General features: G+C 40.6%; 1 protein-coding gene, 2 long non-coding RNA genes and 1 pseudogene across 6 annotated transcripts in view; 2 read left to right on the forward strand and 2 right to left on the reverse strand.

Annotated features, from left to right (window-relative positions):
- Positions 1–271, reverse strand: part of LOC309626231 — a 14307-nt gene extending 14036 nt beyond the window's left edge. Inside the window, exon 1 of the long non-coding RNA XR_014243053.1 lies at positions 1–271. This exon is cut by the window's left edge and continues 7703 nt beyond it. This is a non-coding gene — a long non-coding RNA (uncharacterized lncRNA).
- Positions 272–118187: 117916 nt separating this feature from the next.
- LOC309626224 lies at positions 118188–180383 on the forward strand. The gene is made up of 3 exons (XR_014243046.1): positions 118188–120661; positions 121378–121442; positions 180305–180383. It is a non-coding gene; the product is annotated as an uncharacterized lncRNA (long non-coding RNA).
- On the reverse strand, positions 156263–377623 carry PELI2 (pellino E3 ubiquitin protein ligase family member 2). Of its 3 annotated transcripts, XM_082386651.1 has the most exons (6): positions 377202–377614; positions 324297–324426; positions 193073–193174; positions 182016–182213; positions 180282–180470; positions 156263–161042 (listed from the first exon to the last, which is right to left on the reverse strand). In XM_082386651.1, the coding sequence occupies exons 1-6, from the start codon at positions 377276–377278 to the stop codon at positions 160476–160478; spliced, it is 1263 nt and encodes a 420-aa protein (XP_082242777.1). In that variant the 5' UTR covers positions 377279–377614; the 3' UTR covers positions 156263–160475. The 3 variants fall into 3 exon arrangements, with proteins under 3 accessions (XP_082242777.1, XP_082242779.1, XP_082242778.1); XM_082386653.1 differs by lacking the exon at positions 182016–182213 and having other exon boundaries at positions 377202–377623; XM_082386652.1 differs by lacking the exons at positions 324297–324426; positions 377202–377614 and adding an exon at positions 232577–234807.
- LOC309626191 (large ribosomal subunit protein eL22 pseudogene) lies at positions 273389–273887 on the forward strand (annotated as a pseudogene). The gene has a single exon. The product of its transcript is annotated as a large ribosomal subunit protein eL22 pseudogene (transcript).
- Positions 377624–504231: the final 126608 nt, after the last annotated feature.

Below are 504231 nucleotides of genomic sequence, written 5' to 3' on the forward strand. Positions count from 1 at the left end.
ATATACTTTTAATCTCTTATGACCATACAACTTTTTCAGATATAAAATAATACCCAATTCGATTGTGGAGATTTCTCATGGCTTTGAGTATTTTGGTCACAACTTTCAAGGTCATTTTAATGACACAGGTGTTTTTCAGAAAGTCAAAGTCTAAATGCTATCAGATTTCTTCATTTCAAACCAACTGATGGCATCTTCCAGATGGTGTGTTTTTCACTGCACAGCAAGATCACAGTATGATTTGAAGTTTTTTGAAGTATTCAAATGTAAATGACAAAAAAAAATGTAAATGACAAGTAATGTTTCCATAGCTTACTTTAAATCTTGTGAGTTGACCGAGAAATGCTGATTCCTCATTAGCAAATTTTGAATACATTTAAATATGGAAATTTTTATATGTTTATGTCTTGTCTCCTGAAGTAGATTGTAAGCTCCTTAAGGGATAACACCCAGTCTTACATTTATTAGCTGGAGAATAGTAATTGGCTAGATAATGAAGACTAGTTATTTGATCAGGACCTGGACTCTTGCCTCATAGCAAAGAAGGAATGTTTTTGTTCTTTAAATCAGAGGCTCAGTCCTGTGGCAAGAAAATAAATTCTGGGGACAAAGACGCTGCTTAGCTTGTAAAATTTATTTAGAATCCTTAAATCCAGGACCAAGTATGTATTCTAAGGGGACATTGCACTCTCTCTAAAAAGTCATTGACTTTATGTAAAAGACAATCTTTTAAAAATGTAATATAATCATATTCTGGACCATCTGGATGACAAATGTAATGGAGTCCTGCCATGTAATTTCAGCACCAAGTCTGTGATTGTAGTATTATTGGAGTCCAGTAGTACTTTCACAGTTTCAGACTAATGAGTGGAGAACACCACAAACTCAATTAGTAAATCACATATTAGGTTTTCACAACTGCATCAGAAAAATGAAGGAGAATATATATTGCAGTTAAAGATCATTATGATAACAATTACTCAAGGAAGTAATGCTTTGACCAATAAGTAATAAGGATCAAATGATGTCAACATATTCGGTTTGAAAAACACCTTCCAGGAATTCAGATAGTTGCATTGGCGTGCCCAACTCAACAGAACAAGGGAGGGTCAGGCAGCACTGTAGTCATGTTGTAAATGGTAATTCAATTTCAGGAAAACATTATGTATCTGTCTCATTAATTTAATGTTAATTTGAATTTTATTGGGTTTGCAATTTGTTTGTAATTAGTGCACAGACTTTGGTTTTATAATTGAATAAGAACTGCAATAGGAGTTCATCACTGGTTTTATGTTCATACATGTTTAAGTAATATTATTATAAACATAATTGAAGTCAACATCTGGGCATCAATGGGAATTTATTTTTTTTCTTTTAGATGGATTTTACAGTACTCACATTGAGAAACTTTGGTGCAACATTTATATACTAGTATGATTTCCATTTTCATCCCAGAGAACTTAAGTATTTTAAGGGCAATTTGAGTAAAATAATTGATTAAAAAAAGAGTACATATCCATGTGTATGTGAGTGTATACATGTATACATCTTACCAAAAACTACAAAATGCTTTGAAATCCCAGAAGATAAATTATATTTACATATGTACTATTACAATAAAAATTATTATAACATTGCATCAGGAGATTTGAAAATAAAGCACAGCATGGCTAATCCTGACCCAGGACTATAAATCTATGCAGTGAGGTATGTTCATTCCTCTCATGGAGTAGAGTTATATTAACCCATTAGGACACCCTGTTGCTTGTCTGCATTTCTCTCTCTGGGATTTTCATGCCAAATGCAAGCACCAGAATGGAGAGTTCAGTCTGCTCTGCTGGAGGGATGTAAACAGCACTCCCTAGTTCACCTGTTCATTGTCACTGTGACACCGTCTGAGTGATGGGGCCCTGGGAGGTGCCTGAACCTGAGAATCATTTGATTGGGGAGATGCCTGGGGCCTGGTCTTTGAAAACAAACCCCAAAAAAGCATTTTCAACCTGATTCTCTTAACCTGGGTTTCTTACTCTGGGTAGGACCCTGGGAGCTGGGGGAAAAAAAAGAAGGGGAAAAAACCTCCCCATACAGAGAAGAGCAAATTGAAAGTCACAGAGGGGTGTGCCTCAAGGCAGTGTGTAAATCCACTTCCTTTGTCATAACAAGGACAAATCCTACCTTTGAAGTTTTTCCTTCCTGTTACAAGGAGAATGTCTTTTGTTTAATCCATTTTAGCCCTTAATACCTGACCGGGATCAATCCCATTGGCTAGATTACACAGCATTCACACTGATTTTAAACTGGCCTGGGGTGGGGGGTCGGCGGACAAGGGTTGCCAGGGTACTGCCTCATTGGTGTGAGAATCTCAAAAACAACCAACATCTCTGTCCAGACCACCTTGATTTTGACAAACAAGCTGTCCTTTTACACTTAAATGCATAATCATAATGACCATTGTTAAACAGATTTTGGTGTGTTCTATAAACGGTATATTTTCAGTGGTCCTTTAAAAACATTCTTATTCACTCATTCACAGTGGCATAGGAGACTATGAGGTTCATCACATAGAACATAATGCCTTCAATTAGAATTCAAGGACCACCGTCTTCCGCAGTCCCCATATCAACTGTGGGTGCCGTTTTGAGCATAGGGGACACTGAGCTTCTCAGTCCTTAGCCTCAATGTCATATCTTTCACAGGGATCTGATTATTGAGTACGAAAAAAAAGATAAGAAAGAAAGCCTTTTAATAAAATGCAGTCCTATGTTTTTCAATCTCTAAGAAAGCTTTCAGCGCCTTTTCTTACAAGAATTCTCAAAGCCAGTGACAAGCAAAGGTGAGGAGCCTTCAGAGTAGACCTCAAAAAGGGCCAATTGCTAATTAGGTATTTTTCTAGGCACGTGGCTATTAACTGGTTCTTAACCAATACACATTGTCTCTCAAATCACTTCAGGTTGCCTGAGTGCTGAGAAACTATCCCAGAAAACCAAACAGCAGAACGGGGAGGAAGGAAGATAGAGCAGGCTGCCATTACCAGTGGGACTTTCACTTACCCTCTTGTCCAGAAGGAGGCCAAGACTTCACAACTACTTCTCACCAACCTGTTGTGTCTTGGAAAAACTTAATCACATAGGAATGACCAGAAAATAACACAGTCAGTGGGGACAGGGAATGCACATTTGATGCTTGCGTCAAAGGCAAAACAGATTGGCTCCTGGTTTCTTCATTTTGGCTGGTTATGTTTGCTCTGACAGTCACCCCGAGCTTCCCAAGGGCAGAAAACATGCTATTCATCTCTCCAGCCACAGGTCACTTCACAAGGGCTTGGGGCTTTGTGAAGTCTCAAAAAGAGGTTTATGGGTAACCAAATGAATTGATTTTGAGAGTAAACTGTGTGCCCCCCTCCAGAAGAAGGTGAAAATATCATTTGTCACCAATAACCATATCAAGTAACAAATGTGAAACATGCTAGTATTTTTTTTTTTTTTTTCTCTTTAACAGTCAGGAGAGAGAAGTACTGTTTGAGAACTGAAATTGCTTATTGGGTGTCACGTTAATTCATTTATTCTTGTGATGCTTTTTTCACCTCCATCCTTCACACTGGCAGCTGGAATACCCTTTTGCTTGCACAAGGTAGGAAAAACTGAGAGACAAAGTAGAGCATCTTGAGTTACATGGATTAGATTTTAAAGTTACTGATTTATCAATTTATCTTAATATAAAAATGATTGGGGGGTACAGAAATTGACAAGCTGATCCCAAAATTCACATGGAAATGCAAAGCACCCTGAAGAGCCAACACAATCTTGAAAAGGAAGAACAAAGTTAGAAGACTCACACTTCCTGATTCCAAAACTTATCACTAAGCTGCAATAATCAAGACCGCATGGTGCTGGCATGTAGAGAGACATTTAGATGGTGATGGTCAGTTTCATGTGTCAGCTTTGCTCAGCTACAGTCTCCTGTTATTCGATCAAACTCTAATCTAGGTGTTGCTGTGGAGGTATTTTGTAAATGTGACTAAAGTCTATAATCAGTTTACTTTAAGGAAGATTATCCCAGATAATCTGGGTGGGCCTGATTCAATCAGTTGAAAGGCCTCAAGAGCAGAGCTGAGGCTTCCCTGAGGAAGAAATTCTGCCTGTGGATAGCAGCTTCAGCTTGTTGCCTGAGATGTTCAGCCTGCCCTTCCTCACAGCCTGCCCTATGGATTTCAGATTGCCACAGTTGCAAAGTCAATTCTTTACAATAAATCCCTCTTTCTCTCTCTCTCTCTGTATGTATGTATGTGTAGGTGTATATATACATAGATGTGTGTATATACATCTCTCTATGTATGTATGTGTGTGTGTGCAAATATGTAAATAAAGGCATACCTTATTTTACTGGGCTTTGCTTTACTGCACTTCACAGATACTGCATTTTTTACAAATTGAAGTTTTGTGGCAACCCTATGTTGAGCAAGTCTACTGGCACCATTTTTCCAATGGCATTTGCTCATTTTGTGTCACTGTGTCACATTTTGGTAATTCTTGCAATATTTCAAACTTTTTCATTAATTTCATATTTGTTATGGTTGTTAGTGAACTGAACTTGGGTCCACTCACCTGCCTTACAGCAAAGCCAATCTACTGACGCTGGATTGTGGTGAAGGAAAGTACAATGTTTATTGCAGGGCACCAAGCAATGAGAATGGGCAGCTCATACTGAAAAGATCCAAACTCCCTGATGGCTTTCAGGGAAGGGTTTTCAAAGGCAGTATTTGGGGTGAGGGTTGAAGCTCATGGAGTTTCTTCTGACTGGTTGGTGATGTTTCAGGAATCTTAATCATCAACCTTCTGGTTCAAGCCAGTCTGGGGTTTATGTTTTTGTGGTTGGCATGTACTCACCATCCTCCACCTGGGTGGGGGTCTTAGTTTCTGCAGAACAACTCAAAGATATGCATCAGATTGTTATGTATATGCTTTGAGGAGAACTAGGACTCTGTTTTATTGCTGAACTCTTTGCTTTTCCTTTGTTTCTGCATTCCCTCACTTCCCTAATGAGTAATCCCTTGAGTCTGCTCTTTGGAACTCAGGGAAGGCCTAGGAGACTAAAGCCTTTTTCTACAAACAAGAAATGGGGTACAGGGAGGAGTTTTTGTACCTGGGAGAGACCTGCAGGGTCCTGCTCAGTTTCAAATCCCCCCTTTTCTTTGATACTCCCCAATTCTGAGGGGAACAGGGGTGGGACAAGAAAAGGGATAAAGTTTTGGATAGAGAGGTTAATCATAAACTTGGCAGGGAAACTCAGTTTTAGGGGGACTCCATTTCATGGTGATTGGTGATTTGTGATCAGTGATCTTTGATGTTACTCTTGTAATTGTTTTGGGAGCCACAAACCACAACCATATAAGACATCAAACTTAATTGATAGATGTTGCGTGTATTCTGACTGCTCTACCAACTGGCTGTTCCCCATCTCTCCCCCCTCCTCAGGCCTCCCTATTCCCTAAGACACTACAGTATTGAAATTAGGCCAGTTAATAACCTTACAATGGCCTTCAGGTGTTCCAGTGAAATAAAGAGTCGCATGTCTCTCACTTTAAGTCAAAAGCTAGAAATGATTAAACTTAGTGAGGAAGGCATGTTGAATGTGAAGACAGGCTGAAAGCTAGGCCTCTTGCACCAAACAGCCAAGTTGCGAATGCAAAGGAAAAGCTCTTGAAGAAAATTAAAAGTGCTACTCCGGGGGTCGGGGGAAGAGATAAATTAGGAGTTTGGGATTAACAGATACACACTACTATATATAAAACAGATAAACAACAAGGGCCTACTGTATAGCACAGGGAACTATATTCAATATCTTGTAATAACCTATAATGGAAAAGAATCTGAAAAAGAATATATATATAAAACTGAATCACTTTACTGCACACCTGAGACTAATACGACATTGTAAATTAACTATACTTCAATTAAAAAATGATTTTAAATAAAGTGCTACTCCAGTGAGCACACAATTGATAAGAAAGTGAAACAGGCTTATTGTTGATATGGAGAAAGTTTGAGTGGTCTGCATAGAAGATCAAATCAGCCACAACATTCCCTTAAACCAAAGCCTTAATCCAGAGCAAGGCCCTAACTCTCTTCAGTTCTATGAAGGCTGAGAGAGGTGAGGAAGCTGCAGAAGAAAAGTTTGAAGCTAGCAGAGGTTGGCTCATGAAGTTTGAGGAAAGAAGCCATCTCCATAACATAAGAGTATAAAGTGAAACAGCAAGTGCTAATGTAGAAGCTGCAGCAAGTTATCCAGAAGATCCAGCTAAGATAATTAACGAAGGTCGCTACATAAACAACGGATTTTCAGCGTAGATAAAACAGCCTTATACTGGAAGACGATGCCATCTAGAACTTTCATAGCTAGAGAGGAGAAGTCAATGCCTGGTTTCAAAGCTTCAAAGGACAGGTTGACTCTTGTTAGGGGCTAATGCAGCTGGCAACTGTAAGTTGAGGCTCTTTAAGTTGAGTTCTCATTTACCATTCTGAAAATCCTAGGGCCCTGAAGAATTATACTATATCTACTCAGCTTGTGCTCTCTAAATGGAACAACAAAGCCTAGATGACAGCATATCTGTTTATAACATGGTTTACTGACTATTTTAAGCCCACTGTTGAGATCTACCGCTCAGAAAAAAAGATTACTTTCAAAATATTACTGCTCATTGACAATGCGCCTGGTCTTCCAAGAGCTCTGATGGAGATGTACAAAGAGATTCATGTTTTTTCATGCCTGCTAACACAACATCCATTCTGCAGCCCATGGATCAAAGAGTAATTTCTACTTTCAAGTCTTCTAATTTAAGAAATACATTTCATAAGACTATAACTGCCATATGGAGTGATTCCTCTGATGGATCTGGGCAAAGTAAATGGAAAACCTCTGGAAAGGATTTACCATTCTAAATGCCATTAAGAACATTTGTGACTCATGGAAGATGTCAAAATATCAGTATTAACAGGAGTTTAGAAAAAGTTGATTCCAGCTCTCATGGATGACATTCTTCAAAAGAATGAAATTGTACCCTTACCTCATAACCTTTGGAAAAATTAACTTAAAATAGATCAAAGACATAAATGTAAGGGCTAAAACTATAAAATTCATAGAAAGAAACATAGGTGTGCATTTTGTGATCTTGCATTAAGCAATGGATTCTTAGATATGACACCAAGAACACAAGCAACAACAAAAAAATAGATAAATTGGCCTTCATCAAAATTAAAATTTTGGGGACTTCCCTCGTGGCACAGTGTTTAAGAATCCACCTGCCAATGCAGGGGACATGGGTTCGAACCCTGATCTGGGAAGATCCCACATGCCACAGAACAACTAAGCCCGTGCGCCACAACTACTGAGTGTGCATGCCACAACTACTGAAGCCTGTGTGCCTAGAGCCCGTGCTCTGCAACAGGAGAAGCCACCACAATGAGAAGCCCACGCACCACAACGAAGAGTAGCCCCCACTCGCCGCAACTAGAGAAAGCCTGCACGCAGCAACGAAGACCCAATGCAGCCATAAATAAATAAGTAAGTAAATAAATAAATAATTGAAAATTTTGTATTTCAAAGGACATTATGAAGAAAGTGAAAAGATAACCCATAGAATGGGAGGGAAAATTTGCAAATCATATATCTAATAAAGGTCGAGTACCCAGAATATATAAAGAATGATTACAACTCAACAACAAAGACAAATGGCCCAATTAAAAAATGGGCAAATGATTTGAATAGACATTTCTCCAAAAAAAAAAAATTCAAGTGGATATGAAATACATGAAAAGATACTCAATATTATTAGTCTTTAGGAAAATGCAAGTCAATGAAATACCACTTCATACTACTAGAATGGCTAAAATTAAAAAAACAGACAAAAATAATGGAGATGTGGAGAAATTGGAACCCTTAGACATGGCTGGTGAAAATGTAAAATGTAACAGCCACTTTGAAAACAGCAGTTCTTCAAAAGTTTAAACATAAAGTTAGCACTCAATCCAGCAATTCCACCCTTAGGTATATACCCAAGAGAAATGAAAACATATGTCCACATAAAAACTTGCACACAAATGTTCATAGTAGTGTTATTCATAATCACCCCAAAGTGGAAGCAACACAAATATTTATCAAATGATGAATGGATAAACAAAATGTGGCATATCTCTATAATAGAGTTTATTCAGCCATAAAAAGGAATGAAATACTGAAACATGCTACAACATGAATGAACCTTGAAATGATTATGCCAAGTGAAGAAGCCAGACACAAAGGTCACATATTATGGGATTCCATTGATATGAACTATCTAGGACAGGTAAATCCATAGGAATAGGAAGGAGATTAGTGCTTTCCAGTGACTGGGTGAGGGGTGGGCAAGAGTATGGGAGTGACAGCTAATGTAGATGGGGATTTCTTTTTGGAGTGAAGAGAATATTCTGGAGTTAGACTATGACAATGGTTGCACAACTCGGAAAATACAAAAATCCACTGGATTGTATACTTTAAAGGGCAAATTTTATGGTATGTGAATTATATCTCAATGAAAGAATGAATGAGGGATAATTATAAATTCTTTTATACATATGTAGAATACATATGACTTTACTATAAGTAAGTCTTCATGCGTACATAATATCGATATGTAAAACACACAGCAGTTCCTATGGAGATATTCTGTGACATTTCCTTGAAACTGGGGCTACAATTATCACCAGGTTTGTTTTTTTTTTTTAATATAGAGGTGCCTAGATACATAAATGATATGTAGCTAAGAAATTTCTCAGCTTCATTGTGTGATACAGAGCTTTTTGGCTCTAGGGCAGTGAAATAATCTGCAAATAAGAGAACTTTGACCTGATAAAAGTATGTTATTGACGATCCAAGATTCTTTCACTAATAATAATAATATTTTGAGTATCTACCATGTGCTGAGCATTTTACATATGCCATGTCATTTAATACTTAAAATAACCCTCTGAGGCTATTATTCATATTCTATTATATCACATTCTACCAATAAGCAAACTGAAGATCAATGAGGTTAGCTAACAGGCTAACTCGTATTGCTTTTCAGTAAAATTCCATAATGGCTGAGCCAAGAATCAAACCTCCAAAGCTCAGACTCTTTTCCCAGTGAAACACTGTCTTCCCAGAGATGGCCCATGGATGAGGGCAATCTCACTCCACCATGTACATTTGGGGAGTAGGCGTAGGTAAAGGGATGGTACCAGAGTCCAGCAGACAAAGGTAGAAAAGCCATCCAGGATCAGCTTCTCTTTGAGACAAAGCCCTTCTTCCTTGAAAGGTGTGCTCTTTTCTAATTGCAAATAATGAACTCTCCTGTATATGCTTTATCCAGAAATGCCATTTCTTAAGGAATTACAGCATGTAGCAAAACGTTTTGGAGCTCTCATTTATTCAGTTAGTATGTGCCAGGCTTTGTGCTCAGTCTTGGGAATATGAATATGACATATATGAATAAGATTCCGCAAGAAGCCCAATCTGGGGGTGAACAAAGATATGGAAAGAGACAGCTGCAACTCAGTGTGATACATGCCAGGGTAGAGTTTGTTGTGGGAGCAGAGGCGTGGACATGCCTAACACTGGGATGTGAGGCCAGGAAAGGACTCATGAAGATGATTTCAGTAGGATCTTAAGGATGAGAAGAAATTTGCTTGCAATCTACCTGTGTGTATAAGGAGAAAACGTTAGTTCAGAAGAGGGAGGGAAGGGAAGGAGAAGAAGGTATTCAAGGCAAAGAGTGATGAAGTCCGTTGTACTTCCATCCCACAACAGCTAAAAACCATTGGGTCTGACATGGCAAGGGATTGTGACAGACACTGTTAGTTGTCTACCCAATAACTCTTCTTGTTTCTTGCTACTGGAATCCCAATTTTGTTTGTGATAACAAATGGCCCGGCTCTTGGAGATGATTTATGGCTGGTTTAAACCAGTCATGACAATCCTCTTCTTCTTAGACAGACATTCATTTCTCCAGCCTCCATTAGAGCTTGGGGTGACCACATGACCCAGTTCTGGCCGTAATATGTAGAGGGAAAGGCTTCTCCTTTCCTGATAGAAGAGGCAGAAATGGTTGGTGTTATATGAAGGAATAAGCAAAACCTAAAATGCCAACATGCTAAGAATGAGGGACAGAATAGAGAGAAAAACTACCCATATAGGACTTCTTGGTATGCAATAAAATAATAAGCCATCGATATTGGGTTTGCTGTAAAGTAGCAATCAAAAGCATTTCCATACGATATAGAGTACTTCCAACTAAAAACAAAGAAGCAAAGTTTTCTCCCCACCCTTTCTTTAAAATCCACCCATAAACAGCTTTCCTTAATATGGTGCATGGAATTCATCTCTGATTAACCACCACCATAAGTGGTTAATAGGCTGAGTTCTGTGTGTGTCCTTCCTAATGTCCATTTCCAGCTCCATTTGCCCTGGGAAGTTACGAGAAGAACATGGCCTTGGCACATTCATGATAATGCAGCAGCCATGGGGGCCATCGTATAGTATGAGGTCCTTGGAGCCACTACAGATAGTAAATGGTTATGGTAGCGATGGTCCGTGATCCTGGGGCCATGCACATGTCAGGTTGCCATTACCAGAAAGATTTAGCTTTTGCTCCTGGCAGAGGACCTTGTTTATCTTTGTCACTGGCACTATTGCTTCCATCACTGGGCCAAAAGCTTATTAGCCACCGGAAGTTGGCAGAGGTACACGAACCAGAGCAGCCACCTGTGACACGAAGAACCAAGATTCTTGCAGACTTAACAGTACATCTTCCAATTGGTCAAATCTGTGACCCTAACTGGCTAGATTTACTTATCTGTGTCAAATTCATCTCCAGCCCAAAAGCCAGAAATAAGTTAACATTAGACTTGGATGGATTCTGTCAGTTTTTTTTCCTTTCATGCCCAAAGTGAGAAAAACCCACAAGAAAAGCAGCCCCAAATGACTTCTGCCCCTGAACTGAAGCCACTTCAATTTTATTCATCCAGTGAAAGCTCTGAGAAATGACAGAAATTTGAAAATACATATATCCTTTTCTGTGAATACCAGAGACTTGATTATGTATGATCTTCTTCAGGAAATTGTAAGCTTATCGAGGGCAGAATCAAGGTCCTTATCTTAGTACCTCCCCATAATTCAGGGCCTTGTCCTATAACTTCAATTTGTGCTGACTGTTTTCCTCTTTTCTTTGCCTGTGCTCTATATATCCAACTCGTTTTGAATTATCTCACCTTCACATGTTTGCTTACTCTGTCCATTTGGTTTGGGCTACCCTTTCTTTCATCACCCAGTTCTATCAACCTAAACTTGATTTCCTCACACTGGAAGCTTTAAGTGTTTGTCCTTTGAATTCTCAATAACATTTTGCTGATACCTCTCATAACTTAATTCTCCATTTCCATTTGTCTCCTTGAGTGTAGTAACTATTTCGTGGGTGCTCAGCAAAAGAGCATTTGCCAAATGGGTACATGAATGTATCTTTTGTGGTGGAAAATTGAGAACATGAGGGTGAAAGATAATGTTCTCTTTCCTTAGTGAAGGAGGCCACAGGGGGCTCATTCTCTTGCTTTTTGCATCCTTTTACTGAGTTACTGGCAATATATTATAATAGGTCTGAGGATTCAATAGATCCTGCCCTACTCAAAAGAATTGAAAGAAGTAAGCAAGCTGATCTTGATTATTCCCTCCCACCACACACATGGTGAGTGCCCTGAACCACTCTCATTGTTACTAAGTGTCGAGAGCAGCTTAGGCCACACTCCTTCTCCAGTGCATCCCTGGAAATGGGTCCCTGACAGCCCCAGCCTCATCTGACCCACCCCTGCTCCCACAGCCGTCAGCACTCACATTTTGGGAAGCCTTTCTGCCATAGTAAGTCACATGAGCAGATTATTTTACATGAGGAAAAAAAATTTTTCCCACCTAGGGTCAAACTTTTCTTCTATAAGTCATTTCTCACCCCTAGAGACAAAGCAACAAGAATCTCATGGATTCCAGTACAGCCTTCCAGTTGTCGTGGTGACTGACCCAATGTGGTTTTGGAAACTGTGCTTACAGCCAACCAACCATTACAGGAGTCCTTCACCGAATAGTTTCCTCAGCGGGTAAATTCATTTCAAGTATTTCTACACTGCCACCTGGAGTTCACTGGGAACGCTGTGTGCTTCTCCTCTTGTCGCCGAGCAGACCGAGCTGTGTGACGGCACATTCTCTGTGCCTGCCATGACAGGCGCTGCTGCAGGGTCAAGAAACAGAAACCTTGTCCTTATCGCTGGACATTAGTCACTCAGGCTATTCTGGCCACGAGGCAGACCTGTCAATGGAACAGTTGAGGTCTTATTGCTCTCTGACATTTCCTGCACATAACCAGGTTGCTTTCTTTAAAGCTTAGAAGTAAAAAAGCTCAGAATGAAATGGAATTACAAAAATAGAAAAAAGAAAATCCCTTTTAGAATCTCTACTCCCATGAGACTGACCAGGACTCACTTTTTACAAGCAAAAATCAGAATAGTGACCAAGGAATACATATTTGTGTGTGTGTGTAAAAGATGGAGAAAATACGATGTTGTTCAATTTCCCTCTGACTTCCCAAACAATTCCATATCACTGAAGTTAATACTTTCTCATTTTATATGATGAGGCTTTTTTTTTTTTTAACCCAAATAATATCTTTAAACAGAAAGTACATTTAAAATTATTTCACTATTTGAAACCCTGGAGTAAGCTTTTTCTCCTGGGCTTGTACCAGGTGACTGGTTTGAAAATCTAAAAGATCTTTTTTTTCCTTTCGCCACTCCTTTTTTTTTTTGAGTTGGAGTGTTTTTCTTAAATACATGTCTGTTACATTAATGATTAAAATCAATTAATCAGAAAATCACCTTGGAAGGTGGTATAAAAGGACACACCAATTTGCTCATTTCATTTAGGTGATGTATTGCCCTCTAGTGGTATGAGGTGCTAAATATTGATGTAAAGTGAAGGCAATGAATTTGAAATGACTCAATTCTTTATTGAACAGCTGCTCTGTGCCGTGCGCAGTTCCAGGCTCTGCGGTTAGAATTATGCTGCGGGCAGCAGCAAAAAAGATAAGTCAGGATTCTAACTTCAAGGAGCATACACTTTAATGGGAGAGACAGAAAATTACAGTTTAAACAAGAAAAATCTTAGATAGCGATACTTACTCTGCAGAGAATTAAAATAGGGTGATGTGGTTGCGAGTGACCGAGTGGATCATCTAGACGGGGTAACAAGAATAGTCTCCCTAAGAAGGTGATCTATGCCCTTAGGTCTGCATGCCAAGACAGTCAGCCACATGAAGGTCAGGAGAGAGGCAGAACGTTCCAGGCAGCGCAAACAGCTAGTGCAAGACTCTTAAGACAGAAGTGAGCTTGGGGTGTTCAAGGAACAGAACGATGATCAGAGTGGCTGGAGAATGGTAGATGGAGAGAATGGTTTAAGATGAAGATGGAAAGACAGCTAATGGCCAGAACATGTAGGGCCTTGAAAAGCCAAAGAAAAAGCTGAAGGACCACAAGCGGGGGAATAACATAATTTGGTTCACAGTCTTTAAAAGCTCACTCTGGGGGCTTCCCTGGTGGCGCAGTGGTTGAGAATCTGCCTGCCAATGCAGGGGACACGGGTTCGAGCCCTGGTCTGGGAAGATCCCCCGTGCCACGGAGCAGCTGGGCCCGTGAGCCACAACTACTGAGCCTGCGCGTCTGGAGCCTGTGCTCCGCAACAAGAGAGGCCGCGATAGTGAGAGGCCCGCGCACCGCGATGAAGAGTGGCCCCCGCTCGCCGCAACTAGAGAAAGCCCTCGCACAGAAACGAAGACCCAACACAGCCATAAATAAATAAAAAAAAAAAAAAAAAAAAAAGCTCACTCTGGTTACGATGTGGAGAATCAACTGTAGGTGAGCACAGGAGGACGCTGTGAGACCGGTTGGGAGGCTGCTATAGTGATCCTGTGTCAGAAATGATGGTGGCTTGCTCCAGTATAGCAGGGGTAGAAATGGAGAGAGCCGACATATTTGGATATGTTTTAATGGTAGAATCAACAGGACTTGTTGTCCTGGCTTGGATGAGGTGGTGAGGGAAAGCAAGGACATAAGAGTGAGATCTTGATTTTTTTAATTGATGAAATGAGTGGAAGGAAATAGTATATACCAAGATGAGGAAGATGGCCTGAGGATTAGGTCTGGGAAGCAAATCAGGTCATGGCCTTCATGGCTTTGATACAAAATACAGTACAAAGGATTAAAGAATGTGTTATGCAATGATGCCAGAGCAATACATGTAAATGTTAAGATTTCAAGAGGTACAGGAGAGCTACAGAGTTTGCCAAAGGAAATTAAGAAGAACAGCTCCCAGATTGCAGTGTGAGTCATCCTAAGCAGGTAGGGAAAGAGAATTTAGTGCCAGGGGGCTAAGAGCCAAGGGCTTTGAGACCTTCTATGACCAGCATTTGTGGTACTCCTGAAATATACCAGATACTATATGAAGAACTTCACATACCTTACCTCATCAATTCTTTGAACAATCTTGCAAAGTATGGGGTTGGCCAAAAATTTGTTCAGGTTTTCCGGTAAGATGTTAACGGCTTGATCAGCTGAACATCTCCGGTGTGAGATCGCTAAGGGCTTGAGATGTGTAAGAGGAAGAAACATGTGTGAAGCATGGCCCTTATTCTTCTGAATCTGGTCCACTAACTTAAAATAGAACAAACCTTTTTATTATCTTTTTTTTTTAAGGAGTCTAAAACTAGACATGCATTGGCTATTGTTTACTGCTCTGGTGAAAATCATGGAGCCAATAGAGGGAGCTAAAGCAGCACAAATGGGACTCCTGGATACAGAGACTCAATGCAAAGAAATTCCCAAATACTTGGAGAAGGGCTTAAAGTAACTTTATTTCAGGGAATTTGGGATGCAGTGGAAAAGAGGCAAAAGACCAATAAAAACATTGCTAACAAGATTCTGTGAATAAGTGGTGATTACTCCAATACCTAAATATTTAATTAGAATGAGTATCATGAATGAAAGAAAAACTTCTTGGCTATCATGCTGGTGACTAGGGTACAAAAAATTGTGCCCTTTTCTCTATTCTAATTGGTCATGCTAAATGGGATTCTCTGGGTTTATCAAATCTCTGGATTTACAAAAGCTGAGAGGTGTGATAAATTTTAAATAGCTCAGGCTTTCTGGAAACAATAGGAAATAGAACTTTTAACTAAAGAAACAGTGAATGTATGGGTATTAATAGACACTAATTTTTTCCACATTCACCCACTTTGGCCATGAAAATGTTAGGCAGGACCTATTCATTTACTCTGGAATGAGCTCCATAATTGTAGTAAAGAAAGCAACCTGAAGAAGAATGGGATGTTCAATATCAATGATTGAACCTGACATTGTCTTAATAATACCTTCTTCTCCACCCTAAGAGAGAGAGGTCAAGCAGGGACCATTTGCTTTTACATGGACCAGAATGCAGTATACTTTTACTATACTATCTTAAGGATACATTAATTCTTCTATTTATGGTAATAAGTAAGAAGAAATCTGACCATGATAACCACAGTCTTTTTTTTTAAATGATAACTTTTTATTTATTTGGAATAGTTTAACCATATTTTAAAAAATTAATTCTCACAAATTTTAACAGAACACTCTTATTTGTACAAGATGATAGAAAATATGACATTTTGTTGGCTGGTGAATATACCTAAGCATAAGGACTTAGTATAAGTATAAGCCCTTCTCCAAAAATCGTAAGCATATCTTAAGCCTATCCTTGACTAGAATAATAAGCTGAGCATATTTCTAATTCTACCCTAAGATGGAAACAAATGTGCTGATGATAGAAATATTTGGATATTGGACAAGCCATTCCATACCTGGGTGTATTTTGGAGCTCTGTTTGCCACATTTCACATGAAAAGACTGATTTTTAAGTGAGGAGAAATATAGCAGAGGCCACTGGGTCCTTATGAGCTTATTGACACTATAATATTTATAGTGTCCATAAGAGAGACCTGTTGAGATTGGAGACTGGCAGAAACAAGGAGGAGTGTTAGCCGTGGGACCTAAGAATTTGATGAGTACCTAATGCAGTTGCCCATTGCTCCCCTTTTTTTTTCTTTTTTTTTTTTAAAAATTATTAGCACCTTTAATTATTATTTATTTTTATTTCTTTATTTATTTATTTTGGCTGTGTTGGGTCTTCGTTTCTGTGCGAGGGCTTTCTCTAGCTGCGGCAAGCGGGGGCCACTCTTCATCGCGGTGCGCGGGCCTCTCACTATCGTGGCCTCTCTTGTTGGGAGCACAGGCTCCAGACGCGCAGGATCGGTAGCTGTGGCTCACGGGCCCAGTTGCTCCGCGGCATGTGGGATCTTCCCAGACCAGGGCTCGAACCCGTGTCCCCTGCATTGGCAGGCAGATTCTCAACCACTGCGCCACCAGGGAAGCCCCCATTGCTCCCCTTTTGAAAGACAATTGTCTGCTACTGATCACTGGTTAAGATGGCATCTCCTATGAAAGGAAACCAAAATAATTCTAATACCAGGAACGCCCAAACTGTCTTCGGTAATATTTGAGAGATATTTGGATATTAGTGGGGAAGCACAAAAAAGCTTACTGATTAGATAGAAATGAATTGATAGTGGTCCTAGGATCCGCAATGGCAGCAACAGCCCTGGAGCCAAAACTGTCCTCACCATAAGATTTACTTCTGGCAATAAGGGTTTGTGAGTATACAGTATATGAATTCAGAAGAACTTGACTGTGGCCAAGTTTAGTTTACTGAGCACAGCCCAATTAACTCAGAAGGGTCAAGGAAGGCTCTGACCATCCATTCAGCCACAAGAAAGACTCGGGTAGAGACAAGTATATGTCCATTCAAAGGGCGAAGTAGAAACTGTTTTGGTTGACTCTCCATACCTCCCAACACAAGAAACTCTCATACTACTGTGTATTTTTACATACACTCCTAGCCAATAGCAAAGAGCTTCTATAAACTCTTAGGCTAGAACTTGTTTTGTCTGGCAAGTATTAAAAAGATCTTAATTTAAGGACAAAATATACAGAAAAACTATGGGCTTTTTCATCTCAAATATGGGTGACTACTTGTTATATATATATGGATGAGAATGGTGGTAATGATTGAAAACACCAAGGGTTTTTGTTTTTGTTTTTGGCCGCGTTGGGTCTTTTTTGCTGCGCACAGCCTTCAGTAGTTGTAGCACGTGGGCTCAGCTGTTGTGGCTCACGGGCTCTAGAGTGCAGGCTCAGTAGCTGTGGCACATGGGCTTAGTTGCTCCACGACATGTGGGATTCTCCCAGACCAGGGCTCGAACCCATGTCCCCTGCATTGGCAGGCAGATTATTAACCACTGCACCACCAGGGAAGTCCCAACACCAAGGGTTTTAAAGGTGGTAACTGAAGTCCACAAGATGAGTGAACACTGGGAAACCATGAGATATGAAACATTGGATTCAATCATGACACATCCTTTTGACTCCATCTAAAACTGCTTTGTCTCCCAGGATTGCTCAAGCAGCCAACAGCAAAAGGCAAATCAACTTTTGTCCAAAGGACAGAGCCCAAAGGGGTGTAGGCCGTTACATGCTGGCAGTTTGACTATATTGAACCTTTACCTACAATACCATGTACTTTTAAGTTATATTGCCTGGTATTGTCTTTTTTCTAGTTTAAACTTTGTTCACCCTCAGCATAGTCTATAATCAATGGACTGGAAATATAGACTTCCATCAATGCTGACTCTGGATTGTTATATCAGCAGATAAGAGAACATAATCTATAGAATGAAGAGGACAGAAGTGGCCAAGAAATGCAATACAGAGTAATCTTTTCATTTTCACAACCCTCCCAAAGTAGTAGTATTACTGGAGATCAGAATGGGCAATTGAAGCAATTGTTATACAAAGTGACGCCACACACGTGACGGATCCACTGGCTTTCCAGGCAGGGAGAACAAGGAAACTAAACATGCTGGGCTGCAAAAGCAGGTCATTGGCTGAACTCGTTTCTAAGGCATGGGATCAAAAATGAGGCAGTGGGAAAAAATGGATTGATTCATACCTACCATTTTATATGCTTTTCTTGGGTAATGCATAGCAAAGTCCTATTAACCTGGAAGGGTTTTTGATACCCTCACGTTAAACCACCATGTGCTGCTGTATCTATTCTGGCTACTACTAATACTATGACTACTACTGATAATAATAATAGCAAACAGATAATACTTATTATATGCCCAGCACTATTCTAAGCACTTTACATATCTCTTTATGTTAAATATGAGATTGATTCTGGCAAGTCACTAATATTTAAGGAAATCGGCTCCTTTCCTTAGAGGTGGTGGAGCAAATACCTTTAAAAAACTTTTGAGAGGTAGAGAGGGAAGAAATAAGTAAGAGAGGAATAAGTGGAGTCATAGTAAGGCATTAGTCAGGACGTTTGGGTTACACACTACCAAAATTTCAACTCAAAGAAGCTTTGGCCAGATAGAAGATGTACTGACTCCTGTAACTAGAAAGGGACAGGGTACAGCTCAGAACAACTCAGATGAGGAAATGAATGACATCTGTACTCTTTCCTCATATTTTGTCCCTGCTTCTCTGAGTGACAGCTGCATTCTCCCCTTCCACAAATGAGTTTTCTCCTTGGGGCCAGAACCAAGGCGTCTGACAGTTCCTGAGCTCACATCTTCCTAAGTTTGCCATTCAGGAAGAAAAGGGCCCAGCTTCAAGAATCCTAGAGAAGGACTCTGACCGGCCCAGCTGTCATGTGCCAGCATCCTGATCTAAACTCCATGACCAAGGGAAAGGAGAACAGTGATTGACAGCTCCCACTGGAACCACCTATAGGGCTGTGGGTAGGGGGATGGTGTGCGGGGAGAAAGCATTTCCCCCAGAGGAGGATGGCCTGCTACGCAGGTACCACATTTGATGTGCGTTGCAAAGAACTGAAAGAAAACATAAGACAGGTAAAATTTGTCCCAGGCTCCTCTACGTTCTTTGCTTCTCCCACCCCCAGCAGTCAGAGTCCTAATGTTTCCCCTGCAGCCCACCCCCACCCAAAGGTCAGAAACACTTTGTTTCTCCCTGGTAGCACATTCTTTCTCACCTTCCTCAATCCCCCTCCTAAAGATGCATCTTCTCCTAGAAACGCTACTCATGGGGTTTTCATGCTGTGAAATGACAGGAGCTACTCAGAGAAAGTAAGACCCAGCTCTTTATTAATTAGGGACCTTCTGGATACAGTGCCCACAAGGAGACATTTTAATGGGCAATATAGGCAGAGCTTGCAGCATCCCATATTCAGTCAGCCACTCCTGCCTGCACATCTTCTACCAGGATCAAACTAACCACAGGCTCCGATATTTCCTTGCAGGGACGATGAGCTAGCAGTGAAAACTTTGAGGAGTTCTGAGGCATAACCTGCTGGACATCCTGGAAGACAGAGTGGGATTATTGGTTGGCTCCTAAAAGTAGAAATTAATACTGTGCATTTGTGTGCGTGTGTGTGTGTGTGTGTGTGTGTGTGTGTGTGTGTGTGTGTGTGAAGACCTTGGGGCATCTATGAGAGCGTTCACCTGGCACAGGACAGATTTTCAGTCCTGCTTTCTCACTTGGGAACCTGTTACACTGTCAGCGGAAAGGGATGCCTTTCAGTAACATGCAGGTGGAGCCCCTAGGACCTCAACCAAATTCTTCTGGAGACAAGACTGTCAAGTAAGAGCTCAGGCACTCTTCTCGAGCTCTCCGCATAGAGGAGTAAGGTACCCCCTTCCACCAGCAAGAGCAGGAGAAACTGCAGGGTGCCCAGGGAGGTCAGAGCAGGCTCCTGGCAGAGAAGGGGCCTACAAGCTGCACAATTCATTGTATTTTGTGTGAATGGCGCCCCTGGGGCATGGAAAGGAACAGCTATGGCATAGCCCTGGCAGGAGAAGTCAGAGAGTGGTGACAATGGACACTGCAATAACCAGAAAATTTTTACTGGTCCCCAAGCCAGCGCATGAGGTCCTGGATCTCTGGAAAGGAATAGAGGAATAGTCGGGGTGTGGTGCATTTGGAGACCTAGTGATCTTACTGGAAGCAGGAAGGTGGATGGGGTCAATGTCAATTACAGTCGGTAGCCATGTACTTATTTGCTGTCCCCCACAGGCTGGTGTGGCCAGGGGAACTGAAGGTTACATCTCTCTTCTGAGTCCTTAGGAATAGAAATCCTAAGATCAGTGAAGAGGACCAAGCTTGGAGGTGACAGAGGAGAAAAAGAGAGCTAAAAATTTCAGTGTGTGAAGTTGACATTATTTATGGCTACAGCTAAGAACAGAGGAAGCATTTTATAACCACACGCAGCCTTCACAAGCAAAACAAATGGAAAAGCAGTAGACAGATCATAAATTTCCCAATGCAGCCAGTGTTTTTATTATTATTTTAATTTTAATTAGCATCTTCTTTTATTCGGTTTTAGGACTGTCATTAGATGATATACCAAGGTCAAACTGAGTGCCAGTGGGCAGACAGCAGCCCTGTGTCAGCCAAGTATTTTGGTGATTAATGTTCTTCTTGGCTCAGAGAAAACAATATCCTCTCTCCAAATTCAGAGGGGTTTTTTTGCCATAAAATTTTGGAAGCTTGGCCTAAAATTCTCCATGGTGACCATCTTGTCTATTCTCAGCCTAGTCATAAGATTCATATTTGTAAAACCAAGGAGAAATTGTAGAGGTCATCTACTCCAACCCTTATATACTTCCTCCCTCCCTTCCTTCCTTTCTTCCTTTCTTCGTTTTCTTCTTTCTTTCTGAGAATTCATTAATATATTTAATTTTAGATTGCATTTTATCTGACTATAAAACATACATTAAGATTTTAAAAACCCTGGAAACAGAAAATTTAAAGTAAAAGCCTCAAAATCTTCTACCCAGGGATAAACAGTGTAAACTTTTTTCGGTAATCGTTATAAGACTTTAATTCACTACCTCCTTTTGCTCTTTTTCTAAATCTCAGGACTTTTCCTTGGGACAGTGGCCCCTAAACTTTTGATTAGACAGAGGCAGCTATCCGCTAGGGGGAGCCATGAAGAACCATCCCGGGATCTTGGGAACTTGAAGACCTGTCAGAATACACCACTCTCACCTCATTTTCAAATTAGCTAAAAGCCAGTGGCTCTGTTAGGACTCCTCCAATATAAGTGATAATTACTTCAAAATTCACTGTGCTCCATTTCAAATGTGAAGTCCAGGAAATGGACAGAATATGTCATGTGATAGGATGCCAGAAAAGTCTCCAATTTTCTCTTTTGAAGTTATGGCTCTTCAAAGTGTAAAAACAAAGTGCCAAAAAGGAACGTTTCTTAGGTTAGATAAAAATGGGTAACAATTTTAGATCAATAAAAATACAACAAATTCTGTCTTCTATAAAATGAATAAGTTGGTAGGTAAATACAGTTTAAGATGTGTCTACTGATATTAGTAATGTCCAGTTTAGTTGAAATATGTAAAAAAGTCTTTGAGGAAAGGATTTTTACGACTGTCAGTGACCTTTAAGATGTCACATGTACTTTGGATGTCCAATAGAGATTAACTCTGTATGTGGAAGTGATGGTGGATTTCATTTTTAAATGAAACAGTGATCAAAAATAAATAAACATATGGGAATGGAGGTAAATTCTCTCAAAGTCCAAACCAATGCCATGTAAATATCCTATTATCTACTTTTAATTTTAGATTGTAGGCCATGTATTGAAAATGTATATGAGTTAGTAACAGAAAGTATTCTGAACCCATCATACACAGTCTTTCCCTAATCCACTATCCATGCACAAAGCTGACATCTGGGCTGCTCTTTTTTATCAAGGGTGGTGATAGCTTTGTGCTGACGCAGGTGACCCTTCCATCAGAAGTACAAGGTGAGACACTGGATGGTTCGCTGATGTAATGTGCTACCCCAGAGAGCCTCACTTGGCTTTTGCCTTCTTATCAGGCTGGGTTAGCTCCTCGTTTCTCAAGGTGTTAACTGTGGACCAGCAGCGTCAACATCAGCATCATCAGAAGAACTTGTAAGAAATGCAGAATCGCAAGTCTTGCTCCAGACCTACTGAGTCACAATCTGCGTGCACGCGCGCCAACACACACACACACACACACACACACACTCTTCGGGTTTAAAATTAAAGAGCTGACCAGACATTGGTCCAAATCATAGAGTCATGGGATTTAATACTAAGTGCCATACTGAAAATCCTCCAGTCTGAACCCTTCAAACGGCAGAGATTGCTAAGTGTTCCCCACTATATATTCTCCCCTTCTTTGTTTTAGTCGTAGAACTCCCCAAGATTGAACTGAGCACATGACCACCCCAAAATAGAGTGCATTTCCCATGCTCCTTTGCAGCTAGGGATGGCCATGAGACCAAGTCTGAATCAATAAGAGGTCAGCAGAAGAGATGCATGCAACTTCAGTTCTGTAGTAAAGTAGCTAGTCAGTTCTGTAGTAAAGTAGCTGCTTGTTCTCAAACTTCTTTTATCCCACTGGTCGGGAAGCAGCAACAACTGCAGTAGATACCTTGGGCCCAAGAGATGGAAGTCACATATTGAGAACATAGAGTTGACTAGCCGTCCTGGGTCAGTCATGGTTTTGTGTAGTCGACCTGCCCAGCTATTTCAGAGTGCCTGTTCAGCTTTGGATGTGGAAGAGAAACCAAACTTTGTCTTTTCTAACCCGTTGAAGCCACCATGATTTTGAGTCTCTTTTTTTATGGCAGCTTTAGCTTCTGTGACCTGATTAATAACTTCATAAATCAGGAACTGAGGCCCAGAAAAATTATGATTTACAGTGAAAATACCACCTATAAATGTAAAAATAAATCTGTGGAAATTATTTTTTAAAATTTAAAAAACATATACTCAATTTTATAATGAAAACATTTTTTAAAGATTCCAGACCAAGAGTGGTAGAACACTTTGGCTTTCCTGACTACACTATTTGGCTTTGTGGTTTCATCTTAATTACCCTTGAAGGAGAAATCCATGCTTGTTTATCACACAGTGGCTCCTTGGACGAACGAATAAATGAGTGAAAGGATAAAGCAAGCTCTGTTTTTACTAAACCAACAGGTATTTTATATTTGCTTGGCCCTTGCTTATTTTAAAGAATGTAACCTTAAGGTACTTCTTAGTTTGACTTCTTGGTCAGTTTACCACAAGGAAATGTAGTGGCAGCCAATAAAGGTTTCAAATAGGCATATCTTTTATAGTTTTAAGAGTTTTTAATTATAGTTGATATGCGGGTGGTGTTTGCGGTACGTTAGGACTACAGCTCAGCACTACCTTTTCCTGTTTGTTTTACGGCTGTGCCTTAATAGTCACTAAACCAAAGCCATAAAGACAATTGAAGGTGTCAGGGCATGATATTATCTACATGAGCATGGCTTACTGGTGCCAGAGTTCAGTCATTTTTGAATTCAAGGTAGTCTTTGGCTAGTACCAGCTTCTAAACAGGTTTTTCTAGAATCATATTTCGACTAACATAAGTGAAATTGTCTCCTGCTATACAAAGATAAAGACTCTCGCCCAGTGGCCCAGTCATATTTATTAAGTTAATTTAAATATTAATTATTAATTAATTAATCAAGCCATTAGGTTATAAAAATACAGAATTTGACTATATGAGCCAGTTATGGAAACAAGAAAATAACAAAGCACCAGTCACCCCAGATCGTCTTCAATCAGAGGTAACCCATTATAGGGTTGTCCCCTGAGGCAAAGTCTGAAAGAATTGCATGCATAGGGATGTGAACAATATGTAGACTTGTTTTATCTTTCTGTTTGTTAAAAATTGTCCATCACTGACACAATGGACAAGGTATCATCTTTCTTAGGGTGTGTTTATAATATTGACAAGAACTCAATAAATTCAACATAAAGTTGTCTAAAACTGTTAAAAATGAAAAAAATTTAATGTAAGCAAAATTATTTAAAATGTTTTAAGTTCACGATAAAAATTCTATAAACAATTCACATCTCTAGTTTGTTTTAGTTTTTGTTGCATTAATAAATCGTATTCCCAAATCCATCCAAGTCTCTGCTTACACTGGCCTTCTCAATCTTGGGTGCATATTAAAATCACTTGGAGAGCTTAAAAAAATCCCGAAGCCCAGGCCAAAACCAAAATATGATATCAGGCTCTCTTGGGGTGGGACCTCAGTATTTTCACCTTCATTTAGATGTAGGGAGAGGTTTGGCTGGGTCAACAGGTGTAATCTATTAACCAACGAGACAGATGTTCATTCAAGATAAAGGGACACCAGATGTTCACCGGGCATTCCATTCCAAGAGACACTATTTTCCATCTGAAACACATTTGCCTTCATCAGTTATTTCATGTCTCTTTCACCAAAGTCACCAAGAGGATTTAGTGCTTTCAAAATAGAGGGGCCTTCTATTTTGAGGGCTCTTCTGAAAAGTTACACCTGAGAGAAATGAATAGTTCCTTGTCCTCTGCATAGAACTCCCATTTAGCCCATTGAACTACACAAAGGTTTTTAAATAACCAGGTGATGTCTTGGGTAGGTGCCTTGTAGTCAGCATTAGTCTTCCCAAATGACCAGCCTGATCCAGTCAGTTCTCCCATTTCCCCTCTGGCTCGGAGGCTTCATTCCTAATCTGTCAGCACAGGAAATTGCTGGCAGGTATCTTCTTTCATGCACGAGGCGGGGAAAACAAAGAGGTCATACTGCTCAGTGCTTTGACTGTGTTCAGCTGAGACCGGAAAAATTTCCCCAGAACAAAGCCGTTCCATTTCTGATGAACCAGGCCACCACACATAAAGGACCAAAGACAGCATCCAATTCTCAGAATGCTTCTGGGCAAAAATGAAAAAGAGCAACGTTTTTAACAAAATTAGTAAAAAGCACATGCGACGTAGCCACTAAATAGAAAATCATTCGAATTTCTGTTCACAGACTTCATTTAGTTTTCTCAATCATTTGGCAACCTACATCTCAAAACATAGTTCTTCTGGACATCCCTGTTCTAAATCAATTGTTTAAAACTGAACATTTAAAGTTGGATGTTTATAGAAAACAAACTTATGGTTACCAAAGTGGAAGGGGGGTGGGGGAGGGATAAATTAGGAGTCTGGGATTAGCAGATGCAAACTACTATATATAAAATAGATAAACAACAAGGTCCTACTGCATAGCACAGGGAACTATATTCAGTATCCTGTAATAAACCATAATGGAAAAGAATATAAAAAAGAATATATATATATTGAAATATATAGTGAATCACTTCACTGTACACCAGAAACTAACACAACATTGTAAATCAACTATACTTCAATAAAAATTTTTTTTTAAAGTTGGATGTTTAGAATCATTAAATTAGCATGAACTGAAGTGTGGTGAAGAGTAAAGAAAGATGAGAATTTGGCTAATGAAGGTCCCCTTGAATTCAATAGATCTTTGTTGACAACCTAATATGTACAAAGCAGGTACGTGGAATGAAATGGGTTCTCCTCCAGCTGCAGCATTTCCCAGTCGTGCTCAGAGGGCTAATCGCCAGCTGACGATGAACCTCTTAGTTTCATGGTTTCGTTTTCTTGGCTTATCCAATAACTTCACTTATCTGAAACCAATACTGGTATAGACATTCTTCAGAGACTCCAAGGAATATCTGTTCTTTTAACGAGTCTGTATATTGCTCAAATGGTTATACGTGGAATCCTTCCAGACTTTTCCTCAGGGGGCAATCCAATTTTTTTTTTTTTTCATCTCTCTGGCTTGCTTTATTTAAAGAAGTTAACTTTGCCATGATTCTTGGTTCTTATTTTTTTTTCTCCAGCTTCAAATATACAAAGACTCCCTGGCATTACAGCTATTTCAAAGAAGACAGATTTTAAATTTGTGAAATATCCAAAGGAATATAGTTTTCAAATATTTACTTTAAATATACAGCTAGTTTTCTATCATATACTTCTTACCCCAGTCTTCACGCAAAATATATCTGAGCAAAATAAAACATTTCTTCATGTCTTTCATTTCAGAGAAGAGCTTTTAGTACAGTCCAGGGGAGTTTATTGCGTATTGCGGGAGATCCTAAGTTTAAAATACAATTCCTTTGTAACTAGGCATTTATAATTTTATTGGAAATATATAAAATATAATGTAAAATATAAAGCACTATATATATATACATATATATGTGTATATATATGTGTGTGTATGTATATATGTTTAAAGGGTTGAGATAGCAACCCTTTAAAAAGTAGTTTTAACAGGCTTTCTAGAAGAGAGAGCCAGAGAGAGAATGGGGAAGAGGAAAATATAGAAAACTTATATTGAGTTTGGGATGGGTGTCCTCACACATGGAAGAACTCACTGCGGAAGTCTTATCTAACGCATCTGCTTTGCAAGGGAAGGTTCTTGATAATAATGATAATGTTAATAATAACAGTAATAGCTAATATCTGTTGAGTGTCTGTGCTCTACAGATTCTGATACACAACAATTATTCATTCACTGTTCACGTAAATGTTCACATAAAAAAATTTTATTAAGCATTTACCATGGTGCTAGGATATGGAAGGAAGAAGGAGGGTAAGAGAGAGCTATGCAAACAAACAAATAAAAAAAAAAACTATAGGGTTTCCCTGGTGGCGCAGGGGTTGAGAATCTGCCTGCCAATGCAGGGGACACGGGTTCGCGCCCTGGTCTGGGAGGATCCCACATGCCGCGGAGCGGCTGGGCCCGTGAGCCACAATTACTGAGCCTGCGCGTCTGGAGCCTGTGCTCCGCAACAGGAGAGGCCACGATGGTGAGAGGCCCGCGCACCGCGATGAAGAATGGCCCCCACTTGCCGCAACTGGAGAAAGCCCTCACACAGAAACGGAGACCCAACACAGCCATAAAAAAAAAAAAAAAACTATAATAGAGGAAGGCACTGGGTGTGGCCATGCATTTCCTCTTAACTGGCAACACATTCTTGCATTTTTAGGCAAAGATAGAACACAGTGGTGGGACTTTTCATTGATAACTGAGAAGTTGAAATATGGTGGGATGGAGCCTTCATCGCTGTGGTACTAACTTTGCTCAAAAGATGGCAGCAAAGTTCAGCTGGCTCTTCAGAAGCCACTTAAATGCTAGGGGAGGAGGGAATGGCTGTTGACATCCTTTAAAGGTTAATGGGTTAAAAAAAAAAAGGTTAAGGGGTAAGTTGGAGAAAGACTGTCTTGGTGATTTTACAAATGGACTTTATTTTCTGATCATTTATCACAATATTTATTAACTATTAAAAATATCACAAATTTAATGTAAGCCAAGTCACAATATGAAAATTACATTTATTCATTCATTTGTTAATTTACAAATGTGAAGAGCCATTAGCTCCCCAAACGTTTGAGTATCTGCTGGGAGCTAGCACTGTGCTGAGGGCTGATGATACTTGACAGAAAAACAGACACAATCCCAGCTCTCATTGGACACAGGGCCCAGTGCAGGACAGACATTAAAAAGGTAAGCACTGAAGTGAATTTATAGTTACCCATATAACGTAAGCCAATTTAGAGCAGGGAGTTTTGTCTGTTTAGTTCCCCAATGGATCTCAAGAGCCTAGAACAGTGCTTGGCACAAAGCAGGTGCTCAGGAAAGGATGGTTGATGTAATGAAGGAGTATAATTACAAATCTGAGCTCTGTGTGTCCGGGGCATCAATCTATGTGCATGTTGAACAAAGGAACAGAGCCTGGGGTTGAGGAAATGATGCTTGGGCAAGCCCTGGAGGATGAGCAGGAGGTGACAAGGTGGTTGTGTGTATGTATGTGCACTGGGAGTGGGACAGAGAAGACCATGGGTGAAGGTGACAGTAGTTGGGGAGGAGGGGGCCAAGGCAGTCAGCTTGGCGGCAGCATAGTGAGGGAAGGTGGTGCAGGGAAGCACCATAGAAGCTGATGAGTGATGTGCAGAGCCTTTGGTGTAAAGAGGAGTAAGAGGAACAAGAGTGGATTTAAGGAGAAGTGCAGGCTACTTATTGCAACTCCAGATGAGAGACGATGGTAACTTAGGTCGGGGAGATGCAGGTGGAGTAGGGGGAAGTTGTCACTGTCACCAGATACTCAGCCGGCAAAACCAGCAGACTTGGTCATGCATAGGCTCCAGAGGGGAAGGGAGAGAGGAGTTCCCGGGACTTGGCAATGGGATGTGTGGTAGATAGGAAATCAATCCTGCAGGAAAACCAGTTTGGGGGAAGAGGGAAGATCCTGAGTTCTGTCTGGGGTGTGTTGAGAATTTGAGAAATCCTAGTAGACACAGTAAATCCCTAGTTGGATTTAAGGGTCGAAGCTCAGAGAGGACTGGGGTAAAAATGGTTTGGGAGTTAATGGCATGTAGGTGACATCTGAAGGAGAGGGCAAGGTTGAACCCAGTTCGGGAGTGAGTATAGCAGAGGAAAGAGGGGCCTAAGACTCACCTGGAGGACCTCCCAGGTTTAGCGGCCAGGTGGAGAATGATGGGCCTGCAAACAAGGCAGAAGGAGTGGCCCAGGAAGAAAGGAGGAAACCCAGAAAAGATGGTGTGAGCACAGGGGAGAGAGCTCTCCAGGAGCAGGAAGACCTTCCCCCGAGTCCTGAGAAAGGCAGGCCAGCGTCTCCATCCTCCACCACTGTCCTTCCCTTCAGTAGGTTCATTCATTCATTCATCCATGCAACAGGGGCCCCTACCAGGCCCAACGCAAATGTCCTTGGCTCCAGGTAGAACCAGGCCCTGGGAAGCTAAAAAGTTTAGAGCCATAGGTAAAGGCATAGGTAAAGGCAAACAGGAGTAAGTAATAATGGCATGGACAGAAACTCCTGTTAATTAGTGCAAGAAATTAATGGGAGAATTTATTTACAGATTCAATAGGAGAGCCCACTGGACTACGGGTCAGGAATCCTGAGATCCAATCCGAGTTCCCCCACTGGCTGCCATACCAGCTTGGGGATCTCTCCTTAGGCTTGATTTCAGTGTTATCATTAAATTTCAGGGCAGAGGATTGTTGGGAGAGTGAGCAGGTAGGTGGGGAAAGAGAGGAGAGAAAGGGAAAAATAATACTCACTCTGCGTACTTCATGGGGTTCTTAGAGAAGATCTTATGAAATCAAGTGTCTAAATGTGCTTTTGAAAGCATATAGCATCAGATATGTTTCTATATGGCTGAAGGAATTTTTTTATTAGTCTTATAAAAATAGAAATATATAATTTCTAAATCTGGAGTGTTGCCAGGTATTTATTCGTAAAAAGCTATGTGACTGCCTTTTATCCCTTTCTAGCCTGCTGTGAGCACCATATCCTTTTCCAACTAAAAAATAAAACACAAAACAAAAAAAGAGAAAACATCTAAAATCTATCACTGATGCAAGGAAAAAGATAAAGAATTTTAACAAAATAGATTCAGGACCACCCAAGTTAATGGATTTCAGGCCAAACAGTGAAAACAAAAGGATTATCACTAAATCCTCAAATCTGTTTTAAAAGCTGAGGAGAAGTGAGAGGCCTCATCCAACATTACCTAGAAAACCCTACCTATCTGTGAAGGCTATTTTGACCTTTCTTTCCAAGGGCCACCTGGTGCCTGGCCTTTTAATCTGCCCTCTTCTGAGTGATGGCTGTGGTGCCAGTCCTGAGGAGGCAAAGCCCTTTCTTATTTGCAGCAAATTATCTCTAGAACAGTACCACATTAGCCCATATAATCACTGCCCTGGAATAAGAAGCAGGTTCCAGCACCTTCTGTCATACACCCTTGTGTTTGAACTGCTCTGAAAGGACTCAAGCTTTCCTTTTCTAAATATAATATTGACTTGAGAGGTTAGATATGTCATTGATTTCCTTAAACCCTGCTTTAAAAATACCTTGAATTTAGAGGCTGATGTACCACATTGCAAATAAGTCTTCGGCTTTGGAGCTTTTAGATTGAGAGGTCCCTGCTCAGGCCCATACCTTGTTTTATTTGAGTAATTTGGCGTTCTTTTTCTTAAAGGGTCAGCTCCCCCAGACCTGCTTTGCCCCTGCTCTGAACCAGCAAGAAGATGCCTAGACTTGCGAATTACCCAGACAGTAATCGGGTTGGAGATGACGGCTTCAATCCACTTTCCATGGCCCATTTCACTCCAGATTTTTAAGGTATATTTATGTAACCGGGATTCTCCAGCTCTCTAGGATTCTGGGATCATTCTTTCTTTTAATTAAGAAAAATGAATTGAGTCCTCCTTTCATATAAATGTAGGGAATCCAGCATGCTTTCCCCATTTCTAAGGTTTCTTGGAAGCTGGGCAGAGGGGTTGGGGGTGACCTCCTGTGACTTGTCAGGCCAAATGCCTCCTCCTGGCCACCTCAGCTTTTGTGGCTACTGTCCCCTCATCTCCACACTTCTGCCTGAGCTTGGCCCACTCCTCCTTCATTCCCCAAAGCATCTGCTTAAGGTGACAGATTTCTACTGAAAGGCTGAGGGGACTGAGTGCAATCATAGAGCAGCAGGAAAAAATTCAAAATCAAGTACTGGGCATGATTTTTGTTCAAGATTTTTCTCTCTGTGGAAGGATCTGCCTCTGCAGCCTTGGGGCCTGCTCTCTCATGGAAACTTCTCTCTTCTCCTCACTTTCTCCACATCCCTCAGGGACCACACACTTCCTTCCTCTAAAGAAGCTTCCAGAAAACTCTTTTACTTTATTACCGAGACCAATTTCTCTCTCTTCATTTTAATCATCTCCTCTTTGTTCAGGTCCAGAAAGAGCCAGTCACTAATGAACCTCATTGTGACCCTTTAAGGAGGAAGGAGTATGGATCATTTCCCTCCCCCCAGTTTAAATATAAAAACTTCCGTTTTGTTCTATTTGAGGTTGAATTATTAATAGGAATCCAGTATTTGAGATTATACAGCATAGGTGATGCCTTTTTGGGTTTGTGTTTATAACTCTTAGGTAGCAAACTGGTCCTTCCCATTCTGGATTGTTTAGTAATTCTGGACAGAATGGTCTTTTCACTTTGTTCTCCCCGCTTCTTCCCACTCAACCCTCTCCTGCCCACTCGACCACTGTGATAGTGAATTTGGAATGTCTCAGTTCAATGCTGAGGCAAGTTGCTGGTAATTCAAAACCCATCTGGACTTCGGACATGCTGTAAAACAAGCAACACTGATGTTTCATGGAAACTCATTTTTTGGTCTTTGAGAACACTGGCTTCTAACCAGCACTATCAGTGACGATTGGTTACTTGCCTTCTTAGGCCTTGAGAAGTACATCAGTGTCAAAGTATAATTTTCACAAGGTTACAAACATCACTGTTGTACAAAAGTAAAGTAAGAACACACTAATGGTCTGCTTATCTCTTCATGAAGGACCAAAACTGGTTCTAAGGAATATAGGGGAAACATCATCTGTAGTCACTTAAAAAAACTTACTTGAATAAATGACTAAATTACACACAAAAGTAGTTAATATCATACAGGACAATAAAACTTAGACCTTTGGGTTGTAATCTTTTTTACCAGGCACAAACAATTTCTCTGTGGACAAAATTCATTTGTATTGCCACCAGACAAGAATCATTTGCATTGCTTAAATTTACTACAGGTTAACATATACAAATCAGTAGTAAATAAAGTCAGGGGCTTCCCTGGTGGTGCAGTGGTTGAGAATCTGCCTGCCAATGCAGGGGACACGGGTTCGAGCCCTGGTCTGGGAGGATCCCACATGCCGCAGAGCAACTAGGCCCGTGAGCCACAACTACTGAGCCTGCGCGTCTGGAGCCTGTGCTCCGCAACAAGAGAGGCCGCGATAATGAGAGGCCTGCGCAGCGCGATGAAGAGTGGCCCCCACTTGCCACAACTAGAGAAAAGCCCTCGCACAGAAACGAAGACCCAAAACAGCCATAAATAAATAAATAAATAAATAAAGTCTAACAAAGGTATATATCATACCTTAGAGAATTAGGTAATCCTTATGTGGCCCATTGGACATTGCTCCAGTGTGATGTAGAAAGGATATGCAGTCACTTTTTCTCTATTTCCAAGTTTTGGATATGTTTTTTCCCCAAAATATAAGAAAACAATTGTATTTTCCTCAACTTCTCTAAGCTATACCAATCATTTAAAAGTTCTTTGCTCAACAATGGCTTCTATGATAGGTATTTTAGAAAACAATATAGTTAATATATTTCTGAGTTTTAAGCCTTCCCTACCCTCTCCCCCTGCAATGCTCTCTTATTTATTTAGAATAAACTATGAATGGGTTGGTGTCTTTACCTTAACCTCTAGAACAAGATATTTATACACATGCAGAAAAGTGAATAGTATTGACTATGGTTTCTGTAACATGACACCTAGTGTGACCGGACACTGGGCTAAAGGTACCACGATTATACTTTCATCGGATATAAAAAGACAAGAGTAATTTATTTCCTCTCCGTTAACTTTGACATACTAAAGTTATAGAACCTTAAGAAGAGATGAAATAATAGATTCTTCTGGGTGATAGGCATGATTTTAAATATATTAAAGGGAGGAAGGTGTAAAATGTATTGATATTCTGACTGCTTCTCGTCCGATGGTCACCATCACTATAGAGCAAACGTACAGTTTTGAGATAGCAGGTGACTGCTATAGCTGAGCGTGTGAGCTGTGCTCACTTCAGTGACTGCCTGTTTCCCAGCAGACGTCCGGAGGATACTGCCATATGATAAGCAAGGGATGTTTCCAGCAGTTCCTGCTTATTAGTACGAGAGGAAGGAGACTATTCAGAGATAAGCAAACATAGGCAAGAGTTAGCTGTGCTTTGGAAATATGACGTTAACAAATAGCCTAAGTGTCCATCTGCAGCATCCCAGCCCCTGTGCCTGAGCTTCAGATTCCAGCTCTAATCCTACAGAATTCCCACTGCTCCCCTTTGGCTGAGCTATTGCGGAAATTCTTTCTGCAGCTGTTGGGGAGACTGGTCGCCATCAGAGGAGAGTAGCAATGACGGCACGAGCTATTGCACATCCAAAACATAATATCCTCGACCGTGAAGGAGAAATGGGATGAGAAAAGTTTGAAATCTACTGATAATCTCTACACTTAAATATTGATAAGACTGTGATAAACACCATGTTGCAAGAGGACCATGGATTCGACCAAAAATCAGCAGTATTTATAAGGTTAAATTTCCTCTCCCTTTATTTCCCTTGTTGAAGAACAATATAGGACAAAAGGCCAAAGGATGACTGAGGGGGGAGGTGGCAGTAAATACCTCTGAGTTTTACAAAATTGCATAATGTGCCTATTTATATAATTTGGAATGCACTGGCGTCACACAGGAAACACTGCTTTTTTGGTATTTTTGTTATTGTGGTAAAATATACATAAGATAAAATTTACCATTTAAACCACTTTTAGGAATATAATTTGGTGGCATTAGGCACATTCACTACGATGTGCAGCAATTACCATCATCCTTTTTCAGAATTTTTCATCATCCCGAACAGAAACTCTGACCCAATGAATAATGACTCCTCATTCCCTCTTCCCCCGTCCCTGGCAACCATTTGCTTTCTGCCTCTAGGAATTTGACTACTCTAGGTCCCTCATATAAGTGGAATCACAGTATTTGTCCTTTTGTGTCAGGCTTATTTCATTTGGCATAATGTTTTCAAAGTTCAACAGTGCTTTGCTTTTAAACAAAGTTACTTTCAATACTTTATTGGTGAGTCTCTTATAGAGAGAATAACTTCGTATGTAGTATCTTGTGATATGATTTAATACGTCTCAAACTCAAAAGCCTCAGTTTTGCGTTACAAAAGAGCTAGCAGTTGGGCTCTGATTACTTTTTTTTTTTTTTTTTTTTTTTTAAGCCAGGTATTGGCTCTGTAAAATACGAACAGGGAAAAAAGAACAGTAAGAATCTTCACCAAGTGATTAATTTTGGCTGCAAGCATGACTTGCAATTCAGTAATAAAATGAAATCTTCCCCTTGTACCTAGATTGAAAAACATCAACAACAATATGTTCTCTGCACTGATCCCTCCTGTGAGCCAGGGAGAGATGGGACCATGACTGATGCCACTTGTTAGTTGATAATGAAATGCAATTCGTGTCCAGCAGACCCAGCAGAAATACTCCCAGGCACAAGAGAAATACACCCAGATAGTATTCTCCATTTTTCAAACTAAAAAAGCCAGTTGCCTCTCCATTTTGTGCCCAGGATGCTACCTTTTCTAGATAGAGGCTCAAGCATTGACTTTCATGCCCAGTGAACCAGTGTACCTATTAACTAGCCAATCCAAGCTTCTTTCATGCCTTAAATACTGAACTGGGGAGTGGAAGGGTATGAACTGAGAGAACAATATAATGTGAAAATAAGATCAAATATAATCACGTAGAAACCCCCAACCTAGTTCATCCCAGCTGTACTCCTATTGCAATCAGTAGCTTCCGGGTGTACCTCAAAACAGCCATAACAGAAAAGTAAGTTCTTCTTTAGGATAAGCTTCTCATGAGCAGTTCCAGTTGTATCCAAATTCATGCCATCAAATGAAAGCCTCAAATTATGTGAAGCTTAAAACACAAACACACGCAAATACACATGCAAGACCAAAATGAGATACAGTGAAGGGAATAAATTAGCACCAGCTGCAGGCCAATTAAGCAAAGGCTTCCACAAGGGAAAGCTTACTTATAATTTACCTAAACAAACCCCTTCCTTTTTGTTGCAATTTGCTGCTTATTAATTTTTCTTATTAAAATGACTGCAAAGAGGAACCAGGAGCATTGTTATCACATCAGGAAAAAAACCCCAGTTCTTCCAATCAAAAGAATGCTTTGAAAGGGTATTTTTAGTCAAATGTTTGTGTTTGTAACATTTTAAAAATATTTAAAATTTAAAAAATCAAATTACATAGGCACATATTTAAAAGAGTCAAAACTTATGATGAAAAAACCAGTAATTTCCAGCTCCATCCCTTCTTACCTCCTCAGAGGCCACAACTTTCAAATCTTTTAGCCATTTCTTCTAGAATTTGCCTCTGTATTTCTAGATAGTATGCTTCCATTGTGATTTCTGGATTTATGAATTTTTACTTTATCTGTTGATTTCCTGCATGATGAAGATTTTGCTGTCTTTCATCATGAGTCCTACCGCTACCAACCTCTCATCTCTCCTCCGAACTCCCAATATTGAAGGGAGGAGGGAGAAAAGGGTGAAGAAAGTCTGAGGTCTTGTTCTACTGCATATTGTGAAGTGCGCGTGTATGGGCAAAGAAGAAAATAAAATCACAGCCAGCTCTTACCGTTCTAAGCATGTTACAGATATTCATTTACCCCTCACAACGATCCTACAAAGTAGGTACCAGGATTATCCTCATTTTACAGATGAGAAAACTAAGGCACAGAGAGTTTAAGTAACTAGGAGATGCTGTAAGTCATCCATAGTCTCTACGCTAGATCCAAGGTAATGGGAAGTGACTGCTCTTCCAAAGTCGGAAGCAAAACATGCTTGCAAAGGAGATAATGATCCTGTGGATGACGACAATGTTGGGGGTGCCTGGCCAGTACTGGACACACATGTGCAGCTGGGTATCAGCAGGAAGATGTACAAAATCTGGCCCAGGTTCTGTGGGGGAATGATGTGTATGCGATTTAGAGGCCCCTCTTTAAGAAAAAGAGTATGAAATTGCTGCCAAATGAATATTTATTTAGAGTGAAAAAGAAGTAAGAGCAAATTAGACATCTAAAATAGTGACCAATAACACAAACATTACAACACCCGTATAAACAACATCATATATTCATTGACAGTCTGACATACCTCTCTAATTTCCCTATTTTAGCTGCCTGCTCTTTGAGTGTCTTTTTATATATCAACAATCTTTTAAGATATAATTTTCTAAAGAGAGCCTAGAAAGCAAATTCATTCTTTGCTCTGCCATGATTGATAAAAATGTGTTTTTAATATTAATGGTTTAGCACTTTATTTCAGTTTTACAATTTGTTCTTGGAAATATATGAATTTTAAGATGTTGTCTAATGTGAGGACATCTCTTGTATATAGATCTTTCATAATGAGCTGACAATTTCAGGGCATCTCCAGTTTTATTGTGTTATGTCTGTCTTGCCTACTCTTTGAATTGATGACATTCATAAACCAGAGACTGGAAAGGGACCCAAAGTGTGGAGCCCTTCAGCTCACCACTCAAGGCCTTAAGCTCCCAACCTCTAATGAACGCCCAGGCTGATATGGCCCTCACCTTACAGCTCTGATGTTACAGCTCAGTTCTAAGAGACAGAGTCTGTTGTTTCTTCAGGAAGCTGGCATCCTGCCCCCAAGCGCCAATCAGGTTTCATCTCCCAGGTTGGAGACTGAAGTGCATCGGTAATGATGGCTGTGTGATTCAGGTCATGCTGTCTGTGCTGGCAGCAGCATCGAGGGGCAGGAGGCTCAGGCAGCCCCTGGAGTTCAAGCCATGACTCATTCCAGGAAGGAGGCCAGGGCTAGATGGGCAAAGACTGAGCCGAAAATGCTAATGAGAAGACTTGCTAGACTGTACATGAGCTGAAAGGCAACTATGCATTTCATAATTCAAATCAAACCCTTGAGACATTCCACCAAAATAAAGAGATAAATCTTCATTTGAACAACTTTCATCACAAAGCCATGGAAAGAGCAGAGTAGGGTTTGCGGAGACCTGAGTTTTGCTGCGTGTTCTAGGCTGCGGTGAATAAGCCATTCACCCCAGCCTCCAATTCCTCACTGTAAATGGGAATGCTGGAACAGCTTACCAACTCAGTCCCTTTCAGGACTCTGGACCAGCCAGACAAGACAGTGAATGGGAATCCGGACCCCTCACATCCCAACCCAAACCAAACAGGCAGTTACAGCTGAGTGGAAAGCTGGTCCTTGCCACATTTCCTAGGTTGATCTTGGAGCAGCCAAGGTCATGCACCAGCCTGGGATTTTAAAAGGAAATCCAAGAGAGGGCACCATTAACCATTTTATAAGAGCAGAATAGTTTCCAGTGTCATCCAGGAGTTTTACAAATTGTACAAATTCACAAAAACCTTGGTGCTTGCAAAGTTAAACAGAAAAGAGGGAGTGTGAAAAAATCTTCAAGCACCTTCTTTTAGCTAAAGGCTTGCAGAGTGTATTTCTAACGATGGAGATAAAGAGAAATATCATTTCCTGAATAGAACTTCCAAATGCTTTTCTTCTTTCCCTTTCTCTCTTCCTCCTTCTCCTCCTCCTATTCTCATTAATGTATAATATAGGAAGGCTTGTCACTTTCCAAATTGTGTTCATGTAAGCATCTCAAGACAACTTGTGGACTTTTCTAGTTAAAATCGTAGGAAATAACCTATTAAGCTACTGTTTCTCCAATCAATGGAAAAATACGTTGTAATGATGCACAGTGGCATCCCACGACAAATTAGAATAATTTGAAGCAGTAAAGAAACTTCCCTTCCCAAAACTTAGTCACTGGTGTGCAGATCTGGTCAGAGGAGCAGACTAATTTTTATCAGTAACTTCACAAGCTTCCTGATGTCAGTTGCCTTTAAGAATGATTGTGCAGCAGTTTTTTTCTGATCAATATTTTTTCTTATTTTAAAAATCATTATTGTTATCTCTGATAGTAAAAGTAACACACGACTATAATAAAAATTACAAAGTGTATGCTATAAAACAGTAGAAGTCCCTATAACCCCAGAGATAAACACTGCTTCTTTTATACTTGTCCAGATATCTTTTTAGTGCATGCTACTATAGATCTTTATATTATATGTAAATTGATATAAGAACATACATAATGCTTTTTCACTTTTCCTTTTTTAAAAAACTTGGCTCTCAATAATGGACATCTTTCTATGTCAAAACATGTAGAGCTGCTTCTCTTTATGCCACCATAGTATCTCATTGTACAGAAGTATCACGATTGTTTAATCTGCTATTGACACGCACTTGGGTTGTTTCCAATCTTCCTAAATAGGAACAGTAATGAATAAAATTCCTGTACAATAATCTTTGTGCACATCTGCAAGTGTTCCTGCAAAAGGAATCCTAGAAGGGGAATTGCTGCCTCAGGGACTATGCACATCTTACTTTGAACAGATACTGCCAAATTGTTTTCTAAAAGAATTGAGCTAACTTACACCCACCACCACTACTACATAAATGAGCCTGCCTTTTCCTCTCACACTTTTGCTAACACTTGTACTCCCAAACTTTCTTTTTTTACAATCTAATATCCATAACTGTGTATTAAGTTTCTGCTGAAACACAACATTTTTTCTCTTTAGAATCACCCTCATTTCTACCAAAGACAGCCAAATTAAGACTAATTTATTTGCAAAATAAGTTTAGTCTCATTAAACTTGGCCTGATTATTTACAGAAGTCCAGCAAGGATAGAAATTGACCATATAGGCTCTTCTGAATCTGCTTTGCTGGAACTTTTCATAAGGAAACTCCAGATCGAATATTTAAATGACTCTCAAGGCCAGGAAGCCACGCCAAGAACTTGCCATCAGAGTTGCCTGTAAAAACCTATAGATTTGGGTGAATTCCTCTCTTCTTAAGGTCCCCCAAATATCCCGAGGTTCCTGCATCTGCCAGGAAATAGTCTCCCTTACTCACCTGGTAAGGCTGCTGGGAACCCTGGCTGCAAGGTACCAAGCTCTTTTTCCAAGGGGCTTTATGGCTCCATAAAGTCAATCTTACTTCCTTAAAGCTGTCTGGTCATATACATATTCTCAAATATGACATTCCAGTCAAAGCCATGGTAATGTTTATAACCAGTGTTGCCAATTGTGTCCTGTTACAATGAACTTATGCATCAGGTTTTCCATTAGAGTTCTGTGATTTCTTACCCAGTTCCGTGATATAATCTGAACATTATCAGAAACCTGTATTTGTCAAAAAGTCCTTTCTATGAATCTTCTTGAAGCTGAAGCATTTTTGCAAAAGCATTAGATTAAAACGATAACTGTCTACGAATGACGAAAGAATTAAGATGACATGGTTGAATATCTGATTACAATGCAATTGACAAGGAACTTTGGTTATTTCTGTAACATACAACATTTTAAGATAATATCTAGAATATAACTGATAACATACTAGGACATATTCAAGTTTTAGGAATTTCATACAATTTTTAGAACACATATTAATAACATTTACCTACATAACCGAAGAAGGTTTATCATCTTTATTTGATAACACTTCCCATGTAATTTAGCATATAAAGACTAATTAGTTTAATATCTCCTTTTATAAGGAGAGAAAAGAAATTTCTTGAGGTGTTCCAGGGGCTCTCTGGAAAACCTCAAAGTTATTTCCAGGTCAATAACACTTCATTTAGAATTTGATTTGGGGGAAGTTTATCGAAAATATCAAAAAGGTTTTTAAACACTTCGTCAAAAAGACCATAGGTCACTGTGAAATAAATAATTATCCACTTAACCAAAGTGACAATAAAAAATTTCAAAAGCAAATACAGAAAGTTACAACAGATTACTTAAAAGGTAAGGAAATTTTTACAATCTGTTTTCAAAAACAGACCAATAGTCCAAGAAAACTTTGTTCTCTCTCTAGAAAACCAGATTGTAGGTTTGCACAGCTTACCTTTGATGTTAAAATTCAATTAATTTCATTCCAATCTGAGCCAGTTTACCATGTATAACTCTTCTCTCAAGGTTCCCTTTCTAAAAACCTTCTGTAACTTCCTTTTTTATATTCAGATTGTCTTGTGCTCCCCCTCACCCCACCACCCCACCCCCGCTCCTTTTTTAAATCCTCACTTTAGGACAAAAGTACTTTCTTTCCTTTTAACAAAATACATTTCCATTCCTTATACTTTTTCCCCTTGCATATGAAGATGTTGTCCTTATTAACTGTAGTAGTTTTAACTAAATGTGTTAATTAGAATTCCTAACCTTAGAAACATTAATTTCTAGTGAAAACTAAGAAGAAAGCAATTGTAAACTGTTTATCATACCAGTATTTTTTTGATTGCAAACTTATGAACACATATCATAATTTCTAAAAACGTACATTTCCTCATAGCATAATTTTTTTTCAATGTGGTATAAGACATGTTTCTAACAAACCCCCCAAATCTTTAGTTTTTCTGCAATAATAAGACAAAAGTAGGTAAGCTTAGACTTGTTTAGCAATTAATGTTTCAGTATTTTATCTTATTTGGAAATGATCTATATGTTTAATGAATTTCCATCATGTAACTTAGCTTAGCAAAACTCTAAAGTTATAAATTACTGAAATATTTGGAGAAACTATTTTTAAGTGGACATATGATAAAACATCATTATTCTTAAAGAGTTCACCTAAAAACTCTTATCCCTTTTACATTTATTTAATTTACTTGTTCCCAACAGTTATGTTTAGATTACCCATGAAAACTTCATGAAACATTAGACAACGTCAACCATCATCCCAAGCTACTTTTCTTGCTGACAAATTTTGTAACGCAGATAACATGATCTTATTTGACTTTCAGTAAACCTAGGTACAATATTATTACACTTAATGTTGATAACTCTAAAGACATATCTGTATTAAACCAACAAATTTAAACTAGCTTTAATACCAAATATTTTCCCAGATCACATGAAGCTGAAATTCATTTGGGTTAGTTCCTATTATATTTCTGAGAATTTAATTACGCACTTAATTTTCTTTAAGCAACTAAATAGAGCTCTTTTACAAATTAATTTTGGCAATACCATCCAAAGGTAGAAAATACCACACATTTATAACACATGTATATAGACATGTACAAACACACAAACAGAAGCAAACAGAGACCGCATAGTCCCATTCCAAAATTTCAGCCATGAATCAGGTACAATAATATAAAACACACCAGTTACAAAAGAGTTTGGATTCAAATTGGGTTTCTGGCAGATTGAGCAAGTCAATGTCACCTGTTTAGCTGGCTAAACGCTTTTTACTAATATCTATGAAGACGCTTAAGATTTGCATTTGTCCGTGAAGAGTCAAGTTCCAAATGTCCTTTCCCCATTTTGTTCTTTCTTTTGATAAGATTTACCGACCTGAAATTTGTATTTTAAAGAGATGGTCGAGACCAGGTAGAACATTTACATCTCAAAAGCACAGGGAGAGAAATGCAAGTTCCTCCTAGGAGGACTTTTGTTCCCTTAAGGCCAGAATTATGTTTTGCAATATTTATAAGCCTCTTAAGATAAATAGGGGAGGTTTTGGAAGTGGTAAAAAGGATTGGTGGGTTTTGAATTATTTCTGGAGCCACACCTCTGATCCTGTAAAGACTAGATTTGTAAAACGACGACAGCTGTTTTTAATTCCTCAAATAATTGGGTGGCCACCTAAATGATATTGAAGGACTGACATACCCATCCACCTATGTTAGAATGTTTTTCTTTCCCTCTGGGTACATTTAGCTTAGGAAAGTAGGTCAAAAAAATTCCTATCAGGCTCTGAATATAAGCTGTGGTCACCGGTAGCCTCCCATTTACAAAAATCCATTTACAAAAACTTTTGAGGATCCTCCCTGGGTTTAAGAAATTCTTTAACTATGGCCCTCAGTTTGGTCTTTGACCTGAAGATGATTGCCTATAATCTCAGATGGTCCCATTTCTGAAGGTAATTGTTTAACAGTCTCTCCAGAGTAGAAAGGCAATTTAAAGAGAGAATGAGTACTCAAAGGAGAATAGAGGGGAGCGGTAGTTATATCAGTCTTATAGTTTTAGGTACCTTTTGTATATTTAATATTTCATTAGCCTTTGACAACAAATCATTCAATAAAGCTATTTTGGAATTTTGAAGGCTTTGGGGGCTTTGCATACCAATCAGGTACAATTGTTTGGGGGTAAAAGCTCTCTAAAAATTTACCAATTTAGAATTTTTTCTAATTCAAAGGGTACATCGTCTGGCCATTGATGCGTAGGAGCTTAATAGTGACTCAAACCAATAAGATACAAGAGGCATGCCTACAAGAGAGTGCAAAGGATGCAGCCCTTACAAGATCCAGAAAGTCCACTCCCCAAGATAGTCTAAGAAAACAAAGACCTTTGTGGCATCATTAACAAAGCAACAAAGGTTGAGATTCCAAAGGCCCCCATATGAACTGGGACCCCTTATGACAAATTTCCCTGAGAGCTGACAAAGAGATGCTTAGAATCTCAGTCTGTCTGACTGGCTGCCAAATGCACACCATTTTGGGTACCTTCAGGATGGCAGAGATCAGAGACAGTTTTCTCAATGGCCAGTAAGCCAAGCTATATACAGAACAAGATGAAAGAAAATCCTAATCAGACCAATGGTTTTCCTCCTTTATGACAAACGGCACAAAAGACAAAGACAAAAAAAGAGACCATATCTGGGAGGAAACAGATCTACAAACCAAGAGCACTCTGACAAACTTTAAACCAAGAGTCACCGAGTCCAAGAAATTAGCCCTACAAATATTTTCTCCTGCTAAATCTAATTTTTTAAAAAAGAGAAAAACTCTTACCACTTTCATTTCCAGTAGACCCTGCAGACAGACTGACATATATAGCAAGAATTCTCACCTCCTGCTGGCTTTTGTCAGGTGTCCCAGCGTCTCTTAGCTGCAGCAGCATTGGGGCAAGTAGCGTCCAGCCAGTAAAGTTGCATCCCATCTTATTACCAACTGTTCAGGGAGGAAAAAATTTTCTTCTACCCTTCTAGGTTTTTCTGGCAAGCCTAAGAATTAAATTGACATACACAGATTAACAGGAGAAAGTCAACCAGAAATTTAATAACATGTATACATGGGAGAGACCCAGGAAAACTGAGTAACTCCTCCCCAAATTTTAAAGCTTTACCAATCTGACAAACATGTCTTGTTTAAATTTCTCACACTTGGATTTATTGCTATATAAGATAAAAGATATTATGTAAGGAATCACTAATAATAAATCACTAAATAATAAACTTATAAATAAATAAAGCAGTAATGAAAAAAATTTAGTGTAGTACTTTATTAAGCTTTCTCTGATTTCCTAAGTTTTCTCTAAGTTTCTTAGGCTTTCTCTAAGCTTAGGCACAAAAATTAATAAATCATTAAGTGAAAGTACAGATGACTAAAGTGGCAGTTACATATTGGAAGCAGCATGAGCCCACTTCAGTTTCCCAAACTTAGGAGGTTCCAGAATTGAGGCTGTGCTCTGGGTCCTGCCACCTTCTGAGTACCCACTCACACCCACGAGCCCACACATCTGGATACCATCTACAGCCGAAGGACCACACACAGAGAGGAAGGCTGGGAAAGGTGACTAACAACACATCTCAACAAGAGCGTGAAGGGAAAATGTCTCCATGATTCCTTCCTTCAAATTCAAACAGAACCCCAAGCTCAATATCTGTTCTTTCTATCAGTGGACATGGCTGATCTTTAAAATGTGATTGGCTAGAAGTGTTGCCAAAATCTTGGCTCTCTGTGCACCGACGCCAAACAGAAATAAGGAGACAGAGTTATGGAGGAGAAAGAAAGAGTGGCTTTATTTCTTTGCCAGGCAAAGAGAACACAGTAGGCCAGCTCCTTAAGAACTGTGCCCCACTCCCTGGGGAATAGGGAGAGGTTATATAGTCAGGACTTGTTGTCAGAGTTATGTGATATAAGGATCAAAGTTTCTTCTTTCTTCTGCAAAGTTTCAAAAGGGTGGGGCTGCTGACAAGATTAGGGTGTGTGCAGGGTCACAGGTGGGTGGGTCTCCTAACTTTGATGAGCTTCTCTGGTCCCTTTAATCTGGCCTCAGGTGGTTTCGGGGGCTGCTCCTCCCTTGATTAGCAACTGTTCGAATCTGCCCTTTGGAACTCAGGGAATGTCATGGAGGTTGGAGTCTTGCCTACAAGAAATGGGGGACAAAACGGCCTCTGTGCCCAGGAGCCCCACAGGGCCCTGCTTGGCATCAGAAGGGCAAATAAAACAAGATTCTCTCCTCTACGGAACCAGTGCTGCTTATTATCAGTTCGCAGTACTGTTGCCTTGGAAATGGGGGCTCCCTTTGAAAGGGGCCTATTTGTTTGTTTTCTAGTGTTTTTCCCTAGTTGAGAAAGAAGTGCACGAACAAGGTAAAATAAAATCAAACAGTATGAGAAGACCTGTTGAAATGTAAGCTTCTCTCTCAGTCCAGCCCTCCAGACTTGCTACACCTGCTAATGATTTCCGGTGTATCCTTCTAGTAATTTTCCCTGCACACAAACCTGTCAATTTTGGACATAAATGAAAGCACACCATGCACACTGTTGTGACCCTTGCTTTTTTTTCCAGCTAATGTATTGTGTGGATTTTTCCAAATCTTCATGTAGGATGTACCTCATTCTTCTTAATATCTGCACAGTGTCCTGTGGTAGCTCTGCTATGACCCTACCCTTATGACCTCATTTGACTTTAATTACTTATGTAAATTATTTCCAAATATAATCATGTTGGGGTTAAGGCTTCAGCCTATGAGTTTGGGGGTAAGACAAAAACATTCAGTCTATAACAGAGATGTACTGGAGGCTTTCAGGCCAAGGAGATGTGGAGAAAATGCAGAACAGAATATTCAGGAGAACTTGCAGGCAGGCAGTTGGTGTCACTTCCCTGGGCCCAGACTTGGGCACTTGGCAATGCTCAGGATGGGTACCTTCTGGACCCGAGCTTCTCTGCTGTCTCATTACAGGACAAAATGTTGGCTTTTCTTTTCTTGTTTTGGTGGCAATATATGTCGGGGCTTGCTGGTTTCAAGATAAATCCACGTCTTAAGGTTGTGGTATCCCACCTGGGAAAACTAAATTAGTTAACTGAAAATGAAAAATAGGAAAATTAAACCAGCAAATTCTCCAAACACATTGGGCCAATTTAAAACCCAGGTTAACATTGATTTATTGTTTTAATAAGATTCCTGTGTAAGGAAAAATGACTGGTCTACAACATAAATAAGTACAGGGAATGTGTTCATTTGTCTGCAATATACAGGAGCAACAGGGCAAATGACTCCTCAAGCTTTATGCATTTTTTTTTCTTATTTTTAAAACCACTGGGCCATAAAGCATTTTTAACCTAAGATTAATGTCCACAGAACAGTGTAAAAGACAGTTAATATTCTGAGTTTGCTCTTCACTGAAACTGATGGGGGTCTGGGAAAGCACTGGCCCACAGCTCTCCAGCCAGGACATGGCTGAAAGAGAAGACGTCAAGTGGAGAGACAGCTGGACCTGCCACCACCCTCAATACCAGCACAAGCCAAGGCCATCCTGCTGTCACAAAGTTGTCACTGTAGTGCTGAGGCTTCGGGAGGCAGTGGCACTCATTCCTCTTCAATGAGTCAAGTCCACCTCATTGTCCATCTCAAGTTCAGAGAGCTTGACCAGCTCGCCTTGGTCTCTCTGGCCACCCATAATGCAGTGTTATGGTTGAGGGCTCTGGGCCCTCTCCCTGTACTCAGGAAGAGGTGGTCGCAGGAAGCTGTGTGCACTTCCATCTGACAACACGGCCAGAGGGAAAGTGCCCAAAAGTCACAGCCAAGGTCCAGACATTCCATGGCTAACCCACAGCCTGGAAAATCACATGGTCATCTCTGACTCTACCACAAAGGCCAGAGACATAAGGACCATTTCCAGGGCCTTGAAAAGGTGGGCAGAGCCAAGTATTCAGGTCCCTGGCCACTCAGGAAATAACCTCTTAGGAAGTAACAGGCTCTATCAAGAAGCCATGGAGCATAAAATGGATTTAACTGTGTTCCCAATGTTTCATTTCTTGAGCTGATCAGTGGACACCTGGGTATTTCTTGTATTTTTCCTTGTCCTCTTTTTTTTTTAACGTCTTAAATATTGTAGAATACATTTAAAAAACAAAATTATATTAAGAAAAGAAGGCATTGAGGCAAGAAGTAGGAATATTTTCTGAAACTCGATATGTTTAAGGAATTTGAGGGGTAACTAAAGAATTGTGTTTCGTAAGAAGTTCAGATAAGATACGTCCCATCTAGCACCAACAATGTTTTAAATCTTTGCCCGGGGAAAAGAAATAGAGTACATCAGCTATTGAGTCAAGCCTTAAAATATTAGCCATAGACTATTCTGCTCCTTGTTTGGACCCAACAGAATGGAAAAATGACAACTTCCATCTTTTTACATGCATTTCATCCTTACAAAGCTCATTTTTCATTTATGTAGTTCCACACAGCCCCAGAAAGTAGATGATGGCCTTTTGTCTTTTCACTATGGAGGATGAAATTTGGACACATCACATGAGGAAGTTGAGCACACCCTGGGAAGGAGCAAGAGGGCTGGACTCAGAAACAAAGGCCCTTTGCTCCATAACCCCTCATTCCTCACCAAGGCATTTTATTCCATAAACCTTCAATCAAGCTCAAAGGCTTTACTCTTGCCCTACCATTTAGCAATCTAGCGTGTAACGTTAACGTTAGATAACATTAATTGGGAACAGATATTTATCATTACTGATTTATATTTGATGAGTATTTATAACACTGCATTAACAACAAACAGTAGAAGATAAAAAGGCTGAGGAGTATCGGGGGTTGGAAAGGTTTCATGAAAGGATGGAATCTCTATCATGAGGCTCTCTATCACTGGCTCATACTAACAAGTCCATGAAATTGATTTCTGTGGAAAAAATTTAGTTGAAAACCCAAGGAATTATTTCAGAATTACTGCAACTGTTATCTTTTGGGGAATGTCTGTGCGTATGTATGTGCCTACGCATACCTATGTATGTGTTTGTTTGTTTGTTTTATTTTTGGCTATGTCGTGTCTTAGTTGCGGCACGCGGGATCTTTGTTGTGGCACACGGACTTCTCTCTAGTTGTGGTGTGCGGATTTTCTCTCTCTCGTTGTGGCATGAGGACTCCAGAGTGAGTGGGCTCTGTAGTTTGTGTCACGCGGGCTCAGTAGATGTGGCAAGTGGGCTTAGTTCCCCCCACGGCATGTGGGATCTTAGTTCCCCGACCAGGGATCGAACTCGCGTCCCCTGCATTGGAAGGCGGATTCTTTACCATTGGACCATCAGGGAAGTCCCATATGTATGTGTTTTTAACTGAACTGTTTCTTGCTTTTGATAATAAGGAGGCCTAAGTAAAAAAGGCTTTGCTATATGCAGTAAGCACATAATTCAAATAAGTTAAATGTGGCTTTGTTCATTGTTCCATTAAAAGTGATAACTTCAGTGTGATTAGGCTGATTAGTGAATTACTGGTTGAGTTGATCAATGGAAATAAAATGAATACGGTTATATAAGAGGAATTGGGTGGGGGTGGGGTGGTTAAAAAGAATACAGTGGACCTATCTGATAAAATATACAGGCCTAACGCCCACCTGGAGAACGGTATCCCCAAACAGTTTACAAGAAAACCTTGAAAGCCGTAGTGTGATGTGGTGGGAAGGAAGGGAATCAGCTGAGGAATCAGGTCGGTTTGGGTGGAATTTGGATCTATCTACGTTTTACTAGATGTGTGGCCTTGGGCGCCAAGCTCCTCCTCCGAAAATAGGAATAATAAATCCCCACCTGGGTGGTGGTTGTGAGGGAAAGTGAAACGACGGGTGGAAAACTCCAAGCCCAGGGGCTGGCACTTAGCAGGCACTCAACACAGAGTGATTTCCCTCTCCGCCTCAGGAAAAGATGCTTGTATCTAGATGAGTCTAGGTTTGAATTCACTATAGGGACAGTGAACGAAAACGAAGAAATGGGATTCTATCCATCGTTTCTCTCCATGGCTTCAAAACCCTTATGAGAGTTGTTTATTACTGACTTAAACAGCCAATATGCAGGGTACAGCCTTTTCAGGAGTGAAGTATGGAAAGGCTTTCTTACCAGTTACTGAGCTGCCTCTGAATCAAGTCCCTGCACAGCTGTCCCAACCACCTTGGAAAACCTGACCTTCCCTTGATCCAGCAACCAAAGGGTTAATGCCTGCTCATTAGGGTGGGAGGTCAGAGGGGGCTGCTTTGCTGCTTCAGAACCTTCTGGGGGATCTTAATTCCCCAACCAGGGATCGAACCCGTGGCCCTGCAGTGGAAGCACGCAGGGTCTCAACCGCTGGCCCGCCAGGGAAGTCCCAGAACCTTCTTAACATCTCGGCTTCGTTGTCCATTCTGATACCCCAGAATGTCTCACCATGTCCTACTGGTTTCTAAATATTTTTTCGCTCTGGTTTCTAGCCAATTCTCTCTTCATTCGCCTCTTCTTTGGTTCCCAACATATTTGCAGGATAACAGAGAACTCGCACTCTCCCCTGGGGAGGTCCCTTTTGCGGACTAGAGCTGCCTGTCCTCATTGCTGCCTCGTCTACTTGCACAGTTTCTCTTCTGAGCTCCAGCTGCTGCGGAGGTCACTTTTCCTTGTAAGATTTGTAACATAAACCGAAAGGGTGTAACTGGAGTCCCGGCCTACGGGGTAGCTTCGTCTGAAGGATTCTGAACCATGAAAGGAGGGATCTCAGCAATGTGGTTTCCTGTGGGTGGGCCTGCTCTGAACTGCCATCTTGCCCGCCCTCCCCCTCGCCCCGCTCCCCCAGGGCACATACATCCTTGGAGAGAGCTGACGGGGCAGTTCCCAGACCCAGCCCCCACCACACACACAAACTGGGCAAGTCTGGTCCCATTTCGCTCCAGTGGGGCCCCCTCCTGGGAGCCACCGTCTCTCTAGGGAGTCGAGTTGTTGTCAAGATCCCATGTATCCATATTCACAAGAAGCGCCATCTTTATTCTTTCCATTAATATTAAAGAGCACACGCTTTTTGTACTGGCCACTGCCGCGGACTGTCCTGGCTGGGTTTTAAATGGTATTAGATACTGTTGTGATTAATAAAACACAAATGTATCCAAAACTTACTGCACTCAGATGCTTTCGGTGGCATATTTTAAAGAGCAACTGTTACTAAAAGTACAACTACGGTACTCTCCTGTGGGAAGGCTGTAAAATTTGACATTAACAAGAGGTTCTCATCCTAGAAAAGTTGAACAGTATTGTTGTAGCTCATTATGGAGATGAGAGGAAGGTAGAGAGAAGTTAATGATTAGCATATTAGTAAAGAGACATAAGAACGTCAACTCACCACTCTGCTGCCTGGGAGGCCACCGTTCTAGCCAGTGGGGTCTTCCTTGTTCTCCATAACTGCAGAATCAAGAGGAAGATTAGGGTAATTCCAGAAACTCAAACCTCAGGAAAGCGTGCCCACATCTAAATAGGAGTTTTACAAGCAAGATCCGTGATGGCTGCTGAATACAAGTATGTCATCACCTCTGGGAGCGTGGAGATCTAAGGCAGCTGCGGCCAACGCAATTAGATTTGCATCTTCTCTTCCCTCCCTCCTCAGCCCCCTGACCCCCTGTTCCTCCCTCCCCTGGCTGGTCTTCAGAAGAGTGTTGGCAGGTAGCACCAAGCTGGGACGGCTGCCAGGTTTCTAGATGGAGGAGCTGAGCTGCAGTTGTGTTGGCAGAGAAAGGCATGGAAGAGCCAGGGTAAATGAATTAAGTCCTGATTCTCCACAGGAGCTACAGGACATTTCTAACACACGGGGGCAGCTGCTGGCCACACTGCATCAGCTGGTACCAGCACAGTGCTGCAGACAGACGGAAACACTGCAACGGTGACCAAAATGAAAAAGAATCACCACGCTAGAGCAATGCAGGGAGGGGTAAACCTTGTTTTAAACACAACCTCAACACAAATGATTTTTTAAAATAATCTCCTTTTTCTTATTATTTGCTGATGATGGTGTAGTACATCTTCAGTTAAGCCACACTAGTTCAAGCAACCATCTCATACTCTCTCTCCTCTAAGCCCAGACTGGCAGTATTTTAGGGAGTGGCCAGTTTCCAAGGGCAATATGCCAGGTCTCTACAGAATTAAATATAATAGAGAAGGGAAGGCGACCAACGTATGTAGTCATCTCTGTGTCTCAGATCCAAAAACACATTACTCTTTCCTCAAGAAATTAGATGAGTCGTGACTAAGCAATGGAGTGGTGGAGGGTCGTCTAGAATAACCTTAGCCAATCTTTAAAACTTCCCTCAGGAGTTAATTTCTGACATAAAGCGGATGAAAATATTTAACAAAGAAAATGGTTTAGGCTTCAATATCTTGTGGCAACAGAATAATGCCCTACCACCACCAAAATGTCCACATCCTACAACCCAGAACCTGTACATGTGTTGCCTTACCTGGCAAAAGTGTCTTTGTGGTTAGGGATCTCGAGACGGGAAGATGATCCTGGATTATCGGGGTGGGCCTGATCGAATCACAAAGTGCTTGTATGTGAAAAAGTGAGACAGGACAGTCAGGCTCAGTGATAGGATGTGGGAAAGACTGGACTGGCCATTGCTGGCTTTGAAGATGGAAGGAGGTCATGAGCCAAGGAATGCAGGCAATTTCTAGAATCTGGAAAAGGCAAGAAAACAGATTCTCTTCTAGAGTCTCCAAAAAGGAACACAGACTTACTGATACCTTGACTTTAGCCCCGTGAGAGTGAAAGATAAATAAGTGTGTTATAAATGATAATAATAATAAATAATAATAAATGTATATTGTTTTAAGCCACTAAGCTTGTGGTCATTTGTTACAGCAGCAATAAGAATCTAATACAATCACAATCAAATAACGTTAGAGACTAGATAAAAAGTTCTGTATTTCATTTAGAATAAAAGACAGTCTATTCCATTTAGAATAGATCCTCTGGCAATATTTAGTTACTAAACAAATCTATATGAAATATCTCAATTTTCATAAGATGCTATTTTCTTAGTTCCTCTTCTCAACAGGAGGTGAGTATCAAACTTTAATTACATTCTATAGTTGGGTATTATGGAAAAAGGGATTTTCACAAAACCTAAGGCACACAAAAAGTAGATCACAAACAGAAACGGACCCTGAGGTCTCACATGGGTCACTGCTGGGATAGTTTAACTCCTATGCCTCACTAGTTTTGGAAATAAGCAAATGTTTAGATAAAACTTATTTTCCACACCCCCAAATTCTGAAATACATTAGAGACTCAGCCTTCAGAAGTTGTTAGTACATCAGTTAAGATCCAAAATTTTACTGGCAGAAGATGAAGGCATGAAACTTCTCCAAATTTATAGGTTTCACGAGAGGAAAAGGATTAAAGACGCCACTTACTTGAATTGTTCAGGTTAAACTACTGTTCCCCAAGGTGCATTTCAATGGCCTTTTTTGGGGCCAGGTGTGCATTTCATGCAAAGTGATCTCCGATTTCAAAAGGTTTTGGGGTGGGAAAACAATGTATCTATTATTGGCCTCACGTCCTAACAACCTAATCTGTGCCTAACTATGGGAAGATACAAGCCTGAGTCAGATCACATGGGAGCATGTTTTCCTAGTTCTATCCCTATTCTAATGTCTTAGCAAGTCAATGTGGGTCAGCTGCAAGTCATCCCAGGCCCCCATTGGTGCCCTGCAATGGTTGGAGGAGTAAAAACATGCTGGAATTGGTAGGGGTCAGGACCAGGAGAATGATACAGCTATAACACTGGCCTCTCAGGAAGAGGATCAGCCACCTAAATGTAATGAGCTGGGGACGTGGGAAGCTTCCCTCCTCCGCCGCCCCCCACCCCCAGCCCAGGATGGTATTGCTATTCAAGTATTCTAACCAGTGGACAATGTCTCTGGATGGACAGAATATCCAGTAGCACATGGATAATAGCAGTGCCTTCTAAGAAGCGATGGAGTTCCTGTGGGTGGAAGCAGAGCAGCTTCAAGCTGGAGTGGAAGGGAGGTGGGTGTGTGAAAAAACAGCATATACAGCTCCGCAGGGAGGAAGCATTCAGCAGACAGCCATGGAGTTGAACTAAGGGGCTGGTTCGTGGCAGCTCCTGGCTACGGAGAAAAGAGAAGTTCACAAAGCAGGGCGAAAGCTCCTTGCTACATGGAATACGCACAAAGGGAGTTACTTCCGAACATTGCAGCAACTCCTCGAGAAACAACTACCAGGCTTAAGAACCTAATTCTAAATCTCGTGCATGATGGGTGTGGGACCCTGAATAAACTTCTTAGCTTATACAGATTAGCTTAGTAACTGGTTCTGGCTGGAACTTCCTGTTGAAAATCCTCAGACCTTTCAGCTGGGCAGAGCTGGGGGTGGGGTAGGAGGGGCCTTTCTCACAATGTTGGCTTCTTCCAAGTGGATCATTACATTTTTTCAGCAGGAAGCTGCAAGGATTCGAATCTCACATCCCTTCTCCAATCTTAAAGCCCCTGAGTTCCCGTGACATGGACATTTCACTTTGCAATTCAATTAAGTGAGCCGGGAATGAAAAACGGAAAAAGTTAAAACAAGTGACTGCCACAATTTAATTCTCAGGTTTGGCCCTGCATTTGCTTAGCCCAAAAACAGAGTCAGATAGCTCAAGAGAGATGAATCTGAGGAGACGGGAGCAAGGAAGGGGGGGCACAAAGTGAACTCTTTGAACTGAATCAGAGCAAATGAGTCAAACAAAGTGCAGGAGTAAGAAAGGTGCAACAGAGAGGACGGAGCGTCGCTGTTCAGGGCTCTCTGAAGACGCCTAAGGAAAACAGCACACACAGGGGGCCAGTAGTGACCCAAACACGAGGCCATGAAATATCCCAGCTCTTCTGAGACCTCAGGCAGCTGAGCCTCCCGGGAACAGCATGCGCCTCTGCAGACAAGGAGGGCAGGAGAGCAGGCGGAGGGTGAAGCGATCCACGCTGGGTGTTATGAGGGTGGAGACAAGAGGTTTTGGTTCACCGGAGAGGCTTTTAGGTTTCAGGCCTGACATCTTCCTAAACACAAGGGAGGCTGATTGTACACTTCAGTGGGGCGGAAGTCCACCCCAGGGTTTCCCCGGGAGTCCCATTCCGTGCGGGCTCGTGGAAGGAGAGCAGAAGAACATTTGCACAGAGCCTGGAAGTATTTCATGGCTGATACGGCCGATTAGCAATCTTCTTGTTAACCTCAGATTGCTGCTGTTTCTTCAATTCTCTTTTCTCTTCCGTCTCATCACCCCTTAAAACAACCTTGACGGGCTTCCCTGGTGGCACAGTGGTTGAGAATCTGCCTGCCAATGCAGGGGACACGGGTTAGAGCCTTGGTCTGGGAAGATCCCACATGCCGCGGAGCAACTGGGCCCGTGAGCCACAAGTACTGAGCCTGCGCATCTGGAGCCTGTGCTCCGCAACGAGAGGCCGCGATAGTGAGAGGCCCGCGCACCGCGATGAAGAGTGGCCCCCGCTTGCCACAACTAGAGAAAGCCCTCGCATAGAAACGAAGACCCAACACAGCCAAAAATTAATTAATTAATTAATTAATTTTTAAAAAAACCAACAACCTTCACGTGCCAGGGGTGGAGAGTGGGGCAGGAGAAAGGGGGAGGTGGGTGCAGAGAAGACTCAGTGATCCCCTTGTCAAGACTGAGAGTGACCCTTGCGGCGCCCTTGGGCAAACGCTGATTGTGAACTTCAGGGCTAGAAAGGTCCCGTGCCTCACACAAAATTTGGCCACGGAATTATTAGGTGACAGGCTAAATAATAGCTCCTTTCTTTTTTTTTCAGGTTCCCTACTGGCTTAGCTTACGCTAGCCTGCCTGTCAGACTAAGAGTGGTATGGAGCTTTGTAAATGAAAATGCCAGTTACGAAAACGCGTCTGGCAATTGTCTCAGGTGGGGTCTCCAGGAAACAGAATTTGAGGTGGAGAGTGAATGCAGGCGATGTATTGGGAAGTGCTATCCGTGGAGGAGTACAGAGGGCAGGATTGGTCAGTGGAAGAAGTTTGGCGATGTAGTCATCTAAAAAGCCTCAGCTAATCCCACTGTGAGTTTTGGGGCTGGATGGCGTTACAGAGTTGTCCTGAAATGGGGTGAGCAGGCCAGACTTTGATACTTCTGCATTGCCACTTAATGGTTGTGTATTCAAGGTCCACCCTGCTTCCTGGAGGATGGTACCACCCATCCTCACTGGGTATCCTCTCCCCCAGCTGGCCCCTTTTCCTCAGACCTCCTTGTTCTCAGTCTTCTTTATCTTTCTCCTTCCAGGCCCCTGACCAACCAGCCAAGCATTCACCACTGTCTGAGTCTATATATATGCTAACCTCAAATCACTTCTCTTTCTACACAGAGCAGATAAGCAGGTGAATCACACAAAGCTCTGCCTCTTGTGAGGATTTCCAGCTTAAGACTTCATGCTGAGCTGATCAGTCCATGAAGCAAACTTGACTTTTACTCTCCACTGTCAGGTGCTCATGGAGCTGAGGGAGAGGTCCCAGTATATGAGTGGATGACATGGGGACCTGGGCTACTTCCTTATGCAGCTTACCTCTGACCTCTGGCCCTGTTTGTGCCCCTTTCCAAATGCACCACTTCTACCTCTTTTTTTTTTTTTGGCCACACCACGTGGCTTGTGGGATCTTAGTTCTCTGACCAAGGATTGAATCTGGGCCCTTAGCAGTGAAAGCATGAAGTCCTAACCTCTGGCCTACCAGGGAATTCCCCCGCTTCTACCTTATTTATGGCAGAGAGTGGAAGAGTTCACCTATTTCTGGGAAAAGACCATAAATGCATTTTCTTGTCTGTCCAAAGTGACTGTCCACTATTTCTGATCTTTCTTTCTGATCAGAATTAAAAAAAAAAACAGAAACACTCGTTCATATTAGTAGCCACAGACCACGTACCAAGGCCATGTTAATTCGTTGTAGCTAAAGTGCTACATGTGGCACAACATCTGCAATTGGGGCTACTATTTGGTTAAGTTTGCAGCAGTTCACTCTCATTCTTCAAGATCTGTCTGGCTTTTGTAGGGGACAGACTGATTAATTAATGGGAATATGATGGGGACCCCTCCCCGTCCCCTGTATCCTTTAGGTCTTTAAGGATGGCACTAATCTTTGTCATTCCCCCTTGGCTGTGAAGTTGTTTTTTATGTACTATCTTGGCCAGTGGGGAAAGGGGACCGTTTCTGTTTGGCCTTCCTCTCAGTGATTGCTCTTACCCCACAGCTAAGAAGCTAACGTGGGTGTCTGCCCACTACCGATGATTCCTGTTCCAATTACACATTCCAGGTCTGGAGAAGAGACCACCTAGTGTGTCTATGCACCCAGTGGACTCACTGAGAATTGGACTTGACCAGGACCTCATTTATCACCCAGACTCCGTGTCTACCCTCGAACAGGGGGCCTAGACGACACCTCCATTCCCTAGGGCATCCAGATCAGCTCGGACCCTGTGTCCAACAGTGTCTGCCATGTTGGGGGTCTTCCCTTTTGCCCAGTGTGTGAGTACCCAAGCTCTGGAGGCAGCATATTCCAAGAACTTTCTGGCCTTACATAGAATATCCACTCCAGTATACCTGCTTCTCTGAGTCTTTGGTCCTGCCTTCTGCCATCTTCCATGGCACTTCTGGCATTTCCTTCATATAGTGTGAGCCATCGATTTCTCCAAGCTCCAAGAGCCATCCTAGAAGCATGTTAGACTGTTTCCCTGGGGTCCTTGTCAAGGTATTACATTCTCTGCCCACTGGCAGTGTTCCCGTATCCATAACCTCTCCCTTGTCCAACTTTATCTTCTGCCCCCACAGATCCAGTATCTCAGGATCCAGTCCTATCAGCAGTGTCCCGACTCTTTCCCAGACCATGTTAGCTAGGTACTGCAGCTCCTCCAGAGTACAGCCCTTTTCTTTTTTAGCAGACTCGGCACTTCCCCAGCCAAATTATGGTGTGACTCAACCCTCGTCATTTGTCTATTGGTCAAGAGGAGAGCTGTGAATGGAGTTTGGGGAGAAGGAGTGTGTTGTCTTGCAAAGCAGAGAGTTCTGCACCATCTTCGGGCAGGGGAGGTGCAACTAGCCTTTAACATGCAGGAATGGGCCACATCTGTGAATACAGAGGGTTCAGAAGAATCTGGGCATTCACAGTTTCTAGATACACCTATCCCATGTCTCAAGGCATTAGCACAGCAGACCTGTTGGGGCCAAGAACCCAACCTTCTCTGGAGCTCTGCTACTTTCGTACATAAGCCCTGGGCCTGTTCCTCAGCTTTTCTGCCCTCCAACTGCAGAGGCATCTCTATATGCTCTCACAGAGGCCCTCTGGCTTTCATACTTGAGTTCATAATTTTTCACTCTCAGTACCAATTGTTGCAGTTCTGGTTCCCAGGGAAGCCAAGTCCAAGACAGAGATTTGCCCACGGAAACTAGGAAGTGGAAGAGCTCTCAGGATCAACCTTTGTTGGGGGAAGAAAGGAAGCAGAATTGGGCAGAGGGAGAAGATGCACAGGGATGATGTCGCAACAAATACCTCAGCTGATCGGAGCTCTGGACCTGGGATGGCTCTGCAGGGTGATCCCAAATTGGGATGAGGGCCCAGGCCTTTATGCCCTGCATCAAACAGTCACCCAGTAGGGGCTGTCCCTGGGAAGGAAGCAAGGTGACCTTGAGCAAGGTCTTCAGCCCAGAGCAAGTCCCAGAAAAGGACTTAGCTGAGAGCAGGACTTACCCTCTGGCACAGAGGGTAGATGGGGGAATGAATGTTTGAGTCCTCTAGGGAGATCTGGGTGAGAATCATGACTCCACCATACCAACCTACCTACTAACATAAAGTTTTAGAGATCTTAACTATACAACAAGCAATGACTTTCAGATCCTCAGATAAAACTTAATGGTGAAATATGCCTCTGTCAATTACACAGCACTTAGGTTTTCCAGGGGTCCCAAGTTTCAAAACAAACCAAGATCGTTTTTTCTTTTTAACCTAGACAACAAAAAGGAGTGCATTTGACATTTGGAGTAGACAACCATATTGACGGTTCTGCCACTGGTTCTAGAATTTCAGTCCTCTTTTCTACCCTCTCTTCTTTGCTGTTTGGAGCTAAAAGCCACACCCACTCTCTAAGCAACTCAAAAGGTTAACAGCCTCATGGAATATATACATCTGTTCCCGGGGCCATGGTGAGCCATGCCTTGTGGTCCTGAGCTGCCCAGAGCATACACTATTTGCATTGTGCCTGCAGAGAGCACACTGACGCACCCCTGTCCAAAGAAGCAGTGTAACACGCATGGCCCATTCCTTAGCAAGGAAAAGCAGTTAAATTCTGTGCGCTGAAGACACATTGGCCATAAACTCTGCAAGCTGCAGAGGTTATTTCAGTTAGTAAATGATTAAAGTCCTTAATCTCTGGAGCGGTGATAAAGAACACCAGAGAAGAGGGCTGGGTTTTTGATATTTGGGGAAGGTATAGAACATCTCTCTTGAGACCATGCCGGAGGAAGCCCACCCCATCAAAGAACCACAGATAAGTAAGACATCATTAATAAATCAATGATAGGAAAATGAAAACGGAAGCAGATGAATCAGCTAGTGGATCAGGTCAGAGATGAAAAACAGCACATCTGTTGCTACCGTCGGTGCATTAACAAATACGTCTGCTGGATCAGACAGCCTTTCGGACTAATACTTGGAATAATGAAGCTTCAAGAGCGATTAAGGCATAAATCAATTTTTAAATGTATCTTGTACCTCACCCAAACAACAGGAGGCAAATTTTTTCCTTGCTTTGAATTCTTTTTGGCAGGCATTGGGGAGGTGCAGGGATAAAAAACACTGCCTCATTTTGGCTCTGCTGTGATGTACAGCACACAGCTAATTTAGTGTTTAGCCTCACACTTTTTGATTCTTACCAGCTGAAGGCATTGAGCTGTGCTTAATCAATACGTTAAATCCAAGCCAATGCATTTCAGCTCCAGCAAGATGCTCCAACCTCCTTGTCCAGGACAGCTTGGTTCTCGCTCCTTTCCCTCTTCATGTAGATATTGATTTACATTTTATTTTGTTTTTATTGAAGACTTCAGCAAAATTAACAGTTGAGGTGGTGAAGCGTTTTTCTCCTTTGAAGCATAATTTTTCCTTCATATCCAATGAAAAGTGTTGCTTCTCCATAATGGTAAAATGGTCAGGTTTTAGGACATTAAGGATACACGTGAGCAATTACTTTGATGAATTGTACATCCATGTCCAAAGGGGGGAGAAGTACTCTCCACATAATAATCTTTGATTTAGAGATGTTGGGATAAGGTGAGGTTGAAGGGAGATGGCTTAGGTTGGGAAAGGGGGAAGGTCCAGAAAGGACATAGGGCAACACAATCAAGAAAGGAAACTAAATTTATGTCCAAAACTTCCCTGAAAAGCAGAAAGCTGGCTAATAAATGAGTTTTTATTGAAGAAGACAAATGGGGAGGGCACAGGAAGAAAGAAGGACCAAGAAAGAGAAGGTAAGAAATAAGATGATTAGAAATAGTGGGGGAGAACCCCAGATGAGGGAGAGGAAAACCAGGCCATGTTTCTTTTCAGAGCATGACCTTCACTCACATTACACCCCCAAATCAGCCAGAGGACAATAGGACCCCAAGGAAGTAAACTATCTTCCCTTCTTGCTCTTCCCCTGGAAACACAACAGTTCTTTCAGAAAATGAAGAAAAGCAAGGAGAGATACTGTTTTGTTCATCTTGACTGCCCTCAGGTCAGCAGATACGGTATTTTGAGTTCCGTTAGGACAGCCACCAGTACTCACGTTTCCTAAGAAGACTCCAAAATATTGTAGCAATTGTAAACTTTTATACCGATTGAGTGGCAAGCAAACATGAGCATCAAAGTTCATACAAATATTTCCAGATGTAAGCACTAAGTTAGAAAGAGACTGTTTGAGTTTTTGATCATCATAGGATCTGGCAGTATAAACTTTTTGTATTAGGTATTATCAACATATGATTAGAATAGAAACCAGCTGAAAAATTCCACAACCACCTGATAACTTAAAATGAGGGTATCTGGAAAGTTTAGGGACCAATGATGTCCTGTAAACCAGTTTCTCAAACTTTTGTGTGCCTACAAATACCTGGGGATCTTGCAAAAATGCAAATTCTAGGGGGACATTTCTGGAAGGGTGGAGGAAGGACCTCCAAAAATAGACTCTTCCATAAAAGCAATGAAAATACTGGTAAGAATGATCAAAATCAACTTTTTCAGAAATTTGGAAATTAACCAAAGGTATATGAAAATTTGAGGAGCATTTATTCAAGAAAAACAGCTGGATCTTGGTAAGAACAGTGAGTTGTCACATTTTAGATTGCCTTTTTCCCATTCTCCCAGTTCCACAGCAGCCTTGGAAATGAACAGCATTATAACCACAGTAGCTGTGAAAAACCAGAAGCCTAACAGATACTGGAGGGGGAAGAATGGATTTGGAGCTCCCCCAAAAGCTCCATCCCCAGAGAATTGTTACTATCCAACCTATCTGGCAGCTCTCTGGAAAAGCCTCATTTCCAGGGCTTGTGTTTATTTGACCTGAATCACCTTGCTCAGTGCAAGTAGCCCTATCGCCAAGGTATTTGTTGGAAATAATCAGCAGCAATTGTTTAAAATTCAGCTTACTTAGTTAGCAATGCCAGTTGGGGAAAACGAGAAGCTGACCAAAAACCCCCCCAAAAACCAAAATGTAAACAGGGAAACTGGGGGATGAGATGTCCATAATGAGCTTGGAAAAGCTTCAACACATCCTAGAGACCTAGAAGCCCACATGTATGTGCAGGGGTGTGCACACACCCAAGAAAAACATGAGAAGTTTCTAATATCAGCTCTGGCTGACCTTGAGGTTCTGCATAAGCAGGAAGTGAAGGCTAAGGCAGAGTTTTAAACTGCCAGAGCACTGATCGTGGGCCCCAACACACACACCAGCAAAGCTAGGAGATATATTGGTTCAAGACATTTAAGAAAATCTCTGTCTAATCAGCTGATTATTAAGCTAACTGGGGAGAGACATCATTGGCTGCACACAACAAAAAATACAGACGTTACAGAAATAGTCCAGGAAAAGCACTAAACAAACAAACAGAAGTAGCAGCAGCAACAAAAAAACAACAAACAACAACAAACTCTGGAGTGGGTGGCAGGGGTGGTGGTGGCTGGGGACAGGAATCTGATTTCCAGAGTTGTCACATTATATTAATTAAGATGTTCAGTTTTTAACAAAAAATTGCAAGGTGTGCAAAGGAGCAGGAAAAGATTGGCCATACAAAGAAAAATAACGGTCAATTGTAACTATCCCTGTCCCTAATAGGATGTTAGATTTGTTGTATAAAAAGTTTAAAACAACAGTTATCAATACATTCAAAGAACTAAGAAAAACTATTTCTAAAGAATTAGAGGAAAGTAACTTCTCAGCAAATAGAGAATATCAATAAAGAGGTAGAAATTAAAAACAGAATCAAACAGAAATTCTGGAGTTGCAAAGTATGAAAAGTGAAGTGAAAAATTCACTAAAAGAGCTCAAAAGACTTAAACTGTCAGAAGAAAGAATCTGTGAACTTGAAGATAGGTCAATTGAGATTATCCAGTTTGAGGAACAAAAGAAAAAAATTAGGAAAAATGAACAGAATCTAAGAGACCTGTGGGTAGGCACCAAGCCTACCAACACATGCATAATGAGAGTCCCAGAAGGAGAGGAAAGAGAGAAAGAGACAAATAAATATTTAAAGAAATAATGGCTTAAAACATCTCAAATTTGGTGAAAAACGTTATACATCCAAGAAACTCAATGAACTTCAAGAAAAATTAGCACAGAGAGATTCACAAACAGATATATCAAACTGTCAAAAGTTAAAGACAGAGAATTTGAAAGCAACAAGAGAAAAATGACTCATCATATACAGGGATCCTCTAGGGTTTGAGGGTTCTCGTTTCAAGAAGATCAGAAATCCCTTATTTCCAATGGTGGGTCCTTTCGTAATCCTTGGCATACTTTTTCTTTTTTTATACATTTATTTATTTTTTGGCTGCATTGGGTCTTTGTTGCTGTGCGTGGGCTTTCCTCTAGTTGCAGCGAGCAGGGGCTACGCTTCGTTGCAGTGCGCGTGCTTCTCATTGGGTGGCTTCTCTTGTTGCAGAGCATGGGCTCTAGGCGCGCAGGCTTCAGTAGTTGTGGCACGCGGGCTCAGTAGTTGTGACTCGCAGGCTCTAGAGTGCAGGCTCAGTAGTTGCGGCACACAGGCTTAGTTGCTCTGCCGCATGTGGGATCATCCCGGACCAGGGCTCGAACCCATGTCCCCTGCACTGGCAGGTGGATTCTTAACCACTGCACCACCAGGGAAGCCCCGGCATACTTGTAATAAAAGGAAATTTAGTAGGTGTCAAATAAATGCTTGTTGATCTATTGAGTCATCCTCATCATGGAACTGATGAAAATTTAGTCCAAAAAGAAGTAAAATTGTGCTTAAAGCCCACAGTACAGGGTAGTTTAGGGGGGTATCACCAGGGTACCTTGGCTTTCCCATTTGTTAAATGATGATGTTATTTTTGAAGTGTTGGAGCATCTTTAGATAAATGCTAATACACAGGAAAATGAGTTCAGCATCTGAGTATCTGAAATTAGCAGGAGTTGAGAGAAAAGCCTTTCCTCCTGAGGTAGTCCTCTCCACAATACAGGGGAGGGTGTTCTCCAGCAAGCTCAGGGGAAGAGCACAGAGAAGGGAAACTAAAGAGAGGGACCAGCTCATGACTCAACAGACATCATTTTTCCCTCCATACTTTCTCTCTCTTCTTACTTGAGCAAAGTTAAAATTAAGTTTCCTTCCTGAGCAGGTTTTTCCAAAGTATTAGGAAACACAGTCAGTAATTGGGATATATTTGTATATGTTAAAACTCATGAATTCAAGAAGTGGCTGAGTTCAAACTAAAGTAAGTGTGATATATAAAGTTCTTTAGTGATCTTTAACCCAGACCATAACGAGACTCCCTGGAATATAGAAAAACCAGAACATTTCAATGAACTCATATTGTGGTGTAAAGTCCATTGGCATTCCATATTCCAGCAGATCCAGGCCTGGGTGGGCTCTTCTTCTCTTTTCTTCTTGAATTCTTTGTTTTACCAATGAACTCTGTACTCATTAGAAGCTGTTAGCACATTACAACAGCATTTATGAAGCATCAAAGGGGTAGAGATTTGTCCCATATTCACTCTTTCATTCCTAAAGCTAATGCTCAGGGGTTTTGTTCATGCCGGTTCTCTTTCCAGAACACTCTGGTGTTTTGGAAACAACAGTCAGGGCCAACTTCACAGGAATACAACTTGTGCTGTCACACAGGGCTCTGTGCTTAGAAGGACCCCACACTTGGGAGGGCTCCACACTTTGTTTAATGTTCTTCTGACATTGTCTTGAAATTCCTAATAATTTTTGATCAAGGGGTCACAATTTCATTTTGTACTTGGCCCTGCAAATTACGTAGCTAGTACTGAACACTACACTTGGGATTTCAGACCTCAGCTTTGATCCTTATTAGCTTTGTGATCTTGGAAGAGTCTCTTAACCTCTCTCAATTTCATTTTCCTCAGTTGTTAAATATGGAAAGAATAATATCTGCCTCACAGAGTTGTTATAAGAATTAAATGAGATAGAAAACATGCCAGTCCCTTGGGACATGGTTCTAGTAACCTTTATTGATTGCTTACTCTGTGCCAGGTACTATGCCAAGCAGTTTACAAAAATTAGGTCACTATTCCTCATAACCATGGCAGATAATCAGCCAGCACACCCTGGTTTGCACTTACAAGTTTTTATAGCCAGTGTCTATTCCCATTGGCCCAGCATCCATTCTGGTTGGTTGGTGTCTGTGATCATAGTGGTTAGCGTCACCACTGCTCTGAATGTTCTGTGTGGTCAGGAGTGTTTTGCAAATGAGGAAACTGAGGCACAGACATACTGAGGACACTGCCCAAGTCCACACAGCTTGTAAGTAGACACTAACTATTAATGTCATAACCTCTAGTAAAGGGCAGAGACTCTAAAACTTGAAGATCTTTTAACTTGAAGTTTAATGTTTTTTCCTTCTGGCCCCCAAGTTCCTCCATCACCAAGGCGTTAATAATTGAGTGAGGGTGATAAATCACATATAAACCTGGCTACCTGGCTACTGTACAAGGTCATGTTCCCAACTTTACCTGCCAAACACATGCACCTAAGGTGCTTATAGTTGCCCTTTCAGGTGTCCAGGACTTCAAGTCTTCCCTCATCTGAAGGCTGTTCCCTAGTTCCCAGTCTTCATCACTCTCTACCTAATTCCTTATTTTCCTTCAAGACTCAACTGAGGTGCCTCATTCCTCTAGAAGCCCCTCCTCTGAGCACTCTGAGTATCTTGTGCATAGCTCTATCACAGCATTTCTCACGTAAATTCTAATTGCTGGCTTTCTGGTCTGCCTTCCTTTAGGCCTGAGAAATCTTCAATGGGCAAAGATGATATATTGCTCATCTGGGTGTACCCAACACTTAGGAAAGTGAGCCTGACACATAACTGCTATTCAATAAGTGAGCGATGCAAAAATGGTGCTATTTTCCAAGGAACACCAAGTGCTTCTGTTTGTTCAAAGGAGAGAGAGGTGAACTCAACTGATGGATGGAAGCTTCATGGAGGAGGTGGTCTGCATGTTAGGTCTTGAAGGATGGGGGAGACTGAAATAGGTAGAATTAGGGATAGAGGCAGGAAATCAGTCTAGACAGAAAGAACAGCTTGAGCAAAAGTGGGAATACAGAAAGGTTGAAGACAAAGCTTGTTTAGAGAACAGCAGGTAGACCATTTGGCCTGGAACTAGGGATTTTCACTGAGCGATGAATCCCAAATTCAAATGTTTCTTGGAACCAGGCTTGTAGCACAAGAACTAAATAAATAAATCATGGCCCCATGCGGACAATAGGGAGGAGAAGGGACTGTGGCAAACTGGAGAACATGCCCTACTTAAAGGCAGGCGGCTGCTGTTCCACACCAAATGGTCATATGTAGACCTTTCAATTTTCCCAGATAACATGGAAATTCAGATTGTGTGTATGTGTGAAATATCCTGTGGATTTTTTTTTACTTTTTATTTAAAAATAATTTTAGACTTACAGAAAAGCTGAAAAAATAGTACAGAGAGTTCATGTATACCCTTCACCCAGCTTTCCCTAATATTAATGACTTACAGACTCATAGTATAATGATTAAAAACTAAAAAACTAAGATTTCTATCAGAGTACTAATTAAACTATAGTGCTTATTCAAATTTTACCAGTTTTTCTCCTAATGCCCCTTTTTATTTCCTGTCCCAGGACCCAATGTTGCTTCTAGTGGTTGCATTTCTTTGGTCTCCTCTGATCTGGGACAGTTCCTCAGCTTTTCCTTGTCTTTCATTATCTTGACAGTTTGGATGATTACTGGTCAGTTATTTTGTAGAGTTTCTGTCAATTTGTGTTTGATGTTTTTTTCATGGTTAAGGTGAGATGATGCATTTTTGGCCAAAATACTACAGAAGCAATGCTGTGCCTTTTTTCAGTGCATAATGTCAAGGGTACATGATGTCGATATGTCTCATTACTGGTGAGGTCCACTTTGATCATTTGGTAAAGGTGGTGTCTGCTGTGTTTTTCCACTGGAAAGTTACCATCTTTTCCTCTTTCAGTGATAAATATTTGGGAGAGATACTCTGGGGGTTACATAAATGCCCCATTTCTTCTCAAACCTTTGTCCACTGATTTTAACATCCATCGGTGGATCTTGCCTACAGCAATGATTACTGTGATGTTTGCCTAATGACGATTTTGTGTTTCCCTCATTCATTCTACTTTTATTAGTTTCAATTTTTCTGTCAGTAAAAGCTGTCCCTCTTCCCCCATTTACTTATTTATTTAATTATTACATTTATATTAGTATGGACTAATGGATATGATTTTATTTCATGGTATAATAGTATAATCCAATACTATCATTATTATTTTGTTGCTCAAATTGCCCAGATTTGGACACTGGGATCTCCTTCCCATTGACTCCTATATCTTTTTGACTTGCCCCTATCCTTTTTTGAGCACCTCCTTATTTTCTGACACTATACAATCTTCCAGGCTCATCTGTATTTTCCTTCCCCCAACCCTGGAATCAACCACTTCTTCAAAGAGCCCTGGTTTTTTTTCATTGGAGAATAAATATCTTGGCTTTAAAATGTAGAAGATGAATTCAAACAACTAAAAAACATTGTGGATGCATATTTTGTCCATCGTCTTTGTGTGAAAGACTATGTGTGTTAGAAGATCTCAAAGCAGGAGAGAAAGGTTAGGGTCAGGGTAATGAAAGTCTTGAATATCCAATGAAGAGTTTGGAATTCATTCATCCAGGACATGAAGTGCTCTGGACCGGTTTTGAGTAGAAATGTGATATGCTTAAAGACATATTTTGGGGAGATAAGCAGGAAGATTTACAAAGAGAAGTTTCTAGAAGCAAGAAGTTGATTCAATGGAATATTTAGAAGTAAAGTGATAAAAGTCTAAACTAGGGGCTGATGTCTGATGTTCCCTCATGCTGGGGAAACTTTCTCCTGTTTTCCTCCAACCCAAATCCTCCTTACCTATGAAGGACTCCTTCTCCAGAAAGTCTTTCCTGACTCCCTCCCAGAATTTACCTTTCTTCCCCGTGTATCCATGGCCCAGGTTGGCTGGTACCTCCTTTGTACACGTATTCAATTCTGCCCTGTCTGCTGGGGCTTTGAATGCTTGTCTCGCTCACTTGGTTACTAACTTCTTGTAGACGGGGTAGGCCTTAGTCATCTTTATCCCTTCCCAGGGCCTAGCATAGTTCCTCTCATCCAGGAGAGATGCTCAACTCAGAACTGAACTGGTTATAGGGACCATTTATAATTCATTTCGGGATTCTGGAAAAATAAAAGCAAAATGCAAGGATATGTAAATTTCTCTGAAGTCATACAATTTTTCAGTTGAAATTGAACTGCCTGCCAAATTACTCCAGCATAATGTGTGAGGCAGTACAAGTGATTGAGAGCACAACAGTAAGAGCATTAAAGACACACACACACACCACACGCACATACACACACACACACCACACACACCACACACACACAGAATTTCTGAGCCCACAGACTAAGTCTGTTCTTAAGAGGAATACTAGTCAGATCTGCACTTAATATTGAGGGAGTTTAATAGTAAAAGGATTTTCCTTATGGACGACACAAGGGCTGTCTTGAAAGGTCCATTTGGAAGGTACCTCTTAGGACCACACTAAGCTTTATGAAAGCATGGTCGGGATAACCTTCCATTTTTGAAGGAGAACATTTCTAAAGGCCTTGATAGGAGTGAACTCTGTGATAATCATGTTCCCTCTTTAGAGTTGTGTTGTTACAGAGATAGCTTTCCCCTCAAAGCATGATTAAAAGCTATGCTTCAAGTGCAGAAAATATTTAAAAATCAAATTTCACCCTAAAAATTTTAAGGAAGAGAATTGACAATAGTCAATAAGACAATTACTCTGCAGAAAACAGGGTTCTGTGATATTTGTCAAGGAGAGAGCATGAAGGCTTATGGCCTCTGCCAGCCTCCTGCTGGATTTGCCAACCTCACTTCTGGCAGCAGCTACCTGTGTGACAGTTGACAGCTTGAGTCAAGAAGGAAGAAAGGCAAAGAAAAAAGGAGGGAGAAGTGAAGGAGAAGGAAGGCCCCAAAGACAGGAGCTATTGACTGTTTCCTTTTCTACCAGGCAGCACCCACTGGCCAGCACAGCATCAGGAGAGGCAGGATTATAAAGATGAGCAGGTCAAAGGAATGCAGAGCAAGGAAAATGCCAGAGAATAAGACGACAGACATGACGCCTGTGAAGAAAGTAGACCATAGCCATGTGGGGACTGGGAGAGCAGAGGAAATGATTCGTGTGTGCAAATGAAGCATCCCACCCTAGAGACTGGAGTGGGATAGGATTTTTGTCAAACTAACCACAGTCCCCTCATTCTGCTCCTGATTGCAATGACTTCCCCTCTCCCCTGCCTCCTATGTCAGCTGCATTCATTTGGATCAAGAGCGCCATTATTTTGGATCAGGAGCGCAATTCATTGGCCCTGGAGAAGGGAAACAATGGGGGAAAAACAAGGAAGTTGATTCTCTGCTTTTGAATTCCTAAAAACATATTCTAAACTTATATCAGAGACTGTAGCTTTGAGGTACTGGCCTCAGTTACCCAGAGCCAAGGTCCTGGGTAATTTTTAAGAATATGGTACTCAAAGATAGTCCAGGTGGCATGGTGCAGGAACAATACAGAAGGAAAATAGAAACAAAAGAGAATTTTTCACAGCCCTCTGACTCTCCTGCACACATACAGGAGGAAGTTCGCCTTGCTCCTAGGAGTGTCAAAGGGGTGATGGACACGGGGGTGGGGGCAATGGATCCAAAGGGGCTTTCAGCTGGGATGAGGGCTACAGAGTACGTGAGCATGATAATCTGATGCCAGAGAGCAACCGAGGACACTGAGCTATAACCAGAGGCCATCTGGTGTGATGTCCAAAGACCAGATGGTACATGCTACATCTCAGCGATCAGTGAACACCAAGCCACTCCTTCCCACTGCTTAGTGGCCCCAGCCTTCCCCCAACTTAGAATGTCTGTGGAGAACAGGGACCTTGATACACTAAGTCTGTAAAGTTATAGAAACATTAAATGAGCTATGTTTTAGCACACTTGATAACTTGGATTTCAAAAATCTTACCTGCTACATATTTATGAAGCTAAATTAATGCTAATATATTAAACATACATTTATGAGGTTAATTTTGTGTCTAAATTCACACTTCTGGAGCATAAATGGCAGTAGAGTCCTCTTGAAGGGTAGGGGAACCTTCTCTTTTTACTCCTTGTGTGTGTGAAGATGTGTGTGTGTGTGTGTGTGTGTGTGTGTATTCTAACCAGGAAAGGCTTCCCACCCCTCACTCCAGGTTATCTTATTTCATGTAGTTTGTTTCGATGTGTTGGGTCATGACTAATTAGATAAGAACATTTTCTTTAGCCTCATGTATTTAGAAGTCCACATGATCTAAGGTCAAACCTCAAATGAAAGGTACATAGAAGTGATGCAATTACACTGATTTCAGAGCAGATGGCTGTTTTCTGAAGGGAAATGGTGCATAAAACAGACAAACAATGAAAGACTTGAGAGAGAAATTCTCCATGGCAATCGGGGCTATAAAATCAACACAAAGTGACTAGTTCACAGAATTGGTGCACTGTTGAAAAGCATTAGGGAAAACAAGGGATACCGGCACCCTCATGGGGCATCCTGCCTGGACTGGGAGGAGGAAGGACATGGGACGGGGTGCAGGAACACATCTTTCTATAAGTAGTACATGCAAATCTCAGATCACAAATCCAGCTGTGGACAAAGTAAGTTCATTTTTCTGTACAGGAAGTTAATACTTATAATAACCCCCCTTTCTTCCAGGCAGTAGAAACTTAACTTTAGTCCTTTCAGAGTTCCTGCCCTTTCTTTGTGATGGCCTCTAAATTTGAGGCTTATATCACGTCCATGAATGAAGGTTAGTGGCGGGAGAACATCTCACCCGAGCTGGCATCACTCTGCACTAATACAGCTGCTTAGATGGGATGTGGACACTTGCTGGTCACTGCTGAGTCATCCCTTGTACGGGTCACATCACAGCAACTTTGGGTCTGCCTCTGGGTCAGCTAACTCTCAGGACCCTCTCGGGCACCCAGGATAATCCTGATGCTTCCATGCCATTCTGGGACCACACCCAGTAGGGCCATCCACAGCCATCTGTCATTTCCATGGCACTCTTGAGTACAAAAGAATCATTCCACCTCCCCAGCACTGCCCCTGGCCCCTTCCATTCACAGCTCTACCCTGGGGCTTTTTCAAACTCATCTGCCAGGACACAGTAGACAGCCATATTTCCTTCAGTTCTTACCTCCTTCCAAGAGTCTCCCTGTACTACTGTTCCCAAATGTATCTGAAATTCCTGCTGTGGGACATTCTCTCTGCTTCATCCCAGGAAAGGATCAGGGTGCAGACCTTTTTCATCAAGAACTCATCACCATCTAGTTAGTCTACTCTCTTCTCGTAACTTCCTGTGTTTTCCTGGTTGGTGGAAGGGGGTGGGGGGGCATTTTAGCCTAGAGGATGGGGAGCAGTGTGGATTGGGAAAGCTTCTTTGTTATTATTCAGCACTTCTTCTCCCACATCTATTGACATGCTTCGGTTCTTTCTGTTCTCTTGAAGCCAAGACATCAAAAACGAAAAAGCTAACAATTGACTCCTTTTGTGGCATTTGCTTTCTGCAGAGTCATTCCTTGCCTGAGGTAGTGATGCTGACTAATTCATCGGAAGAAGGAATACAAAGTGAAAGGAGAGGTGAAAATCTGTATGTAGCATCACTTGGTATCCAGTGGGAACTGGTTCCAGGACCCCCACAGATACCAAAATCCACGGATGCTCAAGTCCCTTATATAAAATGGCCCTTATATAGTATTTGCAAATAACCTATGCACATCCTCCTGTATACTTTGTCATCTCCAGGATACTTATAATACCTAACACAATGTAAATGCTAAGTAAATAGTTGCCAGCATGTGGAAAATTCAAATGTTGCTTTTTGGAACTTTCTGGAATTTTTTTCAAATATTTTTGGTGCTCAGTTGGTTGAATTTGCATATATGGAACTCATGGATAGGGAGGGCTGTCTGTAGTTCTCTATTCCAGCCACACATGTAACTACTTTGCCCAGACCTAAGATTAGTCACAACCCATAAGGCACGCTGGGAAGAAATCAGAATATGATGTAAGGACTTAGCAGCTGGATTAACTGTGGGCTCAGCTTAGGTGATCTTACCTTAGATACTTTGGTTCATTCTCTGGTCTTCTTCTTGCAGAGGCTCTAGTTAGTGTATTTTAAAGACTGTGACTTCATCAATCAGAGGTCATACGAAAATGAGTTCAGTCTTTCTCTTGTCTCCTCCCACTTTGCTTCTTCTCCTTTCCCTCTTTTTCTTCCCACCTCTCCACTTTTCTCAGTCCACTCTGCTCTGACTATCCTCCCTCCCCAGTGGCAAGTCCAAAGGACATGACTCCAGAATCCTTGCAGGAGACGATTGTTTGCCTCATTACTAAAATGACTGTGTGTCTTCTTTCCTTGAATCTGTGGCCCCAGCATCCTATCCAGATAGCGTCTCCCTTCACCTTCAATGGTGTTCAGATGTGAATGATGAATTATATGGCTGCTCTAGTCACTAGAGACCGGCTCCTTCTCAAAAACATTTGACCTCAGCGGAGAACTGTTTAAATGCAAGGAGGATTTTAACGAATACAAATATACAATTTAGGGAGTGTCAGGGCGTGGCGAAAGAGTCACCATAAAGCTAATAATACACAGAATGAGATGGTCCAGGAGAAGCCTGGGTTAAGTCCCACCAGAGTCCATAGGGTTAAGTCAGAGCTGCGAACCCTTGGTTATGATGCTGAGGTGGGAGGGTCAGCCGTGAGCAGGCTTGACCTTGGAGTCCTGCTCGGGGGCACATGGATCTAGCTGGGAGTGTTGGGGGGTGAGTTGGAGGTGGGGTAGGAGAAGAACAGAATGTTGGAGTGTCTTCCAGTCTGGATACTTGACAAATGGCAGGTCATGTGGGGATGAAGCTGGAGCAGAAACAAAGAGCTCAAGAGAGATGCTGGCCAAGGAGCTATGTCTTCCCAGTAGAGAGTGAGGGGAGATTTAAATCACACTTTGCCCTGCTCTTAAAGGGCCCCCTCTTCTGTGTTGGGTAAACTTTGAGAAGTTGTCTTCCACGAAAACGAGAATCCGTTATGTAGCTTAAATAATTCCTGGATTAAGAATCACTTTCTAATCATCGTATGTTATTATCTTCATGAAAGAGAGAGAATAACAACAAAAACATGTGCTCATTTTGGCAGCACATATACTGAAGTTAGAAAATTTTAAAATAATTTAAACTTAAAAAATAGAGATATGATAAAAAGCTGGATCTTTCTTTCAACACTTGTGAACAATGATTACAATCAGTAGCCCTTAATTGAAAACCATAGATTTGAACCAAAATTATAGCAAAATCTGGAATCCTTACTTATATAGCAGATGTATCTTTCCAGTCATGTTTAGCTTAAACTAATTGGGAGATGGCAATCTGGCAGGGCTCTGAGTGCTGGAGACTTTGAGCTTGGAATAAAAACTTTAGAAAATCCACAAAGTGAATAATCAAGAATTTGCTAAGTTCATTATCCTTCGGGTTAAGGGCTCTGCATAGAATATACAAAAGAAATTAATAGTACTAAAGCCACTAAAGAAATTTTCATAGTTTTATGAAAAGCAGAGACTTGATCAGTATATGGGAAGCTTGTTTTGTCTTGTGACATCATTTCTTCTCTTGGCCCAGTGACACATCTTTTGAAGAACAGAATAAGGAGTACTTGGTACACACAGCCCACAACCAACAGTCACTGTGGAACTGATCAGGGAGCCTCTGTTGGGGGATCCAATTTGGATCAGCCAAGACCCAAACCGAGTCATAGTCAGATGGCCAGTTAGAGACTGTACGTCACTGAATAATCAATGCTTCTAGAATCTGGTCAAAACACTCTTCTTTTTATAAAGTAGGTTTTGTTTGTTTGTTTGTTTGTTTTGTTTTTTAAACACAGAGATGATCCTAGCTAGAAATGTAAAAATAAAAAAAAAAGAAAGAAAGAAAAAGAAATTATGAGATTGCAGTTTTTAAACATTGAGCGTAAAAATCAGAGCCCTTGTAAACATGAACAATCCTGGGTCCTACTTGCAGAGATTCTCATTCCGTTGGTCTGCCATAGGCCCTGGGAATCTGGGTCTGATGTAGGTGCTACACTGACTGTGGATTGGATGCCAAATGCAAACTCCTATGGTTTGGGGCTGGAGGGGAGAGAAGAGGCTGTTGAAACCTCAGGCCTTATGAGCCGATACTGCCAAAGTCAGGCAGCCAGACTTTGGTCAGGGCTGAGGCAACACTGTCAGTCTAAAAAAAACAAAAAGACCCACAGATATAGAGAACAAAAGAGTCGTTACCAGTGGGGAGAGGGAAGAGGGGAGGGACGAGATAGGCGTAGGGGATTAAGAGGTACAAACTACTGTGTATAAAATAAGCTACAAAGATATATTGTGCAGCATAGGGAATAGTCAATATTTTATAATAACTATGAATGGAGTATAACCTTTAAAAATTGGGAATCACTATGTTGTATACCTGAAACTTATATAATATGGTAACTCAACCATACTTCAGTTTGAAAAAAAAAAAAGAAATAGCTAACTGTATATAAAAAAGAAAAAGAATTAACTGTTTTTGTAGCTAAATGGGCAGCGGCAGTGATATTGTCCACCCAGAGCTTTATCAGGGAAGGAAAAGAAAAGCTCATGACCGCGAGTGTGCGGGCCGCATTTCCAGACATCACCCCAGAACTGAGAAATCACCCTCCCCGACAAACATCAGCACGCTCAGCTGAATCTGAGCCCTTCATTAAAGTTACTCTTGCCTCCTCCTATATCCTTCCCACGTGAGCCCGATTCATTACCTAGTTCCTTTAAATCAGAGCCTCGGGCTTCCCTGGTGGCGCAGTGGTTAAGAATCCGCCTGCCAATGCAGGGGACACGGGTTTGAGTGCTGGTCCGGGAAGATCCCACATGCCACAGAACAACTAAGTCCGTGCGCCACAACTACTGAGCCTGTGCTCTAGAGCCGGTGCTCTGCAACAAGGGAGGCCACCGCAGTGAGAAGCCAGTGCACCGCAGCAAAGAGTGGCCCCCACTCGCCTCAACTAGAGAAAAGCCTGGGTGCAGCAACAGAGACCCAGTGCAGCCAAAAATAAAAAATAAATAAATTAAAAAAAAAAAAAGCAGAGCCTTTTACAATTCATTGCTGAGTGCAAGATCTCTTTGGGGGAGCAAAGAAAGTACTATTTTTGGATCTTGTTTATTTTATAATTTTGCATATAAAGAGTAGGCAGCCAGAAGCACAAATGATCTATTTTTTTCTCTATTCTCTTCCCTCCAGCAGAATTCACATTAAAGCTAGAGCAATATTGTTTTGAAAATCACCAAGTACTGGGCACAGCGCACAGGCAACTTAAAGTGGCGTAAATACCCCCACCAATACATACACAGGCCACGTGGCACGTACACATCACACCACACACTCTCAAACTGCCCTATGTTGCTTTTAAAAATACTCTCTTTTTTTTCTTTTCTCACATACATTCTCATGTTCTCTTGCTCCCAACTTTGGTATGGAGTCTACTTTTTGATTTGGTCAGGATCTTAAGGATCCTATCTACCACAGATGATCAGATCTAATCCTACGAGATGCTGCTAATGCAGGAACTCAGGTAGTAAAAGGTCTCAACACAAACAAAAGAGAGTCAGCTGTGGATCAGTGAGCCACACTCTACTGACGGTTTTTGTGGGCTTAAAGGAAGGAGGTTCAGGCTGAGGACCTTGGGATGTACAAATTGGCTGAGCAAACATCAATTTGTCTACCAAAGTGCCTCCGAATTACAAATGAGTAAAATGGAGTTGCCTTGGGATCTGAGTTATTTGGCTTTAAACTTGCCTAGCAGTACCATTAACTATTGATCTGTTAATTTATGATGGTTTAGAACAAGACTTTGATGGAAGCTACTAGACCCTTGACCAGAGAGTCAATAAGTCTTTTATAAAACAACCTTACCCATGTATTATACGTGTCCTTGTTGGCAAGACTTCATCAGGAGTATTTATCAGTCGAGCTTGGATTCACCGACTATTCATAATATTGAAAACCTCCTATAAAACCCAGGCCATTTAAATTTCTAATTATCTGACCATTAGACATTACCTTAATACTGATGACTCAGTACTCTGTAAATCTCTAACGTGCTAATGAAAAGAGAGTGTGAATCATTTTCATATGTTCCCTTTTCTGGGAGATGAATCAGACGCTCTTGCTCCAATGTTTGTGTTCAAAGTTTATTTCAAAACTGGAGTAATTGAAAACATTTCTCTATATGGAAAATCTAATGAAAATCTTAAACTAGAGCAGACACATGCGTAAGCCTAATGGGGCAAGTGATGGGGGACCAGAGTGGCTTGAAACTGTGAAAGTCAGGAGCAAGCAGGGAGAAATGCTATCTGAGTTCCTGTACGGTGGGTCTTTAGTGCGTGTCTGTCCTCGCTCAACATTTCCTTCACTTTCACGCGTCTTATTTTCCTTTTACCCACCAGGCTTCCTGTCTCCATGTTGAGAGACAGTCCTCCCCAAGGTCTAGTTTTCTACAAACAAACAATCCTGAAAGATCGACTTCTATCATTACCATATTTTGGATAGGAGCCCATCTCAGTGAGCTCAAGACACTTTGTAAGTTGGAGGCATATTTGTATGAAAACGAGTGGCAGAGCTCCTTCCCAGAATGACTTTAACTGTTCCCTTGACGCCTCGCCTTGCTCAGTCCAGCCTGCAAATGACCCTCTTCTGCAGACCATGGATCTCTGAAAAATCTTTCCAGATAAATTAGGAAAAAACACACAAATTTTTAATAAACTTATGAATTATAAACATGTAATCTCATCAGTAATTAAAGAACAGCAAATTCCAACAAAATTAAGTTGCTATTTTTGTGTGTGAATTAATTTGCGAAAGGTTTTTTAGTAATTATAATGCTGGCTTTCCCATTAAAATGCTTTTAGGTGACAATAAAAAAACAACCAAATCAAACTTCTTAAATAACATGTATAATATATGATTTCAAGTGAAAATAAGTCCCAAGGAAGGGGGTTCCTGGGTTGATTAATTCAGGACTTCCATAACATCATCAAGCCCCCATCCTTCACTGGTTTTGTCCCTAAGCTGGCATGCAGACATGACACTGTCCAGTGAAGGAAAGGAGACTGTTTTTCCCTTCTCTCTCTCTCTTTTTTTTTTTTTTTTGATAATGGATTATATTTAAGAAGAACTGAAGAAGATGAATCATTTTGAGGCAACTCTCTGTGTATCTGAGGACACTATGCTTTCTTTTTATTATTGAAGTATCATTGATTTACAATGTTGTATTAGTTTCAGGTGTACAGCAAAGTGATTCAGTTATATATATACATATAGGTATATATACATATATATATTCTTTTTCATATTCTTTTCCATTATAGGTTATAACAAGATACTGAATATAGTTCCCTATGCTATACAGTAGGTCCTTATATCTATTTTATATATAGTAGTGTGTATCTATTAATCCCAAACTTCTAATTTATCCCTCCCCCTCCTTTTCCCTTTGGTAACCATAAGTTTGTCTTCTATGTCTGTGAGTCTATTTCTGTTTTATAAATAAGTTTATTTGTATCATTTTTTTAGATTCCACATATAAGTGATATCATATGATGTGTGTCTTTCTCTGTCTGACTTACTTCACTTAGCATGATAATATCTAGGTCCATCCATGTTGCTGCAAATAAAAATGAAAAATATATACCCAGTAAACCTCACATCTCATCTCCTTAGCCAGGACTGTGTCATATGCCCACCTCTAGCCCAATCACTGGCAAGAGAAATGAGATGACCAAGGTTGGTTTAGACTAATCCAGGTTTATTCTCAGAGGAAGTATGGTCACCTGGACCAACCAAATCTCTATCAACAGGGAAAAAGGGAAAATAATGTTCCTTGGGCAGACAACCCGTGGTGTCTGCTCTGGCTGCCAAGGGTCCAGTGAGACAGGCCACACACGTGGCTCGTAGGAGTTGTGGAAAGAAATTTGGCATTATATACCAAGACTCTTAAAAGTGTCCTTAAGCTTTGGCATAGTAATTCCACTTCTAGGAACAAAGCCCATGGAAAGTGTGCCTAAATAAAGATAAAGCTTTATGCTCAAAGATGTTCACTGTAGCACCCTTTATAACAGAAAAAAGAAAGAACAACAACAACAAAACCAAACTTCAGGGTCCAAAAATAAAGAAAAAATTATGTAATTATAGTACATCCATATGATGTGCTGCTCTGTAGCACTTAAAAATGATGTTTACAAAAAGTTTTGAAAAACATGGGAAGATGCTCATATTACAGTGTTAAATGGGAAAAACAGATATCAGATTGTATATATAACTCTATGTCAGATATTAACAGCAACTATCTCCTCAACATCTACTATGAGCTAGTAACCTACACACGATCTCTAATCCTAACAACAACCTTGAAATGTAAGGGTTCTTATGCCCATTTGGCAACCGAGGCAACCAAGGCTCAGAGATGTTCAGCAGGTTTTCCAGAATCACTCAGCTAGTAAAAGGCAGGACAGGGATTTGAGTCTAGGTCTTTCTGGTTGTTTGAATCACGGCTTCACAGTTTAGGAGCAATTCTCTTTCTTACCCCTTTTTTTCTGTTCTCTTTTCTCCACAGTGGATGGATAAGATATTCATGAGTTTAGCTGCATGAATGAGCCAAGCTTCAGAGGTATAAACACACCTATATTCAGTGAAGTGGAATAGAATAAGGACAATGGGAAACTGGGGGACTTGGGGGTAGACAGACAGATAGGAAAGTAGGAGTAAGAGGAAAGAGAGGTAACTGGAATGACTGTATGGAGAACCAGGAAGTGACTGTTTACCAAACCAATCAGCATTCTCTGATTTCTTTTTTAGCTGAAATTGTTCTCCAAGTGCCTCATTCAGTACACGGGCCTTCTGTCATGGATGGTCCACACCAGTTCACCAAGAGCCCCTTTCAGGCCCCAGACGTGTCTCTAGATGTTGGATCCTTGTCTAATTCATATGCCAATCAGAAATTCCTCCTGCCGTGGCTGGCCAGATCAGGAGGGGATGGTGTACATGTGATCCTAGGGATAAAGGTAGCGATTGATAAATCTGTGAAAGATGGCGTTGGGGAGTCAATACTTTGGAGATCACACCTTTTTCCCCTTAGAACCATATCCCAGCCCCAAGCTGGGGGGTATACTTGCAGCTAATAAATGGAAATTATTGAATTAAGGAGGGGAAAAAAGGAAAGACAATCCTCTGGACGTCTGGTTCTGTTGTTTTTCACATCCGTGCTGTCTCTGCTAACCCATATCTACACTGGAACCCTTTTATGCCCATTGGCCAAAGACACAATCTGTTGCTGCAGAATACATATAGACAAGCTTTGTTTCAGCATTTATCTGATGACCAAGAGGACACTCAATCAGGCCTCAGCACTGTCTTTTTGCTGCCACTTCCATATTGGTGTTGAAAGCCCTGCTGTCATGGTTCGAGGGTTATAGAATGATTAGCATCCCCAGGTCCCTTGGCTCCCTTGTTTGTTTGAAAAAAATGCAGGAATAAAACAACCATGCAGGGGCTTCCCTGGTGGTGTAGTGGTTAAGAACCTGCCTGCCAACGCAGGGGACACAGGTTTGATCCCTGGTCCGGGAAGATCCCACATGCCGCGGAGCAACTAAGCCCGTGCGTCACAACTACTGAGCCTATGCTCTAGAGCCCGCGAGCCACACTACTGAGCCCATGTGCCACAACTACTGAAGCCCTTGCACCTGGAGGCCATGCTCCGCAACAAGAGAAGCCACCGCAACAAGAAGCCCGTGCACTGCAACGAAGAGTAGCCCCTGCTCACCGCAACTAGAGAAAGCCCGCACACAGCAATGAAGACCCAATGCAGCCAAAAATAAATAAAATAAATAAATTTATTAAAAAAAAAAACCATGCAAGAATAATAGGCATCACATCTGATTTCAGAAAGCCCATTAAAATAAAAAATCAGAAATGTCTTCAATAAAAATTGCTGGAGATAAGAATCATACAAAGACTGGCTCTTTTGGAGGGAAGAATGCATGCTATTGTAGGTATTTTTTTATGCTGAGGTTCTTAAAGGCAGATTTTTCTCTTTCATTTAATATTTTCAGGTTTATTTAGTATGTCTGATGTTTCATATCTAGCAATGCATATAAAAATCAAAAGAGAAGAAATTCTTGTGTGGCAAAATCATCCCCTTGTAAAACAGGAGGGAAGGGGGCAGGGCACAACTTTTGAAAGAATGACATAGACCAAGGACATGATATAAACTGATTAGAACCAAATGGGTCCAAGATGGCAGACAAGACTTCCACTAGACCTTGAGCCTCAGTATACGCTCATTGTAACACATCAGCAAGCTAAATGACACAACCACAGGCACCATGACAGTTCTAAGGCTGACCATAAGGATCAAAAGTGGGCAGTGGTCAAATTCCTGGAAATCCCCACCCCTTCCTGAAATAGCTGAATACTCCTCCCACTCATTAGCCTATGAAATTACCCACCCCTATAAAAACTGACAACCCCATACCCTGGTGCCTTTCTCACCTTCTGAGGTGACACACACTCTGTCTGTGGAGTGTTTCTCCCAAGGCTGCTCTTGCCTTCTGGGATGGTCCACACTCTGTCTGTGGTGTGTGCTTCTCTCTAAATAAATCCACTTCTTACCTATCACTTTGTCTCTCACTGAATCCTTTCTGCAATGAGACATTAAGAACCTGAGCTTCATTAAGTCTTGAAACCAGGTGTGTGGTCTCAGTTGGAAGACTGTGGGTTTTGGCCAGGTTCGAGCCCCAGCCGCGTGGGTTCAAGTCCCAGTCTGGGTTTTGGCTGGGTTCAAGTCCTGGCATCTGGGTTCAAGTCCCAATCTGAGGTGCACAGTTTCACTTGGACATCTTTACATGATACAGTCATGTGCAGATTTCCCCAGTCAGTCCTGAGCAGGCAGTACACCATCCTGATAACCTGAGTCCTTTCCTTGAGAGCACTTTATCTCCAAAGCCCTTCACAATCATCAACCCAGACATCATGAGAAGCAGCACAACAGCTCTGGGGCTCCCTCTTACAAGTCCAAAGGAAAATTCTTTGCCAGACAAGTTCTTCTGGCATTTTTGATGTTGGATCAGAAATAATAGGGAAAGCCCAGAGAGGAAGAACTGATGTTAGCTACGTCACTTGCATCTCTGGGCCTCAGTTTCCTCATCTGTAAAATGGGGAGGATAGATAGGGTCAATGTTTCTAAATTATGTTCTGTGAGGTGAATGGAATTACCAGGTGTGCAATTTGAGAGCCAGGGCCACTCCTCAAAGGGTAGAGGCCAGAGGAAATCCCCCCAATATTTCTATCCCTGTGGGATCTGTTAAAAATGAGCACCGAGGGCTGTCTTGACAACACACAGGGTTAAGAGACACATACAGAGAAAGGAAGAAAGGCTGGGAGCCAGGGAGGAAAGGCTGTATGACCTTGAAAGCAGTCCTTCCCATCTTCCTCAGTCTGCCCAAAAGAAGCCTGGCATTGCTATTCCAATTTCCCTCTCTCCACACTTGCCCCTGACGAGCATTTATCTTTGCCAGACAAGTTCTTCTGGCATTTTGATGTTGGGTCAGAAATAATAGGGAAAGCCCAGAGAGGTAGAACTGATGTTAGCCATGTCACTTGCATCTCTGGGCCTTGGTTTCATCATCTGTAAAATGGGGAGGATAGATAGGATCAGCGTTTCTAAATTATGTTCTGTAGGAACTTAATAAAAATTATCTAGGAAAAAAAGTATCTTAGTTGGGGTCCCCCTGGTTAAAAAAAAAAAAGTATCATAAGTGAAACATATTTTGGAAACAATGGGTTAAACATATTTAGACCAGCTTATTATCTCAACGGCTTCTGAGAGCCTTTGAAATTTAGCCAATATGACTTGGGAATTTCACATTAATGTTCCCCAAAGTTGTTTGATTGTTGTTATAAGCTGAATTTTGTCTTTCTTCAAATTCATGTGTTGAAATCCTAACCCCTAGTACCACAGAATGTGACTGTATTTTTTTAAAATTAATTAATTTATTTATTTATTTATTTTTGCTGCATGCTGGCTTTCTCTAGTTGCGGCGAGCGGGGGCTGCTCTTCGTTGCGGTGCGCGGGCTTCTCATTGTGGTGGCTTCTCTTGTTGCGGAGCACGGGCTCTAGGTGCACGGACTTCAGTAGTTGTGGTGCACAGGCTTAGTTGCTCTGCGGCATGTGGGATCTTCCCGGACCAGGGATCAAACCCATTTCCCCTGCAGTGGCAGGCAGATTCTTAACCACTGAGCCACCAGGGAAGCCCCAGAATGTGACTGTATTTGAGATAAGTTCTTTAAAGAGTTTAAATTAAAATGAGGTCATTAGGGTGGGTCCTAATCCAATTTGTCTAGTACCTTTATAAATGTATTTATTTATTTATCTATTTATGGCTGTGTTGGGTCTTCGTTTCTGTGCAAGGGCTTTCTCTAGTCGTGGCAAGCGGGGGCCACTCTTCATCGCAGTGCGCGGGCCTCTCATTATCGCGGCCTCTCTTGTTGTGGAGCACGGGCTCCAGACGCGCAGGCTCAGTAGTTGTGGTTCACGGGCCTAGCCGCTCCGCGGCATGTGGGATCCTCCCGGACCGGGGCACGAACCCGTGTGCCCTGCATTGGCAGGCGGATTCCCAACCGCTGCGCCACCAGGGAAGCCCTGTCTAGTACCTTTAAAAGAAGAGGCAATTAGTACTTGTCTTCCTCTGTATGATTTCATTTATGTGTGAAATCTAAAAAACAAAACAAATGAGCAAGCATAAAACAGAAACAGAGTTGTAGATACAGAGAACAAACAGGTCGTCAGAGGGTGGGGGGCCTGGGGGGAAGGAAAGAAATAGGTGAGGGAGATCAAGAGGTACAAACTTGCAGTTGCAAAATAAATGAGTCATGGGTATGAAATGTACAGTGTGGGGAATACAGTCCATATGTATGAAATATCTTTATACGGTGACAGATTGTAACTAGACGTATTGTGGTGATCATTTTGAAATACATAGAAAAATCGAGTCACTGTGTTGTGTAACAGGAACTAACATAGTGTTGTAGGTCAATTATACTTTAGAAACAAACAAATAAACTCAGAAAAAGAGATAAGATTTGTGGTTACCAGAAATGGGGGTGGAGGGAGGGGGAATTGGATGAAGGTGGGCAAAAGGTACAAACTTCCAGTTACAAGATAAGTAAGAACTAGGGATGTAATGTACAACGTGATGAATATAATTAGCACTGCTGTGTGCTCTACATGAAAGTTGTTAAGAGAGTAAACCCTAAGAGTTCTTATCACAAGGAAAACATTATTTTCTTTTTCTTTAATTTTGTATCTGTAAGAGATGATATAAGTTCATTAAATTTATTGTGATTATCATTTCATGATATATGTAAGTCAGATCATTATGTACATATTAAACTTGTACAGTGCTGTGTGTCAATTATATCTCAATAAAACTGGAAGAAAATAAAAGAAAAGAAGAAGAAAAAGAGGAGGCAATTAGGACACAGACATATACATAGAGGGAAGATGATGTGAAGACGTGGGGTGAAGATGGGCATCTGCAAGTCGAGGAGAGAGGCCCCCTTGACACAAGAAACCAACCCTGCTGACACCTTAGTCTTGAACTTCTAGTCTCTAGCTCTTTAAGAAAATAGATGTTTATTGTTTAAGGCACCCAGTCGGTGGTACTTTGTTATAGCAGCCCTAGAAAACTAATAATCCTTTCTCCATAATACCTCTCTTCTAAACAGGGTTTCTTAGGTTATACTTTGGGTAAATCCTGAACTAGATGTCCTTTAAGGTTTTGTTTTTTTCCCCTAGCTCTAAAATGCCATGATTTAATGAAAAATCATGTCAATCGATGTAAGACATCATATAATTGATCCGTTAAGAAAATATATTTCCTGAGAGGTCAGAAAAGTTAGGGATTGGTGTTGACTGAGTTGGTAGTTGGGCTTCATGAAGATGGCAGAGAGGAGGGCTTGGAAGGAAAGGTAGGCAGGCAGGGCTACAGGGGACCCTGGCAGGAGTCAGTCATTCTCCCAGAGATGTTGAATTCACTTGCCTTTGGAGTGGCCAGAATGCTCATATGCAATTTTTTTAAAAATCCTAGTTGTAAGCACCAGTGATCTATATGTCTTCTTGAGACAGTGGCTGTCAGGTCAAGGAGGACTGTATCTTATAGTCTCTGGAGTTTTGCCACCAAGACCTTCATCCACAGGTGAGCAATGAATAAGCATCATTTCAGATGCTGCAAAAGCAGCACAGAAGGTTGAAAGTTCTTTTAAAAAAAAAAGAGAGAGAGAGAGAGACTTGAATTCTCATACGTTCTCTCTGTGGGCAGCTGTGGATCCTTTCTTCATTCTTTGAAAATTTACTGCAGGAATAAGGGAGACTTGGGAACATTGGAATTTCTAGGTCCAGAATCAAACCTTCACAGGAAGACTGACATAAATGGATTGTAGTGACATTTATTTCCTGTGGGACATCACAGCTTCATATTGGCAGATCTAAAGACCTGGAATTATACAAGAAAACACCACCAAATCAGGGTGGACGTTGACATGTGTTGCTTGATGCACTTCCTACTGGTATTTCTTTCCCTTTTTAGGGGTTGATTAGAGGCCACTCATAAGAAAAGATAAGCCAGGTCCTAGACGGCTGTCACAGAGTGGTTTTAACTTACTGAGATAACTCTTTATCAAAAGTAATTTTTTTTAAAGCATGTATTACATAGTTTCTCAGTTGGGAAATCTGGCCAGATAATCAGACAGAATTACTCCCTTCATTTGCTGTGTGGAAAGTTCTCATTTCCAGCATGCTGAGGGCCTCACAGAGCATAACAGTGCATCAGATACTCTACCACCCTCCTATGTTGGCTTTCAAACACATGCCCTTAAAGGAGGACAGCAATTCCACAACAACATTAAAACAGCAACTGGGAGCAAAGCCCTGTGGCCAAGACTCACCCAACCAGATTGCACTGCTATTTTTATCCCCCGAGCTGAGCGTATTGACAGAATACAGAATTACTTTTGTGATTAAACGTGGCCAAAAACCTTGCAAGTGTTAATCTCTGGAAATCTGTTACAAATTGGATGGCAAGCACCAGCAAACTGCTATTTTTTAAGTCTAAAAATAATTCTTGGTGCTCTTGTGTGTAAGTAATGCAGCAGGAAGAAAAGAAATTTTAATTTAATTGGGTGAGTAGTTCAGTTTTTAGCAGTCAATTCCTAAATATAATGGGTATGGTTCTCTGAAAGCCCCCAAGTGGAGAGAGGGTCAGATGCCCAGGGGATACACAGAGGCCTCAGCGGTTCTTTGCATTTACACATCTTAGTCGCTCTGGCCCAGAGAGCATGGTTCTGTAATCTCAAGTACCCCAATTCCACTGATTTTGAGAATTATGTGATTGTGATGGGAGTAGGATCAGATGTGGGCAAAAAGGTGATGGAGGATTCACTGACCGTGTACCACGATTCGAACTAGTGGTGAATGTATTGGCTATATGAAGCCAGTATTGGCTCCAATTCCTTTGGCTATGTCCCTTTGGAAATCAGGTCCTTTTGGTTCTGTCACAGAAGGTTATGGAGTTTTCAATTAGGGTTTATGTGGAGTGGTTGGTGCCAAACCAACGAAGGCAGAGTCATCTCCAGACCCAGGTGGAACAGCACAATCCTTCAACCACCCAAACCCAGGCCCTTCAAACACCTTTCAGAACACTCGCTCCAGGTCAGTCCCACATTCATTCTTCATTCCCCATCCCCTTCAAGAAGCCCAGCCACACGTGGGCTCAGTCTCCTTCTTACTTGGGTCAAGACCCTAGACAGTCTCAGGCCCATTGATGTTCTTCTTCCTCCCTCTTTCAGGTGTCAGGTCCATTATCCCTGGGTCTCTGTTCTATATCCCCATCGTACTCCAGTTCTGTGCCTGCATTAGCCTCCCAGGTTGGGGCCAGAAAATCTGCTTAAATTTTGCCAGTCTTTTCTCCCTAAAGCTTGGCCCAATCTTCTCATTCCATCTTCCAGGAATCCTGGAATCCCAACAGGAATCCTGATCAATCTGGATAGATTGTCTTGGGATCTAAGGATGAGGACCTCCACTGCTAGAACCTTCTGATGCCTATCAGATTACACCCATAGGAAAGCAATATCTTTCCAGGATAGCATGGCAGTAAAAGTCATGGGCTTTACAGCTATCCTGCCTTTCCTGTATTAAATGTATTTTAGGGCTTCTAACTGGTTGACAAGGGCAAGTTTTTCTTTATAGAGTTCCAGCTAATAAATGCATAAAGAATAGTGGAATTAGAAAATTACCCTTTGGAACACCCAGTGAAAAAAATGGGTCTATTCTAGGCAATGATCAATGACTGCTCAAAGCATTAGGTAAATTTTGATGGGGAGTTTTATAATGGATGGATCAAGTTGACGGTACCTGATTTGACTGATCAATCTTAAAGGCATTAATGGAAAGACAGCCAGACACTATAAGCCTTCCAGGGCTATTCAATGGGAAGTTCATAGCCCCACCTATGAGGTATCCTTTAAGAAAATTGAACCTGAATCTAATCAAGCCTTTTTATGTAAATACCAGTTTACAAAATTATGGGGAATAGAGGAATATGTTAAATGATATCATGTGGACTCATCAGCCAAATCTAGATTGTGGGATTCCACCACAGGGTGAATGACCCAGTTTCTTTAAAAAAAACAAAAAAATAAAGCAAAAAACAAAACAAAACCAAGTGTTAATTGTTATAGATTTAAAATGACTTAAGACCGTATCAACCAAATGGAACATATGGGTGAAAGTGATTTGTAAATGGCCAAGTTGTTAAACATTAGGTATTATTATTATGACTTTTGCCCTACCTCTCAGTTCCAGATCCTTAAGTCTGGGAAATCCATCATTAAAATGAACTTCAAAAACTATATACTTTATTTTCCAAAGCTTGTGTCTGGAGTATTTGACGAATCTCCGACAGACGAAGAAAACACAATTTCTTAACGGGCAAAGGGAAGCCATGATACGCAGGTGATGTAATACCTAGCCTGACTCATTAAGCAATGGCAAAACTGAATGTCTAATCGGATTGTAAGATCTAAACCTTCCCATATTTTTAAAAACCTTCTGGCCACAGAAAGATTTGGCTTGAGCACGTATACATACCCATATGTACTCACTTTAAACAGTATAACAACGTTATATCCTTATATATGTACACACATATGTCGACAAAATTTACTAACATATGTTCATATATACACATACCTTGCAGCAGTGAATAGATAACAAACCTTTTTGTTTTTCTCTTTCCCAACTAAAATCTCACATAGTAAAACACTGGCTATGGGACACTCATGGGAAATAAATTCATCTGGATACATGAGGAGGCCCAAACAAATCAAGAATTTATCTCTTCAGTTTTGGTCTTTCTAAAAAACCAATTTAGTTTTGGTCTAAAAACTAAAACAACAATTTTAGTTTTGGTCTTTCTAAACAGTAACCTTTCTAAAATATGCTTCACTCTTCCCTGCATCTTGAAAAGAGAATTCCAAATACCTCCTTGGTACCTTAGGGCTGTCATTAGGAACACGATTATACTAGGAAATAATATATGCACTTGGAGTTTATTCGAGGAATTTGAAGTGCTGGCTGTTTTCCAATATGTGATATGACCTCATCCCACTGGGCTCTTTGAATTCTTATTTCTACATTAATAGCATTTATTTCTATTCCAATATTTCAACATGTATCTGTAGTAGCTACCTTCTAATCCCTTCTAATTGCTGCTTCCAATATGTTTTATAACAGATAATCAAGTACATTGATTTGTGGGCAAAATATGAGTGAAGAGGCTCTGCTGATCACCTAAGAGATTCTTCTGTAGGTAAAGTGCATGCCCTTGAGTACCTAGACTTTGTGAACATTATTTTACTGCTAAGAGGCCTTTTTTTTGTTGCCTATCAATTTCTTAGCTCTGTTTCACATGAGTGAAAGAGTCTGCCAAAAAAGTGATTGCTCAGAAACGCAAGATAAAAATGTATCCTTGGAGTGTACTCGAGTTGGAGGTTTCCATTAACTCCTTTTAGGAAAAATATGACTTATTCCCACGGAAAAATGAGTATTGCTTTTCATAAATTCACAACGAACCTCTATAACAGCATTATGCTGAGACCCCAAACTCAGATTGCAAATTACCCTTTTAAAGCAAGGACAGATTTATCTTCCTGAGATCTTAGTAAATTGTACACACCAAGACCCCTGACAAATGGAAGTTTACAGTGACTCTATTTAGAACTCTTTCACATACAAATACCTGGCAGTCATATGAACATTTAATACTATTGAATGATTTTCTGAGTAAAGGGAATTTTCTGGACCCAGTTGGACTGATGCTCAGATGTAGTTAGGGTAGGCCTGTGAAATTTATTTTTATGAAGTACCAGGTTGAAGTGTATTATTCTAGCCCTCTCACCCTGTATGAATCTCACTCTCTCACTCTCTCCCTCCTCCAATGTATGAATCAACCCAGGTCCCCAGTATGCTACCACACAATGTCCCCAATCCCAAACACTTTCAATTAGATCTTGGATGCCCTCCATTCATCCAGACTAGATAAATAGTTTAAGTGCTTGGAAATAACAACCAGAACTCTTCAGGTCCTCTCCATAATATACACAAGTGATTTCTGCTACATCAGACTTCAGTGCTCATCCCAATTACAACGGGCTTACCTTGCTCCTTGCAATCTGAAGTGGTGTGTCTGTGATTTTAGCGTGTGCATAGAGCAATGGATGTATGGCTTAAGAGCACAAGCTAGGTAATCCCTAGGCTTTTCTGAGCTCAGCAGCTCAAATGCACACAGAATCATGAGTGCATTACTGCAGAAACAAAGCATTTCCATCTAAAATAATATGCCCATTAGCACATACTTACAGTACTCTTTCCTCTCCACAAGACTGGAGATATCACAGGAGGAAGCTCAGCTGATTTTCATGAGACCAATATCCCTTTTTCAAAAAAAAAAATATTTTTAATTGAAGTATAGTTGATTTACAATGTTTTGGGTGTGCAGCAAAGTGATTCAGATATATCTATATATAGATATATAAGTATTCTTTTTCAGATTCTTTTCCATTATAGGTTACTAAAAGATATTGAATATAGTTCCCTGTGCTATATAGTAGGTCCTTGTTTATATATTTTTTGTATAGAAGTGTGTATCTGTTAATTCCAAATTCCCAATGTATCCCCCTCCCCACAAAATCCCTTTTAGTTATGGTGAATAATCTAGCTGCTATTAGTATTTGAGTCAAACAGATGTACAATAGCCACCATTCACAAGTTCTTTTTCTTAAAAGAATAAGTATCTTTATAGCAACAAACTGTTTCTGACCTGGGAAAACAGGGATTCTCAAAACATATCTTCTGCATCATTTGCTTGCCTCTAGGATATTCTGCTTTTACCTACATTTTAATAAAGTATCAGTTGGGGTAGGTTATGGGAATATGAAAATCGCAAAAGTATCCTGTTTTCAGGTTCAAGAGTATTCTCGTTATTTTGATTTCAAAAAGAATTTGTAGGCTCCCACCTACCTGTCTACATATATCATACAAGGTTAATTGAATTTACTTTTTTATTTATTTATTTATTTTTTATTTATTTATGGCTGTGTTGGGTTTTCGTTTCTGTACGAGGGCTTTCTCTAGTTGCGGCGAGCGGGGGCCACTCTCCATCGCGGCGCGCGGGCCTCTCACTATCGCGGCCTCTCTTGTTGCGGAGCACAGGCTCCAGACGCGCAGGCTCAGTAGTTGTGGCTCACGGGCCTAGTTGCTCCGCGGCATGTGGGATCTTCCCAGACCAGGGCTCGAACCCGTGTCCCCTGCATTGGCAGGCAGATTCTCAACCACTGTGCCACCAGGGAAGCCCTTGAATTTACTTTTTAAGATCCATAGAAAACTCAGATCTGGTAGAGTGATTTGGGTGGTTTGGGTTACCTCATTCAGAGCACCTTGGTTAATGAAATCAAGGCAAAAGATGACCTCAGTGGAACCTATAGGCATAGTCCTGACCCACTCATCCTGAAAGCATATATTCTTTTGCTGGTGGACCAGTCTTAGGACTACCCTTGAATATTAAGGACTGAACAGTCTATATTAGTATGAGCCAATTTCAGAAAGAAAACAAGAAACAATAAAGTGTAGTGGTTGAGTGCAGAGGTCTTAGAGTCTGATACACCAAGGTTCAAATCCAGCTCCACCATTTAATGCTGAGTGACCTTTGGTGTGATACTTAACCCCTTTGAGTGTCGTTTGCTTCACCTATAAAATGAAGATGATAAACAGTGTACACGAGTTTAATGCAGAAAAAACACTCCAGGTATTTCAAGAAGAAACGGATCTAATACAGGGAACATGCTCACAAAATTGTAGGATGGACTGGAGCAGTGGAAATCACAGGAGCCACCAATGGACCATAGACTTCCAGAGCGTGCCACCATTGCTGAGTTCCGGAGTCCACGAAGCTGCTGTTGTTGGCCACCACTGCTTCTCACGCCCACAAAGCTGGTGACCAGACACTGAAATGTGGAATTCTCTGTGGCAAACACTCACAGCCATCCAACTTTACTTGCTAACACTAACAATAGCAAACAAATAGTCACCACCTCACTTTCACCTTCCAAATCTGGGGCCATTGCTTCTCACAGGTTCTTGCATCCAGAATCCTAGCTTCAAGGGAATCTGGGAAATGTAGTTTTTAGATTTCCCAAACCAGCAGTAGAGGAAGGTACCTAGAAAGAAATTGAATATGCTAAATGGCAATAGACCACATCCAGCACAGGACACCGACCTCCTTGGGTTATTATAAGGATTATATGAGACCGTATGGGTAAAGCACTTAGCACAGTGTCTGCAACATAGTAAGTACACACTATTTATATGGCTGTTTATATTTATGTCGTTATTACATTATCAAAATTGAGATATCAGCTGAACATTTAATGCCCCTTACTTCACAGTTCTTCCCTACTAGCAGGATCTCTCCTTTCTTAGACAACTTTTCCAACTCAATTCCTAGATGTCCAAGGCTCTGTCTCAAAGCTGTCTCATTCTCTCCTGGCCCCATCCTTCCCCAGGCTTTTCTCAATTCCCAGTTTTACCCTATCTTTATCTCTCAACATACCCTCACCTGAAAATGTATTTTCTTATTCTTTACCAATAAGGTCCAAATTATTAGCAAACAACCAACCAAAAAAACAAATGAAAAGTGATCCTCCTTTCTTCCAGGCAGAGAGAGTTTAATCTTCAAACATTTCCAGGATAAGAGGAAATATTTTCCTTCCATTTGTCTAATGAAGGAAAGAAGAGAGAGAAAAATAAAATAGTTACTTATCTGTATTGAAGAAGGCAGAAAGATCACATCCTGTCAAATCTCAAATGGTTAAGTGTTTCTAAGTTTCCAAAATCAGAATTTTAACCATGTTTTCTCTCCCAAGATTAAAAAGCCCTGAGATCACCAAGAGTTCAGGTGATATCTCCCAATTCAAGATGGTAAATTGATCATATATGATTTCCTTCTTGCTCTCTCAAGATTTGATTGGAATGGCAAAAGTGAACAGAAAACCAACCAACCAAACAAAAACTATGGTAGTACTGAAAGCAGTAAGAGTATCATTAGCAGATCAGAGATTTTTAAAATAAATTTCCTGAAGAGAAAGTAAACAGGATTGTATGGATGGATAAACTGGAGTAGTAGAAAAGAAATCTGGAATATGTATAGAAGAAGGCTTGCCAGGGAGGAGAGTCATTCTTCTGGCAGAGAAGGGAGCTGTTTTGTTTTGTTTTTGTTTTTTGTTTGTTTTTGGCAGAACCAGGCTCCAAGTTGGGGCAACTGAGGCAGCAGATGTTCCTTCTACTTCTTGGCATTTGCCCCCCTCCTCCTGCCCATCTGGCCAAAACAGAGACCTGTAGGAAGAAACAGTAAACAGAATGGGAGGTCTTCTTGGAAAGAGTCATGGCAAGAGGCAGAAGGACCCTGAGGGAACTCCAGATCTCCACAACAGAGGAAGAAATAGATGGCAGCTCTATCTAGAGGGGAATACACAGAACTTCTCACACCTCCAACACAAGTGTAAAGTCTGCATTATTTTGGTAATTGTGGAGGCATTCTCTACCCATGCTCCCTAAATGGAGGTGATTTGTTGACATGACCTCTCCACTTTCATGGAACCCATAGTCAGCCCAACCAGTGGGTGACAAGCCAGAGAATGGACAAACAAAGGATCCCTACATACTAACATGGCCCTTCAAAGGTCATCAGGCATTTGAGGAAAACCAATAGCATGGATTAAGAGGAAATATTAAGATTAAAAATTAAAGAAGGAGGAGAAGGAGAAGGAAATGGAGAAGGAGGGGAAGGGGAAGGGGAAAGAGATGAAGACCCATTCTGGAGAAAATAGACACTAAACAAGAATATGCTGCTATGAAAAAGGAGCAATGCAGAAATATTTTTAGAAATGAACCATATTACTACTAAAATAAAATAATTTATTAGAAAGTTTGGAAGGATATCACCTTCCAAATACACAAAGAATTCTAAAATATGAGAGAAAACCATAAACATGGCAGATTAATCTAGGAGCTCCAACATTCTACTAATAAGAGTTTAAGGAAGATATAACAGAAAATTAGGTGGATAATTATTTTTGAAAATAATACAAGAAAATTTCCCAGAGTTGAAGGTTTTGGAGAATTTTATTCCATCAGAAACACTGCCAGCTTGGACTGACGGAGACAGAGAGAGTATGAAATGAAGGTTGTCTGACTCCCATATTGTACCCTTCAGTACCTTGTGAATTTATTTTATAATGCTATTATTTCTGTGATAACCAGTTAAATACAGGTTTTATATTTTTGCTTTTAAACTTAAATTTAAATAAGACAGTGTAGATAAACCCAATGGTGTGAGTTTTATTCCTGGGACTCTGAAAGGCACCTACCTTTCTCAGGGGTCCCATTGACTCAAAGGATGACTCCCCAAAGGCTGACATCACCTTGTCACCTCCACAGTTTACACACCAATCACCTGTGCCTGCTCCATGGTTTACTCGTTTCCCTAGTTGGAGGAAAGGCCCTCTTCACATGTACACCCATCTACCTCTAAGTAAAACCAGCTCTTGCCTTCAACCTTGGGTGGCCTAACTTGTAACCAATTCCCAGTCTTTCTAGATCTTCCAAAGGTAGACTTGTCCTTTTGGCATTACTGTGTCCGTTCAGAGAAGTAATGCAGGGATTAGACTGAGAGATAGCTGAGGAAAAGCCCCCTGCATCTCAGTTGCTTCTGAAGTTCTGTTCTATCACAGGATTCAGGTACTTTAATCCCTCTACTAAATTATAAATTTCCTGCCAACTGGGTTGCTTGATTAACCCTCACTTACTCCCAACCCCCAACTTCAAGAAAAATAAATTAAGCCCCAGAGATGTTGGATGAGTATCCAAAATGCGGAGCAAATTTCCAAACAAATAAAAATAAAGCCAGCCCAGCAACGCTGACTCCCAGCCCACATTCTTCTTAATGGCTGTTAGGAGTCTTGGCACTTCAGGAAGCCTGGGTGCTGGGTTTTTGGCCACCTGAACTTCATACTTCCTGCTACCTGCAGTTAAGGCATCACATTCATTCAAGTCTCAGCCTTGAATAATCTGTTTGAAATCAAAACGTAAAGGATTACATTGGGAGAGACTGAGACCCTGAACTGTAATACCGATGGCCAGGAGGATGCCACGGCCAACACCACTTGCTCAGTACGGCACACTGGCTAAAGGCTTAGACTCTGGGCAGACAGCCCTGAGTTTAAATTCTTGCCTGCCATTTTCAAGTTGTGAGATTTGGGATGAGTCATATAGCTTCTGTGAGCCTCATTTTCCCCATCTGTAAAATGGAAACTAGCAATAGCATCTATTTCATAAATTTTTAAAATGAGGATTAAATGGAATGATGTTTCTATATGCATATAAAGTAGTTGGCATATATTCATTGAATGTCAGCTTTTAATATCAAAATGTTATTTTTGTTGTTATTATAAGTGACATACTGATTAATCAGATTGACTAAACCACCCAGGAGAGAGAAGTGAATGCATACGCTACTATTAGAAACAGGGAGAGTTAAGTCCAAAAATTGACCCCTTCAAGGAGGAAAGCACCTCAATGCAGATGGTTTGGAAAGAGCACTTTGTCATTTGGATCACACCCAACTTTCCTTTCCATAATCACAGCGACTTTGCATGGGTCATAGCAAGGAGAGCCCAAATCAAAACTGAGAAAAACCAACTCCAGCAAAAGCCAGGGGAGATAACTCATCTCATTGTGCTGAATGCGCTCTCAGGGCTTAACCGCCCTGGAGGGAGAGCAAACAGTGCAGCGGCTCCCCAAGAAGCTATTTTTTGTTTTGTGTTTTGAGCATCTGACTCAAGCTGAGTAAAAGGGTTCATTTTCTCACTTGGAAAGTTTTCAAAACACCAAAAGGATTAGGTCAAGAGGGAAATATACCCAGCCTGGCCAAATCTTTTGCAGTGGTCAAAAAAAAAGCCAGCAAAAAATTAATCACAAATCTGCTTCAGACAATATATGGACCCATTCAGAGGAAGTTGTCATTTGTTTATCAGTAGCAAGCAGCAGCTTCCTGCAACCAACAACAGCTGTCACCCTGCAAAAGGACATCTTTCCATTTTCATGAAGAGTAATGAAAATTTTAAGGCAAAGCAAATGACAAAATATTTGACTGTATTTATCTGCCTTTTTGGCTATTTTTACCCCTGTGCCATGCACACGCTTTCCAGACCTCCCTGACAACATCTTACTTTTTATCCAAGTCTTGCTTTACAGCCAAAGCACAAGTCTTGTCATTTACACCTTACAGATGGAGAAGCTGAGACCCTGAACCTTAAGTAATGTGAACAGAGTAGGGTCAGGCAGAGCTGCATCACGGGTGGCTTGCAACCACTCCAAGTCCCACGAGAGAGACAGTGGCCATCAGGTAAATGGGAAAGCATACTAATTCAATGGATGCCAACTTGGGGCAGGACAAAGTGGTAAATGTGGTGACCTAGAAAAATACAGAGCCTAATTGATGCTTTCTTCCCCAGTGAAGACCTTGATATATAACGCTCACAGCGTCATCTGTTTGCCATGTATGGATTTTGTTTTCTCAGCTAAAAATAAAGTATGAGAGCCCGTGTTTATTGGTGCAGTTTACTCCCCATAATTCCTTTTTACATATTCATAATCTTGGTAATATTTTCTACATATTTCTGCCAGGATAGGGAGGTTTTTTCCCCATTCGGAATTACCGTAATTATTTTGCTAAGGTACCTGAGCCCATTCATTAATTCATTGATCTTATACTGAGTTCCTGCTACAGGGCACAGGGCTGGGAACCTGGGGACGCTGATGAACGAGTCTTAGTTCCTGCCATCAAGGGGTTCAGAGTCTATAAGGGGGAAACTGACATGGAAACAAGAAGGTAGATTTGTAAAGAAATACCCTGGGAGCTGTGGACCAGGGAAGGCTTTCCATTCTCTTGGGCACCCTTGGTTGTCCCACTTTGCCCTCTCCTCTCTACCCTGCCCACTCCTCTCTACCCTGCCCACTCTGCACAGGTCCCCTTTGGTACTGATATTTCCTTTTAGATCTCCCCACTGCACTTCAGATGAGACCTCCAACATCCGTTAAAGATATTATTCCAGGCCACAGAAGACAGGTTTGTGCATATGATACAGATTTTTCCAGATGTCTTGCTTATAAGCAGTCCTTTCATAGAGCAAATCAAGGCTAATTCTTTAAAGCGAAGCAACATTAAAGTTATTTTTTTTTTCCTGGAGCACATTCCAAAGATTATGATCTACAAAGAATACCAAAATAAGAAAGGATCCCTGGGTTTGGTTTGTTGCTAATTTTTTATTGTCTGATTTATAGAGTTGATAGACAAGCCATGTCCTCCTCATCTCTGGATTGAGATGTGCTGACAGCTGCATCCATCAAGCAAGCCGTCAGAGCACAATGCTTCATAGAGGTTGTTAAACAGAGGTCCAGCTGGCTAACCCTTCCAGGATATGAGAAAGAAGAAAGTTAATCTTAGTGCCCATAGAAAAGTATTTCACTCATCCAGCAGAGAAATGGACATAGCAGTAAAGTCTTTAGCCACAGGTATTAGAATTTAAAGACAAATTTCAAACATATGTCTGTATTTCTTCTTCCTTTATGATCCTGGAATCAATCCCTGCTTGAAACACTTTGATAAATAATCAGCCAGCAATGGCAATCTCACTGAAATATGGATCCATCTTCATTAGCAAATTTAAGGACCATTTGTGTCTATAAATTCAGGGCAGAGCGGATAGAGGAGATGTAATTCTAAGTCCACAGTTATACTGGTCCACTGAGGAGCTGGACTGCAGCTGGATACTTTTAACAATTAGGGGTACAAGGGAAAGACAGTGGCCATTGACACAATCACATTAATAGTTTGATTGGTGATCATTTTACGGTGGCTTGAAGAATTTTAAGCACATGCGAAACATCAGAGGGACATATTTTAGCTGCTAGGTTTTCTGTCTTTCAACACCTTCAACACCTTTGCATAGTTTTAGACCTTTCTGACTTTTGGATCATGGAAGTTCCTCAAGGATAAAGAGAAGTTCCATAAGGGCATGAGAGAGACTCACAAAACAACCTCTTTGAAGTCTAGTTCAAGGAGACAGCCTCCCTGAACAGCCTCCTTTGTTTGGTCTCCAGACGGTCTTAGAGATCCTGGCCCAGAGAATAACTTCTAGAACGGAGCCAACGCGAGAATAATACTAAAGGGTCCCCAGCCAGCAGGTGGCACTGCAATCGTTGGCAATCTGAGCTTTGTGGGTGTTCTCTAATGATGACCTTTGTTGATTGTTCTAACCCAAATATTGTAATTCCCTTTGTCTTCTCTGCCCTCCCTTGACTTTGCTGAGTCACTTCATGCTGTGTCATGGAACTCTGTGCTGCAGTGGGAGACTCAAAAGAAGCTCTAAACCCTTTGTGGCTGGCTGCCAGGTTAACTCATCTGTGGGCAGGCTGTCATGCCCAAGAACCACGGTGGGAGTGGTGGGGGGAAGATCTGTTGTCTGTTCATGGGGCTAGTCCAAAGCTGAGGGTGATGTAGCTAAGGGTGGACTCAGCTTCTCAAAGCATTTGAGGACTCTGAAGTACATCCCCTGCCCTCTCTTGGTCAAGAAAGGCTCTAGGTGTCCGTATTGCATCTCCAAGTACATCCTCCTCCCCAGAAAAGACTCCAAGGGTCCATACTATATCTCCAAGTGCACCGCCCACCACTCTCCCAGAAAAGGCTCCATGTGTTCACATTGTATCTCCAAGGGCATCTCCTCCCCTACCTCCCCAAAGCTCCAGGTGTCCTTGTTGCATCAAAGTGGCAACGGTGACACAAGAACCCATCTGTGATCAACCTGCTAGAGCTCAGAAAGAGAAGGTAACTCTCCATCTCACACCTGTGTCTGGGCTAGCCTTGCATAGAGAAGGAAGAAGCTCCCAAAAGGATGAACCATACTCTCCCCAAAGGCAAACATCCTCTTCTAAAGAGAACCTCTACTGGAGTTTATGTCAGGGTGAGGTGGGGGTTGAAGAAGGGATATATTTTTATAATTCCCTCCTGCTAAAGAGGAAGGATCCCAGAAAGAACACCTTAGGTGCTGAGGGAAGATGGGGGCATTGGATTGATTCAAGTGGGAGGATGCTAATGGGGGTGGGTTTAAATTATTCTATACAATAATAGGAAGGAAGAGACTAAGAAAAAGCTGGTGGAGGGGCGGGGCGGACACAGGAGAGAAGGAGATGACTAAGGTGGAGATTTGGATTAAGCTTTGCTGTGCAGTGTGTGGTGTAATCTTTTCTCCATCTTCCCATGAAATACCTGTAAAATCAACATTACCGAATAATGCCTTTGCGTTCTACTGAAGGGGGAGGAATGGAATATGCAGATGTGCTCAGTCTTTGAGAAAGTGCCTGGGAGTGATCCAGGACCACCTAGGCTCAGTCTGAAATGGACAGAATAATACAATTAGCAAAGGGTGAGGGATAGCACTCCACTTGGGTCCCTTGTCGTGATGGCCGATGGCCAAGGTAATCTTCAGGTGACAGGGACGCTCTCCAGATGAGAGAGAGACACCACAAAGATCCTGGAGAAATGTCATCTCTCAACCACCTCTGCTACTCTGCCAGTGATCTGAGAACAGAAGGCCCTCTCAGGCTTGAAGCAACATTTCACGGGAAATGTTTGTCTTAATAAGATGTTTTAAGGCCACTGGATGTTTGGTTTGATGGTGCCACATGGCTCTAAGTGTGACTCAGCTTAGATATTTGCTTAGTGGTTCTCCAAGTTTGGGAACCACTAGTACAACGGGCTAAGAAGAAATTGAGTCCTAGAGTCTGAATTTATGAGCCAATGTTGCTGGCAAAATCAACAGCTTATTGAAACAATTGAGGCCCCCAGGTTAGGTGAAGGAGCTTAATTAATGTTCCTTATCAATACAGGATGTCCTGCAGCCTGTGGAGAGGAACATTTGGAGATCATACATGGGGAAGAGTTCTTCATCCACAAGCCCAAAGCTCCACCCAAGAGAACTCAAGTAGCTATGGAATGAGTGGGGGCCCCCAGGAGTGACCCAGAGACTCATTCATGTTTCTCAGGGCAAGAACTGTAGTCCAAGTGTCCCATCGGACAAGACACTGTGTTTCTCCAGGCAGGATCCAGAGTTCCGTTGCTCAAAGAGCAGTCCTCAGAATCACCTTGGAGCTTTTACCAGTGCAGATTCAGATTTGTGGACCCCACCCAGACCTGCCGAATTGATTTGTGGAATTGGGGACCAAGAAGCTAAATTCTTAATGAGTACTTTGGGTGTCTCTCATGCACATTTAAGTTTGAGAACCACTGATCTAGAAAAATGGGTGTAAAAAGGCTGGTCAGCATCATTTACATTTTAGTAAAAGTTCTAGGATCCAAAGTTGTGTGGCCTGGCTGGAGTAGCAAAGTGGATTCTTGTTTCACATTCCCACCTTGGGAAGCACAAAGGGTCATTGCTCTGGGTGAGGTCACTTATGAATTGTTGGTTTCCATGTGTAGACCATGCACTTAAAGTCTGAGATATGTCTATACAGTATTCTAAGTATACTCAACTTAATATAGCTCTGTGGCGAGAGTGCTTGTCTGGTATTTAAAATATTCCCAAGAGTGCTGGGAATGGAAGAAAATGCCTAGCCAGCAATATACCATAAAATTTCGAAGGGAAATTACTCTGATACAGCTATAAATATAAGATTTCCCATAATATTAATTTCCTCATTTCTTGTTCTTTTTGTTAATCCCATTTTTCCTTGTGGTGTCCAGTTGAAAAATTCCTTAAGTAATTAAAAAGAAGTGAATGAGTGCATGTTTTGGAGACGGCAAGGAAGGGGTACAGTTGGGGAAGCTGGAAAGTCTGCCTTCCATTCTGCAGTGGGTAAGGAGTCAGGAAGGCGAGCCCATCCCAAGGGCCCCCAGGAGTGGCTAATGGGAGAAACTGATGAAGTATCCTCCTGCTATTCCCACAGGGTCCTTCCTAAAAATTGTGCTGGCCGATCCACAATTTAAATTTCTGTCATGAGTTACACTATTCTAACAGTGGCTGTTGGAATCTACATGCTTGTCTGTATCCAAGGTTTTAGAAGTGACCGTACACCTTACATATTTCTTCCCCTAAATATTCCCATGTCTTCTTCTACATTAGAGACTTGTAATGTCTTTAAAATACCTACTGCCCGGGTTTCCCTGGTGGTGCAGTGGTTGAGAATCTGCCTGCCAATGCAGGGGACACGGGTTCGAGCCCTGGTCTGGGAGGATCCCACATGCCGCAGAGCAACTAAGCCCGTGAGCCACAACTACTGAGCCTGCGCATCTGGAGCCTGTGCTCTGCAACAAGAGAGGCCGCGATAGTGAGAGGCCCGTGCACCACGATGAAGAGTGGCCCCCGCTTGCCACAACTGGAGAAAGCCCTCGCACAGAAACAACGACCCAACACAGCCATAAATAAATAAATAAATAAATAAATAAGATGCAAACTTTAAAAACAACAACAACAACAAAAAAACCTACTCCCCCAAGTGCAACTTCATTAGAAGTCAGCTGGCCTTCTGACCAGCATTTCAGACTCTGATTATTACACCAAAATCCATTAAACACATAAAATCTCCTATTGGAACCTCCAATTAAACCTCAGGTCTCATAAAAGAGAATGGAGTGATTATAAGAAAGTGATCTAATACTGTGCAAAGTGTGGGAATAATAATATGGGGGATTTATGCAGCACCTTTTGTCTAAGGGACTAAAAGAATATCCTAACATCTGTCTAGTGCAGTAGGTTTTGATTTCTTTTTTGTTGATTAGTTGACCTTGCATATGTCCAAGTTTCCCTACCTGTAAAATGGGGATAAGGATAATTGCCTAACCTAACACCCAGAGATAATGGATGTAAACGTTTTACGAAGTGTCAAGGGACAGTCGTTGTTGCCCCAGTAGAAATGAAGGTATGGCTGTTTCTTCCTCTTTAGGCATCTAGATCTTGTGCATGTTCAGGGGAACCATTCAAGCCTAATAGTGTATTGGTCAGCGTCCATGCCCAGTAGGACAGTGGTTCTCACACTTAACTGTGCCTAAGAACCACTTGGAGATCCTGTTAAAATGCAGATTCTTGGGGCCTGCCTCCAGAGATTTTAATTCGATGATTTTAGATTGGACTGAAGAAATGAATTCATCCAGCAATTATGTGTGCTGGACACAGTTACAGACACAAGGGGAATGCAAATGAGCAAACAGACAAAAATCCACTCATGGTTTATCTGCATTTGTATTGGGCCTCCAGGTGGCGCTGAGACTGACAGCCACTCTCCCAAAGGCCACACCTTGAGGACCAGAGCAGCAGCACATGTCAACTAGCAGCAAATGTCGTCTCTGCCATACTGATGGCCGTACTGATGGAAACTTAACACATTTCCAAACTCTGATTATTCTTCTTCTCCAATGGGACCTACTCCTTGGTCATAATCTTCTAGAATCTTTTTATTCAAGAACAATGGGTCCTTTCAGACCTTCTAAGCAAGATTATTTGCTCTAAGTTTGTTGCTTTTTCATTCCAGTATCACACATCATTTGCACTGATTTCTCAAAGGATCTCCCTAGTATCAAAGTCTTTAAAGAGAATCAAGAAACATATGACTGTTCCAGGGACTTTGGCAACAGGAATGATCACAAATATGTCTGGATTTGACGTCCAAGTGTCTGAAGACAATTGATTTGTCTAGTTCCAACCTAACCTAAGAGTTTACCTTGAATGGAAATTAGTCTTGGACTGGACTTACTCCAAGTCATTTCATTTTCATTTTCCTTTCTATGTTATAGCATTTTGAATGGGGAAAATTAGCTTTTATTAATGACCCGTACTTCCTCTGGAATGAAGGCTCTGGTCTGGAATGCAGTTGATTAATTTCTCTAAGTCCTTTGATGCATCAATGCTAAAGATATATTGGCATCTCAGCTGACCCAGACCAACAGAGCAAATGAAACACAGATGCACAATGGCATTGCACTTAAAAAAAAAATACTCTTTTTATGTGCAAATCTACCTTTAAAAATACGTATTAAGAAGCAGAGCTGAAGTATAAAAAATTCATTTCACTCTAGCAAACCTCAAGTGCCCAAAGCTGACAACAAATGATTCAGTGAGTAAACTAAAGGTAGAACAAAGCAACAAGGGCAAATAAGACTTTAAGTTAGTGAAGAAAATGAAGAACTAAACGATAACTAATAGATTTCAGGTTCATTGAAAAATGTATCTAGAGATTTCTTAAGGAATATTTCATTTAGTCCATATTTTATTTGTTAGTTATGTCCTGCTTTCTTCCTCAAAGGATTTGGGCTGCCCTATTTTTCCCTTTACCTGGTGCGAGATAACACTGTAAAGGAAAAGATCTTCCTTTCATCTTCATCTTCTCCCTCCCCTCAAGTTCTACAACCACTTAGGAATTTCAGACAGGGTAAGGAAAGCACATTACTTATCTTATAATAAGTTTTCCAACATCCACTATAATCTCTGTCATTTTAATAGCTTTTTTTTTTTTAATCTATCTTAGAGGCCTTCCCAGCTCCCAAAAACTGTGAGTCTATAGGTATGTATTATGTTTGTAACTGATGGCACAGGTAAACATCTTGCTTTATTTCCATTTTTTAAAAGGAACTGCAAAATTTTAAAAAAGAGGTCTGCAATTTTTGGAACTGACTTTTCTTTCCTGAGTCCTTGAGGGCCTCTTCTTCCTGCATACATATTTTAAACGCATGCATGCGCATCTAGTATGTAACTGTTTCACTCATGATTATAAACATTTTCCCACATTGTTACACACTTTAACCTTTAAAAAAGTTACCATTTTTAATGGCTATGTAATAGTCCAGAGGGTTGATGTGTCATTATAACACAGGAAAAGGAAGGGAGATATTTGAGCAGATAGCTACGACACAGTCTGGGAAATGAGCTACACCACTGTTATGTATAGCACGCTGGACCATTAATCTTCCAGCGAGAGAAGTCTCGTACCAAAGAGCTTATTACTGGGAGGGCTTATTTATCAGACATGCAGAAGATGAGAGCTGTCTTGGTCTCAATTTTGTTTTGAAACCCCTCTTTATTCATTTCCTGTATTAATAGCCTTCGAGGGACAGCAAGTTCTGCAAAAAGCAGAGAGAACAGTGGAAAGGAAACAACTCACCCCGCCTTCTGCACAGTGGCTGGGAGGTGAGCGTTGGGTGCCCTCTGACACCCTAACACACACACATGCACCCCACTTCAGTGGAGTCACGGTGCAGAGGGAATACAGTGTACGAGGCAGTAGAGTGTAGTGGCAGACAAGCAAGTCCTCTGGAGCCAGACTTCGCCCTTGCATTCATGGATCTTAACCATTTTCATCGGTAAAACTGAGGACATAATGATAGCACTCACTCCCTAGGGTTGTTGTGGAGATTATATAAAGAACAGGACTGGGCATATGGTAAACATCATATAAGTGTTCATTATTATCATTACTTTTCCACTCTTGAAGGAGAGCACAGCAGAGATCAAAGTCCCAGGCCACTAACTGGGCAGCGCCCCCATCAATAATAGTAAAAGGCAAACTATCCAGTGCAATCCTGGCCCCTTTTTCTTGTATCCACTTGTTTTACACGAATTTTAACCCTGAGGTAATACCTGAGGCTTTGCGTGTGTATTTTAAGCCAAGAACTAAAGAAAAATTCCTGGAAGTCTAAGCCTTAGTTTCAACTTCACACACATAGCCTGTCTGAATGAAGATGGCATTTAGTTAGTCCAAGACTCTCCCATCACCACTACTAGCTGCCATTTATTCATTGCCTACTACATGCCAGGACTCTATCAGGCACTTCATATAACTATACCTAGTGTTCCCAACAATCTTACGGGATAGGTGTTGTTGTTATTGTTGTTATTATTATTATATGTTCCATTTTACAGATGTTGGAACTTGTGGCCAGAAAGATAAAGTGATTTGCTTAAAGCCAGTGGACTCAGAATTTGGGATTTAAATTCAGTTCTGTATAATTCCCAAGTCTATTCTTTTCCCACTGCACCCACTCCTGTGCATTGCGATGTATGCACAAAGATGACGAGTCCTGGGGCCTGGTGTTGCTGATTAAGTAAACTGGTTAATGCGCACAGCTGCTTAACTGAACTGTTCAGTGCTTCCTACACATCCCAGGCTCAATGCCAGCCCTACAAATTCCCCTCCACCTCCCCACACCCACACCTGCATTTCAGACTCAGCATCTATGCTCCTGACCCTGGCCTGCAGTAGATCCTCCACGCTGCTAATGAAAAGAGTTATGCATAGTTGACATAGAGACAATCAGGTCAAGCCTGCCGGCTCTGGTCCTACCTATCACCTCTCCCTCTCTTCTCATGTCTGGTGACCTTCTGTCTCACCTTTATCTCCACAGCCCACTCTTCACCTTCTTCTTCTTGCTGAAGAGCAGGCTTTGTGGTGGCAAAAGAACACCATGGAGACCCCTCCTCTCATTTCCCCTTAATCCCCAGCTGGCACTGGGCACACGAATCCCTGATTACACTCCTGGAAGTGAGAGTACACACACCAGCCTTGGGATGGAAGCTGGGAGAAGGTGAAATGAGAGATTTGCAGATGATTCATACTGAGCTGCTTTCTGGAACCTCAGGCGTAAGAGATTCTCACTCACTCAAGGCCCATAATAAGATCACAGGGTCAGCGTGAACTGCCATTAGGGGCTGAATTGTGTCCCCTCAAAATTCATGTGTTGAAGTCCTAACTCCCAGTCCCTAAGAATGTGACCTTATTTGGAAACAGGGTCGTCACAGATGTAATTAGTTAAGAGGAGGTCGGACAGGAGTGGCCTAATTCGATGACTGGTGTCCTTATGAAAAGGGGAAATTTGGACACAGACATATGCTCACAGAGAAAACGTCATGCGAAGATGACGGCAGAGATCAGGGTGAGGCTTCTACAAGTCGGGGACCAAAGATTGCCAGCAAACCACCAGAAGCTAGGAGAGAGGCCTGGCACCAAGTCCTCTCACAGCGCTGAGAAGGAACCAACCCTGCCAACAACTTGATTTGGACTTCTAGCCTCCAGGACTGTGTGTAAGTCCCCCAGTTTGTGGTACTTGTTATGGCGGCCCTAGGAAACTACTAAGCTGGAGAGATACACAAAGGAGTCATCTGAAACCTACTGCCAAACCTGTTCATAGATCAGGCGGTTGCACGTGGAGTCAAGGCTGTGGGCCTGCTTCCTGGATGGGCTACCGGCGCGGTTCACAGACAGCCCCAATCCTTCCCTGAGGTTCTTTGGAGACAGTTCTAAGCTACGGCCAACTCACCCTTGCCAAATGCCACAGGCCATCTTTGGTACCGGCCTGTGGAGATGGATTATAAGTTAGTTTTTAATTAAGTCCTGTGTTACCTCAACCATAGGGACACTTTATGATTTTCATGGGCCTCTGGCACTTTGGTTTTTGTGGGCTCCTTCCTCCATTAAAAAAGAAAAACAAACCACGTTAAAAATATTTGACAACTTCAATGGGGTAAAGACAAGTATAATCTATGCAGGATCCATCATTCTTTATTCCTTACAATTATATTAATTTTTCTTCATATTTTAAAAGAAATTAAAATTAAAACATTTCTGGGGGCCCCTAAAAGTATTAGGGGCGCCCGACACTTTGCCCCTCTTTGGTTAAGTCAGCTCTACCTACAGATAAAATGAATGAGCCCTTGGGGAATCAAGAAACCTCCCTCCACTGGGTGATCTTGCCACCAAGAAATGAGCCTTGGAGAGATCTGTGGACAAGTGTGTTGGGTCTAAGCAATTTCTCTAGCCTTTGAAAATTCCGCAGTTGCTGCCCAGGTTGCATTTCTTGTGTCAAAAAGTCCATAGTTTGCCTTACACTTTTCCTTTTCCTCAGGATGAACCAAAAAATAAATACTGCCAGGTATAGACAGAGAGCCATGCTACATATTAGCTGCCACCAACTGCAAGTGTGGGACCATAAATCGACACCCCCTCCCCACCGAGGCAGCCTTTGTAGGCTGTCAGAACCATGCATAAAACACGCTTCTCTGCACTGTTTTATCGGCCTTCCTGATTTACTGTATATACAGTCTCCAAGTTAAATATCAACAGAAGCACCCGAAAATATATTCTCTTGCAGCCCCTGTCTGAAAACCACATTGCCCAAATAATGTCTGCCCATTCATCATTTACTTCCTAATACCTGAGTGTCATTCTGGGAGCTAGATCCCTGCAGCAGTGCCCCATGAAACACATGAGCACAGAGAAGGGGAAACAGAATCTCCAGAGTGAAGGCCCAGGCATTTTAAAAGTGAGTGTGTCTCCAAAATGAGACTAAGCAATTGGAACAGTAGGTATCTGGCTCCCCTTTAGTGGGGCTTTTACTGGCTTCCTTTAATGTTATATTCAAATCTATCTTCCTTTAATGCATGCCTCCTAGCAATAGGAGCAGTGATAACAAATTGAATAAGTAAACCCACACTAAATGATTCTCCCTGGAAACCATTAGGAAATGTCTGTGTTTATGCAGAATTCCAATTACTCTCTGCAGAGGATCCAGGAGCATTGGTTTCTAGTCAGTGACAAGCCACTGGTACACAAGTATCAGAAGGCAGAAAGCAATCCCCAGATACAGGTTATCAGTATGAGAATGGCAGGGCCAGAGAGGAAGTGCATCTGGGTTTGAATATCAGCTTTGCAACGACTACAGGATGACACCTTGGAGTGCCCGATTCCTCGTCACAAAATGAAGATAATGCCAGTGGTGGACAATGTTGACTGGGAATTCAATCTCCATGCCCTGCCCCTGATTTTGTTTGGGTAACTGCCTACTCAGGGCTCGCTTCATGGATGTGTGACCTGTGCAGTCACGGGGGGCCTCACGCTCAGGGGGCTTCATGCTTGGTTACATGCTGTGCAATGACCATCTTGAAATTCTTAATATTTGTATCTTTGAACTTGTGATTTGTAAGTAAAGTCTGATGGGACAGTGGAAAGTGGAGTGTGCACGTGAGCAGAGGAGATACAACATTATATGCCACCTTGTTCACAACTTCTGTGATCAAGGATAATTCTATCCTCCCCACTGGTGAGTGGTTCACTCAAATCAGATCAATGAGAAGATTTCTAGGAGCTTCTGGAAAAGTTCTGCCTCCTACTTCCAGAACTGACTCTCTCTATTCCATCCTTCTGCAGGAATAAGGATGAAGCCAATGTACAGAGCAGGGCAGAATCAAGAGACTCACAGAAAACCAGAGCTAGAGCTTCTGGGCTAAGCAACTTAAGTGTTGGCCCTCCCTGTGGACTTTCAGGAATGTGAACCAACCATTTTATTGTTGCTAAATCCAGTTTCAGATGGATTTCCTGTAACTTGATGCTGAAAGCATACCAATAATTATCTGTTGCTTGAGTGGACAGATGTGTACAGCAATGAAAAACCAGAAGTCACCCCTGGCACTGGACCAGCCAATGAATACCTCATGGGTCTTAAAGGAGGGGGAGAGCTGATGGGTAAAGAACAAGGAAGAGGCAGTCCTGGAAGGAAGGGGCGCCATGGCGTGTGCAAGGGCATGAGGCAGACAAACATAAGGGGGCTGAGAGGGACACAGTCTGAAGATGCAATGGTTCATGCAGGGAGAGTGGGTACCATGGAGAAACTGCCCTGGATTTTTGAGGGTCCAGGGTTTTCTTGAGGTTATGCCGACCCTGTGCTAGGGCATAGCTCAGAAGTGCCTGCGTGATGAAGAGATCTGTGGTCACGCAGTCATGGTAAGATCTTTGGAGCTAGTTTCTTATCACCTCTTTCAAGCAAAGGCACTTTACCAAAATATTAATAGCTCAGTTTTGGTGTCCGACCACATGGGTTTGAAACCTCACTAATAGTATATCCTAGGCAAGTTATTCTATCATTCATTCTGTGTGAAATGAAGGCAGAATGAAGGTACTAGTAGTATCTACTTCTCCCTTTCTTATGAGGATTATGAGGTCATCCAGTGTTTGGCACTTGGCAAGCGTCCTTTGGATGATCATTATTGTTATTAATAGTCTTTTAATTGCCCTACATGGTTCCTTGTAGGGGAGATTACTTTGGGGTCCCACCGCCCCACAGTCTCCTATCCCCTCCCCTCATCTTTAAATGTTTGGAGCCCACCATCAGAGATCGCAAACCCCTCTTTCATCTTCCTGGTACCTTCTGCAGTGGCCCCCAAGCTGCAGGATGAATGCCTTCTGGGCACCGAACTGAGTGCGCCTGTTTCTGCCTCCCTGACATTGAGGCTGGAGGAGGATGCTGAAGAGGGTCTTTGCATTGAATTCAACAACAGCTAGGCAACCGCTCGGGCTATACCCGATCATCACGGCAATGCCCTGAGTGACTTGAGTCCTGGCCCACTTAGAATTTATAGAAGAAAAGCTAAAACTCATACAAGAAATACTTATGTGGCTGGTTTCACTTGATTTATAAGAATTTCTCAAGTGAAAAAAACATATTTTCACCATATTGTACAGTGCTGTCTGCTTCCCAAGGCCATATCTGGCCACATTTCGTGGTTTTTTTTCACAGACCCCTGCATCACTTGGCCGCAGGAATCAGATATGACCCTGTTAGGTACTGCATATTTTCTTAGTTTATCCATTTTCAGATATTTATTCAATACCTATTACATGCCAGGTACAATTCAGTGAACTGTCTTGTATAGTTATCTGCATTCTATATATTATGTATAACTGATGATGCTACACATATCACATATATACTTTTGCATTTCCAAATACTTAGAATAAAACTTCAGAGAAAATATGCAATTTAAACCACAAACTACCCTTAAAACCTTTCCTTCAAAACTTCAACCAAGAATAGTATAGTTAGAAATTCAACTGGTTTCTGGCCTCTGGATTAGTATAATCCTTCTGAGGTTGACGTCGGAATGTAGTTCCACTCAGCACATCATTACCACTAACATTTACAGCTTGCTTTTAAAAAGTAAACAAATTAGGAGAAACCAGAAAAATTTTAAGCCACCATGCCCCAAACTTTCCATGAATCTTTATTATCATGATGTGATAAAAACAAATAAAAATTCTTGGATATAGTTCAACACCAGAAGATGATTCTGCATCTGCAGAACATCTGACATATACAACGTTTTAAAAATTCTTTTTTAATGAAGATGCAGAATAAAGCATGCTCTATGTCTGGGCACAAAAATCCTGTATGTTATCAATTATTTGAAACACACAGTACACGTGACCAACAAACACATAGAACCGGCCAATGTTGTTGGTAAGATTATGGGGATGGGGAGAGATTGCTTGCAGCTGTTATGTTAATTAAGGGACAAAATGACTCATCTGCCACACCATCTCTCAGTCGGGCTACCAGGCCTTTTTCTGCTTGGCTCTGAGATGATACGGAGTTAGGAAGCTGATGCCTAGTCTCTGGCTCCAGTTTGTTCCCACGAGGAGCAGACCTTGAAGGGGACATTCCGGCAGGCTGAGTTGCAGCTTCTCATCTGGCTAATTCTCCATCACACGTAGGCTTGGGATAGGGGTGACACGGGATTGCCTTCCCCCATGTGGATGTGGCTAAGATTGGGGGCAAGGACCAGGCTGGGCTGGGGCCTATAGAAGCAATCCATTAACAAGAGTGGGAGGCTGAACAGAGAGGCAGAGCTGGGGTAGCATTTTGAGCCTCCCTTTGCAGTTGTTTTGCTTTGTTCTTCTGCATAATTTGCAGGTAGCATTAGCTCCATACAGGACACAACATAGCCACCAATACTGTCAGCAAGATCCTAGAATAGTGCAGTTTGGGGTAAGTGTCTCTTTGTAAGTTTCCGAGGGCCAAAATCGGACATGATGAATAAACACTTTCTGGTAACTGCTGAGACATAGATCATAACACAGATTGAACATATGTTATAAAAAATGATGTTTCTCATGCATCCAGTCTTTATCTATGAGGAAGTGATACCTCTGTCACTTTTCTATGGGCTCGTGTTCCCTAACGGTGGTGACAGTCATTCTATCAACTGACGCAAGTCAAAGATGAAGATGAACACAAGAATAGAAAACATTTAAAATGCATGATGTTCATTTCCACAGTTTAACCATTAATGTGCATCAAAAGTCTTTGATAAAATAAACATCCCACTGTTTTCAAAAGTCAGTGAAAATCACGTTATCCTTCTTTTCATTTTTTCCTATTCCACTTTCTGGATGTGCTAAAAAGCAATCAGATGCCAGGAAGGTAGTTAAACTTCAAGAGGGAAGATTCATCAAGTACCTGTTGGTTGTGGGCATAGTTCTCTAACCAGAGTGTCCCACTGTTCACAAACCTTTCCTCCTTCCCAGCACTGGAGGCCAGTAGAGTTATTTTTCCTTCTGGCCCTGGTGATGGGATGAATTAACAATCACCTTCTTGCATCCTTCCACTGCCCCCTCCACCATGACTACTCCAAGGGGGTACAACAGTTTACTCTCAAGTGGTACATTAGAGCAAGCTCCACGTACCCGGGAACGGAAAGGAAGACAACCATGGACAGCTAAGTAGTTTATCTAAAGAGGCAGCAGAGCTAAGGGGCAAAAGAGGGTCACGTGGTGGGGCCTGTTCTATCAGAAGGGAAAGACCACAGTCATAGCCATGGCAGAAACATTCTTTGAGATGAAATTAGGCTGCTCCGTTTAAGAAGAAATTTGCGTACCTGTTTACCTTAGCTGCAGCTCCCTTAGGTGGAGAGCCTGGTCTGAGATTGGAGCGCCCCAATTCATCAATGTCTGGGGCCCATCACTATCTTCCTCCAGACCTTGCAACACCCAAGAAGAGGAAACACTGACAAAGACCACTGAGATGCCAAGGCATTACTCAAGTTGCAAGGCAGAGGAAGGGGCTGAGAATCCACTCCTCTTTCAGAGGAGGGGGTGGAGATTTCTGGGGCAAGAGGATAAGCTGCATAGCAGGTGTCGGGGTGGAGGAGATGCTAGAAGCCAGAGAGCGGAGAGGGGTGAGGGACTCTACCCCAGAAAAACACAAGTCATGGGGGTCTTTGTTTAGTTGGTTCTTCCCATTTGTAGCACAAGAGGACACTGAGTGAGTTGCCGTCGTTGGTTGTGTCTGCTTCCAGCAAGGCATCGCTACCCTCCAGTTATTACCATCCCAAACCATTTTTGGGACAGATGCCAGCATCCTGGAGGTCACTAGGAAAAAAAACTCCAGAAGCTAAACACATGATGATGCAACTTCTTTAGTGTTTCTGCAGGTTAGTGAAGATTCCTCTAACAGTGACTTGTATGACCGAAGTTATATTCACCTTAACCACCAAATAAGATGGCAACCCAAAATGTTATGAAATTCTTCTGCTTCCTAAATTTCTTTGAAAAAATATCTTTTAAAAACTGTCCAAACTTAAAGGTGAGAGGGCACCTGGAACGTTTGAATCAAGAGCTCACAGCAGAGAAATTCAAGGGTAAGACGTAACAGTATGGTGAGAGCACACAAGCCCAACATGGTAAGGAGGCCAAGATGCTCAAGCCTTTTATGCTAGAATCGTCATAAACATGCAAACAATGATGATGAGAATTCACTGAGTGCTTACAAAGTGCCAGGCGCTCTCTTAAGTGCTTTATGTGTAATAACTTGTTTAATAAGCAAATGTTTGGCAATCAAGTGCAAACAGAAAAGAGAAAAATCCCTAATGTTTCCCTCAAAAGCCGTATTAAAATTCAAATGCTCTTCTTCCTTGATACAGTTCATTATTCACTAATCACTGATAGCATCCTTAGACAACAAGCAAGCAGACACCAGTGTGGCAAGGCCAACTCTACTAGATTTTCCTAATGATGAGTTTCCCATCAGAGGTCCCTGGCGTTGCAGCCTGTTATGGAAGTGGATACCAGTGTTTTCGTGGTAAAGATTTAGGTTGAAATAAGACCCAGTTGTTTGAGCAACATAAATTGAAGGAGCATTATCTAAATAAGTAAATTATCTTTTAATCAAAACTAATTAACTGTCTTTTTCTGTTTATAATTCATTAATTTTTAAAATGTGTTACTATACAAAACATACAAGTCATTAAATAAAATCCCTACAATCAAATTAGGCTCTGTGGGTCTGGAAACTTTAACAGATAACGTATAGGGGTCGGCATGGCAACTCAGCAAGTTGTAATTCTGTACCTTCCTGGGCAAAGACGTAGAAAGAAGACAATATTGGGGAGATACCAGCACCAGCAATCAAGTTAATCTGTGACTCAAGCCCTCTGTAATTTTGCTTGCTAGCCATTCACCATGTGGAGGAAAAACAGATAGTAAGAAGGCATAAAAGAGCTCATTTCAAAGCTCCCTAAAACTGTCAATTCCACTCTATTCCACTCTCTCAAATTGCCATTTCCTCAGCAGAGCAGGAAATGGGAAGAGAATGCAGGGAGATGGTGGTGTCATAAAACAATGAGCTTGAAGGAGAAAGTGGAATCTTTGCTTCCGAATGGCAGGTGCTTCCCCCAGGGGAAGGATTCTGTGTAATCCTTGGATTAGAGCCCACCCTCAAATCAGTGTTACGGGCCAATTACCAACCTGGAACAACGCGGAAGCCACGGCACCAAACTCACAACCTGCAGGCACACTCTCCCTTTCCAGTACATGCAAGACTGGAATTTATCAGGCACTGAGTTCTTACCACCTTCCAGGGTAGCTGATTATATACTGGAGATCGTATGGGTGACCATCGACTCTCATTCCCCCACCCATTTTGTGAAGCAGGGCACAATCGATGAAAACTTTTCAGCCTTTTTGTGTAATTCTTCACTTCCTCGTTCGCCTTATTCAACCTTCACTGAATGGGGGTTCTCTGAGACAGTCTCCCTCCCCACTACCACATCAGTCCCAATTTCTCCGTTTAAAATACTTAAAACTGATGGATTATAAGATCTAGTTACTGGGCAGATAACTTGCCAAATGCGGACAGGAAAGGTAAACAATAACCATAATAACCTGGAGGACATTACTAGTGGCAGGGATGTAAATTACTTCGCTTTTAAAATTCCAGAAGGTTAGCAACAATGGAATCAGTTGCATGGCTGTCATCAATAGTGCTGGTCCCGTGTTATGTTATTTGCAGTGAAGGCAACTTCTCCCCTGCCTGGGGACACAGGGGGAGGGGCTCATCCAAAGTCAGTGATGTTAGAACTGGGACAAGCGTGGGGGTCAGAGAAGGGTTCTCTTCTTAGATGATGCTAAGTGTGATGAATGTGTCTAGAAGGCAGTCACAGGTAACATATTAGCAAATAAAGTAAATGATTTCTTAGTTACCAAGACAATTCCAATTTTTGGGGGGGGGGGTTTACACTGAAGACAATTTCATTTATTAGGAGTTGATTCACAAGAGGAATTTATTCAACTTCTTAACTTGGTAATGGGACATTATTTATGAAACAATTCATGGGGGATAGGGAGGGACTCACTGCTAAGTTAGCTGGCCACACTTGAACCCAGGGGTTTGGGACAGTCTACTTTTCAACACAGACCAGCAGTCACGTGCTAAGAAACGACAGTGGTAATGAAAGCTGTGCTGTTGCATAAATGGCCTTTGTCAGCTGCTACAATGTGGCATGAAAAGGACACCCGGGCAACTTTGCTTGTGGATCCCTTTCTATCCTGGTTCCCACAGAACTAACTCTAGTCCCTTCTTGACCACATTCACCAGAGGAAAACACTTGACTGAAATTAGCTTGATAATGTGTGATGGTTATACAACTTTGTGAATGTGCTTAATGCCACTAAATTTTACACTTAAAAATGGCTAAAATGGCAAACTTCATGTTATAGATATCTTACAACAATAAAAATGAGATTAAAAATGGTAGACTTCATGTTATATATATTTTACAACAATAAAAATGAGATTATCAAGTTTTCTTTTTTAAAAAAGTGACATATATATATGCTGTATAAGATGTATATGTATATAGGTGTGTGTGTGATAGAGAGAGAGAGAATGAGTTACACAGTGTGGTGGTGGAATTTCCTAAGCAGACAAGAATGTGATAAGTTGGGTAGCACTTGTGGTGTTAGGCCTTAGCAGCTGAAACCCCCTCTACTCTGGAGGGATCTCAAGACGGAAGCTGAAGGCTAGCAGGTGTTCTCCTCACCTGCTCTCTGGTAGTCGGGGAATAGACCAACTGGAAAGTATCCAGTAGAATGTTCACACCCAGGACTTTAAATCTTGAGGGAGGGACCCAAAGATGCAGGTTCTGCCAGATCTACCATGGAGTTGAGTGGAGGGGCGGTGAGCAACAGGGTGGCACTGCCAGGGCTTCATCCTAAACCAAATGAGGACAGCTCGGTAGTGTCTTGCCTCCTTTAGTTCCTGCCCCTTTTCCTGGTTTCTCCAGCCCTCCTGTTAATTCTGCAATAAAATCCTTCTAGTAAATTCTTTTTCTGCTTAAGTTACCCTGTGCTCATCTCTGTAGTTTGCAATTTTAGTGATAGACAAAAAGAGAAGATTCCGTTTCTCTCATACTGTAAAGTAGTACTTGAAGTTGAAGTCAAATAGGAATTCAATTTTTTTAACCAAGTGAGTGAGAATCTTTTTTAAATTTAATTTTATTTCAGCTTTATTGAGGTATAATTGACATATAAAATTGTAAGATAGTTAAAGTGTTCATCCATCATGAATATGATATACATGTTCATTTTGAAAGGATTTCCCCCCATCAAGTTAATTAACACATCCATACCTCAAATATTTATCTTTGTAGTTTTCTATTTTTTGGTGAGAAGGTTCTAATCTCTTAACAAATTTCAGTGATACAATAGTGTTATCAACTCTAGTCACCATGTTTCCCATTAGATCCTCAGACCTTATTCATCTTGCAGCTGAAAGTTTGCACCCTTTACCTCTCCCTAGTCCCCCTGCCCCCAGCCCCTGACAACCGCTCTTCTACTCTGCTTTTATGAGTTTGACTTTTTATTTTTTAGATTCCACATATAAGCAATACCATGTAGTATTTACCTTTCTCTGTATGTCTTATTTCACTTAGCACAATGTTGTTAAAGTCCATCAATGTCACAAATGGCAGGATTTCTTTCTTTCTCATGGCTGAATAATATTCCATTATATACATATATATATACACACGTATATATATATATGTATATATGTGTATATATGTATATGTGTGTATAGATATACCTATACATAAATATGATATATATACATATATATAAACAAAGATATAGACATATCACATCTTCTTTATCCATTCATCTGTTGATGGACACTTAGGTTGTTTCCATGTCTTGGCTATTGTAAATAATGCTGCAATGAACATGCGAGTGCAGGTATTGCTTCTAGATCCTGACTTTGATTATTTTGGATATATACCCAGAAATGAAATTGCTGGATCATATAGTAGTTCTACTTTAATTTTTTTTAGGAATTTTCATACTGTTTTCCACAGTGGCTGCATCAATTTACATTCCCACCAATAGTGAACAAGGGTATGTTTTCTTCACATTCTCGTCAACACTTGGTGAGCCAAGTGTCTTTTTGATAATAGCCATTCTAACAGACGTGAGGCGATATCTCATTGTGGTTTTGATTTGCACTTCTCTAATGATTAATGATGTTAAGCATCTTTTTATGTGTCTATTGGCCATCTGTATGTCTTCTTTGGAAAAATGTCTATTCAGGTCCTCTGCCCATTTTCAAATCAGATTGGTTTTTGGCTTTTGAGTTGTATGCATTCTCTATGTATTTTGAATATTAACCCCTTATCAGATATATGATTTGCAAATAAATTCTCCCATTCTGTAGGTTGCCTTTTCATTTTGTTGATGGTTTCAAGTGAGAATCTTAACTAAATCTATAGCCACAAGTCTTCTTCTGTTGTCACAAAACCATTCCACCCTGCCCATTTTCAGTCAAGCAGGGGCTCAAATGATTAAGAAATCGTTTTCTTTGCTCTCACAAGACATAAATTCCCTGGAAGATCAGAAGGACTGATTTCATGCGCTCTGGTCAATGACAATTTTATGGGCTTTGCAGAAATTAAATGACAGTAAAAATAATTACATGAATGCCTTCACAGACGTGTTGGGGTTGTTTGATATTCTGGTAATATTTTAGGTCCTTTGCATAATCGGATTAAGCCACATGAACACGTAACTCCAGAGCTAAAGGCCACTGTCATTCCAGGAAAGAGACCAGCATTAGCACACAAATTAATTCCTGGGTAAACCAGAGACAAAGAAGTTAAGGCTTTGATCCAAGACGTATGATTTTCAAATCATCTCCCAGTTAAAGAAATAGCTCCTGAAGCGAATCACTGGAAACTGGGGTAGATGTTGTGCCCCCTTCATGGCCACCAAGTGTCCCACAGAAGAAAACATGCTCTTGAAGTTGCTGACCTGCCACGTGAGAAAAAGTGCCTTGTGGAGAGTGTGGGGAGAATTGACACTCACTGTGAAAGAGGTTGCCATTTTCTCCCCTTCGTGCCCTTGGGTGAATGACTTCAGCACTTTTGAGCAGGGTGTTGCCTTTCCCACACTGTAAAAACAGCTGTTATGTTTATCGATCACGCAGAGGCGCCATGAGGCTCAATTTATTAGTTAATGTTTGTGTTACACTCTGCAGCTCTTAGATGGAAGGTGTTCTAGAAATGCAAAGCAGCAACATATTACCTAAACATCTGCCGCCTCAAATAGTTCTCTAGAAAGTCTTCATTGCTTCAGCACAAATGATTCCTCCAAAAACAGATAATTCTTTCCAGGTCTTTCTTGGTCTATAAATCATTTCTCCCTCCTTTCAGTACACAACATCTCTGTGCAGAGTACACTCCGGTGCCTGTGCTTTCCATCTTGTCCTTGCAATGGTCACTGCAGATGCTGCTCCCTTGTGTGTGTGTGCACTGCAACTTCTTCCAGGTCCACCTTTTCCTTCCACATCTGCCCTCTTCATCCTTTATTCCAAAAAGCCATTATAATTTGGCTTTTCCTTTGATGTTTAATTTTACACATGGGCATGTTACCTCTAACCCAGGGGCTTGGTGTTTTAAAATTTGTCTGTAAAATCAAGGAAAATTACTTAAAAGTTTCTTGAAAATAAAAGAAAATGCAAAAAAAAAAAAAAAAAATTTGGTCCAAGTTGAGCATGTTTGGATGAGATTAAATTAACTGCTGGATTGCTAAAGATGATATTGGAGATTATTTCTGCTAAAGTTAATTCTGTCCATAATTTTGTTAAAACTCTGGCAAGTCCCCCACAGCAAATGGATATTTATTTCTATAGCAATTCCATAGTTCCAATATGTGTATACTTAGATGTAGTAGCTTCTTTTCAAATGCAACTAGAGAAAGAAAATGAATAATAAATGATATTTACATAGGGTATTCAAAGGTTTTCCTCTTCCCACATTTTTACTACCACTTCAAATTTGAGAGTATTTTTTTCTTTCACATATTATTCTTCAACCCTATTGTTTGTGGTTATGGGAGTGTCCTAAAATGTACCTTGGATTTGTTTAATCAGGTATAAAAAGATGACAGACACAGAGACAACTGACTTTGAAAGAAGGGTTTATTACTTACAGTTCCCACGAGGAAGGGGCGTGCTGTGCCATACAGGGCCACATGGGGAAGCACCCAAGTCATTCAGGAAGCAGGAGTGATGGAAAAGCATGGCCCAGGGCCTCTACTGTGGTTTCTGCAGGAAGGAATGGGCGAGGCAGGGTAGGCAAATTTGAGCAAGCTTAGGACAGTTTGAATAATTTGGGCAGGCTCTGGGCTATGAGGGTGGTCTCTAGTTGTCCAGTCCCTGGCCCAGCGGTGATTTAGGGCAGGGAAAATATTGGCTTGGTGTGTGAGCATTTGATAAAGGAGGTGGCTGGGGACATGGACTTTGGATTTGTTGGCTTGTACATGAAAGTTGTGCTCACAAACAAGGTGTTTGTTATCTCTAAGAATTAGCTAACTCTGGGAGGGCAGTCTCTCCCCAGGTTCACAAGGCCCCCAATATGTCAAAACACCATAAAATACAGAAAATAAAAAACATGGTAATACAGGAAGATCTTCTCTGAAATCTTCTGAGAAAATCTTTAAAATAAGAGTTTGGCCACACAGATCTCTCACTCTTTATTTAGTGATAAAATATATGCTTTAAAAGGAAGAAAAGTTGTGAAAATAATCATGAAAATAGCTATCATTGATGAACACTTACTATGACTAGTGATTAGTGAAATACTACATATGCTGTCTCATTTGCAGTATTCAACTATAAGAATGTTAAAACGAGGAAGAAAAGGTTAAGTTACCTTCTTGTCCTTATTTATTTGTTGTGTTATAGTAAAGCATCTCAAGACAAGGGTTGTGAGACGCTGCTCTAAGGGGCTTTGAAAGAGGTAAATCAGCATTTTCTTCCTTCTTAACGGAGATGAGTCAGCCTTTCAACACTCATTTGTGGTGTTGCAAAGCTGCTCACTTAAGTGCCTAACCTGCCATGCTGGGTGTTAACTGGCCATTTGAATTAATTCTAGCATTGTTTGGAAGCTCGGCTCTGACACATGGCTCTAACTGAAAATCTCTCCATCTATAATGTCCTCAGTTTGTGGATAAGGGTTCTTAGACTGGCATCATACAGGCAGTTATCACCTGTCATATGGACCACCACTCCCCAAACCATACCCATGACTGGTACTGTTTTGTCTGAGCAAGGATGCAACCTCAGAATCTCTCAACACAGCATTCTAGGAATTCATAACCTATTTTCCTAGGTTGCATGAGATATAAAACCTGTTTAATGTGTTTGCCATCACTATATAAAAAGAATGAAGATCTTTTCTCTATCTATGGTTACAACTGATTTTTAGAGAGTTGTTGATTAAAAGGTAATCAATAAATTATTATTTATTGATTAAAAATTAAAGATGTAATTTGATCTTTATAATGGATCTTTGTCTTATGAAATGTGCAAGGTAGGCTCCTGTTATCCCAGCCCATTTCCCAGGTAGCTTCAGATGGGCATCTATTACTCTCGACTGCATATCAGTCCCTGGGGCCACTTCTCTCTGATAGCAGGACAACTCTTTCGCACAGGGGATCGATTCCTTGGGTGTGGTAAGGTTTGGTTGGAGCTGTTGCTGCCAGTCCTGCCTTCCTTGTCCCCCAACCTCAACCTCCCTACGCCTCACCCCTAGCTTTACAGGGGAAGGCATTTGATTCTGGCCAGATAACACCATCCCTGCCTCCATAGTGACTGGCTGTAGGCTGAACCAATCACAGTCCTTCCTGGGACTAATGCTCGAGCATCAGGCGAGACTGTTTCTGCTGGAGATGATAGGCCAGGAGGGTGTAAGTAAGGGGCTAGTGGTGGCCAACTTCCTATCACGTGGAAGACATCATGTGAGCTCAGCCTAGAGCTGGAGAGAGACAGAGACCTTGGATCCAACCATTTCTGATGCCCTATATACTGCTTAAACTTCCTAGGTACAAGAGCCAATAAATTAATTTTTTGTCCCCTTAGGCTGGTTTAAGTTGAACTTGCAACCAACAGAGCTCACAGATACAAAAATATTTTTAAAATATCGAGATATTTTACTTGATAGTGTCATTTTCTAGTGTTCCAACTGTTGAACAAGTGCTTAATATTGAAGAGGTACATGATTTATATAATAAGATAACTTTTACTGAGCTTACTATGTGCTAGGTGTACACTTTCTGTGTAGTGAATCATTTAATTCTCATAAAATCATTTGAGGTGGGTATTGTTAGCATTATTACACAAATGCAGAAACTGGGACACTGAATAGTTAAGAAACTTGTCAAAGGTCACAGAGCCTAGAAGTGGTAGAGTTGGGATTTGAACCAGGCAGACTGGCTCGAGTCTGTGCTTTTAGCCACTACACTGAACTTAGAGCCTAGTTCTGTCCTCTGGGAAAGTTTTTCATAGTTATTTCTAATAACAAGAGAGAACAAGGCACAGTATCCCTTCTCCTTTCAATGCCTTATACGACTCCCTGACCCCTGGGTGTTATTCTAACCTTCAAAGGTGAGCAAGAAAGCCTAGTTACCCTTTGTATGAGAATCTGAGAATCACTGCCCTTTAGACTTAAGAATATTTCAGAAGAAATGCTACTCTTGAGCTTCAGTCTAAATCAGCCCAATACTCCTCCCTGAAAATGCCCATCTTATCATAAGTATATAAGTCTATTGAAAGATGGTATTAAACCAATGATGAATTTAACTCAAAATACACAGGTGAACCTCAGTATATAATATAGGATAAATATATCTAAGAAAGTCAAATATTATGAGATGAGAAAAGATATACCTACTGCTCAGGGATTGGAATCAAGAGCAGGAAAGTCTGCTGTGCTTAAGTGGGTAAAGTCACAGGATTACATTTTCGTTGATAACTAGGGAGAATTCTCCCTGAAGCTCAAGTTCTTGATGCCCTCTGTTCCAGTCCCTGGTAGAATTGTCAAATCCCTCTTTCGGCTCTTAGTTACTTGATTACCTGCTGAAGTCCTGCAATTGCCACAGCTGTTGCTATTTTAGCTCCTTGAATTTATGAGCACCAGTGCGTCTCCCTTGCATCTGCTTTGGCTGTTGCTTTTGAAATGAGCAGTAGCATGGGAGGTTTTGGGGGGTGCAGCCCAAACAGCTCTGTGGGGCTGAGGGCAGCTAAGAAAAGGAGCAAATCTTTACTTGGGGATTGGAATAGTAGCAACATTAAATGTGTATATATTTTTCTGAGGAATGCCAAGTATTTTTTTTTTTTTTTAAAGATTTATTTATTTAATTGATTGATTGGTTGCTATGTTGGGTCTTCGTTTCCGTGCCAGGGCCCTCTCTAGTTGCGGCAAGCGGGGGCCACTCTTCATCGCGGTGCGCGGGCCTCTCAGTATCGCGGCCTCTCTTGTTGCGGAGCACAGGCTCCAGACGCGCAGGCTCAGCAGTTGTGGCTCACTGGCCCGGCTGCTCCGCGGCATGTGGGATCTTCCCAGACCAGGGCTCGAACCCGTGTCCCCTGCATTCGCAGGCAGACTCCCAACCACTGCGCCACCAGGGAAGCCCGCCAAGTATTTTTAAAGAGAGAATCCTGACTCATCATGCAGAAGCACAAGGACACACACCAAAAATAGTGGCGTGACTCTGCAGTGAGGTGACAGTGGGTTTTGCTTTTCAAATAGAGGGGTGATATATGGAGAGAGGACAATTTTCTTTTCTCTAAAGGACCCTGTCAGCTCAGGAGGATCTTCCTTTCAGATGATTGCTAGGTGAACAGAGGAGATGGAGGGCAGGGAGGGAGCAGGATGTGGATCTGGAGGGAGGTGGTACCATTTCTGTAAGCATTTCTCCTCGTTTTTCTTAATGGAAATCAACATACACTCTGGTTTCCTCAAGGTCTAGATCAAATTGATCTTTAGCCAAGGAGCAAGCCCATCAGACGTCTTTACAAGTCCTCAATTCTATTTGGGCTTTGATTTGGGGAAAGCTATTTTTCACATCTGCCTGGCTTTGCCTAACCTCATGTTGCCACGACCTCAGAGGAAGGCCAATTGCCGAGAAGGTTCACTAAGGACAATAAGATATCTTCCGCAGAGTCAGATGTTTGGGATCTTGACATGCCCCACAGCTGGGCTCACTGGCTCTTAATGCACAAGTGGCCAGAGTTACCAGCTGAAGCACCTCAGAATGAAACTGCATCTCTCCTAGCCTGAGCTGCAAAGACTGGACCTCTCTGTTTCTACTCAGAGTGGCTCCTTCAGAAGATAGAGGGAGAGGATGCATCTCCCCACCAAAATGAATTCTGGTCAACTCCAAGTGAATCTACACACCCCATTAAAATAAAGTTGATTTAACAAATCATTGCTGAATGGCACATTTAAAGCAGAATCATTAAATGTTATGTTTTAACATTTTTGTAAGAAATTATCTGAAGGTAAAAGGAAGGAAAGAAAGATTAATTTGGGTCTGTGTTGGTCAAATCTTGAGGAGCACTAACTTTCTGAGAAAGAAAAGAGCTTTTAAGAGTCCTGAAATGGAAACTGGATACACAAAAGCTACGTGGTTGAACACAGCTCCTGCCCTGGGGTTTCAGATCCAGGTATGGGACTTCCGCCCCTGTGTAAGATGTTGTGCAGCAGACTAATACTCTCACTGAGAATGACTAGAAATGCCACAGAAAATATAATCAATTTTAAAATTCTGTTAAAATGCCTAAGAGGGCTGCTGATGCCCATGCGTCACAACTAGACGGGTCTATATTTTGAAGAGGGTAGAATCACTGATAGGAGCGCTGTTGATCGGCAGCTTCTGTTAACCTGGGACATTTGCAGACTCTGGATGTAGAGTAAGAGCCTGAGAATCTGGTCTTTGGACAGAGAACTGCTACTGGAGGTGAGAAACCAGCCGAGCTCTTGACAGTCTCGTAGGGTTGGAAAGACAATGTTAGTAGCCGGTAAGAGGTCACCAGCTGTGAGCATGAACATGCCATGGGCATCCATTAATATGTTTCATAGAAGGAATGGAGAATTGTGGTCAATCCTGTAAGAAGGTCAGATAAGAGCTTCTCCAGAAAGGGTTGTTCAGGATGAGGAACAGCTTTCATTAGCAAAGCGGGAGTATTCCAGAAAATTTAAATAAGTGATACTTTAACAACTAGACAAGTTAAACTAGTGAAGCTGTGCGTTATCATTAGTCAAATCCATTTCACCTGACTTCACTAATCAAGGTTTTAAGGCTTGCATGTCCTCCAAGCTGGCTTATAGCCTAAACAATAAGATATTCGCCGGAGTTGTCTTCCAGGAACTTGGCCGTCAGCTGTGTCTAGTTAGAGCTCAGCCGGTTAAGACTGGATGGGATTACCAAACCCTCCACTGGGCATGCGCAAGTGTCCTCTCTGTGACCCTTTTGACTCCAGAGGGCCGAAAACTCCACCCCCAGATGATGGTAAGCACTTCCACGTTTGAGCGGACAGAGGCCTGTAGTTAGTCACGGCTGCGCAGAACCACGATTACCGCACCTTTTTCCAATCACCTTTCCCCACGCCCCTTCCGCTTACACGCCTCAGACCGCCCTGCTGCTTGATCGCATAAATACCCCCGGCCCCTCGCTTTCAGGAAGGTGGGTTAGAAGCTTGTTCTTCTGTTTTATCGCTTGGCTGCCTCGCAAATTAAAACCCTTTTGGCATTTTGACTTCGGGCATGGGGCAAAACGAACCTGGTCCAGGAACACTACCTTAAGGTATTGATTAAAATTTTATTGTAAAGAATGAAAATGTAATATATATATCACCAATACATGTGCATATATAGTAATATATCTATAGTCATAATTCCTTTTTAATTAATATATTTAACATAAATGATATTTCTACCGTGCTCAAAACAGGCTTTTTTAAAAAATTAATTATTTATTTTTGGCTGTGTTGGGTCTTCGTTTCTGTGTGCAGGCTTTCTCTAGGTGCGGCGAGTGGGGGCTACTTTTCATCGCAGTGCACGGGCTTCTCATTGTCGTGGCTTCTCTCGTTGTGGAGCATAGGCTCTAGACGCGCAGGCTCAGTAGCTGTGGCTCACGGGCTTAGTTGCTCCGCGGCATGTGGGATCTTCCCAGACCAGGGCTCGAACCCGTGTCCCCTGCATTGGCAGGCAGATTCTTAACCACTGCGCCACCAGGGAAGCCCAAAACAGGCTTTTTGAAGTTTAAAGTTTCCCTTTGCTATCCTCATTCACTAGTTTAGGAGGAAAAGAAAGGGTTTGATAGGCAGAATCTGATCCTGTTTGGATTATCAGCAGCTCCAGATTAATGCATTGCAAATTGTCCTGTACTGTGTGGCAGGTTAGGCCACTTTTGGACTCTAGGCTCCTGAAGAATGGAGCTAATACTGTGAATCTGATGTACACAGGATGCCACCAATATTAGTTCTCATGAATATGCTTTTTTTTTTCTTTTAAATTCAGGCCTGGAACAAGAATGCAGCTCAGGGCTATCCAGTTGGCGTCTGCCTACACTTATGTTTTGCAAGGTACCATACTATAAATGTTTTTGTATTCTATTAAGTGATTTTTGTCTGACATGAATATTTATAAGAATGGATACCATTGTTAGATGTTGTTAGTGATTTAACTTTGAAAAGATTTTCTATTTCTCTTTCATGCTTCTGGTTTGTATTGACGAGTATTAAGATTGAAGGTGAGCTGTGAATCTTTTTTTCCCCAGCCAAACACAAAATAACTGATAAGGCCGATATAAGATTATAACTATATTCAGTAATCCTAGATTTCAAATTTTTTCTTATTGGAATAATTTTATCAATTTAGGCTAACAACATGTATACCACTAAAATATTGCTTTTTTGTGGAGACTCTCTTCAGCAAGTGGTATTGGGAAAGCTGGACAGCTTCATGTAAATCAATGAAGTTAGAACACACCCTCACATATTACACACACAAAAACCCCTCAAAGTGGCTTAAATAATTAAATATAAGGACACCATAAAACTCCTAGAAGAGAACATAGGCAAAGCATAAATCTCTGACATAAATCATACCAATGTTTTCCTAGGTCAGTCTCCCAAGGCAATAGAAATAAAAGCAAAAATAAACAAATGGGACCTAATCAAACTTATAAGCTTTTGCACAGCAAAGGAAACCATAAGCAAAATGAAAAGACAACCTACAGATTGGGAGAAAATATTTGCAAATGATGCGACTGACAAGGGATTAATTTCCAAAATATACAAACAGCTCATACAATTCAGTAACAACAACAACAACAAAAAATCAAAATAGACATTTCTCCAAAGAAGACATACACATGGCCAACAGGCACATGAAAAATGCTCAACACCTCTAATTGTTAGAGCAATGTAAATCAGTGAGGTACCACCTCACAGTGGTCAGAATGGCCATCATTAAAAAGTCTACAGATAAATGCTGGAGAGGGTGTGGAGAAAAGGGAACCCTCCTACACGGTCGGTAGGAATATACATTGGTGCAGCCACTATGGAGAACAGTATGGAGGTTCCTTAAAAAACTGAAAGTTAGAGATACCATATGATCCAGCAATCCCACTCCTGGGCATATATCCGGAAAAAAACTCTAATTTGAAAAGATACATGCACCCCAGTGTTCCTAGCAGCACTATTTACTATAGCCAGGACATGGAAGCAACCTAAATGCCCATCAACAGATGAATGGATAAAAAAGATATGGTATATATACACAATGGAATACCATTCAGCCTTAAAAAAAGGATGAAATAATGCCATTTGCAGCAACATGGACGGACTTAAAGGTTATTATACTAAGTGAAGTAAGTTAGAAAGAGAAAGACAGCATATGATATCACTTATATGTGGAATCTAAAATATGACACAAATGAACATATTTATAAAACAGAAACAGACTCACAGACGTAGAAAACAAACGTAGAAAACAAACTTATGGTTACCAAAGGGGAAAGGAGGTGGGGGAGGGTTAAATGAGAAGTTTGGGATTAGCAGATACTAACTACTATATATGAAACAAACTGTATATAGCACAGGGGACTATATTCAATATCCTCTAATAAACCATAATGGAAAAGAAATAAAAATCCTGCTTTTATCTACATACATATTGGGAATCTGCATGAGATTTTGATTTGTTTTGGAAAGTGTTGTACACATAGACTAAATAAATAGTTTTCAAATTGTCTAAGTTAAAACAATATAATAAGGACACTTGGTCTATCTTCTTAAATGTAAGTGCAATATTGTGGACTGTAGGTACAATGTTCTACAGATCTCTTGAGCTTAATCATCTTATTTAACTGAAATGTCATGCCTGTTAACTAATAACACCTCATTTCCCCCCCCCACCCCCATCCTCTAGAAACCACCATTCTAGTCTTTGATTTTATGAATTTGAACTATTTTCAATACTTCATATAAGTGGACTCATGCAGTGCTTGTCTTTCTGTGTTGGGCTTATTTCACTTAGGCTAATGTCCTCAAGGTCCATCCATGTTGTCACATATTGCAGAATTTCCTTCAGTTTTAAGGCTGAATAATATTTCATTGTATGTATATACCACGTTTTCTTTATCCAGTCATCTGTCAACAGAAATTGGGGTTGTTTCTGCACTTAGCTATTGGGAATAGTGCTGCAATGAATATGGGACTGCTAATATCTCTTCAAGATCCTGATTTCAATTCTTTTGGATATATATCCAGAAGTGGGATTGCTGGATAATATAATAGTTCTATTTTTAAAGTTTTTGAGCAACTTTCATACTGCTTTCTATAGAGGCTGCACCATTTTGCATTCCCACCAACAGTGTGCAAGTGCCCCTATTTGTACACATCCATGCGAACACTTGTCTTTGTTTTTTTATAATAGCCATCCTAACAAGTAAGAGGTGATATCTCATTTGGTTTTGATTTGAATTTCCCTAATAATTGATGAAGAGCATTTTTTCATATACCTGTTGGTCATCTTCTTTGCAGACACATCTATTTAAGGCCTCATTCCTTTTTTTTTTTTTTTTGGATTTTGAATTTTATTTTATTTTTTTATACAGCAGGTTCTTATTACTTATCCGTTTTATACATATTAGTGTATACATGTCAATCCCAATCTCCCAATTCATCACACCACCACCACCCCTGCCACTTTCCCCCCTTGGTGTCCATACGTTTGTCCCCTACATCTGTGTCTCAATTTCTGCCCTGCAAACCGGTTCATCTATACCATTTTTCTAGGTTCCACATATATTCGTTAATATACGATATTTGTTTTTCTCTTTCTGACTTACTTCACTCTGTATGACAGTCTCTAGATCTATCCACGTCTCTACAAATGACCCAATTTCGTTCCTTTTTATGGCTGAGTAATATTCCATTGTATATATGTACCACATCTTCTTTAGCCATTCGTCTGTTGATGGGCATTTAGGTTGCTTCCATGACCTGGCTATTGTAAATAGTGCTGCAGTGAACATTGGGGTGCATGTGTCTTTTCGAATTATGGTTTTCTCTGGGTATATGCCCAGTAGTGGGATTGCTGGGTCATATGGTAATTCTATTTTTAGTTTTTTAAGGAACCTCCATAGTGTTCTCCATGTGCCTGTATCAATTTACATTCTCACCAACAGTGCAAGAGGGTTCCCTTTTCTCCACACCCTCTCCAGCATTTGTTGTTTGTAGATTTTCTGATGATGCCCATTCTAACTGGTGTGAGGTGATACCTCATTGTAGTTTTGATTTGCATCTTTCTAATAATTAGTGATGTTGAGCAGCTTTTCATGTGCTTCTTGGCCATCTGTATGTCTTCTTTGGAGAAATGTCTATTTAGGTCTTCTGCCCATTTTTGGATTGGGGTGTTTGTTTCTTTAATATTGAGCTGAATGAGCTGTTTATATATTTTGGAGATTAATCCCTTGTCCGTTGATTCATTTGCAAATATTTTCTCCCATTCTGAGGGTTGTCTTTTCGTCTTGTTTATGGTTTCCTTTGCTGTGCAAAAGCTTTGAAGTTTCATTAGGTCCCATTTGTTTATTTTTTCTTTTATTTCCATTACTCTAGGAGGTGGATCAAAAAAGATCTTGCTGTGATTTATGTCAGAGTGTTCTTCCTATGTTTTCCTCTAAGAGTTTTATAGTGTCCAGTCTTACATTTAGGTCTTTAATCCACTTTGAGTTTATTTTTGTGTATGGTGTTAGGGAGTATTCTAATTTCATTCTTTTACATGTAGCTGTCCAGTTTTCCCAGCACCACTTATTGAAGAGACTGTCTTTTCTCCATTGTATATCTTTGCCTCCTTTGTCATAGATTAGTTGACCATAGGTGTGTGGGTTTATCTCTGGGCTTTCTATCTTGTTCTATTGATCTATGTTTCTGTTTTTGTGCCAGTACCATATTGTCTTGATTACTGTAGCTTTGTAGTATAGTCTGAAGTCAGGGAGTCTGATTCCTCCAGCTCCGTTTTTTTCCCTCAAGACTGCTTTGGCTATTCGGGGTCTTTTGTGTCTCCATACAAATTTTAAGATGATCTGTTCTAGTTCCGTAAAAAATGCCATTGGTAATTTGATAGGGATTGCATTGAATCTGTAGATCGCTTTGGGTAATATAGTCATTTTCACAATGTTGATTCTTCCAATCCAAGAACATGGTGTATCTCTCCATCTGTTGGTATCATCTTTAATTTCTTTCATCAGTGTCTTACAGTTTTCTGCATACAGGTCTTTTGTCTCCTTAGGTAGGTTTATTCCTAGATATTGTATTCTTTTTGTTGCAATGGTAAATGGGAGTGTTTCCATAATTTCTCTTTCAGATTTTTCATCATTAGTGTATAGGAATGCAAGAGATTTCTGTGCATTAATTTTGTATCCTGCAACTTTACCATATTCATTAATTAGCTCTAGCAGTTTTCTGGTGGCAGTTTTAGGATTCTCTATGTATAGTATCATGTCATCCGCAAACAGTGACAGTTTTACTTCTTCTTTTCCAATTTGTATTCCTTTTATTTCTTTTTCTTCTCTGATTGCCATGGCTAGGACTTCCAAAACTATGTTGAATAATAGTGGTGAGAGTGGACATCCTTGTCTTGTTCCTGATCTTAGAGGAAATGCTTTCAGTTTTTCACCGTTGAGAATGATGTTTGCTGTGGGTTTGTCATATATGGCCTTTATTATGTTGAGGTAGGTTCCCTCTATGCCCACCTTCTGGAGAGTTTTTATCATAAATGGGTTTTCAATTTTGTCAAAAGCTTTTTCTGCATCTATTGAGATGATCATATGGTTTTTATTCTTCAGTTTGTTAATATGGTGTATCACATTGATTGATTTGCATATATTGAAGAATCCTTGCATCCCTGGGATAAATCCCACTTGATTATGGTCTATGATCCTTTTAATGTGTTGTTGGATTCTGTTTGCTAGTATTTTGTTGAGGATTTTTGCATCTATATTCATCAGTGATATTGGTCTGTAATTTTCTTTTTTTGTAGTATCTTTGTCTGGTTTTGGTATCAGGGTGATGGTGGCCTCATAGAATGAGTTTGGGGTGTTCCTTCCTCTGCAATTTTTTGGAAGAGTTTGAGAAGGATGGGTGTTAGCTCTTCTCTAAATGTTTGATAGAATTCACCTGTGAAGCCATCTGGTCCTGGACTTTTGTTTGTTGGAAGATTTTTAATCACAGTTTCAATTTCATTACTTGTGATTGGTCTGTTCATATTTTCTGTTTCTTCCTGGTTCAGTCTTGGAAGGTTATACCTTTCTAAGAATTTGTCCATTTCTTCCAGGTTGTCTATTTTATTGGCATAAAGTTGCTTGTAGTAGTCTCTTAGGATGCTTTGTATTTCTGCGGTGTCTGTAGTAACTTCTCCTTTTTCATTTCTGATTTTAGTGGTTTGAGTCCTCTCCCTCTTTTTCTTGATGAGTCTGTCTAATGGCTTATGAATTTTGTTTATCTTCTCAAAGAACCAGCTTTTAGTTTTATTGATCTTTGCTATTGTTTTCTTTGTTTCTATTTTATTTATTTCTGCTCTGATCTTTATGATTTCTTTCCTTCTGCTAACTTTGGGTTTTGTTTGTTCTTCTTTCTGTAGTTTCTTTAGGTGTAAGGTTAGGTTAGATTGTTTACTTGAGATTTTTCTTGTTTCTTTAGGTAGGCTTGTATAGCTATAAACTTCCCTCTTCGAACTGCTTTCGCTGCATCCCATAGGTTTTGGGTCGTCGTGTTTTCATTGTCATTTGTCTCTAGGTATTTTTTGATTTCCTCTTTGATTTCTTCAGTGATCTCTTGGTTATTTAGTAACGTATTGTTTAGCCTCCATGTGTTTGTGTTTTTTACGTTTTTTTCCCTGTAATTCATTTCTAATCTCATAGCGTTGTGGTCAGAAAACATGCTTGATATGATTTCAATTTTCTTAAATTTACTGAGGCTTGATTTGTGACCCACGATGTGATCTATCCTGGAGAATGTTCCGTGCACACTTGAGAAGAACGTATAATCTGCTGTTTTCGAATGGAATGTCCTATAAATATCAATTAAATCTATCTGGTCTATTGTGTCATTTAAAGCTTCTGTTTCCTTATTTATTTTCATTTTGGATGATCTGTCCATTGGTGTAAGTGAGGTGTTAAAGTCCCCCACTATGATTGTGTTACTGTCAATTTCCTCTTTTATAGCTGTTAGCAGTTGCCTTATGTATTGAGGTGCTCCTATGTTGGGTGCATATATATTTATAATTGTTATATTTTCTTCTTGGATTGATCCCTTGATCATTATGTAGTGTCCTTCTTTGTCTATTGTAACATTCTTTATTTTAAAGTCTATTTTATCTGATATGAGTATAGCTACTCCAGCTTTCTTTTGATTTCCATTTGCATGGAATATCTTTTTCCATCCCTTCACTTTCAGTCTGTATGTGTCCCTAGGTCTAAAGTGGGTCTCTTGTAGACAGCATATATATGGGTCTTGTTTTTGTATCCATTCAGCAAGCCTGTGTCTTTTGGTTGGAGCATTTAATCCATTCACGTTTAACGGAATTATCGATATGTATGTTCCTATGACCATTTTCTTAGTTGTTTTGGGTTGGTTTTTGTAGGTCCTTTTCTTCTCTTGTGTTTCCCACTTAGAGAAGTTCCTTTAGCATTTGTTGTAGAGCTGGTTTGGTGGTGCTGAATTCTCTTAGCTTTTGCTTGTCTGTAAAGCTTTTGATTTCTCCATCGAATCTGAATGAGATCCTTGCTGGGTAGAGTAATCTTGGTTGTAGGTTCTTCCCTTTCATCACTGTAAGTATATCTTGCCTCTCCCTTCTGGCTTGAATTTTGCCAGAAGAGTTTTTGTAGAGTTTCTGCTGAGAAAGCAGCTGTACTCCTTATGGGAGTAGAGCTGTTAACCTTATGGGAGTTCCCGTGTATGTTATTTGTCGTTTTTCCCTTGCTGCTTTCAATAATTTTTCTTTGTCTTTAATTTTTGCCACTTTGATTACTATGTGTCTCGGCGTGTTTCTCCTTGGGTTTATCCTGTATGGGACTCTCTGTGCTTCCTGGACTTGGTGGCTATTTCCTTTCCCATGTTAGGGAAGTTTTCGACTATAATCTCTTCAAATATTTTCTCGGGTCCTTTCTCTCTCTCTTCTCCTTCTGGGACCCCTATCATGAGAATGTTGTTGGGTTTAATGTTGTCCCGGAGGTCTCTTAGGCTGTCTTCATTTCTTTTCATTCTTTTTTCTTTAGTCTGTTCCGCAGCAGTGAATTCCACCATTCTGTCTTCCAGGTCACTTATCCGTTCTTCTGCCTCAGTTATTCTGCTATTGATTCCTTCTAGTGTAGTTTTCATTTCAGTTATTGTATTGTTCATCTCTGTTTGTTTGTTCTTTAATTCTTCTAGGTCTTTGTTAAACATTTCTTGCATCTTCTCGATCTTTACCTCCATTCTTTTTCCGAGGTCCTGGATCATCTTCACTATCATTATTCTGAATTCTTTTTCTGGAAGGTTGCCTATCTCCACTTCATTTACTTGGTTTTTTTCTGGGGTTTTTTCTTGTTCCTTCATCTGGTATATAGCCCTCTGCCTTTTCATCTTGTCTATCTTTCTGTAAATGTGGTTTTTGTTCCACAGGCTGCAGGATTGTAGTTCTTCTTGCTTCTGCTGTCTGCCCTCTGGTGGATGAGGCTATCTAAGAGGCTTATGCAAGTTTCTTGATGGGAGGGACTGGTGGTGGGTAGAGCTGGGTGTTGCTCTGATGGGCAGAGCTCAGTAAAACTTTAATCTGGTTGTCTGCTGATGGGTGGGGCTGGGTTCCCTCCCTGTTGGTTGTTTGGCCTTAGGCGACCCAACACTGGAGCCTACCTGGGCTCTTTGGTGGGGCTAATGGCGGACTCTGGGAGGGCTCACGCCAAGGAGTACTTCCTAGAACTTCTGCTGCCATTGTCCTTGTCCTCATGGTGAGCTACAGCCACCCCCCACCTCTACAGGAGACCCTCCACACTAGCAGGTGGGTCTGGTTCAGTGTCCTATGGGGTCACTGCTCCTTCCCCTGGGTCCCGATGCACGCACTACTTTGTGTGTGCCCTCCAAGAGTGGAGTCTCTGCTTCCCCTAGTCCTGTTGAAGTCCTGCAATCAAATCCTGCTAGCCTTCAAAGTCTGATTCTCTAGGAGTTCCTCCTCCCCTTGCCAGACCCCCAGGTTGGGATGCCTGATGTGGGGCTCAGAACCTTCACTCCAGTGGATGGACTTCTGTGGTATAAGTGTTCTCCTGTTTGTGAGTCATCCACCCAGCAGCTATGGGATTTGATTTTATTGTGATTGCGCACCACCCCGCTCCACCGTCTCATTATGGCTTCTTCTTTGTCTTTGGGTGTGGGGATTATTTTCTTATGAGTTCTAGTGTCTTCCTGTCGATGACTGTTGAGTAGTTGTGATTCCGGTGCTCTTGCAAGAGGGAATGAGAGCACGTCCTTCTACTCTGCCATCTTGAACCAATCCGTCTCCATTTTTAAAATTGGGTTATTAGGTTTTTTGTTTATTGAGTTGTATGAGTTATTTACATGCTTTGGAGATTAACACCTCATCAGATATACGGTTTAGAAGTATTTTCTCTCATTCTGTAGGTTGCCTTTTCCCTCTGTAGATTGTTTCTTTTGCTGTGCAGAAGCTTTTTAGTGTGATGCAGTCCCAGTTATTTATTTTTGTTTTTGTTCCATGTGCTTTTGGTGTCATATCCATGAAATCATTACCAATACCAAGGTCATAAAGATTTTCCTCTATGTTTTCTTCTAGGACTTTTACATTTTCAGGTTTTTTGTTTAAGTCTTTAACCCACTTAGAGTTGATTTTTATGTATGGTGTAAGATACAGGTCCAACTTCATTCTGTTATATGTGGCTATCCAGTTTTCCCGACACCAAGTAGTTGAAGAGACTATCCTTTCCCTATTGTGTATTCTTTGTACCCTTGCTGAAAATTGGTTGACCATGTATGCATGGATTTATTTGTAGGCTCCCTATTCTGTTCCATTTGGTTTATATGTCTTTTTATGCCAGTACCACACTTTTTAAAATTGCAGTATTGTTGATTGTACCATACTGTGTTGATTACTGTATCTTTGTAAGATGTCTTGAAATTAAAGTGTGATACCTCCTAGTTTTGTTCTTTCTTAGAATTGATTTGGATATTTGTGGTCTTCTTTTGTGGTTTCATATGAATTGTAGAATTGCTTTTTCTATTTCTGTAAAAAAAAAAAAAAGTCTTTGAATTTTGATAGGGATTGCATAGAATCTGTAGATTGCTTTGGGTAGTATGAACATTTTAACAATATTAAGTCTTCCAATTCATGAAAATGGGATGTTTTTCCATTTGTTTATTTCTAAATTTCTGTCATCAATATTTTAGTTTTCAGTATATAAATATTTTACCTCCTTAGTTTATCCCTAAGTATTTTCTTTTTTTTTGGTACTATTGTAAATGGGGTTGTTTTCCTAATTTCCTTTTCAGATAGTTCAGTGTTAGTAAATAGATATGCAACTGATTTTTGTATGTTGACTTTTGTATCCTGAAACTTTACTGAATTCATTCATTATAATTATTTTTAATGGAATCTTGGAGTTTTCTACATACAAGACCATATTGTGTGTAAACAGGGATAATTTTACTTCTTCCTTTCCCATTTGGATGCTTTTTATATCTTGTCTAATTACTCTGGCTAGTACTTCCAGTACCATGTTAAGTAGAAGTGATGAGAGTGGACATCCTTGCCTTGTTCTGATTTTTAGAGAAAAAAACTTGTAGTTATTCACAATTGAGCATGTTAGGTGTGTGCTTTTCATTTATGGTCTTTATAATATTGAGGTATTTACCTTCTATTCTTAGTTTATTGAACGTTTTTATCATGAATGAATGTTGAATTTGATTAAATGGGGTTTTTTTTGCATCTATTTAGACAATCATGCAATTTTGAAAAAATTCTTAAATTGAAGCATACTTAATTTACAATGTTGTGTTTCAAGAGTACAGCAAAGCAATTCAGTGTTGGTTTCAAGTGTACAGCAAAGTGATTCAGTTATATATATGACATATATATATTCTTTTTCCAATTCTTTTCCATTATAAGTTTTTACAAGATATAGAACATAGTTCTCTGTGCTATATAGTAGGTCCTTGTGGTTTACCTATTTTATTACAGTAGAATGTGTATGTTAATCTTAAACTCAATTTATCTACCCCCCATCCCCTTTGGTGACAATAAGTTTGTTTTCTATTTTTGTGAGTCCCTTTCTGCTTTGTAAATAATTCATTTGTATCATTTTTTTAGATTCCACATATAAGTGATATCATATATCTGTCTTTCTCTCTCTGACTTACTTCACTTAATATGATAATCTCTAGGTCTATCCATGTTGCTGCAAATGGCATTATTTCATACTTTTTTATGCCTGAGTAATATTCCATTGTATATATGTACCACGTCTTTATCCATTCATCTGTCGATGGACATTTGTGTTGCTTCTGTGTCTTAGCTATAGTAAATAGTGCTGCTATGAACATTGGGGTGCATGTACCTTTTTGAACTATAGTTTTGTATGGATATATGCCCAGGAGTGGAATTGCCGGATCATAAGGCAACTCTATTTTTAGCTTTTAAGGAACCTCCATACTGTTCTCCATAGTGGCTGCATCAATTTATGTTCCTACCAACAGCATAGGAGGGTTCCTTTTTCTCCACACCCTCTTCAACATTTATTGTTTGTAGACTTTTAAATGATGGCCATTCTGACCAGCGTGAGGTAATACCTCATTGTAGTTTTGATTTGCTTTTATCTAATAATTAGCAATGTTGAGCATCCTAACATGTGCCTGCTGGCTATATGTATGTCTTCTTTAGAGAAATGTCTATTTAGTTCTTCTGCCCTAAAAAAAACATTTTTTGATTGGGTTGCTTGTTTGTTTTTTGATATTAAGCTGTATGAGCTGTTCGTATATTTTGGAAATTGATCCTCTGTTGGTAGCATTGTTTGTAAATATTTTCTCCCACTCTGTGGGTTGTCTTTTCATTTTGTTTATGGTGTTCTTTGCTGTGCAAAAGCTTTTGAGCTTAATTAGGTTCCTTTTGTTTTTATTTCCGTTACTCTAGGAGACAGACCCAAAAAAATATTAGGGCAATTTATGTCAAAGAGTGTTCTACCTATGTTTTCCTCTAGGAGTTTTATAGTGTCTGGCCTTATATTTAGGTCTTTAATCCATTTTGAGTTTGCGTGTGTGTGTGTGTGTGTGTGTGTGTGTGTGTGTGTGTGTGTATGGTGTTAGAGAACGGTCTAATTTCATTCTTTTACATGTAGCTGTCCAGTTTTCCCAGCACCACTTATTGAAGAGACTGTCTTTTCTCCATTGTATATTCTTGCCTCCTTGTCATAGATTAATTGACCATAAGTGGGTGGGTTTATTTCTGGGCTCTCTCTTCTGTGCCACTGATCTATGTGTCTGTTTTTGTGCCAGTACCACACTGTTTTACTTACTGTATCTTTGTAATGTAGTCTGAAGTCAAGGAGCATTATTCCTCCAGCTCCGTTCTTCTTAAGATTGTTTTAGCTGTTCAGGGTCTTTTGTATTTTCATACAAATATAAAATTTTTTGTTCTAGTTCTGTGAAAAATGCCATTGGCAATTTGATAGGGATTGCATTGAATCTGTAGATTGCCTTGGGTAGTATGGTCATTTTAACAATATTGATTCTTCCAATCCAACAACATGGTATATCATTCCATATATTTGTGTCATCTTCAATTTCTTTCATCAGTATCTTGTAGTTTTTGGAGTACAGGTTTTTGCCTCCTTAGGTAAGTTTATTCCTAGGTATTTTATTCTTTTTGATGTGATGGTAAATGGGATTGTTTCTTTAATTTCTCTTCTTTCATTGTTAGTGTATAGAAATGCAACAGATTTCTGTGTATTAATTTTGTATCCTATAATGTTACTAAATTCATTGATGAGTTCTAGTAGTTTTCTGGTAGCATCTCTGGTAGTGACAGTTTTTCTTCTTTTCCAATTTGGATTTCTTTCCTTTTTCTTCTCTGATTGCCATGGCTAGGACTGCCAAAACTATGCTGAATGAAAGTGGCAAGAGTGGACATCCCTGTCTTGTTCATGATCTTAGAGGAAATGCTTTCAGCTTTTTGCTGTTGAGTGTGATGTTAGCTATGGGTTTGTCATATATCACCTTTATTATATTGAGGTAGGTTCCTTCTATGCCCACTTTCTGAAGAGTGTTTATCCAAAATGGATGCTGAATTTTATCAAAAGCTTTCTCTGCATCTTTTGAGATGATCATAAGGCTTTTATCCTTCAATTTGTTAATGTGGTATATCACACTGATTGATTTGAAGATACTGAAAAATCCTTGCATCCCTGGGATAAATCCCACTTGATCATAGTGTATGATCCTTTTAATGTATTGTTAGAGTAGGTTTGCTAGTGTTTTGTTGAGGATTTTTGCATCTATGTTCATGAGTGATATTGGCCTGTAATGTTCTTTTTTTGTGTGTGATATCTTTGTCTGGTTCTGTATCAGGGTGATGGTGGCATCAGAGAATGAGTTCAGAGGTGTTCCTTCCTCTGCAATTTTTTGGAGTAGTTTCAGAAGGATATGTGTTAACTCTTCCCTAATTGTTTGATAGAATTCACCTATGAAGCCATCTAGTCCTGGACTTCTGCTTCTTGTAAGTTTTTAAATTACTAATTCAATTTAAGCCCTGGTAATTTTTGTGTTCATATTTTCTATTTCTTCTTGGTTTAGTCTTTGGAGATTGTACCATTCTAAGAATTTGTCCATTTCTTCTAGGTTGTCCATTTTGTTGGCGTATAGTTACTTGTAGTAGTCTCTTATGATCCTTTGTGTTTCTGTGGTGTTGGCTGTAACTTCTCCATTTTCATTTATAATTTTATTGATTTGGGCCCTCTCCCTTTTTTTCTTGATGAGTTTGGCTAAAGGTTTATCAATTCTGTTTATTTTCTCAAAGAACCAGCTTTTAGTTTCATTGATCTTTGCTGTTGTTTTCTTTGTCTCTATTTCATTTATTTTTGCTCTGATCTTTATGATTTCTTTCATTCTACTAACTTTGGGTTTTGTTTGTTCTTCTTTCTCTAGTTGCTTTAGGTATAAGGTCAGGTTGTTTATTTGAGATTTTTCTTGTTTCCTGAGGTAAGATTGTATTGCTATAAACTTCCCTCTTAGAACTGCTTTTGTTGCATCTCATAGGTTTTGGATCATCACGCTTTCATTTTCATTTGTCTCTAGGTATTTTTTAATATTCTCTTTGCTTTCTTCAGTGATCCATTGGCTGTTTAGAAGCATCTTGTTTAGCCTCCACGTGTTTTTTTTTTACAGTTTTTTTCTTGTGGTTAATTTCTAATCTCATAGAAAAGATGGTCTGAAAAGATGCTTGATATGATTTCAATTTTCTTAAATTTACCAAGCCTCACTTTATGGCCCAGCATGTGATCAATCCTGGAAAGTGTTCCGTGTGTACTTCAATGTGTATTCTGCTGCTTTTGGATGGAATGCTCTATAAATGTCTATTTAGTCCATCTGGTCTAATATGTCATTTAAGGCCAGTGTTTCCTTATTGATTTTCTGTCTGGATGATCTATCCATTGGTAAAAGTGGGGTGTTAAAGTCCCCCACTATTATTGTGTTTACTGTGGATTTCTCATTTTATGGATGTTAGTTTTTGACATATATATTGAGGTGCTTCTATGGTGGGTGTATATATATTTACAATTGTTATATGTTCATCTTGGATTGACCCCTTAATCATTATGTAGTGTCCTTCTGTGTCTCTATAACCATCTTTATTTTAAAGTCTATTTTGTCTGATATGAATATTGCTACTCCAGCTTTCTTTTGATTTCTGTTTACATGGAATACCTTTTTCCACCCCCTCACTTTCAGTCTGTATGTGTCTCTAGATCTGAAGTGGGTCTCTTACAGCCAGTATATACACGGGTCTTATTTTTTGATTCCATTTAGGCAGTGTATGTATTTTGGTTGAAGCATTTAATCCGTTTACGTTTAAGGTAATTATTGATATGTATGTTCTTATTTCCATTTTGTTAATTGTTTTGTATTTGTTTTTGTAGGTCTTTTTTCTCCCCTTCTTCTTTTGTTCTCTTCTCTTGTCGTTTGATAACTACTTTTAGTGTTGTGTTTGGATTCCTTTTTATTTTGTGTGTGTGTATCTATTGTAGGTTTTTGATTTGTGGTTACTATGAGGTTTTGATATGGCAGTCTATATATAAACAAGACTATTTTAAGTTGCTGGTCTTTTAATTTGAAATGCATTTCCAATATCCTGCATTTGTACTCTCCTCTTCTCATGATTGCTGGTTTTGATATCATATTTGTGTGCGGATGATTTCCTGCCTTTACTGGTGAGCTTTTCCATTCATAATTTTCTTGTTTCTAGTTGTGGCCTTTTATTTTTTTCTGCCTAGAGAAGTTCCTTTAGCATTTGTTGCAAAGCTGGTCTGGTGATGCTCAATTCTCTTAGCTTCTGCTTGTCTGTAAAGCTTCTGATTTCTCCATTTCATCTTAATGAGAGCTTTGCTGGGTAGAGTATTCTTGGTTGTAGGTTCTTCCCTTTCATCAGTTTAAATATATCATGCTACTCCCTTCTGGCCTGTAGAGTTTCTGCTGAAAAATCAGATGATAACCTTATGGCAAATCCCTTGTATGTTATTTGTTGCTTTTCCCTTGTTGCTTTCAATACTTTTGCTTTGTCTTTAACTTTTGTCAGTTTGATTACTATGTGTCTTGGTGTGTTCCTCCTTGGCTTTATCCTGCCTGGGACTCTCTGCACTTCCTGGACTTGGGTGTCTGTTTCCTTTCCCATGTTAGGGAAGTTTTCAGCTATTATCTCTTCAAATATTTTCTCAGGTCCTTTTTCTCTCTTCTCCATCTGGGACCCTTACAATGTGAATGTTGGTGTGTTTAATTTCGTCCCAGAGGCCTCTTAGACTGTCCTCATTTCTTTTCATTCTATTCCATGGCAGTGATTTCCACCATGCTGTCTTCCAGTTCACTTACCTGGTCTTCTGCCAAATTTATTCTGCTATTCATTCCGTCTAGTATATTTTTCAGTTCTGTTATTGTATTGCTCACCTCTTTCTGTTTGATCTTTAGTTTGTCTAGGTCTTCGTTAAACATTTCTTGTATCTTCTCGGTGTGTGCCTCCATTCTTTTTCTGAGATCTTGGATCATCTTTACTATCATTACTCTGAATTCTATTTTGGGTAGATTGCCTATCTCCACTTCATTTAGTTGTTCTTCTTGGATTTCTTCTTGTTCCTTTGTCTGGGACGTATTCCTCTAGCATCTCATTCTGTGTAAATTTTTTGTGATTGCAGTTTCCATCCTGCAGGCTGCAGGGTTGTAATTCTTCTTGCTTCTGCTGTCTGCCTCCTGGTGGATGAGGCTGGCCTAAGAGGCTTGTGCAGGCTTCCTGGTGGTAGGGACTGGTTCCTGCCCACTGGTGTGTGGAGCTGGGTCTTGTCCCTCTGGTTGGCAGGACTGTGTCAAGAGGTGGGTTTAGTGGGAAGCTGTGGGCTCAGGAAGACTTTAGGCATCCTGTCTGCTGATGGGTTGGGCTGTGTTCCTGCCCTGTTGGTTATTTGGCCTGAGGCATCCCAGCAGTGGAGCCTACAGGCTGTTGGGTGGGGCCAGGTCTTGGTGAGAAAATGGCAGCCTCCAGGAGGGTTCACACCAATGCTACTCCTCAGAACTACCACCGCCAGTGTCTTTGTCCCCGCAGTGAGCCACAGCCACCCTGCGCCTCCACAGGAGACTCTCCAATACCAACAACTAAGTCTGGCCCTGTTTCCTGTGAGGTCACTGCTCTTTACCCTGGGTCCTGGTGTGCACAAGACCTTGTATGCACCCTCCAAGAGTGGAATTACTGTTTCCCTCAGTCCTGTGGAATTCCTGAGAACAAAGCCTGCAGCTCTTCAAAACCAGATGCTCTGGGGGCTCCTCCTCCCATTGCCAGACCTCCAGGCTGGGGAGCCTGACGTGGGGCTCAAAACTTTCACTCCTGTGGGAGAACCTCTGTGATATAATTATTTCCAGTTTGTGGGTTGCCAACCTGGCAGGTATGGGATTTGTTTTTATAACCATTGTACCCCTCCTGTCTCACTGTGGCTTCTTCTTTGTCTTTGGATGTAGGCTATCTTTTTGGGTAGGTTCCAGTGGGTTTTTTTTTGTTTGTTTGTTTTTCAGCAGTTCGTTGTGATTTTGTTGTTTTTGTGAGAAGAGGTGAGCTCACGTCCATCTAATCCATCATCTTGTCTCCACCTTCTTTGCTTTGAATTTGTTTTTGTCGGTCTCTTTTTCGTCTTTCTTCTTTTGTTCTATCTCTCTTGTGATTTAATGACTATCTTTAGTGTTATGTTTGGATTCTTTTTCTTTTTAGTGTGTATATCTATTATAGATTTTCATTTTGCAGTTACCATGAGGTTTTTGTTTAGGAGTCTGTATTTATACATGCTTGTTTTCAGTTGCTTTTCTCTTAATTTCAAGTATATTTTATATACTCTGCATTTGTACTCTCCTCCCATCATGATTACTGTTTTGTTTTTTTGTTTGTTTGTTTTTTGTTTGTTTTTTATACTGCAGGTTTTTATTAGTCATCAATTTTATACACATCAGTGTACATATGTCAATCCCAATCGCCCAATTCAGCACACCACCATCCCCACCCCACCGCAGTTTTTCCCCCCTTGGTATCCATATGTCTGTTCTCTACATCTGTGTCTCAACTTCTGCCCTGCAAACCAGCTCATCTGTACCATTTTTCTAGGTTCCACATACATGCGTTAATATATGATACTTGTTTTTCTCTTTCTGACTTACTCCACTCTGTATGACAGTCTCTAGATACATCCACGTCTCAACAAATGACTCAATTTCGTTCCTTTATATGGCTCAGTAATATTCCATTGTATATATGTACCACAACTTCTTTATCCATTCGTCTGTTGATGGGCATTTAGGTTGCTTCCATGACCTGGCTATTGTAAATAGTGCTGCAATGAACACTCGGGTGCATGTGTCTTTTTGAATTACAGTTTTCTCTGGGTATATGCCCAGTAGTGGGATTGCTGGGTCATATGGTAATTCTATTTTTAGTTTTCTAAGGAACCTCCATATTGTTCTCCATAGTGGCTGTATCACTTTATATTCCCACCAACAGTGCAAGAGGGTTCCCTTTTCTCCACACCCTCTCCAGCATTTGTTGTTTGTAGATTTTCTGATGATGCCCATTCTAACAGGAGTGATGTGATACCTCATTGTAGTTTTGATTTGCATTTCTCTAATAATTAGTGATGTTGAGCATGTTTTCATGTGCTTCTTGGCCGTCTGTATGTCTTCTTTGGAGAAATGTCTATTTAGGTCTTCTGCCCATTTTTGGATTGGGGTGTTTGTTTCTTTAATATTGAGCTGAATGAGCTGTTTATATATTTTGGAGATTAATCCTTTGTCCGTTGATTCATTGGCAAATATTTTCTCCCATTCTGAGGGTTGTCTTTTTGTCTTGTTTATGGTTTCCTTTGCTGTGCAAAAGCTTTGAAGTTTCATTAGGTCCCATTTGTTTATTTTTGTTTTTATTTCCATTACTCTAGGAGGTGGATCAAAAAAGATCTTGCTGTGATTTATGTCAAAGAGTGTTCTTCCTATGTTTTCCTCTAAGAGTTTTATAGTGTCCAATGGTCTCTAATCCATTTTGAGTTTATTTTTGTGTATGGTGTTAGGGAGTATTCTAATTTCATTCTTTTACATGTAGCTGTCCAGTTTTCCCAGCACCACTTATTGAAGAGACTGTCTTTTCTCCATTGTATATCTTTGTCTCCTTTGTCATAGATTAGTTGACCATAGGTGCGTGGGTTAATCTCTGGGCTTTCTATCTTGTTCCATTGATCTATGTTTCTGTTTTTGTGCCAGTACCATATTGTCTTGATTACTGTAGCTGTGTAGTATAGTCTGAAGTCAGGGAGTCTGATTCCTCCAGCTCCATTTTTTTGCCTCAAGACTGCTTTGGCTATTCAGGGTCTTTTGTGTCTCCATACAAATTTTAAGATGATCTGTTCTAGTTCCGTAAAAAATGCCGTTGGTAATTTGATAGGGATTGCATTGAATCTGTAGATCGCTTTGGGTAGTATAGTCATTTTCACAATGTTGATTCTTCCAGTCCAAGAACATGGTATATCTCTCCATCTGTTGGTATCATCTTTAATTTCTTTCATCAGTGTCTTATAGTTTTCTGCATACAGGTCTTTTGTCTCCCTAGGTAGGTTTATTCCTAGGTATTTTATTCTTTTTGTTGCAATGGTAAATGGGAGTGTTTCCATAATTTCTCTTTCAGATTTTTCATCATTAGTGTATAGGAATGCAAGAGATTTCTGTGCATTAATTTTGTATCCTGCAACTTTACCATATTCATTAATTAGCTCTAGCAGTTTTCTGGTGGCAGTTTTAGGATTCTCTATGTATAGTATCATGTCATCCACAAACAGTGACAGTTTTACTTCTTCTTTTCCAATTTGTATTCCTTTTATTTCTTTTTCTTCTCTGATTGCCGTGGCTAGGACTTCCAGAACTATGTTGAATAATAGTGGTGAGAGTGGACATCCTTGTCTTGTTCCTGATCTTAGAGGAAATGCTTTCAGTTTTTCACCGTTGAGAATGATGTTTGCTGTGGGTTTGTCATATATGGCCTTTATTATGTTGAGGTAGGTTCCCTCTATGCCCACCTTCTGGAGAGTTTTTATCATAAATGGGTTTTCAATTTTGTCAAAAGCTTTTTCTGCATCTATTGAGATGATCATATGGTTTTTATTCTTCAGTTTGTTAATATGGTGTATCACATTGATTGATTTGCGTATATTGAAGAATCCTTGCATCCCTGGGATAAATCCCACTTGATTATGGTCTATGATCCTTTTAATGTGTTGTTGGATTCTGTTTGCTAGTATTTTGTTGAGGATTTTTGCATCTATATTCATCAGTGATATTGGTCTGTAATTTTCTTTTTTTGTAGTATCTTTGTCTGGTTTTGGTATCAGGGTGATGGTGGCCTCATAGAATGAGTTTGGGAGTGTTCCTTCCTCTGCACTTTTTTGGAAGAGTTTGAGAAGGATGGGTGTTAGCTCTTCTCTAAATGTTTGATAGAATTCACCTGTGAAGCCATCTGGTCCTGGACTTTTGTTTGTTGGAAGATTTTTAATCACAGTTTCAATTTCATTACTTGTGATTGGTCTGTTCATATTTTCTGTTTCTTCCTGGTTCAGTCTTGGGAGGTTATACCTTTCTAAAAATTTGTCCATTTCTTCCAGGTTGTCCATTTTATTGGCATAAAGTTGCTTGTAGTAGTCTCTTAGGATGCTTTGTATTTCTGTGGTGTCTGTTGTAACTTCTCGTTTTTCATTTCTGATTTTATTGATTTGAGTCCTCTCCCTCTTTTTCTTGATGAGTCTGGCTAATGGCTTATCAATTTTGTTTACCTTCTCAAAGAACCAACTTTTAGTTTTATTGATCTTTGCTATTGTTTTCTTTTGTTTCTATTTCAATTATTTCTGCTCTGATGTTTATGATTTCTTTCCTTCTGCTAACTTTGGGTTTTGTTTGTTCTTCTTTCTCTAGTTTCTTTAGGTGTAAGGTTAGATTGTTTACTTGAGATTTTTCTTGTTTCTTTAGGTAGGCTTGTATAGCTATAAACTTCCCTCTTAGAACTGCTTTCGCTGCATCCCGTAGGTTTTGGGTCGTCGTGTTTTCATTGTCATTTGTCTCTAGGTATTTTTTGATTTCCTCTTTGATTTCTTCAGTGATCTCTTGGTTATTTAGTAACATATTGTTTAGCCTCCATGTGTTTGTCTTTTTTACGTTTTTTTCCCTGTAATTCATTTCTAATCTCATAGCGTTGTGGTCAGAAAACATGCTTGATATGATTTCAATTTTCTTAAATTTACTGAGGCTTGATTTGTGACCCAAGATGTGATCTATCCTGGAGAATGTTCCGTGCGCACTTGAGAAGAACGTGTAATCTGCTGTTTTTGGATGAAATGTCCTATATATATCAATTAAATCTATCTGGTCTATTCTGTCATTTAAAGCTTCTGTTTCCTTATTTATTTTCATTTTGGATGATCTGTCCATTGGTGTAAGTGAGGTGTTAAAGTCCCCCACTATGATTGTGTTACTGTCAATTTCCTCTTTTATAGCTGTTAGCAGTTGCCTTATGTATTGAGGTGCTCCTATGTTGGGTGTATATATATTTATAATTGTTATATCTTCTTCTTGGATTGATCCCTTGATCATTATGTAGTGTCCTTCCTTGTCTCTTGTAACATTCTTTATTTTAAAGTCTATTTTATCTGATATGAGTATAGCTACTCCAGCTTTCTTTTGATTTCCATTTGCATGGAATATCTTTTTCCATCCCCTCACTTTCAGTCTGTATGTGTCCCTAGGTCTAAAGTGGGTCTCTTGTAGACAGCATATATATGGGTCTTGTTTTTGTATCCATTCAGCAAGCCTGTGTCTTTTGGTTGGAGCATTTAATCCATTCACGTTTAAGGGAATTATCGATATGTATGTTCCTATGACCATTTTCTTAGTTGTTTTGGGTTGGTTTTTGTAGGTCCTTTTCTTCTCTTGTGTTTCCCACTTAGAGAAGTTCCTTTAGCATTTGTTGTAGAGCTGGTTTGGTGGTGCTGAATTCTCTTAGCTTTTGCTTGTCTGTAAAGCCTTTGATTTCTCCATCGAATCTGAATGAGATCCTTGCTGGGTAGAGTAATCTTGGTTGTAGGTTCTTCCCTTTCATCACTTTAAGTATATCTTGCCTCTCCCTTCTGGCTTGCAGAGTTTCTGCTGAGAAATCAGCTGTTAACCTTATGGGAGTTCCCTTGTATGTTATTTGTCGTTTTTCCCTTGCTGCTTTCAATAATTTTTCTTTGTCTTTAATTTTTGCCACTTTGATTACTATGTGTCTCGGCATGTTTCTCCTTGGGTTTATCCTGTTTGGGACTCTCTGTGCTTCCTGGACTTGGGTGGCTATTTCCTTTCCCATGTTAGGGAAGTTTTCGACTATAATCTCTTCAAATATTTTCTCTGGTCCTTTCTCTCTCTCTCCACCTTCTGGGACCCCTATAATGCGAATGTTGTTGCATTTAATGTTGTCCCAGAGGTCTCTTAGGCTGTCTTCATTTCTTTTCATTCTTTTTTCTTTAGTCTGTTCCGCAGCAGTGAATTCCACCATTCTGTCTTCCAGGTCACTTATCCGTTCTTCTGCCTCAGTTATTCTGCTATTGATTCCTTCTAGTGTAGTTTTCATTTCAGTTATTGTATTGGTCATCTCTGTTTGTTTGTTCTTTAATTCTTCTAGGTCTTTGTTAATCATTTCTTGCATCTTCTCGATCTTCACTATCATTATTCTGAATTCTTTTTCTGGAAGGTTGCCTATCTCCACTTCATTTAGTTATTTTTCTGGAGTTTTTTCTTGTTCCTTCATCTGCTACATAGCCCTCTGCCTTTTCATCTTGTCTATCTTTCTGTAACTGTGGTTTTTGGTCCACTGGCTGCAGGATTGTAGTTTTTCTTGCTTCTGCTGTCTGCCCTCTGGTGGTTGAGGCTATCTAAGAGGCTTGATGGGAGGCTCTGGTGGTGGGTAGAGCTGACTGTTGCTGTGGCGGTCAGAGCTCAGTAAAACTTTAATCCACTTGACTGTTGATGGGTGGGCCTGGGTTCCCTCCCTGTTGGTTGTTTTGCCTGAGGCAACCCAACACTGGAGCCTACCTGGGCTCTTTGGTGGGGTTAATGGCAGACTCTGGGAGGGCTCACGCCAAGGAGCACTTCCCAGAACCTCCGCTGCCAGAGTCCTTGTCCCCACAGTGAAACAGAGCCACCCCCCACCTCTGCAGGAGACCCCCCAACACCAGCAGGTAGGTCTGGTTCAGTCTCCCCCAGGGTCACTGCTCCTTCCCCTGGGTCCCGATGCGCACACTACTTTGTGTGTGCCCTCCAAGAGTGGGGTCTCTGTTTCCCCCAGTCCTGTCGAAGTCCTGCAATCAATTCCCACTAGGCTTCAAAGTCTGATTCTCTAGGAATTCCTCCTCCCGTTGCCGGACCCCCAGGTTGGGAAGCCTGATGTGGGGCTCAGAACCTTCACTCCAGTGGGTGGACTTCTGTGGTATAAGTGTTCGCCAGTCTGTGAGTCACCCACCCAGCAGTTATGGGATTAGATTTTACTCTGATTGCGCCCCTCCTACCATCTCACTGTGGCTTCTCCTCTGTCCTTGGACGTGGGGTATCCTCCTTGGTGAAGTCCAGGGTCTTCCTGTCAATGATTGTCCAGCAGCTAGTTGTGATTCTGGTGCTCTCGCAAGAGGGAGTGAGAGCACGTCCTTCTACTCCGCCATCTTGGTTAATCCTCTCTGAATTTGTTTTTCACGATTACTGTTTTTTTTTTTAATTAATTTACTTATATTTATTTATTTATTTATGGCTGTGTTGGGTCTTCGTTTCTGTGCGAGGGCTTTCTCCAGTTGCGGCGAGCGGGGGCCACTCTTCATCGCGGTGCGCGGGCATCTCACTATCGCGGCCTCTCTTGTTGCGGAGCACAGGCTCCTGATGCGCAGGCTCAGTAATTGTGGCTCACAGGCTTAGTTGCTCCGTGGCATGTGGGATCTTCCCAGACCAGGGCTCGAACCCGTGTCCCCTGCATTGGCAGGCAGATTCTTAACCACTGCACCACCAGGGAAGCCCCCACGATTACTGTTTTTGATATTACATTTTACATCTAATTGTTTTATGTATCCCTTAACTGCTGATTGTGGATACAAATGATGTTACTACCTTTGTCTTTTAACCTCCCTATTAGCTGTGCATGGCTGATTTCCCACCTTTATTGTACGTTTGCCTTTACCATACCAAAAGTGAGCTTTTCCATTTTGTAATTTTGTTTCCAGTTGTGGCCTTTCCTTTTCCACCTAGAGAAGTTCTTTTAGCATTTGTTGTAAAGCTGGTTTGGTGGTGCTGAAATCTTTTAGCTTTTGCTTGTTTGTAAAGCTTTTGATTTCTCCATCAAATCTGAATGAGAGCCTTGCTGGATAGAGTATTCTTGGTTGTAGGTTTTTCTCTTTCATCATTTTAAGTATGTCATGCCATTCCCTTCTGGCCTGCAGAGTTTCTGCTGAAAAATCAGCTGATAGCCTTAGGGAAATTCCCTAAGGAATATTATTTGTTGCTTTTCCCTTGTTGCTTTTAATATTCTCTTTATCTTTAAAAAAAAATTTTATTGGAGTATAGTTGACTTATAATGTGTTAGTTTCAGGTGTACAGCAAAGTGAATCAGGTGTGTGTGTTTGTGTGTTTGTGTGTGTGTGTACATATATATATATACATATATATAATCTCCATTCTTTTTCAGATTCTTTTCCCATATAGGTTATTACAGAATATTGAGTAGAGTTCCCTGTTCTGTACAGTAGGGCCTTATTATTTATCTATTTTATATATAGTACTGTGTATATGTTAATCCCAAACTCCTAATTTATCACTTCCCCACGCTTCTCCTATGGTAACCATAAGTTTAATTTTGAGATCTGAGTCTGTTTCTCTTTTGTAAATAAGTTCATCTGTATCATTTTTTATTAGATTCCACATATAAGTGATATCTTATGATATTTGTCTTTCTCTGACTTATTTCACTTAGTATGATAATCTCCATGTCCACCCATGTTGCAGCAAATGGCATTATTTTGTTCTTTTTTATGGCTGAGTAGTACTCCATTGTATATATATACCACATCTTCTTTATCCATTCCTCTGTCGATGGACATTTAGGGTGCTTCCATGTTTTGGCTATTGTAAATAGTGCTATAATAAACATTGGGACTCATGTATCTTTTTCTAATTTGTTTTCATCTTTTCTGGATATATGCCTAGGAGTGGGATTGTTGGATCATGTGGTAACTCTATTTTTAGTTTCTTAAGGAATCTCCATACTGTTCTCCATAGTAGTTGCACTAATTTATTATTACCACCAACAATGTAGGAGGGTTCCCTTTGCTCCACACCCTTTATCTTTAACTTTTGACATTTTGATTACAATGTGTTGTGGTGTATTCTTCTGTGGCTTAATTCTGCATTGAACTCTCTGTGCTTCCTGGACTTGGGTGACTATTTCCTTCCCCAGGTTAGGGAATTTTTCAGCTATTTTTCTGCTATTATCTCTTCAAATATTTTCTCAGGCCCTTTCTCTCTCTCTTCTTCTGGGACCCCTATAATGCAAATATTGGCATACTTGATGTTGTCCCAGTAGTCTCTTAAACTCTCCTCATTTATTTTCATTCCTTTCTTTTTCTGGCAGCAGTGATGTCCACTACTCTGTCTTCCAGTTAATGATCCTTTCTTCTGCCTCACTTAGTCTACTCTTGATTCCTTCTAGTGTAATTTTCATTTCAGTTATTGTATTCTTTAATTGTTTGGTTGTTCTTTATATTTTTTAATTCTTTGTTTAAAAAGTTCTCATTTCTACCTCTGTGCATCCATTTTCCTCCTGTGTTCTTTGATCATCTTTACAGTCATTACTCTGAAGTCTTTCTCAGGTAGATTGCCTGTCTCTATGTCACTTAGTTCTTCTGGGGTTTCATCTTGTTCCTTCATATGATACATAGTCCTCTGTCGCCTCATTTTGTGTAAATTGCTATTTGTATTTTTATGTATGTGGTAGATTGGTTACGTTTCCTGACCTTGGAGAAGTGGCCCTCTGTAGGAGATGTCCTATGTGTCCCAGCAGTGCACTCCCCTCTTGTCACCCAAGGACCAGGGGCCAGCTGGTCCCTGGGTGGTGTCTGGCTTGCATTTGCAGACTTGATCTGCAGGCTGAGGCACTGTAGTTTTCTTGCTTCTGGTGCCTGCCCCCTGGTGGGTGAGGCTTGTCTAGAGGTTTGTGCAGGCTTCCTGATGGGAGGGGCTGGTGCCTGCCCTCCTGGTGGGTAGAGCTGAATCTCGGTTCTCTGGTGTGCAGGGCCATGTCTAGGGGCATGTCTAGTGGTGGCTGTGAGCTCAGGAAATCTTTAGGCAGACTGTCTGCTGATGGGTGGGTCTCTGTCCCTGCTCAGTTTGTTGTTTGGCCTGAGGCATCCCAGCACCGCAGTCTACAGGCTGTTGGGTGGGACCAGGTCTTGGTGCCAAAATGTCAGCCTCCAGGACAGACTATGTAGATGAATGCTCAATGATATATCTGCCACCAGTGTCTATGTCCCCAGAGTGGGCACACCTGCTCTTCGCCTCCCCAGGAGACACTCCAAGACCAGCAGGTAGGTCTGGCCCAGCTGCCTATCAAATTACTGCTTTTGTCCTTGGTCAGTGTGCATGAGATTTTGTGGTAAAAAATTTTTTGTGCTCCCTTTAAGAGTGAAGCCTCTATTTCCCCTAATCATGTGACCTCCTGCAGTCAAGCCCCTATTTCCCCTAATCATGTGACCTCCTGCAATTAAGCCCCACTGGCCTTCAAAGCCAAATGCTCTGCAGGGCCCCTGGGCTAGGGCACCTGACGTGGGGCTCAGAACTCTCACTCCTGTGGGAAAACCTCTATAATAAAACTATTTTCCAGTTTGTGGTTTGCCCACCCTGGGGGGTATGGGATTTGATTATATCACAAGTCTGCCTCTCCTACCAGTCTCGTTATGGTTCTGTCTTTATGTGTTTAGTTGTAGAGGATCTTTTCTGGTAGGTTTCAGTCTTTTTCAATGATGGTTGTTGTGCAGATTGTTATTTTGGTGTGCTCATGAGAGGAGGTGAGCTTAGGGTCCTTCTACTCTGCCATCTTGGCCACTCCCAATCATGCAATTTTTATCCTTTATTCTTGTGATGTGATATATCACATTAATTGATCTTCATATATTGAATCATCCTTGCAACTCAGGGATAAATCCCACTTGGTTATGGTGTAAGATCCTTTTAATGTGCTGTTGGATTAAGTTTGCTAGTATTTTGTTGAGGATTTTTGCATCTATATTCACCAGAGATATCTCTCTCTCTCTCTCTCTCTCTCTCTCTATATATATATATATATAGTTTTCATTTCTTATAAAGTCTTCATCTAGCTTTGTTATTAGAGTAATGCTGACCTCATAAGATGAATTTGGAAGGGTTCCCCCCTTTCCAATATTTGGGAGGAGTTTGAGATGATTGGCACTAATTCTTCTTCACATGTTTGGTAGAATTTACCAGGGAAGCCGTCTGATCCTGGGCTTTCTTTGGGAGATTTTCTATTACTGAGTCAGTCTCCGTAGTAGTTATGGGTCTGTTTAGGCTTTCTATTTCTTCATGATTTAGTTTTGCTAGGTCCTATATTACTAGGAATTTATTCACTTCTTCTAGGTTATCCAGTTTGCTGGTGGATAATTGTTCATAGTAGTCTCTTGTGATCCTTTTTATTTCTGTGTCATCAGTTATAATGTCTCTTTTTTCATTTCTGATTTTATTTGAATTTTATTTTTTTCTTAGTTCAGCTTAAGAGTTTGTAAATTTTTTCATCTTTTCAAAATAACTCGTTTGTTTCCTATTTTAAAAAATTTTCTATTTTGTTTCTGCTCTTTACTTCCTTCCTTCTAATTTTGAGCAGCTCAATTTGTTCTCTTTCTAACTCTTTGAGGTGTAAAATTAGGTTGTTTGAGATCTTTCTTTTTCTTAATGTATGCACTTAATGTTATGAATTTCTTAGTGTATGAATTTTGATAATGTAATTTCATTTTTATTTGCCCTGAGGTATTGTCTAATTTCCTTTTTAATTTCCCCTTTGACCCAGTGGTTGCTCAAGAGTGTGCTATTGAAGCTCCACATTTTTTTGGTGAAATTTCCAGTTTCCCTTATGTTGTTATTTCCTAGTTTTATTTCATTATGGTAGGAAAAGATACTTAGCATAATATCAATCTCTTAAATTTCTTGAGACTTGTTTTGTGATATGACATATGATCAATTTTTAATCTAATTTCATCATCTCCCATGGGAAAAACAGGCAGAGAGATGAAGCCACCTGCCTGAGTTCACACAATTAATTAGAGGTCACACAATTACCAGAAAGTAACACCTAACTCAGTGCTCTTCCCACTGACCACACTGGCTTTGTTTTTTAATTTCAGTCATGTTGATTCAGACTCAATTCATCATTGAAACCTTTATTTTCTAAAGCAGATTTCATCCTAAAGATTTAGAAATATAAGCAGACTATCATAAAAAAAAATCTAACTACAATCAATTGGTTCAGATAAATAAGGAGTTCTCATTCAATGGAAATGTTGATGGGCTGCAGGGACTTGAAATTTGGATAGTTTATTGGATTTAATAGTATAGGTTGTAGTGTTTTAAATGAATTTTTACTCTGACTCTACAAGAAACTAACAGGAGAAACAGTCAAAGATCCTAATGCAACACAGGGTGGTAATCCAGCTTGCTGTCCATCAAATCCATGAGGTTCAATGTTCCAAGTGAATAAACTAATTCTAATAAACAGAATGGGACTTTGAGACTATCAAAAATAAATGCATTTAATATTAAGAAACATCTACCAACTGAAAGAGTGGTGCATAATTGTCAGTAGTCATATTCTCAAATATATAGTCAAGTATATTTGGTATTCTTTTCATAAAATAATATCATTAAATGGTCACCAGCATAAAACCTATTAAAATGTTTTAAGTCAGAGCTGTGCATAAGCAAAAACAGTGTATTTATTTAAAGATTAGGGTTTAGAACTACATGAATAACAATGGCCAATATTGGGCTTATGCTCATTTGTTTCATTTAAAATAAGTAATCTTGAGAATGTGGGGCAATAGGTCCGTAATGGCTAAAGCCTAACAATTAAAACTCTCCTCAAGAATTTAAAATACACTATATGAGAAAAAAAGGGGCTCTGTTGTCAAATAAATATGGGATGTACTAGATTATTTCTCAAGGTTATAAGGTTATAAGGCCTTCTTTTGCCGAACATTTTCTGAGACTTCAGTTCTAAAGATGACACATTGGGAAGTATCTTATATTACCAAACTCAGGTTTGGCTGCTCACTGCTGGAAAGCCAATACTTGAGAAACAAGTGTCGGTTGGAAAGGAAAGGTTGCTTTATTCAGTAGGTTGGCAACCTGGGGAGAAGGTGGACTTGTGTCCAAAAACCAGCTCCAAAGATTCTGTTTGACCATGAAAGTCTTACAAGGAGAAAAGGGAAGTTAATTGCCAATAACCATTTGGGGAGGGGAGCAGAGTCTTTGTTATCTTCCACTGTGTGCAGACTTTCTTCTGATTGGTTGGTGGTGAGGTAACAGGGCGGTGTCCAAGGAATCTTGTGCTCAGCCTGAAGTTATCATCCTCTACCTGGGTGGGGGGCCTTACCTCCTACAGGAGAACTCAAAGATATTGTTATGTATAGCTTTTGAGGAGGAACCAGGACGGTGCCCCATCGCTGCACTATTGTTCCTTTTTTTTTCCTTAATTAATTTATTTTTGGCTGTGTTGGGTCTTCGTTTCTGTGAGAGGGCTTTCTCTAGTTGCGGCGAGTGGGGGCCACTCTTCATCGCGGTGCGCGGGCCTCTCACTGTCGCGGCCTCTCTTGTTGCGGAGCACAAGCTCCAGACGTGCAGGCTCAGTAGTTGTGGCTCACGGGCCTAGTTGCTCCGCGGCATGTGGGATCTTCCCAGACCAGGGCTTGAACACGTGTCCCCTGCATTGGCAGGCAGACTCTCAACCACTGCGCCACCAGGGAAGCCCTATTGTTCCTTGTTTTAAAAATTTTTTTTATTTAGGACTTCCCTGGCAGTCCAGTTGTTAAGACTCTGTGCTTCCAATGCCGGGCATGTGGGTTTGATCCCTGGTTGGGGAACTAAGATCCCACATGCCTGCCATGGGGCACAGCCAAAAAATTTATTTTATTTTATTGACGTATAGTTGATATAGCATGTTGTGTTAATTTCTGCTGTACAGCAAAGTGATTCAGTTATACATATATATATTATATAAATTCTGTTTCATATTCTTTTCCATTATGGTTTATCACAGGATATTGAATATAGTTCCCTGTGCTATATCCTAACAGTAGGACCTTGTTGTTTTTCCATTCTGTTTGCAATAGTTTGCATCTGCTAATCGCAAACTCCCAATCCATCCCTTTCCTACCACCCTGCCATTTGGCAACCACAAGTCTGTTCTCTGTGAATCTGTTTTGTTTCATAGATAAGTTCATTTGTGTCATTTTAGATTCCACATATAAGTGATATCATATGGTATTTGTCTTTCTCTTTCTGACTTACTTGACTTACTATGATAATCTCTAGTTGCATCCATGTATTATTGTTTCTTGATTGTCACTCCTTTGATTCTGCATTCTCTCACTTCCCTGATTAGCAACTGTTTGAATCTGCCTTTTGGAACTCAGGGAAGGTCAAGGAGGCTGAATGAAGCCTATTTCCTACAAAAAAGAAAGAGAGGACATGGAAAGTATTTGTACCTGGGAGGGCCCCACAGCGTCCTGCTCAGTTTCACTTGCATGGGAACACTATAAACCACTATTGTTTATTGAGCAATTATGTACCATAGTTCCTATATTATGTTACCTTCACATCTCTAAGGAATTGAAGCATTATTACCACTCTGTTTTAAAGATAAGGAAATACTTGCCCATCCATTTAACCCAATGGATCTAAATAGCAGAACATTTCCAGAATGTATGCAGAAATCAAACCCTGGGATTAAAAAATGTTCCCTTCCAAGTTTTCTCAGAAATATATAACTAGATAATAGGAACCCAAAATCTGTGAACTGTGCTGTGATGATACCCAGTTTACTGATCCATAACAAGTTTCTATCATGTTAAATAACAATTTTGAGAACTCAGCAAGTTCCAAGAATTATGTATAAATCTCATCTTTAACCCTGAACTCCCTCAAACTAATTTGAGAATTTTTGGAGATTTTTTTCCCTGTAAGGTGGAAATGGTTAAAGGTACGTACTAAAGAAATCAATCCTAAAGGATAGGGAATGGAAGTTTAGAAAAGACACAGTGAAGTCGAGTCAGGTCTAGTCACGTAAGAGAAGATGGAAGCTAGAATCACAGGGCAGGAAGAACACTTGACTGGTTAGGCCATCCATTCCCATCTCCATGTGGGGCCATATACCTCAAGTTCCAAGGGAACCATGTTGGGAGAACCAAAACCAGTGAGCACAATGTGGAATTAGTTACTTGTACCACAGAGGCATACAATCAGTACAATCATTTAGTTGAAGGATTTCTCAAAGCATGGAACATGGATCACCTGCAGAGTCATCTAGGTTGTCCATCAAGTGTAAATTCCTGGAGAGACCTAGAACTAGAACATCAGCCTCTGTTGATGTGACTAAGGAATCTGCATTATAAACAAACACCTCAGGGCACTCTGATGTTAGCTCAAGTTTGAACCTGGAATTAGGCAAAAATGTCCATTATACCTCTTTAATAAGAATAGCCTTGATATTCAACTAGAGCCTGTTTAGAAGATGAAAGAAGGAAGCAATGCTTAAGAACAGTCCCTTTGGGCACTCCAACACATGTCCCACAATTGGCAATGGGCATTCAAGGGGCCACAACAGGTTGAACATAATTTTCTTAAGCTTACAGCTTTGGCAGCCATAACCACTGTGGTCTCATTTTGCCAGCCTTGGGCACATTTTGTGTCTCTGGGAGAGAGAACTTTCTTCTGCAGCTGTTTACTGAGAAACCCACTACAGATATACAAGTCGTCATTTTTCCCTCTGTTCCCAAAGCCACATTTCCTAATTTACATTAAAAAGTCCTTGTAATTAAATAACTAAAAGAAAGATCAGAATGAAATTGAAGTCACGGTTAAAAATTCATTTAAGTTTAGAAAAGATAAATCTCCAAATGTTAAGTGTTTCTCTCTGGGTGGTGGGATTATGAATTTCATACTTAACCAGGTTTTAATTTTTTTTACAATGGACTTCTACTGGCTTTCATTTTGGCTATAAAAATTTTTGTTTTCAAAAATACTTTTTAAAGAAAGTAGATTTTGAGGTCTTATAATAGCATTCTATTCTTTAAAATAGCATACTATTCTTTCAGAAAGTGTATTCTATTTTTTCATCCTCATAGCAAAAGTAGACAATCCTTAAGAATATGACGCTGTCTTGTAATCTTGTTAGTATGCTTATGTGTATGTTCTCTTTATCTAATGACAAGGGGAAGTGTGATTGAAAGAAATGACCTATGTTGTAAGACTCTGGAAAACATCTCAAGGTAGGCAAAAATTTGAGGATCCTGATTTTTATCTCAGTGACTAAGAAAATGTATAGTACTGTATTTTTTATTTTAGTGAGGTATAGTTGACTTACAATGTTGTGTTAATTACTGCTGTACAGCAAAGTGATTCAGAGATTATATATATATATATATATATACATACACACACATACATACATACACACACACACATTCTTTTTCATATTCTTTTCCATTATGGTTTATCACAGGATATTGAATATGTTCCCTGTGCTATACAGTAGGACCTTCTTGTTTATCCATTCTATATATAATAGTTTGCATCTGCTAATCTCAAACTCCCAATCCATCCCTCCCCCATCCCCTCCCCCTTGACAACCACAAGTCTGTTCTCTATGTCTGTGAGTCTGTTTTGTTTTGTAGATAAGTTCACTTGTGTCATATTTTAGATTCTACATATGAGTGATATCATATATTTGTCTTTCTCTTTCTGACTTACTTCACTTAGTATGATAATCTCTAGGTCCATCCATGTTGCTGCAAATGGCGTTAATTCTTTTTTTTTAAATACGGCTGAGTCGTATTCCATTGTATATATGTACCATATCTTCTTTATCCATTCATCTGTCAATGGACATTTATTTATGTTGTTTCCATGTCTTGGCTGTTGTGAATAGTGCTGCTAGGAACATAGGGGTGCATGTATCTTTTTGAATTAGGGTTTGGTCTGGGTATATGCCCAAGAGTGGGACTGCTGGGTCATATGGCAACTCCATTTTTAGTTTTCTTGAGGAACCTCTATACTGGTCTCCATAGTGGCTGCACCAATCTACATTCCCACCAACAGTGTAGGAGGGTTCCCTTTTCTCTACACCCTCTCCAGCATTTATTCGTAGATTTAAAAATTATGGCCATTTTGACACGTGTGAGGTGGCATTTCATCATAGTTTTTATTTGTAGTTCTCTGATAATTAGTGATGTTGAACATCTTTTCATGTGCCTGTTGGCCATCTGTATGTCTTCTTTGGAGAAATGTCTATTTAGGTCTTCTGCCCATTTTTCAGTTAGGTTGTTTGTTTTTCGTTGTTGAGTTGTATGAGCTGTTTGTATATTTTGGAAATTAATCACTTTTCAGTCGCATCATTTGTAAATATTTTCTCCTAGTCTGTAGGTTGTCTTTACGTTTTGTTTACGGTTTCCTTTGCTGTATGGTACTGTAGTTCAATTCTAGGAATCACATTTCTCATAATCTAACATCTCTGAATTTAGTATGTATCTTTTAAAAATTAGTTTTGACATATAATTCACATACCATAAAAGTCACCCCTTCAAAGTATAAAACTCAGTTGCTTTTAGCACATTCAGAGTTGTGCGACCATTACTACTGTTACCGCAGGTTCGTGTGCCCGATGCACAGTGAGCCCAAACAAACCGAAGTGTTGGAGTTTGGAGCAGAGAAAGGTTTATTGCAGGGCCATGCAAGGAGAACGGTGGCTCATGCTCAGAAAAACCTGAACTTCCTGATGGTTTTCAGGGACATGTTTTTATAGGCAAAAGTTGGGATGAGGGCTGCAGGGTGTGTGACTTTCTTCTGATTGGTTGGTGGTGAGGTAACAGGGTGGTGCTCCAGGAATCTTGCGCTCAGCCTGAAATTACCACCCTCCATCTGGGTGGGGCCTTAGTTCCTGCAGAACTCAAAGATATATTGTTATATTCCTTGAGGAGGAACCAGGATCCTGCCGTTGCTACACTTTTGTTTCTTTTTTTTTTTTTTTTTTTTTTTTTACGGCTGTGTTGGCTCTTCGTTTCTGTGCGAGGGCTTTCTCCAGTTGTGGCAAGCGGGGGCCACTCTTCATCGCGGTGCGCGGGCCTCTCACTATCACGGCCTCTCTTGTTGAGGAGCACTGGCTCCAGACGCGCAGCCTCAGTAATTGTGGCCCATGGGCCCAGTTGCTCCGCGGCATGTGGGATCTTCCCAGACCAGGGCTCGAACCCATGTCCCCTGCATTGGCAGGCAGACTCTCAACCACTGCGCCACCAGGGAAGCCCTACACTTTTGTTTCTTGACTGCTTCTCCTTTGTTTCTGCATTCTCTCCCTTTCCTGATTTGCAACTGTTTGAATCTGCCCTTTGGAACTCAGGGCAGGCTGAATGAAGCCTATTTGCTACAAACTAGAAGCTCGGTTTCACAATCCTCTTTGGTATATAGCTGGGAGTGAAAATGCTGGCTCATGTGGTAACTGTATATTTTACATTTTGAGGAGTTGTAAACTGTTGCTCCAAAGTGGTTGCACCATTTTACAAAGTCTACCAACCGTGTATGAGGGTTCCAGTTTTTCAACACATTCTCAACACTTGTTACTGTCTTTTCGATTTTAGCTATCACAGTGGGTATAAAGTGGTATTTTGTGGTTTTTAACTTGCATTTCTCTGATGCCTAATGATGTTGGGAATCTTTATGTGCTTATTGGTCATTTGTGTATCTTCTTTGGAAAAGTATTCAAATCTTTTGACCATTTTTTAACTGGGTTATCTGTCCTTTTCTTGATGAGTTATGAGTTCTCCATGTATTCTGGATACAATTGCCTTATTAGTTATATGATCTCCAAATATCTTCTCCCATTGTATGGGTTGTCTTTTTACTTTTGAGAGTATCTTTTGATGCACAAAATATTTTAATTTTGAAGTCCAGTTTATCTTTTCTTATGTTTGTGTTTTTTGGTGTTTAAGAAATCATTGACTAATCCAAGGTCACAAAGGTTTACTCTGTTCTATAGTTTTTGCTGTCCATTTTGAGTTAATTTTTGTATATTGTGTCAGGTAGGGGTCTAACTTCATTCTTTTGCATGTGGATATCTAGTTATCCCAGCTCCCTTTGTTAAATACTCTTCTTTCCCCATTGCATAGTTCGGGCACCCTTGTAAAACAGAATGCATCCCACAATTGTAACTGGCTATGTTTTTCTGTAATAACGCATCTTACAAATCATGGCATCTTAGATTTGTTAAAGTGTCAGAATACTTAATCCTGAAATAAAAACCTATATAAATGTATATTTTGGGAGGGGGGGGATGAAAAATCCATTTCCCTCAACAATACTATGACTCCTTAAGTATCAATGTGATGAGAAAAAAACTGTCATAAATACCTTTTCTTATGAAAGACATACTAGTTTAAGGCTTGGAGGCTTACACATAATGCTTATGTTGTTAAAAGTGAATGAAGATTGTCACAAAGGTAGCAATATGAGTATAATGGCCATGCAGAAAATCCATTAATTCTACAAGCCAGGTTAAATTCTCCTGGAAGTGAGATTTATTTGACAGTGATGTAATGTCACAAATATAAACACCAGTGGAATTTTTCAGATAAAAAAATTGAGATTTTTCAGAATCTAGGTTTAAATAGGTATTGTGCAGAATATAAAACAATGATCAGCTCAACTGTCTGCGATCAAATTGTAAGTTTGAAAAATGCAAAAGTCAAGTCTACTTTTATATCTACTTCCTATCTAATGTCCTGATGAAGACAACGACTCACAAACATACTGAGATCCGTTTAATAGTTTCTGAAGATTTTTCCTGTAAAATGGCTTGTATTTCCACAGATATAACAGTGAAGAAATAAACTTTTCAATTTGACATGAAATATAAAAGAACAGTTTTACAAATATATCCATAAAATTTAACTGCTCATAACACTATACATGGTAAATATGACCAACCTCTTAGCTTCTAGACTATTTAAAACAGAGAAACAATATGTCATCTCAGCTAAAAAGAAACAACTTCCCTTTCATCGAGTTTATTTTTGTTTAGAAACAGTTAAGTAGAACTGGAAAAATACTTGCTTTTCCCTGTCTTCCTCTAGGGATTCTGCATGAGGGTGAAAACTTGAGAGGATATTAGTTTTATTAAGAAGAAATACTGAACCTTCTTCTGTTTTACTGATTCAGTAATGCTTACATTCTTTTAAAAAGATCCTGGAGTTGTCTCATTGGTCTTTGACTGGGTCATAAAGAAATGATAACAGAGCTGTGCTCTCCTTCTAGCATTAAAGGAGGAACTTCATACCCTCAGCCTATGAAGGTTAAACTCTGGGGATGTAAGAGCTACAGCCAAAAGAACAGCGCTAGATCCAGCTTAAAATCAAGGTTCTGTGCTTTGTCTATTAGAAATTCCACTGTTACAAGGCAGGATTGCATGAAGATAAGTTTTTTAGCCAGCATTGACAATGTTGTGATCATATATCCTTTCATGCAAATCCAAAGAACAGAATGGCTTTAAAAAGAAAAGTTGATCAAAATCATAGAACTGCAGGTAACAATTCTATAATCTACGTGACGCTTAAATTAAGAAAGAGAAAACACGCTCCTTTTTAAACTCTCAAAAAGTGCCCAAATAACAATACTGAGCTCCCAAATGACAGGGGTTTGAATTTTTTTTTTTAATTTTTTTATTTTATGTAAGCAAAAATAAAGCATTGAAGCTTTATGAAGAAAAGAGTTCTCCTCAACTTTGCTAATATAGTAGATGTAATAACTTAAAATAATTTCCCTACTGCTACTGGAAATAAATTCTACTACAATCATGTGTATGCCAGTTCCTGGCATATTTCTGCATCCAGATTCATTCGTCTCCTTAAAGGAGCCCATCATTTTCCCAATGGCTTTCTCCTTTCTTTAAACCCTAACCCTGAAATTCTATAACCAGTTGTGTCACGTGGCTTCCCTGAGGCACAAAGGTACCAAACTCTATAATTAACTATCGAGGAATGATAAATATGCTATTTATATTAAAAGATTTTAATTCTTTTGGGCTACAGTTAGGGAAAAAACCCCAGAAAGCTTAATACTTACTCTGCAGTGTGAACTGTAGCCCTTCTTGCAAAAAGCGAAACCAAATAAGGGAAATGTTGAGTTGCAGCATGCATGACCTGGCAGCACCGATTAGTAATAATAAAAAAAATTCCAGACTAGAAAAATATTCAGAGTTGTATCCCATTCACTCTGAATCTTTTTTTTTTTTTTTTGTAATAAACTGGCATAAACAACTGGAAAAAAACTGGAAAAAAAACCTATGGGAATACATCATTGGAGCTCTTCTGGAAACCTAGTCACAAAAGGCATTTCGGTCAGGCTGCGATCAGGATAACTGGTCTGCAATTTCCTATGTGTACATCTGGGGAGTGGAATTTGCCCTTGAATGTGATGTCAAGCAAGACATAAAAACAGACATAACCTCTGAGAATTTACCTTTTCTGAACTGTATTACTGTACTCTGAGCTAAAGTTCTTTATTCTCACTTTATTTTTTCCAGAGAAAAGAAATGTCTCATTAACCAAAGTTAGCAGATCTTACTAGCAGTGGCCAAGATGAGCCTGGCTTCCTTCTGCAAACGGGCCACCTCGCTGTGGTTCTCTAGGCAGGGGAGAGGGGACTTCACTTGGAAGTCAAAGGAAAAGATGTGGTGCTAACAGAGGTGCGGGGGTCACTGTTGCCCCTTCCAAGAGCTTGGAATTTCTACCCAAATTTACTAAAAAGTCAAACTTCTCAGGTTGGAAGATAACTATTTTGGGGTATATGTTGCATGTGGAACTACCAGACCTTGAACTACTATAGTCCTTGAAATGGACAGTTGTATCAGATGGTAACTTCCTGGAAAAAAAAAAAAAGTTTCTGATAGGTAAAATCCAGCCTTTCTAGATGCAAGACTATTTATTTACCTTACAAGATGCTTTTTAGGGTTATCAAGACTCCTCAAACCACCTTCAAACCACATTGCAAGAAAAAGGACCGTGTGCTTCCTGTATCATTTTGTGGAGCCTAAAGCAGCACAGACTGAAAAGACATATTCCATAATCAGTAAAAGCTAATCATGGGAGACTCTGGCTACAACAAAAGGCATTGGATATATTCTGGGCAATTTCATTGTTTTCTTTCATTCTCTGTCTGCAGGTCAAGCAAGCTATACAGAATTGAGTAAGCTATCAATGAGAGCACTGTGGTTGGATTTTCACAGCACTTAAAAATCACCAAAACAAAAACACCTCATAAACAATAATCTCCACTGAAAAGTAAAGCTATCTGAAAACTGAGAGGCTGAAATTTTTATATATTAAGTCAACTTAAGCAGCAGCAATCAAGACTAATAGACCTTATCACATTAAGGAAAAGGGCTTTCAAAATGGGTTAGGACAATTGAAAATAGGCAAAATATTTGCTAGTAGGCAAACCATGGAAAAACCAATTCAAATAGGAATGCAGTATATTAGAATCATATAAATCATATATCTTTACAAAGGTTAAAAAAATGCAGCATGAATCTGCAATGGTCAATTTAAGAGGATGTTAATTTAAACATACTTGCTCCATGTGGCAGGAATCTATTTCATCCCAGCCAACTCTGGTAGTCGCATGTCCTAAAGGATCTTTACATCACAGGAACAGTCATACACTGGTACTGAGCACAGAGAATGAACATCCAAGAATATTATTCAAAATGAAATGAAACTAACAAAGAGGGCTGGTGGAGCTCATATGAAATTCTGATTTAATTATTCCTCAGTAAACACTCATTTGCTCTCCTGAAATCAGTAATTTCAAACGCTCTCTGCAGATGTACCACTTGGTGTTGTGTATGTCATCTAATGATCACATTTAAATTTAGTTTGATTTGCAAACATTTTCAAAACTTATAGGGCTCTGTAAGCTGCAAGGGAAGGTGACAGATGGCAGAAAGGGGGTGAACAAAACTGACTATCGTTGTAATATGTTGCTTTTTAAGTTCACGGAATTTTGGCTTTCTTAAGAAAAACTTAGGAAATTCCAACGAGTAGTTTTAAAAAGTAAAATCTTATTTTTAATCACTCTTAAATTATTCAGTAAGCAAGTAAACTTGATATTATATTACCTGGGCCATGTTTTCTGCTGCAATAATCACTCTCAGTTAGTTAATGAATTTTTAAGAGTAGCTACATTTTAATCAACCAAACAGTTCTGGCCATGCAAGATGAGAATCAGGGATAGACCATGTCAGACCAAAAATAACAAAAGGCAGGCTAAAAAGTTATGGAAAACTCTTTGTTTGAAATGCCAAGGTATTTGATGAATGTGTGTATAAAGTAATTAAATTCCACCGAAGTTTAAAAAAAAAAAAAAACATGACAACGTATGAATATTCCGTCCCCTCAAAAGAAAAATCAGAGAAAAGCCCCAGATCAAAACAATCACCTGTGCCTAAGGTCTCCTGTCCCCCAACATCATCTTATAGAGCTGCCCCTTTGGTATCTGGTCAGATTCTAACCTGTATCAAGTATTTCCAGATACGGCATGTCTAACACCTATACCACACAGCACCGAAGTTTGCAGTTAAGAGCCAACAACTTTTGAATTAATTTTCTTCTACAGTTGTTTTAAAATGGGATTTAAAGTCCTGTCCAAATTTAACAAAGAAAACTTGTTTTAAAAACCCCAAGGTTAAAATAAAAGCATGGCATTTTAAATCCAATTGTTACAAAGATATTATGGTTTAATTAAGCAGACTTCAATGCCGATGCTGCTATTTTGAGCATGCAACACGCCACCGTTATCGTCAATGCCCGGCATGTTTCATCACCACGCCCTTCTTTCTTCCCAGCCTCAGGACCGCCCCTTCCCCTTAATGAACGGTATTATAAAAAGGTAAAATCTGGAGTTAGTGGCAAAATCTTCACAGTAACGTGTTAATAAAGTCGTCGTCGATGGCTGTAAAGGGCATCAGTCAACTGGACCTTGGAAGATCAATTTGATGCAGTTCTGTTCCCCAAGCAGCTGCGTGGCACAGAAAGGGCAGGCGGCATGAAATGCGTGAGTCCCGTGAGGCAGCGGGATCTGAGACCAATATTTCGCAGACTTCTCCGAGCACACGTGTCCACAAGGGGTGAAAGCATGAGTGGGTGGTCCCGCGTCTACATAAAAGCCCGCCTCGCAGCCGAGCCAGAGCGGCACGTAGGGGCCCACAGTCCTGCACATGGGACACTCCCTCTCGTTGGCCTCCGTGTCGCTCCGATGGCCCCAGTTGTGGTAGCCGTGCACGTGGCCACAGCTGAGGTACGCCCAGGGCTGCTTCTCCTCCACCACCTCTTTCCTGTTGATGCTGGGGAAGGCCAAGGTGTTGAGCCCCACGGGACACTGTGGCCGGGCAGCGTTGATCTCCTGCCGCAGGGCTTCAATGTGCTTCTGGGTTGGGGTGTGAAAGAGGCCATCTGCCGTCCTCCAGAGCAGGGTGGCCCCGCACAGGTCGATGAGGGAGCCGTCCTGCAGGACGTTGGTCTCGCTTTCCACCTACAAGTTTGACAGACATGCCTTTTAAAAGCAAAATTTGACAAACCACGCTAACGTTTTTGTCCTCTTAAAGATCATCTCCGTAGTCAACACGGGGGGGCAGTTTATCCCACGGCCTCCCTGCAAAACAGGACTAGGGGGGTAACTCACCCTCCCTGAGCTTCCCTTTCCTCATCTGAACACTGGGTGTAAATCATGTATGTGAAACACACAAAGCCCTAACCGCGGATGCATTTACTTTACACGTTCAATTAATGTAGTGGTTATTTTAACAAACTTCACAAATCTCCTTATATTTTTAGGTTTCCTCCTCAAGTCAACAACACAACTCCTCCTTGGTCTCTTAAGGGACAGGAGATGTCCAGCCAGCCCATCTGGTGAAGACTCATGCTCATGTCGACCAGAGCCAATCCAGAAGACCCCTGGGGGGCCGTGCAGTAAATACAATAGTGGTGCCAACGACTCCGGTGACCCTCGGCTTCACACAATCTATCATTTATCCTGCATTTCTAAGGTCTGGAGCAGAAGCGCTCACTGTGAGCTTTGGAACATCATTTAATCCCAGCTTACCCTTCCCCTTCCCCATGTCCTCAAGTCTATTCTCTACGTCTGCGTCTTTATTTCTGTCCTGCCCCTAGAGACTGGCTGTGCTACGCACCAAGTGCTCACAGGACTGATTAACAGCTGACAAGCAGCACAGTTAGACGTGGTCCGCAGGAGCCTGACCCCTGTCTCCGTGGGCCACCTGCGCTCCATGGATGCACTCAGGTGCACTGCCCTCTGGCATGTGCCATGAGTGACCTCTGCCCAGAATTCTCTCTCCCGGCTCACCCCACCCCTAGTCTACCCCTGGGCCTGGCAAACTCCCACTCATCATTCACGGCTCACTTGGATGGCACTTTGCCTGCAAGTTGTCCTTTAATGACAACAGCGGTCCTTCCCCAAAAAAGTATCCAATACTGGTAGTTAGAAAAAGCTTAAAATCCCAACAAAATGATAAACCTCAATACTTTACAGGAAAAATATGGTGACTGCTTTTTGAGTAGCTTTTTAAGTCGTTGAAGCTCTCTCCTCGCCCCACGCCCACCCTGAACACCTAGTCTCCTCCCTTCTCGCTGGGTGTCAGGAGCCTCCCTTCTCTTCCCGACCACAGGTAATTCTCAGGGGAGGTCTCATCTCTGCATAAACTTTGTAAGAAGAAGAACGCTGCTGTGGTAATAAGCTGGAGTTCGGGCTACGTTTTTCTTTGTTTTCCTTATGATTATTTTTATTCATTGCTTTTTCTTTATGAAAATATTTTATTAAAATATACACATGCTCTTTTTATCTTATTCATGATTTCTAGATTGATTATATCATGGTTTGAGAATATAGTTCATATGATTTCAATCTTCTGAAATTTATTTTTATTTTCTATTGGAGTATAGTTGATTAACAATGTTGTGTTAGTTTCAGGTGTAGAGCAGAGTGATTCAGTTATACATATATATGTATATATTCTTTTTCAAATTCTTTTCCCATTTAGGTTATTACAAAATATTGAGCAGAGTTCCCTATGCTATACAGTAGGTCCTTGTTGGTTATCTATTTTAAATACAATAGTGTGTATATGTCAGTCCCAAACTCCCAATTTTTCCCTCTCTCTCACCTTTCCCCTTTGGTGACCATAAGTTTGTTTTCTAAGTCTGTGAGTCTGTTTCTGTTTTGGAAATACGTTCATTTGTTTTATTTTTTTAGATTCCTCATATAAGTGATATCATATGATATTTGTCTTTCTCTGTCTGACTTACTTCACTCAGTGTGATAATCTCCAGGTCCATCCATGTTGCTGCAAATGGCATTATTTCATTCTTTTTAATGGCTGAGTACTATTCCATTGTATATATGTACCACATCCATTCATCTGTCAAAGGACATGAGCTGTTTTTAACTTTTGGAGATTAATCCCTTGTGAGGGTCACATCGTTTGCAAATATTTTTTCCCATTCTGTGGTTGTCTTTTCATTTTGTTTATGGTTTCCTTTGCTGTGCAAAAGCTTTTGAGTTTAATTAGGTCCTGTTTGTTTATTTTTGTTTTTATTTTCATTTCTCTAGGAGATGGGTCAAAAAAGATATTGCTGCGATTTATGTCAAAGAGTGTTCTACCTATGTTTTCCTCTAAGAGTTTTATACTATCAGGCCTTACATTTAGGTCTTTAATCCATTTTGAGTTTATTTTTGTGTATGGTGTTAAAGAATGTTCTAATTTCATTATTTTACATGCAGCTCTCCAGTTTTCCCAACACCATTTATTGAAGAGACTGTCTTTCCTCCATTGTATAGTTTTGTCTTCTTTGTCATAAATTGACCATAGGTGTGTGGGATTATTTCTGTGCTTTCTATCCTCTTCCATTGATCTATATTTGTTTTTGTGCCAGTACCACACAGTTCTGAGGACTATAGCTTTGTAGTATAGTCTGAAGTCAGGGAGCCTGAATCCTTGAGCTCCATTTTTCTTTCTCAAGATTGCTTTGGTTTTCGGGGTCTTTTGTGTCTCCACACAATTAAAAATTTTTTGTTCTAGTTCTGTGAAAAATGCCATTGGTAATTTGCTAGGGATTGCACTGAATCTGTAGATTGCCTTGGGTAGTATAGTCATTGTCACAATATTGATTCTTCCAATCCAAGAACACGGTATATTTTTCCATCTGTTCGTGTCATCTTTGTTTTCTTTCATCAGAGTCTTATAGTTTTCTGAGTAAAGGTCTTTTGCTTCCTAGGTATTTTATTTTTTGTTGTGATGGTACATGGGATTGTTTCTGTAATTTCTCTTTCTGATCTTTCATCATTAGTGTATAGAAATACAAGATTTCTGTGTTCTAATTTTGTATCCTGCAACTTTACCAAATTCATTGATGACTTCTAGTAGTTTTCTGGTAGCATCTTTAGGATTTTCCATGTACAGCATCATGTCATTTACAAACAGTGACAGTTTTACTTCTTCTTTTCCAATTTGGATTCCTTCTACTTTTTTTTCTTCTTCTCTGATTGCCGTGGCTATGAATGCCAAAACTATGTTGAATAAAAGTGGCAAGAGTGGACATCGTGGACATCCCTGTCTTGTTCATGATCTTAGAGGGAAATGCTTTCAGCTTTCACCATTGAGTATGTTAGCTGTAGGTTTGTCACATATCACCTTTATTTTGTTGAGGTATGTTCCTTCTGTGCCCACTCTCTAAAGAGTTTTTATCCGAAATGGATGTAGAATTTTATCAAAAGTTTTTTCTGCATATATTGATATCATCATGTGGTTTTTATTCTCCAATTTGTTGATGTGGTGTATATCACACTGATTGATTTGCAGATATTGAAAAATCCTTGCACCCCTGGGATAAATCCCACTTGATCATTGTTGTATGATCCTTTTAATATATTGTTGGAGTGGGTCTGCTAGTATTTTGTTGAGGAATTTTGCATCTAAGTTGATGAGTGATATTGGCCTATAATTTTCTTTCTTTTTGTGTGATATCTTTGTCTGTATCAGGGTGATGGTGGCCTCAGAGAATGACTTTGGGAGTGTTCCTTCCTCTGCAATTTTTTGGAATAGTTTCAGAAGGATAGGTGTTAACTCTTCCCTAAATTGTTTGGTAGAATTCACCTGTGAAGCCATCTGGTCCTGGAAGTTTGCTTGTTGTAAGTTTCTAAATGACTCATTCAATTTCAGCACTGGTGATTGGTCTGTTCATATTTTCTGTTTCTTCCTGGTTCAGTCTTGGGAGAGTATACCTTTCTAAGAATTTGTCCATTTCTTCTAGGTTGTCCATTTGGTTGGCGTAGAGTTGCTTGTAGTCTCTTATGATCCTTGTGTTTCTGTGGTGTTGGCTGTAACTTCTCCGTTTCATTTCTAATTTTATTGATTTGGGCCCTCTTCCTTTTTTTCTTGATGAGTTTGGCTAAAAAAGTTTATCAATTTTGTTTATCTTCTCCAAGAACCAGCTTTTAGTTTCATTGCTCTTTTCTGTTGTTTACGTCATCTCTATTTCATTTATTTTTGCTCTGATCTTTATTTCTTTCATTCTACTAACTTTGGGTTTTGTTTGTTTTTCTTTCTCTACTAGCTCTAGGTGTGAGGTTCGGTTATTTGAGACTTTTCTTGTTCCTGAGGCAAGAGTGTATCGCTATAAACTTCCCTCTTAGAACTGCTTTTGCTGCATCCCATAGGTTTTGGGTCATGGTGCTTTCATTTTCATTTGTCTCCAGGTATTTTTTGATTTCCTCTTTTTTTTTTTTTTTTTTTTTTTAAACATCTTTATTGAAGTATAATTGCCTTACAATAGTGTGTTAGCTTCTGCTTTATAACAAAGTGAATCAGTTATACATATACAATATGTTCCCATTTCTCTTCCCTCTTGCATCTCCCTCCCTCCCACCCTCCCCATCCCACCCCTCTAGGTGGTCACAAAGCACCGAGCTGATCTCCCTGTGCTATGCGGCTGCTTCCCACCAGCTATCTATTTTACATTTGGTAGTGTATATATGTCCATGACACTCTCTTACCCTGTCACATCTCACCCCACGCCCTCCCCATATCCTCAAGTCCATTCTCTAGTAGGTCTGTGTCTTTATTCCCGTCTTGCCACTAGGTTCTTCATGGTCTTTTTTTTTTTCCTTAGATTCCGTATATATGTGTTAGCATACTGTATTTGTTTTTCTCTTTCTGACTTACTTCACTCTGTATGACAGACTCTAACTCCATCCACCTCATTACAAATACCTCCATTTCATTTCTTTTTATGGCTGAGTAATATTCCATTGTATATATGTGCCACATCTTCTTTATCCATTCATCTGTCGATGGACATTTAGGTTGCTTCCAGGTCCTGGCTATTGTAAATAGAGCTGCAATGAACATTGTGGTACATGACACTTTTTGACCTATGGTTTTCTCAGGGTATATGCCCAGTAGTGGGATTGCTGGATCGTATGGTAGTTCTATTTGTAGTTTTTTAAGGAACCTCCATACTGTTCTCCATAGTGGCTGTATCAATTTACATTCCCACCAACAGTGCAAGAGTGTTCCCTTTCCTCCACACCCTCTCCAGCATTTATTGTTTCTAGATTTTTGGATGATGGCCATTCTGACCGGTGTGAGATGATATCTCATTGTAGTTTTGATTTGCATTTCTCTAATGATTAATGATGTTGAGCATTCTTTCATGTGTCTGTAGGCCATCTGTATATCTTCTTTGGAGAAATGTCTATTTAGGTCTTCTGCCCATTTTTGGATTGGGTTGTTCGTTTTTTTGTTATTGAGCTGCATGAGCTGCTTGTAAATCTTGGAGATTAATCCTTTGTCAGTTGCTTCATTTGCAAATATTTTCTCCCATTCTAAGGGTTGTCTTTTGGTCTTGTTTATGGTTTCCTTTGCTGTGCAAAAGCTTTTAAGTTTCATTAGGTCCCATTTGTTTATTTGTGTTCTTATTTCCATTTCTCTGGGAGCTGGGTCAAAAAGAATCTTGCTGTGATGTATGTCATAGAGTGTTCTGCCTATGTTTTCCTCTAAGAGTTTGATAGTGTCTGGCCTTACACTTAGGTCTTTAATCCATTTGGAGTTTATTTTTGTGCATGGTGTCAGGGAGTGTTCTAATTTCATACTTTTACATGTACCTGTCCAATTTTCCCAGCACCACTTATTGAAGAGGCTGTCTTTTCTCCACTGTATATGCTTGCCTCCTTTATCAAAGATAAGGTGACCATATGTATGTGGGTTTATCTCTGGGCTTTCTATCCTGTTCCATTGATCTATATTTCTGTTTTTGTGCCAATACCAAACTGTCTTGATTACTGAAGCTTTGTAGTATAGTCTGAAGTCAGGGAGCCTGATTCCCCCAGCTCCATTTTTCGTTCTCAAGATTGCTTTGGCTATTCGGGGTCTTTTGTGTTTCCATACAAATTGTGAAATTTTTTGTTCTAGTTCTGTGAAAAATGCCAGTGGTAGTTTGATAGGGATTGCATTGAATCTGTAGATTGCTTTGGGTAGTAGAGTCATTTTCACAATGTTGATTCTTCCAATCCAGGAACATGGTATATCTCTCCATCTATTTGTATCATCTTTAATTTCTTTCATCAGTGTCTTATAATTTTCTGCATACAGGTCTTTTGTCTCCTTAGGTAGGTTTATTCCTAGATATCTTATTCTTTTTGTTGCAATGGTAAACGGGAGTGTTTTCTTAATTTCACTTTCAGATTTTTCGTCATTAGTGTATAGAAATGCAAGCGATTTCTGTGCATTAATTTTGTATCCTGCTACTTTACCAAATTCATTGATTAGCTCTAGGAGTTTTCTGGTAGCCTCTTTAGGATTCTCTATGTATAGTATCATGTCATCTGCAAATAGTGACAGCTTTACTTCTTCTTTTCCGATTTGGATTCCTTTTATTTCTTTGTCTTCTCTGATTGCTGTGGCTAACACTTCCAAAACTATGTTGAATAATAGTGGTGAGAGTGGGCAACCTTGTCTTGTTCCTGATCTTAGTGGAAATGGTTTCAGTTTTTCACCATTGAGGACAATGTTGGCTGTGGGTTTGTCATATATGGCCTTTATTATGTTGAGGAAAGTTCCCTCTATGCCTACTTTCTGCAGGGCTTTTATCATAAATGGGTGTTGAATTTTGTCCAAAGCTTGCTCTGCATCTATTGAGAGGATCATATGGTTTTTCTCCTTCAATTTGTTAATATGGTGTATCACATTGATTGATTTGCGTATATTGAAGAATCCTTGCATTCCTGGGATAAACCCCACTTGATCATGGTGTATGATCCTTTTAATGTGCTGTTGGATTCTGTTTGCGAGTATTTTGTTGAGGATTTTTGCATCTATGTTCATCAGTGATATTGGCCTGTAGTTTTCTTTCTTTGTGACATCTTTGTCTGGTTTTGGTATCAGGGTGATGGTGGCCTCGTAGAATGAGTTTGGGAGTGTTCCTCCCTCTGCAATATTTTGGAAGAGTTTGAGAAGGATAGGTGTTAGCTCTTCTCTAAATGTTTGATAGAATTCACCTGTGAAGCCATCTGGTCCTGGGCTTTTGTTTGTTGGAAGGTTTTTAATCACAGTCTCAATTTCAGTGCTTGTGATTGGTCTGTTCATATTTTCTATTTCTTCCTGGTTCAGTCTCGGCAGTTTGTGCATTTCTAAGAATCTGTCCATTTCTTCCAGGTTGTCCATTTTATTGGCATAGAGTTGCTTGTAGTAATCTCTCATGATCTTTTGTATTTCTGCAGTGTCAGTGGTTATTTCTCCTTTTTCATTTCTAATTCTATTGATCTGAGTCTTCTCCCTTTTTCTCTTGATGAGTCTGGCTAATGGTTTATCAATTTTGTTTATCTTCTCAAAGAACCAGCTTTTAGTTTCATTGATTTTTGCTATTGTTTCCTTCATTTCTTTTTCATTTATTTCTGACCTGATCTTTATAATTTCTTTCCTTCTGCTGGCTTTGGGGTTTTTTTGTTCTTCTTTCTCTAATTGCTTTAGGTGCAAGGTTAGGTTGTTTATTCGAGATGTTTCCTGTTTCTTGAGGTAGGCTTGTATTGCTATAAACTTCCCTCTTAGCACTGCTTTTGCTGCGTCCCATAGGTTTTGGGTCGTCGTATCTCCATTGTCATTTATTTCTAGGTATTTTTTGATTTCCCCTTTGATTTCTTCAGTAATCACTTCATTATTAAGTAATGTATTGTGTAGCCTCCATGTGTTTGTATTTTTTACAGATCTTTTCCTGTAATTGATATCTAGTCTCATAGCGTTGTGGTCGGAAAAGATACTTGATACGATTTCAATTTTCTTAAATTTACCAAGGTTTGATTTGTGACCCAAGATATGATCTATCCTGGAGAATGTTCCATGAGCACTTGAGAAAAATGTGTATTCTGTTGTTTTTGGGTGGAATGTCCTATAAATATCAATTAAGTCCATCTTGTTTAATGTATCATTTAAAGCTTGTGTTTCCTTATTTATTTTCATTTTGGATGATCTGTCCATTGGTGAAAGTGGGGTGTTAAAGTCCCCTACTATGATTGTGTTGCTGTCGATTTCCCCTTTTATGGCTGTTAGTACTTGCCTTATGTATTTCGGTGCTCCTATGTTGGGTGCATAAATATTTACAATTGTTATACCTTCCTCTTGGATCGATCCCTTGATCATTATATAGTGTCCTTCTTTGTCTCTTGTAATAGTCTTTATTTTAAAGTCTATTTTGTCTGATATGAGAATTGCTACTCCAGCTTTCTTTTGATTTCCATTTGCATGGAATATCTTTTTCCATCCCCTCACTTTCAGTCTGTATGTGTCTCTAGGTCTGAAGTGGGTCTCTTGTAGACAGCATATATATGGGTCTTGTTTTTGTATCCATTCAGCCAGCCTGTGTCTTTTGGTGGGAGCATTTAATCCATTTACATTCAAGGTAATTATCGATATGTATGTTCCTATTCCCATTTTCTTAAATGTTTTGGGTTTGTTATTGTAGGTGTTTTCCTTCTCTGATTTCCTCTTTGATTTCTTCAGTGATCCATTGTCTGTTTAGTAGCATATTGTTTAACCTCCACGTGTTTGTGTGTGTTTTTTTTTTCTTACAGGTTTTTTTTTCTTTTAGATGATTTCTAATCTCATAGTGTCATGGTCAGAAAAGATGCTTGATAAGATTTCAATTTTCTTAAATTTACTGAGGCTCACTTTGTGGTCCAGCATGTGTCAATCCTGGAGAACGTTCCATGTGCACTTGAAAAGAATGTGTATTCTGCTGCTTTTGGATGGAATGCTCTATAAATATCAATTTAGTCCATCTGGTCTAATGTGTCATTTAAGGCCTGTGTTTCCTTATTGATTTTCTGTCTGGATGATCTGTCCAGTGGTGAAAGTGGGGTGTTAAAGTCCCCCACTATTATTGTGTTACTGTCGATTTCTCCTTTTATAGCTATTAGTGTTTGCCTTATATACTGATGTGTTCCTATGTTGGGTGCATATATATTTACAGTTGTTATATCTTCATCTTGGATTGATTCCTTGATCATTATGTAGTGTCCTTCTTTGCCTCTTGTAACAGTCTTTATTTTAAAGTCTATTTTGTCTGATATGAGTGTTGCCACTCCAGCTTTCTTTTGATTTCCGTTTGCATGGAATACCTTTTTCCGTCCCCTTTCAGTCTGTATGTGTCCCTAGATCGGAAGTGGGTCTCTTGTAGACAGCATACATATGGGTCTTGTTTTTTGTATCCATTCAGCCAGTCTATGTCTTTTGGTTGAAGCATTTAATCTGTTCATGTTTAAGGTAATTATTGATATGTATGTTCCTACTGCCATTTTGTTAATTGCTTTGGATTTGTTTTTGTAGGTCTTTTTTCTCCTCTTCCTCTTTTGTACTCCTCTTGTGATTTGATGAGTAACTTTAGTGCTGTGTTTGGATTCCTTTTTCTTTTTTGTGTATTTATTGTAGATTTTTAGTTTGTGGTTACCATGATGGCAGTCTATAAACAAGAGTGTTTTTAATTTCAAATACAGCTTATATATAGAGAAGATTCTTTTAATTTCAAATGCATTTCCAGTGTCCTGCATTTGTACACTCCTCACGATTGCTGGTTTTGATATCATATTTTTGTGCAGATGATCTCCTACCTTTACCGGTGAGCTTTTCCATTCATAATTTTCTTGTTTCTAGTTGTGCCCTTTTATTTTTTTCTGCCTAGAGAAGTTCCTTTAGCATTTGTTGCAAAGCTGGTCTGGTGATGCTCAATTCTCTTAGCTTCTGCTTGTCTGTAAATCTTCTGATTTCTCCATTTAATCTTAATGAGAGCTTTGCTGGGTAGAGTATTCTTGGTTGTAGGTTCTTCCCTTTCACCAGTTTAAATATATCATGCCACTCCCTTCTGGCCTGTAGAGTTTCTGCTGAAAAATCAGATGATAACCTTATGGCAAATCCCTTGTATGTTATTTGTTGCTTTTCCCTTGTTGCTTTCAATACTTTTGCTTTGTCTTTAACTTTTGTCAGTTTGATTACTATGTGTCTTGGCGTGTTCCTCCTTGGCTTTATCCTGCCTGGGACTCTCTGCACTTCCTGGACTTGGGTGTCTGTTTCCTTTCCCATGTTAGGGAAGTTTTCAGCTATTATCTCTTCAAATATTTTCTCAGGTCCTTTTTCTCTCTTCTCCATCTGGGACCCTTACAATGTGAATGTTGGTGTGTTTAATTTCATCCCAGAGGCCTCTTAGACTGTGCTCGTTTCTTTTCATTCTATTCCATGGCAGTGATTTCCGCCATGCTGTCTCTTCCAGTTCACTATCTGTTCTTCTGCCTCATTTATTCTTTTTTCTTTTTTTTAACATCTTTATTGGAGTATAATTGCTTTACAATGGTGTGTTAGTTTCTGCTTTATAACAAAGTGAATCAGTTATACATATACATATGTTCCCATATCTCTTCCCTCTTGCATCTCCCTCCCTCCCACCCTCCCTATCCCACCCCTCTAGGTGGTCACAAAGCACAGAGCTGATCTCCCTGTGCTATGCGGTTGCTTCCCACTAGCTATCTATTTTATGTTTGGTAGTGTATATATGTCCATGCCACTCTCTCACTTTGTCACATCTTACCCTTCCCCCTCCCCATATCCTCAAGTCCATTCTCTAGTAGGTCTGTGTCTTTATTCCCATCTTGCCACTAGGTTCTTCATGACTTTTTTTTTTTCCCTTAGATTCCATATATATGTGTTAGCATACGGTATTTGTTTTTCTCTTTCTGACTTACTTCACTCTGTATGACAGACTCTAGGTCCATCCACCTCACTACAAATAACTCCATTTCGTTTCTTTTTATGGCTGAGTAATATTCCATTGTATGTATGTGCCACATCTTCTTTATCCATTCATCTGTTGATGGACACTTAGGTTGCTTCCATGTCCTAGCTCTATTGTAAATAGAGCTGCAATGAACATTTTGGTACATGCCTCTTTTTGAATTATGGTTTGTTCAGGGTATATGCCCAGTAATGGGATTGCTGGGTCATATGGTAGTTCTATTTTTAGTTTTTTAAGGAACCTCCATACTGTTCTCCATAGTGGCTGTATCAATTTACATTCCCAGCAACAGTGCAAGAGTGTTCCATTTTCTCCACACCCTCTCCAGCATTTATTGTTTGTAGATTTTTTGATGATGGCTATTCTGACCGGTGATGATACAATGATATCTCATTGTAGTTTTGATTTGCATTTCTCTAATGATTAATGATGTTGAGCATTCTTTCATGTGCTTGTTGGCAATCTGTATATCTTCTTTGGAGAAATGTCTATTTAGGTCTTCTGCCCATTTTTGGATTGGGTTGTTTGTTTTTTTGTTATTGAGCTGCATGAGCTGCTTGTAAATCTTGGAGATTAATCCTTTGTCAGTTGCTTCATTTGCAAATATTTTCTCCCATTCTGAGGGTTGTCTTTTGGTCTTGTTTATGGATTCCTTTGCTGTGCAAAAGCTTTTAAGTTTCATTAGGTCCCATTTGTTTATTTGTGTTTTTATTTCCATTTCTCTAGGAGGTGGGTCAAAAAGGATCTTGCTGTGATTTATGTCATTCAGTGTTCTGCCTATGTTTTCCTCTAAGAGTTTGATAGTGTCTGGCCTTATATTTAGGTCTTTAATCCATTTTGAGTTTATTTTTGTGTATGGTGTTAGGGAGTGTTCTAATTTCATACTGTTACATGTACCTGTCCAGTTTTCCCAGCACCACTTATTAAAGAGGCTGTCTTTTCTCCACTGTATATGCTTGCCTCCTTTATCAAAGATAAGGTGACCATATGTGCGTGGGTTTATCTCTGGGCTTTGTATCCTGTTCCATTGATCTATGTTTCTCTTTTCGTGCCAGTACCATACTGTCTTGATTACTGTAGCTCTGTAGTATAGTCTGAAGTCAGGGAGCCTGATTCCTCCAGCTCCATTTTTCATTCTCAAGATTGCTTTGGCTATTCGGGGTCTTTTGTGTTTCCATACAAATTGTGAAATTTTTTGTTCTAGTTCTGTGAAAAATGCCAGTGGTAGTTTGATAGGGATTGCATTGAATCTGTAGATTGCTTTGGGTAGTAGAGTGATTTTCACAATGTTGATTCTTCCAATCCAAGAAAATGGTATATCTCTCCATCTATTTGTATCATCTTTAATTTCTTTCATCAGTGTCTTATAATTTTCTGCATACAGGTCTTTTGTCTCCTTAGGTAGGTTTATTCCTAGATATTTTATTCTTTCTGTTGCAATGGTAAACGGGAGTGTTTTCTTAATTTCACTTTCAGATTTTTCATCATTAGTGTATAGGAATGCAAGAGATTTCTGTGCATTAATTTTGTATCCTGCTACTTAACCAAATTCATTGATTAGCTCTAGTAGTTTTCTGGTGGCATCTTTAGGATTCTCTATGTATAGTATCATGTCATCTGCAAATAGTGACAGCTTTACTTCTTCTTTTCTGATTTGGATTCCTTTTATTTCTTTTTCTTCTCTGATTGCTGTGGCTAACACTTCCAAAACTATGTTGAATAATAGTGGTGAGAGTGGGCAACCTTGTCTTGTTCCTGATCTTAGTGGAAATGGTTTCAGTTTTTCACCATTGAGGACAATGTTGGCTGTGGGTTTGTCATATATGGCCTTTATTATGTTGAGAAAAGTTCCCTCTATGCCTACTTTCTGCAGGGCTTTTATCATAAATGGGTGTTGAATTTTGTCCAAAGCTTGCTCTGCATCTATTGAGAGGATCATATGGTTTTTCTCCTTCAGTTTGTTAATATGGTGTATCATGTTGATTGATTTGCGTATATTGAAGAATCCTTGCATTCCTGGAATAAACCCCACTTGATCATGGTGTATGATCCTTTTAATGTGCTGTTAGATTCTGTTTACTAGTATTTTTTTGAGGAGTTTGGCATCTATGTTCATCAGTGATATTGGCCTGTAGTTTTCTTTCTTTGTGACATCTTTGTCTGGTTTTGGTATCAGGGTGATGGTGGCCTCGTAGAATGAGTTGGGGAGTGTTCCTCCCTCTGCAATATTTTGGAAGAGTTTGAGAAGGATAGGTGTTAGCTCTTCTCTAAATGTTTGATAGAATTCGCCTGTGAAGCCATCTGGTCCTGGGCTTTTGTTTGTTGGAAGATTTTTAATCACAGTTTCAATTTCAGTGTTCGTGATTGGTCTGTTCATATTTTCTATTTCTTCCTGGTTCAGTCTCGGCAGTTGTGCATTTCTAAGAATTTGTCCATTTCTTCCAGGTTGTCCATTTTATTGGCATAGAGTTGCTTGTAGTAATCTCTCATGATCATTTGTATTTCTGCAGTGTCAGTTGTTACTTCTCCTTTTTCATTTCTAATTCTATTGATTTGAGTCTTCTCCCTTTTTTTCTTGATAAGTCTGGCTAATGGTTTATCAATTTTGTTTATCTTCTCAAAGAACCAGCTTTTAGTTTTGTTGATCTTTGTTATTGTTTCCTTCATTTCTTTTTCATTCATTTCTGATCTGATCTTTATGATTTCTTTCCTTCTGCTAACTTTGGGGTTTTTTTGTTCTTTTTTCTCTAATTGCTTTAGGTGTAAGGTTAGGTTGTTTATTCGAGATGTTTCCTGTTTCTTGAGGTAGGCTTGTATTGCTATAAACTTCCCTCTTAGAACTGCTTTTGCTGCATCCCATAGGTTTTGGGTCGTCGTGTCTCCACTGTCATTTGTTTCTAGGTATTTGTTGATTTCCCCTTTGATTTATTGAGTGATCACTTCGTTATTAAGTAGTGTATTGTGTAGCCTCTATGTGTTTGTATTTTTTACAGATCTTTTCCTGTAATTGATATCTAGTCTCATAGCGTTGTGGTCGGAAAAGATACTTGATACGATTTCAATTTTCTTAAATTTACCAAGGCTTGATTTGTGACCCAAGATATGATCTATCCTGGAGAATGTTCCATGAGCACTTGACAAAAATGTGTATTCTGTTGTTTTTGGGTGGAATGTCCTATAAATATCAATTAAGTCCATCTGGTTTAGTGTATCATTTAAAGCTTGTGATTCCTTATTTATTTTCAATTTGGATGATCCGTCCATTGGTGAAAGTGGGGTGTTAAAGTCCCCTACTATTATTGTGTTACTGTCGATTTCCCCTTTTATGGCTGTTAGTATCTGCCTTATGTATTGAGGTGCTCCTATGTTGGGTGCATAAATATTTACAATTGTTATACCTTCTTCTTGGATCGATCCCTTGATCATTATATAGTGTCCTTCTTTGTCTCTTGTAATAGTCTTTATTCTAACGTCTATTTTGTCTGATATGAGAATTGCTACTCCAGCGTTCTTTTGATTTCCATTTGCATGAAATATCTTTTCCCATCCCCTCACTTTCAGTCTGTATGTGTCCCTAGGTCTGAAGTGGGTCTCTTGTAGACAGCATATATATGGGTCTTGCTTTTGTATCCATTCAGCCAGTCTGTGTCTTTTGGTGGGAGCATTTAATCCATTTACATTTACGGTAATTATTGATATGTATGTTCCTATTCCCATTTTCTTAAATGTTTTCGGTTTGTTATTGTAGGTGTTTTCCTTCTCTTGTGTTTCTTGCCTAGAGGAGTTCCTTTAGCATTTGTTGTAAAGCTGGTTTGGTGGTGCTGAACTCTCTCAGCTTTTGCTTGTCTGTAAAGGTTTTAATTTCTCCATCAAATCTGAATGAGATCCTTGCTGAGTAGAGTAGTTTTGGTTGTCGGTTTTTCTCCTTCATCACTTTAAATATGTTCTGCCACTCCCTTCTGGCTTGCAGAGTTTCTGCTGAAAGATCAGCTGTTAACCTTATGGGGATTCCCTTGTGTGTTATTTGTTGTTTTTCCCTTGCTGCTTTTAATATGTTTTCTTTATATTTAATTTTTGATAGTTTGATTAATATGTGTCTTGGCGTGTTTCTCCTTGGATTTATCCTGTATGGCACTCTCTGTGCTTCCAGGACTTGATTAACTATTTCCTTTCCCATATTAGGGAAGTTATCAACTATAATCTCTTCAAATATTTTCTCAGTCCCTTTCTTTTTCTCTTCTTCTTCTGGGACCCCTATAATTCGAATGTTGGTGCATTTAATGTTGTCCCAGAGGTCTCTGAGACTGTCCTCAGTTCTTTTCATTCTTTTTTCTTTATTGTGCTCTGCAGTAGCTATTTCCACTATTTTATCTTCCAGGTCACTTATCCGTTCTTCTGCCTCATTTATTCTGCTATTGATTCCGTCTAGTATATTTTTCAGTTCTGTTATTGTATTGCTCACCTCTTTTTGTTTGTTCTTTAGTTCTTCTAGGTCTTTCTTTGTTGAACATTTCTTGTATCTTCTCGGTGTGTGCCTCCATTCTTTTTCTGAGATCTTGGATCATCTTTACTATCATTACTCTGAATTCTATTTTGGGTAGATTGCCTATCTCTTCTTCATTTAGTTGTTCTTCTTGGGTTTCTTCTTGTTCCTTTGTCTGGGACATATTCCTCTGGCATCTCATTCTGTGTAATTTTTTTGTGATTGTGGTTTCCATTCTGCAGGCTGCAGGGTTTTAATTCTTCTTCTGCTGTCTGCCTCCTGGTGGATGAGGCTGGTGTAAGAGGCTTGTGCAGGCTTCCTGGTGGTAGGGACTGGTTCCTGCCCACTGATGGATGGAGCTGGGTCTTGTACGTCTGGTGGGCAGGGCTGTGTCAGGGGGTGTGTTTAGCACGCAGCTGTGTGCTCAGGAAGACTTTCAGCAGCCTGTTTGCTGATGGCTGGGGCTGTGTTTCTGCTCTATTGGTTGTTTGGCCTGAGGCATCCCAGCACTGGAGCTTACAAGGCTGTTGAGTGGGGCCAGGTCTTGGTGAGAAAATGGTGGCCTCCAGGAGGACTCACGCTAATGAGTACTCCTCAGAACTACCACTGCCCGTGTCTGTCACTGCAGTGAGACACAGCCGCCCCTGCCTACACAGGAAATCCTCCAATACCAGCAGGTAGGTCTGGTCAGGCTCTTGTGAGGTCACTGCTTTTTCCCCTGGCTTGTGGTGTGCGTGAGACCTTGTATGTGCCCTCCAAGAGTGAAGTTTCTGTTTCCCCCAGTCCTTTGGAAGTCCTGAAATCAAACCCCTTCTAAACCAGATGCTCTGGGGGCTCCTCCTCCCGTTTCCAGACCCCCAGGCTGGGGCTCAGAACTTTCACTCCCATGGGAGAACCTCTGCAATGTAATTATTTTCTAGTTTGTGGGTCATCCATATGGTGGATACGGGATTTGATTTTATCGTTATTGCTCCCCTCCTACCATCCCATTGTGGCTTCTTCTTTGTCTTTGGATGTAGGATATCTTTTTTGGTAGGTTCCAGTGTTTTTTTTGTTGATGGTTGTTCAACAGTTAGTTGTGATTTTTGTGTTTTCATAAGAAGAGGTGAGCTCACATTCTTCTACTCTGCCATCTTATCTCTGCCCCCTGGGCCATGTTGTTAAACAACCTTCCTTTTCCTTCCTGTAGGGCAGTTCTTGGTAAACAACATCTTATAAATTTTGAGTCTATGGTCTTCTATATTCCACATACTCTTGACTCCCATGTCTAGGATAGGTGTCCCTCTGAGGGACTCCTGTGCCTTTTGGTACTTTCTCTTATCACACAATATCCTAATGATTTGAGGTCTTGCCTGTAACCTTTTCCAGACTCCACAATTCGAGGGCAGAGCCCTGGACATCCTGGTCACTGCCAGATTTCCAGTTCCTAGCTCCTGCTTAATCATGGCAACCAATTATGGACTGTTCCTGGGTACAGCACTGCTCCAATCTTACTTGTTCTCACAGTAATCCTAAAGGATATATACTAGCATTATTCCAGTTACCTGGATGTGAGGCCAGGTATAGAGAGGTCAAGTCACTGACTCAAGACTGCAGATCTACTAAGTGGTAGACCAGGACTTGGACCTATGGCCTGACTTTAGAATCACTAATAAATACACAGTGGCTGCGCAAACAGTAGCTTGTTTTCCCTCTTAGCTGTTATTTTTATGTGCTCTTTCTATCTGTGAACAAAATACATGAACCAGAGTTGACAAGAAACTCATCCTGTGATGTGCCATCCTGGACCCAGTGTATGCTTTCTATCTGCCCAGGGAGGCAATGCTCTGGTGATGGTGAGAGCCAGGTGTGACTCCCCACACGATGGTACCGAGTAGAAGCCAGGAGTTCAGGCTTTAAAGCAGGAGGACCTGTGTTTCAATCCCATCTGCTGCTCCCTTCTAGCTCTGTGAGTGGGCATTATTTAACCTCTCTATGCTACGCCTTCCTCATCCATAAGATGGGGATAATTCCACTTCTCTGACAAGGCTGATGTGCAGATTAAATGAGCTAATGTCTCTGAAATGTTAACGCAGTGTCTGTGCTCAGCAAACATACACCGACTTCTTACTATTGCTGTTACAATGATGCCCTACTTAGGGCAACCTAGCCCAGCTTTGTATAAAATTATCCTATGATCAGAAACACAAAGTTATTTGGAAAAACAGCCTTCACATTCTCTTCCCTATTTACAGTCTCTTGGAAAGTGTTTGTTTAAACAAAGTTTATTGAATTTGTTTGGCTTTCTTACAAAATGCTTTTCATATTTACTCAGCCATGATGCTCAAGATTGGGCTTTATCATAAAAGGCAGAAGCTATACCTGCAGCTGAATAATGGTGTAAACTAGGAATAAAAATAACAATTCCTGAAAAACAAACATCCAGTAGAGAACAGCAAACCAGGTTAGTAAAGTAGTCCCCCACCTTCTTTTTCCATCTTAGGAATATTCGGTTATCATCCAGCTCTCTGAACAAATGCTAGATCACATATTCTATTCCCTATATTTTTTCTCTGGTGGTTTGGAAGAAAATATTTGTTCTCTCTTGTTCTAGCTTCTGCCTGACAATTAATAAAATTTCCACTCCAGTACTTTTAATTAAGAACCTTTTTGTGCTGTGCCCCATGCCTATGGCAAGATCAGAAACCCAAAGCCTCCTGTTTTTCTTTCTGTTAAATCTTTATTGGAGTATAATTGCTTTACAATATTGTATTAGTTTCTGCTGTATAACAAAGTGAATCAGCTATACCTATACTTATATCCCCATATCTCCTCCCTCTTGCGTCTCCCTCCCTATCCCACCCCTCTAGGGGGTCACAAAGCACTGAGCTGATCTCCCTGTTCAATGCACCTGCTTCCCACTAGCTAGCTATTTTACATTTGGTAGTGTATATATGTCAATGCTACTCTCTCACTTCATCCCAGCTTACCCCTTCCCCCTCCCCATATCCTCAAGTCCATTCTCTCCTTCTGTGTCTTTATTCCTGTCCTGTCCCTAGGTTCGTCAGAACCATTTTTTTTTAGATTCCATATATCTGTGTTAGCATACGGTATTTGTTTTTCTCTTTCTGCCTTACTTCACTCTGTATGACAGACTCTAGGTCCATCCACCTCACTACAAATAACTCAATTTCATTTCTTTTTATGGCTGAGTAATATTCCATTGTATATATGTGCCACATCTTTATCCATTCATCTGTCGATGGACACATAGGTTGCAAAGCCTCCTATTTAAGTTATTAAAATTATTCTCCGTTGAAGTTATTAAAATTATTCTCCATTGAAGAAAGGGTTAAAAACGCAACAGCTTTAGTGCATTTGGGATAAGTAGTAATATTTATAGAAAAAATATAAACATGCCAAGTCAATGTACTATACAAACTATTTCAAGTAAAAAGCTGTAACTATGACTTTGGTGAGTCATATAGGGAATTATATATTAATTTCTTACTATTAACTCAAGAAAAAAAAAAAAGCTAACTTAATTATCTTTTAGTCCCAGAAAGTCTAGTAAATAATTCTGTAATTCACAATTTTTACTAATTAGTCTTAGACTGCTCAGTTTTCCAAATTAGTAAAGTTTTACACTAAAAATAAGTTTATTCTTCTTAAAGTGAATTTAAGCAGAAACCTGTGGTGAAATATATTAATAAGATTATGCTCTTAAGGTAGTTAGGAGCAGAAGATAATTTTCTTCCACTATTGGAAAAGCTTAATCGTGAAAGGGAAGAAGGCTATTTCCCTCTTACTTTTGGAGGCTCAGAAAATTCTTGTTCTCCTGGATCAATGGTACACAGCCCTAAGACCTGTACAAAGATTCTGACTTTCAGGGGAGGAAAATGATAGTTTTCAAGTTAGGTGTTTGTAGTTTCATGCATTATTTGCATGAAGTCCACTCACCAGCTTTCCCCTTTGCTGCGCAGACCTGGTCTCTCGCAAGGTGTACACGTCTCCACAGACAGAGATCTCGCGCCAGACCCCAGGCTGGGACTCCTCAGTGAACCCCCCTCTCGGATGCATCACCAGGACACCATTGGTCGTGAGCCCATCCATGTGGCCATCGGGGTTTTTCCACTTTGCTGCCTTTTCCTGGAGAGCATACCACAGAAAAGATTATGTTCAACACAAAAAGATTCTAGAATCTCTTTAAAATATTGGGTAAGGGCAGAGGGGAGGAAAGTGAGGAATTTTCATTGTCTACTTAAAGCTAATAATCAGAAGGATAAAAAATGCAGTTAGTCCAACAAAATGAAAGAAGTGCAAAAACAGATGAATGATTTATCGCTGGAGACAAATTTACCTTGGGCACTTAAACAAAACCTGATGCCTGGACCTCTCCCTTACAGATTCTTTTTCAAATCACCCCCCGCCCCCAGGTGATTCCAGGAATCCAGTATATATTCTTCAACTCTATCTGTGCAGTGCTTTCATCCTGTTATCTAAAAATGCTTTATATGAACTCATTATCAGGGAAGTACTAGAAGGAAGAGAAAAAATTTTTTATTAAACAAACAAAATTTCAAAATATATTAAGCCAACAAGTTGTGGCCACTACGTTCTGTTTTCATACGAATCAGTGTTATATCATCAAGGGTGGAAGGCACAAGCGGCTGGATGTAACGGCAGGACAGATGCTCTTGGACGCCTGGCCACAGTGATTTCTTTTTTTCTTTCCTGGGGACAGAGCCAGATATTGCTCACATGACTTGGGTAAATCTGATTAGGATAAGCCAGTTACGACTGGTTTAGGGGTGGGCATGTGACTGAGTTCTGGCCAGTGAGGCCTGAGTGAGTCCTTCTGGAAAGCTTCCTGGAAAGGTTTCTTTGCTCTTTAAAAGAGATGAGGAAGAAACAGTGCCTTTGCTGCCCTTCTTCAGCGGGAAGCTGTCATGCTGCGGGGGGGTGGGGGGGGGTGGGGAGAGACCCTCCCCAGGACCTCGCCTAAGGAAGCTGATGTGCCCAGAGGGCAAGACGGAATGAACCTGGCTCTCCAGATGTCACAGAACCACTGCATCAACCAAGCCTGCGGCTGGCCTTCCTGGGCACTTCTTGTAACATGATACATTTTTATTACCATTTAGGCCATTTTAAAGTGAGTTTTTTTTTTTCCCCCTGCAAAAATATCCTGATTCAAAAAGGGCACTATATTAAAACTGGATATTCACTAAAACTGTGGGGTTTTATTTACATGGACATTCTATGAAGGGAGATATTTTTAGTCTGTTTTGTTCTTTGTGATATCACATCTGTAACACCCAATATGGAACAAAGCAAATACTACATAACAATTTTTTGAATGAATAAAGGAATAACATTTTCTTTTGCACCCCAATTATCTAGATCTGACTATTTTCCTTCTGAAATAAATACATTATGTATGTTAATATACATACTTTTAAAAAGTAATTACTGTACATATTATAGTTAATATAGCAAATATAACAAAAAAACAAGTAATGACAATTATTTTCAGATTTTTAATAATAGCTTTTCAAACTGGCTGTGTGAAAACTAAAATCTCAAAATCTCACCAGAAGCATTGTGCAAGACAAATTTTTTTGGCCACAATTAAATGTTATATATGATAATAATGGGTGTTTTTCTAGAAACAATGTACTGATTAATAGTACTTACGCCAAGAAATATGTTTTTGGAAGAGTCGAATCCGGCTGCGAATATTCGTGCTGTGTAAGGTTCATTCCTGTCACAGACTATCCTGCAGGCAAACCTGGATATGGTGCTTTGTGTAATTTGCGCTTCGTCATTGTTCTGACTGCCAGAAATTGTGTCTGTAACGACGAAGTCAATAGGGCTTTCTGTTGATCTGCCCACCTAAATAAATCAAATTATACTCATGATCTACTTGAAAAATATGATGTCACCATATTCATCACATGAAATGAGCGTTCAGGATCCTTTAACATTCATTATCTCTATCTACTATGAAGGTCAAAATTTAATGAAAAAATCTTTAGTCTACTCCTTTTCTTGTTTAAGGGAGATGTTATGGTAACCAACCATAAGATTGTAAATGTTAAGAAAAACTCAATTTTCTATTCTAGAGGAAAATAGATCTCACTCCAAACAGGTTTCTGATCAGGTAGAAACATTACTTACTACTTTCATAGAAAATTATTCGTGTTTTTTTTTTTTTCTTGTATTTCCAGGTGGGAAAAAACCCAAGATTTTAAAGGAAGCCAGCAAACAAAAGCCCTATTTCCCCCACTCTTGCCCAGCTCCAGGGACTGGTCTTCCATACTAAGTGAATCCACCAGTGACTCATGGCACAGAGGGAGAACAAGCCCTACCTCAGACATGAGACCCCAATGCCTATTTCTGTCACTCAGCATAAATGAGAGTGATGTAAAGGGCTATACAGGTCAGCTCAAAGTTTGAGATGCAGTCATATGAAAGATTTAAAAAGCTGATCCTAACACTTCAATTTTGGATTTTTAAAAAACTCTCCTGGGAAAGTCTAAAAAGTAGCCAATAATATTTTATTGGCTTACTTTCTTTGGTAAGTTTAAATGCTGCCAGAAAGAATATATTTCATTAGCATGGTTTTAGAGTTCTAACAAAGCTTTTCATATTCACTAAATCCAAATAAGACAGGTATTGCTGTGTCCTGTGAACTGGGAAGTATTTGTTTACAGGTAAGGAAATCCTCACGACAAAACATTAAACCGTCTATGTAATGATGGTCTATGAATCTCTAACCAGGAAACAGTGATAAATGTTATATATGCCAAAGATACATCTTAAACTAAAATAATTTATATGTAAACAAATCATTTCTTGTTAAATATGATATTAATGTTCTCTCCTAATGACAGTGACTTTGATTCTGAAATTGTCAATGGAAGGAACACGCAGAACCCCCAGTGTGTACATATAAGGCCTCCAAAGTCAATTTCCCAGGTATCTTTATCCTGATCTCAAAATTCTATCTAAAACATAAGCAATGTAATACTCTTTTTGTCCAAATGAATAAAGGTGAAATAAATATAACAAAATGTATATATCTTGCATCACTTAGGTCTGCTTGCTTTGGAACAATATTAAATTTCTTTTGTAAATCTCACATATACATTTTCATGCATAGACTATCTCTGTTAAACCAACAGACAACAGACATCTATTTCTCTTGTTTTTTACAACCCTTAATTTCTTGTCCTATTGAAATGTGCCTGGAATAAACTAAACCACAGGGTTCACTGAAACTTACCACCTTGAATAGATGCATATTGCCTGAACATACAGGTTTAGAAAACATGTAACTTGTTAAAAAATGCAACATAAAACCTGAATTAGAGAGATTATAAAATCATATCATACGATTCATCTTTCTAAAGTTGCCTGGTAGCACAGTGGTTGAGAATCTGCCTGCCAATGCAGGGGACACGGGTTCGAGCCCTGGTCTGGGAGGATCCCATATGCCGCGGAGCAACTGGGTCTGTGAGCCACAGCTACTGAGCCTGTGCATCTGGAGCCTGTGCTCCGCAATAGGAGAGGCCGTGATAGTGAGAGGGCCGTGATAGTGAGAGGCCCGCGCCCCGCGATGAGGAGTGGCCCCCGCTTGCCACAACTGGAGAAAGCCCTCGCACAGAAACGAAGATCCAACACAGCAAAAATAAATAAATATTTAAAGTTGCAGAATCTTCCCTCGGCTAGATTCATTTAAAAGCTGGATGTGTAACCCAGAAGCTCTACTGATTCAGACTGCTGAATGTTTTTAAGCCTTTTTTTAAAGCTACTCTCTTTTTCAAGTATATAATACAGTATTATTAACTGCAATCACCATGCTGTATATTACATCCCAGAACTTACTCATCTTACAGCCAGAAGTTTGTACTGTTTGACCAATATCTCCCCAATTCCATGCGCCCCCCCCCCCACCCCCTCCAGCCCCTGGTAACTACCATTCTACTCTCTGTTTTTATGATTTTGATTTTTTTTTTTAGATTCTACATGTGAGTGATATTACACATCTGTCTTTTTCTGTTTGATTTATTTCACTTTGGGTTTTTTTTTTTTTTTTAAATTAGAAAAGTAAGATACTCTGCAAAATATTTCACAAATATAGGAAAGTATACAGGAGACTACTCCAAACTCAGGAACAAATCTGTCCTGGACCTCGATTCCTATGAAGCTTAGGAGTAAAATGTGAGAAGCTCTAAAATTGCCTGGTCACCACGCAAAACCCAGAGCTCTCACAAAGACACAGGCTATGATTTAATTTCTGTCACCTCCATGGAGGAGGGCAAAGACTTTTCAAACTCTGTTAAAAGCTCAAAGCTGAAACCATGCTCCAGCAGAATGTCACACAACCACTCCTTGTCTATAGGGATTACTCTCTTCAAGAAAGGCCATTCTGATTTCATCCCAATGTATTAATGTCTTGATGAATCAAGTGAAATTGCCTGTAAAACATGACATTTTATTCCAACTGGAACATACTGCTAAGATCAATTATTTCAAGACATGATATTTACCTGACTGGTCATTTAATATTTATCAATTCACTTTCACTTAAATCTAACCTGTAGAGTGTTAGCATATTTCTATACTTCAGGACACAAACCTCATGCTGCTTTTGCCAGGAAAAAAAAATCTAAGCCACTTTCCTAATGAAAACTCACCCAATGTGGAAGACTTGGAGCCTGTCCTTTCTTTTGACTATTGGATCAACTCTACGTTATTTTAAGGGTAGTCATGTGGACCAGCCATGATGTATCTGAATTTCATCTGATATTCACATAGTAGCCATGGAGAGAATTTTACTCCCTGCTGCTGACTGATATGCACATATACAGCATCATTTGGCACTTTCAGTTGCGTGTATATATGAGAAAAGTTGGGGTTTACCTGGTTGTCAGTCAAAGTCAGCACAGGTAAAACGGTGTGAAAGCACCCAAAAGGTCCTCCGTCACCTTTCCTGGACCAATCCTGCCCTGTCCCTGCATCTGTAACCTTATTTGCTCACCTCCCTCCTATGACAAGGGTGAGTTGTTGCTGCTCCTGTCCATGACCAACCTCTCCCTGGGTGCTTGGCGTCCCACTCTTCTCCCCTTTCCAAGGATTTTACTCCTGAAGTCGGCCCCTCTCTCTCTCCTGAATGATCAATTTCTCTCTCTTACTGGATCACACTGTCAGCTATCACACATCTTTTTTTTAGTTTTTAAAATTTCAACTTGTCACTTAATAGCTTTTAAAAATATAACAAAAATGAGTATTAGAAAAATGATCATCCGCGTGGATGCTTCAGGAATGCCAAACTGCTATTACAAGTTTCCAAACGCATTCCTTCTCGATTTCCTTACTTGTCTCATCCTGCACCGTTAACAGACGTTTCACTGCTTGGCTGAGCAGTTTGAATAGCACCGTTCTAGACTCGTCTCTCAACGAGCACCTCTCGAACTATAGCCCCATTTCTCTGATTCATTTAATGGCAATACTTCTGGAAAAACCTGCCACCAGGTACTACCCTCTGTTTCCTTACTCATCCCTGTGACCCACTCTGAAGCCACTCCAACTCTCAGCACGGCTCTACTGAAACCCCGCCTGCTGACGTTTCCAGGGCTTACATGTCCTGGTATATCCGTACCTGGTATTAAGTTAATGAAACCCTTCCAGGCTAGCTGGCCAACAGCCCCTTTCCCTTCTCCTTCTGTTCTCTCCCCCAGGTAACCTCACCAAATCCCATTTTAGACCCAAAGCCCTGATCTCTCCCTCAGCTTCACACTAGCACACCCAATCTCCACGTGGATGTCTAATAAGCATCTCACATGTAACATGTTTCAAATGTTACACTGGATCCTCTTCAACCCCTAGGTTCCCTATGTCAGTGAGTGGCATCCAATTTGCTCAAGCTAAAAAATCAATATCCAGGAATCACCCTGGATTTTTTCTCCACACCCACATTTAACCTCGTGTAAATTCTATCAACTCTTCCTCCAAAATGCATCTTCAGTCCTTGCGCGTTTCCCCACCTTAGTTCTAGCTGCCCTCAGCTCTTACTTGGATTTCACTGCCTTAGACTCCAAACTGGTCTCCCTGCTTTCACACTTGCCTCCTACATTTTTCTCTAGACAGTAGTTGGAGATATCGTAACAAAATATAAATTGGATTTTCTCTCTCCCTTGCTTAAATTCCTCCAACAGTTTCCCCCAAACTCCTAGAATAAAACCCAAAGTCTTTACTTGGCCTAAAGGCCCCTTACTCTCCCGGCCTCTGCCTACCTCTCCGAGTTCATCTCACGTCACTTCCCTCTTCCTTCGCTCTGCTCCCGCCTTGGGGCCTTGGCACTGCTGCAGTGCTGGCTTATCTGTGGTCTCTTTGCCTCCTCTAGAATATATGCTCCATGAGAGGGGAGACTTAGCTGTCTATCTCCAGTGACTAGATGAGCATCTGACACAGTAGGTGCTCAAGAAATGAAACTGATGAATGGAGGATTATGACAGTGAGCTTGAACCCTGTGAGCCTGTGAGACACACAAACACACACAAGTACAATGTTTTAGGAAATAATTATTAAAATATTGTTTAACATTTTTCTCAACTAAATAGATGCTAATGAAATGTTACCATCTAGAACTACTATAAACTAAAAAAAAAAAAAAACAAAACCAAAAAAAAACCCAAACCAAAAAAACCAAAACATAAGGCATTGCAGCATTTAGGTCTGAAGCATATGAAACTGAGAAACCAGAGGGGGAAATGACCACTAACTCTGGTTTCAGGACCTCGTCAGTTTCCTTAAACCCCCAAGATCAGAATCGTCTTTGCCTTTGATTCCTTTTCTAAACTATATTCTTCTTTATATTTTACTTTCTCAACACCTATGGTCTTTTCCCTTTCCTTTATTTACCCCTATTCTAGAAAATAATTACTAAGATCTTATTCTGGCTATATTAACTCAGATTTTGTTAGTCTTAACCCATCTCCTAAATTTAGATCTAGGTTTGACTTTCTCAGGCAATGGTACTTCCGAGTTCTGAGCCTATTATCTGATTCCACTGTGGGAAATGCAGCACAAGGCCCTTTTTTTGGTTCATTCTGATGTTCTGCTTTTAAATGCTCAATTAACCTACAAATAGTTTTAATGGGTAATGGCTAAAATGAACAGCCCTCAACACCAAGGTCCATACCTGAGAAATATGAATGCTGCAGTGCTTTTGCTCAGTGATTTTTGTCAGTGGTAGGTTTTAGACATGTAAACTTGTTAAAAGGAGGAAAAAATTAAAACAAGCTTGATTTTTCAGGGCCTTCTAAGTTGCTTAATTCTACTCTGCTTAAGAGTGATCTGACATTAATCCTCCAATATGTCCAGTTAGTCTGCAAAAGGAATCAGATTATTTTAGTAAAAATAACAAATGGGTTATGTTTTCTTCATACGTCTATAAATTCCTGTTGAATTATCGTGCCTTATTTAAAGAGACTGAGTAGGTACTATGTAGAGAATGGAGAACTCAGGAGACCTAAACCTTTAGTTCTGCCACTAATGACATCTTTGCCCTTAGGTTAAGTTACCTTTTCTTTCAAAGACACAGATTTCTCAGTTATAAAATTAAGAGGTTAGTATAGTAAAAACTGGTATTTCTCATTGTGGTCCATGAAACTCTGAGGGTCCTTGAGGCCTTTTTAAGGGGCCAGGTCCATGAAGCCATGGTTTCATAATATGAACCATAATATTATGGTTTCATAATAAATATGAAGATGCTGACATTTGCTCTGATGGTGATAAAACAATGATGTGCTTTAGCGGGAATCAAAGCAGTGGCACCAAACTATACTGATGGTCACCGTGTACCTCACTGCTGTGCACTTGCAGTTAAAAAATGCTGATTTCACAGGGGGTAAGGGTGGGGGAGGGATATGTATGCTTTGATGAAGCAGTAAAAAATTATTAATTTTATTAAATCTTGAGTCTTTTAATATTCTGTGTGATGAAATGGGAGGTATGCATAAAGCATTTAGAAGTTCAAATCAGTATGGAGGTTCCTCAAAAAAAAATAAAATAAAACTACCATGTGACCCAGCAAACCTACTTCGGGGTATTTATCCACAAGAACTGAAATCAAGATCTCGGAGCAGTATCTGCTGCCCATGTTCATTGCAGCATTATTCACAATAGCCAAGATATGGAAACAACTGAGGTGTCTATTAACGGGTGAGTGGAGAAAGAGAAAGCAGCATATACATACAATGGAATACTATTCAGCCTTAAAAAGAAGGAAATCCTGTCACATGCGATAATATGGATGAACTTAGAGGACACTATGCTAGGTGAAATAAACCAGTCACAGAAGGACAAATCCAAGTACATGAGGTATCTAAAATAGTCAAACTCACAGAAACAGAGTGTAGAATGGTGGTTGCCAGGGGCTGCGGGGAGAGGGAAATGGGAGATGTTGTTCAATAGGTATAAAGTTTCAGTTACACAAGATATTCGGGTAAATTCTAGAGATGTGCTGTACAACAGTTAAAATAGTTAAATACTGTATCATGCACTTAAAAATCTGTCAAGAGGATAGATCTCATGTTAAGTGTTCTTACCACAATAAGTGGGAAAAAAAAAACTAACAGGAAGCTGAAAAAATCCAGCTAAATCTTTAATTCATTCTGCATTGGGTGAGAAGGAAGAGAGTGAACAATTTGAGTAGAATGTGACTGTACAATAGTGAAGAACACACCATTTCTGTCACTGAAGAATAGTAATGAAACAAACATGTGCAACCACAGTAACCTGTTGATTTTAAGTGGTAAAAAAATGTCCTACCAACAACTGTAAAATTTTCTGGATTTATGTTTTTAGTACTGAGAATCTTCTACCTATGTAACACATTAGTAAAAAATCTTATATATTCAAGATGTATAACTCTGGAGAGTATTAAAGAAAGAAATTGTTACAGAGTTCCATAAAAATATCAACAAGGAAGCATATGCAGATGTTTATTTAGGGAGAGCTTTTTCTTTGGGAGAATGAGAAGGAAAAAACATTTAGAATATTATAAAATGGAATGGCATGAAGAGTAAAACCACTGTTAATAATGTGTCTAAATATCATACATGTTACTTTTGATGTACTGGCACTTAAGTAACTATGCCTGTATCTCTGACTGTGACTCACCGTACCATCTTTGTATCCATCTATGTATCTATATAGGATTGTTCAGGTTTTTTAAATAGCTAACACATTCACAAGGCTCAAAGATAAAAAAGCATGGAATAACCTCCCTGGATACCACCCTGCCCAGTTCTCTTCCCCACAAAAACCACTGCTCTATTAGTAATGTCCTGTTTATCCTTTTGGAGACTTTTCAAGCATATAAGCATATTTAAATCATTTAACTGTACTAATTTGCTATCTAGTAATTAATATGCTATTTAATATGTTTAATAACATTAATTTATCAACATTAAGTAACCTTAATTGAATATAATACTATCAGAGCCTCAATATATTTAATCATATTAATTTTAATTCATTAAATATGTTTGGAGCTCTTTTTGTGACTGTATGAGGCTGTGTGAGCTTTTCCTAGTTCTGCTGTACGGCCTTGGAGGCCTCCGCTACATGGCTGTACCTGAGCTTACTTAACTGCTCCTCTACTAAAGGACATTTAGGTTGTTTGCAATCTTATACTATTAAACCACGCCACAAGCAGTAAGTTTGTAAAAATGTCATTTTGCATGTATGCAGGGAACTCTCGGGTAAATCTCTAGAAAGAGGAGAGCTTTAGAAAGAGAAAAGCCGAGTCACAGAGTGCAAGCACTGTGTCTTTTTCATAGATGTTTCCAAGTCACTGCCCCATAGAGGTCAGACTAATTTATAGGATGTAGGAGAGCATCTGCTTCCCCACACCTCTGACAAAACCTTTTGGATTTCTGCCAATCTGGAAAGTGAAAAATGGTACCTCTGTGTGATCTGAATTCACATTTCTGTTTTATAAGCGAGGCTGAGCAGGTTTTCTTATTTTTCAGAACTATTTATCCCCCCCCTCCTTTTTCTGCCCCCACCACGTGGCTGGCGTGATCTTATTTCCCCGACCAGGGATTGAACCTGGGCCCCAGCAGTGAAAGTGCCAAGTCCTAACCACCGGATCGCCAGGGAGTTCCCTATTTCCCCTTTTTGATGTATCTATGATACTTTTTTGACATTTGTTTCAACATCATTTATTTAATAATTTAACTCTCCATATAGAAATGCAAAGCCTCCTGGTTGAATCTGTGTTTGCTTTTTCCATTAGCCTTAATTTTAATTTCCTGTTGTTTTAAAGTACCAAATCTTGAACGGACTCACAGACATAGAAAACAAACTTGTGGTTACCAAAGGGGAAAGCAGGGGGAGGGATAAAATAGTAGTTTGGGATTAACATATACACACTACTATATATAAAACAGATAACCAGCAAAGACCTACTGCATATAACTTGTAATAACTTATAATGGAAAAGAATCTGAAAAAAGAATATATTTCTGTGTGTATATACATGTATAACTGAATCATTTTGCTGTATACCTGAACCTAACACAACACTGTAAATCAACTATACTTCAATTAAAAAAAAAAGTACCAAATCTTGGATATATTATTAATTCCCTTCTTTTTAAATTAATTGATAATTTTTTCCTTTAATATTTCCTTCCTTCTGCTTTCTTTTGAAGTGTTTCTGGACTTTCAATTATATACCACTAAAACTATTCTTGAGCCTGTCCTTTCTTTTTTTAAAATTTTTATTAGAGTATAGTTTATTTCTATAGGACATTCCATCTGAAAGCAGCAGAATACACTTTCTTCTCAAGTGCACATGGAACATTCTCCAGGATAGATCACATCTTGGGTCACAAATCAAGCCTCAGTAAATTTAAGAAAATTGAAATCATATCAGGCATCTTTTCTAATCACAACACTATGAGATTAGAAATCAGTTACAGGAAAAAAACTGTAAAAAACACTAACACATGGAGGCTAAACAACATGTTACTAAACAGCCAATGGGTAAATGAAGAAATCAAAGAGGAAATCAAAAAATACCTAAACACAAATGACAACGAAAACACAACAATCTAAAACCTATGGGATGCAGCAAAAGCAGTTCTAAGAGGGAAGTTTACAGCAATACTATCTTACCTCAGGAAACAAGAAAAATCTCAAATAAACAACCTGACCTTACACCTAAAGCAACTAGAGAAAGAAGAACAAACAAAACCTAAAGTTAGTAGAAGGAAAGAAATAAAGATCAGAGCAGAAATAAATGAAATAGAAACAAAGAAAACAATAGCAAAGACCAATGAAACTAAAAGGTGGTTCTTTGAGAAGATAAACAAAATTGATAAGCCTTTAGTCAGACTCATCAAGAAAAAAAGGGAGAGGGCTCAAATCAGTAAAATTAGAAATAAAAAAGTTAAAACGGACACCACAGAAATACAGAGGATTGTAAAAGACTACTACAAGCAACTCTATGCCAATAAAATGGACAACCTGGAAGAAATGGACAAATTCTTAGAAAAGTACAACCTTCCAAGACTGATCCAGGAAGAAACAGAAAATATGAACAGACTAATCACAAGTACTGAAATTGAAACTGATTAAAAAACTCCCGGGGCTTCCCCGGTGGCGCAGTGGTTGAGCATCTGCCTGCCAATGCAGGGGACACGGGTTCGAGCCGTGGTCTGGGAAGATCCCACATGCCACGGAGCAACTAGGCCCGTGAGCCACAGCTACTGAGCCTGCGCGTCTGGAGCCTTTGCTCCGCAACAAGAGAGGCCGCGATAGTGAGAGGCCCGCGCACCGCGATGAAGAGTGGCCCCCACTTGCTGCAACTAGAGAAAGCCCTCGCACAGAAACGAAGACCCAACACAGCCATAAATAAATAAATAAATAAAAATTAAAAAACAACAACAACAAATAACACTGTAGAAAAAATAAAAGCAGAACTGCATACACATAAAAAAAAAAAAAAAAAAAAAAAAAAAAAAAAAAAAAAAAAAAAAAAAAAAACTCCCAACAAACAGAAGTCCAGGACCAGATGGCTTCACAGGCGAAATCTATCAAACATTTAGAGAAGAGTTAACACCTATCCTTCTCAAACTGTCCTCTACTTTCTTACTGTCATTTTTTAAAAGGAACTTTTTCTGATCAATGTTTAATTCCTTGAGTTCCTTCCTTCCTTCCAAATAATAAAAACACTTAAAAGTTTTAAGTGCTTTTAAGTTTTAAGTGCTTTTACATTTTACATGTTTAAGCACTTAAACATTTTCTTCCGAGTACAACATCAGTCACATCTCATGAGTTATGCTATTAAATGTTTCCACAGTTATTTTTTAAAAGGCCTATAATTGTAGTTTTGATGTCCTCTTTGGTTCAAGTGTTATTTAGGAAGTTATTTTGAACATGTTAACTTTTAAAAGTAGCTGGCTCTAAAAATGTTTGTTCTTGTTTTTAGAGTCTCTTTTTTATTGCACTGAGATCTGAGAATGTAGTCTTTATAATTTCTTTCTGCATTTTTAGAATTAAGTGTTTTCTTAGTCTTTTGAAAACCAAATAGGAACAATTTAAATATTATCCTCACCTTTTTCCCCTTGGACATCACCAAACACTACTGTGCTAGAAGTTCTGACTACATATCAAAATAGAGAATCGAAGGAAAAATGTGCTAAAAATTTCCATGGAAAACAGAAAGATGTTACCTGAAACATATCCGTATCTTTATCATGTGTGTACTCGACCACCACAGTCTGATTCCTTGACAGAGTGTACGATATGCTGTGTTGACCTTTGCAGCTGATAGCCTAATAATGAAATAAAAAATATAAAAATTTGTTAGAATTTCATTTCAACAACTTACCACAATTCTGTTTGTAGTTAAGAGACATCACTCTACCAGCAAAACCCAACACAAGCCAGCATTTTCCTAATGGTCAGAGCCTGTCCCTGCTGTGCCCTGAATTACAGAGGAGCCAGCAGTCATAATACTGGGTTTACCAAATATTCATCCTTAATATAAACAATATTTTACTTAAGCCAAATCAAAGTTAATTCACTAGTTTCCAAGACCTGATTTAATCACAGTCCTAGAAAAACATATACTTTCTCCATGTTACCTTAACTCAGTGACAGAATTTTCAGACTAATATGATTTAAAATTTCTTAATTTATTTCACACTGAAACAGATAAGTCAGGAACATTTTGTAATAGTATTTTTCCTACATGATGGAGATTATGAGAGTAAAAGAATCATTGAAAAAAAGTAAAATTCTATAAAAACTTCCATATAATAATGTACTATTTTAGCCAATGATAATCATACTTATGCTCTGTTCTACATCTTATTTAAAACTTGTATAAGCACTTGCTTAACCCAGATATTTATTGAGTTAATAAATAAGGTAACTAAGTTAGTTTTATCGCCTCTACTTTTAGACTAGACTAAAGCTAATAGTCTTTTTCAAAGAACCCAGAAACCAATAATATGATGTTGTTCTTATTTCCTCCATAATGATATATTTCAACCCATTTTAAGTTGTGGTCACATACTTTAAAATTTCCAAATTAACAAAGAAGTTTATTTAAATTATACTCCAAATTATTTCAATTACCCTGTCCATTCAACTTTAACCTATCTTCATTTCCATTCTTTTACATTAAGTATAATAAATAAAACTTTAATAAGCCGATCTATTAAACATTTATTGAATGATCACACTGTATGAAGACCAAGAAAGACTAAGACAGCATTTGGAAGTAGCTGGACATACATATAGCACCTAAATGAAAATGTACTCTGAACATTTATATTTGACTAATATAATTGCTTAGAGTAATAAATAGTACAACATTCCAAATCAACTTTGAAGTTAGCCTGGTTAATCTCATGGTTCTTCAATCATCTGCCCACAGGAACTTCATGGTTGAAATGATGTTTTATTGTACATGCTTCATTAAGATAATGCAAGTATTAGAAACAATAATTATACATTTAATATGATAAGGAAGCTAAAAAAAATACTTCTTAGACTACTCAACTCCAGTAACAAATACAATCTTAAATTTTCATTGGTCTGAGTCACATAAATTCAGTGGTACTGATAGAAGTGACATTTTTTGAAAGTCAAATTAATGAAGAATTATTTCCAGTTTAAGTTAAGTGGATGCTTGTTTATCTTTATAGTTAAGTGAAAAAACCCACTTAAAAATAATTTTATTAAACTCAAACTTACAAAACTGATAACTAGGGGGGTGATTATTTGTACAATAACTTATTTTACAGTTCCTTAAAAAGTATCTGTTGCACTTAAAAGTTTTCCATTTACAAGTGCACCAACTCAAACACAATTTTCTTGGTACACACACTACACAAAATAAGAATGTCTGTAGTTTGCCAATTATCTGCAAAAGGAGGAGTTAACAAGTGTCAGAACAGAACACCTTTAAAAAAGTTAGACATTTTTGTATGATGGTACCCTCTTAAGTACAGTGCTTCTCAAACTTCCACCAAGGTTGCCTTAACTGGAAGAGAGTTATGTGAGCCCCTGGAGATGTCTGGGAGAGCAATCTAGAAGTGAAGCTTCTCACGCTTGAAACATCTTACCTTGAAATTAGTCTAAATTTTGTATTCTACTCCTTAACATGCCTGTAGTTTTAACATTTAAACATTTTAAATGTTTAAACAAGTTTGCTGGGAAATCAACGCCCCAGGAAGACCTGCTGTGCTCACCCCACGACCTAGTGCAGCTTCCATGCCACTCTGGGAAGCCCCGGAAATATGCATTTTACGGGCCCTAAGTTGCCCAATTCTTCTAGAGTGTTTTATTCTAAAACTACTCTTGTGGCCCAGACTATCATAAGCATGAATAAGACTATTTATAGGGAGAGCGAGCCCAGTGCCATACCTGGGCACCACCCAGAGCCAAGGGAGCACAAAGATCTTGGCCAGCCCCTGCCCGGCCACCCTCAACAGGGAAAAAAGCGTGGGGACCCCGAGGCCTTGAATGCCGGAACCAGGTGACCTTGAATGTTGAGCCCATTTAAAGACAAATTACAATTTCAAACTTCCGCCAGTTTTTGAAACATGGTGTAAACGTGAACCACCAGAGTTAGGAAAGGTGAACACTTTGAAGGATAAGAAAACACATTTTCTGAGACTTTTTGAATAGGAACATCTTAACCATGCACTACATTTTAGAAACCTCTGGATTTGGGGAAGATGGAGAAGTGAGAACAGAGATCCTATAGGGAGAAACAAGTCCCAGAAGGTGGAGGGGGCTCTGAGCAGCAGGTGATGAACTCCCCTGTGGCAGGACGGCTGGGGAACTTCAGAATCGATGTGACCCACCTACGTCACTTCCAGTCCGGCGGTGGTCTCCCTCTGTGAGTGCTAAGCTGGGAGGGGAGGCCCTCCTGCAAAGAGGCCAACAGTCTGCACCCACAGGGGGAGAAGCATGGAGATGAGCTGGCCCCAGAAGACTGGGCTTTAAGCCAGGACTGGGGTTTGGAGCAAAAGGGGGCAGTCGAAACCCAGGCCACCTCCGGCCGCCACTGGGCTCCTCAGAAATAAATGGAGAGGCGCCCACTTCCCTTTGATGCCATGAATTAGGGCTCACGTGATCTTGTTTGTGCATTAAAGTCTACAGTGGGGCCAGATTTGGGGGATTTGGAGGAAGGTAAGAGGAGAGTTTAAGCTTGACCTCAATTTTTGCTTTCCATCTGGCAAGTATATGAGGCATTAAGCTTCTTTTGGGTTAGAAGTATCAATTTTTCAGCAATAATTTTAATATTTAATATATGGCTCTTGGAAATACAGCTTCTAGTAAATTACAGATTCACTGACTTGAGTCGATCATTTCAGGTTATTTTGGAAATAAACATCTCCCCAAGCCACCAAGTTGCTTTGAAATCTATTTCTGAAATATCAGAAAGGAGAGTAGGTAAGGCCTTCTCTTGGCACTCACTAGAATTCAGTACAAACACAACTACTGTAACATAGTGTGATTTCACTACACTAGTTCAAATACGGGGACTGAGCGCCTTAAAATGGTAAGGAGAGCCAGCCCAACTAACTTGCCTAGCAGACAATACTGATTGGTCATATTTGCTTTTCTACCGTGATGAGAAGCCAGGGTTGCTGACTCCCTCTTATATCGCTACCAGTGTTCAAAGGCAAGTCTGGTCTTCGGTGGTCTCCACCCCCAGCAGTGAGGGTGCAGCAGGCATTCAAGGAAAAGTCAGATGAGTGAATGGACTGCGTCGGATTCAAGATGAGACTTGGAGCTTCTTTCCTCGGGTCTTCTCAACCTGTCCCTTACCTTTCACCAGCAACGGTACCAACACTGACACCCTCAGCTCAAATTTATTACGTGTGAATTTTATGGGGTTAAAAATATCACGACTGGATAATTACAAATTAGACACTTACAGATCCAGAGAAGGAAAGACTCCAGCATTATCCGGTTTAGGAAGTTAAGCCACTGCCCCACCCAGGTGCCCAAACCAAGGCCCTTTCTGAGCCAGGACACTTTCTTCCCAGTTGAAGATGCTTTCTTAGGGTTACTCTCCTTGTGCCACCGGCGTGGCTCAGCTGAGCCATTCTCTGTCATTCAGGGGAACAGCTAGAGCTGGTTGTCCTTGTTCAACTTCAACTAACTGACAAGAGTCCTCCAAGCCTCCAGACTTTAAAACAAACATGGTTCACAAGGTCTACAGAATTTTCTTCCTCTTATAAACCCCTATGTACATACATAAGGCACTTAAAAAAGATATATAATATGTAATGATACCAGAAAGGCAATCCTGCAAGATGCATAATGAGATAGGTACATGTATTCATGGAAGTCAAAGAGCTTTTAATCAATTTTTTAAAGTATAAGTAAAATAATCTTCTATTAAGAAGCTGTGGGGTTAGTGTTCAATCACAAAGTAAAAAAGGGAGAAGGCCCGATGAGAAACTAACTGGCTTCTAGAAAATACTAACTTATTACAGTTATGAGTTAGCTCATTTAATTCAAGCTCCATAAGGCTGCTAAGTGAGCCTTCATCAACTGTGTAGGGAGAGAAAATGGAATTCATCACCAAGGCAGACATCGTTGGTTACCTACCTAATGCCCTTCACCCTGCTAGCTGAGCTGGCTGCCCATGACAAAGCCTGACAATGAAAAGACCAGCTCTCCCAGCCTCCTCTGAAGCTAGCATGTGGAAAGGTGACCCAATCCTGACCGGTGGGACTTAGGAGAAATCTGGTGTGGAGCTCCTGGAATGGGAGACATCAAGAAAGATCCTTTCCTTTCTCTGTTAATAGAAGAAACGAATGATGATTAAGGGATATCTGGAGCTGAGGTGGCCATCAGGCAACAGGAAAGGAAGGTCAAAAGACTCTCAGAGAAGCAAACTGGGCCCCAACATCTTTGAGTTGAACCAAATCGGAAACTATCTGCCCCTGACGACTTCTGTGAGAAAAATGAGGGGTTTTAGGGTGCTTTTGGTTGGGTATGTTGCTACCTGCAGTGTAAAGCATCATTACATTGTTCAGTCCAAACTTTTTCTCCTCCTGGGTTTCCTATTTCAGTCAATAGTGTAACCGTATTCCAATCACTCATACTCAAAACCTCCGTGTCATCTCTCAGCCCTCTCTTGCCACCGTTGTCCAGATACAGTTAATTATTACCGTCATACTTAAAATCTAATCGTGAGTCAAAGCCAAGCTCACTGATTTTACTGCATTAAGGCACAAATCAAATACAAAGGAGAATAAACAATGCGCAACATTTCACTTTTTCTCCTCAAATACAAAGTAGTTGTTGGGCAACCAGTAATTACAAAACTGATTTATTCCCCAAAGGAGTTTTACAACCAGCTCCTTTATAGCACATAACTTTCTACTTTGGAGATTATTAGGTGTAATTTAATTCATCTTCCCTTGACCCTGGGCTGCCCTTAGTAACTTGCTTGACCAACAGAATGCAGCAGAAGTGACAGACGGGATTTGGAGGCTTGCAGCTTCCCCTTGCTGCCCTCAAACACTTGCTCTAGGAGTTCTGAGCGGCCATATAAGACACCTAACTACGTGGAGGCCACCACACTACAAGAAGCCCAAGCTACGAGGAGGGCCTTGGAGACTGAAATGCCATGTGGGGAGAGGGAGGCCACGGAGAAGCAAGACCCAGACACGTGAGTGAAGGAGCCACTTTGGAAATGGACCATCCAGTGCCAGTTGCCCCAGCATTTGCCACGTGGATCAGAGACACTGCCGTGGGAGCTCTTCCCAGATTCCTGACCCACAAAATTATCAACAAAATCAAATGGTTTTTGCTAAGCCACTAAGCATTACAGTAGTTAGCTACACAACTAAAGACAACTGGACCAATCAGTTTTCAAGGCCTATCGGTGCCAGAGCATCTTTTCTGTCTTACGTGACTTATCACGTAAGTCATCACGGTGATTTGTGTGTTCACCTTACCTATGCCCCAGGGCATGGTACAGGTATAGGTAGCATGGTGCCTTTACAGAGAGCAGGGGTTGTGTTTCTGATGGCACTTTCATGAGGTCCTGAATGCATATTAAGAGGCTGTCTGTGGTTAGAACAAATATATATTTTTACTATGATAATCTTCAGTTGTCGGATGACTAAGAAGAAAATTTTGTATTAGTATTTAAAGTTAATATTTATAGATCAACATATAAAAGGCATCTGTAAAGCATTCAAAGCCTTTTCAGAGAAGGCAAAAATGTGACAAAGCATGTCACATGGACAATTTTTAGTCCTTACACATTTGGAGCAGGAATAGAAGAGACACTAGGAAGACAGGAGAAGAAAACCAGATGTGTTGGAAGCTATGATGTACAACTTTGACAAACCACACACAGCATGTACATTAATGGGGCATGCCTTACTAAACGAGAGCCAGCCTCATTTAAGGGGATGTAATATGTGTGTGCGTGTGTGAATCTGAGTTTCCAATGAAATGAAATTCCTTTTCTCCAAATCCACACCATATTTCTATTACTATATCTTAGAACCAAATTACTCAAGAGTTTGACAGTCGCCCTTGTCTAGATGTCCAGGATGCTGACTGTTACAGAACCACAGTTACTGTTCCTGTGCCACATAGCATTGGACTAAATCTAATGAATGTGTTTTTGAAAACAGCAGCACCCTCTGTAGTTTCTCTCCTTGGGAGTAGATAGAATTAACGTTCTTTTTGCCTCTCAAAAGAAGAGCGCCAGACATCTGGTGTGGCTTACATGTTCAAGGAAACTTTTCCGGATAAATCTCAAGTTTTCACAGAGCTGCTCTGAAGAGTTTTGCATCATGTGTCTGAATATGGTGGCATTCTCTGATGCTGCTCAACGCACCCCATCTTTCAGTTTCCAAGGAAACATCTCAGGAAGAAGTCAGAGATGCTCTAACAGCCCATCAGATAGGGACAATCCTAGGAAAAGTCCTGTACACTCTACTCATGGAGCCAGAGACCCCTTTGTTGTTTGGGTTCCACCAAGAAACATAATATGAGCTTGTGTTCTCAATAGCCTTCTAAACGATGTCCATAACTCGGCACTCTTTAATAAGGCACGGTAGATTAAGTACAGGTTCCCCAGCCAATTATTCTGCATGTTTTAGGCAAGTTTATTTTCAGCCACTTTAACTGTTAATTCTAATTTGTAAGTTAATATTTCAGCCCATCGTACAACTTAAATAAATAACTATGCAAAACTATTACCGCAGAAAGGACCTGATAAACTGGAAAACAACTACATTGATCTCTGGCAGCCATTCTGGTTATAAATACAAGCCTTCTATGACAGGGTGGATTGCTATAGGGACAACATTGTTAACTGGTATGGAAAAACTTAATAACGGAATCTGTTTTGGGATAGGACTGAAAAAGGCCAAGGAACGGAACCTTCTTCGTTTAAAAACACCTTCTGGTATTTATGTTTAGAGCAGAAATGTGCGCACTTATGAGCAGATAAACGGGTTTGCTGTGAATTCTGTAGCCTATTGGAAATACCTGATGAATAATTTTACTACCCAGAGCCCCGTGTCCACTGTGATGCTGGGGCAGTGTGGGCGGGGCTGGGAACTAGAGGGTATCAGCACATACGGGCGCTTGGCAGCTGCCCTGTGAGGTCTCTGGTGTTGCTTCGCCTTGCTGCAATATCCACTGACAATCCAGCACATGCCTGGACACGGGGCAAAAGGGAATATTCATGACAGATGGTTTATCAATACGACTACCCAGTTTATCCTGCTGAGCTTCAAGTTTACAGGTACTTTAGCAAAGGAGAATAAGACCATGTGTGGACATCGCAGAGATCAACGGCCAGTGGATTCTGATGTTGAGAAAAACCACACACTGGACCCTGGGTTTGGATCCTAGTTCAGTCACTCACCCACTGTAACCATTTCACCGGAGTCTTTGGTTATCACCTTTATAATTTATCAACAGAAGGACTCAATGTCGGTAGCACTGATTTCATTGTATGCAAAGCAGAGGGAACAACGTATAACATGGCACTGTCTCGCCTCAAATACAAACCTACACTTAAAGCACTGCTTCCTGACCCAAGGGGTTACCATCACTTCCTTGTGGTCCGTACCACAGGCTTTAGAGATTACTATTCTGTTTAGCTTTAAATATATGTTAGATATTGAGTGTATTAATTAAAGATAATCCTGGTATGAAAAACATGTTTTTCCAGAACTAATGACTTTTATGTCAGGTATAATTAAGTATATGACTTTTATGTCAAGTATAATTAAGCAATAGGGGTTTCCCTGGTGGCGCAGTGGTTGGGAGTCTGCCTGCCAATGCAGGGGACACGGGTTCGAGCCCTGGTCTGGGAAGATCCCACATGCCGCGGAGCAGCTGGGCCCGTGAGCCACAGCTACTGAGCCTGTGTGTCTGGAGCCTGTGCTCCGCAACAAGAGAGGCCGCGATGGTGAGAGGCCCGCGCACCGCGATGAAGAGTGGCCCCCCACTTGCCGCAACTAGAGAAAGCCCTCTCACAGAAACGAAGACCCAACACAGCCATAAATAAATAAATTAAAAAAAAAAATTAAGCAATAAATCCTCAACCAGTCTGGTTCAAATTGCTACAAGGAAGATGAGATCTCTGCCATCCTTGTCAATTTATGTATAAAATACGTATGAGTGCTATTTCTAAAGACAGGAGGTGGCTAAAGGAATTCATAATTTATTTTGCATAAACCTACTCTTTAAAATACTCTCTCCTTTCAAGGAGCCATATTTCAAATGGGTGCCTGAACCGTTAGAAAAATGGTTAGAAAAATGCTAACTTGGATTTCATCAAAATCAACGGTGTTTCGTACAATAAATAAATCAAAGTGATAAGCCTATTTGTTAGAAGCAATGGCTTTGAACTTGGCAGTGGGCCACTCCCATGCCCGTCTGGGATCGCCTCACTGAGCTATTCGACAACCGTTGGCAGAGAACCTAGTGCATGCGTAGTGCTGGGGCAGCCGCGGTCAATCAATCCAGCAAACACAGATGCCAGAGAGGGTGAGAATGTTTGAGGAGAACGTGTTCCTAACTTGGAGTCCCTCTTAATTACACTGAAGCTGGATTTGGTCGGTGGTACCAGTCACAAGAGATGACCTATATAGTTCGGAGAATAAGACACACCGAAGGCTTGTGGCTGGAGAGTTGGGCAGGAACACGTCCATGGGCCTTGCAGAGATCTGTCCCCCAGGAATTCTTACCACTTTACACTGATGGAATGAAAAGCTCCTTGAGGGCAGCAACTCCTGTCTTTTTAAACCTGCCTTCGATTCAGGCAGTATATTGCATGGCTAAGAGTACAGATCAGGCCGGATTCCCACTCCACGGATGACCAGCTGCGGGACTCTGGGCAAGTTACTTCAATGCTCTGTGCCTCAGTTTTGTCATCTTACAAGTGCTGGTCCTGGGTCCAGGAAGGTCAGTGCTGTCTGAGGACAAAGATGCTTTAGCTACTTCTGTATCCACCCAGTTTATCACAAAGTGCTGAACAAGTGACAGGTTCAGATCCAAGTCTGTAATAGATTATGTCACTGTACTTTTTAAACCTATTAAGCTAACCTAACGTGCAATCTCCTCTTTCCGTTATTTTGTCTCCTGTCTTTTGGAAAATAGGGATGATGTGCAGTTTTCCCACAGAGCAATGCTGTGACTAGGACACACATCTAGACACACAAACAGGTTACGTTACCAATCACATGTGTGCACTGGTCACTCTCAATGACGGTCTATTTCAAATGGTGACTCTGAAAGTGTGCCCTTTACAAAGACATCTCCCCACAGTGACTGCAGCTCCCCCAAAGCAGGAGAGGACAAGGAAGGGGTACAGCCCTGTTAGTGCAAGCTAGCGCTCTGGCACTCCATCCATCTCAGTGCCCACACAGACGTCCAATGTCCGAAGTGCCGACTACCTTGGGGTCTAACCCTGTGGCAAGGACCACCGTGGTCACCTGGGGAAGGATGCGGGGTCACGCTCGTCTGGTAGGAGATAAAGAAACTGACCTCCAACAAATTCATTCATCAAAACAGCAGTGCATTTGCTTCGGAACATTTTATGGTTCTAGATGTGAGCAAGAAGGGGCATAGGAAGAAAGGAAGAAAATGCAATGTATTTGTGAAATGCTAAGTATTTCAGTGAAAATTAAAACAATGATGAGATTACCTCTTTGCTGTACACAAACAAGACTAGGGAAGAGAGAGAGAGAGAGAGAAACCTAACCGTGGTCTCCTGTAACAGGAGTTGGTAAACTTTAAGAGGAGATATTTAGTCAGTCAATGGACAATGCTTTAAGGGATGGGTGTGAATCTGTGCTGCAACATCTAACATTTACTTATCTGAATATTTAAGTATCTGCATACATATGATCTACTTGCCACAAGAGACAAAGCCAACTGAAAGAATGAACCCTAATAAATATGAATTATAAATGAAAATGAAGTATCTTGCAAAATGACTTAGTTGAAAAAGTAAAATCAGTTCAGTAATTCCATTTATATACTTTTATAAACAATATACTTTATATAAATCATGCATTTACTGGGTAAAAAAAAGTATATTTTGTTTCTAAAGAGCACTGGAGAGAAAATACATAGGTATCTACCATAAACTATGTGTTACAGTGAGCCAACAGTAAATGCAAGCCTTAATTTGTTGCCATGAGCAGGCAAACTTCCAGATACTATAAACTGAATGACATAAATCGATTTTATACCAAGATATCCAAAGACCCGCCATATAATTATTTTAATATGTGGGCCAGTTTATCAGCTGTCAAAACGATCCCTTGAGTACTGAAGAATAAAAAGACTAAAACTTACCCTGGTTCAAAATAAAACGAAATACAAAACCCTATTGATTACCTATAGCGAAAAAAGCAAAAGCTCTCATTTAAAAGACGTTAGAAAGACAAAAAAAAACGGGAAGGGGGGAGGCTCAATTTTTCCCCTCATTTTACTTGGATTTTTATTTTTAAGGCTTGGCCTTGATTTAAAACTTGCCCGTCTGCTGCAGGATCTCATTTTCGTTACGGAGTAAAACCAGTTGGATAACGCCACGTCGTAGTTATGTAGAGACATGGAGATATTTACTCTCAAAAGACAACATTTATCTTGGCAGTTGGCATTTTCAAGATGTTAGGCCGGCTAGAATCATGCAGGTTCCAATCCTAATATACAAGACTTTGAGTAAGACAATGGCTGAAGTACAAGGAAACATATATGTACCTAACATGTGTGCCTGCCCCCACTCCCCCAAGCATTCATACACGCTTTTGGAAGAAGTTTGGATATACATTTGAATGTTCCTCCTCAAGCCTCATTCAACTGAACTTCTTAAAAGGGCCCTCGTTATCTGTGTCCTTGGGTCGTATTCTGAAACTGTTTCTTAACCTGTAAAGTAAAACACTTGCCTTGAAGAGCTGTTGAAAAAACTCAGATGATGTTTGTAAAGGACCCAGAGTCCAGTGCCCAACACATAATAATTACTATTACAGCCAGCTATGTTTATGACTAAAACATTCATAATCTCTATCAGATAATTTAATACTTAATTTTACAGAGGGCTCCAGATTCTTGATTGATTTGGAAGGCAGAGAATATTGTTGATTGGGTAATATGTGCACAGAGTACCAAACATTACCAGTGAATAGTATGCTTCTTCCAATGCAGCCCTCGGCCACAGAGAGCGCCTCTAGTACTAGTTCCATGTATATCCTTTCAGGGAATATCAGGGTCTGTGCTAACATAGCACAGGTGGCAGAAATGAGAGCACACTGTCCACAGAGTTCTGTCCCCTGCTTCTCTCACTTAACAATACAACTTGTACAATGGTCTGCATCACCTGGCTATTTGTGCCTCCTTATTCTTTTTGATGTGTAGATATAGCTTGATTTTTCAATCTTTTAAACTTATTTAACAAAAAAATTAAGAAATAAATTTTCTATTTTACAAGCAATGTTGCAACGAATATCCATGTATTCAATTTACATACAGGGGAATATATCTATAGGATAAATTCCTAGAGATACAATTGCTGGATCAAATGATATGTGCACTTTTAATATTGACAGTTATTGTCGAACTACTTTTCACAGAAGTGATACCAATTTAGATTCTCACCAGATGTATATGAAAGGGTGTTTCCCCTACCCTCACCAACATAGAGAGTTATTAAGTGTTCTGGTCTGTATCATATGATATGTGAAAATGACATCACTGTGCTTTAAGCATTTCTATTATCATTACTGAAGCTGAATGTGTTTTAAAATGCTTAAAAGTCATCTCTTTTCTTTACTGTGAACTGTTTATATCTCTGTCCATTACTCTTTTGGTCTTTTTCATACTGATTTGTAGGTACTCTTTATATATTACCCCCATTGTCTCTGATATGAGTTGCAAATTCCCACCACTCATTTGGCTTTTGACTTTATTTAATGTGTTTTTTCCATACAGATTATTTTTAGAAGTTTATATAGTGAAACATCAGTGTTTTTTTTCTCATTTCCAGATTTTACCTCATAATTAGAAAGGCTTTCCTCAATCCCAAATAAAGTGAACAATTTTCCATTCTTTAGTACATTTATGATTTTACCTTTTATGTTTAAAAATATTACTTGCACACTTATCTGAACAGTCGTGAGTGCGTATAAAGATAAGTTTCTATTTTCAGCATATAAAAGTCGTATTACAAGCATACAACGCTTGTATGTTTGTACACACTAGCTTCTCTTTTTCCTTGTATTTCCTATACATTTTGCTTAGAGAAAGTGATGCTGTTATTTGATACATAATGACCACAACTCTTAGGTCTTCATTGGGTTGTATCCCTTTTCATTATAAAGAAACTTTCTTTGACTTAATACCTTTTTTTTTAACCATGAATTCAATCTTCCTTAATGTTAAGACTGTAACTTTGACTCTTTTTGTTTGTTTGCATTTCTTTGGTATGCTCCATAATTTCACCCCCAATCTAGATCATTTTGTTTTAGCTGTGTTTTATATACAGCCTATAATTGTATTTCTCTACATGATCCAATTCTTTTAATATGTAAGTTTAGAACATTCACATTTATTGATAGGTACAAGATATATCTATACTCTCTGCCTGTATTGCTATTACTGCCTTTTATTATAGAAACAACTTTACTAAGGTCTAAGTGAGACACAATAAACTGCATCTCTTTAAAATGTACAATTTGATAAGTTTCAACATGTTTATGTACCTATAAAACCATCATCATAATAAAATTACGCACATATCTATAACTCACAGAAGTTTCCTCACCATGCCCCTTTGTAATTCATCCTTCCCTTCCAGCTGCTTCTTCATGTCCAGGCAGCCAATGATTTGTTTTCTATCACTATAGATATTAGATTGCACTTTCTGTCATTTTATAGGAATGAAATCTTACACTATGTACTATTTTATAATTCTGGCTTCTTTTATTTAGTATCATTATTTTTAGATTGATCCATTTAGTTGCACGTATCAATAGTTCATTACTTTTATGCTGGGCAGTATACCCTTGTAGGAATAAACTAAAATTTGTTTATCAATTCATCTGTTGATGGATATCAGGTTACTCGTTTTTGGCTACTGCAAATAAAGCTGTTATGAACATTTATGTCCAAGTGTTCGTATAAACATATGCTTTCATTTCTCTTGATCAAATACCTAGAAGTGGAATAGCTGGACATATGGTAGGTGTACGTTAAACTTTTTAAGAAACTGCCAGATTGTGTTCCAAATTGGTTGTACCATTTGCTATTCCCATCAGCCATGAACGTGAGTTCCAGTTGCTCCACATCCTGCCAGCCCTTGGTATTGTCATCTTTTCATTTCAGCCACCCTTATGAGTATGTAGTGGTATCTCACTGTGGTTTTAATTTGTATTTCTCTAATGAGTAATGACATTGAGAATCTCTTCATGTGCTAATTTGCCGTCTATATATCTTCTTTGGTGAAATGTCTGTTCAAATCTTTGCCTATTAAAAAAAATTAGGTTATTTTCTTATTATTGAGTTCTGAGAACTCTTTATATATTCTGAATACAAATCCTTTATCATATATATGACTTGCAATTTTTTCTCACAGTCTGGAGTAGCTTTTCATTCTCTGAACAATTTCTTTCAAAGAGCAGAAGTTCTTATTTTTTATGTTTGTCAATTTGTTCTTTTACAAATCAAGTTTGCTTTTGTATCTAAGAAATCTTTTGTCTAATCCAAAATCACAAAGATTTTTTTCCCTATGTTTCCTTTTAGAAGTTTTATATTTAGGTCTATGATCCATCCTAAGCTAATTTTTGTACACAGTAAAAGGAATGGATCAAAGTTCATATTTCTGCATATGGCTACCCAAATGGTCCAGCACCACCGGTTTAAAAGGCTTAAACTTTTCAACTAAGTTGCCTTTGCACCTTTGTTGAAAATCAGTTGTCCGTGTATGTGCAGGCCTATTTTTGGACCCTATGCTATTGATCTATTTGTATATCTTTACATCAGTACCACATTGTCTTAATTATTGTAGCTTAAAAAAAGTCTCGAAGTCAGTTAGTGTGAGTATTCCAATTCTGTTCTTCTTTTTCAAAACTGTTTTGGCTTTTTTAGGTTTTTGCATTTTCAAGTAAACATTAATTTCTTTTTTAAGAAGCCTGCTGGAATTTTGATAGGGAGTGTGTTGAACTTACAAATCAATTTGGGAAGAATTGACACCAATACTGAGTTTCCTGATCTACGAACACGGACTATCTCTTCATGTATCTGGAGATGTGGTACAACTCTCAGCAATGTTTTGTAGTGTTTAGCGTGCAAGTCTTGCACATCTTTTGTTAGCTTCATCCTTAAGTACAGTTGATTCTTGTTATTCACCATAGTTATGTTCTATAAAGTTGCCACAAACAGTGAATTCATGAATACCTTGGAGAAATACAGGGTAAGGTTTCTGTGAGTCGTGGGTCACAACATTTTTGTCAGCTGATCAATACATAACCTTGTTTTATATGTGTCTCTGTTTAAAGACACCTTGTTTAATACACACTTCTTACAAATAATTAATTGTCAAACAGGCAGAGTGTCATTTTGTTCAACCTCAGGTGGCAACTCAAGTTTTTCACCATATGCTGCTCATCCCCACAAATGGCTGTGAATGTGCCGTAAGTATCGGTTTTGGGGATACCAATAAATTTTAGTGAGTAGGTGAATGTGCAAATATGGCATCTGAAAATAATGAAGATCGTATTTCACATTTTTGATGCTACTGTTAAGTGGTATTTTTTTAAAAATTAATTTCTGAGCTTCTGTAGTATCCTTTTAAAAAATCTTTCACATTATGGTCTGTGCTTTCTTTGCCTTATGTTCTGTATTTTATATGATTACATAGAAGGCTTATATTTCTATTTTTGTGGTTACTTTTATGTATACAACTATATAAATATGGTTACACTCATTAACTCTCTAATAAGGGCAATGATAAAGGAGAATATTTTCATTTCCTCTCTACCATCCTCCCACACACACTTTTAATTGATTTTACAATGTTTACTACTGTTTGCTTTTTAAAAAACCATTAAAGATACTTATATCTTTCTGTTTTAAATGATAGTTTTTATCTCCCAGCTATAAAATCTGAGGATATTAGCATGCATACAGCACTTTTTACCTTTTCTCCTCTCCCTGACCTTTTATTTCATTATTTGTTATTTCTACATTGCAGAATTTAAAACATTTATATTCTATTTTGCGACAATCACTTTTACTTTGATTTTAGTCCTACAGAGAGTGCTTAATTCAACATCTAGATGCCAGTCTCTTTGCCAACAATTCTCCATTCACCTCCTATTTGGCTGAAATTTGTCTTCTGGTAATTTCTTCAGTAAAGGATCATAAAAATTCTACATGCTTGCATGTTTATCAATATTTGTCTGTTAGCTGTATGTGTAAAAGAAATTTGGAGTAAGTAAAAGAAATCTTGGGTCACTAGATTATGAAGTCCTTGGGCAAAAAAATCTAAGCATCTAGCATAGTGCAATAATCTTTTGAACAACCGCCAGATGAAATGAGTCACTAACAAAAATGGATGAAAGGTCTTGCACACAAAAATATTTTCCTCTGTGCATATTCTATCTTAAGACTTTTACAATCTGGCTATATTTGGTGAGAATATCATCCAAAGAAATCAGGGATATTATACAACACAAGAATCAAGTGGGGACAATCACAGCACTGGGACATAATGTGACAATGGGAAGAATGTCAGGTCAGGAGCAAGACACTTATTAGCTTGAGGCTCAGCCCCAAGACCAACTGACCAAGTCCTTCTGTGTGTTACTAAAACCTTACAAATCTGGTAAAAGAGGAAAGCAGTGGCACAGATTTCAAATGCCACTTTTCACTGTAAGAATACATTCTACGTAGGGAGAAGAATTATCATTATCACCCACTACCCAACCTCAGCTATTATTAAAATTGTTTACATTCCTTGAGAAATTAAGGGCTGAAGGACAAGAATAGGGGGTAAGGGATATCTCAGCAAGAAGTCTGACATGAAAAATCTGTAGATAATCCATTTACACATAATCAAAAAATCAATGAGAGAGTAAAATGGCTTGATATTGAGTACACGGGGAATTCAGATCTGACATGGTTATTAAGTCAGTAAGATTATTACTATTGATGAAAAGATCTATCCATGAAGTAGATAACACAATGTGTATTCCTTAGGTGATGCTGAGGAACAAAACTCTGAGAACTGCAGCTAAAAATGACCAGGGTCAATGCTCTGTTATTATACTTGCTGTCTAGCTAAAGGAAGACAAATGAAGGGACAGATCTGCCTTAGAACTCTGCCTGAAGACTGCTGCTTAAAATAAACCAGCCCTGCCTCTAATGGTTTTGGGGAAGAGACAATATAAATACATTCAACAAACAAATGTGTTGCTATCTAGTGGATGAAGCCTATGCTGAATGGGAAACCCTATAGATGCCACCTATCAAAGCAACTTTTCAAGAATAAACCTGTGTGACCAGAGCAAGTGCGTCTCATTTATGGTACTAGGAAAGTCAGCACCCTTCAGCCATATATTTATATATTAAATTTAATTACGTTAGCAATCTAAACCCATAAAATCCTCCACTTGGATACCATTCTAAAAATAAGAAACTCAAAACAGATTTATAAAATAAGATAAACATCTGCACTTTAATGCAGTAATGATTTCTGCATATATAGTGCTTTTTCAAGGTAGAGCATTCTCATGTATATTATTTTACTTGATCATCTGGCACACACAACCACTACAATGTGGATATAATTATCCCCGTTTTGTAAAATAAGGAAACTGACTTGGAGAGGGTAAGTCATTTCCTTAGTGAATGGGTAAGTCTACACTGCACTGAAAACTCTCTTCATTACAATTCATTGCTTTTTTACAAAACAATTTCCAACTCTGGGAGAGAGCATTTATACAAACTTTCATAATCATATATAATTTTTTCTACAAAGAAAAAGCAATCTGGGATTTTGACTGAAACTGCTGAATCTATAGATCAAGTTTTGGGAAAACTGACATCTCAATAATATCACACCTTCCAATCCATGGATATGGCAGGAGACATGGAGAAATATATCAACTGATTTTTGAATAATGAACCAACCCTAACTTCCTGGGATAAACAATGCAAAAATCTTACAATTCCTCCTTCCTGCCCTTGATGTTACTCTCATATATTTGACTTCTATATATATTATAAACCCTGTAATTATTATTAATTTTGCTTTAACCAGTTAATTATCTTTTAAAGAGATTTTTTAAATGTCTTTTATATTTATCCTTATTTTTACCATGTCCAGAGTACTCTGTGTAAATCCAAATTTCCCTCTGGTATCTTTTTTCTTCTGCCAAAAAACCTAACATTTCTTGTTGTGCCGTTTGCCATTGATAACTATTTTCAGTTTTGTTTGTTTGAAATAGGTCTTTCCTTTCATTTCTGAAAGATATTTTTGCTAGATACAGAATTCTAGATTGAGAGTCTCCCTTTTTCTCTTTCTCCTTCTTCCTCCCTTCCAGTACTTTAAAGATATCAATCCATTGTCTTTTGGTTTTGCAGCATTTCTGGTAAATTGTTTTTGGTTTGTTTTTTCATTCTTATTTTTGTTCAGGGGAACTGCCTCTTCTTTCTCTGGGTGCCTTCAAGATTTTATTAACAGTTTTCAGCAATTTGATTGTGATAGGTCTTACCTGTAGTATTCCTTATGTTTCTTCTCTTTGGGGTTCACTGAGCATTTTAGATCTTGGATTTATCATTTTCATCGAATTTGGAAAAAATCTGGCCTTTTAAAAAATTTTTTATTGGCGTATAGTTGATTTACAATGTTGTGTTAGTTTCAGGTGTACAGCAAAGTGAATCAGTTATACATATACATATATCCACTCTATTTTAGATTCTTTTCCCATATAGGCCATTACAGAGTATTGAGTAGAGTTCCCTGTGCTATACAGTAGGTCCTTATTAGTTATCTTTTTTTTTTTAAACCCCACATTTGTTTATTTTAATTTATTTTTGGCTGTGTTGGGTCTTCGTTTCTGTGCGAGGGCTTTCTCTCGTTGCGGCAAGCGGGGGCCACTCCTCATCGCGGTGCGCGGGCCTCTCACTGTCGTGGCCTCTCTTGTTGCGGAGCACAGGCTCCAGACGCGCAGGCTCAGTAGTTGTGGTTCACGGACCTAGTTGCTCCGCGGCATGTGGGATCTTCCCAGACCAGGGATCGAACCCGTGTCCCCTGCATTAGCAGGCAGATTCTCAACTACTGTGCCACCAGGGAAGCCCTAGTTATCTTTTATATAGAGTAGTGTATATGGCCATTCTTTTCTTTCTTTTCCTACTCCCATTTTTCTAAAACACCAATTATACATGTTTGAGTCCATGTGATATTTTTCTACATTTTACTGTGGCTCTCTTCACTTTTTTTCAGCCATTTTCCTCTCTCTGCCTTATACTGAATACTTTATATTGCTATGTTTTCCAGTTCACTGATCTTTTCTTCTTCAGTTTCTAAAATGCTGTTCCCTCAACCAGTGTGTTTTTCACTTTAGACACTTCATTTTTCACTTTGGAAGTTTCAGTTGGGTCCTTCTTGTACTTCCATTCCTCTCCTCAACATGTTCATGTTTTCCTCTACACTCTTGATCACAGGGAATACACCTATTGCAGTTGTTTTACCCTTCTTGTCTATTAATTCCATCTGTAATTTCTGGGTTTGTTTCTATTGGTTGATTCTCACCACCCTTGCCTCAGTATAGGTCATAATTTTACTGCTTTTCTGCCTTTCTGGTAATTTCGGATTGGATGCTGGACACTGTGATTTTTATATTTCAGGGTGCTGGATTTTGTTAAAGGTGTTGAACTTGTTCTGGCAGGCAGTTATGCTACTTTGGATCAGTTTTCTCTCTCAAGGCTTGCTTGTAAGCTTTGTTAGGGCAAGTCCAGGGCAGACTTTGACCTAGGGATAATTTAGCATCGTTATCTATTTCTCTTCTATAGACTCTATCCTATTTCTCTTGTATTAGGAAGTCTTTCTACTCTGCAAGTGGGAACATGGACTAAGCCCCAGCCCTTTGTGAGCTGCAGAAATGGTTCAACCCACTGCTTTCCAGTGGTTCTTTGCCCACAATGTGGAGTTTTACCCCACACATGAGCAAAGCAGTGCTTACCCAAGGGCTCAGGGACATTGTCCTCTGCAGCTGTCAGGAGCTCTTTCTCCCTATGAAGCTCCCATCTCTGCTACTGTCCTTCACAAATTCTAGCTGCCTTAACTGTAATCTCTGGCCCTTCAACACAGGGTTGTGTTGTTCACCATCTGCTTGGGCCTGGAAACTGCCTTCAGGCCAAACAGTTATTTAATATATTTTGTCCAGTGTTTCATTGTGTACAGCAAGGGGAGAGAGAACGTTTCTGTAGGAGATAATTTTTGATGGGTAGGCACAGAACTCTGTTTTGCATACATTCAGAAAATCTAGGGGGTGGGGGTAGAGTCTAGTACACTTGAAGTGATGACAATTTTAAACTTAATTCAATTTCTTGAATTATAACACTCCTAGTAACATTAAATATTAGTAGTATTCCAGTCCACTTCTTGCTAATCTTATTTTTTTTCCTGAACACTTAATAGCTGATATTTGTTTATTTTATTTGTATACTGTCTTCCTCCTAGCTCACATTACAAAGTAATTTCTAAAAGGGTAAGAACTTTTCCTATGCTGTTCATTGATTTATCTCTAGTACCCAACGTACATAAATACTTTATAAGTACACACTGTCTTATAAAGTAGTTGTGTACTGTGTGTATTCGTGGCACACACAGTACACAACTACTTTACAAGACAATGTGTGCATCTATTCTTTAACTTGGTAGGTATCTCTGTTATAGAAGAAAACACATATTTGTTATAAAGCTAATTTTGGTTAAATCACATCCTATTTGCCCTTGATGTTCACCATATATTATTAAAATAGGGCTCTATGTATATCCAGGCAAATATTTAAAAAGAAATGCTCAAATTCATATTTTGAAAGGAAAAGCAACACTATATACCTTAATGTTTGTCAAAGTAAACAATACGTAAGAATGCAGAGCATCCTATGGAAATATTCAAGCATCTGGCACCTTCTAGCAGCATACACTAATATGAATCTGAAGATGAAGGTTACATATACTCAAAACGTGCACTTTAAAAGGTATGAACTAGATTAATCAGAGCATATGAGATGAAGGAGGGGAGACCTATCTGAAATCTGCCTGAGATAAAATCTTTTGTTATTTAAGAACTTAAAGGCTAGGTTAACTAGTGATTTTATTTATTCTATATATTAGTTACTTCACAAGAAGTTCTGAAGTGTTGTGCTTTCTAACTACAATTTGTGTTAAACAAACAAAAAAAGGAGTCAGCCTCAACATAAAATCTTTGCTTAAAAGATACAGGGACAAATTGACGTTTATATATTTTTTCAATCAGATCTCAGTAAATGTTTTCTGGATACCCCCTTTCTCCAGAATCACACCTGGCTTCTGACATTTCTGATTAATTTTCATTCTGTAGTGAATGATGTTTTTTGTCTTGCCTAACCCAAACTGACTCCGCCATGACAACCCATACACATAACATGTGACATGTTAGATGTGTTTTCACAGGAATAATGTTACCATCATGTTTTCTAAGACTTCTTTCAAAGCTTGTTGACTTGGCAAGTGATGGGACTGGGTTACAGTACTTTAGGTCCAATAAAGACTCGGCCGTGTTAATGAACACAGTGTAGGAACATTTTCCCTTTGAGAAATCTTACTTTAAGACAGGGCTATGTGACTATTAACTATGAAACTAATTCTAAAGGCCTAAACATTGTTTTTTTCAAGTCAGGCTACTTGACTTCGCCTGTGCTATGGTGACGAGTTACTTGTCTATAAATTGTCAGCTCCTTACTGTCTAGCTGCATGATGTCTGGCACAGAGAGTACTCAGTGTTTGCCAAATGAGTAAATTCTTGAGCCAGAGTACCCTATCCTCTCAAGCATTCTAGATGCTCGAAACATTATTACCCTGTGTTAGTCTCAAATTAAGTTAATGAAAAATTCTGAAAGTTCTACCTCATCATCCATTAATGCCTCACTACGAACAAAACCAAGAGGATTACGGTACACAATGCGTGGAGCCTCAGGCCATTGTGTCAATCTAGACAGGAACACAAGATGAATATAAACTGAACAGCTGAAGTATCAACGTACGTGGCTACTCTTGATGTGGCAACCCCAGAGCTCCGACAGCTCGTCCTGATATTCTACGTTAGCTTTCAACAACTAACATTTAAAATTTCACATCTAATAGTCCCCATCATTTACACTTAGAGGCCTCTTTCCAAGAACTGTAGGTGTCAAAAACTTGAGTCTTGGACTTGGTTTTGCCTAAATTGCAGAGGCTACAGGGTGTGGTGGGACTGAAGTGGGGCGTGAAGTCCAACAGGTGGTTTAAATATGAGAGTCCACTGCACGCCAGCTCTGAGAACACAGGCATGTCACACAACCTCCCTGCCTGGAAACTGGTGGGGGGGGGGCAACAAGAGCTACCTCAGAGAACTGTTACAAGGGTGAAACAGAGTGCCCCGAGGAAACACCACTACTTGCCCTTAAGTTACTAACAGATTACAGTACTCTCAACTGTAAAGCATCAATAACTACCCTACTTACCTTACAGGGATAAAGCGAAGCAAGAAAATAAACTTGATTTTTTAAGTTTAAAGCTCTACACAAACGTTATGCCACTATCTTCCTAGGGGGGGTAATTCCATGTGTGACGGAAAGAGGTACACTAAGGTTAAGAAGTACAAATGTCAACCTCTGTTTATGAAGAGGGCTTGTTGGTGACTTCACAGGACCAGTGTGCCTACCTCCCCGTCCCCCCACCGTGGGGACTGAGGGCAGCTGAGCACGGGTCACTAATGGTTCACGACTGAACCCTTTTCTGGGGAAGGTCCCTTTGACTACCCAGTTCAGAAATGCCTGGGAGAGGATGCTCTTCCCCCAGGAGCAGCCTGGTGGGATCTAGAGATTGTCATACTGAGTGAAGTAAGTCAGACAGAGAAAGACAAATATCATATGATATTGCTTATATGTGGAATCTAAAAAAAGGGTGCAAGTGAACTTATCTACAAAACAGAAATAGAGTTACAGATGTATAAAATAAACTTATGGTTACTGGGGGTAAGGGGGTGGGGGAGGGATAAATTGGAAGATATTGGGACTGACATAGACACACTACTCTATATAAAATAGATAACTAATAAGGACCTACTGTATAGCACAGGGAACTCTACTCAATACTCTGTAATGACCTATATGGGAAAAGAATCTAAAATAGAATGGATATATGTATATGTATAACTGATTCACTTTGCTGTACACCTGAAACCAACACGATGTTGTAAATCAACTATACCCCGATAAAAATTAAAAATTAAAAGAAAATAAATAAAAAGAAAAAAAAGTGAGGCAACTACGTGGTTCCACGCTTCAGTGCTCCCCAGGGGACCAACCTGAGGCTAGACTTCGGCTAACGTTTTCTCAGCTTCTTCTCTGGCTCTCTCCTGCTCCCCTCAATTCCTTACTGTTTTCTTCTGACAGCAGTTCCTCAGTAAACCACTTACCCAGGCTTTGCATTTAAAGAACCAAATCTAAGAAACCACTAATATCTTCCAGTATTGAGTTGCCTGGCAGTGTTTCAGCAGAGTTTCCAGGAAGGCCCAGGCTTTCCTTAGGGCCTACAGCACATCAGGACAGCACTCCCCAAGTCCAGCCAAAGCTGGTGGCTACTGGAAACAAGCCAGAAGCCAAAGTCTGGGCAGAGCACGTGGTATTACAGCTGGGATGGGATACACCCCTGCTTAGAGGACCCTCAGAAAGGAAGACAGGATGTTCCAAAACCTACAGGTGAAGGGGACTTCTGTCTCTTGGAAAATATGAGAGAGACCTACCCCAGCCCCTGTGTGAGACATCCCTCTAATCCAGACTGTTCACGGAAGTCAAATACATCTCCCAGAAATGCTTTCCCCACCTCAGAAGCATCTGAATGACATCAAGGTTCGCATATCCACAGGGCCCAGAACAGCTGTTGACCACAGGAGGCACTCAGCAACCTGTGCCTGAATGAGTCACTGCACACACTCTAATGGGTAGAGCAGTGGAGACACGCTCTCTGCCGCTGTTTCCAGTCTCCACCCTCTGAATTCCCACAGAACTGAGGCTGCAGGCCACGTGTGCTGCCCCAAGTGCTGCTGTGTGTTTTTGGTGTGTGTCTACGTGTTGCCTCCTCAAGGGAACGTGAGTCCCTTACTTCCTTGTGAGACATCCTTGGAGCCCCGGCTATGTGTCTAGCACCATGCTCAGTACTGAGGTTATAAAGACTGAGTCAGGCACAGTTCTTGCCCCCAGGTTAACCACACCGGACCTTGCGCATCATAGATTGCTCCAGAAGGACTTGTTGAATTAAACTGACCGTGGCTGGGAAGAGTTGGATAAGGATTCTAGGAGGAAGTGGTCCCTGACTTGGATGCTGAGGTAGCAGGATTTAGACAGAACGAGGGAAAAAGGTATGTTGGAGAGGGGATGGCGCGCACAGTGATTGAGACAAGACTTGAAAATAAGAAAAACCAACCACTGCGATAGACAAATGTATAATAGCCCAAGTAAATGACACCAAACAAATGGAAACAATTAACTGCCCAGGGGTCCTGGCCTTACTTCTCTTTCTTCCCACAACCCTTGGGTGCCTGGGACAGAGTAAAGCTCAGTATTGCTTGAATTTTACTAGATGTTAATGCCTTAAGCGTAGAACTCTCATATGTGAATTTTTGGGAAGTAAGACACCCATATCAATCTTCTGAAACTAATAAACACTTTTGAGCACCAAATAATCCATCTCCCATGGCCAAGTCACAGAACTACCACAGGGATGAACTGATGAAAAAGTACTCAAACCTTCCTGTGAACGGTCCAATAAAGCATAACACCGAAGTCAAGGCAACAACTGGGAGAGAAAACTGAGCATTTCGTTTTTGAATTGGCAATTAGCCACGCTTAGGAGGTATTCGCTCAGAGGAAAACCCTCTTGCAAAGTGGTTCAGTGAACACAGACAACCAGCAGTGACTGGCCCTCCCGTGGGCACCTAACGAACAGTTGTGAGTTTCAAACAACTAAGCCTCGGAACAGTAAGTGGCAGCAACAGCCCTCTCAGGTCTCCACTCTGTGTCCAGCCTCTCATCCTTTCATCAGCTTCCCACTGTGAGGGATGCACTTCTAAATTCCTGAGCCTGGCATTCAGGACTGTCTAGGATTGGGCCTCACATCACCCTTTCGGGCCAACCTCCCGGTAGGTGCCAGCCACCTGCCTTCCCTCTACCTTCCAGACCCTCCTGACTCTTCCATGCCTCCCCACCTTGGCCCGCTGCTCAGCCTGGACGCCCCTTTTCACAGTCACTCCTGAATAAAGTGTTAAGCCCTGGTTAAAGGCCATCTCTTGTGTGAAGGTTTCCACGTCTCTCCTGATGATCAGAATGAACCGCTCCGTCTCCAAGGCAGTGATTTTATTTCTTTGTGCTTCAATTCCTTCCTCTAAAAAAATAGGAACAATGATCTGTATTCTGTCACTTCAGAGTCTTTGAAAGATTCAAATGGGGTGCTGTATGTGGTTCTAATCTCTAAAATCTTAAAGAGCTGATGAATGAATAAAAAATGTGCACAGAACTTCATGTTTTCATTGTTTACTATGTTCAGTGCAGCTTCATTTTTAGTTGGCTTGTATGACGTTTGCTGCATACTAATAGTTAGCATAGAAGAGACTGAAAGTTATTTCTGTACTCTATTTCACATTCCTGCAACCAATTTTAATGGTCTAAATCAACCCAATATTCTGAAAATACATCTTAACTGATTATATTAAATTTGATCTTGCTAAAAAATTTCCAAATGCGGCATCAACACTGATGTCAGTTATGTGGCAGCTCGCCTAACCGAATCAAAACAGCATTCATACTTTCTGTGTGTGTGCAATAAAACTGTGGGCATTTTTAGCCATTTTTCAGACATTTCCCAAACTACAGACATCTGTTGTTTATATTTCAAGTTTCCCCAAATAGAGAGTAAAGTATCATCCTTCCAGACTGGGTAGCAAAGACTACTCCCTAAATGACTACTTTCTTAACAGGATTCCATAAAGGCATCTGACAAGGTCTGTAATGATATTTTTGTACATACAACGAAGAAATAAGTTAGAAAATATACCTGGGTGAATGATTATACCTAAAAGGTCAGTTTCAACCTAACAGGAGACCTCTGGTGGCAACTACAGAATTCTGCCCTAAACTCTGCTGAATTCAATCTTTTTTAATCCAAGATTTTCAAGATGTCAAGGAGAGGCACTTGATCACAATGAACAGAAATGAAATAAAACCAGTCAGTGAATCCACTGGAAGACAGGATCAAAATCTATCCAATGACAAGACATTATAAAAACAGGCCAAATCTAGCAAGATAAAATATTCTGAAAGAGACAAATGTAAATTTCTTATGTGTAGGTTAAGACAATCAAGTCTTATGAATAAGGATATGTGTACCAACTGCTCCCGACACCATTATTTGTAATAGCAAGAAGACAACATAAATATCTATCAACGAGGGAATAGCTAAATATATTAACTGAATACAGTATACTTTGCAGCTATAAAAAGAAAAAAAACTACAGGAGGCTGAAATATAATTATATGGAAGATTGTCTGATAAATTTGGGGTGATAAAAGCAGGTTGAGGGTATTATACACAGACTCTCCCCATTCTTGTTTGTTTTGTTTTTAAAGAATTCCACATATGTTTTTTCTTTTCTTTTTTTAATTTGGAACATCTAGACCATAGCACTTAACTCATTATAGTTACTTATATATAGCTGTGTTTTATTTATCTTCTTACTCCTTGCTTTCCATTTGTCCTAACCTGTGGTATATTCCTGTTTTAAGTAGCTTTTGAAGCTTTATTTTGGATTAAGCAGTTTTTAAAATTAACCTATGATTTCCTTTTATTCTGGATATTTTATTTTGCCTATATTTCATCATACTGATTCTCTCTCACCTGTCTCTAAACTATTGTTAAGCTCATCCATTGAGTTTTGTGGGCTTTAAAAAAAAAAAAAAAAAAAGGAAAAATTTTATTAGTCTAATGTGGGGAAGACCTTCCTCTTTCCCCTCAGTTTAACTGAGATATAACTGACATATAACATTGTGTGAGTTTACGGTATACAATGTGTTGATCTGATACACGTATACAATATATTGTGAAATGCTTACCACAATAAGGTTAGTTAACATATCCATCACCTAACTACTATTTTTTTTTTTAGTGAGATCTACTCTCTTAAGCAACTATCAAGTATAATACAGTATTTTTAACTACAGTCACATGCTCTATATTAGATCCTCAGAACTGATTCATCTTATAACTGGAAATCTGTACCCTTTGACCAACAACTTCTGATTTCCCCCACCTCCAAGAAACCACCATTGTACTGCTTCTATGAGTTTGGCTTTTTTTTTTTTTTTTTTTTGGCTGCACCACTCGGCTTGCGCGATCTTAGTTCCCTGACCACCCGACCAGGGACTGAATCTGGCCCCGGCAGTGAAAACACTGAATCCTAACCTCTGGACCACCAGGAAATTCCCAGCTTTCTTTTTTTTTTTTATTAAGATTGCATATATAAGTGGTATCATGTAGCATTTGTCTTTCTCTTATTTATTTCACTGCATAACACCCTCAAGATCCATCCATGTTGTTTCATACTTCTTTTTTATGGCTGAATAAATATTCCCTTACATATATATACCATATTTTCTTTACCCATTCTTCCATCGATGGACACCTAGGCTGTTTCCATGTCTTAGTTATTGTAAACTATGCTGCAGTGAACATGGGGGTGCAGATTTCTCTTCAGGAAAGTGATTTCATTACCTTTGGATAAATACCCAGAAGCTGGGATTGCTAAGTCATATGGTAGTTCTATTTTTAATTTTTTGAGGATCTTCCATACTGTTCTCCATAGTGGCTGCACCAATTTACATTCCCACCAACAGTGCACAAGGGTTCTTTTCTCCACATCCTCACCCACAGTTGTTATCTCTTGTCTTCTTGATGACAGCCATTTAAACAGGTTTGAGGTGATATCTCTTTGTGGTTTTGACCTGCTGATGATTAGTGATGTTGAGCATCTTTTCATGTACTTGTTAGCCATTTGTATGTCTTCTTTGGAAAAATGTCTATTCAGGTTCTCTGCCTATTTTTTAACTGGATTATTAGTCTTTTTGCTTTTGGGTTGTATGAATTCCTTATATATTTTGGAGATTAACCCCTTCTCTGATGTATGGTTGGCAAATATTCCCCTCCCCCCCATTCTGTAGGTTACCTTTTCATTCTGCTGATTGTTTCTCTTGCTGTGCACAAGCTTTTTAGTTTGATGTAGTCCCACCTGTTTGCTCTTGTTGCTTGTGCTTTTGGTGTCATATTAAAAAAAAATTGTTGCCATGACAATGTTAATGAGCTTTTCCCTTATGTTTTCTTCTAGGAGTTTAATGGTTTCAGGTCTTATATATTTAAGTCTTTAATCCATTTTGAGTTAATTTTTGTGAGTGGTTATGATTGAGTCCAGTTTCTTTTCTTTTTTTTTTGGCATGTGGCTATCCAGTTTTCCCAACACCTTTTATTTAAAAGACTATCTTTTTCCCATTAAGTATTCTTGGCTCCCCTGTCAAACATGAGTTGACTGTATATATGTTTATTTTCATATACAAGAGTTTGCATGAGTTTGTGTCTTTGTATATTTAAGATCAACTAATACTTGAGCTCTAACTATGCTCCAGACACCATTCTATATGTCCTTTACATATATATTCTGTTGTTCAATCCTTATAATGAAACATGTACAGAGTCATATCTCTATTTTATTTAGGTACAGAAGTTAAGTGGTAGAGCAAGAATGTAAAAAGGCAATCACATGTCACACTACCAGCAGAATTCCTGGGGTGGGAGAAGATTTCCTTCATACATTTGTGTATAGTTTAAAGGTTTTCAGAAAGCATGTAATACTTCTTTAATTTGAAAAAAAGGCATGTGGCTGAGGCACTAAGTATGAGAAAGGTTGTGTAATATGAGTCAATGGTGCAATGAAATAATAAAAGGGAACTGGAGACACAGCTCTGCTACTTCCTGGGTAAGTTACCTTGAGCAATTTACGTAACATCTGAGTCTTAAGTTTCTTATCAGTGTACTGTTGATAATCAAGCCTACTTGCAAAGTTATATGGGTTAAATAACACAGGACCATGCCAAGCCCACACTTCCGGCACACAGTTGGCCTGCCTCAGTAAACACTGCATAACACAGAAACCATTCTAACCAATGCAGGTAGACCACAACTGTCCTAAAGAGCACTCAAATGCAAAGACACAGAAGGGCTAAAGCAGAGAACGAAATGGGAAACAGACAGCAAGAAGGGTTCAAAGTACTGGAGCAACTTGCCCTAGAAGTGATGTCTTAAGTGGAGGAGTAATAGCTGACTTTAAATAATTAATGGGCTATACATTTAAAAGAAAAATTTGACTTTTTCTGTTTGGCTCTGATGGACAGAACCAAAACCAATATATAAAGTTATAGGAGAGAGGAATCAGATTCAGGTACAAAAAGATAAACCTTGCAAGAGTTACAGCTATTGAAAATGGAACCGAGTTGTATAGCACTGGGCCTGCCACCCTTCCCAGGTCATAACAAGCTTCACGTCCTCTGCTCGCCCCACAGGGGAAAGTTCACAGAATGTGTCAGGTGTGCCGCAAAGGAGATTTGTGCCTATTGAGGAAGGATGGACTAGATATAGTCTTAAAATCTCCTGTTACTTTAAGATTGATAGGATCTATGACATTCAAAGGCGCTATTCAGTTTAAAAAGTTCAGTAAGTACTAATATAACAAGCGAAATTGTCTGGCTATTCTCATTTTTATAGATGAAGAAATAGTTCCCAAAGAAAGAAAATTTACCTGTACAGGTCAACTAATACAGATCGAACACCAGACCAGGATAATAACTCTCCAGCCTGCAAGGCAATACATTTCAAACTTCGCCAACTATGAGTTCACTCAGTTGGGCATATGGTACACATGCAGATGATGAATTATAATCAAAAAATTTTATTTGTTCATTATAACTTTTGATTATTAGTAAAGCATAATATTTTTAATAATAAGTATTCCATATAAGCACATTCTTATATCTGGGTTCAATGATGTATTTAGCTTGAGCAATAGTCTGGATCCAATTTTAAGCTGATTAATATATTTTTGTTTAAATAAGTTAGAAAAGTCATAACTCGAGCTACATGGACAGCTGGGAATGGCTGCAATGTCTTGTTCTAACAGGCAGGACAGACATTTGCATTAAGGATGAACCCAGGTATTATGGAGAAACTTCTCATTCAAAGTTTCTCTCGGCATCTGCTAGAACCTAAGTCATCCTTAAAAGCTGGAAGATGGAATGTTTCAACCTGGGAGAAGTGGCGACTGGATTCTTCACTCATTTTTTGAGTGCACTTGCCACAGATTTTTACATATGCCCAAGATTTCCTTGCTTTTTTGATGAAAATCAACATATGCTGGCAAAGAGTCAAATTCCTAGCGATCAAGTTGTCAGCACCATAATCCAAATTTTAAAAATTTCTGTATCTTATTTCTGTCATTGATCAGAAAGAGACAGATTAAATTAGAAAAGAAAACCTACTTATATGATATGCCACCTCATCCAAATGACGTTATAAAAATGGTTTTTACTCACAACAGGATCATGAGCAAATACTTTATTTCATACCTTATTCATAAAAGATCTCCTAGACAGCTAGCAAAATTCAACATAGAAAAGCTGAGATATTGCTGAATATTTCTTCATAGGGCTCAGTGGGGAATATACATTCAATGAGAGAGCTTTCCTTACCCCTTGGTGGAAAAGTGGAGTGAGGACAAGCATCCAAAGAGTGACATTTTCCCGGCTGCTTACTCAGTTTGCGCTCTGCCATTAGGAATGTCAGGGAACCTTCTGACTGACATCAGAGCTCACAAAATAAGCATCCAAAAAATGGACTTGAGGACACGGGGAGGGGGAAGGGTAAGCTGGGGCGAAGTGAGAGAGTGGCATGGACATATATACACTACCAAATGTAAAACAGATAGCTAGTGGGAAGCAGCCGCATAGCACAGGGAGATCAGGCTCGGAGCTTTGTGACCACCTAGAGGGGTGGGATAGGGAGGGTGGGAGGGAGACGCAAGAGGGAGGGGATATATGTAGATGTATAGCTGATTCACTTTCTTATGCAGCAGAAACTAACACACCATTGTAAAGCAATTATACTCCAATAAAGATGTTAAATAAATAAATAAGTAAATAAAAAGCAAAAAAAAAAATCTCTCCGTTTGAAGCAAAGGTTTTCAATGAAGAGTCACTGGACCCTTCTCCCTGATATGTGTTATTATGACTCATACCCTGCACATTAGTGATTTCAACAAACTATAAAGTAAAATATTCATTCCCACGCACGTGACTGCTCTCCCACACTGCATACCACTGATACTATGTGACAGGCAACAGCAGCATTTGATAAAGGGATTTCGCCAAAAGCTTGTTCCTCTTTCCCTTTGAGTATGTTTGCCATCAGCTTTGAGGCTGATGTTACAAACTTCTCAGCAAACCTGCCTTTGCTATGACGGATGGAATTCTGAACCATGCCTCTGAGGTTCTGTTCTATTCTGGGCCCTCAGCAACAACATTCATCAATTTCACCCTGGAAAACATTATTTTGTACTTGATCTGGGAAGGCACAACTGGTTCACTAGAAAGGCCACTTGTACTTTGCCTGAAAATGACTCAGAAGTGTTGAGGGTTTCATGCCACTCATGACAAAGTTTCGTAACAGGGAAAGCACGGGAGACTCGGGACAAATAAATCACCTGCCAAGGAAAATCCAATTCTCAGACAGTCATGATGGTACTTTCTGTTTACAATTTTTCTTTTTCTGTCACTTGAGTGAAACTATCAACCCGGCAGATTCTCTGGTTTCTGGACCTCAAGATTCACATTCTAGAGGCGGAGTCAAGATGGCGGACTAGGAGGATGAAGAATTCGCGTCTCCCCACAACTAGGGCAGCTACCAGGCACTGCTGGGGGACCACGGACACCAAAGGGGATGGGAAGATACCCAGCAACTGGGTATGACGTGGGGGGGAATGAGGGGGGAGGAGAAGTGGAGGCAGGGCGGGACTGGCGCCCCTGAGGGGCGGCTGGGGGAGGGGAAGGGATCCCATACCAGAAGTGGGAAACTGGGGGACCATCGGGAGGGCAGAGGATCAAAAGGGAGCGTGGCCAGGTTTCCCTGCCCACTTGGGACCCTGGGAGCCTGCTGAGATCCTGGGCCTGATCCTCTGCCCACCGAGGACCCTTCCAGCCACACGGGTCCTGAGGGAGTGGGAGGGAGGGAAGGGGAAGCAAAAGTAAAGGCCAGACCAACGGGACGAGCACCCCTGAGGGGCGGCTGGGGGAGGGGAGGAGTTCCTACAGCCAGCGGGACCCACCCATGGTTAGGGGTCCAGTAGGACGGGGGAGGCTCTGGGGGAGACGGTGGGGGAGGGGCGCGGAGGAATGGAAGGGAACGGGGCCAGCGCTTTCCCTGTCCACTTAGGCACCGGGGATGCTGTTGGGCTCCCAGGCCTAATCCTCTGCCCTCGGAGCCTCCCTGTTGCCACGCAGAGCCCAAGCCCCGCCCCTACACCCCCACCTAGGGCCCCACCTCTACACTTGGAGACCCCCTCTGAGACTCCCTCCAACGTGCGGGGCCTAAACCCCACCCACACACCCTCACTCAGGGCCCTATCTCCAAACTTCGGAACTCCACAGGCCAGAGGCCCTCCTTTCCACGTGCTGCCTCTACCCTCCCCCACAGGTCCAAGCAGAGGCCCCGCCCCCACTCAAACGTCACCATGCCTAGGCCCCACCCCATGCTCAAACATCACCCCCCCAGCCGCCTAGGTGCACCCACAAACCCCACCCCTGCCTGAGTTCCACCCCCACCTAAACTCTGCCCCCATAGCCAAGGCTTTTTTTTTTTTTCCCCTTTTAGATTGGGGTTCAGTTTTACCTTGTTGATTCATTGTTGTTGATTCTTTTATATTTTTATTTTTCCTAATAAATTGTTTATATTTCTAATTTTATTTTATTCTTTAGACGTTGTTATTGTTCTCTCCTTTTGGCTTGTTCCCTACCCACTTTTTTTTTTTTCTTTCTTTTTCTGTTGTGGTTTTATTTTACCTTGTTGCAGTTGTTTCAATTATAGTTTTATTTTTCCTAATATATTTTTTATCTTTCTAATTTTATTTTGTTTTTTGTTCTTTGATATTGTACTGCCCTTTTTTTCTTTTTTTTTTTTTTTACCACATCACCAAGTTTGTGGGATTGTGGTTCCCAGGCCAGAGGTCGGGCCCAAGTTCCTGTGGTGGGAGCTCCAAGTCCAAACTGCTGGACTAACAGAGAACCTCAGACCCCAGGGAATATTAATTGGAGTGAGGCCTCCCAGAGGTCCTCATCTCAGCACCAAGACCCATCTCTATCCAACTGCCTGCAAACTCCAGTGATGGACGTCTGAGGCCAAACAACCAGTAAGACAGGAATACAGCACCACCCATCAAAAAGGAAAAAGATGAAATGACAAAAAAATATGTTACAGACAAAGGAGCAAGGTAAAAACCTACAAGACCAAATAAATGAAGAAGAAATAGGCAACCTACCTGAAAAAGAATTCAGACTAATGATAGTAAAGATGATCCAAAATATCGGGAAACAGAATGGAGAAAATACAAGAAACACTTAACAGGGATCTAGAAGAACTAAAGAGTAAACAGTGATGAACAACACAATTACTGAAATTAAAAATACTCTAGAAGGAATCAATAGCAGAATAACTGAGGCAGAAGAACAGATAAGTGAGCTGGAAGATAAAATGGTGTAAATAACTAAGGCAGAGCAGAATAAAGAAAAAGGAATGAAAAGAATTGAGGACAGTCTCAGAGACCACTGGGACAACATTAAATGCACCAACGTTCGAATTATAGGGGTCCCAGAAGAAGAGAAAAAGAAAGGGTCTGAGAAAATATTTGAAGAGATTATAGTTGAAAACTTCCCTAACATGGGAAAGGAAATAGTCAATCAAGTCCAGGAAGCACAGAGAGTACCATACAGGATAAACCCAAAGAGAAACATGCCGAGACAGATGGTAATCAAATTGACAAAAATTAAATACAAAGAAAAAATATTAAAAGCAGCAAGGGAAAAACAACAAATAACATACAAGGGAATCCCCATAAGGTTAAGAGCTGATCTTTTAGCAGAAACTCTGCAAGCCAGAAGGGAGTGGCAGGACATATTTAAAGTGATGAAAGGGAAAAACCTACAACCAAGATTACTCTAATCAGCAAGGATCTCATTCAGACTCAATGGAGAAATTAAAACCTTTACAGACAAGCAAAAGTTAAGAGAATTCAGCACCACCAAACCAGCTTTACAACAAATGCTTAAGGAACTTCTCTAGGCAGGAAGCACAAGAGAAGGAAAAGACCTAAAATAACAAACCTGAAACAATTAAGAAAATGATAATAGGAACATATATATTGATAATTACCTTAAATGTAAATGGAGTAAATGCTCCAACTGAAAGACACAGACTGACTGAATGGATACAAAAACAGTATCCATACTGCAGGAACTATATATGCTGTCTACAAGAGACCCACTTAAGACCTAAGGACACATACAGACTGAAAGTGAGGGGATAGAAAAAGGTATTCCATGCATATGGATATCAAAAGAAAGCCAGAGTAGCAATACTCATATCAGATAAAATAGACTTTAAAATAAAGACTATTACAAGAGACAAAGAAGGACACTACATAATGATCAAGGGAACAATCCAAGAAGAAGATATAACAATTGTAAATACTTATGCACCCAACGTAGAAGTACCTCAATACATAAAGCAAATGCTAATAACAGCCATAAAAACGGAAATCGACAGTAACACAATAATAGTAGGGGACTTTAACACCCCACTTTCACCAATGGACAGATCATCCAAAATGAAAATAAATAAGGAAACACAAGCTTTAAATGACACATTAAACAAGATAGACTTAATTGATATTTATAGGACATTCCATCCAAAAACAACAGAATACACTTTCTTCTCAAGTGCTCATGGAACATTCTCCAGGATAGACCATAACTTGGGCCACAAATCAAGCCTTGGTAAATTTAAGAAAATTGAAACCATATCAAGTATCTTTTCTGACCACAATGCTATGAGAGAAGATATCAATTACAGGGAAAAAAAAACTGTAAAAAATACAAACACATGGAGGCTAAACAATACACTACTAAATAACCAAGAGATCACTGAAGAAATCAAAGAGGAAATCAAAAAATACCTAGAAACAAATGATAATGAAAACACAATGACCCAAAACCTACTGGATGCAGCAAAAGCAGTTCTAAGAGGGAAGTTTATAGCAATACAATCCTACCTCAAGAAACAAGAAACATCTCAAATAAGCAACCTAACCTTACACCTAAAGCAATGAGAGAAAGAAGAACAAAAAAAAACAAAGTTAGCAGAAGGAAAGAAATCATAAAGATCGGATCAGAAATAAATGAAAAAGAAATGAAGGAAACAATAGCAAAGATCAATAAAACTAAAAGCTTATTTCTTGAGAAGATAAACAAAATTGATAAACCATTAGCCAGACTCATCAAGAAAAAAAGGGAGAAGACTCAAATCAATAGAATTAGAAATGAAAAAGGAGAAGTAACAAATGACACTCCAGAAATACAAAGGATCATGAGAGATTGCTACAAGCAACTATATGCCAATAAAGTGGACAACCTGGAAGAAATGGACAGATTCTTAGAAAAGCACAGCCTTCTGAAACTGATCCAGGAAGAAATAGGAAATATAAACAGATCAAACACAAGCACTGAAATTGAAACTGTGATTAAAAATCTTCCAACAAAAAAAAGCCTAGGACCAGATGGCTTCACAGGGGAATTGTATCAAACATTTAGAGAAGAGCTAACACCTATCCTTCTCAAACTCCTCCAAAATATAGCAGAGGGAGGAAGACTCCCAAACTCATTCTACGAGGCCACCATCACCCTGATACCAAAACCAGACAAAGATGTCACAAAGAAAGAAAACTACAGGCCAATATCTCTGATGAACATAGATGCAAAACTCCTCAACAAAATACTAGCAAACAGAATCCAACAGCACATTAAAAGGATCATACTCCATGAGCAAGTGGGGTTTATCCCAGGAATGCAAGGATTCTTCAATATATGCAAATCAATCAATGTGATACACCATATTAACAAACTGAAGGATAAAAACCATATGATAATCTCAATAGATGCAGAAAAAGCTTTCAACAAAATTCAACACTGATTTATGATCAAAACTCTTCAGAAAGTAGGCATAGAGGGAACCTACCTCAACATAATAAAGGCCATGTATGACAAACCCACAGCCAACATCGTTCTCAACGGTGAAAAACTGAAACCATTTCCTCTAAGATCAGGAACAAGACAAGGTTGTCCACTCTCACCACTATTATTCAACATAGTTTTGGAAGTTATAGCCACAGCAATCAGAGAAGAAAAAGAAATAAAAGGAATCCAAATTGGAAAAAAAAAGGAAAGTTGTCACTGTTTGCAGATGACATGATACTATACATAGAGAATCCTAAAGATGCTACCAGAAAACTACTTGAGCTAATCAATGAATTTGGTAGAGTAGCAGGATACAAAATTAATGCACAGAAATCTCTTGCATTCCTATACACTAATGATGAAAAATCTGAAAGAGAAATTAAGGAAACACTCCCATTTACCACTGCAACAAAAAGAATAAAATACCTAGGAATAAACCTACCTAAGGAGACAAAAGACCTGTATGCAGAAAACTGTAAGACGCTGATGAAAGAAATTAAAGATGATACAAACAGATGGAGTGATATACCATGTTCTTGGATTGGAAGAATCAACATTGTGCAAACGACTATACTACCCAAAGCAATCTACAGATTCAATGCAATCCCTATCAAACTACCAAGGGCATTTTTCACAGAACTAGAACAAAAAATTTCAAAATTTATGGAAACACAAAAGACCCCGAATAGGCAAAGCAATCCTGAGAAAGAAAAATGGAGCTGAAGGAATCAGGCTTCTGGACTTCAGACTATACTACAAAGTAATCAAGACAGTATGGTATTGGCACAAAAACAGACATATAGATCAATGGAACAGGATAGAAAGCCCAGAGATAAACCCATGCACATATGGTCACCTTATCTGATAAAGGAGGCAAGAGTATACAGTGGAGAAAAGACAGCCTCTTCAATAAGTGGTGCTGGGAAATCTGGACAGCTACCTGTAAAAGAATGATATTAGAACACTCCTTAACACCATACACAAAAATAAATTCAAAATGGATTAAAGACCTAAATGTAAGGCCAGACACTATAAAACTCTTAGAGGAAAACATAGGCAGAACACTCTATGACATAAATCACAGCAAGATCCTTTTTGACCAACCTCCTATGGAAATGGAAATAAAAACAAACAAATGGGACCTAATGAAACTTAAAAGCCTTTGCACAGCAAAGGAAACCATAAACAAGACGCAAAGACAACCCTCAGAATGGGAGGAAATATTTGCAAATGAAGCAACTGACAAAGGAGTAATCTCCAAAATATGCAAGCAGCTCATGCAGCTCAATATCAAAAAAACAAACAACCCAATCCAAAAATGGGCAGAAGACCTAAATAGACATTTCTCCGAAGAAGATATACAGATTGCCAACAAACACATGAAAGGATGCTCAACATCACTAATCATTAGAGAAATACAAATCAAAACTACAATGAGATTTCATCTCACACTGGTCAGAATGGCCATCATCAAAAAATCTACAAACAATAAATGCTGGAGAGGGTGTGGAGAAAAGGGAACCCTCTTACACTGTTGGTGGGAATGTAAATTGATACAGCCACTATGGATAACAGTATGGAGATTCCTTAAAAAACTACAAATAGAACTACCATATGACCCAGCAATCCCACTACTGGGCATATACCCTGAGAAAACCATCATTCAAAAAGAGTCATGTACCGCAATGTTCATTGCAGCACTATTTACAATAGCCAGGACATGGATGCAACTTAAGTGTTCATCGACAGATGAACGGATAAAGAAGATGTGGCACATATATACAACGGAATACTACTCAGCCATAAAAAGAAACGAAATTGAGTTATTTGTAGTGAGGTGGGTTGACCCAGAGTCTGTCATACAGAGTGAAGTAAGTCAGAAAGAGAAAAACAAATACAGTATGCTAACACATATATATATGGAATCTAAAAAAAAAAAAAAAAAAATGGTTCTGATGAACCTAGGGACAGGACAGGAATAAAGACACAGAAGTAGAGAATGGACTTGAGGGCACGGGGGCGGGGGGAAGGGTAAGCTGGGACGAAGTGAGAGAGTAGCATTGACATATATATACTACCAAAGGTAAAATAGATAGCTAGTGGGAAGCAGCCGCATAGCTCAGGGAGATCAGCTCGGTGCTTTGTTACCAGCTAGAGGGGTGGGATAGGGAGGGTGGGAGGGAGACGCAAGAGGGAGGAGATATGGGGACATACGTATACGTATAGCCGATTCATTTTGTTATACAGCAGAAACTAACACAACATTGTAAAGCAATTATACTCCAATAAAGATGTTTAAAAAAAAAAGATTCACATTCTATAATTACTCTGGGTTTGTGTTCGCTATTGATGTTTATGCTGTTATTCTGAACTGTGGTATTATGTTCCTATTTTTGTCAGTCCTTTTACATGTCAGTGAACCATTTCTGAATTACTGATCCATTTTTGTGAACTGAATAAAGAAAACAACACAAGTGTAATAGCAAAAAAATGAAAAAGTTAGCGAAATAAAAAATTATAGTGTACAACTGTATGCTTACTATGTGCCATGCACTAGTTGAAAGATTTTACATATATTAACTGATTTACTCTTTACAACCACCTTAGGAAAGAGGTAGTATTATTATCCGTATTTTACAGGTGGGGAAACAGAGGTGTGACTTCACTTGCCCAAGGTCACAAAGAACCAGGATTTGGGACCAGGCAGTCTGGCTCGAGAGCCTGTATTCTTCCCATACTATGTTCCTTCTCAAATAGGAGAAAAACATACTAGGAGAAATCAGGGCTTATTAGGTAAAATAAATGCACTGATGCAGTCCTTGTAACCCAACGATTTTCCTTAGAAAGGGTATGTTAAACAAGCTTGCCCCAAGAAGCCTGCATAGCTCCTTCAGGAACCTCACTGCGATAAAGCCATCCACCTCCCTCAGAGATGGAATCTGTTTATAGGAGTCATCAGCCAAAGGGTTGAAAGATCGCTTTCTGTCCTGTCTTAAGTCACAGCAGGGTGGAAGTTACACAGACTTCCTTGGCAAGTTGGTTTAGTGTGACATGACCTACCTACCACGTTACTCTCTCTTGGTTTTCAGTTACAAGTTAGTGTTGACTTCCTATTTTGCAAGGTGAGCCTTTAACTTTCTCAGGCAGACTCCCCTCCCTCATCTTGCTAACCTAATTTTTTATTAAATAGATATTCACTGTTGTCATGGTTATGACTATCTACATAATGTTCACAGCTGAGTCTATAGCAAACCATGAGTATCTTTCTTTTCTTAATAACTTTGTCTCTCCTGGAATTAATTACTTTGTTTATGTTCGCTTCATTTTCTATTTTCCCATCACTAACTTGTCCCCAAACCTTCTGACACGACTATTAAACTCCTCCCTACAGAATCCCATCAGGGAATCTCTGGGCCCTTCCTCCTGACCCCACTCCCCCCACACAGAGGGGTTCCTTCCAGAGGCCTCCACGCATCAGGGTTGGCTGACCTGGAGGACACAGCTGTGTTCCCTTCTCACCATCCTGCCAATTTCCTTACCTTTCTTCTTGTGTTGGAGCTCTTGTTTCCTGGATCACGTGTCTTCCTCTTCATTTTCCTTCCTCATTTCTGTGGAGTACATCCCGCGCAGGTCAATTTTTTAGTCCTCGCATATCTAAAAATGTCTTGGCTCTGCTCTCCCACTGGATGGTTTGGCTGGGTGCAGAACCACAGGCTGGAACTCATTTCCCCTCTTAAGTAGCACGTTGCCTTGTTGTTGAGAAGTTCATTGCTACTTGAGTCCTGATCTTTTCAATATAACCTGGTTTCCTCCTCTCTGGAAATGTTTACCATCTTCCCTTTATCCCCGGTGTTCTGAAATTTCACAATGACGTGCCTTGGTGTGAATAAATTTATAATTTTTAGTGTAATTCCAACAGAAGGTAAACTCTACGATGGCACAGGTTTTCGTTTGCCTCTCCCACACTCCTGTACCTCCAAGGCATTTAACAGTGCCCGTCATAGAGCAGGTGCTCAATAAATCTAGCTAGAATGAAAGAACAAGGTTTGTCTGTACTTGCTGGGCCCGTTTAATCTGGAGGCACATGCATTTTCCTGAACTACTGCTTTATAATTTTTCTCCCCACTACTTTTTCTGGAACTCACATTAGTTAGGGGTTGGACTCATGAGTTGATCGATTCCCAAATATTCTTTTCCCCTGCTCATTGTTCTCCCTTCTGGGAAATTTCTTTCACCTTCATCTTCATATCACTGAAAGCTGCTTTAACCTCTGGTTACCAAATATTTAGCTTTTAGTTCTTTCTTTCTTGCATGCCTAGCTCTGAGTAGTCAAGAGTCCCATCTGTTTCATTGAAGGGGACAGAATTCCAAAACTTGGCATCTGTAAGGATTTCTTCTCCAGGTCTGGTTGGTTACCTCAGAGAAGAATCCTCAGATCTCCTGGCTGATGTTATTGGTCTCACTTCCAGTGTTTCAGGGGAACAAGAGAAGGAAGATAGTGAAAGAGCTCACTATTCAGCACGTGGGCGTTCACTTGATCCCCGATTTTCAATAAGGTACCATTTTTCTGCTCTCAGCAAACACTCCTGAAAGAGAACATGGGCCTGCCCTCAAGCCAGATTTATTCCCCCCCATAATGACTAGGGGCTTTGGTCACTACCCAAGCGTACCCTGACAATGAACGGGCCATGGTCACTATCACACCCTGACATACTTCTGTGACTTTGAGTGTCAAGGGGCAAGGGATGGACTTAGTCCCTCCTTTCCCAAGAGGCCTCTGGACTCTCTACAAGCAACCCTTCTCCAGCAACCTTTCAACTCCAAATAATCAGTATTTCCTCCCACTCAGCCTCACCTGACACTCTGAGACACCTGGATGTACATATACCATAGCCCAAATCACATGCCTGGAAATGGCTCACTCTGCCGTGGGATGGAAGATTTCTTGCCTCCCCACTCTGTCCTGCTATAGAGATTTTTCCTCCTGGTACAGAATATGCATATGTTCTGCATTACTTTAAAATTTTTTTTAAAGTATAAATATATGGCTTTAAGAAAGAGAACTACAGGGAATTCCCTGGTGGTACAGTGGTTAGGACTCCACGCTTCCACTGCAAGGGTCCCAGGTTCGATCCCTGGTCCGGGAACTAAGATCCCGCAAGCCATATGGCATGGCCAAAAAATAAATAAAGAGGACTTAAAAAAAAAAAAAGAACTACAAAGCCATCTAATAAGTAGAATATGTTACAATCTTGAGGAGTATTTCATAGGGCAGCTGCACAGTACAAATGATGTTACTATACATGTTGAGACAGGTCATCCACAGGAAGCCCTAAGAGGGCACAGTTCCTAACCACAAAGGTCAATGACGAAAACGTGCATGGCACGCCACAATATAGATTGGTTATTAGAAAAATATTTATTTAAATTAGCAGTGGTTTTGAAAAAATCCCCACTGGTTTCTGCTTTCTTGTTATTTTTAAGAAATATGTATTGAGTTAAAGATAGTTATAGATCAATGGAACAGGACAGAAAGCCCAGAGATAAACCCATACACCTATGGTCAACTAATCTATGACAAAGGAGGCAAAGATATACAATGGAGAAAAGACAGTCTCTTCAATAAGTGGTGCTGGGAAAACTGGACAGCTACATGTAAAAGAATGAAATTAGAACACTCCCTAACACCATACACAAAAATAAACTCAAAATGGATTCAAGACCTAAATGTAAGGCCAGACACTATAAAACTCTTGGAGGAAAACACAGGAAGAACACTCTTTGACATAAATCACAGCAGATCTTTTTTGATCCACCTCCCAGAGTAATGGAAATAAAAACAAAAATAAACAAATGGGACCTAATGAAACTTAAAAGTTTTTGCACGGCAAAGGAAACTACAAACAAGACGAAAAGACAACCCTCAGAATGGGAGAAAATATTTGCAAATGAATCAAAGGACAAAGGATTAATCTTCAAAATAGATAAACAGCTCATGCAGCTCAATATTAAAAAAATAAACAACCCAATCCAAAAATGGGCAGAAGACCTAAATAGACATTTCTCCAAAGAAGACACACAGATGGCCAAGAAGCACATGAAAAGCTGCTCAACATCACTAATTATTAGAGAAATGCAAATCAAAACTACAATGAGGTATCACCTCACACCAGTTAGAATGGGCATCGTCAGAAAATCTACAAACAACAAATGCTGGAGAGGGTGTGGAGAAAAGGGAACCCTCTTGCACTGTTGGTGAGAATGTAAATTGATACAGGCACATGGAGAACAGTATGGAGGTTCCTTAAAAAAAGAAAAATAGAATTACCATATGACCCAGCAATCCCACTACTGTGCATATACCCAGAGAAAACCATAATTCAAAAAGACACATGCACCCCAGTGATCATTGCAGCACTATTTACAATAGCCAGGACATGGAAGCAACCTAAATGCCCATCGACAGATGAATGGATAAAGAAGATGTGGTACGTATATACAATGGAATATTACTCAGCCATAAAAAGGAATGAAATTGGGTCATTTGTAGAGATGTGGATGGATCTAGAGACTGTCATACAGAGTGAAGTAAGTCAGAAAGAGAAAAACAAATATCGTATATTAACGCATATATGTGGAACCTAGAAAAATGGTACAGATGAACCGGTTTGCAGGGCAGAAACAGTGACACAGATGCAGAGAACAAACATATGGACACCAAGGGGGGAAAGTGGCGGGTGGTGGTGGTGGTGATGTGATGAATTGGGAGATTGGGATTGACATATATACACTAATATGTATAAAATGTATAACTAATAAGAACCTTCTGTATAAAAAAAAAACTGTGGGTAATAGAATACAGAGAAGAATAAGAAATAATCATTATTATTAATAACAGTAATAATAATAAGTGTCTTACTGTTGCCAGACTTTAGAACTTGGCATCTACCCATAAGTACGCTGCCTCAGAGATGCAAGTCCATCCAAGGCCAGCCATTCCGCTTGAGCTTTGGACCCTTCCCTTCCTAAGTATCACAATCTCTTTACCCACTAATTCCCTCTTCCGTAGCTTTTCCCTTTTTCCTTTACTGCCTTCTTAGGTTGGCATTCAAACACGCTTAGGACTTGCCTCTCTTAAAAACTTCCTCTTGACTCTCATCTCCCTCCACCTGTCACCCTACACTGTCTAACATCTTGAAAGCCAACCATAAAGAGTAGTCTTCTTGCACTCTCTCCACTTCATTAACCCCTCGCTCATCAGTTCTCTAAAATGTGGCATCCACTCCCATAATTCCAATGAAACTGTTCTTGCCAACATCACTAACAAGCTTGTCCACACTTTCAGCATCATCCTTGTCTCTAACCTCTCCCCTACCCCCCACATCTGGTCATTTACAGAGCTGGTCAATTTCCCCTCCTTCACACCTCTGGAATCCATCCACTTTTCTCCATCATTTCACTGCTGGGTTACTCGAACAGATCTCCCAAACTCAAGTCCTGCCCTCCGCATGGTACCCAGAATGATGTTCCTAAAACACAGATCTGATCATGTCACATCCCTGCTTAAACTACTTCTGTGGCATCTCACTGCCCTCGAAATTACTTTCCAAATCCTGAATATAACTTATAAGGCCTTCACAATCTGGCCCAAAGTTCTTACAGAATAAGAAACTGGTCGTTCAGAGGGTCAGGAGACTTGCTGCCATTGCCGATTCACCAGCCCTGGGGGCAGAGCCTGAATCCAGGTCCTCATCTCTAAACCCCACCTCTTTCTACTACTGGTGGATTATTTCTTTTATTGTCTATTCTACATGATCCATCCTCCTTGTCATTTCTATTAAGAAATGGGACCAAGAGTTGATGATAGACGGAGTTGGGGAACTCGCTGAAGGTCACACCCAGTTGCTCAGGGGCCCAGCATGACTCACCCTGAGCTCTGTGCTTCAATTGCTTTTCTAGAGCGCTTCCCAAATCACAGGTGCTGAGCAGGGTAGTTTCTCTCCACAGGTACACAGAGTTGGGCGGAGGGTGGCATCTACAGAGCACTGAACTCAGAATTAGACGACCTGGGCTCTAGTCTACTAACTGTGTAGAATTATTCAAGTCTTTCACTTGGCTGAGTCTTGGTTTCTTCATTTGTTAAATGGAGCTGCAATACTGCCGTGCGCGTGCGTGTTGTGTGTGTGTACATACGTACGTAGGATAAACATAATGCTTATTCTGCCTCTCAGAGCTCTTGTGGAAATCAAGTGAGAAGAGAAACAGGAAAGGACTCTACAGATATGTTATTAGTACTGACAAAGAAAGGTTTAAAAGTAAAAGTCTAGAGCACACTCAACCAAAGAGGGCATTACAGCATTCCCGTTTACTCTTTATGAAGTCAGTTCTTATCTGTCAGGTAAGACTACCAAACTCAAAGGAGTTAGAGGTTAAGTCAGGCCTCCTCCTGTAAAGTCGATCAAGAAATCTAAAAAAGCAGATATTCTAAGATATTCTCTTCTTGAAGATTATTTCCCTGTTCTCAATTCCAAGGAAAGAACACAAATATTCTTTATCTTTCTAGATTATCTAAAACTGATTAAGGCAACTGTTTTGCAACTTTGAACCCATATAGACCAAGGTGAGCCATAACTATCATTTGTGGTTTAATAACTGATGTTTCCATTATTATAGCCCTGTTATTAAGATGAATTATACTTTAAGATAATATCTTCAGGTCACTAACAAATATTAGCATAAAAAGTCTCCTTCGAAAAATAGGTGATAAGATTTAGAGTTAATTCATGCTTCCAATCAAAAATCAATGAAAAAACATTTTCCACCATTAACAATAAATCTTGCTTAATTTACTGCTTGAGTTGCTTTAATCACCTCAAGGAAGTTTTCAGCTACCTTCCTAACTAGTTACTTTTCTACTGTCATCTCTAGGCAAGAATTTTTTCTTCCTAGTTCACTAAGCAAACCCTTTCATGTGAACCTTAAAATAACTTTAACCCACAAATTCTCCTGGTTAACATCTTTGTCAAACATATTCACAGGCACTGAAACTGCCACTCACTGGTTTTTAGACACATGCTTTACATCCCTGTACAATTAGTTTCATGAATCATCTTAATAATTGATTAATTAGACACCAAATTCATTGTCTGAAATTTAGAATATATCTTGTCAGAAATTTAACCACAGTAAATCTACACAAAACTGGTGAGCCCCATAGTCAGAAGTTGAGTAATCACAACAAGAAAAAGAGGGACCAAGGTTTTATTTTGAGAAGAGCGAAATAATTGTGGAGATGGATTAAGAACCCTTGAATACCTTTAACGGCTACTGCCACTGCTGGAACAGCCTTCTAAAAATATTTATGACAAGAATCTAAATTATAACTAATAGTTTTTTTGATATATTATGTACCAGAAGACTGAAATCAGCAGGAAATCTAATTAATGCAGTCACTATAAAACAGCAATTGACATCAAATGTTGGATAAAATGAAATTTTAAGAACTTTAATCTCTTCCCTTAAATTAAAGATAGTAAATGAAACACCTCTGTAAAATATCTTTTAAGAGTCACTATAATTGCAAGAGGCATATTATTAATTCAACAGATTTAGTTATTAATTATAAATGAATAACTTCTGCAGACAGAACTGACTGGCAACATATCAAGTCAAAGTGCTAGGTTTTTAAACCAACAATTGAGGAGTTTTTGAGATCCTAGATTATTTTACATTCAAGGAAATTACTCTTAAGATAAATAAAAGCATATCAGGGTTTAATGTGCCCATTCCAAAAGGAATCAGACATCAGCCCATCATTTACCTTTTAAAATATATATTAATCATAATTTCAGGATGAATAAGATCTGGTTTACAACAGTTTACATGAAAAAGATCGGGGGGGGGGGTAGGAGGAGTAGAGAGTGGGGAGAGAAGAACTGATTATTAGCTCAGTGAATTGGAATGAACCTGGTGACAGAGCTACTACAGAAAGCCACAGAGAGCACTGACAGAAGTGTCTAGGGTGTCCACACACTATGACATGGTCAGGCCATACTGGGAATATTTGATGCGGTTCTGAATATGCAATGCCTGAGTGGCTGACAAACTAGATTCCAAGTAGAGGGGAATCATCTATAATCCTGATGTTTGGGGATGGAGATCTCAAATCATGCCACATGGAAAAGGGAGATTTATCTTGTGTTGCTTCAAGGAGCAGAATATTAAACAACGGGAGAAATTAAAGAGAGCTAGAATTTAGTTCCGTGGAAGAAAAAAGAATCTAAAAATCAGAGTTGTCTGAATGGAATGGGATTCTGAACAAGTAGTGAGCACTGCATATTACAGTGGGGTCTGGATGCCTGTCTGACATGAATTCTATAAAACAGATGCCAGGTCCTGCAGTGGCAGGTGCACAGGCAAAATCGAGAAAGGTTCAAAGCAGTATTAAGAATTAACTGAGGACTTCTATCAGTTTCTGGAGTTTTGTCCAAGTTGGTACTCTGACTGATCCTCACACTGAAACCTAAAAATGTTGGGTAAAGCATTAAAAATAGATAGTTGGATATGACCTGGCTGGTTAGTAAGGAATATTGGAAGCCAAAGATTAACTGAAAGCAGGAAATTGAAAGACGTAAGCAACAGACTAAAAGTGGTTTCAGTCTTGGGGGCATTTGCTGGTCTGGGTGGACTTTAGCTGTTGTTTTCACAGCTTCATAGTGGTGATATAGGCAGGGAAAAAAAGAAAAGAAAAAAAAAACTCCCAAAGAGGAGCATCTATTAGGACATACCAGGGGACGACACCCTCAGTGTTTGGGAGACTGACACTTCAGGACTACAAAGACAATTGCCTGCCTCAAATCTTGGTGCTAAGTGAAAGGGGGAGATTCCTGAACCTCCAAGAATTCAGAACCACAAGCCAGGCCTTATACAAGTTTGTGGCCAGAAATAACTTGAGATCCAAAAAAACCTCAAGTTGAGAGCTGAGTTTCCAGTGGTTCTGGGGGTTGGGAGTGACTCCATTTATCTGAGAGAAGGAAAGGCAATTTCTCTCTAGGGAAATCCACCCTCAACTCTGGTGGCAGAAAATTCCCACAGATAAAATCTAAGAAATATGAACTCATAGTAAAAACTAAAAACAAAACAAAACAAACAAACAACCCCCCTACACACACAAAAGCAAGGCACCATGAGTAAGAGCCAGCACAGCGAGAATCAGAATTATAAAAGCTTTAACTACTGCATTTATCAAAAAACAGAATTGAGACAGAAAACATGTATAAGCATGCATCACACACAGGATACTCAAAGCTGGCTAGGATTCTGCATATGCTGAAATCTCATTCATACTTCAAAAGCATCTTACTATCAGAGCTGCTGTAAAAGTTAATACATAAAGCATAATTAAAACCTGAGATAAGTCTCTTCCTGGTATTCATTAGACTACAGCTTATTTCTGTACAAAGAGCTATAGTTAGAACAAGGCTATGTAAATTCTTATCTATACGTGCCTATGTACATGTGTTTTAAATCAACACCAAGTATGCTTATTTTGAAACATACTAGCATAGGTAAAAGTGGTCATATTTATAAACTCTAAAAATTTAATTCTATCAAACTCACAAAAAGAGTTGACTAAAAAAAAAATTACAACAAACACAAAACGTGTTAGAGTGATACCTGAATTCTGCAGCAGATATTGCCACTTGGAAACTGTAATCCTCACTCTAAACCCACTTGCCACTTTCATTGCTAAAAGCAATCGAGGAAAAAGTGGGAAATGGTCCTACTGGTATGGGTTCCAAGTCAGAGTCTTCAGCTAACTGAACGTGGGACCAAAACAAAATTAAACATTGAGAAATTTCACTACAAAATGGAGAGGCTAACCAAAATTTAGAGTGGACTGTACATCACCCAATGCTCTTTCCTTAGCTCCACACTTTAGCGCTAATGTGTATTTACATAACACGTGTCAGGCAAACTCATCCAAGGACAGCAGCATTCTCATTCCACTGGTTTCAATGACTTCAAAAAAGATATGTGATGCTGCTAGAAGTTCAGGACCCTGGGGTTGCCTCATATGTTTCCTTCTCTGGAAAGGTTTGCCATGGTCCAAACAATACTAACCCTCAAAAGCTGATGGTGATGAATCAGAGGGATGAATAGAAGTAGGTTTATTAGACTGTTTGATGCAGTACACCTGAGAACAAATGTTAAACTAGAGTTTTAAATCTGTCAAAATGTTCAATCGAGTTTAGAAGAAGGTTATGCAGCTACAGCTCCTAATGCAACCTCTTAAAATATCCCACCAAATATCTAGATAAATGCAGAAAAAGAGGTGTGAGGGGGTGGAATCCCACTAGCACCAAAACAGAAGCAAAAGCAAATTCCAAGGATTCCTGTAATCATAAAGCTAATGCAACACGACGACCCAAAACCTATGGGATGCAGCAAAAGCAGTTCTAAGAGGGAAGTTTATAGCAATACAAGCTTACCTCAAGAAACAGGAAACATCTCGAATAAACAACCTAACCTTGCACCTAAAGCAATTAGAGAAAGAAGAACAAAAAAACCCCAAAGTTAGCAGAAGGAAAGAAATCTTAAAGGTCAGATCAGAAATAAATGAAAAAGAAATGAAGGAAACAATAGCAAAGATCAATAAAACTAAAAGCTGGTTCTTTGAGAAGGTAAACAAAATTGATAAACCATTAGCCAGACTCATCAAGAAAAAAAGGGAGAAGACTCAAATCAATAGAATTAGAAATGAAAAAGGAGAAGTAACAACTGACACTGCAGAAATACAAACAATCATGAGAGATTACTACAAGCAACTCTATGGCAATAAAATGGACAACCTGGAAGAAACGGACAAATTCTTAGAAATACACAACCTGCCGAGACTGAACCAGGAGGAAATAGAAAATATGAACAGACCAATCACAAGCACTGAAATTGAAACTATGATTAAAAATCTTCCAACAAACAAAAGTCCAGAACCAGATGGCTTCACAGGTGAATTCTATCAAACATTTAGAGAAGAGCTAACACCTATCCTTCTCAAACTCTTCCGAAATATAGCAGAGGGAGGAACACTCCCAAACTCATTCTACGAGGCCACCATCACCCTGACACCAAAACCAGACAAAGATGTTACAAAGAAAGAAAACTACAGGCCAATATCACTGATGAACATAGATGCAAAAATCCTCAACAAAACACTAGCAAACAGAATCCAACAGCACATTAAAAGGATCATACACCATGATCAAGTGGGGTTTATTCCAGGAATGCAAGGATTCTTCAATCTACGCAAATGAATCAATGTGATACACCATATTAACAAATTGAAGGAGAAAAACCATATGATCATCTCAATAGATGCAGAGAAAGCTGTCGACAAAATTCAACACCCATTTATGATAAAAGCCCTGCAGAAAGTAGGCATAGAGGGAACTTTCCTCAACATAATAAAGGCCATATATGACAAACCCACAGCCAACATTGTCCTCAATGGTGAAAAACTGAAACCATTTCCACTAAGATCAGGAAAAAGACAAGGTTGCCCACTCTCACCACTATTACTCAACATAGTTTTGGAAGTTTTAGCCACAGCAATCAGAGAAGAAAAAGAAATAAAAGGAATCCAAATCGGAAAAGAAGAAGTAAAGCTGTCACTGTTTGCAGATGACATGATACTATACGAAGAGAATCCTAAAGATGCTACCAGAAAAATACTAGAACTAATCAATTAATTTGCTAAAGTAGCAGGATACAAAATTAATGCACAGAAATCTCTTGCATTCCTATATATTAATGATGAAAAATCTGAAAGTGAAATTAAGAAAACACTCCCATTTACCACTGCAACATAAAGAATAAAATATCTAGGAATAAACCTACCTAAGGAGACAAAAGACCTGTATGCAGAAAATTATAAGACACTGATGAAAGAAATGAAAGATGATACAAAGAGATGGAGAGATATACCATGTTCTTGGATTGGAAGAATCAACATTGTGAAAATGACTCTGCTACCCAAAGCAATCTACAGATTCAATGCAATCCCTATCAAACTACCAAGGGCATTTTTCACAGAACTAGAACAAAAAATTTCACAATTTGTATGGAAACACAAAAGACCCTGAATAGCCAATCTTGAGAACAAAAAATGGAGCTGGAGGAATCAGGCTCCCTGACTTCAGACTATACTACAAAGCTACAGTAATCAAGACAGTATGGTACTGGCACAAAAACAGAAACATGGATCAATGGACCAGGATAGAAAGCCCAGAGATAAACCCACACACATATGGTCACCTTATCTTTGATAAAGGAGGCAAGAATATACAGTGGAGAAAAGACAGCTTCTTCAATAAGTGGTGCTGGGAAAACTGGACAGCTACATGTAAAAGAATGAAATTAGAACACTCCCTAACATCATACACAAAAATAAACTCAAAATGGATTAAAGACCTAAATGTAAGGCCAGACACTATAAAACTCTTAGAGGAAAACATAGGCAGAACACTCTATGACATAAATCACAGCAAGATCCTTTTCGACCCAGCTCCTAGAGAAATGGAAATAAAAACAAAAATAAACAAATGGGACCTAATGAAACTTAAAAGCTTTTGCACAGCAAAGGAAACCATAAACAAGACCAAAAGACAACCCTCAGAATGGGAGAAAATATTTGCAAATGAAGCAACTGACAAAGGATTAATCTCCAAGATTTACAAGCAGCTCATGCAACGCAATACAAAAAAACAAACAACCCAATCCAAAAATGGGCAGAAGACCTATATAGACATTTCTCCAAAGAAGATATACAGATTGCCAACAAACACATGAAAGAATGCTCAACATCATTAATCATTAGAGAAATGCAAATCAAAACTACAATGAGATATCATCTCACACCGGTCAGAATGGCCATCATCAAAAAATCTACAAACAATAAATGCTGGAGAGGGTGTGGAGAAAAGGGAACCCTCTTGCACTGTTGGTGGGAATGTAAATTGATACAGCCACTATGGAGAACAGTATGGAGGTTCCTTAAAAAACTAAAAATAGAACTACCATACGACCCAGCAATCCCATTGCTGGGCATATACCCTGAGAAAACCATAATTCAAAAAGAGGCATGTACCAAAATGTTCATTGCAGCTCTATTTACAATAGCCAGGGCATGGAAGCAACCTAAGTGTCCATTATCAGATGAATGGATAAAGAAGATGTGGCACATATATACAATGGAATATTACTCAGCCATAAAAAGAAACGAAATGGAGTTATTTGTAGTGAGGTGGATGGAGTTAGAGTCTGTCATACAGAGTGAAGTAAGTCAGAAAGAGAAAAACAAATACAGTATGCTAACACATATATATGGAATATAAGGGGAGAAAAAAAAAAGGTCATGAAGAACCTAGTGGCAAGACGGCAATAAAGACACAGACCTACTAGAGAATGGACTTGAGGATATGGGGAGGGGGAAGGGTAAGCTGGGACAAAGTGATAGAGTGGCATGGACATATATACACTACCAAACGTAAAATAGATAGCTAGTGGGAAGCAACCGCATAGCACAGGGAGATCAGCTCTGTGCTTTGTGACCACCTAGAGGGGTGGGATAGGGAGGGTGGGAGGGAGGGAGATGCAAGAGGGAAGAGATATGGGAACATATGTATTTGTATAACTGATTCACTTTGTTATAAATCAGAAACTAACACACCATTGTAAAGCAATTATACTCCAATAAAGATGTTAAAAAAAAAAAAAGCTAATGCAACTGAATTAAAACCACCACACACACACACACACAGACACACACACACACACACACACACACACACGAGACCTAAGCCAGCATCCAGAAACAGGATGTGCCTTTGCACCTAAAGTATGCAGAAATGCCTCTCCCTTCAGTGTCTCCTCCTTGGTTTAAAAGCAGACTTGGGATGAGCCAACAGAAAAACTGGGCAGACAGCTCTCGTCCACAGGGGAGATGCTCATGCAATAGAAATGCCGTAATGCAATGAAAACATTCATCTTCCACCCTTTCGTAAAACTGCAAGATTTAGATCTGCCATGTACAGGATGTTCCACGAACAGGTCCTGCTGCCTGCTCCCCAGGCAGTGAGGCTCAGGCTGCACGACTCTGGCAGGGCCAGGCCCTGTGCACGGGTGATCACGGCAGGGCTGGCAGTCGTAGTCTAGGGCATTAAGTCCACAGGCTAGCCAGTGACTCTAGGCCTGGCTCTAAAAAGGCACCTAAGTGACACACAGACATACCACCCCTCAACGTAGAGAAGATGAAAGCTGGCAAGGTAAACCAGGGTTTCAGAAGATTAGATGGGCCACCCATAGGCTGAAGGCCCAAGAGTGGAGAACCTACAAAGCAGAGAGACAGAGGCAGAAACGAGACCACAGCAGATCCACAAAGACAATCAGCAAGAACGAGAGAGAGGCCCAACTGCCCCTGAACTCTCCCCAGAACTCTCAGTGGTGACTTTACAGCTCCTTGTCCCCGGTCAACCCCACCTGACCCAGCTCTAGGGCGTTTCTTCTGGCATCAAAAGAATCCCAACCACAACACAGCAACTATCCCTGGAATCTTGACCTGTCACATTGGCCATCACAAAGGCCAAGATCATCAACTGATATACTGCTGCTGTACAGAGGATTCTGTTCAAGGAAGGAGAGAGAAGGGTCAGAATCAACACTTGCAAGAACCCTCTAATATTTCATTCAGGGAATATAGGAAATGATCAACTGCTGGGGAACAAAAGCAAATATTCATGTTATCTTTCAGCTAAGAAAGGATGGTTTATTTTGGGAAAAGGCCCCTTAGAACACAGAAGACGACTGTGTAACAAATCCTAAAGCAGTAAAGCCTTGTCAAAGTTACCACAGCACCACTGAGGAGAGCTGACCATGTACACTGATAGATCACAATAAGGTTTCTCTCTCCCTCTAAGAATAATATGCGTTTTTAAGGATTTCTGTGAAAGTACCCAAATATTTGAGAGATATATTCTGATACTATATTTATCATATTAGTATCTTTTCTTAAGGTCTTGGTCTTACTAACTGCTTCTGGAGCAGGTAACAACTCATTCACTACAACATCAGCTTTCTGTCAAGAGGTGATACGAAAAGAATATTAACTACCCAACATTGAGGTAGAGCCTATCCCTTTATTCTGCTGTATTTTTCTAAGCCTTGCCTAACTTTCTTAGATGGGAAACAACAAGTCACCCTCAGGAAAGGAAGTAAAGTGATGGGAAGGAAAACACATACTTCTAATCTCTGTTGGGAAAATCACCCTCCCTAGTCCCTGCTGTCCAATCCAGGCAATGAAAGACCCCCGCAAACACTCCACAACCAGGCCCCCCAGATGGACCCCCGCTCAGTTCACACGCTCTGCACACCCCAAAGCAGCCCCACTGCCCAGTGCCTTCCTCACTGCCCCTTCCAGCTTCCCTGGTGGAGGAAAGCACACTCCCAGGCCTGACCAGGTTTTACCTTCTAAATCTAAACTCAATGTACACTTAGCAAACTAATTTTTTTTAAATCCAGTTTTTCAAAACTTAAGTTTATAATTCTGTATTTTCCTACATTTTATAAAGTTATTCAGTGTTTTAGTCCATTAAAAAAGCAGGATTAACTGTGAACGAAGTAAAAATGAGTAAAGGGATATTATAGTTAGGCAGGCTTGGAAAAAAATGTGGATTTTTTTTTAGACATACAGAATAGAAGTCTACCTTTTCAGTTTCTTTAAATTAGTCTTCTCCCTTCCCACGTGTGAATCTCCTCATCAATTCCGAGAGCGGCATTAACAAATGGCTACGTGACGCGAAGCAGGGAGAGCACAGACCACGGTGAGATCAGTCACTGTGACTGACAAGCATAAAACAATGTCCCTGTCAAGAACTGGTAATATTTAGATACCGATTTTAAATAAAAATGTATTTTACACACAACTATTGTTTTCTCTATCATTTCTTGAAGTGAAAGAGTTTTACAGGATGAGGGAGTGCTTCAAATTCAGGTCAAATTATTAAAGCGCTGCACTATGGCTATTAGGAGTGACCAATTATTTTGGACCCCTAGAAGCAGTGTGACGCAACACCCCAGTCTTTAGTTACATTCCTAGCCATGGCACAGATTCACTTCACAGTCTGGACCTGCAGTTCTTTGGGGGAACTTACTTAACTTGATGCTCATACTGTCCAGATTTGCCAACCTGGCTTCTGAGTTCCTCTGACATGTCTCCATCATTTTTGGGCACTTCCTTATTTTTTCACACAACACAATGTTCAGGCTTGTACCTCCCCTCCCCCCGCCCCGGACTTGGATTATTTCTCCAAAGGGCCCTGGCTCCTTTCAGAGAAGAATGGTATTTAGCAACTAGGATCTGCATCCTAGGTGTGCTCACTGCCATTGGAGTGTTGCTGCCCTCAGGCTGTCAGTGAACATAGCAGGGGACCACACCTAAGTAGAGAGGTATAGCCATATGTGTTTCTGTATGTCTAAGTTTATAGAAATCCATGAATTCATGCTGATATCTCCAATTTCAACCTGACACCGCAGCATTCATTCTAGTTTTCTCCCTTTGCGTAACTGTAATTCCCTTCTTGGAAGTGAGAAATCTGGTTCCCATTTTCCTTGACATACTCATGTACTTGGTCAATCTCCTTACATGTATGTAACCTCTCACTGCTGACACTGATCCCAGTGGAGTACCCTCCTCATTCTACTCGGGCTTGAATACTGTGAGTCAGGCTAATACTGCCACATCCCACACCGCCCAGGTCCCATCTCACCCCTCAGGATCTGACACCCAACACCAGGCTGCCCTCCTCATCCCAAACTAGGCCACAGTCGTGCTCCCCCTCCGCCCACGTGGCTGCCCTCCTTGGGCTCCGACAGCTGTGCAGGGCTGTCCTCCTGACACCCTCCTCACCCCAGCTGGACCACCATGGTCCATGCCCACCTCCATCCCCGCACGGACAGCTACCTTGTTTGGTCCCACCTAGTGGCTTCTGCGCTGAACTGCTGCGGAAGTGGAAGAGGAAGAACTTGGTAATAATCTCAACATAAAAGATGAATGGTATACGAAAAATACCAGACTGGTACATCTCTGAAATCTCTGCAGGTAAAATTAACAAATAAAATATAGCTAATGACAGGTGGTACATTTTCATTTTATATAATTGTCCTGAAACTTCCACAGACATTTAAGTTTTTATACAGGGAACACATTTTAGAGCCCTGGGGGCCTTTTACTTAACACTGTGGCGCGTTATTTCACAACAACTAATAGCAAAAAGTCATTTTGTAGTGTGAATAATCCCTCCTCATGTGTCTGTTCTGCAAAAGTTGATTTTCACCAAACATGGTCGTTTCAAGTGCTGGTACTTAAAGATACAAAGTTCACTAAATACTAGTCAATGTACCCTAGAATTTCACAACTTATGCCTAAGCAAGCAAAGCAGAACACCATTCCACTGTATCATAGAAGCCCCAGAGCGTAATTTTTTTCCCCAGTAAAATGAATTAAAGGGCCCATTCAGGAAGTTTTTAATAGCTCACAAATAGCTGTCGTCTTGAGCCGAGTGTCAATGCATCTAAGTCTGGAAGGGGGAAATTAAACTAGGAATTCAAGTAACTTTGGTGCAAGCATACGCAATCAATGGAATTGTAGGGATATTTAATTATCTGTCTACTTATTTAGAAATTTGGTCTGAAATCCATCCAAGTGGGTTAGAAAAAAGGCACAATCAGGAAAGAACGGAGCGCCTCTTTGCCCCTGGTGATCCTGGAATCTGGGAGGCTGGTGGATGGCAGGGACCCATCGGGCAGGTGGAGGGCAGTAATCCTGGGCTGCAGGCCAGGCTGGCACGCAGTGAGCGAGCGAGGATGGGAAGGAAAGACGGAACGGAAAAGAAGCCGTCAGTCCTCGTGGGGCAGGAAGGTGCCGGGAGAGAGGCAAGGGAAGAAGAGACAGGCGGCCAAATCGACACCAGACCAGCAGAGGGACTGCGGGCGACTGGAGTACCTCAGGAGTTAGTTCTGCTCCCCTGACCTTACGTTTTCAGCAGAGGCAGCTTTTTTAACCTGTGTGCTGAGTGCTCCTGCAGCCCTGACTGGGGCAGTCGGCTCCTGCACTGGCAAAGGGAGTGAAGGCTGGCGTGAAGAGCACAGACCCCGAAGCCAGACTGAGTTCAAATCCAGGCTGCGCGCCATATTAGCTGAATGACCTTGGGCAAGGTTCATCACCTCCACATGACACATGGATGCTAGACACCGGAATGGGGGGGATGGGGGGGAGACCGGCAGAGCAAGGAGCCCCCGCCTCACCCTGGGGAAGTGGGGGACCGTGGAAGGGCAGCTGTGACGAAGCGGTTTTGGGGGCTGCCTCAAGTCAGAAGGCTTCTCTAGCCGGCTTTCCCCCAGTGCCCCTCCTTGCTAGCTTCTGCTGCTCTAGGACAAGACAGGTAGAATGCAGAAGCCCCAAAGCAGCCTGCGAAGGGAATACTGCCGGCCGGGCCCACGGCCCCTCCCCTCCTCCTTCACGGCAGCTCCCCTGCGCGTTCGCAGGGGCACAGCCCAGGCCTCCGCGCGCGCGCGTGTCACACACCAGCACAGGCCTCCACCGGAAAGCACGCCCAGTTCAGGCCAATGATGGGTCCTTCCCCCACCACTCAGGGAGTTCCAGGAAGGGCTCAGCACGTGCAGGGGCTCCTTCTAATCTCCAGCTGCTCCTCTAGCCCTTGGAGCCTTGGGGTCACTGTCACTTCTGGTCATTTTACCTCCTTCCACACTGTGCTTAGTTTGAAGCTCTCAGACACCCGGATTTCTGGAGAAGCCAGCCCCTCTGCCTTGCTTCAAAACTGTTCTCCTAACAGCGGCCCGATGCCCAACTCAGCCTGGATCTCCAGAGCCCAAGTTCACCCAGCTGCTCGGAATCCTTGGACGGGCTTTATCCTTTCCCTGTGTCCCAGGGTCAGACTCTGTTCTCTTGGTCATCTTTACCAAACAGATACATGTATTTATTCACTTGCCATGTACTAAGCATCCTGCATTATGGCAGGCTCTGGGGGCACATACACCGAAGACACACAGATATCTGCACCTCCCGAGACCTCCAAATTAGGCAGAGCCCCAAGGGAGAAACCAACTGGCAGATCGGCAGGGCGGCTACTGATGGGACAGGATTGTGTACAGAGCGCGAGGGGACCCAGAGAAGGCAGCGGAGGCAGACAGTGGAGTGCATGCGGGACCAGATCTTTACGTTTTGATTGAACTATACCTTCTTTACGTACTGACATTTTCATGAGTCTCCCAAGTCCAATGAAGAAAAGATTACCTTCTTAAAATACAATACAACAAGCCCTGCACAAATGTAGCAAAACCTCTATTACACATAAAAAATATTACGGAAATTGTGAGTTGCCTTTGAGGGTTAATAATGAAAACAAAATTCTGACAAACGAGAGTGGGTGGAACTTGTCTGTGAGCTCAGTTTCCAAGAGGAAAGACACAAAACACATTATATTATGCTGTAGGAATTCTATCCTTACTGAACTTTTGAACAGATGACCCTTTTCTCAAGAGCATCCATTTTACCAGCTCAGTTTCAGAGTGAACTATTAAGGAGGTTTTAAAAAGCCACTAGAGGGCAAGATAGCAGTGGACTTTCCAAGTTAGGAAATCCCAACTTAACAAATACTGCAGAGCACACCAAGCCATAGCCACCCCTTGGTGGGATATGAGATTTGGGACAGACTAAGTAAATGGATGCCAGAGCAGAGAATGTGCTTTTCCCTGAGTCTAAATCACAAGTCTCCACATTTGAGAGCAATATTAAATCACTTACTTTACCAAAGCGAGTACTATTCCTATGACTGAACATGGACATGGAGACCTGTGCTTGAGACCAGTCCATTCAAATGAACACCTAAACCATCCAGCTATTGTTCTGGATACTTCTGAACCTGTCATGAGTTCTAAACCAGAACTTTTAAAGTGCAGACACACATTCTTCAGTCCTCTTTCTTTTCTCCTTTTAAAAGTCATGTTCATCCATATTCCCACATAAGACCAATTTATATTGCCCCATTATTTCGCAGACTATGAAGTCATTTTTTTTCTCAGAAATACACCGTAAAGTACATTGATCTCACCATCCTCATTCATTTCCCTTTGCCAAAATGGGGGATGGGAGGAGGAAAACAGGTATTACATGATACAAACACAAATTAATCTTCTTCTAGAACTGTAGCAAACAGCATTAATTCTTGTGAAATTTGAGTGAACGATTTTTGAACATGAAAAAGGAATAAAAACCTTACTGTGATTTCTTGCATCCTCCTGCAACTTTAGAAAGTTACTACATGTGGTACTGAAATCTGCATCCGGCCCTCAGTGAAGCTGATAATGAGTGATCAAATATTTTCTAGTATGAAAAGAAATAATCAAGATGTGTATCCTCTTATAAATAGGCTCTTTTACAACGAGATTTTCCCTTCTCCACATCCAATCCATATCTGCTTCCATATTTTGCTTTCCTACTATCAGCACAGCATCCAACCCACAATTTTGGCCTTTCTCTGAACATGTGCGATCCACAGGGGAACAGAATAATATGGGGGGAGAGACCAGGCTGTTCTTCAAAGACCAAGAACCAGCTCTCACTACCTCTGGGCTGAGGAAAACTCAGTAGCAGGGAATCAGTTGGTTCTAGAGAACCCCACCTACGACCAAGGGGGAGAAGGCAAAGGGCCACCACATTTCATACCACCGCTCCAGTGTCTCTAATTCCGTGCCGCCCCAAAAGCCTTGGGAGCCTAGGAATAGGTCCCACCCCTTAAGCATAAGCCCTCCCCTTAAGGATGCTCAGCTCCCTAAGACTAAGCTCTGTGTTTAAGCTCTGCAGTTACAGAAATTAAGACCAGGAAAGGAGGTTAAGGCTACAGAAAGAAAAATTGTCCTGGTGGCAGAGGTTGGGAAGAGCGGCCTGACTTGGGATTTGCAGAGCCCTCCTGTGGGTTTTGGCCACAGGCTCCAGAGACGAATGAGGCCACAGCATCAAGGGTCACTTCAAGGACCAAACTGCCTCACATGCCTCGAGCAGAGGTGGGCTCAGCCATTCTTCCCTGCCCCATTCTGAAATAAGTCCTCTGACTGGGAACCAGTAAACAAGTAAACAATGTATCATTTTGCCCTGTACCTGTTCTCCTCTCCTACATTCACTCTCTGCCCTTTTCTCCATCAACATCTTTGCTGCCTCCCCACCTCCTGGGCTGCCCTGTAGAGTTAGGCCAAGCTGTATAACACACAAGGGGCCGAAAGCCAGCCTGCACTCGGTTCCCTGCCCGCACACCCTGGTGATGGACTGTGTCCACCAGAGAAAGGGAGGCCTTTTTCTATTTTGCACAGAAGCACCATCCATTCACCAAGCCTTGTGGCCCAGGGGCCGTATCTGCCCAGAGAGGGCATCATTTTCTCCTTTGTAGGGCTAAGGCTAGCTCCGTTCCCTGCCCCTTTATGTCACCATTCTGAACTAAAAAGACCATTCTTTCCTCAAAACAAATTCTTTTCGAATTCTCTTTAAAAGTATTTTTCATTTTAAGGCATAATATTACGTTAGTATTTCTTTTCCCGTGGACAGTCCCTCTTGAAGTCAAATAGAGCTGTTTTAATGGGAATAAATGAATAAATAAAGGGTTTTGAACAGTGCTTGGCACATGGTAAGCTCCAAATAAATATATGAGATGTTGTTACTCTTACCTTTTAAAGTGCCATTCAATGCTGGCTTCACCAAGCATTTCCAATACTTTTAATAGTGATGTGAGAGAGGTCTACCTTAGATGAATTGAGAGAACGAAGTCTTCGCTGCCTCCGAGCCATATCAGGCAAAATGACTGCTGGAATTGGAAAAAACGTATCACAGCTGCAAAATGCATTTAATTTTAAGCCACACATAGGAAAACCGATGAAAAGGACATCTTGATGTGAAAATTAAATGAGGTGATATAGATAAAAGCTCCTAGCATAATACAGCAGGAGCTCAGTTAACCTTTTTACAAAGTTAAGGAAAGGAGGCAGAAAAATTCAAAAGCAGTGAGCATCTAAAAAAGGATAGCAGCCGAGGGCCATTAAGCCTAGAGGGAATATACCCTAACACAAATCACTGTTACCGCAGTCAATGACTTCTCCATCCGTGTTCTGTTTGTGGGAGGGATGAGGCAGGGAGCTGAACTTCTCGGAGTTGGCAGACACGCACTATCAGGGTGTCGTCACAATTCTACTTGCTGAGCGCTGGCACCCTTCTTTCACAAAAAGGGAAATAAGAACCACGTCTTGAGGGAGAACATCCCCACCCAAAAGAAGATTAAAATAAAATGCGAACGCTTACACCACCAACTACTTATAAAACTCATCTATACAGAATCACTCATCACTCATGTTTCAATAACCGAAGGTGTCCCCGAGGAACATTTTCCTTTGCTCATCTACACAAAAGAAAAAGGAGGGAGAACTCTCGATGCCAGTATCTCTGGCACCCCTGGATTTGTATTTCAGTGTCACCAAAGGCTGTACAAACTTGCTATTCTGGCAGCGAGAGACATTTTAGAGAAGGCACCAATCCCAGTTTAGGATCCGGCAAACAGGAGGTTTCTGCAGTTTGTTTTATAAAATGAAATGATTCTTCCTGAGCACCGTGGGTAGGGGGAGACTGGGATATTGAAGGAAAGTGTGCTTGTTCTGATGTTTGCTCGTCCCAACCTGCTCCGGCACTCCTTAACCTGGTCACTTGAGCTGCTCCTTTCAGAATCTCAGGGGCTGAGATTCCCGGGCCCAGATTCCTCCTGGGGAGGCTTTCCTCTCCTCCTCAGCTGCCTAAATGAAGTCTCCCTCATGCTGTGTGTTCACTTTAGGGGTGGAGATTACCATTCTCAGGTGTAGTCTACGAAATGCTGCTCAGCTCCCGGAAAGCACAGCCAGTGGCGAGGGCGGTCTCTGTCTGGGTCTGCTCTGTTGTCCATGTCACAGAACCGCAGGGGCCTGACTGTCCGTCTATCTCACACACTAGGTGACGTGTGCCTCATTACCTTCACAGCACTCTTACAGGGACAGGAGCGTGTGTTTCTAAAAAAGTGTGAATAAGTGTAATATCTGCATAAGTTCAACGATGCAGTTGTATTTTCCAGAAATCCTTATAGGATTCTGGGTCTCAGTCACCGAGGTTGGCACTATTTGGGGATGTTTCCACCCTCCTATTCCCCACATCATGCCCCTCCATTAGCTCCTCCTCACCTTGGAGGTGGGTCTCTACCAAGGATTCATGCAGAGAGCTGGATTTTCAAGTTACGCCCTCACCAAGCTATGACTGTCCCCTTCAATCACAGGGCAGGTTTCGCCCTCCCTCCCTACTTTACACTGAGATACTCTTAAAATTTTCAAACCAAAAGAGCAAACATACCAATTGTTTCCTCTCATGGTTTTGGCACAATTAACGAGCCATATTGGAATCACTTTATACGGTATTGTCCTTCAATACAAACTGTTATACAAATGCCAAAACACAGGGAGGGCACTGCTTGGTTTCTGGGTGTTTCTTCCATGGTGAAAATTTTGACTGTTTTTCAGAAGAAAACTATAGATACATGCTGTGTCTTATAACTACGTTGCTTCAAAACTATCATTTTGTTTTCAGCTGTTTTTCCCCCAACTGCTAGCTTCCAGCCAGACTGTCATCTGTGCATCAAACAGTAAAACACTCTCCTGCCCGTGTGTTGGTGCACAAATGCAATTAATCTGATTTTCAAGCTGCAGAGAGTGAAACCATCATTGCCGTGATGCGGCCCACTGCCAGCACCCTGGTGATGGTGACTGTGCTCCAAGACAGGGAGCCAGCATCGGGGACACGTCTGTGGGGCGCCCCTTGTCCGGTGCCTTAAGAAGAGAGCGGATACAAGGAACACGCGACCACTGGATGTCTGCAGCCTGCAGACAAGAAACGTGTTTGGTGAAATAGGAAAGTTCTCAGTGTCTGTGTTGGCTCACTGTTTACCTGGACTGCTTGCGATAGGATTCCCATGGCAGGCATTAATGGAGCAACAGAAAGTGTCAGCAGAACCCCAGTGTTCACTGCAGCACTATTTACAATAGCCAGGTCGTGGAAGCAACCTAAATGCCCATCGACAGACGAATGGATCAAGAAGGTGTGGTACATATATACAGTGGAATATTACTCAGCCATAGAAAGGAACGAAATTGGGTCATTTGTAGAGACGTGGATGGATCTAGAGACCGTCATACAGAGTGAAGTAAGTCAGAAAGAGAAACAAATATCGCATACTAACGCATATATGTGCAACCTAGAAAAATGGCACAGATGAACCGGTTTGCAGGGCAGAAATAGACACACAGATGCAGAGAACAAACGTATGGACACCAAGAGGGGAAAGCAGTGGGGGGGGTGGTGGTGGTGGTGTGATGAATTGGGAGATTGGGATTGACATGTATACACTAATATGTATAAAACAGATGACTAATAAGAACCTGCTGTATAAAAATTAAATAAAATAAAATTCAAAAATTCAAAAAAAAAGAAAGAAAGAAAGTGTTAGCAGAACACTTAAGTTATCTGTTGTGCGGCAGGAGTCTTTTCAACCTGAGCTTCTTTAAGGAGCTTGTATCCCTTAAAAACACAGCAAGGGACACTTTCTGTAAGGACATCAGCAGCCTCCCATCTGTTGTGGAAGGGGGCAGGGTACGAGCACGTAGAAATAAACAAATGAATCTAGCTGAATAAAATGAAGGTATATGATGTCACTTTTTGGTTTACCAACCGAAGTATAATTTTCCCCATCTAACTTTCTGCTTTTAAACTGGCAACAGAAATGGAAACGGAGTAATCAGTCAGTTAAGAATAATCTAGAAACCACAAATGAGCCCTGGGAGCAGGGCTAAGGAGCCCCTTGTGAGCATCTGGCAGCTCAGGGACCCCTGAGTGACTTCCTTGCTGATCCTGACTGTTCCAACCTGCTCCAGATTGATGAAGAGGTGGCTGCAGAAGGTGACATACGGCCGTAAGAGCTGAGCGCTACGGGGCAAAACAAATCATCTTGTAGTTACTGAGAGAGGAAAAGAATGGTAAAAGAGTAGGGGCCCGAACATTAAAAACAACTAGAATGTTGAACTGGAGTTGAAAACAGTTTTTAACTTTAGGCGAAGTCAACATTAATGAAAAAAGTCTATGAAGAATTAAGAGACAAGGATACCCCAAATGGCTCGTGTCTAAAGATACCTTCACTTCTTAGGAATCTGCTTACCATTAGTAAAGAAGGTAAAGGGGAGGACGGAGCAATCCACCTGGTCATGCCCAAGAAAGTGTAAGGACCAGGCGTCTTATAAGGTCCAGGCAAAAGCAGCACAAGAATGTTGCCCACTGCTGTAATATGCACACAGGACCACCCTCCTCATATTTATCATCTTTGAGAACTAAACTCTCTTCACATTTAATTTTTTTTTCCCCATAACAACAACTTTATTTATTTATTTTTCTTTGTGTGAATCATACTGCACACTACAGACACAGCTTCAGACCAACAGTTTTTTGCAGCTTAGTCTGTAATCTTGGCAAGTCAAGTCCTCTCTGTCTCCCTCTCTCCCTGCTCTCCCATCCTCTTCTTCTTCTTCCTCCCCTTCTTCCTCCCTTCCCCCTCTCCTTCTTCTTTTCTCTTCCTGCCCCCTCCTCTCTCTCTTTCTCCACCCAGCTCCCAACACACATGCACAGTCTTGGCTCTGATTTTTTAAACGTATTACCCACAAAGACAAAGCAGAATAACATTTCCATCTCTGGGGAAAAATAAAGGAAAACTTCTGGGAGGTACAAGAGTAGGCAGCAATAAATTAGCCTCAAACTTTGGCACAAAACATTAACTTCTATACAACAGAAGGTTTCTACCTAGTCCTCAAGTATGTCCAAATGTGCAACAATTAAAGAAGTAGCAATGTGGGTTTCAATACCAATTGTTTTTGTTATCACAAGATCCACCTGGAAAACTTCTCTGCTCTACAACCATAAAGGTATAAATAAGAAGAAAATGAAATTCTTGGCTTATGTTTTAAACACTAGACTAATTTTGCATGATTGACCATCAGAATAGAAAAATTAAAAAAATCAGTGCAAAATCAGCTGGCTATTAAAACAAACAAACAAACATCCCAGATTATATTCTGTGAAAGGAGATGTCCCAGAAAATAATGAGAGCGCACAGCTGCTGAACAGGCAGGGACAGTGTCAGGCTGTTCATGTATCGGACCACTGGCTATGGCGGCAGACAAAACAGGCGGATCCCACCTTTGCCACTTATCAGCAGCTGCGTGATGCTGAGCAGGTGTCTTCACGACACTCACTTTTTTCAGCTACAAAATAGGGATGGGCTATTTTTTTTTATTTTTTTATTTTTGTAGAATAAATCTGCCACTCAAGAAGCCCCTCAGTCAGAGGTGGATTTACCGTGAATGAATTAAGCTTAAGCTTCGGAGCTTCTCATTTTTTTTTTTAAATTAATTTATTTATTTAATTTATTTTTGGCTGTGTTGGGTCTTCGTTTCTGTGCGAGGGCTTTCTCTAGTTGCGGCAAGCGGGGCCACTCTTCATCGCAGTGCGTGGGCCTCTCACTATCGCGGCCTCTCTTGTTGCGGAGCACAGGCTCCAGACGCGCAGGCTCATAGTTGTGGCTCACGGGTCTAGTTGCTCCGCGGCATGTGGGATCTTCCCAGACCAGGGCGCGAACCCGTGTCCCCTGCATTAGCAGGCAGATTCTCAACCACTGCGCCACCAGGGAAGCCCCTACAAAATAGGGACGGGCTACTTTGAACACCAAGAACACCAAGTGATGGGGTGGCTGGCAGGAATGATATGAGATGCGTGTGAGACCTGCTCAGCAAAGTGCTTGCCGGGAAAATGACCCTTAATAAGCAGGAGTTCTTTATTAGCTGGCTGAGCAAGGGCTTGAGAAGACAACACTGTTCCCTGAAAGACCTGCAAGACGGGGATGTAAAAGGGCACGCCGAAGGGAGAGAGGCAAGCCTACCAAGGAGAAATGCCACCACATCGGACCAAACCAGCAACAACAGAAGAGAACAGAGAGACGGCTGACAGAATGTTCAAGTCTCGAAGGTTAGGCAATGATAAAATACATAAATTGCCTTTTTTCTATTATATGCCTTTTGTTTTGTTTTTGTTTTTCCTGTAACGAAATATATGTCTAGCTTTCAGCGTGGAGCTGAATAAAAGTGTATCAAGTGTTTTCTTTAATACAAACGTCAAAAATGGCACGTGTGAAAGGCTTCCTGAGGCAGTGGGGGTGGGAGGGGAGAGGAAAGAACGATCTGGGCCTCGGCTGTCGCTCAAAAAGCGGCAGCAGCCGGTGGAGCCCTGGCCAGGGTGGACGCCCTCCCTCCAAAGCCAGGAGTTCTCCCCCTCCCATGACAACACAGCCCTCGTCTTATCTGATCAGTTCACTGGCGCAAAAGGACTAGCTGGGTCGCAGGCCGATCTGCAACACTTACAAGCTGTGCGGATCTGGGCAAACCCATTACCTTCTCCAGACCTCAGTTTCCACATCTGTGAAAAGGGGAGATATACCTGCTAATATTTCTGCCTCACAGACTGTTGTTACCATCAAGTAAGGTGTGTGTGAAACTATAAAGCAGCAAAAGCATGGAAGGAATTCTGTTATTAGAAACAAGCACCTATTTGGAAACAATGTATTAACATGTTACTACGCCTACAGCAGATGCTTAAAAAATAAACTTCTAGAACCGAAATGAAAAGCTGACAAAGGACTGAATAACTTAGGACATGTTTGGAAATGATTAAACCTTCAATTATTATATAGGTAAGCAAAATGATTCTTCGGGACACTGTAACACTGCATGCTAATCAACCTCAGGAGAAGCAATAGCTGCCAGCAGCTCATGGCAAAGAGCCAACAGTCTGCTGGGTAAGTCGATGCCTAAAGAAACTGAATTAGCTTTTCAGAGGAGCCAGAAAACTGAGCCCTGATGTCGTGAATCCTGATAGCAGTGGAGCTCTGAACATGGCCCCTCCCTGTAGAGTTTTGTTCCTTTCTTCCCTCTGAATTAGATGAAAATGAATGCAGTTACAACTGGTTTACAACTGCCTAACAGTATTTGTTGAAAAACTATCATCAAATGTATGAAAACTCAGACACTGCAACTAAGACATAGAATTATACATTTGACAAAAATGATACAAATTATGTGAAATATCTGCATTTGGGAGCTACTATGTTTTTGTGGCATGAAACAGCCTATATGCCTTGTTGGGTATGAACATGTATATTTTACAAAATAACAGTCTTGCCTGAATATCCGACTACGCTAGCTCACCCTCTGCTGAACAAGTAGTTTAATATACTGTTATAATAAACTTGGGGGACTTCCCTGGTGGCGCAGTGGTTAAGAATCCGCCTGCCAATGCAGGGGACACAGGTTCGAGCCCTGGTCCGGGAAGATCCCACATGCCGCGGAGCAACTAAGCCCGTGCACCACAACTACTGAAGCCTGCGTGCCACAACTACTGAAGCCCACGTGCCTAGAGCCTGTGCTCCACAGCAAGAGAAGCCACCGCAGTGAGAAGCCCACGCACTGCAACGAAGACCCAATGCAGCCAAAAATAAATAAATTAATTAAAAAATAAAATAAAATAAAAAAATAAACTTGGAAACGAATGGAGAGAAAATTGAGCACGGGTAACTCCACAACTGGCTCAGAAAGCAGAAAACAAAGCAGAACAGAGAAGAACCTTAACAAATAACACCATAACCAAACAAAAGCAGTTCAGTGACTCCAAAACCTTCAACAGCTCCCAGCCACCCCATTGCACCCGCACACATAATCCAAACCAAATAAAAGATCAATTATTTCACGGGGACATAAAACACAAATGCATCAGCCTCTGTATCCAAGGGTTTTGCTTGTTTGCTTGGTTTTAATTTTTCTATAATGCCGTTAAACAGCAAAGCAAAATTCAGTGCTACCTTGGAAGCTTAGAGGTGACATCTTTGCAAAACATAAGCCAGATTAAGCAAGTTCCTGAGTAGTGCTGACATGTATTTCCCATATAAAAATGAAACTATAACATTAGGACAAATGTGACATATAGTCCACAGAATCATAACAACGTGCAATGTGAGTACAAAATAAAACTGCATGATTTCTATAAACCACTGCAGCGCTGTTACTTTGCAGTCACACTATGCATGCTTTAAGCTACTGACTGAAGCTCAGTAACGTTGGGTACCTAAATTCCACACTGGTGACAGTGACCAGACCTGACGGGTGTAATTAAACAACTGTGAATTCAATTAGAAATTGTATTTGCAAAACTGGGCTACATTTTAAGACTGATTATTAAGACCCAATTAATTTTGAAAATAAAGCACTCCTTAACTCCTGTGTTCTGCTACCAAAATGTAGACTTCATATCAAATAGTAGTATAGGTTAACACCTAACGTGAACTTTCAACCACTGATTTATTTTCTTTCTGATCAAATCATTTAGTCTTGGTTCATGAACTAATAATGTTTTTAAAAAGCTCTAAATAAGTCTTAAATATAGAAGACAAGTATTGTTTCCTTCTGCCCACCTATTTGAGGAAACCCAAAATTGTGTGAAAACAGCACCAAAGTGCAATCAGCAACATCTCCCTTCAGTTGGTTTTTCTGCGTGCTGCTTTGCTTCAGCAACAGTGTGGGAGGGTATCTAGCCCCAAATGCCCTCTCCCGAAACCCTCGGTGCTCCATGAAAAGGGTTTAGCCTGCAAGCCACATTAAAGTCTATCACTACAGAATTATTTCCTATTGAGCAAATACACTTCTGAGGATGAGAAAGAGAACAATTTCAATTGCTGAGTCTTAAAATAAATCAAACTGATAAAGATCCATCTTGACATCATCTATTATTACCAAGTGAGACTGTCCCATAGATGGTCACAAGCGTGAGATTCATGAATGAGGTGTGCCAGCATCTTAAAGTTAAGCAAAAGGCAGATATTAGTTACTGATAGATCCTCTTCTCAGGTTACTGATCAACTGTGTGTGTGACAATTACTCCAAAATTTTCAAAATACTGCTTTATTTTATAAATTATTTTACTTATTTATTTTTGGCTGTGTTGGGTCTTCGTTGCTGGGTGAGAGTTTTCTCTAGTTGCGGCAAGCGGGGGCTACTCTCCGTCGCGGTGCACGGGCTTCTCATTGTGGTGGCTTCTCTTGTTGCAGAGCACGGGCTCTAGGCACGCGGGCTTCAGTAGTTGTGGCACTCGGGCTCAGTAGTTGCGGCTCATGGGCTCTAGAGCGCGGGCTCAGTAGTTGTGGCGCATGGGCTTAGTTGCTCTGCGGCATGTGGGATCTTCCCGGACCAGGGCTCGAACCCGTATTCCCTGCATTGGCAGGCGGATTCTTAACCACTGCGCCACCAAGGAAGCCCCAAAATACTGCTTTAAGTGAAACAAGTTAATAAGACCCCCAGCATCTCTTAATTTTAAAAAAACCAGAAAAAAGAAGATGTTCAGGTAAACTACCAACCCCATGCAGTCAACTCCATCCATGAGCTCCTCTATCAAAGCGGGGAGAGAACACAGTGCTGCCCTGTTTATCTCCTTGGCCATTTCTCCCCAGGCTGTGAAATCCCTGAGGGTAAGACCCGTCTTAGCCTATCCATCCCCAGCATTGGGCCCAGCGCCCTGATACTCCACAGATGGGAGCAGATATCTGAAAGGACACCCTCTGTGTGGCATTCAACACATTCTCAATGTCTCCCCTGATAGTCTACCCTTCCAACCAATCTCCTCTCCTGCTAATCAAGCACAGTACTTCAAATGTTCCACTTTAAAAAAAACAAAAAACGATGAATATCCATCTCCCAAACTCCAGAGGTTGCCATGCCAACCAGCCCCCTCCAAGGCTACCCCTTATACAGCTGACTCCAAGTTCAGTTCCTTCTAGGACATGTGGGTCTAAATCCTCTTCCTACCAAGAGAACAAACCAAGAAGAAATTGTTTGACAAAATTCATCTCACTGGACACACTCAGGAGGAGGACTGGGAAGAGGAAGAGAGACTAAAGATGAGGATATTCTACAAAAGCAATGACCACAGGCATGTTATCATCTGTGGAGATTCCAAATACTTCTCAAACCCAATCAGTCTAAGTGGTAAGTGCCATTAACATCCAAAAATGAATTCAGGGGAAAACCAGCATCATTTTCAAACACCAACTCACCCTGGCACCTGGCAAAGTCACAAGATTCAGCTCACTGCCTCCTAGCCCCTCTCACCCCACGCCCCCCGACCCCCAAGTTCCATGCCTCACGGTGGCAGACTCCCATCTCTGCTGGCTTCCCTGGCCCCGGAGCCCGGGTCAGAGAGCGAGACAAGACTTTCTGGCTCTGCATCCCAATTAATTTAAGACTATACATCCCTGTGGATCCCAATTTGGGATCTACAAGTTTTACTCAGAGTGACATTAGGACAAGCCTTGTAAATGAATCCTTAAAAACTACCACTGCACAGGGCCCCTATTTGTTGTTCAGAAAATTGATATCTCCCTCAGGAGATAAACCACCAAAATAAATAAAGCTAAGCTTTTTGCTGGCATCTTCCTACCCGTTATCAATAATGCTCACCCCGAACCCCACTCTTGCTATGCTGACCCCGTCCCCGCCAACGCTACTGGCTTATTAACCTCACCCACGAACTCATTTATTGCCGCCTCCATCCTAAAACCACCACCAGCGTCACCGTCATTCTTCCCTGCATCATCAAACCGCCAAACTCTCAGGGACGACAGTTTACCCACTGCTTCAATCCCGGCTCTGTTTAAACTTATTCTCTGCAATCTGGCCTTTGCCTCTCGCGCTCTGGGAACTGCGCTAAATTGACTGGTGGGCCTGCCCCTGCCTTCCCCTGCTAAGCCTGACCTTGCCTTCTATGCCCTTGAAGTATGCGGCTCCCTGGACTTCCAACGGGCTAATTCCTTTCCGGATCTCCTTCTGCCTCTACGGTATAAAACTATGGCCTGGGCCCAAAAGGTGGGATGCAAAGCAGATATAAAATGAACTCATAGTGATACAAACTGTAACTTCAACCCCACATGTTGGAGGAGAAAAGATATCATTATCCAGGCGGGTTCTCTACTTCCCGAGGAAGTGATAAGGATGTCTCCCGAGGCAGAAGTTCGCGTTCTCTATCATTTGATAGTCCAAGCGTCTGCCTGGACAGTCACTTTCTAGTTTTAGGGTCCATAAGATTTGTGAAGGGCTGCAGGTCTAGGCAGAGGCTCTCGCCACTCCCTTCCGAGCCGGGGCTCCCAAAGGGGCACACGCAGCATGTGCAGACAAGACCCTGACCCCTGTCTTCTACCCCCAGCACCTCTGGTGCCTCTGGCCACCGGCCTCAGCTTGATTTCTGAGCCACGGCTCATGCCTCCCCTCTCCTGCACAGTAAGCGCCCAGACTGACCACTGGAATGTGTGTGTCCCCGTCCTGTTCCAGCCTCCACGACACTTGCAAGAAAAGAGATGCTGATGGAAGACAGAGTGATGGTGAGACTTACTGTTTTCCGTAACAGCCTCAGACATTTACTGCACGAGCCTGGCCGTGGAGCTCCCACCGGCGTGACTGTGACAGAACCCCTCCAACTCAGAATCCTTTTCCTCCAAAAGCAGATCCATAAGGCAGCAGGGAGGAGCTCCAGATGTCCTCAGAAAGCCCGTCACCCGTACCCCCCCTTCCTCACCTCATATATCGTGTCTTCCAACTCCCCTGCAGGAGCTCAGCTAAACCCACGTGGGTCAGGGTCCCAGGACAGAGCCTCACCCCGGGGAGCCGGGGCCGGTTTGCCAGGGGCAAGCAGTGTCCAGGGCAGGGTTTCTTAAGGAGCAGAGACTCAGTGTCTGTGACCTACTGAAAGTTGGTCCTGGCAAGAGTTCAGGGGGAAATAGTGAGAATTTTTTCAGTGAAAAAATGAAGTACAGCACAGTAATACCTATGAAAGGCAAAGCAATGTCGAATTTGAAAAATCCGTTCTGCTCAGGACCTGCTGAGATGTGAGAGAATGGATTGTTTCGTGGACTTCAGAGACAGGCCCCCCCGTTTGTTTTGGACATATACGTAATGTTCAAAAAAACTGTCTGTCCTCCAGCTGGTTTTACTGCCTTGCTCTTTTTTGGTGACATCTACAGCTGGTTCTCTGTTAGGTTTTTTTCTTTCTGTTCTTTTTTTGCCCCGAACAGTGACCACCAGAGCTGCTCCTAGCGCGTAACAGGCTCTACTGAATACACTGCTGCTGACTGAATTAAGGTGTTAGTCAGCTATTCGACTCTGGGTTTTTGATTTCAACGCTCCACAGAATTATACCTCTTCTCCCACGGGAAAGCCAACATGTACGCATTTGCATGGATCCTGAGTTTTGGAAACATGGATTTTTTTTCCTCTTAAAAAAAGGAAAAGAAGCGACTTAGCTAGATGTATGAAAAAGAAAGAAAAACACCAAAAACCTAAAGTTCCTTTTTAATAGTATCCCCATACCACCTCCAACTTGGGATTCTTGGAATCTGGCAACCTTACCAGCTGGAAATAGCAAATACAAAAATAACACATTTAATACTTTTATAATGAAATTTCTCTAAAACTTTGATATAAGTCGAATGCCTACCTTATTTATATTCACCCATCCATCCACCCAAAAATGTGTATTTTTCACGAGATGCTGAGTACTATAGTTAAAGCAGATGATATAGAAATCAATAAACTGCGTTCTCTACCCTAATAAGGCTGAAAAACAATACAAAACAGGAGCTGCTATATAAGACGTGCACATGAAGTACTATCCCAGCATTTAACCCTGTGGATTTCAGGGGAGGAGAGGTGGCAACTTGAGGACAGGTTTCACAGGAGGTGACAGGCCACAACAATGATGTGACATCTGAACTCAGAGGCCCACCTACCAACAAAAAAAACTCCATCACCTTATGACTCCGTGCTGACCTTCCCAGTGGCCAGAGCCAGCCGGCCAGCCAGCCAGCAACTAGAGACTTGGCAGCACTTACAGTGACCAGTGGGATTTCCTTCAGGGCTGGGAGCTGCTTTCTCCATCAACAGGAAGGAGAAGAGAACTCAGCAGAGGTGATGGAGCAAATGCCCAAAGACCTGAGATTTTTATCCTCCCTTACAGTTGCTTCTCAGTTGGTTGTGTTGCAGGCTAAAGAATCACAGACAGGCTTAAACAGCATCTTTCTAAACACCTTAGAAATCTTGCACCCACAATATGCTCAGAAAGCGTGAGCTGCACCAAACACTCTTGGTAGTTACTTAAGACCAAGGAAATAAGCAATACGTACCACCAAAAGCAACAACAGTTTATTCAAATTATTTTTAATTATTTAGAAATAAACATTCATTTTTCATTCATGTGAAGGGAGAACCCTGAACATGTCTAGCCATAGGTCAGACAGAAATAGCTGAGTCCTACCACCTCTACCTACTGACCATGGGGCTCCAGACTGAAGACTTTGACCCCAGGCGCTGTCTGCCTGGCACCCCAAATCCTTATTATTGTGGGCAACTTCAACACACCTGGCAGCCAGATGGAACCTTAGCCTTTCAATTCTCTGACCTCATTAATTGTAAAGATTTTCACTCCATTCACCACTCCCAAGGCCATTCTCTAGGTCTCATCACTTCTTTATGCCTGGAAATCTTAAATTTGAACTAATCTTATCACAAACTCCTGTTTTGTTTAAGAAACACACATACAGAGTCTAAAAAACAAAAAATCAAGTCATTCTGCAAGGCTTAAAATGAAACACAGAAACCTCAGCTCTGTCACCTCTTCAACAGCAACTTCCCATCCCAGTGAAAACTACTGTCAACTGTTGTGAATTTCACAATGATATGCCTTGATGTGGCTCTTTTCTTCCATCACTGTGTTGGGCACTTAGTAAGCATTTTCAATCTGGAGATTCATTTAATCAGTTCTGGGATATTTTAATCCCATTTTATTCCATTATTCCTTAGATAACTCCCTTCCTTCCAGTTTGCTTTCTAAGATTCATGCTTATTCAATGTTAGACTTCCTAGACTGAACCTTTTTTTTTCCCTCCTTAGTTTCCATCACTTTTATTTTTCTGTTTTACATTCTAGGAGGTATTTTTATTTTCCAAACCTTTGATAGATTTATTTTTGTCCTGGCTGTTGTATTTTTCCTCAACATTTTATTTTTGAAAAAACTTCAAAACTACATAAGAAGTTTTAAAAAATAGTAACATGTTTAAAACAAGGTTTTAAAAAATAGTACGATGGGGGCTTCCGTGGTGGCACAGTGGTTGAGAATCTGCCTGCCAATGCAGGGGACACGGGTTCGAGCCCTGGTCCGGGAAGATCCCACATGCCGCGGAGCAACTAGGCCCATGAGCCACAATTACTGAGCCTGCGCGTCTGGAGCCTGTGCTCCGCAACAAGAGAGGCCGCGATAGTGAGAGGCCCACGCACTGCGATGAAGAGTGGCCCCCACTTGCCGCAACTGGAGAAAGCCCTCGCACAGAAATGAAGACCCAGCACAGCCATAAATAAATAAATAAATAAATAAATAAATAAATAAAAATTTCTCTCATCTTGAAAGTTAAAAAAAAAAAAATAGTACGACGAATATCTCTCTGCATACCCTTTACCTAAATTTACCAATGATTAACGTTATACCACATGTGCCCTCTCATTTTATGTATACTTTTTTTTCTTTTGCTAAACCATTTGAAGTGTGACATTTCACCCCCATCTACTTTAGAATGCTTTTATAGACAAACAGGGACATTCATCCTACATAACCACAATACTATTATCACACTCTTGTGATACAGCACCAAAACTGGACAACTGGTCACTTTTTAAAGATTTGTTGCAATGTGGCATCCGAAATCACATCAACGAGCCTTTCTTACTATGTTACATTAAAATCCATTGGTCTATTCAATGGGGAAATTATAGTCTTTTCAACCAATGGTGTTGGGACAACTGGCTATCTACCTAAAAAGAATGAAGTTGGACCCTTACATTATACCATATACAAAAATTAGATCAAAATGCATTAAGGACCTAAATATAAGAGTGAAAACTACAAAATTCTTAGAAGAAAACATAGGGGAAAAGCTTCATGACACTGGATTTGGCAGTAATTTTTTGGACATGACACCAAAAGCACAGGAAACAAAAGTGAAAATAGATAAATTGGATTATATCAAAATTTAAAATTTCTGTGCATCAAAGGACACAATCAACAGAGTGAAAAGGCAACCTAGGTAATGGGAGAAAATATTAGCAAATCATATATCTGATAAGGGGTTAAAATCCAGAATATGCTAAAAACTCCTATAACTCAACAACAAAAACCAAACTACCTGATGAAAAAATGGGCAAAAGACTTGAATAGACATTTCTCCAAAGAAGACATACAAATGGCCAACAAACACATGAAAAGATGCCCAACGTCATTAATCATTAGGGAAATGCAAGCCAAAATAACAATGAGCTACCACCTCACACCCATTAGGATTTTTATTATCAAAAAACCAGAAAATATGTTTCGACAAGGATGTAGAGAAACTGGCACCTTTGTGCACTGTTGGCGGGAATGTAAAATGGTGCAGCCATTATGGTTGGCAGTATGTATGTATATATATTGAGTCCTCAAAAAATTAAAAATAGAATTACGTGAAAAAAAATCCACTGATCTAAATAATACTTTGAATAGATCTTTTAGCTATGGATATACATATACATATATACAATATATATAACATGAGTTATGTATGTAACATCATGCTTTGGTCATTTGGGAAATATTAGTTCACTGAGTTATGTAGCTCTTCCAAATGTTGACACATTTCATTACATATATCAAAATTCACATTTATTAATATCATCCCTAAGCATCAGAAAAGTCTTAAGTATTAGGAACTTTCAAGACTTGGTAGCAGACACAAGTTTTCTCAAATCCTAATTTTTGCTTGGAAGCTTGAATTTTAACATAGGCAACAAAAGCTCTCCATGGCTTTCCTTTAGAATATAGGTGCCAAATACCCAGATCTGAATAACCATGTATATATATGTCATTCTTTAAAGTGAAAGTGCCGTTCCCTTAGAGTGGCTAGGCCAGCATGCAAATCCACACTGCACCAGTGCTTTTCCTAGAGACGACTATCATCCTTCAGTAGGTGACAGAAGTTCTTTATCTGTACTTCCCATTTCCTCATGCATAATACGAAGATGATACCTGTGCATAATACATGTATATTCATTATTTTAATAAAAATAATGTTCACTGCTTCAACAAGGGAAATTGCATTTTTAAAAAAACTGTAGGTGCTTTGTGGCCATGAATAAAATGACTAGTTTGGAGCCAGTGCCTTAATTCAGGCTAAGGTGCCAGCAGTTCTACCCACCACTGCTTCTGCCCTGTAAGTGCAAATGTCAACATGGAGACAAAAGCAAATGCAACAGTTTGCTAACCATCTCCTCTCTCTCTACCCCTTCTAGTCAAATGGAAATACTTCTGATTCTTGGAGCAGGTTTTGCTGTGCTGACCTCAACTGTCATTTCCCCATCTCCCCCCAGTTTATTTTTCAGGTCTGGAGCCGTGTCCTCTAGAACAGGTCAGGTTGCCCTGCTCGGCACTCCCACAGCGCCTGTCCGCTATGGTCAGGGAGTTTAGGAAGGAGCCACTCAGAACCCCCTCCCCACTGGTGCCTGCCTGCATCCCGGCAGGCACTCAACAGTGATTCTTTCTTTGCTCATCAGACTGACTTTTTTTAATTAATTAATTAATTAATTAATTTATTTATTTATTTATTTTTGGCTGCGTTGGGTCTTGGCTGCTGCGCGTGGGCTTCCTCTCTAGTTGCAGAGAGCGGGGACTGCTCTTTGTTGCGGTGTGTGGGCTCCTCATTGCGGTGGCTTCTCTTGTTGCAGAGCACGGGCTCTAGGCGCACAGGCTTCAGTAGTTGTGGCTCGCGGGCTCTATAGCGCAGGCTCAGTAGTTGTGGTGCATGGGCTTAGTTGCTCCGCGGCACGTGGGATCTTTCCGGACCAGGGCTCAAACCTGTGTCCCCTGCAATGGCAGGTGGATTCTTAACCACTGCAACACCAGGGATGTCCCCAGACTGACTCTTAAACCTAAATTAAAGCTCTCTCTATAAAGCTGGCTGATACAACATGATAACACAGACAGCACTCTGAACGCAGGCACTAAGGCCAGGCTTGACATGCAAGAGGAGTCTGGCTTTTATCACCTCTAAGTCTGAAAGAGATGAGAGTTTTAGGTCTGCTGTGTGAGTCCCAGTCCTGTATTCCTGACAACCCCAATGTGCCTGTCATCTAGATAAGGGTCCAGACTCCTTCCAGAGAGAAAGCATGACGGCCATCTCCCCAGGACAGCAAAGGCAACAGGGTCCACTCCCAGGTGGGCCACTGCCCTGTACTAGCAGACCCTGCCAACCTAGGCACCCTCCACTCTGGCCAGACAAGAAAGGCCTCAGCTCTCCTGACAGCTGCCCCACTTTCAGCCGTCAGCTGGTGCTGAGGGCCCCCGGGAGCGATGCCACGCCAGCCCTTACCAACCCTCTTTTGCTACCGGTCCTCCCCATCCCTTTCCTCCCACTGGGTCTAGATGACAATTAAGCTTCATCGTGCTTCATCCACACTGTGTGAGACAATGTTTCTATGGAAATACAGTCTGGTGAAGGAAAATGAACCTGCTAGAAAATCAGTCCCTGTTCCTAACGCAACTCAGCCATATCATGTTTTAGTGGGACTTCTGATTTTCTTGCAAGGACCTCCTACTAAACTATAAATTCCTGGAGGTTATCAAGCCTAATATCCCCAGTGCTTACCTGGAATATAGCAGATGCTCAAAAAATATCTGCAGAGGCAATTTCATGAGATAGTGTGTGTAAAGTTCTTAGCACCGTGACTGTGACACAGTCAGGAGCCAACCGTGGACGTTGTTCTGATTGTGATATGGTGACAATGACAACAATATTAGGGCTTACACATATTATTCAGTAATTGTTTGCTTTACTGGCCTCGCTGGCAATGTGCACAGAATATTATTTATTAGGATCTTGTCATCTTAGCATGTGTCTAAGTGCCATGAGGAACGAGGCACTTCTGGAATCTTAAAAGCCCATGTTCGCTCTGCTCTTGGGTGGTAATTCTCATTATTAATTCCCGCGTCTTCCCAGGATTTCGCTGCAGACTCACAATCCAATAGCCATGTAATCACTGAAAACCAAGGGCCCTTATTTGATAACTGGTCGAGCACATCTTGATTAGGCACAGGCATCCTGCTTTTGGGCATGGCCCGCCATTCTCACAGAGCACGCAGCAAACACCTCTGAGGATAGCGCCGACAGCTTCAATAAAAGGAGCAGCAGTGATCTTGGAATTTCAGAAAACACTTGACAGAGTTCCACTTCAAAGGTTAACAGCCAGTGTCTGAGAGCCATACGAGAGTCTGTTTTGTAAATAAGTTCATTTGCATCTTTTTTTTGTAAGATTCCACATATAAGCGATATCATATGATATCTGTCTTTGTCTGACTTACTTCACTTAGTATGATAATCTCTAGGTCTATCCATGTTCCTGCAAATGGCATTATTTCATTCTTTTTCTTATGGCTGAGTAATGTTCCACTGTATGCATATACTACATCCTCTTTATTCATTCCTAAATGATGGACATTTAGGTTACTTCCTAATGTCCAACATCGTTAATTATGAGAGAAATGCAAATCAAAACTACAATGAGATAACACCTCACTCCAGTCAGAATGGCCATCATCAGAAAGTCTACAGGGCTTCCCTGGTGGTGCAGTGGTTAAGAGTCTGTCTGCCAATGCAGGGGACACGGGTTTGAGCCCTGGTCTGGGAGGATCCCACATGCCGTGGAGCGACTGGGCCCATGAGCCACAACTACTGAGCCTGTGCGTCTGGAGCCTGTGCTCCGCAACGGGAGAGGCCGCGACAGTGAGAGGCCCGTGCACCGCGATGAAGAGTGGTCCCCACTCGCCACAGCTTGGGGGAGCCCTCGCACAGAAACGAAGACCCAACACAGCCAAAAATAAATAAATAAATAAATAAATTTATTTAAATAAAAAGAAAGTCTACAAATAACAAATGCTGGAGAGGGTGTGGAGAAAAGGGAACCCTCTTGCACTGTTGGTGGGAATGTAAATTAGTGCAGCCACTATGGAGAACAGTATGGAGGTTCCTTAAAAACGAAAAATAGAGCTACCATATGATCCAGCTATCCCAGTCCTGGGCATATATCCGGAGAAAACTGTAATTTGAAAAGATACATGCACTGCAACGTCCATAGCGGCACTGTTTACAATAGCCAAGACATGGACGCAACCTGGAATAGCCTTGTATTTCAACTGCATTTAATTAACTGCTCCCTTTCCTCTCCCAACTCCTTCCTAACCCTGAGATTCAGCACCAGGGGTTTCCCGGGGCACCAATGTCCCCCAACAGCCATCAGAGGTCCCTGCTGTACTCGACAGCGGCATCTGCCTTACCTTTGGCTCCGCATGAACAGTATTTGAAGGTACAAAATTTTATTTACTTTCCAAACCACTGAATGGCTTTACTTTTTAAATATTCATTTTACTCTTCCACTGAGTCATTATCTTTATCTCTGCTTCCAAGCTTTCCTCCTTCCTCCTGCTTTAATGGACGAGGATGTTACACTTGCTCAGGCCCCTCCTGCCTCCTCTAGGAGCTTGTCCAATCAATTACCCACCTTTCCGGGGCTTCCCTGGTGGTGCAGTGGTTAGGAATCCTCCTACCAATGCAGGAGAGATGGGTTTGAGCCCTGGTCCAGGAAGCCTTCCCCACAGGCTCATGACTCTTAGCATTTAAGCATGTTCAAGACACTTCCATATTAAAAAATATGAATAAACCCTTCCTTGACTCCATTCCCCCACCAATATCACACTCTCGTCCCACACGCTGCGGAGCAACTAAGCCCGTGCGCCACAACTACTGAGCCTGCACTCTAGACCCCATGAGCCACAACTACAGAGGCCACGTGCTGCATCTACTGAAGCCTGCGTGCCTAGAGTCCGTGCTCCACCACAAGAGAAGCCACCGCAATGAGAAGCCTGTGCATCGCAACGAAGAGTAGCCCCTGCTCGCCACAACTAGAGAAAGTCCACACGCAGCAACGAAGGCCCAACACAGCCAAAAATAAACAAAATTAATTTTTAAAAAAATTATCCAACTTTCCCCATATTTTCAATCTCCCCTTCCCCACAGGCTCATGACTCTTAGCATTTAAGCATGTTCAAGACTCTTCCATATTAAAAAATATGAATAAACCCTTCCTTGACTCCATTCCCCCACCAATACCACACTCTCATCTCCTGTTCAGTCAAATTGCGTGAGTTTGCTATGCTCGCTCCTCATCACCTGAAGGTCCATTTGATCTAGTCTACACCACCGCCCCCAGCTCTCCAACATCTGTCAGGTCCCCCGTGACCCTCACACACGTACATCTTGTGGGGCTTTTTCAGTCCACTTTGCTTGACCTCTTCGCAGTCTCAGAGCCTGCAGCCCACTCCCTCCCTGGTCCTGGAGCCCCCTCCAAGTTCTCTTCCCACCCTCTGGATCCTTTTTCATAGACTCCTCCCTTTCCAATAGGCCCTCTGGATACACCCAGTCTTCTTATCAGTCTAAAAGTTCTCCCCAGGGGCATGTGTTCTCTCTAAAACCATCTTTCTGTCAACTCCCTCATCACGCCCCAACCTCACTTCTGAGCCCCAGACCCATTCATTTTAGAGCTTTCGGAAAACCAGCACTTGTCAGTCTCACAAACGCCTCAAATTTAGCATATCCAAAACAGAAATCATCTCTTCCTACCCTCCTGGCCCTTCTCCAGGATTCGCACCATCCCTCCATGTCCGCAAGTCTTCTTCTGCTCAGAAGTCATCCCAGCCTTTTTGCTCTGTCTTCACCTGCCACATCCAACCAATCGAAGGATTGATTCAAGCATCCAATTAATCTACTACATGCATATCACTCTAATCTGTCCACATCTCTCTCTATTCCCATTGTCACTGACTCAGTCTAAAACATCACATCCTCTTACCTGGGCTGCTACGACAGCTCCCAAGTGACCTCCAGGTATTCACCAACCTTCAAAATCTTTGATCATTTCTGCAATGCCAGGAAAATCACTAGCGTGACTGTTCTAAAATGGGACTTTGCCTTTTCTGCCTCCGCTGCGGTGATGGCGCGAGTGAAAAAGCTTGTGGTGAAGGGGGGCAAAAAAAAGAAGCAGGTCCTGAAGTTTACTCTTGACTGCACCCATCCTGTAGAAGATGGAATCATGGATGTGGCCAATTTTGAGCAGTTTCTTCAGGAAAGAATCAAAGTGAATGGAAAAGCTGGGAATCTCGGAGGAGGTGTTGTAACAATCGAAAGAAGCAAAAGCAAGATCACTGTAACTTCCGAGGTGCCTTTTTCCAAAAGGTATTTGAAATATCTCACCAAAAAATATTTGAAGAAGAATAATCTCCGTGATTGGTTACGCGTAGTTGTTAACAGCAAAGAAAGTTACCAATTACGTTACTTCCAGATTAATCAAGATGAAGAAGAGGAGGAAGATGAGGATTGAAACTCAGTTATCTGGAGTATTTTGTATGAATTCTTAAATAAAATTTAGGAAACAAAACAAAAAAAATAAAATAAAATAAAATGGGACTTTGATCCCATTGGTTCCCTTTTGAAAGCCCTCTAATGCCTGCCCGATACTGGGGCTGACAAGTCCTTTGGGGAGCTTGGCCTTGCTTACAGCTCAGGTCTCTGTACCCATCCCCTCCCAAAGGCAGGAAGCCCTATCATCCTCTCCAGCCCCAAGGCCTTTGCGCTGGCTTTTTCTTCTTCATTCTACACTTTCTCTCCATCCTTCTACCCAGCTCTTCACTTAACATAGTTAACTCTTCATCTTTCTTCAGAAGACTCAGCTGAAAAGTCACTTTCTGTAGAAGCTGATTCTCTCTACCTTTCAGGGTAGGGTGGGAGCTCCTGTTGTATATATATGAGATGGGGGTTAAAGGGGGCATGATCCCTTTCAGAAACAACACCCATAATTACTCATAGGATCTTGCGCCAGGCTGCAAGTTCAACGAGGATGAGGAGTAGACCTTTCACAAGCAGCTGGCACAGTACAGCCTCCCTTAACAGGTGCCCAATAAGTTTTTGTTAAATAAATTATAAAGAAAGTGTCCTCATAAACATCATGTTTTAACTGGTTTCACTGAATTCTGAATCATTTCTTTGTCCTTCATTGTCCAACTCTGACAAATAAACATTAGTGTTTTACAACAAATCAAATAATTCCCAGAAGTTTACAGATATGGAGGATATCGACATATATACATCGCACACACACACTATACATCAAATACACATACATACATCATATAAGTATATAGATATGTATTATACATACACACATCAAAACATTAAAGATCAGCTATCTGAAACCCTCTCAGCATGCCCATTTTCCCTCAATTAGAAAAAAAAAAAAAAAGCTCTCATCGTTCCCTTGATCCTCAGCCTAATGCCAGGACCCTCTTTAGCCCCCATCTCATCATCCAGAAAAATCAGATTATCTATTCACTGGAATGACCCACAACTCAAAAGAAAGCCAAATCAGAACTACTGAAATGCACATCAAAAATTGATACCAAAGGTTTCAGTTTAACGACAGGACTCCCTCAGTTACAAATGGATGTACGAAATGAAGTTCAATCAACAATTTTAGCTTAATGATAATTTTCACAACAAAAATTGGACTAAGTCCGATAATCATCAAGTCATCGTTAATCAACAAATGTCACTCATTACTTTACAGTTAAAAGTTGCAAAAATCTGAAATCAACACGTCATTCATTTACTCCTTCATCAGCATTCTGCTGAGCGTCTTCTGTGCACCAGGCCCTGCTATCAGGAGTCCGTCCGCATTACAGGAGGAGCAAAACACACACCACTCCCATCCTCAGGTTCTGTTATGTCCAGAAATCAGGTCTTCCACTAAATACTATATTCCAAGTCTCAGAACACTGTTTACTGAAAGGCATATCACAACTCAATGTGCCACTAAGACACAAATTTTCAAAATGCTGCTACAACACAATACTAAGATGTGAAGTTTTGTAAAATCATATTCTAATTTCAGTTACTATAATGTGAAAAAATATTTCTTAGAATCAATAAAATCTCATCTTCTAATCTCAAACTCTTAACTCTTCTACATTTTAAACAGCAAGTTGTGTTTTGATTTCCTTTGTAAATGTGTTTTGCCACAAAGTTAGAGAAAGTTTTCATCTCAGAATTGTCCTTGAGGGGAAGAGCCATATGACTCAACATAACAAAAATGCTAGGCTGATTCTCCACCCCAACTTCATTCTTACATATTCTAACCTACAGAAAACTTTGGATAGTCTTCATTTGGATTCAAAATTGCTAACATGTTTGCCACATTTGCTCACGTGCACCCATTCTCTCGATAGATAGATAGATAGATAGGTAGGTAGGTAGTGTAGTATCTATATATATAGACAGAGAGCTATAGATATAGTGTGTATGTTTTGTATAGAGAGAAAAAGAGGTACATATACACAAATATACTTTTTCTTTGGCTGAACTACTTCAGAGTAAGTTGCAGACATTATGATACTTCACTCCTAGGTATTTTAGCAGTTTCCTACATATTCATTATACCATTACCACACACAAGCAATTAACCTTCATACAGTGATTATCTACTCCATCCCATATTCAAACTTCCCCAAGTATTTAAAAACTGCACTTTAATAGCATTTTTTTTTAAAAAACAAATCCAGGATCCAAGGAATGATCACGCACTGCATTCGGTTTCCTGCCTCTTTAATCTCCTTTAATAAAGAACCACTCCCTTGCCATTCATTTTTTTAAAGTTTTTGGTCTTCCACAATAGACATTTTTGAAGAGTCCAAGTATTTTGTAAAATGCCCCCTGATCTGGACTTGCCTGGCTGTGTCTCAATGGTCAGATTCAGGTTAAAGGTGTTGTGAAGAGCACGTCCCAGATGGTACGTTGTGTATTCCTCATTGCGTCACATCTGGAGACACATCCCCCGGAAGACAGGGCCCTGTCCTGACTCCATCGACTGCAGTGCAGCTCCAAACCACAGGAGCCCGCGCCTTCCCCAAGCCCAGATCCCAGCCTCACGTGAGAACAGACAGGTACCATCAGACACTTAGGGAAGCCTCCAGAGGCAGCAAGCAGGCTGCTGGCAGGGAGTGATCAGACCTGGAGAGTAACAAATTCTGAGTGAAGTGAATGAGTGGAGGTTCCAGGAGGCCTGTCCCCACTACGAAAAACAGAGCTGACAGGTAACTGATGAGTCAGACGATCTAGGAGATTTGCACTTCTACAGGAGAGAGGCGGTAGGAAGCCATTCTAGAAAAACCAAAAACTAAGCAAAAAAGAAAAAGTAATTATTAACTACAGGGTTATTTTTACATTTCAGGCAAACTTCCCTAAAATAATTTTTTTGCTAAAGGGATGATCTTCTATTTCCTTTTCCTTCCATTTTTACAATCATCCTCCTTGTTATTTGGTGACAATAAGAGTATTTCTTTATGAAAATACCTCACATGGTCCCAGCTGGGTAATTTTAAGTTGGTTAAGAGTGTGGGTTTGGAGACCTGGCACTGTTACCTACCAGCTGTGTGACCCTGGCAAGCTACCCCGTGTGTGTCTCTGTACCTCAGTTTCTTCATCTATGAAACAGGGGTAATAGAACGTACCTCACTGGATTGTGAGAATGAGATGAGTTAACACGTCAGATGCGTAGAACAATACCTAGTACATGATGAACGTTCAATATGTTTTTGCAGTCATAGTGAATATTATTCGTATTGTAAGGCTAAGAAGCCTGTTTGAACTTTAAAACGACTCAGCAGTCAAAATTCAGCTTTTATAGAAAAAGAATATGTACCGACTGACCGTGGGTTCATGAGATTATTGTCAGTAATTAGCTAGCCGAATTCTTGGTAAACATTCCTAACTGCATCTTAGTAAACCACAGGGCAACTGAGCCACCCACTGAAAGAGCAGAGACGTTCAGCAGCTCAAAAGCATCACTTCACTTAACAGTACTCTGCAATTTACACGGATGAGAGCCTATGAGAACGGAACGGTTTCAGGTGGAGCCTGACAATACAATTCAACCAAATTATACAGGGAGAAGTATATTTTTCTTAAAAAAAAAATAACATCTATACAGTAGGCCCTCAGTAATTGTTGGTTAAATGCATGTAAAACTTACTGTACACAGTGGTCCTGTTATACTTTTTAAAATCCCTAACCCATTCCTGGATAACTGTCACCACTGGATACATTATTGTCCAAAACCCCAGGAAGAAAGGCTATCTTACATTAAGTAGAAGGCACCTTGTAAGCCTACTTAAAGAGAAATGAAAAAAATCTGTCATGGGTTCCAGCTTCTCTTTCTCTATATTTTCTACATTTCTCCTAAGTAACATCTTCATGGAAAAACAGCCAGCAAACCCAGAATCATCCTTTGATGGAATAATGAAATGTGAGGAACTGCAGGAAACAGGACTTATTTACAGTTTCACTTTACAGCTTCCTCACTGAGGCTCAGAGAGTGAATCACTTATTTGGAGTCCCAAGCAGGGAGCAAGGTCCAGAGCTCTCAATTCACAGGCCCGTGCCTTGGGTGTACATTTAAAGACCGAAGCTTAATGTTCTTTTATTTGGTGTTTATGCCTAGATTAGATGTATTTTAATACTAAAGATGACCACATGTGCCTTTTTGATGTAAAAAAAAAGTCCTGTGAAATCCAAACATACTTGTGGGATCCTTTGACAACTTCACTTACTAACGATCACTAATGGCCTCTAGACCAGGCAAAATCTGTGAGCCAAACGATCAGAATGTTTGAAATGCAAGGGAATTAATAAAAATGCCAATAGTTCTTCTGCTAAATCCTGCTTTGATATTAAAAACTAGTCTAACAGGAACTTTAATAAGGAAACCTGAGTCAGGAACTCAGTTACTCTTCTTCTTTTTAAGAAACATCTTTGGGCTTCCCTGGTGGCGCAGTGGTTGGGAATCTGCCTGCCAATGCAGGGCACACGGGTTCGAGCCCTGGTCTGGGAAGATCCCACATGCCGCGGAGCACCTGGGCCCGTGAGCCACAATTACTGAGCCTGTGCATCTGGAGCCTGTGCTCCGCAACAGGAGAGGCCGCGATAGTGAGAGGCCCGCGCACCGCGATGAAGAGTGGCCCCCGCTTGCCGCAACTAGGGAAAGCCCTCGCGCAGAAAGGAAGACCCAACACAGCCAAAAATAAATAAATAAATAAATTTAAAAAAAATAATCTGTTAAAAAAAAAAAAAAAAGAAAGAAACATCTTTGCTTGGACTGGAGGCGGCTCACTTACAATCATCAACATCCCAAAAATCTAATACCCAAGATTTTAACACACAGGATTGTATTTTTGGTTGAATGGTAGTTATATTGATCATTTCGCCATCTTTTAATAAGATTTCTTTCCTTCTTAGGCATCACTTCCAGTTCTGGATTGTACCCAGATACAGAAACAACACAGAGTACGGTCGTTATGAAAGCAGGCTTGGGCATCAGACAGACCAGGTGTGAGTCTGCACCTCACTTCTCACCAGCTGTGTGGTCGTGGGGAGGTTATTTAATCACTCTGTGCCTCGGATTCCTCATTCTAAAAATGGAGATGATCAAGTCCTACCTCATAAGACCGCTGAGAGGGCAAATAAGGAAATATATGAAAAGCCCTCAGCACAATATCTGGCAGACAGTGAGCAGCCTATACTTGAGCTCTCACTATGATTATGGCAGTGTGGTATGGGAAAAGCAAAGAAAAGTAGATAGAAGTACATTCTGTTTTCCTCAAGTAACAAAAACAACAACAACAAATATTTGGAAAATGAATTACAAACTAGATTGCAAAGAGTATAAACATTTATTTTAAGGCCTTGAATTCTGGCTTTAAATCATTGTTCTCTGTTTTGTACAAATTCTTCGATTAATCACTTAAACTGCTGACTGCCAAGACACCTAGACTTGATACAGACCTGCTGTCTACAAGGTAAATACACCAAGTATTGCCACATGTGTAGGGTGGATTCTACAGGGAAGGTAAACTGCAGGTACACTCCATCAAATCAGGTCAGGCAATATTTATGGAGCACCACCTGTGTACATGGCATGACCATACACAGAACCTGCAGCGGAGCAGAATGCAATCCTGGATCCCAGGCAACTGAGTGCAAATTATACATCAATACAGTTTGAAGAAATAGCTGAGAGTCTGGTTTATCATGTATGTTCACACATTTTAGTTTACCAAAACAACTTTTTTCTGTCTATGTAACCAATAGGGTTTGGGGTTAATCAGAATAAATATGTCAAAAATGTTGTAAACCATTAAATCTAATTGTTTATAACAGGGTTTTCACTCAAACCTGCAAGTTATAAACCTTGGTTCATTGCTAACCACACCCTGAGAAATCAACAGGAAGAACCAAGAAGCATTGGATAGATTTAATTAGAGTATTATTTTAAATATAATCTTCCATTTTTTAAATTGAATTTTATTTTATTTATTTTTTTATACAGCAGGTTCTTATTAGTTATCCATTTTATACATATGGGTGTATATATGTCAATCCCAATCTCCCAATTCATCACACCACCACCATCACCCCTGCCACTTTTCCCCCTTGGTGTCCATACGTTTGTTCTCTGCATCTGTGTCTCACTTTCTGCCCTGCAAACTGGTTCATCTGTACCATTTTTCTAGGTTCCACATATATGCGTTAATATATGATATTTTTCTCTTTCTGACTTACTTCACTCTGTATGACAGTCTCTAGATCCATCCACATCTCTACAAATGACCCAATTTCATTCCTTTTTATGGCTGAGTAATATTCCATTGTATATATGTACCAATCTTCTTCATCCATTCATCTGTCGATGGGCATTTAGGTTGCTTCCATGTCCTGGCTACTGTAAATAGTGCTGCAATGAACATTGCAGTGCATGTGTCTTTTTGAATTATGGTTTTCCCTGGGTATATGTCCAGTAGTGTGATTGCTGGGTCATATGGTAATTCTATTTTTAGTTTTTTAAGGAACCTCCATACTGTTCTCCATAATGGCTGTATCAATTTACATTCTCACCAACAGTGCAAGAGGATTCCCTTTTCTCCACACCCTCTCCAGCATTTGTTGTTTGTAGATTTTCTGATGATGCCCATTCTAACTGGTGTGAGGTGATACCTCATTGTAGTTTTGATTTGCATTTCTCTAATAATTAGTGATGTTGAGCAGCTTTTCATGTGCTTCTTGGCCATCTGTATGTCTTCTTTGGAGAAATGTCTATTTAGGTCTTCTGCCCATTTTTGGATTGGGTTGTTTGTTTTTTTAATATTGAGCTGCATGAGCTGTTTATATAATATCCCTGATAATAAAGAATGGTTTTAAATTAAGTTTGGGAATCTGCCTTCTTGGATGATCAGCTGGACACTGTCATTCTCCAAGTTCTTAGTTCTTTAACTGGATTCTGCCTCAGCAGCAACATGTGAAGAAATGACCCAGACTAAACACAGTATAAACACACAAATGGAACAGAATTAAATGGCTTCTATTAGAGCCCGTGCAGGACTGAGACATTCAGTTTCCAAACATGAATACGTGGGGACATTTAGGACAGCCACTAAAGATGATTCAGAAACATCATGTGATCATTCTCACGTGACAGGTCTTGAGCAGCAAGATAGAAATTTCTGGCTCACACATGACAGTAATAAAATTGTTTTTGTTTACAGAATTACTCTGTAAGAAAACATATGAGCTAAAACTAATGAAATTTAAGAAAATAAGTATCGGATTCAAGGCTGAGGTCAGCCGTTCCCTTCTCTGACCCGAGCCCGACCGAAGAGGTCGTCACCTCCTCCACGCTGCAGTCGTCCCGCCTTCTCCTTTCTTTGAATGGGAGCAACTGTTTGCTGAAGTGTGATTTGTGAAGAGGTAGGAGGAAATGAGGTTGAGCATCTCAGAAGCTTCAGTTCAGAGCTGTGTGGATGAAAGGCTCTTGGTGCTCCAGCCAGGCATCAGGGCTGTGCCTCTGAGGTGGGAGAGCCAACTTCAGGACACTGGTCCACAAGAGACCTACCAGCTCCACGTAATACCAAACGGCAAAAATCTCTCAGAGATCTCCATCTCAACATCAAGACCCAGCTTCACTCAACGACCAGCAAGCTACAGTGCTGGACACCCTATGCCAAACAACTAGCAAGACAGGAACACAGCCCCATCCATTAGCAGGGAGGCTGCCTAAAATCATAAGGACACAGACACCCCAAAACACACCACCAGACGTGGACGTGCCCACCAGAAAGACAAGATTCAACCTCATCCACCAGAACACAGGCAATAGTCCCCTCCACCAGGAAGCCTACACAACCCACTGAACCAACCTTACCCACTGGGGACAGATACCAAAAACAACGGGAACTACGAACCTGCAGCCTGTGAAAAGGAGACCCCAAACACAGTAAGATAAGCAAAATGAGACGACAGAAAAACACACAGCAGATGAAGGAGCAGGGTCAAAACACACCAGACCTAACAAATGAAGAGGAAATAGGTAGTCTACCTGAAAAAGAATTCAGAATAATGATAGTAAGGATGATCCAAAATCTTGGAAATAGAATAGACAAAATGCAAGAAACATTTAACAAGGACGTAGAAGAACTAAAGAGGAACCAAGCAACGATGAAAAACACAATAAATGAAATTAAAAATACTCTAGATGGGATCAATAGCAGAATAACTGAGGCAGAAGAAAGGATAAGTGACCTGGAAGATAAAATGGTGGAAATAACTACTGCAGAGCAGGATAAAGAAAAAAGAATGAAAAGAACTGAGGACAGTCTCAGAGACCTCTGGGACAACATTAAACGCACCAACATTCGAATTATAGGGGTCCCAGAAGAAGAAGAGAAAAAGAAAGGGACTGAGAAAATATTTGAAGAGATTATAGTTGAAAACTTCCCTAATATGGGAAAGGAAATAGTTAATCAAGTCCTGGAAGCACAGAGAGTCCCATACAGGATAAATTCAAGGAGAAACACACCAAGACACATATTAATCAAACTGTCAAAAATTAAATATAAAGAAAACATATTAAAAGCAGCAAGGGAAAAACAACAAATAACACACAAGGGAATCCCCATAAGGTTAACAGCTGATCTTTCAGCAGAAACTCTGCAAGCCAGAAGGGAGTGGCAGGATATACTTAAAGTGATGAAGGAGAAAAACCTACAACCAAGATTACTCTACCCAGCAAGGATCTCATTCAGATGTGATGGAGAAATTAAAACCTTTACAGACAAGCAAAAGCTGAGAGAGTTCAGCACCACCAAACCAGCTTTACAACAAATGCTAAAGGAACTTCTCTAGGCAAGAAACACAAGAGAAGGAAAACACCTACAATAACAAACCCAAAACATTTAAGAAAATGGGAATAGGAACATACATATCGATAATTACCTTGAACGTAAATGGATTAAATGCTCCCACCAAAAGAAACAGACTGGCTGAATGGATACAAAAACAAGACCCATATATATGCTGTCTACAAGAGACCCACTTCAGACCTAGAGACACATACAGACTGAAAGTGAGGGGATGGAAAAAGATATTCCATGCAAATGGAAATCAAAAGAAAGCTGGAGTAGCAATTCTCATATCAGACAAAATAGACTTTACAATAAAGAATATTATAAGAGACAAAGAAGGACACTATATAATGATCAAGGGATTGATCCAAGAGGAAGGTATAACAATTGTAAATATTTATGCACCCAACATAGGAGCACCTCAATACATAAGGCAAATACTAACAGCCATAAAAGGGGAAATCAACAGCAACACAATCATAGTAGGGGACTTTAACACCCCACTTTCACCAATGGACAGATCATCCAAAATGAAAATAAATAAGGAAACACAAGCTTTAAATGATACATTAAACAAGATGGACTTAATTGATATTTATAGGACATTCCACCCAAAAACAACAGAATACACATTTTTCTCAAGTGCGCATGGAACATTCTCCAGGATAGATCATATCTTGGGTCACAAATCAAGCCTTGGTAAATTTAAGAAAATTGAAATCGTATCAAGTATCTTTTCCGACCACAACGCTATGAGACTAGATATCAATTACAGGAAAAGATGTGTAAAAAATACAAACACATGGAGGCTACACAATACACTACTTAATAATGAAGTGATCACTGAAGAAATCAAAGGGGAAATCAAAAAATACCTAGAAACAAATGACAATGGAGGTACGACGACCCAAAACCTATGGGACGCAGCAAAAGCAGTGCTAAGAGGGAAGTTTATAGCAATACAAGCCTACCTCAAGAAACAGGAAACACCTCGAATAAACAACCTAACCTTGCACCTAAAGCAATTAGAGAAAGAAGAACAAAAAAACCCCAAAGCTAGCAGAAGGAAAGAAATCATAAAGATCAGGTCAGAAATAAATGAAAAAGAAATGAAGGAAACAATAGCAAAAATCAATAAAACTAAAAGCTGGTTCTTTGAGAAGATAAACAAAATTGATAAACCATTAGCCAGACTCATCAAGAGAAAAAGGGAGAAGACTCAAATCAATAGAATTAGAAATGAAAAAGGAGAAGTAACCACTGACACTGCAGAAATACAAAAGATCATGAGAGATTACTACAAGCAACTCTATGCCAATAAAATGGACAACCTGGAAGAAATGGACAGATTCTTAGAAATGCATAAACTGCTGAGACTGAACCAGGAAGAAATAGAAAATATGAACAGACCAATCACAAGCACTGAAATTGAAAATGTGATTAAAAACCTTCCAACAAACAAAAGCCCAGGACCAGATGGCTTCACAGGTGAATTCTATCAAACATTTAGAGAAGAGCTAACACCTATCCTTCTCAAACTCTTCCAAAATATTGCAGAGGGAGGAACACTCCCCAACTCATTCTACGAGGCCACCATCACCCTGATACCAAAACCAGACAAAGATGTCACAAAGAAAGAAAACTACAGGCCAATATCACTGATGAACATAGATGCAAAAATCCTCAACAAAATACTCGCAAACAGAATCCAACAGCACATTAAAAGGATCATACACCATGATCAAGTGGGGTTTATCCCAGGAATGCAAGGATTCTTCAATCTACGCAAATCAATCAACGTGATACACCATATTAACAAATTGAAGGAGAAAAACCATATGATCATCTCAATAGATGCAGAGAAAGCTGTCGACAAAATTCAACACCCATTTATGATAAAAGCCCTGCAGAAAGTAGGCATAGAGGGAACTTTCCTCAACATAATAAAGGCCATATATGACAAACCCACAGCCAACATTGCCCTCAATGGTGAAAAACTGAAACCATTTCCACTAAGACCAGGAACAAGACAAGGTTGCCCACTCTCACCACTATTATTCAACATAGTTTTGGAAGCGTTAGCCACAGCAATCAGAGAAGACAAAGAAATAAAAGGAATCCAAACTGGAAAAGAAGAAGTAAAGCTGTCACTGTTTGCAGATGACATGATACTATATATAGAGAATCCTAAAGATGCTACCAGAAAACTCCTAGAGCTAATCAATGAATTTGGTAAAGTAGCAGGATACAAAATTAATGCACCGAAATCTCTTGCATTTCTATACACTAATGACGAAAAATCTGAAAGTGAAATTAAGAAAACACTCCCGTTTACCATTGCAACAAAAAGAATAAAATATCTAGGAATAAATCTACCTAAGGAGACAAAAGACCTGTATGCAGAAAATTATAAGACACTGATGAAAGAAATTAAAGATGATACAAATAGATGGAAAGATATACCATGTTCCTGGATTGGAAGAATCAACATCGTGAAAATGACTCTACTACCCAAAGCAATCTACAGATTCAATGCAATCCCTATCAAACTACCACTGGCATTTTTCACAGAACTAGAACAAAAAATTTCACAATTTGTATGGAAACACAAAAGACCCCGAATAGCCAAAGCAATCTTGAGAACGAAAAATGGAGCTGGGGGAATCAGGCTCCCTAACTTCAGACTATATTACAAAGCTACAGTAATCAAGACAGTTTGGTACTGGCACAAAAACAGAAATATAGATCAATGGAACAGGATAGAAAGCCCAGAGATAAACCCACGCACATATGGTCACCTTATCTTTGATAAAGGAGGCAAGCATATACAGTGGAGAAAAGACAGCCTCTTCAATAAGTGGTGCTGGGAAAATTGGACAGATACATGTAAAAGTATGAAATTAGAACACTCCCTGACACCATGCACAAAAATAAACTCAAAATGGATTAAAGACCTAAGTGTAAGACCAGACACGATCAAACTCTTAGAGGAAAACATAGGCAGAACACTCTATGACATACATCACAGCAAGATTCTTTTTGACCCAGCTCCCAGAGAAATGGAAATAAGAACACAAATAAACAAATGGGACCTAATGAAACTTAAAAGCTTTTGCCCAGCAAAGGAAACCATAAACAAGACCAAAAGACAACCATCAGAATGGGAGAAAATATTTGCAAATGAAGCAACTGACAAAGGATTAATCTCCAAGATTTACAAGCAGCTCATGCAGCTCAATAACAAAAAAACGAACAACCCAATCCAAAAATGGGCAGAAGACCTAAATAGACATTTCTCCAAAGAAGATATACAGATGGCCTACAGACACATGAAAGAATGCTCAACATCATTAATCATTAGAGAAATGCAAATCAAAACTACAATGAGATATCATCTCACACCGGTCAGAATGGCCATCATCAAAAAATCTAGAAACAATAAATGCTGGAGAGGGTGTGGAGGAAAGGGAACTCTCTTGCACTGTTGGTGGGAATGTAAATTGATCCAGCCACTATGGAGAACAGTATGGAGGTTCCTTAAAAAACTACAAATAGAACTACCATACGATCCAGCAATCCCACTACTGGGCATATACCCTGAGAAAACCATAGTTCAAAAAGAGTCATGTACCAAAATGTTCATTGCAGCTCTATTTACAATAGCCAGGACATGGAAGCAACCTAAATGTCCATCGACAGATGAATGGATAAAGAAGATGTGGCACATATATACAATGGAATATTACTCAGCCATAAAAAGAAATGAAATGGAGGTATTTGTAATGAGGTGGATGGAGTTAGAGTCTGTCATACAGAGTGAAGTAAGTCAGAAAGAGAAAAACAAATACAGTATGCTAACACATATATACGGAATCTAAGGAAAAAAAAAAAAAAAGGCCATGAAGAACCTAGTGGCAAGATGGGAATAAAGACACAGACCTACCAGAGAATGGACTTGAGGATATGGGGAGGGGGTGGGGTGAGATGTGACAGGGTGAGAGAGTGTCATGGACATATATACACTACCAAATGTAAAATAGATAGCTAGTGGGAAGCAGCCGCATAGCACAGGGAGATCAGCTCGGTGCTTTGTGACCACCTAGACGGGTGGGATAGGGAGGGTGGAAGGGAGATGCAAGAGGGAGGAGATATGGGAACATATTGTATATGTATAACTGATTAACTTTGTTATAAAGCAGAAGCTAACACACCATTGTAAGACAATTATACTTCAATAAAGATGTTTTAAAAAAAAAATCTAAAAAAAAAAGAAAATAAGTATCAGTAGACAATATAAGTGAAGTAAGAATCTGACTGAAAATCTGAGTAAAAGATACTTAAGCAAAAAAAAGAAGAGGAAAAAAGAAACAAAAATATATGACATTAGGAATAGAAAAGGATATAATTACAGATATGAATGATTAAAAGAAATATAAGTGTATATTATGGATAACTTTGTCAATAATTCCAGAGCAAAGGGATGATATTCAAAAGAAAATATAAAATTGTTAAAATTGATCAAAAAATAAGTAGAAAACAGGAGCCAAAAACTATATGCACAGATATATAAAAATCAATAGCACTCCATTTTTCAAACAAACATAATTTTAAAAATAGATATATTTATGATAGCAATTACAACCGAAAGTTACATAGGACCAAATTTTTAAAAAGAGAAAACCTCTATGGAAATAAACTTTATCGAAAATCATAGAAAGTAACGTAAATAAAGAGAAATCATGTTAATGGACAGGAATATTCAATATTGTACAACTTTTATCCCAAATTGATCTATAAATTACATGCAATTCCCATCAAAACTCTAACATGCCTTTTGACAGGACCTGGCAATTTGATCCTAGAATTCATTTGGAAGAGAAAAAAGCCAAGAACAGTCGAGGCACTCCTGAAGAACAAGGTGGGTGGGACTTATCTTACCAAACATTAAGATTTATCATAAGGTCCAGTAATTAAAATAGGATGGTGTTAGTACATACCTTGTTTTATTTCGCTTTGCAGATACTGCATTTTTTTTAAAAAATTGAAAGTTTGTGGCAGCTCTGCATTGAGCAAGTCAACTGGTGCCATTTTTCCAACAGCGTTTGCTCACTTTGTGTCTCTGTGTTAGATTTTGATAATTCCTGCAATATTTCAAACTTTTTCAAATTATTATATCTGTTATGGTGATCTATGATCAGTGATCTTTTGATGTTACTATTGCGAAGACTACAACTCGATGAAGGCTTAGTGATGGTTAGCATTTCTTTTTAGCAATAAAGCATTTTTAAATTAAGGTATTTATTTTAGACATAATGCTACTGCATGCTTAACAGACTACGGTGTAACGTAAGCATAAATTTTACATGCACTAGGAAACCAATAAATTTGTATGACTTGCTTTATTTCGATACTCGCTTTATTGTGGAGGTCTGGAACCGAATCCACAATATCTCCGAGGTATGCTAGTACAGGGATAAACAGACCAATGGAAGAGAATAGAGAGCTATATACGTGGGTCCACATGTTTATGTAGGAATTTAGTACACGACTGAGAAAGTTAATAGGGGAAAGGGCAGAGAAAATTGGTTGTCGACATGGAAAAACAAAATTGGATCTTTACTTAGCTTACAACTTACATAAAATCAATTCCAGATGGTTTAAAGTCCTAATTATAAAAAGCAAAACTTTAAAACATATTAAAAGACAGTATCAGAAAATGTCTATGGCATCAGCACAGGGAAAGATTTATTTAAATAAGAGACACAAAAGCAAAAGTCACAAAAAGTCGGGGAGGAGAAACAGATTTATCTGACTACATTAAAGCCTAAAGCCTTATGACTTCCAACTTCCAGCATGATGGAGTGAGACGGTCAACAAAATCCCCTCCGCAAAATGCATGTCTGATAACATCAAGTATTTGTAAGTATGTGGAGAAATAGAAACTTGTATCTTGCTGGTAGGAATGTAAAACAGCTACAAACATCTTGCAGACAATTTAGCAATAGCTAATGGCGGAGGACGAACTTACCTCTTACCAAGAAACTCCATTCCAGGTGGTGGGTCTGAAGAAATATTACACATGGGCCTGAAGGAAGCTACTCTGCCCCACAGTAAAGGAGTGTGTGCCCACAGAGCAAGAGGCAGAGAGATCCAGGGAACAGAAAGGAACAGAACAGAGAGGCAAAGAGGGCTCCAGTATTACATGGGAAGTTCATATATGGCAATAGTGGCAAGTCAAGTCAGTGAAAACAGGATGGACTGTTCAATAAAGGATTGGGACACAACTGCTTCTCCTGAAAATAATGAAGTTATTATTATTTGCCTCACACCATACATATAAAACTTCTCATCAAATCCCTTCACCACAGTTCTTAGACGTCTCTAATTGTCCATTTAGTGCCCTTTTCATCAAACTGAAATTCCATTCATCACTTTAATCTCTCCTGTAAAAACCTCTCTCTCTGTCCTGCTTGTCGGACTCTAACCCAATTTTCTTCTTTTTCCATAGCCACAGCCCAGCGGCAAAATATTTACACTGGAAAAACACAGATAGTGTCACTTTAAATCAGTCTCAACTCTCAAGCGGGCTCTCAATGCTACCCAGCAATTCTGTTTATTGAATTAACTTTCTTCCCACTCTACCTTACCTCTTTCTTCAAGCTTCCTTCCTACTACCCCATTCCCTTTTATAAGGGAAAACTGATCACAAGGGAGCTCCTTTATCCTCACCCCCATACCTCCTTCCCCCCCCCCCAACCCCCGCCACGTATGCACACCTGCCTGCAGCTGGGCCCTTTCCTTCCCTCCCTTCCTATCTCATGACTCCTATCCATATGTGCTCAGAGACGCATCTTTCCTTTTCCCAGGGACCTATTCCTTCAGTTACACACCCTCTCTCTCCTCCTCATCAATCCTCCACCTTACTGAATCAACTCCATCAGCATATGAACATGCCCTCCTATCATCCATCAATAAAAAGAAATACCTCCCTTGACCCCCTGAACCCTCAATTACTGGTCTCTCGGTGTGGCTGTTCCCCATCACCGCACATCTTCGCCAAAGAGCGGCCACAGGTACGCTCTTCATACCGCAACTCCCGTTCACTCCACAGGCCACTCCTCCCTCCACTTGGCTCCCACTGTTCCCTCCACTGCGCTTTAGCCCGTGGAACCACTGATCTGCAAGTTGTCGAATCTAACAGTTGCCCCTCCTTAATCTTCATTTTGTCCCGCTCAGCAGCATCTGATGTTCTCAGAGCCTCCCTTTTGCTCAAGAGACACTCCTCTCTTGCCTTCCAGGACACCAAGCTCTCTTCGCTCTCTTCCTAGTTTTCTGGTCACCCCTTGTCAGTCTTTCCCTAAAGGCTGGGTTCTCCAGTGCTCAGTCCTAAATCTTCTGCCCCTCTCTACACTGCTGAGTTCCAGAATCACATCCCCAATTTGTACCCTCAACCCTTCCACTCATACTTCACTGGCACCTCAAACTAAACAGGTCCCAAACCAAACTCTTGAATTTCTTCCTCCACTGGCTTCTCTCTACTGCCTTCACTTCAGTGAATGGCATCGCCATCTGTTCAATTACGATTTATTCTTCTTAGTGAGTCCTATTGTTTCTTCCTCAAAAATATGTTCACTTCTCTGTATTTCCACTGCTACTACCTCTGTTGTATTAGTAGGAATTATCCAGAGAAACAGAACCAATGTGTGTGTGTGTGCGTGTGTGTGTGTATACAGAGGGTTTTTGTTTGTCTGTTTGTTTAAAGGAACTGGCTCATGTGATTACAGAGGCTGCCAAGTCCAAACTCTGTGGGGTGGGCTGATGCTACAGTTCAAGTCTGAAGGCTGTCTGCTGCAGAACTCCTTCTTGCTTGGGGAGGTCAGTCTTTTGCTCTGTTAAGGCCTTCAATCTATTTAGATGAGGCCCACCAGCATTATAAAGGGCAATCTGTTCTTCAGAGTCCACTGATTAAATGTTAATCTCATCCAAAAACGCCCTCAAAGAAACATCCAGAATAATGTTTGACCATATATCTGGGCCCCACAGCCAAGTTAACATGTAAAATCAACCACCACTCTAGTCTAAGCCACCTCATCTCTGGTTTAACCTATTAGAGTAGCCTCATAACTTCTCTGCTTCCATCCTTACCCTCCATACCAAACCCGAAAACCTCCTTCGTAGATCTCTCCCTAAACCCCCGAACAGCTTCCTACTGCACCTAGATTAACACCAAGGCCCCTTACCAAGACCTGAAGTGTCCATTACTTCTGGACCTTCCTCGCATCCCCATCTCCAACTCTCTGCTAACCAACCCTCAAATCTGCCTCAGGATCTTGGAATCGGCTGCCAATTACACTTTTCCCCCCCTCTTTGCAAAGCTAATGTCCATGTATTCCTCCATAACATACATAACTTAAGGTTGTGTCCCTGGACCGCACAGTATTCTCTATCACGGTTTCCTTGGCGGCACCGAGCAGGATGAAAGTTGCGTATTTATTTGTTCGGTTACTTATTTACTGCCTGCCTCTGCTGTTCTAACCTCCACGAGTGCAGGGACCATGTTTGTTTAACTCATCACTGCAGAGCCCAGGGCCTGGCACAGAGGAGATGCTCAATCAATATTAATTTTAAAATAGCAAAAAATTCAAACAGAAGAAAACTCTAAATATAAAAAACAAAATATAAAAAAATCTAAATATAAAAATCAGTATTTGGGAAAAAAGAAGATATGTAAACCTTGAGACAGAGAACTTCTTAAACAAAACAGGAAACTTGTAAATCGTAACTGGAAAAAAAAAATCCACATATGATTACGCTAAGGTTAAAAACCTCAAATATGTGATTAGATGCCATGAACAAAGTTAAAAGACAACTAAAATATATGCAATATATATATAACAAAGAGGTCTTACAAATTAAAAAAAAGTCAAACAATACAATTCAAAAGTAGTCAAGGAATTTAAACATTAGATACTTAATAAATGCCAGGAAATTAGCAGAAATTCCAGTCTTAACCCATCAGATTGGCAAAAATTAACTGACATTGAAGAAATAAAAATACAAAATACTTTTTCAAGATTTAAGATAATGATTTAAAACTGGTTCTCTTGGCCACTTTTCAAGTGGGCAGTTGTGTACAATCTCAATGCTGTGGGCTAGACAGCTTCGGCAAGAGAAAGGAATGTGGGAAAGCAGGGGGCTGAAGATCGTTTCCTTAGAGCCACATCTGCAATGAATCCACAGAGTTTGTTTGAAGTAGGGGATTACACATTTCCCAAAGCAAAGATCACCAACCCAGAGACAGTGAAATAATTACAGTCTCATCACCAGATAGCAAAAAAACAAGGACTAAAATTTTTCTGTGGCTTGAATTCCTCAGTAAACACAGACTCAGAAGGACCTTCTTCAGAAATGAATGCCAAACAGAGCAGTTTCAGAATTCACAACGTGCATCCCCCTGCTCCCAAAAAAATGCTTTCGAAGGAACAGATACAGTTATTTTAAGGAGGGAAATTACTCCTAAGGAATCTCTTGCTTCGCTCTAGCTTTTAGATTCACTTGGTATCAATTCTGTTCATATAATACAACCTCCAACAATCTTGGAAATTATGTTTAAAAATCACAGCTACTATTTTAAGCATTTCTGTATTCTATTTTACGCATCTCTTAAGATGAGTAAATGCCCAATTCTATCAGAATCTCCCCATACCCCCACCCTGGTATTCATAAATTAACATTTTGGAATCAAATGAAAAATACATCCTGACAACTGGGAATACACTCTCAGAAATGGTGCTCTGCTGTCAAAGCACCATTCACATTCTGCCGGACAACTACACGTGCAAACTACAGCTTGCGACGGTCCTCAGCCTCTAAGAATGGTGTCCAAAACTGCCAGCTGGACAGATTAAGCTTTTTGACAACTGATTCACATTTTTCCCCAGCTTTATTGAGATATGACTGACATATGACATTGTGTAAGTTTAAGGTGTGCAACCTATTTGATACACATATATTACAAAATGATTATGATGACAGCTATAGCTAACATCTCCATCATGTCAAATCATTATCATTTGTTTGTGGTGGGAATATTTAAGATTTACTCTCTTAGCAAAACTTTCAAGTATATAATATAGGATTATTTCCTATAATCACCATGGTGTACACTAGATCCCCAGAGCTTAAAACTGAAAATGTGTACCTTTGGCCAACATCTCCCCATTTCCTCCACGTTCCAGCCCTTGGTGACCACCATTCTATCATGGACATACCTCAGAGATATTGCAGGTTCAGATCCAGATCTCCACAATAAAGCGAGTTTCACAACAGAGTCACACAGAATTTTTGGCTTCCTAGTGCATTAAAAGTTATGCTTACACAATACTGTAGTCTATTCAGTGTGTAATAGCATTGTATCTTTACAAAAAACCAACAACGTACATTCCTTAGTTAAAAAATACTTCATTGCTAAAAAATGCTAACCATCATCTGAGTCTTCAGGGCATCATGGTAGTAACATCAAAGAACACAGATTACCATAAAGAACACAGATCATCTGACCACAGAGCAGCATAACAAATATAATAATAACAAAAATTTTTTAAATGTTCCAAGAATTATGAAAATGTGACACAGAGACATGAAGTGAGCAAGTGCTGTTGGGATAATGATGCCAATAGACTTGCTGGATGCTAGGCTGCCGCAAACTTCCAATTTGTAAAAAAAAAATAAAACACAGAATCTGCAAAGCACAATAAAGAAAAGTGCAATAAAACAAGGTATGCCTATATCTTTTTCTGAGTTCAGCTTTTTTAGATTCCACATATAAGTGATATACATTATTTGTCTCTCTGTATGACTTATTTCAATTAGTATAATGCCCTCAAGGTCCATCCATGTTGATGCCAATGGCACGACAGCCTTCTTCTTCACAGCTGAATATTCATACACGCGTATTCATATACACACACACACACACCCATCTTCTTTATTGACTCATCCACTGACAAACACTTCCATTGTTTCCACATCTTGGCTATTGTGAATAATGCAATAGCAACGAACATGAGAGTGCAGATATCTCTTGGAGATCCTGTTTTCGTTTCCTTTGGATGTATACCCAGAAGTGGGATTGCTGGGTCATGTGGTAGTTCTACTTTTAGTTTTCTGAGAAACCTCTATACTATTTTCTATAGTGGTTGTAGCAGTGTACATTTCCACCAACAGTGCATAAGAATTCCCTTTTCGTGTCCACACCCTTGCCAACACTGATCTCTTGTGTTTTTGATGGTACCCATTCTAACAGGTGTGAGGTGCAACCTTATGTGGTTTTGATTTGCATTTCCTAAATGATTAGCGATGTTGAGCATTTTTCCATGTACCTGTTGGCCATCTGGATGTCTTCTTTGGAAAGATGTCCATGCAGTTCTTCTGCCCATTTTTAAATCAAATTGTTTTTTGCTATTGAGTTGTATTCCTTATGCATTCTGGGTATTAATCCCCTAGAATATATATGATTTGTAAATATTTTATCCCATTCCATAGGTTGCCTCTTCATTTTGTTGATGGGTTTCCTTGGCTGTGCAGAAGCTTTTTAGTTTGATATAGTCCCACTTGCTTCTGCTTTTGTTGCCTTTGCTTTTGGTGTCAAATCCAAGAAATCATCAAGACCGATGTCAAGAAGCTCAACCCTTATGTATTCTTGGGGCTTGTATGGAGTTGTATACAAACCATACATAGGAGTTGTATGGTTTCTGGTCTTACATTAAAATCTTTAATCCACTTTGAGTTGATTTTTGTTATGGTGTAAGATAGGGGACCAGTTTCATTCTTTTGCATGTAGCTGTTCAGTTTTCCTAACACCATTTACTGAAGAGACCATCCTTTCCCCATTGAATATTTTTGGCTCCTTTGTTGTAAAATAACCATATATATGTGGGTTTATTTCTGGGCTCTCTAGTCTGTGCTATCAGTCTGTGTATCTGTTTTTATGCCAATACCATACTGTTTTAATTATATAGCTTTGTAATATAGTTTGAAATCAGGAAACATGATGCCTCCAGCTTTTTCTTTTTCAAGACTGCCTTGTTTATTGGGATCTCTACCGTTCCATACGAATTTTATGATTTTTTTTTTCTATCTGTGAAAAATGCCATTGGAATTTTGATAGGGATTAAACTGAATCTGCAGTTTGCTTTGGGCCTGATTCACATTTAAACAACCAAAAGATTTCTGTGGTACCACTCCAAAACCTAAGAAATGGTTTAATAATAAAAACTAAAACAGCAAAGGAGGGGAAGTTTCTTCCGCTGGGTGGTCTGCAGGATTTTAATACAGAAAGTGGTGGCATTTAGAGGAAAGGTATCCCCACATGTTTCATTAGTGCCAATTTTCTTAAGTGAAAATATCTCCACTGCCTCTAAAGCCTTTAGCTAAATGCTGAAAGGTCTTTCACAGAGTAATTCTGTTTTATGGCCATTAAAATGCCCAACTAGCTTCAGAACTGCCTTAGTGAACAGATGCTGTTGAAAACAGCTTCAGCCTCAAACCAGCTGCGAGGTGAGAATGGATGATGCCACAGGAGCACCACCTAAAAAAGAGCAAGGGCACCACAGGAGGGCGCTGCGTGTGGGCGGGTGAAGCACAGCTCTGTCCCGGGATGGGCAGTGTTTATCTCTCCACAACCTACTAGAAAACCAGGTGATGGTCAAATGGTAAGAAGCAAACATAAAGACACAACATTACAAGTAAACAGTGTGAACGCTGAGCCACAGTAGATTTTTAGAAATATGGAGCTTTTTATTGGGGGTGGGGTAGGGTTTTTACAGGGCTGGTTACAGGGAATACCAAACAGGAATTACGTTCATTTCTAGACTATTTACCTCTGGCTTGCATTTATTCTTCTGTGTGCATAAAAGCCTGAGAATGCTTTTATGGAAAGCTGTAGAAACATGTATCAAGGAAAAACGATAAATTAATGAGCACCCAGTTTACAGCTTCAGATTTAATTCTCATAAGCGGGACGTGAATGCTCCTTCATTCATTAAAGTCATCACCATACACAGTGAGTGTGGGGACGTCTGAATTTTACACGGCTGGCCCTTGAACTCTAATAAACAGGACCAACACTCGGTGCTTATTTTTACATACGTAAAGGACAAGATCTTAAACGTAATGACCCTTTACGACTCCCCACTGACTGAATTATGAAAGAGAGAAAAGGAGGTCGGATAGGTACGGCGGGGGCCATTCTGTGAAAGGCTTTCCATACCGTTCTCTGGACGTGGGGCCTTATCTTGTGTGTGACGGAGAAGGATTCATGGTTTCAACTGGGCGAAGTGACGTCACTGAGCAGACCCAGAGGTATGAAGGAGAGAGAGCTTCACGTGACCTTAAAAGCATTTTAGCACCTCAGTGGCGCCTAATAAGCATAAAGGGACTATGGCCTGGGGAGAAGGGAAAACTATTAGGGCTTCATCCATCCGTCCATTCAAGAACCACTGCAAATGTCAACACCAGGGAACAGCAATGGAGATGGGGAGGAGGGGAGCTCGGGGTTGGTGCAGACATCGGTTCTGCAGAATCTTGGGGCTCACTGGTGGGGGGTGGTGCCGGGGTTATTAGGGGAAAGAAAAGGTTAAGCACGATACCAAGGTTCTCACTTAGACTATGAGGTAGGTGGTGATGGGAGTATAACCAAAGACAGGGAGTTCCGAAGAGTCGGAGGGAGAGAAGCGTGTTTAGGAGCAGATACTAGGACAGGAAGAGAGGGACAGCCACAGGAAGGGAGGCAGGGACACACTGGGAGCTCACGGCCTGTGCTCCACGTCGTGCAGTAAGAAACAGCTTACACTCAGCTGTGTTTTCCTAAGTGCTTCTTACCACGTAAGAGTCCACAGAGTTCAGAAACAATGACTACTTCAATAAAAAAGAACAAAATGGTAAAAGACTTTTATCGACTTCTCAAAAACCAAATTAAGAATCTAACAACAAAACACCTAATAGAATTAAGAGCCTTAGGCTCAAGCTAGTCAAGCAATCCCGGAAAGGTCCTGTCACTCCAGGCCTCAGTTTTCATGCTGGGAAAAGTGACCAGAAGGAACCAAAATCTTCCTAATGTAATACTACAGAAAAATGGTATCGTAACCAGGGACAAATTATACACTCTTTTATTCCGACAAAAAAGGAAGCTGATTTACCTTTTAAAATCTCATATTTACTTAAAATATTTTTGGAAACTGAAAATTCCTATTCTTTATCAAAAGTGTGCTTTAAGAGTCAGAAACCCAATAAAATGATAAAAGAATACCTGCAATGAACATATTTGGAGTTAACTCATATGGATTTTTTTTAACCTATAAAGTGCGTGCAATTCAACTGCATGAATCATCAGAGGAGGCACTGCTGATTTAAATGATTTCAAGGCTCTCTTGGTATGTATGACTACATATTTGTCTCCAATTCCTCTTCCTCCTCTTCCTTTTCCATTCTCAGATTTTAGAGACTTGTTTTCCCTTCACAAAAATCTCTGCTGCTCCTTCTCCATCTCCCCCCAATCCAAGCTCCTGCCTCACCGCACAACCTCCCCAATGCTGCTTATTTTATTCTATGAAATTAACAACCACAGCCGTAATCAAGGCTCTGGCAAAATGAATCTGTCCTTGTCAGAATAGATAACGGATGAAATTCAAGAAAGAGGGGGCTTCAACAGACCGGGGTAACAAAGAAAACAGTGTTCCTTCCACCCCATATTCCCATCCGGAATCCCTTCTTAATCCAGGCCAGAGACAGATTTTTACCCTCATATTGAAAGTCAACTTGTAAAGCATCCCCCTCTGTCTCCACAAAGCCTAATTTCGAGCAAGGGTTTCTGCCAAGGGGCCCACAGTCACTGAAGAAGAATCTGATTTCAGTTCACTGTGCCACACTGCCTGCCGGAGCACGCAGCAACGCAGCTTTTAAACATGAAGATTAATTTGCTGAAAAACTTTCTCGATTATGATTTCTCCTTAGGTCTCCATTCTGGGACACGGTGAAAATAAGCAGCAATGGAGGGAAGGAAAGAGGTGATAATGATACCCAATATTCTTATAAGCAGAAATAATAATCATGGCTAACATTTATCGAGCATTTAAAATGTGCCAGATGCCACTCTGAAAGCTAAGAAATGTACATGTATTGGCTCACTTATTCCAACCTATGAGCTGAGTAATATTAGTATTTTCTGTCGCTTGAGAGGTGAGTAAACTGAGGCTCAGAGTGTTTATCACTTGGCCAAAGAAGAGCTGGGGTTTCAACCCGGGGAATGTGACCCAGAGCGTACGCTCTGAACTAAATTCCATACTGACCAGAGTCTAATCAGTGGTCCTCAAATAGGGTCATTCTGCACCTGCAGGGGACATTCAGCAATGTCTGGAGATAGTTTGGGTCGTCACAACTGGGGGCGACTACTGGCATCGAGTAGCGAGCGGCCAGGGACGCTGCTAAACATCCTACAACGTACAGCACTGCCTCAAACTGATCCAGTCAGACTGTCCACAGTGCCGAGGCTGAGAAGCCCTGATCTAAATACTCCTAGACTTCTTCATAATCTTTCCCTCCTTTACCGCTGTTCCATATGACAGTCAGTGTAGGGAATAATGAAGAACGAGAAACATACAACACTAGAAATACTACATCAGTGTATGAAAAGACTAAGCGGAAGAAAAGTCAGTAAATTGGCGCTAAGAGCTTTATTCAATTAAAACCAAAACAAAAACAGCTCCCCATTAAGAAAAATAAGTGTTATAGTCTAAAAAAACAAAACAAAAGATAGCAACCGGAGTCAAAACTTCTTTGAAAAACTGATTTTGTATCACAGCGCAAGTAGAAAAGTTCTCAAATTACAGTCTGGGTCGCCAAATTCTGACGACTATAATAGAGTAATGACTCCACTAGAGGAATTCACGTTGTCCCTGTCTAATCTCACAGGCACAGAAGGGGGACAAGGCAGAGAGGGGCCCTTCACGGGTACCAGCGACACCCCTCAGGTAGGGGTCCTCTACCGGCCGGCCGCAGACAACCTATCTAGACGCTGGCAGGGGAGGACTTCTGCTGCCTTCCCCACTGCGTGCCTACCCAGTCGGCGCTTCTACTGCAGAGGCTGGCCTTGTTGCTGGAGCCCACTCCCCTCACCCCACACCGTGGGACTCACTGCTGCCAACCAGCCATACTTCATTTCCCCACTTAAGGATTCCTATTTGGGTGTCAGCTACAGATTACTTTTTACAAATAAGAAAACACTTCAGCCAGTTCAACTATCTAGAATGCTAAAAATATGTGTTTTCTGAGAAAAGCTTTCATCTGTCTCTAGGCAAAAGTTACCAACCTCCTCGGCACTTTCATGAAGCCACGTAAATTAACCGAGAAGCGATGGATTCTAAAAATCCGGGATGACTCCTGTTCATTTCATCAGCAACTGCACATTCTCCGTGGGCGCCCTGCCTATAAAGGTAGGGCCTGATCTCGGGGAGCTTACAGTCTGCAGGGAACAGAGACTCGCTGGGGCAGGTCTAACGCAAGGTGGGGCGAGTGACTCCAGAACACAGATTTCACGGGGAGGGAGCATCTGGGGGCAGGCACTCAACTGTCATAATTAAGTTTTAAAGATGCTTTTTTTTTTTTTTTAGTGTGCAATTAAGTGAGGAATTAAATATTAAAGATGGGTTTACATTTTTAAATACTGAAATCCACCTCCACAGTGAGAATGAGCGTCTATGGCACTTGAGGAGGGAATCATTCTAAAAGTCTTTTCAAGTCGCTGATTATGTTAAGTTGGTGGTTCAGCTCATGCTGAGCAAAAACTGCCATACTGGTGGGGTACTGGAGGGGTACACAGTGGCTTTCAAAGGACCAAATGATTCCATCACATCTTTACAACTTCCATGCTCAGTAACTAAATGAACAGCTACTAACTCCCGAGAGCCTACCTGGCCAGGAGGTGTGTGCACTGGCCATTCTGTGGAACCCTCACAGCAACTCTGAAAGCAACTGTTACACCCAGGGGGGGCTCTGTGGCTTGCCCTGGCCACATGGCTAGCAAAGAGAAGAGCCAAGACTCCCTTAGGTTCATTTTACATTGAAGTCTGTGTTCTTCCTGCCGTCTACATCAGGCCGCCTGTCTACTGCACATATGTGAAAAGTGAGGAAAACTTGGTATGCAGGCCCCTAGCTGTAACACAGGTAGTCAGTTTTTCAGGAGACGAAAACAACACACCATAAAATTCAAAGGTTTGTATAAAATTAGAGTTCTTCCCCCAGATATTCAATTCTGTAAAATCATTACTGTTTTAGTAAGCTAACCAGTTTTCTAAGGGAGGATACATTTCTCACTTGTGCAGCAAGTAGCTAGGTTTTAAACTGCTGCAGGCTATGTATGTGGAAGGCTGGTGGCTATGACTGACTTCCATTTATTTTGATCAGAAATAAAAATGTGCTTACTATTATATATAGATCGAATTTATATAAAGTACAAAAACAGGACAACTAGTCTATGGCGTTAGGTCACGATGGTGGTTACCTGGCTCCTGCTTGGGGTCGGGGATGGGGGAGTGACTGGGACGGGGAGCCTGGAGGTCTTCTGGGGTGCTGGCAGTGCGGTTCCTTGATCTCGGTACTACTTAAACGGGTGTGTTCGCCTTATGAAAATCCATCAAACTCTACACTTATGGTTTGTATACTTTAAAGAACATCTTAAAAATACAAAAATGCTAGGTGAGATGTGTTGACCAGAATTCCCATTTTTCTGCATTTTAAGGGAACCAAATTTCATAACATTAGTTATACCTAGCTCATAAAACATGTGTATCAATGGTATTTAGAAGTTTAAAAAATTATATTCTTGGAGTTTTGATACTAAGTTGTGGAGTAAAATAATAAAAATGACTTTTTAAAATGCTGGATGGGGTGGTGGGGGGAAGTCATTGATATTCATGTTAACAATTTCAACCAGGCACTATGGAAAGACAAAGTGTTATGACTTACCTTCTCATGTGAAACAGAGGTTTAATTCTACACTGAAAAAAATACAGAACTACTCCTTTGCTCGAAAAGCAAGGAATGAAACTAACGTTGGCAGTTTGCAGAACCCATGAGGCACCAAAATGACTTAGGCCAGAAGCATTTTCACGTAAGAATGCCTTACCAAAATGTTCTAATTGGTAAGTACATTTTCCAATGAGGCAATACCCTGATTTTCTAAGTTAGTAGGTTCAATAATTCAGAAACTATTCATTACTAAACCTTCGTTGCTGTGACCTAAAGAAAATGATAAATTTAAGTCCTAACGTTTACAGAGGAAACCTATCTTCAAACCATGAAGCTGCAGTTTTAATTTTTAACCTGTCAGTGTATTTTAAATAAAAGTTTTTAATATAACCAAACTGCCGATAATTAAGTATGGACGCTAGGTTTCATTGTATCCTGAGCCCATTTATAACTTCTTATAACAGATAATTAATACTTTCCAGAGAAACCAATCACTCATAACATTAGCTTCCATTAATCAATTGCTACCATATACTAGGCACACAATATATTCCAAGTGTTTCCCTTCATGAGTCACTACCCGGAGGCAGACTGCACTAATATTTGCAAATATTTAATGCCTCTCCCTACAAAATGATTATGTATCCCCAACCTTTGATCTCAGCCAGGATACTTGCTTTAGCCAGTGAAATGCAAGTATGTCACTTCCAGACAGAAGCTCTAAGAGCTATGTTCTCTCTCTTACCTCCCTCCATGATCTCTGGAATGTTAGTCAAGATGCACCTTCCAACGGGGTCCCCGAATGTCCATAATGAACACAGCACCCATGCTAATCCATGAGGGACATGTAGTGTGAGTAATCAATATGCTGTGCTGTTATAAACCCACTGAGGTTTGGGAGTTGTTTGTTACTGCAGGATAACCTGGCCTGTACTGACTGAGACAAATCTCTGTTTCACGAAAGTGGAAAGTGAGCCACAGAAAAGTATTTTGCCCAAGAGTCGACAGCTAGTAAATGGAGGAAACAAAGAATTCAGGAAGTCAAAACACCAAAGCCCACACTTGTTATTCAATTCTCATTTTCAAATTTTACAAAACTTAACTATTTCTTCTTAAAACTCTCAATAACCAATACATGATTCCTGAGATCAGAAGGAAAAAAGATCAGAGATGGACACAAGTTTTTGTACAAAGTTGCTTATCATGATGTTATTTATAATAGAGAAAACTTGGAAACAATAGGAAAAGGATTATTTTAATTTTAATTTACCAAACGTGCCTGAAATACCACTGACCTGTGCAGGTGCCGGTGGGTCTGCGGAATCCCAACACATTAGTCACTGACCCATTATTAGAACAACCAGCTGTCCAGCATATGCCCAGGGCAGGTCACGCCATCTGGTTACTTACCTCACAAACTGTGCTTGGGCAGCAGGAACACAGACAGGAAAGACAGCCCCTGCCTTCAAGGAGCTTGTGACAGCAAGCCAACAACTTTAACACAGCGCCAGAGCACTTGTGGAGACTTACACACGTTTTTTGAACTTCAGGAGTTCACAGAGGGACTTCTCAGTAAGGCTGGGAGTGAAGGGGGTCAGGGAGAGTTTCTAGGGGGAAATGACATCTGAGCTGTGTTTTAAAGGAGAGGGGTGGGGTACAGGTTAGTATACGAGGCTGGAGCACGTTCTCAGAAATGAGAACGTGGAAGATGTGGAGGGGAGGGGAAACATGGCCACCTGGGAATTTAACTTGAACATCAGGCTGAAACGCAGAGAAGAGAGGGATGGTCCTGCACGGCTCACCTGACGGCAGAATAAGGATATATGGCAAAGCAGGGATGAGCAGGAGTTATCCACCTGAGAGCTCCTGCACCCAGGCTCCTCCGAGCTCCCATTAACTCTAACTCTGGTAGGGCAAAACCAAAGGTTCCCGAAGCCACTCATTCACCCATGACAGGGGTGTGATCGATAATTAGCTTGTAAGTAGGTATCCTGTGAACCTGTCAGCAGCACAGGATCTCAAACAGGCTGAAGCACTTTCTCACAAAAGATAAGGTCAACCAGGCACTTCAGTGTGAAAGGCAGAGTTGTAACAAAACAGGCCACAGCAAGTTCAAGTCAGTCAACGATACCTCTGTGCCCCTCCCTCGGAGGCTGTGACTTCTGTTCAGCTGCACAGAATTCATTTTGATGTACCTTTTACCACTTGCTGCCGTAACTACCACTGCAAACAAACCAGCTACTTAAATTCAAGTCTCCATCATTGTTCCTTCTGTAGGAAAGGCTTTCTCTGCAAAGCACCTGATTTCTGACTGGACAGCTTATCCTAACAATGCTAATGATCCTTAAATCGACAGAGTAACTTCCATTTCTACTAACAAACAGCGCATTCATTTATTTGATCATTAGAGCAGTCTTAGGATTTTCCAAGTCACACTCCTGGAAGGTGGGAGACTCAGAGCAGAATCCAGCTTGGTTCTTTCTTTCACGGCACTTTCCACCTGTTACCTGCAGCTATGGACCGATACTTCTGGGCCCTGGGCAACACACCTGGCCTAGTGACCTGAGACTGCTTAATGGGCTTCTCTGAACTTCTCTCTCATGTGTAAAATCAGTCAGTCTGAATACAGTTCCTTCCAACTCTCATGTTCCATGTTTTTATTAAAGAAAGTTATAGCAAGAGATTCTTTTCCTCCATGAAAAGACAGGACAGGTGTAAGTGCCTGAATCAGAGTCATAATTCAAATAAGTTTGAGCAAAGGCTTAATTATAAATATAAATACAAGCATTCTCCCACACTGACATGTTAAAAGCAACTCCTTAATAAAACTGTGCTTTCAGGACAACACAAATTAAATACGATTTTTCCAACTAATACATGAATCTAGTCAATAGTATAATTATTATATATCAGTAATGCATACAACTACACTGATAATTAAGTTACTGTGTGCTAGAGTCAAGCTCTCCTGCTCCAACACTCTGGATCTGAAAGAAAAGAACCAAAAACCTCCCTCCCTGCCTCCTAATTCTTTGATGGCCTCCCCATCCTTTTGTTTCCCACAACACAAGCTTAAGAGCTGCTCAGTATTTCAAGATACTCTGTATTTCATGTCCCATAAAATAGCATATGTAAGTTTTCTCTTGCTGCTGTAAAAAATAACGTAGCAGCTACAAACACCACACATGTATCATCTCACAGGTCTGTTGGTCTATAGGTTTGGCTGGTTTCTCTGCCCAAGTCTCACAAGGCAGAAATCAAGGGGTCAGGAGGGCTGCATTCCTTTATGAGGCTCTAGGGGAGGAATCTGCTTCCAGGGACATTCAGGTTGTTGGCAGAATTGAGTTCCCTGTGACAAAGGGGCTGAGGTCCCCGTTTCCGTGCTGCTGTCTGCCACAGCTGCTCTCAGCTTCTAGAGGCTGCCTGCATTCCTAGGCTCACAGCCCCCTTCCGCCATCTTCAAATACAGGAACAGCAAGTTGAGTCCTGCTCATGCTTCAAACTCTCCAATTCCTTCTTCCCTCACATCTGAGTCTTCTACCTCCCTCTTCCACGTTTAAGGACCCTTGCGAGTGCACTGGGCCCACCCCAATCCAAGATAATCTCCCTATTTTAAGTTCCAGGACCTTAATTCCATCTGCAAAGTCCCTTCTGCCATGTAAGATATTCACAGGTCCCACAGACCAAGGCATGGACATCTTGGGGGGTGGAGGGGGGCACTAGTCTGCCGACCACATCCTAAATACAGAAAAGAAGACAAAAATGTCTCTTTTGCTAGAAACCAATGACTAATTCTGCCCACAGCACACAGCAAAGCAGAAGTTTTGATTAAATATCAATGAACAGAAGGGAAGGCAGCAATGACCTTGTAATTATTCTGCACACACACAAAAAACCCATCAGTCGCTAGTGTTTGAGACGAGGAAACTATATATGCTGGAAGAAGGGTTAGAGAAAACAAAAATGTTAGTGCCAACCTATATTAATTGCAGAAACTAAGAAAAATGTAATAGTCTTCAACTTCATGGAATTATTCTCAGTGGGCAGTGAATCACACTTCAAACTTTAATTTTAAAAGTACTATAAAATATCTTAGAACCTACCTTAAAGGCACTCATACAAATCTGAATGGGAAAATGGTGCTAATTATGCTGTCTCAGTATAAGTCAAGTACAAGTACCAGTACAAGTCAAGCTGCCTCGCTTAAACACGGCAGTAAAAAAATCTCAACACTTTACTTAGGTGATTTGAAAGAAAAGGTACTTAAACAAGAAAGTCTACTGTTGTTTACTCTGTGAACAACAAAGCTAAACCAAAAAAACAAGAAAGGAAGAACGACTCACAAGTTGCTACACTTAACAGTATGTGCAATAACAGCTATCAAAAACTTTAGAAAAACATCATTAAAAGTACTGAGTCAAAATTTACAGAAATGTACTACGTAGTTAATAATAACCAATTACTGATGTTAAAACTCACACCATGTAAAACATAAAATGAGATAATCACCTAATCACAGATATATTAAAAGAATTATTCATGTCTGGAGTGACAATATTTAGCAATCCGAATTATAATAAAAACTATTAAGCATATAAATCAAAAAATTTTTAACATTCCCATTTATTCTCTAAATATGAACTACACATAGTATAAAACTGTAAGTTAGAGCACCAACCATTCATCAAATCATGCTAATAATTTCTAACTCATCTGTTAATTGTTAGAAAATACTGGTGTGATCCTTTATTTGATGTATATCGGTCACAGCTAAGTAATGTCTGAGCTATGATTCAATATAACAAACCAAACTCTTCCAGTAACATCCTCTATTTAACTGAAAGACAGCAGATGAGTCTTGATATATAGATTTTCCCCATAAGATTGTTCTTGGTAAATCTTATATTACACCTCATGCTGAACTAATGTCAATTAAATTACATTTTTTTCTAGCCTTAATAATATTCACTATTTCTATCACCATCATGAAAATCACTTATTGAACTGTCATATTCAATTATCTAGCTTACTTTTACAAAATTTTGTTCACCTTCAATCTATGGTGCTTTGAAAACAATCAACTGGCCAAATTCTAAGAACCAATAAATTAAAAAGAAGTTATTAAAAGTTAATTATACTCTTCAGATTTGTCATCAAATAAGGGTATTTTCATGTAACTTGTTGGATAATTTAATAATTTTTCTCTTGGAATATTTTACTTTATTTCAAATTTGTTTGTTTCTCTAATATTCCCTGCTTTTCTACCACAGCTTCCTGTACTTTGTTTTATATGTTCTATTATCTATTACTTGTCAAAGAAATCTATCCATTTTAATAATCAGAAATTTTCTTTCTTATAAAACCAAAGAAATAAGAATGGTTAGAATAGTATGTAATGAAGCTAAATCTCTAAAAAATGTAATTATTCAAATGCTATCTCACAATTTCTATTAAAGTCAATATGCAAGTCTTTATAGGATTTTCAAACTGAGTTTGCAGTGATAATACCCAGGCTGTCCATCCAAAGGCTAATACAGTTGACCCTTGAACGTCATGGGGATTAGGGGAACAGACCTTCCATGCAGTCAAAAATCTGAGTTATCTTACTGTCAGCCCTCCATATACATGACTTCTCTGCATACAGGGATTCAACCAACTGTGGATGTGCAGTACTGCAGTATTGACTATTGAAAAAAAAAAAATCCACGTATAGGTGGACCCACGCAGTTCAAACCTGTGTTGTCCAAGGATCAACCGTATTTCATTATTTCAATTCCAAGTTCTTAGGTATATCAAATAAATACCAGTTATTAATTAACATAAGCTCACGAATATAAAAATATCAAGAAAAACTGTTAAGTGGTTTATTTGGTTTCTATCTTTTTATGCCATGATCCAGAGATAACTAAAGTAACAAATAAAACCTCAAATAAAAATATCCATAAGTTTTTCTAGAATTTCAGACTTTTTTTTCTCCTTAGCACTATACTTGCACCACCTGTACAAAATTCATAACGTTTTCATGTAAATATTTATCACTGAGACCATTTTTCTTGAGTATGACAATAAAGTTTAATATACTTCAGGTGTTGTTCCTTTTAACTCCATGAAATCAACAAAAACCATCACCTATCTTCAAAGTCCTGAATACTGCATTTTAAGTAAATTATTAAACCACTTCTATTTGAAATGGTTGGAGCTTTGTCAATGCCTAAAATTTTACTGCCCTGATTTATAAGTTTTCCAAAAAGTTGTTCTCTCCTCTCGATAGATATGTTTTACAACAATCAGAGCCATAACTCTAACTGCCATGATACATTTGTATAAAAACTATTTTTTGAAGTCTTAATAAATACTTCAAGTCAGAAAGTTACTTTAAACCATACAGTATATTGTGCTGGTATTTCATAAATACTTTTTCCTTTGCTTTAGCAATACTCTTTGATAAAATGTTTTGGGAAGATATTTTCTTAATTTTTTTTTGAAAACTGATTTATGTTTATTTTTTCCAGCTTTAATGAGATATGTTTGACGTATAACATTGTGTAAGTTTAAAGTATACAACATGTTGATCTGATGTTTTATATATTGTAAAATGATAACCACCATACCCTTAGACCTGACACTTCCATCATGTCACAAAATTACCACTTCTTTTTTGTGGTGAGAACATTTGAGATCTACTCTCTTAGCAATTTTCAAGTATATAGAACAGCATAATTAACTATAATCACCATGCTGTACATTAGATCCCCAAAACTTATTCAAATTGTAACTGGGGTTTTGTATACTGACTAACATCTCCCCATTTCCCCCATCCCTTGGTAACCACCATTCTAGCCTCTGTTACTATGAGTTCAGCTCTTTAGATTCCATATGTAAGTGATATACAGTATCTGTCTTTCTCTATCTGACTTATTTCACTTAGCATAATACCCTTAAGATCCCACCATGTTGTCGCAAACGGCAAGATGTCCTTCTTTCTCATGGCTGAACAATATTCCACTGTATATACATATATGCCACATCTTTATCCATTCAACTGCTGATGAACACTTAGGTTGTTCCCATATCTTGGCTAATGTGAATAATGCTGCAATGAACATGGGAGTGCAGACATTTCTTCAAGATTTTGTTTTCATTTCCTTTCCATACGCAGGACAGGAGTTAGATTGCTGGATCATATAGTAATTGTAGTTTCAGTTATTTGAAAAATCTCCATACTGTTTTCCACAGTGGCTACACCATTTTGCAATCCCACCAACAGTGTACAAGGGCTCCCTTCTCTACACCCTCAAATACTTGTTATTTCTTGTCTTTATGATAATATCCATTCTAACAGGCACGACGTGATATCACTCTGGTTTTTTTTTTTTTTTTATAGTATTTATTTATTTATTTATGGCTGTGTTGGGTCTTCGTTTCTGTGCGAGGGCTTCCTCTAGTTGTGGCAAGCGGGGGCCACTCTTCATCGCGGTGCGCGGGCCTCTCACTACCGCGGCCTCTCTTGTTGCGGAGCACAGGCTCCAGACGCGCAGGCTCAGTAATTGTGGCTCACGGACCCAGCTGCTCCGTGGCACATGGGATCTTCCCAGACCAGGGCTCGAACCCGTGTCCCCTGCATTGGCAGGCAGACTCTCAACCACTGCGCCACCAGGGAAGCCCGTCACTCTGGTTTTGATATGCATTTCACTGATGATTAGTGATGCTGAGCACCTTTTCATGTACCTATTGGCCATTTGGATATCTTCTTTGGAAAAATGTCTTTTAAGATATTTTGCTCATTTTTTAATCATATTGTTTGGGTTTGTTTGTTTTGCTATTGAGTTATATGAGTTATTTATATATTTTGGACATTAACCCCTTATCAGACACATGATTTACAAATATTTTCTCCCATTCAGTAGGTTGCCTCTTCATTTCGTTGACAGTTTTCTTTGCTCTGCAAAAGTCTTAAAGTTTGGTATAAACCCACTTGTTTATTTTTGCTTTTATTGCCTTTGCTTTTGGTGTCAAATCCGAGAAATCATCACCAAGACTAATCTCAAAAAGCTGCCTTCTTCTAGGAGTTTCTTCTAGGAGTTTTATGGTTTCAGGTCTTATATTCAAATCTTTAATCCATTAAGTTGATTTTTGTGTATGTGGCCTGGTTTCATTCTTTTGCATGTGAATGTCCAATTTTTCCAACACCATTTACTGAAGAGACCATCGTTTCCCCTTGGAGTATTCTTGGCTCCTTCGTCATAAATTGACCATATATGTATGGGTTTATTTCTGGGTTCTCTATTCTATTACATTGATCTATGTATCTGTTTTTATGCCAATACCAAACTGTTTTGATTACTATGTAATTACTTTGTAATATAGTCTGAAATCAGGCAATGTGATACCTCCAGTTTTGTTGTTCTTTCTTACGGTTGCTTTGGCTATTTGGGGTCTTGTGTAAGTCCATATAAATTTTAGGATAGTTTGTTCTATATTTGTGAAAAATGCTACTGAAATTTTCATAGAGATTGCATTGAATCTGTAGATTGCTTTGGGTAGTACGAACATTTTAACAGTATTGATTCTTCCAATCCATGAGCACAGAATATCTTTCTATTTATTTGTGTCTTTTTCAATTTCTTTCATCAAAGACTTTTGTTTTTACCGTATAGATCTTTCACCTCCTTAGTTAAATTTATTCTGAGGTATTTTATTCTTTTTGATGCAACTGTAAATGCGATTTTTTTCTTCATTACTCTGGTAATTCATTACTGAATTTTGTACATTGACTTTTGTACCCTACAAATTTACTGAATTCATTTATTAGTTCTAAAAGTTTTTTGGTGGAATCTCTAGGGTTTTCTATATGCAATTTCAAGTCATCTGCAAATAGAGACAATTTTACTTCTTCCTTTCCAGTTTGGATGCCCTTTCTTTCTTTTCTTTTCTTTCTTTCTTCCCTCCCTCTTCCTTCCTTCCTTTCTTCCTTCATTCCTCCTTCCCTCCCTCCCTTCCTTTCTTTCTTTCTTTTTCTTCTTCTCCCCCTAATTGCTCTGGCTAGGACTTCACTTCCAGTTCTATGTTGAATAAAATTGGCCAGAGTGGGCATCCTTGTCTTGCTCCTGATCTTACAGAACAAGCTATGGGCTTATCATATATGGCCTTTATTATGTTGAGGTACATTCCCTCTGTACTCAGTTTGTTGGGTTTTTTAAAAAATCATAAATGGATGTTGCATTTTTTGTCAAATGCTTTTTTTGCACTTATTGAGATGAACACATGGTTTTTATCCCTCATATTGTTAATGTGGTGTATCACACTGATTGATCTGCAGGTGTTGAACCATCCTTGCATCCTTGGAATAAATCTCTCTTGATCATGGTGTATGATCCTTTTAATGTACTGTTAAATTTGGTTAAACTTTTGTTGACTTTTTATTTTATATTGGAGTATAGTTGATCAACAATGTTGTGTTAGTTTCAGGTGTACAGCAAAGTGATTCAGTTATACATATACATGCATCTATTCTTTTTCAAATTATTTTCCCATTTAGGTTGTTACATGATATTGAGTAGAGTTCCTTGTGCTATACAGTAGGTCCTTGTTGGTTATCCCTTTTAAATATAGCAGTGTGTACATGTCAATCCCAAACTCCCTAACTATCCCTCCCGCTACCCTTCCACTCCAATATAAGATAAAAAGTTAAAAAAAAAAAAAGACTTGATATATGATAAAGATCACAAAAAAAAAAGCACCTTTTGATGTATCCAGAACCAACTGAGATAGCTTTTCCAATAGAACTGCAACAGATGCTGTAATGGGTTTCAACTCAGGGATGTTAGCAGCTTCTAATCCTTAGGTATCACCCCTTCTTCCTCTTTACTCCTCCAGGACCTCTACTTCTCCTTCTGCACCTCTGGCAAATGTACAGTCAGTTCTCTATAAGAAATTCCCTTTATTAAAAAAAAATTTTGTTGAGGATTTTTGCTTCTATGTTAATCAGGAATATTGGCATGTATTTTCCTTTGCTTGTAGTGTCCTTGTCTGGTTTTGGTATTTGGGTAATGCTAACCTTATAAAATGAGTTTGAAAGTGTCCCCTCCTCTTCAATTTTTGGAAGAATTTGAGAAGGATTGGTATTAATTCATCTTTAAACATTTGGTGGAATTCACCAGAAGTCATCTGGTCCTGGACTTTTGTTTGTTGGGAGGTTTTTGATTACTGATCCAATCTCCTTACTAGTAATTGGTCTGTTCAGATTTTCTATTTCTCCATGATTCAGGCTTGGAAGGTTTTATGTTTTTAGGAATTTATTTCTCCTAGGTTGACCAATTTGCTGGTGTATGGTTGTTCATACCAGTCTCTTGTGATCCTTTTACTTCTGTGGTATCAGTTGTAACATCTCTTTCATTTCTAATTTTGAGTCCCCTCTCTTTTTTTCTTGTTGAATCTAGCTAAAGATCTGTCTATTTTGTTTACATTTCAAAAAAAACAACTCTTAGTTTCATTAACCTTTTCTATTGTCTTTTTTGTCTCGTTCATTTATTTCTGCTCTGATCTTTATTATTCCCTTTTTCTACTAACTTTGGGCTTAGTTTGTTCTTTTGCTAGTCCCTTGAGGTATAAAGATAGGCTGTTCATTTGCTGTACAGTAGTAATGAACACAACACTGTAATTCAACTATACTTCAGTAAAAAATAAATTAAAAAAAAGGTTGTTCATGTTTATATTTTTTGTCAAAATAATCAAACTGTTTCATCCTAGAAATACAAATTATCTGTTTTAGGTTTGTATTCCTGTATATTATCAAGAGATATTCTGGACTTCAACTTTCTACTAATATTCATTTTTTATCTTCTCTGACAGATTCAGAATATTTATGTTTATGATATCTAAAAGAATAAAACTTTGCCGCCTCTTCATTTATAATAAAATAATAAAATTAATTCTTGTACTTACAAATATCAAAACACCAGGCACTACTAACTCAAGAATTGTAGTGTGGTAACAATGAAAGAAGCCAAAATAAAAACTATTTAAAAGCTGTACCGAGAGAGGAGCTTTAAGACGGCGGAAGAGTAAGACACGGAGATCACCTTCCTCCCCACAAATACATCAGAAATAAATCTACGTGTGGAACAACTCCTACAGATCACCTACTGAATGCCGGCAGAAGAGCTCAGACCTCCCAAAAGGCAAGTAACTCCCCATGTACCTGGGTAGGGCAAAAGAAAAAAGAAAAAACAGAATAGGGACAGGACCTGCACCTCTGGGAGGCAGCTGTGAAGGAGGAAAGGTTTCCACACACTAGAAGCCCCTTCACTGGTGGAGACGGGGGTGGGGGGGGGGAAGCTTCGGAGCCACAGAGGAGAGCGCAGCCACAGGGGTGCGGAGGGCAAAGCAGAGAGATTCCTGCACAGAGGACAGGTGCCAACCAGCACTCACCAGCCCGAGAGGCTTGTCTGCTCACCCACGGTGGGGGGTGCTGGGAGCTGAGGCTTGGGCCTCGGAGGTCAGATCGCAGGGAGAGGACTGGGGTTGGTGGCGTGAACACAGCCTGAAGGGGCTAGTGCGCCACAGCTGGCTGGGAGGGAGTCCAGGAAAAGGTCTGGAGCCGCCGAAGAGGCAAGAGACTTTTTCTTCCCTCTTTGTTTCCTGGTGCACGAGGAGAGAGGATTAACAGCGCCACTTAAAGGAGCTCCAGAGACGGGCGCGAGCCGCGGCTATCAGCGCGGACCCCAGAGACGGGTATGAGACGCTAAGGCTGCCACTGCAGCCACCAAGAAGCCCGTGTGCAAGCACAGGTCACTCTCCACACCTCCCCTCCTGGGAGCCTGTGCCGCCCACCACTGCCAGGCTCCCGTGGTCCAGGGACGACTTCCCCGGGAGAACACACGGCGTGCCTTGGGCTGCTGCAACGTCACGCAGGCCTCTGCCGCCGAAGGCTCGCCCCGCATCCGTACCCTTCCCTCCCCCCGGCCTGAGTGAGCCAGAGCCCCCGAAGCAGCTGCTCCTTTAACCCCATCCTGTCTGAGGAAGAACAGACACCCTCAGGCGACCTACACGCAGAGGTGGGGCCAAATCCAAAGCCAAACCCGGGAGCTGTGCGAAGCTGTGCGAACAAAGAAGAGAAAGAGAAATATCTCCCAGCAGCCTCAGGAGCAGCAGACTAAATCCCCACAATCAACCTGATGTACCTGCATCTGTGGAATACCTGAATAGACAACGAATCATCTCAAATTGAGGAGGTGGACTTTGGGAGCAACGATATACATATATTTTTTCCCTTTGTCTCTTTTTGTGAGTGTGTAGGTGTATGCTTCTGTGTGTAATTTTGTCTGTATAGCTTTGCTTTTACCATTTATCCTAGGGTTCTGTCCTTTTTTTTTTTATTACTTAAAGAAATTTTATTCTTAATAATTATTTTTTATTTTAATAACTTTATTTTATTTTATCTTCTTCTTTCTTTCTTTTTTTCCTCCCTTTTATTCTGAGCCGTGCGGAGGACAGGCTCTTGGTGCTCCAGCCAGGCGTCACGGCTATGCCACTGACGTGGGAGAGCCAAGTTCAGGACACTGGTCCACAAGAGACCTCCCAGCTCCACGTAATATCAAACGGTGAAAATCTCCCAGAGATCTCCATTTCAACGCCAAGACCCAGCTCCACTCAATGACCAGCAAGCTACAGTGCAGGACACCCTATGCCAAACAACTAGCAAGACAGGAAGAAAACCACATGCATTAGCACAGAGGCTGTCTAAAATCATAATAAGGCCACAGACACCCCAAAACACACCACAAGACGTGGACCTGCCCACCAGAAAGACAAGATCCAGCCTCATCCACCAGAACACAGGCACTAGTCCCCTCCACCAGGAAGCCTACACAACCCACTGAACCAACCTTCGACACTGGGGACAGGCACCAAAAACAACTGGAACTAAAAATCTGCAGCCTGCGAAAAGGAGACCCCAAACACAGTAAGTTAAGCAAAATGAGAAGACAGAGAAACACACAGCAGATGAAGGACCAAGGCAAAAACCCACCAGACCTAACAAATGAAGAGGAAATACGCAGTCTACCTGAAAAAGAATTCAGAATAATGATAGTAAAGATGATCCAAAATCTTGAAAATAGAATGGAGAAAATACAATAAACATTTAAGAAGGAACTAGAAGAACTAAAGAGCAAACAAACAGTGATGAACAACACAATAAATGAAATCAGAAATTCTCTAGAATGGATCAATAGCAGAATAACTGAGGCAGAAGAAAGGATAAGTGACCTGGAAGAAAAAATAGTAGAAATAACTACTGCAGAGCAGAATGAAGAAAAAAGAATAAAAGAATTGAGGACAGTCTCAGAGACCTCTGGGACAACATTAAACGCACCAACATTCAAATTATAGGGGTCCCAGAAGAAGAACAGAAAAAGAAAGGGACTGAGAAAATATTTGAAGAGATTATAGTTGAACACTTCCCTAATATGGGAAAGGAAATAGTTAATCAAGTCCAGGAAGCACAGAGAGTCCCATACAGGATAAATCCAAGGAGAAGCACGCCAAGACACATATTAATCAAACTATCAAAAATTAAATACAAAGATCAAATATTAAAAGCAGCAAGGGAAAAACAACAAATAACACATAAGGGAATCCCCATAAGGTTAACAGCTGATTGTTCAGCAGAAACTCTGCAAGCCAGAAGGGAGTGGCAGGACATATTTAAAGTGAGGAAGGAGAAAAACCTACAACCAAGATTACTCTACCCAGCAAGGACCTCATTCAGATTTGACGGAGAAATTAAGACTTTTACAGACAAGCAAAAGCTAAGAGAATTCAGCACCACCAAACCAGCTTTACAACAAATGCTAAAGGAACTTCTCTAGGCAGGAAACACAAGAGAAGGAAAAGGCCTATAATAATAAACCCAAAACAATTAAGAAAATGGTAATAGTAACATATATATCAATAATTACCTTAAATGTAAATGGATTAAATGCTCCAACCAAAAGACATAGATTGGCTGAATGGATACAAAAACAAGACCCGTATATATGCTGTCTACAAGAGACGCACTTCAGACCTAGGGACACATACAGACTGAAAGTGAGGGGATGGAAAAAGATATTCCATGCAAATGGAAATCAAAAGAAAGCTGGAGTAGCAATTCTCATATCAGACAAAATAGACTTTAAAATAAAGACTTTTATAAGAGACAAAGAAAGACACTACATAATGATCAAGGGATCAATCCAAGAAGAAGATATAACAATTGTAAATATTTATACATCCAACATAGGAGCACCTCAATACATAAGACAAATATTAACAGCCATAAAAGGGGAAATCGACAGTAACACAATCATAGTAGGGGATTTTAACACCCCACTTTCACCAATGGACAGATCATCCAAAATGAAAATACATAAGGAAACACAAGCTTTAAATGATACATTAAACAAGATGGACTTAATTGATATTTATAAGACATTCCATCCAAAAACAACAGAATACACATTCTTCTCAAGTGCTCATGGAACATTCTCCAGGATAGATCATATCTTGGGTCACAAATCAAGCCTTGGTAAATTTAAGAAAATTGAAATCATATCAAGTATCTTTTCCAACCACAACGCTATGAGACTAGATATCAATTACAGGAAAAAAATCTGTAAGAAATACAAACACATGGAGGCTAAACAACACACTACTTAATAACCAAGAGATCACTGAAGAAATCAAAGAGGAAATCAAAAAATACCTAGAAACAAATGACAATGAAAACACGACGACTGAAAACCTATGGGATGCAGCAAAAGCAGTGCTAAGAGGGAAGTTTATAGCAATACAAGCCTACCATAAGAAACACGAAACATCTCAAATAAACAACCTAACCTTACACCTAAAGCAATGAGAGAAAGAAGAACAAAAGAACCCCAAAGTTAGCAGAAGGAAAGAAATCTTAAAGATCAGATCAGAAATAAATGAAAAAGAAATGAAGGAAACGATAGCAAAGATCAATAAAACTAAAAGCTGGTTCTTTGAGAAGATAAACAAAATTGATAAACCATTAGCCAGACTTATCAAGAAAAACAGGGAGAAGACTCAAATCAATAGAATTAGAAATGAAAAAGGAGAAGTAACAACTGACACTGCAGAAATACAAACGATCATGAGAGATTACTACAAGCAACTCTATGCCAATAAAATGGACAACCTGGAAGAAATGGACAGATTCTTAGAAATGCACAAACTTCTGAGACTGAACCAGAAAGAAATAGAAAATATGAACAGACCAATCACAAGCACTGAAATTGAAACTGTGATTAAAAACCTTCCAACAAACAAAAGCCCAGGACCAGATGGCTTCGCAGGCGAATTCTATCAAACATTTAGAGAAGAGCTAACACCTATCCTTCTTAAACTCTTCCAAAATATGGCAGAGGGAGGAACACTCCCAAACTCATTCTATGAGGCCACCATCACTCTGATACCAAAACCAGACAAAGATGTCACAAAGAAAGAAAACTACAGGCCAATATCACTGATGAACATAGATGCAAAAATCCTCAACAAAATACTAGCAAACAGAATCCAACAGCATATTAAAAGGATCATACACTATGATCAAGTGGGGTTTATCCCAGGAATGAAAGGATTCTTCAATATTCGCAAATCAATCAATGTGATACACCACATTAACAAACTGAAGGAGAAAAACCATATGATCCTCTCAATAATGCAGAGAAAGCTTTCGACAAAATTCAACACCCATTTATGATAAAAACCCTCTAGAAAGTAGGCATAGAGGGAACTTTCCTCAACATAATAAAGGCCATATATGACAAACCCACAGCCAACATCGTCCTCAAAGGTGAAAAACTGAAACCATCCACTAAGATCAGGAACAAGACAAGGTTGTCTACTCTCACCACTATTACTCAACATAGTTTTGGAAGTTTTAGCCACAGCAATCAGAGAAGAAAAAGAAATAAAAGGAATCCAAATCGGAAAAGAAGAAGTAAAGCTGTCACTGTTTGCAGATGACATGATACTATACATAGAGAATCCTAAAGATGCTACCAGAAAACTGCTAGAACTAATCAATTAATTTGCTAAAGTAGCAGGATACAAAATTAATGCACAGAAATCTCTTGCATTCCTATACACTAATGATGAAAAATCTGAAAGTGAAATTAAGAAAACACTCCCATTTACCACTGCAACAAAAAGAATAAAATATCTAGGAAGAAGCCTAGCTAAGGAGACAAGAGACCTGTATGCAGAAAATTATAAGACACTGATGAAAGAAATTAAAGATGATACAAATAGATGGAGACATATACCGTGTTCTTGGATTGGAAGAATCAACAGTGTGAAACTGACTCTACTACTCAAAGCAATCTACAGACTCAATGCAATCCCTATCAAACTACCACTGGCATTTTTCACAGAACTAGAACAAAAAATTTCACAATTTGTATGGAAACACAAAAGACCCCGAACAGCCAAAGCAGTCTTGAGAAAGAAAAATTGAGCTGGAGGAATCAGGCTCCTGGACTTCAGACTATACTACAAAGCTACAGTAATCAAGATAGTAGGGTACTGACACAGAAACAGAAATATAGATCAATGGAAGAGGACAGAAAGCCCAGAGATAAACCCACGCACATATGGTCACCTTATCTTTGATAAAGGAGGCAAGAATATACAGTGGAGAAAAGACAGCCTCTTCAATAAGTGGTGCTGGGAAAACTGGACAGGTACATGTAAAAGAATGAAATTAGAACACTTCCTAACACCATACACAAAAATAAACTCAAAATGGATTAAAGACCTAAATGTAAGGCCAGACACCATCAAACTCTTAGAGGAAAACATAGGCAGAACACTCTATGACATAAATCACAGCAAGATCCTTTTTGACCCACCTCCTAGAGAAATGGAAATAAAAATAAAAACAAACAAATGGGACCTAATGAAACTTAAAACCTTTTGCCCAGCAAAGGAAACCATAAACAAGATGAAAAGACAACCCTCTGAATGGGAGAAAATATTTGCAAACGAAGCAACTGACAAAGGATTAATCTCCAAAATTTTCAAGCAGCTCATGCAGCTCAATATTAAAAAAACAAACAACCCAATCCAAAAATGGGCAGAAGACCTATATAGACATTTCTCCAAAGAGGATATACAGATTGCCAAGAAACACATGAAAGAATGCTCAACATCATTAATCATTAGAGAAACGCAAATCAAAACTACAATGAGATATCATCTCACACCAGTCAGAATGGCCATCATCAAAAAATCTACAAACAATAAATGCTGGAGAGGGTGTGGAGAAAAGGGAACCCTCTTGCACTGTTGGTGGGAATGTAAATTGATACAGCCAGTATGGAAAACAGTATGGATGTTCCTTAAAAAACACAAATAGAACTACCATACGACCCAGCTATCCCACTACTGGGCATATACCCTGAGAAAACCATCATTCAAAAAGAGTCATGTACCAAAATGTTCATTGCAGCTCTATTTACAATAGCCAGGACATGGAAGCAACCGAAGTGTCCATCAACAGATGAATGGATAAAGAAGATGTGGCACATATATACAATGGAATATTAGTCAGCCATAAAAAGGAACGAAACAGTTATTTGTAGTGAGGTGGATGGACCTAGAGACTCTCATACAGAGTGAAGTAAGTCAGAAAGAGAAAAACAAATACCATATGCTAACACATATATATGGAATCTAAAAAAAAAAAAAACAAATGGTCACGAAGAACCTAGGGGCAAGTCGGGAATAAAGGTGCAGACCTACTAGAGAATGGACTTGAGGATACGGGGAGGGGGAAGGGTAAGCTGCGACAAAGTGAGATTGGCATGGACATATATACACTACCAAACGTAAAATAGATAGCTAGTGGGAAGCAGCCGCATAGCACAGGGAGATCAGCTCTGTGCTTTGTGACCACCTAGAGGGGTGGGATAGGGAGGGTGGGAGGGAGAGAGATGCAAGAGGGAAGAGATATGGGAACATATGTATTTGTATAACTGATTCACTTTGTTATAAAGCAGAAACTAGCACACCATTGTAAAGCAATTATACTCCAATAAAGATGTTAAAAAGAAAAAAAAAAGCTATAGCAATTTAAAAATCTGAGGATAATGATAAACAGATGATTCTTTGCAAGAACAGAAGGCTCCAGCTTCACAATGAACGTGCAGTGGAGATATGCCACCGCTGTCTCTAAGAGACAGGCTGGACAGACAGACAGTGAGTGCTGCAAAAATAGACCCCACTAAAGCCTAGAAAATTAGCTTGAACTAATGAGTTCACACTGAAATTTGTATTATTAGTTTTTACCACTTCTCACAGTTACTATTACATTATTCACTAACTGATAAGGAAGAGTTTTAATATCTTGTCAACCAGTAGAACCATCGCAGTGCGAACAGCTTAAGAGCAGTCCTGGTTGTAACAACCACATTAAATAGCCCCAGTTTTTCTCTGAACTATCACTCCTAGACCACTGATATTTTCCATTCTGAAATAATGCCAACTGGAACAAAGCGATATTCAATTACTTTTTTAAAGTAAAAATACCCAAAAAAGGAGATTTCCATAAAGCACAATCTAAGAAGGGAAAACCATGATGAAGAGTTTTCCACAGTAATGTTGCTAAATTTAAACCACGTTACCAGCAAAATATTTACTCATCAGGCACCATCACCATCCCCACCACAACCATCTACTGTTTACAGGTTAAGTAAGAGCAAAATCGTTGCCCCACATCATTAAAAAGTAAATGAACAAGCATAAATGGACTTAAATTCTCAGTCATATTCTGCCACTCCCTCTGCTAAACACCCTTCAATGTTTCCCCTTGGAAAAAAATCCAAATTCTCCAACCAGGACCCCGAGAGCTCTAGACCTCCCTGCTCGCCTGGCTAACTCCTCTTTACCCTTCAGCTCGCAGCTCACAGGCCACTTCCTCAGAGATCCTCCCCCATCCACCCAGACTAAACTCTGTGCCTCCTCTTCTCATAGCGCCTTATTCTTTTTCCGCACCATGCTTTTCAAAATATTCAGATAAATGTGTATCCACGTGATTACTTATTGTTTGCCTACTCACGAGACGATTAGCTCCACGCGGACATGTTTTGGTCCCTGTAGTACATCCAATACCTAGCATGATGGCTGGCCACAGAAAAGGACTAGATAAATATACATGGATGAATAAATTGCTAAATGCCCTATATCTGTGTAATAGACCTGCTAAAAGTAAAACAGGGCTTCAGGTTTTTCTTTTAACACCTTATATAGCAGGAGAAATATCTTTGAGTATTACTATTTCAAGAGCAAATATGTACACAAATGAAGATTACACAAATCGTGATTACACAAATAGCAATTACACAACAGTGGCACATACTTGCCACCCTCATCTGACTTAGCTTGGACACGGGGACGCATGGAAGACTAACAGGGCCCATTTCCCAGCTGCCACTGCCATCAGCAAAGGGGTCTCCCTGGTCTGCCCCCAGACTGTGGCGCAGAAGGAATGACTGGGGCAGAGGGAAAAAAAGCATAGTCAAGGCCAAGCACTCCAATTCTAACAGTGGTAATCACCCCACCCTTCCAGAGCTCACTTGCACAACTCCAGTCAAAGATGACCCTTTCATTACCAATACTGCAGAATCACAAATTTCACAGGAAAGCACTGCTGGTTCCGGTCAAACAGCCTTTGCCAAGTACTACCACACACCCTGGCCTTCTGATGGGAAATAGGGTGAGAGAGAAGGAAGATGAGAAAAACAATCCGGCAGGGCCTGGGAAGGGCCCAGAGCTAGGGACGCACAAAGAAGGGTGAGAAAGGGAATCTGGGGCGAAGTTAACACATAACTGGAAGAGCCAAGTGGGCTAACAACTGTGGCAAATAAGGACAGGCTAAAGGGCTGGATGCTCTGATGAAATCTGATAAGGAGAGTATATGTGTACACGAGTGGAGTGAACTAGAGGTTATGGTGATTTACAAGTGGCAATGGGCTATAAGGTCCACTATATCTGTGGGAAATGTGGAACAGAAGTGACAGTCCTTGAAACTGAAAGAGTTACAGCACTATGCACCATGGATGCTCGTGTTCCGTTGAATACAGCCTGGGGAGTCACAGAGACTAAGCTGGGGTCGGAGTCACCGAAACACGCAGAAGGGTGATCTACAGGTCAGTGAGGGCAGGAGGAGCAGGGGAAGAGACAGCTTAGATGAATAATGTAGGGTTACAAAAGAAGAGACTGAAATGGAAACAAAATGAAATCATTTCTAATGCCATGAACTGGAAAAGATGGAAAAAGAACATATTAGTGAAAAACCAGGATTCAGTTAAGGTGAGGTAGTAGAAGGAGCATTTGAAGAAAAGGTTAAATACCTAAGAGACTTTGTCTAGCGGGCCAGCAGAGCAGGTGGCAGCAGGAGTGGCAGGGCAACACGGTCCAGGGATGGGAGTTTGAGGCGGAACAGGAGGAGGGAGGGATCTGTGACTAAGGTGCTAGGTTCAGCTAGGATGACATACTATGCACAAGGCCCCCAACATACAGGTACCAAGATAAATAAGAGAAAGGCGATATGGGGTAGGTGATCAGCTCACAATAAATATGTCTGGTCCATTCATCTCCCTTGGACATGGTTGACTGACCCTGTATGGGCCTATCAGATTCTCTTTCCTGAAAATTAAAAACCTTTCAAAGTGACTGAAGGTAGTTGGAGCCACTTTAGAACACCCTGGAAAGAATATCTATGTTAACTCCTGTGGATACTCTGGTTCTCTTCTCTCACAAAACCTGGTTACTCAAATTTTCCCCCGATTCTGAGAGCTGTGCCTACCCTAACCTTTAATAATGTCTCCATGTTTGCTTTGTTTGTTTTAGCCAGAATCATTTCTGTTGCTTATAACCAAAGTATCTTTCCTGATTTAACATGGCTTCTGCCATAGCTAACTCATTTTATAAATGAGGAAACTGAGGCCCTGAGAATGTTTTTTTTTTTTTTTTACAGGCTATAAGACCAAAACCTGGGACTTCCCTGGTGGCACAGTGGTTAAGAATCCGCCTGCCAGTGCAGGGGACACGGGTTCGAGCCCTGGTCCGGGAAGATCCTACGTGCCACGGAGCAACTAAGCCTGTGCACCACAACTACTGAGCCTGCCCTCTAGAGCCTGTGCTCTGCAACAAGAGAAGCCACCGCAATGAGAAGCCCACGCATCGCAATGAAGAGTAGCCCTCGCTCACCACAACTACAGAAAGCCCGTGCGCAGCAATGAAGACCCAACGCAGCCAAAAATAAACAAATTTATTTTTTAAAAAAGACCAAGGGCTTCCCTGGTGGCTCAGTGGTTGAGAATCTGCCTGCCAATGCAGGGGACACGTGTTCGAGCCCTGGTCTGGGAAGATCCCACATGCCGCGGAGCAACTGGGCCCGTGAGCCACAATTACTGAGCCTGCGCGTCTGGAGCCTGTGCTCCGCAACAAGAGAGGCCATGACAGTGAGAGGCCCGCGCACCGCGATGAAGAGTGGCCCCCGCTAGCCACAATTAGAGAAAGCCCTCACACAGAAACGAAGAACCAACACAGCCAAAAATAAGATTAATTAATTAATTAATTTAAAAGAAAAGAAAAAAGACCAAAACCCAATTGTCCCTACTATACTACTCTCAGCGATTTTTTTTTTAAACAGATTTAGACAGACAGCTTCCAAAAGACTTATAATCCAAATAACGTCAAATAAAATCTAGGTATAAAGGTAAAATAGAAAAAGCTAAAACTGGAGCAGATGGAGGTGGCTAATGAGTATGGAAGAGCCATGATCTTCTAATAGTAGCTATTGGAAGATATATTTCATATTCTATTGTAACATGAAGACTGTGTAACGGAAGAGTTCTATAAATTTTTTAAAAATATCTGAAGCCATTGTATTAATATAAAATTTGGATTAAAAAAAAGAAGTAAATGTAAAAAGGTACAGAGCCAGAGAAAGGAAAGATAAATACCAACATATAGACAAAATTATAAAGACCTCGTCTATAATATCACAATATTTTTGGCATCATCACATGCTTAAAAACATTTGTCTTGGTATCCTTCCCCTCTAAATATTTTTGGACTATAAAACATTTCTCATACTTCCTTGACCTTCCAAGATTCTGTTGCCATTTCACTTCCTCCTTTTCTCAGAATCTTTGTAAGGCTGATTTTTTGTTTACCCTATCAAGTCTCCTTTCCTTCCTAAAACTTTCACTTTATTTCCCTTTTTCTAGCCTAAAACTTGGCCACTGTGTATTATTCTTTCCTGTTTCCTTGGTGTTTGATACCTTCTCATCTAACCATTCCCTCCCTAATACAAGACAATCTGAATTGGCACATTCTCACAAACTTTTTCCGTGGCACTGCTTCAGAAAGAACAACAGGAACTTTTTATAAAAACGTTAACAAAGGTGATCTGTTGCTAAGACTGAGTATAAATACCACATATGCTTCCATGAAGCTATTCATTTCTCTTTGAACCATGGGTTTTCAGTAAAAAATGGGAAGCAAGTCTCTTATTTATTCCACATGGTCCAAACCTATTATGATAAATAAACATGTAGAGCCAGTGCTCCATATGAAATACCTCAGGTAAATATAATTATTTTATAAAAAGGAAACTATATTACACATTAAGTAATGTATTTAATTAAAAGATAATCTAATAGACTATATCAGCCAGAATGGAAATTCAGGGTTCCCCTCCACTTACATATCAAAAAACAAATGAAATAATCATTGAAAAATGAACATTTTATATACTTCAAACTTACAAGAGGAAATATGTATCACAGACTTCTTATAGCACTTAGCTCTGTTTACTTCCAATCTTTCTAATAATTACACAAATTCAATTCCATGTACATGCAGATTATGTGAAAACACCCACTCCTTAAGTGACAGAAGGAAAACAGCAAATCTTAGTGAGGTTTATATCAAAATTTAACATAAAAACTCTCTTCAGGATAAAGAACATCATTTATCTTTCAACCATAACTATTCTAAATTGATAATATGCTGATTCCACTATATCCTAAATCAGTGGTTTATTATGGGGTGAGGACTGGGGGACAGAAGGGAGGGGTGGGGTGGGAGGGGAGGGGCGGGCAGGGGAGGGGACGGTGGGGGAGGGGGAAGGGAGGGGGGAGGGCAGGGGAGGGCAGGGGAGGGGAGGGGGGAGGGGAGGGTGGGGGAGGGGAGGGGGAGGGGAGGGGGGAGGGGAGGGAACATGTGGCAAGCTCTGGAGCTACTTTTGGTTGTGTCGATGGTGGTGGCAGTTGGGGGTGGGGGCGTTGAGGTGCTACGGGCATCTAGCGGGCAGAGGCCAGGGATGCTGCGAAACATACAATGCACAGGACAGCCCTTCACAACAAAGATTATCCAGCTCAAATGGTTGAGAAACTGTCCCACAGAGAAATGAGACCGAAAGGGAAGAGCGGCTCATCAGGAGTAACCGTGAGTCACCGCCTGCCCTCTCCGTTCCAAGGAGCCCCTACCTTGGATGCCTGCGGCGTGGATATCACATGGACCGTGCTGGGTTTGACTCCGTTAGCCTTCGGCCGCTTGTAGAGGGCAAATCTGCTTTTCCTCCGGCCTCTGTCTCCATTAGGTAAAGCACCATTGTACCTATAAAGAGAGATGAGAGGGTTCATTTATTTGTAGATTTTAAAGGCCTTAAGAATAAAAGTTCGATGGCCTAAGGGAAAAGACAGGAATGCTCACAAAGACTTGCCCACTAACCGCCCCACAAAAGGGACACAAAACAGACTGTTCACAGACTTCGGCTATAATGAAATTCAAATCACTTCCAGAAACTTAATTTAAGAGTGATGTACCAAGTAATTACAGGTTTCCTATTCTATAAAGTCAGACTCTTCAAATCTTTTCAGAAGAGACCAAGTATAAATAAGCAAATGAGAATCCTGCAGAGGCCGTATTAGTGCTGGCTCAACTCAGCAAGCGCCGTCCTAATGGGCCCCGGAGAAACACTCAAGAAATATTTTTAAATGAACTAGTTAGAAACTAGCATTCTAATTAAACCTCATCTCTCACTCACAAATCATGTTAATGTCTGTAGGATCTTTATTTGTAAGACCAAATTTAGTTACTTGCATTCTTAAAAGTTCGGAATTCTCTACCTTCATTCCCATTGCCATTTGAACCCTATACTGTCAGGTTAGCAAAAACTAGCCTGCAAAATTAAACATGAAGTATGACTCTACAAGAAGGTTGACCATTAAAAAGCCCAAAGGTAAAAAAGATGAGTTTTAGTCCACAAACTAACACATATCTCTAAAAGTCACCTGGAAAACATTACTGTCCTTAAGCAGATTTCCTGAATTAATACCTTAAGCCGGTACCAGTGTTTAAAAGAAATGCAGGATTGCAGGAGGGTTTCCGTTTTCACCTGTATTTTCTAACTCTGGATTAAGGGTCCCTGTACGTTCTGACCGCTTCTCATGTTGCCACACTGCCATGTCTATTTCTCCAACTCCCTCTTGGCAGAAGTTCTTTTCAAGAAGAGAACCGAAAGAAGGAAGGGAATTGTTTCAAATTTGTGTGGATAAACATGACAGCTCCAAGGCTCCCGCCGAGCACCAAAGTCAGGGACAGTGCACGTGGCGTGGTGGCTCCACTCTCTCCTGGAAGTCTTGCCTTTGCCACTTGTCCGTCAATCCCAGAGAGCACGGTGGCCAGTATGGCAAAGGGGACACAAGGCCCACTGAGAACAGCCAAAGTCGGAACAAGGGGTTTGTGGTGTTTGTTTTAGTACAATTCAGTAGCTACAGTATGACAATGGATTTAAATTATCACCAGAAATTATTCCTGCTGTGTTTTTTTTTTTAATTTCTTTAAGTTATATTTCAGTTATTTGCATCTAACATATCTTTTTTTTTTCACACACACACTGTATTTTATTTTTACAAGAGATAAATAGACTGACACCAAGCATTGTACATGGATGACCACAACAAAAGCAACAATGATTGCAATTACCAAACATGAAACACACTCATACTATGTCATAATATTGACATTCAGTCCAGTAATCCTCCACTGTAACAGCTCCTTTACTTTCCTGCTGTGTTTTTAATGTCTCCATTTCCATCACAAAGCAACATCAGCAACAAGAAAATGTCTCTAGAATACAAAAATAATTTGTTTCAAGTCTTATTCCTCTCCTTTTTCTGAGGCAAGATCAGAATAATGTGCATTGTTTTCTTAAACATATCTGTGATCACTACTACAAAGAACATATCCATGAGTAAACAACCATGATAAACTCACTTTGTCTTAATATATTTCCGCATCACTTAAACCAAGATGAGCATCCTGTATTAAGAGAAACATATGTGGATCAATTAAAGGCAGGGCTCTAAACAATTCAGAGGGACATTTTCACCACTGTGGCCTAGAGGCAATTGGTACAAGATCTGGCAAGGTTCCTTGTGCCCCTCACACTTGCCCAGCTCTCCGCTGCATCTTTCTCTCAACTATATACTGCTGGTCAAGGATATCGAACCTAGTAAGAGCACGGCAGATGCTTTTGAAGAGACCTGCTCACCATGCCATCCCTTCTCAGGAATCCAGCCCTGAACTCCCTAAGGCTCGGAGCCCCGGCATCACGTCTGAATGAAAAGGCCAGGCCAGCATCCTCCCCACCACCCTGGAGCTGAATAGCTGGAGGCAGACATCCGGCCCAAGCTGGCCAATGACATTCTCATCCCGGAAAACGCAAAGCCGGACGACAGACAACCGGCCCGCCAGTCTGCGTGGGTGGCCAGAGCTGCAAACTGGAAGCACGGGAGCTGTGGGGATGTCACAGTCTGTTCCGTGATGAAGCAGCAGAGAAGTGAGGAGTGAAGCAGATGAACAGAGACAAGCAACAAAAAGAGATGGAAAGAGGGTCCTTAAGGGCTTCTATTGGCCCAGATGTACTCTGACCCTTGTCGGTGAAATTCTTTTTAGTTTCAGCTAACTCAGGCTGGTTTCTGCTACTTGCAACCCCAAAGCCATATCTAATATAAAGGTGAAAACACAAAAACCAGAAATGTCAACCTTAACATATGCAAAAACATTTTCATTTCAACTGCCTGAGCAGAGATGCACAGATATTGCAGGTTAAGCAAATATGCCAGTCCACTTAATATGCCTGCTTACTTAATACATCTACATGACACCCAGTGAAAAATCGTGCTGGAAATAATTAAGGTAAGAGTGGAGAAAACAGTGTCACGATGAGAACAGTTTCGAATCAGGTTAAGCTACATGGTCATCCGTTCAATATTTATAATGCCAAGTACTAGAGCTGCAACGATGAATATCAACCACCCCGTGTTCAGAGCTCTCCACTTAAAAGCAGAGAAAGACATAAAAACAAGCGCGATAAAACACTTGTGCAACAAGATGCACTAGTCATTCAAAGCACGTGGGAAGAGCCATACCGGAAGCCCTCACAGAGGAGACAGTGTGAACTTTCTTGAAATCTGAACAAGATGACTAAACGGGGAATGCAGCTCAATCGTTATGTACAAAGGCAAGGAGTGATTCAGTACTGTGGGAGCGTAGAGTTCAAGAGGAGAGACGCAGAGGGCTAGGAGGGCAAAAGGTGGGCAGGGTCCAGATTACAACCCCCTGGTACTCCATGACAAGGGGCATGGCCTTTTACCCTAAGAAGAATGGGAGTTGGTAAGATATAAGCAAAGGACTAACATGATTGCATATAAAGTAATCACGAGGGCAGCACCATGCAAGAGGCACATCCGGATTACGGTCAGGATGATTGGATGGGAGAAATATCCTAACCTGAGGAGGAATGTAGTGGGTGGCCCTCAGAAAGACAGGTCCATGTCCCAGAACCTGTGACGGTGACCTTACTTGGAAAAAGAGTCTCTGCAGACGTAGTTAGGGATCTGGAGATGAGATCATCCTGGATTGCTGGGGCCCAAAATCCAGTGACCAATGTCTTTAGGAGACACACACGGGGAAAGAGAGGAGACGACCGGGTGAAGATGGAGGCAGAGACTGGAGTTAGACGATCACAGGCCAAGGAACGCCTGGAGCCACCACAAGCGGGAAGAGGCAGAGGAGAACCCTCCCCCAAGGCCTTCAGAAGCAGCACGGCCTTGCGACACCTTGATTCCAAGACGTGAGGCCTCCAGAACCGTGGGAGAACAAATTCTGCTGAGAGTTGTTTTCAATGCTAGATGAGCATGAGAATTACCAGGGAAGCTTCATAAAAATATGCATGCCTAAGTCTCAAGAGATGCTGATTCAGTAGCTCTGGGACAGAACTTTTAAAAGTTCCACAGGTGATGCTTACTTGCAGCTACAGTTGAGGACCCTGGTTTTAAAGGCAAAAAATCAATAGTATTTGGTGACCTATGATGTGGCCGCACCAAGTGAGGGACAGAGAAAGGGAATATCACATAGGCTCCCGGCCAAGGCCAAGGTGACGGCATTATTAGAAATAGGAATTACAGGGACATCCAGGGGAAGACATGTATGAGGCAAGAGAAGTTATAAACTTGGGTGCCTGCACCATACAGGTGTGGAAGTTAAAATCATGACAGCAAATGAGATTACTCAAGAAAATGTACAGAATAAGGTAAAGAAGGCAAGGACAGACCCTGGGAAAGATGACCATTTAAGGAAATAAACCGTAATTCACAGAACTATTTGTCAAAAAAGTGACTTTCAACATATGTAAATTTCAAACAAAATAAATATCTTTTATATCTTCAAAAAAATAAAGAAATAAACCCTTCTTAGTCATAGGCAGAAGGACCAGGACCAGTAGAAAGTTGTACTACCAAAGATAGGAGAAGAGAGAATTTTAACAGTGTTTAATCAGTTAAGAGGCCAGTCAGAAATGCACAAGTATGATTTGGAAAAGAACACATCATTGGTGACGTCACCCATCTTCAGAGCAAACCAGCAATGCAAAAACAAGCAAAGCCCTCCAGCGCCAAGCCCCACTGTGAGCCTACTCTCTCCTTCCCATCTTCTCACAGCCAAGAACCTCAAAAGAGGGCTCCACACCCACCGTCCCACTTCCCTACCTGTCGACTCTTGAGCCCACTATTGTTTGCCTCCAAATCTAAAGGTACATTTGCTCATAAAGGCAAAAAAGTATTACTCCACGAAAGAGGGTCAGAATGCTGTCTGGCACGGCAAGCTTTTCAGCCAGCAAGTTTGTAGAAATAAGATTTCCAAGTGCTGCGGGCATACCTGTCTCAGCTGCTAAACAAGGGTATTCTGATTCAAACCCACAAGTTGCCTTTCAAGCTTCAAATTTAAAAAAAAATTCTGGAGACTAAAAAAATCCACTTATTTAGTAAATGTGTGATGAAAATGTAGCTCTTCATATATGCAGGGCAAATAGCTGGTAAAGGTATTTGGAAGCTTCAGAAGACAATGAAAAACCCTTGTAAGAAACCTCACAAGGTAAGAAATGGTTTTTCTTGGTTTAAAATTCAGAGTTCACACATTAATTCTTTTTAATAGCATTTGCTGTGCATTTACTATGTGCCAAGAAACCTTGTGAGCGAGGCTCCTCGTGGGCAGATAAGAGGCTTGAATGACTGGAACACTCATAAATTGCACAGCTGGGAAGGGGCAGATGGGACTCAAATCTACATCTGGTTTTGTCTGACTCCATATTTCACACTCTCTCCAGTAGCCAACACTGACAAGTTTTAAATTCAAGGCATTTCCTGGCAAACACCACAAAGATACATTCTTGAGAAGATGCCTGCCACCTAAAAAATGCATTTGTCAAAAAGAATTTTCTATAGGAAATAACAGCAAGAGAGGGCGTGCCAGGGGCTCCCAGCCACACTTCGGAGGCATCACATTTGATCTTAACCAGTCTGAACTCACGGAGCAGCACCTGTGTGGGCTACAGAAGTGGAGGCGTCGTCAGCATCAAACGGCCACATTCCAGAGACAGCCCAGCTTCCCATCACAGACTGAAGGCTCTGCCCTCCCTCGAAAGCAATATCTCTGTCACCTGCACATATAAATCACAAGCAACTACTGTAGCTAAGACAGACTGTACGCTGCAGATGAACAGGCTGGGGACACTAGAGACAAGAGATGTGAAGGGCATTGGAGTCTGATAAACCCCTGCACCGTGGCCCCCCGGTCTCGAGGAGTGCACATCAATTCACCATGATAGTGAACGCACTAACGCACTGCTGCAACCGTGCATGAGAAGATGCACGTAAACCAGTAAGTGCCTGACACTGGCTTTACATCATTACAGCCCGAACTCCTCTTTATTTAAGCTATCAGATGCATCTGGACTTGCACTGTCCGACTGAACTCCATACATAAAGCCCAGGGACAGAACAATATCTATTTTCCTGTGCCTAACAAATGCTGCGTATTGTATGGTTTCATAAAATAAATAGTAGACTTTCATTTCCAGCCAGAGAACTAACTATGGCAGCACCATTAGAGTCTACTCCCTCTGGGGATAACCTGCTGCAGCTTTTTAAACATCAATTCCTTCAGAAAATCTTCCTGGGCTTGGCCTCCAAATGAAAATTCTCAATGCCCCATTTCTGGTTGGAAATGGTCTCTGCTCCAAGTAGCTACTTCAGAGCTATTGAATATGAAAATATATTTATATATAAAATATGTAGATGTATATATTCATTCAAGATAGCATCAGGCGAAGTACATGGGGTGAGCCAGGCCCACGGCTGCGGGCTGAGGGGCTAAGGATAAGAGACATCCTGTCTCTTAACAGACTCAGGTGGAGAAGACAGATCAGGTGACAGATAGTTATAAAACAATACTGATAAGTGCTAATGAAAGTGAGTTAGAAAACACAATGGAAAAAAAAAAAATCAGAACAGTAACTTTTGGATTACTTTAGGACACAGTGATAAGTCTTGGCATGCCCTACATGTGTGATTCAAGTCATGGAACCTTATTAATAGTCTTCTTCACCAACCCTGTGTGACACCACCAGTCAATCTTCCATTTATCTCACACCATTTGGACTGGATGCTCTTTGAGGAGTTTCCTATTTCTTTGTGTACCCTCCCTTCACCTCTACGTGGTACCTTAAAACCAAGGAGGGGATCGATGAAACAGTCACCACATTAATGTGGAAATAATAATAGTGGTGTAAGGGATCAAGAGAGGAATTCTAGCTCCAACTCTTTTCCTAGCTGGTGCTGTGAACTTACCTAAGATGGGACTGTTTCCTCAGCTACAAAGACAGCAACAGAGAATAACAATTTCAATTTTAAAAAGAGATTCCCAAACCTCTTTCAAACATTTCAATTTGATACGGACAGAGAAGGCATTTCATCCAACTCAAATACCAGGATCCTGCCTAAGAAGGGTGAAGGCTGTGGCTGCTATTTTAACAACTGGCTTTGATCTGCTGCTACACTTCCAAAGACCCCTCAAATCTTTATGGCAGTTGAGGTGTGGCAGTTACAGCTACAGGTTGCCTTTTCCTTATCTTGAGGTTTTTTAGCTTTCCCAGACCAAAATATTTCCCAAGGCAAAACATTAAAACGTTCTATCAGGAACGCAGTACTGCTCCCACACGCAGATTTTCAGCCGTTCTTCCAGGATTTATACACCCACACACTCTCATCCAGCCCCGCTACAGCAAAAGGTACAGCATAAAGGCCAGAGGGAGACCCCATCCTGGCTCTGCGTCCCATCCCATATTCACACAAGTCTCTGAACATCTCAGAACCTCACTCTCCCTCCCCATAAAGTAGGAAGAAGGCCTAACATTCTACCACTTGGATTCTGGAGCAGCGTGGTGGTGGGAGATGAGATGAGGGCAAAGCTATTCGGAAAGGCACTGACCCCAGCCTCATCAGCACCGCATCCCCAATGACCACAGCAGGGACTCTGTTCTCTCCTGCATTCATTCAACTCCTGTGACTCTGAAGGCCACACTTCCCTACTTGCTTCTTCCTCCAACCAGCCCATACGAAAGAAAAGAGCATGGAAAGCAAATCCAGCCCACCTAAGACACAGAGGAACTGTTTATGAAAAGAAAAATATATCTTATCTAATACTTAGCCATCTGGTTCTTTGAGGTCATTCTCCTCCCTTTTTCACCTCAAATTGGTACTCTCACTAAAAAACACAAGATAAAGTTTTTTTACTGTATTGAATCTCTGATTTTTGAGCATTGCTGGGAAGCCAACAGTAGAGCATTTTTACTGAACACTGGAAGGTACGCAAAACGTCAGGAATAGAAAAGGCTATTTATGTTACTCTCAAAACATTGACGACTAACGTCTTTTATTCTGCCGTTGGCGCCAACAGTCCAAAATATCTGATTAAATACATATTAATATAATATTAGTCATTTATGTCAAAGAATCTTTTTTACCCTATGGGTGAAAAATATTTTTCAAGTATTACCTTGCAGTAATTTTTGATTCCTAAAAGAGAAAATATTACACAAAGGGAAAAAGCCAAAGTATAGCAAGAAATGAATTTGACATAGTACAAGATTTGTACAAGTCAAGAATCAGGTAAAGACATCATTTTATCTTATTCTTGAATTAGTACCATCTTTTTGTTGGGTGGGGGGTGGTCTAAGTCATAGCTCTGCCATTAGTAGCTATGTGTTTTACCTGTTCTTTAAATTGAAGTATAGTTATTTTACAATGTTGTGTTAGTTTCAGATGTACAGCAAAGTGATTCAGTTACACACACATACACACACACACCTGTTCTTTTTCAGATTCTTTTCCATTACAGGTTATTATAAAATATTCAATATAGTTCCCAGTAGGTCCTTGTTGTTTATTTTATATATAGTAGTGTGTAGCTGTTAATCCCAAACTCCTAAGTTATCTCCCCCCCAATTCCAAACCATAACCATAAGTTTGTTTTCTATGTCTGTGAGTCTATTTTTGTTTTGTAAATAAGTTCGTTTGTATCATTTTTTTAGATTCCACATATAAGTAATATCATACGATACTTATCTTTCTGTCTGACTTGATATGATAATCTCTAGAATTAGTACCACTTTACACTCCACACTGTTTTACATAGTTCACCAATTAATAATTTTGAAAACCAAATTAAATCCCACACATTCCTTTTTTAATCACGCCAACATTTGCTTATTTTAGCCTCTCATCACCTAAATTAAGACAGGTATATAAATTGTACGTGGCAGACTGAAATACTGGTCACAGTTCTTCACTCCTCCCTGAAGACACACCCTTTGACATGACTTTATACCTCCAGTTAACTTCCTTGCCCTGGACTTTGGGTTGGACCATGTGACTTGCTTTAGCCAATGGGATTTTTTTTTAAAGTCCTACAGGATGAGTATACTTTTTTTTTTTTAATTTATTTTTTTGGCTGTGTTGTGTCTTCTTTGCTGCACGGCAAAGCGGCAAGCGGGGGCTACTCTTCGTTGCGGCACGCGGGCTTCTCATTGCAGTGGCTTCTCTTGTTTCGGAGCACAGGCTCTAGGCGCACGGGCTTCAGTAGTTGTAGCTCGCGGGCTCTAGAGCACAGGCTCAGTAGTTGTGGCGCACGGGCTTAGCTGCTCTGCGGCATGTGGGATCTTGCCGGGCCAGGGATCAAACCCGTGTCCCCTGCATTGGCAGGCAGATTCTTAACCACTGTGCCACCAGGGGAAAAAAAAAAAAAAATGGGACACAAGCAGGGGCATGCACTGTGGTTGGCGGTTGGGATTATCCTCTGTCACGGCCATAGGAAGAGTATGTCGCAGCCAACCTGCCAAGGAGGACGAGTGACACTTGGAGGAGATCCAAACCACGTACATGCAACGCAAGCAAAGCCACTCCACCACAGCCTAGTGCAGAGCCACCTCAACCAACCCGCATTCATGAGGACAAACGACTGTTGTTTCAAGTCGCTGAGTTTGGGGATGATTTGTCACACAGCATTATACGGCAAAAAGTAAATGAATTTCAAAAGCAAATTAACTTAAGTAGCTTCTTCAGTAGTCAAAAACTTTGGTGGGATAAAGACACAAAAATACAAAATATATACCCATTGAAAGTTTTATATAAAGAATACTCTTTCAATATGAAGGAAAAAGTCTAAAATTAGAGATAATTCCAAATGTGTCGCTTTTTAAATTGGCTATAAAAAAATGAGATTTTTTAAAAATGCATACTTCTTCAAGAGGGAGACAAAATACCAAATTGGATGTCTTTTATTTTCTTCAATCAATCATTATGTCAACTAAAATTGGTGGTCCCTCAAATAAGCTACATGATGTGTATGTAAAAAGGACATACTCTCTAAAAGTCAAATTTAGACATAAAAGAATTAGGGTAGAACTACTAATTATTTGGCAAAGCACTGATTTTTTTCAAACTGTTTACACACAACTTCTACTATAATAAGAGGCTTCTAAAAAGTGAGCATCTCAAAGGATGCTCGAAGACGAAGCTTCTTAAACTAGCATTGGGCCCATCGTCTAATATGTACTAAGCTACAGGAATTTCAAATAAAGAACTTGATGGTACAAAGAAATTTGATTTCTCGCCTTAGTACTTATGTAAGTATTAAAGCTAGAAGTAGAAACTAGCAGTGGAATCTCTTCATAATATATAACTTATATACTTATAACTTATTATAACTATTCTTAACTACTAAAATAATTCCTTCCAATCTCTTTTCCTTTTTTTAAATTTCATGGCATGCCTCTCTTACTACTCCTAAAAAGAATCACACTAATGTATGTCTTATTTTTACTAATGTTTGTTTACTTTAAACTTTAAGAGTATGCACAGTGAATTTTTAGAAATTTCTAGAAATACAGACATGCCGGAGCAAGCAAATCCAACTTTTGAACATTACTGGGCAATGCCCTGACAATTCCTTACTAAAGAGATATGTAATTGATATTGTATGCAAATTAAGTTCTCAAGACAATTTGTTATAAAACATATTAGCTTTATTCAATTACCCATGGCAGAATGGGGGGGGGTGATTTTATATCAAACATATAAATACTTTTTAATGAGCTACAAAGCATAAAGCCATTTGTGGCTTTACATCATGTACACTGATGCTACACAGATTCACTGCCTTTCATATAACTTTTCTAAAGAAGACTGTTTTATTTCTAGAACATTTACATATAACTAATAGCTGAAACAAGATTAGAAAATATTAGAAATAAAAATGTGTACAAAAATCAAGTTTATTTCAAGAAATGGAAGCCTTCTCTAAAACCTCATTTTATAACAGCCAAGTAGTAGGTGAATCAGGTCAATTATACAAAAGGGCTTCTGAGTCTCTCTGTAGGAAATGACTTTCGTACAACCAACCCCTCAGTGCTACAGAAGCTTATTATCTAGAAGTTAATTTTGGTCTGGAGCATTAACCCAACAGCTGCAAAAGAAAAAAAAATTCATATTCATCCTGAAAATATATTAACTTGTCACTTATCACAAATACCTGATTTTTAATGGATACTAGCAGGCAGCGAACAGCCATGTGTTTCACCTGGATTCAGGGAGTATCTCATCAAGAATTCAACAACTAGAACACACCAGAGGTTCCCCCCAACCCGCGCAACTTTCCCAATTTACCAATTCTTGAATTATAAGAAGATTCTTAGGAAATTTCTAGCCATATTCAGAAAAGCATAGTTTGATAGTTACAAATGACCTTAGATATATACTGGTGCATTGCATAGATCTGCATTGTCCAATATGGTAACCACTAGCTATATGAGGCTATTTAAATTTTAACTACAATTAAATAAAATTAAAAACTGTTCACACTAGCCACATTTCAAGTGTCTGACAGCCACATGTGGCCAGTGGCTACCATACGAAACAGCAGAGCTATAGAACATTTCCATCATTACAGAAAGTTCGACTGCACAGTGCTGGTATAGATTTCAAGCAAGTCAAATCAAGAGCATCTTCAAGATACCCAGCCAATACCTAGTTCAATTCTGTCTTCAGGATTTCTAGAATTTGACAGTTTGGGGACACTGTGTTTCTAAAAGAGTTCCTTGGAATAATGCCAGGGTCTAGAAGACATTGTCAAACTCCATCTCTCCGCTTGAAGATGTTTGTCTATCAGGTAATTAAGAAAATGTCCTACTGCCTTTTGAAGGGGAAAAAAAAAAACATTCTGGCATCAAAAAATTTATTTTGCTTGAAGCTGAAACATTTTCTCTAGGGACACATCTTGCAATGTGCAACGTAAGTTCTGGCAAAGCGTGATTCACATATAAAAATTCACTTTATAAACAACTTCTAAATTCAGATTTAATTCATATATTGAAAAGGCATTTGATAGAAATCTTCAACCATTTCAGATTAATGTTTCTAAGAGCTGAAAATAAAAGAATATTTCCTTCCCATAATTATTTAAAGGTAAAAGAGTAAAATAAGAGCATTTATATTAAAAATCAGGAGCAAAACAAGATGCTTACTATTACCATTTTTATTAAACACTCTCCTAAAAAAATCCTAGTCTAACTAAAAACACTGAATTAGAAATAAGGGGTATTAACTGTAGGAAAAGAAGATATTAAGGTAGTATTATTGCTGTAATAATTAAAACAATGTATTACTTGAGAACAAAAACCACAAACCAATGGAGAAGAAATGTCCCAGAAATAGACCCTTGACTACGTTAGAAAGTAATATAAGATGAAGAAAGGGCCACCAGTCAATGGGAAAGAAATTGGATTATTCAATCGTGTACAGAAACCAGTTATCTACTTTGAAAGAAAAAAATTGCTTAGATCTGCATGTTACATTCTACCACAAAACAAATTCTAAAATACTAAAAAGATAAATATGAAAAATAGTCATAAAACCAAAGAAAACAAAGTTGATTATTTATCATATCCTTGAGTCAGTAATAATGTTCTAAACTCAGTTAAAAAAAAAAAAGAAACTGCAAAGAAAAAGATTGGTACACTTAAATACGTAAAAATCTGAAACTTCTGCATGTCAAGAATTGTAAAATTACATGTCCAACAAAACTAGAAAAAACATTGGCAATAATATGACAAAAGCTTAATATCGTTAACAGGCAAATGTTTTTACAAGTAAAAGAAAAAACAGACATCCCCAAAGATATGCAACAGAAAAATAAGCAAAGAACATGAATAGAAAATTCACAGAGAAAAAACAATGGCTAATGAACATATTTTTTTTAATGCTCAATCTCATCAGTAATCAAAAAATACAAAGTAAAGCAAGATTTCATTATTTGCCAATAAAATTACGAAACTGTTGAAATGACGCAGTTACTTTAATATACCACTGGTGAGAATGTCAACTGGTATAATCTCTCCGTAAAATAATTTACCAATATGTATCAACACCCTTAATAAAAGTACTCATGGAATCTGCCTTCCAGGGCAGGGCACACGGGTTCGATCCCTGATCCGGGAGGATCCCACGTGCCGCGGAGCAGCTGGGCCCGGGCGCCACAGCTGCTGGGCCTGCGCTCTGGAGCCCGCGCTCCGCAACAAGAGAAGCCACCGCAACGAAGACCCGACGCAGCCAAAATAAATAAAAATTAATTAAAAAAAAAAAAAAAAAAGTACTCATGTTCTTTGACCTAGTAATTCTAATTTGAGGGAATCTATCCCCACGACATATAATTTTGAAATACAGTAGAGTTTTATGCACAAAATGTTAACTGTGTCATTATTTATAATGGCAAAAGACTGGGAATAACCTAAATGTTCAGTAATAATGGATTAAGTAGATAATGTAATTCTACATGATGAAATTACATTTACTACAAATTCTTAATAGCAATGAAAAAGGATTTTGAAAACCAGAGAATATAAAATGTGCAAATGGTATCATGTCTAATATGTTCAAAATATTTAATATTCATAGGGAAAACTGAAATAAAAAACCAAAATATTAATAGTGATTATTGTTAGAAAGTATTATGTGATTTAATTCTTATTTATATTTTTCGATATCTTCTAAACATCTATGTTGAGTATTTTTTAAAATCAGAATTAAACATTTTAAAAAGCATATATTTCAGGGCTTCCCTGGTGGTGCAGTGGTTGAGAATCTGCCTGCCAATGCAGGGGACACGGGTTCGAGCCCTGGTCTGGGAAGATCCCACATGCCGCGGAGCAACTGGGTCCGTGAGCCACAATTACTGAGCCTGCGCGTCTGGAGCCTGTGCTCCACAACAAGAGAGGCCGCGATAGTGAGAGGCCCGCGCACTGCGATGAAGAGTGGCCCCCACTTGCCGCAACTAGAGAAAAGCCCTCGCACAGAAACGAAGACCCAACACAGCCATAAATAAAAATAAATAAGTAAATAAAAACACAAACTGACTCACACTCACAAAATTAACTTTAAAACACACACACACACACACACACACACACAGCAAAAGGATGTATAAAAAAATGATTGAAAGGGAGGACATTTTAATACAGAATTTAAATTCTCATGAAAAAACAAAAAAAATCAATATTAAAAAAAAAGCATATATTTCATTAAATAAAGGTGGACTCATTGTTTTAATTTCTAATAATACAGTATTAATAAATTTAGATCTGAAACAAGACCCAGAAATAAAATCAACCCTGAGGATGGGAAGAGGATTAAATTTATATTCAAAAGAAGGCCACAATGTGTCTAAATTGTTAAATGGCCACATTGAAAACACCATTCATGCACAGATTATCTCTGGCACACAAGTAGAACTTGGTTTTTCACAGCTGGGGAAGCTGTTACTTTACAAAAAACTCTTCGCACCTATCATTCTTGAACTTTTAAAACTTTTAAAAATTCCCAAGTTGTCTACTTCTACTAGAGATATTCTTGACATATATATATACTTATTTATTTTATGTATAATCTTAGTCAAACTTCTAACTCATGTAATTTATCATCAGATTACGAAAATGGTTTCAAGGGCTCAAAGACAGAAACTTTTGAAAAATTTAAATCTGAAACTTCTGTTACCAGATTAATTCCTAAAAGAGAGAATTCTCAGCACCACTAGTCAGGCAATGTCAAACTTTCATGTCTTTCTGATGGTTTCGCTCCAGATGAATAGGGTATTAGGCCTTATATTCACACCTTGATTCTGATGCAATTAAGAGCAGGAATTGCAGGCAACTCATACAATTAGCAGCATGATCTGCATTAAACTTTGAGGCAGATCAGGATTTTTCATACTGCCCAAACTAGTACATATAGAGCTCCATTTTCCAGAAGTAGTTATAGCATCACTAGTCAAATCAATAAATCAAAAAAATTCATTTTCAAGTCAGTCTGTCAAATGAATTAAAGAAAATAAAGCAGGTTTTTCTGCTCACATCCTTCACAGCTTTTAATATGCTAATGTGCCCTATGAATCGCCAAGAGGAAGACAGGGCAGGCAGTATGTCCCACTGATTTGGTCTAACATCCCACTCTCACGGCACGCGCAGAGCCGACCATTTCCTGGAATAGTGCTCTAAGCGGTCAAGTTTGGGAACTGCCAAGGTAGGTGTGCATATACACCATGCGGCCCACTGTTACTACGAACACATGGGATAATGTACTGGAGAAAAAGCAGGAGTTAGAGACAACTGGACTGCATATTGCCTTTCCCATTTATACACATTTTCTAATGAACATCAACTGGAAATGGACTTCACTTTACAGTCATCTCTTTAGTATTACAACTACTATAAGGAAGAAAGAATGTTATAAATTAATATAGTTATAAATAGAATGTTTAATTTACTCCCTTGGTATATTAATGACAAGCCACAGTGAAGGAAGAGCTAGAAATGAGAAACTGAGAGGTCAAAGCCATAAACACAGCTCATAAACCTTTCTCATACTGACCCAAGGGAGGCCTAAACAAGACCTGCGCAAGGCAGGAGCCTAAAAGTTCCTGGGACCCACAGTGATTTACAGTAAAGCTGCGGCTACCCAGAAAACTCGGCTAATGAGGCAGGCTGGGAGCCCCAGTCTCCGGTTTTCCTTCCATGCAAGAGACTGCCCACTGTCCCCCAATACTCACACCCCCTTCTACCCTTTAGGAAAGTAATCACCATCGCTGACATGTATATAATGCTTCCTCTGTGCCAGGCACTGCCCTGAATGCTTTCCACATATTAACTTAATGGAATGAATCTTCACCGTTCTCTCTATGAGGCAGGTGTTTCTACTACCCCCACTTCAAAGACAAGAAAACAGGCACAGAGAGGTGAAGCAACTTCCCCAAAGTCTCGCAGCCATTCCGTGGCAGAGCTGGGACTCCAAGCAGTCCACCCCAAGCCTCCCTTGCAGCTAGGTGTGGTCATGTGACTGAGACAATGCAGCGGGACCCTGAATGACGTCTACAACTTCTGATTCCTCTCCTTAAGGCTGAAACCACTTTCCCTAACTGAGGCTGGAGCACCGATGGGAGACAGGACCGCTTGTACTCTGAGAGACCAGCTTCCCAAGAGTAACATGAATGCATCTGGGCTTCTGAATGACCCTGTGGACTACAGCAGCCATGGACTGCTCCATGTTGGGCTTGTTCACGAGACAGGAAACATCTATTACATTTCAGCTACATTATTTAGGTGTATTTTGTATTTAGGTGTATTTTGTAAACCTATATTATTTAGAGATAATCTCTTTATTAAGAGATACTTAACCTCATTTTGTTTTAGCTCAAAACATGCCTTGTTTTCTTACATAAACTCTATTAATAATTTGTTTCTTAATAACTTGGTTCTCAGCTTTGGTCCAGATAATAACTATAGCTTATTAAATGCTTACTTGACACTGTTCTAAGCACACGTATTAACTCCTCTAATCTTAACAAACCTGTATTGCAGCGGGGGGGGGGGGGGCCTAGTAAGCAACCTGTCTACCATCACAGAGCTGGGGTGAAAACCCAAACACTCTGAATAAGTCCTAGCAGAACAGGTATGTTCCAGTGGTTGAGGTATTATCAAGTTCACGGTTAGCAAGTTCAGTCCCCTGAGGAACGTACATCACTTACAATACAGTGTTGTTCTAAAATGGGTCTGGGTAAAGTGCAAAGGGAGCACCAAGGATGGAGCACCTGTGCCAGTCAAGTATGGGCTAAAGAGACACAGGGGTCGAGAGAGAGGTCACAGCGGAGAAAGCTGTAGAGCAGTGCACTGGATGGGAAGTAAAAATTCACCAGGTGGATGGGGGCAGGGGGCAGGAAAAAGCAGAAGGGACTCTATATGCAAAAGCCATGTGGCATTAAACCCCTAAAATTGCTCCCAGAGCTACCAAGATGCTTCAAAGAGGCGACACGGTACCGTGGGTGGGTGTGGGCAGACGTCACTGCCAGAAACTGGTCAGCACCCAATTTACCCTCAATCTCATTTTCATCTTTTCTTCCTAAGCTCCAGCTATAAACATGACAAAGGTCCTTGAAGCTCTCATTTCCTTAAGTTCTTAACATCCAAAAGGTAAAATCATTTAATCTCCTAAGACTTCAGTCTTCTTGTATATAAAGTTCTACCAGATTTCTCAGGAAGGTTGAAGGAACCTTGGGCATCACCTGGTCCAGCCTTCCCACTGCCACCAACAGCCCGTTCTGCTGTGCCTGAGACAGAGAACCACCCAGTCGTCCACTACTGGGACACGGCCACAAGGGAGGCCAGTCTGTGGTGGAGCCCATAAAAGTCTTCCCTACGTTACATTAAATTTGGCTCCTTTATCGAGTTTTCCATATCAAGTCTCTTCAAGCAACACAACTGAGTCTGCCCCCTTTTCTACCAGCTAGCCTTTCAAATATTTAGAACCGTAGAAATAAAAGGTTGTAAGGTATTTTCCAAGTTATCACAAATACTTCAAAAAATATGCAAACAAATATTTAAACATTCTTATTTATGTAAAGCAGCCACTCCCAAAATTCATTAATAAATAAATAAATATTCTACCACTTAGTATTGCGTCAGATCTACAGACTAACCTGAAAAAACTACTTTGTGACTACCCAATGTATTTACTCAAAATGGTAAAAGAAAAAAAAAAAGAACTAAACATAAAATAGTAAAAGAAAAAAAAAAGAACTAAACATAAGCAACAGATAATGGAATCAATTATAAGATTATACTGGATCAATCAACATGCATGGCATTTATTAAAATAAATCTTCATTCTTCAACTCTGTTTAAATGAATTTCTTTACTTTAGCTACATGTGGGGAAATGGTTTCCTTCAAGTTGGCATTTTGGCAGTTAACACTGGATCTTAATGTTAACCACCAAATACACTTGACAGTTACACAGTGCTTTTTGCCAGGGACATAATCCCCATAATAATTCCTCCTCAAACTGTTTTGCTTTTGAGGAGATCAAAGCAAAACACCTTATTTATTCTTACACCTGCCTTGAGAAGGAAGGTAACAAGCATAATTTTAGAGGTCTAAGTTATTCAAGTTTCTTCTTAACAATATTGGTCATGTCTATGCCATGGATTTCTAGAAGAGCCATCAATCATGTCCACAATGTACCTGGGGCCAGCACAGAAAGTTATAGGGAAGCAGGAGCTGTTAATTCTCCCCCCATCACCAAAAAAAGTAAGAAGGCAGGAAAAATGTATGTTCTGTACATGAAAGACATTAAATTTCACTTAAAAATAATAAAACACAAAATATTTGCATTATCCCCTGAAAGATACTTGAGCTCTTAAACCAAAAGCAAAAATATAAAGCATATGATAATTTAAATAGACATCTGCACACCTCACTCACAGATGCTGCGAAGGTATGAGAAGTGTTATAACCTGGAAATGAAGTGAGGCAATACAACTCCTGAAGGTCAGGTAAAAATTTATTTAGTAGAATGACAAAAAGATTCTTCACAACTGTGATATAGTTTAAAACAACAAAAAAGTAAAAAGTGGGCTCCAATCTCCGAGGAAACTGTAACTACTGAAACCAAATGGAGAAATACTTGGTGATGAGATAGATTCTCCTTCCATTTCCTCCCTCATAGCATTGTCCTCGCAGATTCCCATGCTCCTGCAGGCAGGCGCTATTTTATAAAACATAATGCCACGCGTGATTACACTGGGCACGTTGTAGAAATAAAAAAGGATCAAGAATGAACTGCTGCATCCAGAATATCTAACCAGAATAAAGCAGAACTGTGCGTAAAGAGAAAGTTAAACAGGAAAAAGTACATTGTATGCAAAGCCCTCACTCTTCAATACTTACGAATATACATAGTTTAAAGCCTATCTAATAAGCTCACACATTTTGCCATCTAACTTCACAACTCTCGTTTCAATTTTATGAATTATTACAACACTGGTTTAAATGTTTTGTTTACTTTCACAGAAGGATCCATATAAAGTAAGTCCCCTACACACGAACCTTCAAGTTGCGAACTTTCAAAGATGCAAACGTGCATTCCATCAACATCAGGCGTGAGTGAAATTGCAGCTTGCCCTCCGATTGTGTTAGTTGGGTATCTAGGCTGACTTTGCTGGACTTCCGAACAAACTGGACTTACGAATGCACTCTCAGAACAGAATTTGTTCGTATGTAGGGGACGTACTGTATACTAAGGCTGAAAATAAATGCTTAAGCCCTAGTATAAACGATTTGGGTAAAATATAAGTCTCCATTTTCTGAGAATGAGGGCTTTGATTACTGAAACAATATAAGGAGGGGGGCACCTCTCATGTAGCTCTTTCAACCAGTGGGTGGGTCTGGGTCTAAAGCTGCGAGAAGATGCAGTGACCCGGCACGCCCTCTCCCACGCTCACTTCCCACAAGTAGCTGCCGCTCCCCCCAGCTTTAGCCCAGGCTCCTCGGCTCTCACATCTACGGAGCCTTACTGAGTGCACACCTGGTGCCACGTGCTGCACTAGATGCCGAGGTCACAAACGTATAATAAAAGCCCTGCTACCAAGGGGTACATGGCCCAGCGGGCGACAGAGCAGCCCAAGGTGACAGTACTCTGAAACAAAGTCAAATACACAGCGAGGTCTGTGAAAGCGCTGTGAGGCAAGAGGACGAGAGGGCAGGGGCGGAAACGCGTCTGGGAAGGTTTCGGGCAGCCTGGGCGCCAACACTAAGTCTGGGAAGGTTGAACTTCTGTGTTTAGAATGGACACGGGCGGGGAAGGACGGCCTCCCAGACACCAGAGCAGGACCTGCACTGGCTGGAAGCCCCAGACAGGCAGGGACACCCGAGCAGCCAGGAGCAGGTCCACAAGGCTGCAGGCTGTGCACGGGGACCAGAGGCAGCCGGGGCGGGCAGAGCATGCACAGGTTACACTTTATCCGATAGTCAACCACACACGCACACACTGTTACGTACATCCTAACAGCGTCACATAAACTGCTTTCCATTGCTAACAGACCTCTCCAGGAGATCAGTGAAGGATGAACTGGAATGGGGAGAAGATGAAAAGCAATTAGGAGGCAACAGACACGGTGGGGATGGGAAAGAGGAAGCAGGTTGGATATAAGGAAGAAAATTTTTTAAAACTTAGTGACTCATACAATGTGGGAGGTGAGGGAAGGAGCTAGGCTGACTTCCAGGTTCTGGTTTGCATAGCTTATGGTGCCAATGACACAGAGAGGGAATCCAGGGGAAGGAGGCAGATTTAAGGGGGAAGAGAGACAGTGATCTGAGTGCTGAACTTCGTATTGTGACCAAAAGGTAAAAAGTAATCTGTACTTCCCATCTAATGTTTTTAAAACTTTGAACGTCAACCTGTCTGTCCCTGGACTATTGACAAACAGAATATTCAGTCTCGTACCAAATCTGATTCACAGACAACTTGCCATACTAATAATGCCGTGGTCAACATACAGCACGGGTAATGACATAAGGATACTCTAGCTTTCCTTCTCAACACACACCCAAACCACACGCTTAAAAATATCCACTCACCCTCCTACACGTTTCTGGCTTTTTCCTAACTTCCTAAAAGCTGGGCCTGAGTGGTCTATTGAAAGACAGACAGTTATGAGGGTGCTGTTTTAACCCAGTTGGAGATTACTATTGGGGTATTTTTCCAGATTCCAGTGTCTGACAAATAGTTCACAAAAAAACAGAGCTCGTAAAGGGAAAAAAATAATTAAGATCAAACAGAAAGAAAGCAATATCCTCAGAATGCCATCCTGCACAATTTGGTGTTGGTATAGGAATTCGGGACATCAAGTGGGAGACAAAGCAACCCAGCCCACCGCAGTGACTTTCACATCCTCTCCTTCTCTCTGCCCCAAATACATAATGACGTGTTGCCAGTAAGACTATACTGTCAGTAAGATGGTATAGCATCTTTGGAAAACAATTTGGCAGTTTCTTAAAAAGTTGAACATACACTTATCATGAAACCCAGTAATTCTACACCTACATATCTACCAAAGAAAAACTAAAACATATGTCCACACAAAGAGTTTCCAGCAAATGTCTACAACAGCATTATCCAGAAATTGGAAACAATCCAAGTGTCTGTCCATCAACTGGACAAACAAGATGTGGTACATCCTTATAACGGAATAGCATTTGGTCATAAAAAGGAATGAAGTACCGATACATGCTACAACATGGATGAAACTCAAAAACATTATGCTGAATGAAATAAGCCAGACACAAAAGACTACATACGGTATGATCCAAGGAAATTTCTAGAAAAAGGCAAAATTATAGGGACAGAAAGCAGATCAGTGGTTGCTTAGAGCTAGGGATGGGAGGAGGAATTCACTACAAACTGGCATGAGGGAACACTGTGGGGTGATGAAAGTTTTCTAAAACTAGATTGTAGTGATGAACTTATAAATGAATATATAAATCTACTGAACCACTGAACTGCACACTGAAATAGGTAAATGGAATGGTATATAAATTATACCTCAATAAAGCTGTAAAAAAGGAAAACAGACTACTCATCAACAGAAAAAAATGAAGACTGAGTGTTATAACACAAGCAGAATTTATGTCAGCATGTAAGTACCAGAGTTCCACTGTGTTGGAATGCTACCATCAACTTCAAAAGTTCTCCCTTGTAGTATGTAAACTCCAACAGTACTGAACTACCCATGCTACCAGGCCCCATGACCTTCTACATGCTGTTAGTTCCTAACTCCTTCTCATCCTTCAAGTTTTCCCCTGAATCACTAACATCTTCACCTACCATCCCAGTGCACCTTACACATGACTCCAGTACAGCACTGTGTTCATACGGGAACTATGTTTGTACATCTGTTTCTTTACAGAACCAGTGTTTCCCCAGTGGGGATTCATGGACATATCCTTGGGGGGGGGGTCCATAAAATATCAAGAAGCATATCTGCTATCTTCTTTTTCAGTGTCCCAGTTTGTTCTGCATTTAGAATCAAGCTGGTGCAAACTATTCCCATTTTCATGGTTTAGCTCTAATAAGAAACCAACGGAGGCAGACCTACTATGCAGATGATGGTGCCTCTGGGTCAAGCGGAGGCCCAAAGAAATCACACTGCACTGAACAAGAACAAAGGCTTCAGTAGTTCCAAAAGGAAATTGCTGGTGGGAAGCAGAAGCACGCAGAACTCCAAAACCTCAGCCCTTATGAGTCAATGCAATATTTTGTATCAAAAATGGTGCTTTTTGTTTTAGCAAAACAACATCATCTGTCACATTAATTTAATACAGTTAATTTGGATTTAAGTGACCTTGTAGTTTTATATTTCACTGCAGATTGGCTTTGGTTTCTAGTGGTAAAAGAGATATAAGCATAATGTGTTTATTCCTAGTTACATGGTTGTACGTACCTAAGTAACATCATTACAAAAGTAATGTAAGTCAACACTGGGGATGCCAGATAATTTTTTTCCCTTTGAAATAGAACTATATACTACCAAAGTTAGAAAAACAGTGCAGGGACTTCCCTGGCAGTCCAGTGGTTAAGACTCTGCACTCCCAATGCAGGGGACACGAGTTCGATCCCCGGTTGGGGAACTAAGATCCCGCATGCCACACGGTGCAGCCAAAAAAGGAAAAGAAAAGAAAAAGAAAAACAATGCACTAGAATGTATACACATTAATAGCAAAGTCCATATCTTTTCCTCTCTGTAGCCCAAATGCACAGCATAGGGCAAACACTCATAAAATATGGTTGAATAAATGACAGTCTGCATTATGCTACTACTCCTAAACAGCAAAAATGCGAACTGCTACTGTCTGGTAATGCCCTCAACTAATCTCTTTTGAAGCTTTAAACCATGGAAGTTATTCTTTTCTCAAAGGTAGAAAAACTGAGTAGTTGTAGGAGTGGGGGAAGGAGTGGGAGGAGAAGGAAGGGACAGAATGGACTTCTGCCTTTCAGTGAACTATTCCACTATTAACCCAAAGTAAAGGGGACATCTGTAAAACATTACTTGGAATCCAGGATTTATTAACCTAACACCCATCTTTTAGTCTCTTAACCCCCTTCCAAACTGGGTCCGCTGCTTCACTCTTCTCTCCTCAACACTGGGAAAGGGGAAAGTTGGTAATAAAGAAATATTAGGACGGATGGTCTTACTCATTTTTTTCATTCACACCCAGCCACTGTGCCAGGCACCATACCCAGTCTTGGGGATACGGGGCAAAAATGAATAGGGGTCCAGTGAGGAAGACAAACAATAAACAATATTATAAATAACAGGGATAACTGGAGATTATGACAAATGCTATTCTATATTCACCATCGTGTCTATAAATTTTACACAGAAAACAGAGTGCTTAAAAACCAACCGATACCGTATCTGTTTCTCATAGACGTATGGGTTAGCAATTCTGTCATTACTTCATTCACATACAAGGTGTAAGAGTCAGTTTTATAAGTCAATTTGGCTAGACTACAGTTCCCACCTACTCAATCAAACACTACTCTACGAGTTGCTGTGAAGGTATCTAGTAGATGTGACTAAAGTCCATAATCAGGTGATTTTAAAAAGGAAGGTTGGGCTTCCCTGGTGGCGCAGTGGTTGAGAGTCTGCCTGCTAATGCAGGGGACACGGGTTCGGGCCCTGGTCTGGGAAGATCCCACATGCCGCGGAGCAACTAGGCCCGTGAGCCACAACTACTGAGCCTGCGCATCTGGAGCCTGTGCTCCGCAACGAGAGAGGCCGTGACAGTGAGAGGCCCGCGCACCACGACGAAGAGTGGCCCCCACTTGCCACAACTGGAGAAGGCCCTTGCACAGAAACGAAGACCCAACACAGCCAAGAATAAAATATAAAAATAAATAAATAAATAAAAGATTACTTAAAAAAAAAAAAAAAAGGTCCTACTATCTAAACCATGACCTTCATAATTAAAAAAAAAAAAAAAAAAAGGGAAGGTTATTCCAGATAATCTGCATGGGACTGATTCAATTAGTTGAAAGGCCTTAAGAGCAAAGCTAAGGCTTCCCTACAGAAGAAATTCTGCCTGTGGACAGCAGATTCAGCTCACACCCAAGAGTGCCAGCCTGCCCTTCCTGATGGACTGCTCTATGGATTTAAGACTCACCTAGCCAGGCTCCACAATCACATAAGACAATTCCTTGCAATAAAACTTTTACCAGATCTTCTACTAGTTCTGATTCTCTAGCTGAAACCTCAATGATACAACAGGACTGAGCAAAAAGCTAAATATACTGTAGATCATGAGAACCAGGTTTCTCGTTGCCTAAGAAAAAAGTTAGAAAGAAGGAAGAGGGAAGACTAGAATGATCATGTGGTGCTGGATTGGAATCAGAGGGATCAAAATAGACTAATGGCTCTTAATATACACATTTATACAGATAGATACAGAAAATATAGATCTCCATGCAAAATTGATGCTGAAAGCTCAGCTCCTCTGTACACCGGCGCTGAATCGAATTCTCGGAGATAGAGTTTTGGGTGAAGTAGAAAAGGATAGCTTTATTACTTTGCCAGGCAAAGGAGGACACAGCAGGCTCCTGCCTCGAAACACTGTGTCTCCCAACTTGGAGAGAATAGTGAGAAGTTTTATAGTAATGGTTCAGAGAGGGTGTGGTCAGCTCGTGGACATTGTTTTGATGGGTTGATGGTGACGTAAGTAGGAGTCAGCATCATCAACCTTCAGGTTCCAACTGGTCTGCGGTCTACAGGCTTGTAGGCAGCAGACCATCGTTAATCGTTAACTTCTCCCACCTGGAGGGGGCTTCAGTATCTGCAAAACAGCTCAAAGATATTGTTGTGTGTATCCGTTGATGGGGAACCAGGACCTTGCCCCAAGGTCGCACTACTGTTTCTCTTGACTGCTTGTTTCTCCCTGGTCTCGCAACCCTTCCCTTCCCTAATTAACAACTGCTTGAATATGCCCGTTGGAACTCAGGGAAGGTCATGGAGACTGAATGAAGGCTATTTCCTATAATCAAAGAATTGGGGGACACAGAAAAGCTTTGTGCCCAGGAGCCCCACAGGGCCCTGCTCAGTATCAAGCATAGGTTAGTATATAGACGTGTTTTCTCCTAGTTCTGTCCACTGAGAGGGCACAGGAGCAATGATACCCCAGTAGCAATGAGCTCACTGAACACTAAGATCTTGGTTTCTAAATATCATTCTCCAATAAAAGGAACCAAGGCTCTTTGGAAAAGTGGTTCATTCCAGAACTGGGGCAGGAAAAATACAAGATAAACCTGAAACATCTTGTGGTGCCAGAAAACAAGGAAGTGCTCGACAAAGGTTAAGGTATGACAAAAAAGGACACAGGAGCCGACCTGAAGGAGCTCCCAGTGGCCAAAGCTGGAACAACAGGAGCAATAAAATAAACAGTAACACTTTTGGATTATAACCCATAAAATACAATAAATATCCATAACTTCATTTTGATATGAATAATAAATACATAAATGGAGAAGAAGGGACAACTCTTCTTTACAGAAGAATTCCGATTAATAAATGTAAACAGAATGAAGAGAACACAAAATCACCATCAGGCAGACATCAGAGTACCAACTGCTGCAGGCAAAATGGATGTTAATGGAAAACATGAAAATGAGTCTCAAAGTGTCTCCCCCAAGATACTGATCAATTACAAAGGAAAAATAATAACTGTACAGAGGATAAATTATGCAGCTATCACCTTAGCCAAGTGGTAAAGGTAAGACATTTCATCTTCTCATACTCCTGACAGGCGACACTGAGTAGAGCATGTTACTTCTGATGAAACTGCATAGCCTCAATCCACACATAAGAACACATCAGACCAACCCAAGTTGGGAGACAATCTGCAAAACAACTGACCGGTACTCATCAAAAGAGTCATGGTCGTGAAACATCAAGGAACTGTCAACAGATTGGAGTGGACTAAGGAGATATGACAGCTAATGCAATGTGACCCTGGACTGGTTCCCACAACGGAAAATAGACATTAAGGGGCAATCGAGTGAAATGCATAATATAAGGTTTGTAGTTTGGCTTCTAGAATTGTACCAGTGTTAATTTCCTGGTTTCGATAATTGTTCTATGGTTATAAAAGTTGACAATATTAGAGGAAGCAGGGTGAAGGGTGTTCACGAACTCTCCATATTACTTTTACGATTTTTATGTAAAATTAAAATTATTCAAAAGGAAAAGAAAAATAAAGAGCTATAGGTCAAAAAAGAGATCTAAGTCCAGCCTAAATTTTTTTTCCTTGGACTTTTATTTTTTTTTATTTTTTAACATCTTTATTGGAGTATAACTGCTTTACAATGGTGTGTTAGTTTCTGCTTTATAACAAAGTGAATCAGCTATACATATACATACATCCCCATATCTCCTCCCTCTTGCGTCTCCCTCCCACCCTCCCTCTCCCACCCCTCTATGTGGACACAAAGCACTGAGCTGATCTCCCTGTGCTATGCTGCTGCTTCCCACTAGCTATCTGTTTTACATTTGGTAGTGTATATATGTCCATGCCACTCTCTCACTTCGTCCCAGCTTACCCTTCCCCCTCCCCGTGTCCTCAAGTCCATTCTCTATGTCTGCGTCTTTATTCCTCTTTTTAATTTAAAATAGAAAGACTGTATCCTCCTATTTTTACTAAAAACATATCAATCTTTAGTGCCTTTTTTAAAAAAAAGTATGCCATTGTAATCCCATCCTCTTCACTTAAAATGAAAAGAAATTGTACTAATCTGGAAAAAAACCAAACAGAATTTTGTAATGGACAAATGTATATGTAATTATGTATACATGAGTGTGCAAAGAACAGGACCTGAGAGATTCACTCATTGCAAAATACATCTCTAAGCCCCCACGATATTCCAGGCACTTGCCAGCCCTAGGGATGCTTTGGTGACTCGGCCCTCATGCTTTGCAGAGCTCACATTCCACTGTGAGAGACAGACAAAACCCAAGGAAACAAACAAAAAATGCAAAACAAACTAGGATATGGCCCATAAATACGGTCTATAAAGGGCATGAGATGCTGTGACAGAAACTGAGGCGGAAGGAGAGGAGAACACACAAGCATATGCTGGGTCACCAGAGCCTTGGGAGTCACTGAACGGTGTAAGCAGACACATGACATGATCCGATTCACGCTGGTTCTCCACCCGCTGAGTGCGCCCGGCAGAGCAGCAGAAAGGGACCCGGGGACGGTCAGGGGAACCCTGTCTCCTTCACGTGGTGGGACCTATGAGTACTTTATTTCCTCCTTCATACATTTCTGTATTTTCCACATCTTCAACAATGAACACGTCACAGCTTCCTTAAGAAAAGGCAATTATTTGTAAAAAGAGATGAGGAGGTACCTCAATTTGCCACTGCTGCGACTGCAGAGTTCTAGTAACCTTGAGATTTCCCACCGCAACCCTTTCTTCTAGGAATGGCGTTCGGGGAAATGACAGGGCAGAAAATGATTTCATTTTCATATTTGGGAAGAAATGGCTCTAAATGAAACATACTCCAAAAGTTTCTAAAGTCTAATATCTCTTGGCTAAGAAACTCAGGGTTAGTGGAAAAGCTATCACATCTAAGCATTACGTTCCTAACTCTCTGAACCTCTGGCTGTGAGACACTGGAGGACAGCCACTGGTAAACGGGAGCAAACTCCTGGCCAAAGCGCCACATGGTCTCAGCTCAGTGGAGGGAACAAAGCCACCGTTAGAGGTTATCTCATTCAAGATGCAGCACGTCCCAATTCTGCACCACAGGTTTATAGGTGGATAATATATTTATTGCTTATTTACTTCAAGAAAACTTGCGTTTAAAGGGTGAGCAGAAATTTAAAAGGCAGAACAGAGACCACTGCCAATATGTGAAGTTCTGCTCTTGAGCACACAGCTACCTTTTACTTCAAAGGCCACTAAAGAGGGGTGGGCGAATTCAAGTCACAGTAAATTAGAGATCAATGTTGAAGAAAGAACTCTCTAGAACTGGAAAAGATCAGAACACGCTGATGCTGCACCGAATGGCTGCATACAATACACCTCACATTTGTTTATGCTATGAGGCACTTTCCTTTTAATAAAATACCTCAAATTCATGAATATGGCCCATGAAACAAATTACCTCCTAAGAACTGTGAGGCAAATTCCACCTCAGAAAAATCTTAGCAGACAAAAGAAGAACAGGTGTTTATTTGCCAGTCGGTCCTACACATACACTCCTGAAGCAAGAGTGCTGAAGGCTCAAGCAAGATTCTGGTCAAACAACACCTATGTACGTTTAGATCCTATGCTACACACAGGCGACCTCATAATACCTGAAAAGTGTTAAAACATTTTAGTTTTTGAATCATATTATCACTTTGTCTTAAACTGATTAAAAACAAGTTACACTTTTCTATAAATGATGGGTGGTAACTAAACTCAGTGTGGTCGTCATTTTGCAAGGTATGTAAGTCAAGTGACTGCTGTACACCTTGAAGACACACAGTGCTGTACGCCAACTCTACCTCAATAAAACTGAAAGAAAATAAAACAAACAACAACAAAAAACAAATTATACTTTTATCTCATCCACGGGAACCCCAGAGTACAAGGGAACAGTTCAGGACTATGCACTGGCCATCTCAGCCTGATGGTCCAAGCTTTGCCACCAAAGCTTGCGTTCCAACCAAACCAGACAAGATTACTGTTCTTTTATTACTGAACTAACACTCTCTTCGGCTGATAAGACAACTAGACAAAGTACAAGGGGACTGAGGATAGAAATAAACACTCGGCCGCTGTGTCAACTTCCACACGCTCTGGCCAGCAACCTTCCAAGCTCCGTGCACCTGCCCATTCTCTTGGCCTTCCCTCCCTCGCCTACGGAGGAACTGGCATCTCCCGATAACACGTCAACCCCCGACCTGTCCACAGACCCCATCGGCTCTAGCGCTTGCATCATCAGTTTTTCCCTGTCTTGTGGTTGAACCAAAATTTCAAACTGAAAACACTACTGAGTCCTTGGCATCAAGTTCAAAACTAAAAATAATTTTAAGCCTTGAACATTCTCTTTTCCTGCTGTCATTCCATGAGGAGGGCTTGACAAAGACCCTCCTAGAGAGGGCTGGGATCTTGCTGAGGGCTGTGCTGTCTCAGCACATAACCCTTTAATTAACAGTCTTTACCCAGAAACTTTCAAAAGCAACTTCTTTCCAAAGCAGTCATTTTCAAACATTTGTTTAAAATTAATGTCTTTTTCTTTGTCGCCCTCACTGTAAAGGTAAAATACAAATTAAGGATCCATTACTGTTGTATGTACTCTTGCTTTTGCTGCTTTCAATAAGTTAGATTAATTTGTACCTAACAAGAATGTATTCAAATCATTCACTTAAAGCAACCACTAGTAGTACCTTTTTTAAATCATTTAAAATAGATACCCGGGATTGGAAGGAGTTTGTTTGTTTGTTTGTACTTGGAGGAGAAGGGGTTGTTATTAACTATTCTTTACAAGTCCTAAAGACCTTAATGGGAAAGATGCATCAGTTCTGTAAAATTACAAACTTTTCAGATATACATATACTCATACTTATAGCTGAGACACCCTGCTCTGAATTACACACTTGAGGCATGACGCATGATTTAGCCATAACCAACAGGGCTGCATCTTCGTTTCACTCAGATGTGCACGAAGATGTCAACAAGGGAGGAGCGAGAGAAGGCGGAAGGAGGAAAGGCCCTTTTTCAGACAAGTACTCATTTCTGATGAAAGCCAATTTAAGCAGCAGTGAAATGCCTGACCAATAACAAACCTCAAATACTAAAATCCCACCTCCCCTTTTCAATAAGGAAGCTGGTTGGTACCACCCTTTCCGGAAAAAAAAAAAAAAGCCTGATCTTACCAACTAGAAAGCTTGCTAACTAAATGGGAAGAGTGTGTGATGTGATTACTGTCAGGACTTCTGGCCTGAGCTTTTCTGTTTTCCATCTGTGCTAGGGGAGTCTCCCTGGTTACCAGAATTACATTTTTAGAAACTTAACTTTATTTTTAATTTAATTTATTTATTTTTGGCTGTGCTGGGTCTTTGTTGCTGCGCGCAGGCTTTCTCTAGTTGTGGCGAGCGGGTTCGTTGCGGTGCGTGGGCCTCTCATTGCGGTGGCCTCTCTTGTTGTGGAGCACGGGCTCTAGGAGCAGGGGCTTCAGCAGTTGTGGCTCGTGGGCTCTAGGCGCACAGGCTTCAGTAGTTGTGGCACGCGGGCCTAGCCGCTCCGCGGCATGTAGGATCCTCCCGGACCAGGGATCGAACCCATGTTCCCTGCATTGGCAGGCGGATTCCCAACCACTGCACCACCAGGGAAGTCCCAGAAACTTAACTTTAAAAAACAAATTTGCAACATGGAAGAACAACAACGACAAAAAGGCAAGCCGAAACACAAAAGCAAGCATTAAAAAAAAGGCCCTCGGGCACTTGACTCAAAAGTAAACCTAAGATTTACAAAAATAAACCAAAATACAAAGGTACCCAAAGAAGAGGAAAGAAGGAAAGGTAAACAATGGGAAGAGGAGGAACAGAGAGGGGAAAAAGGAGTTGGTTCAAGAAGAAACTAACTTTAATGCAGCGATAACCAAAAAACTACAGGGTACTCTGCTTAACTCTGCTTAGTAAATAAGCAATTGCACACAAAATACAGATATACTAATTTTCATTATAGTTTCATAATCAGCATAAGACAAATAAATCTTCAAACTACCAAATACAAAGAAAACTCAACATTTTTCAATCCCACTCTGTTGAGCAACCCCACAAGCCTCTCTCCTCTCACCTCTCCGCAACCGGTCCACCTGCCCTGCCCGTCTGTCTCCCTCTCCTTCCTCCCTCTGTCGCTCCCCCTGCCAGCACCACACCAAGGCAAATTTGGGTATGTACTGCCCTATCATGCAGGGCATCTGAGAAGCCAGGCCTGCGGTTAGACAATTAAGGATTCTGTGGCTTATCCAATGAGCCCATCTCTACCCAGCTGTCCCTGCAACTCGGTCGCCTATATCCAGAAGATCCCTCCAGCACCTCCGGACCAGCTTGAATCACTTGTAACCCCCATTCTTTCTCACAGCCTCCCCACATGTTCATCAATTTTGTCAGCAGGAAAGAAGTGAAAGCCAGGCTGGGAAAAGGCACCTGAGAAAACAAACACACCGACAACACAGGAGAAGTAATTGTTTCAACATGAACTAAGTATTCCATAATCACGCTATTGAGACTTCAAACAAGTTGGATGAATGAACAATAGATATTACTAGACTGACAAGATATTGAAAACAATTTGCTCGGCGTAGCTTTCAGTTATGCCACAAATCAAGTACAGCTGGAAATAAAATGAATGCTATTTTAACCTGGTGGATCAAACCTTTACAATTTTAATATTCCATCATTCTGCACACATCTCTAACAATAAGACCCCACTTTTTCTTAAATGTGCCGAATTACTTTACAAAGCTTCCAAGGTCAGAGCTTTACAAATTCAAATTTGTAAATACCCTATTATACAATATTCCTGTTAAGCAGTTGCCATTTCAGTCTTTTTCTGTAGAGAAATAATAATTCATGAATATTTTTCAGTTACTGAAAGACAAAAAAAGCCCCCCTCAGAACCACCTGCACTTTGATTTGATTTAAGAGTTATAGGGGATTCCAAAGAGAGGAAATGCTCAAATCCTGAAAAATGCTTTGCTAATTCCACGGCAGGACTAAAACTCTAAACCTAAGGTGCTTTGTGTCAAAACCTACGTAAAAATACACGGTCTGTTTGGGGATTCAGCACTTTCTGCTAACTACACGTACAGTTTTCAAAGAACGCTCCTGAACTTACTTTTACCTCCTCATGAAAAATGACTACTCTAAACAAAAATAGCCGGTTCATGGTGAAAGCAATTTTCTGAGCATCGTGATGCTCTGGTGAGCACAGAACAGACACAGGCTGCTGGGCGAGAGGGGCAGGCGAGGGGCGGGCCGGGGCACGTCCGAACCCTTGAGAGCAGAGTTCACGGAGCAGCCTCCCCCAGCGCGAGGCACGCATTCTAGGGCCTCCCAGAAACCAAAGAGGTAAGGAAGTGATGGTCAGAGAGCAACTGCATCCCAAAACAGAACAGATCAGCTGGTCCTCACTTCAAACTGAAATGTCTGCAATCATGTAACATTCCGTGAGAATGATCTAAGCATCCCTCTTACAGGTTTCTGAACTTTTCTGCAAAAATGAATCCGTGTTTACTTCCCTAAATAAAGCACACTGGCAACTTAAATGAACTCAGAACAGTTTAAGATCTTAAATTCAAACCACCAGCCTCAAATGTGATCACACAGACAATCTTGACTTTTAAACAACTGATGATAAAGTTAGAGATCACATGCGAACGTGAGTAGTCGTTTTTCTTACACTAACTATCCTGCTAAATACCTTAGGAAGGGAAGCAAGCACAAAACCACCTTTTCTACACAGGTACTTCATCTTCAGCAGAAGAATCAACCCTAACACATTCAGATCACAGTAGTCTGGAGGTGACAAGGAGCCAGGGTACCTGAGAGGGGACCTGGGAGGGGACCTGGGAAACAGTTTGCTGTCTTGGCCACAGAACAGGATCCAATGGCTCCCTACAGCTTAGGTTTTCATGCTTTTCCTCCACTTTAGTCCAGATACAAAGCAATTACTTGTTACATGGCTCAAACAGCTCTTTTTTCTCTTCTTACCCAGTCCAATGACTGAAATTTCTCAAATTTCACCTGAGAAAACCATCTTACTATGCACAGTCAACAGCCTCTCCAAAGGAAAGAAAAGTTACTGCGGGATTCTTAGGCTAATGAAAGCCATAAACCACTTTCTGGAAGACGTTACAGACCCCATCTTAGGCTCCTGGCTGTAAACCTGATGCCCTCACCAATACTGCAGTAAGCAGCAGATGAAGACTAGTTTCCACTGGGTGGGGGAAATTCACTTTGTTATGCTACTACCCAACCAAACCTTCCCAGCTGACGGAGGACCAGCCCCACAAAACCATCACCTCCAACCAGAGGGCAGGGAAGAGCGACGCGGCTTTTCAAGGGGGAGATGGAACACAGACTAACTACACTGGCTGGCTCTTCACAGGAGATTCCTAGAGGAAGCTGCCAAAGGCAAACTGCCAAGGTCTCCCTGGAAAGGAATGATCTCAGAGCGCACACCTATGAAAAGAGGGGGAGGAGGGGAAGAGGGAGGGGGAAGAAGGAGGGGACAAAAAGAAAGAGGAGTAGAAGAAAGACACGCATTCAACTTCTGAGTGAGACCATTGGCAGGCGTCCCATATAAATCCCATGCTTTATCCATCAATTAAAAACACTTGGCACTCAATAAATTACATCAGAGGATGTCACAATTACCAAGGTCAGTGAGCTGGAGTACTCAATTATTATTTTTATTCTTGTTTAAACAAAGGCATCGCTCTAACTGAACGGCCCTGGAGAATGATATATCACATATGACATCTCTAGCTTTCCTTTCTGGTCCCAGTCCTCCTCAGCTGAAACCCTGATTTAATCTTGTTTTCAACAGCCCAATGCATTAAGCAAAACCACCAGTTTAAAAGGTTAAAAATATAATCTGGCAGCTAGCAGTGATGCTTCTAAATTATACGCTCCACGGAAGCAAATATTTTGTTGCCACACTATCTAAATCCAGAGCCTCGGGGCATGATCAAAGAAGCTGTGGACCTCAACACTCCACCCCACCCTCTGGGAGACACTGGAAAACCCAAATATGGTGAACGTTAAGGGCACCAATGGAGCTCTCCGCCAACAGAAATGCCTTCCCTACAGTCGGCTCTTATACAGAGCTCAGTTACCTCTAACGTGATTTTTATTTTTAAAATCTTACTTATAGGAATAAAATGTTTGAGAAGGGTTGACAGAGGATTCCCTTGAGTCCCAGTTTTCTGCCTTTTAAACTTACAGTGTTATTCAATGATTGCTAATGTTATGAAGAATCAATAAGGCAAGCCTAACACATCAGAGACAGACTCAAGCAGATTCCATATATTGTATCTGGAAAAACATCATCGTGAACTGTAATTTGTTTTTAATCTACAAATCTTAAACGTTCTCATCACAAGAAAAAAAATTGTAACTATGGATAGTGATGAATGTGAACTAGATTTCCTACAGTGATCATTTCACCATACACACAAATATCAAATCATTGTGTTGTACAGCTGAAACTACTATGTTATATATGTCAAATTATATCTCACTTTAAAAAAAAATCCTCTACAGAGACTTCTGCTTAATCATCAGTTAACATAAAACGTCAATGTTCCATAAGTATGCCATTCCCGAAGCATTCTGAGATCTGTACTGTAAAAGCTGAGGTTATTAACTACGTAGCTAAGTTTTCTTGATAAGCAGAAAAGGCAGCACATTGTTAGTCTTTTTTTACCCAGTTACGTCTGGTACAGAAGTGAGAAGAGTTTTAGCTTTTGAAATACATCCTACCAGAAAAATAAAGGCTGTTTTCAATTTAGTAATAGTCACCATGTATAGCTAATACATTTATAACAGAAAGCCAAAAACGTCAGCTCTTGGAGAAACCTCACTTTAGACAGATCTTCAGTAATACATTGACTCATCAACCACCAACATTCCACCAAAATCACTGAGCTACCATCCCTACACATTATTTCCCATTTTGAGAAAATATCTGCAATTTCTAGATCCTACTTTTATTGAGAGCAGGTGCCCAATAATACACCAGAAAGAAAACCTACAAGGCAAAAACAATCAGCCAAATACCATAAAACATTCTCTTATTATAACCCAATCAAATGAACAAATTCATTAAGCCATTTTATAAAACCACAATCCACAAATCATATGGACTGCAGCTTACTCCCAAAGATCGTGCACACACTGAGAAGCAGACCATTTCCTTTCTCCTTGTTGATAAGTCATGAGTCAGCACTCTTCACAGAACCAGGTTTGTGTACGGTTGATGCTTAGAATACAGGTTTGGAGTTGCAGAGACACCACGAAGAAGGACCTTAATTCAGAATAATGTATAACCGCCACGCTGCTCTCCAATGTGTAGGTAATTTTTAAAAAATATCAGCGCATTTGCCTTTTTATTTGTTATAAATCCCATGAATAACCTGAATTTTAGACATTTCATTATTATGGTCCCTCTAAGAACTGGAGTTGGAACGGAGAAAGGAGACAAATATTCATTGGAGAATTCTAACTTCTAAACTGAAGGCAGGGTGGGAAATTGGATTGGGAGGGGGAGGGAGGCAGAAAAAAATAAAACCAGGGAAGAAAGATGGCTTATATTCCCCTACTATACACAACTCTCTCCGGCAAAAGAAATAAAGAGTTTAATGACAAGATTTCTGGTTCCTCGTGATAATGACTTTTTAAAAAATAAACAAAGAAAAGGAATGAAAAAATAAACTCAAGTTGGCTTCCAGAGCACCCCAGCTGTCTTGCTTCAAATATATAACGAGCTGTACTCAACATGGTAGAATGGAGGAAAAGTCAACAAACAGCAAGGATGTTTGCAGGGACATGAAAAAAGAACACATCACGAAACTGGCCGAACAGCAAACATCATATATACATTATAAGCAGAAAGCTCTCTAAAAATCAAAGGAAAGGAGTTGGAAAGTAGAAGATGCAGTGTGAGAAAGTACACAAACTCAGCCAGCATGCAAACACAAAAGCCAGCTGTGATAAATATCAGGAAAAAATAATGGAAAGAATATTTATCTGTGACTTCAGAGTGGAAAGATAAGAAACCAGAGCAACTAATTTTGAGTAAAAATAAAGATTTATCACTGTCAAAGTGTGTTTCCATTTGTTGACTTTTCTAGGGAGATTTTTAATACTACATTTAAAGCTGAAAGCTGAAATTCCTGTCAGCTTCAGACCACATCCCTGTACTCAGCCACTTTAACCCCTTCTCTTTAAGTTTAAAAGGAAAATTTTAAATTCACCACCATCGCATTTCAGGGCCAAAGAGTCAACTGTCAACAAGTGCTCATCACATTCATGTACCGAAGAACTCTGCAATTTACCTTGGAAGATGCACACAGGAGAATACTTTTAGGAAGCTCATTAAAGAAATATAAATACACAAAATACTTACTGAAAAGTGAATAATCCTTTCTTAAAAGTCAGAGCAGGGAGCAAAGAAAAGGGGGAACAGGCCGTCCACGTTAGAATGCTCATATTTCCAGAGCGGCATTTCCTCATCCACATCCTTGACCTTCCACCAAGTGTCAGGTTCCAGCGAGGCGCTGGGACAGAGAGCAGGTGAGGGAGACCCATGCCCTGCCCTGACGGGGGATCCTAAAGGAATAAACATTTACAAGGCACAGAGAGCTCACTAGAGATAACTGCTTCTGGCTGGAGGGAAAGGGAGGAGGAGTCAGGAAGGGCATCTTGCTGGAGATGACACCTGAGCTCAACCTTAGCAGGTGAGCGGAATGCAGCAAGCAGAGAGAACCATGTGCATGAAAGCAATTGAGAAAAGAGGAGAAAGTTCTACGAACTCATAACGGGGGGCATAATGAAGGGGGCCAGAAAGTAGGCCCCAAGGGCAAGGAAGTATGTTATCCTGGGCCTGACTGTGCATTTCACATGCAGAATTTGGTATCCTTCAAGGCGTCCTTTTCTCTAAGTACCTAAGAAACTTGTTTTCAGAAGTCACGCCCTTAGCATACATACTAGCCTTTTAGAGATCTTTTAGAGTCCTCAAACAATGGCTAGAATAACCCTGTATTTCTCCTCTTCCGATGTATCCTGTTAGAACAGACACCTTAGAAATCACATGGCAATTCTAATACTGCAAACCCACCTCAAAAAAAAAAAAAAGAAAAAAAAAAGCAGAATTTGTGTTAGATTATCTATTCACACATATCTACTTTGATAAAAAAAATGTTTGGCTTACTTTAAATGTCTTTCTAATGTTAATTAAATTCTCTTAAAATGAAGGTCAGTTAGTTAATACTTTAAAAAGCAGCACATATACTACGTATAAATGAAGTATATAAAATATTTTTCAGCAGAGATGATATTAGAAGTGAATGTTCAAAAACTGAAAATAACATTAGCATGATTAGCATTTTTCTTCCTTCTTCCAAGATTTTCATTAATATTCTCTATATATCATTTTCTCAGCATACAGCTTTTTAAATTAATTCCATATTACCTGAATACAAATGGTCTGCCTTAAAAAAAATTCCATTTACAAATTTATCCGTGGAGGAAAGCTAAATGATTAGTGTCAATGATTAGTGCTAACCTCTAAAAGTTACAAGAATCTGACACACAACTTAAAACTGGTTTAGGACTTGAGGACACGGGGAGGGGGAAGGGTAAGCTGGGACGAAGTGAGAGAGTGTCATGGACATATATACACTACCAAATGTAAAACAGATAGCTAGTGGGAAGCAGCCACAGAGCACAGGGAGATCAGCTCGGTGCTTTGTGACCACCTAGAGGGGTGGGATAGGGAGGGTGGGAGGGAGGGAGATGCAAGAGGGAGGAGATATGGGGACATATGTATACGTATAGCTGATTCACTTTGTTGTACAGCAGAAACTAACACACCATTGTAAAGCAATTATACTCCAATAAAGATGTTAAAAAAAATAAAACTGGTTTAACCCTAAAAGAAATTGGGGTGAAATAATTACACAAGAAAAATGGAAGAGTATGTGATTTATGGTAACTAACACGGGTGAGGATTCAAGTGGATAAAAAAAAAACCCCAATTAGATCAGAGAAAGATTCATTTCAACTGAGAGTTAAGGGCTATGGAGAGCCCTTCTCCTGAGGGAGTGCAGCTCTATTGTCTGAATCTAATCTGAATGGAGGCAACAGGAAAAACAGGGGCAGGCATCCTCTGACCCTTCCCGTGGCCCTGAAGGAGAGGAACATAAAGGGAAGTGTAAGAGGACAAGCCATCGAGCAGTGAGAAAGGGTCGGATCCCCGCGGGGCTGTCGCCTACACCATTGTGTACCCCAGCCCAGCTGGTCCACAGGGGAATCGCCAGCCTTTCAATTGTTATAATCCCAACTTCGGAATCCAATGCCAAACATTAAGCGTTCCACCCTTCAGAACGCTATCGAAAGGCATTACTGATAACGACATAAGATGTATCGGCTCTGAGAAGTCCAATATGCATAAGCTTTAGAATCTGAGAGACCTGGATTCAAATTTCCTGAGCTTGCAAATCCTTTACTAAAACCGTGCAGGCTCCTAGGCGGAGCTCAATCTCCAGGCATCTCCGCTTCCCCATTTCTCCAAGGACGGTGACATCACCTCCTCTGAGGCCTGAGGAAACTGAACACCTGGCAGGGGCGGGGCGCCCTGGCAGGCCTCTCACACCCTGCAAGGGACCCGGAGTTCTTACTGCCCCCTGCAGTCAGTAGACGGTACAGCAGCCGGGAGAAGGCACGGAGGGGAGAGCCCTGCTGGGGCCTCCGCACTACCAACAGAAGAGACCGCCCCTGAAGAACGGGTGAAGGGGAGAACGTCTTCTCTTCCAGGGGGTCCCCTGGGAGCTAAGGAAGCCTGCAGGCTCACCACCCCGGCTAAACTGTACTCCTCGGCACACGCGAGGAGCAGTGGTATTTCTTATCCAACACGGAGTCTGTATGCTTAAATATCAGGGACAGGATTTCCAGCTAGTAAACCCAAAACATGAGCTTTGACAGTCACGGGAAGTGGGGCTGCAGGGTGGGGAGGAGGGCACACAAATTATTAAGGTGATGAAGATTTGTGTCTTTTCTCTCCCATCTGGGGAAAAGATAAATTGTGCTATTTTTTAATATTTAAAACAGTAGTACATGGGCAGACAACTGTTATAAGACAATAATTCAACTGAAGGGCATTCTAGTGCATAAACCACTCAAGTTTCACCCTTGTGTAGTTTATTACATTATCAGAACCTCCTGATTGAATTACTTCCCTGCAGAGCGTCCAAGTCTCTGCTTTCCCCCCATATAACATCTAATATTGCTTATCAAGAGGCTATATTTGTCCTTTGCTATTTTACCATCTGATATCTAAGGACAACTCTTTGTTAAGGACCTTTTTTTAGAAACCCTGGGTCGTGTGCATCTCACCACATCTGCAACCGAAAAGGCTTAACTGCCCTCACAGGAAGGTCGAAACTGTACAACATAAAGCTACACCAGCTTCCAGAAGGGTCTAAGTCAACAGTTTCATCAAAGCCTTAATTAGCATCTGGTCTAAGTTAACACTCAGAATAAGCAAATAAAAGGCACTTTTCCTGGCCTGCTGTTGGCCTCTGGTTTTCGGATTAACTAAACCAGTGCCACTGCTGCGACAGGTTGTACTAAGGACTGTCAGGGAGGAGATGGAGGGAGTGGGGAAGTTCTTTCCCCTTAGTCGACACTAACAGGAAGATCAAGAGACAAGAAAGGAAAAAATCAACACACAGGGACGTGAGAACCCAGGCAAAGGCAGACCTTCACTCGAGAAGAGAAGGGCTTGCAGCTCCTTTTCCAAGCTGTAAACAAAATACAAACTCGAGCCTAAGTCATCACAGACAACGGCAAAAGAAAAAGGATTTCAGGGGTGCATGCCACAACTAACGAAATGAAAGATTAGAAAAATAACTCAATGAATTGGCTTTGAAACTAGAGAAAATGAACTTTGAATTATTTTGGATTTATAAAAGCAGCTCTTCCTTGAAGCATTAATTTAACTGTAACATATTCAGGTATAAGAAGGCAGATATGAGGAGGATTCGTGTTTTTATTCTCTGGAGATCATATACTTGATTTTTTTGAAAATACATAAGTAGGCACAATGCCTAAGTGGGCAAAGCACATATATAGGCAATTTCCACCCCGCCTCAAAAGTTCATGTAAGTTGGAAACATTTAAAACAAAATTCAACCTCACTGGTAACTACATAAACGAGTCAAGTTTTGTGTCACTGTGTTTAAAGAGAATACCCAGTATGGAAAGGGTTTGGCTAAAAAATAAACGTAAAGGTACAAAACTGCTCAGACATACAGTAGAGGCAGGACCTAAGGACGAGGGTGCGGGAGTCAGAAAGGCGTGGGTTCGAATCAGAGCTCTGCCACATAATATAGTCCAGCGATCCTGCGCGAGCTTCTCAACCCCACGCGTGGCTCAAGTTCCTCATCTGTAACAGGATGAGGGATGGTACCCACCTCCCCTTGTCAGAACTTGAAGAGGCTGGACGCAAGCGGCTCTGCACAGGACCTGGCTACGAGCAAGACACCGTCACCGCCACCCATGCGCCAGCCCTGGGTGCGCCTCCCCCAGAGAGAGAAAGAACCCAGCTGCTAAGCAGCAGCAGCCTAGCTGGAATTTCCTCATCCTTGCAGGAAAAAAAAGATAAAAAGCTCAGATCCTGATGCTCCCTCTTTAAGGATGATTTTAAACTGCAGGCATCTGACCGGGGACCTCCACTTCAATTCAAAAGGAGGCAAGGCACTGAGGACAAGGTAAAAGTTGAGATGGGAGCGAGGAGCGAGCAGGGCAGTGACCAGAGACCCCGAAGAAACTGCCAACGTCGCAAGAATATAAGTCTACTCTGCTCTGCTCTCCGAGCAACCAGAGACACTGGTCTGTGGGCAATGTGGTCCCGTGCCCACACTTCTGCTGCTGGCCCAGCTCAGCCAGAGGCAGTCAAGACCCTGGGCTTCACTAACAGCCAGGAGGAGGAGCACCCAGTATTCCTCCCTAAGGGCGAGTCACTGGATGGTTTGCACACTCGGCTTCCTCGGAGCAGGGGAAGGAGGGCTGTGGGGCTGCAGGTCCTCTCTGCCCAGGGGACAGTGCATGTGGGATGCCATCTATTGGGCATCTGGGGAAAGCGAGGCTCTAGAGGACAGCTGGCTGAGTGTGTAAAGGTTCTTTCATCCCTGACTGCCCTCCTGGGTGGGGTCTGACCCCAAAATACCCATCGGTTCCAGCACAAGTTTCCAAAATATGCTACTGAGTGGACGAGTGACGGCTTTATCCCACCACGGCCATCTCTCAGGAGAGGGCTCTTCCCAGCACAAGCCACTGTCCCTCGGTGCGGAAGGGAGACAAAGGTAGGGGGAAATAAACTACGAAAGAGGAAACGCAGACCCATTTGGAGATTTCAAGGAAGATCCAACCTGTGGATCAGAAAGCTGAAATGTGCCTGCTATCTCCATATGGAATAACTCCTCGAAATGCTGTCAAGGCTTCCCAATCCTGGCGGCCTATATCATTGCAGGGTCCACGCTGCCCTCCCTTCCAAGTCTCTCGCATTACACTGGCCCTCCAACCCCGCAATTTCCAAACTCACTGATGTCTCTCAGCACCTCAGCTTCTACGCACACTGCTCTTTCCCTCGTGACCCTCAGCTAATTCCGCCTCAGCCTTTCCATCTCAGCTTAAATGGGATCCTTCCCTCTGCACAAAAACAAGCTCCGACCCCCACAGTATACCCTCATAAAGCCCTGTACCTCGTGGCAGCACCTGGCCAGCTTAATCTGCTTAAAGTCCCTTCTTCCTGATGGACGATAAGCTCCAGGAAGGCAGGGACCACTGTGTTATTAACCCTCTGTATCCCCAGTGCAAGTAGAGGCCAACCAGCTGATGATACTCCAACTTCATCTCCTTCCCCAAGCACTTCGGCCTCCAGCCAAATCCTTCAAAGTTCCTAAACCCCACACCTTTCCTACTACTGCTCTATAAAAATTCAGGCCACCTTTTAAAACTCTGCTCAAAGGCTGCCTTCTCCAGGATATCTTCCCAATCTCCTAGCAATACACATGCCTTTGACCTTCACCCTGGTGGAAAGACTCAGGCTTCACAGAAGTACAAAGCTACCTTCCAATCAGGCCCTGCCACTGACAAGATGAGTTACCTGAACTGAGGCCTCACGTCCCAAATAATGAAATCTAACTCCTGGGACTGATTAAGAAAAAAAACAAAAGAACCTGGCATGCAGCACACCTGAAATAACGGCTCCCTCCATCCACCCGTCCTCAACACCATGTATGATTTGTTGCTTAGTTATTTGTCTTGCCCTTAGATGTAGGTCCCTGGGGGGCATTTCCTTATGTGGGTTCCTAAATGTGAGATCATTGGCATCGCCAAAGCAGCAACTATAACAGCAATCACCTCACACGTACTGAGTGGTTTAAAGTTTACTGCATATGTTTAGATACTGCCTAATTTCTAGTACGTACAGTGAATCCCACATTTAATTAAATATGTCCATACAGAATACATGTGCAGTAACATATATCTACCTATATATTTGGTATCCCAAAGATTTTAGGGTAGTTTTAAGCTTTAAAGTCTCCAAAATTATAAAAGCTAAAAACTTACAAAATACACCATTTGGGAGTTTATTTAAGTTTCTTTTATACTTAGTTTGCAAATTTTGAATGCAAAAGTTTTCATTTTACATGTTTCAGTCCTTCTGATTAAAAATGTCAAATGTTAAAACTTCCCAAACAGAATTTGGGGAATTTTAAGACATTCCATTCATTTCAGCTACTACAGGAATCCTTTTTTCAGCAAGGTGCTCAGTTTGAAGGCAGTCGCTGGCAGAATCTACACCTGTAGCTCTTTCTCTGCACCCCGAGGACCATGCACGTGGCTGGCAGCTCGACTGCTGTCAAAACTGTCTCCTCCTGGAAGGAAAACACTGGCCCAGCCCAGACTTCACCACGCCAGAGCCACCTTCTGCCTTTGCTTGCTTCCTACCCAGCGCATAACTTGGCTCCATGGGGTAAATGAGACCTGGGAAGTATTTCAGGAACTGTACCTCCTTCCTACCGCTGACAGTCACAGACAGGTACAACCCACACAAATGAGCTCTTCATCGCCCTGTACTTGCAGGATGCTAGTACAGATGACCTCCCCTCCTCAAACCTCTGTTAGTACTATTATTTCACGTTGGGTGGCCTTTAAAAGGCTGAAAATCGGCATCATGCACTAGCTGTCCTGGGTTAAAGCTGCTTATGCGCCAGTCTTCCAGAAGCACGGTTCTCAGCTCAGCCAGGCCATTCTTCAACTGCCTGCTCTCAATGAATTTCAGGAGATAATACTGATTATGGAGATTAATGAATGCAAAGAGATCATAGATGACTTATACATCATAAAGTTATTCCACAACTGCTTTTGTTAGCGAAGGTTTTCAGGCCATACGGTACTTAATGTTTGGAATAACTCATCTTAAAAGGCTGAAATTGTGCTTATTAAAATAATCAATAACCTGAAAGAAACAAAAACTCAGTGAATTATTTCCTGTTAGTCTGTCAGATCTGACAAATGAACCACATGCAAATATAATACTGTGGTGTTTCAGTTGTCTACTGCTGTGTAACAAACCACCCCCAAACATAATGGCTTCAAAGGACAACTGGCACTCAGAATTCGTTAATTCGGCAGAACTAGGAGGAAAGGGCTCATCTCTGCTCCATGCAGTGTGGCCTGGGGCAGCCTGATGGACCAAGAAGCCACCATGGCTTCACTCACAGGTCAGCTGCCTCAGCTGGGTGGCTGGAATGGCTGGGGGCTGACCAGGCCTCCTCTCCTTTTGTAATCTCTCACCCACCAGGGCTACCCTCTCCAGCAGGGTAGTCAGACGTCTTTATACGGCAGCTGCCTTCTAGAAGATGTTGCAGACTGAATTTATATGTTGAAGTCCTAACCCTCAGTACACTTCAGAATGTAAATGTATTTGAAGACAGGGTCTTGAAAGAGGTAGTTAAGGTTTAATTAGGTCACATGGGTGGGCCCTAATCCAATATGATTGGTGTCCTTATAAGAAAAGGAAGGACCACCAGGGATGGGCACCCACACAGAAAAAGCCACGTGAGGACACAGCGAGAGACAGCCATCTGCAAGCCAAGGAGAGAGGCCTCAGGAGAAACCCAACATGCCAACACCTTGACCTTGGACTTTCAGCCTCCAAAACTATGAGAAAATAAGTTTCTGTTGTTTAAGCCACCCAGCCTGTGGTATTCTGTCATGGCAGCCCCAGCAGACTAATATAGAGAACAAAAACAGAAGCTACAACACCCCTTAAGGCAACATCCAAAAGTCACAGACCTCTGTCACAAAGACTGGTCAAAGCAAATCACAAAACTCAGATGCAAGGGGAGGGGATTCACCTCCTGAGAGAGGTCCAGCATGCTGGCTGTATTTGAAGATGACAGAGGAAGAATGTGGGACTAAGTTAAAACCCTGAGTTCTCTTATCTGACCTCCAACTGGCTGCAAATCCTGTTGGGAAAGTTGGGTAATGTCCACCTCAATACATGGCCTTTAGATATAACTCTTTCATTGAATGGTTTACAGAGTCAAACAATTGAATGCTTATTATGTGAAAATAGTTCAAGAATGTGAAATAGTTCTCAAGTAGTTTATGTTGAGAAGCATAAACTGCTGACACACATAGTACAGTTATCTGTTCGCTCCAATAGCTCTCCTGCATACGCTATACAAATAGCCATAGAGCAAAACTACAGACTCCATTCTGAATTCTACCCAAGAGCATGTAAAAACAAAAGCACCCAAACCCTAATGCAGTCTCAAGTACCACAGCAAGGACCCAGTCTGTAAGTTTCTGGGATCTGGCAAGAAGCACACTTCTTTGTGTTTGTGGTCCTTGTGCAAAAAGGGCCTTTCCTCAGGGTCATCGATTCATCAATCGAGCGGTCCAGAAAACCCTCACTGCTCACCCATCACAAGTTCTGATTGTAATTAGAGCGCTCCACAACTGTGTAGCAGGAAGCACGAGAAGGCCAGGTATGGACCGGAAAGGAGGAGGGGCCTCGGAGGCTCCTCGAAGGGACTTGGTAAATAGCCGTTTCATACCAACAGCCTGGAAGCCAAACACACAACTGCCTGCTTTGGTTGGATTCTGCTAAACCAGTACTAATTAGAATGGGAGCACGAAGCTTGAAATAATGATTCTTATCCTAAACACAGAGCAAGAAAAGCAGGGTACGAACGGAGTTAAGTGTTTGCAAGTGAGAAGCATTATGTGAACGGCTGGAAATAAAACCTCAATCGAGAATGACTTGCAGTAGTCTTAAACCTGCTGCTGAAAATACCCCTAATGCATATTTATTAGGTCTGTCATCCAAGAGGCTTGTACCCCCCAGCCGTCGTTAGTCATTAGTAGGCACTAATGACCGCGGCCTTCCGGCACCACCCTAGCGCCCTGCAACGCAGCTCCGAGCAGCTGGTGGAATGGGAACAGACGGCCTGCTTCCCTTCAAGGCAGAACTTTCTGCAGGTGACAAAATGACTGTTAGGTGACTGACAAAAAGAAAAACAAAAGTTGAAACAGGAATATCTGATGTCAGTAAAGTACATGTTTAGTATCGCAGGGAGCCTTTAACTTAGGCCCTTACGGTTGGGAGGACTGTTTACAAAACTGCAGCTGTGCTACAGAATCAGAATCTGCGTGCCTTCCAAATCGAGAAACAGTCACCGAGCCCCAGAGACACCTCTGAGCTGAGCAGGCCGCTGCAGTGTGCCAGAGAAATCCAACCTCCTAGGCACCTGAAAAGGAGTACCTCGCTCTCCAAGGGGGGTAGAAGTCACCCCTTGTCCTCAAAGGGTAAACTCTTCTTGGAGGGAGGAGCAGATCTTCTCAGTGAGCTCTAGGGGAATGCAATTACCACTCTGGGCACGTAGCGAGCAGCACAATCCCTAGACTGAACCCTGTGTGTATCTAGGGACATTAAATGTATGTCCTTCTACTTGTTTTCACTTCTATTTTCCCTTTGGTAAATGGTTTACATACTCTGCCTCCTTAACTAATAGAATACTCGGAATCCTTTGGCCGTAAGAGTGAAACCCACTCAGGGTGGCTTAAACTGGAAAAAAGTAAATAAAAACTGAAAAAGATGGAGGGCTCTCAGAGGATACAGGGTTACTTTCTCAGTAAAGTTTCCCCTGACTTCCCTGTCTACAAGGGCTCCCACTACCTTATCCCCAGCACTTGACCTGGCTAGCTCCCCCCCCACACAATAAGGACTCTCTTCCCCTTATCCTGCTTCATCTTCCTCCTGACACTCTCCGAAATTAAATGCTGCATCTACCTACATGCTGACTCATTTGCACCACCCATCCCTCCCACTGACAGGTGAGCTCCCTGCACGCGGGGCTGTCTGTCTCACTCCTACCGTATGCAGCCCAGCGTCTGGGGCAGTGCTGGTCCTCAGTCAGTATTTTTGAGTCACTGAATGAGTGGCTGGTCACTTGCAACCCTGGACAGTGGGTGCAACTGGATCTCATGAGAGACAGGAACCAGAAACTGGTACCCAGACAGCAGCGGGCTCCCATACGCCCCGGTCCCTCCCTGCCTGGGCTTCTCCTTCCACCCGCGCTGCTGCAGCCCTCTTTGCAGAAGTGCTTTCTCCACTCCAAGTTTCAGAGCTGCAAATCCAGCTACAGTCTCCCACGCCTTTAGGATAAAGTCCCGAATCCTGCTGGACCTGCCCTCCCACCCTCATCTCTCACATTATATATTCCAACCACTCTCTTCTAGTCATTCGGGGCTTTTCTCCATTCCTCAAAGGGGCATGTGTGCTCATCTCTGGGTCTAAGAATACTCCTCCTCCTAGAGCAATCTTTTCCTCTACCTCCACCTGGCTATCCCCTTCTCATCCTGGCACATGGTTAGGTGACACTGTCAATGTGCCCCCCGTCACAGCTTATACTCTAAACTGCTTTCTATGAAGGATCCACAGCGGCAGAGATGATACCTGTCTTGTTCACCACTACATCCCTTAGCGCCAAGGACAGCATCCGACACGTAGCAGATGCTCAAATATTTGTGGAATAAATAAATGAACTGTGTATTTGTACTAGCTGTTCCCTAAAGGGCTGTGACAAGAATAAGACAGCAATTCACGTGTCTGCCTTGTCTTGCTGTATCCCCCATGCCTGGAAGAGCACAATCCCAATAAATATTTGTTGAATGAATAAATTCCTGGCTTGCCTGATGTAACTCAACCCCTTTCTCTCCCACTTGGGAAAACATAGCAGATGAGAGTGGGTAAAATCACGTTATTAACGGGACATTTTGGAATCATTTGAAAGATCCACACTTTATTACGTGTCATAAATTACCGGCCATGTACCTCAAAACTGATCATCACATATTAAGGTGGCTGAGAAGAGCTGATTTAGACAAAGCTAACAAATATGAAGCACTTCCTGCTCTCGTTATTTTTATTTTCCAGAAGATAAAAGTGACAGTAAGCTCAATAAGAACTATTAACAGAATCATTCTTACCCTCGACTGACTTTCTTCTTATAGATTCTGCTCACCCCAGGGGAAACCCTTAGCTAAATCAAAAGATGTCAGAAATTCCTTTTCAGTTATTTTTCTCCCATACCAAGGAGCTCCATCAAGAGCTACTGTCTCCATTCCAAAGACAATCTATGGCCCCACCTTGCTGATCCCCACACAACAGACATAAAACCACTGCCTCAATGTGACAATACTGGTCTCCCTCAAATACAGCAACTGGCATGTTTTTGGTTTTTTGGTCTTTTCTGTGTACATGTTTTATCCTTTTGATAAAATATGTTTTGGTAAAGGGGCTGGAACCTGTATCAACCTGGTTTTACTTTTGTTTACCTAAAGCATCCCCAAATATTGATCATATGATGAAATACAACTGAAAACGGAAAGTCCTAATGAAGGTTTCAGGCTTGGTGTGTTAAAGAGAGAAACAAATAAATCTGAGAGAGCCAGACAAGAAACCACACAGACAGCCACATACTCCAAACAAGGCTAAAGTTAGTAAAGGAAAATATAGCAACTCAAAGCCAGTCACATCATGACCCTTAATAGCCTACAGAAGTAGACACTCCATCCACACAAACAGAGCTGAGCTCTACAGATCACCCTACACGCTGAGTGACAGCAAAGATTTTGATTTATTTTCTTTTTTTTAAGTTCAAAGAGCTTTTAGTCTATAAAGGACACTAGTGTTTGATGTCTGGGCCCAAATTAGAGAGGATGATGAGAAAAGGAAAAGTGTTACGATGTATATTAAGGTTTCTTATTACTACCAAGGGGAGGGGTCAAGGCAAAATGCCAAGGTTAAGACAAAAATGGGCAACTAGAAATCGGAGCTGCTTGTTTCAAAAACTAAAGACCATAAACTCTTCCAGCAACAGTCCTCTGTCTTACCTGATAAAATGCTACACAATCCAAAGGGAAATAGGCACGTACCCCTGACCTTTAGCTGTTTGTAGATCTTGGTCAGTTTCAATTACAATATTTTTGAGTCATATCTGTAGAAATTCTTAACCCTTTTTTGTGCGAAGGATCCTTTTGGCAGTCTGGTAAAGTATACTGAGCCCTTTTCAGAAAAAAAAATTTTTTAATAAATTTATTTATTTATTTATTTATTTATTTTTGGCTGCATTGGGTCTGTTGCTGCGCGTGGGCTTTCTCTAGTTGCAGCGAGCGGGGGCTACTCTTCGTTGCGGTGCACGGGCTTCTCATTGTGGTGGCTTCTCTTGCTGTGGAGCACAGGCTCTAGGCACGTGGGCTTCAGTAGTTGTGGCTCGTGGGCTCAGCTGTTGTGGCTCACGGGCTCTAGAGCGCAGGCTCAGTAGTTGTGGCACACGGGCTTAGTTGCTCCGCGGCATGTGGGATCTTCCCGGACCAGGGGTCAAACCAGTGTCCCCTGCATTGGCAGGAGAATTCTTACCACTGCGCCACCAGGGAAGTCCAGAAAAATATTTTTAAATGCATAAAATACAATACAAAGGATTAAAAATGGAATCAATCATACTTGGTTATCAAGATAGTATACAATACAAAGGATTAAAAATGGAATCAATCATACTTGGTTATCAAGATAGTTTTAAGTTGTGATACAATAATATATGTACTTCTGGATTAATGTATTAACGAATCTAGCAGCAGGTCTATCTGTTGCCTATACACATAATGGAGTGAAATGCTAAATCTCAGTTTGAATACAGTAAAAATAAAGATGACTTTCCCCCCATCTAAGTTCAAGGGCTCCCTGGATTCCATCTGTGGACCCTAGGTTAAAAACCTCTGGATGAGAGAGCCAATAAAAATATATTTCGTGAAGCCTCAAATGAAAAAGAAAGTCTTGCAAAATGCATTATGCATTCAACTGTGAGGTGAGGGGAACTAAGAGTAAGCAATATTTTTCCAGAAACCATGATGGGCCATTAGTCAGCAAGAGAGCTGCATGCTTTAAATTGAATCCAGAAAGAGATTCGGCTCCCCTCATGCAAGTTACAAAAAAAAATTGAAGCTTTGAGGAACTGACTGGACTCTGCTAACAGCACTGCTGGACTCTGCCCTGAAGTGGGGAAACGGTTATCCGGCAGTGTAGTGATCCAGCTCAACTATGCACTTGAACAAATCCCCTTCCTTCCGGGAGCCTCAGTTGCTTCATCAGTAAAATTAAAGAGCTGAACATGTACTATGACCTCTTAGGGCCCTTCCAGTTCTAAAATTTCAGCATCAGATTATCTCTTCCTTATGTTGATTATTTCAGCCCACTGAGCTTAATTTCAAAACATCACTGCCTTCCTTAAACTTGCAACAGAAAGTTTTACCAAATTTTGAACACCCTCATGTACAACCTAACACCAATGTACCAAATATACGTATACCATTACCACTCTAAAAGATGCCTGTTTTGCACATCTCTGCTTCCAAAAAAGTAATCACAGCATCAATCTTTTCTGCTATTAAAACACAGTTCCCATTCGAATTCTAACACCATCACCTTAAGAATATACAAAATCAACACATGCTGGGCTACCTAGACTATGTTAACTATATGTTTTCAACATTTCAGCCAATGAACAATATGACAGGGTATGAACCAGAAAGGTCCTTGACAACTACCTAATCCAATCATATTTCATTATTTCTAAAGAAACAGAGAGAGCGTAAGGGACTAAGCCACTATCACAAAGCCAGTGGGCAAGAAAGGAATTCAATCCAGGTCTCCTGACTGCTGGTTCATCCTCTCCTCACGAACTATACCGAACTGCCTCTCAAATCCTGACACACTTCCCCAACTTTAACATTTTAGCCAGGTTTAAAATTAACAGCGAAAAAGATCTGACAGGTAGACCAGTCCTTTTCTCTGCCTTCCATTACATAATGGACGCAACAAAGAGTTGTGGCTACGCTGCATTCACTGGTTGAAATCATGAAATAATTAAATTCTACCAATCAGCCAAGAAAATGATGACCCTACTTAAATCCTAACTAGCTGGCAATTCTCTTAATATTGTGTAAAGCACGAAAAGACGCAGAAGCATTTATATATGGATATAGACATATACATATATAGCTCCTCAGTCTGCTCTCCAGGACCTCTTCGCAACATTTTACTATGAAATTTAGAAGCGAACAAAAAGGGCTACCACACAACAGTTTCTTTAATTTTTTAAATGAAAAACGCACTGTATTTTATAAGCAAAAAGCTTCTATCAATATCAATATTGGGCATTTTTAGATCTCAAGGTTAATTTTATCAATAAGAAAATCTACTAGAATTCTCTGCCGTTATTTATGTTCTAGATGATCAGACATGCAAATCTGGTAATAATTTTTATTTGATCGTTACTGCTGTTTTAAGAGGGAGGGCCCTGTCTCAAGTCCTAAGGGTAGGATAATGATTAATAAGGGTCTCTTTAAAGTCTACCTACCTTTTCACCATTTCCCCCGCATCCTTCAAATGTGTTCAATATCGCTAGAGAGTCAGAAAATTACTCTCAAAAACAGAAAAAGGCCACAATTCTTCTGAAGTATTAAAAAACCAGACGAGCATCTTCTCAGAACCTGGTCTCAACTCACCTTTCACGTCCTCATAGACACCTTCCCTGACCTCCCAGCTAAAGAAGCAAGACCTGCCTACAACAGACATTTCCCAAGCTAACCCACTTCTGCTGAGAACTCGGCAGCACCCAAAATTGCCATTTATTATTCCTTTGTTTACATGTTTCCTCCTGTTTATACCTGCCACTCCACACTAAAATGAAACCTCCTTGTTCACTGCTGGAGCCGGCATGCCTAAACAGTGCTGGCACATAGTAGGTGCACAAATAACTGCTGAGTGGCCCAAAGTATTGATGTAAGTGCCAACTCTGTCATACGACGTGTCTCCTGGAAAAGCGTTCTCAAAGGATAGAGCACATGCAATTGGCAACGCATTTAGATAGTCTACTTTAGAGTAAGCCTGTGATACTAGGACAATCCAGGGTATAAATCCCTTTCAGGGCTTTGGAATGCCCTGCACTTCCAGCTGTGAACACAAAACCCTCTCCAGGCCCATTCACACACTGCTTTCATGAAACATCTCAACAACGATTTCCTCAAAAGGAAATAATGAAATAAAGTCCTGGCCTAAGTTAATCTTTCGTGTCAGGTTCACAATGTTAAACATACTCTGAAGCCAGCCACACAAACAAAACAAAACTGCACAAAATTAGGCTGGGTTGAGATTACATAAAACAAGCTAAACTCTGGCTTTTTTCCTCCCATTCCTCTCTCCTTCCAGTGAACCCTGATATCTGTCTTTTAAGTGCAATTAGATGCAGGTGAGAAAAATGCTTATCTGCAAACAGCTTCCAAATAGGTAATGAGATTTCCAATGATATTCCACCTAATACCGTAGCAACAAGGTAAGGAGGACTGGACAACTTAGAGCTGAGCTGTGTCTGGAAGCTCCTCTTAAAAATTCTTCTTTTTAAAATTATGTTTAAGTCGGCACTTACTTCAAGGTATTCAGTTATCAAAACACATTTTTCAGAGTGCCCTGAGTTTTTCCATACCCATGACTCTTCGCATGCGTGCTAAGCCTACCTTTCAGCACCCATAATGTTAAGAATACAGGTCTTTCAAGAGAGAAGGACAAAAGCGCGGGTTCTCAGGAGTGACAGATCCAAAGGAAAAAATAATCCTTTCTCTTTCAGTACTAAACCCAAGTTGCTCCTTCTCCCGAGTTTCCCCGCACTCTCCCCTCCCCGCTCCGCTCCCCTTTCACTGCCCACTTTACCCTGCTTTAATCCCGGCGAAGCCTTTCTCCTGGCTTATTAAGGGTAAACAATAGAAATGTCACAAGGAAACTCAGGAAGTAGATGAAGTCTCTAATTGCTGCCGTTTAACGACTGTAGATAATTACTATCTTCAAAATGTGGTTTTCACAAGCGGAGAGGGAGTCGAGGCGGGTGAAGCTGGCGAGCTCCCCGCCGCTGGGAGAACATCTGCGAGGCCGAATCCCAGGACCGAGGGACGAAAGGGATGCGGCCCCGTGCCCGGGAGCCCGGGGTGGGGGGCAGCGGCGTTCCTGCCCACTCCGGGACACTCCCGGCCGAGTCACAGACAGTTCAGTGCCCTCGGGCCGCGGCTGCCCGTGGCGGTCACCATAACAATATGCAAAGCGCTGCCCGCGGACGCCCCCCGCGCGGATCCCACTGCCCGCCGAGGCCGAGGCGGCGGTGCCGCGCCTGGAGTTCCGGGCCCCGGGCTCACAGTAAGCGGGGGCAGAGGGCCCCCGGGGGCCTCTCAGCTTCGCCAAGGTGGTGGTGGGGGGGGGTGTCCTCGGACACCGCGTGGTGCCTGCGACGGCGGTGCCTCAGCCCTGGCCACTACCCCCGCTACCCAGCCCGGGGCGCGCAGGGAAGTCGAGCCCCTATCCCTGCGGTACCGCCGACGACTTGGTCCCCGAACGCTGAGCCCCGCGGGGCGCGGGGTCGCCCCAGTCCCCGCCGCTGCCGCCGCCCCGGGCTGGCCGCGATCCGCCACTTCCTTCGCCACCGTCCTCCGCGCGGATAGCGCATCCCGGTGCCCGCCGCAGCGCCCCGCGCGCGCCTCCCCGCCCCCGCCGTCCCAGCCCTCCGAGCCGCTCGCGCCGGCCCAAGCGCCCTGGCGATCCCCACAGAGCCCCCGAGCCACCCCGCTGGCCCTGCTCGGGGATGCGGGCGCGCTGCTGCCACCAGCCCGGAGTGCTCGCCGCCCGCCCCCAAGCTCCCCGGGTCGGGGACCCCCGGACTCACCCCAGAACCACCAGCTCCCCGTATTTCACCGGCTCCTTGTTGAGGGCGCAGTGCTCCTCCTGGCCGGGGGAAAACATGGAGCCCTGCTCGGCCGCCGCCGCCGCCGCCGTCGCCTCCGCCGCGACCCCCGCCGAGTCCGCGCCGCCGCTACAATCCCATCCCGAGAAGGGAGTGAGCGCGCCGGGGAAGGGCACGGCGGCGAAGGGGGCGCGGGGCGGCCAATCCCGCGGCTGCTCCGTCGTGGCTGCGCGGCTGCCCTGCCGGGCTCTCCGGAGCTCCGCGCAGCGCGGCTGCCCCGAGCCGGACTCGGCAACAAATGGAACCAAGCAGCAGGGGGACCTACCCGCGCCGAGCGCCGCAGCAGCAACCGCCGCCGAAGCCCCGCGGGAGGGAGGAAGGGAAAGAGCGAGAAAGCTAGGGAGGGGCGGGGGCAGAGGGCGGGGGAGGGGCGGGGGCCGGACCGCTGAGCCGCCCCGCGGGCGCGCGGGCAGGTGGGAGCCGCCCCGCCCTCCGCGAGAAGCCCGGAGCCCCCCCGCCCACCCGGCGCCCCCTCCCCCGGCGCGTGGGGCCGCCCACGTCCCCTGCCCGCCCCCCCTTGGGCCCCGCGGTGGATCACCCTGGTGTTATGTAAACATAGAGTAAAAGGGAAAGGAAGTTCTTAAAGGAGCAGCTCTATTTTTTTTTTTTCTCGCTTCCTTTCCCAAATTTAACAGCGCGAGGTCCTCAGCCCTGGTCGCCGAGTTCTCCAGCGGCTGAAGGCTGCGCAGGATCCCGGAAGCACAGCGGTCAAGGTTCCCAAGCCTAGCCTAGTTTCCCAGGTTAGTTAGCTGTAAATAAAGAACTTGCTCTCGGGGTATGAGAGCATTTGCTTTCCCGGTGTCACTGTGTCGCGGCACACATCCGGAGGTGTCGCACACGCGCACCTGGGTGCCTCCTCTTCCGAAACCAAGTCCTTAAGAGCTTGAAGACGTCTAGAAATTTGGAGGGGTTCGCCAATTGGCACTGGATTAGAGGGAGTCTTGAAGGCACTTGGAGCACACTGCCATGGTGCAGGATGTAACAATCCGGTTTGTCGTCAGCAGAGTTCCACATGGTTCCAAAAAAATGTTTTGTTGTTGTTGGGGTTTTTTGGGGTTTTTTTTAATCCATACCCTGTCCGCTTTCCCATACTTTCTCTCAGTCCGCTAAGGACTTTAAGAGGAAATTATTTGGGTCAACTTTTTAGTGGATATAAAAGTTCCTTTATTATCATAATTTAGCCAATGCATTGTTTGCTTTTTATGCTTTTCTAAATAGTTACTACTATGGCTTTAAAATATTTTAGAGTATAACAGCTTTACTGACTGCTGTTCTCATCATACAGGATTTTATTGTTTTCCCATTTATTAAGCACTCATACTGGAAACTCTGCATATTATTGTCAGTCACTGCCTCTCAAGACTGTTAAATAATTTTTAAAGAAATAAATACTGCAAAGCTACCCTATGTATAAACACTGACTGGTTGGCTATGACCCTAAGTAAAGGGCTAGGAAAAAGAAATAATTGCATCAGTAACCTTCCATTGCACCGTTCAGCACCCTTTGTCTAACATTCTCTGACAGGTTATTACTATAGTGACAAGATGCTGCAGGAAATTTTACTTCAGTTAGTAACGAATTTGTTTTTAATTGGGGCTTTAGAAATAAATTATTTCAAAGTAACTAAAGCCACACCATTGGTTAGTCAAACACACAAAAAATTTTTAAACAACTTACTTCACCTAAGTATAAAAATTCTATACTTCATCTGAACACAGTTATTCTGCATATTTTACATATTCTCTGTAATATGTGTGTGTGTGTAGTTAGTTTTAACCAACAATCCTTCACTAAAGGGTTGAATGCTTTCTCATCACTAGGGTCTTGGTGTGAGTTTCTGTCTGAATTTCTGCCTGATTAATGTCTTCATTTATCTACTCCATGCTCCTACTTACCTTATAGATGTGTGGCTAGCAAAGATCTATCAGAATCATGCCTCGGTTACGAGGTCCCCAGTTATTAAAGTACCTGGCTCTGTCATTCTAACTTCTCCAGGCTTGTTCTGTCACTGCTACCGCTCTCTAGGCTGCGATTACCCCCTCCCTCCTTCTCTCTTGGCATGCTGTGCTTTTGTGCATTGCACTACACTATTCTGGCTCCATTTCCTCCTTGCTGTGCTCTGCATCTGCTCTTAGGAAGATGGAAACAAACATGTATTAACCTCCTACTAAGTTCCAAACACTAGGCTGAGAGTTACCCGTAAGATGTCTCAGTCTTTGCAGGACCTCCATTCTAGCTGTTTGCCCAGGACGCCTCTGACTTCCAGAGGGCCATCTCTCTCTTTCTGCTCTCCCTGCATGTCTTTGAGCTTGTTTAAAGTTCTTCATCAGGTCTGTCTTTATCAGAGTTACTTACAGGAAGTGTTGCTTTGAATCAAGATTTTGTAGCAGTGGAGGCTTTTTATCTTAGGCAATTCAGGGCTGACAGACCAGTTTGGGGAATCATTCTGACACCTGAAAACCTCAGGAATGCATACAGGCACCAGGAATGGAAATCCAAATGAGCAAAAGGGCCAAGTGAGGACTGTGGCAAATTTGTGAGACTGTGCCATCTCAGAGGCGCATCAGTCACTCCTCTCCAGCTAATTGCCGCCATGTGACAATAACAGCTTACTGTTGCTACATTTAAGTTTTTTTTTAAAGTGCAAATCCTGTGTTTTATGCCGAATCCAACTTGTAACTATAGGCAACTCATTCCAGTTCTGTTTTGTTTTGTTTTAAACACAGAATGGACCCACCAAAACCATGTCTGTTTTCTAGATTGGGCCCAAGTTCCCCAAATTTGCTTTGTCTGGTTTCAAGGAAATATGTAAGTGAAGGTAAAAAAAAAGAACCAAAAAACACTTCTCAAGTGGAATCAAATGGCAGGGCTGGGAGGGGAACAGAATAGTGGGGCATAAACTTGATTTTCTCAGAGAGTCCATGGCTTGTGTCCCTATAAAAGCCAGCTTGCACCTTTCTCTGTCATCCCTCATTAGAGTTTTCTGTTCACAACTTAAGCCAGTTAGAACATTACCCCCACCATCCCCTGCTAATATTAGGAATCTGATTGTAGCATGAATGTATCTCTTCTTGAATGTAATTGTTTTAGTTAGTAGCTCCAGGCTGGTGGGACAATCTGGCTGTGCCATCTGCCAACCCACTGAAAGCCAGGGTGGGTTTGACTGACCTGGCTGCCAGGGCAGACCGCCACCCTTCCCTCGCTGCTTGCCATTCCATTTGTGTCTCTCCGAAACCACTCTCCTGAAGAGGATGAACCACCCACAGCATCCCAGAGGGAGTTGATGCTACTTCTTGGGCTACCTAAGGCCATATGTTAACTTCACAAATAAATAATGTAAGGCTTCCTCTTGATTTTTCCCCCCCAGTTAGGTCTATCTCTTTTAAGTTAAAATGAAAAGATTTAGTGAAGAAGCTTATGTTTGTCTTAAATAAAATCAATCAAATGCCTTCCAGTATTTCTAGAATAAAGAGTCTAATTTTTAGTCACTCTCCATTCTACCTTACATGTTTATGTTTGCAAAGACTAAAGAGTAAGAAGATCCTCTCAAAAAATATGTTTGGGGCTTCCCTGGTGGCGCAGTAGTTAAGAGTCCGCCTGCCAATGCAGGGGACACGGGTTCGACCCCTGGTCCGGGAAGATCCCACATGCCGCGGAGCAACTAAGCCCGTGTGCCACAACTACCGAGCCTGCTCTCTAGAGCCCGTGAGCCACAAGTAGTGAGCCTGTGTGCCACAACTACTGAAGCCCGTGCAACTAGAGCCTGTGCTCCGCAACAAGAGAAGCCACCACAATGAGAAGCCCACGCACCGCAACGAAGAGTAGCCCCCGCTCACCACGACTAGAGAAATCCCGCGTGCAGCAACGAAGACCCAACGCAGACAAAAATAAATAAATAAATAAATAAATAAATAAATTTATTTATTTATTTATTTTAAAAAAATACGTTTGGATAAACCAGTCATTTTTTTCTTGAAAACTTAGATCACATTTTATTTTTAAATTTTCTATATACATACATATATATATATCTATATATACACATATATATACACATATATAGATATATATATATATTCCTGATTGGGAAAGTAATATGAGCTCCTTGTCAGAAGTTTGGAAGACATGAAAAAAGGGATTTTTAAAAATCTTATTTTATTTAAATCATCCATAGTCTCATTACCCAGAAACAACCCTGTATAACATTTTTTATCTATTTCCTTCATCTTTTTTATTTTTAATTTTTTTACATAGTGTGATAATACTGTGTATAATCACCTTTCACACAGTTTGTTATTCCCCCTTTTTTCACTTAACGTTACAATTGCGAGCAGTTTTCTCTTGTCGCTAAAACTTCATTTTTGTTGTTCCATCATGTGTATCAGTATCTATGAACCATCCCCCCTCTTATAAAACATTGGGAAGATTTCTAATTTTTGGTCTTCTGAATAATGAACATATTTATATTCATTATTACTGCATGAGAACAATTTCCTACAAGTAAAATTATTACATCAAATGGTATAAACATTTTTAAGACCCTTCCATGCATATTTCCAAACTGTTTTTCAAAATGAGTATACCTGCCAAGTTATACTGCAACCATCAGTAAATGAGAGAGAACCTGCCTCAGGGAACTCTCAGTAGCATTTTTAAACCCTCACTAATGTGACAGGTGATAATTTTTATTTGCATTTCTTTGATTGCTATTGTGAGGTGCACTCACTTTTTTAAAAAATTGTGGTAGAAAATACATAACATGAGATCTACCCTCAACAAAACTTTCAGAGTCCAGTAGACTTTTGTTAACTGTAAGCACAATGTTGTACAACAGACCTCTAGAGCTTTTTCATCTTGCATGACTGAAACTTTATACCCATTGAACAGCATCTCCCGTTTCTCCCTCCCCGCAGCTCTGAGAAATTGCACTTTTTACTTGCATAAGTTTGGCAACTTTTGATATCTCATATAAGTAGAATCATGCAGTATTGTCCTTCTGTGACTGGCTTATTTTTTAGCAAATTGTCCTCAAGGTCCATCCATGACATATCATATAACAGGATTCCCTTCTTTTTATGGCTGAATAATATTTCACTGTAGGTATGTACTACATCATCGAGTTATCCATCTATGGATATTTAGGTGTTTTCACCTCTTGGCTATTGTGAACAATGCTGCAATGAACATGGGAGTGCAAATCTCTTCAAGATCCTGATTCCAGTTCTTTTGAATAAATACCCAGAAGTAGGTTGCTGGATCATATGGTAGTTCTATTTTTAAGTTTTTGAGGAAACTCCATTCTGTTTTACCAGCACCATTTTACATCTCCATCAACATGGCACATGGGTTCCAATGTTTCTACATCCTTGTCAACATTTGCTATTTTCTGGGTTTTTTGATAATGAACATCTTAACAGGTGTGAGGTGGTATCTCGTGATTTTGATTTACATTTGCCTGATGACAGTGATGTTCAACATCTTTTCATATATCTGTTGTATTTGCTTATCTTCTTTGGAGAATTGTCTATTCATTACCTCTGCCCATTTTTAAGCTGGGTTATTTGGTTTTTTGCTATTGAGTTATATGAGTTTCTTATATATTTTGGATATTAACCCCTTATCAGATATATGGTTTGCAAATATTTTCCCCCATTCTATAGGTTGCCTGTTTCCTTTGTTGTGCAGAAGCTTTTTAGTTTAATGTAGTCCCACTTGTCTATTTTTGCTTTTGTTGCTGGTGCTTTTTGGTATCATACCCAAGAAACCATTGCCAAGATCAGTATCACAAAGATTTCCCCCTTGGCTTTCTTCTAAGAATTTACAGTTTCAGGTCTTCTGTTGAAGTCTTTAATCCATTTTGAGTTGATTTTGTGTATGGTGTAAGATAAGGGTCCAATTTCATCCTTTTGCATGTGGATATCCAATTTTCCCCACACCATGTACTGAAGAGACTCTTCTTTCCCATTGTGTATTCTGAGCATCCTTGTTGAAGATCAGTTGTCTGTATATGCATGGGTTTGTTTCTGGGCTCTATATTCTGTTACATTTGTCTATATGTCTATTTTTATGCCAGTAGCATACTGTTTAGATTACTATAGTTTTGTAATATGTTTGAAATCAGGAAGTGTGAGACCTTCAGCTTTGTTCTTTTTAAGATTGTTTTGGCTATTCAGGGTCCTTTGTGGTTCCATATGAATTTTAAGATTATTTTTCTATTTCTGTAAAAGATGTCATTGGGATTTTGCTAAAGATTGCTTTAAATCTATAGGTTGCTTTGGGTAGTATGGACGTTTTAACAATATTAAGTCTTCCAATATATGAACACACCATGTCTTTCTATTCATTTGTGTCCTCTCTCATGTCTTTCATTAATATTTTGTAGTTTTCAGTGTCCAAGTCTTTTGCCTCCTTGGTTAAGTTTATTCCTTTGTATTTTATTCTTTATGAAGTTATTGTAAATGGTGCTCCTTTCTTATTATCTTTTTCAGATAGTTCATTGTTAGTGTATAGAAACACAACAAATTTTTACATATTGATTTTTGTGTCTTTGAACCTCACTGAATTTGTTTATTAGTTCTAACAATGTTTTTGTGGAAGTTTTAGAATTTTCTACATATAAGATCATGTCATCTGTGAACAGAGATTTTTACTTCTTTTCAGATTTGGATGCCTTTTACTTCTTTTCCATGCCTAATAGCTCTGGCTTGAACTTCCAGTTGAATAGAAATGTTGAATAGAAGTGGCAAGAGTGAACATCCCTGTCTTTTGTTTCTGATCTTAGAGGAAAATGTTTCAGTTTTTCATTGAGTATAACGTTAGCTGTGGGATTTATGGCCTTTATTACTTTGAGATAATTTCCTTTTATTCCTAGTTTGTTGAGTCTTTTTTTTTCCATCAAGAAAGGTGTTGGGTTTTGTCTAATGCTTTTTCTGCATCTATTGAGATCATCATAAGAGTTTTGTCCTTTGTTGTGTTAATATGCTGTCTCACATTGGTTGATTTTCATATGTTGAACCATCCTTGCATCCCAGGGATAAGTTCCACTTGTTCATGGACTATGAGACTTTTAATGTGCAGCTGGATTCAGTTTTCTAGTATTTTGTGGAGGATTTTTTCACCTATATTCATCAGGAATATTGGCCTGTAGTTTTCTTTTCTTGTAACACCTTCTTCTGGCTTTGGAATCAGGGTGATACTGACCTCATAAAATGAGTTTGGAAAAGTTTTCTCCTCTTCAATTTTTTGGAAGAGTTTGAAAAGGATTGGTATTAATTCTTCTTTAACTGTTTAGTAGAATTCACCAGTGAAGACATCTAGTCCTGGAATTTTCTTTGTTGAGAGGTGTTTGTTTGTTTGTTTTACTGAGTCAGTCTCCTTACTAGTAATTGGTCTGTTCAAATTTTCTGTTTCTCCATGATTCAATCTTGTAAGTTATATGTTTCTAGGAATTTATCCATTTCTTTTAAGTAATCCAATTTGTTGGTGTGCAATTATTCATAGTACTCTTGTAATATTTTTAATTCCTGCAGAGGTGGTAATAATGTCCCCTTTCATTTCTGATTTTATTTGAGTCTTTCTCTTTTTTTTCTTAGTCTAGTTAAAGATGTCAATTTTGTCGATCTTTTTTTTTTTCTTTTTTTTTAAATTAATTAATTAGTTTATTTTTATTTGGTTGAGCCTGGTCTTAGTTGCAGCAGGCGGGCTCCTTAGTTGTGTCATGTGAACTCTTAGTTGCGGCATGCGTGTGGGATCTAGTTCCCTGACCAGGGATTGAAGCTGGGCCCCCTGCATTGGGAGCATGGAGACTTAACCACTGCACCACCAGGCAAGTCCCTATTGATCTTTTCAGAAAACCAACTCAGTTTCATTGATTTTATCTATTGTTTTTCTATTTTCTATTTTGTTTATTTCTGTTCTAATCTTTATTGCCTTCCTTCTGCTAGTTTTGGGCTTATGTTCTTCTTTTTCTAATTCCTTGATGTATAGAAATAGGTTTTATATTTGACATTCTACTTCTTTTTTAAGGTAGGCATTTATCACTATAAAGTTGCCTCTTAGTACTGCTTTTGCTGCATCTCATAAGTTTTGGTATTTGTACTTTTGCTTTCATTTGTCTCAAGATATTTTCTAATTTCCTTGTTGATTTCTTCTTTGATCCATTTATGTTCAAGAGTGTGTTGTTTAATTTCCAAATATTTGGGAATTTTCCAATTCTCTTTGCTATTGATTTCTAGTTTCAGTCCATTGTGGTCAAAAAAGATACTAGATATAAATTCAATCACCTTAAATTTGTTAAGACTTGTTTGGTTCTCTAACATGTCATCTATACTGGAGAATGTTCCATGTGCACTTAAGAAGAATATGTATTCTGCTGCTGTTGGGTGGTGGCATTCAGTCTTCTAACAGCCCTGTGGCTGGGTCCTATTGAGCTTGTGGTCAATACAATTTTAGGTTTCTGTCAGATGAACTGCTTTGAAGAAGAATCCATCTCACCAGGACCTGTATACTTGAATTATTGAATCTAAGTGAAATATTAAATATTTATTCCTGTTTTATTTCCAATTCGTTAGGTTTAGACAATCCAATGGGCTCTTTTTTCTCATTCTTTTAAAGAGGTTTTATTATTTCAAAAAGTAATAGATACAGATAGTAAACAATTCAAATAATAAAAAGAGTGAAAAATGTTTTAATCCTACTTTCGCCCAGCAGTTTGCCTCCCTTGTGGAAACCAGTTATCAATTTTTTGTGTATCTTCCCAGCACTTTTCTCTGCATATGTTTGTGTAACTAATCTTTTAAAAACACACAGAAGTGGCAGCACACTATGTACACTATTCTGTACTTAGCTTTTTTCACTTAACAAGGAGACCAGGAAAGGCTTCTTGAAGGAGGCTTTTGAGCAGTTGACTTAATGATAAAATAGAATCACCTGTGCAAGATCTGAGGGAATAATATTCCACCCAGAAGGTGCAGCAAGTGCAAATGCCCTAAGGTAGGACTGAGCTTGGCATATGTTAAGAACAGAAAGAACTTCATGTTGCCAGAGCTTACTGCATGAGCAGGAGAGGGGTATAAGATAAAGCTGGAGAAGTAGGTAGGAGCCAGGTCATACAGGGCATCAGGGTAATGATTGCTTCTCTTTGATATTGGAAATCACTGGCGAGTTGGGTAGCGTTGTTGAAACAATAAATAATAAAATCTTGTAATAATTTTACCTACATAGACATCATGAGACTATAAAATGCAAAATCAATATACACATTTTGGAAGCTACATGATAAGTGACTTTGGAATAAAGTATTCATTTTTATGTTCTTTGCCCCAGACCAGAGTTACTGCAAACAATGAAGGGTATTTGTAACAATGAGATTGTTCTGGAAGAGGGCCTCCCTACTCTCATTCACCACTGAGACAGGGACTCTGCCGGGAAAAAGGCTGAACTGAAGCAGGAGAAAAGCATCCTCAAAGAGTAGAAAACAGGCTAGTTAACGAGACAGAGACCTCAGTTCTACATCACTTAATGTCTTTATGCCTTCCTTAGTTAGCCCATCTGTGAAATAGGAATAATAATTTCCTGCCTAAATAGCTCATAAGGTTTTTGAGAAAATCAAATGAGATAATGCATGTGACAGTAACTTATGTACTGCAAAGTATTAAAACATACACAGTATTGTCATTGTTAAATACAACTACAGGAGAATATTGTGGGATGGGGATGTGGAAATATTAAATAATAATGAATCAATAAATATGCGCTGAAAGGTTCCTGTGCTGGCTTTGTACAGCCCTGTAATAAGGTAATTTGATAAATGTTTACTTAGGACCTATTATGTTAAGGCACCATGATAGATACAGCAAGTGCCATAGCTGCAAGTGAGACAGCAGGAAATCTGGAGTCCCACAGGCTCCCACTTTGGAGGTACGATCCTGATCTCCGATGAGGGACAGTGAGGGAGCGTGTGGGACTCCAGTCAGCAGAATCCCCACAATCTGTGGCTTCCTTGCTGGTTGTGAAATGTTCCAGTTGTAGCAGCTAGAAAATTGGAATCTAAATAAGAAATGAACCCAAATGAGAATGCTTTCCAAACTGTAAGGTGCTATATAATAGCAGGACTATGAGGGAGTGCTAAAAGATCAGCTGATATCAGGAAGCTCAGTCTAACATCTTGAGCTAATGCTTCATCCACCTCCAACATACTTATGAATGTCCATTTGACCTTAAGTTATTCTGAATGCATTTGTTTTCTTTTTACCTTTTCCTAATCTTTTAAATTCAGCCATTACAATCACACGTGTGAAGTAACTGGGTGTGTTTAGCTGCAAAATCAACACATGAAGCAGAGCGACCTAATCTCCGTTACCACGTGCCAGTTCACACACAAAAAGCCAAGGGCACGCTGACACACAAGCTCAGCACAGATGGAATGGACTCCCATGGTCAACAGCTGCAGTAGGAACGAAGCACCTGATAACACGTAGAAGTTATCACTGCTCCCCTAAGCTAAATAATAAGACAAAATATTTTTCATACCTTTCGAAAAACTTTAAACCATGGTGGCAACTTCATCACAGTAATGGGGGAATTAAACACTTTAAGACCCACAAAATCAAAACTGTTAATTCATAAAACATCCACCTGCCTGGTCAATTTAAGTTCCTATTAACCTTGCTCTTTGCTTGCATACTGGTCACGTATATACAAGGGGTCTTTCCCCTCTTGAGCTCAATCCCTGTGTTGTCATTGGCTAAAGTCAATATGACAGAAAGATGGGCAGTTGACTAAAAACAAGCCATAAATGCACAACAGGAATGTAAAGAATCTTAACTGAACAAACCAAATTTATTTCTTCTATGAAATTATAAACATTTTATTAAATGTTAAGCGTTTTATTAACTATATCCTCTTCTATGACCAGGCCAGCAGATGCTGAAAGCTAGAAAAAAACTTCTTAAAAAATCAAATCCCTTGCCCTCTCCCTCCTCCTCTAGGCATTTAAAAAATCATAATCTTTCTGGCATTTATCACAGACTTACCATATGTTTTGTAGTATACATCATATTCAGTAGAGAAGTTTCTTGTACGCTATAATTTTTTATAATAAAATCATACGACTATTAAGTTGAAATGACTATAGCTCTAAAGCATATTTTTTAATTCACAATTAGAGATTTTATGAAGCAACTTTTGAGAACAATGATGTATCACTTATCTTTTTTTTTAATTTATTTATTTTTGGCTGTGTTGGGTCTTTGTTGCTGTGCGCGGGCTTTCTCTAGTTGTGGCGGGCAGGGGCTACTCTTCGTTGCTGGGTGCAGGCTTCTCATTTTGGTGGCTTCTCTTGTTGCGGAGCACCGGCTCTAGGCGCGTGGGCTTCAGTAGTTGTGGCACATGGGCTCATTAGTTGTGGCGCACGGGCTTAGTTGCTCCGTGGCATGTGGGATCTTCCCGGACCAGGGCTCGAACCTGTGTCCCCTGCACTGGCAGGCGGATTCTTAACCACTGCACCACCAGGGAAGCCCTGAATCCCTTATCTTTTACTGCAAAACAAAACACCCCAAAACTTAGCATCTTAAAACAAAAACCAAAACCACCCTTGGGCAGTTAAGGGTTAACGGTTAGGGTCATGAAGTTCAAACATAACTGCTATGGGAGCAAGTTTTAGAGAAGACAGGAGGCGAGCTGTGAAAGCGCCTCTAAATTGTCTACTACAACTATAATTCCGATGGGGAGAAAGCAGCAAAATTTGAGTGTAAACAAAATGTTAAAGTGTAGAAGGAGTTATATTTAGTACCATGTGGGTGATAAAAATGAGTAAGAAGAACAGAGCAAAAGAAGATATATTAACTGAAGTAAGCAGGGAGCAGTAAAAGGGGCCAACTAGATAAAAGGAGATAAGGAAGAGGTGAGATCCCCGAAAGATTTGAAATATAGGATGAATAATTTAAACTTGAAAAAGAGAAGTCTTATTGAAGATTTTGAGACAGGAGGTGCTGAGGTCAAAATGGCAGGAGAGAAATTGACATTCAATCACTTAAAGTAAGTGAATAGACCGTGAACGTCTGCTACGTGCCAACCCCTGTGCTGCCCACTGGAATTGTTTCCATGGTGTGGTTCTAGAGCATCTGAAGGGTAAACACTGCTGGAAGGCTGCCAAGGGACGCTACTCCTGTGTGTTACTGCAGAAAGAATGACAGCGAAGTCATAACAACTCAGTCACAAATTTTGTTTTTTAAAAAAGCAAATTAGAGAGGGACATCACCTTTAGTGTAAAATTTCACTTTTCATTCTTCAGTCTTCTTCATCTATAATTGAGGACAAAGTATGGGTAACGTTTGGTTTTCTTTTAGTGTTAAAGAACCAGTGTCAAACAGGAACTTTGTTTTGATCATCATGGCTTTCAATAAGTCTCTCTCTATGGCTTATTCTTGAAGTGCAGTAGGTAATAATCAATAACGTTGACTGAATGTTTATTATGTGCCAGGCACTGTTGTACAGGCTTTATACAAGTAAGCATTTAGTCTTCACGATAACCAAATGAGGTAGGTGCTATGATCATCATCCCCACTACATAGATGAGGAAATTGAGGTATAGAGAATTTAAGTGCTTTGACCAAGGTTAAACAGGTAGAAAGCAGTGGAACTGGGCTTTAGATCCAAAATATCTGGGTCCAGAATCCATGCATATGCTATGGTGCCTCTTAACTGTTTAAATTTTAAAATTTTTTAAATTTTAATTTATATCTATTGGCAATTTAGGCTGAATGTCCTTTAACATGTCAATTAGCGGCAGCAGTTTTTGTCGTGTATCCATATCCAGCATGTATCCATATCCATTTAACTAACTGGAAGTACTTCCTTGTCCCAAAGTGACTAAAAGCACAGGGCCAGAGGTGCCTATCCACAATATACCGTGTGGAGGAACCATAACTATCCTGGTTGACCCTCTAGTAAGAGCTTGAAGCTCTTGAGGCCATCTGAGGCACCCACCACTCTCCCTGAGCGCGCAAAAGAACCATTTCTTTCCTAGAGAATACCAGTGATTAGAGGATTAGAGGCTCATTCTTCCTTACTGCTCTACTGCCTTGACACCACACACACATACACTCCACTCAGGAGTGGACTGTATTCTTTTTTTTTTTTTTTTTTTTTAACTTTTGGGTTTATTTATTTATTTATTTATTTATTTATTTATTTATTTATGGCTGTGTTGTGTCTTCGTTTCTGTGAGAGGGCTTTCTCTAGTTGCGGCAAGTGGGGGCCACTCTTCATCGCGGTGTGCGGGCCTCTCATTATCGCGGCCTCTCTTGTTGCGGAGCACAGGCTCCAGACGCGCAGGCTCAGTAGTTGTGGCTCACGGGCCCAGCTGCTCCGCGACATGTGGGATCTTCCCAGACCAGGGCTCGAACCCGTGTCCCCTGCATTAGCAGGCAGACTCTCAACCACTGCGCCACCAGGGAAGCCCTTGGACTGTATTCTTAAAGAGGGACTGGCACATCTAGCTTTACCCTGATGACTTCTGCCCAAGCTACCAGAGTAACTACTGTACACAGGGTGACAGTGTACAGTACAGCTTGCTTCAACTTCAGTGCCCTTCTGACCCCTCACACCAAGGAAAGGAGTTCATGGCTTTGCCCAGGAACCGCTCTGCTTGTTCAGGGACTGGAAAGGCATCCCGTTTGTCCCCGAATCTGCACTCAATAGACCCTGGACTGGAATGGTCCAGTCAGCTCTGAGCAACACAAGTTTGTCATCTCTCTGTTGGTGGGTGTGTCATCTGTAGCTGAGTCCTAAGCCAGCTGCTAAGGTTGCCTACATCAGCCTGGGTGAGAGGGAGGTCCAAGCTCCTTGCTCTGGGAAAGCAGGCCAACATGCAAGTGCTTTGCTTTGCTGCTAACCCCAAATTTTCTCAAATTTCATTGTTAAAAGGATCGATGTCAGTATCATGAACATCATTATCAAGTGTCATTGTCTAAGGTAAGTTGGCAGCCCTTGGTCTTTTCTATGAACCCAGGATAGGATGGTGCTGAAGTGAGACTTTCTGAGTTACAGGAAATAGAGAGCCACTCATGATACTTTAAGAAAGGGGAGGTTTTTCTGCAAGTCTCCACGTGGATTAAAAATGGCACTGGGGCAGCTCTAGGGACCAGGGGGCTGTCCATCCCTTAGAAGATACCTGATTCCTGATGTGTTGCTGTTTTCCTCTTTCTCTCTCAAGGTGGGTTTCCTCTGCTGAGTCGTATTTCCTTCCCTCTGACTTTGCAGTGCACATTGAAAATCAAGTCTCTCTATGTTATAATGATTCAGTCTCTGCTCCTAATACTTCCTGAATTCCTTCACTTGGCAGTTCTTAGTTCACATTCTTGAGAGAGGGAATATGATTGGCTCAACACGTTTTTTGAATACCAGGTCAGGGGTTACAGGTCAGGTTTAGGCTGGGTGGTCTTTCCTGGTCCAGTCAGCTGTGGTGGTGAGACAAGTCAAAAGGTAGGAAACATGGCTGCCAATGGCTCTTTCTCTCTCTCTTTTTTTTTTTTTTTTAGCATCTTTATTGGAGTATAATTGCTTTACAATGGTGTGTTAGTGTCTGCTTTATAACAAAGTGAATCAGTTATACATATACATATGTTCCCATATCTCTTCCCTCTTGCATCTCCCTCCCTCCCACCCTCCCTATCCCACCCCTCTAGGTGGTCACAAAGCACCGAGCTGATCTCCCTGTGCTATGTGGCTGCTTCCCACTAGCTAGCTATTTTACGTTTGGTAGTGTATATATGTCCATGCCACTCTCTCACTTTGTCACAGCTTACCTGTACTTGAAATGCTGGTAGGTGCTGTAAACATGTCTAGCGTAGATGGGCTATTTGGGGCTGAATTGAAGCAAGCTCTTGGTAACAGGGTATTAACATTATACATTTTATACAATTAAATTAAAATAACACCATTTAAAGATTTTTTAAATGTTCAAATTTACAGACGTTTCTAGATAGTCTTTATTTTAATCTTTAAGACGTAAGATTATCCATAGCTTCCAAAGTTAGCTCTTCAATAAAATCATGTGTTATTTTTGAAAAAAGCAGAGTTTTTAAATTAGTAAATTATCAAAGAAAGGTTCAAGACTACTTACAATCTCTTTCATCTTCTTAAGCTTCAAAAAGTATCCCCAGTTTTTTCAGTCTTTTCCCTGGAGTTTGATTTCCACTATCTTCAACCTCACTTTAATTTAGGCCAAGTGATCATTACAAATGAAACTGCCAGAAGCAGCGAGAAATGTTTGAAGAATTTATCCTTGTTATTTGGCTTCTAACGTAGGGCCTACAAGACAAGAGTTCACAAAATTATCCTCTCAAGATAATTTGTGGGAGAGAAATAGCAGATTCAGAGATGAAGATGTATTTTAGCAATAAAAAATGAAGTAGTATTAGGTACAAAAATGAGAATGAATTTTTATCATTTTTATTTTATATGTTCTCATGACAATTAATATAATCAAAAGTATCTCCTTCTTTCAAAACCAGATTTTTTGAAGCTTCATGTTCTCAATATATCCACCATTTCCACTTGCCCACATCACCTTTACCACCTTTTCCACCTTTGTGGAGAACATTTTAGCTAAGCAGCCCTAAAGGCATATGACTCGTCCCCTTGGTAATTAGACCAAGAGTGGGCAAGTGACTCAGGCAAGACCATTCAAATTCTCCTAGAAACTTTGGAAATTGAAAGATAGAGACTGAATTAATTGACACTTTAGTCTCCAGAGCAATAACGTCATACAGAATTAGTAATGTAATTGGCTTTATGGCCAAAATTAAAACGTAGCTAAATGCAAAGTTAGATACAGCTGAAGTTATGGGGAAGCAGACCCTAAAAGGCCTGTAGAAGAAACTGGTTTCCACAGGAAAGATGAAGCTGACACGCAAAGAGAAGAAAAGACAATGTTCTGAGAAAGACCAAGAGAAGTGACCTGCCTGAAGATGTTAGAGTTCCCATACGTCGCCCAGCTATACTATTAGATTCATAGGATTTCTTCAGACCCTTAAAATAAATTCCTCTTTATTTCAACTAGCTTGAGTATTTCTTTTTCTTATGATGAGGTTAAGATAATTCTGTTTCTTATGTGCATATTTTTAATCTGGATAAACTGTATTTAGTATGCCTCAAAAGATGAAGGGTATGGTCTCCACTGCGTCCAGCGCTCCCTAAAGAAAATGGGAGGCAAACACCAATGCGTGCATATCTTAAATATTTGCAAAGAACAGCTGTTTCATCCAGAATGGACCTTGATGAGTAACTTCTGTGACCAAAGTGGAACTTAATAGAAAAGCTTTTCCTAATAAAATGGATGATTCAGGCATTGCAATCGTTCAGCAAATTGTATTCAGTGTCCACTATATGTGCTAAGTGCTGTGAACAGTCCTGGAGCCCTCAAGGTGATTAGGTGAGCTATAAATAAAGTTTCCAGTGGGACTATGTGTAAATCACAGTTATTATATAATGTGCCTTAGTCCACTGAATTCTGAGGATGATTTCAAATGGAGAGCCCTGGGCTGGAGAGTTGGGGGGTTTGAGCCACATATAAAAAATTCAGCCCTTCCTTGCTTGAGTTTCTTTGACAAGGGATTCCAAGTTTAAACAAAGTCCTGTGAGCAAGTTTCTGAGATAATTCTGAAAAATTCAATAGACTTCTAATTAAAATGCGCTATGTGCTGGGCACCAAACATACACTAAGATGAAAAGGGCTCCTTGTCAAGGAGTTTTTGTACTAGAAAGTGAACTAAGCTAAACACATCCAAATGGCTTTTATATCCTGATAAGAAATATCATTCACATACTAGATTCCTCTTTGTACTGATGCCTGAATGTTGCGTTGGTGGGTTCTGTAACTGTTTCAGACCTCTGTGACTTCTCCTTCATCTCCTGTCATCAGTTTAAATTCTATCCCGTTAAGAACAGATATGATTCTAAATAATGTCATTATAACTTGATAAGAGCATTAATAACTGAAAACCCTCAACTTGCTTTGTGAATTAACTCTAGGAAAGTCCACTAAGCCCTTGCCAAGGAAAGCATGATGTCAGTCTTTAAGCAATGATATATTTGATATCATTTTTGTTGTTGAAGAAAAGGGCAAACAGCATAACCCTCTGAATCCACAGATCATGAGTGAGTTAAAACATCAGTTGTCAGCACAGGAAACATGTCAAAAGAGCAATCTGGCACAAGGACTGAAGCCGTCAGTCACATTAATGGAATAAAGAAGAGTATACACATATCTCTGGATGCTAAAATCAAATTGCCTCTTTCTCCCATGACAGCTCAAGGAACTCTTTTAGAATCAGCTAAGGGCGCCGGCACAGTTGGAACTGGAGACTTAGAGGGAGAAGCACAAGAGGAGAAAATATTTAGAAAGCATCTTGTAGATATCATCCTCCCTAAGTGCTTCATAATCATAATGTTATGGTTGAGTGCCTATCACATTATAGCTGAAGACCAAGCAAAACACAGACCTTTCAGAGCAGTTACTGCTCACTTAATGGTCTGATAGGGCAAAGGATAAATTCTTGAAAATGTCAGGTATTCAATAAGGCATTTTCTTAGAGAGAGAGAGAGAAAAAAAATCCTTCCAGAATTCGGGCTTATTACCTAAGATAAAAGTCATGGGTCATGTCCAACAGGAATTTGCAAAGACCAGCACAAATGTTGCGATATTAGTCCCCAAAGCTCCATAATCAAACCAAGGGATTTTAGCTGCTCTGCATCATTTATTTATAGTCCCCAAATGCCATGCTACTGGGAAGCAAAAGACTCCATAGTGAATTATTTTGAACAGGCCCTTACACAAAAACCCTTGAGAGTAGGTAGACTGTAGCTATGGAAAGATGGAAAGAACAGATAAGTTGAACAAATAAATTGATAAATCTGGTTTTCAATCCCAGGGCCACCATTTGCCAGCTCTGTGACTTTGGGAAAGTTAATTAATATCTCTGAACCTCAATTCTCTCTTTTGAGAGATGGCAGTAATAACACCTACCTCATGGGGTCATTGTAAGAATTATGAGAGGTAACATGTAGAGCATAATACCTGGCATGTGTTGGGTAATCAAAAAAGATGAGTCCCCATTCCCTAGTATAGCCTAGAAGTAAACGTCAATTTATAGTTTGCTTTTAATTATACTTCACCTGTTTTTCCCATTGGACTGGAGAGGCGATACAGGGGAGTGGTTAAAGCATGCAGCAAGTGGAGCTGAACTGCCAGGGCTCAAAGCTTGGTTTTATTGATTGCTAACTGTATAATTTTGGGCTCATTACTTAACCTCTTTGTAACCCATTTTTCACAGAGGATGAACTGAATTAATATAGACACTTGGAACAGTGTCTGGCACATAGTGAACACTGTAAGATTTCATTACTATCATTATCACTATTGTTGTTGTCTGTAACCTGGACAAAATACATATCCTTTCAAGGAGCTTATTTTGATTAAGTTTTTCCTGCCAGTTATCAACTCATGTCTTGGATAATGCACATTTTGAATCACTTTGGCATTTTTTCTCCTTGTGGCAGATTGTATTTTTCCAAAGACAACTGCAACAATAACTCCCATCTCACACGTTCCTCTACAAAGTGACCTGCCCCTTCTCCATCGCCAGGTGGTATCTCCCTCCCCTCGAATCTGTGCGGGCTTTGGATTGCTTTAGCCAGTGGAGTGTGGTGGGAGTGATGTTATGGGTCAGAACAGGTGACTCAGCATCTGCCTTGTCTGCTGGAATGCTTGCATTTAGAGCCCTGGGGCCGCCATGCCGTGAGGAAGCCAAACCACGTGGACTGGCCACACGTAGGTGCTCTGGTCAGTGGTCCTGCTCTTCAAGCCATCTCAGCCCAGGTGCCAATTATGGGAGTGAAGCAGCCTCCAGAGGATTCCAGCCTTCAGCCTTTGAATCATCCTCAATTTTTATTTATTTATTTATTTATTTATTTATTTATTTATTTATTTATTTATTTATTTATTTATTTATTTATTTATTTATTTATTTATTTATTTATTTATGGCTGTGTTGGGTCTTCGTTTCTGTGCGAGGGCTTTCTCTAGTTGCGGCAAGTGGGGGCCACTCTTCATTGCGGTGTGCGGGCCTCTCACTGTCGCGGCCTCTCTTGTTGCGGAGCACAGGCTCCAGAAGCGCAGGCTCAGTAGGTGTGGCTCACGGGCCCAGTTGCTCCGCGGCGTGTGGGATCTTCCCAGACCAGGGCTCGAACCCGTGTCCCCTGCATTGGCAGGCAGATTCTCAACCACTGCGCCACCAGGGAAGCCCCATCCTCAATTTTTAAGCCTTCTTAGCTGAGCTCTCCGACATTGTGGAGCAGAATCAATGCAGCCCTTTTGTGCCCGATCCAAATTCCTGACCCACAGAATCCGTAAGCATATTAAAAATGACCGTTATTTTAAGCTACTATATTTTGAGGTAATTTATTATGTAGCAATAGTGACTGGAACACTTTCTTTCAAAGAAAAATTTCCATAATTTTAAACTTTTCTGGAGTTAACATGTGAAAAAAATTATTTTTTGGTTAACAGAAAATATTGCCCTCTTTATAATAATCCATGGGAGTAACCTGAAAAATAAACATTTTAAATTATATTTTTCTTCTCTGTGTTGATGGGCAGGGCATGGGACTGCTGTTTATATATTACATGTCAAAAACGTTTGCATGGCTTTCCTCCTCCAACACATATACAATTATTTTTCTAGAACTAGAGTTCCCAAGAAGAAATACTTTTTTTGTAACTGGAGCAACAAAAGTCTCTCTGGTGTGCCTAACTCTGAAATAGAAATCATTTAGAAATGTTCAAACAGCTGTATTCAATTATCGCTGCACATTTTAAATAACCAGTGGTCTCAGATTCAGAATTATTCACAGCAACTTGTGAAAGTGGTGAAAGGGTCTCTATCAACTAGCATTTATACATGGATTTGAATTCCTCTTAGCCAGCTGTGCTGCTCTCTTCCCGGCATCACTGTGGAGCGGCCAGCCTTATATTTTAGAAGTTGTAACACTTGTAGCCAGGGAGAGACCCAAGACACCCAAAGAAAGGATGAAACACCTGAAACATTTCCATGCTGTCAGCTTGCACCACCTTCTCGAAGGCAGCTCCACTCTGTCCCATCAGTGTTCCAGGGAGGCTGTGTGCTGACAGCGGGGCACATAGGCGGCAGGGTGCTGAGCCGTGACAGAACTGAACCCGCCACATAGTCTGAAAATTTGGTTTCACTTCTTAGGTCTTTGAGCGCTTCTTCCTTGTGAGAAACTTCCTTTTGTCTGCACGCCTCCCCAGTTCCTTCTACTGTGCAAACTGCTGCCCCATGGACCCACCCCCCACCACCCCCCACCTCCCAGGGCTGCAGCTTACAGCAAGGGCCTTGCTGTTAGAGGCATTTGGATTTGATTTCTGGAGCTTCCACCTACCAGCTGTATGACTTGGGGCAAGTTAATGAAATTCTCTGGTCATCAGTTTCTTAACCTTAAAAAGTGGAGACAATAATATATCCACCTTACAAGATTCTTGTAAGAACTGAAAAAAAAAAAAAAGGCATCATAACCACCTAGAACTGTGCTTACAATGTAACTGAATGTTCACTGCATATTAGCTATGATTTAGAATAAATGAATGTATATCACAGATATTAGAACAAGGAAGAGCTTTAGAGTCCAGATCCCTCTTCCTAAGCTGCCCTCTGGAATTCAAAGTTATTCCAGGAGTGCTAGGAATAGGCAGAGCTGTCAAAGTCAGTAAAAGTACCCCCAGAGATCACCTAAGGCCCTACTGGCAGATTTTGCCAAGGTGAGGTCCCTAACGAGGTCAAGAATTACTAGTTTAAGACAAAACTATAATTCGAAAAGATATGTGCACCCCTATATTCATAGCAGCACTATTTATAATAGCCGGGACATGGAAACAACCTAAATGTCCATCAACAGATGAATGGATAAAGAAGATGTGGTACATATATACAATGGAATACTCCTCAGTCATAAAAAAGAATAAAATAATGCCATTTGCATCAACATTGATGGACCTAGAGATCATCATCCTAAGTGAGGTAAGTCAGAGAGAAAAAGACAAATACCTTACGATACCACTTATATGTGGAATCTAAAATACGACACAAATGAACCTATCTATGAAACGGAAACAGACTCCAGACATAGAGAACAGACTGGTGGTCGCCAAGGGGGGGGGGTGGGTAGGGAGGGAAGGAAGGGCTGGGAGTTTGGGATTATAAGATGCAAACTATTGTATATAGGATGGATAAACAAGGTCCTACGGTATAACACAGGTTATCTCGTGATAAACCATAATGGAAAAAATATGAAAAAGAATATATATATAACTGAATCATTTTGCTGTACAGCAGAAATTAACACACCATTGTAAATCAACTATACTTCAATAAAGTTTTTTTAAGAAAGGAATTACTGGTTTAAGAGATGCTGTACGTTCGCTGCAGCTCCCGGCAGGATTAGGCAGGGAGTGTGAGGGGCTAACAGAGAGTATCCTCCCACCGACTGGTAATCCAGACCCACCCTTGCTTTCCGCTCATCACAATGAGGAACTCCCCTGAGAGTTTATTAATGTACGTGCACAATCATTCCAGCTGCCACGGGGGTTGGCTACCTGATTCAAAGGCACGCTTGTTCTTTAGGGAGGCCAAGGTATCTCACTTCACGTTTATGTAACAGGCCAGACCTAAGGTCCAAGTGGCAGAGGTGTTCCAGAGCAGCACAGAAGCAACCACCAGGGCCCTGGGAAGGAAGGTAAGGAGGGTGATGTTTGTCTTTAACTTCCCATCCCCTTTGCTCCTGCCATGCCCCTCCCTCAATGCCAGGACAGTGTCCCTGACTCTTATCACCAGCACCACCAGGGCAACCCCACTCTCGTCTTCCCTCTTCCAAAATGACCCTGGCTCCAAAACCGCTCTCCTTCAATTCTCAACAGAGCAAAACTCTCATCACTCTTTACGTACAGTTGTTATTTGGTTTGCCTAATTCACAGTAAGCTGTGAATGACCAACAAGTCTTCGGACTTGGAAATCCAGTGCAGTGGGTTGAACTGTGGCCCCCCAAAAGATATGTCCAAGTCCTAACCCCCAGTACCTCTGCATGTGACCTTATTCGGAAAAAGGGTCTTTGCAGATGTAATTAAGTGAAAGATCTTGAGATGAAATCATCCTGGATTAACTGAGTGAGCCCTGAAGCAAAAGGTAAGTGTCCTTACAAGAAGAGGAGAAGACAGAAACACAAAAGAGCATAACATGTGAAGACAGATTGCAGCAAGGTAGCCAAGGCACATGGCTAGAGCCATCGGATTCTGGAAGAGGCAAGGACGGATTCTCCCCTAGGGCCTTTGGAGGAGCCTGGCCTGCTGACACGTCCATTTTGGATTTCTGGCCTCCAGAACTGTGAGAAAATAAATTTCTGTTTTTGAAGCCACCCAGTTTGTGATCATTTCTTATGACAGCCCCAGGAAATGAGACTACCCAGTAAACCCAGCCACCACAATCCCAGGGGCCCGCTGAGCATGGAGTACCTTCCCAGCCCTTATTTCAGTGAATCTTCCCAAGGAGGGGAGAGTAGATGCCTGATCTCGCCCTGATTGATGAAGAGCCCACAGTTCAGAACGGTTCAGTTCCTTGCCCCGGTCACAGAGCCAGGACTCAAACTGTTACTTCTGTGCCTTTCCACTCTGCCACTTTCCCTAAGGAATGATTGTTGTTGGTTTTAAGAGGAGCCTGTGGTTCCAAATGCATATTTGATTCGTAAAACCTTTTCGCTCCTTCCTTCTACTTCTCTCTGCTACTTTGTCTCCAGAGCTCAAGACCTCTAAGTCCCAGCTTTCAAACCGTGACTGACTCAGAGGGGAAAAGGAAGGCGGCAAGGCTGAAGTACCATAAAATATAAAAACACATTTTTTTGTGTGGTTTTGCTACTTCCCTTTCCATGTTCCTTTGCCCAGGCTCAACCGATACCCCATCCTAGCCCTTCTTTAATTTGTGAACAAACATTTTAGCGGTGCTATTGATTGTCGTCTGTGCATATTTTAATATTTTTGAATTAAATGATATTATCAAATTTTGGTCACGGTTCTTCAACCTTTAATTTTCAATAGCAGTTATGCTTCCAGCTACATATTTTAATGTGTCTCAGAAATGTTCTATTTCTGGTGGATTCACTGGAATCCCCCTTAAATTTTCCATAGCAATCAGCAGCTGATACCAGCTCACACTCTCATAACTTACAGAGGCTCCCGGCAGCTAAGATATCAGCAACAGCCTATCACCTTTGCCTTCTCGTGCTCATCATTCTCATCTACCTCCCTCTGGATCTTCTTAAACGTTCCAGCATCTTTGTAAGACTGAGAGGTGCTGAAGTTGGCACACATTTAAAGAGTTGCTCCCTGTATATAGCACTGTACTCCAGTTGCTATAGAAATAAGCCAGAAAATCCAACTCAAGATTCTTATGTCTCACATATTCAGATTTAGATGAACCGTGACGTGGCTGCAAAAAAAATTATGCCATCTTCCATGAGATGGAAATGCAAACCTGCAGTTTCATTTGGCTCTTGTAACCGATAAAGCTATCAAGTAAAGACTGAAGAACTCATTTGTCTGTTCTATTTTATTTTCTCTGGACTTGAGGGAGCTTCATTTATAGTGAACATTTAGTCCTGGGTATTCTAGCTGCCCTGAAACTTAATGGACCGGGGGAGAAGTACAGAAAAGAGAGGGTTACAGTCAAGTGACATGGCACACTTTTCTAGTGCTTGAAATGACAAATGACTTTTGTTTTTCTGATGTTATATCACATAAATAGAATTCACCTGGAGACTGGCCACGACTGAGACTGCTAAGTCCAAGGGGTAGTACAGGTGAGACTAGAGTCCAAAACAAGTCTTAAGATTCACAGAGCGATAAGATAAAGCACTCAAACCAAGCACTGAGTGTTGAGAGAGAAATTGTCAGAATGCTCTATTCTGATTGCCCTTATTTTGAGCCAAGCTTTCTTAGTTTTTCTTGAAAAGAAATTGAAAATCAATCCAGTACAAACACCACTCTTTAGCTTTTGTTACTGTAAAGCACGTGTTCAATTTAAACGTGATATTGCTGAGAATAGAGCCATTGAGAAATGCTAAATGGGATGGGGAGTGGGGAGAGAAGAGAAGAGAAACAGGAGAGCATAAAAAGTTTTAGATCTCACAAAAGTAAGTCTTCAAAATAGCATTTTTCCCTTTAACTCATGACGACTAGGAGAAACTGTACTTGAGAAAACACTTGAATTACAAGTTGAATTACAAATCCTGTGTTGTAATATTTGAAGGGGAAATTGATTTACATGAGAACAGAAAGTGATTTACTTCTTACTTCTACACACATTACTTTGCAGGGATTTGCACCTTAGCATTTACAGTCACTTGGTTGAGGGCCACAGGTTACATACCTCGACCAGGAAGGTGCCCAAATGTTTCAACGGGAAGGGTGTCATTGAGAGTTGGATGGGAGCTTGGTGATGCTAACTAAGGAAGTATAGAGGCCATAAAACTTAGCTTTGTTTCTATTTTCTATGAAGAAGGTAGAGAACCCCATTGTTTGAGCTTCTAATTGCACAGGGGAAGGAAATGACAGCTAAAAGTTTGAAAGGACAGCATAAGGAATTTAAGTTGGTTGTTAAACAAAGAGTTTCTCACAAGAAGCTGGAGATGTTATTTAAAAGACCTTCAAGTGACTAAAGCTTTGGTCATAGCAGCCATCTTGGCTACCCCTTCCCAGTCATGTGACCCTACAAAATAGAGCAGCAGTGTTCTATCAAGAGGCAGTAAAAGACAGTGACTGAGTGCTTTTACTTTGGAATCAAATAGATGGAGGTTCAACTCTTACATCCATTACTTGACAGCTGATTAAACCAAGCAAGTTACTTAGCCTTCCTAAGTTTTAGTTTCTTCCATTGTAAAATGTGGGCAATAATAACAGCATGTACCACCCAAGGTTCTGGTGAGAATTAAATAAAATAATGTGTACTAAATGTTAAGCCTCGTGCCTGGAACATAGCAAACACTCAATAAATATTAGCTAGTATTATGGTCACCATTATTATTACTTCAATAGAAGCAAGATAATAACCTCAACTACTTCCTTCTTTTCATTCATATCTCATGCCAGTAGGACGTAATAAATAATCATTGTAACTAGTCTAATCATATGGTCACTGTCCTGTCACTAGTTCTTTAAGAGTTGCAAATGAGTGTCTCCTAAGGCTGCCCACACGTTTCATGTCCAGGTTGACCTCTGACCTAGTACGACAATATTAACCTAAACTGCTGCATTCTGCAACACTTCACTGGACCAATATCAGCTTGGGCTTCACATCTCCAGCAACATGCTACCTTTTCACTGTTAATATGCAGTTTCTCTCAGGTCTTAGGGCTTTCAAAATTGGATATGGTCAATTTCATTGCTAGTGGTCTGCAGAGTCACTTTTAAAATCATTAATCTTTGTAAACTCAAAGGTGCATCCATCAGCAAAGGTTCTTGCAGAGCTTTCATTAAGCTGGGCTACAGAGTGGATGGATGTGTAAGCAAAATCCTTCTCATAGCAATAAGACCAAAACAACATAATTAACAAAGAAATAGTTATTTGCTGCAAGTGGTACAAGACTCTTGCACTCTTACTGGATTTTTCATTTTTAATGTTGCTGAAAATGAGTTGCTGGGCATTATTAGGAGCTTTCAGCTAATGAGAATTATGCATGAACGCTCCAAGAAAAGCCAGAAAGAGATTAGGTGACACAAGAATAATCAAAAATACATACATACACACATAAAGGGATTGGATACTTCTCTGCTCAGCCCTTTAGGAAAAGGGAGGAAAAATGAAAAACATCATGCTGTATAGTAGAAATTAACAAAACATTATAAATCAACTATAAAGATCAGTGTCTTTGCTTACTCAGTTATTTTTTGGAATCCATACATGGGATCTGAGAAAAGTTGCGTGCTGTTGTTTTTTGTGTGTGTGTTTTCCTGTTTATTTACTTTTTTCTGTTTTTTAATCCCAGATAACTGTGATTAAATGGGAAAACGTGAGCAATTGCTGCCTGACTAAAGAATAAATAAACACATACACATAGGAACAAGAGGAAATGAGTTTCCCATGTCAGAAACCACTGTAGGAATAGGGAGGGTCTCCCGACATTTTCTCTAAGAAAAGTGAGTTCCCAATAAATCAGCTTTTGGAGGCATGGCTCCTGTACAGTAGTAAAAGATGAACAGAGGCAGATGGAATACAGGGAAGCTATTTGACCCTGCAGGGCTAAGTGTAAATCTCCTTTTCTAAAATATTTTCCGCAGATTTAGGTTTTGAGGGAGAATCAGCTTAACAAAGAAAATGGAGAACTCTCCTCAAATTGGTGGGCTTTTTAACCAGCCCCAAGACAGAAACATCATGGAGGAACATCCCCTGTACATTAAAACAAACAAAAAAATAATTGCAACGATGTGAATACAAATCTTCGTAGTTCGTTTTCCAGTGAAAGACCAAATAGGAGTTCCCTGCGAAAGAAAAGCATTTGCGTAAAATTTGTTCATCATTATTTTCAGAGCAGATGGGGCCGGAGTCAGCTCAAGAGTCTCACAGGCAGACACCAGCCAAATTTGCCACTAATTAGCAATGCCCCACACTGTTAAATGACCTGCTCCTTCCATTTGCAGGCCATAGCCGCTGTGACCCTCCATGCACCACCTGAGACCAGGACTCCACCGTCACTGCCCATCACTAGTCCTGCCTTGGCCACCCTATCAGCTGCTGTGAATGTGCAGGGTAAAAAAGGAAGGCAGAGGAGCCTTTCGTTTTTACTTATTTTCCGTTTTAACTCTTTCCCCCAAATTCCAATTACTCAAAGCTCATTGGCCAAGGAAATAAAAGTTTGTTTTATCTCACCACCTATTTTCCCTACTTAATATTACTGATGGATCTGTCTCACAAAAAGGAAAGGGGAAGGATATTTTTCTCTTAAAATAAGGGCAAGGGAAATCTTATTATTTTTCCTGTGTCCACAGGATAATTTTCAAGAGTGCATGTATGCATTTGTAATTTCTTTTACATCATTTGGGGGAGAGGATATCTGGTCAACCTGTTAGCCACGCAAAATGGATTTGTGTGGCCAGCCCCAGCTGCCCGGCACTCCTTCTCCATCGGCTGCAGGCCCTGCCTGATGATCCCCAGAAACTGGATCCTTCATCTCAGGAAGGCTCATCTCAGCCACAGAGGCCCTCGGCCCTTCCCTGTGTCCCCAGGATATGATTGGCTCTTGTCAAGTCCGTGAAGACAAAGCTGTATGCTTTTAAAACCCCCTTTCAAATGTACCACCATAAAGAGAAACATTTCAGCAAATCCAGAAGTAGCACAAAGAGGTAGCTGTTCTGGTCAGAGAGAAAATTCAGTTCTTCAGATTGTGTGTGTTTGTGTGTGTGTGTGTGTGTGTGTGTGTGTGTGATGATTGGGAAATTTTTACACTTATACTTTATCTTCACAGCAGTGTCCAATACTTTTTAGAAGTTTTTTTCTACAACAGTATATTCAAAGTAAAAGTAAACAACTGTTGTGTTCCATTAGGGTAATCCTAGAACAAGCCTTATGTTACCTCCTAAATTAAAATCCCACACTACATCTAATGGCTCTTGGGATTAAAACCTTGGATTTCTAATATTTTATATTTTAAAGAAGAAGAGATTGGTTATCTTCATCTCTGAAAACATGGAGGCAAGCATCTTCCAATGTTATTATAGTTTTTTGCTGTCTTTACAGTTTTCAACTCATAAGAGCAAAAGGAAATATTTAAGATAAATTGAGTAATAATAGTTAACATTTAGTGAGCACTTGAGTCTGAAACTATGCTAAAATCTTTATGCCACTACCTTATTTAATTCTCAAGACAATGCTGTGTTAGATACTCGTATTATCCTCATGTTAGAGATGATAAAACTGGAGATCAGAGAGATTTAGTAACTCACATAAAGTCACACAGCTTAGGTAGATCTATCTGATCCCCGCCTCTGAACACTTAGCCACAACACTCACCCGCCTGTCTTTGACAAATGGCAAATGACTGTACCCCTAGAACTTTCCAAGGAAAAGCTTGCTTTGGATGTGTTTGCCAGTCCCATTATAAATAAATAAAGGGCTACACTGGCATGCTTCAGCCAATCGCTTCCCACGAGTTTTGTATACAGGAATAGAGACACAGCCAGAGACAAGTCTCTTATGGAGAACAGCTGGTTCTAGCTGTTGAAAACATTGGAATTAGCTGGAGCAGTTGCTTTTGAGACTTCATCGTTATTCAAATTTTCCTGTGGTGGTTCTGGTGATAAGTATGCTGGGATAAAATTTAGCAATCTCACAAACCAAAAACAACAAAATTTTTAGGCAGGCAAACAGTTTGCAAGGAAAATAATGTGAACTTCCTACCTTAGGATTTTTCATTCTTTTCTGTTCTTTAATCTTCACACGAGGGATGGTTCAGTGTCGTATTAAATCAAGAGGCATCACACTGAAGGGAGGAAAAAGACAAAGGTTTTTTTTGACAGTACAGACTTTGATTTCTATTTCCAATAAAAATCATTGTGAGAAAGACCCTGATTTGGCTAACAAGAGCTCACTTAGTTATTTTAACAGATGTGGGTTCCCCGCTCCCGAATCTTTAAAACAACTATTTTACTGTTCTCTCCTCAATGTTCAGAAAAATTAAGTTCCTGAAATGAGATAAAGGTCAGCCACCAACATAGACTCAGAAATCTCTTTCCTATCTCCCTTTAGGCAGTGAAAATTTTTCTTCTTTATTGAAATGTGCTCAGTAGAGGTATAAACAAATTGTAAGAGACCGTTTATTTAACCGTCTGACAGCTTAACCAAATCTCCTTGTAGCAGGGCTTCCATTATAAGATTCCATTCTCATATGCCACAGAGGGAAATTCATATTCATAGGAGAGTGGAATCTCATGTGAAAACCTGTCACGTTGATGGTACATCCTCCGCAGTTAAACTGTTTACAGGGTTTGTAGCGGCTCAGCTACATTACCATATTCATGCTGAGTATCAACCGTCTCCTTCATCTTGGGAATCTTAGAGTTGAATAAAATAATAGAGCTGAGCCTTTATGCAAATACTGCCCGTGACTATGGACCACTTAGCGGAGATGCCTTTTCTTGCCATAAGGAACATTAGTATTGGAAACCCTGCTTTCAGCCAAGAACTCCAGAGTCATCCTGTCATGAACTATTAATTCAGGGATCAGTCTTCTCGTTGGCAGCTAACCACCAAACCCACAAAGTTGTGTTTAATTTGCTCTAGGAAGATAGACTGAGTTCTCCCCCTTGAACTGTGCAAGAGGGATGCCGGAGCCCCGGAAAACGTCCACACCGAAACTTGTGAATGATACAGCACTTTTTATGGCTGTTAGTGGCCTGGCCTATCTGTTCCAGCCAGCTTTACCTGAAAGCGAGGACAAGGTAAACACAGCTGACTGCACAGGTTCTTGAAGGAGATTTGGTTCTACTCTGCAAACTCAGAGCTTTCTATTAACAAAAGTTAACGTGATCTCCCTACGGCCTGCTCGTTGGCTCAGTAAAAGGATGTGCTGCTCTCTTGGCAACTGGAGAGACGGTACAGTAGCAATGGCAAGACGTGATGCCTATATTTTTCTTAGGAAATGTCTACACATGGCCTGCCTCCTCAGCAATGACCCTCTGTTCCTGGGTCAATGGGCCAATTTTGGTTGGGGGATCTACTTCTACTCTCTTCTAGTCCAGAAGGACTAAACAGAGCTCCACTCCTGGCCTTAGGATAGAGCTTATACCCAGGCCTAAATCAATCAACATATTGTTTTTCTCCTTATCACAGAAATTGGTTCAGGATGTTTATGTGTGAATCACTGGATACTTTCTAATACTGGATGTACAAAGGCTTTGCTATTTCCTGTTGAATTCAAACTTGGAAGGATGAAGCCTTGGGAACTGCTGGAAGTTATGACTTTATGACTACATAAGGCTTGAGATTAGACCTGGTATGGAGGAAGATGATGTGAAAAAAAGGATAGTAATCAGTCTATAGTGACATCATGTAAGCCTGATCAAGCCACACCTGAAGCTGATACTCCTCAGACTCTCCACTTTTCATTCAAGTTTTTACATGGGCTGATTTGAGTTATGTCATCTGTCACATACAACCAAAATAATCATAACTGATATTGCTTTAAAAAATTACTTTCCTTTAAAAGAACTCAAAGGACAATTATCCAAGTACTTTATGTATTAACATAGTCAAATTTGCTCTTCACTAGTTTTCTCTTTTCCTAAAAATATTTTGGGGACAATAACATTCTGAACACAGCTTATCAAACTAATAGGGAATAGTAATAATAAAAGCTCTACATGGCCAAAGTGTTTTAGTTTACCAAGTGCTTTCAGAAATATTATCTCATTTGATCCTCATAAGCAAATGATGAACTATAGAGGACAAATCTTGTCTTATTTAATAGGAAAAAGGGTTAGATGATATCATGTCCAAGGAGTAGAAATTGACCTTAGTGACCATACTGTATGCAGATACCATAGTTCCAAAAAGCCAAGATACTTACCTAACATCACAAGCTAGTCATTTAATGAATATTTTGAAGAAAAAACTTTTTGAATTCCTTTATAACTTCAGCTGCTAAATCATATTTATTATCCATAAATCTCTCGTACCTGGTGCTTGAAGCCAGCTTCCTTCATCAAAAAAAAAAAAAAAAAAAAAAGGAGGCCACGTTTCACTCATACAAAAGAAACATTCAGTCTAATTCAGTTCACGTTTCTGAGTCCCAGCAATGTGACTGGGTCACAAACTTGACAGAACAAATTTTCCCATCCATATCCATAACCATAACCAAGATCATAACATGGTGCCTTTCCTCACTGCCCCGAGATGTTATTCCATCGCTTTGATATTATAAATCATGAAGGAATGATGCCGCTCTGTCCAGGAGTCCTTGCTTGGTAAACGTGACCATCACAGTTTTATTCTTAACGTTAGAACCATAAAGCTGGTTCTTCATTGGCAGCAGGAAGCTCTCTGGCTGGAGACCTGCCAACAGCATGCAGCTAAGAAAATGCTATCTCTGATTATCTCACTCTCAGTGACCATGGGCACAGTTTCTACTGGGTGATATCTCTGGCATGAATTTAAATACTCCAGATCACTAGAATTCTGCCACCTTTTCCCCAAACACCTTTTTAAAAATTTGATGACCATTTCTTTGGCTATTCAAATACATTCAATTAATAAAATCCATTCATTCAAACTTTCAACAGATACCATCTGCCAGGCACTATTCTAATTGCTGGGATAACGTGGTGAAAAAAACAGAGAAATCTCTGCTCCTGTGGGACATACAATTTTGGGAGTCATCAGTACAGAGATGATGGTACTTAAAGCTATAAAACCGGAAACATTTACCAAGAGAGTAAATGTAATTAAAAAGTGCTGAGCTCTGGGGAAGTCCAATATTTAGAGTTTGGAGAGACGAAGAAGACCCTGACCAGTAAGGTAGGAGGAACACCCGGAGAATCTGGAAGCCAGGAGAAGAAAGTGTTTCCAGGAGGAAAGGGCATTGACTTGGTCAAAGGCTGCTTGTAGGTCAATCAAGATGAGGTCTGAGAGGTTACATTAGATTTAGCAATCCTGTAGCTCATTGGAGGCCTTGAGCAATGTCAGGGGAGGGGTGGGGCTCAAACCTGCCTTGAGTGGGTTTAGGCGAGAGGGAGAGAGAAGCTACTGGAGGTTGCAAGAACAGGTGCCAGTTTCCAGGGTCTTTTCTCTAAAGGGATGGAGAAAAATAGGGTATAACTAGAAGAGGAAGTGGGTTATTTTTAAGATGGCTGGCTTAATAGCATGTTTGTATATTGGAGGGAATGATTCTGTAGAGAGGGGAGACTTGAAGGTGCAGGAGATGGGGGGAATTGCTGGAGAAAATATCCTTAGGTAGGGCTGAGGGGACGGGATCGTGCCCAGATGGAGACACAGGCCACGGGCAGGAGCAAGGCCATGTCATGACAGCCACAGGAGAGAAGGAGATGGGTTGGTAGGTGTACGGTTGTGCCTTGGGACAGGTCTCTGATCGCTTCCATTTTCCTGCTGATATAGTGTGCGCTTCTAGCAACGAGGTTACTTCTCAACATTTTTGTGAAGCTAAGGAATGTCAACGTTGAGAATTTTGTGGCTGGGAAACCTGACGAGGGTTGTGCTGCTATTCTTAGTTTTGTGCCTAACTTACCACACTCTGAAGAAGAGGGCTCCACTATCCTAAGTCTAGGCCTGTCTTTCTGGAAACACATTCCTGACAAGCAGATCAGAAGGTTCTAAGGAAGTCTCACACACCTGATTCTGTCCCTCCCGGGGGCGGGGCCGGGGGGTGGGGAAGAGACACGAAACCTTGATTTCCTGAGGGCCTGCCTTTCCTCTTCTCCGCGAGGCTCCCTCTCTCTGCCAAATCTCTTTTCAGATGTTTAGGAGAGCATGCTCTGGAGAAGGCAGTGGCGATAGTGGACCAAAAGGAGACCCCAGGGGGATTCCAGGCAGGTGCCTGCATCTTCGCAGTTTTCCTAGGTTTTCACTGGACTTGGCCCTGATCATTTCTTTCTCTGCTTAGCAAAAATAAAATATTTTCTTCTGTTTAAAAAAGAGAGCTGCTTAAATCTCTGAGAGAGAGGACTCTATAGAACTATGATGGATGTAATAAATACACCCTTTTCCACAACTTAGAATGTGAGATTTTCCAGGCAGGTAGGGAAAGGAGTGGAAACAGGATGGGTGACCTTATCCCATCCTGACAGCTCTGGGCGGTAGGTGTTCTTATCTCCGCTGTATAGATGGGGTTCAGAGAGCACGTTACCTGCCCAAGGCCATGCGCTGGTGAGTAGAGGACTCAGACTTGAACCCCGGGCTCTCTGAGCTCAGGGCCATGCTCTTCTCACTATACTTTGCTCTACAGTCCGTTAGGAAAGGAATATGCTGTGTCAGTACGTGAGAAAGGATTTACCTGCTCTGTCCCTGCGCTGGCTCTCCAGGCAATTCAGAAACTCCTACTTCAGACATTCGTTCTGTGTGATTTATGCTACAAAGGACCTTTTGTTACACCACCAGCATTCAGAACCTTGCCTTCTGCCAAGGTGACTTTTAATTTATCATAGGTCCCTCTGGTATATAGACGCCCAAACTATTCGGTTACTGTTTTCCTAGCCAAAAAAAATCAGTAAGAGAAGTCTAGGCACTCAACTGGAATGTGAATCTGCTTTTTTTCTTTCTTTCTTTCTTTTTTTTTTTCTTTTGGTCTTTGGGATTCCTTACTTTCAAAAACAACTTCCATCTTACCCCATGGCGGTGATGTTTGCCTGCTCTGCCTTCTCTGTCCCCAAATAGACTCCTTAGTTATTCCAAGTGGACATTTATGACTTTTTACAGGTCAGCTTTTCCGAGCACACGGTCTACAGCGTCCGCTCTATTCTCTATTTGCAGCGTTCCCAGCCCGTTTCATCAGCACCATGGCGAGATGGAGGCATCCTCGGCCAACTTCCTCAGTTCCCCCACCCTGGGCGGCAGATCTGCTCAACGCTCACCCTGTTCTCCTTCCTCTTATCTCGGAGGCAGGAAGCAGTGTCCCTCATGGTTCCCACGATAACCTTTTTCGATGTGTCCTTTATCCCACTTCCTCTCATTTCCTTGGGAACCTCCTCTCACATTTTCAAGCTCATATTCAAGCTAATGTCTAAATAGCTCCCATTTAAAAAAAAAAAAAAAAAACTTCCTATTTTCCTAAGTTACTGCCCCATTTCTAAAGTTTCATTGCCAAGCTTTTGGGAAGAAATGCTAAATTTGACACCTTTACTTGCTTCTATTGCAACCTGCCCTGACCCTTCTACTGCTATCTCCCCATCACCACGGTTAATGGCGTGCTCTGCGTCTCCGTTCTGTTCAGTATCTGCAGAGTTAAGAGTGTTGGTATCAGTCAGGCCCGGGTACAAGTCCTAACTCAAGCTTTCATACAATTCCTGGCACATGGTAAAGAGTCCACAAATGTTAGTTGTTATTCGCTTCATAACTATTATTAGCCATCCCTTCTTTTAGAAATTCTTTCATCCCTTAGCTTCCCTGCCACTGAACTCTTGATTCTCCTTCGGTCTCTGATGGTTTTCTCTAAGCCCCCTCAACGGCCTCTCTTTCTTAAATGTTGGCAGTCTCCAAGCTTCTGCCTTTCACTTTTTCCTTCTCCCACTGTGTTCTTTCCCTCGGAGATCTGACTCTCCCACAGCCCTCCCTCTGCCCTGGGTGATGGGTACATCTCTAGACCCTGGCCCTGTTCTGAGTGGCTGAAGGTCTCCCTGCTCCCACCCCCTCTAGTGGAGGCCCATCCTTAATGCCACTTCCTCCATGAAGCCTTCCAGTCTCATCCATCCTTGGTCAGAATTCAGCTTTTCCTTGGGACACCTCTCTTTTATAAAGATTCCCATTTCTGCCCTTATTATTATATGTATTATTACTTTGAACTATGGTTGGGTGTGTGTATTTCTAACTCCCTCATTAGACTGTAAGCTCTGTAGGGCAGGAACCATATTTTAATCACCCTTTTACCCCCAACCTGCTGAATGTGGGGTATTTCTCATGGTAGACTGGACCCATGTGAACTGACAGGAAAGGCAAGTGGGGTCCGCTGAGTATTCAGAGACTCAAGCACCTCCCAAATTTGACTCCAACTTATGGGATGGCAGGAAACGTGAGTGAGGAGAGTCAGCAAGAAGGCAGGGGTGCAGGTAACAGAAAAGAGGGGAGTCCTAGCTCCTGTCCCATGGCTTTGAGCCTTTGTTTCTCTCATGTAATTTTCATGGCCCAGGGAGAATAAAACAAATTTCATGAAAATACTTGGAAGGTTATTATTTATGAAGATTTGGAAGATCTTCAAACATGACATATAACAAAGAGAGGAATTTTGTTCTTTCATATGTAGTCTTTAAATATTAAAGTGAGACGAATGTCTTTAAATGCAACTAGAAAATATGTAAGATTCTCCTTTAGTTTTCCTGATGAAACATTGTGTAAATAGGATACACTGACCACATTGACGATAAACATCTATTGAATAAATTTTTAAATGACCAGATGAGAAAGAGTGATAAATTATATATAGGTACATATTTGGACCTTTTTGCTTTACTTATCCTTTTACCAAAGTGGCGGGGGGGGGGGCCAATACATTACATTACATTCATTTTTAATATCAGTTTTCCTCACTTTTCCCCATTCTTCTCTGCATGAATAGTGTATATTATAGTTAATTAAGCTGAAATCCCAGAGGCTGCTTTCCTAATGTGATCGCTTAAACACAGGCCAGATGCTAACACAAACACTACTTGGACAAGACCTTCTCCACTCTTTAGAGTCCTCCTAGAATGTTCCATGGACAGTTTTAGAATTTTTATTTTTGAAAACTGGCATACAAGACATTTTCCACAACAGAAAAGAACCAACAACATCCTATTTGCAGCAGAAGAAAACACCATTGAGATGATGTCTTAAAAACACATTTGGGTGATGGCAGATCACAAGACACTTGGCTCTGGAGTCAAGATATCAGGTTTCGATCAAAAATATATAGACTGGATATGAAAAAACCCTCCTGAAAGCTCACACTTCTCTTCTGGCTGGGGATTCAGATGGGGGATCAGTAACACTTGCAGATGACTCCAGAGAAACAAGGATCCCATCTGCAGACAGATGAGAAGATGGAGGAATTCTCCTTGGGTGCTTTGCTTGAGACATGTTAGAAACAAAATAGTCTATCACATCTTCCTAACAACATCGGCTGGTACTCTCTTGCCAACAACTCAGTTGGTTTAGAATGTTAAGCTTGGAGAGTTGCATCATCCTGCTCAGAAGTCTGCAGGCTCACTCCTGCCTAACTAGCGGGAAAATGAAGACTTGAAATTCAGCAGTATGCTAGCATCAGCTGCCCAGGCTGTTTTGCTTTGTCTTCGCACCCCCATGCAGAAGACAGCACAATCGGATAGCTATAAATGGCAACATGTTTGCAATCTGTCCTCAGTCAGATATATTCCATCCTCCCATCTAGATCTACTTTCTACTCTGCTCTGTTCCACACCATGCAACAAGGGCTGACCAGTACAGACTGTACCAACTGGGCCTGATTAATGGAGCACGCTGGCAGGAGACTGGAGGGGGTGAGAAGAGGGAAGCCTGAGTATTTATTTCCCCAGTCCCCACCCCCTGCCAGATTGCAAAGGCTTGGCTGCTTCACCACCAAAGGCCACAGCTCCTGTCAAACACCCATTCCACACAGCCACTCCTTCTGGATTCTTCAAACCAATTGTTCCCTTCAGGCAAAGGTTAGCAAGCGTCCCTGTATTAACCACCTCTAAAGTCACCAGTTTGAGTGTACCATCCATGTTGACCATGTGTTGGTCAATAGTGATAGATTATTGGTGGCTTCCCCCATCGAAGACTGGCATACAGATCACAATAGCAAGTGCTGTCATTCTTTGTTGTTGTTGACCTTGGGCATGGGAGGAAGGGAAAAACCAGCAAAAATTCCATATGTTTCCTATTCCTGCCATAGATCTTTATCACAGTAGGTCAAGGCTGGGCCATGAGTAACTTCATTCTAGAGTCAAGTCTTTGATTTTATAATTTAGTTGAGGCTTATTGATGGTTTTCATTTTCATGTTGCAGATATTCAGATGTTAATGAAAATACCAAGAAAGGGAATTATTTGTAAGTACGATGATATTTTGAACATTAAAATCATGTTGTCCTATAGAACTTACAACTGGCAGATGATATTTTGAAAAAACCTTCCAGTTTGATTCAATTTTTGTTCCTCAGTCCATCCTTGCTTTTGTGTTTTTTTCCTTAAGTCTTCCCATTTACATAACAACAAGATCCTTATTTCTTTAGTAATCAGTTCTCTTCCCACTTGAAGTCATTTAATCCTCGTTAAGAGGGCAAGTGTGTCCTAGAAACTAGAGCAAGGAATACAGCACACTGATCAAATTCTTTTCCTTTAAGTCAAACTTGACTTTTTTTGTGTGCCTAAATTTGTCTTTTGGCAAAATGAGCGATAATGAGAGTTACTGCCTCTGCACTTTAATAGACTGAATCACAAATAGCTGACAATGCCTCCGGGTTCCTGGTGATCCCAGGTTTAATACAAAAAGATTTCATTGTTATATCACGCAGCACCATGCCTTCTAACACACAGATGTGGCAGAAGAGTCTCAAAAATAATTATTTAATCTTAGAATATATTTGATTATAAATGAAATAAAAGGAAATGCATTCATCTGGACATGAGATATAAATACAGATTTTTTTTCTAAAGGAAAATGTGTTCTTGAGCTGTCAGCATCTTTCAGCCAATTGTTAGATGAGCTTATGGCCTTAACTGTCAAGACTCTGCCTAGATGATTTATTATTATTACTTTTAACACTGAAATAAAACTTTTACTGTCTGTAAGGCAGAACAGGGGTTCGGATCACTGAAAAAAAAGACCAGGACTGCAGAGCTTGGTGTGTGTGATCATATGCCTTTCCTCTTCACTATACATCTAGAATGCATTATTCATTCGGAAACATTTATGAATAAACAGCTAACTAGAACACAGTGTAAGTATTATTATTAAGGTTTGGGCCATAAACTGTGGGAACACAGATAATGCAGCAGTTAGTTCTAGAGCTGGGAGTAGGTAATGAGGGGACATTCACGCTTATGTTGGGCATTGAAAGATGAGTAAGAGTTCACCAGTCAGACAGGTGGGTGAGGAAGGCATTCTAGGCAGAAAGAACAGAATGTGAAGGCCCAGAAGTGTGAGAACTCCTGATGTGACCAAGGGATGGAGATTGGGCTGATGGTCTAAGGCCCTGTGTACCTTGCTAAGGAGTCTGGACTTCATCCTAGGGGCAATGGGGGGGGGGGGCCTTTAAACAAGTTTGACCCAGAGAAAGGGCATAATCACAGTTTATTTTTAAAAGGTTACATTGTCTGAAATGTGGATGGATGGGAGGAGGCTTGGAAACCATATAGGTCACTGTAAAAGTCAAGGTAAGAGATAGTGTGGGTTTGATTTAGGACAATGACACTGGAAGGGAGAAAGGGGGATCTATCTGATAGATACTTTAGAGACACAAATCAATAGGACTTGGGCTTGCTGACCAGGTGTGTGTGGGTGAGGGTGTGTGGGACAGTGAAATGAGTCAGAGATGATTTTGAAGTTTCTAACTAGTGAACCAGAGAGAGAATGAATTCAATTATGGGTTTGCCCAGTTTGTGGTTCCTGGGCCATCCAGATGGAGATATCCAACTGACAGATCAAATGCAAAACTGGAGCTCAGAAGTCAGGTCAGGGTTGAAGTCATAGCTTTTGGAGATCATTATTTCATCAGCATCGATGCCATGGGGATGGATGAGATCACACAGAGGAAACACACAGAAGGAGAAGAGGAAAGGAGAAAGAAAAAGCCAGAGTCCTGTGGGCATGTGCTGTTCCCCACTGCCTTCCTGCTTCTGATAAAGGGTGTGTTTAAGCTGCCTTGGCTACATCAAAAACAAAACAGTTCTACAAGTTAAAAACTTTCTGGATTTCTTGCCTTGTCTCTGAGCTCGCTTTTGAAATACTAATTAGCCTGAGAAATGTGTGCTTTGTGATTCCAGAAAAAGAAAAAGGGGAGACCTCGCTAAGGATAGCTAGCTCTTGTGGGAGATGTTTTGTTTTTTCTTGGTTTTTTTTTTTGTTTTTGAGGAAGCTGCAACTAAATGTCTATGTATTCCAACAGCATTTAGCAAAAGCTGTCTCCTGTCCTTAAAAGTATGGAAAGCACTGAATGAGAAGTCTCTCACAGGGCAGGTGACAACGAAAGGCTTTGGACTTTTGGAACTGGAGACTGGATTATGTATAGATTCCTCTGTGCAGAAGCAGAAAGCCCAGTCAAGTGACTCCAGGCAATGCCCTGACTCTGGACTTGAAGGGGTCGGCATGGGCGTGTGTACCATTCTAACTGAGAGAGCACCAAAGCTTTCCATCTCATCCTAAGGGATGGCAAGGGTCACTGTCTCCCTTGTGTGATGAATGACTGTAGCAACACTGCATTTGTCTTTTAACTGGCAGCAATTCTCCTGTTAGTGATAATGAGGGTCTTCCGAACAAGGAAGTCAAATGCTCTAGTGACTTAGTTGAAGGCCACTGCTTCTGCCAACCTACTCCACATACAGTTTTCAGCCAAGGAGAATCCTGCTGGCTGGAGGTACACAGTAACAGGATATTAATGCAATAACGTTTTCAAAGATAGCAGTTCCTAAATAATGATTATAAAAACTCACAAACATCTTCTTTTCTTTATTAACCCATAGAATAATACTATACCGAGCACAGAGCTGAACAAAGCGAAAAGGTCATATTTGCTTCCTCATTTAAAGAAGAAATACAGGTTTCGAGAGTGAGGGACCAGGTCATTAAGGAAGAATGTCAGGCATTTGGTCCCTGAAGATAGTTAAGCATAGACCTAATAGAGTAGAAAGCCAAAATGATGGTTTTATTCTATGAGACATCATGAGACTTTTACTCAATGACCTCCAAGCCTGGAATTTATTTCAAATAGGAATCAGAATTTCCACTCCCTGGCGGGAAAACACGAGTTCCTGGGACCAGCAATGCCTATACTTCTCAGAACATATTTCCTAGCAAGTCAGCAGCTTGACCAAAGATGGCGTCCTGGATTCTCTCCACCAAACCTCAGACACGAAGCAGAATAAGAGGCTCCCTCCGTCCCTTAGTTCCTTCGTCTCTGAGGAGCATGCATGACAGAAGGGCTGAAGAATAAATGAGATGCCAGGGATTCTGTGTTTTTAGCCCCACTGTATTCTTTATCATGAGTCAGTGCTACAACTGACACCTTATTTAAATGCAAGAAACTACAAGTGCACTTTTTTTCTTCTCACTAACTAATTCATTTGCTCTTTGGTTATTTACCTTTTAAAAAGTCCATGCATTTATTAAGCGTATTATACATGCTACATACTATACTCAATGTTAAAGAATCAAAGAGGAAACGAACAAAAACAAAAGCCTGATACCAGCCCTTGAAGTACCCTTCCTGTCAGAAAAAGATAGATGAAAGAAAAAAGAGCCAAATAAGATCTTGCAGTTGCTATTAATGGAAGTATTTACTGGAAGTGGTGAAGAAACCAAGGAGAAAACAGTGCATCAATTGTGTGTATATGTGTGTGCACACCTAGGCCGGGGGTGGTGTGGGACAGGTGATGCAGGTTGATGAGATGAGTTGGCATGGACCAGGAGGCCAGGGTGGAGAAGGGCGTTTCAAAGCGGGGTCCCTGGAGGTGCAAAGCATCCTGGGACGTGAAAGAGAGGACTGTAAGGTCCCTTGAGGTGCGGACCTGGAGTGTTGGTGAGGGAATTAGAGACAGGGATGAAAAAGCAGCGGGGGCCAGACTGCAGAAGGCCTTCTGTGCTGCGCTAAGGAGCTTGGACTCTATCCTACAGCCACGCAAGGGTTAAGCATCTTCAGACTGTGAACACACTGGTGTTCTGGAACAGTCACTCCCTCAGGTGTGTAGGGGACACACTGGAGGGCAGGAGGCTGAGGCAGGCAGACAATTGCAAGGGGCCCTCCAGGTGAGACCCCACTAAGGGAACAGGGGCAGAGGGGAGAAAAGGAGCTGCACACAAGGAACGCCAAGGAGGAGAGTGAGTGCGGAGGAAGCAGCTCAGGTTACTGTCAGGTTTGGGGCTTGGGTCAGCGATGCCGTGTCTGTGGAGAGAGGGAGGAGTGTGGCTGGAGAGGAGGAGGACCAGTTCCCTCCACTTTTTGAACTAGCATTGCCTGTGGGACACCAGGGTGAGAGGTCCAGCAGGCAAGAGGTTATATGGGTCTAGAGCAGGGGTTCTTACACAACAGAGTTTAGGGTCTGTGGACTTGGGTGGGGGAAAAAAAAATCATGTCTTTATTCTCACTGACCTCAGACTCAAATTCTGTATTTCCTTTATGCGTCTAGGCAACAAACTACAGCGGTAGGTATTAGCAGTACTTCTGCCTTTGTCACCGATAGAAGTCACAAATATATTCACATCGTTTTTCAGTTATTGCGGACATCTTAAAATATTGTTGACACTTATTTCTTCAAAATGATAGTAGTTATTCGACATGCTAGAAAAGATTACTATTTAATATTAACAAAAAGCATACACATTATATAACATTTTTCATAATTTTAATAACTGTCTTTCAACATGACTTGTTTCAGTTGTAATCTCATGTATTTTCTGTAAAGTATTTTAGAACATGGAAGAAGGAGTTTATGGGCTTCAGCAAACTACCAAATACATACAGACCAAAAAAAGGTCAAGAATCTCCAGTCCAGAGTTTGAAGGCTTTAAGACTGGTTGATAATTCCTGGACTTCTGCTGGGCAATGCTACACCCAGGAGGATGTGACCTATTCCAGGGGCTCCGTCAATAGACTGGGACCAAAAGGAAATGGTTCACTGCAAAAGGAAACAAGTTCATGCTTGCTCTGGCCCCCTCCCTGATGTGGTTGGCCTTCAGAGATCCAGTCTCTCCTTCAGAATGTGCTCTGAGCTGGTTTCATTTACTGCTCTTGAGGAAATTGTGCAGATGAGAACCATGAGTCAAGGCGATGGTGTAGACACTCTTAAAATGAACATCACTCAGCAGAGTTTGAATTGTCTGTAAAGATCAGTCCTGGTGAGAGGCATGTCAAGCAAATGGCAGAACTGCAGAATTGTCCCTGGGAAGGTCTTCACCTCTCCTGAATCCCAGTCCCAATGTTCGTAAGCCATAACGAACAATGTGTGCAGTTGGGTGGAGAAGAAACCCGGGGGTGATCGGCTCAGCTGGCCACAGGCCAGATGTGACCACAGGCCTTGTTCTTCCACTGGAGTCACCGGGCCTCGCTCTGGTCATGGACCATCCCCTTTCTCAGCCTCCTAAGGCTCAAAAGGACAAGAGTGTGAAATGGACACTTGAACTTCATGCCTAGGCATTCTCATTCTTTAGTTCTGCGTCTGGTAGTGGCTCTTGGGAGGCAAAACAACAAAAACTGCCATGCGACTTGCAATCCTTAAAGAACGTAGAAGTCCACTTCAGAAGGTCAAAACCCTGCAGATTCACTTCTAGAAATCTATCCCACCAAAATCTCACTCATGTGCACAAGATCACTGATTATACACTGTTTATGATTCAGAAAATTGGAAAGAACCTTAAAACCTATCAGGAGGCAACTGGTTAATTAATGACGGTTCATCCGTATTTCTGGAGCACTTCAAAGTGGTTGAAAAGAATACACCAGTATGGACAGATATTCATTCTACATTCACTACAGTGAAAAAAACTGCCAAATAATATCCGTAGTAGGACCACTTTTTTCAAAGGTTTATGTAAAATCCTCACGGGTGTTTGTAAATGTCCAGCTAAGATCAACCTAAAAAGACCATCCTGAACCTAATGGTACTTATTTTGGAGACAGTGGAATTCGGTGATCAGAGGAGGAGGAAGATGAGAGTTTCAAAGAGAAATTTTCCCGCTTTACTGAAATGTCTCCATATTGTCTGAAGTACAGAATTGCTTTGAGATTTAAAATATATTGAAAGATCACATCAGCTCTCATCATATGTAATGGAAATCATCTGGTAATTGGGTTTCAAATTTTAATTTGTTAAGAAAAACATGCTGTATCAGAAAAAATTCTGTCTCAGAATTAGGTTTAACTGTGAATGACAGATACCCAAAATAACAGTGTTTCAGACAAGCGAGGGCTATATTTCTTTGGAGGTAGACAATCCAGGGCTAATTTGGCAGCTGTTTCTCTGCAACTCTTCCCTCTGGAGCGCAAGGCTTCATTTTGTGGTCTAAGACGGGGCCTAGAGCAATAATTGTCTCACCGCTGTCCTCAGAAGCGGGGTGGAGGAAGGGACGAAGAAGGCAGACTCGGATCCAGTCTGCAATATGTGTGTGTTCTCTACGTGTGAGAGTGTGATACACACATGAAATCTTGAGACACCCCCCTCCCCACTGACTCTAGACAAGGCGTGAGCATCTGAAGCCCTCTTCTCAGGGACGTCTCCTCTTCGTCTTCCTTCACTCCACCTCCCTCTTCTCCTTCTGCATCCCCTGCCCTCACGCTCACACCCACGCACCGCACCACGCTGCAGGTGGCCCAGCAGTCCCGGCTCAGCCCTGAAGGCTTTGCTGCTGCTGATGGCGCTGGGGGTTGCTAGACTCCACAACAGGACGGCAGGGGTCTCAAGTGAAGGCTTCTCTTTCTGAGCAGCATTTGTAGAATTAACTCTCAGAGTGTGAGAAAGATACAGAGAAGAAAAGACCCAGCCGTTCAGCCAAGTATGGGTTCTACTACTGGGCGCAGAAACAGCTAATCTGGGGTGTGTGTGTGTGTGTGTGCGCGCGCTGTTTATGTGAAATTTTTAGCTACTTGGTCTCTCAACATATCTCATTCAAACCCCCGAAATGTTTTACCAACACCTTTCTTATGACATTTTACTTTCTCTTTTTTCCCCCGATTTTATTGAGATAGAATTGTGATAAAATATTGCATTAGTTTAAGGTATACAACATAATGATTTGATATAGGTATATACAGTTGACCTTTGAACAATGCAGGAGTTGGGGCACCAATACCCTGGACAGCTGAAGATCCACGTACAACTTTACGGTTGGCTCTCCCTATGCTGGGTTTCGCATTCACCCATCTGCGGATCATGTAGTACTGTAGCACATATTTAGCGGAAAAAATCCACGTGTACATGCACTCATACAGTTCAAACCCTTGTTACGGGTCAACTGTATTGCAAAATGATCACCGCAGTAAGTTAACATCCATCAACTCACATAGTAACAATTTTTTTCTTGTGACGGGAACTTTTAAGGGGTACTCTCTGAGCACCACTCCAATATACAATAATGTTAACTATAGTCACCATGCTGGACATTACATCCCCAGAACTAGAAGCCTGTATCTTTTGACTACTCGTTTCCCTCATCCTCCACCTTCCACCCTCTACCCCTGGCAACTGTCAACCTGTTCTTTGTACTTATGAGTTTGTTTTTTTTAGATCCCACGTATAAGTGAGAGCATACAGTATTTGTCTTTCTCTGTCTGACCTACTTCACTTAGCACAATATCCTCAAGGTCCATTCATGTCGTCACAAATGGCAGAATTTCCTTCTTTTCTTAATGGCTGGATAATATTCCATTGTATATATGCCACATTTTCTTTGTCCATTTATCCTAAGTTGATGAACACTTAGGCTGTTTCCATGTCTTGGCTATTGTAAATAAGGATACAGTGAACATGGGGGTGCAGATATCTCTTCGACACAGTGATTTCGTTTCCTTTAGCTACATACCCCAAAGTGGAATTGCTGAATTTTACTTTCTCTTTTGTTGTAGTTGTTTGTGCATATATATATGTCATCTCTCCTACTTGACCATAAACTTCTTGAGGGCAGAGATTATTTTTGCTGAGGCGTCTGTGTATCTTTGGCATCTGGAAAAGTGCCTGGAGTGAGGCCAAAGCTCAGTGTCCATTGACAGAACGAGTGCACCAAATGTTATTGAAATCCGAAACAAGGTATGGCTTGCTAATCTCCCCCGAAAGGCAGGTTACAACTGCACAAAAATATTATGAGTCCCTTTTGAATATAAAATAAGGGAGGGGCTTTAAATAGGACGAAAATGTGAAGAAATAAGGTCACACTGTGGCACGTGTATCCACCTCTCCCCTGGAGCCTCCCTTCATTACTAGGGTTGACACTTTTCTCTCCCTGCCCTAAGCTCCTATTACAGGGACAGCCTGTCCCAGGGCAACACCGCACACGCACTCTCTGACCGGGTCAGGGCTCACTGTGACTTCCAACTACATTGTCGACTCTCTCTGGCTGTGGACCTTGCCTTATACTTCTGTATCTCTAACATAGTGCTGGGTACCTAGTAAATGCTCAATAAATAATTTTCTCTTTAACTGATGATTAAATCATCTCTGGATAGATTAAATAGAAATATGTTTAGAAGAAGATAAATAGGAACATAAATAAACCCAGTCTTTAAAGTTATCTTTCCTTCCCAGTTTTATTTTTCTATAACACTTACCACCTTCTAACATACTGCATAATTAGACTCATTGCATTTTGATGCCGTCCCTCTTCCCTCTGGCATCTAGAGTCTCATACACTGCTGGTGGATGTAGAAGTTGTGACAACCGGTTTGGAAAACTATTTGGCAGTGTGTACCAAGGTTATTAACTCTCACACAGTACTAACAGTTCCACTTCTAAATATCTACACACACAAGACCAAAATTCTTAATGGAAGGCCTGGGTTGGATGCCCACAGGCTTTGCTTATTTGTGTCTTCTGCTCTCAGGATCTAGAAGCTGCAGTTAGGAAAGAACACAAGTTCGAAGGAATTCTCCTTGATATATCATTTCTCCCCATCCCTCACATTTAATTCTTCAGCAATTCCTATCAAGTATGGACCCTCTCCCAAATGTATTTTGAATCCCCACTTCTCTCCACACCCACTTCCATCACCTAGTCTATACCAACATTTCTCACTTACATTACTGCAATATTTTCCAAGCATTCTCTCTGTCCACTCTTACCCTCCCATTCCACCCCAGGTCCACACAGCCACCAGTGTCATGACTTCTCTTGAACCCAAAGTAAAAACCAACTTTGTTGCCAGGCCCACAGACCCCAAGTGCTCTAAGCCTGCCTGAGATTTGCTGACTTCGTCTCACTCACTCTCCGCCGCTCTTGCTCCTTAGGCTCCAAATATTCAGGTGGTTGTTTTCTTAAACCAGCTTAATTGAGTTGTAATTCACCTATCAAACAATTCACCCATTTAAAGTGTACAATTTAATGGCTTTCAATATATTCACAGAGTTGTGCAACCATCACCACAATCAATATTAGGACATTTTATCACTTCCCCCCAAAATCCTCTGCCCATTAGCAACCACTCCCCATTTTCCCCCAGCTTCCCAGGCCAAGAAAACACTAATCTACTTTCTGTCATTATAGATGTGTCTGGTCTTATTTTTAGCTCTTGAATCCACCACACTCTTTCCTGCATTAGGTTCGTGCATGAACTATTTTCTCTGCCTGGAGGTCTCCTTAGTCTGCACTCCAGGGCTCCCCACACCCTTCGCCCCAAACCTTGGGTGGCTGCTTCCTCTTCCTTCATGCTGAGATTAAAATATAATCTGCTCAGGGCTTTCCTGAACACCTTATCTAAGACTAGATTCCCAATGTTTTCCTTTATCATAGCTCCTTCTTTGTTTTCTTCTTATACCTCCACAGTTGGTAACCACCAGCTTACTGACTTTTTATTACCCGATTCTTTCCAGTTTATTTTAAACATAACTCTCTAGTTCTCTGTTGTAGCTCTGGTTCTCACTGCAGGGCCTGGCACTGAGAATACCCTTTGACAAATGAATGAGAGAATGTATTGCTCAGTTATCTGGCACTGCCTGGAAACAACACTTATTGCCTATTTCAAAGCAGCAGGTATTACAATGCATCATCATTTAAGCAGCTAGATTTTCTGCTGATTCAAGACAGCCGTTTTGGAGCAAGCTTCTTCAAATCATCTTGAACAGCTGGCCCGAGGTGTGTTTCCCCCCCAAAACAAGGTTAGTTGGCCCAAAGAAGATTAAACAGAACAATCAATTGCAATATGGTATCAGAATACTTCTGTATGAGTGGTGGGATGATATTTGGGAAGTTTCACCTTTCCTCTTAAGATGACGATATTGATTGCTGCTCTTTTCCCTTAAACACTAACAGCATGACAATCACGTGTTAATGATTATCTGATCATCAGACAAGACAGTAACCCTGTCGACCAAGTCTTCATACAGCTATAAAAGATTCATTTAGTGCTTCCTTAGTGTAAAAAGCTGCGTAGGGATCCTTCTCCATCACCATCAATGCTGTCCAAGATACAGTAGTCAGCTCTGGGCAACACCAGATTGTAAACCAGTTGAAGGAAAGGATCTACTCTATTCCCAACTGTATGGACAGCTATTGTATCCACAACCAAACACGTGTCCAAGAAGCTCACAAATAATAGCTACTTATAAACATGTATTGACTACCTGGGATCTTTGATGGGGCTAATGGCGGACTCTGGGAGGGCTCACGCCAAGGAGTACTTCCCAGAGCTTCTGCTGCCAGTGTCCTTGTCCTCACGGTGAGCCACAGCCACCCCCTGCCTCTGCAGGAGACCCCCCAACACTAGCAGCCGTGAGAAGGACAGGCTCTTGGTGCTCCAGCCAGGTGTCAGGGCTGTGCCACTGAGGTGGGAGAGCCAAGTTCAGGACACTGATCCACAAGAGACCTCCAAGCTCCACATAATATCAAACAGTGAAAATCTCCCAGAGATCTCCATCTCAACGTCAAGACCCAGCTTCACTCAACGACCAGCAAGCTACAGTGCAGGATACCCTACGCCAAACAACTAGCAAGACAGGAACACAACCCCATCCATTAGCACAGAGGCTGCCTAAAATCATAATAAGGCCACAGACACCCCCAAACCCACCACTGAGGTGGTAATGCCCACCAGAAAGATAAGATCCAGCCTCATCCACCAGAACACAGACACTAGTCCCCTCCACCAGGAAGCCTACACAACCCACTGAACCAACCTTAGCCACTGGGGACAGGCACCAAAAACAATGGGAACTACGAACCTGCAGCCTGCGAAAAGGAGACCCCAAACACAGTAAGTTAAGCAAAATAAGAAGACAGAGAAAAACACAGCAGATGAAGGAGCAAGGCAAAAACCCACCAGACTTAACAAATGAAGAGGAAATATGCAGTCTACCTGAAAAAGAATTCAGAATAATGATAGTAAAGATGATCCAAAATCTTGGAAATAGACTGGAGAAAATACAATAAACGTTTAACAAGGACCTAGAAGAACTAAAGAGCAAACAAACAGAGATGAACAACACAATAAATGAAATTAAAAATTTTCTAGAAGGGAACAAAAGCAGAATAACGGAGGCAGAAGAACGGATAAGTGACCTGGAAGATAAAATAGTGGAAATAACTACTGCAGAGCAGAATAAAGAAAAAAAGAATGAAAAGAACTGAGGACAGTCTCAGAGACCTCTGGGACAACATTAAATGCACCAACATTCGAATTATAGGGGTCCCAGAAGAAGAAGAGAAAAAGAAAGGGACTGAGAAAATATTTGAAGAGATTATAGTTGAAAACTTCCCTAATATGGGAAAGGAAATAGTTAATCAAGTCCTGGAAGCACAGAGAGTCCCATACAGGATAAATCCAAGGAGAAACATGCCAAGACACATATTAAACTATCAAAAATTAAATATAAAGAATATTAAAAGCAGCAAGGGAAAACAATGAGTAACACATAAGGGAATCCCCATAAGGTTAACAGCTGATCTTTCAGCAGAAACTCTGCAAGTCAGAAGGGAGAGGCAAAACATATTTAAAGTGATGAAAGAGAAAAACCTACAAACAAGATTACTCTACCCAGCAAGGATCTCATTCAGACTGGATGGAGAAATTAAAAGCTTTACAGACAAGCAAAAGCTAAGAGAAATCAGCACCACCAAGCCAGCTTTACAACAAATGCTAAAGGAACTTCTCTAGGCAGGAAACACAAGAGAAGGAAAAGGCCTACAATAATAAAGCCAAAACAATTAAGGAAATGGTAATAGGAACATACATACTGATAATTACCTTAAATGTAAATGGATTAAATGCTCCAACCAAAAGACATAGACTGGCTGAATGGATACAAAAATAAGACCCATATATATGCTGTCTACATGAGACTCACTTCAGACCTAGGGACACATACCGACTGAAAGTGAGGGGATGGAAAAAGATATTCCATGCAAATGGAAATCAAAAGAAAGCTGGAGTAGCAATTCTCATATCAGAAAAAATAGACTTTAAAACAAAGACTATTACAAGAGACAAAGAAGGACACTCCATAATGATCAAGGGATCAATGTAAGAAGATATAACAATTGTAAATATTTATGCACCAAACATAGGAGCACCTCAATACATAAGGCAAATACTAACAGCCATATAAGGGGAAATCAACAGTAACACAATCATAGTAGGGGATTTTAACACCCCACTTTCACCAATGGACAGATCATCCAAAATGAAAATAAATAAGGAAACACAAGTTTTAAATGATACATTAAACAAGATGGGCTTAATTGATATTTATAGGACTTTCCATCCAAAAACAACAGAATACACATTCTTCTCAAGTGCTCATGGAACATTCTCCAGGATAGATCATATCTTGGGTCACAAATCAAGCCTTGGTAAATTTAAGAAAATTGAAATTGTATCAAGTATCTTTTCCAACCACAATGCTATGAGACTAGATATCAATTACAGGAAAAAATCTGTAAGAAATACAAACACATGGAGGTTAAACAATACACTATTTAATAACCAAGAGATCACTGAAGAACTCAAACAGGAAATAAAAAAATACCTAGAGACAAATGACAATGAAAACACGACGACCCAAAACCTATGGGATGCAGCAAAAGCAATTCTAAGAGGGAAGTTTATAGCAATACAAGCCTACCTTAAGAAACAAGAAACATCTCAAATAAACAACCTAACCTTACACCTAAAGCAATTAGAGAAAGAAGAACAAAAGAACCCCAAAGTTAGCAGAAGGAAAGAAATCATAAAGATCAGATCAGAAATAAATGAAAAAGAAATGAAGGAAATGATAGCAAAGATCAATAAAACTAAAAGCTGGTTCTTTGAGAAGATAAACAAAATTGATAAACCATTAGCCAGACTTATCAAGAAAAAAAGGGAGAAGACTCAAATCAATAGAATTCGAAATGAAAAAGGAGAAGTAACAACTGACACTGCAGAAATACAAACGATCATGAGAGATTACTACAAGCAACTCTATGCTAATAAAATGGACAACCTGGAAGAAATGGACAAATTCTTAGAAATGCACAACGTTCCGAAACTGAACCAGGAAGAAATAGAAAATATGAACAGACCAATCACAAGCACTGAAATTGAAACTGTGTTTAAAAATCTTCCAACAAAAAAAAGCCCAGGACCAGATGGCTTCAAAGGCGAATTCTATCAAACATTTAGAGAAGAGCTAACACCTATCCTTCTCAAACTCCTCCAAAATATAGCAGAGGGAGAAAGACTCCCAAACTCATTCTATGAGGCCACCATCACCCTGATACCAAAACCAGACAAAGATGTCACAAAGAAAGAAAACTACAGACCAATATCGCTGATGAACATAGATGCAAAAATCCTCAACAAAACACTAGCAAACAGAATCCAACAGCACATTAAAAGGATCATACACCATGATCAAGTGGGGTTTATCCCAGGAATGCAAGGATTCTTCAATATACGCAAACCAACCAACGTGATACACCATATTAACAAACTGAAGGAGAAAAACCATAAGATCCTCTCGATAGATACAGAGAAAGCTTTTGACAAAATTCAACACCCATTTATGATAAAAACCCTCCAGAAAGTAGGCATAGAGGGAACTTTCCTCAACATAATCAAGGCCATATATGACAAACCCACAGCCAACATCGTCCTCAATGGTGAAAAACTGAAACCATTTCCACTAAGATCAGGAACAAGACAAGGTTGCCCACTCTCACCACTATTATTCAACATAATTTTGGAAGTTTTAGCCATAGCAATCAGAGAAGAAACAGAAATAAAAGGAATCCAAATTGGAAAAGAAGAAGTAAAGCTGTCACTGTTTGTAGATGACATGATACTATACATAGAGAATCCTAAAGATGCTACCAGAAAACTACTAGACCTAATCAATGAATTTGCTAAAGTAGCAGGATACAAAATTAATGCACAGAAATCTCTTGCATTCCCATACACTAATGATGAAAAATCTGAAAGGGAAATTAAGAAAACACTCCCACTTACCATTGCAACAAAAAGAATAAAATATCTAGGAATAAACCTACCTAAGGAGACAAAAGACCTGTATGCAGAAAATTATAAGACACTGATGAAAGAAATTAAAGATGATACAAATAGATGGAGAGATATATACCATGTTCTTGGATTGGAAGAATCAACATTGTGAAAATGACTCTACTACCCAAAGCAATCTACAGATTCAATCAAACTACCACTGGTATTTTTCACAGAACTAGAACCAAAAATTTCACAATTTGTATGGAAACACAAAAGACCCTGAATAGCCAAAGCAATCTTGAGAAAGAAAAACGGAGCTAGAGGAATCAGGTTCCCTGACTTCAGACTATACTACAAAGCTACAGTAATCAAGACAGTATGGTACTGGCACAAAAACAGAAATACAGATCAATGGAACAGGATAGAAAGCCCAAAGATAAAGCCACACACATATGGTCACCTTATCTTTGATAAAGGAGGCAAGAATATACAGTGGAGAAAAGACAGCCTCTTCAATAAGTGGTGCTGGGACAACTGGACAGCTACATGTAAAAGAATGAAATTAGAACCCTCCCTCACTCCATACATAAAAATAAACTCAAAATGGATTAAAGACCTAAATGTAAGGCCAGACACCATCAAACTCTTAGAGGAAAACATAGGCAGAACACTCTGACATAAATCACAGCAAGATCCTTTTTGACCCACCTCCTAGAGAAATGGAAATAAAAACAAAAATAAACAAATGGGACCTAATGAAACTTAAAATCTTTTGCACAACAAAGGAAACCATAAACAAGACAAAAAGACAACCCTCAGAATGGGAGAAAATATTTGCAAATGAAGCAACTGACAAAGGATTAATCTCCAAAATTTACAAGCAGCTCATGCAGCTCAATATCAAAACACAAACAACCCAATCCAAAAATGAGCAGAAGACGTAAATACTCATTTCTCTAGAGAAGATATACAGATGGCCAACAAACACATGAAAGGATGCTCAACATCACTAATCATTAGAGAAATACAAATCAAAACTACAGTGAGGTATTACCTCACACTGGTCAGAATGGCCATCATCAAAAAATCTACAAACAGTAAATGCTGGAGAGGTTGTGGAGAAAACGGAACCCTCTTGCAGTGTTGGTGGGAATGTAAATTGATACAGACACTATGGAGAACAGTATGGAGGTTCCTTAAAAAGTTAAAAATAGAACTACCATGTGACCCAGCAATCCCACTACGGGGCATATACCCTGAGAAAACCATAATTCAAAAGGAGTCATGTACCACAATATTCATTGCAGGTCTATTTACAATTGCCAGGATATGGAAGCAACCTAAGTGTCCATCAACAGATGAAGAGATAAAGAAGTGGCACATATATACAATGGAATATTACTCAGCCATAAAAAGAAAGAAATTGAGTTATTTGTAGTGAGGTGGATGGACCTAGAGACTGTCATACAGAGTGAAGTAAGTCAGAAAGAGAAAAACAAATACCGTATGCTAACACATATATATGGAATCTAAAAAAAAAAAGAAAATGGTCAGAAGAACCTACCGGCAAGATGGGAATAAAGTTGCAGACCTATTAGAGAATGGACTTGAGGATACGGGGAGGGGGAAGGGTAAGCTGGGACAAAGTGAGAGAGTGGCATGGACACATATACACTACCAAATGTTAAATAGATAGCTAGTGGGAAGCAGCCGCATAGCACAGGGAGATCAGCTCGGTGCTTTGTGACCACCTAGAGGGGTGGGATAGGGAGGGTGGGAGGGAGGGAGATACAAGAGGGAAGAGATATGGGGATATATGTATATGTATAACTGATTCACTTTGTTATAAAGCAGAAACTGACACACCATTGTAAAGCAATTATACTCTAATAAAGATGTTTAAAAAGAAAAAAAAAGAAAAAAAAACATGTATTGAATGAGTGACAACTGATCAGGTCGTATCTCCCATCTTTCTTTCCTGCTTTCATCCTGTCCTCACCCATCCATTTGGTTACCCCACCCACCCCCATCAAGCCTCAACTTTTAGGCTGCTCAGATGTCCCAGTCACAAGGAAAGTCAATGTGATTGATTAATCCACACTATTCTGTTTTATGAACCTAAGCAGTGGTGTGCTGGAGCAGTTTACAATGGTTTATAAAAGTCAGTTGTGTGTATCTCTTTTTAATTCTTCACTCAGTGACAGCAGGTTGGTAGCTTGAAATCAGCCACAGTGGGAATATTTATATCAGAGGAATGGGCAAATGCTACAAATCAGGGCCTTTTTCTGTTCTTAAGAGCCATTTGTTAAACCTTTACCAGTACACCAATGGCAATATTATGTATTAACATTATCCCCTACCTGTCCCACCCACCTTCTGTTCTAAGAGAATTCTAGACCAGGCTTAATTCAAAGAATGGCGTACCAAGAAAGACTTAGAGGCCATACATTTATAAAGCAAATATTTCTTCCCACTCTCCTGTTCAGGCTCTTCCACAGCTTTCACTGGTAAGTGCTTTCAAACCTTACCTCTACTCTTAACAATGCACTTCATAGTTTGCCAGCCAAAAGAGGCTAGAGTCAAATTAGAATATTTTAGGGATTTTCGCTAACTTCTCTATGTCAGTTTAGAGAGAATGAGAAGACTGCCTCGTGCAGAAGCAGCTCCAAGTTCTCAAACTGGACCAGATTTTGTGCTTGAAATTGCTATCACCTCACATAGACATATGAACAGATATATCGGTATATGTGTGTACACATTTTTTTCATTCAACCTTCTGTACTTCTGGCTTCTGAGACCAAAACTACCCTAAGATTCTGTAGGAAATTACCTGTTTCCTGGCCTAGGGATTCTGTAGCACAGACTCTTAGAATTTTAGGTCTATCAGAAAAATGAGAGATTATCTAATTACACATTAGCATCACTGGGGAACTTGAAAAAGAAATGACTCTCTTGACCCCTCCCCAGACAAATGCAGTCAGAAACTCCTGGGTTGGAATCAGGCATTTCTAGTTTTAGAAGCTTCCCAGGTGATTCTAAGGTGTCATCAGAGAAAATCACTGATCTCATCACCCCTCAGTTTTCAGATGAGAAACCCAAGCTCCAGGGCAAATGAGTGAAGGGAGAACTCTCTAAGACTCAGGTCTCTTCAACTCCCAGACCACAGAGCTTTCATAATCATGCTCCAGAACTCAGGACTTCCCCATTTCTGTTTCATAAGCCCCCAAATATGAGTCACAGAAACAATGAAAGGTTTTTCTATGGCGGGAATCTCATAAGGGGCAGGAGTCTTACAAGGCCTGACTTCATTCTTAAATCTAATTGATCCTTGATCTTGAGCAAATGATTTCCTTACATTTTCCCAGTATTCAGTATTTTCTAAAATAAAGGGAGAATACCTGTGATAAGATATGGTAATGTAAATTATGTAAAGACAGGAACCACTGTGTCTAATCTTTGCTGTGTCGAGCAATGGGCCTCATCAGGGGCCACATGCCCTTTAATCCACCTATAAATGCTGGATGTGTTCAATGCTTTGTCTCGATGATTGGTCACTTGATGATATGGTGAAGGTGTGGACAGTGAAGTCCTATCTCCTGGGTTCAAATCCTGGCTCCACTATTGACCAGCCCGAGACCTTAAGTAAGTTATTTAACCACTCTGTGCCTCACTTTTAAAGAATTAAAGCATTTTTAAAGTTGCTGTGCAAATTAAAGAGATAGCGTATAGAGTGCTTAGCACATTGGCTGGTCCAAAACCACTCAACAAATACTAGTTATAATTGTTTTGTTGTATCAGCCTGTCTCTTCTCTTGAAGCCTGCTGGGAGAAGAGAGGAGAGATATGAGTGATGAAGGGCCAGGAAGTGGTAGCCTTTAAGCATCTTGACCTGGACTCTCTGCCGTGGCCTGGAGGGTTACTGGTAGCTAAGAGGAAGAAGCTACACTGCACCCCCAGGGGTACCCCCAAGGGCAACACACCAGAGGAGGCCTGGAGCAGTGGACTCTGGGCTGGCCCCTTCTTCCTTCCTCAGTGAATGACATTGATTCTTTTTTGTTTTTTAATCAGGCTATTTTATTAGCATTAAATTACTTTTAAAAAAACCAGTAGATGATTCTAACATAGTTGATCATTAGAAAATTTGTTAGCTTATAAAAACGTAATCTATAGAAAACCTTTCAGGAACACTAATATTAACTGCAATACTTTTTCAAAATTGAGATATAATTGACATATAACATTATATTATCAATAGTTTCAGCTGTACAACATAATGATGTAATATTTGTATATATTGTGAAATGATCCATCACCACACAGTTATACCATTTTTTTCTTGTGATGAGAACTTTTAAGAACTACTCTCGGACTTCCCTTGTGGCACAGTGGTTAAGAATCCGCCTGCCAATGCAGGGGACACGGGTTCGAGCCCACAAAAATCCCACATGCCGCGGAGCAACTAAGCCCGTGCGCCACAACTACTGAGCCTGCGCTCTAGAGCCCGCGAGCCACAACTACTGAGCCCTCGTGCCACAACTACTGAAGCCCACACGCCTAGAGCCTGTGCTCTGCAACAAGAGAAGCCACCGCAATGAGAAGCCCACGCACCACGACGGAGAGTAGCCCCCACTCGCCACAACTAGAGAAAGCCTGCACGCAGCAACGAAGACCCAACGCAGCCAAAAAAAATAAATGATAATAAATAAATTTTAAAAAAAGAACTACTCTCTTCACAACTTTCAAATAAACAATACAGTATTACTGACCGTGCTGTACGTTAGACATTGATTCTGGGGGGCGGCAGCCCCACTAACCCTTCTCTTGGCCCTCTAACTGGGCACTGGCCTGCAGGGCGGAGCTGTGAACCTGAGCAGTGCTGGTACAATACCAGCTCAGCAGCTGATCGCCATGTCCTTCTCCCCGCAGGGCTGCTTCTCAGCTAGAGTTTGCGTTTCACCCAGCATCCCAGTTCAGCCTCTCCCAGACCGACAGGAGATGCTAATCAGAGACGTGTCCCCATTCATAACACTGACATTGCTTCTGCTCTTCAGATCAGTTTTTAATGAAAACTCCCATGGGATCAAAGCAGAGCCAAGGAAGGAACAGAGAATGATAAATGTCCTAAAGCAAAATGTGATACAGTTCCGAGATGGTTGGGCTGCAGTTGCTCTTTTAGACATTTTATGAATGACTGGCAAAAGTGTCAACAGCCTTTGTCTGAGTTTCAAATATTAGCACAGGATATTTTCTTCTGGTCATTATCAGAGGCAGAAATGCATTCCCACTGAGGGCCTCTTGTGGAGTCTAGTCTTCAACGAGAGCATCTTTCTAAAACTGGCTTTAAGGTGGTGGGATGAGGAATTTGATGCAAAGAAGCATGCAGAGAGTTCAAAATGTAGTTGGACGGGGCTTTCAGGATCTCATTAGATGAAAGTCTGAATTTACAGCATACTTTAGTATGCAGCTATTCACTTTTCCAAAGGATTCACTATCCACCCAGGCAGGGCAGAATGCATGTGTGTACGTACGTATGTAAATATTTCCTTTTCTTATTTTCCCCACCAGCTGGCCCTGTAACAGCCTTTTCAGTTCTCCTTAATAGATGCCCTCCCACAACTCACCCCCGCTCTCAGCAATTTATCCAAGCTTGAATTTCCCAAAACCTGATAACCTAAGAAAATCAGGAAATATTCAAACATTTCAAAATAAGCATCCTCTCTCAGCTCAGAATAATGTTTGCCTATCCTGATAATAGGCTTGAACTGGTGAAATGGTATCTTCCCTTCACCTATTATCAAGAATTTACTGTAGAATTTTTCTTAGAGGCACAGTTTAGTATTATTTAATTCACCAAAAAATCTATTTGCACAAAACATTTCAGGACCATGAAATTTGGAGCAGACATTCCTAAGATATGAGCCAGCCCCAAATCTTCACTTTAGAAATGAAGAAATCAAGCACAAGATGAAGAGAATCCTTCCGAGGTCACGAGAAAATTCTTCCATGGTTAGAAGCAAGGTTAGAATTAGAACCCAGGACCCTGATTCATGATTGCTTGTAAAAAAAATATATGCATACATACACAAGATAGTTATTAAACAATTACTATATGCCAAACACTGTGCAGTATACTAGAACAAATAAACCAAAAAGATATACTCCTACTCTCATGTGCAGTAGGAAAACAGATCTACAAGTACAAACTCAAATGGTATGAAATGATAACAGGGTACTTGACCTGGTCTGGGGGCGGGGCGGCAGTCAGGGATGACTTCCCTGCTGAAATGGCATTTGAGCTGAAATCTAAGAGATGGATGAGTAGGAGTTACTACGATGAAGAGGTGTGGCCCAGGGGAGTAGGAGAAGTTTCCAGGTAGAACAGACCACAAATGCAAAGATCCTAAGTGTTTTCCAGTATACAGCTGACTTTTGAACAATGCGGGGGAAGGAGGGAATGGGGCACAGACTCCCGCTCTGTGCAAAAATCTGAATATAACTTTATAGTCAGCCCTCCATATAGTCATATCCTCCATGAAGGATCCACATCCTCCATGGATTAACCAACTTTGGATCATGTAGGGCTATAGTATGTACTTATCGAAAAAAATCTGTATAAGTGGACCTGTGCAGTGCAAACCCATGTTGTTCAAAGGTCAACTGTATATCACTACTTCTTGACAACTGAATCATGTAAAATGCAGTTTTTTTCAGCCATCTTGTTTTTATCTTTCCTTTGATCTAGGTAGGTCTAAGAATATAATGTCCAGTCACCAATCCCTGTTGGTGACAAGAATCAGCAAGCACTAGCTAGCTTAAGAGGAAGGTAAAACTGGATTCTGGAGTGACGTGTTTGGTATGATTTTTTAAATTATGAACATAAAGAATTATTGGAACTCATTCTAAACTCATCAAAGCACTGGTTTTCAGTCTCCTTCCATATTATTCCAGAACTGAAAAAGATTGACCTCACCCCAAGTCTCTTGATTTTCACCTAATTCTCATTAAAGTCAATTCCTTATTTATACTTTCCCACTTTCTTTTCCTGAACTAAAAGGAAAAGAGCATAACTTTGGAAGCATAGAGATCATGATGTCAGATGGGAAATATGAGCTTCAGAATTAATAAGAAGACTTCAATATATTGCTTTCATCTTAATAGCAAGGAAATCTGAACTAGGTAAATGAGCTCTGCATACACAAGGAGGTGGGAAAGAGTAATAAGGAAAGGGGGCACCAGGGAAGTAACGCTGTTAGGACTGTGAGTGGTCTTCAGTCATTCTTCTAGATGTGACCTGCTGCAAACTGATTTGAGTGCCTCTCTTCTCTGGTCTTTTCATCTTCTCTTAAGAACTCAACCCACTGCACATTCTAAACTGCAAGGTCTAGGTCTAGTTAGAAGTTGTAGTGAGACATATGATACAAATGAGAAAGTTTGCCCATCAACTTGATCCATGGATATGGAGTTCTAGTTGTAATCACAAATGGGGAGAATAAAGGGCCTTGGAGCTGTGACAGATAGTTGACAACTTCTTGTCTTGGGAGGGGAAAGAATGGGCAGTCAATGGTAGTATACCGTGTTTTTCTGTGCTTCTGTGTTTGCCTTATACGTATGCTCTTGAGTCTTTTAACGTGCTGAATCTGCATGGGATATTATGATTCATGTGGGTGTTAAGTGTTACAACTGCAAAAGATATAAAGCATTCTTTAGGGATCTTTCTGGTCTGAGTGTTCAAAATGCATGTAACAATAAATTTTGAAAGGGTGTAGGATGTAGGCTACAAGGCTACACAGAAACATTAGTTTAGGAAATACTGAACCCACAAGAATATTAAACCACAAGGAACAATCTATAGAAGAGACACACACAAGACAGTGATGTAATTATGCAATTAGTCTATAGAGATGATCTTAAAGAATGAGTCTAGCCGAAGAAGTTCTATAACTCCAAGATTCTCAGCCACTTACTCCAAAAATGATTAAGCCATATGGCCCATTAATATGACTTCATCAACGCTCTTGAGAACGTTGGTGAACTGAGAGAAGTTTTCTCTTCTCTCCGTTCTTATATCTGTCTGCAGTGCCAATCTCTCATCTCCTCCAGCACAGAAGCCTAGAGTTAGCTTTTTCCATTCTGCATCATTAATCATCTGTACACAATCCATCACCAAATCTATGTGTTTCTTCCTTCACTAATCTTTTGCTTTAGTTCTTTGAGGTTCTTTCTTTCCAACCCCATGGCCCTCATCACCTCAGCTGGAATACTGCAATCATCTAGCTCGTCCATGACTAACCAACTCCTCTTCTGTGTTTAGAGAGTTCTCCAGTGTGTGAGTCTCAGTGGGAGGCTGTGATATTGTGATTTATACTAAGAAATATATATTTGGTCTTTGTCCCCATTTCTAGCATAGAGCTTCTAAAACCCTTGGACTTTCTTAAGTGATGAGAGCAAATAAAGGTGTCTTTTGTTATGTTAATGAGGTGACTTTTGGAAAACCATAGGTAACCAAAGGATGAGGGCTGGTTGCTAAGGAACCCAACCATGTGATTAGAAGGTGGGAACTTTCATTTCCTCTCTAGCTCCCCACCTCTCCACGACCCGCAACCCCTCTGTCCTCTAGGGAGGGGAGAAGAGCTGGAGGTTGAATCAATTGCCAGTGGCCAACAATTTAATCAATTGTGCCTATGTATTGAAGCCTCCATAAAAACCCCAAAGCGGCGGGGGCAGGGGTTGGTTCAGAGTGCTTCTAGGTTGGTGAAGTGATGTGGGGAGAGTGGCATGCTCAGAGAGGGTGTGGAAGCTCCACGCCATTTCCCCATACCTTACCCTAGGCATCTCTTCCATCTGGCTGTTCCTAAGTTATATCCTTTTACAATAAACTGGTATTGTATTAAGTAAAATGTTTCTCTGAGTTCTGTGAGCAGCTCTAGCAAATTAATGGAACCCAAGGAAGCTGTTGTGGGAACCTCTGCTCCATAGCCAGCTGGTCAGAAGCACAGGTGATAACTTGGGCTTTCCACTGGCATCCAAAATGGAGGGCAGTCTTGTGGGACTGAGCCCTTAACCTGTGGAATCTGATGCTATCTCTGGGTGGATAGTGTCAGAATTGAGTAGACACCCAGCTGGCATGGAGAACTGCTTGGTGATGTGTGGGAACTCCTCACTCCCTCAACCCCACACCCACCCATTGGAACTGGGTTCAGAATCATTAGAGGCAGAGACCGTTTCCTTCCGTAGAAACCAAAAAGGGCAGATGAGTTGCCTCTCAGCCTCTCTTGCAGCTAGAGCTCTGGTGCCTGCACCTGAACTTGGCCAATCAGAAGTACCCACCCCAGACACTAAATCTGGCGCTATAATCTACAGGGGTGGAAACAGTTGAGAATTCCCTTGCTGCAGTGGCAGTGGGTGTCTTCAGTGCCACACAGGAGCCCTTAGCATGCTGGGTCAGCCAAGCCACAGTGCCCAGTGTTCAGCCACTGTGCTGGCAGTGTCCTCCCCAGACCAGCTCAGTGGGGGTGATTTAGACTGTGGCTCTTGCTGTGTAGTTCCCTTCAGTTCTGCTCAGTTCCTCAACCTGGTTCTCTACATTTCCCAGCATTTTTGTGAGTTATACAATAATCCATTTGAAAAATTCCTTGCATGCTTAAGATGGCAAGAATTTGTCTCTGTTCTGAGACTCTTCAATGATTGTCCAGTCTCTGTATCTGCCCCTGTCCCCAGGCTGTCACCCATACACTGCCAAACTCTTTTAAAAACTTCACCTTTGGGGCTTCCCTGGTGGCACAGTGGTTGAGAATCTGCCTGCCAATGCAGGGGACACGGGTTCGAGCCCTGGTCTGGGAAGATCCCACATGCCACGGAGCAACTGGGCCCGTGAGCCACAATTACTGAGCCTGCGCATCTGGAGCCTGTGCTCCGCAACAAGAGAGGCCGCGGTGATGAGAGGCCCGCGCACCGCGATGAAGAGTGGCCCCCACTTGCCGCAACTAGAGAAAGCCCTCGCACAGAAACGAAGACCCAACACAGCCATAAATAAATAAACAAACAAACAAACAAATAAATAAAATAATGTTCTTAAAAAAAACAAAACTTCACCTTTATCATGTCATTTCTTAAAATATGCTTAAGAAGGCAAAATGGACTCTACATGGTTAAGAAAGTACAAAGAATTCTACATGAAGTCTAGCTCCCCAGCTTGATGGTCAACATTCAGAATAATCCAGCCTCTCAATCTAAAGGAACTGCCATTTTCTCTGCTGTCTGTCTATCCAGTAGTTTTCCAAAAAAATTTTATGAGATCCATAGAGATAAATAAATTTTAAGAACCAATAACACGACACAACTGAAGCAAATACTTCATGAAAAAAATACTATATGCAATAAACTGATATTTTCTATTCCTTTCTCCTTTTTTTTTTTCACTTAAAAAAAGTGCTGGTTGACACTCATCAAATTGATTTGGAAAACACAGGCTTAGCCTTACTTGTGGTTTTCTGGCCACCCACACTCTGTTACCAGTTTATGACATGGGCAGGAGCTACATAAAGGAATTCACTTAAAACCTTCCCTTAATCCCACTTGTCCTATTAGGGTTTCTTATATTTACACAAACCTTGCAGGAAAAAAAAAAAAAGCCAAAATTGACATCATGACAAAGAAGGGCTGTAAAATATCATTCTCAGGGCTAACTGAGTACTACTGTACTTGAATATGCAATTAAATCAAGTATAAAAAACTTTTCTTTCCAACCTTTTATATGATTTTGCATATTACTACGGAAGAAGAGTTTTATTCCACACTCGCAAAGGCATTTTTTGCCTAGGGTTGGTCTCTTGGAAAAAGTCCTGCTTTGGTTCAAGGGTTAGGGCACTGGCTACCCTGATTTATTTGACGCAGGATGTTTCTCTGCAGAAACTCTAACCAAATACGTGTGTAACAAATCATTGCTGACATTCTTCAGATGAATGAGGTAGACGTAGATCAGTAAAATGATTAGAATAAAATGATAGAAAAAGTCAAGTCTACAAGGGTGGGCATGACGGGTTTCAATGAGCTGTTAAAACTGCAAATGTCTCTTGATAAAAATTGGACTGAGGATGGGGGTTGGAGTCTAGAAACAGAGACAGGTGAAAACTGGCAAAGACTGAACCGCTCAGGGCTGGTAGTGGCGCATCTGAGGTCCTGCCCCAGGGACATCCTCTCACCAGCTGCTGCCCTTTCACAGCTTACCACTCCCTTCCACGAGGTTTCTGATGTCAGTGCATTTAGTCCTTATGGTTGATGGCCTGTAGCCTTTGCGCTTTGCAGCCCATTAGAACAATCTGTTAACCTTTGTGAATACCTAATACATAGGAGAATGTGCTCCCTTGAGGTTAGAACTACATACTGAAGTAAGAAAGGAAAGATTTTTTTTTCTTTCATTTAATTCCGCAGTGGTTCATCTTCCGACACAGCACTGTATTCATCCATCTTTGTGGGCTGGAAAGCTAGCCATATGGAGTCAGACACACAGAGCAGATTCTCCCCCGCAAGAGCTTGGGGGAGCATAAATTATGACCTCTCTCCCTTCCTCCTGTTAGCCGAAACCTCTTAGTCTCCTGGCTATTTCCAATCACTTTGGAGTTTTCTGCAGTTCTCTGCTTCACAGCTTCCTTTCTCTGCAGTAAAAGCAGCACAGAAGAGTTGCCAAAATAAAGCCAAATCAGAAATCCCTTGGTAAACAGGAAAATGCATCCTGATTCCTGCATCCTGATGGGCTCATTTCTGCTCCTTCTACCTACGCCTCCCAGCCCATCCTCCCAGTACCCTTCAGAGATGCAGGCTTTTGTCACCGTGAAAAGCTGCTGGTACTGGGGAGACTGGCATTTATTTACTTTGTCTGATCCACGGGGACGGACATCTTTGCCTTTCTCTGCACTAGCATTTGAGGGTAGGGGTAAAGTAAGGGAAGTTGTCTAATGGATCATGGAAAAGAACTCTGGAAATTGGAAACAATCAACGACAAGTATTCCTAACGCTGCCCTCCTCCTATACAGAGGAGGTAATACAGAACAGGGGTTAAGAACCTGTAGTCAGATGACTTAGGTTTAAATCCCGCTCTGCCTTTAACTCCTTATCTGAGCTTCAGACATTACTTAACCTCTCAAAGCCTGGGTTTCCTTCTTTCCTCTATTCTATTATCCCCTGCAGGGACAAAGGTGTGTGCTCTACCCTCCAGGAGCTTGCATTGAAATGGAAAGAGTACTCAGCCACGTGTTTACATCATTGTTATCCCCGTGTTTCACCAACCCTGGATGCTGTGACCATCAAGTGCCTGGTAAGAATGCGAGAATGTGGGTCAAGTGCTTTCCTTAACATGACTTAGGAGCTAGAGCTCATCTTTCCCTCCATGGTTCATCTAGTCTTTAAAGACAAACGACACCCTTGGCCTTCCAGGTTGGTTGATTTCCTGGTGATATGACACTAACCTGAGGTTTCAAAGCAGAGTCTTTCCTTGTCAAGAGCATGTATGCCAAACCGCTAGCATCCTATTCAGAAGTAGTGACCCAAGTGCTGAAAATTGATGCTTCTGGTGGCAAATGAATGGGTTTCATTCTGCAGCAAAATTTCTCTTTTCAAAATGAGAGGAGCCTTCCTTTCTTTCTTCCTTCCTTCCTTCCTCCCTCCCTCCCTTCCTTCCTTCCTCCCTCCCTTCCTTCCTCCCTCCCTTCCTTCCTTCTTCCCTCTCTCCCTTCCTTCCTTCCTTCTCTTTGCCTGTTTGCTACCAGAAATCATTGAATTATTTGGGACACCTTTCTTTACTTTTAAGTAAGGGTTGTTGATATCAGCTGGATATTATGGCTTCCTACCAAATATCTAGTGTGTTTAATTAGATCATGGTATTGTTGACAACTCATAAGTCCAATTTTTTCTCCTTCTTTTGTTTTTTTTAAACTAATCTGGAGGACATCAGAACGGACTAAAATATTTTCCCCATCTGCAAAAGATTTCACAGACAAACAGTACTTAAGCTGAGAAATCCCTCGATATATTTGCCAGTAGACCAATTCTCCTCACTGGTAGAGGGAGGTTTATAACTGGAATCCTTTGTGCATTGTGGAAGACAAACACGCATGCATTTTACATGAGCAAATTCTAAACCAGCCAGCCATGATTTTTTTTTTCAATTACACTTTCTTCAAAATAACCTCCTTTAGAACCAGTTCTCAAAGGTTTTCTCCCCATTATTGTAAGTTGCTCTTGGATCCCTGGCAAGGGTGCAGAGAGAAAACTGAGAGTCAAAGGTTTCCATGTTACGACAGTTATTTTTTGCTTTGGAAGCTGCCTATATTTGTTCTGTCTAGAGAGAGAATTGCAGAAGACTTTTACGTCTGTCTCAGAATTGATTGTGTTTTTAGGTTTATGGAGTTCAGACTTTAAAAAAAACTCTCAACAAAAGAAACACAAAAATAACACTTATCCTTTCTGTGCATGTCAGGGGGTCCGTTCAGCACTGTGCCTGCCTGGAGTAACATCGCACATTGCATGTTGGCATTGACTGTGAAACACTACAAACTTAGAGGTAGCAACAGGAGGATACCGTGGGGACAGCTGTGTTCTTTATGTGAATTGATTCAAGGCTCTCATTCATAAATTAGCTAAACCTTTGGGTTAGTTCTTTGTCTCTTTGTTTGTTTTTCAGGTGGTAACTCAGTAAACGCTGGATCCAAGCCACTCCCATTAGTGTTACCATTTAAACAAATTATTTGAAGTCTGGATTTCACATTTGTCGGGGTAAAAAAAAGCTTAATATTTTAAAACCGATCTTAACTTAGCTTTTATTCTGCGTAATTAGTGGTCCTTTGGGGAAGGGGAGAAATGCTTTACATAAAATAATGCTGAAGGCAATAAAGGCAGAAAATTCATAAAGAAGTAGAAACTAAGAGGAAGGTAGTACAGAGGAGATGGAAAAAAAAAAGGAGAAGAAGGAGAGAGAGAGAGAGAGAGACGGAGAGAGAGAGACAGAGAGAGAGAAAGATTACATTGGTTGTATAAGCCTTTACAAAGGGCAGGGAAAAAAGGGAATTTAATGAGTGGAACTAACGTCATCATGGGATGGTGTTGGTGAGTACAGCAAAACAGACACTGAGAGTTTATCCAAAAAAATCCTTCAGGCTCTGATACAAAGTTTTCAACTGCTTATCTAAACCCAGCAAGCCCTATCAGAATGGCTTGAGGAAAGCTTAATATAACCCACATGGTAGCTGGGATCCCCCTACCCTTTTGAGATCTAGACAAGTTTGGCTTGCGCCCTTGATCTGTGTCTCATAGAGGCCCAAATCTCTTTTGATAAAGTCAGATTTATCAGTTTTTCTTTTGTGGGTCATACATTTTAAGTCCTATCTTACAAATCTTTGCCCTCAAAAGGAGGTACTTTTAATATAAGATTTCAAGCAATTTTAAATTGAACATTTGACATCCCTGCCAGCCTCCCCTCCACCAAGATTTCACACTGACCACTCCACACAGAGATGCTTCAGACTAACACCATCCCCTGGCCCCTTGCCCCTATACACCCCAGATTCTCCCCAACTCTAAGTCCTAAACTCCAAATCCTTCTCCCTCTAACATACAGCCATTCGAACTTCTAAATCTCCAGGGTTAGCTTTGTGTAAATAAAACCTACAAGCTGCCCAGCAAGTCAAAAGAATTTTCCAGAACACAGTTGTGACTGTAATAGCAGTTTTCCTCTTCTTTACATTATTGAACTAACTCAAACTTCTGGCCCAAGTTTCCCATCAACATTTTGGGATTTTAAAAACTAAACTCTTTTATTGAAATAATATCCCAAACCTTTAACACCTAGAGACTTCAGACACTTGTTCTCTTTTTACCCATTGCATTCATACTTCTGAGTATGATGTGATGTGGCTGAATAAGAAATGAATAAGCTACTTCTCTCCATGGTAACACCCTTGTCTTCTGGTCTTAATGACATTCAACATAATCACCTTACAGGCCAGTGACTACTCCTCTTATTTCCAATTCCTGAAACCATTTTGCCCACGTCTACCAATGGAAAATCCCAGGCATTGCAGGGTTACTCTATAACATAGGACTCGGCCTTAAATTGCTCTTCTCAAGAGCTGAACTTCAACTTTAGGATGAATAGAATCTTGAACAATTTATCTGTAGTTGGATTTCAAAGTGTCCTGTCCCCTTAAGTTCAACATGTCCCAAAGAGAATTTGTCTTTCCTTCCAAAATGGCTCACTCTCCTTTTCAACTGTCCCATCTCTAGCAGTGTTCAGATCGCATTGGACTCTTACATCCTCCTTAGCCTCTGTCTGTTCCTATGAAATGCCTAAGATTTGTCCTTTTTTCTCCATTCCCACCTTATACCAGATCTTCCTTGCTTGAGTTCCTGATGTAACTTCTATTCTTCCTACATTCTTTCTCTCTTCAACTCTCCTGACTCTGTCATCAACCCCACATCATTTCTGTACTAGGCAGACTGTTCCCTTTTTGCTCAATGACCTACACTGAATCCCTCTGGCCTACCACACCTCCTGACTTTGAGGACTCCTGAAGACAGGCTTCACCCCACCTATCTGAGTTATCTCCCACCATGAGCTCCATTCCAGGAGGCTGGTCTCCTGGCTCTTCCCATGTGTACCAAGCTCATTCTGCCTTTGAGTTCTTTGCTTGGGCTACTGACTCTCCCCAAAGACTCACAACTTAAAATGCTCCCCTTTCATGGTCACGTTTTAAATCCTTCTCTTTCAACACTTGGTCACCTTACGTTCTCCCACAAATTTCTCTTTCCCCTAAACTACTGCTTCTCTTATAATTTACTGAGCCTAGTTTGAAATATCTGGGTAATATCATCCAGCCCACAGAGTTTGTGATAATCAAATGGAAACACATTTTTTGAAAAGTCAATATGCTTATAATACAGAGGCTCCATTAGACAGGAACTGAGCCCCAAGGCCCTGGTAAGTAGATTTGGACTCTGTTCCTCCCCTTGACATTTCCTTCCATAGCACTCATTTACAGGGGGACTGAAAGCGTCCTGGGGAAAACAAAAGACGTGAATGCTGCTCACTGATGGGATCACACCACACAGCCACGTCTGATGGACTGGGTTGGCCCCAACAGGAGCCGGAAGGACAACAGAGTCTTTAGAGAGAAGTTATCACTGGGAAGGCAGAATCTGGCCCAGTGATCCAGACTGGAGAAGTGATTGCAGGAATGGCCCAACAGCTGATACCAGAATCTTCCTGGCCTAGGCCAGGTGAGAGCACTTGTCATTGTAGAAAAAGGGCTCAGTTGTGTGAAACTGAACGAGCTGTGTATTAAGCACTGTGGCACTTCGGGGCTCAATGAACCTCACTGACAACCCCTTCTTCTATTTCCTCAGCCTCCTGCCTGGGCTAAATACACAATACACACGAGCATTCTTTCCTCTTTGCCAGAATGGTGACAAGATCTCTGGCCTCAGGGTATAGTGGCATTATTCCAATTTCCCAAACAATGGGTGCAGTGGATTCCCACCTCCACAGGTGGCTAGAGGGAAAGGAGCCAAGTTCCACTCCTACAGGGGCACCTCTATAGACCTGCCAGGGCCCAGGGCTGCAGATTCCCGGCTCAGCTTGACACCGATCACAGTGGCCTGTGAGTGAGTGAAAGGCTGGATCACACTTTGAGGCCCACTCATCATTGCTGTGCTTGCACCCAATTAAATCTCTCAGGATGGTTAAGGTCCATTTTCTAGTCCTGGACATAAAGTGCAATCTTTTTCCTCTACATGAAAGAAGAGATTCAGAGTACAGACCAAAAACAAGCGCACTTTAATGCTACCTGTTGTCTTTCCATGACCAAAAAGAAGAGGATTCATATTAAATAAAAGGGCTAAATTTTCTCACCAGTGCAGGCAGGGCTGGGTGCAATCTGCCAGTGAAGGGGAAGTTGATCTGATGGCCTGTGGGTTCCTGGGAAGCTGGGTCCTTCTTAATTCACCTGGGAGAAGAAATAGCCCGAGTGTTGAGGCCTCAGAATCTGCGACAGCAGTAGGATAGACCAAGTGACTGTCCTAACCCTCACATGGCTCTGGGGCCCTTCATTTCAGGGGGCCATTTAATGTGGGACTGTCTCTAAAGGAGAGCAGCCAGTCATGAAGGCTGGACTGTCGTGTCACATCATAAGTGACTGGAGGGTGATAACTCACCCTCTGAAATCATGGCTACAGCCATTCCCATACTTACGTTTCAAGTATGTATTACCACCAGTATTCAAATTACATATTATAACCAAGTTCATCAGCCATATACACGTACATCCCATCAACTTCTTACACTAGGGCACAATCTGGTGTCCAAAGAAAAAAAATCTTATTGCAAAGTGGCATTTGCTTAGGGAGACTAAGACCACTAAGAGGGGAGAGTACAAGGTCTCTACCAAGATACAACGTTTAACCAAAAGGAGAAACTGTCTCATTCTGTGAGGCATTAGTGAGGCTCTGGCTTCAAGACCCAGTGGCAACATAGTCATTTCAGCTTTGGATGTGTTGATTTCTAGCACTATTATTACGGAAGTTGAACTATGAAATAGGTTATATTTGGGTATTCATTTCCTTTTGTATTTGTTTTTATAAGCTTAAAATACGTCAAAGTCCTCAGAATTCTATAAAATATTTGTGTACACATCCAACATGGCACAAATGTTTAGATTTTACCTCCAGGTTTTTTGAAAAACAAACAAAATAAAATATTATGGTTAAAGCGGAGGCTCTTGTTTCCCTCTCCGGCACCATTCGTTCTTTCCTCCCCTCCTACAATCAACTTTTCCTGTTGCTTATCCTGCACGTCTACAGTTTTAAATCTTTAAAAAAAAAAAATCTTACAATCATTCATATCCATGGATAACATATAGTATGGCTTTGAGTTTTTAAGCTTTTACACCGAAGCTATCATACTGTACAAATCTTTCAGCAACTTGCTTTTTTTCCTATTTTTTTAGACCTACCCATGTTGATACATTTACCTCTAGTCCGTTCATGCCATATTGTCTCGTTACACGAAATACCGTAGCCCAGAAGCAGCAGCACCACTAGGGCGCTTCTTAAAAAGGCAGAACCCCAAGCCCCACCCCAGAACTAAAGATTCCCCAGGTAGTTTTCACATGAAAGTCAGGAAAAAACCCTGTTGTATTGCATTTCATTATACGAACATCGCCACAACTTATTTATACTATATAATATACAAATACATTATAATATATGTGTAAATATATTTATTGTTCCCCTAGTGATGGACATTCAAGTTGTTTCAATTTCTTTTTCTATCAGAAACAATGCTGCAATGAATATACTTATATGCGTCTTAAAGTGCACATGTGTAAGAGTTTTGCCGGGTAATTACTTGAAAGTTGAAATGCAAAGTTGAAAGTATGTTCATCTGTTCATCTTCAACATGATATTGCCAAATTGCTTTCCAAAGAGGCTGTGCAAATTTTATACTCCCTTCTGCAGTGTACAATCAGATCCTTGACAACACTTGATATTGTTAAAATCTTTTTGAATTTTGCAAGTCTGATGAGAGTGAAATTACATCTCATGTGATTTTTTTCTTCTTTTTACTGCTTTATTGAAGTATAACTGACATACATCAAGTTTTACAGAAAGTGTGCAATTTGGTGTCTTGACATATTTACACTCCTGTGAAACTATCACCATAGTCAAGATAATGAATATGTCTGTTGCCCTCCAAATTTTCTCATGTCTTTCCATAATCTCTCCCTCCTGCTCCTCCCCCTGCCCCAGGCACCACTGATTTGCTTTCTGTCACCATAGATAGTTTTCACTTTCTAAAATTTTATGTAAGTGGAATCATATACACTATATACTCTTTTTTTGTATGGCTTCTTTTCTTCAGCATATTTATTCCAAGATCCATCCATGATGTTTCTTATATCAATAGCTCATTTGTTTTTAATGCTGAAAAGTATTCATTACATTAATATACCACAATTTGTTTATCATTCACCTGTTGGTGGACATTTGGGTTCTTTTACATTTGTATTACAAATAAAACTGCTATGAATATTTGGTACAAGTTTTTGTGTGGCCATATGCTTTCATTTCTCTTGGGTCAATACTTAGGAGTAGAATGGCTGGATTGTGTGGTAGGTATATGTTAAGCTTTTTAAGAAATTGCCAAACTGTTTTCCAAAAGTGGTTGTATCATTTTACATTTCCACCAGCAGTAGATGAGAGCTTTAGTTGTTCCATATCCTTGCCAACAATTGGCATTAAGTCTTTTTAATTTTAGCCATTTTAATAGGTGTGCAGTAGTATCACATTGTGCTTTTAATTTTCATTTCCCTATTGACTCATGATGTTGAGTCCTTTCATGCATTTATTTACCATTCTTTTTATCTTCTTTGATGAAGTGTCTATTCAAATATTTTGGCCATTTTAAAAATTGGGCTGCTGGTGTTCTTAATTTTGCTCTTGAGTTTTTTTTTAATATATTCTAGATACAAGTCTTTTATCAAATATGTGATTTTCATACATTTTCTCTCAGTCCATGAATTGTCTTTTCATTCTCTTATGTTGTCTTTCAAAAAACAAAAGTTTTAAATTTTGATGAAGTCCAGGTTATCAACATTTTCTCTTATATTTAGGTCTTTTTTTTTTTTTTTAATGTGATGATCCATCCATTCATTCATTCATTCATTCATTTATTTATTTATGGCTGTGTTGTGTCCTCATTTCTGTGCGAGGGCTTTCTCCAGTTACGGCAAGTGGGGGCCACTCTTCATTGCGGTGCGCGGGCCTCTCACTATCACGGCCTCTCTTGTTGCGGAGCACAGGCTCCAGACACGCAGGCTCAGCAATTGTGGCTCACGGGTCTAGTTGCTCCGCGGCATGTGGGATCCTCCCAGACCAGGGCTCGAACCCGTGTCCCCTGTACCAGCAGGCAGACTCCCAACCACTGCGCCACCAGAAAGTCCCTAGGTCTTGTTTAATGTCTTTCAGCAATGATTTTTAGTTTCAGTGTACAGGTCCTGCATCTTTTGTCAGATTTATTCCCAAGTATTTCATATTTACTGTCATAAATCTTATAAATAGTATTATTTTCAATTTCTAATTGTTCATTGCTAATATGAAGAAATACAATTATTTTTTAACTACTTACCTTGTATCATGCAACCTTAGTGGTTTGTTGATTTGGTAGGATTTTCTCCATACACAATCACGTTGTCTACAAATACAGTTTTACTTCTTCCTTTCCAGTCTTTATTTATGCTATTTATTTAGTTAGTTTGATTTGCTGGATTATTTTGTTGTGTTATTTTAGTGGTTTCTTTAGGGATTATAATACATATCTTTAATTAGTCACAGTTCAACTTCAAGTGACGGTATACCTCTTCACATACAGCATAAGAACCTTATACCAGTATACTCCCATTTTCCCCCTCCAGGTCTTTATGTGTTGTTTGTTCTCATGCAGTTTACTTCTACATATGTTATAAATCTAACAACACATTGTTATGATTCTGGTTTTAGATGGTCAATTATCTTTTAAAATGATTAAAAATAAGAAAAAATTTGTTGTATTTGCAGGTGTGCCTCATACCTTTGTGTAAATTCAGATTTCCATCTGGTTTTGGTTTCCTTCTGCTGGAAGGACTTCCTTTAACATTTCCAGAAATGCTGGCTTGTGGTGGAATTCTCAGCTCTTCTATGTTCAAAAGTCTCTGTTTCACCTTTTTGATAAATATTTTTGCTGGCTGTAGAATTCTAGATTTCCTGGTTTTACTTGTAGTACTTCAAAGATGTTGCTCCATTGTTTCCTGGCTTGCACTGTTTCTGGTGATTAAATCTGCTATAAGTTTTAGTCTTTGGTTTTCTGAAAATAATATGTCTTTTTGCTCTAGCTGCTTTTAAGATTTTCTTTTTATCACTAATTTTAAGCAACTTGATTATGATGTCCTCAGTGTAGTTTTCTTCATTGTGTGTGTGTTTGCGTGTGTGTGTGTGTGTGTGTGTGTGTGTGTTTGGGGTTTACTGAGCTTCTTGAAACTGTAGGATTATAAGTTACACCAAATTTAGAAAAAAAATTTGTCATCTTCGTCTTTGCTTGAGTGTGGTTTTTATCTCTAGACATTATAGTTTCCATCTCTAGAAGTTTTATTTCAGCACTATAAAAAAAAAATCTGCTCGTCTCTTCTTAACATGCTTCATCTTTCTTCTACATTCTAGATCACATAGTATGTAATTATAATAACTATTTTAATGACCTAAGTTACTACTTCTATTATCTCTCTCATTTCTGGGTAGGTTTTGATTGATTGGTTTTTCTCCTCATTATGGGTCATATTTTCATGTTTCCCTGCCTGCCTGGGAATTTTTTCTTGGGCCTTAAACATTATGAATTTTATCTTATTGAGTGCCAATATTTTTGTATTCCTACAAATATTCTTGAACTTGTTCTGGGACACAGTTAATTTAATTGGAAGTAGTTTGATCCTTTCAATACTTGCTTTTAAGCTTGGGCACGCTCAGAGCAGGCTTTTGCCTAGGGATAAGTTTCCTCCTACTGAGGCAGTAGCTTTGTGAGGATGCTACCTAATGTTCCGTGAGTTATGTGAGTTTATAAGGCTTTTCCTCTCTGGCTGGCAAAACCTCAAACTAGTCCCAGTGCTACATGAGCCCTGAGAATTGTTTTCTCTAATCCTTTCTGGTGGTTCTTCCTCCAGCCTCGGGTAGTTTCCGCACACACATTCACTAATCACTTCTCTGGTGAAGATTTGAGAGGACACTTTTCAGATCTTCAGAGCTCTCTCTCCGACTCTCTCTTCTCTGGAGTCTTCCCTGCAAACTTGAGCTGCCTTGGTCTCCCCCAAACACGCAGCTCTGTTTCCTCAACTCAGGGAGACTGTCAGTTTCCACCTGGGCTCTCTCCCTGGAAGCCCAGAAGCTCTCCAGGAAGGAAGCTAGGTCAACCATAGGGTTCACGCCCACCTCTCAGGAATCACTCTGCCTTAGGTCCAATGTCCAGTAACACTTTATATATTCTCGACACTCATCCTTTTTAAGACAGATGTACTGCCAATATCTTCTTCCACGTTGTGCCTTTTATCTTCCCTTAGTTTATGCTTTCTTTTATCGTGCCAAGGTTTTTCATTTTGGTGACCAATTTGCCATTTTTTTTCCTTTATGAGCTGTGCTTTTTCGTGTCTATATGAGAGATCTACTCCGTTGCTGGGATCATATACATATTTTTTCCTATATCTTCTAATAGTTTTGAAGTTTTGTTTTATACAGTCATATTTTGGATACCCAAATATCAAGCTATTACATCTGTACTCATTGGCTTGGAACCTAGAGATACTTGAATTACAAATATATTAACAGTATTATCACAATCTCACAAAATTTAGTATTATAACTATCTCTAATTTTTTTTTTGTTTGCTCATTTGGACAAAACTACTAAATAGTGAGATTAGTTAGTATAAAATAAATAATGGAAACATATATTTTAATAATCACCTGTGGCATTTCTTTAGCATACTGATGTCTATACTCCCTCCAGCTCTTCTGGGTCAGAATCTCTAGCAATAATGCTCACTCAGGCAGATAGGTTTAAAAAACTCCACGGGTGATTCTGATCTACAACTTGCTGAGGGCAATTTCAATCATAATTATATGCTCATAAATATTTCCTTTCATTTAGTAGCCATTAATTGAGCAACTATTATTTACTAAATACTGTGTTAGGTGGTGGAAAATAGATATAATTAAGGCATAAAGCTTGTCCACGAGGAACTCACAGTTTAGTAGAGGATGCTGACGCAAAACCAGAAAATTTTATATAAACATAAATGCAGTGTCACAAGCGCAGTGATGGAGATTCGCACAGGGGCCATGACAGTACTAACCCTAAGTCGGTGTGGGGAGGGTCTGGAAAACACCCTGCTAGAAGTGAGACCTGTCCTTGAAAGAATGAGTATTAGCCATCTGATGAGAGGAGGAAAGATATTTCAGCAGAGAGGACAATGAGCACAGGCACGGAGAATAAAGCCCAGGAAACTCAAAGTTGTTTAATGATCCTGCATCTTAAAGTCCAGGGGCAAAATGGAGACCGTTAATGCTGGAGACATATGGTGAGTGCCACATAAAAGAAGACCTCAAATACCTTAAGGACACCAGATTTTGACCTATAGGTCAGTGCTTCTTAAACTTCAGTGAGCACATGAATCACCTGGGGATCTTGTTAAAAAGTTGACTCTGATTCAGAAGGTCTGGAGATTGGCCAGAAATTCTGCATTCTCTAACAAGCTTTCAGATGCTGCTGTCTATACTGCTGGCCTGCAGACCACATTTTGGGCAGCAAGGCCATGTAAGTTGTCTACCATGTTACAAGAGCAGCTAGTCTGAGATCAGAGTGCTGAAGAGGAGCATGGAGGCACTCTGGCTGATGGGGCCAGCAGATCTCGCCGTTCTGACTTCAGGGTAGACATTTCAGGTCCTCCAGACCAGCCCATCTGTCACCTAAATACCAACAAATGACCCCAGTTGATATAGAGAAAAGAAGACTGCCTAGGCAAGCCCACTCTGAATTCATGATCCATGAAATTGTGAGATATGATAAAATGGTGGTGGTTTTAAGCCAACAAGTTTTTGGGCAACTAAGTTTTGGTGTGTAGCAAATAGATAACTAGCACAGAAATTAGTCTAATAGGCACTAGCTGCATATTTAAATAAATTAGGGAGCTTTATAAAAAATATCGATTCCCCAACCCTATTTATCTCCAGAGTTTCTGATCAATTGGTCTGAAGTAGGGCTCAGACATTGATAGTTTTAAAAGCCCCCAAGATATGCCTATAGAGATTTTAATGTGCAAGCAGAGTTTAAGGTTATTGCACTAGGTGATGCAAAACCATCAAAGAAGTTTAAGCAGGGAGCTGATGTGCTCATGTCTCTGTTTAAGGCAATCCTTGTCAACTAAATGGAGGATAGATTTGAGGGGTTGAAGGCTGGAGCTGGCAAAATCAATTAGGAAGTTGTTGTCGGAATCCAGGTGAGAAATGAGGGAAGCTTAAGTGAGAACAATGGTAGGAGGGCTGGAGAGGACAGGATGAATGAGAAAGATTCAGAAGACAGACAGACAGTTCTAGGAAACTGGATAGGGAGATGATGCAAAGGAAGGAGCCCAGCATATAGTTTAGGAATGCAGCTTGGGTGACTGGGTGGGTGATGGTGACATTTACAGCAATTAGAGGCATAAGAGGAGAGGCAAGCATAGCAAGTGAGATGAGTTCATTTGGGGGATATGTTGACTTTGCGTTACTACCTGGAATATCTAGGTAGGGCTGTCTGGCAGGCAGTTAGATGTATAAACTTGAAGCTCAGGGGAGAGGTGTTAACTACAGATGTTGATTTGAGTGGCATCATCGTTTAGATAGTAGTTGAAATCAAGAGAATGGATGTGATTGCTTTCCCAGGGATGTCTGTCAGGGATACTAAGATTGTCTAGCTCCAGCCCCATCCACCCTCCTCTTACGGTCTTCCTATTCTGCAAAGACAAAAAGACCTCAGAAGACATGTGTTTGAGATTTGGAAAGCCATCCTCTTTCAGTTCTTTCTGCTGGCAAGTAAGGTGATGTATTCTGGAGTGGAGAGGCAACTGCAGGGCCAGACTCAGATGGCCAGAGGATGGCTTCTTGGCTCCTGTGCCCCCAAACTCCATCCCACCCTTTTATACCCACATCTATTTTTCTCATGGCCTCACATACTTTGAGGATCCTCCATGTTCTTGCTACAACTCTGTACCCATATCCATAAAGTCAAATAATTTTTTTTTTGCTTGTCAATAGTTCTCAACACATTAAAATCACCTAAACTGCTTGAGAAATTGATGCAAAATTCCCAAGCTCTGATATTCTGATCTAACTGTTCTCAGGTGTGATCTAGGAATAACTGTGGTTTTTGAAAACATTCCAGGTGATTCTAATACACAGCCAGGCTTAAAATATTGCCTTCTGATGGTATGTATATAATCTTGATCATTTTTTGCAAATCATAAAAACTTGCTTGTCTGTTGCATTGTTGCATCTTCACTGTATGGATCCTGATATGTGTTGGTTATCCAGTTTTCAGAGAAAAAATTAAAGGACAGTTATTTACCTTGATTTATACTCTAGTTGAAGTAAAACTTAGGCCAACTGAGGCTTCTTGAATTCAACAGCAGTATTATTCATGTTTATACACCTATGAGCAACTTTCTTACACCAAACAGATGCACGATAAATAATTGTAGAATGAACATTACTGACGAGTATTTTGTAGAAGATTGGTGTCTAAATCTATTAAATCTCCATAAAGCATTTTCATAAGTATCCATTTTTTCTGTAAAATATTCATTGACAAGCTAGATTTGTGTTTGATCTGGACTTAGGGTGTGAACATAGCACACGAATGAGATGAACAAGGAGTTGAATCTTTTTTTCCCTGCCAACAGCATCTAATCAGCCTAGAGTCCTTCAAGTCAGTATTCTGATTAAATGCCCCAATTACCAGTTAATTGCTAGAGAATAGATGCAACTGACTCATTTATCTTAAAAATTCCAAGTTGGAAGCCTCAGATGAACAAGAATCATTCTAGCTCCAGAGTTTGTTAAATGTCAGGCTAAACCTGGCCGATGTCACCGTAAAATATGCCCTGAGGCATCACAATTTCGCATATAGCACCAAAGAGATTTAACATTAATAGGGCATTTTGAAAGAGTGCAATCACAGCAGAGAGCTAAAATCCAATAGTGCAAACGACATGGATTCACACTTTCCAAGATAAATACTTCTCATGACTCCTTAATTAAAGTCATTAATGATAATTAACCTCAGGGGAAAAACGACTCATCCGATTGGTAAAAATACACTTGGTTTCATTTTGGCCTATTGTCTTCTTTCTAAGGTTACAGATGGACTGCCTTTCCTTGTACACGTGTGTACTCACCTGACAAGTAAGAAGACAGAAAAGTGTGGATGGCCTTTTTGTTGAGTTTTGAAAGAATCAGAGTAAAAATCTGATGCTGTATCCTGATCTCTCCCAAATAAGCCTGATGCTTTCCCAGAGGAGACACGGAAAGCACACCAGTTCTGGTGACTTAAGCATTACATTGGATGAGCAGTGATAAATAATGCAAGGTTTACTCACTTTATTGGCTTGCTCAGAAAAGTCAATTCAGGGACTCAAATTTATTGTCCACTGAAATGCATGGATCAATTAATATGCATTGTTTACTCCTGGGTTTTAATCAGATTTGAAACAAATGCACTGTATTATGACACCGTGAGGGAGTTAGATGTGCACAAGTTCCCAGCACAGAGGTGGAACCCTTCCATTTTCTCATTTTTAGTATAGATCTGATAGCAAGGAAGAATATCCCATGAGTTTCATTGTCCATATAATTGACACCATCACTGCCCACCCCCCTTTCTTGCCCATGGAGAATCAAGGCAAATTCAACAGGTAAGGGATGGGTAAGCTGTTTTTCTGGCACTGGAGCAGGGCGGGGGAGAATCACAAAGGTTTGGGAGCCTGTTTACTTAAAGCAGCATAAGCCTGATAAGGGGCTGTACGTGAATATTCTATTAAAAACAGATCTAGGTGACTCTTTTCTTCCAAGATCCATCCTGGCCACTCATATAGTATCTCCAATTTCCACATAAGAACCCTGAGTGATAAATTCACAGGTAACTTGTTCAGCACTGAAATTAGGATCCACTAGCCGGGTTTATGTTACCTTCTTCACAAACCTGAACTTTAAAATCAAGTCATATGAATGGTTGTATCTTTTGTGTGGCATAGCAGATCACTTGCAGGATCTTGGATACTCGTTCCCTCAGTTTCCTAGACTGTTGGCTGATGAAGGCCCACAGCTCAGTTACTCTCTAGGAATTGACAGCAGCTGAAGGGAGCTACATTACACAAAGTTATGCCCCTTCCTCTCCCAGGCTGATTGCTATCAAAGGACCACATGGGCCTGGAAAAGGAGCGTCTCAGTATTACCCAGTGAGGACAAAAGACAGATTATGTTAAATATGTAAGACTTCTGGTGCCTTTGAGTAATGGGGTGGGTGAAAAATTCCAATAAGAACTGGGATTGATTTTTTGTGTGTCATCCTGGCCAGCGGAATTCCAACTCATTTCATCTAATATAAAAAATATAGTGATGGCCAATCAAAAAAATGGGCAGAAGACCTAAATAGACATCTTTCCAAAGAAGACATACAGATGGCTAACAGGCACATGAAAAGATGCTCGACATCACTAATTATTAGGGAAATGCAAATCAAAACCACAATGAGGTATCACCTCATGCTAGTCAGAATGACCATCATCAAAAGGTCTACAAATAATAAATGCTGGTGAGGGTGTGGAGAAAAGGGAACCCTCTTGCACTGTTGGTGGGAATGTAAATTGGTGCGGCCACTATGGAAAACAGTATGGAGGTTCCTTAAAAACTAAAAATAGAGTTACCATATGATCCAGCGATCCCACTCCTGGGTATATATCAGAAAAAATGAAAACATTAATTTGAAAAGATACATGCACCCCTATGTTCATAGAAGCACTATTTGCAATAGTGACAACATGGACATGTCTATGTCCATCAACAGATGATTGGATTAAGAAGTTGTGGTATATATATGGAATCAAAAAAAAAAAAATGGTTCTGAAGAACCTAGGGGCAGGACAGGAATAAAGACGCAGATGTAGAGAATGGACTTGAGGACACGGGGAGGGGGAAGGGTAAGCCAGGACGAAGTGAGAGAGTGACATGGACATATATACACTACCAAATGTAAAATAGGTAGCTAGTGGGAAGCAGCCGCATAGCACAGGGAGATCAGCTCAGTGCTTTGTGACCACCTAGAGGGGTGGGATAGGGAGGGTGGGAGGGAGATGCAAGAGGGAGGGGATATGGGGATATATGTATATGTATAGCTGATTCACTTTGTTATACAGCAGCAACTAACACAACAATGTAAAGCAATTATACTCCAATAAAGATGTCCAAAAAAATACTAAAAAAAAAAGATGTGGTATATGTATACAATGGAATATTACTCAGCCATAAAAACGAATGAAATATTGTCAATACAGCAATGTGGATGGACCTAGAGAATATTATACTTAGTGAAATAAGCCAGACAGCAAAAACCAGTACTATATGGTATTACTTATATGTGGAATCTAAAAAATAATTTAAAAAAAGAATCTATATACAAAACAGAAACAGACTCACATAGAAAAACTTATGGTTACCAAAAGTGGGGTGGGGGGGACAAATGAGGAATATGGAATTAACAGATACAAACTACTGTACATAAAATAGATAAGTAACAAGGATTTACTGTATAGCACAAGGAATTATACCCAATATCTTGTAATAACCTACAGTGGAATGTAATCTGCAAAAAAAAGAAAAAGAATCACTATGCTATACACCTGAAACTAACACAATACTGTAAATCAACTATACATCACTTAAAAACATACAGTGATGCCATCCTAGCATTAGGATGAATTCATTACTCAGTGATTTTTTTTTTCAATCCAGTATGGTGGTGGAGCAAAATTCATACCAGCTAAGTGCAATATAAGCACTAAGTTTTACATCGAATTCATCACTGCCTGGGAATGTCAAGAAATTTCATGGCAAAAGGTGAAATTTAATACAATCCTTAAAGACTGAATAAAAATGAGAAAAGTGAAAGGAGGGAGTGGGCAACATTCCAATTAACCATGGTGCAAAAACATGAAGCTGGGACTTACCTTTCATTCCTAGGCGGCGGGATCCTTTAGGTACTTCTCAAAAAGCACTAAAGGCACAATGTTAAGAGCCGTATCTTTGAGATGGTGCTGAAGCTCTAAGCAAGAACTGTCCATATCTGCTTCTAAAGAGTCTCCAACGCTTCTCAACAGGTACTGGCGTCATTTAAGCTGGAGCAGCAGGTTTAACTTATCATCATGCATCAACCCTCCCCCCCGAGATGTTCTCTTCGAGCGTCAGTGATGGAAAAAGCAGCTGCTCCTCCTCCGTTTCCACACCTTACTTTGCCATATTCTTCAGAAGGAATCATGGTGAGCACGGGCTCCTCCAGTATTCCTCTGCGTCTCTCATGGGCCACCATGGTTAAAACCAGAAAACACGCACCCACGTCAGAAATGAACTGTGCACCCAGCCTCTAATAACGACTCTGGACAGCAGCCCTTCTTCAGGCATGGATTCTTTTTGCTATTCAAAGTTAAACAATGTTTCCTTCTCACCAATTAGTGGAAAATGCTGAAACTGCTCTTTTCCAAACCATCCTGTTTCCATTAGGAAGCAGTTAACCTGTATCAGCTGGGTACATAACTGGCCAAACCCCAATTTTTCTATGTAAAGTATTCTTTGCTTGATAATGGATAAAGAACCATGGACCTATAATCTACATAAATGCTATTTTAAAATACCATTAAGTCTAGTATTTAGCTATAGGAATTGGTGACTATTTGGAAAAGCCCCGGTATTTAGTTTTATCTGTGCATATTCAATCAGGAGAAAATATATGCAGACACTTAATGTCCTCTACTTCTTTTTCTCTGTGTCTCCAAACTTTGCTAACATCCATTTTTTATCTCCTTCTCCTCCTCCCTCACTCCCTCACTTCCTCTGTCTGATTACATGTCTGCGCTCTAGTCCATAGTTTCAACAGAACCAGGAAAACAGGCTCTCTAACTCCTTAGAGCATCTTTCCTGGGCACTTTAATAACAATGAATTTGCTTCCTTGCCCTACATTTCTCTCTCATCTCTTCCCCTTGCTCTTTGTTTCTAATGACAATTGACATTGTTTTCTTCACAATTCATTTAATGTATCACAGAGCCAAGTCCCTGACTTGGCTGAGTAGAAAAACTCTTCCACTCTGATAAATTACACATGATAAATATATAGGGAGATATATAGAAGAGGGAGAAATGATTTTTAACAATGAACAGGTAAGCTCTAAATTAGTGTTCTAAGATGTTCATCCTTGCTCCTGACAGGTGCTAAGTTTAAAGCTACAGGTTTCAGAATGGGGGCAGAATATCCACAGGACAGGTGAGGTGTTTCTTAATTTTAAAAGTCCATCGGAAATGATCTAGAAATAATCAAAGAATGATTTTTCTATAGACTTCTTGAAACATCATCAACAATTACAGAGGGGACACTAATCTAGCAAGTTTCCTGATTTTGGGAGAGATGTCAAATGTCCATAAATGGCATGAACAGCAAACTCCAACTTGAATCCAGTGGTAACTGAATGTTGCAATTACAACTATTTCTGTTCCTCTAGAAGTTCCCATAGTACTCAGGATTGATGGGGGGGGGGTGGGCACACTGTACATAAACAAGCAGGGAGAGCATATAGCCCAATTCTAGTCACCAGAAGAGTCAGGGAGCCCCCTCAAACTAATATTTAAATCAAATAAACTTTAAGGTATTTATGCAGAATCCCAGAGTCCTGGCCCACAGAGTATTCTCACAAGGGATTGAGACAACAGACATCATACTACTGACTTGTCTCTGTAGATGCTGGACAGAGAGTCAGTTTGAGCATGAGACTGACCTGGACCCTCTTAACTCCTTTCCTTGACTGGAGCCCAAGTAAAGCCCCAGAGTAAGGTGGTCGTCCCACCGCAGGGAGTGTGCAGCCTGGCTTGGACTATTTGCCACAAGGAAGCAGAGTGGAGAAAAGACGAGGCTGGGTCTGAGGGCTTGATAGTCTCAGAGAGAGCAGGACACAGAAGGCTGGGCCATGCACAGTCAGTGATCTGGTGAGCCGCCCTCATGGGAGGGCATGGAGGAACAGGCTTCCTCCAAGCAGTTCTGGCCTGGAGAGTGAGGTAGAGGGCCTGTCTCTCTTAGGGGACTCAAAATCCCCAAATAGAAACCCCCAGAGAGCACTGGGTATGGTTTCTTTCTGTGTTAGTTTGCTAAAGCTGCTGTAAAACAAAGCACCACCAGCTGGGGGAATGAAACAACAGAAATGTATCATCTCACGGTTCTGGAGGCCAGAGTCCCAAATCAAGGTTTTGGCAAGGTTGGTCCTGCCTGGGGGCCGTGAGGGAAGGAGCTGTTCCAGGCCTCTCTCTTCGGCATGTAGATGGCCGTCTTCTCCCTGTTTCTTCACACTGACTTCCTCTACACATGTCTCTGTGCCCAAATTTCTCCCTTTTATAAGGACACCAATCATATTGGATGAGGACCCATGCTAATGACCTCATTTTAACTTGATTACTTCTGTAAAGACCCTTTCTCCAAATAAGGTCACATTGGGCATGATTTCTTGCTTGAATCAAGTGTTCCAGAAAAAGCTGGCTTAATAAGTATGGCAGTTTATCAACTTACACAGCACTAGCCAGACAGCAAAATGTCTTACTCCAAGGTACGTGTGCACTTCTGGAACACATAGCTCATGCTGGAGAGCCCAGCCACGCTCCTCCAATTGCTGTGAATTCTGAACAAGACTTCTGGGAAAAACGCATATGGCTTCATGAACGCTTTGGGGTCCCACACCTTACGCAGAGTCTCTGTCAGGAACATGAATAACCCGCTCCTTTGCACATGTTCCCTGTCAGAATTGTTCAGCGATCCAGAGCTTCCATCTCTAAATATTTACAAAGTACTATTTATCAGAATGAAAGAGAACGTTTCTGCTCCACTATGTCTGGCATATGGTAGCAGCATGAGATAGAAGATAAATCGTGCTGGGTGATTCCAACTGGATTTAATGCCAGCAATAATTATTTTTAATCAGATGGAAAGTTCCCTCCTGATACCAGCCCATCTAACATTAGAAAATAATTTTGTCAGTTCTCATTGTCTGCTGCTGTTTCTATAAATAATCTCTTAGGTCCTTTTGAAGTCTAACTTTATATCTTTCCTTTTATCTTTTCTCGGCCATTCTTTCTATGGTAATGTCCTATCCATTCTCTAAATCCTGGCTTTTGATTACAGGATGCCTTTACAAAATCCTATAAAGCATTTGGGCTTAAGCAAATCCTGTCACAACTACATGGAATGTCAACAAATTTCTTGATTCTCTGTGCACTTCTTCCCTGCCTGCTCCCCACACCCCTCCCCTCCAAGAGGGCAACTAAATATAACTAATAGCCTGAGAGCAACCCAGATCAGGTGATACAGAATTTGCATTTGGTGTGTGTTATTGGTGTGAGGTTGGAAGGAGGTTAGATATGTTACTGGGGTAATAAGACCCCAAAAGGGGACCTTACTGCATGCACCGTGTGTACACAGCCTACAGCGACCCACACCTCACGAAAGCACAGACAGATTTCCTGGCAAACTCTGATCTGGAATTTTAAACATAACTGATAATTAAAAAATAACTGGCTGTTTAACTGCATTCACTTGTAGGTGTAAAAATACGTGTAGGGGTACAGCTAAAACGTCCTATTTCCAAGCAATACAAAGAGGAGATTCATGTCTCTGACAATTTTCCATCAGTGGGGCATGGGGGAAAGCCACATCTCTGCCACAAACCTACCAATCGGTCCAGGCTGATGACGCCTCTGCCACAGAGGGGATTTTCCTTCTGGGCTTCATGCAGCTCCGGAAGGCGACACCAGACCAGAGGGCCTCACCAGGAGAGCGTTGGCCAATGTCAGGTTTGCTCTCCCCAGCTTTGGAAGTTTGCTGACTACCATGGCACTTTGTCCTGTGAGCCCAGGACTTGGCCAAGCCCTTAGCCTTGGAACAAGCAGAAGCGTTTTTGCTGACACGCAAAAAATCATTTCCTACTGTGAGAAGAAGAGTCAGGAGAACAATCCCCTTAAAAGGCAGCAGCGGGGGCCTTTGTACCTGGCTTAGGAGTCAAGTCTGTGCGACTCCTGCTTCCAGATCCCTTTGTACATCTATCTTCCTGGGTCTGAGGAAAGTGGCTTCTCGTTTTGGCTCCTCCTGCTCCAAACTGTAGGCCAGACTGTTGGTATCTAAACTCTCCAGGCCATTGAGAAATTAGTTTACTCCTACTTTTACTTGGGGTAGACTGACCTGGGTCCCAGGCTGCTGCTGCCAGTGGACCTCCAAAAGGACAGCCTGACACTGCGAGTCACAAGACTGTCCAAGGCACACGCCAACAGAGTTCTCTGGGCCTAGCTTGAAGATCTTTGACTTTGAGGTGAACTCTTACTTATAACTGATCTTGGGAACTTGCCTTCAGACAAATAATCCATTTCACAATCTGCCTTTGCCCCTGGAACAAGGAGAGGCCTTATCACTTTTCCATTTAGAGCTTTACTGTGATGCTCCAGGGGTATAAAAACTTCAGGGTCACCAATCAAAGAAAAGTTAGAGACATTAGTACAGGCACTGAAAAAGTACATAATTCTCATGACTGGGTAACAATTCCTTCCTTAAGTCAGCTGGTTTCCAGTTCTCTGCTTTCAACAGAAACGAAGGAGGAATTGTCACCTAATATATCATTAAAAATAATTTTGGGGGGCTTCCCTGGTGGCACAGTGGTTGGGAGTCTGCCTGCCAATGCAGGGGACATGGGTTCGAGCCCTGGTCTGGGAGGATCCCACATGCCGCGGAGCAACTGGGCCCATGAGCCACAACTACTGAGACTGCGCGTCTGGAGCCTGTGCTCCGCAACAAGAGAGGCCACGACGGTGAGAGGCCCGTGCACTGCAATGAAGAGTGGCCCCCACTCGCCGTAACTAGAGAAAGCCCTCGCACAGAAACAAAGACCCAACACAGCCAAAAATAAATAAATAAATTTTAAAAAATAAAAAAAATAAAAAATAAATAATAATTTTGGATAATAGATCATCATGTGATGGTGGGGGGACCAGGGAGGAAACTAGCTCCAAGGAATGAACATAACTGGTGACTACGCTCTAGCAAAATTCTTTCTGTTCCATCTACTAATTTAGCGCTTTGCTTAAATACTTCAAGAGAAATATACTGTATGCCAGGGACTAGTTTATGAACTTTACATGCATTAACCTGTTCAAACCTCACAACAACCCTGTAAGGTAAGTTTTACTATTACTCCTAATTTACATTTGAAAAAGGAAACTCGAGAAGTCGACTACTTGTCCAAGGTCACAGAGCTAATAAGTGACAGAATTGGGACTTGAACTGGTAGACTGGCCCCAGTCTGTCTGGATAATGGCTGTACTGTATTTAATATTACTTCTGAGCTTATAGCAATAAAAGCAATAATGGCAATAGAATTGATGCTGAACCCTAACTTATTTTAGCCATAGGTATACCCATCCGCTGATACATGAATGAGTTGAAAATTTTAAAATCGCTATCCATATTGAGATAAATTTCCAACAAAATTTTACTCTTTAATTATCAAACTTTGTAACACATTCTGGTTAATTTTCATTAACTTGATATTGCTAATATTTATAATGATAACCAATGATAATGATAACCAATCCAGAAGATATTTTATCATTTAAAGATTTGGACACAGGGAATTACAAAATTAAATTTCTATATATATGCATTTTTGTTGCAAAGTATAATAGAGTAAGAAATATAAGATTTTTAAGCAAAAATACTACATTAAGATAAATTTCTGTGGAGGCAAAGTTGAAAGAGAAAAAGGAATGACATAAAATTTCCAATTTTTAAAGCTGGGCTTATGTGTTTTTCTCATTTTTATATTTATCTTTGCTGTATCTTTGATACAATAAATTTTTTTTCTTATGCATAACACATCATGTATTTTTTTAAAGTGGATAACTCTTGGTATCACATTACCATAATATTTAGATTCCTTTGGAGTTTTTAAAACCTCTTTATTAAGGTATGATTGACATAGAAAAATCTGTGTATATTTAATGTACACAACTTGATGAGTTTGGAGATAAGCATACACTCTTAAGACCATCACCACAATCTATGCCACACATATATCCATCACCTCCAAAAGTTTTCCTTTGGATATTGTTTTAAAAAGCAATGCAAAAGTTTATTTTATTTATTTATTTGTCTATTTATTTATTTATTTTTGGCTGCATTGGGTCTTCGTTGCTGCACGCGGGCTTTCTCTAGTTGCGGCAAGAGGGGGCTGCCCTTCGTTGCGGTGCGCGGGCTTCTCATTGCAGTGGCTTCTCTTGTTGTGGAGCACGGGCTGTAGGAGTGCGGGCTCAGTAGTTGTGGCTCGCAGGCTCTACAACGCAGGCTCAGTAGTTGTGGCGCACGGGCTTAGTTGCTCCGCAGCATGTGGGATCTTCCCGGACCAGGACTTGAACCCGTGTCTCCTGCATTGGCAGGCAGATTCTTAACCACTGTGCCACCAGGAAAGCCCAAGGGTTATTTTTAAATGTCAATATATTTACAATATCCTGGCAATTATACCCTTTGCCACTGTTTATACTTACAATAAATTTTTTTGAATGTCAATCTAAAGATGTGCAAGGAGTTACATTGTTTTTCAAAATTATTTTTGGTGTTATGTGAACAAAAATGTCCAAGACCACTGCTCTAGTCTGTGGGCCTCTCCCCTCCATTCCCTGTGTGTTTTAGTTTTCTCACTCTTAGCACATCCTAATTTAATTTACTATTTAATCAATATTTATTAAGTGCCACTATGTGCCAGAGAGGGTATCAACATACCAATGAACAGGACAGAAACATTAATGATTTTATGAAATAGTGAGATGCTAATTCCTTCTGTGGAATTTTTTTCTTGCTACCCTTCTCTGTGGCTTCCGAGTCTCTTTCTTTTCATGTATTATTTTTGGTTGGGGCCCAGTTCCCCTGAGTATAAAAACCATTAAAAATTATTTAAATTATGATATTTCTCAAACATAGAGTAGTATAAGGAACAGTAAACTGTACGCTTGTCTTCTTACCACCCAAGTTTAATAAATCTTACCATTTTGCTCAAACTGCTTCATATTAAACAACAAAACAAAATAAGAAAATATTACATATGCAAATGAAGCCACCTAAGTACCCTTCCCTAAATCCATATGCTTTCCTCACTCTTCAGATATAAACTCTGTCTTGATTTGTGTTTCTAATTCTTAAGAAATGTTTATACTTTTGCTACATATAAGCAACTTAGAGGTGTATTGATTTGTGTGTTTTCAAACTGGATAAAAATAGTATCATTTTGTACATATGATGCAACTTGTTTTTGGTACTCAACATTATTTTTTTTTTTGAGATTTATACAGTTTATACATGTAGTTTTAGTCAAGTCCATTCATTTTTCTTTGCTGCATAATATTCCATCATAGGAATAAGACACATTTATTAACCATTCTTCTTTGACGGAGATTTAGCTTGCTTCTCACTTCTCACATCATGATGTGGCAATGAACCTTCTTGCACATGCCTTCTGCACACGTTTTTGAGTTTCTCTGGGGTCTACATGAAGAAGTGGAATTACTGTGTTATAGTTTGTGCAGGTTCAACTTTATTAAGTATTGCTAACTTGCTTTTTTAAATTGTTGTTCAATCTTACATTCCAGCAGAATATGAGCATTCCTCTTTTTATTCTTTTGGTGGATACCCTTGAATTTTTAAAAATGTAAACCTATGTTAGTATTTCTCTTCTACTTCTGACATAAGGAACTTAGTAAGTTTGAATTATCCATTAATACTCCCCTCACATCATCTTATTTTTCCCTGAAGTTTTAGTTTTACTTTATTTTAAAAGCATAAAAATTAATTACTTTTAAAATAAGTAATTAATATTTGATTCAATTTTCAATCATCAATTTTTCATTCTGTTCCCCTGGGTTCATGTTTCTTTTTGTTGAAGTACATCCTCTAATTGTTCTTTTAGTGAGTATCTGTAGGTGACATATCCCATTAGTCTTTGTTCAAAAATTTCTTAGTCTTTTTCCTGAATGATAGTTTAGATAGGTATAGATGTATTTTGACAGTACTTTTCCACCCTTGATACTTTGAAATTATATCTCCAGGGTGTTCTGGTTATTGTTTCTGAAGAGTTTAATGTTTCTCAAGACAAGTCTTCTGTTAGTTTAATTTTTATTCCTTTGGTTTGGTAGCTTTCTGTTGATCCTAGACATTCTGCTGTTTTGTCATAATATGTCTAGGAATGGATTTATTTTTATTGATCCTATTGAGTACTTGGAGTGTATGTCATCTGAAAGTATGAAATATTCTCAGCTACTGACTGTCTTTGTTTTTTTAAGTTCAATTTTTACCTAACTAAAAAAAATACATGTACATAATTTTAAAAGCAAAATACTTGTGTAAGACTTATAATGAAAACCAGCAATTTCCTGCATCACATCTCTCCAATCCTGACATTTTTACTCCTCGGAAGCAGCCACTTTCCACTTTAAAATATTTTATCTGTTTCTTTTAGAATTTACTTCTATTATTGAAAATAACATTCATATACTATGATTTATTGATTTTTTGTCTTAGATTTATTAACTTTCTAACATGAAAGGTAAGAATTTATCCCTCTTAAACCCTCACCCTCAAACACATATTTTGCAATATCTCTCTTTCCAATGTAGTTTTATTATATTCATTGTTAAACCATTCAGAGAATTTACCCAATTATAACTTTTAAAATATTATTCAGAATTGAGCCATGTGTTATGCTGTGATTACATTTTTTTATTTTAAAAGATTTTATTTTCCCTATTTGAGTATAGCTTTGTTCTTTAATTCATTTAGATTTTTATGTATTTAGAATTATCCTACTGTAAAGCATCGTTAAATACGATCAGATACATCAGGTAGTCTGTAGTTTCATTTATTTCTTACAGATATCTCTCCTAGAGCCCTTCAACCTCCTCTTCTGGGCTGAACTGGTTGCTTCCCAGCTTGGCAGCTGTCACCCAGGAATCTCCCCTAGTCATCCTGCAGATTCCCTTTTCCTCTTTTCTAATTGAATCTCTTGTTTCCTGGATCCTATGCCTTCTTCCTTTGTGGTTTATGCTCTGATGTTGATGGAGCATATCCTCAAATAGCTTTCTGAGGAATGGTACAAGGAAGTAAATTTTTTGAGACCATGCATGTTTTAAATGCAAGGTATTTATCCCTCTCTCACACTTTGTTGATAGTTTGACTGGGTATATAATTCTAAACTGGAAATCATTTTCTTAGAATTTGCTGTTGAGCAGTTTAAAGCCTCTTATTCCTGATACTTTATACTTCAATTTTAAAAAATTGTGTTTGGTGCACTGCCCTGGTGGTCCAGCGGTTGAGAATCCATCTTGCAATGCAGGGGACACCGGTTCGATCCCTGGTCAGGGAACTAAGATCCCACATGCCGTGGGGCAACTAAGCCCGTGCACCGCAATGAAAGATCCCACGTGCTGCAACTAAGACTGGACACAGCCTAAATAAATTAATTAATTTAAAAAAATGTGTTTGAATTATATTAGAATCTCTTCTGAATCTCCAGGGCCCAGAAATTTGAAAGTAGCACACATTGACATGGGCCTTTTTCTTTTGGCAGGGAGGTGAAATTTAGTGGATATTTTTCAATCTAGAAACATTTTTTATTTAGTACTTGGAATTGTACTTGAACTATTTCATCTGTGCCTCTTTCCTTTGATTCCAGAATCTCTCAGTAAATGTCTTCAAAAAGAAAAACTTCAGTCTTCTTCTAGGGAGTGAGGAGAGGTGGTAACCTGGCTGTACCTGGTGAGAAAGGGATCTTCTTATGCAGACTTCCAACCAATTCTTCTTTTAGAGTTAACCACTCCTCAAATTTCTGAACCATTCTTTTATTTTGAGGTGCAAATTAGCTTGGTTATTGTTGACTTCTCCCTTTTGAGATTAGATTTAATAAACTCCCATCTGCCAGCTGTTATAATTTATTCATTTACTTTTCAACTTCTGAAATTTTGTCTTTTTCTTTTCTCCTATCTATAACTTTGCAGATTTACATCCTTTTAATGCTTTACTGTCATTTTAGTAAAGTCTTAACAAGAAGCAGCAGTAAATGCATTTTTAACTGGGAGTCAAAGTTACTATCTTTTTAAACCATTACTCTCCACTATTCTTTCTCTTTTCTTTTTCTAGAACTTCTATTAAATGTATGTTGGAGAATTTCAGTTTATCCTATAGTCTTTAACTGTTTGTCACAGCTTCTGTCTCTATGTGCTGTGTTCTGGATGAATTGCCAGTGCATTGTTTCTTCAGTTTTTCCAATCTATAGTAGACTGCATTGCATCTGTTAAGTTTTTATTTCAATGACTATTTTTTTAATTTTGAAATTTTCCGATAATTTCTTTTCCCATTCTTATTTAATTTATCCTTTGTTTTGTTTCATGGTTTGAAGTCTTTGATCAAACTTTTATTTAAAAAATCAATTTCCTCTAGAATAAATTCATATTAAAGATTTTAAAGTTGGCTATCTCTGTTAGCATTAAATTTCTTTTTGTATTTTGGAATTTGACTTTGAAGTCAATTTTTAGTAATCGTCTTTCTCATTCTCCTTCTGTGCTCAGTTTTCCTTGTGCAGTGGTTTTGTGGATATCATTACTCAGCTCCCAGATCTGGATATATGATAACAATTCAGTTTTCTTGCCCTGACATGATATTGACAATATGCAGATTTACTTAGCCAGCCAGCAGCTTAGTTCAGCTCCAGGTTGGGAGACTGTCTCTAGGTCTTCCTATCTTCTTAGACCTGTAGCTTATCAGGAGCCATTGTCCTAATCAGCAATTGAAAGTAGCTTTTCTCAGACTCCTCTCAGGATCAAGGTAGCTCCGCTAATTCAAGGAGTGAGCTTTAGGGATCATGCCTGGAGAACTTTAAATCCCCATTACCCCACAAGAGCCAAATTTTATATGCCACTGTATGAGTCCAGGAACCCATATAGCCTAGCGATTTCAGCCCCTTTCATTACTCTGTGATTCTTTTCCAAATCTGGTCTTAAGCTATGTTTATCTTATTTTTGATCTTGGCTTATGTCATTTTGATTTTCCCTCTCTCTTTTTATATTATTTGACTGAACCATATGAAATTGCCAGTTTATTGGCAAAATGGTCAAATATTAGCAATTTTATATGGCTCATATTAATAAATACGTTTTTGCTACATGTTTTACACTCGGATGCATCAAAGCATGAACCTCTTTTGACATCTTGACTGGAGGTCTTTATAAGTCTTTGATCTTTCTTTCTCTTACCAAGCAGTCAGCCAGTCAAACAGCCAAATAACAGAATCAACTCACAGTTCCACGCAGAGAATTTTTCCTCCCATAAAGTGCCTTTCAGACTTTGGAAGGCAGTAGACAGGGAGGGAAGTGGTAGTGGGAGGTTGATAAACAATGAATGATTGAGAAAAAACTTTGTCTACCTCCTCCAAATGGCATTATTCCTTTCTGCCATCATCCAAATTTTTAAGCCAAATTAAACTGCATTGAGTCTAAGAGCTATGATTGGTATTTTTCATTTGGCAAAGGGGGAAAAACTAGAAAATATGCCTAGTAAGGGAGGAAATAACATATTTATATTTTATTTTTATCCTTAAAATCTTGAATTATACCCATTATCAGCAAACATATGAATAGCCTTGCTTATGCAATGAATAAAAAGCCATGGGTCCTGAGGGATGTCAGAACGAGGCAGAAGGCATCAGAGGTCCTGGATGATTTCATGGAGTAGAGCCGCTCACCCACTCTGAATCACCTGCCCACCTCCAGAAAGTGATGTGAAAGAGAAATCTGCGCCTGTTTGAAGGTACAGAGGAAGAAACAAGTGAACACACACCAAAAAATACTAAGAGCCTTCAGAGGGAGCATGGCCCTTCCAACACCTTGATCAGAAGGCCCAGGTGGAAGAGCATCGGCACAGGGGCACGCTTTTCTCCTGGTGCAGGAAGGAGCACAGGAAGCCGTGTGGCTGACAGGGTCTTGGTGCTCCGGCTGGGTGTCAGGCCTGAGCCTCTGAGGTGGGAGAGCCTAGTTCAGGACATTGGTCCACCAGAGACCTCCCAGCCCCACATAATATCAATCGATGAGAGCTCTCCCAGAGATCACCGTCTCAATGCTAACACGCAACTCCACTCAACGACCAGCAAGTTCCAGTGCTGGACACCCCATGCCAAACAACTAGCAAGACAGGAACACAACCCCATCCATTAGCACAGAGGCTGACTAAAATCATACTAAGTTCACAGACACCCCCAAACCCACCACTGATGCGGTCCTGCCCACCAGAAAGACAAGATCCAGCCTCATCCACCAGAACACAGGAACCAGTCTCCTCCACCAGGAAGCCTACACAACCCACTGAACCAACCTTAAGCAAAGGGGCAGACACCAAAAACAAGGGGAACTATGAACATGCAGCCTGCCAAAAGGAGACCCCCAAAACAGTAAGTGAAGCAAAATGAGAAGACAGAGAAATACACAGCAGATGAAGGAGCAAGGTAAAAACCCACCAGAACAAACAAATGAAGAGGAAATAGGCAGTCTACCTGAAAAAGAACTCACAGTAATCATAGTAAAGATGATCCAAAATCTTGTAACTAGAATGTAGAAAACACAAGAAACGTTTAACAAGGACCTAGAAGAACTAAAGAGCAAACAAACAATGATGAACAACACAATAAATGAAATTAAGAATTCTCTAGAAGGCATCAATAATGGAAAAACTGAGTCAGAAGAATGGATAAGTGACCTGGAAGATAAAATAGTGGAAATAACTATCACAGAGAAGAATAAAGAAAAAAGGTGGAAATAACTACCGCAGAGCAGAATAAAGAAAAAAGAATGAATAGAATTGAGGATAGTCTCAGAGACCTCTGGGACAACATTAAACACACCAACATTCGAATTGTAGGGGTCCCAGAAAAAGAGAAAAAGAAAGGGTCTGAGAAAATATTTGAAGAGATTATAGTTGAAAACTTCCCTAAGATAGGAAAGGAAATCATCAATCAAGTCCAGGAAGCACAGAGAGTCCCATACAGGATAAATCCAAGGAGAATCATGCCATGACACATATTAATCAAACTATCAAAAATTAAATACAAAGAAAAAATATTAAAAGCAACAAGCAAAATGCAACAAATAACATACAAGGGAATCCCCATATGGTTAACGGCTGATCTTTCAGCAGAAATTCTGCAGACCAGAAGGGATTGGCAGGACATATTGAAAGTGATGAAAGGGAAGAAACTACAACCAAGATTATTCTACTGAGCAAGGATCTCATTCAGATTTGAAGGAGAAATTAAAACTTTACAGACAAGCAAAAGTTAAGAGAATTCAGCACCACCAAACCAGCTTTATAACAAATGCTAAAGGAACTTCTCTAGGCAGGAAACACAAGAGAAGGAAAAGACCTACAAAAACAAACCCAAAACAATTAAGAAAATGGTAATAGGAACATACATATCAATAATTACCTTAAATGTAAATGGATTAAATGCTCCAACCAAAAGACATAGACTGGCTGAATGGATACAAAAACAAGACCCATATATATGCTGTCTACAAGAGACCCACTTCAGACCTAGGGACACATATAGAGTGAAAGAGAGGGGATGGAAAAAGATATCCCGTGCAAATGGAAACCAAAAGAAAGCTGGAGTAGCAATTCTCATATCAGACAAAATAGACTTTAAAATAAAGACTATTATAAGAGACAAAGAAGGACACTACATAATGATTAAGGGATCAATCCAAGAAGAAGATATAACAATTGTAAATATTTATGCACCCAACATAGGAGCACCTCAATACATAAGGCAAATGTTAACAGCCATAAAAGGGAAAATTGACAGTAACACAATCATAGTAGGGGACTTTAACACCCCACTCGCACCAATGGACAGATCATCCAAAATGAAAATAAATAAGGAAACACAAGCTTTAAATGATACATTAAACAAGATGGACTTAATTGATATTTATAGGACATTCCATCCAAAAACAACAGAGTACACTTTCTTCTCAAGTGCTCATGGAACATTCTCCAGGATAGATCATATCTTGGGTCACAAATCAAGCCTTGGTCAATTTAAGAAAACTGACATCATATCAAGTATCTTTTCTGACCACAACACTATGAGACTAGATATCAATTACAGGAAAAAAATCTGTAAAAAATATAAACACATGGAGGCTAAACAATACACTATTAATAACCAAGAGATTACTGAGGAAATAAAAAAATACCTAGAAAAAAATGACAATGAAAACACAACGACCTAAAACCTATGGGATGCAGCAAAAGCAGTTCTAAGAGGGAAGTTTATAGCAATACAATCCCACCTCAAGAAACAAGAAACATATCAAAAAAACAACCTAAACTTACACCTAAAGCAATTAGAGAAAGAAGAACAAAAACCCCCAAAGTTAGAAGGAAATAAACCATAATGATCAGATCAGAAATAAATGAAAAAGAAATGAAAGAAATGATAGCAAAGATCAATAAAACTAAAAGCTTGTTCTTTAAGAAGATAAACAAAATTGATAAACCATTAGCCAGACTCATCAAGAAAACAAGGGAGAAGACTCAAATCAATAGAATTAGAAATGAAAAAGGAGAAGTAACAACTGACACTCCAGAAATACAAAGGTTCATGAGAGATTACTACAAGCAACTATATGCCAATAAAATGGACAACTTGGAAGAAATGGACAAATTCTTAGAAAAGCACAGCCTTCCGAGACTGAACTAGGAAGAAATAGAAAATATAAACAGGCCAATCACAAGCACTGAAATTGAAAATGTGATTAAAAATCTTCCAATAAAAAAAAAAGCCCAGAACCAGATGGTTTCACAGGGGAATTCTATCAAACATTTAGAGAAGAGCTAACACCTATCCTTCTCAAACTCTTCCAAAATATAGCAGAGGGAGGAACACTCCCAAACTCATTCTACGAGGCCACCATCACTCTGATACCAAAATCAGACAAAGATGTCACAAAAAAAGAAAACTACAGGCCAGTATCACTGATGATGCAAAAATCCTCAACAAAATACTAGCACAAAGAATCCAACAGCGCATCAAAAAGATCATACACCATGATCAAGTGGGTTTATCCCAGGAATTCAAGGATTCTTCAATGTATGCAAATCAATCAATGTGATAAACCATATTAACAAACTGAAGGAGAAAAATCATATGATCATCTCAATAGATGCAGAAAAAGCTTTTGACTAAATTCAACACCCATTTATGATAAAAACCCTCCAGAAAGTAGGCATAGAGGGAACTTACCTCAATATAATAAAGGCCGTATATGACAAACCCACAGCCAACATTGTTCTCAATGGTGAAAAACTGAAACCTTTTCCACTAAGATCAGGAACAAGACAAGGTTGCCCACTCTCACCACTATTATTCAACATAGTTTTGGAAGTTTTAGCCACAGCAATCACAGAAGAAAAAGAAATAAAAGAATCCAAATCAGAAAAGAAGAAATAGCTGTCACTGTTTGCGGATGACATGATATTATACATAGAGAATCCTAAAGATACTACCAGAAAACTACGAGAGCTGATCACTGAATTTGGTAAAGTAGCAGGATACAAAATTAATGCACAGAAATCTCTTGCATTCCTATACACTAATGATGAAAAATCTGAAAGAGAAATTAAGGAAACACTCCTACTTACCATTGCAACAAAAATAATAAAATACCTAGGAATAAACCTACCTAAGGAGACAAAAGACTTGTATGCAGAAAACTATAGACACTGATGAAAGAAATTAAAGATGATACAAACAGATGGAGCGATATACCATGTTCTTGGATTGGAAGAAGCAACATTGTGAAAGCGACTATACTACCCAAAGCAATCTACAGATTCAATGCAATCCCTATCAAATTACCAATGGCATTTTTCACAGAACTAGAACAAAAAACTTCACAATTTGTGTGGAAACACAAGAGACCCCGAATAGCCAAAGCAATCTTGAGAAAGAAAAACGGAGCTGGAGTAATCAGGCTCCCTGACTTCAGACTATACTACAAAGCTACAGTAATCAAGACAGTATGGTACTGGTACAAAAACAGAAATATCGATCAGTGGAACAGAGATAAAGCCACACACATACGGTCACCTTAATTTTGATAAAGGAGGCAAGAATATACAATGGAGAAAAGACACCCTCTTCAATAAGTGATGCTGGGAAAACTGGACAGCTACATGTAAAAGAATGAAATTAGAACACTCCCTTACACCATACACAAAAATAAACTCAAAATGGATTAAAGACCTAAATGTAAGGCCAGACACTATCAAACTCTTAGAGGAAAACATAGGCAGAACACTCTATGACATAAATCACAGCAAGATCCTTTTTGACCCACCTCCTAGAGAAATGGAAATAAAAACAAAAATAAACAAATGGGACCTAATGAAACTTAAAATCTTTTGCACAACAAAGGAAACCATAAACAAGACAAAAAGACAACCCTCAGAATGGGAGAAAATACTTGCAAACAAAGCAACTGACAAAGGATTAATCTCCAAAATTTACAAGCAGCTCATGCAGCTCAATATCAAAAAACAAACAACCCAATCCAAAAATAGGCAGAAGACCTAAATAGCCACTTCTCCAGAGAAGATATACAGATTGCCAGCAAACACATGAAAGGATGCTCAACATCACTAATCATTAGAGAAATGCAAATCAAAACTACAATGAGGTATCACCTCACACTGTTCAGAATGGCCATCATCAAAAAATCTACAAACAGTAAATGCTGGAGAGGTTGTGGAGAAAACGGAACCCTCTTGTGCTGTTGGTGGGAATGTAAATTGATACAGCCACTATGGAGAACAGTATGGAGGTTCCTTAGAAAACTAAAAATAGAACTACCATACGACCCAGCAATCCCACTACTGGGCATATACCCTGAGAAAACCATAATTCAAAAAGAGTTATGTACCACAATGTTCATTGCAGCTCTATTTACAATAGACAGGACATGGAAGCAACCTAAGTGTCCATCAACAGATGAATGAATAAAGAAGATGTGGCACATATATACAATGGAATATTACTCAGCCATAAAAAGAAACGAAATTGAGTTATTTGTAGTGAGGTGGATGGACCTAGAGTCTGTCATACAGAGTGAAATAAGTCAGAAAGAGAAAAACAAATACCGTATGCTAACACATATATATGGAATCTTAAAAAAAAAAAAAAAGGTTCTGAAGAACCTAGGGGCAGGACAGGAATAGAGACGTGGACATAGAGAATGGACTTGAGGACATGGGGAGGGGGAAGGGTAAGCTGGGACGAAGTGAGAGAATGGCATGGACATATATACACTACCAAATGTAAAATACATAGGTAGTGGGAAGCAGCCACATAGCACAGGGAGATCAACTCAGTGCTTTGTGTCCACCTAGAGGGGTGGGATAGGGAGGGTGGGAGGGAGATGCAAGAGGGAGGAGATATGGGGACATATATATACGTATAGCTGATTCACTTTGTTATACAGCAGAAACTAACACAACATTGTAAAGCAATTATACTCCAATAAAGATGCTTAAAAAAAAAGCCATGGGTAATGGAACCATGTCTAGTTTTTGTGTGTGCATTTTGGGGACTTGATTTTTGTGAAAGACAAGACAGAGAAATGTGGAACATGAAGTTTCTCAAAGAAGAGTCCAAATATCCATCATTATGAACCATTCAATAGCTTCCTTTCAAACATATTGAATTTAAGAAGCACTGACATCTTTTAGCCTTAAAAGATTCAATATCTCTGAATTCCTGCCCCACCCTGTCACAGGCTCCTCTCCACAAATATCCATTCACCTCTCTTCTAACATAATCCCCGCTCTGCATCTGGGCAGATTGCCACCCAGTTGAAAGACTACCTTCACCAGGCTACACAAGTAGTAGAGACACCATGTGACCAAATTTTGGCCATAGAATCACATTTGACTTCTGCGAAGTATCTTTAAGGGAGAGGTATGTTCTTTGTCTCTACATTCATGTGGCTGCCTGGAGCAACGATTTGATGGCTGGAGTTCAAAAAGCTATCTTAGAGCATGAGAGCGGGCAGATCAGAGAGCCAGGTGGCGGGGGGGCCCTGGGTCTCTACTGACTTAGTGGAGCCCCCAGAGCAGCTCCGGTCTCTTTGCTTTTAGACTTCTTTCATTTGAAACAGACATAGGCTCCTGTCCTATTCAAGCCACTGTTACTTTTCTTTTCTTTTTAATTGGGGTATAGTTGCTTTACAATGTTGTGTTAGTTTCTGCTGTACAAAGAAGTGAATCAGCTATATGTATACATATATCCCCTCCCTCTTGGGTCTCCCTCCCACCCCCCTCCCGTCCATCCCACACATCTAGGTCACCACAGAGCACCGAGCTGAGCTTGTGCTATATAGCAGGTTCCCACTAGCTATCTGTTTTACACATGGTAGTGTATGTATGTCAATCCCAAGCTCTCAATTCGTCCTACCCCTCCTTCCCCCCCACCCCGTGTCCATATATTCGTTCTCTATGTCTGAGTCTCTATTCCTGTCCTGCAGATAAGTTCATCTATACCATTTTTCTAGATTCCACATATATGCATTCATATACAATATTTGTTTTTCTCTTTCTGACTTACTTCACTCTGTATGACAGACTCTAGGTCCATCCATGTCTCTACAAATGACCCAATTTCGTTCTTTTTATGGCTGAGTAATATTCCATTGTATATATGTACCACTTCTTCTTTATCCATTCATCTGTAGATGGACATTTAGATTGCTTCCATGTCCTGGCTATTGTAAATAGTGCTGCAGTGAACATTGGGGTGCATGTGTCTTTTTTTTTTTAATGTATTTATTTTATTTATTTTATTTTATTTTTGGCCACACTGGGTCTCCACTGCTGCACGGGCTTTCTCTAGTTGTGGCAAGTGGGGGCTACTCTTCCTTGCGGTGTGCAGGCTTCTCATTGCAGTGGCTTCTCTTGTTGCGGAGCACAGGCTCTAGGTGTGTGGGCTTCAGTAGTTGTGGCTCACAGGCTCTAGAGCGCAGGCTCAGTAGTTGTGGTGCACAGGGTTAGTTGCTCCATGGCACGTGCGATCTTCCTGGACCAGGGCTTGAACCCGTGTCCCCTGCACTGGCAGGCAGATTCTTAACCACTGCACCACCAAAGAAGCCCAATGTGTCTTTTGGTGTTATGGTTTTCTCTGAGTATACGCCCAGTAGTGGGATTGCTGGGTCATATTGTAGTTCTATTTTTAGTTTTTTAAGGAACCTTCATACTGTTCTCCATAGTGGCTGTATCAATTTACATTCCCACCAACAGCACAAGAGGGTGGCCTTTTCTCCACACCCTCTCCAGCATTTATTGTTTGTAGATTTTTTGATGATGGCCCTTCTGACCACTGTGAGGTGATGACTCATTGTAGTTTTGATCTGTATTTCTCTAATGATTAGTGATGTTGAGTATCTTTTCATGTGCTTCTTTGCCATCTGTGTGTCTTCTTTGGAGAAATGTCTATTTAGGTCTTCTGCCCATTTTTGGATTGGGTTGTTTGTCTTTTTGATATTGAGCTGTGTGAGCTGTTTGTATATTTTGTCAGTTTCTTCATTTGCAAATATTTTTTCCCATTCTGAGGGTTGTCTCTTCATCTAATTTATGGTTTTCTTTACTGTGCAAAAGCTTTTAATTAGGTCCCATTTGTTTATTTTTGTTTTCATTTTTGTTACTCTAGGAGGTGGGTTACTCAAGAAGATCTTGCTGTGGTTTATGTCATAGAGTGTTCTGCTTATGTTTTCCTCTAGGAGTTTTATAGTGTCCAGTCTTACATTTAGGTCTTTAATCCACTTGAGTTTATTTTTGTGTATGGTGTTAGGGAGTGTTCTAATTTCATTCTTTTACATGTAGCTGTCCAATTTTCCTAGCACCACTTATTGAAGAGGCTGTCTTTTCTCCATTGCATGTTCTTGCCTCGTTTGTCATAAATTAGGTGACCATAGGTGTGTGGGTTTATCTCTGGGCTTTCTATCCTGTTCCATTGATCTATATTTCTATTTTTGTGCCAGTACCATACTGCCTTGATGACTGTAGCTTTGTGGTATAGTCTGAAGTCAGGGAGCCTGATTCCTCCAGCTCCGTTTTTCTTTCTCAAGATTGCTTTCGCTATCAGGGTCTTTTGTGTCTCTATACAAAATTTAAGTTTTTTTATTCTAGTTCTGTGAAAAATACCATTGGTAATTTGATAGGGATTGCATTGAATCTGTAGATTGCTTTGGGTAGTATAGTCATTTTCACATTGTTGATTCTTCCAATCCAAGAACGTGATATATCTCTCCATCCGTTTGTGTCATCTTTGATTTCTTTCATCAGTGTCTTATAGTTTTTGGAGTACAGGTCTTTTGTCTCCTTAGGTAGGTTTATTCCTAGGTATTTTATTCTTTTTGTTCCTATGGTAAATTGGATTGTTTCCTTAATTTCTCTTTCTGATCTTTTGTTATTAGTGTATAGCAGTGAAGAGATTTCTGTGCAATAATTTTATCCTGCAACTTTACCATATTCATTGATTAGCTGTAGTAGTTTTCCGGTGGCATCTTTAGCATTTTCTGTATACTTTTCTTTTTCTGTTCTGTGTAAACAATTCATAGTGCCTGCGAATTATTCCATTGCTAAAGTAAATTTTGTATCATGACACGTTCATTTTGATGATAAGGCTCAGCACTTAGTATTTTCATGACAAAGTGAAAGGGCAGAGAGATTTGTCATTTGATTCATTCCACTCTAGTTCCAAATGCTTGAAAAACAGTTGGGTTTCCCTCAAGTTTGCTTGATCATGCAGCGCTTTCCAATGACTTTAGCCAACATGTTTGAAAACTGTGTTTTTCATGTCATAACTATCTGGTCCTCTACAGTAAAATCTTTTCATTTTCAAATGTCAAACTCCCTATGAAAGAGAAGAAATGCTTTTAAAAGCTAGACTCTGTTAATTGCTGTGAAATTGCCTTAGGTGTTCCTCACTATGACTGTGTTCTTCATTTATTGGCTATATTGACACCCACCACTTGATTCCTTCCTAATTTTCACTGTGTCCTAGGCTAAGTCCTCATCATCCTAAGGATAAGGCAGATACTTGTCAGAAATTTTCTGATTTAAAATGAGAGAAATTTCATTCAAGCTGGCTTAATTAAAGCATCATTTGTTTGTTCACACCACTGAATAGTCCATGGAACATAAGTCTTCTGGCTTCTGGCATGGCTGGGTCAAGTGGTGTCATCAGAAATCTATTTCATTACATTCTAAGGTCTTGCTCTCCTCTGTGCAGGATTTCTCTTCATGGTGGACAAAATCATTCCCAGCAATTAAATGTTCCCATAGTCTTTTTCTCCCCCATAGTCTTTAATATTAGCATTACTACCCCAAAATGGGCTGCCTCTCATCTGTCTGGCTTAAGACATGTGCTCACCCTAGTCTAATCCCATAGCTGGGGGTGGAGTCTTCTGATTAGCAAGACCAGTCCACATGGACCCTTGTAGCCAGAGGTGCTGCATGAGCAGAGCATGAGAAGAGAATGAAAAAAAAGAAGAGGAATTTTATCCACATAAAAGAGCATAGTTAGCAAGAAAAGACAGCAGATGTCTACCACAGGGCAAACCAAGAACTTTAAAAATACGGATAAATCGTGTGTTACTTTCAATATCTTTAAATGCTTTCTAGGTCTCATCCTTTTCATCTTACTATATTTTACATCTCATTATATTTTACCACTAAGTCACTTGTAGTTCAGCTAATACTTATTGTTTATACAGGTTTCTCACTCCTCTAACTTCCCTTCTAAACTTCTGGGTTTTCAACCTAGAGGTACATGATTAAGAAGACCAAGGCTGTGTAGAAATGGGGACTTAAAATTCTTTTCCTTAAACAGTTGGAATGGTTGGGTTTAAGCATTTGGAGGGATAGTGAGTTCGAGGGTGAAAGAACCCTCATTTTGGAAGCTCTTTGAGAGATCATGATACTGGGTGCTAACTACATGGGAAAGGAATAGTACTGACAACTGGCATAAATAGGATGGTAGAGTTTGTCTATCACAGGTTTTTATTTCTCAGGGATTTCAGCTCCAATTCATATAGGGACCCCAGTGTAAGCCAGGGAGAGTGAGAAGGCCAGGACATAATAGAACCAAGGGTGGATCAAGGATTGTTGGCCAGTCGTCCAAATGCAAATGGTGCCCTTGGCTTTGACCAAATGGCATCAGGAGCCACGTGCTCCTCATGTGGTAAGTGGCATAAGGCAGCAGACAATATTCAAGTCAAGAGGTGACCATGTCAAAGTCCTGAGGGCTGAGTGGAGCCCTGAGTACAGGGCTCCACTCAGCAATGCTGGTTACTGAGAGATCTGTATTCCTCCCTCAAGAATACATACTGGCAAAACTAGGCAAAACTTCACATCCCGCAGGGAACCTCAGGTATCAATCAAGAAACAAAGGTAATCAGAGCACACTCATGAGGACCGGGGTGCTGGCTTTGATCTGGGGCTCACCATTGCCAGACAAATCCCAGATTACAACCTCTGGAGGGTCTGTAGCTGCTAATACCTTGCTGACTTGGATCACAATGGCTGAGAACTCGGGGCTGAGTTTTCCAGTTAAAGTTATCAGCTGAGAGCCTTCCAATGAAGAGGAAAAAGATAAATTTAAGGAAATTCTCAACTAGTTCATAACTTACCCTTATTTTTATATCTTGAAGCTTCTACTAAAATGCTGGGCATTGTACTCAATACAGACTTACTGAATTAAAGGAGGAATGACATAAGCACACACTCATCATCCCAATGTGACCATACATAAAACTAGGGGTGACAAGTATAGCCACAGATGGGAAGAATGCTGGCTGGGCCATCTGGCTATATGAACTTAGTCTGCTTATTGCAGTGTTCTAACCACACAAGCCAAACAGCTTCGAGCCCACACCTCCAGAATCCACCAAAACTCTTGTTAATATCAACCTGCCCTTTTAGTTCCCAGGAGTAGATGTGAGTTCCTAGGTCTACACTTCACTGAACCTTGGAGTTTTGGGAGAGAGTAGTGCAAGCCCTTGGAAGTAGAAACATGGGAGTTGTCACTCCCAGAATAATGACATCTCCAGGCCCAGTACTATCTAAGAAGGGAATTCTGTCCTTCTTAAACTTTTATACTGGGGTGACTTGAGGGCATTCTCACCCATTGTATCTTTCTGGCTCCAGTATAAGAAAAACCCCTCTTGCCTCTCTGTGCTTATTTCCCTAACAACATGTAAAGTTTACAGAGGCAATCCTTCATGGCTTCTATAGCCACTAGTTATATGAGACTGCTAAATAGTTTTTGGAATGTCTTAGGAATCAGAAAAAGTAGGTGTTGCCAGATTATCTTGGCCATCATTGGGCTGACAGATGTCTCATCCAGGTTGTCCTCATGCCCAAGTGATTATTGGGAGCCAGGCCAGAGCTCCAAGCTGGTGGTCCAAGGGCACACGAAGCCAAAGTGGGCAGCGGGTAGGAGGCATAGTTGAATATGAGCTATACTTGGGTCAAGGCAGGCAGCTAGCCTGAGAGGTAATCAAAGTTACACAGGGCAAGGCTCCCTGTGGGGGTAGAAATAGTTTGTATCTTTTATAGCAGAGAACATTCAGGTGGGGGGAAAAAGGAAAAAAATACATTGAATAGCTCTGTGTGCCCATGAGCGCCCTTGACCTTAGGGAGAGCTCGGTTATAGGACATCATGAAGTTCTATTGTCACAGTCTGAGACGCTCTTGATTGGTGACTACCTCCTTCATTCTTGGACCTCTGTTTGTGAATGGGACTCTGTTCCTGTTATGTGGAGCTTAGTTTCTAAGAAATCACCTTCAAAGGGTCCCTCTTATACCCCTAGGAGCTCTAAGTCTTAGTCTTATGGGAGGCTTGGGTCTTATTTGAATTAGGGCTGTGGGTGGGGTCAGGGACCACATCTTTAGGAAGGTGATGGTGCTGGGGAGGAGGCCTTCCTTGTCCACCTGACCATTCTTCCCCCAGCGGCCTCTGTTTCCTGGGGCTGGGCAGGGCAGCACTCTGCTGTGTTCTGGTGAGACCTACAGCTGCGTGCTGGGCAAATGTTCAGGGTGAGCACCACTGATTACACCCTTGATGGTGGTCCAGTTGGCCTTGACATTTGTAGACAAGGTCCCTGGGCCTCTGCATCGTGCAGAAGCACTTGGGAGAAGGTGGCAGTCCTGGACAGACATTCTCTGCTCACCCACAAAATCCTCAGAGGGTTTCCCTTTGTGGGTTTATAAAAGCCCATTATCTAATTCATGACTCAGAGAATTGAGCTTGCTGGCAAGAGGCTTTTTAAGCCGCATTTTGAATAATTTCTCAGCAATTCATTACATGGGAAAACAGGTCCTTTTTGTTCTAATACTTAGCCTACGAATGCAACTCCCCTCTGCCAAAATTCATTAACAAAACCTGTGTATGGGGGCCCAGCAACTCTGGCCAGTTTCTTAAATGCACTCAAACTTGCTGATCATTGAAATGTAAATTTTTACCTTTGGCTGGAAATAACTCACTGGTCTCAGCTTGTAGGAAATAGCAATGTCGCTTTCAAACACCCGGGATAGCTCCAGACCAAGTGCCCATTGTGAGAAGAGGCTTAACGTGTGGCAACCAAGAGACGGACGCGTGTCATCTTTCCGATTGGCAGCAGAAGGGAGGGCTGGTAATGAACATGCTAACAGCTTGAGGGGGACAAAGCTCCCCTTGTTGGCAATATGGTGACCCAGAGCTCAGCAGAGCCCCACGACAGGACCAGGCTGTTCAGGCTCCTGCTCACACCAACTACCAACCCTGTGAGAACAGTTTGGGCTTGCCACCCCAGCCTGGCCTGTGCAGAGTGGTGTGCTGGGTTCCCTACAGAGAGGAAGAGAGAGCGGTGGCCAATGGAGCTCAGACCAATGAAGCTGGGGCAATGGATGAGGCATAAAGAGCCATCTCAAACTTTGCTTGACACAAAGCTGGATATGCTTATTTCTAAATATATATTTTGTATTTATATTATGTGTAACATAAGGTATATTTAAACTATATTATCCTATATATTTAAATTAATATGTTTAAATAAAATATTAAATATATTAAAACGTATATACCTTTTTAATTTTTTTATTGTGTTAAAATACACATGACATAAAATTTATCATCTTAACCATTTTTAAGTGTGCAGTTCAGTGGTATGAAGTACATCTATATTGTTGTGTAACCATCAACACCACCCATCTCCAGAACTCTTTTCATCTTGCAAACTAAAACTCTGTACTGATTAAACAATAACTCCCTATTCCCCTTTCCCCCCAGCCCAGGGAACTGACCATTTTACTTTCTGTCTTAATGATTTTGACTACTCTAGTTACCTCATAAGTGGTATCTTCTTATAATGATGTCTCTTCTTATAAGGGCACTAATCCTATCATGAGGGCCCCACTCTCATGACCTCATCTCACCATAATTACTTCCCTTGAGATCATCATACTAAGTGAAGTCAGTCAGACAGAGAAAGACAAATATCATATGATATCACTTATATGCAGAATTTTTAAAAAATGATATAAATGGACTTATTTATAAAAGAGAAATAGACTTAGAGAATGAACTAATGGTTACCAGGGGGAAAGGGTTGGGGGCAGGGATAAGTTGGGAGTTTGGGATTGACATGTACACACTGCTATATTTAAAATAGATAACCAACAAGGACCTACTGTATAGCACTGGGAACTCTGTTCAATATTCTATAATAACCTAAATGGGAAAAGAATTTGAAAAAGAATAGATACATGTATATGTATAACTGAATCACTTTGCTGTACACTTGAAATTAACACAACATTGTTAATCAACTATATTCCAATATAAAATAAAAATTTTTTAAAACTTAATTATTTCCCAAAGGCCTCATCTCTAAATGCCATCTTATTGGGGGTTAGGGCTTCAGTATATAAATTTTGAGGGCACATAATTCAGTACATAGCACTATACAAATACCTCTTCAAGACCCTGCTTTCAATTATTTGGGGTATATACCCAGAAGTGGAATTTCTGGTCATATGGTAATTCTATTTTTAATTTTTTGAGGAACTGCCATTCTGTTTTTCACAGTGACCGTCCCATCTTACATCCCTACCAGCAATGCACAAATTTCCCAATTTCCCCATATCCTTGCCAACACTTGTGATTTTCTGGTTTTTTGATAGTAGTCATACTTACGTGTGTGAGGTGGTATCTCATTGTGATTTTGATTTGCATTTCCCTAATGATTAGTGATGTTGAGCATCTTTTCATGTGCTTACTGGCCACTCAAAAACATATAATGTACACTTTTAATATATACTTTATATATTTTAAAAGTACATGCTAATATAGATGCTTGGGGAAAAAACTGAAAAAATCATAAATACAAGGTTACTGATTCTGCTGGCAAGATTAAGGGTAAATTTTTAGTTTCTTTCTTATATTTTTCTATATGTTCTAAGTCTTTTAATAAGAAGGCTTTTCTCTTATAATTGTTATTGTCATTATCATCATCTAACATTTATCATTTTGCTCCTGGCACTGCGCTAATAAGCACTTGACATGAATTCTTTCAAACAAATCTTAAAATCACCATAGGTAACTGGCACCACAATTATTTGTAAATATGCTATTTTGTTTTTTTAAAAAAGTTCAAGAATCTCAGGGCTGTCAAGGTGACTTACCAGCAAGTTCATCAGAAATCCCTTCGTGGTCACTTCCATAGCTCATTCTGCCTCTGAGCACTAAGTTAAGCAGGTTGCTCAGTAATAAGACAAGCTTCTTTGTGCTAGTGTTCTCAGCAGTACTCTGTGGAGGTGAATAATTATACATTCCATTTGTTTAAACAATGTAACAGATAATTATGGAGCACCTACTATGCACTAGACACTCAGACACTGGGCTCAGAAGGGATGCTACGAGAAAAGACAGTCCCCACCTTAAGAGACTGGCAGAATTAGACATGGTGAACAAGCTTCTGTAGCATCCTATAAATGCTCTCCAGGGAAGCCATGACAGTGGTACAAAGAAGGAAGGGCTCTGCCCCAAGGATTTCTATATCTGGTGGCACATCAGAATTATCTGGAGTGCTCTGTAAATTTACAGACTCTGGAACACCACACCAGACTTTCTGAATCAGAATCTCTGAATGAAACCCTGGGAATCTGTATTTTAAAATAGTTGCCCAGGTGATTCTGATTTGCAGCCAGGATGAGGAATCACCAGTAGATCCAACTCCTTGACTTGCATGGTACATAGTAGATGCTATTGTTGACTGATCGAGTAATCTCTTTTCAGATAAAAGAGGGAGGGAGGAGTTCTATAGAATAATAATATAGACTTAAGATGGGTGGGGAAGAATGCTTATGAAGCCTGTGTTTTATTCCCTCATTCAAGCTCAGTCCTATGGGTAATATATCTTGCAGAAGTGTTAAAGAAGACATTTCTCCTTGGTATAATCATTTTGGAAAACAGTATGGTGGTTCCTCAAAAAATTAAAAGTAGAACTACCATATGATCCAGCAATTCCACTCCTGGGTAAATATCTGAAGGAAACAAAATCAGTATCTCAAAGGAATATCTACACTCCCATGTTCATTGCAGCATTATTCACAATAGCCAAGATATGGAAACAATCTAAATGTCTTTCAATGGATGAATGGATAAAGAAAATTTATATGTTAGAATATCATTCAGACTTAAAAAAGAAAATCCTGCCAATTGCAACAACATGGATGGATCTTGAGGGCACTGTACTATGTGAAATAAGTCAGAGAATGACAAATACTGTGTGGTAGCATTTACATATAGTATCTTTTTTTTTTTTTTTTAAAGCCAATTTCATAGAAACAGAGAATAGAATGGTGTTTGCCAGAAGCTGGTGGGGAGAGGGAAATGGGAGATGTAGGTACATTATATTTTCATTATATGAAGAATAAGCTCTGAGGATTTAATGCACAACATGGTGACTATAGCTAATAATATGGTATTATATACTTAAAAGTTGCTGAGAGTAGCTCTTAAGCACTCTCACCACACACCAAAAAGAGTTAACTATGTGAAATGCTGCATATGTTAATAATCTCGATCGTGGTAATTACTCTACAATGTAGATGTTTATCAGATCATCACATTGTACACTTAAAATATATACAATTATATTTGTAAAGTATTTCTAAATAAGTCTGGGAAACAAAAACAAAATTCTTCAAATGTTTCTTATCACTCTTAAAATCTAAACTCCTTGAACAAAAATAGAAGACATATTTCCCTAGTAATTTTTTCTCAACCTAAAACTATTGAATACATCAAAGATTATTTTATACAGTATTTGTGTACATATTTCTACCACCCAGCATCCAATTCAATCCCTATTCATCAAACAATTCAACTCAATAAATATCTCTTCTTGGACCAAATATCACTCTTAGACCAAATAAGAAAGCAAATAAGAAATGACCCCTAACCTTAAGGAGAGCAAAGAGGTTTGTAGATAGATAATATAAGGAGAAAGAGAGAAGAGTAGTAGGTAATAGATGCATATACACTGAGAAGAGTTTGATCAGCCTGCAAACAACTTCAGTTCACGTGAAGCTTGAGGCTGGATTCATATCTTCCCACACTACTGAATTGCTGGCTGTAAATTTAGAAAGTAACTTCTAGTTTCCTATGCCAAATCCACCCTCACCCTCTTTTGCTGGTTACTGGAGACAAAAAAGTGCCCAGTGGGGGAAAAAACTTAAATTTTCCAGCCTCCTTTATATTTAAATGTGGCTGATGTGATGTTAGCAGGAGTGATTGGCTGAGGCTTTCAATAAAACCCTTGTTTCCCCTTCTGCCCTTTCTACTGCCTGAGGTTCAGAAGTGATGACTGGAGCTCCAGCAGCCAAGCAAATCACAGAGACCTTAGCACTGACATCTTTGTGCCACTGAACTAAGGACAGTCTCTACTTACCTCCAGACTTTTTAATACACGGGAGAAATAACTTTCTGCATGGCAACTGTGTGTTTAAGCCTCTTTAGCCAGGTCTCTGTTCCTAGTACCTACCACCTAATAGAAAATGTGCAACATCTATCCCCCAGAGCCTAGATATTATACATAGAGAAACCACCAATGTGCTTCAGTGTACTTGCATGTGTGGCTTGCAAATTGGATTCCTAAACACCATCAAAGAACTAATAAACACTCGACTGAGGGATCTTCTATTTTACTCCTCTCAGGAATAGCAGTTAGTTGTCTTGGCAAAGGTCTTGCAGGTATATGGTCAAGTTTGAGACCAAACCCACAGGTTTATATCCGCCTGTGCTCTGTATTTCTACTGCTGTGTGTCATCACTGAGCCATCCCACGAGGCTCTTGGCCTCCCCAATTAGTCAAGGATTAGAAAGGCAGTGTTGACATTTATAAATTCTGTTTCATCATTGGTCATGTCAAAAAGAGACTGCTTTGTTGCCAAATTTGTGGGATTTGGGGAAAGATTCTGCTGTTATGGAAGACTGGGTAGAAAGACAGGCTCCCTTTTCACTCTTACAGAAAATCTACTCCTGCCCCAAAGCTTGCGATTCCATTTCCTTTGCTTTGATAAACTACAAGTGGTTTTAAGTTGAGTCATAAATTTCTCCAGGCCTTTTAGAGACCAACCCCCTGCCTTTGATTCCCTCACCTCCCGTGGCAGTGAAATCTGCTGGAGACCTACTCATACACTTTGTGCACGTTTAGGCTGGGAGTTTGAAATTTACAGGACAAGCCTTGCAGAGTGACCTCGACTTTTTAATAGCTTTAGAAGGAACCAGAGAGACTGCAAGTGGGGATTCATCAGGGCTGCAGGTCTTCGGGACAGACCAAGCTGCATCTAGAGAAGACCCTCACACCAAATGCTGGAAGTGAACAATTTATTGGTGGCTCCAATAAACTCCTTGAGGTGACTATGTGGACAACTGGCTTTGGAGTCATGGTCTAAAATTAGTTTTTCTTTTTTAAATAATGATTTGTAACATACATACTTTGCCTTGATTGGTAACATATATACTAAGCTTCAGGAACTGAATAACTTTATGTGTAAAGCTGCTACGCTCAGTAAGAAATCGTTAGGAAACTCCATCTCGCCACTAAGTCCTTGTACATCCCCTTGGCAGGTCACGTGCAGAAGACCCTGGGTGGGTTCGTGGATACCCCCATCTGTCCCCGATTTTCCAGAATCAATGTATCAGGTGAGGGACAGCAAAGTGAATGGGGAGCTTCTCCCTGAGCAGGGGGGTGCTTGCGGCCTGGAAACAGGAGCAGTGATTCCCCCTTACCCACTTCTGCAGGCTCTACTCTTCCAGGTGGCTCAGAGCAGGCTGGGCAGGGCTTCACGCTTCCCCGTCGTGGCCAATTCCAGTCTGTTCTCTGAGTACACCTGACTTTAGAAAACTCCACCTTTGAGGTTTCGCCTGAGGTCAAACCTATCCCCAGCAATATGTATGTATATATGTAAATATGTGTATATATAAAATAACTAGCTAATTCTCATATAATTAGCAGCTTTGAGGTAGTTACTATTACTAGCCCCATATTATGGATGAGGAGACTGAGGCATAAAACGTTAAAAATAACTTACCTAAACGCATACAGCTAGAGAGTGTTATAAGGATTGAGGTATTGTGTAAAGCACTTGGAACAAAACCTGGTACACAGTTAGTACAATATAAGTGTTAATTATGATTATGATAATGATTATTATTCCAACATTCCAGGCACTATACTAGCACTAGAGATACAATGATCAAAAAGATACAGCCTCTGTCCTGTAACAACTCACTGTGTGGTGGGAAAAATAGTCATGCAAATCGATAATTATGCTATAGGTAAATGTTTGAGGTCTGAATAAGGGACCGTAAGAGCACACAGAGGAAGCACTGGGCTCAGCCTGGAGTTCTGACAGGGCAGCGCTGTCCAGAAAAAATATAGTACAAGCCAGAAATGCAATTTTAGAGTTTCTTGAAGCCAAATTTAAGAAGTGAAAAATATGGAGAAATCCATTTCATAATATACCAAAATATTATCATTTCAATGTATATTTTAAAAATCATTACCATAAAAATATTTTACGTTCTTTTTTTTGTACTAAGTCTTTGAAATCTGGTGTGTATTTTATACTTAGAACACATCTCAGTTCAGACTAGCCACATTTCAAGTGCCCCGTAGGTCTAGTATCTCCTATATTGTTCAGCAGATACAGAAGGCTTCCTGGAGGAAGTGACATTTGAGCTAAAGGAGGAGGTTGGGCCCTGTTTCTAATTACTCCTGAGAAGGAGGAGATTGTGATTCACTGGTGACTTTGATCCCAGGCTCTACTTCTCCAGGATAATACCCTGTGTGGTTGGCAGAATAATGATCCCCAAAGATGTCCACTTCCTGATCTCCAGAACTTGTGAATATGTCACTTTACCTGACAAGGGGGAATTAAGGTTGTAGATGGAATTAAGATTGCTAATCAGCTCATTTTGAAATGGAGAGCTTATCCAAGTGGGCCTAATTTAACTACAAAAGTCCTTACAAGTGAAAGAGAGAGGCTGGAGAGTCAGCGTCAGAGAGATGCCACATGAGAAAGACTCCACCAGCCATTGCTGGTTTTGCAGATAGAAAGGGAGGTTGTGAGCCAAGGAATGTGAGCAGCCTCTAGAAAATAGGAAAGGCAAGGACCCAGACTCTCCCTTAGAGCCTCCAGAAGGAACACAGCTCTGTTGACACTTTAATTTTTGTCCAGTGAGACCCATTTCAGACTTCTGACATTAAGAGCAGTAAGATAATAAATTTGTCTTGTTTTAAGTTACCAAGTTTGTGGTGATTGTTGTAGCAGCCAAAGGAAACAGCCTCATTTCCTTCTTCTGCCCTGGTAGCCCCAACTTGATCCCCACTCCTTGAATGCATTCCGCGGATGTGGGTTAGGTCACTGAGAACAAGAGCTGGGGGATTTCCCAGCTGCTGCCACCGTCACCTCCACCACTAGACTACACTCAAGGTCCTATGTCCACAATCAGCAATCGTGTGACACTCCTGTTTCCTGAACAGTCTCTGTTAAATGAGACACTGTAGGTGAAAGTCCTTCTTCTTCACAAAAATTATCGTTGTCTGGTACTGCTGTTCATAATGTTAATTAAAAGGAAAGGTTATTAATAATAGGGAAACTGGGGGAGTGAGGGAGTATATGGGAACTCTGTACTTTCTGCTTATTCTTCTATAAACTGAAAACTGTTCTAAAAATAAAATCAATTAATTTTTTAAAAAGTAATTTACAAATAAAAAGAGTAATTTACAAATTAAAAAAAGTAGAGGGAAAATGGCTCACAATACCTGCAAATATGTGGAAGGCCTTGTTAGCAAGATGTAAAGGAGAGATAGGATTTGAAGAGTAATAAGGGTGCTTTTCAAAGCACAGAAGGAAGACTGTACTATGTAATGAAATAAGGGACCAGGAAAAGAAGGCTCAATTCCATGAGTCCACAGAAAAATGGGCGTGACTGTACTTTTGTTCTTCAGGGATGCAGGACCTTTGGTGTCTCATTCCTTTACGACGGGTATATAATGAAAGGAAAATGGGCCAAGTAATTTAAATAATGATTTCTGTCCACCACACCCAGTCTCGCCCCACTGAGAACCATCTGAGTGTATTCTTAACCTTCCCTCATGTTGAGAGAAGGCATCACCACCTCTTAGAGGGCAGACCTGTCTCGCTTCTCCAGAGGAGTCTGCAAGGTCCCCTGGATGACTGCCCATGCCTGAAACTCACAAGGGTGCCTGTGAAAGGAGAGAGCAGGTTGTCCTTCACCCCTGCCGGGCAGCGAGGCTGCCTTTCTTACCAAGACTCCTGGGAAAAGTGAGAGAGAGACTGGACCCCGTTCTCATGTGAATAGTACTCTCCTTACTGGCTCACGGGAGGAGGCTTGGAGAAGACACTGAGTGGTGTGGAGAGGGACACACACCTCGGTTAATATTCCTCATTTGTTTCCAAGAGTTTAGGATGAAAGACAAGCCTCATAATCAGCAGGCTTCACCTCCTGCATCTAACCAGCCAGGAAAAGACAACTTTTTTTTTTCTCGTTTTCTTATTTTTTAAAAATGGTGCATTAATTTAAGAGTGTTTAAGTTGTAAGAGAGCAGTGAATTCAAGGCCCCTTGAGGAAAAGAGCAGGGAGAAAGGATGTCCAGAGAACATCAGTGCTCTCTCTGCACTGAAAGCCCTCCATGCAAATGGACAGGGAGATTTATTACTCTCTGCCGGCTAGAGAGCAGATGTTTTGCTCCTCCAGAGATTTGGCACTCTGGGATTTATGGACTGAATATAGTTTATGCTTTTGTGGACCCATTGGTTGGGAAAGTATAAGATTCCTTGGTAATAAAACTTAAAGCAGGGATAATAAACCACATCCTACAGGGTTTGAGAATCTCCCTGCACAGGTCCCACCAAACCCTCTGCCTGGATCAGACAGTTCCAGGCAATTCTTACCCCAGCCCCTCTTCTCCCTCAGTGATGCAGCCAGTGTCTCAAGAAGGGAAACTCAGAGAGTGAAATTGGGTGAAGATGAGCAACTTCATGCCCGACCAGACGGGACGCCTAGGGCTCCTTGAAAATGCGAAAGGGAAAGAGGTAGCTCTGTTGTAGGTATCTACATTGATATATCATCTTGCTGCCAATTGAAACAGTAGCAAAGAAGAACAAACGTGTTTCAGCATACGGACACTGCCTCACACAAATATGGAAAAGAATATGGCAAATAATTGGTTATTTGAAATCAGTGTTTTCCTTTTCTTGATCACATCCTAAAGTACTTATTACCTGGCAAGAAAATGATGCAGTTCAGCTGGAAGCTTAAGGTGCCCAGAGATGGATTTAATTCAATAGCATCATCGAAGTACAACATTTAAGCACCTAGTTATTAGGGAAGGAAGAAGAATATGTCTGTGACTCAGAGGCTGGGAGCATTCCTAAGAAAATATAAGTTTTATTACCTTTGTGGTATTTCAGGACAGAGGCAGGCAGGCCTGGGAGATGGTAGATGAGAACCCAGGGATGCATGGTCCCAGACCTGCCCCAGCCATCAGAAGACTCCCTAAATACAAAGCACAGTCAAGGATAAAGCAAAGGGAATAGCCCAGGAGGCTGCAACTCTGCTATTTTTAAACTGCCAGTTAGAATGTCTAACATTACGTGGCTGGAGCTACCACATCCGCTTCAAGATAATCATACTCTTCTGAGCTGAAGTTTTAAACCTTCTGTTTTTCAAGCCCCTGATCAGAATATTCTAAAAGATCATTTCTTGGCTGCATGAGGCCCAAAGCCAACTTGTGGTTCAGCATGTTTTCTCCTGGGGATGACTTTTCTTGGTTATAGTTCTCAAAACCTGTCTTTTGAATATTTTTGTTTGTTTCTGGGTGGAGGGGGGGAATAAAGAAAAAAATAGAGATTAAAAAACAAAAGAGACAGAAAGAAAAATATCAGGAAAAAAAAACTTGTATGAAGATAAAAAAAAAAAGTGACAGAATTCTGTGAATCTGTCTGATCGATCAAATTAAAGTGATTAACGTGGGCCTGTTTAGTACTCACCCTTGGCCTCCTGTTAGCCCTTCTTTCCCTCCAGGTTTCACTATCCAAGCAGGAAGAATATGATGTTATGCTTAAGGCAAATGAATCCAGTTTCCTCCACTGACATCGGACCCCAGAGAGTTCAGTTCAAATGAAATGAGAAACAGTGCATTTTAAAATCCTCATCAAGCCCACTTCAAAGACCTGATACAGAGTCTAGGCTTCATGAAGCCTGCATGAACCAAAAAAGTGTGTTGAATCCCCAGTAATTCCTGCACCATCCACACTGCACACTACCCACCTTGGCTGTCTATGCAACATGTGGCTAGTATGTAGCCTCTTGAAGCTACCTGAGATAAGAGGACAACTCTGAAAGACAATAAGGACTGAAACAAAAAGATGCAAAAAAAAAAAAAAATCTATCTATATATGCCATATATGTGTATATATATAGGCAGTGTTTAAGTAAAATTAATTTTATTTAATGGATTATTAGGTTTAGCCCATGCCTCTGTATGGTTTGGGGGGTGGGGCGGTTTGAAGTATACTTGATTTACAATGTGTTAGTTTCTGGTGTACAGCAAGGTGATACAGTCATATATATATGTGTGTGTGTATATATATATATGTATACACACACACATATATATATTCTTTTTCATATTCTTTTTCATTATAGGTTATATTTAATATAGTTCCCTGTGCTATACAGTAGGAACTTGTTGTTTATTTTATATATAGTAGTTTATATCTGCTAATCCCGAACTTCTAATTTATCTCTCCCTGCCCCTTTCCCCTTTGGTAACCATGTTTGTTCTCTCTGTGTGTGAGTCTATCTCTGTTTTGTAAATAAGTTCGTTTGTATCATATTTTAGATTCCACACATAAGTGATATCAGGTAGTATTTGTCTTTCTCTGACTTACCTCACTTAGTATGATAATCTCTAGGTCCATCTATGTTGCTGCAAATGGCATTATTTCATTCTTTTTTATGGCCGAGTAATATTCCATTATATATATGTACCACATCTTCTTTATCCATTCCTCTGTGGATGGACATTTAGGCTGCTTCCATGTCTTGGCTATTATAGACAGTGCTGCTATGAACACAGGGGTGCATGTATCTTTTTATAGTTTTCTCCGAATATATGCCCAGGAGTGGGATTGCTGGATCATATGATAACTCTATTTTTAAAGGAACCTCCATACTGTTCTCCACAGTGGCTGCACCAATTTATAACCCCACCAACAGTGAAGGAGGGTTCCCTTTTCTCCACATGGTCAGCATTTATTGTTTGTGGACTTTTTAATGATGTATGCCTCTGTATGTTGTGAGGAAAGCACATTCTATGTGGTCATTTGGAAGTTGTATCCTACTTCCCATGATTGTGTATTTATTCTTTAAATTCTGTCAGCCAGGAGGAGAGTATTAATTTGTTTTTCTCAGAAAAGAATATGAAAGATTCTTGAGGACAAACAGAGCAAATGTTTTCCATGCCTTGGGAGACGGCATGTGCATCTGCCATGTGCACACTTGTTCCAAGCGACGGAGTTGGTGAAAAAGGCTGGCTGTCCCCCCTGCAGCCTCCTGCCCCTGTGCAGCTTAGCCCTGGGAAGCTCCTTCCCAAGAGGTGACCAAAAGAAGCTGGAAATGATATGAAGGAAGGACTGTTGCCACCTTCAGCATCTCTGTCTGGATCAGTCTTCAATGTATTTTCCAATTATTACATTTCCCAGAACAACATTCTATCCCCTATAACCTCACATTTAACAAAAGGCTGCTTGTACCATAAAAAAAGGCAAATGGTGGTGAACACAAAATTACTTTTTAAGTGTGTGCTTATGGCTTCCAAGCATTTACAAATGTATCTGTGTACACAGTGCAACCAGCACCATGGCACACATCTTGCAGCTGAAGCCACTTTAAAATGAGGTCCTATTGGCCTTTCAGTAACTACAACCCCTTGGATGAATGCAAGATGAGGCAGAGAGCTCTGCCCCAGGTTCCAGGGCAGTATCGTTAAGAGATCTTAAAAGATACAAACAGCAGTGGTTCTATTTTATTGTGGGGAAACTGAGTTACACTATAATTAAATAATTGTTCCAAAGTTAAACTGAAAAAAAGAAATCAGGAATGGAGTTCAAGTGGAATCCTGGTCTCCTAGCCCTTATCATCTAGCCCTTTTCTCATTTAAATACTACAGTATATCTTCTTTCTGCCACAATAAATAGTATAAGCTCTCTTCTCTCCTGAAAAGAGTTCATTCTGGGGACCAGACAGGGTGCCTATTTCTTTTTAATACTGCCCCTCAGTCCTGTGAGCTCTGATTAAATGATTTCACATGCTGAGTTCAATAATTGGAGTTGCCTAGTTCCCGACCATTTGTTTGCCAGCCATAATAAGTGTCACTGTTTTAAGGGAATGACTGATATAGTGTAGAAGCAAGAAAGGGGCTGTGAGGACTAGCAAACAAGGAATCCTATTCAGAAGGAGTGAGGCGCTAAAGGTCACCACTGCCCAGCTTCCCAGGCACGCCCCCATCCCCCTCCCTCCCCGCACCTACTCTCTCATAAATTACAAATCCACATTCAAAGCTCAACACTTTAACCTTGCAAACTGGATCAAATATTCAAATTCTGGTAATACCAAGGCCTTGTTTCCAGCCCTTCTTCTGTTTTTGTCATTGACCAGTGTCCTCAGGTCAGCTGCTTTATCTTTATAAGGCTGTAGTTTCCTCATCTGTCAAAAAAAAAGAGACCTATCAGGGCCTCGGTACCATTCTGTGGCCCGTATTAGGCAAGTTGGTTAGAGATACTCTGATGAAAGCCCACCATGGTCACCTAGAGGCCCCAGAGGAGAACCCACGAGCCACAGAATGTTATTTTATGTATTTGGAAGGAAGTCTACTACAAAATAGACTATGTCTGCACTTACAAACTTAAAATTTAATAGTAGCAATAACACATGAAACCAGGAAAAGGAAACCAATAAAAGAGTGTACATACAATACCTACAGTTTTATAAAGTATATAAAAAGGGGTCTTGACATTTGAGAATTCATTAAAATATCCACAGAGCATCCACTATGTGCTCCACACTGTAGTGGGTGCTTGAAAGAGGACAAGACACAACCCTCAAGGTACTCTGGGTTTGCCAGGACGCACGGAGCGCTGGGAACCCAGAGGGGGCCTGTGAATTCTGCCTGCAGGTGTGTGGTTCAAGAGGACGCGGAGGTGAAATGCAGGCTGAGCCTTAGAAACAAGCAGGAGTTAGCCAGAGAGAAAGGAGATTAAGAATCCAAAGGTGGGGAAATGCAATGGGCCAAGGAGCACAGCCTGGAAAGAGCAGCTGTCAACGGTTTGGAGGGGCTAGAACACGAGTTACTGGAGGTGAGAAAGGGCAGTGGAGGAAACTGACAAGGAGCGCAGAGAGGGGTCCTGAGGAGCAGAGGCGGCCAGGCCCCAGAGGTTGGGATGTTTGCCATGGCACAGCTCTGGGGCACCTGGAAGCGGCTGTTGAGCAGGAGGTCACGGTCCATGGTGTTTACATTGTAAGAGCGGAAATGCAGGACTAGGTGAGTGTGTACGTGGTGGAGGAGGGACATGAAATAGGGGATGTAGGTAGGAGAAAGTTGTGGTGACCATAATTATTATTAAAAGAAGGAGCTTTTGTTCGCACATTATGAGGAGACAGCCTAAGGTAGGGATGAGCAAACTGCAGCCCATGGGCCAAATCCTGGCTCTTACCTGGTTTTGTACAGCCCCAAGCTAACAATAATCTTTCCATTTTTTAAAATGATTGAAAAAAGTCAAAAGAAGAATAATACTGGGGACATCCCTGGTGGTCCAGCCGTTAAGACATCGTGCTTCAACTGCAGAATCCCTGGTTGGGGAACTAAGATCCCGCATGTGGTATGGCCAAAAAAAAAAAATGAAGAATATTTAATGGCACATGAAAATTACATGAAATTCAAATTTTTGTGTTCATAAATAAAGTTTTATTGTTGCACAGTCATGCCTGTTTATTTGCTATTGTCTATGGCTGCTTTACCATCACAGTGGAAGAGTTGAATAGTTGCAACAGACCACATGGCTCCCAAAGCCAAAACTTTTTACCATCTGGCCTTTTATAGAAAAAGTTTGCAGAGCCCCGGCCTAAGGCCTGAAGATGAGGAGAGGGTATAGGCTTCTTGAGGGCAGACATGGTGTTTTCCCCTCTCCGCACGCCCAGCTCACGCCTGCCTCATAATAAATGCTCCAAGAGTGTTCGGTGGAGGAACAAGTGAGGACCAGGTGGAAACAGTCATAATAAACTGGAATGATGACAAAGTTGCTCCAGAGGTTGACAAAGTAGCGGTTTATCTTGGTGGGGTGATCTTCAGATCTGGGAAGGACCCAGTGCCCCCTGGCCCCAATATATTCCACCACCTTTAGTGGGGCAGGAGAGGAGGGGAAAAGACACCAGAGAGCAAGATATGAGTGACACAGACTCATTTTTTTCATTCTCTTATTTAAAAATGATTATGAGGCTCCTACAATGAGTTGGAACTGGGCAGATCCCCAGGATACATTTGGGGTATAACACTGGTCTTCTAACTAGTGTCTCTGTCTCTTTCCCTCCCCTCCAATTTCTTTTCTGTGCAGATACTAGGGTAATTTTTCTCCAACACAGTAGAAGAGAGTACTCCATGCACCATATTTCAGCCTCCCCTAGAAAAAAGTCCAAACACTTAGCCATGCATAAAGGCCCTGTGTGGTCTGGTTCTTCTTTAGCCATCACTCCCCAAGTCCTCCTTTCAGTGCCACACTCTAAGGACACTTAACAACCTTCAGTTTCCCAAATGGGCCAGGCTATTTCATGCCTCCAAGCCCTTGTTCTTGCTGGTCCCTCTGCCTGCCATGTGAGCCCTTCCACCCTGCAGCATCTACTTATTCAACACAATTCAGTTCCAGGGTCACTAGGTTTGTAGCTGGCAGATGTGAGGATAGCACATAGCACTGGCTAGAGAGGTGGGAAGCCTGGATATGGAAAAGATCGAGACCCAGGATCCTGTTTATTAGGGGCGAGCATAGGGGTAAGACAGCACGGGCAGGCTCAGAGCTGAGGTTGGGACTCAGGGCTTGAGCTGCTTTCAGGCTGTCAGAAGCTATTGATTTTATAAGAGCTGGAGTTCTCAAACTTTGGTGTGCATCAGAATCACCTAGGTGATTTTTTAAAACACTGGTGTCCAATTAGAGTGGCTGAAATTAAAAAGACTGACAATACCAAGTGTTGGTGAGGACATGGAATAACTACAACTCTCAAACACTGCTGGTGAGAATCTAAAAATGGTGCAGCTGTTACCAAATCAGGGTCATTTGGTCCCAAGCACAGCAAGCCAAAACTCTGAGACCTTGAGGTTTGCAGCAAAGATAAGGTATGTGCGCAAGGCAGCCAAGAGAGCTGGGAGTGGGAGGTAGAGGTGGAATCTCAGATCCAGAATCCAGATCTGCCTCCCTAAGGCAAGGGGCTTGGGGTATTTATGGGATAAGGAATAAAGCAGCAGGGCATCTGAGGTGTGGAGGGAGTGGGCAGCGTGGAGAAAGGTGATTGGTAAAAGATGTGGTAATGGTAATCGTCTTTCTGCGCAGGTGTAACTAAGATACAGGGCCTCTGCACTCAAATGTGCAGGCACTTGGCAGGATCAGAGGGTGGAGTTTTCAGCCCTCTGACGTCAAAAGGCCACAGAGAGGTCACTCACGCATGTCCAGTTGGAGGGTCAGTGGTCCTATCCAGTCTTGACCAGCTCAGCTCCAACTAGACACAGCTGACTCCAAGTTCCTGAAAACAACTCAGGCAAACATCTTACCCGTTTAAGCTACGTGCTGCGTGGAGGACCTGCAAGTCGTAAAACCACCTTGATTAGGGAAGGCAGGAGAAACGGATTTGACTAAAATTACTCACGGTTTCACAGCCATTTTGGAGAACAATTTGGCAGTTTCTTATAAATATAAACTTGTCATGTGGCTAGCAATTCCACACACAGACTTGTACATGATTGTTCATAGAGTTTCATTCTCAATATTAAAACTCTATAACAACCCAAATATCTATCAAAAAGTGGATGCATAAACAAACTGTGGTATAGCCACACAAAGGAATACTATATACCAATTAAAAGGAATGATTCAAAGATATATGCAACAAAATAGATAAATCTTAAAATATTATGCTCAGAGAAATAAGCCAGATACAAAATAATACATAGTGCATGCTTCTATTTTTATGAAATTCTAGAAAAGACATTAATTATAGTGACAGCAGATCAATGGATGCCTGGGGCCAGGTGTTTGGGGGGTAGGGGCATTGAGTGCAAAGGGCATGAGGAAACGTTTTTGGGTGATGGAAATGTTGTAGATCTTGATTGTGGTGGTGGTTACAGGGGTGTATGCTTTCATCAGAACTGACTGAACTTTGTGCTTAAAATGAGTCCACTTTATTGTTTGTAAATTATATCTCAAGAAGGTTGACAAAAAAAAAAAAAAGGTTCCAGGCCCTGTGACAAAACTCCTGAATCAAAATCTCTGTAGGCTGGGCCCAGGGCATCAGTGTGCTTAACAGGCCCAACAGGTGATTCTGATTTTCACTAAGTTTGCCAATCATCTGATTACCATTCTACTGAGCTGGCTGAGAATACTGCAGCCATGGGTCCCTTCAGTGCTCTCTGTATCAACCTTGGCTTTTGGAGTGAGTGGTGGTGTCACGGTCTCTCAGTAGAGACTTCATTAAACTAGAAGAAACCTTGTAAGGCCACACAGGCCAATCCCCTGCCTCTGGCCAATCCCAGGTATAAATCTGCTCCCTGGGTTCTGCCTAGTCTTAGTGCATGCAGTAGAAAATTCCAGATTCTCCTTGAAAAAGGCTCCCGCGTGGGCTTCCGACTCACAGTCCTCGACAGGGGACATTTCCAAATGGCAGCTCAAAGCCAAATCTCCCCAAAGTGAGCAAACGAGCTCCCCTTCCCGAAAGCTCCCATATGAGCCAAGCAATACTGCAGTCGAGTCTGTATTCCAAAAGCAGTGCAGTTTCTGAAGTTAGGTTATTTACTTTTCTTCTCACCTCTCTATGGAAATTAAGACAGTTGTGCACTGCATATACTTACATGCAACTGTGCCTGATTAAAAAAAAGTCGCAACTTCAGGTTGTAGAAAATTACAATTTCCAACTAAAATAAATAATGCCACTTTAAGGAAAGGATGAGTAATTCTGTGTCTGTGATGTTTCTCGGGATGGGTTCAGGAGTTTAGAGTGTAATGCAGTACATGACTCTACCTGTGGTAAAATGCTTCTCTACGTCAGTAACGAGCACTCCGGGGTTTCTTCAGCCTGTTTAATTGTGTAAGATAGCTTACTAGATGTTTAGCATACTGTAATTTGGAAAGCAATGCATTATGGGTTAAATTGCCACGCAAACACTACAAATAAATTACTGCCAGAGGTAGAAATGGATATTATATTGTCTTCGGCAGTAGAAATTTTACCTTCCTGGAGGCTGACGGCCTTGTCTTGATCAGGACTGCTGCTCCTCTGGCATCTGCATTAATAGAACAGATCACTGGTAAAATAGAGCTAGAGTCACAAAGGACCGCTGTTAAAGAACAACTTAAATTACATTGTCTCCCGACAATGTCAAAGAAAATTCAATACCCGAATCAGAGGGACTTTTACAGGATTATTGGGAAGATGATTTTTATCATTGATGCTCTTATTTTTGTTTGTCTTTAAAATTTTTGTTCAGTTTTAAAGCAGCCTGATTCTATATAGAAAAATTCTTGATCTAGGTCTTTTCATTAAGTAAACCTGGAGTAGAGAAGCTCAACATCCCTAAATAACATAAGACAAAATTACATGTACTCCACAACTCTCAGAAAAATAAAGATGGAATGAAATCTCCTTATATCAGTGCATCTTGGATATATCTAGCATTAGAACAAAAAGGGAAAGGCTTTGGTGCCTCAAGAAAGCAGGTAAGAATATTTGTCACATCCTAGCAGCAGTGTCTGGGACTGGGAATGTTACTCTGGAGTAACAGGGGTGGTGGCATTTGTAGTGGACATTACGGTAACGGCTACTTACAGAGCACTATCTGTTGTGACGGTAGACGTCCCAAAGAGTTGTGAAGATGATCAAAACGATGTACGTGAAGCACTTAGTACAGTTCCCAGGGCATTGTGAGTGCTCAACACAGGGTGTAATTACCATCATCTTTGCCATCATTAACCCTATTTTAGAAATAGAGAAATTGAGGATCACAGAGACTCAGTAGCTTGTCTAGTGTCGTAAAGTAGTGAGTGTCCTAACAGGAATCTAACTCGTGTCTGACTGACCCTAAATCCATGGTTTTAACCAATCTCTGCACCTTCTTGGTTTGTAGCTGCATAAGCCTGCTGAGAAAGTTATTTCCCCAAACACCAAATTACTCTCTTGACCCAGGTAAATAACTGAGATTTTGGAAACAACTCAGAGGTCTATATTTACCTATTGCTGGGTCTCTAGTTAGAGCACCTGAGCCGAGTGAAGGGGGCTCACAGGCTGATGGGGGGGCGGGGCAAAGCTGTGTCAGGCTAAGGGAATGGCTTTGCGTACATCGCTATTGGAAGTACCCAGGCTCCTGCACCTTCTTCACACCTCCTGTTCTGAATCAGAGGTAGCTTTCACGGGTATGCAGGGCACACTGACATCTAGGTTGCTGGGATTTGTCCTACAGATTTGGTGAATTTAGGATACACATTAAGTTGTCTTAATGACTTCACAGTTTCTCCCAAGAAAACACATAAGGTGTCTAAAGTCAAGTATATTTAATAAGTGATTTTTTTTCATAAGGAAAGGCATTTCAGCCTTAAGTGATGAAAATCACTTAGGTCGCCTGCAGTTGAGGACACAAATCCATCTGTACTCGGAAAGTATCTCAGAAACCAGAAACTGAAAATGTTCATGGGCAGTACAGAGAAGGGTTCTGTTGCTAGGATGCCCACTGATGCATAAATAGATAAGGACTCCACAAAATCTTATTAATAAAGTTGATGTGTCTTTGGTTGACTGGCCAACTATGGCTGCCTTCAAAGTCATTAAACTTCAGACCAGGCTCAAGATTTATTAAGAGATCTTGCTGCCTGATAGTCTGTAGGGATATTCTTATAGCAGTTGTTACTATCATGTTCAGCCACTGGGTAAATTCCCAGCAACCAAGGTTTCAAGAGAAACTGAAATCAAGTTTAACATAATTCAACCACAAGAACACAATAGGAAACAAAATAGAAAATTCCAGAGACCAATGATTTCCTCATAGATAATTTTACATAGACAATAAATAAGAATTGTTTTAGGAATCCAGGGAAGAAAATTTTTGCTTTACATGAAAACACTATTGATTCATTATCATCATCACATTTATTGGCCACTCACCACATATGAAGAATTGTGCTAATTACTTCATCTCATTTAGTCCTCCCAACATCTCCATAAAATAGAGATGTATCCATCCTAGAGTATCCACCCTCAAACCTAATTGAGATACACAGAGGGATGTCTAATATTATCTCAAGATCTCTCAAGAGACATAGAATATTTTCTCCAAAAATGTCTAAGCAAATTAACCTGAAGGTATTTATTTTTTTAAGGAACAAATGTATGCTATCCATCACTTTTAGTTAGAAGAGGCATTCAATAAAATCAAACTAAATAAAATGGAATGTCTAAATCCCAAAATAGTGGGGACTATGCCTTTAAAGCATATAGGAAGGCACCAAAATCTTATATCTGGCCTGTGAATATAAAAATTGATTAAACCAGTTCCTTGGGGAAACTTAGTAGAACCAACGCTTAAGGATTAAAGCTTCAGAAAGTCAGCTCCTTGGGAATACAAAAAGGTGCTGTGTTACCTTCCATCGCAAGAGCCTTTTGAAATATTGTGAAACAAGAAGCGTCACCTTATCTCTGAGTGAAGTGAACGCACAAAATGAGGGAAGGACTGAATCACACTGCAAGACAAAGAAGGAATCCTCCTTTTGCGTTTTCTGACCCCTCCTCCTTTCATCCAGAGGCTTTAGGGTACACCCGTCTACCTTAACCCTCTAGAGATAGGTCTAAGGGCCAACAGGCGCTGCTCTCAAGGTGTGGCAAATGACATTTAAAGACTTCTTTTTTAACTTCACTTGCAGCTCTTACATTGAAAACATTCACCTTTATAAACATCTCTTTTCACATTTTTGTCCTCTTCCCTCTAGGAGAGTCAAGGCAGAATTCCTATAGTGCTCCCTTTCTAGACAGAATGCTCAAGGGCTCTAAATATGTCCCTCTAAACTAGCGTCTTAGTTTGGATTCCTCCCAAAAGAGGTCCTGAGACAAAAACTTGAGTACAAGCAGTTTTCTTGGTGATAATCCTTGGGAGCAGACTTGAAGCAGCGGGAACATAAGGGAGGGAGAAAGCCAGTAACTCATGCATCAATGAGGAGGTTACTACTGAGGGCACCTGAGGAACCTGGGGACCCTCTGAGGAACCATGTGGAACACCTCAGAATCATCCCACTGGGCATTATCCACCAACTCCCATTCCCCACTGGTAGAGGGTGGCCCAGGGACATGAGCTCCTCTTCACTTCCTGTTGACACCAGTGTACTCATGGAGGGTGGGCAACGAGCAGGAGAAAGTCCTCCAGCAGAGAAGTGAGCTGCAGGGGCTTGAGGGGGAAAGCAGCTGGTGTGCAGGAAACTGCCTTCCCCGGCAGCTGCAGGTAGATTCAGGTTGGCTGGGGGATATGGGGCAGGGCAACTGCTTTTCACATGCTTCTACCTCTCTCTTCTCAAATATGCTTCAAGAGTTCTTGACCAAGTTGCCTTGGGGAAGAATTGACCTCTGTCCCTTACTAGTTATGTAACCAGAGGCTGACTTAACCTCTCCAGGTCTCAAATCCTTTAACATGGAGATGGTGATAGCACTCACTTCATATGGCCTTGTGGAGACTTAAATATGTAAATACATGTGAAGCTCTTAGCACAATGAACAACAAGGCATGCAATAAAATGTTGGCCATCATTATCACTTTTGTTTGTCTTACCTTTTATGTTTTTAAGAAGAAATAGCATGAGACTAAGAATTCTGAGACCCTGGTTTCAGTCCTAGCTCTGCTTCTAGCTAGTTGTTGTGATCTTGAGAAAGTCACTTAATGTTTCTGAACTTGAGCTCCCTCATCTGTTATATAAAGGGGTTGAAATAAATGAGTATTTGAGGGGGAGGGTTTTAGTCAAGGAATCTTGAATTCAAACCCAAACACCTAAAATGTCAAGATGTGGAAACTGGAAATCCAAAGAGATGGGGCCCTGGCAGTTCAATCAGATTGGTTGGTTTGTTTGTTTTCTAAAAATCGATGGACTTGATACTGAGTTCCTTAAATCTCTTTCAGTTACAAGTAATGAAACATCAAACATGAGCTGGGTTAAATGGAAAAGGGGGATATATTGGCTTGGAAAATGGAAATTAAAATCCCCATCTAGATTACCTTCAATTGTGGCTGGGTCTTGGGGCCAAGAGATACCATCAGGATCACGTTTCTCTGCACCCCTCAGCTCCATGTCTTTCTCTGCTGCCTTCATCTCAGAAAGGCCTGCCCTCCTGGTGGCAAGAAGGCTGCCAGTGGCTCTCCATCTCACTATCTTAGGACCACAGGAGAAAAAGTTCCCCCCAAGAGGTATTTAGTCCTGGGATTGACTGTTATTGGCACAAATAAGGGTGAGACATGCTCATATCTGAACCAATCATAGCAACAGGACAGGAAATATGCTCATTCATTGGCTTGGACCACAGGCCGACTTCTGATTGAGAATACCTAGGGGGGCGGGTGGGGTAGGTGGGAGCAGTGCTATTGCCAACAGAAGGAAGGATGGCTATCATGTGCCAAAAACAACCAATGCCCACTGTGAATCTATTCAACTCCAACCTCTAAAATGTCTCCTTGCTGACTCCTTCTTGTCTTCTGGGTTTTATGAAAACCTCTGAATTTCACCATCCAAGTTGCCTCATCCCTTTGCCACATTTCCTTGCTGTTGCATCCACACCCCTTAACTGAATAACTAATGGGTCAGTAAGTATGTATGAAACACTCTGAATTCTGTGGGGAAAATAAGACATCTCTGAGACTAGACCTTTATCCTCAAGGAGTTTATAATCTAGCTGGGTAAAAAAAC

Source organism: Balaenoptera borealis (genome assembly GCF_965194805.1).
Source record: "Balaenoptera borealis genome assembly, chromosome: 3".
Taxonomy (NCBI): domain Eukaryota; kingdom Metazoa; phylum Chordata; class Mammalia; order Artiodactyla; family Balaenopteridae; genus Balaenoptera; species Balaenoptera borealis.

What these genes read in the sequence shown, in the direction of transcription:
- PELI2 (XM_082386651.1), bottom strand. Translation starts at nt 377,278, where the DNA reads ATGTTTTCCCCCGGCCAGGAGGAGCACTGCGCCCTCAACAAGGAGCCG. An exon ending in AAGATACGGATATGTTTCAG is followed by an intron (nt 182,214 to 193,072) that starts GTAACATCTTTC and finishes TGATTTATTTAG; the next exon opens with GTGGGCAGATCAACAGAAAG. An exon ending in CGCAGCAAAGGGGAAAGCTG is followed by an intron (nt 161,043 to 180,281) that starts GTGAGTGGACTT and finishes TCAAACTTGTAG; the next exon opens with GTGGAAAGCGAGACCAACGT.